The sequence below is a fragment of the Achroia grisella genome, unplaced genomic scaffold, assembly GCF_030625045.1.
Source record: "Achroia grisella isolate CSIRO2021 unplaced genomic scaffold, CSIRO_AGI_Agris_v1 utg402, whole genome shotgun sequence".
In the NCBI taxonomy this organism is placed as follows: Eukaryota; Metazoa; Arthropoda; class Insecta; order Lepidoptera; family Pyralidae; genus Achroia; species Achroia grisella.
The window spans coordinates 4,278,549-4,827,946 of NW_026712841.1; the positions used below are offsets into that span (position 1 = coordinate 4,278,549).

General features: G+C 33.4%; 24 protein-coding genes, 1 non-coding gene and 1 pseudogene across 36 annotated transcripts; 14 read left to right on the forward strand and 12 right to left on the reverse strand.

Moving 5' to 3' along the window:
• Positions 1 to 761: 761 nt before the first annotated feature.
• On the reverse strand, positions 762 to 20,046 carry LOC131844349 (coiled-coil domain-containing protein 39). The gene is made up of 24 exons (XM_059193208.1): positions 19,722 to 20,046; positions 19,532 to 19,640; positions 19,024 to 19,171; positions 17,973 to 18,130; positions 17,355 to 17,474; positions 16,813 to 16,914; positions 16,133 to 16,324; positions 15,541 to 15,666; positions 14,892 to 14,981; positions 14,613 to 14,739; positions 13,994 to 14,082; positions 13,662 to 13,759; positions 13,044 to 13,173; positions 9,917 to 10,111; positions 8,851 to 8,990; positions 8,048 to 8,123; positions 7,390 to 7,549; positions 6,127 to 6,292; positions 5,493 to 5,640; positions 4,658 to 4,833; positions 4,202 to 4,260; positions 2,899 to 3,017; positions 1,757 to 1,781; positions 762 to 1,212 (listed from the first exon to the last, which is right to left on the reverse strand). Exons 1-24 carry the CDS (start codon positions 19,847 to 19,849, stop codon positions 1,109 to 1,111), a joined length of 2,985 nt encoding a protein of 994 aa, XP_059049191.1. The 5' UTR covers positions 19,850 to 20,046; the 3' UTR covers positions 762 to 1,108.
• Positions 20,047 to 20,189: 143 nt separating this feature from the next.
• On the forward strand, positions 20,190 to 23,658 carry LOC131844399 (zinc finger protein ZFP2). 2 transcript variants are annotated; one of them, XM_059193282.1, is made up of 5 exons: positions 20,190 to 20,351; positions 21,342 to 22,317; positions 22,534 to 22,731; positions 22,880 to 22,983; positions 23,070 to 23,658. In XM_059193282.1, the coding sequence occupies exons 2-5, from the start codon at positions 21,441 to 21,443 to the stop codon at positions 23,514 to 23,516; spliced, it is 1,626 nt and encodes a 541-aa protein (XP_059049265.1). In that variant the 5' UTR covers positions 20,190 to 20,351; positions 21,342 to 21,440; the 3' UTR covers positions 23,517 to 23,658. The 2 variants fall into 2 exon arrangements, with proteins under 2 accessions (XP_059049265.1, XP_059049264.1); XM_059193281.1 differs by lacking the exon at positions 20,190 to 20,351 and adding an exon at positions 20,507 to 20,527 and having other exon boundaries at positions 21,424 to 22,317.
• A 618-nt stretch (positions 23,659 to 24,276) lies between these two features.
• On the forward strand, positions 24,277 to 83,896 carry LOC131844487 (E3 ubiquitin-protein ligase TRIP12). Of its 3 annotated transcripts, none has more exons than XM_059193392.1 (38): positions 24,277 to 24,919; positions 50,774 to 51,061; positions 56,811 to 57,763; positions 58,057 to 58,167; positions 58,437 to 58,528; positions 58,877 to 58,975; positions 60,144 to 60,249; positions 61,288 to 61,361; positions 61,744 to 61,840; positions 62,219 to 62,440; positions 63,191 to 63,381; positions 64,007 to 64,195; positions 64,692 to 64,840; positions 65,288 to 65,423; positions 65,822 to 65,986; positions 66,513 to 66,687; positions 68,164 to 68,412; positions 68,859 to 69,037; positions 69,224 to 69,517; positions 69,897 to 70,029; positions 70,247 to 70,328; positions 70,780 to 70,985; positions 71,473 to 71,647; positions 71,948 to 72,140; positions 72,655 to 72,842; positions 73,195 to 73,378; positions 73,653 to 73,750; positions 74,114 to 74,251; positions 76,581 to 76,705; positions 77,249 to 77,401; positions 78,215 to 78,426; positions 78,841 to 78,932; positions 79,618 to 80,317; positions 80,683 to 80,871; positions 81,574 to 81,742; positions 81,830 to 81,946; positions 82,517 to 82,696; positions 82,893 to 83,896. In XM_059193392.1, exons 2-38 carry the CDS (start codon positions 51,003 to 51,005, stop codon positions 83,087 to 83,089), a joined length of 7,071 nt encoding a protein of 2,356 aa, XP_059049375.1. In that variant the 5' UTR covers positions 24,277 to 24,919; positions 50,774 to 51,002; the 3' UTR covers positions 83,090 to 83,896. The 3 variants fall into 3 exon arrangements, with proteins under 3 accessions (XP_059049375.1, XP_059049377.1, XP_059049376.1); XM_059193394.1 differs by lacking the exon at positions 24,277 to 24,919 and adding an exon at positions 39,845 to 39,934; XM_059193393.1 differs by lacking the exon at positions 24,277 to 24,919 and adding an exon at positions 50,500 to 50,691.
• On the reverse strand, positions 44,979 to 45,992 carry LOC131844537 (uncharacterized). The gene has a single exon (XM_059193451.1). The coding sequence runs from the start codon at positions 45,990 to 45,992 to the stop codon at positions 44,979 to 44,981; it is 1,014 nt and encodes a 337-aa protein (XP_059049434.1).
• Positions 83,897 to 84,838: 942 nt separating the features above from the next.
• LOC131844539 (uncharacterized protein K02A2.6-like) lies at positions 84,839 to 86,497 on the forward strand. The gene is made up of 2 exons (XM_059193452.1): positions 84,839 to 85,523; positions 85,608 to 86,497. Exons 1-2 carry the CDS (start codon positions 84,839 to 84,841, stop codon positions 86,495 to 86,497), a joined length of 1,575 nt encoding a protein of 524 aa, XP_059049435.1.
• Positions 86,498 to 86,621: 124 nt separating this feature from the next.
• LOC131844540 (uncharacterized protein K02A2.6-like) lies at positions 86,622 to 88,499 on the forward strand. Its single transcript, XM_059193453.1, has one exon. The coding sequence runs from the start codon at positions 86,622 to 86,624 to the stop codon at positions 88,497 to 88,499; it is 1,878 nt and encodes a 625-aa protein (XP_059049436.1).
• Positions 88,500 to 89,351: 852 nt separating this feature from the next.
• On the reverse strand, positions 89,352 to 90,990 carry LOC131844444 (transmembrane protein 256 homolog). The gene is made up of 3 exons (XM_059193337.1): positions 90,798 to 90,990; positions 90,394 to 90,669; positions 89,352 to 90,030 (listed from the first exon to the last, which is right to left on the reverse strand). Exons 1-3 carry the CDS (start codon positions 90,867 to 90,869, stop codon positions 89,887 to 89,889), a joined length of 492 nt encoding a protein of 163 aa, XP_059049320.1. The 5' UTR covers positions 90,870 to 90,990; the 3' UTR covers positions 89,352 to 89,886.
• A 2,364-nt stretch (positions 90,991 to 93,354) lies between these two features.
• Positions 93,355 to 122,765, reverse strand: LOC131844541 (inter-alpha-trypsin inhibitor heavy chain H4-like). Its single transcript, XM_059193454.1, has 25 exons — positions 122,613 to 122,765; positions 115,988 to 116,122; positions 114,587 to 114,798; positions 114,245 to 114,355; positions 113,454 to 113,707; positions 112,862 to 112,965; positions 111,990 to 112,130; positions 110,990 to 111,190; positions 110,361 to 110,523; positions 109,713 to 109,904; positions 109,222 to 109,365; positions 108,143 to 108,309; positions 107,121 to 107,267; positions 106,141 to 106,329; positions 103,842 to 103,929; positions 101,677 to 101,728; positions 101,110 to 101,114; positions 100,874 to 100,975; positions 100,444 to 100,506; positions 99,835 to 99,900; positions 98,014 to 98,070; positions 96,026 to 96,067; positions 95,341 to 95,546; positions 94,501 to 94,646; positions 93,355 to 93,647 (listed from the first exon to the last, which is right to left on the reverse strand). Exons 2-25 carry the CDS (start codon positions 116,111 to 116,113, stop codon positions 93,596 to 93,598), a joined length of 3,030 nt encoding a protein of 1,009 aa, XP_059049437.1. The 5' UTR covers positions 116,114 to 116,122; positions 122,613 to 122,765; the 3' UTR covers positions 93,355 to 93,595.
• A 3,989-nt stretch (positions 122,766 to 126,754) lies between these two features.
• On the forward strand, positions 126,755 to 144,052 carry LOC131844598 (piwi-like protein Siwi). 2 transcript variants are annotated; one of them, XM_059193527.1, is made up of 19 exons: positions 126,755 to 126,854; positions 127,599 to 127,897; positions 133,615 to 133,755; positions 135,042 to 135,201; positions 135,683 to 135,794; positions 136,294 to 136,419; positions 136,504 to 136,605; positions 137,211 to 137,304; positions 137,385 to 137,512; positions 138,222 to 138,482; positions 139,469 to 139,611; positions 139,828 to 139,973; positions 140,619 to 140,730; positions 140,812 to 140,941; positions 141,293 to 141,530; positions 141,720 to 141,796; positions 142,073 to 142,245; positions 142,667 to 142,766; positions 143,487 to 144,052. In XM_059193527.1, exons 2-19 carry the CDS (start codon positions 127,609 to 127,611, stop codon positions 143,649 to 143,651), a joined length of 2,697 nt encoding a protein of 898 aa, XP_059049510.1. In that variant the 5' UTR covers positions 126,755 to 126,854; positions 127,599 to 127,608; the 3' UTR covers positions 143,652 to 144,052. The 2 variants fall into 2 exon arrangements, with proteins under 2 accessions (XP_059049510.1, XP_059049511.1); XM_059193528.1 differs by lacking the exons at positions 141,720 to 141,796; positions 142,667 to 142,766; positions 143,487 to 144,052 and having other exon boundaries at positions 142,073 to 142,157.
• Positions 144,053 to 144,685: 633 nt separating this feature from the next.
• On the reverse strand, positions 144,686 to 146,444 carry LOC131844599 (histone-lysine N-methyltransferase SETMAR). Of its 2 annotated transcripts, none has more exons than XM_059193530.1 (2): positions 146,246 to 146,444; positions 144,686 to 145,699 (listed from the first exon to the last, which is right to left on the reverse strand). In XM_059193530.1, the coding sequence occupies exon 2, from the start codon at positions 145,656 to 145,658 to the stop codon at positions 144,840 to 144,842; it is 819 nt and encodes a 272-aa protein (XP_059049513.1). In that variant the 5' UTR covers positions 145,659 to 145,699; positions 146,246 to 146,444; the 3' UTR covers positions 144,686 to 144,839. The 2 variants fall into 2 exon arrangements, with proteins under 2 accessions (XP_059049513.1, XP_059049512.1); XM_059193529.1 differs by having other exon boundaries at positions 144,686 to 145,810.
• Positions 146,445 to 152,062: 5,618 nt separating this feature from the next.
• On the forward strand, positions 152,063 to 185,396 carry LOC131844198 (GTPase-activating protein). Its single transcript, XM_059193010.1, has 16 exons — positions 152,063 to 152,627; positions 165,734 to 165,860; positions 174,145 to 174,946; positions 175,029 to 175,144; positions 175,809 to 176,001; positions 176,477 to 176,625; positions 177,093 to 177,309; positions 177,820 to 178,023; positions 178,694 to 178,837; positions 179,223 to 179,317; positions 179,984 to 180,130; positions 180,945 to 181,081; positions 181,828 to 181,969; positions 182,147 to 182,349; positions 183,688 to 183,820; positions 183,935 to 185,396. Exons 1-16 carry the CDS (start codon positions 152,543 to 152,545, stop codon positions 185,394 to 185,396), a joined length of 4,356 nt encoding a protein of 1,451 aa, XP_059048993.1. The 5' UTR covers positions 152,063 to 152,542.
• Positions 185,397 to 187,774: 2,378 nt separating this feature from the next.
• LOC131844445 (hornerin-like) lies at positions 187,775 to 189,734 on the forward strand. The gene is made up of 3 exons (XM_059193338.1): positions 187,775 to 187,952; positions 188,190 to 188,606; positions 188,690 to 189,734. The coding sequence occupies exons 1-3, from the start codon at positions 187,925 to 187,927 to the stop codon at positions 189,421 to 189,423; spliced, it is 1,179 nt and encodes a 392-aa protein (XP_059049321.1). The 5' UTR covers positions 187,775 to 187,924; the 3' UTR covers positions 189,424 to 189,734.
• A 487-nt stretch (positions 189,735 to 190,221) lies between these two features.
• On the reverse strand, positions 190,222 to 191,698 carry LOC131844455 (protein cereblon-like). The gene is made up of 4 exons (XM_059193351.1): positions 191,379 to 191,698; positions 191,104 to 191,306; positions 190,565 to 190,748; positions 190,222 to 190,327 (listed from the first exon to the last, which is right to left on the reverse strand). Exons 1-4 carry the CDS (start codon positions 191,473 to 191,475, stop codon positions 190,284 to 190,286), a joined length of 528 nt encoding a protein of 175 aa, XP_059049334.1. The 5' UTR covers positions 191,476 to 191,698; the 3' UTR covers positions 190,222 to 190,283.
• Positions 191,699 to 192,012: 314 nt separating this feature from the next.
• On the forward strand, positions 192,013 to 194,659 carry LOC131844323 (uncharacterized). Its single transcript, XM_059193180.1, has one exon. The coding sequence runs from the start codon at positions 192,152 to 192,154 to the stop codon at positions 194,282 to 194,284; it is 2,133 nt and encodes a 710-aa protein (XP_059049163.1). The 5' UTR covers positions 192,013 to 192,151; the 3' UTR covers positions 194,285 to 194,659.
• A 1,147-nt stretch (positions 194,660 to 195,806) lies between these two features.
• On the reverse strand, positions 195,807 to 202,678 carry LOC131844335 (mitochondrial DNA helicase). The gene is made up of 10 exons (XM_059193194.1): positions 202,300 to 202,678; positions 201,620 to 201,846; positions 200,952 to 201,216; positions 200,195 to 200,342; positions 199,532 to 199,688; positions 198,826 to 198,975; positions 198,192 to 198,380; positions 197,215 to 197,403; positions 196,531 to 196,617; positions 195,807 to 196,202 (listed from the first exon to the last, which is right to left on the reverse strand). Exons 1-10 carry the CDS (start codon positions 202,568 to 202,570, stop codon positions 195,882 to 195,884), a joined length of 2,004 nt encoding a protein of 667 aa, XP_059049177.1. The 5' UTR covers positions 202,571 to 202,678; the 3' UTR covers positions 195,807 to 195,881.
• A 1,237-nt stretch (positions 202,679 to 203,915) lies between these two features.
• Positions 203,916 to 247,540, reverse strand: LOC131844606 (mediator of RNA polymerase II transcription subunit 12-like). Its single transcript, XM_059193537.1, has 49 exons — positions 247,415 to 247,540; positions 247,120 to 247,328; positions 246,554 to 246,713; positions 246,047 to 246,238; positions 245,671 to 245,784; positions 245,397 to 245,501; positions 244,625 to 244,799; positions 243,958 to 244,139; positions 243,220 to 243,590; positions 242,727 to 242,876; positions 242,419 to 242,506; positions 228,770 to 228,915; positions 228,142 to 228,301; positions 226,973 to 227,080; positions 225,848 to 225,973; positions 225,085 to 225,218; positions 224,271 to 224,407; positions 223,943 to 224,025; positions 222,837 to 223,121; positions 222,131 to 222,243; positions 221,382 to 221,564; positions 220,796 to 220,940; positions 220,038 to 220,227; positions 219,474 to 219,565; positions 219,288 to 219,396; positions 218,505 to 218,755; positions 217,975 to 218,163; positions 217,669 to 217,809; positions 217,160 to 217,280; positions 216,494 to 216,535; positions 214,927 to 215,112; positions 214,240 to 214,327; positions 213,998 to 214,161; positions 213,509 to 213,632; positions 212,959 to 213,071; positions 211,852 to 212,005; positions 211,244 to 211,488; positions 210,639 to 210,846; positions 210,002 to 210,055; positions 209,276 to 209,415; positions 208,791 to 208,893; positions 208,446 to 208,544; positions 207,933 to 208,068; positions 207,289 to 207,398; positions 206,819 to 206,922; positions 205,933 to 206,212; positions 205,373 to 205,666; positions 205,019 to 205,096; positions 203,916 to 204,821 (listed from the first exon to the last, which is right to left on the reverse strand). The coding sequence occupies exons 1-49, from the start codon at positions 247,419 to 247,421 to the stop codon at positions 204,615 to 204,617; spliced, it is 7,395 nt and encodes a 2,464-aa protein (XP_059049520.1). The 5' UTR covers positions 247,422 to 247,540; the 3' UTR covers positions 203,916 to 204,614.
• A 347-nt stretch (positions 247,541 to 247,887) lies between these two features.
• On the forward strand, positions 247,888 to 249,861 carry LOC131844381 (peptidyl-prolyl cis-trans isomerase NIMA-interacting 4). 2 transcript variants are annotated; one of them, XR_009357584.1, is made up of 3 exons: positions 247,888 to 248,455; positions 248,614 to 249,102; positions 249,654 to 249,861. XR_009357584.1 is itself a non-coding variant. In XM_059193253.1 (2 exons), the coding sequence occupies exons 1-2, from the start codon at positions 248,371 to 248,373 to the stop codon at positions 248,931 to 248,933; spliced, it is 405 nt and encodes a 134-aa protein (XP_059049236.1). In that variant the 5' UTR covers positions 247,888 to 248,370; the 3' UTR covers positions 248,934 to 249,861. The 2 variants fall into 2 exon arrangements, 1 of the variants encoding a protein (XP_059049236.1); XM_059193253.1 differs by having other exon boundaries at positions 248,614 to 249,861.
• Positions 249,862 to 250,273: 412 nt separating this feature from the next.
• Positions 250,274 to 452,770, reverse strand: LOC131844226 (heparan-sulfate 6-O-sulfotransferase 1-like). 2 transcript variants are annotated; one of them, XM_059193048.1, is made up of 11 exons: positions 452,364 to 452,761; positions 434,318 to 434,554; positions 420,809 to 420,906; positions 364,654 to 364,779; positions 364,056 to 364,138; positions 358,501 to 358,745; positions 260,672 to 260,806; positions 257,517 to 257,655; positions 255,042 to 255,202; positions 252,899 to 253,087; positions 250,274 to 251,367 (listed from the first exon to the last, which is right to left on the reverse strand). In XM_059193048.1, the coding sequence occupies exons 1-11, from the start codon at positions 452,550 to 452,552 to the stop codon at positions 251,194 to 251,196; spliced, it is 1,776 nt and encodes a 591-aa protein (XP_059049031.1). In that variant the 5' UTR covers positions 452,553 to 452,761; the 3' UTR covers positions 250,274 to 251,193. The 2 variants fall into 2 exon arrangements, with proteins under 2 accessions (XP_059049031.1, XP_059049032.1); XM_059193049.1 differs by lacking the exons at positions 250,274 to 251,367; positions 252,899 to 253,087; positions 255,042 to 255,202; positions 257,517 to 257,655; positions 260,672 to 260,806 and adding exons at positions 347,887 to 348,701; positions 351,862 to 352,046 and having other exon boundaries at positions 452,364 to 452,770.
• On the reverse strand, positions 255,747 to 255,819 carry Trnak-uuu (transfer RNA lysine (anticodon UUU)). Its single transcript has one exon. It is a non-coding gene; the product is annotated as a tRNA-Lys (tRNA).
• LOC131844231 (SPRY domain-containing protein 7) lies at positions 266,209 to 269,699 on the forward strand. Its single transcript, XM_059193054.1, has 4 exons — positions 266,209 to 266,452; positions 267,112 to 267,282; positions 268,692 to 269,003; positions 269,332 to 269,699. Exons 1-4 carry the CDS (start codon positions 266,350 to 266,352, stop codon positions 269,427 to 269,429), a joined length of 684 nt encoding a protein of 227 aa, XP_059049037.1. The 5' UTR covers positions 266,209 to 266,349; the 3' UTR covers positions 269,430 to 269,699.
• LOC131844228 (esterase E4-like) lies at positions 283,612 to 288,905 on the forward strand (annotated as a pseudogene).
• On the forward strand, positions 289,509 to 294,218 carry LOC131844227 (para-nitrobenzyl esterase-like). Of its 3 annotated transcripts, none has more exons than XM_059193051.1 (4): positions 289,509 to 289,746; positions 290,302 to 290,511; positions 291,667 to 292,949; positions 293,587 to 294,218. In XM_059193051.1, exons 2-4 carry the CDS (start codon positions 290,317 to 290,319, stop codon positions 293,789 to 293,791), a joined length of 1,683 nt encoding a protein of 560 aa, XP_059049034.1. In that variant the 5' UTR covers positions 289,509 to 289,746; positions 290,302 to 290,316; the 3' UTR covers positions 293,792 to 294,218. The 3 variants fall into 3 exon arrangements, with proteins under 3 accessions (XP_059049034.1, XP_059049035.1, XP_059049033.1); XM_059193052.1 differs by having other exon boundaries at positions 290,316 to 290,511; XM_059193050.1 differs by having other exon boundaries at positions 289,509 to 289,688; positions 290,316 to 290,511.
• LOC131844229 (putative inactive carboxylesterase 4) lies at positions 305,477 to 308,586 on the forward strand. The gene is made up of 4 exons (XM_059193053.1): positions 305,477 to 305,554; positions 306,532 to 307,144; positions 307,571 to 307,820; positions 308,261 to 308,586. The coding sequence occupies exons 1-4, from the start codon at positions 305,489 to 305,491 to the stop codon at positions 308,460 to 308,462; spliced, it is 1,131 nt and encodes a 376-aa protein (XP_059049036.1). The 5' UTR covers positions 305,477 to 305,488; the 3' UTR covers positions 308,463 to 308,586.
• A 1,820-nt stretch (positions 452,771 to 454,590) lies between the features above and the next one.
• LOC131844204 (YTH domain-containing family protein 3) lies at positions 454,591 to 461,665 on the reverse strand. 3 transcript variants are annotated; one of them, XM_059193021.1, is made up of 6 exons: positions 461,455 to 461,665; positions 461,322 to 461,346; positions 458,825 to 458,956; positions 458,193 to 458,321; positions 456,273 to 457,924; positions 454,591 to 455,974 (listed from the first exon to the last, which is right to left on the reverse strand). In XM_059193021.1, the coding sequence occupies exons 1-6, from the start codon at positions 461,476 to 461,478 to the stop codon at positions 455,933 to 455,935; spliced, it is 2,004 nt and encodes a 667-aa protein (XP_059049004.1). In that variant the 5' UTR covers positions 461,479 to 461,665; the 3' UTR covers positions 454,591 to 455,932. The 3 variants fall into 3 exon arrangements, with proteins under 3 accessions (XP_059049004.1, XP_059049003.1, XP_059049005.1); XM_059193020.1 differs by having other exon boundaries at positions 458,190 to 458,321; XM_059193022.1 differs by lacking the exon at positions 458,193 to 458,321.
• A 1,079-nt stretch (positions 461,666 to 462,744) lies between these two features.
• LOC131844384 (ribonuclease H2 subunit B) lies at positions 462,745 to 466,751 on the reverse strand. Its single transcript, XM_059193260.1, has 5 exons — positions 466,459 to 466,751; positions 465,642 to 465,851; positions 465,037 to 465,161; positions 464,412 to 464,586; positions 462,745 to 464,105 (listed from the first exon to the last, which is right to left on the reverse strand). Exons 1-5 carry the CDS (start codon positions 466,550 to 466,552, stop codon positions 463,786 to 463,788), a joined length of 924 nt encoding a protein of 307 aa, XP_059049243.1. The 5' UTR covers positions 466,553 to 466,751; the 3' UTR covers positions 462,745 to 463,785.
• Positions 466,752 to 466,975: 224 nt separating this feature from the next.
• On the forward strand, positions 466,976 to 473,990 carry LOC131844336 (replication factor C subunit 4). Its single transcript, XM_059193195.1, has 6 exons — positions 466,976 to 467,119; positions 467,203 to 467,478; positions 468,449 to 468,667; positions 470,000 to 470,159; positions 470,645 to 470,727; positions 473,146 to 473,990. Exons 1-6 carry the CDS (start codon positions 467,010 to 467,012, stop codon positions 473,351 to 473,353), a joined length of 1,056 nt encoding a protein of 351 aa, XP_059049178.1. The 5' UTR covers positions 466,976 to 467,009; the 3' UTR covers positions 473,354 to 473,990.
• The last annotated feature ends 75,408 nt before the right edge of the window (positions 473,991 to 549,398 follow it).

The window sequence follows — 549,398 nt, forward strand, 5'->3', positions numbered from 1 at the left end:
ACAAGCATTTGTATTTATGAAAATATCTGCATATTGGTCTTGATATTTTTTTTGTATACGTAGAAAAACAGCAGAACCAAGTAAACTAATATCACGATTAAAATAGCTACTTTTTACTAAAGTAATACACAAATTTTCACAAAGATCGAATAAAGCTGGATCATTAAAAAATACACAGGAAATTATAGTTAATATAACTATTTTATTTTATAATTTGTCTAGATTTTTTTTAGTCTAGTACAATATAAATAAGTAATTTGTTGGCATCACACTGAATTACAATTAAATTGCATTCATACAAAAGATAAGAAAGAAGTTATTTAATTACAACAAGGGTAATGTTAAGGTTTCTTAAGTGTCGGTAACGTGCTTGGTGTTTTCGGCGTCCATAGGCTACTATACTATAACCATTTAACCTCAGGTGGGCCGTATGTTTGAGTATCACCAATGAGGTACAAAAAAACTGTATATACCCTTTTCATAAGTTGTACATAATTTTGCTGAAAAAAATCTAGCGCGGCACTTGGTAAATGAAGTAGTAATATTCAAGAAATGTATTACACCGACTTCAAAATAAAATTTCTATTGAACTTGAAGAAATGACGAATCTCCGCCGACCTGATGTAAAGTGGAAATTGTTGACTATAGATATATACCACGCCACAGACTACAAAGTACATCCTCTTACCTTATCATTCCTGAAGACTTTCAATTTCTATTTCATAACACACTTCAAATGAACTCGAATAATTCGAAAAGATGTTGCTAGCAGTCAAAGTAGATAAGACAGAACGCAGACGACATTGCACTGACTCCTACGATGACCTTTGCACTTTTTATTTTGTTCAGTTTGTTCCATAAATAATTTTGTTTAAATCAGATTCAATTAAATTCTTTAGATAGGTAGAAAATTTAATGTATATGTTATACAAATCCTTTAAAAAGTTTATAGTACATTTTTAAATACCATGTTGTCTATTCAAACATTAATTATGTTTACAAAAACATGCGTTCTCAATCTCTTGTACACTATCCTATACATAGATGAACAAAATAATTTTATTACGTCATTGTTCAAAATGTCGAAGCGAGAGGTTTCCTCGAGTTATCATCGCGTAGACTTGCGCGATTTGTTACTAGTACCAGATCCCATCGAAAATGAGTCTTCCATCCCGAGGGTTACTACACGAAGCGATACCGTCGATCTGCGAGCTGAAAACATGTAGAATCCTTGTTAGTAGATGATGAATGCCATGGGATCATTCATAAATTACATGTACATTAAGTAAGACGAATTTAATTATTTTAACCATTCCCCCGATTCTTGCCACGGCTGGTCACGTCTGTCCTTCCCTTCCATTCTCCCTCAAATGTTTTATAAACATAATTATTAAATATGGAAATATTTTTATTTAACAGTTCAATTTTCGTGTTTAATAGAGTATTCGATTTTGATATGTGATGTCATGAACTTTAAAATTACTTGCACCGCTTGTCACAATTTGTCGTGACATTAAGAATGATCTCCAACAATTTGTCGGGGTAAGCAGCGCACATCTATGAAGATTCCGTTCGTAAAAAGAAATCGGTCTACAATATCTCTAATAGTTGAATGACAATATAATTTTTAAACACTGGCTAATTATTTTCTATATATATAGGATATGATCTATAATATATGTACACCAAATTTCTTCACTTTTAACGTGACTTAATAACAAACGTCTTAACAAACTATTACTTATGGAAATATTACCTTGTTCATGGATGTCATCAATCAGCTGAAAAGAAAATGTCATATAAGTAATATTGTATTTTAGTTGGTTTTTGAGAAGGTATAACAATATAAGTACAACAAGAAATATGTAGATAAATCAGATAATATAAATCGAATAAACAAATAATGCACCGTATTCACGACAGTTATCATTTAAATATCTATAAGCGAAAATATTTGTAATGTCGGTTTTTGTTTTATTTTGTGTACAATACGAGTACATCAAGAAAAAAGTTTAAAACTGCGGGTTTACATATTAATTATGATTATCCTAATAATACCGAATTTTTTCTTTTATGGATGATGATAAAATGGTATATCAGTCCGCGGTAACAGTGCCCAGGCACCAGTAAAAGATAAGTTTAGTATGAGGTTGAAGTCAAGTCAATTAGAGTACATCGTGACGAATTCAGCATGTTTCTAAGGAGAGCGTGGAGTTTGATCTTATAGGACATTGCTTGTATTGAGCCCACTAGTACCTACTAATAACAATTATCTCCTCCCTAATAATATATATATAAATAGATAAAAATCTTGATGTAAATAAATTAATAGTTCACTAATTTTTATTAGTTTAGAGATATGAGTCTCTAAACTAATAAAAACTGGTATGATAATAGTGGTTGGGCTATATAGCCCAACCACTATTACCATGCCAGTCGGTTACATGGTTTCTTCAGTGTATTCATTCTCTTACATCTTTCCATTGTTTACTATCTCCATCCATACTGTTACTACTTCATCTCTTGACAACATATGCCTAGTTCCTCCAACGCATGTAGATGATGAAGGCCAGCTGACGCCGTAATACAGTGGTTGTTTGTGACGATAGGCTTCCGGTAGTACCCCATAGATTATCCCCAAGTTATAAAAAATACTATATATTATATACATATTTAACAGTTTTGTTTTAGTATTATATAAATATTATACTAAAACTTTAACTGTTTAACGTTTCACTAACTACTTTCAAACATTATCTGCTATAGATAACATTACAGTCTTGTTAATTTTTATCACACCACATACCTACTATCTCTAAGTGACCGCAATGTTAATGAGCACGTTATCTACTAGGTAACTTCTTTATTGCAATAAATGAATAATATAATAAAACTTACAGCGCTTTCTTGTACTTTAGGAGCGAGGCTTCTCCGGAATGCTGATATTCTCTTCGTATACCCACTAGCAATACTTATGCCGCTCTTCGTCGACTCACTTGATGAGGAAAAAACAGAATCTATAAAATAAAATAATGAATCTGAAATATTAAGTCATCGCTTTTTCCATTTTGGTAACAGAAATAATATTATTCATTATTTATTGCATAGCCTGGAAAATTACATAAAGTAATGGTAAATACATAAATGAAATGTAATCGCATTATGGTAACTATACATAATACGTGTTTTCTTTCATAATTGTTTAAGTCTTCTTTATTGTATGTTATCTATCTACCTAAATGTACAAAGACTGTAGGCATGTACATTGCTTATGTTATAAGACCACCCTTTATATCTTATTACATTAATTTATGCTCTATAATTTACCATTGGTGCAATAAACAGTTAATAAGTAAATAAAGAAAGCTGATCAGCTGATAGAGCTGATCTATATAAGGAGAGTTTTGCAATTCCCTTGGTGTTACGGGTGCTCATGGCCGGCTGTAATCACTTACCATCAGGTGAGCCGCATGCTCGTTTGTCCTCTGTGTTATAAAAAAAAAAGTTTCTCCAGTTAACCACAAAACTATATAACAGCCTATACAGTAGTGTATAAAAATAAGGATAATATTGAGACATCGATATACTTATATATTAAATAAATCATATACAAAACTATAACAATGAATATAATTAAATAACATATGTATATATAAGACTTAAATATATAATTGTAATACATCTATAAATAACTATAAAGAAATACGTCAACATTATGAATGATAATAATTCTTTAAACGGTTTTTTAATATTCCAATGTCTGTCACGAAGTTCTTAAGGTCATGAATTCAAAAATACGTCGCCGTCACAACAAAAGAATTTAAATACGCCTGACTAAAGTGCACTGTAGTAATTATTAAATAATATTATTTGACGACCTCGGTGCTCCCAGTGATTTAACATACCGCCTTACTTCCAATGGTCGCGGTTCAATTCCTAGCATGATATAAACAATTGTATGTAATTACAAAAATATTATAATGTATTTAAGTATACATTTCTATCAGCAGGTCAGTACCCGTAGCTGCAGCACTGCTTAGCTTTGATCTCGATGGCGCTGTGTAAAATGGGTTATTCTTATTAACTCTTTAATAACAATATTATCAACTACTACTTTACTTGTATGTACGGCAGACAGAAACAATACAACTGGTAGTTTATATAACCAGTTTTTTTTATTATTGACATAATAATTGAATACCATCCAATTCAACTCCTCCGGCCTCTTTGTGCTGGCTCGATGCAGTGTCTGTTAAAACTCTGTGAACAATAATGTATCATCTTAAGTTGTTACTAGCTGACCCCGCAAACCCCTATTTTTCAATAGCGATTTTAATTTATATGACCAAAATCATATAAAATAAAATCGCTATTAAAAAAATAGGGGTTGGTGATAGAAGGGTGAAAATTTAAGGTTATATGTGTATTTTAATGACACGTTATAAATAAAATAAAAAGTTTCCACAATTTTTTTTTTTGCGATAGACAGCTCCAGCCCTTATCACTTAGGGATATGAAATTATCTCAGATCTACTGAATATGCATAAAAAATGTCATAAAAATTTATCAAGCCGTTTCGGAGGTGTATGGTAACTAACATTGTGACACGAGAATTTTATATATAAGATGGACACATAATATTCAATAATATAGTTACCGTTGTATAAATATGTTCAGACGTCGCTGGTGTGGCGATAGGTGTCGCTGCAAGTCAGTGGAGGCGAGTAGCGCTGCAAAGCGCGAGTACTGCTGGTCAGTTGCCGAGCACAGCTCGCCCAGCGATTGCATCGCTGTCTGCGCAGCTTCTGCATAGTCGCGCACCCGTAGTGCCATCTATATTATTTGATTTATTTTAGTAAATAATGCTGGTCTAAGATATCTAGTAGCTTAAGTTAATATGTAAGTGTCATACTTCGAGGAATAAAATAGCCTAATAAACACCATTCCCCGTAAGTATTCTAACTTAGGAGAAGTTAGAATAAGATAATTTAAATATATGTGTGTCTAGGATATGTTAAAAGGAATATACTCATTAGTTATTTAATTATGATGTTTATATATTAGATAATATGTAGGTTCATAAATCACACAGATTTATAAATAACAAAGAGCTGGGAGGGCTAAATCGTACTGTTAAAAAATAAGTAAAAACACAGAACAGAGATATACATATAGTAAAAAAAATATTTTATATTATATAAGAATTTACTTAGTACACCATGGTCCTTAGTAATATTTTATGATGCTAAAAGTTAGTTTAGTATTCTATATGCGGGAAAAACAAAGAAACGTCATGTTGTCTCTAGCGCACACTGTTGACATCATGTGTTTCTGAGAGCCGATTATTAGGAAGACATAGATACAGTACAACTACTATCGTCAATATGCCCACATAAATAAAACAAAGTATGTAAAGTGAATGACTATTAAATTACGTAAGCGTTACGCATATCGAAAGAGAGTAGGCAGTTAATAAATAAATAAATAAATACTTGGAAAATCCGCCAGTCGTCGACTCCCTCAACGAGTTTCTGCGCCCTCCTAGCGTTGTGCCTGACAACCTCTCGTGCATTCTGCAGCCGAATTTCCTGTCTCGTCATGCGCTCCCTTGCGCTCTCCAATTCATTTTCAGTCTCGGCTCTGCATCATAATTTGGAAAATAAATAGATTACTAATAATAATATATATAATAAGTAATGTGTACAATGTATGAGACATATATCAGGAGACAGAGGACTATCTGATCTATATGTAAATTATCTATCCATAAGAAAGAATATCTATATATTAATACATGAAGAAGAAACTTTCTACCCCTTTTTATTAAAATTGCGGGGATGGAGGAGTTTGAAATTTTGGACACATAGTTTATACAGAGAAAAAGTGCAAATAGTTAATATTTTTTTAAAACAAGCACAAAAAAGTGCTTAAAAGTATTATAAAAAACAACCCACGTCCCACGTATTTGACACACACAGTACCATGTATCGACTTTTGTTTATTGTGTTATGAGGGTTCAAAGAACTTTGTATATATTTAATTATAGTCGAATTTCGACCAATAGTTCTATATAAACTATAACACCCGATAACAATATCTCATACGATGTAGCAATAACTGTCTTACTCTCTTGCGGTGAGTTGCTTGCACTTGTCTGAAAGCATCGTAAGGCGGGAGTTTGAATCGCTGATCGCCTGCTCCAGCGCAGCGATCTCCGTATTTAATTCTTTAAGCTCGTCCCGCATTTCGTAGTATTGTTTCGTCAGGCCGTTCAATTCTTCTATTTCAGGCGCTGCGTAAAAAATAAGGACAACTATACTTTCTTTTCATTTCGCCTTTTTTAGCTCGACATGTGACCACTGTTGGACAAAAGGATTCGGTTGATACTTTGTATACAATGTTAAAGAAAAATGACATATATAATAAATAGTCATTTTGTGTACAGCAGTGCTTGTTTTTAAGTATTTTTACGTGTACGACCAGGTCGCCGGTACTAGTGTAGGAGGCGAGAGGTAGTACTGTGGGCGGGCAGGGGCGCGACGGCCTGCACGAAGCGTCCGTGCGCGGCGTGTACCACTCGCAGCGTGGCCTCCAGCGCGGCCAGGTCGCCGGTACTAGTGTAGGAGGCGAGAGGTAGTACTGTGGGCGGGCAGGGGCGCGACGGCCTGCACGAAGCGTCCGTGCGCGGCGTGTACCACTCGCAGCGTGGCCTCCAGCGCGGCCAGGTCGCCGGTACTAGTGTAGGAGGCGAGAGGTAGTACTGTGGGCGGGCAGGGGCGCGACGGCCTGCACGAAGCGTCCGTGCGCGGCGTGTACCACTCGCAGCGTGGCCTCCAGCGCGGTCCCAGCGTGGCCTCCAGCGCGGCCAGGTCGCCGGTACTAGTGTAGGAGGCGAGAGGTAGTACTGTGGGCGGGCAGGGGCGCGACGGCCTGCACGAAGCGTCCGTGCGCGGCGTGTACCACTCGCAGCGTGGCCTCCAGCGCGGCCAGGTCGCCGGTACTAGTGTAGGAGGCGAGAGGTAGTACTGTGGGCGGGCAGGGGCGCGACGGCCTGCACGAAGCGTCCGTGCGCGGCGTGTACCACTCGCAGCGTGGCCTCCAGCGCGGCCAGGTCGCCGGTACTAGTGTAGGAGGCGAGAGGTAGTACTGTGGGCGGGCAGGGGCGCGACGGCCTGCACGAAGCGTCCGTGCGCGGCGTGTACCACTCGCAGCGTGGCCTCCAGCGCGGCCAGGTCGCCGGTACTAGTGTAGGAGGCGAGAGGTAGTACTGTGGGCGGGCAGGGGCGCGACGGCCTGCACGAAGCGTCCGTGCGCGGCGTGTACCACTCGCAGCGTGGCCTCCAGCGCGGCCAGGTCGCCGGTACTAGTGTAGGAGGCGAGAGGTAGTACTGTGGGCGGGCAGGGGCGCGACGGCCTGCACGAAGCGTCCGTGCGCGGCGTGTACCACTCGCAGCGTGGCCTCCAGCGCGGCCAGGTCGCGTGCTCGCCGCTCCAGCTCCACGTCCAATGCGGCACCTCGCGCGCGCAGCTCTGCTCGCTCAGCTGCGAACTTGCGTAAAAATAAATATAAGCATTATATTACGTTTCTTTAACAGGGATTGCTTATTAGCGGTCACTTGTTCACCTTACAAAAATATTACATAAGAATGTATTTTCTACCTTTCTAAATTCAGAATAATGCACTTGTGCTGTAGAACAGCAAACTACAAAATATTTTTATTGTTGTAATAATACAACTCTGCAAATCCACGTAAAGCCATCTAGTCTCAAGATAAGTAGTTTGTGTTATGGGATTTGATAGCCGTTATAAATAACACACATAGTAGACACATTTTTTTGGTAAAAATAGCATAATATACATAGGAAACACCCAGACCAATGCAAACAAATATAAACATGAATACAAATCTTTGTACCGCGTGAGGAATCAATTCGAGACTATTGAAAGTAAAGGGGTGTGCTAAACCTCTAGACCAGCGAGGCAGTCAAATTATCATGTTAGCAATTCCAAATTAAAACTTATTACTACATATTTGAAAATATGTACCTTGACTTTAAAGAAGGTCACAGATAGCTGCTGTCCACAGTCGTCTTTTCCGAGAGACCCAATATATATGTCATATCTGCAATATTAATTCTAATAAGAATCATAATGCCATTGTTTTTAACAGTACCAAGCTGGTAACTTAAAAACTAACAATACCGAGCTTCGCATGACGATAAAATGATCACTAATGTCATTGGATGGTGTTGCTTTCCAGAATAGACTGGCAGTTCTATGAATCCTGATAGCGTAGATAAGTGACAAAAATGTTTACCAATAGATACGCGTCACTATGCATTATTTATATTGTTAACCATGAAGAATTTACCTCTCTCGACGTTTTCACCAGGTTGCACCAGTCCTGGTCACAAGGTGATTAGAGTTACAGCGATGTCAATTATGACTATATTGATAAACTAGCTGTTCCCGGGACTTCGTCCGCGTGGAATTTATATTATTTTTCTAAAATAAAAGTAGCCTAAGTTATTCCTTATTACATCAGCTACGTGTCAAAAAAAGTCCCGTCAAAATCGGTCCAGCCCTTTCAGAGATTAGCCGGAACAAACAGATCGACAGACAGACAGACAAAAATTGTAAAGTGTTTTTTTAGTATATCTACCGTATTTATATTCATATGCATGTAGTAAAAAACGATTATTTCAATATTACAAACAGACACTCCAATTTTATTTATATGTATAGATGTATAGATAAGATTATATTGTTAATCAGGTCTTAAATGACATATGTGTTTCACTACACCATACATGAGAAAACAGTATTACTAATTACAGATAAACTATCACCTCTTTTTAAGTTGTTCTATCCGTTGTTCTCGTTCCTTAATTTCGCTTCGCAACTTGCCGCAGTCCTCAACTAAGGTGCGCTTCTGTATATTGAACATGTCTCGGCGCGCTGATATTTCTACTAGCCGCTCGTTCATTGCCTGTAAAAAACCTAATATCATAAACTGATTTCTATAACTCAAATGTATGAAACAAATTTTAATTATAGTAGACAGACTCGGAAGCTAATATTAATTAAAAGAGAATTACAATATTTTAAATTATAAGAGGGTGATCATAAGCTCTATAGATACATCAAAATAGTTTCATTTATTGCAATTCTTTTTTCCGTGTAAACTTGCTCATCTCCTATCTTGATCATCTATCATCTCCATTGACATCCAGGATATTTTAGCCCAGAATTAAATTTGGTATCTCATTTATATAATCAAACAAGATTTTATAGTTGCAGTATTGCCTGCTTGCTTGTTGTAACAAACCGCCTGGCTCTGTAGACATAATAGACACTATGTCTATTCTATATTTGTTAACATTCATCTTCATCATCATCATCATCATCATAATCGCAGCCCGGAAGACGTCCACTACTGGACATAGTTCTCCCCCAAAGATCTCCACGACGATCGGTCCTGCGCTGCTCGCATCCAATGCCTTCCACCGATCTTGACCAGATCGTCGGTCCACCTTGCTGAAGGCTTTCCAAAGCTGCGTCTTCCGGTCCGTGGTCGCCACTCGAGGACTTTACTGCCTCAACGGCCATCTGTCAATTTCATCTTCACACTCGACAAATAGCTGCTACAGATTCAGGTCTTTTTTGTAGAATCACTGCAGCGCTGCGTTCGCTTGAGTGCTTCTAAAATCTTACGGCATCTACTTACAGTCACTATTTGTATATTCACTGCAGCGCATGGCGCGCTGAGGCGATGATAAAATCTCAGAACATAAGTTGCCATCTGATTTTATAGATTCACTGCAGCGCTGCATTCGCTTAATTCCTTTTAAAGTCTAACAGATACACGTGGCAATCATTGTTCCTAAATTCATTGCAGCGCTGTTAAAATCTCACCGCATCAAGTTGCAATCGCTGTTTGTCAATAGTATAGGCGGCATCGTCGAGACCAGCGAGTGCGCGTTCCGCCTGTGCGACCCGTAGTCTCATAAGCGCTTCCTCGACACGAGACCGCCGCCATGCGTCGCGAGATGCACGCAAATCTTTATCACCACCTTCCACATTCAGCATCGACGACTTCAGACGACTTCGCTGAAAACAATAATAGAATTTATTAAGATTCCAGATGACCTTTTATCTTACAATGATGGCCTCGATGGTCTAGTGATTTACCACACCGCTTTACTTTCGATGGTCGCGGGTTCGATTCCTCGTACGGTGCAATCATGTGTATTCATGAGTATGATTGTTTGTTTGTATTTATAAAAAAACTATAGAAGTATTTATATCAGTTGTTTATTGTTTATCCATAACCACAGATAACATAATATTACATACAGATACCCCATCCCATACAAGAAAATGGTTCCTTCCTAACTCGGGCTATTCTTCGGGCTATTTTATTTCGCCGCCGTAGCCGCTAGATGTCTCTAGATCTGAAGCAGTTCGGATTACTAGTGGGTGCTTAGTAACAAAGCACGAAAATAGATGGCAGTCAATTCAGTCTACATGACATCTGTTTTGCAAAGATAGGTATATACAAGATATGTAGGTAACTGTATCGTGTACCTCATTAGGGACGATTCAAGATTCAATGTAAATGTGTAGGTATAATATCGTTAGCCGATACCCTGCAGATATGGCTTATGTGCCAATGTATATATTATGTTATAGTTTATTCTACATTCCATGCCTATTTTTTTCTCTCGACGAAGATATGTTGTAACGCGTCTGCGCTATACGTATAGCCCGATTTTGATACGTTTATACTCGTACGTATCAACATCGGGCTATATGATTTTTTATTTCAATCGTTATGTGTAAGAGACTGGTTTTAGCTACAATGTATTTACTGGTATATACCTCATGTATTCTACGATGTACCCCTCTTTTCCCTAATGAGAATTCCGCTATACCTTATATATAAACTTCGTATCACAGTGTTAGTTGCCATATTTCTCCCACATTTTGATGAAATTTGATATGTATACTTGCTAGGTCTGAGGTAGGGTTGTTATCTATTTTTTATACCCCTAAGTCATAGGGGTGGCCTACCCTGAATTTTTTTTTTGTATTATGGACAATTTTTTATTTATTTATAATGTTACATACACGCCTAAATTTTGGCCCGTCTTTCACCAACCCCTATTTTTAATAGCGATATTCTTACAAATATTATAAATGCTAAAGTAACTCTGTCTGTTTGTCTCGCTTTCACGCCCGTTACACGTTACTTAGTACGAAATTATGTATATTACAATAAAACTTAACGAGAAAATATTATAATGATGTCACTGGAACACTCATTGCTTTACTACTATACCGTCCATTAGTCGCGAACTTTCTGGATGCGCGAGAGGCGCGCTCCTATTGGTCCGTCGGTGCGGTTACCGCACGACGCGCATGCGCTGTACGCTTAGATGAGTCTCACGGCACGGGTGTAAGTACTTACTATGTAATATGTATACATATGGGTGTCACAAATGTTTTTATTACAAGTAATATTACTCTATTATCTAAGCCAGTAATGTGTGCTTATTTTGAACTTGATAATATTCAGAATTACTTGTATACATCGATATCTACAATAATAATATCTACATGTACCTAATAAAAGATATCTTTGATGTATGAAAGAAATGTATGTACCTACATTAAAAGATAATTTTTGACATGTATGAAATGTATGAAAGAAATGTATGAACCTACATTAAAAGATAATTTTTGACATGTATGAAATGTATGTACCTACATTAAAATATAATTTTTGAAATGTATGAGATGTATGAAAGAAATGTATGTACCTACATAAAAAGTTCATTTTTTAAATGTATGAAATGTATGAAAGAAATGTATGTACCTACATTAAAAGATAATTTTTGACATGTATGAAATGTATGTACCTACATTAAAATATAATTTTTGAAATGTATGAAAGAAATGTATGTACCTACATAAAAAGTTCATTTTTGAAATGTATGAAATGTATGAAAGAAATGTATGTACCTACATTACAATATAATTTTTGAAATGTATGCACCGTACAATAACAATACACGTTAAACATCATACCACAGAGTCATACGCAAGTTAAAAACAAACTGCTATGATATTAATGAGAAAGGAAAATCAACTTTATGGTATTCGAGTTAGGGTCGATTTCTCTCTTTTTTTTAAATACTATTTTAATCTTACCAGTTGCCAGTATTCGAAGACAGCTACGATTCGTACTCGATATTTTAAATTATTATGTAATCGATTTTTCAGTACAAATGTAAATAACCAACGACACTAATAATGTACTACTATATCCCGTTCTTTGAAACGGAACACTGCTATAATACGAAATAATGAAAATTTACTGTTCACAACGGTCTCATTAAAAGCATTATCGAATAATGCGCTGTAATAAAATCCTGTTATCGATTATTTAAAAAGATCGATAATACATGTATTTATTTTTAATATGACAACACTTCATACATAAGTATTATTGGAAATAGTATTACTTGCTTGTTCGGCTATTTTTAATTTACTTAAAAATTTTTTATATGTTTAATTTACAATAATAATATATTAAGTGCTTATTATTGGAAAATATAAAAAAGACATTTAATCAGGCCGATACAAATGACGACAATGCCATCTATGAAAGCATTTTGAAAACATTGAGCCCCGTATTAGCACTGATTAAATTAATTAAGTACTGGAAAATAACAAAATGAGTAAATATATGAAAATTACTTTTCTAAACGCATTATTTCATTTTAACATGTATATATAACTTTTTAAAAATTGATTAAACATTTTTGTAAACACAGTTTTGTTTTTTAAAACGTTTGCAAAACTATGAAGAATTCCATCGATACCAATCACGCCATCTATATGCAACTTTTAGCAATAATAATGGCTAGTTCCTCACGGATTGCCACTGCCATAACACAAGCTCTGCTTGAGACTACAGTGGGTCTTGATGGCGTTGTGTTAGATGTTCAAGGTTATTATTATTATGTTAGTTACATACCAACTTGTCGTGGTAGGCACTCTTGGTCTCCAGGTCACGTGCGAGCCGCCGCATGTCATCCAACAGCCGCGCCGAATGTCGCTCGAGCAATGCCACGCGTGCCGCATGCCGGGCGCACACGCCCTTCAACCTATACAATCACCATAACATACAGAAAACAAAAAATTTAATATAACAGAACGAGTAATCATTGCGCAGATAGTTTGATCAAGGCATGTAGAAGTTCGTCTACGTTGGCATCTCTGTCTCACCAAAATCCGCTACCAAGCAACTTGTAAACAGTGTTTTGGTTGAAGGGTGAGATTAGGCAGTAAAATTACAGCGTGCGGAGGCATAACACTTCAATTCATCGAAATGGTGACATGATATACATGTACTGCTAAAGTAAGTACAATGTACCATATATACATGGTGCTGCCATATACATATATATGGCATTGTTGTCATACCTATTACATAAAAAAAATATAGATCTGTAAAATTTTACATCTAAGAGATCGTTGATTTAAACCTGGCTGGTGAAAAATGTTGCAGAACAAGTATATTATAAAAAGATTTGACGCTACGACACGAATATATATATGAATAAAACTGTCGGTATGACTTTACAAAATGTACCTGTTCTCCCTGTCTACCAACTCCGCGGAGCATTCACGTTCCGCTTGTGCACCTTCCATATGAGATACGCGAGATCCAATAGTCTCCACTTGATAACACTGTGAGAAAAATAAAACTGACACTACTCAAAAATAGAAGATTTCAGCTTTTTTAAACTCAGAGCATTATTTATTAGGTTTATATAATCAAATGGTAGAGGTCAAAGATAGGTAGAATTACCGTGTAAATCAGTTTATTTATACAAGGTTCTTGAATTTTATATACATATGTTCCAAAATTTATTTATACGTAACATGTGTACTATGTGTAAATCTGACTAAATAAGTACTAACAACGGCATATAAAGACTCCTTTTGACTCTGCAAATTTCTTTGCACGTCGCGCTGCTTCGTGTCCAATTTGCTCATTGTAGCCTTCGAAGCTGCAAAAAATGCATACTATATTAACCAGTCTTTACTAATAATATATAGAGATGGCAACTTTATCTCTATATCTATGACTTTGCATGTTAAAAGTAATTTCCGATATTAATGATCTGATTTTAAAAATTCTTTTAATGTTTCATAGCCCATTTATCGAGGAAGGCTATAGTTGATATAATATGACGCTACAGCCAATAGGAGCGGCAACAGTTTGCAAAAACGGGGATAATATGATGTAGATAAAGTTGCGTCAAAAATTTTGTTACAACTCAATATTGCAACAGTATCAACTAACGGTAACGGTAACTGGCTGGGAACCAGTGAAAAGTAATTAGTATGAGAATAAAATTATCCATTCACTCGATGTTTTCCAGAGAAGGAACGTATGGAAATCGACCTGTCAAAGTTCATTATTAACAATAACGCCACTAGTTCCTGTTACTAACAATCTCTCCAAATGATAGTTATTACCTTCAATCATGTTGGGCAGTTAGTTTTTCATTACTAATGATAAATAACTCCCTGTTACCTTTAAGTTGCATATGGAATAGTTTCTCTTCATTCTTAAGAGACAGTAATTTCTGTTGTTCAACAAACGAGCAATGCATTGCGCGCTGTTGGTTCACTGTCATTTGACTGGCATAACGCTCCTCTTCCTATTTAACCAAAATAGAGAATTTAAAAAAGATTCTATATGTATTCTCTCGAAAAAATATTCTACACTGTGTACTTAAAATATTCCAGATTTTTCTAAGCTTCAAGTTACCACGGATTTATGCTTGCCTAATCTTATAGACAATCTACTTACATTCAACATATCCTCTAGTTCCTTGGCTCTTTTTTCGGACGACTTAGACCTGTCCAGTGAATCTGTTAATTTCTCTTTTAGATCTCGTATCTGGAATACAAACGAAAATATGTCAAAACATTGATTTCATAATAGTGGACTAGCTGTTTCCAATGGGTTTATCTACGCAACACTGTTAGCATTCTTTTTCCACACAGAAAAGTCTTCAACTTATGTTAAAAATAAACCTATATTCCAAATTTCGGGTACTAGACTTACCCAGTGATGGCTATGTGTTGATAGTAATGAAGGAGAGACAATTCTTAAGTATAGATTTCTATTATACCACTCATGTGTTGATATTCTATAGGATTACACAGTGCTATACATATTACATATAGTGGATTCATGCCTCTTATCCTGTAGTTATACTGTCTAATATGACAATACAACTGAAACATAGCAAGCTAATTATGTACTGTATGCCTCTAATTAACAGCCCTTCAACATTTTCCATATCGCTCTATTCGTAGTGACTCTGTCCATGTACCACCTATGTCACAAGAACGAGACTCCATTTTTGTGGGTTACAAAGAGTCTATATATAATTATAATTTATTGAAATACCTATATAAAATAGACGTCAAAATTGTATAAATAATTTGGGAACCTTGTTAACAATTGCTTGCAGTAAGATATCTTTACGATGTTGATCATCCATTATTTGCCGGTTTTCCATGTGAAGCTTCTCTGATGTGCCGCGCATGTTACTTAGCTCTCGTTGTAAACAATGCACCTGTACAGAATAAAAAGAAATTAATATCATTAGGTTAAATACCTTAATATTGTATACGACAATAAGCAATTGCTCAATCTAGATACGTTACTGTAGCAATAATAAAACCGTTTTATAAAATCGGTTAATAGCAGAAAACATGACTTATGTTTAAAACTTTCTTTTAAGCCACTTTTCTTACTACAAATAGACAAATAAATGATGGGTATATTAATAATAATATACTGGCTACTATGCCCAGCAGTGGGACGTAACAGGTTGCGTTGATAATAATAAAATTTAAATAGTATTAAATGAAACTCAGTTAATCTCAGAAATTACCAAACAGATTTTAAGAATTATTTCGTTTATCCAAAAATATGTTAAGTATATTGGTACATAAGCTAAAAATAATCAATTCAAAAATATTATGAAATCCCGCCACTGCAAATGCACTGGAAATTAACAAACATCATCATTCACTTACATCACTGTCCAAAGTCATATTGTAATCAGTGATCCGTTGGAAGGCCATCCTGACATTGCTGAGTTGTTGTGCGAGCGACATGTTGTCGCGATCAGCGTCCGCATTGTTACCACGCTGCTGGTCGCAAAATGTTTGTTGTTCCCGACATTGCTCCGCAATGTTGTTAGCTTCTGCCTCCAAGACATCATAGTCCTGAAAAGATTTTATTTCTATGTAACACGTAATACAGTGGTAAAAGTACATATAGGACTTAACAGCTAGTGGCATTTTCAACCAGTCAACCATAGTTGGTGGCGAGATAAGTTGTTGGTTGTGCAAATAATATTAATAATATATTTTTTATAATACATACACAAATAAATATATATATATCCCTATAAATATACATACAAAAGCATACCATGCGTTAATACATAACTAAGATATTACTATACCTATGAAAATATTAGACATCTATAATGTATGTAACATTGGTTCACTGAGTATCCTCTCAGACGGATCAGCAATACGCCGACCGTGAGACGAGAATCAAATAACAATATCTTTATCCATGTAGGTCTATAAGAGTTATAATAAATCAAAACTATAGTCTGTTTGGAATATAGTTTTGACCCAAAAAGAACAGACAAGGAACTATGCTAAGTTTCTTGTCTGTTCTTTCACTTTACATAACATTTTACCTCTCTAATATGTCTGATGTCTGTGTCACGCTGCCTCAAATTCTCAACGGCATTTGCCCACATCGTCATCATCTGCTTCCTTTGTTCCATTCCCTCCATCACCTATAAAATTAATTATTTTAGAATGTAACTATTTGTCCATATGAGGCGAGATTCTCTGTAAGAGGACTTCAAAATTAAGTGAAAACAATTGTTGCGAAAAAAAATCTAGTTTATTAAATTCCTGTACATACTTATATAATAATAATAATAATAGAACTGACTTCAATCAAGATGACACAGGAGTTATTTGTTTTTGATGACACAGGAGTTATTTGTTTTTGATAAATTTCCTACGATTTGCAAATAGCAAATCGTAGGAAATTAACAATAAAGAATATCAAAGCTGAAGAATATATATAAATCAAATCCAAGAGTTGTTCAGATAAACTAAAAAATATATTTCACATCAATCCAGAACATACCAAGAAATTAAATTTACAAGGCATGGAATTATGCATTAATTGTAATGCAACTTATACAGAAATCAATGACAAACATACCTGCAAAGATATTCTCTCACACGCTCTTTCTTCTGCATTGAGGTTGGAAACCAGTTGACTGAGTCTATCGTGTACGCGATCATGTTCCACTTTTAGTTTTTGTCTCTTTGTTTCCAACGCCTGATGATAAATTTAAAAGAGTAATGAACTATGAATTTTTGACGTTATTTGTTGTAGACATAATAGACATAAAGAGCTAGGGGTTGAAAGTTTGTACAGGGAACCAATTACATACTTTTCTAACATGCTTATGTTGTTAAGCATGGCTATTGTAATGCATTTAGGAGTATGTTGTAATACTCTACATGCCATGTCAGTGCTCAGCCCTTTAGGGTCTTTGAGTTGAGATCTGGTGGTCTGGTTACTGAGAGAGTTAGCTTTTGGTATATTAAACAACTAAATGTTGCAATACTGTGTACGCTGTAGCATGGTGCAGGTGACAGTTATTAATTTTACATTTAACAATTGATATATATATTACAAATGTGGTACAGCTGAAATACTAAGTCATAATTTGTAAATTGTGGTAACTTTTAAGAGTGAAGAACACCCGCTACTATGCTACAGCGCACATGGTATAGTTATACATAATAAATTCAATACCTGAAACTATATTACCTTAGCTTTAGAAAGGTCTTGCTTAGTAAACTGCTCTATAGCTGTAATGTCTCCAGCATTTCTTTCAAGAGCTGCACGCCACTCTTGTAGGGCTCCACGCTCCCCACATACCTCACTTTTGAGAGAGTCTGCTTTCTTCAAAAGTCTTGCAATATTGACTACAAAATATTTAATATACAATAGTAAATATTGTCTGGCAATTAATTCACTTGTGGACTCTGCATGAGTGATACAGGTTTGCTTTGTAGAGGGTACAATATATAACAATGTGTAGTTTATTGATAAATAAAATATATATTAATGGTTAATGTTATATACAAGTAATTAGGTAATAGAATGTACTTGAACTTGTAAGCACAATCTCAGCGCTAATATCAGAAAGCAAATAGAGGAATATTTAGGACTAAGCTTAATTTTTTATGTTATGCCATCCCATGCCCAATACTATTATACTCAGAGGGGAAGGGGATTGTCAGTAATGTGGATTAACAACCATGACTAGCAATGTACTATGTCAGGTTGACCTCCGTATGGTTAACCCTGGAAACCATTGTCATAAATTCCTGTTGATTATGTCATGATGGGTTAAACGACCTGACCTCATATTCACTTTATCATCCTACACTTGTGCCCTGCTAGCATAGACTATTAGCCCAGGCAGGTGCACTATTCCATTATGGATGATAATGGAATAGTGTACTCAACTATAAAGTTGTAGCTGAGTACATATAGTAATACCTAGCACAAAAATAAGCACACAGGGTACAGAGAATGCTGCTTGTTAGCTGAAATTGGGGTGAGACTGAGGCACCTCAATCTCATAGCCAAATGTTTAGTAAGTCCACCTCTATAAAAGTAGTTATATTTTCATAAGAACATTATCATAATTATATGGCATGTCACAAAGGTACAAATTACTGATTTATCCCATTATAAGTGGCATAATATTGGGATACCTCTAAATATTTTTGGAATTGAGGTAATGTGTGTGCGACAGACAGATATATAATAAAGTTATTTTTTCTTTTAGTCCTTAAATATTATAACATACTTTGCAGTCGATCAATACGCCCATTTATATCCTTGCTCTGTTTATTGTTGTCTACAACATCCCTGTCGAGACGATCAGCTTCATTACAAGACAGCTGTTTTAACTTGACTTCTTGTTCCAGCTGCTGCTTATGTGCAAACAGGAGTCTCTAAAATTAAAAAAAATATATATTATATAAATGTTATTAAGCCAACACCAAATAAATGTACGGAAGAAGCAGAAAATGATGTTATTATACCAATCCATCCAGATTTTTGGGATTGAACAAAAAAACAACTAAAAGGTCTACATAAGATATATGAGATTGTAGTAATTCTTCAAAAATTATATTTTTTTTTATCTAAGGAATATAAAGTATACATATGCCAAGGACTTGAGAGGATATATAAATTTCTTTTGTAATATAAAGAAATTACTTGTTAATTTAAAGTAAAACATATTTAACTTTGGATCATGTTGAAAATAAATATAATGGGTTAAACATAATAATTAAAATTTGTATACTCACACTATTTTCTTGATATTCAGAATGAATATAATCTTTATATTTAGATAAATCTTCACGTTTTTGGTTCTGTAGAATAAGAGACTCTTTCAGCTTTTGTATTTCATTTTGCCTGCAAATTATTTTTGATTGCTTAGTAATGAAATTCTAAACATAATGCAAAAATTTCATTAATATTTATGGCATAATATACTTGGTAATTAACAAAGTCTCTAAATTTTGATTATTTGGATTTGCTAGAGGAATTTTTGTTCCTTGATTCCAGCCTAGTTCCTCCAACAGCTGAGCCATATAACCAGGAACTTTTATTTGTTCTCCCATAATGTAGAACACTTGTACCAGCAAGTAATAAAAAATAATATTCTATAATAAACGATTCGTAAAATGTTACGAGTTTGTTTGATCGATACAGCGATTGATTAATGTAATAATACAGAAGTTACAAACAAATTAGCCGCCATTATTCGAATTCAAATATCGAAATTCGAACTTTGAGAACTTTGTATTGCCTGAATGACAGTTACTGACTGTTGTAGACAATCAATTGACAGTTCAGAAATACAGATAAACTATGTTTATTAAGAGAAACCATAGGGATGTTTGTTAAGTACTTTACATTTTACAAAATCGAAAAATTTACTAACCGGTAATTTAGATTTTAACAAGACTAAATAACTTTTAAGTTATATCCATTAATATGAACGATACACTGAAAACGCCGAAAGTTTTTATGCCTTTTGTACCAATTGGTTTTTCATACCAATGAGGACTCGAAACTAATAATGCAAAGATATTTTTTTCTTTGTAAATAGTTTATCCAAATGTAAGTTAATTTGTTTAGATATAACAATAGTACACATAATAGAAATAAATGTCAGAATCGAATGTAATTAAAATTTCCTTCATATCAATAAAATCGTTTAACACATTTATATAAATTCCGAATATTTTTAATTTTACTTAAATGATTTAGTATCTTTTGTTTACCTTCAGTCTCCAGTAAGTCTCTTTTCTTTTATATTTCAACTTTGTATATTTTATACTTATACAATATACAAAAATTTTCGTGACCAATAATTTCAATTTAAGATTCGTTTCGTAAACAACATAATCAAGGTAATAATTAGTCAAAACACTAAATTTGTTTGTTAAATTATCACCATGTACCTATGTCAAAATATATCAAAATAAACACGGGCGTCAATAAATTAGCAGTGATCTCGTGCCTGTGAACATCCTCCTGTAAAGAGGACAAATGAAACTGTCTCTAGAAATTTTAATCAAGGATACAATTTCTTTCAACCATGACAAGTGATTAAAATATATGGACAAATTAACCATTTAAATTATTAAAACAATATTTTTTTCATATGCTTTTACAAAATAATTGATGTATTTACGGTCTCGGGGTTTCTGATAATCCTAATTTGATTCGGGACAAATATTTCAGTATGACTGTATGCTCAGGGTATTTTTTATATATATTTCCTCAGAAAACAACCACGGCTAAACTTACACTACCGAATTCTATATTATATCTATTATACACCCTGGTTCTCGCAACAATATTACAATTATTGATATTCCTTTATTTTGTCATGATTAAATAATGAAAAATATTAATTTAATAATAAAGTAACCGTCCATCTTTCAATGTTTCATTTTCAATTACGTAATTGTTATTAATTAAGTTTTATTCATAAAACGCATGATATAAATATAATGCTATGAATGAAACTTTGGTGAAAACTGTCTTGAAATGGCGCCAAAAGAATAAATGCGCAGTCGTCTAAAAATAACCCATTAGATTTAGTTTCGCGCTTCAGTTTGCTACTGCGGCATACCGACCACGCGTTATTAGTGAAATAATATTATTAATTTGTTTCTTCTAAAAGTGTTTGTAGTAATTACAATGAGTGGTACAGCAGCATCCTTATCGTGCCCAATATGTACACATACTGGAGTATTCGATTCTGTGAAATCACTTAGAGATAGACTAATACATGTCTCTACAAATAAAATACTGTGTCAAGTATGTCAGGAAGAAGTAAGTGGATTAGACAAACTGACCATACACTTATTTACCCACGTAAAATTATTAACAACGAAAGGATATTCAGAAAAACTAGATAATATTACTAATACGTCAAATTCCACTACGTTACTCAACGAAACTAGCAATGCACTTCAAAAAAAGACAAAGCCAGCTGGATCTAAAAATAAAACAACGTTATCGATAACAAACATGCCGATAAAATATGTGAAGATATATCCCAAGTTACCAGTTATTTCTCTTAACCCTGTACCTGTTATAGATATAACCAGAACATCTGAAGAGAAATGTGTACAAGCCAGCAATCCCATGTTTGTACCGGTAATAAAGGCAGATACGACTCTTATACAAACAAATACAACATGTAGTGTTTGTGGCTTACAATTTGTAGACGGTGATGTTTTAAAAATCCATAAATGCTTGATGCATAGTACTGATGGAAATATAAACCAAAACATTTCACGATACAATTGTCATATATGTCCTAAAAGTTTTAAAATGAGAGGTTCTCTAATGGTTCATTTAAGAGTAGCACATTGTGGACTTCTGTCTAGAAATCATAGTTCCATCACTAATACAGATATACAGGACTCAGAACGAAAAATACAAGAACCAATACAGGAAGATAAATTATCTACTTTAGAAAGAACCGATAATAAACAATGGCAATGTGATGTATGTCAAAAATTCTTTACAACTAAGTATTTCCTGAAGAAACATAAACGTCTTCACACAGGTTAACAAATTGGTGTATTTATGGAGGTAATTTCTACTAACAGAGAATTAATATTCTATTAGCTCGCTGAAATTGCAATTTAACGAGAATTACTCACCTTTAACAAAAAAGTACTATTATTTAGCTTTTTAGCCTATACATTAAAGTCATCTTGTATTTCTCACAAGTATCCATACTTCATACTATATTTTTCTTATTAACTTTTTATAATTTTAGGTGAGACGCCCTATGCATGCACGCAGTGCAATAAAACTTTTACTTTTCAACAGTCTTATCACAAACATTTACTATATCATAATGATGAAAAGCCTCATACATGTAATTATTGTGGCCGCTCATTTAAAGAGCTCTCAACTCTTCACAATCATCAAAGAATTCACACAGGGGAAAAACCATTCTCTTGTGAAACATGTGGTAAGTTTGAAATAATTTTATGGAATATTTTTTAAATGCAGTTATTTTGTAAATAATAAGACTATTACAGAATAAAAAATAAGTAACATAAATTAGTCTTCATTTTTATTCCCTAAGTAATATTTATCTGTTTAAATTGTAATTACAGGAAAATCTTTCCGTCAAAGGGTATCATATTTAGTTCATCGACGTATACACACTGGTGTTATGCCTTACAAATGTACAGCATGCGAAAAAAGTTTTCGATACAAGGTAATGCATACTCAGAACTATCCTTATACGCATATATCAGAATTAAATATAGCAATTGTAATAATAATATAATGTTTAATTTACAGGTGTCACAGCGAACTCATAAATGTCCATCTAAACCACCAGGTGTAGTCGTACGTCAAGTAGGCAATCTCGTGGAAAAACTTAGAAAAAAACATGCCGATTCTGAAATAACAGATCTAAAAGAACGAGCCCACAATATAATGTATTCTGAAATATCTGAAGCTAATGCAGAATTGGTTCGTAAGGGAGCTAAACTTTCTTTAGAAGACATGGAATCTGATAATTTTACGTTAATTGCGGATACACTTGGAGAGGAAAATAATGAACATAAAAAAATGACACTGCCAGCCTCTGGAGAAGTTAATATGCAGACCACTGAAATATTTGACTCAAATTTAGAACTTATTGAATCTATTTCAACAGTTGATAAAAATATACCTTCCCCATCGGAAATTTTAAAAAATTTGTGTCTATCAAAAGAAGATGACTATGTGAATTTACTTTTATAGACTTTCTTAATTGTATTATAACAACAACACACGATGTATATAATTAAAACTGTGAAAGATTTTATTTTATTCAGCAATAGTACAGCAATGTTTCCTTTATTATAGTCTGTATCACAGTCAATAAAGCTATTGTTAATTAAATTTGGAGGAGTTAGATTACATATATATATATATATATATATATAGGGCGCTAGCCAGCTTCTGGCTTCACATTTTTATGTGTAGATGTGAAAGACATCTGTACTTTTATTCACTTTGCTCCTCATGGGTACCTGCCACTCCCGAAAAATTACGTAGATTATAACTATATATATTTGATAAAATCGTACCGTGTAAATGTAAATAGCTTCCGTAGTCCTTTTCTGTATTTAGCCTCGCCACACTGCTATTAATAAATTATTTAAATATTTGGAGTAACATATTTATAGTCTGTATTAATGTATAGACGCAGGAAGGCAACACTGACGCCTAATACTGTGGTACAAGGAACAAAATATAATATATAATTTATACTATGTTCCTTGCTATGATACTCGTCTAATCAAAATAATACTATAGGTCAGAATATAATATATTCGGTATGACGATAACATTACCTTAGTTATTAAAACTAAGGAAAATAACAATTGCAATGTTTATGTGAGCCATTTATATATTGTAATATACTACAAAACATTGTTTTGAAATGAGAATACAGCCATTTCCTATACAGAACTTTTTAAAATTATAAAAAGCTAAAAAAATTTTTTTTGCAGTAACATACCTATCAAACATACTTGAATCTTTGGACATTACAATACCAGATTAATTCTTTGAAGTATGTGACTTTTCATATCATTTATACAAAACGATGCTCATATTGAGATAATTTTTTAATATCCTAAGGGGCTTGTACCTTAACTTTCTTCAATTTTTCTAAATTTGTCACAAGAAACATCAAAAACTGTACGGCAAAAGAAATACGGAATTAATCGGTATTATAACAAAAAATACGATCATTATCGGTTTTTGCTCATCTCTAAGCCGAGTTTTGTTTGTGCTTCGTTATGTTAAGTCGTGACGTGACGTGATGATGAGAAAACTGAAAAATACCTACACAAAGAGTTTTGTTGAATGCCACCAGCTGTTTTTGTTCTCATTCTAGATGTGAAAATCAGTATGGATCTAAATTGAATAGTGTCATTTCATATTGATACTGTGACATTTTCTGAACTAAATGTGCTTAAAATATTCTGTGAAATTGTACTTAGTGAGAAAATAATCGATTTAAACCTATTGAAATTTCATTGGTCATAAATGAACTGTTTTTTAACATTAAATTACGTCTTAATTGTTACATACGATTTGTATAAATTCAGGTCACGAAGCGAAGATTTCCTGTTTCGCGAACAAATCCCTATAATGTAAGTACATATACGTCATATTAGACAAAGTAATTATAGAGAAAATTAATAGAACTTTGCAGACCTTCTGGGATTGACTAAACAACTTACACCAGTCGTAAATTTGTGATAACTATTTAAATGCGTAGGTAAAAACTTTGAAGTGTGAGGTTTTAAATTTAACAATGGAACATTAACAATGTCTTCAGAATAGAAAATTTATCATTATCTCAAGGTAGGTTGTGATTTATTCCGTACAAGAGTTTTTTCATATTTACTATCACTTAATTTCGTGCTGGAAACACTAAGGACATAATATTTTTGTATAGGTGATCTCTAGTAAGGGAGTAAGATGAGAATATATAAATAGTTATTTCGTTAGCTACTCTATAATAATCTAGCATACAGGTTTAAATACTTAGTCAGTGTTAATCTATATATTATTATATCTGGTATACCCAGGACACCGGTCATCATTAAATAGGCATCATTAGCATAGTGTACAAAAAATGCATATATATGTGTATTTATATTTTAATATTTTATTACATTGTTTTTAACCATTTCTGTAATAAACAAATGCAAAAAAATTTGGTATATTTATTTTTTATTTATTAAAAAAAAAAATATATATATATATATATATAAATTGAAACAATTTAATACCTTATTATGACATTGTTTATTTAAATATTCATTTGCATAATGCTCTTGAAATATTAGATTAGAACTGAGAATTGCATAACATATGGTTTTGCATAACAGTATTTCTAATCAATTCATTATCATGTTGTTATGTGCCAATAGTAGGGTAATAAAATAATATCCATAATCTTTATATATATTTATTACATATTAATAATGGTATGAGAATTCAAATACCAGAAACATTAAGTTTCCTTTTGAATATTATAGAAGTTAAAATAAAGTAAATAAATTGATAAAGTAAATAATCTCTTCAGCTGGGATATTAAGCTGATGTTTTGTTTATTTAGCATCATTATATAAACCCTCCTGTAACAGTTCAATCATTATTATAATTACTTAAAATTTTGTTGTGGTGTTATGCCAATTGCTTTATATTATTAATTTATCAAAGGTTGACTAGGATGCATTTCAATTTTCTTATGTTAATATGAATTAATTCTCATTATGTATGATCTTCAAGTACTTCTTTCTTATATTTATATCCAGATTTGAAACCTTGAATTAAGTTGATAAATGTTAAAGACAATGTTGTTCTTGTAGTATTTTTTAATTTATATTAACTACCTTATAACTTCATTGTCATTATGTATCTTAAAATACTGAGGAAATAACAATAAACAAAAAATACAAGGAGAAATATGTCTGTTTGTGTCTTAATGTTTCGCAAAAAAAGGGTTGTTCTGTTTCTATTACATTTAATTTCAGATTGAATGATGATTTCAATATATTTGCAACAAATACAGCCAGAAATATTTCAGATAATTCATGCTACTTTTATTCAGGTAGTAAGAATCACAGGATCATACTATGTTTTATTAATTTAATTGAGTTCCATGCCATACCTATAAATAATAGTCATGTCAAATTTAATACAGTATTTTGTTTGCACCATCCTTAAACTAATTGTGCATTATTCACCAACTTGTCTATCAGCATTTGGTTTCTAGACCTGTCTTACTTTATTTCATTCTATCCTTGGCTACCTTTGTTCATATGCCATCTACATTTTTTTGTATTTGTTATATTGTTTTAAATTTGATTTCTCATAAAATCTCTGAACATAGTCTATTTTTCCATTCTTGACTGATGATAATATTATATTTCTATCCATATTTTCAGTGTACAAAGTTAAATATGACTTTGCATATTTATTTGTAAACTAAATCAACAAACTAATTGTAGTTTTATCTTAGTTTTATTGTTAGCATTTACATCAATATGCAAGCAATTAACAAAACTAGATCATGAAACTAATCAGCTTTCTGACTGTAAGCAGCATAACTACAGTATTGTTTTACACATAAACATCAAACAAAAATATGAATACATCTTTGGTACTACTTAGTTAAATGGCATTGCCTAGCAATAGAACTTACATAAAATTAAGCTGTCAAAATATTATTATTTGTCCAACATTATAACAATTGTAATTCTCTCAGTTTATGTATGCATGATGACAATGTATCTTCAAGTTCTGTCAAGTGTTGTAGCATATAACTATATTAAACAGCAAACAATTTAACTTTTTTTTATAATAAGCTATTGTTTTGTAGAAATGAGATTAGTGCGCCAGCGTGTGCTGATGGGAGCCCATAATAAAATTGATAAGACAGCTTTATAGTATATTTTTCTAGACATTACTCTTTATTGTTTCTTATGTGACTTGAGCAGTAGTCTGGCTTATGCTTGAACTACCTGCTACTACTAATTACCTATTATGTATTTTAGAGATGATAATCGTCTCCTAAGACTCATTCTTTATTGCATAAATTAGCTAATCTTATGGCCATACTGGTGGACATACACTAAAATCACATGTGCTTAAGTCTTCAATGGGGATGATTTATTGCAGAATATATTGTTATTTTATACACTATAAGTGCATACATTTATTTATGTCTGTAGAAGTCTGTAAGTAATTTTTATGTAGATGGAATGGCAAAAAATTTGATGGTACATCTAATAGATAGTGACAACCTTGGTCCATGTACATAAGGAGCTCGCGGATATGTTGTGATTCGTCATGTAACGCCCGTACCTCGTAAACGATGCCTTTTCTGAAGAAGTGTCATGCTTCCCTCTAATTTTACTGCCATATCACCCTTTTAACACTGTAAATTGATAAGCAAGCTTGGTACCAGATATTTGTAAAGCTAAAGAACCTCGGTACCATTCTTTTGCACATATAATAGGAGATTACTTGTATATATATGGTATTAGATGCATTAGATACGGAAAGATAATATTATCGTTATGGGACTGGCTGTTAGTGATAATCTAAAATTCACCAGCCGATCGATGTCACAACTATGTTGTCCTAGATAAAATAGGTAATCTTCATATTAAAAGTTTCTAAAGATAGTTGTAAATCACTGAGCCATAGGGTTTTATTGAAAGGCATATATGAACTTCGTGATAACCGTAATAATATCCCAGTCTGTCCGTCCCATCCCGACTTCATTCAACAATTGCATAACATATCGTAACTAATTCAAACATTGAACATAATAGTAAATAAGTAAGTGCTGCTTTTTCAGAGATCAACCGCGACATAAATAAATTCTCAAAATTGGCACTCTAAAATAGTATAAATTTGCACACACTTAGTCTTAGGACCGAACTTTTTATCTTATTTCGAACTGTATAGCCGTGTGTGACATATAGTATATGTAAGTACAAAAATATCAGAATTATAGAACCTTAAAGAGAGGATCAACTAAGCATCTAATTTATAAAAATGCAATTAATTTTCTTGTTGGCTCACTGTTTCGCGGAGATATGTAATCAAAGTCAATTTCATGTTAGGAAAGTGCCAAGTAATAGTATTTCAGGAATAATATTAAGGAAAGCTGACTTCTTCCTTATACGGAACTACTGTACAACACTTATTCTGTATGTCATCATTGTCGCCGCATAAATATTTTATCGAGTAGAACAGACTATTGTTCAACGCTGTAATCGAAACGCTGACAGGAAAAATGCAAACTGAAGATGTACATAGCTGCAAATTTATTTTCATCTGTATTAATATGGTTTGAACGTCTGATTTCTTTCAAGTTTTTGTCTGTACGGTTTAGATGTCCATACTTCTTAAGATACTTGGAACTATTAAATCTCTCCGTCCTCTACTTTGTTGTGATAGTAAGTGCTAAAAGGTCGCTAATAAGTTCCTCAATTGCATCTACAAATAATTTAGCAACGTACTTTGTTTTGCCCACATATCCTTCCGAAAGAACTACAGAACTTGATAGTTCTTGTAGTTGAGTTAACCGAAGCATGCTCACTGATTTAATTGTTTTTTCAGCCAACATATAAAACATATATTGAGTTGCATATTATTATTGTACAAAAAAGTCGTCGAAATGTGAAATTTTCGCTGTTTAGGCGAACAAGAAAACAGATTTAATATTTAGAGAACTGTTTTTGTATTTCTTATTTAAGTTTAATACCCTGTTGGTCCTGTATTTGGTTCAGATATTTAGTCGTGTTCTTTTGTGGTACCAATAACATATTACCATTAATATACTATATTTCAAGTAATTTTATTATCAAGCTACATATAGAAAATATCGGAGTTTATTCTGCGGGATTTTTGATAACGTAGGATGTAGAGAGTAATGAGGTCACGTTTGATTGTAGTAGTCATTACTTATTATGTATCCTGTGTTACGTCAATGAGGCGTAAAATTATTCTGAACGTTTCACAGTAAAAATGAGACTTATTCAGTAGAAATTCAATTCACCTAATCTAATGTGATTATAAAGTATGATATTATAATTCCAGTTTTTTTATTTATACGCCGTCAATATAATGTGTATGTTGGATTTAATGAACTCCGTTTGCTCTCCCTAAATAGATTGTCGTGCGAACTGGTTTAAAGTGAGATCTTGGATCGTTAGCGACTGTTTGTGGCCATTTTATATAGAGCCGTGGTATTTCGTCAACCATCCCCATTTATGTATATTGTATAAAGAGGCTTTAGCGTTGCGCGGATCTGTGTAGAATTGGCAGGGATACAAGGTGGCAGGGCAGCGGCAGGCCGCGTCTGTATCGATCCGTCGCGGCGGCCCGGCTGCCAGCCCGATACCTTTCATTACCTTATGCTTTGTGAAACCATTGTTAGGTATTACCTAATAGGAATGAGGGTCAGAATACATCTGTTGACGCAAATAATATGATCATAGGAAACGACGCGCCTGTAGCTGCGTTTCACTTGCAACGCATTTTATTAATTTAACGAGGCCAATCGATCCGTTGTTTTAGTATTCAGTATGGAAACGTTTTGAGAATATTCAGATGAACATAAACCATTTAAGTTATACGATCGTTATTATTAGTTTTTCAAGAGTCTTCCGCATTGTCACAAAAGGAATTTGCATTTTCATATTATTGTGACGCGTTTGTTTCCGAGAGTGAATAATATAGGCAGGTACTAGCTGAGCCGCGACTTTGTATGTCGAGTACTTATAATTTCATTAATTAGATACTGTGTACTAAAATCGGTTTCGCCGTTTTTGAGCGCAAACCCACAAACAAGAGGTTTTTTTCCCCTTTGAGTTCTATTTCGTTAATGAAGCTCTCCAATTTCATAAAGATTTCTCATATATATTATTTATATTCGATGTACACACATTAGCCAGCTACATTTTTATTATAGGTATTGATTGTAACTACATATATCGTTCTCGTGTTAACTGGCTTAGCGAACATTATTATGTAGAGTTAGACAAAAATATTGAAAACGTTAATATAATTCATCGTTAAACTTCGGTAGAGTAGAATGGTAATGAGGACAGGGCCAATCATCATTGTCGCCGCATAAATATTTTATCGAGTAGAACAGACTATTGTTCAACGCTGTAATCGAAACGCTGACAGGAAAAATGCAAACTGAAGATGTACATAGCTGCAAATTTATTTTCATCTGTATTAATATGGTTTGAACGTCTGATTTCTTTCAAGTTTTTGTCTGTACGGTTTAGATGTCCATACTTCTTAAGATACTTGGAACTATTAAATCTCTCCGTCCTCTACTTTGTTGTGATAGTAAGTGCTAAAAGGTCGCTAATAAGTTCCTCAATTGCATCTACAAATAATTTAGCAACGTACTTTGTTTTGCCCACATATCCTTCCGAAAGAACTACAGAACTTGATAGTTCTTGTAGTTGAGTTAACCGAAGCATGCTCACTGATTTAATTGTTTTTTCAGCCAACATATAAAACATATATTGAGTTGCATATTATTATTGTACAAAAAAGTCGTCGAAATGTGAAATTTTCGCTGTTTAGGCGAACAAGAAAACAGATTTAATATTTAGAGAACTGTTTTTGTATTTCTTATTTAAGTTTAATACCCTGTTGGTCCTGTATTTGGTTCAGATATTTAGTCGTGTTCTTTTGTGGTACCAATAACATATTACCATTAATATACTATATTTCAATTAATTTTATTATCAAGCTACATATAGAAAATATCGGAGTTTATTCTGCGGGATTTTTGATAACGTAGGATGTAGAGAGTAATGAGGTCACGTTTGATTGTAGTAGTCATTACTTATTATGTATCCTGTGTTACGTCAATGAGGCGTAAAATTATTCTGAACGTTTCACAGTAAAAATGAGACTTATTCAGTAGAAATTCAATTCACCTAATCTAATGTGATTATAAAGTATGATATTATAATTCCAGTTTTTTTATTTATACGCCGTCAATATAATGTGTATGTTGGATTTAATGAACTCCGTTTGCTCTCCCTAAATAGATTGTCGTGCGAACTGGTTTAAAGTGAGATCTTGGATCGTTAGCGACTGTTTGTGGCCATTTTATATAGAGCCGTGGTATTTCGTCAACCATCCCCATTTATGTATATTGTATAAAGAGGCTTTAGCGTTGCGCGGATCTGTGTAGAATTGGCAGGGATACAAGGTGGCAGGGCAGCGGCAGGCCGCGTCTGTATCGATCCGTCGCGGCGGCCCGGCTGCCAGCCCGATACCTTTCATTACCTTATGCTTTGTGAAACCATTGTTAGGTATTACCTAATAGGAATGAGGGTCAGAATACATCTGTTGACGCAAATAATATGATCATAGGAAACGACGCGCCTGTAGCTGCGTTTCACTTGCAACGCATTTTATTAATTTAACGAGGCCAATCGATCCGTTGTTTTAGTATTCAGTATGGAAACGTTTTGAGAATATTCAGATGAACATAAACCATTTAAGTTATACGATCGTTATTATTAGTTTTTCAAGAGTCTTCCGCATTGTCACAAAAGGAATTTGCATTTTCATATTATTGTGACGCGTTTGTTTCCGAGAGTGAATAATATAGGCAGGTACTAGCTGAGCCGCGACTTTGTATGTCGAGTACTTATAATTTCATTAATTAGATACTGTGTACTAAAATCGGTTTCGCCGTTTTTGAGCGCAAACCCACAAACAAGAGGTTTTTTTCCCCTTTGAGTTCTATTTCGTTAATGAAGCTCTCCAATTTCATAAAGATTTCTCATATATATTATTTATATTCGATGTACACACATTAGCCAGCTACATTTTTATTATAGGTATTGATTGTAACTACATATATCGTTCTCGTGTTAACTGGCTTAGCGAACATTATTATGTAGAGTTAGACAAAAATATTGAAAACGTTAATATAATTCATCGTTAAACTTCGGTAGAGTAGAATGGTAATGAGGACAGGGCCAATCATCAGTTCGTGTTATTACCATTCGGCGCGTGTAGCGTATGTAGAACGTGTCTATAATATGACCTCTTTAAACTTTATTTATATAAGGCTTAATAATTGAATACAAATTAACAATACTTCATTTCAATGTACAATTAATTGAAAATCAATCCTTTCTCATAATATACTTAAAATATAATTTACACGATAGATCGATATATTTTAGTTATAAAAAATGTAACGCTTGACCGACTCTATTGTTTTTTTTTTTTTTGTGAAATGACTATAACATATCCAATTTATTATTACAATTTTAGTAAGTTAATAATTTTAATTGACTGCAATGTACCATAAATTATTTAATAGAAAAATATCGAATTTAAAGACCTAATAAAGAATTTACAGAATTTTAACGACTACGTTAAACTTAATACTATGATATAAGTTATCGTTCTACGAAATTTTAATTAATGAAATAAACAATTTTGATGTAAATATTAGTATATATATTCTGAACGTAAATCTTAAATGTGAAATGAACTTTAAAAACAGTTGGTAGCTACTGCTCAGTTCTAGCTTAATATAGGCTAGAACTGAGCAGTAGCTAACTCTATAGAGTTACGTTATATAATATTATAATATACTCTGACTTAGATATTCTATCGCGGTCACTGTTTCACTCTGCTGTTTTACTCGAGGGAATTGAGGTTACAACCCAACCATGTATTGCGATGATGTGTTATAATTATATCAGCGGCGGATTAAAATAAATGTCCTCAATACTTATAGGATTATCATGTACAGAGGTACAACAGGATAGATATCATAGTCAATTCTATTACTACAATTTGGGAACGAAAGTAGACTACGCAAGTTCGTGAATGTGACATAGAAGTATTCAGTAAAAAACACAAAATATAGCATATTACTAGTTGGTTTATTGTAAGACAAAAGAAATAGTCTTCTGGAATTAAATGAAGCAATTAAAACGTTCTTATTCTGCTCTAGGTAATTTTAACTCCACCTCCTTTGTTAACATTAGTTGTAATTAATATACTTACAAATGTATTCAAGTGCAATAAAGAATATTTATTTTAATTTTTAACGTTTTTATTTATTCATCAAATTGTGTTGGAGTGGAGAAGAACAGAGATTCACACACGTCGCTATATTATCATCATGTAAACAGGGTAGTTAGTTTTTAAATTCTACGTTTTTTAATATAGTCAACAACATCGTCGACATCCACGTGATGATCAATAATCGTGCACGATATTTATAATCAATGGAAAATGAAGAGCATCTTCACAAAATTGCATTGCATATTCGCTCAGTCTTATATCATTCGTGACAGTAAAAAGATACCGTTTTATATAATACGACATCCGGTCCGTCATGCGGTAAATTTTAAAATATACATTTCATATACATATAACAGGTGATGTCGTATGCGTGGTCAACGTATTATCTATGTATGTATTGTTACCACAATGTGAATAAGGAGCTCAAAAATAAAAGTTTCTTGCATTTTTTTAATGTTACATTTTGAACCAGAGCAGATTGCAGCACGTGGTGCATGCTTGCCGTCCGCCAGCGCGTTACGAATATTTACGACGTGACGAGTGCCGTACAGAAATAGTCGTAGCACCTGTCTTCCACCAACATGGGCAATACGTCCGCATTCTAACGATATCGTCATTGAAACTGCATCCTCAAAAAAATATTAACAGACTGTAGTTGTGGGCAAAACTCAATCTACGTTTGTTTCATATACATATGTGCGTTTTCTCTGCATACTCACTAAGAAATCAGGCCCGAAGCAGGCATGAAGATAAATAATCACCTATAAAGATAAACATCTACCTACGTTCTTTACTAACCATGTACAAAAACTCACACATCACACAAATAATTTAATAACAAATACTTATATCATTCGCTTACGGATTGAAAAATCGGACGTTGAAATGCAATTTAATTTATATCTTTATTGTTGTTTTGTATATCTATTGACTAATTGGAACAGACGTAAATTTGGTTACACTGGGAGCTTAGTTATGGTCCCTTAGGATAAATAAGTTTAAAATGTATTTCTATGGAAGTAAATTTAAATATATTTATATTTTTGATGCGACAATTAAATAAGCCAAATAAGATATCACAATAATCTCAGAAGATTCTGAAATTGAGAAGACTTGTAATCATAATATTCTATTCTCATATAATATGATAATATTACAACCAAAATGAGGACACAAGAAGCACCATCGTCTATTTCATGAAGCTGTTTTTGGTAAACTGGAAGAATTTCTTTGTTGCAGATTTTATACCTACTCCGTTTGCAAATGCAGCATGCATTTGCGACAATTATGCAATTCTTAGTTTTTTTCATTTAATCGTAACTGGTTTTAAGTTTTATATAGCCTTAGAAAAAAATTATGTTTAATTAAATTGGTTTTGCAAAATTGTTTGCTTTCCTTCCTCTTTTCATCCTTCATATTAGTCTTCGACGGAGCAACGGCTTTTGTATATATGCTACTGAATGTTGAATTTCACGATCTGTCTGGACTTATAGCTCTATCTCTATCGTTCATAGCATAAAAGCGTCTACCATGCTCCATATAGGTATTAGCTGACACGGCAGGGCGGTCAATAATGTGTTGGAAGTAGATTCAATTTTATCTTAGCATAATTTTTTGGTAATTTACTTAGTTTATTGCATAAAAAAACATTAAGTGATTCTAATGACTCATTAAAACGAACCTTAACTAAGTTGGAGTGAATAAGATGATACTTTGACATCTAACTAATATAAATTTTGTCATTATTGTTGCCTGATCTATATAGTAGAAAATATCTTCCGGGACAGCCACATAAAATTCTACCATTAATATCTGATCGTAGTTTACAGTAGTGCAGCGAATGCCAAAGGTTTATTTGTAGAATAATTACCGTTTGTTACCTTGCATGAACTCCCAAGGTTCATTGTTGACTGCAATTATTGTGTATTGCAAAAATTAAAAAATCGAAACTTTCGTTTGTACAAAGTGTTTCCTGAGTATTGTAATTAATAGGTTTTACCAATATTGATAATTTAATGATATTAATAAGTGTTATGTAGTAATAATAGTATAAAAACAAAATCTATTCTGTATTAAAATATGACGGACTAATTTTATTTTCAATGTGTTCATTCACGTTAAGTATTACGCCTAAGCATATTGGGGTTGCCAATGATATAGCTGCCTATTATTCAGTAATTCAATTAAGTACTGTAATGTCCTTCTTTTAGTCGTTTGCATTGGGCGGCATTCTGCCGTGTAGCGGTTTGTGGTCGTGTCGAGCGTAATGTGTTATGCAAGAAGTACGGGTAAGCGTCACGAAACCTTTTGGCTCCACGTCCGTGGCAGTTGCGACACCATAGCTTTCACCACTCGATACCAATCGAAAGTGGCGCCTATAGCTTTTGAATTCTCCGAAACCTTAAATTTACGTAAATTATTACTTAAGTCATTCCTTGTAATTTCTTATTAAAAAGTTATTATGGCCTGAGTTAAATTGTTGGTTTTGCATAGGCTCTAATTTATTTTCTTGAAGAGATGTATTGTCATATTTCTTCGTGCAGTAGTACTTTTTTATGTTCTCGTGAAGACTGTCTCCTATATACGTGCACAGTCCTACGATATTGCGTTACCCCTGATACCACTCATATTTGTAATTTGGAATGCCTAATCATAATGCATAAAGCAAGCAGCTTGGGGGCTGAAATAGTTGACACTGAGGTACTCAGCCGACAGCTTTTTACAGTCCTTTCCTCCAGTATTTTCCTGACTCTTCGCCATTTCTGGCTTTCTCGACTTTATTGTTTGTGTTTTTTGTATTGTGTGTGTTTATGGGTAGCTAACATACTGTTTTCTCCTGGTATATTGCATATTTTTTTTAATAATATAAATATATATGTCTCATTATATTAATAAACCAATTGCTATTTAATCGTATCTGTATTATATTTTTAGGATCGCATGTATTGTTGTGGTCAATGGAGTTTCATTCCAAGAATAGTATATCTAGTTATGAAAAAATACCACTAATATGAGAATACCCACTTTATGTGTTCTTTTATATACAGTTTTCCTTTACATAGGTGTTTATTATAAGTTATATAGCCTAATATTTTTAATAAGTATATAGTATTAATAAATAGTGCATAAAAACTATTTTAGCGTGAGGCGACACAACGTTTTATTTTATTTTCAGGTCTAGTGTCCCTGAAGCTCTCGTACAGAAATAGTGGAGAATTGCATTATATATATCTGCAATCGATTCGCCGATATGTTGTCCGTTAACATGGATATTCCATTTACACATTAGCACTGCACCTTCGTAAATGGGATTAATTATTAAACTTATATTTTAGACCAATATGGATAGGACTAAAATCAGAAATGACTTCAAAATTATTAAAGATATTTCATACAATAGGATTATTAATGCAATGTTGTACTTTTGTTAATGTATAGTCTAGACCAACGCCTACATCGATACAAAACATAGGACTGTGCATGTGTATCGTGTTTTAAAACTGACGTGATTTTTCTACGGCGCAGCCACATCTCTCACTAATGGAGAGCTGATTTGTCTGGCTTGTGCATATTTTGCAGGGGCTGCATAGAAGGGACAACTAAGAGGTCATTGAACCGTTAGGGCTCCGGAGAAGTCGCGTATGTTTCGGCAGCGGGGGCGCGGGCGTTGCACTGGCCCGGTCGTTGACTCGCTATGGGGTGCACTCCGACTTCCCCAACTGAACAAAAGAGAGATATCGATGCACTCTCGCTGACATATAAATGCAATGTTTTGTTGTCTAGATAAACTTTCGATGGATGTAACCGATTTTAAACAATTTAAAAACAAACGTTCTAATTCTTACGGAATATGGTAATTCTTTAAACATTGGATAGAGATTACATTCGTGTAGATCTCATACTTCGATGCGATTCGATGTATTCGTTTTCCTTTTGTGTAACGCAATGTTTAAACCTAGTAGATATTAATGTTTCGTTGCATATACAGAGATAAAAACTATACGAGCTAAAAATACACATTGATCTATTATTACTTGTTACTACGCTGGCGTGGCGGGGTTGCCTGCTGTAACATACTTTATTTCGAGTACCGCTGTTTACTTCATTACCAGCATTACTCCGTTATCCTCCTTTATTAGAAGGAGACGAAACTGGAACTGGTAATATGCAAACAGAAGTGGAACATTTTGACGGTGATTAAAATATAGTATAGTTAAGCTATGGTGTCATACTGATGCTAAGAAATTATAAATGACGGTTTTAACGTTTATTATTTCCTGTAATTAGTATGACATTATCATTTACAAAATGTCATATTATAAAATGGTTTACTAGTAATGCAAGGTCGTATAAAGATAAGAAATAGGGGCTTAAACTATCGCTATCTTGTCGCGAATTACCATTATGAATATGACGATAGGTGCCGCCTACATGTGGTTGAGCTTGAATCTGTAAATACTGGCGGGCCCTGGCTTCACATGGGCATTTAACAAGAAATATAAATTTTAACACAAACATAGGTACATCCTTCGATATTAATGTCCTTTATAAAATTAGTGCATAACTTTGCCCTATTATTGCCTAAATAATTTCCACAGCGTACGTGATATAAGGATTTTTTTATATTTTTTCACACAGTGACGAGTTTTCATATTAATTTCATACCCTAACATTTTTGAAAATATTCTATCGCCTATGTTCATCAGCGATAATGTAGGATGCTAATGGTGAAAGAATTTTTAAAATAGGTCCCGTCGTTTCGCTAGCCATTCAATGCAAACAAATAAACTAATAAAGTCTTCCCACTTCTTAATATTAGTATAGATAATGATTGTATTAATATAGTTTCAAATCGACAAATTACTGCTTGACCCAAGATATATCGTTATAAAATAAAAAAATAAATAAAGGGTTCTAACCCAAGTGACATACTAACTACTAAGCTAAGTTCAAAATAGGCATATTGTCATTTTGTGCACTGCAGATGAAATAAATAGAGCTTTACCGAGAACGGTGTTTTGTGAGAATTTTAATATGTCGACGAACCAGTTCGTGTTATGAAGTATTTTAGTCTACCTTTTAGTGTTTTCTTATGCGATAAGTTGTGTAAATGTAAAACTGATATGAATATTTATGTTTGTGCGATAATTATTCATGTCATCATCTTATATAGAACATTAAGTTGATTATAATTCAACCGCAAGATTGACTATTGCATTTAGTTGTATAGGACTGAAATGAGAAACAAGGTGGCAACACTTGATGCGAAAGTATTGACATGAACAGCATTGCGGATGTTACAAATGCATAGTGATGCCTGTTCTCCGTACCTAGTATTATCACTGCCATATAATTATCTCGACTTTCAAACTAGTATACAACTTGTTGGCAGAAAAGCTGCGACAGTACACACATAAAACTACATACTGCAAAGTCTTCCTTTGGTAAATAAAATTATATATGAAACAGCCTAAATAAATAAACACTACTATTAATCAGTTACACTGATCTCATTGTTGGGTCGATAGGGATGAATTTCTTCTCAATGCACTTCAAAAAAGCAGAAAGTTCTCAGTTCAAACATTCCTCTTTATACATATATTTGTAACCAAAATACAGAAAGGTTAGTGGTGAATCTTTTTTGCAACTTGTTAATCAGTAATATTTAGACCACTGAACAAGATGATGGACTTTTTGAAGAAAGTTTATTTATGTATCATTGAGGACCTTAGGTATTTTCTCTTGAAGGATATCAACCTACTGTTACCATACAGATAAGGGAACTTAGTATATACGCTTACTTCAAAAATTTTCTCTAGGTTCTTGATATCATTCGGTAACAATATCTTCTTTTAATATATTAGGAGCAATGAAGTCAATAGTCCCCATTAATATAATTTCGTGGTTAATTCACCACTATATGCTAAGTGACCTGATGTCATTCGCATGATTTTAGCCTCCAGTAGTATATTATAAATTGTTGCAAACAAGGATCACCATCAATTGTCATACATATAGGTAAATTGCTTATTATATCTTCTTATAGAAGTGATGAGTATAAGTAAATACTTATTATAAAAAATATTCAACAACTCTTAATGTTACAACTATACCCAATACACTTCACTACGAACAAAAGCCAGGCAAGTAAACTTTAAATGGTGGATATAAAATTTGGACGGTGTATTTACCTATATGGTAGTCTGCAGTGAGCCGTGGAGCTCGTACGGTAGATCGTTCGTCTGTTGTTGTCGATCGAGGTAAGCTGGTTTCGCACGTGGTCACTGCAGCACCGACGGGTTGTCGACCCGCGGCCTTGGGGCGCAATCTCTCCTCACAACCAAACCGAAAATATACTTTAACATTGCCACTCTAAAGTTCGAAGTATCGTTACTCCTTTATATTCCCCGACAAAAACTGCGTTCAAATAAAACTTGGCAAAGTTAATCTCGTCTGTATCGAAAGCTGGTGTCCCGTGAGGTTCAAAATAAGGCGGTTCTCACTTCTTGTTCCCTGGTTAAGCTCGCTCGCCGCGCCATTCGCCTTACCTATTTATGGTATGTTATAACTATATATTTATAATTAACACAGATTAATAATAACAATAACAGATTATAAAATCGTTTTTAAAACTCTTGTTCAAAAGGTAACTAATTTTTAAAGCCGTTTATCAACATAGTACTAGTAATTGTTTAATTTGTGTTCTACTTACTTAAATTTACATAATTTTTTTATGAATCTATTGTTGTTTTTAATATAAAATTACAATATATGTAGATGCAGTCAATTCCATCATTTATTGTGGCGTCAAAAAAGGTCAACAGTACGTTAAGGGCTATAAAATCGTTATAATGTATGCTACCAGAATAACTATCAAAATAGATAATTATATCAGCAGATTACCTCAGTATATTAGTTTTTAAAAGGGCTCTATAATTAGTATTTTTATATGAATTCTTGTTAATATATTTTTTAATTAATTTTTAATATTTGAAACGTTCATATCATTGTCCAATCGATCATCCAATGTGTATATGAACCTGTCTGTACTAGGTAATTATCACATATCGCTAAAGGACGCGTAGGTACATTTTTTATACGCACCTAATATAAAAAATAAAACAACTGTGACTTCACAACACACGAGGATGATAATTTGAACTCCGGAGTCAAAGAAGGTCGTGTTGGAATAACAAATCGCGAACAGCACCGGTGCGGTGGCGATTTGTATTGTTTTTTTTACAGCTCCGGTTCACTCACGCGCAGTAATAATACTGGGTCACGTGACCATGAAACGTCCCACGATAATAATATCAACCCATCGACGGCCAAAAGGTGCACATCCCAATAACAGAAGATACCTACTATATTGCATCTTAATCTCAATTAATAGATTTCATTTTTATTTTTCTTCACATGTACTCAGGTAGTGTGCAATGTGATGACACCTGGCTCTGTTTTGTTTTCTGAACAAATGTTAGGTTGGGATCGGATTGAATTACGCGAACAGGTTTCTTTTGGACTGGTTGTCTGACAGGTCTGGCTGTACCGTTTAGTTAGTAATGTTTCATTATAGGTACATTTCTGATAAATATAGCTCTGGACTAATATTATGAAGTGAAAATATATACTGTATAAATACTAAATAGGCAACATAGTTCATCTTCGTGGGATAAACGAATTTCATGAAATTTTGACCTCATATTCCCGCCTTGTCACAGGAAATATTTTTAAGATTTTGTTAATACTTCAAATTTCATATTTAATGTATATTTACATGTATTATATTTTGAAATGTAACTGCTTGCGCATCTAGTCATAGAATGTAATACTTTATCTTCCCTCTCAACTTTGAACGGTTTTTAAGGATGGTTAATAATAATAATAATAATAATAATCATTTATTCAGCATAAAAAAGCGTACAGATAAAAAAGAAAATTTAAAAACTAATAATTCGCTATGCTGAAAAGGCTTCCACTCAGCTGGTGCCGCAGCGTATTACTACAGCGCTGATTTTCAGTGGAGCCACTTGAAAAAAAGAAAAAAAGAAATAGCATTCGTGATAAATTCAAATCAAATATCTAAAATGAAGAATCAGTTAAATGGATGAATTATATGTGTGATAAATAGAAGAAAAATATATAAGGATAAAAAAGTGTTGATAGAAAGACTTGTGTAATATAGTATAGCTTGAATATATTTATTTATTTAATCAATATATATGTATATAAAAATACTGTATTTATCTGGTACGTTTAAAATTTTTGTACTTTGAGTAAATATTTTTTAAAATTATGTTTAAAAGACGAAACTGACTGAATAGTATTTTGAAGCGGGGGTGGTAAATTGTTCCAGCATTTCGTGGCAGTATATTTAAAACTTCCACGAAATGCTGCAGTTTTATATTGAGGATAGATCATGTAGGGATGTGACAATCGATGATTTCGCATAGAAAATGAAAGTTTTTCAAATAAATATATTGGTTTCTTATACTTCACCACTCCAAAAAGCAATACTGCAAAATGTAGAGATCGTCTGTGTTCCATTTTTAGCCAGTTGCATTGATTTATATAGGGAGTAACATGAGCACGGGGGGTATAGAAAAGCAGAAGCGTGCGCATGCATTCTGCACGCGCTGTATTATTTTTTTTGTACGATTTAATAGACAGCCTCCGTAGACTGTGTCCGCATAGTTGAGTTTAGACAGAACTAATAAATCACATAGAGTGATACGCATTTTCTCACTTAGAAAATCACGTACTTTATACAGTACTCCTAGTCTATAGTAACAGTTTCTTATGGTTTCATGGATATGACTCTCGAAGTGTAAAGAGCTATCCATAATGACACCAAGATTTCGAACTTGATCAACAAATATTAGAGGATTTTCTGAAATTGACAGAGTAGGATTTTGTGCCATGATCTGATTTATTTTATTTTTAGTACCAAGTACTAGTAATTTTGATTTTGTTGGATTTAAAGTAAGACCATTTGATATCGACCATTTCGCTATATTGTTCAAATCATTATTTAACACTGCTATATCTGGATTAGGATTATAGGGATTTATAGATTTATACATTTGAAGATCATCTGCGAATAAATGATATTTACAAATTTTCATAGACTTAATGATGTCAGCTGTGAAGAGTATGAACAATATCGGCCCTAGAATAGATCCTTGCGGAATACCTTTTACAACTTGAGCAGATGATGATGTTAAAGTGGGAGAATTTGTTGTGGTCAATTGTACTTTTTGATAGCGATTACTTAGATAGCTAGAGAACCACTTTACTGTAACGTTATCGAACCCATAAAAAGTCAGTTTGGCTAATAGCAGTGATATATTAATGGTATCGAATGCACGAGAAAAATCTAATAGTACAAGAATAGTAACCTTGCCTAAATCTTGATTTGTTAAAATATCATTTACTACATGTGTAAGTGCACTACATGTGCTGCGGCCCTTTCTAAAACCAGACTGTAGCTCAGGCAGTATGTGATTAGACTCTAAGTATTCCGTAATTTGAATACAGATTGTTTTTTCAACTATTTTGGACAAAAATGGTAATATATTAATGGGTCGTAAGTCTTTTAACTCTGTGGGATTTGTATTTTTGGGTATAGGTTTAACTATGGCCATTTTCCAGGCATTAGGGAAAGTACTAGTTTTAAAAGATAAGTTAACTATGTCAGTTATTACTTGTAAAGTTCTAGGTAAAGTTAACAATATCATGTTTAGGGAAATACCATCTGATCCTATCGCGTTTGATTTCATAGATTTAATCATTTTTAATATGATATTTGGTTCCACTAATTTGAATTTAAACACAGAGGAATTGAAACGATTTAAAGCAAAGTGTAATAAATCAGAAATATCAGGAACATTATTATTAGGTAGGTCAAGAAAAAAGGCATTTATGGCATCTGGATCACGTAAATGAGGTGGCAGTTCTTTAACTTTAGTTTTAAAATTACCAACATTATTTTTAACATTTTTCCATAAAGTTTTAGGATCGTTTATGTTTTTATTTATATATTGATTAAAGTACGCAGATTTTTCACGATGTAAGGCAATATTAACTGTACGTTTTAACTGTTTATAGTATTCTTTATGTGAACTCAATTTAGTTTTACAACTTCTAACATAAGCCCTATCACGTAACTTCATCATTAGTTTAATTGTATCAGTTATCCAGGGGTATGTATAGTCCTTAACAAAAATTGTCTTAATAGGAGCATATCTATCAAATAATTTAATTATTTCATGATTAAAATTATTTACACATTCGTTAACGTCTTCAGTTAAGAGTGATTCCCATGCAATAGAATTAATAGCTGTATTAAATTCAATCATATCGATATCCTGTAATGGTCTATAATGTATCCAATTTGGTTTCGGTTTATCTTTTCTTACATCAAAAGTACAGGTTAAGAAAGCATGATTGCTGAGTTCACGTATATAATCAATACATACATGCGTTGTTCTTACATTAGAACATATAAGATCTATTAACGTAGTACTGTGTTCAGTATAATGTGTTGGCTCAGTAACATGTTGTGATAAGTTTATGTAGTCTAAAAATTCTCTAAGTTTTTTTGTTTGAGAATTTTGAACATTTAGAAGGTTGGTATTGAAATCTCCGAGTAAAATGGTATGATCGAATCCTGAAAATGTAGTTAGAGAATTAGTAAGAGCATCAATGAATATGTCAAGATCTAGCCATGGAGGACGGTATGCAGTACCAATTACTAGTTTTTTAGCGTTGATGTTAATACTTATCCACATTTGTTCTACCGATGGTGTGTGTGGGTGTTTAAGAACACGAGTATTTAGTCCAGATCTTATGTAAAAGCCTACGCCTCCGCCGCGCGTACGAATATCAACAGGACGAGGTATGTGACGGAGATGGTATCCGGGAACAATGGGAGCCCGTGCCTCTTCTCCAGTTCTAAGCCATGTCTCGTTAATGGCCATCACGTCAACTTGATGTCGCGCCATAGCCACAAGGAACTCGTCATGTCGTGTACCGAGAGAACCAGGATTTAGTAACCCTACAGTAAATTTTTTATTTCTTATAAATGTAATTACAAACGCATGGAGAATTTGTATGTACTTATTATTGGTTAAAAAACGGCTTAAGTATGTTATGTGTCGCCAGTTAGTTGTTTCATGTATTGTGTTTGAATTATATAGTGTTGAATATGAAAATGTGATTTGTCGATGATTTATATAGAATATAGTATTTTGTTTATATATATAATACATATAACATTTAAAAATTATGTATATTATATTTTTTTGATGTAGTATTTGTTTAAAAAGAAATATAGAAATGCTGTGTCTTTTTTTCATGTTTACATTATTATTCATCGAATATATATGAGAGACTGGTATACTGCTCATCACATGTAAGGCATATACAAACATTAAACAATCATAGTATAGATTAAACCACTGTAGATGTCGACACAAACAACTGCAATATATATGACAACCACAATTTAAAATACAATTTGAAAAAATATATTTCTTTCTTTTGTGTATAGTATATATAGTATTGAAATTTATTATAGAACAATGTATAAAAAAGTAATTATTATTTTGGTCCAACGGGATATTCACCAAAAACCTTGTTAATCTCTGCAATAGATCGGATTCTGTGTACTGATTCACCAGGCTCTCGACGGGTAAAAATTTTTCCATGCCTTGTCCAAGAAAACCGCCATTTAAAAATACGACAAGCCTCTCTGACTTTGTAAAATAGTTGTTTATTATCCCGTGTAAGTCTTTCGTTTATATACAAACGGTTTGAGTCAGTCTGTAGATTGAGTCCACTGCAATCGAGTCCACGGCGCACGCGTGCTGCACGTAATAGTTCATCACGAAGAGAACGGCGAAGTAATCTCACGACGAGTGTGCGCGGTCGTTTCAGTTTTTCATCTCCATATGGATCCACTTCATTCTTATTTTCTTGTCGTGTACCAACTCTCTCCGCATTTACAATATCGTTTTCATTAACCTCCAATCCAAGTTTTTTAGATACCAAAGCTACCAAATGTATAGGTCTTTCATTTTTTTCTTCAGGCAGTCCATTTATTTCCACATCATTATGTAAAAGCTCTTGATCTCTATCGTTTAACTCCGCCTGCAAGCGTGCAACAGTATCTGTGAGGTCTTTTTGTGTATCAAGACGTTTCTCAATAACGTGTACTCTGTCTTCGACGCTGGTAATACGAGTCTGAATGCCTTCTAAGACCATTACAAATTTATTCATATCGTGACTGAGCTGGTCACTTATTTTTTTGAATTGTTCTGAAATATTTTGTTGAATTATGATCTGTAGAGAACCAGTCATCTCCTCTTTTATAATTTCTCTTATTTTACTCTCAGTCACATAATTATTTTTATCACTAGACTGCTGGGAATTTTTTGTACGCATTGTAATATTTGAGTTTTCTTGATCAGATAAATCTGACGCAGATGCATCTTCATTGTTCCTCGTAAAAGACTGTTCTGTCTGTGCGGACGTAGGTATACTTTTTGAGATAGATTTTGTTGTTTTACGATAGCATGCAGTGCACTTCCAGTTTACTCTATGCTCTTTTTCCATTAAAAAGAAACGCTTTTCAGTTACATTAGCACATGCAAGGTCGTAATTTAGTTTACATACCACACAGGTTAAGAATTGTCTATTTCTAATATTATTTTTACAAGTAGTGCAAAGTCGCGAGTTGCTTGTACTCGGTGTCATTTTGTAAATTAAGCGGTTCAGCGAAAAGAAGTGGTAGTAGAGCCGTAAACTTCAAAACGCTGCTTTCTAGCGATGTAGCTACTATATTGGGCAATTGTAACGATTGCGTATGGGTGCGCGGAATCGTCGATCGTGCGAGTTGTCCTAGGTCAGGATAATTTGTTAAATATTGTCAATTTAATAAAGTTTTTTGCTAATTACTCACTTAATACAAAGAGTCCAGAAATGAAGTAAAGTTCAACACTTTATACTATTTATCTAGATTTTGTACATATAACTCACCATTAGTATAATTCACTTTTTACCACTAAAATACATTTATTTTATGGAGCTATCATAAAACAGTGTTGTCACGAATGCTATTTTTTTCAATTTCTGGTTATGGTATGGTTACTAGGTAATAAAAAGCCTTTTCGTTTATTTAACATAGATATATTTACCCATATCTATTAATAAGGACTAATATGATGTGTACAAACAATCACACCTAATAAATACAGAATACAACTATTGAATATATTTCATATAGGTGCCTATTATACTTGTTCTAAAAGGTCATATTTTTTAAATGCAATTAATAAATAATGATGGAGATGCACTCGTTACTTTTAGAAATAATTTTGAATGCAATAATGATTAAAAAAATTGCATGACGTATGATTATACGTGTGCAATGTGTACGAGTATGTGCAACTGTATAGGATTGCAAAATCAGTACAGTTCAGGTGAAGTTATCGCGCCTATACAACGGACATAGCGGCGAATTGTTAATCTTTTACAAGCAGTCGACTGAAAATAGTCTTTAGTTTTTTGAGCTGAGTTAAAAAAAATGGTATAACAAGTAGGTATAAGCAAATTGCTGTACTACTTTTTGATATCGTCGCTTCTTTATTCAGGCTACTACACCTCTACACGTGCACCTTGTTACTATAATAAATTTTAATAAATTATACCGTACCCATGGTATTCCAATAGAATACTTTTTTGTATATTCCATGATAAGTTGAAAGTTACATAGCATAAATAAAATAAAAACTGATTTACATTATACAAATGAACCCCTTTCATAAGTTACCCCACTTGAAGTAATGATCGGTGGCTCAGAGAAGACGTTTTAATATGGGTCTGACTGCCAGACGGCATTGTCCCACACGGGCCGACTGAATCATATACATATTTATATCTGGACGTTGAACGTCGTTGAAACCATGTTGATACCATTTTGAAATTGAGAATATATACTAAGAAGGCAGAGAATATATACTAATAAATAAGTATGTGTGCACATATATCATGCTGTTTTGCTGTTCTGGCTTGGAATCATTATGTAGTTCGGAGTCCTATGTATGGATCATTGATAATTTCTACCCTCCATATTTTATGCAGCCCTACAACACTAAAGTGCAGTTATAGTGATTTTTCTAATATTGAATATCATCAATATATAATGTCTGTAGCTGTAGGTCTGCAATTTTTTAAAACCCCATCTATCTGTATAAAGTAAAAAAAATGTTCCTATGCAGTACCTAATTAGGTATAGTTACTGTAAAGCATGTATATGTGAAATCATCGTCCGAGAAAATATAAATGATTTATAAATTTTCTACCCCTTTACAAAGTGGTTTTAAGTATTATTACGAAACATCCTCGCACTTCAAGGAATATTCTAAAAAAAAAGAATTATCGAAATCGGTTCAGCTGTTTTCAAGATTTGCGCTTAGCAACACATTCAGAGTTCATTTTTATATTTTATAGATAAATGGTATGTATGAAACGAACTTGATTATTCGACCCTTACGATTTTATTGCAAGTAGATTAGTGATGGCTAGTGGGGCGAGTCAGTCAGCCAGTGCAGACTGGACACCGCGGCAAAAGGCGCGGTTGTTCACCACAGTCCCTGGGCCTTTACTCTGCCTATAGCACAGGGCTGAGATGCATCCAGTACCTATGTCAATGTAAAAATTTTAATATTTAAAAATTATAAATAAAAAAAATTTCAGATATTTATGTGTATTTTTAATTTTGAAAGTTATTATTTTTTTCTATTTCGACAATAAGTACTTATTAGTATATATACAAGTGAATGGACTTTGGCGTCTATCTATTGCTGTTACGCGACATAAAGTGCTATTAGTATTGAGAGTCACCTGTTACCAGTTTTATGGGTCGATTGTAATAAAAGTGAAATAGGGTTTGAATATAAAATATTTCATAGGATTAAATGTATATTAAATATATTTTTTTCGGGATTTCTTAGCCGGGATGAGTCAATATTTAAATACATATATAATAAAAAAGAAATAAGATTTATATATTTTTTTTTCATTTACCGTTAGCAAAGGCGGGTCCGTCATTCATTATGACACAAAAAGCTATTTAAAATAAATAACATAGTATTTCCTTTTTTGGATAGTCTTCTACTCCTAGTTCTCCAGAAACCGTGTACAAATATCTCAAAAGTCATGACAATGCAATGACAAAACAAAATTGTAATTTGACCTTGTTGCACGATGTCGTTACTAAGTTATTGTTTACAATTTATTGAGTGTTACACCAATGAGTCATTTCAACGAAGTAAAACACACATCTTAGCCAGCTCGTTCCACTAGCTTTTAGTACAGAATAGGGTACTGAGCATTTCAGCACACTGGCTGTGGTTGCTGTACAATTGTGCACTAAATTAAAAATATCACTGTAGATAGGTACCTACTCTCTTTAAATTTTATATCGTCACGCTGACATGACGTGTTGTTTAGTTGAAATTACGTAAGTTTAGATCTCAATCCACAAAAATCTCTGTTACAATTAGTAAAATTATATTTTTTTAAAACAGTTATTAAAATGGATTCAAAGGTAGCGAAGGTATCGCACTCTTACATACAAAAACATTGTCATATTTAGAACCTTGATTTTCGACGTTTTCTGAAAATAAACATTAAAGATGACAATATTACGTAACAATATTATATTATAAGACTATATCAAACTACGGAAGGAAAATTACTAAGATTGTAGTATTGAAGCCTTTGTCCGAGTGTCGTATCGCTGCATCGTGACTCTCATAATAGATAATATTCGCATTTAATTATGTAAAATCCATTTGTCTTATTCCATCCATCGCTAATTATGGAGTTAGTTACATATTAAGCTTTAAATCTTGAAACCTTCAAAAATTGTATCAACTTTTGTCGTTCTTCAATTTATTTTCTTTGTTTGACAAAAAGGGATAAAATTCCTAACAGTTAAAATAGCTTCCCAGAAGGTATAATTTTACTATTACGAATTATGTACGAGAATTATAAGAGATGTACGAGTTATTATAGTAATATACCAATTATAAAGAGGCAAACACAACACTGAAAAGTGCCAAAATATATCAAATCCTATATGTAATGCGAACCGTACTCACTATTACAGATGTAAGTTCCGACCTAGGTAATATAATAAAAACTAATAACATACAAACAAGTTTTTTAGGTTATAGAGGATAATCTTACAACTACAATAATTTCTTAAAAATAATTCAGCTTTTATGTAGCATGCGATTATAGAATTATGTTGCTGTTATTGTATTTGAGCAATTCAGGGTGTAAAAAAAAGAATGCACTCGAACTATCTATGCCATATACATATATAATATTGTAGTTTATGTATGTATTAAGTTAAACAATTTGGCAGCCCTGAAAATAATGCTATGAAACAATCGTTGTTTTCCTAGCAAGTTGGTAGAGATAATGTTGCCGTTATTTTTATTTTTCGACGTTGGTAGAATACGTGATTTTATGATATATAGTATAAATAATATAACGATATCAAATTTGTCTGATTTGTATTAATATTTCTCTAGTATTACACTTCATCTAGTATTACATTACGATTTTAAGTACTTATTAGTTACGTCACGATTTATTGACTGTAATAGTTACTCGAATAGGTATATTACATTTTTTGTACAAATATGTAGTAATCTTTTTATATCGCGTATCGTCATTAGTCTTAAAACTGCTTGCATTGTTTACGTCATAACATAGTGGCGCCACCTTTGCTAAAGGTGGGTCGCTAATATTAGATGTCTTTTACGTATATTTATTTATATATCCGTATTTGTACTTTCTTATTTTATGATGCCTCCTGTTTAGGACATATTTTTTTAACCGTACCTACATTATATTAATTGTTACTGCATTATTAGATTATAATTTAATGAAATAGTTTAAATTTATAAATATAATGTTTATAATGTAAAGTATTAAGACAATACCGAGCTAAAAAAATACTAATGCAGATTAAAATATACAGACAAAATCTGTGTATTGGTATCATTTGAAGTTTTCAACTGGCAACATTTTTAGTGACAGCCAGCGACTAAACCAGCTGTGTGGAATGGATTGAAAATATTTCGACAAAAAGCGTAGTTCCCGTCCTTGATGTGTCATCCATTACGATAATTTCTTTAAAACGTGGTATTACTTACCTAAAAATTCTTGTTGTATTTCAAACTGTCGGAATTGCATTTGTTTTACAAGTATTTTTGCAATATCCACAAATCAGTACCAGGTAGTTGCTGCTAAATTGTTAAAATGTTTATGTAACGTCGCATTGTCAGATCGCTGACTGCGTATTTCATCTTTTGTTCCAGATAGCTAAGCAGTGAGTGTCAGTGTCGCGTATCGACCGTGAGTGCATCAAGTGTGACGGTGATATCGGTGCGAGCGTTTGAGATGTGTTTGTGAGGTGTCGGGTGCGGTGCAGTGGATGCGAAGGCAGCGTTGTAGCGCTCGCCCTGGCATGGTGCCGGGAAGGTAGCGCGCGCGGGCGGCCTGCGCAGGCCCCACACAAGCACCCGCGTGTGTCCCCCAGCGTCGTCTATGGCCGAGCAACACATTACACCGTCGTCGCACTCTGCACTCACGAGAGAGTCCAGTGGGTAAGAATAATATGCTGCTGTCATTCTAACCACTAACAATAATTTTCCATAAGAGCAACTAACAGTACTAGCACTCGCTCTAATGTAAACCCTGGCCTGCTTTCTTCTGCATTTTTTTTCCTTATGTTTCATCTTGCACTTTGCTTTACTTTGGTATGAAGTTATTAAGCTTATTGTTGCAAGTAACTGTAATGATACAAATGCTGACTGTCCACCTGATGAAAAGTTGTAACCATCCTTTATAGACAGGATACAATACTTTATGGTTACCAGATTCAACATTTTTGTGTCACATAATACTCCTCATGTATTGTCATTCCGCAGGCATTGTTCTCCCATGCTTCATCAAAGCGCTCTGTTTATAGGCATAAATAGATGAGGCAGTGAGACACACAGATAACTTTGTACTAAGTCCCGGAATGAAAATAATTGGCTTAGGTATTTTATGAATCAGTAGTTGTAATCTTAACACAAGATTAAAATAAAGGACCTTGTATTGAAGGCTACAAGCTTGATATATATAGACTTTAATATGTATAGGGATAATGATTTCTATTGGTAGATGGATATTGAAAGGAAAACCCACCTGCATAAATTCACTGGACATCAGAGTAGGATGATCATGTAATACAATATGGTAATATTACCTCAAATTAACTATTACTTTTTAGAGGGTATACCTACTTAGGTATTTTGTTAATAATATTCCACATTACTGTATTGCCCCTCCCTCATTACACTAGTCTACAATATATATTGGCATAATATATATACTGAATGTATATTGTAATAGGATCCTGGAACTATTTTATTTTAAATACACTAAAATGGACATTTACTAGAACAATAGAATCTGGAAAGAGTGTAACAAAGTTGTTCTGTGTGTTAAAAATGTTGTTATTGTTATATTGTGTACATTTTACTGGAAATTAACTTAAAAAACTGATTTACATAACATATTGTTTATGAATCTAAATTTGACAAAACAAATATATAGGGAAATGGAAGTATATATTGTTTTACTGTAAATAAGCAAATTCCAACTGGAAATTAATTTACATAGAAACAACTTGTATGCCAGTAAAATTTATTTATTATAGAAAATACTATTCAAAGTTGTTGTAAAATAAGCAAAAAATCACACATAAAACACAATTGTATATCACAAACAAAAATACCATAGTATAGTGACCTTCCCCATTTGGGAGAACAAAAGACAAATCATTATGGTCAAGGGAACCTATTATGAAAAACTATCTACATATGAAGACTGACATGTTCAAAATAGTTTACAAACTGTATTTAAATAGATAATGCATTTAAATAGATATTACATTTTGCATTTCAAATGTTAAATACTCAATAGTTTTTCATTTTGTTTTTAAATTATAAATGCAAAACCTGTATCTTCAATATACTGTATATTAAAATACAGGATTCTTATAATTCTAAACTTCATTTACGTTATTACAAAATTTTTATTAAAGTTGATAATGCTTAATTTAATGATATATAACAATATTAAAGCCCATTTACTATAAAGTTTTAAAGTACTATTTAGAGTATTATGTGAAATGATTTTTTATATGACAGAATCATTAAAAATTCTGTTCTGCTTTTTTCTTAATTCATTTATTGTGGGATTTCAACAATTTTATATTAAATTTAGAAGTTGATAACATTTTTGGTGAACTGTTTGAAAATATTTAATTATGCATAAAATTTTTGTGTACTCATCATAGTTAATTGAGCAACTGTATATTATTAAACAGATATATATCAAAATCTTAAAATAAAAGTAATGAATGAAGAGGAAAATTCAATACTCACCAATTAATATGAAGCAAACCTTTAAGCTTTCAGATTTCCTAAAATTACCATGCCCTGATAATCATTAGTCATAGTCATGCAAGTAGTCATATATTTTTACTGGTAGTAAATGTTGTTTCTAATTATAACAATACCATTTAAGAACATAGTAATATACTAAGATTTTGTATCAAAAGTTTGGTTTAAAATAACAATCAATTCCAAATTAGTATAAAAACTACAAAAATTAAATTGTATTGGTTGCAAAAAGATAATAGTAGTTCGTCTACTACCTATTAGCAAAAGCAGCACTGTCAAATTAAGAAACCCCATCTTGCCAATCAGATAACAATGTGGTGTCATTTCTAATGGTTACATAAACTCTGTATGATTGGGTCAGTTTTTTTGCAGAATTTCTTTAATTTTAATTCATCATTGTTTTAAGTTTGTAACAAACTTCAATATATATTTTGTATAAATAAATTCAAACACATTTATTTTTAAAATGGCCTGTTTATGTCTAAATCTCAATGCACAATAAAGTCTTACAGTACATTATACAAATGTTTAATAATGAAATAACTATTTAGAATTATTAATACACATTTAATTTCCTTATTCCAACAACTTTAAGGCGACTCTATTTTTTAATGCAATAAAATGTAACATTTTATTGCATTCTTATTTTATTGCATCTTAGTAACTATTGGAAGAATGGGGCCATATTTGTTTTTTTTTACTACAGGGAAGAGGGGATTATGTATAAATTTGTCTGTGTAACTTAACATCTGCAGAACCATGTTCTACCAGGTATCTGAGCTTGTTTTCTATGCTAGTAAATGAAAAAAAAAATACTGAAGGTAGATGAGACTATTCAATTATTATTAGGGTTCATTCCCAAATCGTTGGGTTTTGTTCCCGGAAAATCAAGCTCGAGAAAAGTCGAGAACTCGAGAAATCAAGTACCTATATAGAAATTAAATTGCCGTTTGTTGTATTGCGTGGCGGCGCAATAATTTAAGATATTAAGGTTTTCTTCCATGTATTTTTTTTTTTGTTTTACAGAAACTATTTTTGTTTACAAGTTTAAGGTAGATTTTTTCTAAATAACCAGCCAAAAATGGTGCTGTCATTATAAATATAAGTTTGAATAATATTAGGTCCTAACATATGAAAGTGGTGTTTTGTAAAGGAGTAACCTGAAGTTTTTTTTTTCAAAATATAACATGTGTATTTAATCAAACTATGTACCATTGCTATTTATGCACTTTTGCCATCTCATAGGTACTTCATTGATCCCTTTACTGAAAAAACATTTGAACGGGAACATTTGGACATATCAATAAAATCTTTGAACTTTGGACTGCCCCATCGAATTTGAGTTTTTTCTCAATCAGTTATCCAAATTTCGAAAAAAATGGTAATCTGTTGGAGCAAGATCCGGGGAGCAATTGTAAAGTCTTAGACATTACAATTGAATCTCTTCTTATTTGGTAAATGTCAGTTGTACAGTGTGTGGTCTAGCGTTGTCCTGAAGCAGCAGTAGCCTACGGCGATTGACCAGCCTCGGTTGTTTAGTAGCTAGCTTTACCATTATGGTTTCTCAATTGCTGACAACACACATCTGCCGTAATCATCTAGCCAGATTTAAGAAAGCTGAAGTGAACAACACCGGAACTAGTCCACTAAACGCTCGCAAGTAACTTTTTTTGGGTCAAATTTCGCTTGGGGCAGGTTTTGGTTGGTTTACCAGGGTTCAGCCATTGCGATGAGCGTTTCCAATTATCATACAAGACCCACATCATCACAGGTAATGATTCAGTTTAAAATCCCTTTATTATTATGCCGGTTGACTAATGTAACGCAGCAGTCTATGCGCGTTTGTCGATCGAAACGCGAATTGTCTACTCACTTCATGAGGGACCCACCTTTTAAGCTTTTTCACCCTCCCAATTTGCTACAAGTGGATTAATACAGTTTTGTCACTAACACCGCAACCTGCAACTAACTCGGACGTGGTTTGCGATGGATCTGCTATAACAATTGCCTTCAATCCTTCATTACCAACCTTGGACTCCAGCCGCCCACGGGGATTATTTAGCAGGTCGAAATTTCCAGAACGAAAAAGTTGCAACCAACAATGCATTGTGTTTTCTTTTGCGACACCACCACTATACACATCATTAATCCTTCGAGCCGTTTCTGCAGCACTAGTGCTATGGCGGAACTCGTACTCGTACTTGTAAATGACGCGATATTTTAAGTTTTCCATTTTGTAAGCTGAGTGACCCAAAGAAAATTGAAATTTCTAACCAAAGAGGAGACATTTAAGATCAAAGTGGCCAGTACGACAAAACGCTAATTTCATACGTAACCTTATATATTTGAGTATTTTTAAAAAAAATTGCTTATTCATAATATGTATAATGTTTTTAAATATACCAATCCAATAAGGGTTTTATAATTAATTTTATAGTTAAATTTATATTTAATATTTAACAAAAAATGCAGTGGTTTTCGTAACAAATGAAACCACTGAGTTTTTTGACGTTATTGGAACCAAATAATATGAGAAAACGTACGTAAATGTAAATTTCTCGACAACCCGAGAAGACCCGAGAAATTAACCTCGAGAATTCTCGAGACCCGAGAAATTGAAAAGCTCGAGAAATCATGAACCCTAATTATTATGCACATATATTTCTAAATCACAATCATGTATCTGTGCACTTCCCAAACATTGACTGGAGAGAATGTTATAGTATTAAGTCCAGTTTTGTACCATATTTTAGTGGTCAATAAAGCAAATTAATTAATTGATATTTTATTCTATTGTATTTTTCCTGGTATACAAGCTGTTTACATACAAAATTAGTCTCAAATTAGACTATTTCTTGTATGAGGAATTGACATATGTTTTATTTAAAATATTTTATTGTTGTTTATTTGATATACAACAATCAGGCATATGTTATTTTACATGTAGAATATAATATCAATTACAGTCAACCCTCCTATAACGCGGTACTCTCAGAACGCGGTTTCCGTATAACGCGGAGCTAAAATTGCGACAGCCCTCCTATAACGCGGTACTCTTACAGCGCGGTTTCCGTTCAACAACGTCCCATCAGTTCTTTCCGTGCACCCAATGAATGGTTTTAACTGGATATGTTTATATCAGCGTGGTTCACGGGTGGGTGGTTCTCCTCATGCGCTATCTTCCACTTCTATTAACTAAATAGTTTCGCATCGACAGCGTGCCATGCGTGTGTGTGTCTAACGAAACTGTAACATGAAAGATATATATGTGATCTTTTGACTACATTGTTGCGTGAACTATAGAAAAACTACGTTCTGCTTATGTCTTAGCCGCTTAAAACCAATGTGAAGATCAGCCAAGTGAGGAAGACATTTTGCCCATTAAAAGAAGGCGAGTTAGGCGACTCATATCTGACAGTGAGGATGAGTGTTGAAAGATTACATCATTTTACAAAAGTCTTTCTTTTGTTTTTGTTATAAAACAGTTTTTTAGTTTAGTTTTTGTTTCATTTTTTTCATCATTTCCTTATTTTTATTGAATTGAAGAGTTCATACTCTTCAATTCAATAAAAATAATTTATAATTTATCTTGTCTTTTGTATTTATTGGTCTCCATATAACGCGGTACGAATGATGTGATTTGTACTTATTCCGAGTCTCTTATAGCGCGGTTTCCATACAACGCGGTAGACGGTTTCCATAGAACGCGCTACGAATTATTAATTGTATGGTTAAATCCGAGTTTCTTATAGCGCGGTTTCCATACAACGCGGTACGCACTCACCGCGTTATAGGAGGGTTGACTGTAAATATATATTAAGTAAAATATTGTTAGTTTAAAATAATACTGCTCATAACAATAAACTTGGTACTTTTATTAATAATAATATTATTTGTGCAGGTCTTCTCCTAGCAGGGTGGTGGGCGGTCGGTGGTTGCGTCAGGTTCGTCAAGCGAATCACAGTCGCAGAAATAGACGTAACGTGACGTCGCCCCTGCCGCGCTCCACCAGCCGTAATTCTTCCAGCCGCCGCAGCGACGCTGAGCGGCAGGCGCCCCTCGAGCTGCGAAGAAGCTCACGTCTCATTAGTACTTTACCTAGATCTGATTACTCCATCACTGAACGCTGGTCTTACGGCGCTGACGTATACGAAACACGCTGTGACACTATCAACTTCAAAGGTGGAGACATCCATAAGTCTTCCACGAACATATATCCGAAACGCGGGCGAACTTCTTCGCATGAAAGAAAGAAACGCAAGAGCTATTCCACATCGAATAATAGCACTGACGATTGCGTCGCCTACTGCACACGCTCACGGACTGCTCTTAAATCTACTGAGAGTGCTTGTGAGCTATTACCGGACAGTTTAAAAACACAAACATTGTCACACCTAATTAACCAGAACGCCACAGTTACTTCAACTCAACATTTGCAGTTGAATCAGTCGGAAGGAGGCTTACTGCCGTTGGAGGATAGAGACTTTGCTTACTCGCCATTTAGTTCGTCGACTGTAACAGAACTTCTGGATTCTGACTATTCTGTATACAGTCCTACAACCAGCCGAAGGAAAGGGAAGAAAAGAAAACGCTCAGCGCATCGTTCTTTATCTAATAGGCGAAGCAATTTCTTAATAAATTTCGAGGAGTGTACCAAGAAATTTAAAATTGATTCTCATAATAAGGAGATAGCAGATACAAACAAGGAATTTCCAGAAGACAAAGTATTTGACTTTGAAACTGAGAAATCAGATCAGCCGTCAGCGTCCTTCACGTCGTGCACGTACCTGCTACGGAATCGACACCACCGTGACCTCGGCCCTCCTACCTCGACTATTATTAGTGACCATACAGGTACATTATATACACCGATTACATATTAATAATTAACAGTAATAAATCACCATAAACTGCATCATAATTATTTATACCCAATTAGTTGATCGACGAAATTATTATTAATATTAATAGTTGATTGACGCATTACTGCAATCACATGTACGTATTTCAACTACACTAAAGAGTTTATTGTGGCATTCTGCTCGCATCTTATCAGGCCTGTTATCATTTTGTATCAGCCGCAATCTTTCAAAGTGATAATATAGAATTTCGCATTGTATAATAATATTCATGTGTCAATATTACAGAACACCCGTCAACGAGTGACGCGGTACAAATCAGCACAACACCAGAGCACAAAAGCGGAGCAGATAGCCGCGGAAGGACTGTTACTCCTCCGCTTTACAAGGATATTGAAGGTATTAATAGTTTTAATGATAAGCGGCGAATATGAATATAGTCATACATCATAGATCGTACTGTGAGAGGAGAGATATGAATTTTCAAAATCAGCTTGTACTGACCATGGCATTAGATAAAGCCAGAGTTGTGTTAGGATAAAGACGTTTGATATTTCAATCTGTCTACATTTTTAGAAAACAAGAGTGATACATTTTCATATAAATATGAAATCATGATTTGCACATTTTAATAATATTTCAGTGAAACAATTGTTTTTATTTTACAGAAGCCAGCTCATCAAAAGCGCATAGTTCGGGCAGCAAACTTCTTATAGTGCCGCGCGACCTTCCATATTTACGTCAAACTAACGCGCGGAGGGTAAAATGACATATTAATTTAATAATATTAATATCATACCATTTTAGCTTGTAACAGAATACATGGATTACTAATAGTGTCCTAGTACCCAAAATTATTCATTGTTTCCTTATTTAGCTATTGATGTTTACATTTGTGAAGTGATAATTATAATTTAATGTTAGCAATAATATTGATGATGTAATGTAATTTAATAATATCAATATATTATTAAATTAAATTTGTTCTTTGCACTTCTTTTCAATAAAAGAAGTGCAAAGAACAAAAACATAATTATTTTATATAAATTACTTGCAAAATCCTGCTTTTAAAAATTTCCACATGCTACATTTATTATCATTTGCTCAGAGTATCGCTGCTGCAACGGGGGCGACCCTGGGAGCTTGCCTGACGAGAGGAGCCAGCACTTCTCAACGTCAGAGACAGGATACTTCTTCAAAAAGACATGTGAGTTCTAAAAATTACCTTTAGTATAATAATAATAACCCAGAATAATACACGCTACGTTATTTGGCTTTTATTATGGATACTACACAACTGATAGGAACAATCATATATATCATATCATATAGGAATAGAACCAGCAACCTTCGGAAGTAATGTGGTGGTAAAGAAAATGCTGTTGAGAATGTGACTTCTAATAGACATAAAACTATCAAATTTTTAAATGATACTGTGCCCTACATATGGAATCTTATTTTATTTAACATAATTTATTATCTATCGTTATTTACACATGTCCACAAGTCGACTACGCGTTCTAATTGAAATATCAATATGGAATAGATATTTTTATCAATAATCAATTAATGCTAAAATTTTAATATTACAAGATCTTATCATATAAAAACAATGTAGGTATCGCAGACAGTATGACGCGTGGGTACTACAATATGAAGCAAAACTAGATTGTATCACTAGAACGGATATAGACCATCTTTTACATATAAATACAGATTATGTGGCGGGTAACAGCCAGACGGCCGCCTTTGACAGGCTCGGTGGTTTAGTAGTTGAGCACATCACTTTACTTCCGATGGTTGTGGGTTCTATTCCTCGCACGGTACAAACATTGGTATTTGTAAATACGATTGTTTGTATCTTATATGTTTTCTAAGTATATTATGTATGTATTTACAATATAATATATAAGTATTTATATCAGTTGTCTAGTACCCATAAGAAAAGCTCTGCTTTAGTCGGGACTAAGAGACGTTTTGTGAATTATCTAGGCTTATTATTATTATCTATACATATAAATAAAATTGGAGTGTCTCTTTGTAATATTAAAATAACAGTTTTTTACTACATGCATATGAATATAAAACTGGTAAATACGCCAAAAAACCACTTTTTAAAATTTTTGTCTGTCTGTCTGTCGGTCTGTTTGTTCCCGCTAATCTCTGAAATGGCTGGACCAATTTTAACGGGACTTTTTTTGGCAGGTAGCTGATGTAATAAGGAATAACTTAGGCTACTTTTATTTTAGAAAAATACAAGTTAAATTCCATTCGCGGGAACCGCTAGTTGTAACTATAATCGTACGGATATGATGTCATAAATTATATAAGATGGAGACAATTAGGTGGTCACCATTTAGTGTTGTTTGTGTCAGACGGGAGGCAGCGAGGGCGCGGGCAGTAGCGCGGCGGGCGGCCGGCGAGCGCGGACTCGCGACATGCCGCAGCCGCAGCCGGCGTCCACGCGTCGAGATAAACGAGGTACCACAACCCCACACCGTTGGTAGTACCGACCGATCACCGTTGGCCATACTGTGCCTCTACTGAGCAACAGTATAATACCACTATTTTATTTTGTAGGCTCGATAATAATAATGATAATCTTTATTAGTTTCAAATATCAAACTAGTACAATTGCTGCTTATAATAAAATTAAGTGGTATTAATCAAGACAAGACTGTCTACAAATCAGAGGGGGCAGTGAGTCCACCCTCTAATATTTTATTATAGAAAGAAGAAAACAGGAAAATATTGTATTATAGCCTTTACGTTAAATTATTACAATAAAATAATTAACACTATAGCATTAAGTTCATAACTCTCCTCTACTAACAAAGTTAACATAAAAATAATAATAACCAAATATATCTCTTCCGAATGGTCTAAGAAATGGCAACTATGGGGCCGTTCAAGTATTACGTAAGCACTATAGGGGGGTGGGGGTTCTTTTCTTTGCTTATTTTGGATGACATGGGGGTGGGGAAGTCTGTATGATGATTACGTCATCGGTCGTAATTTACTTTTTTACACGAATGGCAACCCTCACATTGTCTTTGCTAAAAAAACAATACATTCATTGAGAAATGTTTACGTAAGCATGGGGGGAGGGGTAAGAGCTTTGCTTACTTTTGCTGACAAGGGGGATGGGGGGTAAATAATTGTGATAAATCTGCTTACGTAATACTTGAACAGCCCCTATATTGTATAAACAACAAAGTTTGATGTGTTTTGTTTTGTACCTGTAGAATATATTTACTGCAACTTATAATTTCACTTTACCACCTTGTTCTCTAGTTCGAACTACCTACATATAATTTGTTTCTTATTATTTTTATTTTTGAGGTGTTAGATAAATATCGAAGATTGTCGTCGGATATGTCATGAAAAGTAAATAATATACGATAGTTTTCCATACAAACTAATATATAAAAAAAATTTTTTGACTTTCAATAATCTCGCCTTTAACTTTTAAAAGGTCACATAATTATTTCTATTATAATAATTATTTTATTATTGCAGGCAAAAGCAGTCTGGGTTCGTGTGCCAGTACTGGTGGTGCGTCCAGCCGGTCTCACCCCCAGCCTCTAACCACGGTAACATTTAATATATTATAATTTTAAATCTATTTTTATTAATTGGTTTTTGATAGTACGTGATCAAAAATTTATTGGTAAGGTGGATGTTTATTCGTGTAGCTCTAAATTTATAAATTTTGTCAGTGAAAGTTGTCATATCTAATAAGGAGTCTTTTCTACATATATTCAAACCACCTTAAAGCGGTCTAGATCCTTGACCTCTTAAAGGGGTCGGCAAAGTATGACAAAGTATAACAAGAGGTAAGGGGTAAGGAAAGTTGCGAAAAATTCCTGAATTTGAAGGACTTTATGGATGGCCCCTAATAAGCAATAAAGAATATTATTTCGTGATTTATGTTATAGACAGTTCATTTTACATGTATGTATTGTTTTTATGTAGGGTGCTGTAGCATCCACTTCTTCCACACCGCCGGCTTCCGCTTCGGCCGCTTTAATGCCTGACAACGCGTCAACTGACGCCAAACCAAAGGGCAAAGGTAAGTACTTTACAGGACTTCATTTTTGTCTTAAGGTTTGAATCACAGCATCATACTACATTAGAACCACAATTCAAGATTTATAAATTATTAATAACTCCATAGTCACATGTCCGCAATTTTGCATTGATTATTAATAATTTAAACGGGGCTAAAGCACGTACGAATATAGAACGCGAGATAGCGCGAGCTGGCAGCGCCCACGGTGTTTCTCGTTCTCTTTGTCTACATTTACATTCTTTCATGCGTGATAACCTATCCGTGTGAAAGGGTACGTGTATCAAATGTGACGCTGTCGTTATTTATACGTATAAAGATGTCATGTTTTTTACTAATTAAATAATGTAAACATAGCTAACGAATAGTAATTGCGTTCAGCGGAGGAGTGCGCCGGCGGCGGGAGCGGCGTGGGCGTGGGCGGGGCGGCGGGCGCGGGCGGGGGCGGCGCGGGCGCGGCGGGCGAGGAGTCGTCGTCGGAGGAGGGCGAGGTGGGGCGGCTGCAGGCGCTGCTGGAGGCGCGCGGCCTGCCGCCCCACCTGCTGGGCGCGCTCGGCCCGCGCATGCAGCACCTCCTGCACAGGACCGTCACCGCCAACTCCGGTACGCACACACTCTACTCCTGGTCACCTCCGATATAACTCTCATGTGACTGGACTGTAATATAACATGTGTAATTCGTTGGCTTAGAAATGACTATTGGTGTTGATTCTATTTAAGGGTTAGGTAACTGTTTTCCAAACTTTTTAGTGCCACGCTTTGCTATTCGGCAGTTTGTATTCACACAAAATTCTTGAAAATGTAAATCTGAACAATATTTATTTAAAAGAGTAATAAATAAATTTCTTGTTCAATCTTAATGTGATGAGTTTGCATTCCGAATGTGAGGAAGCATAAAAATGTGACTATTAAATAATCTTTAAATTAAGTTATTTATTGGTTATTTAATAGTTTATAATTAAATAATTTATTTGCAGGAATATTATTTCTATGTATGCTCACAACTCCATTTGGTATTTCTATTTTTCCTTCTATTCATATAATATTGTATGTTAGTGTTGTAATTAGTTTGATATGAGTAAATACGACAGATTAATAAAATATCTATACTAACTGAAATACCTAAAATGTTATGAAAACTTTAGACTCTAATAAAACTATGTATAATAAATCTTATAGCGCTGGTCTAGCAGTTTAGAACGCCACCTTCCATTCGATAGCCGAGCTTTCGATTCCTCGCACAATGTAATTATTGAATATACCTGTTTACACTATTAATCCAGTAGAACTAAATACTATAATTAATTGTATAAACGAAAATAGCAGTATTATGAATAATATTTTTATCCATAGCTGCTTCTAAAGCTGCCCAGTTGTTAGCCGGGCTGCAAGCTACAGGTGATGAAGGCCAGCAGCTTCAAGCGGTAATAGAGATGTGCCAACTGCTCGTAATGGGAAATGAAGACACCCTCGCCGGCTTTCCGGTCAGGCAGGTGGTTCCGGCACTTGTGAACTTGCTTGCAGCTGAACACAACTTTGATATGGTAAGTGTAAATATAATTAAGAAAGAAATGATCGCGTCAAACTTATCGCGTATACTTATTTTACCGGGGTATTCTTTTTGATCTCTTCGTGGATACCTCAGTTTCACATATTATAGGCGCCAAGCAGCGGGCGTTGTAAACTGTGTTTGGGTTTTGTATTTGAGATAAGGCAGTGAATTTATGCATAAACAATTAAATATCTATGAAAGACAGAGATTATACCCATATATGCCTTCAAACGCTTTCTGTTTTACCTAATGATTAGCTGGTAAAGAATGCTATATGGCATTAAACTTGCCAGTTGTACTTTATAAATAGTGCATTAAAGAATAAATAATAAACAGCAATAAATATTTGACAGCTTTTTAATTGTTGCTGTAAATTTGCTACGTACTATATGAACACACATGCAAATAAAACACGTTATAAATTGCTAAACACAACATTATAATACTCTCCAGAATTGGCTAGTACAGCCTCGTCGAAACGTTGTGAGAGACAAATACCTTTATTTGCCATAAAATTATTCGTGATAAGACCCAGTTAATATTGTAGATAATGTATTATAATACTCTATTCTCAATAACTCAAGGTTGCTGTAAATCATGAGTGGGGTTGTTTGCAGATGAATCACGCGTGCCGTGCTCTGACGTACATGCTGGAGGCGCTGCCCCGCAGTAGCGGCGCGGTGGTGCTGGCGGTGCCGGCCTTCCTCGACAAGCTGCAGGCCATCACCTGCATGGACGTCGCCGAGCAGAGTCTAACAGCTCTTGACATGCTCTCGCGGCGACACTCCAAGGCTATACTGCAGGCGGTATGTATAGCGTTTGTGTTAATGTAGAATACCCCTTATGTCTTTATTACACTCGTAAGTTAAAATAGTACATGAATCATCAGTTGAGTCGTCGGTTTGTTTACCATTCCAATTAAATTAAAAAAAAAAACATGTAAACAAGAACTACTTAGTCTTCTAGGTGTGATTTTCAGTCCTTTGGTACCCACTGTCCTATGCATTTTGTTCCACGTAACTACAAGTTATCCTGACTATGTTTTGTGATTCATATTAGCTTTATAAAATGAATCACAATCAGATCAGATGATCAGATCATCAATCGCATCAGATGTGTTATAGCAGCCCGAGCATAAATACAATGAGATCGCTGCCACTTTATTTAAATATCGTTGAATGGAAGTTGCTATTCGAAATATATTAATAAATAATAATATATATCTTTTCTGTTATCATATAAGAAATAACCAGCTACTATGTGGTTATATCAGTAGTAATATGATGTTATCTTTGTTTATAGCGCGGTGTATCGGCCTGTTTGACTTACTTGGACTTCTTTTCGATCAACGCTCAACGCGCGGCGCTTTCTATCACTGCAAATTGCTGCCAAAACCTTACACCAGATGAGTTCCATCTTGTCCGAGACTCACTTCAGTTGCTTGCTAACAGGTAAAATATAGTGATAAGTAACTAAATCAAAACTACTTCTAATACGAAAACAAAATATTCCAAATAGTTTCTAAATAGAATGTTTTGAATGTAAAATAAATAAATAAGTGATATTATAGTTATCTTTTCAATTATAAAATATTTTCTTACATTTATTTATGTGTAGAAATAATTAAAAATAAATTCCGAAAGTATGTACGACAACATCACTTCAGAAGGGATTTTTAACTATTTTATAAGAAAAATCGTATAAAATAGTTCAAAATTAGAATTAAGAAATCTCCATATACATATAAAAAGTATATTGACTGAATTTACTGATTAGATATTCTACAAAGGAAAGATTTGTGACATTTTTGTCATTCATCATGTACAGTATTAAGACTGGTGGTCTTAGGTAAGTTCTGCAATGTTGAGTATGGATTTTAGTTATAATTTTATTTGCAGACTCACACAACAAGACAAAAAGTCGGTGGAGTGCGTATGCCTCGCGTTCTCTCGTCTAGTAGACAGCTTCCAGCATGATCCCGCACGACTGCAAGAAATCGCCACACCGGAACTCCTTACCAATTTACAACAACTTGTTAGTATTGAATATATATAAATATTTATATGCCATCTATATATAATTGTTTTAAGCAAATTAATTTAAATACATCACTGTCAGGAATCAATAATTCAGAATTGAGTAAATATTTAGACTTCACATGTAGATTATTAAATTTTCGAAAGCAATTTCTGTTTCGATTAAAATAATTTTCTTCTCGCTATAATGCTATATATAACTACAGCCATATATGAATATAATAGTGTTCTAATATTTTTAGTAATGAATTGTGGTAATCTTCACTTAAAATTGTTGTTAATAGAAAAATGTGTTATTCGATTCTGTTATTCGTGTTCAAATTCGCGGGCTCATCTCGTAATACATAAGTACAATACATGTAAATAGTTGAAATACAACAAAGTATTGTTGTATAGCTGGTGGTGCAGCCGCCTCTGATCTCCGGGGCGACATTCATCACAGTGCTGCGGCTCCTGTGGGTGATGTGCGCGGCGTGCCCGCAGCTGGCGCTCGCACTTCACCAGAGGTCTATTGCTGATACGCTGCTTTGTCTGCTCACCGGCTCCACGCTGCAACAGGAGGTATATCGTCCATCTATTGTATTCTAATATATGTAAAGTATATTCCGCAATCGTAGACTGAGCTAATTACGGTCGCATCCAGCAGGCATAAAAACCATGTAAATATGAATTTACATTTAATCTTCACATAGTATAAAACAAAGTCGCCGCCTGGAGCTGTGCCCTAAGACTGCTTAAGATTATGAAGTTTTCTTTGTACAAGAAGAAAAACAAACTAATATTAAAATATTTAAATAATTATTGATTTTTCGAAATTCAAAGGTTAAGAAAAATGCTCTATATTTAAGATTATCCAAAATAAGTATTACCTTTGTATTTAAATTGTGTAGATACACTGGTGTAGATACAACAAGGCGTTCATATTACCAATAACCTTAAATATTAATTAATAAATATGTGACAATCTAATATATAATAGTGCTGCCTTTCCCTATCATAGTGTAATTGCTAATTCATTCGGTCACTATCTTCTGTTTAAGAAACAACATATTAAAGTGCAATTGTAAATCAATGACTTCCTCCACAGCAAGTGGAACTGATACCACGATTGCCTCAAGAACTGTACGAGATCACATGCCTGATCGGTGAGCTGATGCCGCGTTTACCGACGGACGGCATCTTCGCTGTAGACGCTCATCTCGACCGGCCCTGGTCCGCCACAACGGACCGCGCTGCGCACTGGCAGTGGCGCGATGATAGAGGTATACATTATATGCTTTCCTGAATTTGTACTATTAATCATCCTAATTATTTATTTATTAAGTAGGACATATTACTTTTACACGATACATTCTTTCAAGCTCGATTATGAAGCGCTTACAATTACTGCGGAAAGCCATCACGTACGATCGTGAGGAATTGGCTATTTGACAGTTGTAGAAATAAAATATGAAAACTATTTTATGTTTTTTTTTATGTTAGCTTCTTAGTACACGGTAATCATACAATATGTTTATTGCATTAAAAAGCATTATTATTGTATTTTTTTAAAATAAATCTGATTCTTTTTTATCTGTGGTTGACATGGAGCGGCCATGATTGATCATCGTATGACATCATAATTCAATAAATAAAACGTTGTTAAGTAAGCACATGTCATTTGTTCTATAGTTTGCTAAGAAAAATCGCTCAAATATTTCAATTTGTGTTGTATAAAGTGTCACGAAAAGGAGTTAGGCTATATTAAAACGGATAATACATATCTGCCCAGAATAGAGTCGTTTATGATCGCAAATCTATTTGCCTGTAATCCTGTTAATTTTTGTTCTGCCGAGTTTATTATTTAATGTTTATTTTACCAATAGAACCAATTATAATGTATTGGATGTAATTTTCTATATTATTAGGTAGTTATAAAGAAAAAAAGTGTCATTATTTAGAAATTAGGTTTGTTTATTCTATAGTTTAAGAAGAAGAAGTTACATAGGTTAGGTTAATTTATTTTGGACAATCAAACATATTGATTTCTTCTAAATAATTACATCAAAGTACTTTCACAATTCCAATAAAAACTGTATACTTATCACACAAAACAGTTAGAGCGCCGTATTAGCCTTGTTTCGTTTATTGAAATATGACGTCATAGCTCAGAAATGTCACGTGACATAGTGTTTTAGTGCGAATTTCAAACCAAGAGAAATAAAATTCATGTTTTCTCTATCAAATAAAGCTTATTTTGAAAATTAGATAATTGTAAGGGTTTTAAATAAGTCTACAAAAATATAAAATATATATCAGAAAAATAGCCAATTGCAATGTATCTTTTTTTTGTTCACTTTATCGCATACATTTGCTCATATGAATATTGTCATTTTTAGCAAGCATAAACATAATTATATAATTATGTTTATGCTTCATAGTCAGATGTTCACTATTGTACATTGTAATTAATTATTATAAAAAAGACACTAAAGCATGTACGATTGAAATCCGCCGGAATGCATGAGCTGCCGGCACGAGCTGTCTTTCTCATTCTGTTTGTCTACATTTACATACTCATTCTTTCCTGCGTGAAATCGTATTGACGCGTTAAAAAAGCGTACATGTAAAGACAGCTGTATACACACTTATTCTTTCCTATATGTTAGCCGTACGTTTCGTTTGCATGATCATTTTTCCTGCGTAATGGCCTATCGGCGTGTGAAAGAGCGTAAGTCTAAAAGGCAGGTATTGTGCAGGCGCGTGGCGATCGTACTCGTGGGCGGAGAGCCGGGCGCTGGAGGCGGGCGTGGCGGCGGGCGAGGAGGAGGTGTGCCTGTCGACGCTGGGTCGCTCGTACACGGTGGACCTCACGGCCATGCAGCAGCTCAACGACCACACCGGCACCGCGCGGCCCGTGCAGCGCCTCGCGCCCGCCCCCGCCGCCGCCCCCGCCGCCGCCGCGCACGACCACGCCGCCGCACCGCCCGCGCCCGCGCCCGCACCCGGTACGCACTAGTAACATAAATGTTATCTATTATATATTCATGTAGCTCTATTACAGACTCTTATGTCATTTCAAACAATGAGTCTACTGTCAGTTAGACTTATCCTTCGACTTCACATAAGCGTCTGCGATAGAAATAATTAGTAGTTGTGGAGAAATTTTGATGTTAGAATATAATATATAATATCAGAAAATAAACAATGAGGCGTTCGATAAATAATTGTTTAATTTGCCTTATTTAGTAAATTGTATTAATAATAAAAATAGGCAACAAACAAATCTTAACTTTATTTATACCTTTAAGAAGACATTCTATATCGCCATGTCCGCTGCAACCTGTTGCTGGCGCCCGAGCCGGTTTGTTTGGGTTAAGATATCATACTGTCCGTGTGTTTAAAATCAATATTGTGTCATTGTGATAAGTAATAATATGGTTATGTAATACAGACCCACGCATCGCCATGGTCCGCTGCAATCCACTGCTGGCGCGCGCCTTGCTGGCCGTTCTCCACGAGGTGTACTGGAGCTCGGCCGGGCCGGCCGTGCGCTCGCAGGCGCTCAAGGCTATCTTACGCTGCGTCTACTACGCTGACGCACCGCTCCTGCGGCAAGTGCTCAAGATGCAGGTAAGCACTGCACTATACTATTACTAACAATCCCCTTCCCCCAGGTTAAGTAATTAAGTATTTATATAATTATATATGAATCGTTAGTCATTGAATTTCACTTTTTGGTGTTCAAAATATATATAGAATATAATTGAGTTGTTTTCCATTAGACATTATGAGTACAAGCATTGAATGTTGCGTTAGGTTATATCGTCCCACATCGCGGGCATGATGGCGTCGAGCGACTTGCGCATCGTAGTGGGCTCGCTGCAGCTGGCAGAGATCCTGATGCAGCGGCTGCCCGAGGAGATGAGCGCGCAGTTCCGGCGCGAAGGCGTGCTGCACCAGGTGGCGCTGCTGGCCGAGCGCGCGCCTGCTACGCCCGCCGCCGCCGCCGCCGCCGCCACCGCTTCCGCTTCCGCGGCCGCTTCCGCCGCCGCCGCGACCACAGCCGCAGTCCCTGCGCCCGCGCCCGCCCCGCGACATGCTAAACTCAAGGTATAATAATAATAACTAGTCGCCCGATGCTCGAGATACGACCATAATTAATTTAAATTTATTGTATTTAATGAATTTATTATAATTGACATTCAGTAAGACAAGAAAGGTAATATTAATCTCTGTCTCAATTTGACCAGTCTTTAACAATAAACAAGTAGTCAGAGTCAAGTAACAAGAGTGTCTGCAGTAAAATAATATGTTTAATCTAGCTATTCCTAGACTCGATGATACTCAATTAACTCAATCATATACAGTACTAGGTGTAAAGAGTGTAGAACAACTTACGAAGAAATCTGATAGATTTAAAATTAAATTTCTCTTATGAATACATCCCCACATTTACGTATATTTGCATATGTATACACTGTTTTCTCAGTCACCAAGCGCCACCAGCGTACGTTCCAGTGGCGGCTCTTCTCCGCCGGCATCCACTTCAGCTACGTCTCTAGATCACGCCAATTTATCTCTGGCTTTCTCTGCTTCTGGTTCATTCGTCGCTAGCTCACTACGTAAGTAATTTGACTAATTCATGCACTAGTATTATAAAGAGATATTGATATTATTAAATGAGTCTATGAATTGTATGTAATATCTGACAAGGATGTTAAAAAAAAATTCACCATTTCAAAGCTACTTATTTCAAGTGTACATAGAACTATGTAGATTGAGCAAATCAGAGGGTTGAGTAATTTGCATTGTATTTTATGCATCTCTATTTGTTCACAGCTACAGGTAGTGACTGCAGTGGCTCTGAACCTGGCCAACCTTCATCATCTACTCACCCACAAAACACTAGTGCTGCACATAGGTATGTTTGTTACGTCTACATTGGAACTGTTAAAAGAAAGTGCTACTTTTGTGAATTTGTATGAGGAGGATAATCTCCAAAACCTTCAAAACCTCCAAAAACTTCTAAACAAAAATGTATGTGAACAATGTACGATAAATTTTGTGCATGTGAACAATAATATTATAGGACTTTATTGAGAGTTATATACAGTGCACAGTTTTTTTACATTGTAAAATATTTATGTAGGTATACAAAGTAATTATACATCGACATCTGTACATTAATCTAGGATTATTTCACAAATGCCTTCCCCAATATTTTTCATGTCTCTATGGGTCAAGGGTAGAGCCCTAGACCGTTGTCCTCGTACCGCCTCCTACGGCTTTTACATCAATCTACATTGGTTAGGTTTATCAATTTATGTTCAGATATAAAGAGACGCAGTTTAGTGAATAACATTTACGAACAGGTCAAGCAGTCCACTGCAGCTGACAGAGATGTTAAAGCGCAAGCGTGCCGTGAAGCGGTCGGGCGGCGCGGGCAGCAGACACGCGCGGCGCCGTGACGACGCGCCCGCGCACGCCGCGCACGCCGCGCACGCCGCGCCGCCGCACGCGCACCTCGCGCACGCCGCGCCGCACGCGCCGCACGCGCACGCGCAGCCAGCCTCGCACGGTACCGGTCTCCCTGTCCCACCGTCGCTACTATAACACACTCCGCCCATGGCCCGAGCTCATCGCTCTAGCGCCTGATGCCGTCGGGCACGGTGCGACTCTGTATGTGTATCTCGCGCACGCTGCGCCGCACTCACACTTGCAGTGCTCATTCCGCGGTATGTCTCTCGCTCGTCGCTGTCAGCGGGTATGGTACGATGCTACACGCGCATCTCTCCTCGCAGAGTACGTGTCTCCCCCTTCGCTCCTTTGCTTGCAGCACACGCTGCCGGTGGCTCAGAGCAAACGTGCACGCTGTGTTGTATGTGTACATCGCACGCGCAACCCACGGCGCTATAGCGACGCCCCGGCACACGTATCAATTCAGTTTAAAGAAAATAAATGATGATCGAGTGATGGTGTCGTTCTCAATAATATAAGCATTCAAAATTAAGGATCCTTAATATGTATGTGTTTAATCATTTATAATATTCTGTTAATATTTGTAGCATCCGGTGTCACGTCGGCGGGAAGATCGACGTCACGGGTCGGCGGTGCATCGAAAACGTCGTCGTTTTTGTCGTCGCTAAACCCGTCGCGGTGGGGACGCACGCCGCACGCGCACAAAGACACCGGCCTGCTCGCGTCGCCGCATACGTCCGCCAATCTCACAGTACAGAACAAGTTAGTCATTACAAAGATACTGTTTTATATTGATAAAAATAAAATAAATGTAAAACTTACTGTATAGATAACAATGTTCTAAATGAAAATTAGTCGAGTTTGCATTTTTTGAGCGATAACTTCTTTGTTTAACAACGTTAGTATTCTTATTACTTTTCTTATGATTGCATTCGCGCAAATCGTATGTATTTTTGAGTCTTAGCCGAAAAAATTAAAACATTGACTTTGCCATTCTTATTTCCTATTTTGATTAATTGCTCGAATCATGTTTTAACTCTATACATTGCTACCGGTGTACAGAGAGAAGGTCCGCGAATGGATTCAGTGGACGGCGTCGCGGCTACAGCGCAAGTGGGGAGCTTTGAGTTCCGAGGGTGGTGTACTGCAGCAGTTGGCTGCGCTGGCCGCCGCGCTGCCGCATGCTCAGCTGCAGCGTGCCGCACTAGAACAGCTCCGTGACACGTTGCTGCAACATGACATCTCGCCCTTCGAGGTCCCTAATCTTCAACATTTCTAGTTTATTATGGTAGACTACCAGTACAAAGTCGACTGGTCGACCTGGGTACTTATCTCTCATCTATTTGAGCCGCCAAGCAGCTTACTATGTAAGCTCTGCTTTTACTGGTTTATCGCGGTATACTCAGATACTAACTCGTCTGAATGGCTACTTATATCTTACCTATTTCAGCCTTGATGGCTTGCTTTGATTGACAGGTGAAGTATGGCAGTAACGTTACTAGGTATGGAGACATGAAATCATAGACCTCCGAAATGACAACGCATAAAAGGTACAATAGACAGACATCACATGATTACAACGTGAGGTTGTTCATGTTTATAAAGATAGTTGCCACTTAACATCAAGTGGACAGTAAATTTATTAGGTATTCCAGTTGCTTAAATAAAATTGCAATGTAAGGGTAACATATCGTAATTATTTTATACTTCATAGTAAATGAATAAGAACATTAAAAAAAGCGTATTACTATAATTATTTTTATGTACAGGTAAATCATTCCGGGGTACTGGGCGCCCTGCTGCAGTTCCTGACGGGCGGCGAATCGGATCCAGAAACTACCAGCCAAGATCAAGATGGAGAGACTGAAAGTCAAGATTCCGCAGAACTAGTTGCTGCCTGCGAGCAGCGCCTTAGACTCTTCCTACACGTCTTCGCCGATATGCCACTTGCTGCAGAGTAAGTTTGCCGGTTGTTAATACCTAGAAAAATTGACTGTGGTTAATAATTTCTTTGATTAATAATATTTTTATGTAACTCCACTATATCTGTAGAGACCTAAGAGAGGACTGTAACTTTGTATAATTTAAATCTATAATACACAGAACGAAATAAACACAATCGATAGACGCGTGAGTTGTTCTCGGTGGTGAGACATGAAGTGCCGTCGACCGCATAAAAAAAAATGCGGTGCTATTCGCATCTCCTCAGTTCGACTCTAGTGACGCGTACCGACGATATCCAAACAGTGCCAATATTTCGTAAATAAATGATTTCATTCCATTTAATTTCACTCGCGTATGGTCTACAGCGCGGAGTGGAGCGAGGAAGGCATGGTGGTTGTGGGCGCGATTAGTGGCAGTCCGCTGTCGGCGCTGGTGGCCAAGGTGAACGCGTGCGTCTCGCACCTCGAACAGTTCCCCGTTCGAGTGCACGACCTGCCCGCACGCCCGGCCACCTCCGCACTTAAGTTCTTCAACACGCACCAGCTCATGGTCAGTATATGTTTCACATAGTTACACGGAGACGACTTTAATCCTATCTAACTTAGAAAAGTTTTGCCATTACACGCAATATTGGTCATAACATTCGCATTACATGTTATTATACTTTAAATAAAGTCAAGACGGTTCTTAACTTTCTTTGTCCATATTTATTAATGTTGACATTAAACTTGGCTCGAACTGTTGATGCAAATTAAATTTTCTTTTTTATTAAATTAATAATGTTCTATTTTATTCTATTTTTGTTTTATTTTTCTAATTGCAGTGTGATCTCAAACGTCATCCAACTTGTAGCAACTTGAAGCAATGGAAAGGTGGTGTAGTACGGATAGACCCTCTAGCATTAGTGCAAGCCATTGAGAGGTAATATATATTACTAATTATATTAATACATAAAATGTTAAATACTTTTTGTTTCAAAACCTAAGCTACTTTGAGCAATATTTTATACGAAGTGAATACATATATGTATTTTACAGCTCATAATCCTGGTCGAAAAGTAATCTTACAAACATTTAAAAACCAATTTCTTTAAATTGACAACTATAAAAATATTTTGCAACTGGCTATGTTATCGCAGCGCTACTTGCGTGGATTCGATTATGTTTTGATAATAAAGAAAAACATCTAGTAAAAATAGGTGTCGTGACGCCGGTCTGTCATTTATGAGGAAAATAACCTAGTGAAAAGTGGTATTTGTGACATGAGCGTGTATGTGTGTGGCAGATACTTGTCGCAGCGTGGGTACGCGACGGCCCGGGCGCGCGACTCTGCGGGCGCGGGCGCGCACTCCGACGACGACGGAGCCTCCGAAGACGACGTCGAGGACTCGCTCGCCACGCCGCCGCATCACCACCCCGCAGAGTCAGTACCTAAGTACATAAATACATCACTATGTTACTTTTTTTTGGGCGGTTGATAATGAATGTTTCGTCCGGTTAAGCTGAAGAGGCCAGCTGCGGTCGACAGCATTAGGATAGTCCGAAAAAAAGGATGATATTGAAATCGGGCACCCGCCTGTGCTAACGGTTTACGCTGGGGGGCATCAGTGGAGGATGATAAGATGAATATGAGGTCAGGTCAGTTAGCCCATCGTGACAAATTTACAAAAAAAATGTCACTATGGTTTCTAGGAAGAACCGAGTGGAGGTCGACCTAACATGGTACATTGCTAGTATGACTAAGAAGTAGAAACACTATAATTAGTGAATACCGATTGGGTCACTTATGTCGCTGTTAAACTTTGTTTGCATATGCTGTATGACTGTGTCAAGTAGAAAAATTATATAAGTACTGTTATAATCAAAGTGATTTTGATTTTCTCACATAGGTTACTTTCTTTTAAGTTAAAAATATACTTAAAATTAAAATAATAATTTAGTAAATTTATTACATAATTAATACAAACAATTACAAAAAACAATCATTGTAATCCAAATTAAATAAATTTCATGGTATTTATTTACTAAATATACCACTGAATGTAAAATATATGTTATTTTTATGCATCAAGTATTACAAGCATACAGCCTTGGCCAAAAGTATTAGGCACCCTACATTTTACTAAAAATAATAATTAAAAACAGCTTATATTTTTTGAATTGATTTATTACCATTAAATTACACAAAAAAGAATAAAAAAAACTTAAAATCTAGTCGGTCCTGCTTTGGATTTAATTACTGCACTAATTCTAGTTAACATGCTACGTACAAGCATAGTGCAACCCTCCCTTATAATGGCATGCCATTCTTGTACTAACGCATTTTTAATGCCGTTTTCGATGTGGTACTATGCTCTTCAGTCTTGTCCTTCAAAATGCTCCAAAGATGCTCAATTGGGTTCAAATCTGGGGACTGCGCTGGCCAATGCAACAAGACAATATTGTTTTCAGTAAACCAATATATCAAAGTCGCTGACTTATGACAAGGCGCATTGTTTTGCTAGAATATGACTCCGTCTAAGTTGGTATCGCCGAAAATACTCGTTAGCGAAGGTGTAAGCGCAGTTTCAAGCACTTTTATGTACTTTTCGCTGTTCTTATAACCTTCACAAACGAACATTTCGTCAACCCCTTGAGCATCCATGCAGCCCCAGATCATTATGCTGCCTCCTCTGTGCTGTACTATCGGTACAACGTAATCTGAATAGTATTCTTCGCCCACACGTCGCCTAACGAAGGTCACACCTGGTGTTGCAAATATCGGTTGAAAAAAGAAAATAAAAAGTTTTTTTAAACTACCCTAACTTTTATTATTTCAGTAAAATAAATAGCTGACAATGATTATTAATAACAAAAACAGTAAAATTTACTTACTTCAAAGTTAGATTCGTCAGACCACACCACATTGGCCCAATCTTCCTCACTAAAATGTCAATGCCGTAGAGCCAATTCAAGCCGTTTTCTTTTGTTAGCTTCTGAAAGCCAGAGCTTCTTCCTGGCTTTGTATCCTTTTAAGCCCGTTTCTTGAAGTCGTCTTCTGGTGGTCCGAGCACTTACTGGCTTTCCAGCCTCTTCGGACAAAGCAGCTGCAAGGTTTGATGACGTTTTCTTCCGATCTTTCATAGATTCGCGTATTAATTTTCCATCGACGCGCTTCGAACTGCCAGCCTGAGCAAACCGTTTGATGGCAAATTGCACGGCGCAACGCGAACATTTTACTAACTTAGTAATTTCTTTTTGCGACTCCCCTGTTCATGGAGAAGTTATATTTTTACTCGATTTTCCAAACTAATTTCACTTATTTTCGATATTTTTAAGTAAATTAGGCGTCAATTTAATCACTGAGTTAGAAATAAAAACTTGTTAACTCGTTAGAGTCTTGAATACAAGTGACCAAACATTGACTAATAATAACGCAAAAAACCGAATCCTTTCTTTTCAGTCACCAGGTGTTTTATGACCATAAAAAATAGATGTTTGCTTTTCTAGGAAGGTATTTATGATCCCGGTATGCCATCTAAGATAAGCATTTCTTCATTGTTCAATTGGTAAACATGAATTGTGCATTTTACTGGGGTGCCTAATACTTTTGGCCAAGGCTGTATAGTTATAATTAACAATGCGCATTTTTTATTTACTTTAGAGCTGTCAACTATGTATGTATTTCTAAATAAACCTCATAATAATGTTTATAGAAACATAAATATCACTATATGAAACAAGGTTAACATATCTATCTTTTATTGTTGCAGTTCTGAACACAAATTAGAATTCCTAATTGGTGATACGGTATTACCATATAATATGACTGTGTACCAAGCTGTAAGACAGTTTGGCGAACAAACAGACGCCGATACCGACACAGAGACGCCATTGGGTATGTATATTTTGGATCATCCTTCGTCAGTAGTATCCGAAATTTTGTATATATATTCTCATATTCAAAATTTCAATGTTCTTCTCTACAGCAATTTCATTATATATGAAAAAGTGATATAATGTATTCTAGACAAATCTAATAAATATATATATATATATATATAAACTCACTTATTTCTCAACTTATTCATACCACAGCTTCAAATACATACCACATCAGTATTTTATATATATATAAGTAGTAGAAGGCAAACATGGTTTTGCCATATAAAATAAAATCGCTATTAAAAAATAGAGGTTGGTGGTAGAAGGGTGAAAATTTAGAGTTGTATGTATTTTTTAATGTCACATTAAAAACAAAATTCAGGGGTGGAAGACACAGGGGTATGCAAAAAAGATAGTAGCCGATTCTTAGATCGACTGAATATTCATATAAAATGTAATAAAACCCGTCAAGCCGTTTCGCAGAAGTATTGTAAACTAACAAGAGATGTTTTTATATATAGGATTTAGATAATTAAAATGTTGTGTTTGGTTGCAGCGAATGCTGGAATTTGGGTGCAAACTCACACAATCTATTACCGCGCTGTCGAGACACCCGAACAGCCCCGGACGGACGCGGCCGCTTCCAAGAAAGGCAAAGGGCAACCCACCAAGCTTACGTCCAGACGCAAACCGGATCTATTGTGGAATGGTAATTACAAGCTTTGTAAATCGCCCATTGTAGGTAATTTCTGCGGGTTATATATGTTATGGGATTATATTACATCTTTTTATAGGTTTAAGTTATTTAACTTCACTTACTTTGTTCTTTGTTTTATTTTATAATTTTCCACTGGGCATCCTTCAATACTTATTATTAAACAATTTTTAATTCTTATTCTTAAAAAAGTATACATGGTCCCTCTTACATGTCTTAGTGTATGGCAGTTTTAATATTTATTATTATAGTACTGTCGGTTGCGCTTGGCCTTTACGCCTTCACTAAATAACAAGGCAAGCTAGTATATAGTAGGAGTTAATCTATCACTTTATGTTTTCATACATTATGTCCTGAGTACGGGACGTAAATATATCAGCTTATACAAATAATATTATTGAAATGAAGCTGCAGAAGTCAGTATAGAACACACAATTATGGTATATCCGCGGTTCTGAAAGACTAAAATCTGGGGTGACAATAATATACATATTTTTGAACAATTCACACTGCGTCATCTAGTCCTAAGTTAAGCAGATCTTGTGCAATAGGTACTAGACAACTGATATATTTTTTGTAAATATATACCTATAATAGAAAATACTCAGACCGAAATGAACCACCATAGTCTCGAATACAAATGTTCGTACCTCGGTGATCTAGCGGTTTAGATACACACCGCTTCAGTCGGTCTTCGACGGTCGCAGGTTCGATTCCTCGCACGGCACGTGTCCGACTAGATCCTCGATGTCGATACTTGTGGACATAGAATAGATGAGTGATGGTCCTGGATGCGTATGCGTACAGAGGGGAGCCCGCCGACGCGCGCGCCGCCGCTGGTGGGCATGGTGCGCGCGGCGGCGGCGGCGGGCGGCGAGCTGCGGGACGCGGCGCTGCCGGCGCTGGGCGTGCTGCGCGCGCTGCACGCGCTCGCGCGCCACTGGCCCGACCTCTACCGCGCCGCCTGCCTGCCCGACCACCGCCCGCTCGTGCCCAACGCGGACTTCATCAACTCCAAGGTGACCGACACGCACTCGCACTCCCGTTTTAGTGTTGGATATCCCAATTTTGTAAGATCACGCTACGACTGGTAGTCCGAAACTGCAATGAAAAATGTTCCTAAAACGTGGACTAAAACGTTTACGTGTGATAAAGTCGAAACTGCGAGGCTCAGGTAGTACTGCATACTTTTATCTTCAAGTCGAGACAACAATATATGTGTTTCAGCTTCAAAATTGATTGTTTTTCATTTGTTAAAAATCGGCAACAGAGTAACACCTTGTGTGTATGGAAGTTAATTCTATTTTAATTTCATTTTAAAGTAAAAAGTAAGTCAATACAAAACTATCAAAAGATGTCATCAATTCATATTATTTTTATATCTATTCGTACTCATAATCTAAAATCGTATTAACATCCATTCATGTTTTCAGCTCGCAGCCAAAGCCAATAGACAACTACAAGACCCACTTGTGATCATGACCGGAAATCTCCCCCCGTGGCTGAAGAAAATCGCATATGCTTGGTGAGAACTAATAATTTAATACTTTAGAAATAAATTATTATTATTAATAGTTAAATTAAATTAGACGACCTCCGTGGTATATCGGTTTAGCACACCGCTCCGATGATCGCGGGTTCGATTCTTCGCACGGCACTAACATTTGTATTTATGACTATGATTGTTTGTATTGGTTTGGGTGTTTTCTATGTATAATATGTTTGTATTTACAAAAAAATATATTTATTTGTATCAGTTGTCTAGTGCCCATAATACATAGCTTTAGCTAGTTTAACTTGGCTCTAAATGATGCTGTATGATTTGTCCTGAGATTTATTTATTATTATTAGTTTATTATTATTAGTTATAAATGAACCGAGATACCGGTTCTAAATAATTATTTATTACGCCTAATAGATAATTAAGATTAATAAAATATAAAGAGTTTAATAGAAAACAGTGCCAATAAAATTAAAATCTCCTTTAATATTTATTTCTATTTTTTTTAAGTAGTTGCATACAATATTTCATCATATTATAAAAAAATATTGTTAGATTACCTTTAGTTTTATCTTTGGCATAAATTATGACGACAGAGTGATGAGATGATGTGAGATTTGGTGTAAAATTTTCATTTGAATGGATTCCATACAGTCCATCGAAGGCCATCGAACCGTAGAGTAATAGTTGTGTGCATGCGTGTGTGCAGTCCGTTCGTGTTCCCGTTCGAATGCCGGCACCTGCTGTTCTACGTGGTGTCGTTCGACCGGGACCGCGCGCTGCAGCGGCTGCTGGAGGCGGGCGGCGAGCGGGGCGCGGGCGGCGCGGGCGCGGGGGGCGCGGACGCGGAGCGCGTGGCGCCGCGCCTCGACCGCCGCAAGCGCACCGTACAGCGCCACAACGTGCTGCGCCAGGCCGAGCACGTCATGCACGAGTTCGCGCACTCCAAGGCGCTGCTCGAGATCCAGTACGAGAACGAGGTCGGCACCGGCCTCGGGCCCACGCTCGAGTTCTACGCGCTCGTCTCGCAGGAGCTGCAGCGCGCCGACCTCGACCTCTGGCACGGCAGCGAGAACTTCAAGCAGAAGCCCACCTCGTTCGCCGGGGAGATAGTCAAGAGCCAGCCGCCGGTGGTCACGGACCGGTCGGCGGACGCGGCCGCGCGGCTCGCCTCGTCGGTGCGCGACGCGCTCAACCTGGACGAGGAGCGCACGCCCGAGCCGTCCGACTTCGAGAAGGAGACGTCGATCCCGTCGCCCGCGCCGGACGCCACCTACGTCACGTGGCCGTGCGGCCTGTTCCCGCAGGCGGTCGGCCGGAATGCGCGCGCGTCGCATCTCTCACGGGTCAAGGCTAAGTTCCGGTTTCTCGGGAAATTTATGGCCAAAGCTGTTATGGATTCCAGAATGGTTAGTGTTTAAGATATGTCATTTTAATAGGTATAATTGTACTTAAATTAAAATTGTATATATGTGTATATCATTTCTATGTATTACATACATATATGGCATATAGTCATACTTGCCATATATGTAAAAAAGTTATTTTACATTGGTAAATATAAATATTTATCATCTCGAGAAATAGATTCAAATATTTGGATTAATAAGAGTAGTATAGTAATAGAGCATTAACATTATTTTTATATATAATAATATTATAATTTAAGAAGAAAAGATTAATGCAAATACTGAAAAATATGGTTGCTACTTAGTTTATATTATGGCAAAATATAACTGGTAGGTTTATTCACACGGGTGGTGTTGTATTGCAGGTGGACATACCGCTGTCGGTGGCGATGTACCGGTGGGCGGTGAGCGAGCAGCACTGGCTGTCCCTGAGCGACGTGCGCAGCGTGGCGCCGGAGCTGTGGCGCTCGCTGTGTCGGCTGCAGCGCGTCGCCGAGCGAGCCAGGCACATCGCCGCCGACCCGCGCTACACGCCTGACCAGAAGAACCATATGGTACGTCCATTTACATTGCCGTATTATATTAAGTCAGCGAGACGTTTACTAAATAAGCCCTTTGAATTATAAAATAATAATAAATGGAATAATATATTTATCCCATATCTATATTTATACAAACTCGTTAATTATTACTGTAATCTTGTTATTTTCTTTCTTTAATTAAAACTATTTTAATTGTTAATTTAAGACTTGTTTTTTGTGAAAGCCTGTCGGTGGCTTAGCATGTCTTATAAATTATGTTAAATAAATAGTAAATTCTAATAACGACATACTGAATTTTTAGTAAGTGAAGGAAGGTCCTCTGACTCAAACCTGTCCAGCTAAACCAATTTGATAGCTGATTGTATTTATTTTTTGGTGGATGAATAGAGAAGGGGATCATCATGACGTGTCGTTCGCGATGGACCTCATCGCTAGTTCTAACAATACCTTTCTCTCCCACAGAAACCCAGTAGAATATACACAGTTTAGCTCAATATTGAGTTGATTGCTCATAGGATCTTTGGTATTATTAGATATTAGCACCCTTTGATCATTGGAATTATTAGATTTCTTTTAGTTCTGGGGTCAATAAGTTATTGTTCTGTTCACACATTTGAAAGTTTAACGTTTTATTTTAGCTCCAAAACCTTTACGAGACTATAAAGTGTAAAAGTTGTTTTCGTAAATGTCATTACAATGTTTGTTTTATTTTAGATAAGTGCATTGGAATTGGACGGATGTCCGATCGAGGAGCTCGGCTTGGACTTCATCCTGCCGGGCGACGGTTGTACGGAACTGAGGCGCGGCGGCCGCGACATACCCGTCACCGCACACAATCTACAAAATTATATCTCTCTCGTTACACATTGGCTTCTTTACGAAGGTAAATAGATACACATAAAATGTAATAAATGTAGTGTTGGATACTGTCTTTTGTATACTGTAGCAATCGTTTTTATGTTTCAAACAGGTGTCAGTAAGCAAATGGCTGCTTTCAAGGAAGGATTTGAATCAGTATTTCCTTTAGCCAATCTCAAAATATTCTATCCTGAAGAATTAGAGCAGGTCTTCTGTGGAAGTCCATCTGGTAAGTTGACTATTTTTATATATATTTATGACTAGCTGTCCGCGGCCTCGTACCCTTGGTATTCGGAATAATTATAACTTTTTTTTTCATACACTGATTGGGATAAAAAACATGAAATTTTAAGTGAAGCTTATTAAAATTCATTAACTAAAACAAACATTAACGAACATACACTGGCAAATAGATAAACAGAGAAGTAGGCAACTATGGTAACTATCATTTTTTTGGATTCTGTCAGATTAATTAGGAGACTCTTAATAATATTCTTTCTCATATATCTTCCATTTATGTTCTATCTATTGATGGTGACCAGTTACAATTTCATTGTATGTACTATTATCTAACTAAAGAAAATAACATAAAAAATGTACCAATTGAGTAGTCAGTACTTCTCAACTTATTAGCTAGCAGAACTGGACGGTAGGGATAGTGATAAAAGGTATGACGTCTACAAGAGGTCATATGTGAATAAATAAGTTGTGTTTAGATATGGCCTATCTTTAATGTAATAAAGTTAATGTAGTCTGTGGTATCACCTTCATACAATATTGATTATTGTATTATTTACAGGTGGTCGAGATCAGCGATGGGAGCCACGTATGCTGGCGGAATGCATCCGACCCGACCACGGGTACAACGCAGAGTCGCGGGCCATTCGTATGCTCATCGACATACTAGCTTCTTACACTCGCGAGGAACAGCGACTCTTCCTTCAGTTCGTCACGGGCAGTCCACGGCTGCCCACTGGAGGTATATATACTGATAAATTAGTTGTAAAATATTGTCATTTGAAACCACCAAGTAGGCCAATTTGTAACAATAATACACAAGAGACACTTTATTTAATTCGCTAAAGTTGGAATAAAAATCGGGTCTTTTTTTCCATATAAAAGATCAATTAATGATATAGTGAATTTTTGTATAATATATGATTTGAATTTGCCAGGTTTTAAGGCTCTGAATCCGCCCCTCACTGTGGTGCGCAAGTCACTGGAGTCTTCGCTGGACCCGGATGAGTACCTGCCGTCGGTGATGACGTGCGTGAACTACCTCAAGTTGCCCGACTATAGCAGCGGCGAGGTGATGCGCGCCAAGCTGCGCCTCGCCGCCTCTGAGGGGCAACACTCGTTCCACCTCTCGTGAACACATCGCTATGTACCCTGCCACTGTGATTATCAGCCCCTCACTTCTTGTATACATGTGTGAATGCGGTTAGTGATAAATATAATATTTGTGTTATATTAGCCGGCCCGCTCCGGACTAATGTTATTAATGTGCAATCAGAGTGATTTATTTACATTATATGACGGACACTCCCAAGTGCTGTGCGTTCAATTTTTTGTTTCTTTGGATTCTTTTTAGATAATCAATATGTTCATAACTATATTTTGTGTTAATTTAATGTGATAGCACTGTATATTACTTTGTTAGTTTAGACTCTCAGTGGGATAACAATAAAAGTGTGACGGAATAATTTCTGCAAGACATTTGAAGACGCTACACATATATACATTGTGTCAAATTGCCCCTATATAATACATTATATTCATCATCTCGTCGTCGTCGTCATCGCAATAATACTATATAGTTTTGAAGGATGATTACTGTAAATCTTATATGAGAGTCCTATAAAAAATATATAATAGCATTTATTACCAAATGGTGTATGTTTTGAGTAACATTTAAGTATCATTAATGATTAAAGAAAAAGTGCAAAATTTAATATGTAACAATTTCAATAAAACCATGTAAACAATATTGATCAATTTTGCGTTTCATTTCATGGAGCCGATCCTCATAATGGTACTAATGTTGCTCCTGCCACTATGATTGTGTCCAACCAACATTCACTTTTAACCTGCAGAACCAAATTTCTAATTAAAATTAGGACTCCTTGTAAGTTTTTTAGAGTGTAGTTGTCATATTATATAATTAAAAGTGCATATTTACGGGGTAATCCTTTCATTGATCTCGAAAGACCTTATTTATTATTATTTTGTTCCTTACACATTAACTTTCTCAAATGAAACAATATCTTTAAAATACAACATCTTGCAATATAACAATAATAGATAATATATATTGTAATGTAAAATACCTATATACTATTTGCTGTTTAATTTTTTTATAAAAGATATTTTATGTACGTGCCTGTGATAAAATCTATAAAGATAACAAGATGAAAGACATACTTTCAAATTTATATTTGTATATGGATTAATTAACGTCAAATAAATTGGCTAAAATCTGCCTTGAGAATCACTGATTGATTATATAATGTAAATGTAGTTTTCAATCCATATCTAGTCTGATCGACATAATTAATCTTACAGCATAAAAATATAATAAGGTCACTATTGATATTGGCAGCAATCCAAAGATATTTCAATACTATGATTATATTATTATACTTATGTTATGTACTAAAGTGGGTACTTTGTAAAAAAGAGTCAATAGATGTCATTCTGGCCAGTGTGATGTGTGCTTCGAAAAATACGTGTTTTAGTGAGTATATAATAGTGGCGACGAGAGAAAATAGTGGAAAAGTGCAATAAAGTGATTATTATCTTACTAATTACATAAATAACAATAATGGGCATAAAATTTAACGAGTTTGATATAGCACATGGGTGTTGGCAAAATTATATAGAAAGGTTATGTTTTTGCTTCCAAGCTAGTGAAATTGAAGAAGATACAAAGAAAAAAGCGAATTTATTGGCGGTCTGTGGCCCTGAATTATATGATTTAATCATTTCTTTGATATCTCCAAGTAAAATAAGTGATGTGACTTTCTCTTTTATTGTGGGCATTTTGAATAATCATTTCCATCCGAAACCTAATGAAATTGTAGAATCATATAAATTTCACACAAGAAATCAAGAGGAAGGTGAAATGATAAAAAATTATATTGCTCAATTACGTAAATTAAGTATAGGTTGTAATTTCACTGATTTAGATCGTACTCTGAGAGATAGATTGGTGTGTGGAATATTAGATAAAGATATTCGGAGGAAACTGCTTCAACAAAGGCAATTAACATTTGAACAAGCTTGTGACATAGTATTATCACAGGAAACTGCAAATTTTGATGCAAATATTATCACACCATGTAGTACAAATACTCCAGTTCTTGATACAATAGTGCCAATGGATATTAACAAAGTACGGGTGAGTCAGAGAATGTCTTCTCAAAGCACAAATAAGAATAATGAGAATATGTCAACCTGTTTTCGTTGTGGGAAACCACATAGGGGTGAATGTAGGTTCCGCTGGACTAAATGCCATCATTGTGGGAAAATTGGTCATATAGAGGCAGCCTGTTTATTGAAGTCCAGCCAAGGTAAGAAGTATAATTCAGAATGTAATGGGCTATATGAAGTGGGAATCAACAGCATTAGACAAGACAAAGTGGATCCTTTTGTGATTAGAGTATTCCTTAATAGAATGGAATTACTGATGGAAGTAGATTCAGGTTGCCCATATACAATTATAAATGAGATAACAGCCAAACAAATATGGAAGGGTAAATTACCTAAACTAGAATTAACAGATATTGCATTAAAATCTTACACAGAAGGTAAATTAATATTATTAGGTCAGACGAAAGTCCATGTAAAATATAATCAAATAAGTAAAATTATGAATATATTAATTACAAAAGGTAGTGGTTCAAGCCTAATTGGCAGGAATTGGTTTGCACAATTGGGTATAAGTATAGAAGGATTAAATAATGTTAAATCAATGGATTTTAATAAGGGACAGATAACACAATTGTTATATAGATACAAACAGATTTTTGAGCCTGGTTTAGGCAAATACACTGGACCAGTAGTGAATATTACACCAAAAGAGGGTTCTGTACCAAAGTTCCTTAAAAGTAGACCCATTCCATTTGCAATTAGAGAAAGAGTATTTAAAGAAATAGACAGACTGGTTCAAGAGGAGGTACTAGAACCTACTACACATTCTGAATGGGCTACTCCGATAGTCCCAGTATTAAAAGCAAATGGTCAGGTACGTTTGTGTGGAGATTATCGGTCCACTGTGAATGCAGCTACTAATACAGATACATACCCTTTACCTACACTTAATGAAGCTTTTGTACAGCTTCAGGGGGGAGTAATATTCTCAAAAATTGATTTGGAGCAAGCATACACACAGGTGGCTGTCGATAATAACACAGCCAGCTTGCTTACAGTAAATACACCTAGAGGATTATACAAAGTAAAGCGGTTGGCCTTCGGTGTTAAAGCTTGTCCTGGTATTTTTCAAAGGCTGATGACTTCATTACTGGCAGGAATAACAGGAATAGCTGTTCTGTTAGACGATATCGTTATTTCTGGTAAGGATATCAATATACACAATGCAAGACTGGAGATGGTGTTACAGAGGTTACAAAAAGCTGGTCTAAGAGTGAATAAAGAAAAATGTTTATTTGCAGTACCTAAGGTCAAGTTTTTAGGTTATTTAATAGATGAGTCAGGAATACATCCATCTAAAGAGAAAACCAAAAAATATAAAGGAATTACAGGCATTTCTAGGACTTCTTAATTTTTATGATAGGTTTTTACCTCATAAGGCAACCATTGCTGAACCATTATATAGATTATTAGAGAAAGGGTCCAAATGGAAATGGAACAAAGAACAACACACTGCTTTTACAAAATTGAAAACAATGTTATCCAATGAAGATACGCTGGTTCACTATGATGGCACTAAGAAATTGATTATGTCGTGTGATGCTTCTCAGTATGGACTTGGTGCTGTTCTAGAACAGGAAATGGACAATGGTATGGTGAAACCAGTTATGTTTGCATCACGTACTATGAATAGCCATGAGCGAAACTATGCTCAGATTGATAAAGAAGCAGCTGCTATTGTTTTTGGTTTGAAGAAATTCCATCAATACATAAGTGGACGGAAAGTGATAATTAAAACAGATCATAGACCACTGTTAGGCATTTTTGGACCAGGAAAACCAATTCCTACAATTATATCACCCAGAATGCTGAGGTGGGCACTTTTATTGAACTCATATGATTACGAGATTCAATATGTAGAAGGCAGGAAGTTAGGAAATGCTGATGCATTAAGCCGGTGGCCAGCAGAAGAATCAACTATAGAAAAGGAATATTCAGGAGTTTTATTAATTGAGGAGACACTAATGGAACTAGAATTTACAGCTAAAGATGTAGCAAAACTTACGAGAAAAGATAAAGTTTTAAGTAAAATATTGTATTGGATAAGAAATGGATGGCCTTCTAAGGTACATACAGACTATAAAATGTTTATGAAAATTAGAGAGGAATTATCTGTACATAGTGACTGTATACTGTGGGGAAATAGAGTGGTGGTGCCAGAGAAAATGCGCTCTTATATTTTGGAAGAATTACACCGGAACCATGATGGTATAGTTATTAGTAAAGCTTTAGCTAGAAGTTATTTTTGGTGGCCATGTATGGATAAACAAATTGAAGAGATGATAAAAAACTGTAATATTTGCTCAGAAAATAGGAACATGCCTGCTCCAGTTACTCATCAGTGGTTGAAACCAGATAAGGCCTGGTCAAGAGTACACGTTGATTACGCTGGACCTTTTCAGGGCAAATCTTTTTTAATACTCATAGATGCATACTCTAAGTGGCCAGAAGTTAAAATAGTAAATGATCTTAGCAGTGCTACATTGATTCGAGAATTAAGATATATTTTTGCTGAACAAGGTTTACCTGATTCTATTGTAAGTGACAATGGTCGAAGTTTCATTTCAGAAGAATTTCAGAAATATCTTAAGAGCTGTGGAATTAGACAGATATTAGTACCTCCTTATCATCCATCATCGAATGGGCAAGCTGAACGTACAGTACAGACAGTAAAAAATAAACTTAGGAAAAGAACATCAGAACCCTGGCATGTCCGATTGCCGAACTTATTATATGGATTGCGAGCCACACCTAACAGTGTTAATGAAAAAACACCTGCGGAACTTCTGAACAACCGTCGGTTCAGAACACAGTTCGACTATTTAAATCCATTATCGTATAAAACAGATAGAAAATTAAGTGCAAATGAAAACAATGAAAAACTTAAAGTACGGTCATTTGAAATTGGTGAGTCTGTGTATGTTCGCAATTATAGCAAAGGACCTCGATGGTTACGAGGAATGGTGGAGAAGAGAGTAGGGGTATGTAGATACTTGGTACGATGGAATAGAAGGTTGTTGTTGAGACACATTAACCAAATGCATAAAGGAGGAATAACAATTAATGGAGACAGTTTAAAAAATACTTCAAGGCCTGATGCAACCCAATATAATAGTGATGATGAAAGTCATGTGGTTATACCATCTCCAGAGAAATGGGCTGACATCATTGGAGTATCAGGGCCACAAGACATTGTAATGCCAGGAAGTTCAGGTGAAATATTAAGGACAAAGAGAGCTTTATCATTATCCCCACCTACACTATCTTCCAAGAGAGTAAGATCGCGGGTAGAGTGTAACTTGGAGGACAAAGAGTCTGAGGTTGAAACAGACGAATCATTTGAAGTAGAATAACTCGCCAACCATTCTAACAAAAAATTAGCCTAGTAATTAGTTATTTAAGTGTTAACAAAATGTGCATGGACAATAAAATTTAAAAGTGAATGTAAATTGTGTTGTGAAAATGTTTACCAATCTCGGGGGAAAGATATGTTATGTACTAAAGTGGGTACTTTGTAAAAAAGAGTCAATAGATGTCATTCTGGCCAGTGTGATGTGTGCTTCGAAAAATACGTGTTTTAGTGAGTATATAATAACTTATAATGACAATAATTCATTACAAAAACAAAAATATGTCAATATGAAATCCCGCCTCCATGGTTTAAGGTAGTGTGGAACCATTGGAGGTTGATAGTATGAAGATAATCTCAGGTCAGTTAGCCCATTGTGGCGAATTTACCAGGACTCACAAGGTTTTTCCAGAGCAAATTGGATGGAGGTCGAACTGACATGGAACATTGCTAGAAAACTAGTACTCTATATAAACTGTGTAACCTTTAGTAATAAGTTTTGGTTTGCTAGCAAAATACTATGTCAGTATGAATTTGTACAGTCTCCTATGGAAACCATAGTTCAGAGACAAACCTCTAGAGTGGCATAAGAGATGTCAGGCATAGACACATTTTTGCATATCATTTTCTTACATTGTATGATTAAGGAAATAGCCTGGGCAAGGCATCTTTTTAAAATAAATCCTGTATTTAATGTCACCATAATCAGTCATAAAAAAATACTATGAAATAAAAAAAAAGGATATTATCCTCATCAAAAAAATTTGAGTTGTTAATCTTCTTATATATTTGTGATACTGATGACAGAGAAATGATATGCTTTGATAACTTTTTATCCAGTAAATGGCAGTGTTACAACCCAATAATATAATTAACCAAGAGGTCTGAGGACAATAAAGGATAAAACACTTTAACACATCAATAATACATATATTAAATGAATCCACTTCACAATCTACAATAATAAAATATGTACAATGAACTGTATTGTTATATAATGTCATTAATTAATAATAGTAACTACACATATCACAAAAGGAAACTTTCGTAAAACAAAAATAAAGCAATCCCATTTTTTTATGTACTGGTAAAAATTACAGTATAAACCTGTTTACAGGATATATTATTGGCCTGGTTTAAGGGCAAATTTTATATCAGAAAAATATAGTTATCAACTGAACAGTTTTTCATCACCAATATTTAGCAGAAAGTATTTTCAAATATATTTAAGTCTAAGGGAACAATACAATAGCTAACTTAATTCAAAATATAACCTATAGTTATGATACACTACACAAAGCTGGAATAAATGAATTGTACTATTCACAATGACCCTACCTCATACATTTGAAATATTGGAAAATAAATAGATAACTACGTTTGTATAAAACTTATAGTACCATTGCAATCCAGCCTAGAATGAGGCAGGAGCCACCAATGGGTGTAAGACGGCGGAGGCTACGGTTACCAGTGAAAGCATGGTAGTAACATGTGCCACTAAAGAGTCCCATACCCGCTATAAAAAATGCACCTGCCTGAAAAGGTAAATAAAATAAACTTAAAACAGAGTCACAACAATTAAAAAGTCATCTAAATAATATTATCAATATTATAAATTATTTCATATCCCATCTTTCAAATAGGTACTTTAAAGTAGATATAGAAGTGATATATTTTGGAGTCAGTTTTTAGGATTTATCTTCATTCAGACAAAGAAATAATACTATATTCCATTCCAATGGAACATACAGAAAAGATAAAGAAGTAGTGATGCCGATAACAATATAAATAAAATATATTCTTTAGTTCTACTGAAACAGTATATTATTTTTGTATTAGGGGTTAAAACAATTAAGAATAGAGAATACTAGGATGTAATATAAAAACTAGAAACTTACGATATATGGTCTCCTGCATAAAGGCACTGTCATCAATGCAAGAGTGTGCAAGAAGTGAAATCGATTAGCAGTGTCAAATATTTTCCGTAGGTCTTCTTTAGTATCTGTCTCAGGGAAGGTGCGATGTGCGCCCATGGCACCGAGCACTACGGCTGCAGCGCCACTGATGCCTGCGAGCCTTACAAAAGGCCCAGCTCCTTGTGCGAGCTCCCAGAGAGGCATTCTGACAATGATCGGAGCCGGAGGTGGATTTACTGACTTAGACTTAAATATACCCTGTAAATTACATTATTGAAAAAATAAATAACCCAAACGATAAAGTCATGATGAATCGCACAAATTGTCAGATAAGTCAGTAAAAGAATAATAATTTTAATTATATTATTATTCCACATTACACTTACAATATGGCGTAATAAATTCATAGCTCCATCCGCCACCGTATTAATCATTAAAGTATCGGCCAAATTTACCATACCTTTGCGTTTTTTATACAATTTCACACAAAACAATCGTAAATCTTTAAAATGAAAAATATATTCAATACATTGATGGATGTTGAGAAATTGACAATAAAATCATAGAGTATATCAATATCAGATATGTCAAATGTGTCAAGAAAAGGAGATTAGTCTGTGCGTTAGAGATTTGACACATCAAAAGCCTTGCAACCGTAGACAGAGAAAACACGTAACGTAGTGTATTTAGTCTATAAGCTTATATTTATAAGCTTGCAGCTGCGGATAATAAGCGCATACTTTACTCTTTGATTAGCACGAATAATTTTTCCTAACTGTACGTGCGACTTCGTCCGCGTGGAATTTTATTATATTTTTCTAAAATAAAAGTAACTTAAGTTACTCCTTAGTACATCAGCTGCTTGCCAAAAAAAGTCCCGTCAAAATGGGGCCAGCCATTTCAGAGATTAGCCGGAATAAACAGACAGACAGACAAAAATTGTAAAAAATGTTATTTTGGCGTATTTATATTCATATGCATGTAGTAAACAATGGTTATTTCAATATTACAAACAGACACTCCTATTTTATTTATATATATAGGTAGATTAAAATAAATGTAATTGATTGGATTTTACGGTTACTTTTTTGTACCGACGCGACGCGGCGACGCCGCGATTGTACTACTAATATTCAGGGCCGTCTTTCACCTATTAGAGGCCCTGGGCACATTAGAATAATGGACCTCTATGACCATATAACAGTAATAAACCACTATCTTGTGAGAATAGACAAAGTCATTTTTGAACATGAGTCTTTAGAGATGTATAGTATTCTGGGCATTTCTGGGACCTTTAAAACAAACTAGGCAAAAATCATTTATAAAATGAACAAAAACGTACAAATTGACTATAATCGGTAAGCATTTGTTAAGATTGATCTTCAGGCAAGAGGACAGTAGCTATCGGTTATCGTTTGGTAATGGAGTAGGGACTAGACTAGACTAGGGGGCCCCAATCCACCACCGGGCCGTGGGCACGTGCCCAGTGGGGAAGAGGGGGAGGGGGGCTGCTAATATTGGTGGTATTTTAGACTTTATTTTTTGTTTAAGGCCGATAGAAATGTGCATTTTATTAGAAGCGTAGTGATTGCTTGCTCAGTGGGATTACGCTTATGCGAATTTATACGATTTCATCCATCCGGCCTACATATACCAGTGAAACCACATCACTGGTGTGGTTAAATATGTAGGCTGTCAAACTGTTCCTCTTCCTGATGAAATACAATAACCGATGTTAATAAACATTAATCATGGTCATCACAAAATTAATTCCTAATGCCTGACGGTATTCCTCATGCGTTAACTTTATAATCTATACATATACCTAAATAAAATTGGAGTGTATGTTTGTAATATTGAAATAATCATTTTATTACTACATGAATATGAAGATAAATACGCCAAAATAACATTTTTTACATCTTTTGTCTATCTGTTTGTTCCGGCTAATCTCTGAAATTGGTGAAATCTTTCATTTTAGAAAAATAAAGTTAAATTCCACGCGTTAAATTCGCAGGTATAGCCAGTTACTAAATAGTTTCGAACAGAATTACCTAAAGGAGGTAACTCTATATCAATGTTTGAAATTTTTACCAAACATCAAAAGTATTCTTTATTTTTGCAAATACATTTACTTACAAATTAGGTATACCTAAACTTATTAATAAACTAGCTTACAGCTGCGGATAATAAGCGCATACTTTACTCTTTGATAAGCACGAATAATTTTTACTAACTGTACCCGCGACTACATCCGCGTGGAATTTGTTTTGAATTTTTTTTCTAAAATAAAAGTAGCCTAAATTACTCCGTATTACATCAGCTACCTGCCAATAAGAGATCAGTAGTGCTCATTTTTATAATAATGTTTATGAAACTCTATAGTTAACAAATGATGTAACCTTAACAGATGTTTAGGTGCGTGGCGCAGGAATAGTCGAGCCTATCTGCACTGCGTCACCGATTTCTGCGTCTCTGCACAGACCTCTCATTACCAGAAGTAGAAAAACGAATGATATTGTCGTAAAGCCACGTGAAACCAATTACTGATAATTAATTTCTGTCGACTATTATCTCCTAATTTATAAAAACTTAAGCACTGCTGTAACTTTCGTAACTTAGCGCGAAGTGATAATTCTCAAACCTAAACACCGATTATGAAAATAGTAATATTTATTAGCTCAGTGCTCAATGACAATTACGCCTCGCAGCAACGCGTCATACCAATCATATTATTTTTCGGACTACTCTAATGCTGTTGGCCGCAGCTAGCCTTTACAGCTTCACCGGTCGATTATCATAAAATGAAATTACGATACCAATAATAAAGCTTTGAAAACCGAGAAAATGCTGTCAGTCACTTCCCGTTTCACTTTTTACATCTGTTAATAACTAGTTACAATACACTTCTTTGAAAAGCTGTTTGAAATTAAAATGCAATAAGTAAGATTATTTTTTATTTGTTATTTAAGAAACGTTCGATAATAACCTAATAATAATAAAACCTTCCGCAGATCATCAACGGATGTATAACATAATGTTAACATGGCACCATACAGTTTATTAGCACCTATGAATTCACAACGTATTGTGTAAACCTATAAATAATAACTTATAAATAATCACATTTCGGAGAATTTCTTTGTAACCACTATCTAATTTCATGTAATTTTCTTGGTCTGTATCACGCGGATATGTTTGCATTTCGATCTTCGGGACAGCAAACTCCTGCGTATCTGTAGATAAAGTAATAAAAAATACAGGTAAATAAGTTGGATAGTAAAATAAACAGCTACCATACTTTTCCCGTTTTGCCAGGAATCGTATAACTCTCTGTTATTGAAAAACAAAAAACTCTACTTATGATACTTTTCACCTATGAATTCTGCTTATGATACTTTTTAGGTATATAAGTGATCTGTAATTTTTCCATCATCAGGTGTGCTGGTAAGACAGTGAAATTACGGGACGAGAGACATGATATTTTCGTTCACCGGAATGGCAACGCATGAGTTGTATTTTACGACGGTTCCCACTTACCATCAGATGGCCCGTCAGCTTGTAGATATATCTATATATGCTTGTAGATATACGGTACGTATATAAAAAAAGTATAGATTGTCCACTCTAACTTATTTTGAAATGTTAAGTACGAAGTAAAGTGAGAATTTTGAAGTAGTACCTAATAGCAAAACACACTCGCTAAATAAGGAGAGTTCTCTACCATTTTTTTATCCTAAATCTATACTAAAGAAATATTTCTACACGTAAATTTTGCATATCACAAATCTTTCCTCGACGACTTCGCTGATGGTTTAGTACACTGGTTTACTTCATACGGTCGCGGGTTCGATTTCTTGCACAATGCAAATATTTGTATTTATGAGCTTGATTGTTCGTTTTGGTTTGCGTCTGTCCATATTAATACTTAATAAACAAATCAAAATTTTATTTAAAAAATACAATTTCTATTTAGTTGTGCAGTACAAGTACTCATACACTAGGTTGAAACTATATAGCGCTCTGTCAATTGTCTAGCGTTATTATTATTAGTGGCTGAAGAAAACCAAGGTGGCCACCAAAACATACCCAGAATCAAAGATGCAAGCAGATTTCGAATAATTCTCTACGGTGATGTTTTGTGCTGCCACACAACTTGTGATGTAGATGCAGTTACCGGTGGCTCCGTCTATTGCATTGTTGCATACAGGGTCACCTCCAGGGATCAACGGTATCTGAACAGTATAAATAATGTTTATTTAAATTCCAATAATCGAGGAATAGTCCTCAAATTTGGAAGATTTCCCGTTGAATGTGGGGGCGTGTTGACGACAACTGTTTAGTGTAAATTCGTCAGCTTTTTTTAGGATGAAATAAAGTCTATGTCCGTGTATATCAATCTTCATAATTAATTTAATTAAGACCCGTCCAGTCGTTTAGTCGTGTAAAAAAACAGACAAATTTAAACAAACAGGCCGACACACCTTCACACTATAATAATAAGTACGTAAGTATGAAATCAATTGACTGCATTCGAATGCCGATTCAAGAGCGGTACCGTAGACGGGCATGACAGCTTGGGAGAGCATACCGTGCCGTGTACCGTGAAAAAATATTTGAAAAAAAAATATCACAACGTAAATTGTTATTTCGGACGTCTTCCGGGCTGAAATGATAAAATTATTATATAGTTTTAAATTTGACGCGGTTGTTATTTATACGTATAATTAGTAAAAATCACGGGATCTTACCACGTTTTATATTTATTTGCTGAATTCCCGATATTTCGGCAGTGTCTCGACCACCATGATCACGGGTTTACCCGTAAGATAAAATATAACACGTGGTAGGATCCCGTGATTTTTATTAATTATACCTACGTATAGATAAAATTATTATTACTGATGACAATCATTTTGTTATACATACCCTGTTGTCCTTGATAAGTTTCAAGTTAAGCGCGATTCCATTGACTTCGACCACAAGTGAATCAGTAGTGGTATTGAGCAGATGTATTGCCCAAGAGTATCTCTCTAATCCGTACTTATTTAGGGGACTGATGGAACTGGTTACCACTCGAGGGGTTGTAATGTAATAGTCCGGTTGCATATGGTCTGACGAGTGATTGATGGGTCCTGTACGTAATATTGTATAAAACTTACTATTTTTGATTTTCACTACATAATTACTCTGAAATCGCGTCACAGTCACAGATTTTGTTATTACGATGATAATTTTATACAATTAGAGCAGTATGGTTAGGTACGTGTATGATATGTCTAATAGCCCATTATATAAAAAATATTTAGATATGTTAATATATATTATTACCTACACTGATATTTTAGAGTAAAGTAACCTCTGGCAAAACCTAACAATTCTCTTTTATAATGCTACCTACTAACCGAGGCCACAATAATTCATTCATTGTTTTTCGTTAAAACATCATCGAGTGGATGCATCTGTTGTAAAACAGGTTGTTTGTGATTTTATGCATACTTGTAACATATATAGATACAAATGTGCCGTGTTGAGAACAGAAACATATTTTAGCGATGAAGTCTCATTTGAGTGATATAAAAACGTTGCATAAAATGTTTTGTTAATTACATACCCGTTGAACCTCTCGGAGATATGAGAGACGTAGTGTGGTAGTCTGAAGAACAAAAAAAATTCGGTAAGTGCGCCATTTATGAAGCAGGTCCATAATAATAATAATAATAATCTTTATTTGTCTCAAACAAAAACTTTTTACACAATACAACTATAGCCCATAGAATAATATAATTTAAAACTAATGAATGAGACAAAACGGTCTATAACTCAGTGAGGGCAGTGAGTCCACCCTCTCTGCTATTCTGTTATAACCTTTATCAGTAAAATACAATGTGAGATCGACGACGACGATAGCATATTAAGTTAACTTTTAAACTACAACTAACAAAGTAAACATAAAAATTGACAATAACAAACTTAAATATATATAATCTAAACATTATTCAGGATTAGTTACAACATTAAATAAAATCTAAGAATTGCCACCGGACTACCGATTGTCAAAGAACCTTCATTGTATCGAGTGGTATGAAAGGAGGTTTTAAATTCTACTGTATTTTTTGTGTGTTACGAATAACTCAATAAAAGTAAATAAAATTTATGTTTATTAAAATTATAGTGAAAGTTATAAACATGTGATTGTGATCGCTTCTGACAAATCCATAAAAAGTACATGTTTAAAATAATTAAGAGTGAGTACATTTCAGAGTTTTATTTTAGATATATATGTGGTGATGCATACAACCGAACCGAACCGAAGAATACAACCTGCCACTTTGCTTGGCGTTTGTGGACTATGAAAAAGCCTTTGATTCGATCGAGACGTGGGCTGTGCTACAGTCTCTCCAGCGGTGCCAAATTGACTATCGATATATCGAAGCGTTGAAATGTTTGTATGAAAACGCCACTATGTCAGTTCGCCTCCACGACCAGAATTCGAAGCCTATCCAACTGCAGCGAGGTGTCAGACAAGGCGATGTCATATCGCCAAAGCTGTTTACCGCTGCGTTGGAAGATGTCTTCAAGCTTCTGGACTGGAGCGGGCTGGGCATCAACATTAACGGCGAGTACATCAATCACCTTCAATTTGCCGACGATATCGTGGTCATGGCTGAGCCCCTGGAAGACCTTAGCAAAATGCTCGAAGACCTCAGTAGAGTCTCACAAGGAGTAGGTCTTAAAATGAACATGGACAAGACGAAAATTATGTCAAACGTCCATGTCGTACCTGCTCCCGTAAAAATCGGAGATTCTACACTCGAAATTGTCGATCACTACGTATACTTAGGGCAAACTATCCAGCTAGGTAGATCCAATTTCTAGAAAGAGGTCGTCGGTCAATCGTCGAATCCAACTCGGATGGGCAGCGTTCGGGAAGCTCCGATATATCTTTTCGTCCAAATTTCCGCAGTGTCTCAAGACGAAGGTTTACGACCAATGTGTGTTGCCAGTGATGACTTACGGAACAGAGACGTGGTCGCTAACTATGGGCCCCATCAACAAGCTCAGAGTCACTCAGAGGGCAATGGAGAGGGCTATGCTCGGAGTTTCTCTGCGTGATCGAATCAGAAATGAGGAGATCCGCAGAAGAACCAGAGTGACCGACATAGCCCGAAGAATTGCGACTTTGAAGTGGCAATGGGCAGGGCACATAGCTCGTAGGACAGATGGCCGTTGGGGCAGTAAAGTCCTCGAGTGGCGACCACGGACCGGAAGACGCAGCGTGGGAAGGCCTCCAGCAAGGTGGACCGACGATCTGGTCAAGATCGCGGGAAGGCATTGGATGCGAGCAGCGCAGGACCGATCGTCGTGGAGATCTTTGGGGGAGGCCTATGTCCAGCAGTGGACGGGCTGCGATGATGATGATGATGATGATGCATATATTGCACTTACCCCATTTATAAAGACTATTAGAACTTATTACTATGTCCATTCCAATGACAATAATTAAAGCTACTGCAAAGGTCAATGAGTTCCCATTAAAATGATTAAATTTGAAGGAAATGAAATAAAAACGTTGCAAACTATATTTAATTAATAACATACCCGGAACTCTCTTGCTCATCTGCCATGACGGTAATGTGGGAATCGTAGATCTGTAGCCTGAAGAACAAACATTGATACGACTAGTGAAACTAATAAGTTAACGTAATAACTTATTAGAAGATATAAGTTTCAGTTCAGTATTCTAAGCAGAATAATTAGAGTATCATCAAAGGTAAAATTTATATAAAAATTCACCAAATTTGGTCAATCAACTCAGTTACTTAATGAGAATAGTTTATAGTATCTGGTAAATTTTCCTACTTATAAATATAGAAAGTGATTAGTATAAACTACAGAAAACATCAAGTGACAATGTAGCGCACATAATTTGACATCATAGAGACACTTCCCCACTTCAAAATCATGGCATTTTTAGCAAGGCATGTGAATATTTTAGTCTATATGGGAATAGATGTTACGCATGCAGTATCTAAATCAAATGTTTTTTTTTTTCAATAAATGTATGTTATGTTTTCCCAAGCAATTAAAAGACAATTTATTTTATTGTGTAGTAAAATAAACATTTGATGCAACGTACCATATGCTGAAGTGAAACAATGAATGAATTATTTCCAATGCATGTAAACAATGACAATGATAAAACGTGACAAATTAACTGGCATATTTATTAACAACTAAATTATTATTAGCCTTAGGCAGCTACAAGACAACTTTTATGTACCGGTGTCAAATAAGTTAATAACATTATCGTAATTATATTGTAGGTAAGATTGGTTATTAAAGGCTATTATTATTAGTTACAGACGTCGTACGTCCTACATGACGTACAAAGGTTGTTGTTGATTGAAATAACTTTTGTTTTCCCTTGGATCGATCGATCCCTGACCCCATACCAACGAGAATCGACATTACAACGCCCTAACTGGAGGTTCTAACTGCTAACAATGCTCTTAGACTAAAGTTTTATTTATTAGGCATTCAGCCGCTCCTTAAGTCCCATCGCGGGTTTAGAATGTACTCTGCACTCGTCATGTGAAGAAATGTAAACCAGCTGCGGCCAACAAAATTAGGATGCATATTTCGAAGAAAAAAATGTTTTACATTATTATTCTAACCGGTTGGGGGTACTTGAACGTTGTAAATGCATTAATCATTGAAATTTTGGGCAGGTATTTATTAGTCAGATTTTTTTTAAAACACATCATAGCTAAATGATTAGCAACTGACGTGACTATGCTGTCTGGGATAATTGACATAGTAAGTAGTTTTGATTAATAACGAAAGCAATGTGCTTTAGGTATTATACCTACATAGGATGAACTTTAATATAGTATACTTACAGCTAGTGGAAATTCATATGTATTATATAGTGAGTGCTGAACTGAATATTAGTTATAGAGCCACTTTAATCATTCTGTTATATTAGAAATATTGAACTGGTTTTTTGTTCGGTTTTATTAAGAAAAACCGAAAAATAACTGAAGTGGTGGCTGGCACTACCGATTCCGTCAATAAAATAAAATATTTTAGACATTTGTATTAATTTAGACTATATTATTATTACTGCTTATTTTGCACTTTTTATATTAACTATAAGCTTAAACATACTAAATTAACGACATTCATTTACTATGTCTGTCACACTTATCAGTTGCCACACCAAAAATTGGTAAAACAAACAAAAAATGAAAATTATACTGAACGGCTATATGGGCTTAGACTCTTTGCCTTTCCTATAAGGATAAATAAAACTAAAAAAATAACTACTAACGGAAAAGATAGCAATGAAAAAAATATATAAAAATATGGCGAACCTAGATACTCCCTCTATTGAATATTGGAAATCGTTTATTGCCTTACCAGGTGACGCCTGCTCCACTTCGTAGTCGAGACTTTCCACATCGTCGTATTGTAACGGGCCAGCAGCTAATATAAAAAAAAACTGTCAAGACCGAGTAGGACTTACACACGGAAAGTTCAGAACAAGTTTTATTTTCTTCATTTGTCTATTATTAATACATATACTTATACTCATATATGAACATATAAGGATAATATTATAGAATAGTAAACTCATTACGCTAACGGTTCGTATATCAGGGTAAATGCGGGTTCTCAGATCCGATTTTGAAAATTCTTTTAGTGTTGGATAGCCTATTTATCCAGGAAGGTTATGGGCTATATAACATCACGATACGAACAACAGAAACGGAGCTGCAATGTAAAATGTTGCAATAATGTGTAATTTAACGCAGACAAAGTGATATATTCACTTCATATGTAGAAATGTATTCCAGATATTAATGTGATAGGATTGCAGTCAGCTGTTTGGTAGACTAAACATTGCTATAGTATTTATTTCCGCTACCGATGCGGTATTAAACGAAATAATACAAATCCATTAAATAATGGAATTGACTTTCGCAAAATAACACGTAATTCAATAAAATTTATTTTCCATACTCTCACCGTGAGCCAGGGTCGGATCTACTTGCATTTCCACAACTCCGTTATCCCGCGTAAGTGATGAACCTAAGCGCAAACTTGGGTCATATTAAAGGCATAATAGCAATTTTTGATGATTACTGAAGTTTATTAAATTAGTTACATATTTTTAAAAGCAGATGTACCACATTGTGATTTTCCCTCTACATGTATTTGTTAGTTAATGAAATGGAAAATGAACAAAATCAGAAGATTACATTTTATGTAAAATATCATAATAGACCTGAGGTACCTGTAAAACATGTTTCAATTACAGGTATAAGTTAAAATATCAATAAGAAGTGATGCGCCCAATTATTGCCCACTGCAATTCTCGGATTGTATCGTACAATGAATGGGTAACATATTAGGCAATATGCAATAATATATAACGTAGCTAAAATATTCATTTTACCTGGAAGAATGGCACTTGCGTAAGATGCTTGAGGAACAGGATAGGATCCTACATACATGTGATGATGTGCTCCGCCTATATTCGTGGATAACGGGGCCAATGCTACAAATAAATAATAAAAATATATAAATCGTGATTTTTTTAGTTTCGGCTAAATCTCGATAGTCTTTACCTCCTTTTAATTAATTTTTATTAAATTTTAAAAAGAGGTAAAGTACATATGGGTGGGTAATCACCGGTACTAGTGACACGATTTTGAAAATTCTTTCAAGTGTTGGATAGCCCATTTATCGAAGAAGGCTAATTATACATCTTCACACTGCGAGCAACATGAACGGAGCAGCAATGAAATAAGTTGCAAAAACGGAGAAAATGAGGCAGATACGTTGGCCTATTGATATAGGTAGTTAGAACTGCTCCAGCGAGGAAAATTGTACAAAATACAGATTATTTTACACATTGTTCTTTAGAATCTAATAATCGAAAGCGATAGCCTATGACGTAGCATGTTTATGTCAAAGCATTCTGCAACGCATAAATGATACTTCTGTTCTGCAATAGATTGCACATTGACGGCCTAACTGATAGTAAATGGTAATCGTCGCTTATATACATGGACAGCACCGAGAACAACAAGTATCCTGTGACGCCCGTGACTCATGCGTGCATGCATGCGTGCCATTCTGGAGAGCTATGTCATGCCACTCTTATCCTGTACCTAATTTCACTGCGTTATTTATACATGTCAATTATAAAAATAACAATGAGCTTTTATTATAGAGAAATGTTAAAAAATCATTTACTCACGTATAAAGCCTGCTAAACCGTGTGCAAAGCCGTGATTGTCATTGGCAACTGCAAATGTGTAATAATATACAATTATGTAATATCAAAACAAATACCTAAATCTCTAAACTTACTACCAAATATCATTATGTACTAAAGTATTATTGTAAGAACTATTGAATGCGACAAATAATGTTCTCTTTATTGTGTATTTTTCTACCATTTTTAATACTGTATGTATTATATTTTTAGTTGTATATCAAAAATACAACTAATAGGGGAGCGAGGGGCAATAGCGCTCATCGGGTAATGGCGCTCACCTCTGTAACTCAAATTGGAATGTAGCAACTCGCCACGTTACTTAAAGCACGAGGATAAGCCTCTAAAAGACAGCAATGCAAACAGACAGTCAGCTCGCGTCATGTGATTGTGAAGTGCGGATTTTCGTTTGCGGTCATACTGATCTAATTTTTGCATAAGTATTTTAATATTTTAATGCTTATTTAATTATTAAGTATACTTTTCTGATAATAAAACTATTTGTTGTATTTTATGGTAATGCAATCAATTTTTAACAATTATGTATGATTTTTTTAAATTTCTAATTATTTCCAAAACGACCGGTTGGGGGTTATACCGCTAACCTGACCGCTATTACCCCTTTGTGACTTATTTTTTTTATTGTTGTAGATATAAGAAAACGTCAACGGATCGCCGCTAAAGTTGTTAGACCGAAAATACCGAAAAAGACCTTCAATCTGCTAAAACTATTATTAAAATAAGGTTGTCCAAAAGAAAACAAAAAAACATTCTTCAGATAGTGAAGACAAAGAGGACCTTTGCGATGATGACAGTGACAACAAACTGAATGTGGATGATAGAAATTATGAATTTGGAAAAAATATGAAATCTAGTATCACTGCACCATCTGCGTAGTGTGGGCTCATGCTACATGTTCAGGGTGGGATTCGCAGACAGATACATATGTTATTTATGTACCCAAGAATAAAATATTTTTATTTCTATTTTGTCTTACCTCTAATAAGTATTATTACTTTATATTATATTACAATAATTAAGTTGATTTAACATCTAAGCAGTTGATTAAACTATATTTATTCAATTGAAAAAGGCTAATTTTACGTAGAAATGGGGATAATTGGGGATTATAGATTTTACTTTTATTATATAAGATTGATCTTATGAATATTTCTTTAATTAATATATTTTACTGGTTATTAGACATTACCCCGTACCCTTAGCGGCATTACGTATAGTCAGGGGCAATGCCGCTCAAACATGTTTTTTTAAATAATGTCTTCCTATTACTAGTAAAATAAAGTTATATGCTTTTGTTGTTCAATTGTTGGTTACTCGATAATTAAAGACTTTTCTAAATTTTGATTTGCAATAAATAATTTGTAAAATACACCATGTTTTCCTTAAGTGAATGCCATTCACCCTTCTTACCCTAAATGGCACATATTGTCTATTCTATGTCAAAAATGACTACTGTGTAGATCTAATATACAGACATACGTTCATTATATCAAAACATCACTGTAAAATCATAAATTTCATTTAATTTCATTAGCATAGCAATATAATAAAATAAAATAAAATATTTATCTAACTTATGAATAATATTAAAAATGATCACATTATTATTATTATAGCCTTTATTCAGATCCAACTTATACATTATTTTAAAACAAACAAACAAAGCTTTAAAACTTAAAACGAAAATAGTTATTCTATTATTTGGATCTTTTTTAATGTCTGTAGATTTGTTTGCCAATCGGCAAAGGCCTCCTCCAAAAAATGATCACATACTAAATAAAATAAAAAATAAATTGCAGTAAATCTTTTTGATACTATATATAAAAAATTCGTGTCACGTTGTTTGTCTGCGATGGAATCCTAAACTACTGAACAGATTTTGATGGAATTCTATACATATAGAATGTAACATAAATAATAGTAGGTCTGAGAAGAAATCTATTTGTTATCTATTTTTTACAACACTAAGGATAATTCTAAAGGGTATCCCTTCTTTTACATATTTTTTAAAATATTGGTTTGGTATCTATAAATGTTGGTTGGTATCTATAAATATATTGTGTTAATTTTGTTCACCTTGTATAAATTTTGTACGTTTTATAAAGTTAGACTTGATCCCTACCTTTGTCAACAGATTCGGCATTCACAGCATTTTTCGTGTCATTGGGCTTGACCACTACCAGTGACGTCAGCGGAGTCACCAACTGGTACTGTTGAACAGCAGAACAGCAAATATAAAGACAGGTTTCAGTCAAGTATCAATGGATATGGCAACACTTTCTATGTACCTAATTTATACACTATTTCAATACTGTTGTATTACCAAATACTATGCCATATATTAAGATAGGAACTGAACATTCACTGCTATGCGGATGACAGTACCGGAGATGCCTTGTACAGCGGCCATGCTAATATGTCGCAGGCAAAAATTATAGAGTACCGGAACAAACCTGTGTCCGAAATCGAAACTTCACTCCATCAAGTTTCGGTTTGGGGTCAGGAAAATTGTATTCAATTCAACCCCAAGAAGACACAAGTTTGCGCGTTTACAGCTAAAAAGAATCCATTTATCGTATCTCCTCAGTTTCAAGACACTCTCCTTGATGTGAAGCCAAATCTCGAGGTCCTTGGCGTTGATATATCCAGTGACGTTCAATTTTGCGGTCATTTGGAGGACAAGGCTAAAATAGCCTCAAAAAAGCTTGGTGTGCTCAGTAGAGTGAGACGGTATTTCACGGCGGCCCATCGCTTGCATGAGACAAGGCGCAGATCCGGCCGCACATGGAATACTGTTGTCACCTCTGGGCGGGAGCACCACAATACCAGCTACTTCCATTTGACCGCATTCAGAACCGAGCAGTCAGAATCATTGGTAATCAACGTCTATGTGACAGACTCGACCCATTGGCTTTGCGGCGTGATATTCTCTGTGCATATATCACGGGGAGTGTTCTGAGGAATTGTTCGGATTAATACCAGCTGCTGAGTTTCACCACCGTACCACCCGCCAGAAACTGAAATACCATCCTGATCATCTGGATGAATGGCAGTTTTCCACAGTGCGGTTTTCTAGAAACTTTTTGCCTCGCACAACCACATTATGGAATCACCTTCCAGCAATGGTATTTCCGAACCGATACGATATTGAAACCTTCAAGAAAAGAGCTTATTCCTTTTAAAAAGGCCGACAACGTACTTGCAATTCCCCTGTTGTTGCGGGTGCTCATGGGCGTCGGTAATCACTTACCATCAGGTGAGCCGCATGCTCGTTTGTCCCCTGTGTTATAAAAAAAAACAGGCGACTATCAGGAACTTTTATATGGATGATAATGGTATGGTGTACCCGCCTTTTTTTATTTGGAGAAAATCCCTCATTGGGTTGGTTGGTCCATTATTGGTTTGGTTGTTTCCTATATTTATTATATATTATATTTATATTTATTATATATAAGTATTTCTATTAGTTGTCTGGTAGCCATAACACAGGTTCTACTTAGCTTGGAACTAGATGGCGCTCTGTGAATTGTACGAGGTGTTATTATTAGATTATTAATAAGTGAATGTAGGCAGAATTTCTCGAAACTTACAAGACAAAGCTGTTTGTAAAACACAAATGCAATTTTTATAGATAACACTACATGCCAATACTATTTGCGATCAGCCACTATCTACTAGGTTAATATTATATATAAAATTCTCGTGTCACAATGTTAATTACCATACTCCTCCGAAACGGCTTGACCGATTTTTATGAAATTTTATATGCATATTCTACAGGTCTGAGAATCTGCTCCTATCCATTTTAATACCTCTAAGCGATAAGGGTAGTCCACCCCTAACCAGTGCCGGATATAGCACTACCAGCGCCCTGGGCGAGAGTTTATACGGCGCCCCCCTCTCCCTTATTTTACTCGCGCCTTCTAACTGCAAACCCATTCGATAAAACTGGTTAAGCACGAATTGGATTCGCACTCGAAGGGTTCCGACCAGCAAACAAAGAAAAACATTTTATAGTAGATACTTACGTTATATATATAGGCAGGCGAATATGATTATATCATCAAGGTAAGCAAATATTCATATAAAGACACCTATTTTTTTTTAAGATTTTATAACAAATGTTCAGTTTTCAGATTTATTCCTGTACTTGTGATCTATAACGATGTTACTTACCATACCATTTCATAGTTCCAGATCACAAAGGGGCGCGTCCCTTTTGCCTTTACTTTTTCCCTTTACCTTTGTGTCCGGCGCCCTGGGCGGTCGCCCAACCGCGCCCTACCTTAACGCCCCTAACATCTATTTTTATTTTTTACTCAATCACCCTTCTAGCACCAATTCCCCTATTATTTAATAGCGATATGAGTGTATATTAGTACTTTAATTTAGTACTATATATTTTATTTAGACAAAATTACCTTCAATGCTATATTCAGAGCTTCTTTTTCGGGAGTCTTTTCTTTGGCTTCAGACTTTTCTGAGTCCAATTGTGCGTCCTTTTTATCCAGAAGTTGTTTAACAGTGAGATAGGCCCAAAGTCGTTCCAGAGGTAAGTAGTAGTTCTTCGAACGAGGTATCGGTGCTGTCAATGTTACATCGTACGGAACCTGTTTTATTCAACAGAAAGAAATATTTTACCAGAGGTAGACTGTAAAACGTCTTTAGTGTCATCTATTTCAGCCCGCAAGCAGTTTGCTTTGTAAGCTGTATTTTTTTGATACAACATAGGTGGCAAACAAGCATACGGCACATCTGTTGGTAAACGGTTACCGTAGCGTATAGACGCCTGAAACACCAGGGGTGTCACGTGCGCGTTGCCGAGCCTTAAGGAACCTTAATAACCTTTTGATTGTCGAGTGCAAATTGGCAGTAAAGGTCAATTACAGGACTTGGATTAATTTCTACAATATAATTATATATAATTTACAGGATAAGTTTCTGCAATTTCAGAAACTTATCCTGTAAATTCCAGATGAATAAGATGTCATGCATCTTAATCTTAATACCTGACATCTTAGACATCTGGAATTGCACCGCATGAGCGGTAAATCGGATATCAGGTGAGAACGTGATGTCCGTAGTGCTGTTGATGGTTATAGACGACGGTTACCGCTTACCAGCAGGTGGACCCTCAGCTTGTAAGGCATTCTAATTACATAAAAAATAAAGTACTTCGATCGTGTCTCAACATAGGGGTCACTACCTCTAGCAAAATCAGATTCTGTATATAATTATATATGACTAATAGACAAACACATGTATATATATATATACGTGTGTTAGTCTATTAGTATTTATATTGGTAACCTTAATTAAGTACCACATAGTCTATAAATTTCAATTGGGGGGTACCATGGGCACAGCTCGTTTTATATAAAATATTGTGTTAATAACTTACACTGCCCGTTTGGTTGTCGACGGCGCAGTAGGCATTTAAAGACGACACGATCTCAGTGGCGGTCTCATCCACCTGACCGGCCACCACCACCTCCGAGCCATCGTAGTATGAACGGAACGAGTGCTTAGTTAGCGAATCACTTTTCACCTGTAAACATTATAGTCGTAATAAATACTAAACATCTTTATTTGTCTCAAATTATAAACTTTTACAGTTGGTGCTTATAATAAAACTAGCTACTCGCCCTGGCTTCACACGGGTATGAATTATATTCCTCTAAAATCACTCTATCTATTAGAGAAAACCACTTCAAAATTGCGTAGTTTTAAAGATTTAAGCATACATAGGGATTGACAGCGAGAGCGACTTTGTTTTATATTATATAATTATGATGTTTAAAAGTTATTAATCGACTCAACACGCTCAAAGGGGTAGTGAGTCCACCCTCTTTGATATTATTTTATTTCCTTTCTTTGTCAACAGATTCGGTAAACACAGCAGCGTGGCATTGGGCCTATGCATAACCAGCTTTAGTCACAACCAGATATGCCACCTCATACTGTTGAACACCACATATAAGGACTGGGTTTCAGTCAAGTACCAATTAGATATAGCAACACTTTTAATGTACTTAATTAGAACATTATTTCAATACTTTTGTATTACCAAATATATGCAGTATATTAAATTGGGGACCGAACAGACGACGCGTATTTCTATGTAGGTATATTTTTGTCTGACATTCTGTTATAGCATTTATCGATAAATTATTACAAAATAAAATCAACGATGACGATAGCATTTAAGTTCAAAAGTATCGTCTACTAACAAACTAAGCAGACACTAAAATTTAACAAAAACAAAATTACAAACTAAAAATTACACTTTAAACATAAGAATGTCTTAGTCCTCCGGAATGACAATGAGTGTTGCCGACGTATGTACGATCAGGTGGTCCGTCAGCTTGTTACAGTTTAATTATATAAGAAAAAGTAGGATTGCTTATATTTTGTACAGTTTACCTGATTAGGAGGGTAGATGAATTTAAGATGTGCTAACAGTGGGGACGACACCTGCCGATAAAAGTCACGAAGCTGCTGCGCTGCGTCCGCAGCCTCGTAGATATGCCGCATGAATCCGTCGTTTCGCAGCGATATCTTGCGCAGGAACTTGCGATCCGCGTCTTGTCCTATAATTTTCAAAGGTGTGTAATTTCCTAAGAGAACTTAAGGATAGTAGTAGACCTTTATTATGTAGTTCTAATATAAAAAAACAAAAATGTTATTATTCTTTATACTCATATTGAAAAAGTAGGTAAAAGGAAGAAAAGAGTGTTTACAAATTTTTTGTCAGTCTTCACTAAAACTGCCTTCAGTAGATTTGACTTATCATATGTATCTGTAATTAGACCTACATATTTTAATATATTTTTGATTTAATTTGAAGGTTGCTTGGAAGTTTTACTGAGGCAGACTTGTGTGGATATCTCTGTTTTAAGCTGATGTGCTAAAATAGGTGACATTTCAGCCACCAAGCATGAATTGCTTACATGACGGTAAGGTGTGCTTTGATTCAAATGTGATATAATAGTGAAATTTAAAGATATATACTACAAATAAAAATAAACTATTAAGGTGTGAGAACTTCTCTCCGAAATGATAAAGCTGAAGGGGACACCACGTCATAATGCGATGCCCGTGGCATCGCATTAAGTATGACGTGGTGTCACTTACCACGCGGACCGTCAGTTTGTTGCCCATTACAATAATATAACAACATCTTTCGTAGTTTCTATTCCTACTTTTGCCAAGCCTTCCATCGCGTGGCATCGCATTAAGTATGACGTGGTGTCACTTACCACGCGGGCCGTCAGTTTGTTGCCCATTACAATAATATAACAACATATATACAAAAGCCTTCCAACTGGCGGTCCATTTTGATGCAAAATGGAAAGTGACGTGTATGATGTCATCGATATTAATGCAGAACAATCTTAAGAAGTTTTTTATGTATTCATTGTGTATAGTAGATCAATGTAAAGTTAAATAGTGTAGGAAGTTCCTAGTTGGTCTAACATTGAAAATTCACAAATTTATCTTACCAAAAGCTAGAGAAAATATTGCTGCTTTGTTAACTCCGTAATTCTTTTCGGTTAGATGGTTGATAATTTTCGTTGGATTGGTTTCACCAACAGTAGGATCGCCGTCCGTCAAAAAGATAATGATTGGCTCAAGTTTGACAGCTTCTGCAATTATAAAGAACATTATTATTTTTGCAGAAGTATTATTGCAAAATTACGAATTTATCATTATCACAATCTATTCACGCCATAGTACCCAATTGTCCTTCTATTGCGAGCAGGTCTCAAGTAGATTTCTTCACTTAACATTATCTCTGTATTAGTTTCATTAGTGAAAAATATTATTTTAAATAAATCCCTAAAAGACACCACAGATATTTACTTAGTGCATTGCATTTGCTCCAAACATTACACCACACATAACTTACTATAGAGTGGAGGATATCTCCAAAAAAATCACACCGTAATTAAGAAACATTTGTAAACAAATAAAGCATAAAATGATCTCATACCGTTTTCAGGCTTAGATAATTCGGACGCAACAGTCGTAGGTAAGGTCGTGGACTCAGTGTGGGGCGCAGAGACCGAGTCTGTTTCTATATCGGGGTTATTCTCTACGAAATCATCGTGCGCTTCGTTGTTTGTACTGAGACCCTTCTTGACGATCTGCACTGCGATGTCCAAAGCTTGACCAATATTTGTACCTATAAATAAAACGTATATTACTATTATAACTATCACTTCTTGCGTATTCCTGCTAACTCTTAGTGGGAGGTTGTCAATCAAAATGGCGATCTCAATTTTATCCCTCGCCACTCTTAAAACAAACATAGTGTCAATTCTGAACTACCGTCATAGGTACCCAATACGGGTGCCGCCGTCCTGCTCTTTAGCAATTCTAGATTCTTATTACCATTATATGAAATAGTTACTTGTTACAGGAAATTACCTACGTAGGTACGTATCTAACATATTAGATTTTTTATTCCTAGCAATAGTGTTCATAATTGCTTGGACAACCACATATCGTATGTGATCCCGATGCTACTAAGAGCACAGTACCTATATTAATTAGTCATATATGACCTGTGCCTTATACCATAAAAAAAATAATGTTATTTTCAAAATAAATTTTTAAGATTTTCATAATTATTGCTTACCTCCAGAAGCTTCTAGTCTGTTTACGATGACTGTAGCTTTCGCTTTATTTTCTTCTGTGGCCGGCGATGGTGCTACTAGTTTCACCTTCGGAACATATGACGTTCTGTAATAGTGATATAATGGCCGTGCCGGTTCCTCATCCGCTTCTTTCAATTCATGGACCTGTGAACACAGTTATGCCTTTTTATACCAAACATGCACCTTATAAATTTTATTATGTTCATATGTCATAATTTTTATACAAGAGTGGTGGCAATCAAGCATAGGGGCCCATCTGGTGGCAAACAATTACCGTAACCTATGACGCCTGAAACACCTGGGGTGAATCGTGCGCATTTCCGATTTTTAGGAAACCTTAATCATACGACTTCCCAATAGATATCAATTTTAAACCAACGCTTTCTTTAAGTAGCTCCATATAACTAATAACAACCATCACAAATATTGTTTGCCACCCGCAGATTTTCTATAGTACTCGTTTAACTGAGACAAACATTATAAGTTTCTAATAGAGCCCGAGACATTTTACGCGTGAACATTAGTAGATCGCCATCTATTTATGATAATCAAACAATATATGTAATACACACAATATAAAATATAAAGTTTAAAAAAATAATTCGCTCACCGTGACACTGGAATCGAACTCGACAATATTAAAATAATCTCCTCTGTTTAGATCACTCAGGATAGTTTCCATCGCTTCCCGTAGTTGCACGATTTTTCTGTCTGACATAGAGCCGGATGTGTCCAACACGAACACCACGTGCTTGTTCAACGGCGGCAAGTTAGACGGTGCGAAGAAGTGAACGAAGTAGCCATTGTTAACCTGAAAAAAGGAAGTAATTTAAAACTTTCGTGTTTAATATTAATACAGTTTCGGTCTGTTTTGGTTCGTTATTAATACAGTTAATTTGGTCTAAATACGTTTATTTACCAACAGCTGTCCCCGCGGTTTCACCTGCGTGAAATTTATAGCCTATGTGTTATTCTGATATAAGGTAGTTATATTATTGTAAAATTTCATTAAAATCCATTCAATATTTTTTGTATAAAACAGTAACAATCATCCATCTATCCATCCATTCAAACTCACAAACTTCCGCGTTTATAATATTAGTCGATAAGAAAAGTTATTGGTATTAAAATCCTATAAACTAAATATTAATAAGCATTGTCTATAACAATAATTTGTAGACTTTGTAAAATGTCATCAGCGTGGGTCTGTCCTAATTTAGGCGTCACATTTCAATAATTTAAAAAAGAAATAATGAATTCAAGAAGAGAAATCAAAAGTATTCGTTTCATTTATACTAATATTAAAAAGAGGTAAAGTTTCTGAGTTTGAATCCAAACACATTCACGTACAAACTATATCGGGATACTGCAGATTTAGTGTTGGATAGAACTCTTATCTAAGAATGCTTATAGGTCATATAACATCACGTTATGACTGACTAAAGAGGAGGTGCAATGAAAAATATTACAGAATCGGGGAAAATGTCAGGCAAACCTAGTTGCGTCGGTCCGTTAGTTTTAAATACGTTTAAGTATTGTAAGTGCAGAATAGTCAGTCTTAATGTGGAAAGGTGTATTAAAATGAGAATTTTTAAATTAAGTTGACTTACTATAATTTCCCCATTTTTAGGGCGATCCACGTCGTATTGTACAACAAATTGTCCCAAGACGCCTTCATTTTTTTCCTCAACATCGGGTTCCACAGGGTTATAAAAACTTCGCATATTTGATTGCGACTCTTTGGACTTTTCCTATAAATAAATTACAATATTGTTTATTAACGTGGAGAATATCCACTACATATTTAATTCTTTGGGACTGATATTTTCAGTGATATCCATTCCATTTCCTGTTAATAAAAGAATATATATTATATGCAAATTTAATATTTATAATAAACAAAATGGTGGTCGCTAAGATGTAGGTGTTAAATGTTTAAAAGATATTTGTTACATGGAGCTTTGCTATTTCCATGGAAAATCTTTTTAAGTCTACTATGATACTTTAAAGAGTGGTCTCTAATCCAATATTTTATGATTATTTATTATACAATATATACCTAATCATAAAATTGGATGTTATCCAATATTTTATGATTCCATATATTTTGACCATTGAACAAAAATCTCCATATTCCATACAAATTGCCATATAAGGGGTAGATACAGTTAAAGTTATCTCATAATTCTCACGACACTAGTTACAGTTATTAGTTACACGATACAGTTAGTATTCCGGCTGAAGAGTACTACTAGTGTTCAAGTTCATACTATTGTAATTTGAAATATTTCAAATTACAATAGTATGAACTTGCATGAAAACTCAGTCCTAAGGGATGACAATATGGTATTCTGTGAAGGTAATTCAATAGTACTCTTAGATGCCCTATGCCTATGCGACGATTTCCACTTTTCATCGAGTGAACTGTCAGCTTATTTGCCATTGTTGGAACAATAAGAAATATTGTTTAAATGTTACAAACCATATAAATTCCGATGAGTCTTCTTTGCTCTTCAAGATCGGGTTTGAATGTAACTGTCGCTAGACGATCATCGTGAGGGTGATGGATTACTGCTTTGGAATTTTCTGAAAATTAAAATATATGTAGGTACTTACTAAAAACTAGGGTTTGCACGGGTATTTAACAAAAAATTCAAAAATTATACATTATGACACATCTATAGACATCCTTTTTGCGTTTATTATTGTAACGAATTTTGTAGGATCTAACGGTTTACTCAGAAAAAATATAATTCAAAAGACGACGTCCTCCTTTTTGGAGTTTTGTTTAAAAGTTTGACATTTTTTTTTGTTGACAAGTTAAGTTTGACAATTTTGATCGCTTATTCCCTTTTTATTATATGCGTATATCATAATCTGATCAACATTCTTAATACAAGTTACCAAGGAGTTTCAGTATTTCCAGGAAACAACCTGAAACTTTTAAATCGATAGCTAATACTGATTTTCTTAGATTTTACTATCGTATTGGAATAACGACTTTACATTTTTATACCTCATTCGCTGTGTAACATTCATTTCAAATTGTCTGAAACCTAGTTGCTGTAACTTACGTGTATCCTCTGCAGTGGCATCAATCTCGTTGCCTGTCCTGACCTCAGGCACTCTTAGCTTCGTGATCTTCTCTGACTCGTGGATGTTCACGGTGACTGATAGATTCGGTACAAGCGACCCAGGATGCAGATTGATGGCGTGGTTATACACTCCATTACGCCGAACCAAAAGCTCTTCGTAGGTCAAGTTGAAAACAGCCTCAGTATTAGGCTCCACGTTAACCGTCACTGTGAAGTGATTTGAGTCACGAGCCCTATGGAATTAGTCAATTTATTGTCTCATAATAGAATTAATGTAATGTAATGACCGAAATGTTGTAATTTCTTTGCAGCAGCGTTTGTTGAGTTTCTGGTTTTAATACCTCCTGAGTGGGCAAAGTGGTAAAGTTACGGTGGAATGTTAACGCAACCCTGCGACTACGGCAATGGCGGCTCAGAGGTATACCATGTAGTTTTAGCGAGTAAAAATCCTATTCACACCACCCGTTATCCCTTTGTGTGCGGGAAAATTTTCCCACACGTAAAAATAGGTCGTTGGTATGAAAAATCATCTGAAATGGTTGTTAAAACATCTAAAAACTTTGTAATATATGTTAATTTATACATCAACTTTCCGTTGACAGAAAAACAGATAATTAAACCAAACTAATCCGAGAAATGGTGATATACTCGCCCAATACCAAGTTAGATTCACATATACTGAGCGAAATATGAGTCTGTCAGATATTTCTTTTACCACAACGTCAACATGTTGACTACTCTTCTGGGATAATAGTAATAATAGTATTTACTTTGCAGCAATATGCGCAGCCGCAGTTCCGCTAGCCACCGCTTGGTTGTAAATGTTCTTAGCCTCTTCTTTTTCTTTCACATATGCCTTGTAAGATTTTCCATCCAGTGTCCTAAAACCATATTAGCAAAATGTTACGAATTGTTTTTGCCACATCGGCATGGTTTAAATTATGTTGTTTACGCTTATTATAAAGACCCATGCCTATACCACTTATACTAACAATGCTATAAAAACAAATCTTTGTATCGTGCGAGAATAGTATCCGCGACCATCGAAAATAAAACTATGTTAAACCGCTAGATCACCAAATTTATCGATCCAAAATATCTAACATACGAACATGATAAATCCACTGATGAAAGCTGTATCAGGTAATAATATCTTGAACGTGGCCTCCTGAGAGCGCTTGGCCGGATTCCGTACGCGTGTGACCACAGCCGTGTGCGCGTATCGCAAGGCTATGTCCGACGTTACCTCCATCTCAGTTAGTTTCACAGGTGGTACTGGTTCAGCCGTAGCAGTTTCGTGACTGGACACATTTGTACTTGGGTCCTACAAACATATAATTTGTTATATTTCTATTGATTTCTAAAAGCTTCACATCAATTGGTTTTTTGACCATATAGTTTTTCGGAAATTCTTTACATATTTTTTTTCTAATTATTTTTGTATATTATATCCTAAGTATTTACCATTGCTTTCTTTGTAATTATCATTTCATCCTTCATCTCTCATACACTGTTCCCAATTTACCGCACACAATTGTTGTTAATCTTTTTTTAGAGATGTATATACATATATATATATTAAAATTTTCTGTATAATAAAACATCTAAAATTTTGAAAACAATCTTGCGTGACTAGAAGTAGGAATAAAGAAAGTAGGTTAAATTAAAAGAAAGTTAAACAATAGTCAATATGAATAACGAAAATTCATTTGCAATGTGAGCAGCTGTTGTGACAGGGCTTCTTGAATAACAAAGTACTTAAGTGTCCATACATTTTCGTGGATAGCTAACTCCGCACAGTTACTGACAGTTATGATTTTGTTGTTTTAGGAAACTGTTACATGAATTTTATTGTAAATGTGTTATAAAAATATGAAATGGTTTTATATAGTTCTGTATGAAATTATTTATGCATACAAAGACAACGATAAGATCGTGCAAGAAAAAATTAACCCAGAAATCACTTTTCTACCCGCTGAACACATACCACATAACGTGATAAATAAATTCTGCGACCTTTGGACTTAACGCATCAAATATCTAATAGTCTTCTTTTTAAATAAGTTAGGTCTACATTTTTACCCTGTATATAGTAATAAATGAATAGAAAGAGCAACCTTTTTAAGAATAAACAATCTCATGCAATCTCCGACAGCTTTGTACTTCATATTTGCATTGAAAATGTAAAAAACTCTTACAGAGCATGAAACTGCGATAACTATACACGGAGACGATACTTTAGTCATCCGGAATGGTAACGCATGAGAACTAGGTACGGGCATCCCATGACGATATGAAGTCTGTGATGTTGTATATAAATATAGGCGCTAGTTTCACTTTCCTGTGCCTTCTAGCAGATGCATGCATCTGCTAGAAGGCACACGAAAGTCACTCATCTGCACCTCTAGTCAGGTTGTTTAGTATCTACTTATTACATAATTAAGATATGGCTTTGCAAAACTGTATAAAAAAATATTAGAAAACTAATTTCAGATCAAAACATAAATACTCACCGTGGGGCCATTGTCCGATTTAGCTATCACCATAGTGTCCTGGGTCTGAGTAGGAACTGCATTTGCTTCGATTACGGCAATCCACGTGCAAAAACAAGCCAGTGCGGGTAACCACCGCCTCTTCATGTTGCTAACCTGGTAAAACATACATTCAGTAGGTATATATCTAGGCATAACATACTAGACGCATTTTCCGAGAAACCACGCGGGGTTTGTTCAAACATTGAGCATAAGATAAAAAGGAATTCAAGTTTATACTTATAGACTACTAGCTGTGCCCGCGGTTTCGGCCGGGTTATATTTCAATATAAAAGCAAGCCTAGTTATTCTGATGCACAAGCTATATTACTGTAAAGTTTAATCAAAATCCGTTCAGTAGTTTTTGCGTGAAAGAATAACAAACATCCATACTCACAAACTTTCGCGTTTCACGCGATTATAGTCGAAATAAAAACAAAATAAAATGTTATTAATAATAGAAACCACAAAGAATATGTTTTTTTCTGTTTTCAAAACAGGCCTTGCAAGTGACATGTACCTCTGGTATCTATAGTATATACCTAATCGTAACTGTATTCCTGGACTTTATTTTTACTTATTTGATTGGTACGCTATAATATTCTATTTTTATTTCGCTTTGATAATGACCCCCTCACAATGAGTCCCTCACAGGAATTCACAGGATAAACAGAGTGAAATCTTAAAATCATGGAGTCTAATATACCTATATAACAAATCTAATATAAGATATATATTTATCAACAAACACATTCAATATTTATGTGAACACTAAAAATAAAATAAATATTGCAATGATACTGTGGAATTAGTTTTTATTACTTTTTTATGGAATTAGTTTTTATAATTGTTTATTCTTTTAGGAATAGCCCGCAACAAGGAAAACTTCAGGAATGACGTACTCATCTTTGCTGCACGATACCGTGATGATCGTCAGAATACCTACCCATTTAAATTTATAATACATATATATTTTATCTGTAAATATAAACTTTTATAGGATTATACGTGTCGAATAATGCCCCAGGCTATACATATGTTTTCTTATATTTGTAGGTTTCTTGAATGACAAAATAGAACAACTTTATATATGACTTTATATATTCTGTCCTCCATAGAGAGCGCTAACAATGAGACCAACATCTCCTCCAGCGTACATTTTGGTAACTTCTTGTCAGGTAAACAATGAACTCGCTTTTTGTTATCCAATAAAAGTTTAATTAATTTGCCGACACTTGTATCGGTTTGTGTTGTGTTGTAATCAGAAAGTCAATCCGGTTTATATCTATACTAATAATCAAAGATGTTACTAGTAATAAACAGTTTTTTACATACATAATTAGTTACATTTCTTGGAAAAACCTACGTGTTTATTATTTCAGTTTAAAACGATATTCTCAGAATATGATTAACAACAATAATACAAAAAATGATAATATTTAGACCTTCAGTGTTACAAAAGATAAACTATGAAGTTAAAAACATTGACTTGATAAATACGATCAAGAGTGAAGCGGCCGTATCAGTTTAAAAAAAAATTAAAAAATATATTTAGTATTCTATCCTTCATTGAGTATAGTTTTATATAAGAAAAAAGGTATTCCTTTTTTTAAAAATAACGTGAACGGAGGAGTTTTATTTTGGCAGAGTTTATGTGGAATATATGTGTAAACTATAATTTTTATATAAAAATGCTAATAAAATACACTAAATTGATTTTCAATAACGAATGATTATTTCGTATGTCTGTCGGCTCTTGAATTGATATCGGATTGGATTCTCACCGAATATAATAAATTATAGGTATTTTGCTAAAAATTACACTAAATAAAATTAAAAGTACATAAGGTTGTTTGAGTGCAACTGTGTTATGTATAAATAGAACTATGTTTACATTTACATATCATACTTCTGAAGTTATATAACAGATAAGACGAGTTTGCACTGATAGTAATAACATAATTAATTAGGAATTCATCACGTGACTACTATAATATCCTACCTTTGAGCTTCGTAATATAAATATGTAATCTAAATGTAATTTAATATGAGAATGATAGAAACTGGCGAATCTTATCTTATTATGAACGCGAAAGTTTGCAAAAACTACTGAACGGATTTCGATGAAAGTTTACAGTAATATAGCATATACATCAGAATAACGTATAGTCTATAAATTTCACATGGGTGAAACCGCGGGCACAGCTATTAATACATAATAATGTCTACTTGTGCTAGGTCGGTACACACAATATTCAGAGTTTCGTACTTATAATAGGTAATTAAAACAAAACTAATATGTGTCACATTGTCTCACTTGTGTGTAATATAACAGGCATTTACAATTTGAGAAAAACAGATTATTTCTTGTATTCAACTTAAACAATATTTGAGTAGTACGTATAATTGTCGATATTATCTTATAATACAAGTATATAAAATTGTAGTATCTATTAATTGATTCGAAATTTTTATAATTCTAACATACATATTAGGGATGCAATGGGCACATACATGCATCGTTTATAATCTACTCGTATCTACACTGCACTAAACCATACAGTATAAAATTCGATACGACCCCTGTTCAGAAAACAATAGGTTTACTAGTTATTGTTTTGTGTTTCAATCCGTAAAAACACCATAATAGAATGATAGAAACTGGCGAATCTTATCTTATTATGAACGCGAAAGTTTGCAAAAACTTTCGCGTTCATATATATCTTATATATGTATCTCTCTCTATCTATCTATAATATCTATCTATCTATAATATATCTCATATATATCTTATATATATATCATATATATCATCGCGATAAATAACTACTTAAATAGAACCTAAGTAAACTTGATGTTATGTAACTATTTAGAGGGTTCCTTTGAATTCATATTGTTAACCATCAAGAATATATACGTATTTCCAATAAGCAATAACAGGGAAGGGAATTCTTAGTAATGTGCTCTTGTGGTATTATTTCTAGCAATGTGAACACCATGGCAGATCAACATTCACATGGTCGGCCCTAAAAACCATCCAATTAGAAAATTTTAATATATAGGTCCTGGTGCCCCATCAGAGTAGGTATAATGTTAGCCCAATGTAGGTGCAACATACCATAATCCTCCATTAAAAAAATATGTACTGAATGACACACGCGGAAGGTCGAATTTATCCTATATACTTATAACACATTATAATGCATGTTCAGATTGATATATAATATCTACCTATGTTGACACAGTTTAAAATAAGTCGTAAAGTTATCAAATTATTGTAAACAAGTACCTACCAAATGATATATTTTATCATCTTCAAAATTAACCGACACATGTAGGTATAATATATTGTATAACTGTGCCAATTAGATAGAAATAATTTCAGTATCTTATTTGGAAAATTAGAATATAATTTGCTAAGCTAACAACAATTACACTAGACGACTATTTACAGTGTCGATGTAGACTGTAAAAATTTGTCTGGGTCCCTCAGTCTCACCTATTTCAAACAGCAAACATCTTGTCTTTCAGAGTGGAGGATATTCTTAGGAGAATAGGTACTTGATATATAGAGGAATACATATTAATTGTGTTCCTTAATATATTCATTATGTATTACTTATAAGAAAGACTTAAATTATCGTAAAACTTAACCTAAGTTAAAATTTACCTACTAGAAACCACCAGCAGGTAGTTGCGGAAGTCTAAACAAGATATATTTTTGTTATAAAGAGCTCTCGATAAGTTGACGCTGTTACAAACATCCTGGTCACGTCTACCGGAGATGGCGGTGGATGTAAACAATTATTAGCATAAAATTTATCTACCCGCTTTTTTAGTCTTTTTCTACGCACACCGTGATTATTACTTCTGAAAAGCCTTTGAGAATCATAACAAAAAATACACGCTGTATAGATGCCGTTATTATCTTGAAAACGGGCAAGAGTAACGCTACCGGTATAAAGAATGTGATGAAAAGATGGGTTCTCTGTTCAATAGAACAGGTTGACAATTTTTTTATGAAATAATGCGAAATATCTTTCCACTCATTTTCTATATAATATGGTCAATAAATTCGTGCGTCGAATGATCTTAAATCCACCTAGAATATATTGACAGACTGAATCAGATGGGGTGATCTATCTTATGATTTAATTAAACATGTTAGGGAAATTTTGCAGGCACCAGTACGCCATAAGTCGAGATATCTCAAGTTTACTTCGCTCATAACAGAATCCGCTCTCCGCCTTTATAACATCCGATGGTCGCGGGTTTGATTCCTCGCACGTTACAAATATTTGTATTCATAAGTATGATTGTTTGTATTGGTCTGGGTGTTTTCGTATGTATTTTATGTATGTATTTAAATCACAATCAATACCCGTATCAGAAGTTGGAACTACATGGAACTCCTTTAGAGACTAGATCGAGCTGTATGTATTATCCAGGGCTAATAAATAAGAAACATTGACCAATATTAATGCATATTGATAATTTCTATGAAGTATATGGTAACACATTGAATGATCTATACGAAATCAACTGTGCCTATCGCTCGTACGCGACTAACATACACACAAAAGTATATTTTTTTAATAGAATTATTATGATGACCTTCATAGTGCAATAGTAAAGCCTCGACGCGCTATGTAGTGAATGATTCGATAAACTTGTGGTTTTTTTATACGACTAAAATGATAAACAAGCTAACAACCAATTTGATGCAAAATGGTCGTCGCCTATCTACATATAATGATAGCTCTGCACACGTACAGCGCCATGGGTCGATAAATCTATAAATTAAATAATTTACATTCACAAGCAATAAATGAATTATTATGGATTACTTACAAGGTTTGCATAAGGGAAAATATTAGTACAAACTTTTTCCAAATGTCTCGTTTATATATAATGTGTATAATGTGAAGTGGGAACTACAAAGATCAGTGTCGGAAAACAGAAAATAATTTTGTAGGCGAAATATGACGAGACCCACTCGCTGGAACGCGAGTTCAACGCACATTGCTGAGTATACATGTAATAAAAAAAAGCATAGGTTCTACATGTGTATAGTGTAGGTAAGTCATCATCAACATCATCACTGCTGGACATCCTCCCAATGCATGCCACAGGACACGATATTCAGCCATTCTTTTCCAGTTGGTATCTTAGATAGGTAAAATACAGTAATTGTTAGTTCGCAAAACAAGGTCACCATTTTTATTACCTACGTATTATTGTTTCGTTTTTTATTAAAAAATAATATTTACCTTGTATCATTGCTAATCTTTACGAATGCTAAATGAAATATATTTAAAATACCTAAAATCCTTGGATACAGCGCTCTCTACAGCATAAACAAAACTTGTATTATGAGTACCAGTTTATAGTGCTGATATAAATTATAAAATAATTTTTTTTATAAATACCTGCATACATAGAAAACACCCAAGTCATTTAAATAGTAAATGTTTGTATTGGACGGGTTTTGTACCGAAACCGCTATGTCATATACATAGGTTGTTGTTGGAAGTGACGACATGAAGTCCGGTTATCTACACTAATATTATTAAGAGAGATTTTTGTTAGATGCATGTATACATGTCAACTAACAAAAATCTCTCTTGACATATTTTAGGAACCAGGAAACGACGTGAAAGGTGGAAAAGAAAAAATTACATTGACATAGGTGAACTGGATCCACATGCAGCATGCATGCATCCACAGCATGTTCACAAAATCCGATTTCTATGAAACGGTTATCCAAATATCGACATCGGATTGAACGATTAATGCGCTTAAAATCATAATTTATTTATTGAATTCTCATGGAACAATGGAAATAAAAAAAAACAATGACTTCCATAAGGGCATAGCGTGAAGTAATAATACCTTGGAATAAATAATATTAAAGGATAACGAGATCTCGCTACGTTTTATTCGTGTTTATTTCCCTATACCTATTTCAGCGTGTTGCTACCCCAATGATGAATAAGCAGTAGATGCAGCAGATAAATGGTAGATAATTATTGTTAGACAATTTGTCTGACGCCACACATTCATATCTTTTCATCACCAAAATACAATTTATACTTTCTCATTAAGCTACTACACTGACTGCATCAGCACTGGACATTTTCCAATTGCGATTTTTTAACACTTTATTCTTGTAACCATATTTACGATTGAATTCACTTCACATTCTGTCATGTTAAGAATTAGTTAAACTAATTAACAAGTATTAAATAGATAAACGTTCTGAAGTGATGCGCTTACGTATGTACATTTATACGTATAGACATATAGACAGACATAAATAAACACTACATTAAAATATGTAAACAATTTACTAATAGTATCTATTTGTCGTTAATGTTACAGTTTGATAGTGAATAAAACTTAAATTGGTAGTTACCTACTAATAAAGAAAAATCAAGGTCTACTCTCAAAATAAGGCTTATAGTTTTACGAATGCAGTGTACCATAACATTGAATCTTTTATAATGCATACACCGCCATCTCAAGTTCTAACGACAGGAAAAAGGATTGAACGTCGGTGTCTGATAGGGACGCGACGCTTGCGTTATATAAGCAGGGAGAAACTCACTGGTTTGTTTACTCGTAACGAGATGATTGCACCAATTGACTCCTCAAGATCTGGCACGTTCCACGTCCACTCCTCACTATAATATTGTTGACGTAATCAGAAACGTGTGGCTTGGTCGTCGGCCGGCGCGGAACTCATTGGGACGCCGATCGGGGCCGGTTTTATATCAATGTACATCATATCGACTATTGGGATTCCCACTAGCCACTACGAGTTTATCATACGTACAGTTTTTGTTGATTTACGTATATAATGGTTTAATAATTATAACCACGTTCGTAAGGAATAGCGTATTCCCTTAAATTCGATAATCACGTCTCAAGAGATCTAATATAAGAATATAAAAAAAGGTTCAATATACCTATGTATTTGTGCTCAATATAATAATAACTAATTCATAAATTTAAATAAAAATGAAAGCAGGGATTTGGTCTTCGCGAATTCTCCGCGGGGTTTTATTAGGTTCTTTCCAGAGCTATTTTCATTAGTTGATAATCTCCAAAAACTGCTTACTATAAGAACGTAAGAAAGTAAACTTGAACATAATTAATGATATTTGTGTATGTACGCAATTCAATTGAATCGGGTACTTCTATATCTAAAACTACTTTTCATTTATATGATTACGTGAACATTGATTTGGAATTCCCTTACAAAATAAGATAGTGATATCGTAAACAGTGTAATAGTTTCAGAGTATCGCTTTCAACGCTATTATAAACAAACCAGTGCCGATCACTCGGTTTGTTGATTATTTCTGTATCTATTTATCAAATGGTCCTGGCAAATAAAATGTAGATATTACTTTCAAAAGAAAATTTATTGCAACATCATAAAGTAAGGACCTACATAGGTAACTGTTTATCTGTCTGTAGCATCGTTAGACTAGGTATCTTCCAAATAGATATACCGGTTTTTATTTCGATTAATTATGTTTGAAAACTGACGTGCGCGTACATGTTGTTAGCTACGACTTGAGAAAATTGTTCAACCGTTTGATGGTTCTATACGATTTGATTAAGCATCTGAACCAAATGTGTAATTAATTGAAAACATATGTATCGTTAGACTTTTAATATCACGAGGACATGGTAATCTTGGCTTGATGTTGTAACATCCTACTATATAGGTAGGTATACTATGTGGGTACTGTAGGTCCACTCCACACCAAACCTATGCGGAAGTGTTTCAAGGATACTACGTTTATCTTTTCTATATATTTTTTGCATAGATGCGTTTCTATTATATCCGGGACTGCGAGAGGGGGACTTAGTAACTTTGTTAATAATATACTGTGTTGACCTCCACACAGCCTGGAAAGCATTATGATTATGTCTTGATGAATTCATCATATAGGCTTAACTTGTTGTTAAGTAGCAACCGACATCATATCGTCATATGATGCCGTTTATTTTGGGTTTTGTTTTCAAACATGTCAACCCCATTATATTAAACTAATCGTAACAATTCTTAAAAATAATAAGCAATATTACATAATTACTAACTGAGAGGGATTTATTAATTAAATTACTTTTATCAGACACGCACACAAACACACGCAATCTCAGAAGTAGAGGCTGTACTCGTAGTATGCTCTGAATAGTACCCACATCAAATTTGTTGATTTCAAAAGTTATAGTAATAGTTCCCTCTCTGCTCGATTCGTATAACATTCCATCAATAGATGCTGAACATCTTCGACTTTTTGACACAACACAATCGGGTGGATTTTCTTTTTTCATTCCATATCCATATTCTTGATGAAGGTTAGTTAGTATACCATTTCTGCGGTAATAAGGACTAGTAGCCATGTTAAATTGCTAATAATGGTATAAGCAATATAACATGTCAATTCGGTCTCCTCTGAAACCGTCGTGATTATGTAATTATAACGCCATCTACTCCCTTCCCAAGCTAAGATGAACTTGTATTATGGGTAGGTAATAGGTAATAGATAACTGATATATAATGTAATGTGGACTCTATTTTCCGCAATTAGCATCTCATTTGGGCCGTTGTGCGTGTAGAGCCAAGACTACTTACGTAACCAGCCAAGCTCCTCCCAGAAGCGCAGAAGACTCCTGGTGTCTTCATAGGCTTTGCGGAGCGACCTCACCGTTCCGAGGATTTGTGTTTGTTGTGTGGCCACTGCTGCGCACTCCAGGATTACGTGAGCGACTGTTTCTTCGGCTTCAAAGCAGCCCCGGCAAAGGGGACTGTCTGTAGCACCGATTGTGTACAAATGTTTGTTTAATGGCCCGTTATTGTCCCTATTTTAAGGTTTTGCCTATTTAGGTTTAATAGACGTTTTGTATTGGAATCGCAACCTTCGATTGTTTACAGTCAGTGGTTTGGGTCCATCTTTGGTTTTGTATTTTTGTGGATCTCTGGCGTATCCATGTTCGAATCTGCGAGAAGGGAAGTGGTAGAAGTGGCAGAGGACCTGTTACCGCCATACCTCAGCATCGTTATCATGTGATCCACTGTGCCCTTTTATCCATTGAATAGTGACTCGATTGTGCAAATATCCTATCCATGGCATCGTGGCACTCGATTATCATTTTGCTGTTTGTTTCTCTGTTTTATAGTGCTTTTAACACGGCTGCGCTGTCAGATACAAATCTAATGTTGAAATTGTTAACACTCAGCTTGTGAACGGCTGTTGCCGCCTTAGTTAAGGCCCTCATTCACACTGAAATATCGTACTGTGTTTGCCGAATGTGTAAGTTTATGTTTAGGTCTAGGGACTATGCTTCAGCTCCTGAACCATTCTGTGTTTTGGAGCCATCTGTGTATATGCGGTTTCATTTGTATTTGGTATTTTCTGTTGTATGAATGATATGTTTGAGTTCTACCACACGGAGCAGCAATCAGTGGTTCGTAGTCGAAAGCTTGGTTCTGGATAGTTGTGTGAGAACTATTATGGTTTTTACCCCATAAGCCAAGATGTCATAGGTGCTGCAAGAGTCTGGCGACACCTATGGCTGCCTCCTGCAAACGTTGTATTGCCATATAAATTAATAACGCTATAAAAAAATTGGGGTTGGTGTTAGAAGGGTGAAAATTTTGGGTTGTATGTATTTTTTAATGACAATAAAAAACTATAAATAAAATATTATGCCAAAAAATAATGTTAGTATAACTTATGGGTATGAAAAGTAGATAGTAGCCGATTCTCAGACCTACTGAATATGCATATAAAATTTTATAAAAATCGATCAAGCCGTTTGGGAGGAGTATGGTAACTAACATTGTTACACGAGAATATATATAGTATGTGATTACATTACATACTTAACATGCAAAGAAAACTAATATACAAAAAATGAGTGCACCATGCGAGGAAACGAACCTGCGAGGAAATGAGCGTGCTATCTGACCTGGCTTCATTCTCTTCTTATCCACCACTGATGCCCCGCCAACGGATACCGTTAGTACAGACTTGTAAATAAAACATTTATTGATTTAAAAACCCCTTATAGAAGATGTATGTAGAATTGTTATCTCGTTTAGTCATCCATTAGCTTGTCCATGTTATTATTGTCTTCACTTGGTCCATGTGCAGAATATCTCCAAAAAAAAAAACCGAAGTCGCTAGTAAGTTCTACTTTTATAATTGCGAATAAGTTTATGCCGGTATATGTTATTATTTAACGACTAAATGGCGAAACAAATCTTGGTAGGAAGATAAACCTATTGCAACACAACAGGACAGATATAAACTCTGTGTGGATGTATTTCTGCATTATGAAAAGATTAAAGTCTCTATTATTATACCTAATATTCTAGGTTTATAAATTTACGATAAATTATCGTAAGTTTAGATACGATGACGATTTAATAATATGTTTAGTTCTAAGATAAGTGTAAATTTAAAATTGGATAGACAATTAATTCGAAACGCTAATTTTGTTATTTTATTTGTATGACATTTAAGCAATGATGCGGTATGTAATATTTAAGGTGCGGTATGTATTGTAAAACTTAAGTTAGAGTTATTGTTAAGTTGGGCTAATAAGAACTTGTATCCATAGCCGTAAAACATTAATAAGAAAAAAAACAACCAACCTATAGACAAATGGTTTATCATTTATCTTGTTTGTGGTTTATTTCCTGTCTTGTCTATTGCAGACTATATTTTATTTTAAAAAATGAATACTACAGTCTTTGCTCTTTAAGTTATTGACGCTTTTTGTGAGAACTGCACGCATTTGCAAAGAAAGCACATTTTTATTGGTAAAAGTAAGTAACTTTTATTTCATTATAATTGATTATTATAAATATTTTGTTTCACAATTATATCCATTCATTGGTATACTATTCATTCAAATTAAATATATTTACAAAAAATACCACGACTTTCTATATAAACATTGTCTGATGCAACTATATTAGAATTAAAAATATGTTTATTTCATTCCTAAAAGTTCGTTTTTTATATCCAAATATTATCTTTTATTCATACTATTCTAACAAATCTGATTAATTTTTTGCAACAGTCTGCATATAATGCTGTCCGCCATTAGCATTTAGGTACCGATTTCAAATTTTGCTGAGTACTAAAATTACAGACCTACTATATATGCCTTTTTAAACGCAGTTTTCTCTTTTTGTCTTATAATATATTTGTATAAAATATATTATATATATATTTTACAATCTAAACTTTCAGGTATGTAACCATTTCTAACAAAAAATGATCCCTCAGTACGTAATGCATAATACCTCCATGCATATTGAAAAATTGATTATCGCTTTTTGTTGCAAAAATGTGAATATAGGTTTTTTCATTTCTTATATTATAGATTTATAGGATACGTTCATTTTTCAACTTTTTTTATTTCATTGAATTGAATAAATCCATATACAATATACCGCTTTACTAATGTAGGTATTAAATGGAATCATTAAAAATGAATATTAGTATATTGCGATTTTTCTTAATATCTTCAGACAACAATATTAATATCACCATTGTTAATATAGCATCTGAAAAATGTCCGAGCGCGGGAGGGGTAGAGCTCGCGGTCGAGCAGGACGCGGAGGTGACTCAACCGGTCCTGCTCCTCGTCGCCCTGGAGAACAACCAGGCGCTCCACAGCAGACAGGCCCGCGTCCCCAGCCCCCAGTAGCCTGGGGGGCGCCGACTGTCGCGCCACCTGTTAGAGCTGGTGTGCCAACCCCAACAATACAAGCTGGCCGAGCTTCACACCGCACTACGCCTACTACACATGACCACCCAGGCGATGTGGACATACAGCAGCGTATGCAAAAAATCGACATTGGTAAGTGTATATACATAACTGTTCTTCCATACAAAAGAGTATTAATGTCAATTATCCTGATAATGTGAATTGTAGTATTTTGAAATAAATCATTGCATTATTAAATGTTCTTTAATGCTCTTTAAAAGAAGATTTAGAAGAAGAAGAAACAAGATTAGAAATTTTCATTAGGGAAGGAGGCCTTATCTCTAAAAGAGATATCTACCAGTCAACCTAAAACAGTGTAACACAGGAAGTGGTATGTGGGTTATCTGTACAGAAGTGCTAATAAAAGTGAAAAAAGACAAAAGTAAAATAACTAATATTGTCATAATTGTTGGGATCATACTCCTCATTATTTAAATCTTAATGTGTTACAATCAGAGGGGAATGGTAGACACAAGCTCATGCGATGTTGCATTGGTAAGTTAAGTTGGAGCAGGGTACAATTTCCCCGCTGTGCCTAGTCAACCAAGATGACATTGCCCTCCTGGTGTTCATGCAAACATGATAATAATAGACTTTATTGCTGTAGATAAATTCATTATTAGGATAATTTAAATTATTGTAATATATAGGTTGCTATATTTCAACCTTTATAATACAACAAATGTTTGGTAACTCATTAGGGAATTAAATGGGAAGGTAAAAAATATATACATTTACTGCACAGTATAGTGCCTACATGTATTGTAAACTTAAAATTTTAACTGTAATAAACTATCATTAAACAGGTATTATTTGAGCTGTGCGACTGCAGACCCTTGGTCATTAGTGTCGCCATAGCTGGTGAATATGCATATGAGGTTTTCTTTATTTTTAACATGTACATTAAAAATATATACATAATAATTCTTTCACTTTTTATCATAATAATTATGTAAGGGTGGTCAATCGCTGTGTGTTAATCCAAAATGGAGATTAAAAAGTAAAAGGTTGAAAAAAAACTGTTCATTTATTTTTATACACTCACTTCACATATTTACATTCCAACAAACATCTGTTATATTAACTACAAGAACCTTTTAGAATGCAACTATTCAGTTATTGATATGAAATTTAGAAATAATAAAGAGTTGTTATTTCTTTTGTTGTGAAGTTTATTTCAAAATGTGTCTGAGATGGTTGTCTGAAGTCCTAAGATACAGATCTCTGATCTAGTGTAGGCTCCATATATCGCTGCTGTCATATATTTTGTCTAATTTCTGGTGAAATAAATAAATATTTCAATTGTCTATTTATCTTACATAATTCATTTGTTGATAAAAAAATATTTAAATACTGTTTTATAATCTAGTGCTCTTTTCTTCATTTTAAACACTTGCTACTCATTCTCAAATGTTATCTACTACTACGTCATATGTGTGGCTCTTTGTTTGACCTAAGTAACAAATAATTTATATGATGCAGACATGAATGCTATATATATTTGCGAAATTTACATAAAACATTACTCGCTTTATTCATGAAAACATCAGATGGCATACATACTTACTGCTATTGAACTGATGTGTCATATTCTATGAACTGTTTTCTAGATTTAAGTGATTATGCCTAGTTAGAACATTCAAAAGTTCGATTTATATATATATATATTGCATGTTCCGAATGTACATACGCTTGGTGTATTCTCTGAAAATTTAAAGTTAATACAAGTAATAGTTTAAGAGAAAAGAGCGCATTTAAATAAAGACGTCATGAGCCGCTTAAATGTTAGGTAAGTTTTAAAACAAAAACGGAAAATGTACGTGGGAACACGTGCGAGGCAAGAATGTCTTTTAAATAACACTAATTAACAATATCGAAGCAAATAATATTGCAGAGGATTTATCTTGTAGTCCTCGAAAAGATTACTCTGTAAGTAGAAAAAAAAATACTGAGTGTAAATGTCTCTTGAAACTTTTAACGATTTTTTCTCGAAACGGTGTTTTTACAGGCGGTGAGGAAAATTTGAGATATTTTCCTCAGGTAATGGACAAAGCCATTAAAGTATCTTGTAAAGTAGTAATAACGTCTTTGACAATAACTTATTTTTATTCAATTAGTGTTAATTTTGACGAAAATATCGATTTTATGGGGAGGCGCCATTTTGCAAATAACTTAACTGTACTTTCATTAATTGCAAAAATAAATCATATGGGTTTTTTTTACTTCAGTTATTTGGACCTCTCTACCTATAATAGGCAAATCACTTCACTCCTTTGAAATAAAAATACATATAAAAAATTATACTAACAAATTAATTTTCATATAAAACAACACAGTTAAATGAAAAATTTTACTACATGTGCATAATAGAGTTATTCTTAATAACAGTATTTTATTCACTATACAACCCTTATAATAAAGTAATAAGTAACTTGTTTACACATAAATTAGTATACAATTAAATGTGTTGAAAAAGGAATATAAATTCCTTTTTTTATAAGTAGGCATAAATAGTTAATGTGCTTAAGTCGACCACTTATGGTGATTTTGTTTTTGTTAACATTCTCTTCTAAGCTAGAAGTTTTTTTTACTCTGATTTTTATGTTATCCATACTTCAAGGCGAGACAGTATATCGCTGTATTTTTTAATTTTGGCAATCCTGATGATTGTCCATTCAGTAATGAATGACTTTGTTCATAAATTTCCTAAAATATTTTCTGCTAGTATTTTTTCTAGTAACAGGCCCAACCGGTCTAGTAGCCATGATTTATTCCGTGGATTGTTTTGAAGACGAATTCCTTTATCCATATCCCACTAAAGTAGTTGCTTACAATGAGGATAAAAAAATGTTAAATAAATGAAATATTTTATGGGATTTAATTTTTTTTTTAATTCCCATAAAGTATCTAACTTGCCATAGTTATGCTTTGCCTTGGATATTTCGTTATAATCCAATGGAGAAGGTAAATTTATCTCTTCAATTCTAGAAGTGCATCTGTGAATATGTTTCGCAATCCTTTTGTGTATTCTTTATTTGTGTGCAAAACTAACTAATAACATGTATGTTGAGCTTCGACCTTTTTGTATTGCTACAGATCACACATAATGACACAATTTTATAAATCTTATGTCGTATTATGTATTGTCTATTCTTATGAACATGTTGTATGTGATTAGTAACAAACAAATAAACGATGTATCCATCTATCTGTGTAGTAAGTAGGTAGTGTGAATATACGTGTAATAATTGTACTATTTATTGTACATTAATAAGTTTTTTTTTATAGTAAGACATGTAGCGGCTTATTAGGAACACGTACATTCGACGCACAGTTGGAACATAGTTTACACTAAACATAAATAAGGTAAAGGGCCATATTATGAAACACCTTTTGAGTAGGAGTTGAATATTTTACATTGTTTAAAAAAAAATAGAGTTGAAACATTGAATTTTTCTAAGTTAATAGTTTGCCTGATATCTACTGAAGTGATAATAATTATTATCAAGTGAGTTTTAGTTGAAAATGCTAATAAATTGAATAAAGTAACAGACAAGTACATACGGCCGTATTTATGAAACAGTCTAAAGCAACACGTACGGGTGTTCCATCGGGAATGTCCCAAATTATGGAACTCAAAATGAACTGAAGTACTCGCATTAAAAACATTTTTCAGTTACTAATTTATTTATTCATAGTATCAAAAGTTTTATTACTAATTATTAATACAGTTAGATTTAAGTATTATACGAATAAACAAGCAATAAATAAATATTCACTTACAAAGTAAGTATGACAAAAACAGTTTCAAATCTTAGCATTAATAAACAAGATATAAAAACCAAATATACATTAAATTTAACCAAAAATTCAACTATTTCATTTCTTCTTTGATCCTTTGTAGTAATGCGTTCTCTAGTAGCTTTTTCCGTTCATCAGCTATCACTTTTTTCTCATTTAGTAATTGTTTTCTTTTATGTAGCTTTTCTTCTTTAGTTTTACGATCAGTTTCTTTTTTTGAGTCATATTGCATCCATTGATCAGATGTGCCAGCAGAAGGTAGTTTGAGTTTACCTGATGACTCAACTTTAATCTATTTTTTCTTGACTTCAAATTCAACTCAAATATTAATTCATCACCAACATTACGCTTCAAAATATTAGTTAAATTTAGTCAATTTAAATTACTACTTTCATAAATACCAGAATGAGCTTCAGTAACCATATTTAAGGTTCATTTTATACTATAATTTCATACAGTAATTACCTCAGGAATGGCTGCTTTGTTGAGACTGGGTACTGGTATTTATCAGAGGAGAATATTTATTAGAAGAATGACAATCATTGTTAAGTGTCATGTAATCATTAGTTTTATCATTCGATTTGATTATTAATAAAATTATTTTCTTACTGTTCTGTTCTTTCTCTAAAAATTCAAATTTACCAACGTCACTTCTTTGACAGTTAGTTTATTTATTTCAAGAAAACCAACCAATATCAAATTATAAAAATTATACCAAACAATCAAAAAAAAAATAACAATATAAAATAAATCTATAGAATAAAGATATCAAATTCTATAAAAAAATGTATCTACCTACAAAAATTATTAATTTAAAAACATCTATAAAAATGTGATATGTAGGTGCTTCGTAAAAATTTTGAATTAAATAAAGTGTTATTAATTTTTTCAGGCAGGTTTTCCACTTAAGTATATGTTTTAATTAATATAAAACAATATTTATCATCCAGCTTATTCATTTTTGAGGTTATTTTCATTTTCATAGAATTTTACAATCTATGTACATATCTAAATGCAAATTTTTAGAAATATAAACTGTTCTAACGTAAATTGCTTTGTTGTAATTAATTAACAATGATTAACACGAAATTAACTAAATATTGTCCACTTTTTGCTGTTTCATAATTACGGACAACTAAGAAAATCGAATGTGAGGGGGATGTGGAACACTGAATATACTGTTCCATAAATACGGTCTGTTTAGAAATTTTTGCGGCAATTATGAAACACCTAAATAAAAAATAAATACCTTATTAAAGTACTTTAAATTCATTATCAATCAATAGATAATAAGTCAAACTTTTGATTGACATGTTTCAAGTATTTTTGTATCATTGACAAATATTTCAAATTGTTAAAACAATTGTGATGACACGTGTCATTCTCTAACTCTAAAAGAGTCTTTTTTCATGCAACCTGACACGGGCATTTCATCTATTTTTTTTTTGTATACATTTTAAGGTGTTTACAAAAATAAATTAATTTAATCAATAAATAGGTTATTAAAGAACATAAAGATAATATTATAAATACTGAATACGTTAGAAATTATTTGTAATTCGGATTTTTATCACTTGTTTCATAAACTAGTACAATGTTCCATAATATGGCCCTTTACCTTATCTGTTTTCTGGAGAGGTAATTTAATTGGAGGGTGCCGAGTGTTTACAGAAATATTTCAAGTGTAGGCACAGTAGTATAAAATAATTTCACATAAACTGTATGTTACTACAGTGCCATTTTAAACTTATGACAGCCATGGTGGTACAGCGGTTTGCATACAGCCTTACTTCCGATGGTCGCGGGTTCGATTCCTTGCACGGTACAAATATTTGTATTCATGATTATGACTGTAGTATCTGGATGTTTTGTATGCAAATTTTATATGTTTTTATATTAGTTGTCCCATAACACAAGCTTACTTAGTTTGGGTCGAGTTACACGGTCTGCTAAAATGGTGTCTAATAATATTTAGGTTACCATTGATACTATAATTTTGTTTGTATCAGGCCAGCCATCTCAAGTACCTGGGGGTGGTGACGCATCTAGTTCCGTAGTGGGACGCGGCTCTCGACGTGGCGGCGGCAGGGTGCTGCCTGAACAGATGACGATACTGCGCACACGTCCCACCACGGTCCAGTCAAAGAAAGGTATGAACCATGACAACAAAATAAATATACCACTAACTAACACACTAGGAATCTAGTGGTCAACATTTTATTTAATTTAATTTAAATTAAATTTTATTTTATTTAATTTAAAGAGCTATTATTTTTATGTTCTATTACATTAGATTAAATAACAGTTCGATACTTTTTCAACGAATATCAAATATTCCTTCTGTGGAACTGGTTTGAGTCCAGTCTTGAAATGTATTTTGTGTAGTTAAAAATACATATATATGTATATAGTTTGTTTATCTTTCATGTATCTGGTTTAAATCCAGGGCTTTTTATTAACGGTTTCGTAATTGGCCTATGAATTTTTATCTTATAACTTTTATTGACTAGCATACTTTATGCTATTAATTCTGCAATTTTAAGATAAAAATGGAAAAATGGTTAATAAAGCAAGCCTCTGAAAACCGATGATTAGGTGAGCAGACCCTAATTAAGATGAGATGAGGCTGGAAGTGAGAGAATGAATAATGAACTTGCTTTTATGTTTATCAGTAATTATGTGTATCTCATTTATGTTATCATGTAAATAGTGTTAACATTGTCCATTAGATTTGCTTCTGTACTGTGTCTATTTTGTGAGATCGATCTTTTTAAAGACGTCACTATCATATCTGATCTGTTATTACTATATGTATATATTACTAAGATTTTAGTTTGTTCTAAAAGTTGTAGCACAAGTATTAAGATGATGGGGGGAGCCTGCTTAGAGGCTTCAAAATGTTGTTTTTTGTTGCTTAAATGTCTTCCTAAACTATCCAATATTGTGTCCCTAAACCAAATTCGAAATATTTTCAGAGTTACAGAAGAAATAGTGACCAAGTATCGCCCTTCGATCTATTTTACGTAGTATAATCCAAAGGGACTATCAGTCCTTCGAGACTCTTAACTCTGTTCGCAACAAGAGAAAAGAAGAAAAGAAGTGGCTCTCCGAGACTTAAATAAATTAACAATTTATTACGGTTACCCTTAAGCGCATTCTAAATTTTTACAGCATACATTTTATCTCCGATGTAAGTTTGTAACAATGCTATGTAATATGTAATGACATAACGTCGGACGGGTCCCGCTCTATTGGCGCATAGGTTGCTACGTCCCACTGTCTGAAAATACGCCAATCTAATAATATGTGATTCTCTTCAGAATTATTCATATAACTTATGAACTTTTCACATTAACGAAATCTCAGAAAGAAACTCGCAATGTTATACCAACAAATAAAACACTATTAAGTAGCCAATCCCTCCATTCTATAACAGGCAGCACAGGAACACCCCTGGATCTACTTGCAAACTACTTTACGGTACAAACTACCCCACAATGGAGCCTATACCAGTATCATGTCGATGTATCGCCCGAAGAAGACAGCACAGTAGTTCGTAAAGGTCTGCTAAGGGTACATCAGAAAACTCTTGGAGGGTGAGTGCCAATAATAATTTTGAATTTTGCACAAACAAATATAAAGCAAATCGACGGCCCGGTGGTCTAACGGTTTAGCACGCCGTTTACTTTGGACGGTCGCGGAGTCGCACGGTACAAACATTTGTATTAATGGGTATGATTCTTTGTGTCGGTCTGGGTGTTTTCAATGTATGTATTTACAAAAGAAACCTATTTATGTAGTAGACCACAAATAGAATGTTCCGAAACCAGATTACTACTAGTAGAACCGTTACTACCTTTCATATCAGTGATCAAATTTTGACCGTACACCGATATATTCTCGTTTCTATACGAAAAATCACATGAGACTTCTAGTTAGTCAGGCCGCCGAACAATAAACACTAGGCACCCAAATTATATACAAAAAATTCATGGCTTGATGATGCCTCAATGAGAAGAAATGGAGTTAAAAAAATAACATAAATAGTATAATCCTAAGTTAATTATTTCTCATCAGATATCTATTTGATGGCATGGTCCTATACACGGTTAAAAAGCTGCATCCAGACCCTCTGGAATTGTACTCTGATAGAAAAACCGACGGTGAACGTATGCGAATACTCATAAAGGTATTTTTACGTATATTTATTTATAATTTTCATTATCCTTAAATAAATCATGAAGCTTGACCTACTACATAAATTTAATGGCTGAATGTATGCACTGGATTGTAAGTCACAACAGTTATCTACATATACAAACAGCATCATGGACATAAGGTCATTATGTGATACCCATGGTCCCCTCAAGCATGGCTATTCCTATAATTCCTCTACTATATCTAATCCTTGAATATTATAATGCCTTTATACATGCCTGCTAAAGTAAGCTATTTGGCGACTAAAATAGGTGAGACAAGCAGTCATGCATTCTTTCAACAATGATACATGTTAAATTATACTATTATTATTAACATACATATACCAAGCCGCCTGACTACCTTGGTTTTTCAGGCTAATTTATCCTTTTATGCCGTAAAATTCATTGCTATAATTGAAATGTTTTTTGTTTATAATTATTATGTATTATGTTATTTATGTTATATGTTATTTAGAATGATTGTTCCAGCTAACTTGTGCAGTGAGTCCAGGAGATTACCATTACATTCAAATTTTTAATATTATCATTCGCAAATGTTACAATTTGCTACAGCTGCAGCTTGTCGGTAGAGACTTTTTTGATCCAATAGCAAAGGTATGATGTTTGTAATTTTCCATAATCATATCATCTGAAGTCTACACATCAAGTTCTGTTATTTAAAATAGATTATTTTTCCAGATTGATATCCCAGAGCACAAACTACAAATTTGGCCAGGATATAAAACCACAATTAATCAGTACGAAGACCGTTTGCTCATGGTGACTGAAATTACCCACAAGGTACAATTGATATTAAAATGCGCATATATGTATTTTGTTAAAATTATTATAATAATTTTGATACTCAAGTTATTTAATGTAAAATTGGTGTTATTTTCTATTTAAACAAAAATTTAAAAACAAGAAGATAGATTTGTTTATAAGGCCTAAGATCAACAATTGTATATTCTTGTACTCAAGAATCTAATTTCCGAATAAGCGATGAAATTTAAAAAACTATTCTAAAGTGCTTTTTTTATACCACGAAGGCAATCAATTTATTATATTTGTTTCTATACATATTATTAGTAGTAGTTTTTCGTAACTAACTAGACAGGCTAAAAGTTTTAGTTTGGTGTGACTTCCACTAAAACCATCCTCACAAAAATTGGCCTGTAATTAGATACTCCATATACTATCTTTCAGTTAATTGAATTTCCAGTAGTTGTATTGATGATGATTGATTTACATGTTGTTTATTGTGTTGAGCTGAAATACTCTTGATCCTCAGAAATTTATGCAAAATATTATAATTTTCCCATACATAATGAATGTTTGTTTACATACACAATATGTTTTTATTATTCATCGCGCTAAGAAATATATTAATTAATATATCTTTACAGGTATTGCGCATGGACACTGTCCTTCAAATGTTAAATGAGTATGCGGCCACCAAAGGGAATTACTTCAAGAAAAATTTCTTAGAAGACATAGTTGGTTAGTAATGAATTAATTATATTCCTGTAAATTTTAAGATGTCATTATTAAATTACTTATTTGTACGCGTTTTTTTACAGGAAAGATAGTCATGACTGACTACAACAAACGGACATATAGGGTTGATGATGTGACATGGGAAGCAAGTCCTCGCTCTACTTTCAAAATGAAAGATCAAACCGTTTCTTACATTGATTATTACTATAAGGTCTGTTATTTTCTATAACATTTGTCTTTATTTTTATATTAGCTTTAAGTTTCATTAGCTGATAATAATCGTCTATCATGTTATTATAATACTAGTGGAACACGCCACTTCGTTCGCACGAAAAGAGATATTTTTATACGATCACAACTGTTATGCCGGATGGGATAGTTGGAGGCGCTGTCAACATACTTGACATGTCCACATTTTTCTAACTATATTTTAAATCCCACATGGCAGGGAGCAACCAATCGCTGTCTCACTGATTCATTTCAGATTTGAAATTAGTGTTTTATTCACGGAGAATCAGTTAGACATTAAATTGACTTTTTTTTTGCGTCAACCAAATTTGAACTCACGTCCTCTTGGGCGTAATTGGTAGTAAACAAAAATACCATGATGCACTAAAGATTATTTTCTTGTGATAAAATAGAACTTTAATTATTACTTCAATTTAACAAGATAGATTATGTACATTCACTTGCTGTCGTCCATCTGTCCTGACTATTTTAGCGGTCAAGCAGCTTGTTTGCCAGATGTATTTCGGTAGAATAGTGGAATAGGGTTGTGACATTACAGGATAAGAGGAATGGATGTGGTTGCTATTGCAATTACCTGGTATACCTCTAGCAATACAAATGTATTCTAAAAATATTGTTATAGTTTTATTATATGTGTAGGTCGTTTTTTTATGTATCTTTGTACTCTTCAGAAATACAATATAAGGATCCAAGATCCGGGCCAGCCAATGCTGATATCTCGCTCAAAGCCCCGTGAAATACGCGCCGGCATGCCGGAATTGGTGTACTTAGTACCAGAACTATGCCGCCAAACTGGACTCTCTGATGCTATGAGAGCCAATTTCCAATTGATGAGTGCCCTAAGTAACCACACCAAGATCGGGCCAGCAATCCGTATACAAAAGTTGCTCAATTTCAATCGTCGTCTCACACAAAAGAAGGAGGTTGTTGAGGTAGGTTGAACTGAAATTTTGTGTATTTATAGAGAACTTTGTTAACATTAAGATTATTTTATTTAATAGGGAATATTCATGTATTTTTTTTTATTTTTAACTAGCTACTCGTCCCGGCTTCGCACGGGTGTACATGTAATATATAAATCTATATCTTGAATCACTCTATCTTTTAAAAAAAAACCCTTCAAAATCCGTTGCGTAGTTTTAAGGATTTAAGCATACATAGGGACAGACAGCGAGAGCGACCTTGTTTTATACTATGTAATGATAATGATTCAATAGTTTACATTACTATATATAATATAAAATAATATTATTTTTTTAAATTTGGTTAGTTTTGTATGACGTCACAGTCTATATCAAAAAAAATATTAAAGTTAAAACTTAGATGAAGAAATATTGCAATTTTAATTGCAACTATGCTGCAATTGTACAGTGTTTTCTATTTTCAACTAATATTATCATGGAACAAACTATTTTTTATAAAGGAATAAAAAAAGAATGAAAATCGTAGCTGTTCTTTGATTTGTTTTAGTTTGTTATTTTTATATATCAAAATTCAATTCAGAAAGTGTGTGCAAGATAAATATTATAAATAATAATATAAAACATACACAACATATGCCTAATTTAATAATGTATTTAAGTAAAATTTTCACATTGCTAACCTATTCAATACCAATTTTCATGATATAAATATCATATTATATTATAAGCATCTGTGACTGTAAACTTTATGGAATATAATAAATTTTGAGTATTGATATCAATCATGACTGTTGCATTTAATTCACGATAAAATCTATGTATATAAGTTTTAAGAAATGTACAAAATATTTTTCATGAGGTCAATTTGCCAAACTTAAAAGTAGGGGAAATTTAAACTGATATCATAGAGATTACACAAATTAAACGATACACAAAAACCACTATAATTATTAATTTATTTTTTCCATTATTAAAGTCAAGTTTTTTTTTTATAGGAATTAGGAACATGGTCGTTGAAATTGTCTGAGAATCTTATCAGAATCAAGGGACGTCAGCTGCCCGCCGAAAATATTATTCAAGGACGGGAAGCTAAATACCCTGCTGGAGATACCACTGATGGCTGGACGCGCGATATGCGGTTAGTAATACACATACTGAAAATAATAGGCCCTATAGAGACTGCCGAAAAATGCTTTTCAGGTTATAATATATAATACATACATTTTAATTATTTAATATTTTAAGAAAGATATTAATTACATAAATGTTCTCGGCTCCATCATGAAAGTATAGAAGTAGATTGATTTTTAAGTTTATTTTTAGTGTCACTTCTTAAATTAGCTGTATAATACAGATCGAAACATCTGCTGTCACTTGCACAAGTACCATATTGGGTCGTGCTTTCGCCGGATAGACTACGACGTGAAGCCGAATCCTTTGCAGAGCTCATCATGAAAACCGGCGGCGGCGTAGGATTCCGCTTGCCCCAACCAGAATATGGTAATTATAAAATATACAAACTAACTATATTTATTTAACATAATTTCAAAAATAAAAAAAAATGAAACTAAGTTATTTGGACATGAGTTAAATTCGGCGTCGCTGAATAGTGTATGTTAGTGATGGTACCCCAGTCTCGCATGTTTCAATCGTTAATCAGTATGCTTTTCAAACTGTATTTCGGATTAAGGCATGTCTTCTTAGTCTTCCGGAATGACAATGTATGAGCACTATAACGCCATGTCTTATTGCTATTTATGTGTATTTGAGACGGTTACCACTTCCCATCAGGTACCTAGATAGCCATTCAAATGTTTGCCATTCAAATTAGTTAAAAAAGAAAGTCATACAGTTGAAGCAATTTCGAAGTGGGTCCTTTTCAACTTCCATATACATCACAGACAATGGGCCTAATAATTTTATTTGGCTTGTAGTAATTACATACAAATATATGCAACAACTTGGTAAAATTTTGCATCTCTTCAAGGGGATTCTGACTGCGGAACGCCATCCCAGGCTAGGGCTAACCTATCTTCCTGTCCTTTGTGCCCATCATCCCGAACAAAGGAATATCTAAAAATTCATTGAAAGGAAAGAAGAAGTCATTTAGTGGCAGAATTCATCAAAATCTTATTTTTATTTCAGTTGGCATCGCACGTGACGGGCACATGGATTACGCCAATATGTTGGAGAATGTAATTGCAAGAAAAAATCCAGCACTTATCTTATGTGTTCTTGGACGTAATTTTGCTGACAGGTTATTATAAAAAAAAAATACTTAATACTTAGTGGAAACGAAGTTAAATTATGTAATATTTCTTAATTTCTGCCTATTTAGATATGAAGCCATCAAGAAGAAGTGCACAGTAGACCGCGCCGTGCCTACACAGGTTGTGTGCGCACGCAACATGACCAGCAAGTCTGCCATGTCTATAGCTACGAAAATTGCCATTCAAATTAATTGCAAAGTAAGTAATGGCTTTTTATTTCAAGAGCCAGTAGTTGCAGTTTAAAGCAGTAATGACAGTACATAGTCTTTTACTGATATTTGCTCCATTTTTTATGTGCGAAATTAAAATATAGTTAGTATTATTATTTCAAATTCGTCTACCATTCTATTGAGTGTACTTATATGATCTTACTATTTTACGATCATACTAAATCTTGAGATACTATTTTTTCTATTAACACTTGAGAATTTTTTTTATTAACAGTTGAGAATTCGCGTGGCAAATCGAAGTTATAATTATGAACTTTGATGAATTTACTTTGTTGCAACATAATATACAAAATTTTTCCATTTGTATATTTATGTGCAGCTTGGCGGGGCACCATGGACAGTATCAATTCCATTGAAAACATTAATGGTGATCGGCTATGATGTATGCCATGACACTCGTAGCAAGGAGAAGAGTTTCGGAGCCTTTGTAGCAACACTGAACCAACCAATGTCGCAGTATTATTCAATGGTGAATGCACACACCTCCGGTGAAGAACTTAGTGCCCATATGGGATTCAATATCGCCTCAGCAATACGAAAATACCGAGAGAGAAATGGTAAGTTTCCAATTTTAATAATATTGTAATCACTTTTGAATAGTCACAGCTTCTATCCAGCATTGTATACTTATGTTTTTGTCGATTTCATCTGCAATAATACAATAATACCAAGCTCCATTCAGTTTTGATGGCGCTCAATAAAATGTAAAATATACCGGTGTGTAATATTTAATTTCAAAAATACAGGTGTCCTGCCAAACCCCATATTTGTATACCGTGATGGTGTTGGCGATGGTCAAATACCATATGTCCTCAGCCATGAGGTAAACCTTTTTAATAAGTTTTAATATTTTATTACATGTTAATTTCAACCGTTTTGCATCCCCAAATGAATGTTGAATATGTATGATTTTTTCATTATTATTGCATTTTTAAAGTCTATTCAGATTAATGTTTTTTTAAGTGTGATCATTATATTTTTATTTTTCATCAAACATTGTAGCTATCTAAAGTCTAAATTAAAAAATAAGGATTCTTCATTTGATTTAGCCGATATTAATGTTTTATTTAACTTCATAATGAAATCTTTATCGTAACAGGTAGCTGAAATCAAGAAAAAGTTGAATGAGATTTATGCCGGCGCCGAATATAAACTGGCATTCATTATTGTGTCGAAACGCATTAATACAAGGATATTTGTAGACCGCGGCCGAGGCGGCGAAAATCCGCGCCCCGGCACAGTCATTGATGATGTCGTTACATTGCCAGAAAGGTAAGCTTCCAGCTTAATCCTAATAAATGGTATTATGGTATTATCCTAATATATAGTATATAATTGGTACTCGTTATATGATATAACGAGTACCAATTATATACTATTTAGTTTAGGGAAAGTTGGAGTCGTGTTGTTATCAACAACTAAAGAGATTGATGGAAGATCTTGGAAATTGACAAGAGCTCCATCGACAAGAGTGCAGCTCTTAAAATAAAAATTAATGAATGAGACATTTTTACATAATCTTTTTAAACAACTAAACAGGGAATGAGAAAATTAAACATACAAATTATGTGTCGAAATAACATGTGTCTAAATACATTCACTATTTTAACATGTTTTCTACAATGACACCCTCTAGTGGTGTTGGATACTACCGGAAAAGCATAGCATAGATAATTTCTCATTCCTATTTCAGATATGATTTTTATCTCGTGTCACAAAATGTACGTGAAGGCACTATAGCACCAACATCATACAATGTGATTGAGGACACAACAGGTCTTTCCCCTGATCGTGTAAGTAATTTATTAACATAACACCTTCAATGTCGGCCACAGTGGTCTAGCTATTTAGCACACCCTCTTAAATGCAATGGTTGCAGGTTCAATTCCTTGCACAGTGCAATTTGTATTAATGAGTATTATTGTCTGTGTCTGTCTGAATATTTACAATATACATTATGTATGTATTTACAATAAATGTTTTAGTACTTATATCAGTTGTGAACTACCCACAACACAAGCTTTGCTTAGCTTGGGAGTATATGGCACTGTGTGGATTGTCCTTATAATAATAATTATTATTTATTATTTTATTTTTGTATTGTGTGATCATAATAATAAAACTACTGAGTAATATACAATGGCTTCAGGGGTTTTGTTCGTTTTGTCATAGTTTGGTTTATTTCGCACAAAGTATACTATCAATTAAATTTCTAATATACTGTATGATTTTTTCCATTCGGTGAAAGTTAGGCCATAAATGTAGAAATACTATATATAGTTAAATTAGAATTTCCTCTCATATATGCCATGAGAGCCTATGCATTTTTTTCAGCCTGTGAACAAAGTCATTGGGTATATCTAATCCAATAATTATAATGCTCATAAAATCTTATAAATTGATTATTTTTGTTCACAAGGTAGTCGGACAATGCCAAATTTGAGATTTGTTTTAGATCTTCCATGAAGCATTATTACATTGTAATTAATGTTAATTTTAATTAATTATCACAGATGCAGCTGCTCACGTACAAGTTGACGCACTTGTACTTCAATTGCTCCACACAGGTCCGTGTGCCATCCGTGTGTCAATATGCACACAAGCTCGCATTCCTCGCTGCAAATAGTTTGCACAACCAGCCTCATCACTCACTCAGCGAGACCTTATATTTTCTCTAAATTGTTGTTTTTTTTTAAATTATATTTCTTTTGTTATAAAATTACAGCTACACTCAATTAGGTAACGTAATTATTAGTTGCCTTTGATAAATATTGAGTAGTACTGACATTGTTGATTAGCTATAGGTCGTCCATTTGACTTTACTTTATGCTTAGTATACCAGATTGTACCTCATTTAAATGTATTTTTAGTTGCGCTGGTCCTTATAGTTCTACTATAAGGGACGAATTATTGTTTTCGGACTTTATGAAGTCAATCGGACCGATTTCGGAATGCCGTTCCCATAATCTCTTATTTAGGTACTTAAAGAAATTCAAGAATAACATTTCAAAATTGGTCCCAGCATACGACTAAGTGAAAATGTGTGATAACTGCTGTGTATTCCTTTTGTTAATTAATTTCAATTTATGTTCCGTGATATTGTATAAAATAAGAATGTTTGTGTAGGAAGACTGGTTAATTATTATAGGCATTTATAAGTACTGAGTTTAAATATAAAGATCTGAGACCAAAACATTTAGTATGTTACCAGTAATCCTACTTTATTTACCATTTATGTTTTATTACAGATGTACTCAATATTTTGTGTTGATTGCCAAACAAGCATTCCATATTTCTTAGATTTTATTCATGTAGACATTCTCAAGTCTTAATTACAAAGACAGTTATGTCACTTTTGATCTGACTGTGAGTTAAAATACAAAATATTTGTATTTTATTATGAATACTATAAGTGTTTAGATTAAAAATTGCCAAATGAAACTTGGCTATTCTAGTGTAAGTTTTTTACTGTGGTGCTTCATATCACCGTGGGTATAAAAAATTGTGATGTTCAAGAAAACGAAGACGGCATCTTAGCCATAGACATTTCTTTCTATATGAGAGGGTGGTTGAATTTATAATGAAAAAGAATTTATTGTATGGGTATACAAATGGGCCTACTATTTCGATTTTTTAAAACAACCTCCCTCTTAAGTTCCGCCATACTATACTTATTATAACTACATATTAAAGTAATTAAAAACAAACTTGCATAAGTTTTTTTTTATTCCATGCCTGCAAAAAAATCTATAAATGTTAATGTACTTCACAATGGTTGCTTTCATAATTTTCAATTAAACTGCATATCATTTATGTTTATAATAAGAAACCAAAACGTACCAAACCAAGCATTTGTTATTATTACATTAATAAACATGGTAGGGCATCCATTCCATGCAATTCTTACTATTACATAAACATTTGCTTCGGTTTATATTTTCTGAAATATTATCATTATTGAAAGATCCATAATCAAAAGTTATTTCTGTATTGGGTAATATATCTGAGCAGGTGAATATAGCAAGTTTTGGTATAGGTGTGTTTACTCTTACTGGTATTATACAGCAATTGGGTTCACAACTATGATTAATGTATCTACCAATGTTTCCAAATTTACTAGGATCTACAAACCACTGAAGTAAATTGCCCGCACTGTGTTCTTGTAGACACAGTATATAATTCATTTTATTTTGTGCTGCATTCATTTGATGTCTCATAATGGCTTCCGATTTTGTTATTACTTCACCTGCATATTCACAGACAAACATTCCTTTAGGTAAGTGACATTCTGAGAAAAGTCCCAACCCTTTGGCCTCGTCTTGACATTTTTTAATATTTAAACCTTCAATGGGCCCTTTTTGGACAACACGGTTACCACATTCATTTGAACATGAACAGAGATCATTACATTCTATAATAATATTGGAGGAAAGCTCTCCATTATCTAAATTCAATACCGACATATGCTTATTTTTAATGTATGGTACATAATTAGTAGTCTTTAACTTTTCAAGGCATCTGCATTCATTTTTTAAACAAGACTGCTGACACAGACAATGGTCAGTTAATTGAGAGTTGAAGTTATTGATTATCTCGTCATACTCTTGACTTGATTCCTTGGGACCTGGAATGCTTTCGATGACGTAAATTATGTTATTATTTTCGTGTGTATAATTATCAATCATCGAAGTTTATTTTCCTGATTATCTGGACTGTTGTGTAGTTTCTACAAAAGAGAATAGATATCAGAATATGTAAATATAATTTCACGACTGCGTCTGTGTTATGGTGAATTCAACGCATGACCTCCCAATTTCGTGAGTTTCGATGTTTCCGTCTGCGGAGAGTAAATCAGAAATAAAAATTAACATTGCTCCTACACAATAATGACATGGCTAATGGTCTTAGAGTTCAAATCTCGACCTGTCGATCTTATCTTGTCATATCTATTTGGTAACTAAATATGCATATAACAAGTCTTTCATAATATACGAAGTCAGTTGATTTCTGCTTAATATGTCGAAGGAGTATAAGAACTAAAAAGGTATCTTTATTCATATTTTATATTAATATAAATACGAGTCTATCTTTTACTTATCATGACTAAATTGCTGATCAAATATTAATTAAATGTAATGTTAAGATGAATAAAATAATCTGGAAAGGGCTGAAATAGTGGTTGTAAGTTCGTATGGACGATTAGTTATTTTGCAAGTATAAATAAGTATATGAAGGCCTAAAAACTAATCATATAAAATGGGTTACTTCGTACCTATTCTAAGCAAACAGAACCGCGGGCATATAATTAAAAAAATCACAATAATATTAGCAATTTTTGTGTAACACCTAGAACAATAATATAAGCGGTATAATGTGCAAATGTAACCATCAAGCGACATAATGGTAAATGTCAATTATATACAATTACAAAGCATACATTAGACAGTTTGTGTTTTCAGTCTTCAAATACTTCTCTGGTTAGTGTGTGCAAGTTTTAAATTTTTTTTTTCTTTATGGCTTGGCACTTCTGTGCATTTGCCAATATACAAAATTTGGGAAACAATTGTTCAGGTAAAGAAAATTTTGGACGATAGGTTTAAAACTTACCTGATAAGTTGACAATAGGATTAATTATAAGGATTAAACTAAGGTAATACATATTAATTATATACAATATGTCATTATACTTATATAAGACCTTAATATATTAACAGACAATTAATTTATTTATATACAGGCAGGTATTTTTATATTATTACTACTTAGAAAAATCAAAATACTTTTATACACATCAATATCATTAAGATATAATAAGATTGGAATTGATGTAGGTAAAGGAATTCGGTGAGATAGATCATTAAAAAGGTAAGAATGATCATACAGAGGACAATTTAAAATAATATGGTTCAAGTCATCCACTTCTGTACCACAGCTACATAAATCATTATCCACAATTTTTAGCTTAGCTAGATGTGCAGGAGAGCATACATGCCCCAATCTTATTCTAATTATTGAGGTAGTCACGCTTTTGTTCAAATTAATTTTAAAGAACCAAGGTTTAAACTGGATAGTTGGTTGAATGTTAAAATAATGTCGTGCCTTATTCTGACAGCTATTAGGCCAAAATTCACTTCAAGCATTATGTAGATATAATCCTGGGAGAGCAGCCAGATCTTGACAATCATTTTTATATGGAACAATATCATCGCACCCAATTGCCTCGTTCGCTAAGCGATCTGCTATCTCTTTCCCATGTATACCAGTATGTCCTGGAATCCACGTAAACGAGACAGAGAACCCCTCGAGTTACATAACTGCAGCAATTTTCTGATTTCTATAATAATAGGATAATTAATATTTGATTTAAATGGAAATTTTTGAAGAGCTAACTGTATACTTCTGGAATCAGTACACACTATTGTTTGCTGAAGTTTCGTAATTAATATATATTCGAGAGCTTTGTAAATACCAAAACATTCACCAGCAAATACAGATGTTTCAGGAGGAAGTTTTAATTTTTGGACTAGCTTATATTTTGAATGGTAAACTCCGAACCCAACACATCCAGTTGGATGATGTTTAGATGCATCCCAAAAAATTCGGTGCCAATTCCGCCATTTCTTGTCTACAGTTGAGTTAAATTCTATATTTGAGTCGTGATTTTTATGAATATTAAGGTCAAAAATTATACTTGGTTCAAGAATTAATGATTCATAATTCGTACAGAATATAGATGCATTCAAATAATTTCTTATCTCTTAATAATTTCCGGGTGGTTCTGGATATATTACAGAAGACATCAAAGTTTTCCAATGTAGAGTGTAAATTGTATTGTTTTTCAGCATTTTTTCTTTTCCTAATAGCTTCAGTACATTCACTGTCTCACCATGGTGGTGAAGGTATTATATTCTTAGAAGAAGATTTTTTAGGAAAAACTTCATTAGCAGCCTCTATTAATACTTCAGTGAAAGCATTAGAGCAAATGGTTTCACTGCCTTGAGTAATAATAGGCAGTGATGAGATTATAGATGTAATGACGTTATTGAAAGTATCCCAATCAGCATTATTTAGCTTATATTTCATCCTTGGTTCATATTTTGGTAGTGGTTTATCAATAAAAGGTAAAGAAATAATAAGAGGGAAATGATCACTTCCAAATGACAGTGACAAGGGGCACCAAGTAAGGGATGAGGCAAGAGTAGATGAACAGATGGAAAGATGAGGAACACTATTTCCTTCATTAGGTGGAGTACGACATGTAAGTTGGCCAGTATTTAATACACACAGGTTAAGGGTATCTAATATTTCTAAAACCTGGTGGCCATATGAATTGTTTGTTGTACTACCCCAGGACTGATATTGTGAATTTAAATTCACAATATCAGTCCTGGGGTCTCCTAGTATTGATAAAGGTTTGGGAAGGGCAGTAAGAATATTATTAAGTTCATTAAAAATAGAATTTGCAGGATGAGGTATAAAGATACATAACAAATGTTGTTAACTTGGACAGCTAATATGGAAAAATTACTGCTATGATTAATAGGTGTATGTGAATAAGGAACTAAATGTCGGACAAATATAGCGACACCACCATACCCATCTGTCCTATCTTCTCAGAGACAAGCATAACCTGGTACCTTAAAAGTAGATATGGGTTTCAGCCATGTCTCCTGAAGGGCACAAATAAAAGGTTTATTTTTATTTAAAATATGAAATAATTCACTTTTTTTACTACGACAGTTTCACTGGAGAACTTTGGCTAATGGGGCCATTGTTGTTGAGGATTTGAAGAAGAGCACTAAATAAAGAAGCAGCTTTGGACGGTACAATAGAATTAGACTCGGTCAGCAATTTAATTAAAGCCATGATTAATTCTGAAAATTGATTTGGTGAATTCTGATCAGCTACAGATTTATAACCGCATCCATCTGCAGGAGTAGGAGGATTATAATCTTTTATTAATTGCTTATGCATGTTTACATCATAACCATGTGATAATTTTGGAGGTTGATGGGATTTTTGTACAATGATTTTTTTATATGACCAACTGATTATATTAGAAGAAAGAGTATTTGTGGTTTAGTATTATTTAAATGTTCCGCAGTTATTATAGAAGAATTAGTTTTAACTGTGTCAGCATACGATTTTATTACAGGACCATGCAATTTACTGGCTTCTGCATAAGATATACAGCTTTTAGCCATAGTTTCTTTTATTGCTTTTTGTCTCCATAGTTCCGGGCAGTTTTTACTTTTACATCAAGCTAATGATGATCTCCAGGACATAGACAGCAGCAGAAGTCTTCTTGCTGCGTACAGTTTTCACCTGAATGTCCTTTACCACATTTCTAGCATTGTGTTGTAGAATGGCATTGATCCTTAACATGACCATATCAACAACAGTTATAACATTGTATTGTTGGATATATGTAAATGTCTACAGGTAATGAGTTGTAACACATAAATACATGTTTAGGAAGTATTTGACCATCAAAAGTTATAATAACAGTTTCTGTGTCAACAAATATGGATTCACCATTAATAATATTCTTACGTCTAATCCTATATTTCTCCACAGCCAAGTGGGACAGAAATATTACTTATTACCTCTTCAGGGGACCAGTTTGAGGGAACACCCTTAATTATTCCTATTCTAGTAAGATTAAAAGAGGGGACAAATGCTTTATAGTTCTGTTGTTTTAAACATTCACAGTCAATGAAGGAATTGGCATCAATAAAATTAGAGAATGACAAAGCTAGTCTATTCCTACCAATTTTTTCAAACTACCATTAATAACATTTTTATAAGTACAATTTTTTAAGAGGCGACCAAAGGCAATTGGATGTATAATAATTCTGTCATCCGGCGAAGACTGCTCCTTTTGGATATGGACTACATAAGGGGTAGCATCACCTGATTGATAATATAGCCTAGCTACTGATGTTCGTAACTGACTTGAACCAGCATTATCCATTTTATCCTCATTATTTGCACATGTCACAGGAGGTTGCTCAACCTTATTCTGATTATCCTCTTTATTTGTACATGTATTAGAAGAAGGTTGATCACCTTCATTAACAACAGCTCATTGACAAGTGTTCTCTTAGTTTTTAGAGTTTCCTTTAGAACCGCGATTTCTTCTTCGCTTTTTATTACAGTGTTTACACACATTAGTAGCAGATATACCTACGTTTTCGTTTAACTTTCAAATTCTCCACTAGGGTAAAAGAGCAATCAGTGTCCATGGAGTCATTTTCATTATTGCTAATAGTTAAGTGGGGCCTCCACCTGAGGGCCTGTGCCCCCAGGATCCTCAGAAGGGTCTATATATAAATTAAATAAATAATTATGACTTACCTATGTTACAGCTACTATAATTACACTAATAAACAAATAAAATATACATAAAAGAGTGAAAATATCTACAATATCTAACTTAACTGATCACTGTTAAATTTTTATTTAATTCTTATCAAAAACCACCACCACCAAATTCTATGTTTCCCGCCTTTTTTCTTTAAAATTTTTAAATAGACTTTAATTAAACACAGTATAATAAAGTACTCTGTGCTAAATTTCATCAGCAGAGTTTAATTATTTGACTATTTCTGACATACCGAAATAAATGTCATTTATAGAAAACTGCAAATCTACTCATAATACGAAGGCAAGGTATTAGTATTTTCTTTTTATAATAATTTTATTTACTTTGTGGCTCTGGGTGTCAGTCCTTTTGAGAGAGTCCATTCGAAGTTCTTTCATTGACGCATGAGTGTTACCACTTTCACTTGCGTTACCCCAATAACGTAAGCCACGTTCTTAGATAATTTTACTTACATTGTCATACGCAAGAATATTAGAATATTTAATATTATAGAATACATCATTCAAAGGACTTAAGCATACAGAACTGTTGAATTGTTCAGTGATACTTCAAAATTCGCATCATATTGGTTAAAAGTTTATTAACTATCACAGAATATGTGTTATTGTAAATAAAAAATATTTGGTATCATTCTAAATAAAAAAATAAATAGATCAAATCCTTAATGTTCTGGAATAGCTGTTCATAAGGTGTATCACAGGTGTCACATGTTAATGTAATATCCAGCTGTTTATGTACATAGACGATACGATGGTCACTACTTACCATCAGGTGGGTCATCAGCTTGTTTGGCCAATCTAATTACATATAATACATCATATTTATCTGTTACATGTGTTATAAGACTATCGTTATAGTTAACTATAAAAGCCTTTTAACTGTAATTGTTACTGTATTTAATATGTAAAGATAAACATGGTATGAAATAAAGCAACGCAACACATTTTATTAGTTTTCAGTTATGAAAATAGAGATATTCAAAAGGAAGGTATTATAGTACTGAAAAACGAAGAAATTCAAATGTTGCATTATCTATAAACTATTCAGAAATGATGATAAAAATTAAGCTGTTAGTGTGTACCTATGCTTTTTGTTGTTCTGAAGTAAGTGATAGGCTTACATCACTAAGACCAAAATGTTTTTAGGTAAAAAACTAATGCTTTTTTTATAACACCTTTTTCCATCAATAGGCTGCTTTTCTGTAAAACTGCAAGCTCTTCTTTTTTTAAATATTAAAGTTTGTACAAAGTATCAATTTTGTTGATTTCTCAGAAGTATTGTTATTTGATGAGGGTATACATAAAAAAAACTTTTTATTAATGTCGATTCCAGGATTTGACTTTAATAATAAAAAATTAACATGTTTTTATTACAAGTCCTATTTTATGCCCTCTGCCTCTTTCATGTTTCTGCTGAAGGCACTGGTAGGGAGAGCAGAATTACATAGAACAAATACATTTTTAGAATTATTCTGATGTACATTTTACACTGTCTATTAATAAGTTTTCGATTACTTGTTTTGTATTTATTAAATCAGTTAATACTATTCCTTTATCCTCCTTACCATATTTTTCGAAATGTTTATCGACATGGTTTGAAATAAGCTGGTAACACTGGTAGTGAGCGATTGATCATCTTATTCACTCTATAGTTCTGTAAAGACAGAGATACCTACAGACACAGTCCCACAGTTCCTTCCTATACATACATACCTACATCCGCGCCGCCGACAGGCGCAGTCGTGACGTGACGTAATTGTCCATTCATACTTTTTGTTCATTAATGAAAAGAACCTTTCAAATATTTTATTGATGGTACATTATTTACACATGATATCCGAATTATTGTGTTTTATTTATAATAATGAATAGTGTAGACTATTGTTTTGTTTTATTGTGAATCAAGATTGTGTGTTTGGAATAAAAGTGCATTCATTCATTTATAGTAAAGTGCATGTATTGAGCACATGCGCATTGCATTCGTGAATTTGGTCGATTAAGCGAGTGTTCTATGTATTGAGAACATTACAAAAATGTGGACACCAATGGATTTTGTGTATATTCTTACTGGATCTCAACTTCTAAGTCAACTGGTTCAAAACAGGCTCAAGTAGAACATTACGACACTCCGGAAGTGGCGGGACAAGCCAGCCGGCCGAGCTCGATCCGAAAGAGATAACAACGGATGAAAGAGATAAATAGTAATGGATTTAACATGGCGGACGATACGCGTAAAGTGCGAGTCGAAGAAAGATTAAAAATAAAGATCGGTAAGTAATATTTAATAATTCTTCCCCCATAAAACACCTGTCAATTTTGTTTTTAGAATGATCTTTTTATTATTTCAATTTAATTTACATTCATATATCGTTGCACACGATCTGTTGTCACTGTGGTGAACAGGTGGTAAAAGAACTAGGTTTTTAATCGTAATGTGAATGACCACCACTGTAAAATTCATCTTTGTCTAAGGTTTACATCCTGATTATAAACCAAATGTGATTAATGGCAAGATATTGAAATGTCTGATCTTCCTTGGAATAGTAGCTCTTTGTATTCTTCGTTGCCTGTTTTGACAACTCGCGCAGTTTATGAATGAAAATGAATTGCCATGAATACAATGAATCTTGTGTTTATATCGTAGATTAGATATCTACGTTTTTTATGTGGTAATTACACTTCTAGACATTTGTTTACTGCATCAATGGCAATCCAATAAATATTCTGTTAGAAAAAAAATCTCGTACATTGCTAATATAACCTCACATATTTCTCACAATAATATATTTAGTTCGAAAAATTTTGCTCGTATTGTATTTTAATACAAGATGAAACAATTGTTTTCTAAATAATGTGTGTCTGTATTAAGTTGTAGGTCTGACAGTCTGCATTCACTCATAATATGTAATAAATTGTTTTTCTTCTTTGAATTTCATACACCATCCTAGTTTTCACATAATGTATACATTTATATTATATTTTAGATAATAAGTTTAATAATTAAGTAGATTGTATTGTATTGCTATTGCTTTACTTTATTTTGTGCGTCTTCTAAGTACTCAATATATGGCAATTCATGGATTAACCATTATGGTGCATGATTAAAGAAAATTTATATTTGAGAGTTAATCTAGTTTTTTTCTTTAGACTTATTAATATTATTTCTAGACATTTTTTACTTTCCTGGTTCTTTGTAATCCCTTCTAATATTGTTTGGGCAAATCAGGTTCTAACTAACATTTCTTATTTGTCTATTGTCGCCAATTTTCTCATTTTATTTTAACTTTTAAAGTAATAATTTTGTTACTACTTATTACTATTCCATTTAAATTGAGTTTCTATTTAAATATTAGTGACTTAGATAAATTTTGAATATCTTTAAATAGGAATGATTCTCTTATAAAATTATTAACATGAAATGTTTGCTCTGGTTTTCTATAATAGAATAACTACCATGCACAGTTTGTCTAAATTACCTTTTGATTGTGTTTAGTACTAATATATATTGGAGCATCAGTATTATGTTAGGAGTAAATGCTTTATATAACAGTAGACACTGCACCTGTTTCTTTACACAGTTCCCTTGTGTCTCAAATATTCATGTCCATCATAAATTCATCATTGTTTGCATAATAGGATTTAAATGATATTCTAATGTACTGAAAATGTATACTTTACACATTTTGTCAGCAATAGCATTTACATGAAACAAAATTGTTTCCTTATTGAATAATAAAATATTTAATGTTAACACAATTATGCATTCTGTGAGCTGAATAGATATATATATTACATTTACACCTAAAATTAGCTGGAATTTTACATTAACTTTATTAATCCAATATTAATATATTACTCACCTTGGACAATACTGGCTTAACTAAAAAATTAAAAACTTTGGAAACTCTACTCTGATGTTTCGTAGAGTCTAAATTAAAAAAAAACAATTTTTTTATTGAATCTGGTATCCTGGGTATGTGATATGTAAAAAATTGTATACTGGTATAAAAGGGTGTTCTTAGACATTTCAGCTATTTTATTATATTTAACTATTCCCCCTAGTGGTACTCAAGTGTGACTATACAAACTACAATACTGGTACTTTATAATAAATATTACTTTTAGCATCTATTTTACTTTTCTATACACAAAATTTTAATCTGGAATCTATAAACGATAATTAAATAACCAGAGTAGTATTTTGATCACTCTCGCACCTAATTCAGTTGCCTGTATTTTGATTGGTATGATGATGTATGTAGTGAAATTACAGAATATGGAAGCATGCAATCTTAACATTTTGAGAATAGTAATGTATGAGTTATATCTCACTGTTACTATACATTTTGTGATATTTGTAATGTACATATGTATATAGATGGACATTTGTTACTACCAATGGTTGTCAGCTCGTGAAATAGACACAAAAAACAGAAACTTTGTTACCATGTAGTTACAGTTAAATCCTTCACAAACATAGTATTTAAAATCTGCACAAGTTTTTCTTCACCATAGAGTTTTATGGTCAATATAGTTGCCAGTTACTTGTACCGTCTATTTTATCGGCTGTACATATAGATGATTGATTAAACTGTATGACAACTTGGATACATAAATCTATATCGATAAAACGAAGTATGTCTGTCGCGATAACAGTGTACCACGTCTTCCGGAGCGCGACCCGCGACCCTTCGCCTCTGCCGACTGCTCTCATCGGCGCTATCGTCAAATAATATTACATATTATGCTCTACTAAAATAACTGCAAACTTTCTGCTGATATTGTATTCGATTTTCTATTTATTGTGTTTTAACACTAAATAATCATTAAGTATCTGTCTGGGAATCTCCAAAACCGCGGGCCAACAGGCTGGTAAAAAAGAGTGATTTTTGGATTTTTGTTGCTTCCGCCTTTTCCTTTGTCGTAATGATAATTAAATAAAATGAAGAATATGTAGGAATAGTATTTTAAAACCCTTTCTGATATAATTTTGAAATTGCGATTTAGAACTAATATAAAGGCTTGAAAAAACTAACCACCTCTCTGTCTTTAATTTTAATAATAGACTTAGCAGTTTATAGAAAAATTCACTTTTTCTTTGAAAATAATTTTAGTGATTTATGCTCTATTTGAATGGAATTGTAATTAATAATATTATATTATAATTAATATAATAGCAAACGGCATACCTTATGGGATGTGGTAACCGTGAATTGTAGATATAAACAACAATATATATATCATAAAATTTATTGTAACTACTGTATAATGAACATATTTTCCTGATTGGAATATAATTTATTTTAGTAATAATTATCAATTAAAATTCCATTCTGTATTCATGTATAAATTTATATTATATTATTTGACGTATAATTTTATTTAAATAACATTTATTAAGTCTAATATATAGTGTAATCATAGTATAGCCAGATTTCGTCTCAATATAGTAACCATATTTTCTACTAATAAAATTCATCATATGCTATGTGAAACTATGTATATATTTTAGAAATCTTTTGTAAATCTATTCAATAATTAGTAGAATTGTGTTAAGCACTGGTAGGTTCGTAGTATTATAGTAGGTAATAAATTTACTTTACCAAATGAAATTTGCACAGTATTTGTATCCTATCTGTGTAGTAATGACGGATAAGAATAGGAAATTCTTCCTATTTTGAATGTAGACCTTTGACTGTAGAATAAATGCAGTTTCTAATGTAAATTACGTTCTCATTTATACTACTACTATTATAAAGAGAAAGATAAGAAATGAGTAATAAGAATATGAGAAAAGTAAACTCTTGTTTTTAGGGTATACTCTTATGGAGTAGCTTAGGCTATATTGTATATATTAGCATAATGTAACACTAACAAAGTGACACTAACGGTTATTGGTAAAGTTAAACAAAATCCGGTAATATATTACTATATCTGCTAGGCCTCGCAAAGGGTTCGTTCATTATTTCGAGGAACTTATATTATTTTCTGAAAATTTGGCAATCGAAAATAGGTGTAACGCAGGAACACTCCTTGTTATTCAGCGTCAGACTGGACTATTTTGGACTCCAAATAAAAGGAAAGTAGCAAATAATAAAGCGTGTATATTTGTAAGGATGATAATTATTTGCGTTGCATAGGTACTAGTAATTGCATCGACGGCGGCGCCGGTCGCGGCGTCGTGTCGATTGCGCCGCCTTTAAATGATTGCTCGCTTATGGTAACTTCCGTCGGCTAGGCCTTATCTAACTATAGCACACCTTTGTTCTTACCATCACTTAGTCAACATACCCAATCGGGTGCCCGCTAATTGATTATTACTCATTAGGCACTGTGACTAAAACAATACCTGTACCCGCTGATGTCCTGTGTCATTAATTTCATGAGGTTTACAGAAAACAAACACATTAGACTTGAGTGGCCTTTATCATAGCATAATGTCGTTATTCTGAAACCTATTCAAATTATTGTTTAATATTAACGTTACAGTAATATAGCTGCATCAGAATAACACACAGGTCATATTTTATATTGAAATTTAACGCGGGTGAAACCGCGGGCACCACTAGTTACTAGTAAAAGTACATTCAGATGTGTTTACATCATTTGCATATAATAAAGCTGCATCCTGCGGCGCTAACTACGTACTCTCTGATACCGTAGCTTTATAAAGGTGTAATTTTTTTTAATATTACTGGTATTAGAATATTCAAACAATAGTACACACAACATACAGGCAATTCGTGTTTATTTGTATTGTTCATTGTGTAAAGTTCTATAAATCTACGTTCCCAAGTATAAACTTATTCCAATTATTGTGAGAGTATTTTACTTACCGCCTTACTTCTGATTGCCGCGGGTGTGGTTCATCGCAGAGTAGAAATATTCGTATTCTTAAGTATAATTGTACTTATGTGAGTGTTTGCTATGTCTTGGGTTATTATTTTTTCAAATATCATATGAAGATACTGTAAATTTTTCACACAACCAGTCCTACCGTTTTCACGTGAAGAGTTAAAAAATAATATAATAATAAAAATATTTTACGGTACTTGGGTTCGGTACGCATAAACATTTCTATTTCTTAACAAGTATTTCATGTACAAGTTTGGATCGCGAATCGTGACCTTCAAAAATCAGCGAAAGTAACAATTTAGGTACCTATTATGTTTTCTTTGATACAGTGGCAGTATATAGACTGATAGGTATTCCATACGAGCTGTAAACGTTACGCAGAAATGGTACACGGTGTCTCATTATGAGTATGTAGGTATTGTTCTCGTAACGTCAATGGGCCGTGGTTGCCGCGTGTGGCATTGACACTTTCCGGTACCACCAACTAATGCCGCATTCATTGATTTGTATCTATTAGAAATCCGGTGCGTACCTACCTGTCTTTGTTTTTTAACCAACTTACAAAGAAGTGGGTTATCATTAAGATATTTTTATATAAATCCAACGTATCTTTGTTCATTAGACCAATTTACAAAAAGATATGTTCTCTGTGAACGTATGTTATGTTCTTTTTGAATAAAAAAATATTGATCTTCATATTCAGTAGGTACTATATTTTATAATGCTAATTATAATTCCCACTAATTTATGACACACTTACTGGCAGTAATATACATATCTTATATTAATTCATATCTCCCTGTAATAGTATTGAAATGTTGTGGAGATAGGTAACAAATAACAATAAGCATTTTTACGAGGATAATAATAATAATAATTTTGTCCTATTAAACTATATCATAAAAGTAGATTAGTAGTAGTACCTTCACAAAAAAAAAATATATATATTTTAGTAGTTGCTCTAGTTCGTTAGAGAGAGAGAGTAGTAGAGTTAAAATGTTATAATTTGTATGCGTATCATTAGATTATAGTATTGTATCATATTATTACGTTATCATACTAGATTTTCTATGATAGATATTAGCTATTATAAGTTTAAATTATGCAATTTAGTTGTTACGGCACGTTTTATATGCATGTAAACGTATTAAATTTATATTATTGTGATATTTCTCTATGTACATGCTTACTGAAGTTATTACTATAATATAATGTATACATACAAAGATATATGTGTATATATTAACGTATTGCAATCACGTTATAAATGGTCTAATAGTACATGTAACAATGATGACATGCCCATGTAATCAATCATGTGCTAGTACTCTTAATAGCATACCTACTACCGTGGAACGCTAGGAAAATGTAGTAACCATACTTTGAATGTTTCGCTATCAAAGTCAATACAGGTCACCTGTTAATTTGCTTCGAACTATGGAGTGTCTAGAGCATAATATGAATGAATCAGAGTCTATATCAGTATTGCAAGGACAGGTGATGAACGGAGAATGTAGAGGCAGGCGGCCGCCGCGGCGGGCGTCGGTGTATGTTTTATCAAGCATTGGTTAGGCGTCGCGTCGCGCTGCGTTGTGAATGAGGCAAAGTCGAGCGTTTTCCATTCAGCGCACCCATTCATGGAAACTCCGTGTTCTGTTAATGAAAAAACGCGTTTGTTTATCGTCACCGTTATCGCTCCGATGGTAACGCCACACGTGCATTTGAACTATAATAATATTTCCATTCAAAACTCATCTTCCGCTATCAGTATTGTTATAACTAATGATAAGATTAGCAACTATATTGTTTGTTATTGCGTCGCGACGAGCGTCCCGATTTCGTGGAGAAAGAGCTCGAGTTTTTTATAATATTAATAGCAAATTACAAAGTGGTTGTTTTAAATTTTTATTTTCACGATGGGTCATATGTGGGATGGCCATCTTAGTCTTATGTTACTAACCTTTCTTGATGTAGCAAGTAAAGAACGTTGTACATATATTGTTTACCAGAACAAAATGTATATTGACATATACATTTTGTTCTGGTAAATCTTTATTCTCTACGGTTATTACGAATTCAGTTTAGAACCAAAAGAGAGCTAAGTAATTCTGTTTAGTATTAATACTGCAAAATAATACAGTTACATTTTATTTTATTAACAATAAAAGGTAGCTTTTTGTTTAATGAAGATATGACGACTCTAAGTGGAATATGGAGTAAGTGTTACTTCAGTTTTACCAAAATTCTCATAAATACACTTATCTATTTTTTATCAGTCCTGTCACAGATAAAAAAGTTTATATTTACACTTTTCTGTATATGTTCCTAATCTTGTCATTTATATTTTTAACTTGATATTTAAGGGAATGAGTTTAATTTCTATACGTGTAGTTTATGAACCAAATAGGTAAAATAGATCTTTCGTTCGTACGTCTGACATAGCGTAGGCTATGTCGCTTGATTAAATCAATTTAATTAGTATCTGTTTAGATAAAAGAGTTTTAAATGCTTTTCACTCAATCGTAATGGAAATAAACTAAATTAATATCACTTTCGATGAGCAAACCTTTCTTTTTTTATATAGCATTTGGCGCATTTTGCTGGTTTTATTTTTTTGTGTCACACGCACTTTTTGGCTTCTGTGCAATGTATTCAAATGCTCGTCGTTTATTTAATAGATAATCTAGTTTACTATATAACAATATACCAAGAAATATTACCTACTTTTTCATTCTTTCTTTACTGTTAAAAGCATGGAATATTTTTTGGCTATGTTACCTTATATTATCATGATGGTTATAAGTAGAGTCGATGGGCGGACGAACGTCGACGCAGCGCAGGCGTTTACCATTGTGCGATCAACATCTCGAGAAAGCTGCGTAACGTAACCTTTACTGTGTGGCATCAATCCTTAGGTACTTTCTACGTACGCTCAACACGGAGCGTCACTACAACGAGAACGGAACATCGAGGCGAACAAATAAAAATACATCTTAATATTGAATGGAAAATAATATAAGAGTTTGCTAAACTAGAACTTTACCACAAGAAATTACATGAAGCATGTTTATACGACCTGCAGAAGGTGTACTAAATTATTGAATCGATTAATCGTTGTTTATACGTCATATAAAAAAGAATATAAGAAAATGAACAACTGAATGCTATATTTTTGTCACACATATATTTCACAAATTTATCAAACAATTTCTTTCATCCCATCTTGATTATTAGGTACAGAGAGTAAAACTAAAAAAAGAATTAGTCCAATAAGTGCTGGCGGTCCAAAGTAATGTGTTTACATACATTAGGTAATTGGTTTTCATTGATATGGTTATCATTTATCTCAAAATACATGAGTTACAGTCTAATTAAGTATCTACACATTTTCGAAGTTGGTTGAATTACAATAAGATTGAAAGTCAATAAACCCATTCTCATTATTGCTGTTGCAAAATACTGTCTGCGGACATTTGACAAAAACGAACCAAGTCGACTCGTTTACGCAATGTAGCCACGGAACAGGCCTACATTGTCCAATGTGGGTGAGAATCAGAACCTACGTAGACGTTGCCAAGCCACTACGTAGGTTGTATGTACCTACTTAGGAGAATTCATCATTTTTATGTTCAATTTTAATCGTACATTCAACATTAAAGATGTTATTGCGCTTAAAACGTTCAATGATTCTCTAAACCCTCTAAACCTTATCCAATATAAACATCATCAGATATTCTTCAGTCTTAGTGAAAACATTGCGTGACAAAACAAAAAAATACTCTCAAATTGAAAACATAATGACGTTAACCACTACCTAATATGACTTCCGCAAACTGAGTTCTGTGATTGCTTCTTTTCGCTATCTGTGTCACTGTTTACATTGAACAAACTTATATTTATAGGAAATTGATGTTTCATAATTATGTTAAATAAGTAGGTTGACTAAAACAATGCCTATAGGATAAGCAATTAATACTTTATTATGTCGGTTTATTTGTTTTCAGTTTTTATTGTCTGATCCGTCCGCGTAACCGAGTCATATTGATTGACTGGAATAACACTTCTTTATGTGATCTATGTTCATCCTATTCTGACGAAATCAAAATTATGATAGCCTGATCGGAGGCTCGAACTGCTGTCGGTGCGCTAAGAATGGATTCATATTCGTCAGGCCTTCAGCTACTCAAGAAGTCCTTCTGCGAGCTTAGACTGACTTCTGCATCTGCCCCCATTTTAATCCGTAAATTAATTCCCATAAAAAACTTCTTATATTTTTCAATATGAGACACGATGTGTAGTTACCCGTGACGATTGGTTGAACTGATAAGGCCCCAGAAGGTGAACAAATAATGCGTTTACTTTATAATATTAGCATAGTTGGATAAGAATGTAATTGATGGTTTCATTTTATAGATTAAATAATATTTTATAACCTTTAAATAACAGATTTAACTTACGAGTATTAAAGTCTATTCCGTCAGTAAACGTATATGAAATACGCAGAATTAAATAATTGCATGAGCTGTTTAGTTCCCGGGAATTGTGAGAAATAAAGTTCACATTGCGTAAGTCCGGGAATTTAATGCTTCCTGTGCTGTCGGTTGTCCTGCACAATTGCTTAATGATATGGTTTTAATTTAATGATCGTAGCAAAATCCTGTAATAATCCTTAGTTCTCTAATATATTATAATTTAAAATATTTACAACTTAAGATTTTGAGGAAGTACTAATTTAGCTCTATTGAGGATTACGTTTGTCTTCTCACTTATTACTAAATGTGTATACTGGACAACCTCTTTATGCTAAATGTGCCCTAAAACGGCAACAGTCTGCAAACTACCACTTATAAGCTTATATATTTTTATCTTAAGATAAAACTGTTGAACAATAATACGGCCAGCGCGACCACGTAGGTACTCTCGATTTCGAAACAATCGCACTACGCATAGTGTGGAAACATCGTAATGACAGCTATTGTGACTAAATAGTGAGTACGTAGGTACTAGTTTCCTCAGTAGCTGATTCAAAGGTTCCCGTTTCACTCCCACGATCCACTTTGATGGCGTGTGTTACTGTCGTGTTGATGATGATGACGGTTGTTTTTGCATCAGCAATTATGTACAGTTTGTTGCAAGTTTCTCTCAGTCCAATTACAACGAATTTGTGGGAGTGCGCGGTCGACGGAAGGTCTCTCCTTTGTTTGGCGGCCGTAACAATCGCCACCAGAATCTCGACATAGCTAATCATAATTTAAATTCCTCATAATTATTCGTGTACGTAATAACAAGTAATTTATTTTTTACATTTATTTTTATGAAAAACAAAGTGAAAGTTAATGCCAATGTACTTATACATGAGCGATGTCACTTATAGTATTTGCTCATTATTTTATCAGAAAAACATTATTTCTAAGTTATTATATTATAACTTTTGCCCCTTCAACCTTTTATTATAACGTGTCTTTCCTACATCGTTCTACTAAACCTAAATTTAAAATTCGACATTCGGAAGTACAGAATATACTTAAACTATATTTGCGCTCTTTGTTCAGAGGAAACTCAAACTCTGCATTTAATTTTAGGGTTCCGAACCAAAGTGTAAAACTAAATAAGCGTCCCCTTATATGCATAATATCACGTATTATCCATAATGACATTAAATCTATTGTATCACTCGGTTAAGAGTGAACGATTTTTTTTTTCAATATTGTCCTGAGAAAATGAATAATAACAGAAATAATTGCGTTAATCAGTAACGGTTGCCTGTCTGTATATAACGCAGGCACTGTATACGTCCTCATTACGCGCCAAGATAATTAAGGCCAGGGGCTTGGCGAATGTTATAGGCCAGGCTGGAACGCTGAGCAGTAGCGGCAAAGGGAGGAGTCAGTTATAGGCCGCCGAGCCGCCGATGGCCAACTCACCTTGCTTTACCATATATAGTGTTATCCAACGAGGTCGCTATGTTGCGCAACCACCAATGACTCCTTCCTTTTATGTGTGTCATTATTTTCACCTGTAATAGGTATGGTAACGCGTTACGGGCAATAATTGGATGGACACGTTATCCTTACTTCTGTTATAATGTATCCCGCTGTGCTGCCCCCTTCGTGATATACAACCACATAATATATAGATTTTCAACGTGTATTATGTGGCTGTACCGATTTTAAAAATTATTTCAGCTGTAAAAACCTGTTTTTACAGTTGAAATAATTTTTAAAATCGGTCAAGTATTTTTTGTGTTTATCTATTACAAACAAAGAATTAAATTTTTCGCCATTATTACGTTAGTTAGGTAAAGTAAAAATAACTTTGCGTCCTATAGGTATCTACAATATTTGCTTTAAAGGCTTATCATAAAATTTACTCAGTACACACGATGTTATAAGTTACTGGCCACTATTTGGCATACAGAAAGACATGCGTTGCTTTTCGTTAAGTTGAAACAATTCGCTTCATTCACGCTGTCTAAGACTGGTATATACAATACTGAATACTACTGGTCTCTCTCTCGATTAAAGCAATGTCTGTCTCATTGCGGAATATTTTAATGTCTAGAAAGCCTCACTAATGTTAATTAAAATTAAATTACATGCTCAAGGCCATATTTCGTAAACAGCTAAAGTACACTCTTGCGGAGCAGACATAATATTGGATATCAAATATAATCTATCTTATTTTGATATGATGAAATGGAAATTAATTGAGTTAATATCATTGAGAATGAAAGATTAAGATATTACCGATGTAGACTTTGTACAAAGTCGTCTGCGAGTAACCTATGTGTCTCGCTTATTTCTGAAATCAAACAGCTTGCTTTGTAAGCTGTGTTCTATAATGAAGAGTCAGATAATTCAGTGTTGGATGTGGATGCCTAGTAATCGAGACCTCAGTAATAGGTACCTACACATGCAGGGTTAATGACGTTGTGATATCCCTGGTGGTTCGTATATATGTGCAGTCGGTTGCAACCTTCGATAAAGTGGGCTTCATAAGCTTGATTACAATACCAGATATATACGTATTAGATTGAGCATGCAAGACTTATGGGAATAAATAATAGATAGCTATATTAAGAGTATCTTGTCAAGTAGAAATGTAATATTTTAATCGTGTAGTACAAAATACCTACTATACTTTTTCTTTATGAGAGCACTCAGAACCAGTATAAACACATACATGCTATACATAGATGATATTAGCAGTTCCTTCATGACGAAGCATACGTCCGTTGGATGACGTATCAACACTGTAGTACCAGACTGCCAGTATCTCTTTGTGGTTGTCATTAATCATCATTCTACATCGTCTCGCGATATGTTATGAAAATCGAAAAAGTAATGATTAGTGTAACTTACAAAACGGTATTGTACCGATCAGCATTATAGAGACAAAATTCATTATAGAGAGACAAAATGAATAATTCATAAACAAAATAACATGAAACCTTATTATTGTAGCTGTTTTAGACACCGTTATTTTGAGAAAAACCCAATACCTACATACATTATGTTGTTTGGTTGAACGCGCTAATCTTAGGAATCGCAATAAAAGTAATTTAAAGGTATATTAGAGACTACTTGTTCTAATTGAAATATGTCTTTAGTATTACAGCCCGATTAACGAGGAAGGGTATATAATATCACGACGAAAACCAAGTTGTGTGGTTTAGCTAGTTAGCTATATATGAAAACCTATAATATAAATTATTGTATTTATTAAAAACATGTATAAATATCATAATAAGACAAGTGTGTACCTGTAATCCTTGTATCTTTTGTTATACGCTTAATTGTAATGACTGTTATCTATGCACTTGTATCTAGAGATTGTGATGAATTTGCTAAACTTAGCGATCGTGCTTATAATATATCATTACCAGTATTACAACATAATAGGCAAGCCTGACGCATAGTATACTAAAATGTAATTGAATACACATTGTTAGGTGACGCAAAACAACGGACAGTCTTTATTGCGTAGGTACGTAAGTAGAATACAGAGGCAAGTCAACCAGCTAACGAGAAGTGAGGTTGCGCATCATTAGCTTTTTATTACCTCATGTTCTTCATCTACGCTAGATTATTGTTACGGTGCTATCGTATTCTATATGTGTTCTTATATTTGGTACTAATAAAGTCCTAATTTCGCCCGTATAAAGTTCATAATTGTATGGAGTAATACACATTTATCAGTGCAATTGACCGTGCACTGTAGTTTGTCATAGTTATCAACGAGTTTCTCTCTCGTGCTTATTATAACGTTAAGATAGCTATCATTCGTCTGTAACACTTTCTTAATGTAGCCACAATATGATAAATTGCATGTGACATGAAATTTAAAAGAGGATTTAAACAACTACAAACACAATTATACGAAGGCCACATACTTTTAAAAAAGTTTATGGAATACATCTTTTAAAAATAAGCAATAACAGAAAATCTGGTCAGCATAAGAAGCAACATTTTCATACCTCATATATCCAAAGTCATAAAAATATTCGCCTTCGTTGTTTCAGGAGAAGCAAAAAATCTACCAGGTCGCAGCCATGGCACGGCATGCCCTCGTCATCCCGACATCTACTGCGTGCTCTCGCTCGACCAGGAGGAAATATTCCGCACGTCCACCATGGAGAGAACGCTTAAGTAAGTCACACAATTTCTTATACATTAGAACTTGCTATCTTCGTCTGTTTTTCCGGCTCAAAATTGTAAACTTTCCATTTTTCAATGTTGCTAATATTCGATTATAGCATCTCTGCTAATGTAATCTTCCACTGATAACTCCAGCATACATAATCAGCGCACGCGAACACCAGTGGGTAATAGGATAAGAATGCAGTCAAGTTAGTTAGCCCATCGTGGCGAATTCAACAGAAAGTTGACTGATATTACTATAAGATATACATATGTTGATATGTTGACTGATATACATATCACATTGAAATATGTTCAAAACATGTTATATTCTGACACTGGCTTGGAATTACTTAGATATCTATAATTAGAAAGTCTTAGATGTAATTTGCATTCTCTGATACAAGTAGATATTATCTCAAACGCTTACTCATATATTCCTCATGTCAAACATTACAAAAATAAACATTCTTAATCAGCACTTCTACACGGATTTTACTGAAAATTCTACGTACAAAAAGAAAATATTGTTTTCGATAAATGCCAAAAAATATAAGTAGCTATTCGTAGTTTTCACTTAAACCTACTTTTCTTAGCCTAATTTCTATTATGACTTGAAATGTTGTAATTTCATGAAATATCTAAACCATAATATAATAACAATGGCGATATCTGTATATCAACAATGGACATTAATGAGTTGGTTTACGCTCATGTGAATGTAGGTAATCCAATTTTTTTATATATTTTATCGAATTAGGTCCATTACTTAATGGATTTATTTTATTTTGTCATCAAATTGCAGAGATATCGTATGTTTGTTACATTTTTACGATTAAACTCCTGAAGGGATTTTAATAAAATAGATGATAATTCAATATTATGTTAAATATGTTATATTTCATCTTAAAATGCAGGCGAAGTCGAGAGTAACCGCTAGATTATAATTCGATTTCATTTAACTCTTCTAATTTCCAAAAAATAAATTGTTTTCCCTAAGTGTCACCGATCCAGTTTTACACATTTTTCGTGTTTTTTTAATAATGAATTATGGAGTCTCACGTCGTCTGTATAGTTTATTTATTTTCAATAACAATAATAAAACTTTCAACATTTTTGAAGATTTAAATTATAAATTGCTCATATATCAATTTAAAATATTAATTATAGTTCCTATAAAGTAATCGTATTGTGAATAAACTATAATCGTTAAACATACCTAAGTCCTTTCTTATCTTAGGTTTTTTTTTTATAAAATAAATCTACATATATTATATACAGCTTTCTGAACTCAGTAGTTTTGGTTGTGTGCGTTTAGTCAAGAAACAATTGTATTTATTATATGTATGAAAACCGTATGAAAATCAGTTCAGTAGTTTTCGTAATATCAGGAAGAAACATACAGACAGTGGGGGACTTTGTTTTATAATTAAGGCTGTAGGTCGCTACATAATCAGTTTTTAAGTAATTATTTATCCTCATTTAGTATATATATTTATAATATAATATATAAATATATATACTAGTTGTGCCCGCGGTTTCACCCGCGTAAAATTTATAGCCTTATATGTTATTCTGATGTACAAGCTATATTACTGTAAAGTTTCATCATAATCTATTCAGTAGTTTTTGCGTGAAAGAATAACAAACATCTATCCATACTCACAATCTTTCGCGTTTATAATATTAATAATAATAATAAATTATATTGAAATCGTTTTAAAAATAACAAATGTAAGACGTTGCGAGACTTTGTTAATGAACGCCCTATGGTTGACTCAAGTTTATACTAACGTCCTTGAGTTAGTTTATTGGTAGTAGTCTCGGACCCTTTTCGTTTACTGAACAAACATATTTTTTACCGTTTATTTCATGATTGACATAATAACGAACCGTTTGTTGTCCATGTCCGGGGGCACTTCCGGCGCTGGCGGGGCGAGTGGGAACGGCTCGCCACTCATCGACACATTTACGCGGGCCAAATAAATTTACTGGGTCAAGGTTTACCTACTTTATGAATGGCCGACCGGTCGAACTATTGGCGTGTTGAATTAAAAATAATTAGATCTACTTTTTTTCATTCATGATGATGGAATGTTGTGGGTTGCGTTAACCGTGTATGCTAACAAAGCATCAGTGAAAGAATAGGATGAGAATGAAGAATGAGAGATCAGATATTGCACCATAGCGAATTCGTCAAAAGTTTCCACAGAGAAGCGAGAACATGGAAGTCGTCTTGACATGGTAGTTATGGTACATTGCTAACAATGGGGCCGCCAGTCCCCGTTACCAACTATCCCCTCCCTCCTAATTAGGGTAATTGTATGGTGCCAGCATTACCGCTATTCCGTCCACCATTATTTCGGCAATTGTTCTTCTTTATACTTCCCATGATTTCCATAGCTTGACCCTTTTGTTCATAGAAACGTCAAACATCTAGTAAACTTCAAATTGAAGTATTTTGTACTTATCTCTTGACCTATTGTCAAAATGTGAAAGAGTCACCAAAAAAGATTATAGGAGAGATTTTGTTTTAACTAATAATAACCAATTTATACCAGCTATATAATATTACTTTATGTAACGTGTGTTTTAAGTAAAAATTTACTGTCTCAACAGTTATTGTAAGCGAAGTAGTCTGAGGCATTGTCATCTATCGACGTCATGATGAACGTAACACTTGACATCTGTGTCTCGTTTTAGTTAGTTATCGGTATTACTATCATCGCAGAGTCCGTCAGAAATATCACTTAACACACTAAATGTTTTGGTGTCCGCCAGATTTCAATCCACGATCTTTCGACCTAAGTAGTGAACCATTAAACTATAACGTTACTGTTGTAAAAGACATTTATGTACATATATATATATATATATATATAGTTTTATAGTAGTTGTATATAATATTATGCCAATCATAAGTGCTTAACCGAATAGCGCTTATCAATAATTTCCGTATGGGGTACGCTGTGATATCGCACGTTATCACATTATGTATTCATTAATTTTACGCACAAATCACCTTTTATTGACATCCTTCTTTATTGATAAATATTTTTATCACTCGGCCCGAATTGGTCAGTAAACACTATTATTATTTAGAAATTTTACCGTTTTTAAGGAAATTTAATCCATATTTTTACATGTATTCGCTATGATTCGCCGTATATTATATTGCAACCAATTGCATAAAGTTCTAAATTGTGCATACTCTCACAAAGTCTGAAAGATTTTAAAACTGAAATATGTTTCTGATACTTTTACATATAAGTTGTTCAATTGAATCAACATATTTTAATTAATTAAAGTATCATAGTACTATTTATAAATATTACTTACAAATAACCTTTGAAAAATAGGGTGTGTATGAATTAATAACACGAGAACAATTAATTCTTCTGTTTGCTTTTGGCCAAATGTACATTATATAAAATGTGCTTTATTTGGTTTACATATGTTTTCAAGTTGTCATTTGAAAATTGTAAATTTTGGGGAGGCGTCATTGTGGTAAGGGAGGGCGGTACGGTGCGGCGCGCCGCGTCCCGGATGCGTATCCGGCACGCGTTCGCCCGCGCGGAACGTCCCTTCCGCTACACCCCCTCACCATTCACTTTTTCCAATGAATGAGACACCGCTGCACTCACTTAATGAATTAATTCTGTTCCTCTTTAGTAACGTGTGGGAAAATAACTTCTTGTTGAAATTAGTAATTATCGCATCTATTGCAGTATTTTGGGAATACTACAATATATGCGATAAACAGTGTTTAAAAAAGTAACTTATAAAATTAATAGTCTGAATTTCTTTCGATTGCAATGATTAAGTTTAGTTTTATAATAACAATAATTCTTATTATAATTAATCTACTACTTATGGATTAAAATGTACTTTGGCATTCAAAGGTGTCGTCAAAAAGATTCTGTAGGTATAGTAACATGAATCGCAAATAATTTCATTTCACCTAGTTGCTATAGTAGAGTAGTTATCTATTTCTGGTTCAAGATCTATATTTGTAAACGTATGTAACATAACAATCATAAAATGGGAATGTAATCTATTTCGAAAGTTACTACGATGATCAGAGGGTCTGTATGATAGTGCGTTATGTTCAGCGGAAACAATAATGATTTGTGACCCAAAAGGTGAGAACGCAGCACTGCGGTGGATATCGAAGGAAATGTCACGTCACTTGTCAAACGAGTTAACATAATGGGTTCTTTGTCTTGCGATACCTTATCAGCAGCGCTTCATTCGAACGAGTACCGTCCAAACGTTCTGCTGTTTAAATATAGCGACTGACACTGTAAAAGCTTTACAAACTATATTATTTATTTAATTACATATGTAATATAGGTAGGCACGTTTCACGCAGCGTCGTCTAGTCCCAAGCTAAGCCGTGTTTGTAAAGATACAGTTTTTTAAAATACATACATAATACATAGAAAATACCTAAATTGATACAAACAGTCATAATATACATGAATAAATGTTTGTACCGTGCGAGGTATCGAGCCTGCGATCATCGCAAGTAAGGGTGTTTCCAAACCGCTAGGTCACTGAGGCAATCAACATATATGTAACATATGTAGAATTGTAGATACTTTAAGCTCTTATAATTAAGCACAATCATATTACACGGGACCTGGGTGGGTGTAGCAATTTGTTACAGTAAACATTAATTTGTATACAACTTTGTCATAATTATTAGCTTATTAATATTGTAAACGCGAAAGCTTGTGAGTATGGTTGGATGTTTGTTACTCTTTCACGCAAAAACCACTGAACGGATTTTGATGAAACTTTACAGTAACATAGCTTATACATCAGAAAAACATATAGGCTACAAATTTCACCCGGGTGAAACCGCGGCCACAGGTAATATGTATATAATCACACAAAAATTCATTAGTAATAATAAATCGAGTAGACAGGCATAGGCATGCCGCATTTCCGTTAATTTATTATGATTTGTAAGTTTTCTTTGTTTGTCTTTAGTTCGTCTGGCGATTTATTATAAATTTATATCGCACGATATTACGGTTACATTTGTACTTTTTTTATTTAGGTCTGTGTGAATTTACGTCTGTCAGTTACCTTTCATGATTAAACGACTGAACGGATTTTAATGAAATATGGCGTGATATCTTCATTTGGCATGATTGTAACACTCTCGTGTCGAACATAGGTACTTTTATCTCAAAAAGCAGACGAAGCAGTGTTACAGCTATTTTAATCGATTTGACTGTCTCCTTGTATCTAAATAAGAATAACTTGTGGCTTTATTTCTTGTGTAAATTATTTATAGTTAAGCCGTGTACAGTAGTGTATCTGTATTAAAATTAGGATTTAATTTGGTTGAAGACGTCATAAAAAACAGCTCATAATTTTGTAGTGGCGCTGCAACGGAAGCTTTTAAGTGATAAATTGGTCCCGGAACCTCATGGCGCGTAAAATGATGATCGGCTGCATGCTCGCGCCTGCGCGGCTGCGCCAGAATGGGCCACGACCGGCCCCCGTCAATTCTCTTAAGTGCAACGCTCTGATTTCTTGCATTACGTACGCGCTATTTTATGCTCCTTGTGCGTTTATTGCGGCCACGGGTAGACGTACGGCATGTATGGCTTACGTCCTACTTATTTTGAAACATCCGCCAAGTGCGAATTGATAGATGGACCAATTTTATTTAGATCGAAATTTGTATGGTATAGATTAGTCATGTGGGATTTCATACATAGTACATTTCATACATATTGTAAATGCGAAAGTGTGCCTGCCTGCTTGTTGTTTTTCAAAATAAATGCATGAATGGATCCTAAAGAAAGACACGATGATGAAAGATTGTCTATGTTTTATCTAAAAAAAATGGTGCCGTTCATCATAATTAATGAAAGTCAGGTTTAGTGTCTCAATGGTATATGTCATCTAAAGATGAAAATAAATACGATACTTTACTATCTATTCATCAATCTAATGGTGTCATAAATATTTAATCTATGAATGATTCACAGATCTATGGATGTACATTAATATGACTGTTTGTGAGTATTCCTGGTACTTGGTTTAGGTACAAATAATAGTTATAGTAGTTGCGTTGTTTAGGAACAATTAAGAATCAGTGATTCTTAATTGTTCGTAATGTACGTGGGCGAAATACGAGGACGCGCACAATTTTGAATAAGTAGTTTAAAATTGTGCCATTTATTCAGAATAGGATGATTTCTCTCTATAAAAGAAAGAAATTCATTGTTTTTGGGAGGTATTTTTCTATAGGTTATACATATGTTAACAGATGTTTAACGACATATTCTGTGAAAAAATCAACAACTTAAACAAACGAACAGACAGTTTTCGCCTCGTCACCATTTTACAATTGTAGTAGATTTATAGATAAAGAAAAATATTATATTATACAAAAAAAAAAAGAGTGCAGTGCAGTAAGAAAATTTTCGTGAAAGATATCTTCCAGACATGGTGATATAGCAACAACACGTACGCTTGTAATTTGCATTGAATTGCAGTAATTTGTGAAATGCATCGATCGAGGCGTGAACTGTGATGCATGCGGCGCGCCTCTGCTATGGCACAGTCAATGGCGGGCCGCGGGTGGCGGTTCCGCCTCCGTTTATAAATACCGGCCGGTGCCGGATGCGGCGCTAGCCTGCCACGCCAACACACGACACAAATCCCACACAAAACAATAATAAGCACATATTTTTATACGTTTATCTATATATATTATTCGTGATAACTACAACTTATAACGATTACGTGTTATGTAATACGTACACCTATTTTTATGTGATAATAGTTAGTAAGCTTAGAAGTATAATAATATTTCGATTTATTCATATAATAGAGTGGCTAAGACATATGTGTACTATAGAATATAAATAAAAATATCGAATAGCATATCTGCCTTTCCCAAACAAAATTCGGCACTATACAATCATAGTTGCAAGCATAGAAATAAGAGACATTTAGTTACAGGAAGTTTATCCAAATATTTTAATCTGCAACTAAATACTGTTTTGTTTATTAGTTATTTCCAGTTACAATAATCTATAATGAACATTAAACAGGAAAGATTAACTATATATACCTAAATGAAACCGTAATATAATTCAGAACAGAATTTTATATAATTTATTTCTCAAATTAATAACAGCATTCACATAACAGAATACAGTGAACCATTTGCACGTCTCTTATATACTACCTTATATCTGGACTAACTTGTTATGCGAAGGACTGATTTATCATCCGGGCTATAGACGTATACGACGCAAGTATATACCTTAAGTTATATGAAAAGTAAGCATACCGCTATATTAACAGCAAACCTACTTCAACAATACTGCACTGCTGTACTAACCATTTAAAAGCAATTTTAAACATTTTCATATACCTGCTCTGTCAGATGGATTTTATAGTGATTCGCTAGAGTGAAATCGTTTCTCTTGATTTTAGGGGCAAATAATATTTGAAACTTAAAGAATGTCTTTAGTATTCATTTTAAAAATAAAAATTAATGTTTATTTTACATGTCCAATAATTTAATTTAATTTAATTCTACTCTAATGTAAAATCACCTAAGTCGTTAATACAATGGACTGATTATAGGAAATTTATGATTATTGAATTGATTTGTACATTTCTCGTCAGTCTCCCTTGAACGGAGTTCCCTATCTTAACATTACAGAGGCGAAGGATGATGGAAATGTTCCTTTCATCTGGTCTATGACTTATATGAATTAGTGTGTTTTCATGCGCGCTCAGTGAAATCCGAACAATATCCTTAATTAATAACAGAACTATATGGCATCTATAAAATTCTCTGTCTTAATAATGTACATACATTATGATAATTGCTACAGCAAATATGCAATAATTGCCGTGCCTATTCACAAGTTACCAACTCCATCCTACGTTATGTACACTTACACCCACCTCTACATAGACAAAATCGCAATTACTGTTTGCGAATAACTTGTTTGGTATGAATGAACTATAAAACCATATTTGATATAAAAGCATTTAATTAATTGTATTGTCAACCATTGTAATCCAGCTTTAATGGATTTAGTTATATCAGTCAACCACAGATAGCCAACAATCTCTTTTTATATGTTTTTATGGAACTAAGTGGAACTTTAATTTTATAAAAAAGCAGTATACTGACAGTATATACCTCGTAATTTTATGCTATATTGAGTGGAGGTAGACATAAATGACCAGAGCAAGTGGACATGTCATATTTTATCTAATACTAAAAATATGTTATCTTTTGTTGCAGTCCATTTTTCGGCGAAGAGTTCCAGTTTGAGGTGCCCCGAAGATTTCGATACCTGTCAATATACGTGTTTGACCGTGACAAACATCTCAAACAGAACAAAGTGCTGGGAAAGGTTGCTATCAAAAGAGAAGATCTACACAGATATAACAATAAAGATCACTGGTTTGCACTACGGCCTGTCGATGCAGACTCCGAAGTGCAGGGGAAAGCATACATTGAACTCTCCCTCGAAGATTCGAGAAAACGGTTACGGGTGGAACCGAAACCCCCTGATCCCGACCCAGCTGCCGACAACAGCTCGTCGAAGACCAAAGCAAAGAATTTCGGCAGAATATCGGAATATTGTAAAGAGAGCATGAGGTTCGGCTCTTGTTCGAGCTCGACAAGTAAAAAACTACTGAGTGCGGTAGAGACGGAACCTACTCTAACACTATCTCGGTCGGAAAGTTTGAAAGATCGAGCTCAATGGGGCACGCGGACGAAGCCCCATGTGCATACGATGTCGGAATCTGACACTCCTACACCCACCGCCGTCGACTACTGGTCGGACCCAGAAAGACATTGCGCAGCGCGCATTGGACCTGACACATTACGCCTCAGAGTACTGGAATGCTCAGAGCTCACCACAAAGAATGGACAGTGCGACCCATTTGCTCTCGTCACGTTGTTATACTCGAACGGACGAAGAGTAGAGAGGCGCACGAAACCTAGAAAAAAGACTGTTAACCCACAATTTGATGAATTCTTCTGTTTTGATCTCGTAATAGATTCCGACCCGAAAGACAAGGACGCCTCACAGTCGGTGCGTATTGAACATATGTTTCTACTTGTTATTTTCATTAAACCTATTATTTGGTACTATTATTGTATTTTTATAATTGCAGCCGGGTGTTGCATGCGAAGCGAGAGTTTCCGTCTGGCATGACTCAGCGACACCTGTCTTCCTCGGGGAAGTGCGATTACAGTTGCGGCAACCTGCACCATCGCCTTTGCGCGCTTGGTAATTTTTTATTCCTTAGTATTGAACTTGTGCCTTACTTATTGTCTTACAAATGTTCGACTGCTTACCAAGATTCACGATACAAAGTTAGGTCGAGTCTCGGTGCTGAGCTGTCGTCTGTATAGGATATATGTCTTTCTAATTTATAATAATTTATTGCATTCTTGTTATATGCACGTTTCGACTAGTTATTTATAAAAAAAATACATCTGTATAACTAACCACTATAGCAAATATGTCGGATTATTCACTCCAGAGGTACATGATATCATTGTACTGCTGCGGATCCAATGCATCTGGACCTGGACTTTGATATATGAATATATATTGGACAAGGATATATATTGTAATTTACTATCATAGTTTATAAGTTGTTTACTAATAATAACCGGAATAAATTAATAAATATACATTTATACCTATAATTAGTAAATCACGGGGTCTTACCACGTTTGATTTTTATTGAGTTCCCTAAACTGTGTTTACCCGCGATCATGGCGTTGAAACACTGCCGAAATATCGGGAACTCAATAAATCATGGTAAGATCCCGTGACTTACTAATTATACGTATAAATAATGACCGCGTCAAATTTATATCTGCATATAAATATATATTGCTACTAATAAAAAAAATGTAAAGTGGTATGTTGGTGTATTGTGCAGGTTCTTCCTGACGTCTCGCGCGGGCGGCGCCCTATCGCGAGGCGCTACTCCACCGGGTACACGGCTGTCGGCGGCGGGCAGCGCCACGCTCGGCTCGCTGCGGCTACTGCTGCAGTATACCGTCGACCACGTTTTCCCCCTAGACCACTATAAGCAGCTCGAGGAGTTGTTCCTACGTAGCGTACATCAAAAGGTGTGTTATCGTATTAATTTTATTAACACACTATTTCATGCTTGTATTCTTAACTATACCAGCGTATACCGTTAGCACACACGGGTGCACAATTCCATAAATAAAATATACACTGGCTGTAGTCTGCAACTTAGCCCGCGTGGTATATAGTCTATGTTTAACATTCATAAAATGTTGCTTTCTTTACTAATTATAAATATTATTTAAATTGGTCTTATATTTTGAAACTTATGCTTTTAATAAAAATAATATTTTTTCTTTATTAACAAATATTCTGGTGTTTCTGTATGGTAGTTGTGGTTGCGTAATCTGATGAAAAAGTTATGGTCTCCAGTATATGGGTTTCCCTCCTATACATATCTATGTAACCATGTATGCATGACAAGGCTTATAATAAAAAAATCGCAAAATTTTTCTTGTGTAATTAAAAAAAATTGTTGTGCAGATATATAACATTCTTTTATTTCTTTTATAGCCCATAGCAGCGTCCGCTGTTTACATCCTAGGGGAGATTGTGTCGAGTAAGACTGACGCGGCTCAGCCCCTAGTAAGGCTGTTCACACACCATGATCTCATCGTGCCTATAGTTAAGGAGCTCGCGGACGCGGAGATATCTGTTCTCACGTAAGTTTATGACTACAATGTTAGTTTAACTGTATTCGTTGACTAGTAACCCGCCCCAGCTTTGCATGGGCCCATATTCTGAAGTCCTTGATTGTATGCCCAAGCAAAAGCCTTAAGTATCTTTTAAGGTAATTATTACCAATGAAAATTCAACTGTTGTTCCTTTATAATATTTTTTCAGATATTTACAAGGTGTATAGATTTATATAATATTTTATATATATATATATATATATATTTTCTTAATAATTTCATAGCATTTTCTGAAGAAAATATTTTAAAGACGAAAAACGACGTTTTATTTTATTGCTGTATCAATTACATTGTTAGTAAAAACTATTATTATGATTTTTTTTTTTCAAATCATTCCGACTATTAAAAGTCATATAGCAGCGCGACCTGCTGATATTGCTGTGCATAATTGTTTGTTTGTATATATCTATAATTCAAATAAATGTATTTTGTAGTGACGCGACGACGATATTCCGCGGCAACACGCTGGTGTCGAAGATGATGGACGAGGCGATGCGGCTGAGCGGCGCGGCATACCTGCGGTCGGTGCTGCGGCCCACGCTGGCGGCCGTGCTGGCCGAGCGCCGGCCCTGCGAGATCGACCCCGCCCGGGTCAAGCCCTCCGCCGCCGTCACCGCCAACCTCGCCAATCTCAAGGAGTATGTTGAGAGGGTAAGTTACTCCTAGGTTTTAAAAAAAAATTAACTTCAAATCTGTAGCTGCTGTTACATAGCACTTTTTTCAAGCTCGATCAGGAGCGCGAAACTAATTAATTCGCCTATAGAATATATGTTTAGAAATCAAGTATAATTATAAACATTCTCTTATTGGATGTAAGTATTGTAGTAGCAATTAGTTTATACATATAACCTTATATTAAGTACTTGAAGAAAATTCTGTACGCAAATTTCGCACACTTATAGTTTATATATTTATATTTATAATGCACAATAAATACATTAAATCGATAAAGACCTTTATACACAATAATGTATTGGATACCTACACGCAAATGTACTCTTTTGTTTTATGTAGAAGTGTGTGGTCAAATTGAGAACAGATTAACATTGTTTGTCTTTAATTTTATTTGTCTATGATCGTATTGAATGCTAAATCAATTATGGTCGAGTTTCGACCACCAAGCGATCAGTTACATATAGCGAAATACTGGTAAAAATACAGGTGTTCGGCGCAATAACGTCGTCGTACGCGATGTGTCCGACGGCCATGTGCCGGCTGTTCGACGCGCTGCGGCAGTGCGCGGCGCGGCACTTCCCGCGGAACGCTGAGGTGCGCTACTCGGTCGTCTCGGGCTTCATCTTCCTGAGGTTCTTCGCGCCCGCCATCCTCGGGCCCAGGCTCTTCGATCTCACCACCGAGCAAATCGTGAGTATAATCTTTATAAATTATCTCTTACAATTATGTATGTAGTTTGTTTTATTTTATAATTAGTACACGTCGTCAGCGGCTTTGAACATCTTCCATACATTTTTTTTCTTTGTCACACTCTCATTCGTTCATACCCACGGCTGATATCTCGCTATTATACATATTTTTCATTCGTTAGTTATTTAACTACCACATATAATTACTAGAATATTCCTTTGTTCCTATTATCCACAAAGTATAAGATATTGTGCTAAAGATATCGCAAAATTCTAGAAAACGTATTTTATATTTAGTTTGCCATTGATTCAATATAAGAAGATTAGAACATATAAAAATTAGTATTGTAAATTTTAGTATTACTTTTCATGAGCACCAAGAATAAATTTAGTTATAAAAAGTAATCTTTAATTATAAAAAACATCTACCATTATAATATGGGCCTTTGAGCTGAGTGAAGCTATTATGTATTCATGTACTGATTACCTTATGTTACTAACCTACTGATTATTTTTCGCACGGTGAATCCATAGAATGTTAAGAAGTTCGTCTCGCTAATTTATTTATTAACTATAATACAAAGATATGTCTATTGATATTTTTCTATTGGATTGAATTAACTACGGTGAATTAAATACAGTAATATATGCATCTTTACTCTATTCTACAGGACCCCCAAACAAATAGGACTCTAACGCTAATTTCGAAGACGATCCAGTCCCTGGGTAACTTGGTGAGCAGTCGCTCGGCGCAGCAGGTCTGCAAGGAGGAGTACATGGCCGAACTGTACCGTAGCTTCTGCACGCCAAGACATGTATGTACACACATTTACTATTAAGGTAGCGATTTAAGACAAGATTAATGTGATGCTAAAGGTTTTAATAATCAAACAGTGTTGGTATTGTGAAATGGGCAGATCCACTGTTGATGGAAATCTATTTGAAAAAATAATTGTGTATTTTGTTCTGTAATTATACTCATTTAGGATGAAAAGCAAATGTTGTCATCAACATTTTTGTCTACACAAAATAAAAAAGTAGAATAAAACAATGGAGCTTATTGTTCATTTAGGTATGCATAATGTGTAAACTTAATACAGAGGGACACCGAATAAAACTGCAGAGGCCTACTGATTGCGTTGTCATTGTTTTATTACAGTGAAAATAAAAATATGTCTATTGATTTACAATTTATTACAGGTGCAAGCAATCAGGCAGTTCCTCGAAATAATCTCCACCAGCACGGATACACAAAACAACAACATACAGGAAACGCCTGTCTTACTGAAAGAAGGGTGAGCATTATTCTTTTTTAGCTTATTACTCGCCCCGGTTTGCATGCAATTATTTTTGGGCTCTAATTATTTGCAGATAAAACACTTAGCTGCGTTGGTCTAATGTAGTATTTTATATATGTATTTTTTAAATTTGTCAGTTACAAACAAAATATCAATCTCTTTTATGACCGATGCTTTGAGTTTATTACTAATATATATTACTTATCCAATTATAACTGAAGTTGATTCGTAACATAAAAATAATATGAATAAATTTAATTAAATAAATTTAAATTAAAGTAACTTGATATTGTAAGATTGAAATGTACAGTTTTGACATTGAGTATCACTTTCTTTTGTGTATAAAATTTGGCGTTATTAATATTGTCCTTTTAATCTATGCTACATTTGGAACAGATATGGGTATGTACTGTTTTAAAACTCGACTCAATTTGTTAACTATGTATATTAATAAATTGCATGGAACATGCAATGTTTGAATATACATATAGGTAGTATTGGCAATACTGACAATATTGGCAATTTATAGTGGCATGGTATTATTGAACTCAAGTGTATCTTGATTTTATAATGATTATTTTCGATACCTCGTTATCGATGCGGTAGTCGGATATTCGATGTTCAAATCGAGCCGGAAGTGAAGGTTGCGCGCGGTGGTTGCAGGACGATGATAAAGCGGTCGGAGGGAGTGCGCGGGGCGGGCGCGGGCGGCGCGGCGGGCGCGGGCGGCGCGGGGGGCGGCTCGCCGCGCCGCCGCTGGACGCGCGCCGCGCACGCGCACGCCAAGCGCAGACACTTCCGCCTCACCAGGTCAGTGAGACGCTGTTTGCTCACTTTAGATACTTTTTGTCTTCTTTTCGAACTATCAATCGAATTAAACACGTTAGGGATGTTCTTCATTGAACCAAAATTTTATATTTTTCGTCTAACTAAAATTGCTATAGAGCTGACACGCTACGATGGACCGACAACTCGTTTATTAGTTGTAGCCATCGTATATATGTTCTTACATGTCGATTATATTACATAAGCGATTAAAAATAAGCTTTATTAGTTATCTTAAAGTTCTCACAAGATAATGTATGCTAATAGTTTGGTTGAACACACTAATTTTGGGAATTAATTATTCTCATTGAAAAATATAAAGTTGGATAGCCCGATCATCCCGATCGACGAGGCTATAAACCTGCTACGTACGTTATATCATGATTGATAGCATCGTTGAAAAATGTTGTGTGGACGAAGTTACAGGTGCAGGCAGTTTGCATATTGCATAAAGTAAAATATTTATATATATTTACTAGCTGACCCTGAAAACGTTGTTAGGCTATATAAATTAAAATTGCTATTAAAAAAATATGGGTCTGTGATAGAACAGTGAAATTCAGGGTTGCATGTATTTTTAATGCCACATTATAAAAAAATAAAATGTCAAAAAAATAAAACGTTAGAGGTGGTTAACCCTTATCACTTAGAGGTATGAAAAATAGACAGTAGCCGATTCTCGGATCTACTGACTATGCATATAAAATTTCATAAAAATCGGTCAAACGATTTCGGAGGAATACGGTAACTGACATCGTGACACTAGAATGTTGTGTATAAGATTAATGTATATATACAGTGGGGAGTTGACGTGGTCGCGGTGCGGCGCGAAGACGCCCGGCCACCGTCTGCCGCTGTCGGGCGTGCTGGCCGTCGCCGCCGTCGACTGCCCGCCCGCCGGCGCGCCGCTCGGAGCCAACAACATCTTCCAGATAGGTACGCTGACGCTGAGGCGGCCAAACAGACTACGAGACGAGACAAGGATGTGATATCTACCAGGGATGTTAGGGAACTCCGTAATCGTAACCGAAACTATCGGATATCCGATATAAAAAAATATTCGTAACCGTAACCGAATCCGAAATAAAAGTTTCATATAGGGGCGGAGCCTAATATAGACACGTTATGTGGACATTTTTTTTAGCTATTTATTATTTTTGAAATTCCTTAAAAAATTAATATCCGTAACCGAAATTATCCGAAACTAACGGATAATCCGAAATAATTTCATATCCATAACATCCCTGATATCTACCTAGCGTGGTCCGTGATTTTGTCATACCATTTGCGTAAAAAAAGTATATGTATCATATTTACTCTGTACTTCTATACTATTTTTTTTTTTTTATTGATTCTTTGCATTGAGTTTACTCCGAAACTACTGGAACTATTTGAAGAAAATAAATTCATTTTAATAAATTTATTGAATTTCTACATCAAAGTTAAAATCTCTTGCCACGCTTTGTAATTTAGGTACTTATGTATGTACCTAAATTATTAGTCAGATATAGCTTTTAATATGTATTAAAAGCTATATCTGACTGATGCTGAACTATGGGATATATAATATTACTGATATGATCTATACTAGAGGTAGACTAAAAAGTTATAAAATGTATATATCATGCATATAATTATATGTTTGCTGTTTAATAATAATTAAACTGTAATTTCGTTTACAGTGCATCGCGAGCGCGTGCTGTTCGTGCAGGCGAGCAACTGTGTGGAGCGAGCGGAGTGGGTGCGGCTGCTGGCCGCGCTGTGTCGCCACTCACCCGCCGCTCCCGCGCACTCCGGCTACTACGCGGACGCGCGCTGGACCTGGTGCGTCAAACTGTATTATACATACCATTCACACATACAACCCATGTATAGTCTTATATTTTAAACTAGTATTAAGATAATTGTAGCCTAACGTAACACTTCCTATAGATTTTTTCTTTGTTATCGCCGTTTGCGTTTGTGTTACGTGTATTAAAGACATCGAAATTACTATAATAGTTGCGGTCGTGAGGAGGCGGACGCGGAGGGTTGTGGCGGGTGCACGCAGTCGACGGAGGCCGGCGAGCGGGAGACGCGGCGCGGACCAGCAGCACTAGCGCTGCGGCTCGACCCCGCGCGCGACCTGCAGCGGCTGCACGCGCTGCTGGTCGCGCACGCGCCGCGCCTCGACGAGCGGCTGCACCGGCCGCGCCACCACCACGGTACGTACGTCGCACGCCACCTGCAGCGGCTGCACGCGCTGCTGGTCGCGCACGCGCCGCGCCTCGACGAGCGGCTGCACCGGCCGCGCCACCACCACGGTACGTACGTCGCACGCCACCTGCAGCGGCTGCACGCGCTGCTGGTCGCGCACGCGCCGCGCCTCGACGAGCGGCTGCACCGGCCGCGCCACCACCACGGTACGTACGTCGCACGCCACCTGCAGCGGCTGCACGCGCTGCTGGTCGCGCACGCGCCGCGCCTCGACGAGCGGCTGCACCGGCCGCGCCACCACCACGGTACGTACGTCGCACGCCACCTGCAGCGGCTGCACGCGCTGCTGGTCGCGCACGCGCCGCGCCTCGACGAGCGGCTGCACCGGCCGCGCCACCACCACGGTACGTACGTCGCACGCCACCTGCAGCGGCTGCACGCGCTGCTGGTCGCGCACGCGCCGCGCCTCGACGAGCGGCTGCACCGGCCGCGCCACCACCACGGTACGTACGTCGCACGCCACCTGCAGCGGCTGCACGCGCTGCTGGTCGCGCACGCGCCGCGCCTCGACGAGCGGCTGCACCGGCCGCGCCACCACCACGGTACGTACGTCGCACGCTGCAGCGGCTGCACGCGGCTGGTCGCGCACGCGCCGCTCCTCGACGAGCGCTGCACCGGCCGCGCTGTACGTCGCACGCGCACGCGCCGCGCCTCGACGAGCGGCTGCACCGGCCGCGCCACCACCACGGTACGTACGTCGCACGCCACCTGCACGTACTGGTCGCGCACGCGCCCACCTCGACGAGCGGCTGCACGCGCCTGTACGTACGTCGCACGCCACCTGCAGCGGCTGCACGCGCTGCTGGTCGCGCACGCGCCGCGCCTCGACGAGCGGCTGCACCGGCCGCGCCACCACCACGGTACGTACGTCGCACGCCACCTGCAGCGGCTGCACGCGCTGCTGGTCGCGCACGCGCCGCGCCTCGACGAGCGGCTGCACCGGCCTCGCCACCACCACGGTACGTACGTCGCACGCCACCTGCAGCGGCTGCACGCGCTGTTGGTCGAGTTCATAATTTATGCTTTCTATTGGTAAATTAATTTTCTAAATATGTTCTGTAGAGCCCGAGATAACATCACAACCTCACAAAGTCACAAACGTTACCTCTTTATAATCTGCTCTAAATATAACCGCTCTTTATACTAAAGACTATCCTAATCGTGTAAAAGGGCATTTTTAGAAAAGTTGGTAATGCTAAGTAGCCAACTATTATATAAGTGGCAAAATGATGATCAACTAAATATGAATAAATGTTTTTAACTTTGTCTTTATTTGCCCCGTACAGAAGGCACGAGTATGGAGGAGCGTGAAGCAGAAGCGGCTACGCTGCGTGAATTGCAGGAGGCCATGTTTCACTTAGAGCACGGACACCGAACCTACCGAAGATCACTAGCCAGGGAGACCAAGTATGGCAGCAAGTAAGTACAAATTTAGTCCATAACACATTTCCCACCAATTATTATAATAGAATTAAGCGATTATTTTTAATTAAGAAAATACAAATTTGTTTACTTAAAGTTTATTTTATACAGGCAAGCGCCAATAGGCGACGACAATTACCTGCATTTAGCCGGAGCCTCGGACAGCGTCGATAGCCAGTTCCTTTGGCGGCCGTGGCGGAGCGATATTTCACCTACCGTAGATTTGGACGGTACGACGATACCTATGCAGTCGTCCCTCGACATCGGCTCCAGCACGGAATCACTGAGACTAGCTCGGCACGGTGACGAGCGGTCGTCCGGGAAGTCCACCAAGTCCACCGGCAGCGGCTACCTCACCATGTCCTGCCTGAAGCACGAGCCCTCCGAGGACAGCGACGGTTCCGCGGAGAAGCCCGCGCGGCCGCCGAAGCCGGCGCGCCTGTCGCCCGCGCGCGCGCCGCGCTGCGAGTACGTGCACGTGCAGCCGCGCGCGCGCCGCCCCGACCACTTCCGCTGCCAGGAGTACGAGCTCATGACCGACTTCAGCACGCACGCCCGCCCCCACGACGACGCGCCGCCCGCCGTGCCGCCGCGCGGACACACGCCCGCCCGCGCCAGGCTGCACCCCAAGCCCGAGCTCGACCTCTCCAAGTCGGTAGACGACCGCTCCACCTCTTTGTACGGCGCGCTGTGCGGATCTACGGGCAGCCTACCGAGCGACGAGATGCACGACGATGAAAACGAATGTCTGCTCGATAAGCGAGACGAACATCGGTTGAGCAAAATAGATACGGTCTCGAACGACGACAGTCTACTCGACGAGCTTCAAAGAGATACGTATTGCGTTCTGAAAGTCTGCGAGGACGACCCTCCCGAGGAGGAACAGAAAAAAGATGTCGTCATGGAGTCGGCCGACAAAAAGGAGAAAGAAGACTTCGGCGTGTTTTCCAGAATAAGCATCCAGAGAAAGTCGAACCCGAATAAAACTCAACCGAATTCAATAAAACCACTGAAGACGTCGAATTCGACGTCGAACGTCCACGACGCCGGATCGACGTCGTCGCGCCCTCTGTCGGAGCGTCTCACTCCGTTCTTTCTCAAAAAGAAACCGAAACCCCCGGACGAGTCTACGGCGGCCAGCAAGAGCGGGCGCAAGGAGGACAATCTCATCGGACGACTGACGCCACGCTTCGGGCAGTCTCGACTGTACGGACGCGGACAGTCGCTCGAGCTCGCGCCGCCCGAGAGCCGCACCAAGCGCATCGAGCGGTCGGCCACCACCGTCAACATCCCGCGAGAGTCGAGGCACATGAACTCGTCCATAGTGGCCAACCTCAAGTTTCTCAGCCTGCATCGGTACGGTGCACAGGAAGACGTCCAGTGCCGGGCGTTCGTGCGCACGGACGCGGAGGGCGCGGGCGCGGCGGGCGCTGCGCCGGCGGCGGCGGCGAGGCCCGACGGCGCGGAGGGCGCGGCGACCTCGTCGGCCGGCGCCGAGCTGGAGGCTGCCTCGTGGCGGCGCGCGCACGCGCCCTCGCTGCTGGCCGCCGCCACCACCGACATCCGCCTGTAGGGCCGCAGGGCCGGCGCCGAGCTGGAGGCTGCCTCGTGGCGGCGCGCGCACGCGCCCTCGCTGCTGGCCGCCGCCACCACCGACATCCGCCTGTAGGGCCGGCCGCGATTGGCCGGCGCCGAGCTGTTAAATAATGGCTAAATATTGGCGGCGCGCGCACGCGTCCTCGCTGCTGGCCGCCGCCACCACCGACATCCGCCTGTAGGGCCGCAGGATTAAAATATCAATGACGCCGAGTAATATGGAGGCTGCCTTATGGCGGCGCGCGCACGCGCAACTCAATTTTTCACGAGTAAGATGCTAAGTTTGCCGCCGCCATACCACCGAAACAGTCTCTGATGTAGGGCCGCAGGGCCGACGGCCTCCCGTCACGCGCCCGCGGCCGTCGACGAACTAACTAAACTGTGATTATTTATTTCTATTGTATAGATTAAAACAATTTGAAATATTTCGTCGAATTGAACCGTGTGAATATTCCTTTAGATTCGTAGTGATTTCTAGTGAAAATTATTTTTGTGTTAGTTTAGATATATAATATTATTTGATAGCGTAAATACTCAAATTTGTATTTTATTGTGTGACCTCGTCGTCGATTGGCGACCTCTCATTCCTGTAGCGTGTTAAATAATGAAATTCTAAATATTGTTCTAGAAACATTGTTTTCTATATCGGTGTCTCTCTTAATGTCCGATCTAGTGAGCGATATAAAATTGCATATTTTGTATAACGTATGTGTATTTGATAATGCAATAAAGAGATTAAAATATCAATGACATGATATTTTCAAAAATTTTGTAATATGTATAATTATTAAGAAATATTTTGGGTTGCTTATGTCGTGACAATATTAAAGTATTGCACTTTGATCGCAACTCAATTTTTGCACGAGTAAGATGTACTTAAGTTTGATATTACTGACTCATAGCCTTCATACTAGTTCATACGTGAAACAAAAGTCTCTGATGTATATTGTATGTGGTAATAAAAAACGGCCTTAATTATGCTATGGCGCCTATGATTACGGCCTTCGAGTTGTAAACACCACTAACTAAACTGTGATTCACTTTACAAACTTGGCTCATATTGTAAAAGTAGATTAAAACAATTTGTACATAATATTAGTCAGTCAATTGAAAATTGTCGAATATTAAAACCCATATGGGAGATACATTATAGGTTTCTTAGTGTTAATAATTATTTTTGTGTTAGTTTCGGATATATAATATTATTTAGATGTATAAACACTCAGTTTGTATTTTATTTACGTTGTTATCCTCCGAGTATGGAGGGATATTTTAATTTAACTATAATGAAAATAAAATAATGTACAAATTAATATTTCGTAAAAATATACATATTATGTTATTTATTTCACCTATTTTCATTTTGTTAATAAAATTTCACATAAGTATAAACTTGAATAGAGACTATTTTTTATTGTCCTTTCCTTTCAAAGTTTTATCATAATCGAATATGTCCAACCTACTAACATCGCCGTAACAGATATCGTCCAACTTAGCACTGGCGGTTTTTTGTATAAGAGTAGCTTTTAATCTTCCTTTGAACGGTCGATCTTTTATTTCAAATTTTCCAAAATTTAAATGTATTGGATGTTCGTAGAGAGTAGATGTTGCGGTCTAGGATTATATTTACGAAGATAATCCTAGACAGGATAGACGAATTCATAGAAGACAACATATCAAGTAAATAATATATTTATTTACAACGATTTATTTTTGAGATAAAATATAGACTATGTCCTTTCTCGCTTTTCAATTTCATTTCGGGCAACTTATTATTATTATATAACAATATTGGGCCCTATTATATATGCCTTAAAGAATAATATATTAGACTTTGTGTGTATCATTACGGCAATCTTATAAGATAGCAGCGGCAAACTCCCTTCGGCCGATAGTCTTCCTTCATAAAGAATATGAATATGTCTTCATACTGAAGCCGTGAAAAGGGATCAAAACAGATATCACAATTTCATATTTTAAATATTAATATAGTATGTATATAGATTAATATAAACTACTCGCGCTATGTTTAAAGATTTATAAAATTTAATACATATTATTATAATCAAAATCCTTTGATGTTTTTATTAACTAAACAGCTGTAGTCACGTAAATGCTTGGTATTCGATATTACGGGAGTTTAATCCAAATAATTTGTTTACTTCTTGTACATACATTTTATAAATATTACAACATATTTTTTATTAGAAATCCTTGGAATGCGGAGTTCAACATTCAACTATTTGGCGGTATAGCTTTTCTTGTTATGTTTACTTACTGTTTCTAATTTAAAATTGGATCTGGCAACACTGATGCTTGTAATTACTTAGCAGTACGTGCATTTAAAGCCGTAAAAAGCAAGTCTATCTGATCTGTGGTAAAAACAAAAAAAAATAAAGCTAACCTATATTCATCTAAATATCCGCTATTACATTATAAATATATTATTATTTAGACATAAAAGACCATTTCAACTTAAACGTAAACAGATTTCAGTGATTAACAATGGCAGATTCAGTGAATATGTCTTTGGGTAAGACCTTTTATTAATGTTAACTATATCAAACATTTTTAGCCATTTTACCTCTATTTTAAAATACCCTATTTATTCGTCATATATAGCTATATTATCATTGTAATATTTATGTACAAATTGCTATTTATATCATTCTTTTATTTAATACATGAACAGATGTCACGAAAGTGACGTGTGTTATAAAAATAGCACAATATGTTTTCATTCAATAAATATGTTGACATATATTTACAGATGAGATAATCCAACAGAATAAACAGCTACGAACTAGTAGATCTCGTGGAAGAGGTGGAGGTACGAATAGAGGCCGTGGAGTGGATCGTGGTGGAGGTCGAGGTAGACCAGGTAGAGGTGGAGGACGCGGACGCGGTCGTGGTGGCCGGGGGCGTTCACAGTCACGTGCCAATACCCCATCGGGTAGACAGGGTCGATCTCGATCCCGTGGCCCAGGAGGACGCTCTCAATCACGGTCTCGTTCACAATCGCAGGCACGCTCCCGCTCTCGACAACGCCGTAATTCTGTTTCACGAGGAAGATCAAACTCGAGATCACGTTTCACTAGAGGTCTCACTCCCAAAGGTAGAGCAGGCCTAGAGGAGCAACAATCTGAAATACCTCCATTAGTCAGAACTGGTAGATTTAACAACAGAGGTAAACAGATTATAATTTTTATTTGCATGGTTATGTATAAGTATTACTTTATTTGCTCACTATAATCATTTTTTAACTTTTAGGTGGACAGCAGAACAGATTGAGACGGTCCAATTCTAATCCAAATCTTTATGGCAGTGTGCATAGTAGACTTGGCATAACTACACGTCGAGGTGCAGCAAATCTGCGTAGACCATTGGCAGTTGCTAAGCGAGGCATTTCTAAACGTGGTCGTGGTTTGAGCACTGGTAACAGGTATAGTGCAGTGGGACTACGATCAGACCAAATTTTGAAAGAACAAAGACAGAATCTCCTTATGCATAATAATGTGATACGGTCACAGACATTCACACGATCTCGAAACAATTCTTTCAATTCTGCTTCACAACTAACAGTTAGTGTGGCAAATGATTTTGTCAATAGACGACGTAACAGTTTTGGTAGTTCAGGTTATTTAAATAGGCAGAGTTTAGCCCAACTTAATAATCAATTTGGTGGTTATAACACTCGAAGAGGCCCAGGAAGTGTTAAGTCATTAGGATCAAATAGATCGAACAGATCTAACCGATCAAATCAATCCAATAACAGCAAAAGATCAACAAGATCGCGTGGACGTGGCAGAGGAGGAAATCGAGGTATAGGTGGAAAATTTGTTAATAAACAAATACTAAATGCTAAACTGCAAAAGGAAATAGCTGCAATACAGGGAAAAACATATGGCAATAAAACAGTTACTGAGTCTCCTACAGGTGTGAACTTTACTCCCACTCCAGCCGCAACAGGACAATCTTTACATCAAAGATTTGCTAGTACATAGATTGAATAAGTAGATTAATATTAGAATAAGGTTGATTATAATTTTTGTTTAGTAAAAATGTGATTAAGGAGTAAGTAAACTGTTTTCTATAATTAATGTACCTGTAAGAAGTATTAGAGATAAACTGTTAAAATACAATCCTAACACCATAGCCATTGCTTAGGCAAGGAACAAAAACTTTTTACATAATACATATTTCATGGAACATGTTTGTTTGATTTTTTTTTTGTTGTTATGAAATGGCCTACAATTAATATATGTAAAAGTGTTACTGTGTATCTCTAAAGTGGAATTGCTTCATAACCAATTTTTTTTTACTAAATGATGTCTCTTATTTTACTAGTTTTTTTAATCCTGACATTATCAGAAAATCACTGATTTCAATTGTGAGAAGACACCAAATTTGATTTATAATTCTAAAAATATTTTGTTTGTCTAAAGATTAGGTTAAGTGTGCAAATTTTGATAAAACTTCGCATATTGTAAATGCAGGAGTATAAGGATATTTATTACCGGTAAATACAAAAATTTCCATGGTAAAGAAGTTGTATGATGATGTATTATCATTTTAATTCATATCATGGTAACATTGCACATGCAAATGTTTACATTGTTGTAATAGATGTTATTTTCAGAACATTGTGATCATTATGTATTTAATTCTCTATGTTATGGCTGCTAACTTTTTTATACTTACAAAAGTATTATTGTTATGGAGACATGGAGATAAAATAAATTCTAACAACAATTTGTGTATAAATTCTCTATGAGTATATAATAAAATAAAAATATAAAAATTATAACATTGTTTTTATTTAAATAGAAATATTATTTTATAAAATTATATAGTCTGCAATATTTTACATTTTGTATATTTTCGGCATCATTATCAATGAATCTGTAACTGAAAAAATACTATAATTAATTTATTGTTTCATATTTTAGAAATATATTGACTTTTATTAAGAAAAATATTTTTTGAGGAGTTTTTTACCATCAATTTAGACATAAATTATGTCCAAATTGATGAAATTGACATTAACCAATATAGAAGTAAAATCTTATATTAAAGAATTATTATTCTGTAACATAATATGAAAAATACTTAAATGTAATGATAATGTTATTATGTATTGCTTACAATTTTCTCCAAGAATGTTACTCAGTATTAGTCCATGAAATGACTGTTCTTGAGTGTGAGATTTGTCATTGCCAACCTCAGAGTTTTTAGAACTGTCAAATGTCCAACCAAGATGTTGTCCACAATGAGGACATGTACATATGCGCCATGTGTAGCCCGGGTACCAAGAGTCAGCACCTTGACGCTAAAAATAAAATGGTCCAGTTCTATATTACATTTTTTAACTATTCTAATGGCCATCACCATAACTGGGCTTTACAACTTACAGCCAGATGAAACCCCTATCAGTCAGTCATAGAGGGTTTGATTGGAGAGGTGCCAGAGGGCCAGAGTTCTTTCAATAATACTATAATAGCTTATAATGCAGTATTGAGGGTTTGAGAAACTTACTGTTATTTGTGCTTTATTATAAACTCATTTTAATAGGTTATTCATATTAAGTGTACTAAAAAAAGAGATTAATATACTGATGGGCTGATCAGGAAAAGGAGAAACATACTATGCTGGACGCCAAAATTACTATGATTTCAATGACTTACAGGTCCTATGTTATCACATCTTGCTTTCTCTGTTGTAACTATTTCAAATTTTACTCCAAAAGGATTCACTAATGTTTGTACTGTAACATTTTGTTTCCCAAACAAGTTTTGTTTTTCAGTCTTACGTGATCCTGGGCTTAATTTACTAAACAGGTAATAAGAATCTGCAACGTCAGCTCCACACTTTCTACATAACAGCACCTCTGAAATATTACACGAATTATTATCAACTTATCTGATAATTTGGTCTGGAATAAACATGGTATTCATTTTACCTTGTTTATTATTTTCTGCTTTTGAATATTCTTCAGCAAACGTGTAATTAACGGAAGCGTATAAATATAATAGCAATATATGAAAAATATAAAACATGCCTTCTAAAATTGCAAGCAATACACTATATAAATAAGTATAAACAGTTATACTTTTGTTTACTATTGTGGGTTAAAATTATACTGTACAGTAAAAATATATTGAAAGCTGAAAATAAATTAAGTTGTAAAACTTGAACAACTAATAACGTTTCATTTTTTGGTTGTGTTATGTTTGTGTGATAGATAAATCAACAAAACCAATCTATATACAGACATTTGTACAGATTTAAGAGCTTTGACAATGACAAGCGAACAAAACCTAACTTTTTAATTTTTACGGCTTAAAATGTAAGATATTTTGAACTTGTTTATGACGGTTAAAATATCAAATTTATTATTATACTATACAATAGTTCTAGTTTAAACAAATCGTCGTAGCCTAGAGATTTACTTCCCTAATTTACATCGAAAATATCGTGAACTTCACTTTGAAGCTAACGCTATAACTTTCTATCCAAAAGAAGAAAAAAAATCTTTCTATCAATGTCAAAGTCATAGATTAATACAATTATATCTACATTCATACATTGTTTGTTATGAAATGTGAAACACTAAGAAATATCTTGTTTATTGACAGCAATAAATAATTAAATCAGTGTTATTGATAGCGAAACTGCTATTTTTTTTTATTTTTCGGTCGCTGATAATTTAGGCAGGCAGTAAGTAAAGCGAAAATGTCATTTTTTAAGAATGTAGCCTCTGGCTTCAGCATTCGTAGCCGTGATTCTATTATCAAAGAATCTTTAATAAATAATCTATCTGAATGCGTAAAAGACATACAATACAATAATCAGTTTGAAGAAAACTTCCACAGCGTCCTAGGTTCCAATGATTCCACTAATACGCTGTGCTCGGCATTGGAGGCTGTTTTTCTGCACGGTTTAAAAGATACTTTCTTTAGAAAAGCAAAAAACGCATTATCTGGGGATTCAGATCAACGTCCTGAACCTAATTTTTGGCCTTTAGTTCTGGTGCTGTCACATCGACAGAATATTGATCAGATCTCTTCATTGCCCCAGATCAACACAGAAATAGGTCAATGTCGGGCTTGGCTTCGAATCGCTCTCAATGAATGTCTTCTATCATCTTACCTGTCTACATTATTAAAAAACATATCTGCTGTAAAGCCATTTTACACAAGGGCAGCATTTGTATCAGATACTGAAATATTAGAAGTAGCACAAAAGCTTATTGAAGGTTTGGAGTCATGTGTGCAGTTTAATTTGCCGATAAATTCTAGTCTGCTTAATCAGTGGCCCGAACAGGTATTGATGCTGGCTGGAATATGGGTACCTAAAATCAGAGTTGCACCAATAAGTACAGCCTTGGATGTGGCTAGTACAATGATAGATGAAGAGACAAAGCCCAAATTGGTGTCAACTCCAACTCACTCCTCCAACATTACTGGCTTAGGTCGCATGCTCTCACTTAATGAAGATGAGGCATTAGATTTCATATTATCTAAAGATATAAAAGACATCACAAGTAGTCCCACATCCTTACAAGACATTAAAATACCTGAGGAAAAAAAAGATCACCCAAAAGAAGAAACATTACCACAGACTGTTGATAAGAAATCAATTCCTGTGGAGATTGAGAAACCATCTACAAGTGACGCTCAAAAACCAGATGTCTCTTTGTCATCATCATTAAATTCAGAAGATTTTGTGGCTCCCACTGATGTTAATGTAACTGGCAACTCTCTCTCTGGCAAGGGATGGTCAGACAATCATGATGACCTAAACACATCTGTGCATTCCAACTCATCACATGGCAGCAGCATGATTAAAACACCTGAATTAAAGAGCTTGTCTTCATTAGTTGATAACACGAATCCATTCAGTGAAACTAATGCCACCACTCCTAATTTACGAGATATCATAAAAGATATACAAAAAGAACTGAAATTGACAGATGACACAGAAATATGTGAAATACCAGAAGAGACTGCAACACCTGAAGACCCTCTATTACAAGGATTAGATTTTGAAGTTGTCCCTAATTCTATGTCGGGGTCATTTACTGTACCAGAATTACAAAAAATGATACAACAATTAGGTTTTCTGTCTAGAGAACAAGGTCTCGACCACCAGAATTATCAATGCAAGGGGTGTCAGGATTTATTAGGAAGTACAATATCAAAAGCCAAAGTGTGTGCCTTCACTGGAGATTATTACTGTACAAATTGCATGGACCCCAATGTGTTTATAATTCCCGCCCGTGTTGTACATAATTGGGACTTCAAAAGATATGCAGTGTCAAAAAAGTCAGCATTATTTTTGCTTGAGTTTCAACATCATGCTTGGATTGATATGAAAAAATTGAATCCAAAGATTTACTGTGGTGTCTCTGATATGGCCCAGTTGCAAGAATTGAGAATACAGTTGAATTTTTTGAGAGCATACATATTTACTTGCAGGGAGCCTGTTATAGAGGATTTGCAAAAGAGAGTCTGGCCCAGGGAGTACCTGTATGACCATGTCCATCTTTACACAATTTCTGATCTAGCACAAATACCCAATGGTTCCTTAGCACTGCAGTTAGAAAAAGTTGTTAATTTTGCGAGAAGTCATGTGTTAGATTGTTGGCTGTGCAGTCAAAAGGGTTTCATTTGTGAAGTATGTCAGGATCCAAAGATATTATATCCTTTTGAAACAAGTAGCACATATCGTTGTGATGATTGCTCTAGTGTATTTCATAGTAAATGTTTAAATGAAAAAATACCCTGCCCTAAATGCAAGAGGAGACTAAATCGCACAAATGAGCTGTCATTAGTTGATGCAGTGCATGCTCATTTTAATAAGTAAAATACAACTGCATTTTTTACAGAAATATGCATTTTATTTCTTAAAAAGAATTGCTTATGTTTATACAAATAATTTAAAAAATGGCCAGAAAAATACAAACATTTAATACTACTCCTTATACCAAATCCATATTTTTATAGGCAAAGTAAATTTAGTGTAAATATTCAATTATATTATTTATGACTGTGAAGCATTATAATTATATCATAATATAGATATTTTAGTTACTTAAATATTAATTTTTATTTATTACATTTAATAAGTATGAATTTGACTTTATAAAAAACAAATGTTAAAAATTTATGTGATATATATTTTGTAAAACTAATATGTGCAAAATGTAAAAAGCATTGTAGGAAGTTGTATTATGAACTAGGTACTGTCTCTCACTAAATTTACTTTAAATATATTATCTACATTGTACTGTTTTCATTATATGAATTATATCTATTCATTTAGTTTTTACTTATTGTAAAAATAGCTATTATTTTTAATTGTTATTATTTTATTTTTTTAATTATTATTTTTATAAAATTGTACAAAATGTATCATAGACAGAATTTATATTTTCAATTTGAAAAAGTGAAATTGTTCTGTATAAAACTATGTAGTGATATTATGAATCTTCTGATACATAGAATATTTTGCTATGTGGGAGGATATATTATCAATTCTGATGGTAGTAATAAAATGGCGGATACCACATCACACAAATAGATAAAATAATAATGTAACTCCGACAATACACAATTATTTCATGATCTTAAATTATTATAAAACCTTTATTAGCATGTAAATGTGGTGGGCCATCATGGTCATCAATGATTTTACCAGCGCAGTTATGATCTGGTCCATGAGGAAATGGAAATATGTATGCGCTAACAATCATGTTGCTTTGTGTGTTTCTAGTGCTGTAGGACTAAGAATCGAACTTTGCATATTATATAGAACGTCCAAAACATACTAGGTATCTGATGATAATGTGATATATACTAATAGGTAACCAAGATATTTTAGATTAAGTAAATTTTTTTTGATATGAGTCCTGATTTTACTCAATTCTATTCTTTCTTTACTGTTAAGTACGAATTAATTTTATTGTGGCTATAATATATATTATATACAAATGAATAATATTAATAAATTCAGGTCAATTGTAGTAATATTCTATGTCTTTTAGCGCCAATGTCCTACTAAATTCCAGAGCAACTAAAAGAGCATTATAAATAAATATAAAATAGTTTTTAAATGTGTTAAGTAGCTAGATAAATATGTACATTATTCTACATGCATAACATGCAGCATAGATATAAGTTTCGATATCAAATCTTTATTTTTTTACCTACATAATAAGCTTTTATTTTCCTTATTTTGTTTCTTTTTATTGTCTTTTTAAATATATATTTTGTTTTAATGACTATTGAATATTTTACTAAATGTATATGCATAATTCCTATGTAAAAGTTAATTAAAATAATAAAGAAAGTAAAACAATATTCTTTTTTATAATTTAATTCTTGTTTTGACATTTGGAAATTGCAATAAAAGTAGCTATACATATATAGTACTTAGTATTAATTATCTTATATAACATGAATCATCTGGTTCTGTTCAAATGGAGTATATCACTTAAATAACTACCTTCTCTTGTCGGCCGCTCTCTATATTTTTGTTCTTTCCGTTTATTTGGCTTGCCATCTATGTTTGATACATAACTTGATTCCTTTATTGAGAATTCTTCAAAACACTGATTTAAAAGATTATCAGGTTCATCTTGCTTGGTTTTATTCTTTTTCTTTGGCTGATAACTGAGACCGTCCTTATCGAAATCTAGTGGCACTATGCCGAGGTCGCCGCTGTACCGATTTTTAGCTACTTGTAAATATTTCTTTCCTCGAACTGCTGTTAGACGTTTATCCTATAACAAAAAGGAGTTTGATATTGATGATTGTCAGCGCCGTGGCCCAGTAGTTTACAGCCTCTATATACACCCAGGAGTACGAGAGTTGTGGCAAAAAAAGTTTATGTCAATTATATATTTTTGACTGATTCTCCGGCAATGGAAACAACAACATCAAAATTAAATTAATCCGAAAGTTAGTAGTAGGCTCGTCACATGCCACGATGTATTTATATTATAATGTTTCGTGTGGTTTTAATCACGATTTCGACAGTTGACTTACAAAACTATATATTGTAAATTAAGTAAGTAGGTACTATCTCAAAATAATATTGACGGTACACACCTGAACTATGAGTACATTGTCTGCCTCTTGTGATGCTTTAGCGCTGCCGAATATTGAACTGGTCGACAGATCTTCTGATTCACGTTCCTATATATAAACAATTAATTAGAATTCAAAAACGGGTTTTAATTAGAAGCCTGCACTGGGGTGGAGTAACCTGACCTTATTGGTCACAGAGCTACTCCCGGCTGATGGCAGAAAAATGTACCATGGATTAAGTACATAATATGTGAAACTGGTGTGCAATGAGTGCAAATAATCCTACTTAAATGTTTGTTTCAATGTAACCCAAACATGATTTATCTGAACGGATTGACGTAGGAACGATTTTATAGAAATATAGAAATAGCTTTTTAGTTGAATTAAAATAGGCGGCGCTGCGGGACGTGGTAAATATATGTAAAATAACTTGAAAACAAACCGAATATTTTTTTTCGGAATTCTATAATGCTGTTGGCCGTAGCTGGCCTTTACAGCTTTACAGGATGACGGGAGGAGATAAATGACACTCCAAACCAGCGGAAGGACTCATGGAGCGGCTGAAGGCCAACGCCTGTCTAACGTCGCTAGAGGTTTAAACATCGGCTCAGGCCGTTGTAATTTCGATCCCCGTTTGAACTGGACGGTGGATCGATCATAGAAACGACAGGGGGCAGCGGTATTACGAATAAAAGCGAATAATACCTTTCTGGGATGCATGACTAGCGTGACGTGGCAATGTCTGGCGGTGGCGAATGTTCGAAACGCTGCAATAACGGCGTCTTGTCTATGGTAACGATCGCCGTCTTTCTCCTCACTTAAGCCGAGCATGAACTGTACGTTGTCTATCACTACGTGAGCTATGTCGTGCATATACCGCGCGTGCTCCACTGCCTGTAAACATATTATACATAATTATACTATTAGATTGATGGTTGCGGTTTAGCATATCGTGTTGGTATGGTAAACCGCTAGACAACCGAATGGTTTCCGATAGTCGCAGGGTCTATTTCATTGCATAGTACAAACATTGTATTCCTGATTATGAGGCTTTGTCGGTCTGCGTATTTTCTATTCATAATATGTATATAGTAAAAAAGGAGTATGTATGTATTTATATCATTTCTCAAATACCCATAAAATAAGTTCTGATCAGCTGTGTGAATTATCCTAAAAATAAGATCTTGCCATATTTGCTCTGGTAGTTGCTGATGTAATTAATTAACTGAACACTTCTGTGGTAATGCTCTGCAGAAAACTTTAAACTTAATCTCTTAAACAATGACATATGCTGTAATCTGTATCTATTATTTTTATAACATCTAATTCACGTAGATCATTTTATAATAAGTAACCTAATTACAAAATGTCAAGACTCAAAATTAAGTAATTATATACGTAATTTATATTGACGACCTCGGCGATGTTTAGTACTGTGTAGCGGTATCACTTACAATGATCGTGGGTTCTATCCCCATACAATATTAATATTTGTAAATAAATAATATTAATATTGTAAATAAAATACAATATTAATATTAATATAGACATTGCTGTCTATATAGACCTGTATGAAGTAACATATAGTCAAACTTCCTTGGTTGGAAGTTACCATATTCGATCATATAATTTTAACCGCTAAATTATGTTAGAATTCAGAGTGAAATCCTATATATAAATACCTCCATAACAACTTTGATGGGTTGCTGTCCATGAAATGCTAAATAATAAATATTCAATTTCTGAAATTCATCTGCATATTTCTGGAAGTCTTGTAAGTTCTGTTCTAAAGGTATGCCTGCAAACTGCTGCAGCATAGTGCGAGCCAGACGCGAGTTACGGATTTCGAAGCTTCCCCATAATGTGTTTACCTAAAAATGGGAAATAGTTGGGAAGTTATTTTGGGAGTTATTTTGAAGATTTTGGGAGTTAATTTGGTTACTACCGTATTGTCTAGTGTCTAGTCTATATATTACATACGAATACTAATAAATGCATTGCAATACATTATTAAGAATTTGTATGTACACAAACTTCCAATAGCATAATGTGACTGTAATAGTCTGTATCTGTTAGTAGTTGTATCAGACTTCAAAAAAGGTATAATTAAAATATAACTGACGACCACAGGTTGATACCGTAGAATACAAGGAGACGAGACAATAGGTGTAATAATAATTTTATTGTATTCTGAATAAATGACTATGAATATAAAATAAATAAGTCATAATGATCAGAGCAGACCAGTCCCTACAATCAACGCCTATTATTATTACGATTATTATTGAGCTAAGGTGGTATTTAATGTTTGCCTACGCCTTGCTGAGCTAGATCCAGTGACATTTCAGCACATAGTGTAGTTTTACCACAACCAGTGGGTCCTGTTAGTACTGTTAGTTCGCCCCGTCTATGTCCGCCCAGGAGACGTGCGAGGGCTGGGAAACGCCGCCATTTTACCCCTCTCGTCTGAAACGAAGCAACAACTTTTCATACAATTTCCTAAATTAATAGTTAGTAGATAAATCATAATTTTTAATTAATTTACAGGCTTTCCTACAAGTAGCAGCACAACATATGGGGAAGTTTAAAAAATGAAACTAACGCTGCACCAACAAATTTAGATAAAAAAAGATGTTATAAAAAATAAGGATGACTGTAACATTTAGAATGTTGTGACACTTCTTATTACCATATTTGGTATTAATAACAAATAAGCTAAAGTAATTTTGTAATTTCACTGGCTTTTCTCATTCTATAAGCGAAATACAGCTTAGGACACAAGCTGGTTGAAAGCTGAAATAGGTAAGACTGAGGTACCATCTTTTTTAAACTTTGAGAAAATGGCTAACCTAATCTCCGGATTTTCTCAGCAGACTCAACAAACGCTGACACACTTTTACGGAGTCAACCTCAGTAGTACCTACTTTCTATCACATATAATATCTTCTCTATTTAATGGATACTGTATAAGTATAATTACATTTTTATATTCTTTATTTTTAAGGGAATTGAAAATGAATACCTTTTCGATATTGCTAAGTTCAGCATATACATCATCGCGGATTGCTGCGAATGTAGTAATAGATCGATGGGCAGCAGGCTTTGCCTCGGATACTAGTGTTTTAAGCGATAAATTCGCAGTAGCCGCTTCCGTAGCTGTCACTAATCCATCTGTAGGCCTGGGAATATTATTGCTTTTTTAAACAAATAAATATATCTTCACCACTAGTATTCTAGTAGAAGAAGTAGAGAAATTAAAAACTGTTGATATTGTGATAAACTCAACACTAACTGCGCTTACATTTAGCATGGTATCTTTCCATCATCATAACCTGGATTAGTTCAGTGATTTGTTATCGAAAGTTCCATCACCATACATATTTAAAAAGATACAAAGACTTTTTTGGAATCAGCCAGATATGTTCTTATGATGTTTTAGTGTAAGTTGAGTCAATTAGGACCGCAAGGTTATGAACCTCTATTTTTTATTATAAAATGTATGTTTGCTGTGACCCATACAATCTGGACGCTATGATATTGTATAAATGACAAGTTCCGGACTGCTTTAAATTTGATTTCTTGAGTACACAATGCTTATATAAGTGTGTTCTGAATGTTTGGTTGTGTACACAAGTGCTAGCTTGTGTGTACTGAATAAAACACCAAATTCTAAAATACAATTTACCTAACAAATCGACATCTATCTTCACCAAGTTTCTCGGCCACGACACGCATGTTATCCCAATCACCCCAAAGACATAACTTCTGATATCCCTCCAGTACAGGTAAAACAATCGGTGGAAGGGTACAATTGGTTAGCCATATCAATGTTCCTAAAAAAATTTTAAATTTTGTAAGTATTTTCGACATGCAGTCTCTCTGGTCCAGTAGTTTAACATGCCGCCTAATAATGATTGAGGGTTTGATTCCTCGTACAATACAAACATTTGTATTCATGAGTTTGATTGTTTATATTGGTCTGGGTGTTTTCTGTGTATTATGTAGTTGCATGTCTTTAGGTATTTCTTAGAGTTGTTTAATACACTTAATACAAGCTATGCTTAGTTTAGGACTAGTTGGTGCTGTGAGAATACTTCTAGGTTGTTAATAGTATAATTATAAAAACATGATCATAATTAATTTAGTAAAATAAATTTTGTTCCATATCCCTCTTTTTATGACAAATAAATTTACCTGCATCATCATCAACTATAATCCATGGGCTATAGTGATCAAGTTTTCACTTATATAAACAACAATCTAATCACTGATCTCATTTAGGAGAAAAAGAAAGAACAGTACAAACTTTAAAATGAATCGAAACAACAGATTTCAAAATACAAATTTGTGAATTTGAGTTTAGAGTCCAATTAGAAGTATAAGCTGATATAAATGAGTTTATACATTATAAATTTAATATATAGTACAAGTTTTATCATTACCAGGAACTTTCTGTGCTGCTAAATTTAGTACATCTTGTATAGTTGGTACAAGAATGGCCTGATCACTACGTCCCACTTTTGGTACTTTGCATGAGTATAAACCAGCAGTGTGGAGACCAAAGTGTTCTGGATCATCCTCCTTGCCAGCTTGAACTTTACGATAACCGACTATGTTGTCTATTGTATTTTTTAAAGGAAAATATAATGTTGTGTGGTCAGGTGATATTCGGACATCTGCCAATATTTTATTTGTGTCTTCATGATACTATAAAAAAGTAAATAATTTCATTGGTAAGATTGATTTAATTTTTCTTAACTTTACAAAGTTAGTACTTTGTACAAGTTATGTTATTTTTGTCTCATCTATATCATTAAACAACTTTTTCTATTGAAAGAAAGAAAGAAGAAAAGAAAATTATCAATGCTTTACAATATAAACAAAACCAAACAAGAAAACCAGATGGAATAAAATTAAATGTATATATAATAAAACTTAATTAAACTTATTGTGAGCTGCCTTTTGATTTAAAGCCTGATATCTGGCTGTACAACATTGAAACAATACTTTTGTCCTCACGAATGGCAATGCAAAATATCATTCTATGATATTATAATATGATACAATCAGTACCTAATATACTAATATAAGTAAGTAAAGAAATACTAACAGGATATTCAAATAGTCTACATAAGTCCAACAATTCAGTTTCGTTTAATTTTGACACAGACTGAGTTTCATTGACAATAACTTGCCAATCATTTTGGACTTTCTCATAATCTTTATGATAAGTTTCTCGAAACTCTTTCAAGAATAATTCTCCTTTTGTCTTTTTGAGCAGTCGTTCCAGAACATTCCAATTACCATGGATGTTGCACTTAGGACACAAAAAATAACCTGTAAAAATAATAGATGGTATAAGATATTAATATTTAGACATTATTATCATAACTGTCATACTCTATAGTGATATTTAGATTATACAGATTAATCTATCAAATAGTTAAGATTTAATGTTATTTTTACCAGAGCCAATTTTATAAAAATTTTGAGATTTTGCCATTTATAACATGTCAAAATCTGTAAATTAACAAATATTGCTTGGATGAATTGTACATTAATTTAATAATTATACAATTAAAATGTATTAACATAGATTTTTTTTAGTAAAACACTAAAATTATTTATTCATTTATATTTATTACAAAAATTAATGACCAGCATGGAAAAAAATTATATTAATATAATACAGCTCGATAAGTCAGAGCAATAATTTTACAAACATCTGTTCATATTTTTTATAAAGCATGATCTAGCAGTTACAAATCTATAAAACATGTGTTTAATTACCAGTAGCTTTATTTATGTATATTTTGTTTGCTGTTGCTTTCTCTTCTCCTGAACATAATGTACATTTGGATATAAATGAAGTAAAACCATCTTGAACGGCAAAGCCTTTTTGTCGTAGTATTTTTCGAATATCGGTCACTGTTATCTTAGGTATATCTTCTAATCCTACATTGTGTATGTTTCTGATGTTTCTGTAGATGCATTTACATTTACAAACATTTAAAAGTGTTTTTAATGATGAGTATCTTTTTGTACTTAAACATTGTAACATTTTAATATAAATCCGCTTAAATATATTCAAAAAACGAATATGTAAATATGATAAATAACCTAAAATGATAATGAGATTACAATACAATTATCAAAATAAACACAACAGTTTATTTTTTTCTGGTTCTGTTTATCCTTCATCGGAAAGGCAAAGGGAACTGTGCCCATACAGCCATCACAACAGTATACTGTTTGACAATGGAATGTGACATCTACTTTTTTTTGTTGGCTACCTTTTAACGTTATTGCAAAGTGAATGGTGCTCATACAGCCATGTCTGCATTTTTACGATGTACTTCGTTTATATATATGTCTAGAATTGTTGAGATAATGCCGTACAGTGCAAAAAAATATTGAGTTTCTTAATAGTTCCTGAAGAGAGCGAGGCTCGCCTCCCACTATGGCAGACCACAAGCGGTCTCCCGGACAGAAGAACTCGCCATATAGAATAACCCCGACCTGCGATCCCAAGTGCCAAAACATCGCCGCACAACGACCTTTCTTCCGGAAGAGCCGAAATCCGCTTTTTAACTATAATATATACTTTTGAATATATGACATACGGGAAAAAAAACCCATACAGGCATATTGGATTTTTTCCAGAATGACAGTAATATGCGTGTTTCGTCAAGCCTTTTAAAGTGATATGATCCCTTCGATTTGCGGATGTCACAGATAGATTCATTGCGTATCGGACCCCGGCTATTTTATATTCGACAGATTTATACGAAAAATTAGAATGTCTAAATTACTAAAACAAAATATAATTTAAAATCTGGGTATTTCAACGAACAATCTATCTAATAAATATACTTATATATATTTCAAACAGTACCATTGTCTTAACAGCTTTCCTACTTATCATGTACTGAAATCATAGTAAATTAAGTAAATTTATTCTAAGAGAGCTGTGTCCTAAATTTCTTGTATTTTTATGAATTTTACGACTCCTCCTATACCAAAAACAATTCTGTAATGTTACACTTTGTCCTCCTTAATATAGTGCGTAATTTGTGGATGTCCCCTTTATATGTTATTTGTAATTACCACTCATAATAAGTGTATAAAGCTTCGTTTAAGATTTATTTTATCATTCTTTAACTATGGCTTAGCATGGATATATGGCTTGCAGCATAAGTATCAAGCTCTATAATTAAGTCGGTCTATTTTAACTCTATATAATATATTACAATGCAGATGTTACAGAGTATTTAAATACTTTTATTATAAGATTGTAAGAATTCTGTAATAAACAACTGGTAATTATTAATTTAATAATGTTAACAGTCAGGGTAATCATAATAAAAACAATGAGTATATAAATGAATTTTCATTATTTTTCTACAGTCATATATTTACAAAAACCAATATTTACAATGTATGCATTACTATCAAATAAATGACAATAAAATTATACTTACCCTACATTTATATAAATAATAAACAGTATTCGAAAACACGTTATTTGATAAGACAATTTGATTTCTTATTACAAAGACACCTTTATGCATACAAAAATGTAAACAATATTTCGTCAATAGATCTAGTATGATCTAAAATAAATCTTATTGTTTAGTGTATAGATAAAATTAAAGATCTGTTTGATTTAGTGTTGCATCTGCAAACTTACATAATATCAATAAGATACTTTATCCTTTAAAATCATGATAACTTTTATTTAATCAAATAAGTTTATAAACACTAGTCAATGTATAAAAAAAAGTTACTTTATAATACAATATGTAAATATAAAAGCAAAAAAATATTTATAAAAACAGAATAATATAATAGTCACGATTTCCAAAATTTTATTACATAAACATTTCAGCTATCGTTATGTAATTTTCCTAAAGGTCTGGTAACACCGCCTGTTATATAGGTCCCTATTAATTAGACGCTTAGCTAGACGAAAAAAAATACCCACCGTTCCCATAACGTCGTGTCGGTTTTTCTAATGAGATACATTCTTAACTTAAAAGTACAAGACAATATACATAAATGATTAAAATAGGTTTGTAAGGAGATTAAAACATTTTATGAGATGATTAGTATTGCGGGGGGTATTGTTGCCGTTGTAGGTGCTGAACGAGCGGCGCTTGCTGTTGTTGTTGTTGCTGCATGGCTAACATCTGTTGTCGCATGCGTTGTTCTGTCATCTGCTGTTGATATTGAGCGCTCTGTTGGGGCTGCATGCCACGAGGGTACGGCGGTGCTGGACCACCCATCCCGCCCATCGTTACGTTTGGTGCCTGCTGTGGTTCAAAGACAATTTAATGTCAGTCATTTATTGAGCAATGTGCGTCTAAGTTAAGAGACCTTCGACAGAGAGCATAAGAACTTGATTCAAACCTTCTTTGAAAAGAAGTGAATGAAATGAAAGTGTTTAAATAAAATTTTATTTTATTCAACTACCAATTTCTTTTAGTTATCATTAATAAAAATTACTAACCTGCATGTATTGTGGTCGAGTGTTTTGTCTCTGTTGCGCTAAGTAGGCTTCTTGTGTCGCACGACCACCCATCATGTTCTAAAAGTAAATTGTTAATCAATTTATACAAAAATCAACAGAGTATTGTTTTCTTTGGTTCTCGGTAATCAAGAAATGGTCTTTTCTTACTTACAAAGAATTCATAATATTATTGTTTAATAAATTTTTTTTATTACTTTATGTTTATATAATGAATGATACTAGAACAAAAAAATACAAATCCATGAAATGGCTGAACCAAAAAATACATTGCCTGACGAATTAACTAACACCATCAATAACTCTTCTCTATTATTATAAAAATGTATCAGTTACCTGTTGGAATGTTTGTTGTCCTGGGAAGCCACCCATAGCATTGCCGCCTTGTGGGCCCATAGCATCCCGATTGTTCATAGCCCCCATACCACCACTTTGTCCCATTCTCCCCATTTGTCCCATAGGTTGTCCCATTTGGTTAATACTTTGTCCCATTTGCCCCATACCCTGAGGCATTTGAGTAGGCTGTCCCACGCCTTGGTTCATTTGACCTACATTCTGTCCAATAGAATTAACTCCTTGACCCATAGAATTCACTTGTTGTCCCATTTGATTTACACCCTGTCCCATACCCTGAAATTAAATGTTTTTTATTTATGCCTTGAAAAAATAATTCTATGAAATTGTTACTGAAAAGTGACAACGCAGGGTTTAAAATATTTTACACAAGGTATATCTAATAATATCAAAACATACCAATATTCGAGTTCTATGACCAATCCATACCAAGATTTTGATGAAATTTGATTTTGGTATAACATAGGTAAAAAAACAAATATAACAATAGGCGTTTATAGAGAAATTTATCACATACCTGATATCTATATATATATACATACCTGATTCATCATTTGCTGTTGACCACCCTGCATCATCTGTTGACCGTATCCACCATATCCCTGTTGCATACCACCATATTGTCCACCAAACATCTGTCCTCCCATACCGCCCATCTGAGCCCCACCCATCTGAGCGTTACCCATCTGCGCGCCGCCCATTTGCGCACTGTTCATTTGTCCGGCACCCATTTGGCCAGCGCCCATTTGACCCGGCATTTGGACTCCACCCATTTGCGACATAGGTCCCATACCACCCATTGCACCCATTGGCGCAATTGGACTGTAATTGTAAAACAATAACATTTTTTTAAAAAGCTAAAATCAAAAATGGTATATTAGGGTTTCTTAAAGGTCGACGACATGCATGTGACACTCCTGGTGTTTCAGGCTTCCATGGGTAATCATAGATAAACGTTTACCATCAGATGGGGCGTATGCTTGTTTGCCACCTATATATAGCATATAAAAAACAGTTCAAAGTGTACTATGTAACTGAATATATCGCTAGTATTTCTCCATGCCAAGAGACAACAGTTGGTATAATAAGACATTTCCAATAAAACCATTCTCAAGACAATTGATACACATATTCCCAGTTCTTGGAAACATATCTCATTTTGAGAAGAATGGTCAACATATTCAAAAAAGTAAAATATATTTTTGAAGACAATGTGTTGACAGATAAGTGTTGAAATTACTTTTACAATCTAACTTAACATAAAATATCTATCCACTGTGTCGTAATGAGCATTTCTTTACATAAAAAAATATACAACAAAAAATAGTCATTTAAAAGTGTTACTAGTAAATAGTTTGATTTTTTTCATCTCTGTAATTTTGGTAATTATAACTTAATTAAATATATACTTTATAAGCATATACTGACTTGGGCTGCATTTGACTGACTCCCATTTGATTAGGCTGCATCTGGCGCATACCCTGACGCGGATACGGAGCTCTTGCGTGTGGTGCCCCTGGATAGCCGCTTCCCTATGAAACAAGTAATGGGTTTATTATTTATAACAGGTTTATACGGGAATCTCATTACATTAAGGGGTTTCACAAGTCATAAATGTTAATTATATAATTTTTGTACATATAAAAGTGAGTTCAGTGGTGTTAGAGAGTTAGCTTAGAAGCTTTTGCAAACAAATAGCTGTCCATCTAAAATATTAATATCTCATCAAAAGGATAAGATATAAAAAAATTCAATGAAGTTGCAGATATGAACATTTCTTTCAACTCTAAATAAAATGTGCCATTCATTTTACAAATAACCATTTTGAATAGTAATATCCAGAAAATCATGTATAGATACAATAATTATTATTGATCTAATTAGTAAAGCGACGGTACCTGCATCTGCGCTATTTGATTGAATGGTAGTCGTTGTCGCAGCATGTTGCTGAGAGCCTGCTTCGATTGAGTGTTGGATGGCGGCGCAACTCCACGAGGACTCACACCAGCTGTGTAAGGCAATGTCGGTTTTATTTAAATAACATAATCAAAAGATAATCCACTTCAGTTTTAATTGGAAGCAAAATTGGAGCAACGTTCGAGTAAGTAAAGAATTTGATATCAGATTGAGTATTAAAGTAGTTATTGCGTATATTAAATACAAATATTTTATATCAGTAATTCAATTGAATACAATAGGGTTTATAGTCGTATGTATAATATTAGTCAATTTTCATACAAACATAATACAGTACAGTGTGTCAGTAATAGTTCTGGTAGCTTCATGTTGAGCGTGGCAGCGAGTGCGAGTGCCATTAGTGCACAAAAGTAGGAGTAGTCTTGAATATGGCACAGAAAAATGATCCTTAAGAGGGTTAGGCATCGCAGTTGTCGATAGTATCTTTATTCAATGAGTGACTGCAAACTACTGTTTTACAAAAGGCGTATGGTACAATATGTTTTATTGTTTAAGAATATTATATAGTTGTGTCTTAGATCAACGGTTTGATTTGATAGGGCATAAGGGTAAAAATATAATTGACCTGGCGGGTTGTAATAGTTTTGTCCGGGCGCTGGGAACCACTGCTGCGGTTGCTGCATGAACTGCGGCTGCTGGGCGGGTGTCGCCGCCATGCCGGTGGGGCCCGCGTTCGGATTCACCGGACCGTTTCCGTTCGTCTGAGTTCCCAATCAGCACATTATTTTTTTATACCTAAACTAGTATTTTACACCAAGTAGCAATAATCCAAAATAGTAATGCATTATTGACAATAAAACGATTACTAAGTATAATAGTTTTTTAAGAAATTATAATTGCAAATATATACTGTCACTAATCAGTAGTCACTAGTAATATTAGCAGTTCACACATGTGTGTTAATATTAAAACATTAATAAAGTTTTGAATGTTAATAGTTAATTAGAATATTATAAATCAAGAGATTCTTGTCGTATCACCGAATTGAACCAGATTTGACCATCGGAAGTAAGATGGTTTCACATTCTCATGTGATAAATGTGTGAATACTTTTAATGTTAAAATAATAATGAGTTACCGGTGTTGTGGCTTTCGGCTTCTTGATTTTTTTGCATGGCGCTGACCGAGATCGTCCTTTGCCTGCACCAGTGGGGCTAGAGTCCAAACTGCCATTATCCTGTTCAATTTAAACATTTATTTTTTATAGGAATTATATTATATACTATTTCCTTCCATTCATCAGATTGTTTATGGCATAAATGGTTGCAAAAACCAATTTTTACGGATGTGTTGCAGATCAACATATCCTACCTGTTAAGATTTCTTTCTAATTATTAATTAAAAATATTATTTCAGGAATAATTAACAATGGCTGGATCTTTTATTACTTTTCTGACATATTAATATAAATATGTGTACTAACCTGTTTACTATCATTTGTTTCAAGATCTTCAGGCGGCAGAGGCAGCGGCTCTAAATAATAACTCAGTGGTTTCACTAGACTGTGTGTGTGATATTTCAATAACCTGAGGATTTGAATACAAATCAAATGTATTAAAAGAATTCAATGGGTCTAACAAAATATTGAATGGGACAGAAATGTAAATGACATTAAGAAATGTAATCAGAATGGTGCCTATTAATGAAATATCTATTAAGATAATGTAAGCCTTGACAATCATCATTGTGCAGCAACGCTCAGAATATTTTTTTATTTCTAGAACTAATTACGTCGTAGGTATAAACGATATAAAAGAGTAACAAACATTTATCCATACTCACAAACTTTCGCATTTATAATATTAGTAAGATATAATGACTGTCTGTTGTCAAAACAAAGAGAAAAAAAAAATGTAGTTATTAATTCGTCTCATAAAAAGCCACAGATGCCCAGATATTTTCACTTACCTGTGTGCTGTTTCGTAAGTGAGAGGTTTCCTTTCAACTTTAGTGGCGGCGAACCACGCCCACGATAACGGCGCCGGGTTGCGACCACCCTCTACTAACTCCCAGCTGGATACGCGCTGTTTGTCCGTTAAACGAAGGCCCTAAACACGCATGGACATATATTTGTATAATAATTATAGCCTATATAGGTTGAGAATAGAGGAATTTACTTTATTTTATTGAAGGTTTTGGGCTATTGTCAGGTGCTAAGATCTGTAGCACTTCGACCGGCTGATATCTATTGTGCTCGCCTTTTTTCAAAGTTAGCTAGAAGCGATGGTTTTTATCTCCTCAGGATAGGGTGTATGCTTTCCAAAAGAGATATTTTGTTTTTGCTTGGAGAAGAAGGGGGGTGAGGAATCAATATTTTAACTATTTATTCTTTCTCTTGTTTGACTCTTTTTATTTATATTAAAAGAACACTTTGTATAAATGTCCTTAAGAACAGGTGGCCTTATCGCTACAAGCAATCTTTTACAGACAACTTGGAATTTGGAATTATAATAATATAATCAGATTGAATTAAAGTTAAATCTATTATATTCTTAAAGGTACGAATTAATAGGCTCACGTTACACATGGAAAGCACCTGTGCACTATTTATAATTTGTTTCAGTCACTTTTAATTTAACTTTTAAATAAATTCACCTTTAATTTTTTATTATGTAATATAAAATGTACACCAACCTGTTTTTTATCAGTGTCGAAGCTAATCTTGCTACTTGGTTCACATGCGATTACCTGAAATTAGAGATTTATGTATTGTTGTTTAAAAACTGTTACGGGAAAAATGCTAATTTAAATTATTATATAAAACACATAACTAATGTAGTGTCATACTACTTAGACGAAAAGGTCGTGATTTCGACTGTGTATCTAATTCCACATCTGTCTTACTCTCCAATGACGAAAAAGTAACTAGCCAACCTAATACATGCAGTGACTCACCCACTACTACGTTGTAAATATACACGACGCGTGTACTCAAGTGTAGCTTGCATCACGACATCGTCAGTTGATAATGCCTCTAAGTACTCTATATAGGATAGCAGGCGTGAAAATATATTAAATACTAGCTGACTTGCGCTACTTCCCCTGTGTCATATATTTCAATAAGGCCAATAGGAGCGGAACATCAATGTCAAATGTTACAAATTGCTATTACATAACCTTCATAAAATTATATTATTCTTCCTCAATAAATAGACTATCAAACATTAGATTAATATTCCAATTTAAACTTTAACAGTAGTTCTTGAAATTAGAGTGTCCTATAAAATCTACAAACTCTTCAGATTCATGATATTAGTGTAGAAAAACATACTTCAATTATAGCGTTCTTGGACAGAGGCAACAGCTGTCGCACCGCCTGCACGGAAGGCCCGTACCGGTCGCCGATCTCCTTCTTAAGTTTCTTCATCAGGTTTTGGTAGTGCTTCCTGTTATTGTCGTCACTGCCATCCGCTAACGTAGAGTGTATCAACGTCGCCAGCATGTCGATCAACGTTGTGAAGAGGTTGCTGCGACACAGGCTGTAACAAGGCATATTGATCTTGTTAGTATTCTACTCAGAAGCTCAGCCAGATGAGTCAGAACAAGCAGTGTCGTAAAACTGGCCCTAATAAAAAAAATATCAGATGTCGTTGAGAAAAAAATGTTTTTAAGTTTAATAAAATGTTCCATAGAAAAAAAATGTTGAGAAAATTATAGAATATAATAGAAATTATCTTTATTCAAATTTAATTTGCTTCTTAATATAAGCATTTTACGAATAGTCACGTTTTTTTTATTCTACCGCTCATTCGGAACGCAGACTCATCACAAGAAGAACGGTAATAAGAAAAAAGGTAGCTCCGATACACCACTGTATTGAACACCATTTCACTTCATAATATAACAGTCGAAACGACACACATTCAAAGCACTAACCTGTTGTTATAAGCGTCGATGACCTGGTGAGCGACCAGTTGCGTGAGCAGTACCGCCCAGTCCGAGGTGAGCTGGTAGGAGCGGCGTATGGCGTCGAACATGCCGCCGGCCAACGAGAACCGCAGCTGTAGGGCTTCGGGGGCCGCGTCGTCCTGCCACGTGTCGTTGCACGCCGACCTCTCGTGGTCGCGAGCGTGAGTCAGATAGTGCTGCAGCTGAGCGTGGATCGAGCTTAGCAGGCTTTCCTGTAGACAGCAAGCTTGTTTTTAAACCGTGACTCACTATATATGAAAGAAATAGCTGGGCCTGCGGTTTTACCCGCGTGAAATTTATAGCCTATATGTTATTCTGATGTACGTAGTAGGCTATATTACTAGTAAAGTTTCATCGAAATCCGTTCAGTAGTTTTTGCGTGATAAGATATATCGTATATATACTGCGAAGTGTATGTGGATGATATATATTTGGACAATATACGAATTCTATGATCGGTGCAAGCTACCTGTTATTATTATAATTAAATGAATAAATATATATGTAGTTTAATACTTGTCTTTCAGTTTCTATTCTGTACTTATTATGTTAGGTAGTAGAAATAGGACGGTCACCTTCTGGTCGTCCTGGTGCCGCAGACAGGTGAGTACGAGTGAGAGCAGTGGTTCGTTGGCGAGTCGCACTGCATTTCCTCCACCACAGCCACACGCCCCGCCGCAGCCGCCGCCACTCACGCCTCGCTTGCCGCCTCCTCCGCCCCCTGATGACCTGGTACCAATTAAATCAAAATAATGTGTTTATTTATTGCCAGAACAAAAGACACAGACATACATTTGAATTCGTAGACTGTTCAATTAAAAGAAAACTATAAAGGAATGAGAAACAGTAGTATCTCACACTGCATATTCTGGGCAAAAGGAGCTAACACAGCTGCTGCTGTGAGTGTAACGTTTACTCGTATGCTGCACAGCGCTGATCTTCAGTCAATCCCTCTTACATCGAATAAACTACAAATTATGCGAGCTGCTTAACAGTCCAAGGGTTTGTTCATCTTGGTGATATTATAAACATGTATGATTTTTAGAGCTACTAATGTTGTTGGTCGTTGTTGTTTACAATTTCACCGGACGATAGGGGCGAGCGCAGATTATAAACGCGAACGATTTATGGAGCGGCTGAAGGCCTACTCCTGATGGATACGACTTTAGTCTGAGGTGACCGCTAGGGGTTCCAACCTCGGCTCGGATGGATATGAGAAATAAGTCTAATCTACCGTCCGTTCGAAATGTAGTTTTGAGCGAAGAACTGACAGGAAACTAGATTATAAAATATTACAAAATAGAGTAATATTGGTTGAAAAATAAAACGAAAAGTAATTCAATTAACTATGGACATATTACATAGTGTGATAATAATCTTGTACAATCTCGTTTGTAAAGAGGAACAGCTAAGTTCCTCTTTTTAAAAGAGTTTGTATGATTGATTGTTGGTTTTGAAGTAAACAGACACAATGGCTACTAGACAAATAATAATCAGAATGAAATAAATTTGTTTGTATTTTAGAAAATGTATTCACAGAAAAATAACCAGATCAACAAACAAACAAACATATGAATATAAAAATTAGTGAGTACAAACATTGTTCGGAGGTCTAACCCACAATAAATAGACTGAGATCAATAAGATCGTTGATTTATATATATTTTGATGATTATAATTACCCTTTGTAACTGGGACTCTGGTGACTTTTGCAGTCTCTGTGCGATCCTCCCCCGCCACCGCTGCCACTCGAGCAACTGCCGCTGCATCCCGCACCCCAACCACTTTCTAAGATCTAAAATCAAAAAAGGGAAACAATATTGCTGAAATAAATATATCCTAAAGGTACAACACACCTTAATAGTTTCAGTATACAATTTACAACAATAATTTTTATCCCATGATGTACGTATTATGTAATTAAGTTGAAAACAAGATGTAAGTACCAATCATCTTACATAGGAAGGAAAGCGATTGTTAGTAATGAGGAATGGTGTTGTAATATAAAAAGTATAAGTAATTGGCACATATTATGTATACTTTATGGTCTATCGTACATATAATGATTATATTTACTACCTAATCTAAAGAAAATGTAATATACGTCATAATATATGTAGTAACGTCTACAGTACCGCCGACACCCCACTCCCATTAATCAGTAGTCCACCTTCATGAAGGTGGTGGCATGTTAGTGTATACTAATTATAAGTAACAAATAGTGTTGTATACCTGTCCAGCTTGCTTGAGCACGCGGCCCTGCACGGCGGCGGGCAGCTTGGCAACGAGCGGCGCCACCAACCACACAGACTCCGACCATTTGCTGGTGCTCACCACGCTGCGGTCCGTGCCCGTTCTATTTAGTGTGTTTAAAATAATAAATATATCTGTACATATAATAATCAGTGTACATGGAACATAAACTTAAACAACTGCAGTACAATTGTAATGTAAGTGCACAGCAACAATGTTATGATATTAAAACATTAACTGCGAAGAACAGTGTCTATGGTATTTTTGTTTGCAAAGTAACATTTAAATCCGGTATACGTGAGCTCTCATTTCTTATCTATAGCTACATCGTGCGGCGCCCATGGCCATAATACGAACTAGCAAAAAATGCGTAAAAGTCAGGATCCAATATATCCAATTTCACAAACACTTCAAGTTCACAATATTATAATAAATATTATATAGATTTCCAAGAGGGGTAGTATTCACCTGTCCTTGTCCGGCGGCGGAGGCGCTGGTTGTTGAAACACATTGATAACCGCCCGCGCGACCGTGTCCAACCACGCGCTCAGCTCCGACGATCCGCTGGGGAACTGCTTGAACATCAGCTGCAGGTCTAACCACGACATCCGCAGCGACCATTGCTCGAGATTCTGTTTCAAATTTGTAACAATTCAGAACCTAACTATATTTCTTTATACAAAATAGGATTTTGATTGAGTGCATTTTACCTCCAACAAACGGGTGATCATGGTTTTCTGATCGAGATCGGGATGAGTGTGGCTCGCTGAATCAGGATAACATATCATGTGAAGTAACCTATTATGGAAGATGTACAATTAATTTAACTGTTTATTAATTTTAGAAAAACATAGCATACATACACAGTTATTTTGTAATAAATAAATAAATAAATATTAGTGGATCACCCAATTATACATATGAGTACTCGTACTTCTCAAAATGTCATATGCTTTCAGATACTAAATAATAAATAATTAAAGGTTCTTTTGATTTGTGATAAAACAAGTTGCCAATTTGAAAAACCGTCACAAAAATTAACTTACTTGTTGACGCCGTAAATACCTTTTTCTACATACTATTTCCACAGTACGTACATTAGGATTCTATCATTGATTCTCCATGCGCACAAAGATGTTGCACTCAAGTTCAAAACTTATATTACATAGGAATATACATTATTACAGAGTGATAAACTATGTATATATTATATATCACTAAACAGTGGAGGATTTATAAAATCGATATAGGATTTTACCATCCCCTTAAAAAGTTGGAGTGATATGCTCGAAAAATAGAAGTATAATCGGACCGCAAATACATAGAGAGTACAATAGCAAATATGTTTATTTTGGACGCTAAGGTTAAGAATAAAATTTCCCGACCGACTTTGCTACCTTTGTGCTTGTCTCGGAGTGAGCATCGAATCTAGAAGCATATCAGGCTGATAGAGCTCATCGGGATTCTGCAGGCATTTCTGTAGCACCCACTCCTCAGAGCATATCTCAGCGAGCACGCGACGAGCGAGAGACGACAGGGATTGCGACGAGTCCAGCAAAGTAGAGCCTACGCCGCCACTGCCTCTGCAACACAATACCTTCATGTGAAGTCATAAAGTCGAATTTTCGTTAGCAAAACATTTAATAATTTTAGATGATTGGTAAAAATGATTTAAATTTTAAAACTTTTCGGTAATGAAATATTTATCAATAATATTCTTTTTATTAATTTTATAAAAGTATATATTGTGAACTAACATATTTTTTAAAATAATAACCAATATAATATTTTTTGACACTATTAATTTATTATACACATAAACACCGAACATCAGATGATTGGAAATGGGTTTTGGGGCACATATGATATGGAAATATGATTATATAATACATGAAGGATTAAGGAGATGACGTCAGTTTATTTGAGATAGTATATTGTGTTATATACAAAGAAATCTCGTGATTAAGCTCAAAATATAGGATATATTACAACATAAACCCACCCATTATAATTATATTAAATACAGTTTTATGCTACGTGCAACACAATAGATTGTATGACCATATAATTTTTACATTTGAACAATCACAATGTGAACATGGATATAGCAATAGAGTTTTATTATTAGGAAAGAAGAGGACTGACAAATGAATTGTGAATAGAATTTTATTAACATAGATTTACATTCATAAACAGTTATTACGAAAATGTATTATAGCAGAATTTGCAGGGAAGAATTTGACATGTGACTTTAGAGTTTAATCTTCATCGAATCGAAATCAAATCGAAAATATATTAAATGGTATTTTTGAACTTGGATATATGGTACATGATGGAAACATATCCATACTACACTCTACACGACGTAATAAAATAAATTTGATGTGAAGATAGAAAGTAGACATGGGCTGTTTTTATTTAAAAATAGTGACTGAAGTTGCAGGTATGGCCACCATTATTTACTAAACAGAGCTAGCACAACAGATAATTGACAAGTAGTTCTTAAATAGTTTTATTTCTAAATACACAGAAAATACCACAACAATAAATAGACATAAATATAAAAGCAATATTGTTTTTATTCTCCTTTGATTTTGGAAAGTGCCTCATTTTGTACACAATTTTAGTTTTACAGTTAATAAATTGATATTCACTTAAGATACATAAAATCACAGTAATTAAATTATTTGAAACCCACTACTAAACAATCAGCCATAAAGAGCATTAAATACGATTCTGATTTGATCTCGATTAGATTGTCTTGTTTAAATTTTATTAAAAGTCAGCCTGTCGTTTCGTAACAATTATTGGGTAATTCAATATTCAGTTGTGAAGGGATAATGAAATGAGCGATACAACATGAAGGGAAGCGAAGCGTGTGATCGCCGTGATATGCACATCCCACATACAGCATTGGACCCTGGTGAGGTGCAACTGTGTAACTCAATATAAAAGAAAACAAACCTAGGAGTTCTATGGCCCCCACTCATCTCTGAGTCTACCATCCTAAGGATAAAAAATATGCATCAATGGTAGGCCAAAATTATTATACAGCAGTTCTGTTCAGCATGATTGGCAGTGCTAGCCGTGATTTGCTGAAATATGCCTTATGCTTTAGAAACTTAAGTACTAATTTTTTGTGATAACAGGTAAAGTTTTCACAGCATAAATAACATTTCAACAAATAACGAATAGAATTGTATTACCAAAATATCAATAAATGCTTAATAAAGAAAAATACAGCCAATAAATTTGATCAAAAAACAACTGTACATGATTTCCGAAAGTCTATGTTTTAAGTATGGTTTGTGACAATAGAATTTCATAATGTTATTATTAAAAATTATGTCACAATAAATTACTTTATTTATAATTATATTATGTATCTCTAATGCATCTCGCAGAAATAATGAATACAGTATATGAATAATTCTTAACAAATTTATATGATATGAACAGGACTCGAACCTGTGTAAATGAATCTAAATTCACTTAACTTAGAACAACAGTATGTAACACTGTCATATTTAACAGTATTAAAACTCAATGTAACATAATAAGAAATAATTCATAATTACTAATGTATCTCAATAAACATAGTATATGCATCTAGTATGAAATGTAACTCACGACATCAGATCTAGCTGGGCATCGGTGGGCCCGGAGTCGCTGGTGCCAAGTATGTGGGACAATTCGCAAGATTTTTTTCCACCTGACTTGCCGGCGTCTCGCGCTGTTGAATCTCCGACCACTGGTTATAATTATTTGATTAATAATTTAAAAACCCCATTGAAGCGACAACTGTTGTACTTCCACTTGGTATATATAGCACCACAAAGACTAACATGTTATAGTAAATTATGAACACAACTCGTCCTTACACACCTTATCAACTATTCTAAAAAGGATTTCTGAAAGCCCTCCAATAATTGAGGTAGACTGATTTTTGTTTTTATTTACTTCTCGTACTTAGACACACAGTTTAGATATATAATAGTTTGCCGTCGTCCATTCATGGTGTTCATGTATGTAGTCATTGGTTACCACTTTTCATCAGGTTGCAGGTTTCAGCAGATTGCTTTCCATTAGACTTACATAAAAAAATTACGTTCAGGCCTTTTAAAAAACATTATACTGACTGAGGATAGCCTTCAGCGTAGCTAGCACGGGTCCGACACCGATGTTTTTATGCGCAGCGGCAAGTAAGTGACGGTCGCACGAGAGACGAACTCCTGCGCCACCACCGCCCGGCCCGGGCGACGTCGACACAGAGTATAAACCTGACGACAATATAATTTATTGCATCTATCATTAATCTCATAAATAATAGGTTTTAAATAGAAAAGTGCAAATGAGTATTTTTTCGAATTGGCTCTACGTTGGAAAACACTGAATCTTATTTCGGGTTATATTATTATTATTATTATAATTAAGATTAAACTAACCTGGTTGGGGTGTGTCCACAGTTTTGAACAGTCTCAACAGCAGATGACACGTGAGGCGGGCTCCCGCGTCAGGCGAAGGTCCATTTGCCGAACTACCAGAGAGTATGGAGCCTCCGCCCCCGAACGCCTTCACAAGTGACGGCAACGCAGCATGCCGAACGAAATCCTCAAGAGAGAAGCAGTGACGCGCTGTAACAATATTAAAGATATTTTAAGTGGAATGCTATTTTTGAAATTATTTTTTTTAATTGATGATAATGGTATGATTCACCCGCCTGCGCTAACACTGGCGGGGCACCAGTGAAGGATGACACCGTGACGTAATTTCTAGGTGGAACCGTTTGGAGGTCAACCTGACATGGAACGTTGCTAGCAACGGGGTCATCTATCTACTTTATTAATAATCCCATTCCCCCCGATTTGGAAATTAGTTTGGTCTGATCAGATGTAAAACTTTATAGTAATCGTTTAAAAAAGCCAATGAAATAAGTCAAATCGATAAAAAAGACATGTATTGTGTGTATACGCACCGACTAGGATACAGGTGAAGACTGCGAGCGCGTCGTGTGCGGCGGCGTCGTGTAGGTCGCGGTGGTGCAGTAGGTCGGGGTAGAAGGGCGGCGCGGGGTGTGCGGGGTGCGCGGGGTGCGGCGGGTGCGGGGGGTGCGGGGCGGGCCAGTGCTGGGCGCCGCACAGCGCCACCAGCGCGCCCAGCCACTCGGCCGCCAGCGCTCCGCACCACGCCGTCATCTCCGCGCACGCCACGCCCAACTCGTTCACGCTAACGGACAACCATTTTTAACCTCGCCCTACAATATTATGCCCTTCGAAAGCTAGAGCCTAATTTCTAAGATGGTTAAGATAGTTGTGTCGTCGTAATTATGTTGAGGAGCAACGCCATCGTAAACATGTAAAAATGTTTAATAATTTCATAGTCATTTGACGATTATAAGTTGTCAGCTGGCAGTAACGTGTTGAACTCTCTGTCAACTGAGGTTATTAAATAAGTTTAAAATACATTTCAGTTCTTGTGTGGGTAATTCTAATAGATAACATAGTTTGTTTAGGGCGTCGTACAAAATGTAGAACGCGCTATTTATTTGTATGTATTTGTTTTTAATGTCCATAAAGGCATAAAAATATTTTTTTGTCAATGTTTGCAAGCATATGTGCGTTTTATATGGTAAAATCTAAAAGCTATAAACTAAATTTCATTAAGATCTATTCAGTCATTTGTGGTAAAAAGGGAACAAGTAGACACAATTCCGTTATTTTAATACTGCTAAAAAAATGTAGTTTAATTTATTTCTTACCGATCATTGTCTACTTCGCGGCAAACCGCTAACATTGCCGAACAGACAAAACTGTATCTGTTGGCCGGAGATTCTGCTACCTGTCTAGCCCACGATATTTCTATTTTACCTGAAAAACATTCTCATTTTATAACTGTTCCGTGAAAAAGACGACGAAAAGAACTTAAGTTAGTATAATTCAATTACCTTTACGTGGATTTGTGAAGAATTCGCTTAAAAATTGTGGATTGTACACATAATTTGAAGGGGTGGGTTGAAGCGATGAATATAGTGCTTGCCTGCAATAAAGATATCACGTCAATATATTTAAAAATAATATTTTTTCTAACGCATATATAATTTTCTCTCTAAAGTCTCTGTGAAATAAACAAATATCGAGAAATCCCGGAAAAGTCATGCTGCAAATGTCACTTATTTTATGATGGGACGAAAAGCTTAAAATTGACGATTCTATGATTACTGGCTGGTATAAACGGACGCCAATTATCATGTATCAGGTAAGTACGATACGTCACAACGTAGCTAACTTTACTAATTTTCTAATGACAGCTTTATATGTATATACACAATGTTGAAATCAGTTAATATTACTCCCAAACACATCTAGTGAGCAGTAATTGGGTAACTACGTAGTATTTAACGAAAATGACCATTTATAACAAAAAAGTGCGTTAACTTCACTTCATAATAAAATAAGTGGCCTCTGGCATACCGGGCATGTTAGATTATAAGATTGTATGGAAAACTAACTTGATTTTCGGATAGGCATTAGCGAAGGTGTCCGCGTGGGGAGCGTGGCAGAGATGCGCGGCAGCTTTGTAAAGATCGTGCAGTTGCGCGAGCACGCAGCGCTCCGCCGACCCGCAGTCTCCAGGGTTCACCACGCACTTCACCAGCCGGCATAGCTGTTCGAACACCGCCGACGTCTGCTCCACGCATACTGCCGGAATACGCCGACTTATTTTTATCAAGCAATACACGCAAGCAAGGCTTGCATATCTATGTGTGTGTTCTCCATCTGGAGAACTCGAATCTTTGGCACTAACAAACTACTTCTCTTCATTTTGTTGCCACAATTGAGTAGGCAGAGTAAGTTAGAGAAATTATCTCAATATAATTGAGAACCACAGTGATATTGAATACTTTAATTGCAAAAACATCGGTACAAATAACGACGTCAAAGTATGCATGAAAACAGATATTTACTAACTACTACAAGTATTTAAAATAGTTCATGCAAATAGAAAATCTGAAATAAAAACAAGATATCACATATGTGATGAAACAGCTTTCCGAATGTGCAGTAGATTAAAGTTAAGATTAAGTAACGGCTACACAAAAGTTTATATTCTATTTATACATTGAAATTTTAACTGGTCAGATAGTAAATTACGTGCAGATGTAACAAAATAATAAACTAAATCCGGTCCATATAATATATCCTTTAGTTCTTCGTTATTATGACAAAATATGATGATATGTTAAAAGATGTAATAGTCAAAACTTACGCAATAAACAGGAATGATATCGCCTGAGTGCGCCGACCGTGTACAGCGCTAACGCCGACGTGTAAGCGCGGGGTGCAGCCAACCCACTGCTAGGAGCACCGCGCGATATCAAAGCGCTTTCCACTTCTGACAACTCTTTCAGTATCTGAAACAATATGTTTATTATTACATTCCTAGATGAATTAGTCCGATTAACTAGATGACTAGCTATTACAGTTTAATTTCCTACATTGTTTTAACAGTTTGTAATCAGAATTTGATGAAATATTATTTTTTAAGCAGAAAACTTAACGTGACAAAATTTGCATACACAAATTTATTTAAATTCTTCGGAGTATACACTACAGATTATTACAGACTATTCTAAATAAAGTACGTCATTATATGTATACTCGTGTAGGTCAATTACAGACACCTGTGAAAAATTAAATTTAGTATCAGAAATATTAGTCAAATTTCTTTAGACATTAATTAATTGTCAGATATCTTATATCCTATTGAGTTTAGTTACTCCTTTAATTCGGCTATGACCTTCGAACCTACACCTAATAACATTAGAGTAAACGAATGCTTGGATTTAACATACCTGTATACACGTCTCGATTAGCCCGTGCACGTTGAGCGCTATCTCCATGAGGTCTAGTGCGAAGGCTACGTGCTCGGGCTGCGGCAGGTAGGTGGTGGCGCTGGCGGCGTACGCGGCGAGTGCTTCACACACCGCGCCGCCCACCGCCCACGACACTGCGCCTTGCTCGTACATCGACATCGCCTGGAAATAAGGCACATTAGCTGCCTTTACACGAGACATTCTTCCACGCTGGACAAGGAGCGCGCACGAAAGAAAGCCAGTGCTGATGATGATGACTGCCCTTACAATTTTTTTGTTATATTTTTTTTTCGCGCGTTTTTATATTGCGCGTATTTATATATTATCAATAACTTTTCTTGTATATTTTTAATTATTATTTAATTATTAGATTTTATTTGTCATTTACCCATTAATATATGGACACTTTTCTATCTAAAATAGATAGATGTCGTAAATACTTATATAGACTTATGTTAAGTATATCAATTCCAAATTTAAGTTGAGCCGAGTAACAAAGACACTCACAAGAAACTCTTTTCTTTATTTTTTTTTTTCAATAATTATTATACATTTAAAAAATTATATTGTACATTTAAAAATAATATAAATTCAAATTTTAATTTCAAATTTGAATCACAAGCAAATAATTTAGTAAAAATATGTATATTTTATTTATGTTCATATTGAAAACATGTTCGGAAATATTAGGAAAATAGTACTACGTAAAATGTAACCATTTAACGTACCTGAAACTTTTGTGTAACAGCCTCAAAATTGAATTCACTTCTAGAATGTTTCTTTATCTTTCCACCTTCAGCGACGTCGATTGAGAACTTTTTTGAGAATAGTTTGCATATTTCTAGAACAAAATGATATTATAAATTTGTGACAGTATAAAAATCATAGTTGTAATATATTTTTAGGTAATCAACGTGTCGCAGAATCATACCTCTTGTAACTATTATTCTGGTCAACTTAAACAATAATAATGCAATGTTCTACCCGTGTGAATATGAAATTGTAAAACTGTGTTTATAATAGTCATTTTTATACATTATTTATATTGTTAATCGGGTGTTAACACAAATAAGTTTAATAAAAAGAAAGAAAAGTACACACCTCTTAATATAATATAATTCTATTATATTAAGAGGTATATACCTTTATTTACCATAAACTTATTCGTGTTAAGACCCAATTTAAATACTGTGTTTTAATGTTCGAGTACGTTTACATATAAAAACACTCAACAAATATAATAAATCATACTCTTGAATACAAATGCATCGTGAAATAGTAAAATCCAGTCCGCGACCGTCAATAGCACGGCGCTCGAAATCGCTAAAATTTAAGACTGCCATACATATTTTTTTACTAGCGAGAACAGCGCGACTGCGCTTCTCGGCACTAAAAGGGTTATGGAGTACCGATAATATCGTAGAGTAGGTATACCTTTGGTCATCTTCTTGACTGCGTGCTTGGCCTCGTCCCGCTGGCGGCCGACGCCGTAGAGCAGGATGTGTCGCTGGTTGGCGTCGTGCGGCGTGTGGTCGGGCTCCGCGGGCGGCAGCGGGAAGTGCATCGTGTAGTGGTAGTGTCGCGACGCGCCGCACCCCCCGCACGCCGCGCCCGCGCCCGCGCCCGCCGCGCCGCCGCCGCCCGCGCCGCCCGCGCTCGCCGCGCCCCCCGCGCCCCCCGCGCCCCCGCTCGACGGGCCCGCGCTCGTCGACCGCATCCCTAGTACACACATCGCCATTCGTTATAACCACTACCCCCGGTAGGGGAGTGCTAGTAATGTGGACTGATAAACACATTTTTTTCTTTATTAGGAAAACAATAAAGTCATATTTTTACATAAGTAAAGTGTACATATGTATTGTACACTTTTACATTGTTTTCGCTTGTATAAAACTAGAAAGCTTGTTTAAGTTGCTATGGCTAATCATGTCAGTTTGAGACCCACGTGACCCTCCCGAAAATCACCCCGAAATTTGTGATAATTTACTACGATGGACTAACTGACCTGACCTTATGTTCATCTTATCACCCTCCACTGGTGGCCCGCCAACATAAACCGTTAGCGCATGTGGGTGCACCATTCGATTGTAATTACCAAAATAGTCACGATCGACTTCAATGTTGTCTAACATAGAAACGGTAATGTTTAATTCTAGAAATTGGAATTTGCCACGATAGTTTACCATTATTATCTTTAAACATAGACACTAGTACTAAATCAAATTAGATACCTATATATATTGAACATACATAGTGTATACTGACGATATATTTAACATGACATAAAAAACTGACATTTAAAAACCATCTCATAAATAACTACATCAATGTTAAAATACGGTTGGGGTTTAAATCGCGCGTTGTAGCACAGTGTAATAACTATTATTATTAGTATATTATAATTCCTTATTTCACGTTAGAAAACGTATAGTACATGTATCTTAATATTGAATCTACAGACACGAAATGAATTCTATAATGTTCAACATAAAGCACAATATTCAAACCTCTTGATCAAGGACATTAAAGACAATGATTACCTGGTACAGACATTGGTCCCATTCCCATTGATTGCATGCCCTGTATACTCATTCCGCTTGCTCCCATCATTGGCGAATTGACACTACACAAAACAATAAATTTAATAAGCAAATATAAATATAAATAAATAAAGCGTTTATTCGTTATAAAAATAAAAATCTTGCCTCTATATACACTAGTGTAACTATAGATAAAGAAAGTGTATTTAAGAATTCCTATTATTTCACTTTAGTTTTGTTTGGGACTAGATGGAGCTATGTGAATTGTACTGTCTACTATTATTATTGCCATACATAAATATTAGTAGATTCAGTCTAAGGCTTTTACCTGTGTGACGATTCGCCGGGATCTTTAGGACTATCTGGCGCGTCCATCGAATTCTCTTGATCTTCTTTTATGTGCTGCAGTAGTTTACCCAGATCGTCATCAATCTTGGAATCATCCAGATCCATTCGGACATTCTCCTTAAACAAAATCAGCACTTTTTAACTGTTAACAACTAGTTCTTATCCTAAATTATGACCAGAATTTGTAGAGTTTAAAAGAAGAGTACAATAATACTAATAAATTATATAATAATACTATGTAATGTGCATGTAATGATGATAAGGATATCTTAAAGTCTGACATCAGACTATTGTAAGTAAATAAGTCTATTATTATGGAGTATTGTGGCCATTGGCTATGGGTAAAAGGAACATTACATCAATATATTGCTATTTTTCATGTTTAAATATAAATTATTGGCCTATTAAGACTGAAAAACAAACTTCAGTCTGTTGCGTTAGTTAGCACGCACGGCTTCTTCTTCACAAATTCTGAAGCGGTACCTAACACTGACTATTTATCAATTAATAATACTATTACAAGAATTAAAACAACAAACAAACATTTAATACAAATGTTTAAATCGTATTCATACCAAGTTAACCATACAATAAAGCATGTTTTTGTGACAAATATTACAATAGTTCTAAACGATATACCCACTTGTCACAAACAAAAGTCATCGATAGTTATTTTAGTAAAACCGCAGTAAAAGAGTAAAAAGTGTAATCCTAGCGGATTAAGCAGACGAATTTTAGTAGGAATATAATAATTAAAACAATAAAGCCAGACATGCTGTTGTTTATATAACTACCTCCATTTTGGGCTTGAGGTCAATGCCGGCAAAAATGTCGTCGTCCATGTTGTGATTAGCTCCAGCGCTGGCGGAAGGCGGCGGTACCGAGTGCGGGACTGATGAAGTCGGCTCGGTCGGTGATACGAGATCACCTGCAATAGAATCGTATAGTTGGGAAACAATATTTTAACAACAACATCGTTTAGGAATTTCTGAATATGTAGTTCGGGGACTCCCGGCGCTTCGTTAATATGTATGGAAGTCCACAGTAAATCTTTACAACATCTCACGATTTTAAACAAATTCAACCAAGTTATTATAAATGTGTTTTTATTGAGGAGTTTGTTAAGAATTGTGTTTAATTTCTTAGTAAAAAAACGTTCTGATACTATGGCCTATAATACAACTGACAAGACAATGTCAGAGAGATAATCATCATTCTGTAAGGCTACATTCTTGTTTGGTTGTTAAACGTAAAGAAGATACAGTAAAGAATAAATAGTGACAAGAAATGGCCTAACAAGTGAATAATTTAGACCTATTCAGTTAAGCAGAACTAGTAAGTGTTTATAGATGTTCATATAAAATGCGATTGGTAGAGATTGGGGTTACTTTAGCAACAAAGTTCTCATTTCTATCTAAATACAGAAGCGAGTAATAATTGGTCGCGTATCTTGGAATCTTTGGCGCAACATGTCTACACATTCCAATAATCTTTTATTTTTAAAAATTAGGTGACACTTTGTTTTCGTACAATAAAGGATAAATAAATAAAACATACCTCTAGAGATCAACGTACACATGTACGCATCGTGAGAAAATACGTCGCGGCGTATAAGTTCCCCAAATAGGTGTACCAAGTTGGCAAACTGTTGTCTGTTTCCAGGTGGTGCGTTAGAGCTTTCATCTGCAATATACAAACATAATAGTGGGCCTCATGAACAAGCTCAGAGTCAGTCAGAGGGCAATGGAGAGGGCTATGCTCGGAATTTCTCTGCGTCAGCGAAACAGAAATGAGGAGATCCGCAGAAAAACCAGAGTGACCGACAGAATCCAGAGAGACAGCCCGAAGAATTGCGACACTGAAGTAGTGATAGGCAGGGACATAGCTCGTAAGACAGATGGCCGTTGGGGTAATAAAGTCCTCGAGCGGCGACCACGGACCGGAAGACGCAGCGTGGGAAGGCCTCTAGCAAGGTGGATCGACGAACTGGTCAAGATCGCTGGAAGGCATTGGATGCGAGCAGCGCAGGACCGATCGTCGTGGAGATCTTTGGGGGAGGCCTATGTCCAGCAGTGGACGTCTTCCGGGCAGAGATGATGATACAAACATAATAGTAGCATAATATTATGTCACTTGTGTAATAATAACAGTGTGTGAATATTATATTAGCTATGAATGCTTTCAAAAATATATTTTTTGAACTAATTATAAAAATCAAAACTAAAATCAAATCAAATCAACCCCTATGCCCATTGTAAGCATAGATTATTATCACGTTAGTTTCTGTCCCCTCCCTTTTTTCCGTTACCTATGACAGTAGCGATCGCATCGTGTCGGCGCTCACTTTGCCTAATTGAAATAATAATTAATTGCAAAAGTGAGTGATTAGCAGAATGAAAGCAAGTGAAAAATCACCTGGATGCTGCTACGTGTTAAGGAGCCCAGGAAATCTTATCAGGAGCAATCAGATATCTGACTGACCTTTTACTTCACACTTCCACATATAGTATTTTCCCTAACAGTCGAATTGAGATTTCTTTCAGAGAAACCTTTGCTCATATTTTTTTATATCCATCCAGTAATTTTAAATTACCGGTGAGGGTAAGGTAAGAAACAAAATATAATGTGATTTATTTTGTGCATTCAAAATAAAAGAAATTAGTGATATATATAAATACTTACCTAATACTGGTGCGTCATTGTCGAGGAATCGCAATAAAAGATTTTGGAATATGGGCGGTCCATTGTAAAGACCTGTACCGGAACTGATGGACTCCTTGTCATCTGAACCTAAAATAGATTATTTGATTATTGAAGAGCAGAATGTAGTTTCCATGTTACTTTTATAAATATTTTTTTCTATGTATGTATATAACATCGTTTCCATTGCTGTCATATAATATTGGGTGTTGCATTTTAGTGTTCTTTTACCTAACAACTTTTATTATTAGTAACCATAAGATACATTAAGGTCCCATTTCTAACTTTCTGATTACAAATGGTACTTTACATTTCATGGGGACCTTATAAGTTGGTAGTTAATGTAGAATAGAAAGAGTAATGAACATGGCAAATAGGTTTTTTAAAAAAATATCGTGGTTGGCCTAATCAAACAATTTTGCACTTAAGCGAACAGTAAGCGGCGGGGACTTTGTAGTATGTACGATGTTACCTTGTTGCAATGACAACGCAATAAGCCCATGAAAGATGACACGGTTCATCAAGATGTAGGATCATGCGCGATGCTCGCACCCCGGCGTGCCAAGCACACCGCCCACTCGCACAGCAGTGCTCAGTGCACAGTGCACTACCGCGTGTGTACGTACCCGTGGCGTGGTGGTCGTGCTGCATGTGGTGGTGCAGCAGCTGGTGCTGGCGGCGGTCGAGCAGCGCGCCGAGCACACCGCCCACTCGCACAGCAGTGCTCAGTGCACTACCGCGTGTGTACGTACCCGTGGCGTGGTGGTCGTGCTGCATGTGGTGGTGCAGCAGCTGGTGCTGGCGGCGGTCGAGCAGCGCGCCGAGCACACCGCCCACTCGCACAGCAGTGCTCAGTGCACAGTGCACTACCGCGTGTGTACGTACCCGGGGCGTGGTGGTCGTGCTGCATGTGGTGGTGCAGCAGCTGGTGCTGGCGGCGGTCGAGCAGCGCGCCGAGCACACCGCCCACTCGCACAGCAGTGCTCAGTGCACAGTGCACTACCGCGTGTGTACGTACCCGTGGCGTGGTGGTCGTGCTGCATGTGGTGGTGCAGCAGCTGGTGCTGGCGGCGGTCGAGCAGCGCGCCGAGCACACCGCCCACTCGCACAGCAGTGCTCAGTGCACAGTGCACTACCGCGTGTGTACGTACCCGTGGCGTGGTGGTCGTGCTGCATGTGGTGGTGCAGCAGCTGGTGCTGGCGGCGGTCGAGCAGCGCGGCGGCGGCCTGGGCGCGGTGCTCGCCCCAGCGCGCCGAGCACACCGCCCACTCGCACAGTACGCGCACTACTGCGTACGGCGCCGCCCACTCCTACGCACACACATTTTTTTTTGTAACATCAATAGTCAACATGCCAATGACTCCTTGAACCTAATTGGTAACTCACCTTTATACATAAACAGACATCAAGTTATCATGTGATCGTGATATTGTTACATGCAGTTAAACATCTCTAAACTGTTACAAGTGAACGAATTTTTAAATTACCACCTTTAAAGATTAAATTTTAAAGCAAAAGTTAGTCTATTTTATCTGTCTAGTAGTATTAAAAAAATCGTGGAGTACTAAGATATAAAAAGAGACCTGTAGTCTCTTTTTATATCTTATCTATCGCAAGTATTTTACGTCCACAATAGAGTAAAACGGCCACAAAAGAAAAAATATTTTTAGCTGACTAAAAAAGTAGGTTATTTTCCTATTAGATATGTAACATTTAATTTAATATTAAAAATTTGCATTTTCATTAGAATATTACGAATAGCAATAAAATTAATTTACCGGATCTTTGCTATCCATATTAGCGTCTTTGGAAGGCGGATTACAGTTGGCAAACACTTCTTTGTACAAAGTGTCTAAATTGTTATTGGGATCCACACGATCAAAGCAGTGCCGGTCCAACGCTTCCAGCACGGCGAGCACACGAGCTGACAATAAATTAAAAAGTAAATAAATATATTGCTAACGCTAATTTAGAAAGTGTAATGGCCTTACTTGTTATGAATATTTTGAAAGAAAAATAATCAAATTTTGATTTCAATAAAAAACATTTCTTCAAAAATTTCTTAAAAAAACAATTCTTAATTCGTTTCAGCGATGTAGGTTATAAAATTCCCTTGCGCAATGTTTGTTACTGTACTCCTCCGAAACGGATTGTTCGGGTTGTACCGAAACTATAAAGATTCTGATAGGTAAAACTGATAAATGATACTGATAGAAACTTGATTAAAACTGTATATTGAAACTTAAAATATAACTGATTAATGAATGTAATGAGTACGCGCGGCGTCCTTGATGACCGAATGCGAACTGATTTTAATGAAATGTGAAATGTAAAATAAAATGTTAATGTTGCGAAATAATGTACGATGCTAGCTCGTACATATTCCCGGGCGCGAAAGAAGATGTGAATGGGGATGCTGTGGTTGTGACCTTAATTACTACTTACAAGATGATGTACAATTGTTTCTTACAGATAGCATGCTAATGATTTTGTTAGTAAGTCGAATGATTTAACAAGATGATATAATACAATACACGAAGGCTTATTCTACACACACACGCGTTAGGGATGGCGTACACTGATCTTAGCACAGACGATGTGCTTCTGTTTTGCTCTAAGACACGCGCACTTTCTCTCGTATTCACTGATATCACGGGCACTACACTTATTTTCTACACAGACACACACACTAACACTAACACTAACACTGATCGATGGCGGGGGAGCGCCCGGCTCCACCGCCGCTGGCACCATAGGCGCCCGCTTGCAGCGCCACCATCCAAGAACTGGAAATCCGGTCACTATCATAGCAACTGAAGCCATCCTAATTTAATTACTAAATTGAGGACGAAAATGTGGTGAAGTTGCTTTATTTTCCACGCACAATTTAGGACGTCCAAATGTCTTTTTGACAGTTTGATAGACTACACTGTCACATTCACTAACACTATCACTGTTTGCTGTTTCCATCGCACGGGGTTGGGGCGCGGGAGAGCTGGCCATGCCAACCGCCACAGTCGGCGATGCTGTGCTCGTCGAAGGGACCTTCCAATTGCGTAATCGACGCAATGTATAGATTACGCCGACTAACACCATCACGGCGATAATTATATAAATTAAAGTATAGTGATGTACGTCATGATAAGTTATGTGATCTGATAGTACGGGTTCGTTCTCTTTCATGAACTTAATTCTTTCTCCAATTTCTGTGAGTTGCTGACTTTCCGAATTCGATATGTCATTCCACTCGTGATGAGGAATAGATATGTTAATGATGTGGTTTATCGGTGCGACTGTGGGTGAGTATATATCTGGTGATATCTTTAATTTATTTGAATGCTGATAATGTGATGTAACAGTGAAATTATCGGTTTTGATGATGCATCCACTGTCTATAGTGCTCAATCCGGCATAAGTGAGCATATGTACGGTAACCTGATCTCCACACATTGCTCGTACTTGACACTGATTGCAACAAAAATAAATATAATTATTAAGTTCATTGCTTTCTTCCCACATATTTTCGCATTTGCTAGTGATCGTTTTGCAAGTGGAATTTTCTGATTCACAAAATTCTTGATTTGTATTAATTTGATATATAGGTTTTTTAATATAACATAAATGTGCATCTACAATAAGGCATGATTTTATATCGAATTCCGACATTGTGATATATGTATCTTTCTTCAAATTTATAGCTATGTATTTTGAGATGGGTATAATTCTGTGATCATTTTGTTTCCTGTAACTTTCGGTATTGAGAATAAACTGAAAATCTCGAATGAATCTCTGCTAATTAGCGGTAGTCTTATTTCAAATATGAGGTATGATTGTAACATTCTTGCTTTAACTTTAAGTAATTTATATATTTGAGTGAGGTCAGTATGTATGCTTTCTGTTGGTAATATGACGTCATTAGACAAATGACTCGCTATAATGCTTAGTTCTTTCTGTAATTGTTCTGGTTGTAGAATATGAGGGTTAAATCGGCCATGATAGAGATCTGTCACTGTATCTAAGATAGTACCTTGTAAGGTTTTCATATTGCTGAGTAAGTTGCTTGCAATGACTGATGCTAAGGTAAACTGATTTACTATGAAATTATCTTGTGTCTCACTTTTTATGGTACTAATTTCGCGTTCTAAACTTATAATATGTTGATTTATCATTTTATGTTGCTGAGTCATAGTATTTTCTGTTCGCTTTAAGATGTTATACTCAGCCTCCATGATCGATGTTTGATTTTTCCAGAATGATGTTAATTTTTTCTGATTGTCTCGTAGTAAAGTAATGTCCATCTCATACTTTTCGGCGAATCTTTGATCCAATACTCCGAATAGGGAACTGGCGATGTAACCGACACCGTCGATAAGACCGCGGCGACGCCGCCTTGCGGATTGCACCTGCTCGTTATAATGCTGACTGAGCAACATATGATTGTAGTAATCGAGTTCATTGGACCCGTGACGTAACTGTAGTAGTAATGTGTCGCAGTGAATTTGATATCGTATTGTTTTGCATGTTTCTTCCAGCGACTTTGTATATTTTTCAAGAGCACTTATTCCTTCCCAATAAGGTTCCATGTTGTAGTAGATAATGAGTTTCCATTCATCTCGTATGATTTTCATGCTATTTAATTTATCGAAGAATAAAGCTTGATTTTTAGAAAATGTGGTAATGTTGAATGTTGCATGTGTATTGGATATGATAGATAAGAATAATAGTAGTGATGTCGCTAATGTTAATAAGCTGAATACCCCTTTTCGTCTTTCTCGCTTAGGTTGGTTTTTTAAAGTTGATTCCTGAATTTCTGTTATATTTTTCTGGTTTTCAATCTGCTCTGTGTTTACAGGTAGTAGTGATACTTTAACAATGGGACGTTTTATAATTCCATTTTTAGTTTTAAGTGTGACTACTCTCACGTGTCCGTCACTACCTGGGTGCACTTCAACTACGCGACCTATAGCCCATTTCCCCGGGGGTAGATTTTCATCTCTGATTACTACAATATCATTATTTTTTATATTCTGTTGAGGCTTTCTCCACTTACTTCTGGCTGCTAGTTGAGTAAGATATTCATTACTCCATCGATCCCAGATATCTTTAAATATTTTTTGTGTTAGATGCCATCTTGTTCTTAAGTCATTTTCTGTTTCACAGATGTTTAAGGTGGGACCACTTCCTAAAAAGTGAGAAGGTGTAATAATATCTAGATCATTGGGATCTTCTGTCATAGGACAAAGAGGTCTTGAATTTAAACATGCCTCCAACTGGGAGAGCACCGTGCTATATTCCTCAAACGTAAGTTTCTGTTCGCCTACTACTCTCTTAAGATGATATTTTAGGGTTTGTACTGACCGCTCCCATAATCCTCCTGCCGAGGGCCACGCAGGAGCGTTAAAATGCCATTCTATACCCATGTTTGTTACTTCTGACATGAACTCCTTGCTAAATATTTCTGTTAAATGATTATACTCCTCCTGTAATATTCTGTTTGCCCCAATAAAATTTGTTCCTTGATCACTGTAAATGTGACGGGGTACGCCTCTCCTTGCCGCCATCCGTCGCAACGCAGCTAAAAATGCAGACGTTGTCAAATCTGATACAAGTTCTAGATGTACTGCTTTCGTAGACATACAAACAAATACTGCCACATATCCCTTTGTGGTCTTGATACCACGGCCCTTGTTGGCTTTAATTAATATGTGACCTGTATAGTCGACGCCTGTATGTAGAAATGGTCGAGAACGATTGGTGCGTGCAGGTGGTAAATCTCCCATAATTTGGTACTGTTGTTCTGGACTTTGTCTCCTACATTTTACACAGAGACGTAGTCGTTTTTTGGTAGCTCGAATTCCACCTACAAGCCAGTATTTACGCCTCATAATTGCAGTTGTTAAACGAGCTCCGCCATGATATGTCAGCTCATGTGCTTCGTCAATCATGAGGTCCGCCAATCTTGTGTTACTCGGAATGATCGCAGGATGTTTTGTTTCAAGATCTATATTGGCATGTCTCAGTCTACCACCAATCCGAAGTATACCGTTTCCATCTAATATTGGATTGAATTCGATGAGTTTACTGTTATTTTTTAAGCACTTGTTTGCTTTTAAAGCTTTCACTTCCTCAAAAAATTCTTCTCTCTGCACTTCTTTAATAATTATTTCTCTAGCATCCTTCAATTCCTGTATAGTTAAATAATGTTGCTTATTTTTATTTTTCCTATTAATAAATCTTAAAATCCATCCTAAAATATTTACTGCTTTACTTAGTTTACTACATCTAGTTAATATAATGCTTATAATATCGTTTTTCGGGTATGGTTTTATTACAGTCATTACATTTTTATTTTTTAATTCCTGATTTGTTGTATAACTTGTTACATTTTTCTCCTTAGTAGGCTGATATGTAGGTAACCACTTTGGTCCATTCCACCAAAGCGTATGTTCTCGAAGCTGAGATGCAGTGAGACCACGGCTAGCACAGTCAGCCGGGTTTTCTTTCGATTGAACGTAACTCCAACACGACGATGGCATAATTGACGTGACTTGTTTCACACGGTTGGCTACGAATGGTTTCCATCTATCTGTATCTCCTTGCAACCAACCTAAAACTGCCATCGAATCTGTCCAACCATATAATTTAATGTTACAATTATTAAGACCTGATTTGATTTTTGTAATTAATTTGGAAAGTAAGACGGTGGCGCATAACTCTAATCGAGGTAGAGATGTGTTTTTATTTAAAAGTACTACTTTCGCCTTTCCGGCCACCAAAATAATTGTTTTAGTTACTCGGCAATAAACAACGCAGGCGTATGCTTTTGTGCTCGCATCACAAAATCCATGTAACTCTATGCACTCATTTTCCTCTGTATGTAGCCACCTAGGCACCTTACAATGCTCTATCGAGTTTATATCTTCTTTGATTTTACACCATCTCTCCCAAATTTCATTAGGTACCTGTTCATCCCACTTTATGTTTGATTGCCATACATCTTGAAATAATATTTTTAGTGTTGTAGTGACAGGTGACAACCATCCTAATGGGTCGTACAGTTTAGATATATTTGATAAAAGAGTGCGCTTCGTGCGTTTTAAAGATGTCGCTTGTAATAAACTTGCTGAATTAAAAGTAAAAGTATCTTCTCCCGGGTTCCATTGAAGCCCAAGGGTCTTTGTTGACTCCGCTTGTTTGAAGTTAAAACTCTCCTGATTTTTGCTGTTGTTTTCTTGATCTAATAACTCAGACAAGTTTGACTTCCACTTCCTTAAATTAAATCCACCTGCTTTTAAGAGATTAATCATATCTTGTTTCAATTGTACTGCTTTCTGTTTAGAATGAGAGCCATGAAGAAGATCATCCATATAGAAAGATTCTTCTAGAATTTGTGGAGCGGAACTGTTGGGGTAGTGTATTTTTTCATCTTGCGCTAGACGTTTAAGTGTCATCATGGCGAGAAATGGCGCGGCCTTAGTCCCGTATGTGACAGTTGCTAAATTATATTCCTTTAGTTAATAGTAGACTTAGAAAATAAAAGCAAACAATATAAAATATTATTAACAGATTCTACAAGTTCCATAAAAAAGAAAAATGAAAGCAAAACTAAAAAAACCGTAAGGAGTATAGATTTTTTATCCGATAACATGCAAACGAAACAAAACAATTTAGACAACACACTGAAAGACCAAATTGAAATAGTAACTAATCAAGATAAACAGAACGATAAAATTAATAATCAGAGTAATTCTGCCAACATATCGAATAATACCAACAAGAATAAAAATATATATATACTAGATATTCAGCAAACCAAGGGATTGGCATTAAGATGCCCCGATGAGGAACAGATAAAGACCCCCCATGACCAACCAAAGGCAAAACAAATCAAAATTTTTAGTACACAGCAAGGAATAGGACTTGCAAGTGCTTTAATCTATTCAAGACAAAACAGTAAATACGAAAAATATACAATATCTGGAATTACAAAACCCAATGCTTCAGCGGCAGAAATTTTGAAAGATTGTCAGAACTTAAAACTAAATTCTTCCGATAAAATTGTGCTTTGTTTAGGCGAAAATGACTTTAATCCATACAGCTTACTTATCGAATTGACAATTGCACTAAAAACTCTCCAAAATTGTACTGTAATTCTGTTAAATATTTTAGAAAATCGACACCTTAATGTAAAACTACTGAATGAAAAGATATACCTACTAGGTAAAAATTTTGATAACTGTCATTATTTAGAAGTTAAACCAAAATCTAGTAATTATAAAACTGAACTATGTCATAAATTAAATTTTATTATTGATTCTCTAGATTACGATGAAAGATTTCTTCCATTTAAAAATAATAAAAAACGCTTATTAAAATCGCCATTAGTGAATCATAGTGAGCAGAGAAATAATAATGTGAGCTCGCTTGGTAACATAAAACGTCTTAAAACAGTAATTCAGACAACCTTATTCGAATATTTTCCAAGGATATTACAAAAAAATAAATTAAATAAAAAACATCAATTTACCAAAGATAAGTTTCAGATAGACCAAACCGTTAATAAAAATGCCTCTAACTTTGATTCATCATCACAACTACATAACGATAAGATTTTTTTTCGAATCTAATCCTGATACTGAAACTGAACATAACGTTGTAATAATGCATCAGAATATTGCTGGTATTTTGAATAAACAAGATATTTTCCAAATAACCCTGGATGAGTTAGTAAAAATCGGTACCAATGTTGACATTATATGTCTCAGTGAAACTTTCTTAAAGCCTGGTGATGAAAAAAATTTATGCATGCGTGGTTACTGTGTAGCAGACTTTTATTCCAGGGAAAATCAGCGACGAGGTGGGGTATGCATACTTTGTAGAGATTATTATAGTTTTAACAAAATACCAATGCTTTCTGAATATACAACCGACCATACATTTGAGTGTTGTGGCATTAGTATACCACAAATGAAATGCATAGTTATAAATATATACAGAGTTCCGAAAACGAATCCCAATATTTTTTTAAATAGATTTGAAATTTTATTAGACAAACTACGGTACAAAAAAATATATAAAATTATAATAACCGGGGACTTTAACATAAATATTTTAAAGGAAAGCCATATCAAGACAGAATATATTAGAATATTAAAAAACTACGGATTTACAATACACATTAATGAACCAACAAGAGCACTTTCATGTCTAGACCAAATTGTTAGTAATGTTCCTGATGTTATTGGAAAAATACACAAACTGGGATTATCAGATCATGATACGTGTCAAATAATCCAAATACCTTTATCAAGGGAACAAAAGCCGAATAGAACGTGGTACATATTTAGACGTGACTTTGGTGAAGATAACATCAATAAATTTATTCGACACTTAAATTGTCTCTCTTGGAAGGATGTATTTGAAGAAACAACATTAAATGAAGCGTTTAACTTATTTTATAACAATTTTATACTATTTTTTAAATTATGCTGCCCAATTCGAAAATTAAAAATAACTTGTAAACCTAAAGATTCCTCTTGGATTACTAAAGGTTTAAAAAAATCATGCATTACAAAAAGAAGACTACGTTTCAAATATTATAACAAAAAAACACACGAAAATAAGACCCAGTATCGTAAATATTCTAAATCTTTAAAACAATGTATTACTATAGCTCAAAAGTTATATAATAAAAAGTACCTGACTGGAGCAAAAAATATAAATAAGGCAACATGGAACTTAATAAACAAATATGACCAAACGAGGAACCAAGAAAAACACATTAATCAAATAAATCATGATAATAAAATTTTAACAAATCCTACTGACATATGCAACATATTTAATGACTTTTATATTAATCAATCAAAGAACTATAAAAATAATAAATCAGACCAAAATAAAATTAAGAATCTTGACTTTAATACAAATAGTATGTTTCTGTCGCCAACAACATGTGACGAAATATACAATATAATAATATCCTTAAATAATACACATGCAGTGGGTTATGATGAATTCCCAACAAAATTATTGAAACTCTGCGCAAATATAATATCTCCCATTTTGAACCATCTCATAAATCTTTCTTTTATGCAAGGAACATTTCCCGAATTACTTAAAATCTCAGTAATAAGACCCCTTTATAAAAAGAATGATAGATCTATGATGAATAATTACAGACCTATTGCGTTAATACCCACATTAGCAAAAATTTTTGAAAAAGCCATGTACGTGAGAATGGTTACTTTTTTGGAAAGGTTCAAAGTATTGAAGGATGAACAACATGGTTTCCGTAAAGGTAAATCTACATCCTTAGCAGCTTTTAAACTCATGAAGACATTAACGGTAAATATTGATAGAAACATTGATACAGTTGCTATTTTTTTTGATATGACTAAAGCATTTGATCATGTCACTCATGATATTCTTCTAAAAAAATGTGATAATTATGGTTTACGTGGTACTGTATTACAATGGATAACGAGTTATCTTAGAAACCGACGTCAATATGTAGAAATTACAAGAATGAATAATAATTTTGAAGAAATATCTTATAAATCTGAAATATATATTAATAATATAGGAGTTCCACAGGGGACAATATTGGGTCCATTATTATTTATACTATATATCAATGACTTATCAAGTGTAACTGAACACCAATCTACTTTGTTTGCAGACGATTTCTCAATAGTAATATCAGAGACTATAGGGATCGATTTCAATATTGACATCAATAATACTATTGCTAATATTATAAACTGGTTAAATATAAATAATTTAAACATTAATGTTGAAAAAACTAAGTATATAAGATTTTATAACAGAAAACCGAAAACTCGCCCATTAATACTAAAAATTAACAAGGAAACTATAGATGAAGTAAAAGAAATTCGTTTTCTCGGTATTACAGTTGATAGCCAATGTTCATGGAAACAGCATGTGAAAAAAGTAAGTAACAAACTAGATAGGTTTGTTTATGCTCTCTGGAGACTGTCAAAATTAGTAGACCAAAGAACCGCGGTTACCGCATATCATGGATATGTAGCTTCTAACCTTAAATACGGCATATTGCTATGGGGTAACTCGGTAGATATTAACAGAGCATTCGTATCGCAAAAACAGTGTATCCGAGCAATTTGTGGTAAGCGTCCGATGACACCATGTTCGCCACTGTTTCGCCAATTAAAGATACTCACGGTCCCTTCAATGTACATACTTGAATGCTGCCTTTTTGTTAAAATGCATTCATATCTATTTATAAAAAAGGGTGACTTCTATAAATTTTCTGTGAGAGATCCTGGAAAACTTGTGTTACCAAAAATGAGAACACGTTTGTATCACAGTAATAGTTATACCTGTTGCATAAATATATATAATAAATTACCAACTACAATTACAAATCTTTGTTTAAAATGGTTCAAAGACAAATTAATGAAATGGCTGATAAATAAGTGTTTTTACTCAGTGAAAGATTATTTTACATGCAAAATAGATGACATTATATAATTTTTATTAATAACTATAAATATTGACAGTAATTAATTAATATAGATATTTAAATATATTTGTGGGTATTCGTAATGTAATGACATAATTTTATATTAAATTGAATATGATTTAATTTGAATATTTGCATACCTCTAAGGGGTGCTGCATGTCATGTACTTTTATTAGTTAATAAGATCCGAAACTACCATGTAGCAAGCAAATAAATAAATTATTATTATTATTATTATTATTATTATTATTTAACTCTTCTGTTTTGTTCTCCCTCCAAATTATTTTTTGTAAATTCTGATCTTTTAAATTTAACCAGATTTGCCTGAACATCTTTTCTATATCTGCTGTAAATGCGTATTTATATTGACGCCACTTAATTATAAGGCTTTGTAAGTCTTGTTGTAAATTTGGACCTCTATACATCACATCATTTAAACTGTAGTTACTTGTAGTTTTAGCGGAGGCATTAAAAACTACTCTTAATTGAGTTGTAATTGAATCCCGTAATATGCAAAAGTGAGGTAAATAATTAGCGATACTCATATTACCGACTGTGGTGGTCGCCGGTGTCATGTGACCGAGCGATAAATACTCGTTAATAAATAATTTATAATTGGATGCAATTTGAGTGTTATTATTGAATTTTCTTTCCAGTTGATAAAATTGTGCAATAGATTTATTTTTAGAATTTCCTAACTTTTCTTGATAATCTGATTTTAATGGTAATCGCACTTCATATTTTCCATCCTCCCGCCTCTTAGTTGTCGACTGATAATATTTTATACAGTTTTGATCCTCAATCGTTATATCTGACCGGTCTGAGATATCTTCTATCTCCCAAAAACGACTGATGTCCTCACTGTTGTGTAATATAACATTACATTGTTTATGATATGTTGTAGTATGGCCACTTAAAATCCACCCTAGTTGTGTTTGTTGTGCTACTGGCAATGTCGACTCAGACCGACATAAACCATCCATAATTATATTTGAATAAACGTCTGCTCCCAGCAATAAGTCCACTGGTTTACTGATAAAAAACTCGGGGTCTGCTAACTTGATATGATCTAAATACTGCCAACTTGGTTTGGTGAAAGTATAACTTGGTAAATTCTTGATTAGATTTTTCATAATATATACTTCTGTTTGAAATGTATAATCGCTGTTTAGTGAGGAACAATTTACTGTGATTGCTCCTCTACAACTGTTTTCCTTATCACCTATTCCTGAAATTACCCCCTTGCATCTTTGACGTGGTATTTTTAATATCTGTGCCGCGTTTTCAGTTATTAATGATGTTTGAGAGCCCTGATCGAGAAGAGCACGCATTCTGTGGTATGTACCATCTGCAGCCTGTACCTTGATTGCTACAGTGGCAAGCAAAATTTCGGAAGTATCACGTTCTAGTGTCGCGTGTGACCTGCTTTGCACATAATTCGGTGCAGTCGTTGAACTCGATGGAGTAATGTTCGCGTCGGGTGTCTTGTTGCTATAGGTAAACGCGTGATGCAATAATGTATTGTGATCTTTTTTGCAATCACGGCATCTATTATTTGAAAAACATAATTTTCCATTATGATTATAAAGGCAATTATTACATAGATTTAATTTGGCAGCTGTTTTCCGTCTCATGTAACCAGGCATTTCTAAAAATTTCCGACAATAATAAATTCCATGGTCACTGGAATTACAGACTGGACAGTTGTATTTAGTATTTAAACTAACATGTAGGTTTTTATTTGATGAGGAATTTTGTACACTTGATGAAAAGGTATTTTTGTTAAAATTATGTTTCTGATTAAATGGATTTTTATAATATGCACCTCCTTGATTTGTGAATTGACTATTAGTTTTTGATGTATAGTTGTCTTGTTTTTTACGTGCGGTCTCCAATGTTGTGAATTTAGTTTCCAAAAATTTCAAAAATTCTTTTAATATAGGTAATTCTCTAGGGTTTTTTAATGACTCCATATAGTCATTGTATGTGTCACTATCCAACTTTTGTGCTAATATATGTACCAACAATGGGTCCCATGTTCCAGTATCTATTCCTAAATTTTTAATGGCATTCAAGCATTCCATCGATGTGTCATGAATGCGTTTAATATGGTTTAATGATTGCTGCTGCATCAATGGAATGTTCATCAATGTATTAATATGCGATGTAAATATTAATTTTGTATTGTTATATCTATGGTTGAGTATATCCCAACACACAGAATAATTATCAGAACTGATCTGAAGATGTTGAATAAGCCTTTCCGCTTCCCCTTTTACTTTTCCCTTCAGGTACTGCATTTTTTGTGCGTTGGACATGGAGGGATTATTATGGATACTCTCCGTAAAGAGATCTTTAAAGGAAACCCAACTATTATAATTTCCTTGGAACGTAGGTATGTCCAACTGAGGGGTTGAATTTGCTGTGTGTACCATCGCCCACATTTTCTTGTTTAGTGCCTTCTTTATTTTATTAAACTCCCCTTCATAATTGTAAAAAGTCTGTTCATATTCCTGGTTAGACCCCTCTAACTCGCTTTCCAGTTCCCAGTGTAACGAGTCTATAGTAGCCCAACGACTCTGCAAGGTGCGTAATAAGTCGTCGAACTCCCATTTCTCTGTTATTGAACTTAAGTCTATGTTTGATATTGTACGTTGGAACGCTTTAAAATTAGCACATTGTTTTTTCAGCATATCTTCTGTTCTGCTGTTCGTTCCACGTGAAGATGTCGATGGTTGGTGCGACTGACCAGTAAAAATTGGTGCCTTTAATACCGGAGTTCTTGGTCTATCTGCTGTCGTTGGCTGATAATCTTGAATATACGTTTTGATTAGCTCATACCTGCCCCTCACCCTTTCATATTCTTTTTTAATAACATATACATGATTCTCTATACCCAACTCTAATAGCTTCTGATGGTTATTGTCAAATTCTGCCCAATAACTACTTAAAATATCTAGCCGACGTTGCAAATAATCTGGAGATTTTCTTTCAGTACTGTCTTTTTTAAAATTACTGTAAAGCTGTTCAATTGCGTTGGCGATCTGCTGTTGGTTGGTAAGGATGTCTTCCATTACGCCCATGATTAAAATAAAATAAAATGATAAATCTTACTTGAGAGATGCTGCTTACTAATTGGTATTTGCGTGAGCTTGTTCTCACGATACCTGATGACCACGATGCTTGCTGTCTCTGTGATACTTAACTGATGACTCAAAACCTTGTTGTTGTTCTGAGTTGAAGCTGTTCTTGATAGTTCTGCGTGGTGAAGTTATCTGGAACCTTGCTATTCCAGAACTTAGTACACAACACGTGTAGCAATGTACTTTGTCCAATAGGTTGCTGCGCGGAACCACTGACACGAATAAAGTTCACCGAACTAATCACGTGTAAAGGTCCCGCTTTTTCTAAAAGCTCGAAGGACCAATGTTCGGGTTGTACCGAAACTATAAAGATTCTGATAGGTAAAACTGATAAATGATACTGATAGAAACTTGATTAAAACTGTATATTGAAACTTAAAATATAACTAATTAATGATTGTAATGAGTACGCGCGGCGTCCTTGATGACCGAATGCGAACTGATTTTAATGAAATGTGAAATGTAAAATAAAATGTTAATGTTGCGAAATAATGTACGATGCTAGCTCGTACACGGATTAACCCATTTTTATGCAATTTTATATGCATATTCAGTAAGTCTGACGGCTATTATCTATTTTTCATACCCCTAAGTGATAAGGACTGTTTTTTTTTATTTTTTTTGGACAATAATGTATTTTTTGACAATTCGGCATTAATAATACGCACAAGCTTAAATTTTTACCCTTCTATCACCAACCTCTATTTTTTAATATTGATTTATATGACAAAACAACTTTTGTGGGTCTGCTAATCATTATATAGAAGCGGTCATATTGTACCTTGTGAACTAGTTTGCCATTTGTCCGTGCACCATTTACTCTCAGCTTTCTTACTTCTAGCTGCTATTTCTTGTTCAGCTTCATATACCTGAAAAGTTATATATTGTGTTTAAAACAAAATCAGTGAGAAATAAAGAAAACTTATTATATACATATTTCAAATAAAATACAGGTTGTACAGGAAAAATTTAAGGATTTTTACTTTTTGCACTCAGCATTCATTCAAGTAGTTTCAGAAATATATTCAAGTTCACAAGAGTTATTTTTATCATTACATTTGGAATCTTAAAAATAAGATTGTTACGTACCATTCTCCTATGTTCTTCCGTGACGTGAGAATCCATGTAAGGCATCGGCAAAGCAGAAGGAGGTACAGGCAGTAGGTCCAGTGGCGAGCCTTGCATTGATGAACCGCAGCCCGACCACACCATAGCGGTAGGGCACTCCACACAGATTATCTAAAATAAATTATTTTTATAATTTGTTTGTTTGCTTTTATTGTTGATTTTTAATGAAATTTGACGATAGATCTAAAATAATAAGTTAAGGACAACTGGTCCGAAGTGTATGGTGTGTCGGCGCTACGTGCCAGATTGTCGTCGTCAGTGCCGTGATCACACAGACACATGCTATACGACAAATTATGATATCTATCTTTGTATGTGGATGTAAATAATAACAAACAATTTAAATAATTTTACAATAAACACAAAAGTACACAACTATAGGGTTTATTTTCCTGTAAACGTGCATGTATTTTATTATTACATTGATAACTAAATGTTCATCATAATAACTAACCTGAAGTATTGTAGACAACTGTATGATTACATCTCTATGATAAGAACAGTTCAATATCTCCCCGAACCCAACTTGGACTGGGTTCAAAGCTGCTGCTATGACCGTAGTCATTGTCGGTTTTGTGTCTAATGGTGGAGACCCATTCTCTTCTTTTACTTGCACGTCCATTGGTTGCGATGGGTTTGGAGTGCCTAAAGGGTTAGGAGTACCTAATGAATGATTAGGGTTAGGAGTACCGAGGGAGTGGTTGGGGTTTGGTGTGCCTTGATTTTGGTCAGCCGGTGTTGAGGAACGTTTTATCTGCGATATGTTTGGTTTCACGTCGCCATTGGTCGTTTCTGGAGCCGGTGACATTGGCGCGCCACTGGTCTCTGCATGTTGAAAGTTGTTACATAAGTAATTAATATGATAACAATAAATAAATTGTATAATAACTACTACACATTTATTAAGTTTACTACTGAACTCAATTAGTTCTAATAAAAATAAAGGATTACTTGTATGAATCTAGATATAGTAAACTTTATTTAAGATGATGAATATATATAAAATAAATCTATACCGTCTCAATAAAAGCATTTACTTTAATAAAGACCATTATTAAAGATATTTTTTTATACATAACATAATATTTGCCCGTAACGATAAAACTAATTAAAAGAAAACTTATGTTTTAATATACTTATTGCATATTTATGATATTAATAAAATAGTACGAAAATTGCAAATTCAAAATACCTGCATTACTTTCTATAGTTTTTATAAAGGCAGCGGGCTGATTAAGCGTTCGTATTGTGCTCTCTGACAGGACGGAGCAAATGGAGGCTGCCTTCTTGGCGCAAGTGGTCGCCAGTCGTCGTGACAGACCTTCGCAGCATACAAACTCACTCATGTGTTGCAATGCCAGTGGAAGGAATAGTCTGGAAATAAAGATTTTTCAATATATTGCAACAGGAAATTTCTCTAAATTTGTCTGACTGGAATTTCATAAATGATGTATAGTCCCAATGGAGAAGAAATGAAGACAACTTTGCGCTTTAAGCTCTAATAACAACAGCCGAAAAAAGCTCCCCTATTACAATATACACAGTCAAGCACCTCACTCCACTCACTATGACTTTTATCTGAATGAAGGATGTCTGTAAAAGATCTACATGTATAAAAATATTCTGATTTGATTTTAATTATTTTAAATTTACAGATTATACCATACTATACCTACATATAATACTTATAATATACCTGAAACATTAAACGTACATGAATTATATATCTAATTGCAGTTTCAATTCTGATGATACCTCAAAATTCAAAAGTTATAAAACCTTGATTGACCCATGAAGTTAAAAGAGTTGAGAACTTTTTAACTATGAAGATCAATAGTAATACGAAATACATAATTTACCTTAAAAGACCATCATCAGGAGCTAACAGTTCAATAATCCAAGTCAAAAAATCCTGTCTGTCTAGCAAGCCTTCATCCAACAAGTATTTTGCTAAACGACAGCAATAATTCCATAGTTTTAGAGCATGCCGCCAATCAGTACTCTCTGAAGGGCCAGGGGTTGAAGAACCTGCATCTGAAAGACATTATACAGATTTAATAATTATTACATAGTATACCATATGCAAAAAAGTTGTTGTCGCTATCTGTCCCTATGTATGCTTAAATCTTTAAAACTACGCAACTACACAGTTTTTTTTAATAGATAGAGTGATTCAAGTGGAAGCTTTATATATATAATACATGTAAACACGTGCGAAGCCGAGGCGAGTAGTTAGTAAAGTATATAATTTAGATTCACATATTCTAAGACAAATAATAAAAATAATACATCATCAAACTTAAACATAACATTTTGAGAGATTTGTGCAAAAAGGATGAGCCACTATAAAATATCAAACAACTTAAAAAAGTAAACTTTAAAACTATTTTTGTGTTTCCTTAGAATCTTTTTTATGGGACGAAATTTAGATAATCCTACCTTTATTTGAACACTGGTGCATCTCATGTTGTACTATATAAATTTTATCAAGATCTTATGAGGAGTTTGAGAGTTATCTTTGATTGATAGATTTTTATTTTTCATGGACTGAACAGTCTCAACAAGTTGGCTAACAAATATTGATTAGGGTCTAAATATGGAAACTGAATATAGATAGAAATATATACATACTGCTAGTATTGCCAGGTGAATGCAGTGAATTAGGTACGGTAGAGCTATTTGGAGTGGAACTTCCTGGTGGATTACCAGATGAGTTATGATTTGGAGTGCCTTGACCTGTAATATACATAGCATGTTAAGGACATCAAAAACACATGTAATTGTTGTTTACGTCATTTAAATAATTAAATTTTTGTTCACAATTAAACAATTGTTGTAAAATGCTACTACATTTCATGATAATTTAATTTTTAAATATATATATATATATTTTAAAATAATATACCTGATTGTGAAGGTGGTGTTTTGTCAGATACATTTCCTGGTATTGCGTTTTGATAATACTCTGCCAGTTTGGGAATTTGATCTTTTAAGAACTTGATTAATGTGATTGTCCATTCTGCAATAAAATGTTTGATATAAAAACTTATTATTCAAAATAATAAGCTATTAGCATACTACTTTATGGTAGAGAAAGCAGTTTACTATATTTAATGCTATGTGCTGTGGAAAAATATTAATATGATTTAACAAACTCAAATAATAGAATAGTCAACATTATATTGATAGTAATTACCTATTGTAATTTAGTTTATGATAGCTAGGCAGCAGTGTGCATCCAGCAAGACACACCTCTATTACTAATTAGATAATAATCTTACCTGTAGTTGGATCAGGTAACTGTCTCTTCTTGATTTTAGCCTCAGAGACAGCCACAGTGTATGCAGAACTCAGCTTTATAAACCAGGCAGCTCTAGGCATAGACACTTGATATTCAGTCAATGTTATGAAGATTTCTTCTTTTTTATTAAAATTTGGGGCTTTTTTAGCTAGTTGAGAAAGTGGTTTGCTACCTAAATAGAAAAATTAATAATATTAAGTATAGATTTGAGATATAATAACATTATATCAATTTCTTGTTATCTTTTTTTATTTATTACCATCACTTTTGGCAAATATTCATAAATTAAAGAGTTAATTTAGATTTCTTATGATTCTTTTTCTTTATTAAAATAGAATATAATCTATATTCATATCAATATTGATATAGAACAATAACAATATTGATGATAGGTACATCCAGTTACAAAAATGTGTGATTAAGTACAAAACCAACAAAAACAAACAAAATACTCTAAATGTAAGAAGAGAAGGCACAAAGATTCTACCAGCTAAATCCTTAAACCAAGCCTCAATCTGTGGTTTAGTGCGAGCTGTAGCTGGCCAGAAATTGTCTTTAGGATTGACCTGCTGCCTTTTTCGCCCACAGTCAGGAAGTGTATTAAGCTCTTCCTTTTTTGATAATATCCCTGAGAAATATTGACCAATCTGAAAATAAATCAATATACAAAAAAGAGGTCAATAGGTTATTTTATAACTTGTTCTCTAAAAAAGTTGTATAGTTATGAAATTGCAGCTGAAAGTGGACAGTTAACTTCACACAGAAAATAATTTTCAATTAAAAACTTATAGAAATATGAAGTACAAATACTAGTATAACATTATTTATTGGTAAAATAACAAAAAGAAATATTATACAATGTCTTATAGATGTCATTACTAGTAAACAATTTTTAATAATGTGAGAAAGATTATATTTAAAACTGTCTTCCTTTAAAAATTTTTATTCTTTTATAGTATAAGATATTTATATAATGTTATTTAAAAAAAAAACAAAACCTATCATTTTTCATTACATTATTAAAAGAAGCAAATGCATAAAGTATAAGCGTACCTTTGATGCCGAATAATTTGAATTTCTAGCAGTTCCGAATTCGTCACTTTGTGATGTTATAGCAAAGCCCAGTTTAACGTTGGTAGACGTAAGCTCATCTTCCTTTTGTCGAGGTTCTTGAGGATACACGTCAGGTGGCCCGAGGCGAGGCCTCTTAAGTGGCCTTTTTTCGTACATAATTCCCATGTTCTCGGGATATAGAGATTTATCTGTGAAATACATATTAGAATAATAGAAAACAAAAACATTACAATTACTCAAATCTACCAATCCAGATTTCGTGTAACTTTGATACCTTTCATTTAAAATTTATATAGACCACATATCATTTTTTAACTATAACTATGTAAATGTATAAATAAGTTGATAAAATATGATAAAGTTAAAATATTATTATATTGGTTTTAATATAGAAATACAAAAAGGTAAGCTATTTTGATTTGACAGAACTGAATACTAAGCACTGGGCAAGTAATCACTACGCTTAATAAGAATTAAGAAATAGACCACAGATTACACAGGACGAAGATCACAGAGTACAGTTTTAAATTACTACAAAGTTGTCAATATTCATTGAATATGAAAATTTTCCGATATTTTCTAATTCGTTTACACAATGATAGAATTGGAGATGAAAACAGTAAAAACAAAATAGATGGAGATCATATTAGACGCGAATAAAGTCATAGGAATATTATTATTAGTTGTTTTTATAATAAGAGGAAAGAATCAATTAAAAAAAATAGTTCGCGCTAACTAAGCCTTTCGCTTAGTTTAGTTCGAAGGTCCTTTGCGAAGTCGTTTAAACTCGTTTGATTGCTTTCAACTCAGTAAAAAAAATATTTAGGCTTAAAATTTGTCAACATTGTCGCAAAAATAGCATGATATTTATGTTTGTATTATTTTATCGAACAAATTAATGAGCGAAGACTAGGATCTAGTTTGCGTATTAGCTTTCTTTCGAACTAGTTCGTTCGAACTACAGATTACTACAGAACGTATAATATTCATTCATTTTGTGGTTATCTGATAGTTGATTAATAATTATTTTCTTAATTCTTTTACTGGTTTTCTATTTATTTGTAATTTAAACATTACATGATTCATAATATAATATAACCATGTAATAAACTATCTTTAACATTTCATAATGTTAATAAAAATTGAATAAATATATACTTTTTCGTCACCCTATTTAATGTTTGTTTAAAAGAGAAAAAATAATAAACAGTAATAAACCCTTCAGTTCAAATGCCTCCTAAAAAGCAACCTGATAAGGGCGCAAAAGCCGGTAGCAAAGGCAGTGGCGGTGGAAAGTCGGGAGGAGATTCGAAAGGTTAGATCAGTACACTCAGCAAAAAAGTGAATTAATTTCAGGATATCATTTAACTATTTCATTATAATAATATTTTAAATATTAAAAAATGTTCGTATTTACCTATGTTGAAACTGTCAAATGGTATAATAACAAACCTTGTTTTGTTTCAAATTAAGAATCTGCTGCTAAAGAGAAAAAAGGTGGGACAGCTGTCAAGGTCCGTCACATTTTATGTGAGAAGCAATCGAAATGTTTAGAGGCTCTGGAAAAACTAAAAGCTGGTCAAAAATTTCCCGATGTAGCAGCCGCATATAGTGAAGACAAAGCGAGGCAGGGTGGAGACCTCGGGTGGATGACTCGAGGGTCCATGGTTGGTCCCTTCCAAGATGCGGCATTTGCCTTGCCTATATCGTCAGTTACGAACCCTGTGTATACCGATCCTCCAATAAAAACTAAATTTGGTTATCACATAATAATGGTTGAAGGCAAAAAATGACTGGACTGGTGTTTGAATTTGAATATTTCTGGGCAATACTCTTGCTGTTCATTATGGAAAGGATTTGTTGCCTACAGGAACAGTTTGATAAGGACTTTACAAAGTTACCAGATCCACAACAGTCAAATGAGTTTCTCAACTCAGAACTTGAAGAATTTTCTAACAGAGAGTAAGCGAATAAGTAATTTAATAATTTCATATTAATTAATGATAAATTGTTATTACATAAATATACTACAAAAATATTCAAAATACCACATTTTCAACTAAATGAAATAGTACAGTATAATAACTACACTTTTCAATGTTTGATAATTAAAGTTCACCTGTATAGTCTAAAATGTAAATTTAATTCTAAAAGTTAAAAGAAAAAAAGGTAATGTTGATTATGATAATTTAAGTTAATTTAAGCAACTCATTTGCTGGACATTATAGTAATTATATATTTTGGAATGATAAAAATGACATTATATCAGGAGCATTATGGCTGTTAACAGTTACTATATTCTATGTTTATTGTACCGCTTTTGTTGTAAAGATATTACATTATTCTGTAATCTATTGTTTATATGTTAAACAGTACCACTTAATACCAAGTGGGCAGTAAGTTCGTAACACTTTTACCACACCATTTGTAAAAAAATATGTATGTGGTCAATTTTGAATCTTAGTTAGAATAATAAAATTATAAATTGTCTGAATCAAGTAATAATGTTGCAGCTCTGGTTTGAAACTGAACTTCCTTCGATTGTGTCATCTCATGCATGTGACAATGCTCCTGAGCCTTGTTTACTTCTGTAACATCTGCCTTTGGTTTATGATGACCAAAAAGGGTTCTCCTAGAAAGTTACATTACAGATTCAGAATGACCATTCCACCATAGATTGTCAGGAAACATTTTATGAATATAATGTTTTTACTGTTTTTACATTTTCTTTTTAATTCTACCTGCTATTATCTACAAATGTCATGTATATTAAGGAACTTTGGGTTTACTAATTTTTTTAATAGAATAATTCACCCTCTGGTTTTACTATTAATTATTCTCATAGTATTTAGTGCCTAATTTGAAACCAAGCCACAAATTGGCTTACAGTTAAGTGTCGGACTAAAAGAGAAGGGAAGGGAGGAAGGGAGACCAAATGTAGACTTAAATTTCAGGTGCTATTTGTGCTAAAACTAACCAACTTCATTTTGATGACAACAACTAAGATGAATATTTGATTGAATTGTGTGGCCATTCTTGATCTTCATGTCGGTAAATTCTGACTTGAATCTTACTTAATCTCAAAGGATATGGATAGCTATAAAAAATGAGGATTTTGAAATTAAAAACAATATAAAGACTAATAGGTATAGCAGTCTTTATTGACAGATCATAGAAAAATCTTGAATCTCTCATATGACTACCGTAGATACAATACTCGAATAAATATGTGTTGAGGTAAACTTAAAGCTAGCACCATAGTCATAAGTTATAATTTAGAAATCGTAGGCAATTAAGTTTTATTGCTCCTTAATGCTCTATTAGGCATTAAACATGTGTCACAAAAGTGCTAAAGTAATTGCACATTAAAGAAATTTACAATGAAAAAGCTTCCGCATAGTATAATTGCCCAACTGCCGAATAAAGAGGGTAATGTTTTTAAGTATTTCTCGTCAAAATACAGTGTAGTTTTGATGTCACAAGGTTTGGTCAAAGTAAGACCATACCTAAGGAGGACTAGGTCTCTACAAGGCTTTAATTTAAAATGAATGGTTACCTAGTTGGAAAGGACGACTTGAGTTATTCCTCCTTTATTTCATTCCTTTTTCGCTTTCCAAGCTTAGTATATTTCCAATGGCATGTTTCTTGAAAGGTAATACTTTATTTTAAAGTTTTTTTATGTTTAAAAAAAATGCCCAGGATCAGACGGCCCAGATGTTCGGCAAATTGATATTTTTTGCGTTGATGGGTTTTAGCATACTAAATTTACCTTTTTATCATATATGATATCTAATAGCACTACACAAACTATCAAGTATTCGCCGAGACTTTTATGAGTGGTATTTAAACCACTGAACAGCTAAAAATCTATTTCTATTTATTACTTTATGCTTTGTAGTTGTAAAAAGTTACTACGCCAAAGCTGATCGGAGCGTAAACTCATTAAAATATCTAATTTGCCACTTATCTACAGGTACTATGGCCAGTGGAGATCTTATTTAGAATGATTGTAATCTACAAAATACACAACATTTCTTTACATCATTACTAAATTCAAACTCTGAGGTTTGGATTAGTGTATCGAACGTATTTGAGTAGGGCATCATTCTCTTCGCAAACGAATGGTTTTCGATGGTGGCAGGCCACATCGTGCCAGTGCACTCCGTCGTTGTAGAAGTTATTCAGGATCGCTACACAGTGCTCTGCTGCTCCGCCTTGGATCAACTCCTGTAGGACATAATATAAAGAATTTAAACAAAAGGAAAAACTACTAAAATCCACAGCTTATGCGGTTATAGAAGCCAAACACTAGCCTCCAATAATAATAATTACTTTTGTAATTAGTGCACCTATTTCTATCAATGTACTAGAGTACCGTTACTTGCTTGTCGTTACGCCACGATGGACTAACTGACCTGACGTCATGGGCATTCTGTCATCTTCTAAGGGTGTCCCATTATGGTATACCGTTAGAACAGGCTGATGCACTATTATTAGTAGAAAAATAATAGGCAAGCGTTAAAGGCTTCGCTTATGACGACCTCGGTGGTCTAGCGGTCTAGCACACCGCTTTACGACCGGCATAAACATTTGTATTCATGAGTATGATTGTATCGGTCTGGGTGTTTTCTATGTATAATATGTATGTAGTTACAAAAAGAAATATATATCTATGTATTTGTATCTATCAGTTATCTAGTACCCATAACACAAGCTTTAGCTAGCTTAACTTGGGTCTAGATGGCGCTGTGTGAATTGGCCTGAGATTATTATTAGATTATTATTATTATGAGTCTGTAATTTTTGTCTAGTTTCAATTAATTAATTTATATCTTTGACCAGCTTCATTATTGAACTACTTAGATATTAAATATGAGTTAAACTATAAACTGATTCAATGTAATATACGAACTACATATTATATCAGGTTATGTTACCTAGCCCATCTGGTTCAAATATACGTGTAGAATAATTTTAGTTGCCGGTATAGACAAAACGACTAAGTGAAGTCTAATAATCTAAGTGAAGTAGTATCTATTTATATAATCTAACATAAGTAGGAGGAGTAAATTTTTTTGAATTAACGAAATTATTCAGTTTTGAAAAAATATCTCAAAAACAACATGTCGCACAAAAAGGTATGTCAAATGAAGCTCATCCATTTTTATGTTAGTAAAAAAGTTTGTCACTGGAATGCATAATTTTTATATAATGGTCGAATGAACATGCAGGTGTTGGTTACCTAATTGTAGATTGCCTTGAACGTAAAACAAGCGGATGCGGATGATCCGACCGCGACCGCAAAGGGTTACGTATTGTTTGCTTGTGCGGCCGCGGCCTGGCATGCGCCCGCGCATCGCGCCCGTGTCCGCCCCAAGGGGAAAGTGACGCGCAAACATATTTTATGTCGCCAACGCATTCTGAATAACGATGAGCTTTTGTTCAGCATGACGTTGCCTGTTTGTAGAAAGTGGTATGCCGTACGCATGCGGGTACGCCCTTCGGCGAATATTTCGCAGGCCTGCCTATAAATATTCCGTGTCGCTTTCGTTTTCATTGCGCGATATCCATGCGGATACATACATCAATCGTTGGGTTGACGAGTATTTTATGACATTACCTAACTGCTCGCGGAATCGGCTCCGTTGCATCACAACGTATGACTGATTTCGTAATGTCATCCAAGTACTCTATTGTTCTGTAAGTGGGTACGCTACCTACACATCGGTGTGAGGAAGTGAAGATCCAAGGTCCTTACCCTGTTGTCCGGTTGCGGTTTTCCGATACCGCCGCCCTCCGACCAATCGTTCTGTTGGCGGTTTGTGGTGGGCGCCAATTTCTGAAGTTCAGCGGTCCAGAACCATCCGTTGATTTCATTAGGCAGCAAGTCGGGACGATTGCAGCCCTTGAAGTCACAGAGACGACCCGATGTCCAGATGTATTTCACCTAGAAAAAGCAAATGGGTGACATATTCCTTTAAAACTAATAATTTTATTAAAATCCACATAAGTTCTATTGATCAAGTTTCATAAACATCGGTTGCAAAGTCATTAAGACATTCAAATTTATATCTATTTATAATACTTAAGTAACAAAGTATAGAGCTTGTTTCATAATTAAAATATATATGTAGGACAAATCATTAGATTTGTAGAGATACGATACGATAGAACAAATCTAGTGATTTGTTTCTATTTTCGTGTCGGTTAACTGTAACGGTAACTATCCATTTTAGTTAAGGTATAAAAGATCTAGAAAAAGACAAGTTCAAAATGTATAACTTTTTAAGTAGATTTAACCCTAATTAAAAAATCAGTCAAGGGAACAACATGATAGATTCCACTGATTACATACAATGAACAGGAGATACGACAATTTGTCACAATTACTGAACGTCTTTAGCGTTATATGAATTTCAAGCTAAGAGCAAACCGTTCGTAAATTTAAAAGTATATTAACTGACACACGCTCTCTTTATTGTCATGATAATACGATACGAATGGTCCAATATTAAAATTAAATCACTGTAAAATATTTTTACTATGGTGCAATTACATTATAGTTGAATTCTAAAGCTTAGTATTGAAGATGCATCTAAATAGAGGAATGCACGTAATGTAAGCATTATGGTTACGTATGTATATACCGTATACGTAACCATAATGCTTTATAGAAAGAATGCTTAAATTTTTATGATTTTCCTATTTGATTGGGAAATAGTGAAGTAGGTAAATGATTTTAAAAAGATTAGGTGCGCGTATAAGATTATAATCAACGGTAGGTAGTTTGGTGGCTAATGGTAGGATTTTAATTAATCGTAAATTAACATACTTATAGTATAATAACAATTACAATGTACGTGAGTAATGTCGTGAGATATAACCATAGTAAATAATATGTTTGTTGGCTAATCATTTCAATGACTACGTCTAAGTTTGTTGTCTGTCTCTACAATTATTATAACATTTTCGATAAAAACGCAACTTCTACTCAGTTATACTAGCGTATCGACTATAAAACCATAATTTTCCCAGGAAATACAAGTAGCAATAGTGAAACTTGAGAGAAATTGATTAGGCATTCTATTGTTACTGTGGGATGACAAAGACAAATTCTAATCAGATGCTTTAGCGGACTGTTAAACAAAGGCCAACTCGTTTGGGTATGTATGTGCCAAAGAGCGTGTTACGAAAAAGTTCACGTTATGAATTTGTCAAAGATATCGTCCAAAGAATGCGCTGCTTTCTCTTTCTATTTGGTGTGTTTTGAAAAAGGCTCCGTTTTCACGCTATAATGGTCACGGTGTACAGATCTGAATCAAGCGTGAATATTTTGCTAAATTTACGAAAATGCGATGCACATTATTATACAGGTCAAGGATAGTGAATCGACGTCTCTTCACAAAGACTGAATGACGACTAAAAGCGATTCGTCATAGGCCAGCATTGCTCATTATTATTGTCAGGTGGGAAAATATGCAACATCTAGTCTACCTAAATAAAAATAATAGTCGGTTTCTAAATATAGGTTAAGTTAGTAGTTAAACTATTGACCGGCCCCGACTTTACCTGGGTGCAAAAACTCGTAATCATAACTTTGTATGATGTCACCGTACCTACATGAATATATAGACGGTGTCTATTTCATTGAGAATTTAAATATAACCGACAGAAAAAACTTTGTGTCTGTAACTTTCTGGTGATTAAAATACTGATAAAGAAACCAAATTAATGCAAAGGAAGCCACATTGTTCTCATATATATATAATCCGCGAAAAGTGAATATGTTAACTGCCCAAAAGTTGACAGTTGACCTCTGATTTTCCCATCTGGGATAAAGGTACTACATATACCTATGTATATTGTATGATGAACCTAATAACAAATAATTATCCTCTCACCTTATCCTGAACAATTCTAGTTTTGACCCATTCATTTTCGTCACTGGTTTCTAGAGACACCAGGTCCATGCAGCGTTGCCGGCAATAATTCCTAGCACTCAACCAGTCTTCTTCCACACCGCGAAGCGCCGGATCACGCCAAGAGAAGAAATAGCCTTTATCTAGAAAAGAAAGTGTTCGTAAAGGACTCCATAATGGTCTTACTTATAATAAATTTAAAATATGGGTACAAATATATTTTATTAGTACGAATAGGTACACAAATACAGTGTGACGTGAGGCTCATGTTCATGATGTTCAAAATAAAGAAAAATACCAATTTAAGCAGAACACAAGAAAGTAAATTGTACAAGATTAGCAGTTGTTAGTTCTTTATCTAAAAGATTACATGTTACGGTGAAATTGTACATATTGTGATGATGGGAACCAAGATATTAGTCGCCAGTAAAAGCTGACTTTCTTGTTGATAAAAACAATCTTATTTAGCTATTGTTGCTAAGTACCTAAGTATTTAATGTGAACATAGGTTCATTTTAAAGGGGTTTATTTAATTTTTAACACAAATGTATGTAAAATACACAAAAAAAAACAGTCAAATCCACATATCGGTTGGGTACATCCTGTTGTGAATTTAAACGAATTACGTTAATAACGAAAGAATTATTGCTAGTCTACTACTATATTTAGTGAGTTCAAAATAATAACCGCCCGGACAGGGACTTGAACCCTGGACCCTTGGATTAAAAGTCCAATGCTCTACCGACTGAGCTATCCGGGCTACATAAAACTTGCTCAAAACGGTGTACACAAAATATTTGCCGAATCAATAGATGTGATTCATTTAAGTCAAAATTGGTCACAAATACAAAAAGACCCGATAAGAAGTTCTTGGTTATTTACAAATGATAATAATATAAACAAATGATAAACTCCTATGTGAACTATAAGTGTAGTGCAGTGATTAAATAATACTGACAACTAAATAGTTAAATATTAAGTATTTCAACAGATAGAACTTGAATACTTAGTGCGTACCACATGATTTGTACACGTGATTTTTTTTATTTCACTGGGAAGGTGGTAACTATGGTTTTAAAATAGGTATATATGTATAGTAGATGCTACTCAAGAATTCGTCAACTTTATTAAGATTATGATATGTCCGTCCTCGTGATGCCTATAATCTACACACTTAATTGAATTAAAATCCGTTCAGCCGTTAAGACGAAAAAAGTAACATTCTTACAAAAACCTTTTGTCTAGTAGCAATTTCATAAAAATAAAACTTGTATCTATGTCCACTACAAGCTCATCTTAATTTTATTTTATAGATCAACTTTTATAGGTCATCTTTATTTAGGTACATCCTGTATGCATCTATATCTTATATATTTAAGATATGCCAGCAAACGGAAATTTAAATGAATGAAATAACGAAAACCTCTATTAATATTGTATTCTAAATATTATATTTATTTCTTATTCTTACTATTTTTATATGAATGATGACATAATAACGATGTAATTTAATACGTTTTTATCAAAGTGTGTCAACATTTCTTCTAAAGAGGTTCAGGGATAATCGGGGACTAGGTAGTCTTATCACAGAACAAAACAGAGATAAGTTTTATAGTTTGTATAATGACATTCCACTTCAAGCTAAGGTTGTGGTTTCTTACGTTAAAAATATTTTTTTTCTTGAGAAACACTACAGATAAAGAACGGTGTCTTAGACGTAACCCAATATTTTATTTATTTACACAGCTATGAAATTAGTTCTTGATAAGATGAAACATTTAGTTCCAAAAAGTGAGTTTAAATGACATTCCATTATTACTTTCCATTTCCAATAACAATAATTTAAATGGTTATAGTCACACCTGATTAATACCTACAAAATCCTTATAATACGCCGCGTTTGACATAGTACTTGTGATTCTAAGTTGGTATTATTTACCATATATAATCAATTACAGTTTTTAGTTCGGTAATTTCAGAATAACAAATGTATATTATTAAATCTATACTTACTAATATTACAAATGAAAAAGACTCTCTGTCTGTCTATTACTCTTTCACAAAGATAGATTACATCACTAGAACGGATAACATAGGCTACTTTTATTTCAGAAAAAGCAGACTAAGTCAAGGGAATCAGTTAGTACTTATATTAATATAAATATCTTAATAATAATTTTTTTTTCTCACGTAAACGTATTTACATACTTTTCGTAGCTTTGATGTCAAGATACAAACATATATGTAGGTAGAACGTAAGTTCATTCACCGGCCATACCTACATATAGCCTTGACACACACCTAATGATTTATTTTCGTTGACCGATTAATATATATAAAGTTACTAATTGTTCTCGTTGTTTGACATCTGCGATACCTCTGCGATAATTCTATATTGCGATAAATATGGTCTGTATTTTTTTATTAGAAATCTCTACAATAGATATAAATACTTACTGTCTGCATATCTCTCGTGGATTACTCTCTGCACGCACTGTGATGGAATAGGAGGTTCCAAAATGCGTCCGTTGTTGAACTGTGCCCTAGCCACCGCAACTACCGCCAATAAAATCACTGACAACATTTGTTTCACCATCTGAAACAAGAATAAATAGTCTGTTAACTGTGTAAGTATTTCTCTCTATGGTAGAGCTCTGCATTTAATGTTTATGTTTATTTCATATATTATATATTTTTTATTTAATTAACGAAACCGCTTTAGAGTTCTCTGCACTACCTAAGGTTGGTTGATAGAGATGTTAATAGCATGAATCTCGCCTACGATTAAATAAAGTTTGAATAAATATTTTCGTTATAAATCACATTTATGTAAGTATATAAGAAATGATATTTATCTAAAAGTATTACTGAACCTAATATTAGCGAAATCTGAACAATTCAACTATTGCGTTCACCATAATGACGATATTTATTTATATAAGTGTATATAAAATCATATCCATTTAATTTTTTATTATCATAAAAATTTTCACACGGTTTGTATTCTAGAAAATGATTGCGTTATAAAAAATACGCCATACGCAGTGACAGATAGACCGACTAATAAGAATTGTATAAACATGCTATTGTTATAGTTGTATGGCTTACGATATTTATGTATGCAACAAAAATAATATTTCAAACAATAAATTTATTATCCCACTTGTATTACAGTACAGCACAATACAATTTTAGTTCTTTAACAAATTCATTGTAATAAACAATACACAATTACAAATTATTAAATATTGTTACACATAATTGCAACTAAAATATTAATACAAAAAACTGGACTGTCCTATATGAATAATTTAATAATATCGAATTTTAACTTCAATTGCCTAAATACCTTAAACGAAATATACCATCCCTAGCTATTACGTTACACAACAAAGATGTTAAGATCATAAAGAGAAAACAACGGCCGGCCTTATGGCTAAAAGGATTTCTACTACCAGGCAACTTTTGTACGGAGAAAAATAATACCTACTAAACAAGACACTTACAAACATACAGAAACTTTCCTTCCTGTAGTAACTTAAAATAGTTGTGTCACTTCGGACCTGACGTATGAAACATACTTATTAGTTCAATTTTTAAATGTAGGAATATAGTTTAAAATTAAATTTGATATTATCAGGTAACATTATAATAATGATTAATTATGCAATCTGATTTTAACACATTTTTCGTTTAAACTGAGGATATTCTAATTATATTAATATATAACATTATTTCTTATACATGTAACACTTTTTTATGTAAATATATTAGCTAATATTTAAACATTAAAATTATTATATAAATATTAAAAACTAATTTATATTATTTCATTGGGAGCTGTTGCTGAGTGTGCGACAGATATGAGTTTTACTGACATTTTTAGATGGATGGAATACATTTTATTTACATATATAACTATTTAAAGAAATAACCACATATCATAACGACATATAAACACCATAAGGCAGTCTTATCGCTAAAGCAATGTTTTAATAATACTTACATCTCATAAGTACAAACATAGGTATCAGATATAGAAATGTGAATAAATGTAAATAACAATGAAGAAACTAAAATATAAAATAAAAGATTCGTCAGAAAGAGCTGTTTGGACAATTCTAGACATAGCTTATTGTATTAGAAATAAAAAAATACATAAAAATACGATTGTCGTTCCAAGTTAATATCTATCTTACAGCATAAACGGTATCTTTATTTAATTTAGTCGATTGATATAGTTTGGACAAGTTCAACGTACCTACAAATAAAAATCGCGATCCAGTTTGACATTGACCGTTGTTAGATTATATTTTTTTAACGATTATGGAATTTTTGGTCTATAATAACCTGTTACTATTAACAAAGCAGATAAAGGCCTACGAGTATAGATGCCTCCAGGGATATCAAGATTCATACATTCCACACATCCCAATTTGTATATTTATTCATGATATATGTACACATATACGTACGTTAAAACATTTTCCAACGTTTTTATTTTATTAAATGAAATTTAAAAAAGTATTTCATGATTTAAATTAGATTTTCTTGGACTATACAGATATATCAGTACTTATGTATTGTCACAGGAAATACACGCTTTTTAATATTTTCGATAACGTATTTTTTTTCAGTTTCATAATTTATCGTAGATCTCGTATATGTGATTTAACAAAATACGAGAGAGGTTATATTTCATACCTACTTACAACTTCATTTTGATATACTATAATATTTTTCTTCTACGGTAAAACTACATCTTGTTTTACTGTATTGAGAATCAAACCTGGGAACTGTGCGGAAAGCAATGACTATATTTGCCCATCGCACTACGGAAGTCGTCAAAAGTCCATTACAGTTTAGAGTTCCCAGTGTTAATGGTAGTAACTTAAGTTGTTGTATTGTTATAATATCTCTCTACCGCGTTAAAAGGTTTAGAATCCCGTAATACTGTTTACAAACAAACTTTCCCTGGAATTATGGTTATCGCCCGCGCTGTGATCGGACCGGTCCTGGGCGTTAGAAAGTGACCTTGCCCCGGGTCCTACCAGCCAGTTCATTCCTCCCGCGACCTTTGTTGATGAACCCCAAACACTATTTTAACGCTTTGGGCGTTAAAATAAGGTAGTTAGCATTTTAATATGTCATTAGTACATAATTTAAAAGATTTCCTTATATCCGCTAATTCAATTAGGTAAATGTAAAATTTGTCAAACCCATCATATTATAGCTAAGTAAATACTTCCAAAAATAATTACGTACCTTGTTTTACATAACAATTTTTTTATACACTTATACTAAAATATTTTTTCTTAAAAGTAATATTGTTGGTCAAATCTGAATAAGAATTGCATGGTTCGTTTGATAATTGTTATATTTATTTTTTGACAATTCTGAATATGAAACAAATTGTTTATTAAATTTTTGTCATAATTTGATATGTAATATTATTTATAATATTTAGTTATTTAATAAAACAACATTTTTTTAATATAAACACAGTCTACACGGTTTATTATATGAACTATATGTCGAAAATTTCAACTTATATTTATTATATATAGTAATAAATATATAGGTCGGTAATATAAAAAAAATATGGTACTCACCGTGCCGTGTGTCTGTGCTGTAGATCCGTCACAAACTGAACTGATGCGTGTGCGCAGCGCGACCGTTTTATATGGAGGTGTCTTGCGTCTCCGTGTGACAAGACATCTGGCCGCTCCTGGAGGGTGGCTTTTGCCCTTTAGGAGGAAAAATGTTAAATTGATAAATTTATACTTAACGATTCAGTCATATTATTCCTCTTTCTATAACTAAGTAATTGTTTTTTATTCAACCGACTGCTCAAAGGAGGGCGTTTAATTCGACGGTATTTTTTATTCGTATGATCATCGGAATGGATTTCAGTTATTTAATTTGCTATTGGGATAGTTTATTGCCGAGTTCGACGTATATAACTTTGTTTACGAAGGGATGTCAGTTTGTTTCTTATTCGATATGTCGATGATTTCTATATTTATCTAAAATATCAAACATCAAGCTTTTAGAGCATTATAGAAATTGTGATATGAAAGAAATAATAACACACAGAGTATAATTTTTTTCGGATCTCTTACTTTTTTAATTAATCTATTTTTAAACCCTAACTAGGATAGGTCTTGCATGCTATTCACTTCCATGTAAATGCAATGATATGGCAATAAGGGCTAGACCAAAGTTACTGTAGGAATTTCTTATTAGTGAAAATTACAAATAGAAGAAATAATATATTAAATAAATAAAATAATATTTATATTAACCTAAAAATATGAATAAACTAATAGTAGATATAATCCATATTAATGTTATGAATCAGAAAGTGTGTTGTCTGTTTGGTATCTTTAGAAGACTAAAAGTCCGGACGTAATCAACGAAATTTAATATAAAGATAGATTATTATATACCAAGGAGGGACGTAGGCTAGCGTTTGTATATTAAAAGTAGACGAAGTCGTATGTAACAGCTATTATTCATACTTATTTATCACTGTGTATTAAACACAAGTTAGGTTCCATTTTCTTAAGAGATACAAATCTGAATTTGATTTATCTCAGCTTAGTAGGCATGGATAAATGATTGTGTAGAAAAATATTAGCGTTTTGTGAGCGTCATGGCATAGTGATTTGTTACTCCGACTTAGAACGATAGGACGTAAATGGATTCTGGTCAACATAAAAAAAATTGTGTGTCAATTTATTGTTATATTTTTGATCAAATACAAATTAGAATCTGCCAATTAGAACTGTATCATCTATATACTCATGTAATGTTAGTCGGTAACTATATTTGTGGAAGTTGTTGGTTGTACATAGAAACGGGTGGTAGAGTGTAAGTCTGACAGTGTAACTGTTTTATTTATCAAATGCAATTCATGATATAGAAAGTATTTGGTTACTTTAGGGTGTTATTAGCATTCCATACTCGACTCCTGACGAGTATTTACCCACTTTCGGTCAATTGATAAGCACGCGTGCACATACACAGTAAGTACCTATGTAGAGTTTACGCATTGTTGAGTTGGCAATCACCGGTAATGAAGTCATCCTCTAAGATTTAACAGATGTTATATAATAGCATGTACTTATCTATTAATTTGAATAGGTATTTAGTAATTTATACTTAAATATATATTTTTTTAGAATAAATGTTTTAGACGAATAAAATTAATAGCATGAAAAAAGCAGTTAAAGAAAATTGAAGTAATTTTTTGGAATGTTTAATGGATTCTTTTATTTGCTACAAACAGGACAATTTTTAGCAATGGAAACTGTTAAGAAATGGAAAATGAAAAACAAAAAAAAAACGGGGCCCCCGTCGCTAAATGTACTAGTTAAGTAGATTTTCACGCGACCTCTCTTGAGGCAATTGTAGTTAATTTCAGGTAAATCCGCAGCGATGTATATATAAGTAATATTATTTTAACTTTGACAATACTAACTGCTAATTCTATTATCCTCCATTGCTGACTCACCAGCGAATTGCGAAATGGGTCCATCATTCTATATTCATCCCATATAAAAGGGCTATATATGAAATGTATGTATGTCATAATTTCTAGCTGTGCATTGATATGAATGTAGGATTATAACTAAAGATGTGTACAAACAATGTTGTACCTCGTTAAAATAACAATTTAATGGTAATGTGTAAAAATGTTTGGAGTTGCCAATAATGTCACTGTGACAAAGTACTAAATTGTTTACATATTAGTGCTCGTGCGTGACTACACCTAAATACCAATATTACAGCAACATTTCACTAGGAACATATTCAAATTTAATGAAACAAAGTAAACTTGTATTTACCTATTATATGTTGGAAATATTATAATCAGGGCGTCGACAGGATTAGTCTGGCAATATATAAAGTCGGGGGAGGGGGAAGGGATTTCAGTAATGTGAAACTTAGTCAGGTCTCTACGCGCTTTCTCCTGGAAATCACGATGATAAATTCCTGGTGAATTTGTCACGATGGGCTAATGGACCTGATGCTCTTTCAATCATCTACTGGTGTCCCGCCAATGTAAACCGTTAGCGGATGCGGGTACACCATTCCATTATTATATTTTGACATTTCCATTATTTGACTTTAATAGTAACTTTATATATATGTAAATTGTACATATTATATCTATAAAGTCAATGTTGAGTTCCTATCGCCTCATATCTCATTCAGAACTGCAGTGTCCCGTTATCCTTCCTAAATCTTTCCACATACAACTTTTCTTCACTTCCAACTTTCTTTTCATTACATCTTTAGGTCCCTGTTCCCCACTCTTACCTACATACCATAGGTGACGATTTTATAAATGCCTGACTATACCTATTACTGTTAATCCCCACCCCGCGTATTATGTGATGTTACATGGTGTTGTCTCGTAGACTTCAATGGTTACAAGTTACAACTTTCCATCAGAAGGGGCGTTGGTTAAAACCGAGCACATACGGCCCTAAAATCGGAGATAGTAAATCGGTAGGTAACTAATTATTCCTGACGATTTGCCTACATACAAAACGATTTAGGAATCTCTTTATTACTGCTCCATTTGCCACTGACTTTAGGATCGTGTGTAGACGCTTTGAATTGTTTGCCACTCCCAGTCGCATAAAAAATGTAAATTGGGTGTCAATGACATTGACGTCAAATTATAATTGCATAATCCAATTAATTATAACGATAAATATTGGTGTTAAATCAACTGTCTAATACCTACAAAGTTTGAACAAATCAGTTGAGTCAATAATGCTTACTTATACCTATATGATTATTTACAGAGAAAACTTTGGTTACTGCGTGTTCACGAAATAAGAGTGCGCTGTTTTAGAATAATTTATTTTAGTTTATAAATATCTTTAGCGTAGCAAGATTATTACCCCGAGTGGTCATGAATTTAGAAGTTGTACCCATCTAATTCAATTTTTAGGTTTAGAACACTTTTCAGTTGTAGTAATTACCGTTAACAATACCAAATTAATACTGTAAATGGCGGCAGACTTTTTACCAGTCACATAAAAACATTTGTTTAATAATTGCATTCTTGAATGATCATTATGACGTTGCATAAAATTTATGTTTTGTACGAATTTATATATAATGATTATTTCTATCTAATGCCTTTACCAGTATGTTTTCACGCCAGTGCCTAATTATTAAAAAAAAGTTTATTATTTAATAAGCTAAACAAACAAACTATTAATTAATATTTTATAATTAATTCTTTATATTATTAAAATCTAGACCGATATCGAAAAGAGAAAACATTTAATTATCTGTTTATTTGCATTGAACAGGCTCAGAAACTAATGGACTAATTTAAAAAAATGCGAAGAAATAGTGTGTAACCAGTAGCGTCTGTAGTAGTAAATATAATAATAGATTTCCATACTTTAGAAAGCTGTACTTCAGAGTGCAATTATAAATAAATGCACTTGAGTTTAGATGTGTAGACATCAAGACTTACCTATTTAAACTAAGTTACGGCTATGACATAAAACATACAGGTAAACGTTCTCAAGAGAAATTTTACCGCAATGATGAGGTCATGGCATGACTTAATATCGCCAGTTATGGTACTTTTATTTTGTCCTACTATGTAAGATCTTCCGTGATACTTTTCATTCATTTTAAGTATAATTAAGGGGGAAGGGATTGTTATAGTAAATAGGACTGTTGACCACATTTTGGAGATGGCTAGATAGCAATAGGATCTAGTGACCACACTGATGATAATGTACTCTACCAGAGACCTCCACGCGGCCACGCCATTGAAACCATCGTGGCTATACCTGGTAAATTTGTCATGATAAACTAACTGAATTGATCTCCAGTTTATATTATCATTCTCCACATAATATAATAGAGTAGGTACATAATTCGTTAAAAAAATATTGAGTTATACTTGTATATTCGTACAGAATCGTATCAGTACTCTGCCTTTTATATAATATTTAGTGAGTATATATTTTTACAGCTCTCGAGTAAAATGAAATAAGTAGGTAGGTACAGCATAGAACTTGATAGAATAAGCCTTTATGTGCACGAGCAAATATAGCGATTACTTGTCCTAGTCATTGGTACAAGAGAGCTCCTTTATTTGTCAAACAGATCATGTCTCGAGGTCTCAGATTGGAACGATTATGTACGATTTACTATAGTATTTGTTTTGGCATAATCTCAAATAGGTTTATTATTTGTATTTATAGTCGTATAATAATTAATAATAATTACTTAAGGGGTTATTATATTATCAAATACACATAATAAATTAATATTATAAAATGTACCATCATTTTGACTAAAATTTGTCTTCCTAGATTGTTCTCAACGTTATATATCCTCCTGTATAAGATGAGGGATATTTTTTTCAATAAATAGAATATAATGGTAACGATTTATGCTGGCGCGGGGCGGTTCGATGTAGGATGAGCATGAAGTCATGTCGGTCAGCCCATCGTGAGGATTTCATTTGGAAATACCCACATAAAGTCTGTGTGGAGGTCGCGCTGCTCTAGTGCATTATTAGCTACAGGGTCATTAGTCTCTATTACCACAAATAAGATATTATTACCAATTACTCCCTACCCGCGATATATATGTATTTTCCCCCGTAAAACCGATATCCGGCTACAATATGCAGGTGTAATATACCTAAATAATTAAAATAGATCATCGAAATGTATTTATGATTGGCGACATGTCATAATAACTATATATATAAACTGGAGTTTAGTTACTAACTTCCTACTTACTTAGTTCCTTTCTTACGAGCTGATTTTAAATCGTGATCGTGAAAAACACTGAAATATTTTGGTTATTGATAATAAGATGTTTACCATTTATAGGTAGTAGATGGATAATTATTAAGTAATATTAATACATTTTATTAGCAACTTACATTTTTAGATCAATAATATGTTCAATATTTTGGAAGCAACTTTATAAAATCGAAGTGATTATTTGCTTAATTGAAAGCAGCCGTTTTTTCTAAATGCCCATGTTTTAGCACAGATGAATGAATTATATTTTAAACTATTAATCTACGCTGCTCTGTCATTAGTTACAGTCTGACAGTCGCTAGTCAATCGTCATTCATTCATGTGTCAGAATCCGTCACTTAAATTATGAATGAAAATGACGTAAATTTATTTATACAATAACACCGATTGGTAGCTATAATTCAATAATTGGGAAATGTAAATTGTTATTGATTGATTTTACATTCGTTTCTTGTAGTTTTTATGCCAAGATGTTTTGTTGTCTGAAAGGATGTCTCAACGGGTTCACTTTGACGCCCAGCGTGCCCATTCGTGTCAAAGAGAACCCAGTACAACTGGACACATTACACATGGGTTTGTATAGTTTATTATTTTATGTCTTATGTGCAATTTTGTACACAATAAACAATAAACAGTGAACACACAATAAAACGTGAACGTACTCTGTTTGGTCTCAATGATTTAGACAAATATCTTATTAGGTTCCATAAGTCAGCAATATTGCTTTTTCACTATATAAATAAAACCCTTCAGTGCTTGGAGTGCATGAGACTGCAAAATAGTGGATTTGTTAAATCTACAATAAACAAAAAGTCAATGTGAGGCAGTATCCACCCCCTTGCATGTACTATACAGTATACTACACTTTATTTTGTACATTATAAAAAACATTCAAAATGTATTTATTTTAAGTATAAATTTGATCATTCCAAGGATAATTTAATTTGAGACCTTTAGTTTTCAGTTTCATTTATAATTCTTTATTTTAATTGCACTGAAATAGTAAACCATTAAAAAATGTTAATTATTTAATAGGAGTACTTAAAAAACTGATTGATTTAGAAAGAGACAAAGTATTTATGATATTTTCACATTGTTGGTATAATAACTATGCATTAAATGTACCTTAAAAGTCCATCTGAAACTAAATCAATATATTAACTGTTCAAACTTTTATGTTCGAGTTCTTTGGCTATATGCTAAAAAGAGTGTCATTAATTTATATTTTACAGGACATGAAGTGGTGGTTGTTAAAGGAGGCCAGCGCGTGTGTGGGTCTGGTTGTGCACTTGGGAATGCTCCGCTTGTGCAGAACAAGTCATATTTTGAGGTGAAACTGCAGCAGGGAGGAGTTTGGGCTGTTGGCCTTGCCACCAGAGACACAGATGTCAGTAAAGTTCATGGTAATGTTGTTTTATAAGTACATAACTACTATAGTCACTATAATGATAGTTTTCTTTATAAATATAGTGTACTTTATGATATTACAGACACACTAGTACTGTAACACACTGTGTACTTTTAGCAATATAATATTCTGATATTGTTTGTTAACTAAATTATAAAAAAAATTCCATATTCATATATAATATAGAATATTTTAAAGTTACCTTTAATAAATTGACTACTTCTGTTAAAACATAATTGCTGAGGAAATACTATAATTTACTTTACATCCTGGATTTTAAATTCAATGTACCTTAATTACTAAATAGTCTTAACAAATTTACTTTAAATATAACTACAGTTGTCAGTTTTTCTCAATTGAATTTGTAATTTTAATTTGAACAGAATGGTGGGTAATGGAGAAAGGAGGTAATAAAGATTAAGATTAGTAAAATTGTATTAAGAATGCCTTCACAGTCTACAGTTTATTAAGACAAATTGACAGTTTTCGTCATTTAAACAAAAAAGATCTTAATATAGCAGTAGTACAGTACACTGTAAATAAAAGGACTGTCCTCTCATTTACAGTTAGAATGCAAGTCATATTATTTATGGTCGCATTTTAAGTAAACTAATTAAGATTTCTATGTAGTGATAAATAAAAGTTAGTATGCAAAATGTGTACAGTAATTCATGAAGATTTTAAAAGCCTGCAAAGGCCACATGACTCATGAGGCATAAGCACCTGCACTCTCATAACACCACTTGGCATAACAATACTTTTTTTAACCTTCAGTAAAAACCAGAGATGGCATGTATGATTTCAATGAGTCAAAGACAGAGGTCATTCTTTCATTTGTGACTGCCTAATTTATATTCATTTTGACTTAGTGGCAACTGGTTGTGTTTTATAATTATTGGTGCACTTACCTTAAATATTTAATGTTGCTCATATATATTAAATTCCTCTGCTGTTACTACCTTTGTGCTTGTGACTTAAAGACCTCTATTTTGTTTGGGCATGCATACAATAGAGGTATCAAATTGTATTGTTTTAATTTTTAATTCTGATAATATTTACATATTTTTATGTGAGGTTTCTTTTATCATGTCAATGATAACATAATTTTTTTTACACCAGAACTTAGCATCATTTATGGCACAATTATTGCTTCATTCAGGTCTCCTTTTTAGTAATGATGGACTCAAAGAGCCAAAAGCCAGTTATTCCAAAACATATGGAATTATAAACATTCCCTGAAATCTGTTCATTTATTATTTCATGGTGAGGTAACAATCGGGCAGTATAAAATTACCTAAACGTCAAAAAAAAGTCCAATTTACTTTTACTCAGAAAAACGAAATATGCTATTATATCTTTAGTATATTATTATATGATATAACTTTATTGTACTTGTGATTTCAGGTGGACTGGACAAAGAATCATGGTGTTTGAACAGTGACGGAACAGTTAGGCATGCCAACATTGAGTTGTACCAGATAGCGCCAGCTCCAAGGGAGTCACCAACAGCGGATCTGCTTGTATCTACAGGATCTCCAAGTCATGAGTATGAAAAAGCTGAAAGCGAGAATACAAGTACAGTTGCAGTAATGCCAGTAGAGGGAGACACGATTGGGGTGGCATATGACCATGTAGATCTCAATTTCTTCTTGAATGGAAAGAATATGGAGGTGCCTATAAGAAATATTAAAGGAACTGTCTATCCCGCGCTCTATGGTTAGTACATTGATGGTCTGTTGTTAGTAAATAATATCATACAACTTTTCTTTAATTTGCATATTATTTATATGATACTACCTGACATACATTTTCCATAAGATTAAATTTCAAATAAAGATCTAAAAATTTTATGATTTCGATAATTAAAAAAATATATTATGAGTGTAAACCCTCAAAAAGAATCATCAAAAACAATACTAAAATAAAATATAGATAATAAATTTAACATATATACATAATAAACATATAGTCACATAAAAACTTTAGAAGTCTGTTTAAAATGAAAGTCAGTAGTGAAAACTTACCATATTTAATTAAATTTCAGTTGATGATGGCGCTATCTTAGACATAAATCTAGAAAATTTCCTGTACCCACCGCCAGCGGGCTATGAGAAGATAATGGTGGAGCAATCTCTGCTCTAACAGATGCAGACATGACTGTACTTGTTTGTGTTGTGATTGTGGATTGGACAATGTCACAGCAGTGCTACAACTTTTTTTCATATGTGAGCTAGCCTGCATTGTTGTATGAGACTGCTTAAGTGTATTACTTAAATATATACAAGATATATGTAATTACTATCGGTGCCGGATTAAGTTATGCTTTTAGACTAGATGTACCATTCAGCGTCGTTCCAATTATCGAAAGACAGCCTAAAACCAGACATTTCTTAATTGTTCAAGTTTCTTCTTTTGCGCTATAATATATTTTGTCTTATATTTTTACATGCCCTGAGAGTTCCAGGCGACGCTAGGCCTATTGCCTATACTGCCTATATAAATAATCCGGGATTGATAGTCGTAAGTCATATCACAGTGCTATTGTATAATAATAATATTAGGACATTTCCACACATTGCTTAGGATTTTCCTATTTAATAGATAGCAATTACTAAATGTATTTGTATTATTTTGTTTAATTCCATGCTACTATTAGCGAGTGTGAGACCATAAACATTTAGTTACCGTCATTAGGCGACGTATATAATTCTATAAAAGAAAGACGAAAGAAAGAAAGAAAAATATTATAAACAAAATAGACAGTAATTGTTAAATTTGAGTTCCGTAGTCGAGGAAATGGCATCTGTATTATTGTACTACTGTTAAAATCCACTTACTCAATTAATATTTCTACATTGGTCTTGAATTGGTTGTTAAATTAGTTTTAACCATAATAAAACAAGTTTACCTTGTAACTACTTTTTCTGGCAGGTTTATTGAAATACCAGATCAAGTAGCGATTACTTGTATTGAGAATAGTAGTAACTACTGTTACTCGTGGACCAATGATTGGTCAAGGAGACTAAAATATATCCAATATCACAGATTGGTTATGGCCAATAATAACAATAAGTTTAATAGATACCAATTTTACATAGTTATAGTTATTCTCATAACATTACATTCCCATTATATACGTAGCATACATTTGAGAGAATTTACTACTTGTATCAAAACTAATAAATTAATTAGCCTTCTTAATGCATAATATCAATTATAATGGTACTCAATTTTACGTTTATCAATAAAAATGTAAAATGTCTAATAATTCTAATTATTCATAGTCCGTATATTACAGTTATTAAAATATATTTATTATTATGGTTTTTATCCGTTTGAAGGAAAGTGACAAAATACCGTTGTAGTTGAAATGGCCTGCAGGTTTTAGTTTTTATGAGTAATGGTAAAGTATTTTGATGAGATTCATTTTAATTATATGCTCCGAAACAATCCTATTTTACATAGGCTCCGAAATAATTGATTTTGAAGACTTTGGTGGTGTAACGGTTTAATGGCTCACCTCTCAATGGTCATAGGCTCGATCTCAGCTCAATCCGAACATTTGTATTAGTGTGCTTGCTTTCTATGTTTATTGTGTATGTATTAAAAAAATGTATGCCTATCACTTATTTAGTTCTAGTTCGAATTAGATGGCGCTGTGTATGATATTTATTTATTTATATTGTGGCCAAATATCAACTATGACTGAAACTATGATGAAAATTTTTACTTGATACCTTTCTGTTATAGTGAAAATTGCAGTTTATATATTTTTTTTTAAGAATATACTTAAATGTATTTTTTTTACATGGACCTTTTTTTATCATTGCTGTAGCTGATTTATATCTTATTTTAATAATCGGTGAATATTATTGTAAAACAAAAAACTACGAGTATTGCTTTTTATTTTGTAATAATAATGTAAAAATAATTATTGATTTCCATTTAATTTGATTTTTATTGAATTTACGTAATAATTTTGATGCAATTGCTTCTGAAAAGTAAATATAGCCATATAAAAATTAAATTATGTATTGTAATAAAATTTTGTAATAATTTTTTCACTGTAAAGTAGATAAAAATAAGACAATTGCACCTATGTAAGTAATTATAAATATGTACACGAATATGAGCCTAACCGCACTCCATATATGCATAGTGTGGTTTTTACAGCATAATAACCATGATAATACAATTGTAACAATGGAAAGTACTTTTCACATTGCAGAAAAAACTTTTAGAAGTTACTAGTTAATATTTTTATAACTAAGTCTTCTACAGGATATTTGGGGCCCATTTAATGGAGTCGAAACCATTATTGCGGAAGACTAAAACACAGTAAGTTCCCTACCCTACCATAGTTATAAAAATATTTGTGCAAGAATTAATATATATTTTTTAAAGTAATACGTTTATATTGTGAATATTATGGTATAGCACAGCACATATATACAGACCTGAGGTTTTCTTTCATTTAGATTAAATACATTTTTATTTAAACATTTGTTTATAAAGCCGGACCATTTGGGACTATTTAGTTGTAACTCACGTCTGCATCATTCAGGTCTGTAAATAAGTAACGAATTAAAAATCAGCCTATTTCTCAATTGGCAGTGCGGATATAACCAGGTATTAGTTACAAATAAGGACCCATTTTATTAATTAACGTACCAACATCTAATTATATCAGCACTAACTTTTTATTACGCGTTTACATACAACAGTGTCCTTAGCGCAGTGTATCGTGCATGTGCATTGTCGCATGTATTAACTAGTCTCTAATTAAGCTTCTATATAAGTTTTAAGTTAAAATAACCTATACAGTAGAATATAATCTGAGCTAATTTTATAAATATGTCATTTTATCTATCTGCCTATCACCTTTTTACAACTAAACAGCTAAACGGAACTTAATGAATTTTGACCTGAAGATGAATTGTATTACCAGGGTAGTCATAGGCTATCTTTTATCCCAAAAAATAATCTGGGAGGGCGTGAAATAGCGATTGAAAGCATGTGCAGACGTAGCCGCGGGTAACAGCTAGTCATTATTAAATGTGAGTTTGTCCTCGACTGATATTAGGAACTGATTTGGATAAAAAGATGAATGAAAAAATGTTGGAATGTAGGAACAAAAAGTACAAGACGAACACTGTATACAAATTGAAACCATAATTCTTTGAAAAGGCGACTGTTTTTTTTTTTATATATTGTTATATAATTTGTCATGGATGATGGATGGATGGATGGATGATCTATGTATATATATTGAATAATTCCTAACGAAATGTAATGATTGAATGGACTTACAATGCTTTCAATAAAATAGTTATGATTTCTGTGATTTAATTACTTTTATTTAATTATAATTGACGTTTTATATTTACGGAAGACACTTATGTATAATTTTATTTATTTACTTTAGGCTACTAGGTCCATATATTAGGTCCATTATAGATTAACATACATATGAATTAATATTTTAAATTTACTAATATATTGAAACTGAGTCTGCGGTCACGACATTGATGACAGCAATCTGCCAAGTTAGCGGCAGTAATCTCTTCATGAATGATATAGATGTCCTAAGTTAATGTGTTAAAATAGATTTGTTAGATTGTAATAAACTAGCTACCAACCCCGGCTTCGCACGGATGTACATGTATTATACATATAAACCTTTCTCTTGGATTACTTTATCTATTTAAAAAACCGCTTCAAAATCCGTTAAGTAGTTTTAAAGGTTTAAGCATACATAGGGACATATAGCAACAGCGACTTTATTTTATGCTGTGTAATGATAATAATGATAAAGATGAACTTTATTTTTAGTACAATTGTATGTGTTGCCGAGTTCTTTTGTTTCGATCATGGATATGCAGTTTACATTTTGTCACACATATCGTATATTCTCGTTCTATTTTTGTTGAGGACATTAGATAGGTTAGCGAATGCACTAAAGAATTATGTATTTCGTAATATGTCAATGAGGATATGTATTTCTTTTTTATTGAAGGTTTTGGGCTATTGTCAGGTGCTAAGACCTGTACCACTGCGACCTGCATAGATCTATTGTGCTTGTTCTTTTTCAAAGTTTGCTATCTAGAACCGTCAGGGACAAGAATTGAAGGACATTCTTAGAAGCGATGCTTTTATATCCTCAGGATAGAGTGTATATTTTCTAAAGGAGATATTTCCTCAAAGATATGTAACAATATTATAAAAGTACAGAAGAAATTATGCTGGTCGGTTAATAATTGGTATTATAAATTAGACAGTAAAAAATCACATTTCTTAATAACATATTTACGCTATTAATAGCCTATTTCCATAGGCTATCAGTCCCTTTTTCTCAACAAAATTAAATGTAACAACATGAAACGCTCCCAAAAAAGAAAAGTTAGTAATTTCACACAAAAAATGTTGTTTAATTGACACAAGCTTGAATAGATGGACAATTATATTTTAAACCACACAGCATTTTGTTAACGAAATAAATAAGGTACTAAAATCCATCATGATATTGTTATTTTGTTTATATACAAAATAGAATCAATTCGCGCAAACCTTTATGACAGTATATATGTCCTAAAAAGGAATATGTATATGAGTAGAACCCTTATCAACATAAAATGGAATTTTTCTTAACCTCGACTACTTTTTAAACTTAATTTGTTTAATTTGTGACAGATTTGAATGTAACTTTTACTAAAAGAATGTCGGTAGGTATACCTATGATTGAATATCTTATAAAAACTTCAAATATCAGTTTTGAAACTGGCTGTTGAAGGTTAAAAAACTAGTAACTATTTGTCTATTGTTGTGTGCTCTCGTGTATAGATACGACGTCCTTTTAGAGTTGACTATTTTTGTATTCTTAGGTATCTACTATTAAAATAAATATGGCTCCAATTGTGCTGTTTATGAATGTTTCAATAGAGTATTATAATAAATGGTGCATTAAAATTATTAAAAAAAAACAAACATTTTACTTAATTTCATTATATGCATAAATTTTCTAAATAATGCCATTCGAAATAAAGCCATTGAAATTTCTATATAGTAGATATTCGTAATTTTAGCAGAATTGGAGCTCCTTTGTTAATTTATTTAGGTGATCATAATATTTTACCAATTAGTGAGGCATTGCATTTTTTGTAATGATGTATAACGGCTTCAAGTAACTGTTTGATGTATGTTTCAGCTTTTTGTAAAAGTTAATATGCGATAGCTTCAGAGGCAGCTCGAATAGACAATAGGTATAACACAATCGCGAATGTAATTTGAAATGTATAAAATGAAGATATTGTGATATGGTTATAAAATAATCATATATAATTACTTAAATGAGCTTCAAGTTTTTCTTATCTTTGACATGTAATAAAAATATTTGTTAACATATAAATATAAAGGACCATACTTGTAGATTGACGCGAGAAGGCGCGATGTAAAGTACATAAATAAGATTATTTCTCAAGTGTTGTTATGAACCAAACTTTGAAAATATTTGAATGTACTGTGCATTTACAGTTCTGAATCATATCTAATGCGCTGCATTTTCGAGTATCATGTAAATTTATATAATTGATAAATGCCTATAATAACAAGATTAAAATGGAAAGTATTACAAAAACATTTTACTTTATTTAATAATCCCACAGAGCAATTAACACTACGTTTTAAGAGCTGAAGGTCGGTCCTTATGAGATTTCAACGAACATTGAACATATGTAACAACATGAAACGCTCCTAAAAAAGAAAAGTTAGTAATTTCACACGAAAATTGTTGTTTAATTGACACAAGCTTGAATAGATGGACAAATCTTTCAAAATGAATTAATGCAAACAATTATTTGCGAATATACCGCGTTGAAAACAAATGTTACACAGTTCCAAAATATATTTAGTTCTTAGTGACACAAATATCATACCTATACCTATAGTCTAGGGAAAGTTGAGTCATTACCATTTTTTTTTATTTCTTCACAGGTATAATTTACTGTATTAGAAAATAATGGGATTCGATAGATTAATTAACAAAATGCAATGGTAGATTGACTTTAGTCGTAGTAGAGTCCATCTAGTCCAGTCTTTTTAAAGGTATTGATTAATAAGGGACAAATAAAAGCTACCAATAGGAATCATAAAAATATATATATATCTATATTTATGTAATGAAATATGCGTAACAAGAAAAAAAAGTTAAGATTAGGAGTGGACTATTATTGAGCGTATCCGAAGGCTGAGAGAACGACTTAGACTGCCTGGGCTGCATTTTAGAATAAAAAAAGTAGACTGGAATTTTAAGAAAAAATACAGGTAGTATAAAACCTTTTCAGATTTATAAGAAGATATATATATATATACATATATACCTTCTTATAAATCTGAAAAGGTTGAAGGAATACAACGAAGTTATTACAATAATACATTACAATGCGAAAATCTAAACTTAGTATCTACCTATATGTTTAGTCTTTCTTACCAACCGCTAAGAAAGGATATTTAAAACTTTAAATTAACGTCGTTTCGCGCGACACCTCGCGGAGTCCTTTATAATTAGGTATCTATCATAGTACAGTGCGAAAATGAGAAATGGGAGGTGTATTCTCGTGTAAGTATCTAAACCTTTATCAATAAGGATATTCTTTAATGAACCGCCGCTCCGCCCTGTCGTCAACATCAGTGATTAATTACTTTAACTTAGTTCACTGTTCAGCACGATGTATTTTTGCCACAAAATCGTGGAGCTATACTGTATTTTATGGACTTATACATTTGATAATAGATTATTATTTTTCTGGCTCTACTATTAAACGTGTTAGATGTGTATACATCTTACGTATTTTATTCGTATTTATTTGTTTCCGATATTTCGACTGTTATATAACCGCCGTGATCATGGCGGGTAATCTCAAAAGAAGTGGTCATTATGATCAGATATAGATATTAGTCTTTCTTCACACGTCATTTCGTTTATTAGCATTAAATAATAAGCAAATTAAACAAAGTATTGGTATTACCTACGTGCTAGTCTGAATGAAAGGTCATCTAGTATGGTCCAATACATATTTGATTGACCTACATACAGATACTGATATGTCAAGACTTAAATCATATACTATATGAGATCTCATATACATAGAGCTGCTAACGCATAATAATTTTTCGTCTTTCGTAATAATTGTTTTGACTTCATTCGGATCAGAGTGAGTGAACTATCTACAATTTATTAGTCCTAATCCTTTATTTTATGTCCGACTTGGAGGTTTCTCCTAAATGTTTTAGATTCAATTTACATTTAGCTATAACTTCTGTGTTTATGATTTCGTGTACCGGTACGGATTTAGATCGCTAATAATTTTTTTTTACTCAGTACATTGGTGCTAACCAAAAATCTAATCTTACGTAAGGGGCTACCACACAATAATCCTTTCTAGAAATTTCCTGATGGATTTAGGTATCATGGAATACCTAAATCTTACATCTTCCGGCTATGAAATTGTTTAGTAGTAAGTAGTTTATAAACATTCACCATTATTTATTCATTGTGCATGATTATTAGCCACCTGTTTTTAAAATAAAATGGTAATAAAATATTTGTGTTATGTAAACATTTGTGTTATATTTACGACGTACAAAGATCTCCCTTAGGATATACCCTCATCAAAGCGAAGTCGTTCTGGTCTGACAACTAAGTCGGTCGACATGAACTTTCAGGTCTTGGGATCCATAGTATTAGTCCGTAGGGATATTATAGCTAGACTATAATGTTCTTGCAGGAACAAAAATTTATAGCCGCTTTGATCAACATTTACTTCGCTAGTTTAGCTAATGTAAAAGATGTAATATAATAGCCAATATATACCAGTATAATAAAAACCACCCACAGGATAAAATTAATTCCAGTACCCTCAATATTGACGATAAAAAATCTCCTGTATAAGTAGCCGAAAACCTATCACCGGTCAACAAAATGTTAAATGCAACTGCTCACTTACGTGCTAAAGAACTTAAATATAAATTCGTATGGGTTCAAGCTGGACGAATATACATTCGAAAATCTGAAACCTCTGAATTAGTTTATGTCCATAACTTAGAAGTTTTAAAAAAACTGAAAACTTAAATTTAGTCATCTCAGCGTTTTATTAAAGGTATATATAATAAGAAAGTGATAAATAAAAAAATTAAAAAAAATCTCAGATAAATTGAATATTTACTTTCAGAATGTAAGAGGTCTAAGGACTAAAACTACGGATTTATTCATTAATACTGCCACATGTTCCTACGATGTAATTGTTTTATGTGGGACATGGTTAAATGATAGTATTTTCAACTCAGAACTGTTTTGTGACCACAGACGTTGTGTTGTGTACAGACGAGATCGAGTATCCTCGGGCTTCCATAACAACAAATCTGACGGAGGAGTTCTAATTGCGGTCTCTAAGCGATTATCTCAAGAAGAAGAAGAGAGTAAGTGTGAGGATATTTGGGTATCTATAGATATCTGTATTAACAACAAACCTTCTAAACTTTACCTATGTATACCTGTGTATACCTGCCTCCGCCTCTACAAAAACATATCTTAGAACACTTTCTGGACAATACTACTATGTACAGTTCTTAGTAATTACACCAACACACTAATATTAGGTGACTTTAATTTAAGTAATATTGAATGGTCTGGAAAGCCCAATAGTCCTCTCTCTCAATAGTCCATGGCTCCTCCAAAAGCTACAGTCTGTTTTCGTATATGCTGTTGGACTTTATTTCATACAATAATTTAAATCGATATAATATTATTTTAAATCACAAAAATGAATACTCGATCTTGTCCTAACTAATGTACCGGTGGAGAACGTATTAAAGTGTACCTCACCATTAAGTATTATAGATCAATATCATCCGCCTCTGGAACTTGCATTGTCATGTACATCAGGACCGGATTATTTAAACGCTAACAATAGTTTTAAATTTCATAAAGCTAACTATGTGCAAATAATTGATCATTTACACAAAATATGTTGGACAGAGCAGCTGTCAGATTGTGACAATGTAGATCAGATGGTTGGGAGATTCTATGCGATTTTGAATTATACTATCCGGCAACATAAAAACTATTTGTCTGGAATAGAATCGTCCCTTAAAAATAATCCTAAATTATTTTGGTCTTTTTTAAAACAAAAACGTAATTCTAAAACCCATCCAAAATGTACTTTCATAATATTATTGCAAATAATGGTATTGATATTTGTAATTCGTTTGCCTCTAATTTTTCTTCTGTCTATAAACCTCAAAATGACAAAACAAATATTTACGACCCACCCCAGTACATAGATCACAATAACAATTGCCTAAACTCCATTTCTTTTTCTGAATTAGACCTGAACCGCGCACTAAAAAGACTTGATCACCGCAAAGGAGCCGGCAGTGATGGCATACCTTCATTGTTTGTTACAAAATGTGCTACAGTTTTAGCTTATCCCCTCTCTGTAATTTTCAATAAGTCTCTTGCAACCGGTATTTTCCCTACAATATGGAAAGAGGCTCTAATCATTCTTATTTTCAAGTCTGGTGATAAATCTGATATAAAAAATTATAGACCCATATCCATTTTACCTATATTTGGAAAGGTGTTTGAGTCCCTGATCGGCTTTATAATCTCCTGGCATGTAAAAAACGTCATCCTGCGATAACAACATGGGTTTATTAAGGCCCGTTCTACAAACAATTTTGCATGCTTTGTGTAGGATGTAGTGAACGCTATCGACTTTCGTGCATCTGCTGACGTCATCTATACTGATTTCAGCACGGCTTTCGACACCGTAAAACACGACATTCTGGTAAAAAAATTATCCGCTTATGGTTTTTCCGGAAAATTTCTCGATTGGTGTTCATCTTACCTCACCAATCGTAAATCTCGAGTACCTAGTGGTAAATGGATTTACTTCAGAAGAGTATATAGCATCCTCAGGAGTCCCCCAGGGATCCCACATCTCCCATATCTTATTTAATCTCTTCATTAATGATATCGCAGATTGTTTCACAAATTCACACACTTATTTATATGTTGATGACTTGAAAATGATGAAAATTATTAATAATTCACCTGACTGTGACGAACTACAAAATGACTTAGACAGATTCTCCACATGGCATATTAAGAACAAACTATCTTTGAATTAAAAAAAATGCAACTTTATTCATTTCGCGCGTCCAAAAAAAAACTATTTTAATTTATACAAGTTATGTAACAATACATTAACAGAGGCAGAAGTTGTTCGAGATTTGGGAATTTACATTGATAATAAGCTACATTTCAATACTCATATTAATCATTTGGTAACAAAAAGCTTTAAATTGTTGGGTTTTATGTTGCGGAATTGTAAACAGTTCAAATTGGCGTCCACAAAAATCTCCATATTTAAAGCGCTTATCAGATCTGGTCTAGAATACTGTTGTCAGGTATGGACCCCGTATTATATGGTACATAGAAATCACGTTTTGTCTGGCACCTTTCTTATCATAGCGGAATAGCAAAGGAACTAAAATCATTTAATAAACGTTTGAAATATTTCAAACTAGCGAGTCTCGAAGACAATTTTTGACACGATGGGTTTCTTACCTAAAATACGTTTTTTAATATCAACAATGTAATCTGCATTTATAATAATCACTTTTTTCAACAGTATCTGTCTATATATAATACGAGAAGGTTAGGTTCCGTTTATATTAGGTGCAGTTCATTCATTTAGTATAACAGTAACGTATTGATTGAGGCCATTGTTTGAAGTCGATTTACGTTAACAAAGAGAAGGGATATCGAGAATTTGGGATAGCAACTGGAGAAACCCACTAACACATTCTGAAGGGTCACCATTGTCTTTCGGGAAATTAAAGTGGCTATAAAATAAGGCTCAGGAAATGAAAACAAAAGATTTTATTCATTAAATTCTGTAGAAATTATTGGGAGCCTCCATTTCATTAGACAGCTGAGATTTATTCTGCGAACCGGACTTCCTACGGGTTGAAATATTATGTTAATATCCATGACCTGTCCAGGAGAAAGATATAAATTCGACAAAATGAATTTTCTGTCGTATCGATAGAAGTGTCCGCAGTCCACGCATGATATGATTCTCTTTAAGTATTATGGTAATAACTGATGCAGATACATATGTTTCCAACCGACTTCGAAAAGGTTATCAAACTCTGATGTTTTTCCACGTATAAAATTTTTAAAGGTTTATGCATAGGTACCTATTATGGATTTTATTGGGGTTTTATCGCTTATTATACAATTGATGTAAATTCATAATATAGTAAATAAGTGAATTATGTCTACTTCCAAATGCTACATTTTTAAAATTTAAATTTGAAGTTATTAGTAAGATATATTAGGATATATTAAGAGTTAGTAAGATATATTAAAGAACTTTTTTTAAAATAAAATTTATGTTGCTATTCTTTGTCATATTGTGTTATTATGCAGTAAATACCTACGTATTTGTGGTAACGGGATAAAAACGGCCTATTGGAAAACGAAATTGCAATATCGGCCCGATGTTGTTGGAAATAGTTGAAGCTTTTTCTCGACTATCTGCGGCGATATTTTGCTGACCATAAATGCTAAACCTTTGTTCAGAATTCACTGACGCAAATAAATGGGAAACTGAAAATGGAAATAGTGTAGGTACGAATTAAGCTTTCATTGTTATGAAATTGTAATGTGTACCTATTTGTTTGTTATTTGTAAGTATATTTTATATGTATCTATAATTGCACAACTGTAGATACGATAATATTACTATGAATAATTCTTTAACAAATCTGGCCATAATAAAAATAATGTAGATGTCCAACATTAGTTTTAATTAAATGGCCATTTGTGTTTCATATAGGATTTATCATATAGGACTTCATTTTATTTCGTTTAATTGACAGTTATACGTACTAGATAGCTGGACTATACACAGTGAGAGAATTTACACAACAATTTTATTTTGAAAGTGTACTTAATATAACTAGGAACTGCTAAATAAACATTTGACGTCTCTTAGTGCGGCGGTTAGACTGTTCGGAGGTTTTTTGATTTTACAAAACACAGGTAACATCATACCTACATACAGATAATATTACACACTTATAAGATACTTTCAATTCCATACTACCTATTTCTTTTGTTTATTTATTTTACGTTTTTATATATACGTACGATATTTCGTCACGGTTTTGTGAGAATTAAAATCCGTTTTTCGGTTTTGAGATATTATTAGGTATATACAAAGGTATTTTATTTAAATTGCTTTATATTACTACAATATATTAAAAATGTAGGTACCTAAGATTAATGTGTTCCGCAAATTCAAAATGTGAAATGATCGCATTGTTTGTTGAAAGCCGTAGCCCTGTAAAAAATGGACGTAGCTTAAATCACAAATACCATATATTTTTAAAAATTGGGTAGATCCTTTATACTGAGCGGTTGGCAATGAGCGTCCAATTAATATTCATTAATACAAAGGCTAATTTAATTTCTCCCCAGCAATATTAATTAACGAAGCATAATATGCTAAGAACATATTATTAGGTAGGTATACCTAGCGTTTATTAAAACACGGTATTAACTGTAATATTAGAAAGAAAATAAAATTATCTCTCTAGCGATATCTTAATCAAACTATGGGCGTCGTAACATTATGTATCTATTGTCATGGTTCATTTCAATGGATTGAACATGAACCAACACGACAAGAGGTGAAATTCCATAAAATTTGTGTACCTATTATTGTCATTTGAAGCTCCTAATTTTAATAACACAACTTGCAAATTCTAAACAGATTAATCTGTAAGTGCATTGAGAGTTTTGGGTTTTTTTTTAAAGGATGATAATGGAATGGAGCACCCGCCTGCGCTAACGGTTTACGCTAGCGGGGCACCAGTGGAGGATGATAGGATGAGCATGAAGTCAGATCAGTTAGCCCAACGTGACAAATGCACCGGGAATGTATCACGATGGTTTCCAGGGGGACCGCGTGGAGGTCGATCTGGAGTTCTTGAGGTAAACATTCCCAGCACAGATCAGTTCCACCATCAATGAAATAACGATTATTGGAAAGTTTCAGAAATGATATGACGATGCAGCAGTACTTTTATTTTATTCCTTTTTCAAATTACACTCCATATAAATTGCGTCGCTGTACATTCACGTCTGGTTGTCTCAGTGGCCTCGAACAAAGACAGAGCAACTCGCTCCCTCCTTGTTCCCGGCCTCTTTATTTCTATTCCTATTGGTGGCGGCATAATCGTGACGACACCAACATCACGTGACTCGCTATGATTTTAAATTTGAAATGTAAGTAACAAATTAGTCAACTGAGTGTTCTTTATGTATTGAAGCTAACCCGATGTTTAGTTCAACTACACCCCGGCGCTGGCTAACTTGTATTTTTTTTTTTTTTTGAGTGTTGATAATGGAATGTTGCACCCGCCTGCGCTAATTAAGACAGGTCAGGTCAGCCCATTGTGCAAATCGCTAAAGCCGCTATTATATGGAATAAGCATGCTATTTGCTATTTGGATAACGGTTTCTTCTATGTTATTGTTAGGGTTATGTATAATTGACGTTTCTGTGTCTAATAAATCTGAAGCAAAGTGCAAGTAGTAAGAAGATTCCATATTTTGGTAATTGTAATGTGTAGAAATGCTAATGAAATTAATTAATCTGACGATCTCGGTGGTCTAGCGGTATAGTACACCGCTTTAATTCAGATGGATGTGGGTTCGATTTTTCGCACTATGCAAACATTTGTATTCATGATTGTTTGTAGTCGTCTGGGTATATCAATGTATTAAGTATTTTCATAATTTTTTAGTACCCATAACACAAATGCTGCTTACCTTGAGGCTATATGGAGCTGTGTTAATTGTCGTTGGTTATTATTATTTGACTCACAGACCTGAACACTGACTATCACCTTCGTTTTAATTTAGCTCAGCTTCGACTTTTTCCTGTTATTTTTCAAGAGTTTATTATGTACGTGTACCGCATAGTCGGCATCCTCGTAAATATTCTGGTTGAAGCTATTGTTTTGTTGTTTTACTTCACATTTGTGCCTCATATTGCAACTAGCATTGTGCAGAATATTTAAAGTGGATTTTCATGCAAATTTAATTGTGTTACACTTATTCAATTTTTATTTTATTAATGAAAAATATTATACCGAATTGTTAAGTAAATAATATGTATGTATTGTACCTAATACATTTTATTTTTTTCATGTAATATATACCTATCTTTATCTTAATACCTACATATTTTCAGCTAACTCGTCAAGTACTGAAAGAGGGAAACTATGGGGTGACTAATGGACCAATGTTGGTTTAGAGCAAAGTTCCTCGAAATGGGGTCCGCATATCCTGTTGGTCACAGGTGGTTTCCGATAATGTGAAGGTAATGTGTGTATAGTAGGTATATAATATAAACGAAAATCATCTTTGTCATCCTTGATGGTCTAGCGGTTTAGTACACGGTCTTACATCCGATGGTCGCGGGTGCGATTCCTTGCATGGTACAAATATTTGTATTTATGAGTATGATTATTTGTATTAGCCTGGGTACTTCTATGTATATATGTATGTATTTAAAAAAAAAGTATTTCTATTGCCTAGTATCCATAACACAAGCTGTGTGGTACTTTACAACAAGTTACAGAAATAATTAAATTAATGGCATGTTCAGTATAATTTGATAATTTAAAATGTATATTTAATTGTAATAATTTAAACAGAATTCTAATTGTTTATAAATAAATACATAAAAAAGATTTATGACCAGGCGACTTTTCGAATAGGCTGCTCAAATGAGACCTTATGTTGAAATTGATGATTGAAAACTATGAATATAATGAACATATGTTTATAACTTTAATTCCCAACTTCTACCATATAATATTATGACTATTAGTGCAAAGACCAAATAAATTAGGGAAGATAATATCGGCATCGCTAGAATAATTCCTTCATTTATTTCTAACTAGTTGACTCATATATCACGAAATCTGATCTAAGTTTGTTGTTAAAATAAGCCCCCGAACGCTCTCCATCCTCCAAGTTCCCTCTAAATCTTCTATTATAGCTCAATATATCATTAGTATGTACTTACGTTGTTTTATAGTACTCTGTGTCGTTGTTATAGGAATAGTTTGTTAATTGTTAGCAAAGAAAAGTTTTTAAGTTACTTAAAAAAGTATAAGAGGGTTTCTGGGGAAGAGAGTTTCTGTGGTATATGTTATAGTTTTTTATATGATATTAGTATAAGTGGTGAAACGGTGGCAAAAAAGTGGTAAGTATAAACCGTTGCTTGTACACGGGAGTCGCATCACAGAATAAATTGTGATAATGTGTTGCGTGTTATCTTCGAAAAATACAATTTTATTGCCATATCTTATATCGTTCAAACAGCAGTAAAGATTGACAAGAAAACAGATTATCGGTAGAGTTAACTGATCTCTTAAGATATATTTGTGGATTTAAATAATGCTTTCTTTGTAATTGAAAATTTGCAATATCTACTTGTTTTGACATGACACATGACCCCATTCAATTTTTACCTATTGAAATTCCCCCTCCGATCAATCCCCCGTACAATTCAAACGGGGATCGAAGTTACGATGGCCCGAGACCAGGTTCAAACCCCTAGCGGTGCCCTCAGACTAAAGTCGTATTCGTCAGGCGGGAGTTGGCAAATGCCAACCGCGGAAGATCTTATGGGGCAGCTATTTAGCTTAGGCCTTCCGCGGATTTAGAGTGGCAAATGGCTCGCTCTCTATCGTCCGGTGAACCTGTAAAGCCCAGATGCGGCCAACAGCATTAGAGTAGTCCGAAAAAATGTTGATAAGCCTCCTAAATAAATAGCAACATTGTAATAAAGACTTTTCCATCCCAGAGAGACACAAAGGATAGGACAATAATATACTAAACTAGTATAAGTTACAGTATCAATAAATAAGAACCAAAACCCACTAGTTCCAACCCTTTAAGTTACTCAAGTCAATGAGTATTTCAATCATTCTATCATATACACAATTTGCTGGCAGCTAATATTGTGCTGTGATAATATGCGTATAATGCGTAAAAATCTTTTAAAAATCTTCGTAAATAAGTACATTGTAGAAAAGATAGTTAAGCGACTCAAGTCAAACGTTCCGATTTAACGCCGGGCTGTTCTGCCCTACGAGTATACACAATTAACTTTAAGCTCCAAAGCTGAGGGGAGAATGGGTATTCAAACAAATGAACGAAAGTATCGTTTCGATGGGATTTGCTTTGTACAAGCGAAGCACTCCAACGGATATTGCAGTTAGCTTGCACCGTTCTATTGATTTACTTTTTATGAAACTTGGAAAAAGTCAATATAAGTGAAGCAGAAATTAAATTTTATTCAAACAGAACTTCTGTTTTTAAAGTTTGTGTCCATTATTATAAATTACTAGCTGTCCCGGCCAACGTTGTTTTGCCTTAAAATAAATAATAAAATTTAGGGGTGGACTACCCCTAACATTTAGGGGGATGAAAAATAGATGTTGATCGATTCTCAGACCTACTCAATACGCTACAAATTTCATAAGAATCGGTCAAGCCGTTTCGAAGGAGTATGGGAACGAAAACTGTGACACGAGAATTTTATAGTATATATAAGATATTAATGTATTCATTCATAGAAAAAATAGTACGCTATTGCGTACTATTTTTTCTAGTTATACAAAATCTTACTAACATTATAAACGTGGAGGTGTGGACGGACGCTCGGCGGTGCAGATATTTTACGCAAAAACTACTAAATTTATTTTAATCAAACTATGTTAGTTTGATTAAAATCATAACACATAGACTATAAATTTCACGCGGGTGAAACGCTGGCACAACTAATGTAATAATAAACATGAGCATATTGAACTGTAATTTGATACTTAATTAAGTAAGGTGCAGGGATATTAACATGACTCGCATTTTTTACAAGATATATAAATATACCTATAATTTAATTATGAAAAGGTGTAATCACAGGGCCCTGTGATAACGCACTAGCTACATTGGCAGAATTTATATTCGTATACTCCCTACTCACTACTGTCTGTGTTGCAGTGATTGTTCGTCAGCGCGATGTGGAGGTTGTCTCTGTGTGTGTGTTTTGTAGCAGTCGTAATTTGTGATCAGAATGATGCTGAGGCGGAGTCTTTACTTGTTACTATACGTTATATATACGCAAGGATCGGTTCGTGGGTATAAAGATCCTGAAGCAGACATCTTCGTCTTCTATGGAATCCCATACGCTAAAGCCCCCACAGGGCCGAACAAGTTTAAAGTAAGAAAAAATTGATCTTATAAAGCTATATAGGAGGCCAAGAAAACGGCAATTCATTTAAGTAAGCTGATTCCATAGCGCAGAAAATATAAATTTTATTGTTTGTAGTTAATGTATGGAATCTACAGGTAGAAAGAGTTAAACTTATTTCGTGGCAGAGAATATTTCTAGAGACACTTTGTCGCTCTTAATGAACTTATGAATAGCCCATTATCAGAGCCGTTTTTGAAAATCATTATTGCTTTAATTTTCAGGCACCTCTACCAGGACCAATATGGTCTGAAACATTTGAGGCTGTAGACAAAGGTATAATATGTCACCAATCCAAAGATTTTATTCAAATGTACAAACTGGAAAAAAATATGCAAGAAGACTGTCTAATTGCAAATATATATGTACCCAATACAAACAATAAGAATCTTCCAGTTTTGGTTTATGTACACGGAGGTGGTTTCCAAGTAGGTTTTGGTGATTTAGTAACGCCAAAAAATTTGGTAAAGAGTAAAAATGTAATAGTAATAACTTTTAATTACCGACTTGGATTACAAGGTTTCTTATGTTTGGGTACTGAATACGCTCCCGGTAATGCCGGTATGAAAGATCAGGTTGCTTTATTGCGATGGGTAAAGAAAAATATTGCCAGCTTTGGTGGTAATCCGAATGACGTTACTATAGATGGTTGCAGCGCAGGTTCTGCATCTGTTGATTTTTTGCTTCTTTCGCCTTTGACCAAAGGACTTTTTAATAAGGCAATACCTGAGAGTGGATCTAATACAGCAGTATGGACGATACAGCAAGACCCACTTCAAAATGCGAAGGATTATGCAAAGGATTTAAACTTTACGAATGTTGATAATTTCTATGAGTTAGAAGAATTTTATAAAACAGCATCTTATGAAATATTAACATCGAAAGCATTCTTAGACCGCACAGATTCTACTTTTGGCTTTTCTTTATGTGTCGAACGTGATACTGTGGACGATACATTTCTCAATGATTCTCCTGTTAATATTTTGAAGCAAGGAAAATATGACAAACTGCCTTTGTTATATGGATTTGATAATATGGAAGGATTGATACGTATTCCGTTGTTTGAACAATGGAAAGAAAAAATGAATAGGAAATTTTCTGATTTTTTACCAGCCGATTTACAATTTAAGAATGAGAAACAGAGAGATGAAGTAGCTGAACAGGTTAAGAAGTTTTACTTTAAAGATAATTCAATAAATGTAGATACGGTAATACATTATGTTGATTATTTTAGTGACATAATGTTTTTATATCCAGCATTCAGGTCCGTAAAGTTACAAGTTGAAGCTGGTAATGACAGAATATATTTGTACGAATACTCATTTGTTGAAGATGCCAATATTCCTGAACAATATCCAAGTCTTCGAGGAGCAAATCATTGTGCTCAAACAATGGCCATACTTGATGGAACGTTCTTTGCAGACAGAGATGAAAAAAATATTAGTGAAGATTTGCAAAAAAATAAAGCTGTAATGAGAGAACTATGGTCTAATTTCATTAACACTGGGTAATAGATTTTTTATCTTTTGTATTTTAATCGATTCAATTAGAGTTTTTTTAATTTGTATTATTTTACTTTTAACATACGTAACAAAGTATGTATACTTTCTAATATTAATTAAATAATAATATTTTTATCACATCATTACATTACAAAAATATATGATAATATACAGGAAAAACACGATATGAATCATGGTGATTTTTTTACAATTAGACACATTAGGTAAGGGGTTATTAACTATGTTTCCTGTGAGTTCCAGATATTTCGATAAGTTACAAGTATCTTACTCACGTCGAGATATATATATAATGTGTACAATGTATATGAGGTACTTAACAGAAAAAAATGTCAAACAGGAATCCGGTACCTGAGGGATCATCATTGCCCGCATGGCCTCCAGTGAAAACAGGTGTCTCACCATTTATGGAAATAGATAATGAGCTAAAACTGAAGGGGACACTGTTGGAAGAACGAATGGGTTTCTGGGACGCTATCTACGAGCAATACTATCGTCCTCCCATCCCACCACCGGTACCACCTACCGAGCACAACGAGCTTTAAGGTTTTTTAAACTACAGTTTGATTCTGTTTCTTCTTACCATTATTATTTATAATACAGTTTCAACCATAACATAAACATTTCTTAAATGATCGTCTCTTGTAGAATGTTAAATATTACAATAGTAAATATTCGCTATATTTTTATATAACTTAATAAGACTTGTGTATGTACTAATAAAACTTTCATAATTTAATGTTCTTTGTTTTTTGTTCTTTTCATCAAAATTCAGGAAGAGAGGGGGAGGGGGGGGGGGGGTTAACTGGTTTATAAGGAGTATAGGTAATAGCTTAGAAAAAGGCGCCTCTTAAAACAATGTCTTTCAACAAACATATGAATGTTAGTGTGTAACTTAGAATAAAAAGAATAAAATAAACATACAACACAATCTTGGCCCGAACAAAGCAGAACATGCGTTACGGGTACTGGCCACTGATAGAAATACTGCAATAAATACATATATACCATATATATTGTAATCGTATTGCTCTGCTTGTTATCTGTTTCTACGTACTCATATGAAACGTCACAGTTTACGAAAAATTGCCTGTCATTCTTTGTTTTGCTATTTATATCTAATTATTTGTTATGCTACATAATTATGTTATTTGAATATGTCCATCTGTGTTCAACTTGTTTCGTTATAAAGAACTCGTTTCATTTTAGCGAAGCATCAAGCAAAATAGGGCATAATTCACGAGGGTCACAAAAAACTTGTTAGTAACAGACGTAATAGGTAAATGAACACGCGCATATTATTCATAATTCAGTTGAGTTCTTGAACCGCACGGAGACTGCAGGTTCTGCGCGCGCATATTATATATATTGACTGTTTTTTATCGTGTTTTCCGACAGGATATGATATCCATTCGGGTGGACCGCTAGATAATAACAAATTACGACGTGAGACCTAGCGAGGATGCTAATTGAGTCAATTGAATCGTGAGTTTTGGTGTCCGAAGGTCGACCGAAACAAATAAGAGTCAATATCGCTACTAGTGTTAGTATTACTAAGAGATGAATTGAAGTTTGGTGGGCACTTGTGTGCCAAGTTTTTGTTGTACCTACACTTTATATTTATGTATAAATCGAAATCTTTACCATGATAATATTATTTAAGAGCTTCCGGTATTTTTACGTTGATACTAATTCCACATTGTTACAAAGGTCCCCCGGTCAAGGGTCGACTGAATAAAATATTACATTGGTTTATATAATGTTTACCATTATACAATAGTGAAAAATGTTTAAGTATTTAAGTACGTTTATTAAGAGAACGTATTATTTCAACTTGACTGATTGCTCTGACCATTTTGATGTCAAATCCAATCCGAGAGAGAATTTAATTAATAAAAGTAGAGAATTTAACTTACTTATCTCAAAATATTATATGTTTATATTAGTGTCTTAAAACATATAATGTTGTTACCTACCGCAAAAATAAAAGTTATACAGAATTTTATGTAGGTACTTAGTAACTATCATTAATTAGGTGTAATCTTATAACCGTATGATAACGTATAAGAGATGCCTGATTATACTTATTGGTGTTTAGTGATTATTCAACAGCATGATGTGGAGGTTGTCTCTCTTCGTGTGCCTCATAGCAGGCGCTGTTTGTGAAGAGAATGGCGTGGAGAAGGAGTCCAAGGTTGTTCGTATTTCACAAGGATCTGTTCGTGGGTATAAGAACCCTGAAAGCGGCATCTTCGAATTTTATGGAATCCCATACGCTAAGGCACCTACAGGACAGAATAGATTTCAAGTAAGTTTTAAAAATGTAACTATATATTTTTACTATATTGTCAAAATACAATACAAACAATGATATCGTGAATATATCTTCCAGCTTGAGCGATATTTTATTACTAAAATTAATAAAATACTAAAATTGTTCAGTGTAAAATCTCTGCACACGTTGAGACGTGTTAATTTAAAATAGTAATTATCTACATATCGTATTGATCTTAATAATGATAAAAGTAATACTTTAGATTTTTAGCAGAGATTTATCTGTGGAACAAAGGGAATCGATTTTAATGCCATAATTATCATTACATAGTATAAAACAACGTCGTTGTCGCTGTTTGTCCTTATGTATACTTAAATCTTTAAAACTTGCAACGGATTTTAAAGCGGTTTTTTAATAGGTAGAGTGATTGAAGAGGAAGGTTTATATATATAATGCATGTATACCCGTACGAAGCCGAGGCGAATAGCAAGTACAAATACAATACAATTTAACATTCAGTAAGATCATAGACAAATTATAAAGATAAACAACAATAAACTGCAATCTATCCTCAACTTGACCATAAACTTTAAGAATAAACAAGGAGTATATGTGTGAGTCAAATACATAGTGGTGTTTGTAACGTTTTCTTTATTGATTTAATGCATGCTTTCTAAATAATTTAAAAACATATAGGCATTCTGCGCTCCTTCTCTCTATAAATACAAATATCTAAATGTGTGAAAATTCAGAGTCTTCCGTCCTCACAATTTTCCTAATGGGTGTAAAAGTGTTAGGCCATTTCGATTCCTTGGTCTATTCGTATACATAGACCAAGGAATCGAAATGGCCTAACACTTTTACACCCATTGACTAAACTAGCATCAGAAACGAGGAAGAATGTGATATTAGAATTGTACCGTTTTCTGTATCAGATCTGATGGAAGTATGTCAATAATGACTACGGATGGGAAGGCTGAGATATATTGTATAAAATAATGTATGACACATTTTTATGATAGCAATTTACATTATAATTTCGCTATAATAGCAAAATTATAAAAATAGTGACATGCATTATTATGCTCTATTAAATGTAGTTGATATTTTGTCAAATTACTTAGTTTTTGAGTTTATAAAGAGAATCTCTAAATAGTACTAAATGTAGTTTAATGCTTTAATTTTCAGGCACCGCTACCAGCGCCGTTATGGTTGGAGACCCTAGACGCAGTAGATAGAGGTATAATATGTTATCAACCTGCTGAATTTCTGCAAATGTTCGGTCAGGAAAAAGTAGCGCAAGAAGACTGCCTCATTGCAAATGTATACGTTCCGGATGTAGACAATAAGAATATTCCTGTTGTAGTATATGTACACGGCGGTGCTTTCCACGTGGGCTTCGGTGATTTAGCAACTCCAAAAAATTTGGTAAGAAGTCAAAATGTGATAGCCGTCACATTCAATTACCGACTTGGAGTACATGGATTTTTATGTTTGGGTACAAAATATGCTCCCGGTAATGCCGGTATGAAAGATCAGGTCGCGTTATTACGTTGGGTACAGAAGAATATTGCCAAATTTGGAGGCAATCCAGATGACGTCACAGTAGCTGGTTATAGTGCAGGTTCAGCATCGGTTGATCATTTATTACTATCACCTTTGACTAAAGGACTTTTTACTAAAGCGATACCAGAGAGTGGCGCCAATACAGCCGTTTGGTCGGTACAACAAGATCCGCTTAGGAACGCCAAAGATTATGCAAAAGCTTTGAATTTTACAAATGTTGATGACTTCAATGCTTTGGAAGAATTCTATAACACAGTGCCTTATGAAACATTAACATCTAAATCATTTTTGGACGTTCCTGATTCAACCTTTGGATTTAGTTTATGCGTAGAGCGGGAAACTGGTGAAGACAGGTTTCTTGACGATACTCCAGTGAATATATTGAAAAATGGAAAATATAATAAAGTACCTTTACTGTATGGATTTGCTAACATGGAAGGATTATTTCGTTTGCCACTTTTCGAACTATGGAAGGATAGAATGAATGTGAAGTTTTCAGACTTTTTACCAGCTGATTTACAATTTGAAAATGAAAATCAAAAAGAAATAGTTGCAGAACAGATTAAGAAATTTTATTTTAAAGAGAATTCTGTTGGTGCAGAGACTGTATCAGACTATGTAGACTATTTTACTGATGTTATTTTTGCATATCCAGCTCTACGATCTGTGAAGTTACAAGTTGAAGCTGGTAATAACAATATATATTTGTATGAGTACTCATTTGTTGAAGATATTCATATTCCGAAACAATATCCAAGCCTTCGTGGAGCAAATCATTGCGCGCAAACAATGGCTGTACTTGATGGAACCTTTGTAGAAAATAAAGCGGAAATCAATGTTAGTGAGGATTTAAAAAACGTTAAAGCAACACTACGAGAGTTGTGGGCTAATTTTATTAAAACTGGGTAAGTGCAATTCTTTTATTCTTTATAACCCTAGGTTAAAAAGATTTTGCAGCCATAGTTGAAGTAGAATAAAAGCATTAAACAAGAAGCATACGCCATATATGTGTCTGAATTATTATAACCGATAAATGTACTCTGTGGACAGCCTGGTTTCCACTTGAACTAGCTATTGATAAAGTATATTGTTCTGTATTTCTTAAAGATGTTAAATAATTACAATCACTCTGAACTTAAAAATATATAAAATATTTGGTCCCTTTTGTATTCTACGACGCCTTATTAGGTAATGACTTTTACTAAGCGAAGTACTGTTCTAGTACGAAAAGACTAGCTCTTTTAAGTACTTAAAATGAGCAAAGAATAATTATTACTACTTACATATAGTAATAGCACAGATAACATAATATTACATAGTAATAGCAATTCTATGGTATTAGGAAACATTCTATTGGATTTAATATTTCTTTAGCAATAAAGCTACATTGAAATATACTCACATATCGCATGTTTTTGTTCACATATACCTACTTATCATGTCATTCTGATTACAAATAAGTAATCCTATATTATCAATCAGTTATTATGTAACAAAAATAAAAGTAAGTATCTTAATATGTGAATAATACTTGTCAAACAGAAATCCAGTGCCAGAGGGATCATCATTCCCAGCGTGGCCTCCTGCGAGCGCTAATGGTTCTCCATTTATGGAATTAGGGAGAGAGCTAGAATTGAAGGGGACACTGTTGGAGGAACGTATGCGTTTCTGGGACGCTATCTACGAGCAGTACTATCGCCCTCCTGTCCCACCACCGGCACCACCTACCAAGCACAATGAGCTTTAATCTTCTAACTACAATATTAATATTTTTATACTTTTTGTTATTTTGTTAATTGTGGAAGCGATTTTTTATAATAATTAAACCTTTCTTTTCTTATTCTAAACAAATATTACACTTCACTAGCATGAATTAAAGTTATTAGTGCTCGATCTAAACTACGAGTGTAATTTACAACCTAAACCGTTTCTTTGAGCATATATAACTTTAACAGATAGAAAAAATAAATGAAAGACTTTATTCAATCATGTAAACAGTTATTTAATCAAGTATTATCTTTATGGGCCACACCAATTTCTTACTGTAAATAAAATAAATAATCTAAGAATAAATTGATTATCATACGATAAAAAAAGAACAAACAAGCACCTGATGGTAAATAATAATAAAGACATTTATTCAGCGTTACAGTATTTTTATTTACTATACAACTTAAAAGCAATAACATACGAGTAACGCTGAATGTGACTCCCACTCAGCAAATGGTAACTCTCACCTATATACCTGAACAGGACCATGTACTTCACGTTGTAATGTGCACCTTACCTACCTTATATGTATTGCCATTCGTAAGATCTAAGATGTCAGTCTCCGCACCCCATAAATCAGCCAAAACAATAATTCAACTGAACTTTCTGATATAGTTATGGTTTAGATATCAATACTCGCAAATATAAACTGACCTAAAGGAAATTTAAAATTTCTTTAGGTATTTCTTGACCAATTTTTAAGCCAATGTATGATATAGGGAAAGGCATTGGCTATTTTGTTAGTAAATAGTATCAGTTATGTCAACCGCAGATAAGATATTATTACATATGTCAACAAAGACTGGCGCCTGGTCTATATAGGTATATATGTATGTATAATTATATATATATGTATTAAAATTTTCTGTGGTAGTTTCCTAAATGTTATAGGAGAAAGATTTGATTTTTTATAATGCATAACATAAAAAATATACATAATTTGCAGCTTACAAACAGCTGTTTGGCGGTTGAAATAGATGAGTTTGAGATCGCAGCACAGACGATCGTTTACAGTCTATTATTATCAAATTCAATGTCACCATGAGTTGCTATTTTTTAGTTTATACCTACCCAATCCTGTAGTAATCAACAACACTAAAAAAATAGCCCATTATAAAGTTATAAAGATTGAACAAACAACAACAACTTGGATCTATTTATGTAATTAACTTGTTTTCTTGTTCGAATTTTGCGACAGTGTATGGATTATAATGTCTGATAAAGAAATATTTTCGCTAAATAAGATTGTTTCATATATTTGTGTTATAAATTTAGCACTGCACGTATAAGGAAAAACTTATTAACTTCGCATTGTGTATTGTTTACTAGTACAAAACATAATTGTTATTTATTAATTAATATAAACATAGCATCTCATTCGGTTTTGCACGGGTGGCACTATTTTTACTTGAGAACAACTCTACATCCTATATACCCTTTACATCGGTTGATCTATTGATACAAAATAACAAGTAGAAATATTTAAATACATTTTTTTATAAATATATGAGTGATATATCACATTACAATCACTAACGAATACAAATGCTTGTATCGTGCGAAACCACTGCCATCGCAAGTAAGGTAAAGGAAATCCTAATATGGTACAATATTTTTTATTTTATTTATTACAAATAAAAATCAAATCTTTCCATTTTATAATCTTAATTGAATATTGTCATCTCTATAAATAACTTTCTAGTTTCTTTCTTACGGAACATATAACAGAACAAGTTATGTACTTTGTACATAATATATGTGTATGTACTTTGTACAATATCATGGTAAATCTGGCGGTAACTGTGTGGTATTAGCATACGAATAAATAAACACTATAATGTCTCATTACGTATTTGCATAACTATTGTGATTTTTTACGTGTATTGTATCTACTGATGAAAAGGTAGATACTAAGTTAAATAACATATTCACCTTGATACGTCACATGTTTTTTTATAATTATTACATCTAATAATACATCAATAAATTTATTTTGTACTACGTTTACTACAATATGTTTTTATCTACGATGATATTAAGAATTATTCATATACTAATAATGGATGTATAAGATTTAAAGATCATACGATGATGATTCACCATGATTGAGACAGGCGCTGTTTGTAATGAGAATGGCATTATATGTATATAGGATCTATTCGTGGTTACAAGACTGGAAATACCTTAAATAAATTTAAAACATACAAATAACTGCAAAAACGTTGTACATAAATAAATATTTTTTTATTTGATGGGACTAATATGGAGTTTATGGATTTTTAATATACACATATAAATATCGGGTATTTAATAAATTCTTGCTTTTAGTAGTAGTTTAAAGTACATCGTTGAGTTTGGTGATAAAGTAGGTAACTAGTAGTAGTAACTAAGCTGCTGATTTTTTTTATAATTCATTATTATACAAAACTGTCAATATCTGTATAAGTATTTAAATATAACATTTAATAGAAAAGACCAAGCTATGCCGCAACTTAATCTAAATTATTATTATTATTACAAAACTTGTTAATTCAACAATGCTAGTGTTTACTTTCTTTTAATTTTTAATCATTTTAACATCTTGCTGATTTATGACATTCCGTCATGCTTAATTTAATATTAGTTAAAATAAGGATATAAGATATTGCACACTTAAATGTATTTCCATACATATATTTCTTTGCGTTTACTTTTAGGCACCTCTTCCAGCACCAGTATGGTCAGAAACACTAGATGCAGTGAATAAAGATATAATATGTTATCAACCCGCTGAATTTTCACAAAAGTACGTACTGAATAAAATAATGCACGAAGATTGTCTTATTGCAAATATACACGTGCCGGATGTAGACAATAATAATATCCCTGTTCTAGTATATATACACGGTGTTCATTTCTACACAGGCTATGGTGATATAGAAACTCCAAAAAATTTGGTAACAAGTCAAAATGTGATAGGCGTCACATTCAATTACCGACTTGGATTACACGGCTTTTTTATGTTTGGGTACAAAGTATGCTCCTGGTAATGCTGGTATGAAAGATCAGGTCGCGTTGTTACGATGGGTACAGAAAAATATTGTCAAATTTGGAGGCAATCCGTATGATGTCACTTTAGTTGATTATAGTGGCTCGGTTGACTTATTATTGCTATCTCCTTTGACTAAAGGACTTTTTAATAAAGCAATATCGGAAACTACCTTTAATAAAGCCGTATGGTTTGTACAACAAGATCCGCTTAAGAACGCCAAAAGTTATGCAAGAGTTTTAAATTTTGCTAGCGTTGATGACTTCAATGCATTGGAAGAATTCTATAAGACAATGCCTTATGAAACATTAACATCTCAACAAATAAGAGATGCTCCAGAATCAGCCTTTGGATTTACTTTATGCATAGAGCGGTATACTGGTGAAGAGAAGTTTCTAGATGATACTCCAGTGAATATATTAAAAAATGGAAAATATAATAAAGTATAGTATATGGATTTGCTAACATGGAAGGAGTGTTTCCTTTGCCAAATATCGAACAATTTGTGAATATATTGAATATGAAGTTTATACCTTTTTTACAATCTGATTTACAATTTGAGAATGAAAATCAGAAAGATATAATTGCAGAACAGATTAAGAAATTTTATTTTATAGATAATTCTGTAAATGCATACACTTTAACAGACTATATCACTGATGTTTTTTCTTTATATCCAGCTCTAAAGTCTGTGAAGTTACAAGTTGAAGCTGGTAATAATAATCCCATCAAAAACATAAATGTGAAATGATAGCCGAGTTTAATATTATGATATATACCTTGATTGTTGACTTCTACGACAAAAGAGATGAGATCTAAATGGGTGCCAAGTTCAATGATCTGTCCTGAAATGTATTTATAACAATATAAAATATCATTTCTTCTTATAACTTAGGATAATATACTGTAGCCTAAGGTCTAACTTGGCCAGTTCTCATATACCAATTATTACTTTCGATTGCTAGTTACTATTAATATTAAAATAGGAACCGACAAGTAACATGTTTAGAACTTGCCAAGGCTACAGTATATTTCGTATATGAAAACTAGCCAAGTTAGACCTTAGGCTACAGTATATTATCCTAAGTTATAAGAAGAAATGATATTTTATATTGTTATAAATACATTTCAGGACAGATCATTGAACTTGGCACCCATTTAGATCTCATCTCTTTTGTCGTAGAAGTCAACAATCAAGGTATATATCATAATATTAAACTCGGCTATCATTTCACATTTATGTTTTTGATGGGATATCATTACTTTTTGTACATAAATTATACGAGGTACTTATTTATAACTAAATTAATACCAAATTATTTTTGATAAATTACTGTATTTTCGTATATTTACGGGGTATAATTGTCTTTTTTTGTGTTATTTTCTATATTTTCTTGTAACTTTTAAATGTTCAAGTGCATTGCCAATTCAGTATCAGGAATTTTTGGGCAAATCGGGGCGGTATAACGTCCACAAATGGTTGTACTCTACAATAGAGCTCTCGTGACTTGGATCAAAATTGTTAAGACGTACTCCATCTAAGGTTTTAACTCTGAAGAGTCCAACGTAAACCTGCCCTTTATTAAATATAGAGGAGGCTATGTTGAGAAGAGGACTGCCAAAACTAAGGCCTTGTGATTTGTGGATAGTAATAGCATATGTTAAGCAAATACGGAATTGTTCTCTATCAACATATACATTATTTAATATCTGAAACTTGGTATTGACACGTTATAGTTCGTAAAGACGATTATGTAACAAATTGACTGTTATCTATTGAATTCTCAAGAAAACAATTTGTTACCAATAAGTTCTCATTCTCGAGTTAACTATACATTCCTACTTATAACTATACTAAAATTGTTATTAATTTTTGGTTTAAACTATTGTCTATACCATACGTATTTACTAAAATAATGTAATAATAATATAATCACAAATATATAAGTATAATTTAAGAAAGCTATAAATTTCGTAGCATAAATCGCAACCTTATAGGTTAGATGTCCAGAAACAAAACATTGAGTTTTATCGCACCGCTCCCACACGGCGCCGCCGCGGCGGCCTATACCGAAAAGCCTATTATTTAATAATTATTTATAAAAATAATGATTTTACACTATCGATGTGCGCTAAATATTGAAACAATAATTAATACCAAATCTCAGTTAATAACATAATAAATACGAAATTCGACTATACTCCTAGTTATAAGTACGAGTATATTTTAGACAGAATCTAAATTATAGCAACTAGTGTTTACCGCTCAATGCAATATTTGAAGTTTGCTAGTTATCGACACTGATGTGAAGGGGTCAACGTAAATTGGTAATGATCGACGTTTTCATACAATATTACTTTCGGTCCAGTACAAGATGAGATTTTTCGCCAGGGATCAATGTCAATTGGTGGCTATCGACGTTTTCATAGAATTTTAGTATTCGTCCAGTATAAGTTGAAATAGAATCAATTAAAGTGAAAAATTGTAGTAAAATGATAACAATTTACCAGTTTCAGATTTTTTCCTTTATATTCACCTAATTACCTATCTGCATACCAAATTTGAACTTCCTAGGTCATCTGGAAGTGGGTTATAATTTTGATCTATAGTTGATCAGTGATAAAAATGACGATTTTTGGACATTAATATCTAAATAACCGTTTGAGATATGTTTATGAAATTTGGAACACATATTTATCTCGCAAGTCTCAATATATGAACCAAATTTGACAGGTTTGTGTGAAAGAGTTTTTGAGTTATGAGGGGGTCAAAAGTGGCTCCAAATGGTTCGTGTAAATATACACACGGTGCTGCAAGCCAGTTTACTTGAAACTCGGCTTGACACGCTGCCGCGTGTCTAGATATATACTTGTATGGACATACATTTGGAGAAGGTAGACAGGAAAGCAGTATAAGTGAGGATTTATAAAACATTGAAGCTACACATCAAGAGTTATGGGCTAATTTTATTAAGACTGGGTAAGTAATTCTCAGTATATCTCTATGTACTAACCGACAATGTTTAGAGTATATATATATATACGTAAACAATATATTTCAGTTGATTAGTACTTACGTACGACGTCTGCATGAGTAAGTACTGCTGTCTCACCTATTTCAGCTTGCGTTTTGTAAACAGTTTTTTAGTTGTTTTACCTAGATGATTGTAGGTCCTAATGGTAAATGACAATATGTGAATAATATTTGTTGAACAGAAATCCAGTACCAGAGGGATCACCATTCCCAGCATGGTCTCCTGTGAGCGCTGACGGCGCTCCATTCATGGAATTAGGAAAAGAGCTAGAACTAAAGGAGTCACTGGTGGAAGAACGATTGCGTTTCTGGGATGCTATTTACGAGCAGTACTATCGTTCCCCTATCCCACCACTACCGGCACCACCTTCGCACAATGAGCTGTAATGTTCTAAACTGCATTATTTCAAAATGGCCATTATATTTGTTTTTTTTAATCATTGTCAAAACGAAGTTTGTATATAAAAAAAAATACGTGAAATTCAATTATTTGGGTTTACAAATTTTGCAATAAAAAACTGACTACACTGACTGAAGGAAAGTTTAATTTAATGTTCTGACAGAATGCAAAAAATACTATTACTCAACTGTATAAGTGCCTGTACTTTCGAACCTGCGATTATTGGACTGTGAGGCAATGTGTTAAACCTTTATTGTATCTAGTATAAATTACAAATTTGAATACTATTGATGTTTCATATAATACGTGGGACACTCAGAAAGTTTTGCGACACTAAAAAATAGTTCTATAGGTAAATATATTTTTATTACATATTTTCAATGTACTCTCCACCAGCCTCTATACAAAGTTTCATGCGTCTGAACCACTTTTTGAAACACTTTTTTCAGTCTGCCGCAGACACCTCGTTTACAGCCTGCTCGAACGCTGAGAGCGGATCATCCACCGTCAAAGGGCGATATATACTTCTTTCTTCATCTCCCAAAGTTAGTCCGGTCGGCTAACTTTGAATTCATTATACCAACGATACACGGTTGTCTTAGAAGGATCTTCATCCATAAATGCCATTTGAAGTCTATCGTACGATTCACTTAAAATCGTAAAAAATCATAGCGCGAAAATGTTCTCGACGCAAATCCATTTTTCAATGAGACTATTTAGGGTCATTTTAATTAGCTCGCAAAAAATGTGGAGGGAAGTTTTGAATTTAGAACGTACCTATTTCTACTTATAAGTAATAATTGTTCTAACTGGTCACTCTCACATACATAAAAACTTTTCCTCGAAACACTTTCTGAGTGACCTGTTGCATACAACATCTCAAAAGATAATTACCGTACTGATTTGTATTAGTTTTTAGTTTGTTGTTCTATTTTCCGATATATTTTTTAAGGGATGATAATGACATGCTTTCGCCTGTACTAACGGTATACGCTAGCATCGGTGATGGATGATAAAACTAGTATGAGGTCAGGTCACTTCATCATGACAAATTCACTAGGAATTTAATATGATGGTTTTCAGGGCAATGAAGTTATTAACCGACATTACTAACAGACTAAGTATTATTGTATTGAGAATAAGTAGGACTAGTATAGGATAGAAAAAAATCTTTATTTAAATAAGCGCTTTGGAATACTTATATACTTTAGTTATTTTTTAGTTTCAAAGCATGATTATATGGGTATATATATAATATGTCTCTATGGTTATATGAAAACCGACCAATATATCACAAATAATGTGATATATAGATTGCGCTATATCACAAAGTTATCTAGTATGAAACTTTTACATTTCGTTGCTAACAATAACAATCAAAAACTTGAACTTTTATCAGTTATCAAAGTAGTACTTATAAGACAAGTTATGATGATAAAAACTGTTACTACCTCTATAAATTATATTTATTATTTATTTGTTTGCTCTAATTGCACTTACTAATAATTTTATTATCATCACCCGAATCTATATCCGACATCTGGTATGAAATATTTCTAGCCATGTCACGATGATTAATAATACAAACTATCCTTTTTATTTATTAGCTATTTTCAAATGATTTGTAATTGAAGACTATCTATAATAATTGAAGACTAATTATTATAGAAATAGATAAATACTAATTATTATATTATTATTTATTTCTTTCTTTCTCTTATTGCCTGCTTAAAGTTGCCTTATGTCATATCGCTTTCAAACGTCCACAGAATATCTAATTTATTAAGTTTAGTAATTTAAAAAATAATTCTCCTGATTTCAGTGGAGTAACTGCTTTTTTGAAACTATGAAAATAATATCAATGAAATCTACATAGTGGATACACGTGGATTCACTATTAAACTCTTTTTATTGTGTATGTCATCTAATTTACTCTAATTTTAAATTGTTGCGTTATGTATTTTGCTGCTTTAATTCTTCTAGTATTTCTCTTTCTACATGAGGTAGCCCACCGATAGGTATAATTCGTCTCGAATATGTTCCACGTGAGATGTTTAGTGCTCTGTCAGTAACATTAACAACAGTAGCAGTAGTTGTTTTCACTCGAGGTTTCCACTCTTGAACGTTCCATCGTATCGGCGACGGCCCAGTACCATTTCAAATTGGCTGCATTTTTTTATTTATTTCATACTTAATCAAAGAAAGATATGGTATATTTTATCGATTTAGGTATTATATTGCGGAAGTCCGTTATGTATTTAAATTTTAATATAAAATATACTTATTGGTACATTTTTAAATATGCACACTTTTACAGTCTCTAGATATTTGTAAAGACATAAATATAACTTTACTTCCAACAGAGCAGTAAAACAAATTTTTTCATGGATATACATAGTTTGCGAAGACGTGCTGTCACAACGGGTCGGGAGGTGGGTCAACTCTACGGTTGAGTAATGAAAGAACTTCTCACAAGTTGCTAGACGAGCTGCTTAACTTTTACATCCGCCAATTTCTTTCAATAAAACTCTTGGAACGACCGTGGCACGAATTAATCCGGACATGCATTGTTACCGTAGCGTGGTAAACTTTGATACTGTTGTAAGTTGACCATAAAAGTTAAGAAAATGCTTGAATATTTTACATATTTGTGTGAAGATAAATAAATAACTAAATATATATTTCTATGATTGTAACGGGCACAATTTCAATTGTACTAACCATCTTTTAGTTAGGGCAATTGCACTTGACTGTGCTAATGGTAGAGCATTAGTGTAGGGCGACGTCAAAGTGCAATGGCGTGGCGATCAGTTGGACGTTTATTGTTATATGTTCATCGCAAATGTTGTTTTGCCATATAAATTAGCGGTATTAAAAAAGTTGATGCAGAAAAGTGAAAATTTTGTGTTGTGTGTGGTGTGTGTCTGCTGTGTGTATGACAAATTTTAATAAAAATCGGCAGTCTTTTCGAAGGAGTGTCATTTATTTCAAAAAGTGAGTACCTCAGTGTCATTTATTTCAACCGCCAATAACCTTCCTTTGAACGCTGTTTGTGGGCTGAAGTGTGCAGATTAATCAATGAAATTGCAGAATACGGAGGCAAGATTCGTTAGTCCTCCGAAATAGCAACGCATAAGTGATATCGCGGGCATCACATCATAACGTCAAGTTTTTTTTTTTCGGACTTCTCTAATGCTGTTGGCTGCAGCTGGCCTTTACAGCTTCAGCGGACGATAGGGGACGAGTGCAGATGACATTCCAAACCCGCGGAAGGACTTATGGAGCGGCTGAAGGCTAACTCCTACCTGGCGGATACGACTTTATTCTAAGGGCACCGCTAGGGGTTCAAACACCGGCTTCAGGCCGTCGTAATTTCGATCCCCGTTGGAATTGGACGGGAGATCGATCGGAGGAGAACTGAGTTGTGTGAAGAAATTACCGATTTTGCTGTATAAAAATATTTTGCTCTATACTGAGGCTCACAGTGAATTTAGAAAAAAAAATGTTATACTTGTTATATTTCATGATATTATATACCATATGCCTTAGTAGAGAAGGAATGTCATAGCTAATATAACTCATCAATTAGATTATTATGTTATTACTCACATATTTATATACTTAATTAAGTACATCAACATTTTGCATACTCATGTTTGGCAATAGTTGTCAGTAATTTAAAATAATACATATATTTATTTCAATCTGATCATAAATCGCGACTTCCCCTGTGTGATGTATGATAAATAAATAAAAATAAAAAAAGCCTTTTTATTTCTTGCTTGTATATAAAGTTTATTGTTAATGTTTTTTTATTACTGTATTTGTTTGTTATTATACCTTTCTGTTACTAGATATACATATAAACATATATATGAGTGATATGTGATATAAAATCTAAGAATCTGTGATGTAAAACATATTAAAATTTTAAACGCGAATGTGTCTCGGTGTGACTGTTTGTTACATTTCCAAAACTAAACTACTATTAGTGAAATTAAAACCTAAGGGATGCTTTTACTAATAAGAATATACATATATATACTCGAAAGTTTGTTATGTAAATAGGAAAAAATCTGTCATCTATTGTGGCGTGCGTGTGTTATTTAAACTGTAGTTCCAATTTTGATGAATTTTAGTATAAAGAGAGATAGGGCCTTGGAGAAGAAAATAAGGCATACACGAAGCACATTCAACTCAAACAATAGTCTACTGTTGCAGTCTGTACGAAAAAGGGATTGAAATATTTTTTTTATCTTTATTTTGGCATGAAACAGTCTTTATACAATACATATATACAAATAAACGTATTTTTACAATAGTCATTGAATACCGAAAATTAAATTATTTAAACATTATGCAGATGAAGCGACTAACAGTTTGTTTCCAAATGGTTTAGCAAAATGCTACTGTATGCTAAATATGCATTCGTCCGTATAATTAATAGTGACGATACCTGTCAAATAGGTATCCAATCTATGTATTTATTTATAGCCGACATTTATAGTGTTTAACTATTGACGGTCTAGAGTTTAGTGGTTTAACGCGCCGCTTTACTTTTGATTATTGCGGGCTCGATTTATAGCATGATACATTTAGATAAATATTGTTTGTATTAGTCTCTGAGTTATATTTGTTTGTTTTTATGCTTATATTTATTACCTAAATAATTAAATAACAAAATTGTATAAAATTATCTATTTCCCTTTAAACATAGGTTTCTTTAAAGACTTCAAAGATACTGATGTTTCATTTTATATTTTATTAACAATTTTCTTTGTTAGGAATAAATAAACTACATTTATATTTTCGTTCAATTTATATTGAAAAATATAATTAAATATTTAGTTTTCATAAAGAACTTTAGAAGAACTAACGATATTACCATCTGCCATGATAATAAGAATGATACATTACTTTATATAATTATAGATATTACAATTTTATAGGAGTAACGTCATGGTACTCGTAGTTTGTTAACATATTATTATTAGCTATGAAATACTACACTATATATGACAACGAATACTTATTGCTATGAAAAGCCTGTACTTCCGTTGATTGGACCATACTTACTAGCACCCGCACGATGAGGTGGTCGTTCGTATTCATGAGCCTCGCAACAGGCGTGTTTTGTGGCAAGACTCCTAAGATGGCGTCCAAAGTTGTTCAGTTATCGCAAGGACCTGTTCGTGGTTATAAGGATCCTGAAATGAACATTTTTGTTTTCTACGGAATTCCATATGCTAAAGCACCTACAGGTCCGAACAGGTTTCAAGTAAGTTAAAAAAAAATTAAAAGGTTTACCCTTTAAAGTGTACCAACAAACGTATACCATAATGTACGATGGCTAATATTAGAAGCTAAGCCCGCATAGTACTTGATTTTTATATTTATATTATACATAGGTATATATTTGTATGCCTATATTGCTTTTAGAAGTAATTTTGGGTGTTTGAAGTAATCTCCGTTATTACTGACCGGATTTTGAAAATACCGTTACTATTGGACAGCTTATTTATTGAGGGTGGCCATAGGCTATATAACAACATGGTAGAACCTATAGGAGAGAATATTCTTTAAAAAAATGTTGCAAGAATGTGTAATATGTGAGCTAGTACTATTATAAATGGGGATGGGGAAAATTTGATCATTGGGATGAATTTTCGCATCCTATTTATAATAGTACTGTGAAAATAGATTGTTTAACAAGCCTTTTTATCAAAATTGTAGACGAGACCTCTGGCTTCTTTTAGTTGTAGAAAATAAAAATAGTTATGATATTTTTAAATACAGACAGATCGACCTAATTTTACCGTCAGCGGGCGGCGCGTTGGATAAAGGCTTCGCCGCATTATCAGCGGGGCGGACACGTCTTTTTCTCATATACTATATTTTATTCGAATGGCAAACAAGCCGAAGACACAACCGATGGTAAGCGGTAACCGTCGCCTATATACATGAACAGCACTACGGATACTGTGTTGTCTTGTGACACCCATGCGTTGTTATTCCAAAGGACAATGTCATGTCTTTTCTGTTACGCACATCTCTATTATATTTTTTTAAAACGATTGCAAAGTGTACAAAATAATATTAGCAGATAAAGTCAGATTGTTAACAGTATTCTGCTCACAATCTGACTTTATCTGCTAATATTACATTATTAAAATAAGTACATAGGAGTTAACGGTTTTAATTCTTGTAAGTGCTTAGGTAAAATACAATAATTTAAAGTTTTATTTTCATTTTTAGGCACCTCTACCCGCTCCAGTATGGACAGAAACTCTGGATGCCGTAAACAAATATGTAGCTTGCCCCCAACCTAACCAATTTCTTGAAATGTATAGGCTGAAATATAATATGCAAGAAGATTGTCTCATTGCAAACGTATATGTACCAAATACGAGTACAACAAATCAGAAGCTTCCTGTCGTAGTTTACGTACATGGAGGTGCTTTCCACGTAGGCCTCGGCGATTTATCAACTCCAAAGAATTTGGTACAAAGTAAAAATGTGATAGTTGTCACATTCAATTACAGGCTTGGTGTACATGGGTTTTTATGTTTGGGTACCAAGTATGTTCCAGGTAATGCTGGTATGAAAGATCAGATAGCGTTATTGCAATGGGTAAAGAAAAATGTTGCCAATTTTGGAGGCAATTCGAAAGACATTACTTTGGTCGGTTACAGTGCAGGTGCTACGTCCGTTGATCTTCTATTACTATCACCTTTAGCTAAAGGACTTTTTAATAAAGTAATAGTAGAGAGTGGCTCCAATACAGTTGTATGGTCGGTACAACAAGATCCGCTAAAGAATGCGAAAGATTATGCAAAGTTGCTAAATTTCACAAATATCGATGACTTTTACGCTTTGGAAGAATTCTATAAGACGGTACCTAATGAAGTTTTAAATTTTAAACACTTCTTAGTAGAACCTGATTCTACTTTTGTTTTTAGTGTATGTGTGGAACGTAATACTGGAGAAAACAATTTTCTTAATGATACTCCTATAAATATTTTGAAAAAAGGAAAATATATTAAAGTGCCTATGCTATACGGATTTGCTAGTATGGAAGGTATATTTCGTTTACCGGTTTTTGAATACTGGAAAGATAGTATGAATGTAAAATTTTCAAACTTTTTACCAGCTGATTTACAATTTGATAATGAAAACCAGAGAGAGGCTGTTGCAAAAGAGGTTAAAAAGTTTTATTTTAAAAAGAAGACAGTCAGTTCAGCGACAATAAAAAACTATATTGATTATTTCTCTGATGTTCAGTTTTCTTATGGAGTATTGAGATCTATACAGCTACATGTGGAAGCTGGTAATGACAAAGTATACTTGTATGAATATTCATTTGTAGAAGACATTGATATCCCTGTACAATATCCAAGTCTTCGAGGAGCAAGACATTGTGCTCATTCAATGGCTGTACTTGATGGGCCGGAAATTGGTAATACTGGAGAAAAAAATATTAGTGATGAATTCCGAAAAGTTAAAGCTACAATGAGGGAGCTGGTGTATAATTTTGTCAAAACTGGGTAAGTAATATTTTTAGTATGCTAATAGTATAGGGATTGCCCCAAAGGCTTGCCCGCATGAAATACAGTCTATTTTTTCTGGCTCAATTGAGACTAGTATTATACGTGTTAATCCATTATAAAAAAGATACAACAAATCAAAAATATTTACTTGTGTTTAGATTTGTACAGATGTAATTGAAGTAGTTTGTGGCTAGCTTTGTATGAAAAAATTAAATTATGGATATGGATATGTACGGAAAATATTTATAATAAACGTTGTTATGTACATGTTTTATTTCCAACTGGGGGTAATTCCTATATGCATTGTATAAATAGATTTTCCAGTAGAATCCCTACTGGAATGATTATTTGATATTTGTGAAGTGACTACTCTCAATAAAATATTGTTAAGCTCATCAAAAGCAGTAGTGGATGGTTAAATATTATTTGGTTAACAGAAATCCGGCACCGGAGGGATCATCATTTCCAGCATGGCCTCCTGCGAACACTAACGTTTCCCCCTTCATGGAAGTAGGAAGAGAATTAGAACTGAAAGCTATGATACCGTTGGAGAAACGAAAGCGTTTTTGGGATGCTATCTACGAGAAATACTATCGTTCTCCCATACCACCACCAGCACCGCCTGCCAAACACAAATAGTATTATTAATACTTACGATTATAATTTCAGTTTTATTTTTATTGTCTGTTGTAATTATAATAAATTGTACTATTTAATATATTATTATATATACACCTTCTAGGCCTACTAACTTCACCTTCTAGCCCAGATGTATTAGTCAAAAGAATAAATGTCACTAAAGTTTACCTACTAGAATAAAGATGTTTTTATTTGTGAAGTATCGATGAGAGTTGTGAATAAATTTTGCTAAGTATATTTAAATTAAACATTTCGCATTAGTTCTGTTTGTAACCCATGTTTCGATAATCGGAGAGTCCTAAAATAACATTTTGTTAAACAATATTTTTTTTACTAAAGCCAGCACTATCCCTCTTATTTTAGAATCCTAATTGATTTATGTTTTTGGAGTCGAATAATCAAATTTACCTAATTACCTAGGCACTACTGAGACTTAGTTACATAAAGGCAAGAAATGAGGATTATTAAGAATTTACTAATAATTCCATTGTATATATTAGCAGTTGCAATTACTTTGCAACTTAGCTCACTTCTGCAACTCTCCAATGGCTCCTTGAAAATCCGTCATAAATTTTAATTATTTACAATTGAGAATTGTTACTTACATCGTCACATAATTAATACTCAATATTCAACTTAGGTTTCTATATTTGAAATCGACTTATAAACTTATTTTTCTTCTTGTCTAAAAAATACAAAATCACTCTTTATTGTTACATAAAAATTCTTTCTTTTAAAATTCTATTATTTTCACACTATTGCAACAAATGATATTTCTGGTGATAGATGATTCATAATTATATACTACTGAACATATTTTGAAAGGTTGTTGTTTACTAGTATAAAGTACTAAATTAATAGATAACATTACTCATGTTTCTTCAATAGTGGATTAGAAGCTATAAATCGTTACACTTTTACTGAGTTTTTCTAAGAACATAATGTAATTTTATTTATTTTTCCATTCTGTTGAAGGAAATTCACAATGTTAATAAGATTTGCTGTAGCAAAACAGCTGACAATCAGGGGCAGTCCGAACAAGCAGCAGTCAAGATAAGTCGGTAACTTAATTAACTCTCGAAGGCTGGGATAATTAACTTCGAAGCTTTCGGATTCCACAAACAGTTTTCATGTTTTTAGATACGTCACCTATCAACCGGTTGATTTATTGACTGGCTAACATAATAATAAGTAAGTTAACCTAACAACATAATTATTTCTATCGCCTAAATTTCAAGCAACGGGAAAAGTAAGAGTTAACAATTCAATTGTATTGAATAGAATAGAATATAATAAAATAGAAAATATTTATTCCAATAAATTTAATTTAAGCACTTTTGAATAGTCATAACATTTTTTTTAATCTATCGCTCATTCGGAAAACTGTCTCATCACAAGAGGAATGAGTAAGAAACTTGTGTGTTGCTCTTTTAAATTATCCTTGTAAGTTTACATTTACAAGTTCAAACGTGTGAATACAAACCACCAACTAGCACTAATTTATTAGGATCAAATATAAATACACAATAAGATTGCTTTCGTACATTCAAAAAGTCGTGTCGTAAGTCTGCCTATTCTAAAAACAATTTTATTTATTTATTCTTTTGCACACAAAATGGTATACATGCAGGACTTAATGCCTGATGGCATTCTCCACCAGTCAACCGTCGTGTTGATCAGAGATAATAAGCCGGTGCTATTTAATAATTAATTTTCGATGAAATACAATATTATTATATCTATAGGATGTACGTTTTTAGTACTCGGTTGTCCTTAATTTACTAAGTGATTACTCTATAGTAGGTACCAACTTATCTACATAATAATTTTATAGAAAAGGAAAGTTGCTTCCTCTTATATTTTGCTTAAAATAAACTTTGGTACACCTTGTCGCATTAATTATTTATTTCTTGAACTGGAAATTCTTGAAATTGTCAAACTTGTCACACTTTTGAACTGTTGTCTGCTAAAATGACTTGTGACTAAGTTTGTCTTATTCTGATTGCAGTTTGTTTTATATTCCTCTTGTAACGGCAAACCAACGGCCCACCCGATGGAAAGTAGCATCTGTTGGAAATCTTAGAATAACTTAGAATGATAAATAGTTATGTAACTACCACATTCGACTGAAAGGAGGTATTGAAGAAGAAGGTTATGTTAGGGTTTATTAAGGTTCGGCAACGCGCACGCAACACCGTGTTTCAAGCGTCCATAGGTTAAGGTAACCGTTTACCATCAGATGGGCTGTATGTTTGCCACCATAGTAGTATAAAAAAACACTCGACTAAAAACGGAATAGAGACTTAAACAAGTATATCGAAAGATCTATTTTGATGTATTTAACTTTTAGATATAGTATAATTTATTTTTATTTTAGGTTATATGTTAATAAGAATATTTCTCGTCAGATATAAATAAATAACGTAGGTATTCACTCAAAAAATATTATTTATTCGATATTTGTTCGGTTATCTTCGGTCAAACACTATTTGCAGTGTTTATAAGTATTTTCAAGCAGACCACGTATTTACCGTCTGATTTATTACTCGTGTAATAAAAGCAATCAATGAAATAAGCGGGCGATTTTTCTCTGAGTTATCGTATTGCGTATATAAGATCTATTACTGTATCGCATTTGTAGAGTAGAAGTTTATTAGTAATTATATTGGATTAGTTTCGGAGTTCAAACCAATAAAGAGATGTTTTTGTTTTCTTAACCTGTTTATACTTATTTTTTAATTTATTTTAGTAAAGCGTAGGTAGAAAACAATTGCGATTAACATGAATTCGCCACGATGGGCTAACTGGTCAGTTCCACCATAGTAGTGCCCAGTATGCGTATATCCTAACACTGATGTACCATCCCTTTGTCTTTCTGAAAACCTATAGATAAGAATAGTTAATTATTATTATATACAATGAATTAGTGGTATTTAGTAGTGTGCACATAGCACGCAGATTTTAAATTAAAAATGTAAAGTTCTTGACAAGAGCAACAGACAAGTTTCTAGTTCATTCCTCTTGGCTGATTCTGTATTCTGGTAGAATTAAAAAAGGAAAATTGAAGGTGCTTAAAATTAAGTTTGTTTGATTTAACATTAGATATTTTTATTTCTATATTGAAACTTTGTAAGGGAACTGTATCTGAAAAAAATATAAGTGTAGGTATATACGTACACAAAGTAAACAGACGCTAGTTACTTGAAAAAGAATACTTTTAAGTCGAAGTTTATTTATTTTGTGGGCATTCTAATTTTATATTTTAGCTTACATGTGTAAGTAACAATATCTATAGTTTAACAAACAATATCTATGTATTCCTCCCTCTTTTTGTTTACTCCTGTGATCTTACTACAATATAATTAGTCATGGTTGAAGTCTGTTTTTATACAACAGAATAATCGAATATCTTAGTACAGGAACGTCGAAGCAAACTAAGAACACCATAAAGCAGTATTCAAATTTCTTTAGCAATATTCAGACTACAAATAACATTGCTATATGAATATACAAGGAGTATTCACATTAATCCCGATTATAACTTTACACAGGCATCGCATATAATCCCATGAAGGGTAGAGCAAATATATATTAAAATTAGTATAAGTCTACATAACAATACCAACACAATAATAACAATTTGAATATGGAAGAGAGATTTGCAGAGATTCTTAGATGTTTAGACGTTTGTTATTCACGATTAAACAATTGAATTCATTTTTATTTACATTTTGTAACTAGCTGTGCTGGTGTACTTGTGACGTATATATGACAGACAATGCTACAATAATAATATGTTGAACTTTATTGATAGGACGGTGCTGCATTACATAGCTAAAATCCGTATTCAAATAGATTAGGCCGTTTCTGAGAATTGTGTACATAAAACATAGAGAAATACCTACGTAGACAGAAATTCTAGAAGTACATGGGCTATTTTACGACTTTATTTTATGTATAATCATATTAATTTTCCTTTTGGCGTAGTACTTGTTAGATTGGGTTTTTTTACATTTCTTTGAATTTTGCTCCTTTATGATGATGATTTCTCGAATTTAATAATTATAGATACAAGAAAAATCTGCCCAAAATGTGAATCTTGTCTTTTCATTAGTCTATAGAGAAGTAACAATATTTTTTTTCTACGAACAGGGTCCAAAGTATATTATAATAGCTCTCTTTGATGTACGGCGGATAAATATCCCAATTTTATTATTGACCAACTTCAAAAAAGCAAGTTTCTATTGTGCATATGTAATGATTTTTATAGTTCCTGTACTTTCATTGGAAAGTGTTTACTCTGTTGTTTGTCTTATATTAATATGTAACAACTGAAGTAATTTTTTTATAGTTTTTTTCTATATCTCATAACATTAATCATACATAAATAGACCATATTAAAAAATGACTCGTATTCATGTTTAGAAAAACTTATAAAAAACTTGTTAGTAGTAGATTTAGTTTGTTACTCTTTCACGCAAAAACTACTAAACGGATTTTTATGAAACTTTACAGTAATATAACTCATGCATCAGAATAACATATAGGCTATATTTTTATTGAACGCGGGTGAAATCGAGGTCGCCACTAGTAAGTATTAAATTGGTTCTTGTAAGTTCCCACGGGAGAGTTCCAGTCCATAGATCATTTGTTTAATATTTAATAAAGAGATGTCTCCCGTAATACTTGATATCCGGACGGATGCTGCACGCACGCGATCTTTTTCTCAAGAGCTATTTTAGCGAATATTTGTTCATTTATCTTCCACTTCATATAATGTGATATTCCTTTTCCTGTTATTACGATGACGGTTGGCTCGTTGGTCACACTCGTGAACGGGTGCTGCTTCTGTGCTAGCTGTTGTTGCATTATTTGTTTTGCGAGACTAATTTAATATCATACATCTGTCATTGTATTCAGTCTAAGTTTAAGAATCCAAATATTAATTCTATAGGCATATAATCAATATGTTCAATATAATTTATCTGCTTCACTTCATCACAAGCACGATCGGAGAAATATAGAAGATATAAATTTTGTGCTATAGCGGTTAAGCTCACCGCTTTTTGTCCGATGGTCGCGGGTACGATTCCACGCACGGTACAAACATTTCTATTTGTATCGGTCTGGTAAATATATAATGTACAAATAATATATAATATACATAGAAAACACGTATATGATATATGTATTTACAAAAAAATCTAAGTATTCATATCAGTGGTCTAGTACCCTTAACACAAGCTCTGCTTACCGTGGGACTAGATGGCGCTATGTTAATTGTTCAGGGTTTATTTATTTATGTTATTATATATTATTCTTTTTGGTTGCAACTACACTTTGAACTTGTCAAAGTGTTTGTTATCAGATCATAAATAAATAAATAATAAAATCTAAACGTATACATATATTTTGATTTGTCCTGTTATTCTTAAAAATCACTGTGAGAAAAAATGAGAACATCTTACCTTTAGGCAATTGAACAGAAAATGCTGAGATGCCTGTACCACTCATTGGCAAGTAAGAATTCTTTTCCGGTACATCGTATAGATAATATGACATGCCCTCGAGCAATTGCTAGCCACGTGTAGGGCCACTGAAATGTATTAAATACATACACTGAATACTAATGGCTCAAACGAGCTGACCGTCCTCACGGGAATGAACCCAATTAATCTATCCAGTACCTGGGTCACCGAACTATGCTCGTAACTAGTAAGGAAAAATTATAGTACTTTTGGCTAACATTTGAAGGTATTAGTGTACATAAAAATGATTCTTATAACTCAATTGACTAAATGGATGAGTTCAGGTTTAGATCATTGCCTAATTTGCTCAGTTAAAAGGAACGCGAGTTTTTCGGGAAAAATTATATCATTAAAATTTATTCCAGAAATGGCGATGCTTAACTTACCCACACGAATTCGTATTAACAACATGCTTTTATTAGATGGTTTATAAAAGTCTGTTGCTTATAAATAAAAATCGGAAGGAAGTCGATATTCCGAAGACAAGAAATGAGAACAGTGTAGAGATGCGTTTAATAAAATGTGAAACACAAGATATATCTGTAGTACTTTATATATATAAGATTACCCATTACTGAAGTTAGTTCTAACTTTACTTTATATTCAGTTGACGAACATGCACATATCGTGTGTTTCTAATAAAACTATTTCTGTATTATAAAATATGTTTATCTGAACTTTCCCACACTTCATATGGCTGTGACTGTAAATTCACAGAGCTAACCAATTAAACTAATTATGTGAAACTGAATTTATTTATGTGTATGCGACGGTTTAATGACTTTACTCGACCGATAGTCATGAAATTTGACACGTAGTATGGATGGAGAGCATTCATTATACCAAGCACCAGAGGAACGACGTTCTTAATTCAACGATTTTTATATGTTTATTATTGAAGCTGTGTTTGTTGTATTTTGTTTAAGTGACAAGAATGGCAAACGACCAGATACTCGTACTTAATCAGACTCCGTGATAGCAAGTGATACTACGACATCATGTAATTATGAAACACCTGTGTTACCCCATATTCGAAGGAAGATTCAAAGCTGCCATGCATCCGTACTATTTATATATTATCCGTACATAATTTAAACTAACCGTAAACTTATTTTTTTCGGACTACTCTAATCTGTACTCTGTTAGGCGCAGATGGCCTTTACAGCTTCTCCGGACGATAGGGGGCGAGTGCAGATGACATTCCAAACCCGCGTAAAGACTTTTGGAGCAGCTGAATACCAACCCGGCTGATGGATATGACTTTAGCCTAAGGGCACCGCTTGGGGGTTCGAACCTCAGCTCAGGCCGTAGTAATTTCCATCCCCTTTTGAATTGGGGAGATCGATAGGAGGGGGTAAACTTAAGAAAATATCGTATAGAGTTTGTTACCAGATAGAACTAACTCATATTTTAACTGGATATATAGTCTACTAGTATGTAATATTGATCTACTGAGTAATTGCTCATTTAATATGATAGAAATACCAACTACTTCAGAAGATATATTAGTAACCTAAATTCTCCAACAATTTGGTGACATTTGGACCCATACCCATAGTAAGTTCATTAATAAAGGTCCTCAGAGTTTGAAAGATACAAATATACTTAACATTAAAAGGTTACAGCTATAATCTGTTTATCTGAACGAGTTCGTGTGTTGTGGTCTTCTATTTGAGCTTAGACAAGTAGGTTTTTCATATATAACTGGATGTTTATTTCTCTATAGGTTTGTGTTAATTTGATCAATTATATACCCTTTATGTATACTCGTAGTTACTAGCTTTGTAGAAATATTTTTGGCAGGAAACTATTTATGATAAGTAGGTACATCTTATATAAAAAAGTCTACGAACACGCAATGTATAACGTAAACAAAGCAAAGTGTGCACGACGCACCTCTGCATATTATTTCTGTTTTTTAACTATAATTTAATATAGAAAAATATACAAGTCATTGTCATTCTTGTTCTGTTATCTATTTTACTTTTGTAAATAAAAATATATTATTTCTTCCTATAAACCGTGTTTACATAATTATATTTACCAGCCCAATATATATACATTATACAGTCCTATAAGTCCATACAGAGATTTCTGTAAATTACGATAACACATCAAAAATGTTTTGTAAAGAATTTTAAAAAAGGTGGTGTAATTTTTTTGTTATGGGAAACGTCAAAACAAAAGTCACAGTAAGGAGGTATGAAACAATAAACAGAGTAACTACTGGGTATATTCGGTGTATAGTGAACAATACGGCATGCGGAACAAATGCAATGGAGTTTACGAGGCGCGAGCAGAACAGCATGCGTGGCACTCGTAAGCAAACATTAATTAGGTGCGTCCACGCAGCGCCGGATTTGGGAAATATTTTTTTGTATCTTAATAATAAATGAATTACTTTAATTATAATGATATTATAAACGTGAAAGATTGTAAGTATGGATGTTTGTTACTCTTTCACGTAAAAACTACAGAACGGATTTTTATGAAACTTTACAGTAATATAGCTTATGCATCAGAATAACACATAGGCTATATTTTTGATTGAAATCTAACGCTGATGAAATCACGGGCACAGCTAGTATTCTTATATATAAAATTCTGGTGTTACAATGTTAATCACCATATCCGAACGCCTTGATCGATTTTTATGGAATTTTATAAGCATATTCAGTAGGTCCGGGAATCGGCTACTATCTATTTTTCATACCCCTAAATGTCTACCTCTAACACTCTTTTTATTATTTTATATTTTATCTAGTCAAAATCTAGTGTAGTCTAATGACTGATTTTGACTAGGTAAAATATGGCAAAATAACTTTTGCAGGGTCAGGTACCTATAAATACCAAAGATACTGAACTAATATTATTTTTTAATCTAGTTAATTAAGTAACATACTATAATTAATAAACAGACAAAGACACTTGGTTATGCTAGCCAAGTGGGTTGATTTTTTGTATGTTTTTAATTTCAGTTCAGTAAGTGATCGTGTCTAACGTCATCCTGGAGACAAAATATAGGAATGATATAATCTATTCTTTCTTAATACAACCACATTTAGTAACAGTTACAAAATATTGGTAATAAATAAAGTTCCCAATGAGTCGGTTAATTAAGCATAGCCAATGTACGCAGTTTAACATTTATAAACAGAAATTATTATGATGCCTCGCTTAAAAAATATTGCGACGGAATGTCTTTCAGATTAATTTATTATCGCTCAGTCATCAGAGCATTAACATTAAGTTAATTAAAATTTTACACGTAACTGTATATGTATCAACCTTAACTTTGGTGTCGGAGAAATACGAACTTACTACTTTGAATCTGTAAGTCAAAGTAGTAAGTAATAATGCTAAACAGAGTAACTCTTCAATGATTAAAGTACAGACTCTCTCTATGTTCGTAATAGCCAACTACTTGGGCCGGTCTACTTGGAAAACTAATGCCGATCTAATGCAATTGGATTGCGCCTGGACTTATTGTTATGATATTGAATTATGGACTAGCTTTATATTATTTCCAAATATAGTCGTTATAGAAAAAACTAAGACACAATAATTGAATATGTTATTCGGTTTAATTTTGATTACATTGCAAAAGAACAGTACAATAGTGGATTACATTAATATAATGTCTCTAGACAAATTACACAACGCCATCTAGTTCCAAAACTTGATACAAAAAAATCATACTCATGAATACAAATGTTGTGTGGAATCGAACCCGCAACCATCGAAATTAAAACGGCGTGTTAAACCGCTAGACCACTGAGGCCGGCATCAAGATTGAAATCGATATTGAGTAATCTCAATCTTAACAGACTAATGACTCCATAGTGTACGTGTTATTTAGGTCGTTTTCTCTGTTTTCTGTACTGAAATGAGTCATAGCAAAAGTTTTTAATTATTAATTAATTAGGAAAGACTTTCCAGAGTTAATGAGAATTGACACGACTTGAAGAATATATACAGATTAAGGTATAGAAACAAAAAAGCAGCAAGAGCGCTTGTACTCTTCAAACCAGACAGAAAGGCGCCCAAATCCGGAACTGCGCAGTTGGGTTAAACGTTGTTAAAGTCGGCGATCCAGGGTTTACCATACAACGATATTATTCCCATAATTCGTCAGCCATGTCTCTTCCGCGTGCTAGTGAAGAATGATGATTGGTCTAATTAGCCGCATTGTACAAATCTTGGAGTTTGATGTCATCGCAGCATCATGTCATCGACATTTGAAGCAATATACTCATTGTTTTTTTCCTAAATTAATTAAGAATGTGGAAAAGGAGATAATATCAGTTATATATATTGGCATAAAAGTAGATTGAATTCTCAAAAAAGAAAACATTTTACAATTTATAATTTTATAATCGAGGAAGCTGTTGGCACTTCTTTATTAAAAGTACACCGGTCTTGATATTGGTCTGATACGTACTAATTTTGTACCAAAAGATTTTTTTATTTCTAAAATCAAATCAAATCAGGGGCAGTACAGCAAACCCAATATATATATATATATATATAATAATAGATATTTAATTATAACTATTTGCGAAGATGCACTATCTTCGCAGATAATCAATCAATAAAAGAGGAAAGTAAAACATGTTAATTGAATATATTAACATATTTTGAAGCCTAAATTTACAGTCCTTTATTTCCTAATGTTTTTAAAGATGACAAGGAACATACAATTTTTAAATTTATACTTTCCTTATATGACCTAAAGAGTTATTAACACACAGTGAAGAATCATGTAATAACTTCGCCAAATATATATTGATTTTGATGAGCAAGTTTAAATAAGACCTTTATGAATTACATAGAATTTGTTAAAACATTAATTATTCACATTAAGATATTAAAAAAATATCATTCATAAATTCTACTTTTGTAGACGGTTGAAAATACTATTTATTATTACGTCATCGCGAATTATATACATATTTATTGTAATGGGTCAAATAGATTTCACAAGACATCGTGAAATATAAATACCCTGAAAAAATCATCAACTAAATGAATCGAGTAACTTATTTTGAAAATAATCAAACTTTTATTTTAATATAATGTAATCAACAATATTTTTCTGATCACACAAGTCACAAAATTTTGGATATATTAAGAAAATAGAGCAAAATGTGTAGGCAAGTTAACTTTGTTACTAGTACAACTAATACCTAAACATTTCTATGGATCTATGAATAAACTTTGGTTTTGGTAGTCACTTTTTCAATCTTTTTTCAGTGTATAAGTATAATACAATTTGGGATGTAGCTTAATGTAATCTGTTCCTTAATGTTGCGCAGACAATATCGCGAACATAAGCTAGTATTTGTATATTTTTACATTCATTGCTTGTTTATTTACGAGCAGGGGTTAGTAAATCGCGGTGCGAACAGGCGGCAAGACTGTGACGGGTGGAAGGGGTACCCACGGGCACGCAATGGGTAGCTAATTAAATCTAAGAACGCCGGAGCACCCCATCGCGATAAGCGTTTCAACTTGCGTGAAAAATGTCTGAACTATACAAAATCAATGAAATACAAGGTTGTAAAAAAATTACCCTTTATAAATTATACAGTAGTCGTTATAAATTAAAGCATGCTATAATTATTGCTTATGAATGTTGTAAAATTCGTTAGACATTTTACTGGTCGCCATTATGTTGTCTGAGACCTAAGAAGTATTAACATTTAATTATTATTTAAAAATAACAATTGTTATTCTACTTTGTAATATTAATATATAATTTTCTATTATATAATAATTGTCGTTAAAATGCCCAGATGGGGGGTGGCGTGGTGGGCCGGGTAAATAGGCTTCCTAAAATATGTATGTTTAAACACAATGTAAGCTGACCTCAAGTATAACAGACAATGTTATACTTGAGTGCAGTTCTCAGAAATTACTCCACTATGATCACTGTGACTGACTTGTTCTGTTACTTATGTGACTAAATATTTTATACAGTTTACTCTTATGAATTAGTGCTATTTGGTAGATTAATTTATTCGCCAGTGTCCGAGAATTAAAAAAGTAATCGTTCGTCATGTTATGGATATTTGATAGTCATTTTTCTTGAATGAATCTAAATTAGCAAGAATAAATTACAAAAATTGTTACATTTAATTTATTTGTATAAAATATATTTCTTACTACTCGTTATTTGAATGAATACCTCGTCCTAACTAATATTTATACATTCGAAACTGAGTTTGTTTGATACGTTTTTAATACTCAACTGTTTTTTCAGTCTAATGAGAACACGAATAAAACTAATAATATTATGTTGAAGAAGACTATAGGATACTATCATAATCTTTCTCTATCAAAAAACTGTATAATCCATATAAATATGATTTGATTAGAAGTCAGTAGGTTTGTGTAGGGTAGGTAGGTAAATATGTAGGTATATAAGGATGGCAATAACTTTGCATTTATAAAGCCACAATAAAGGGATGAATGAACGCTACGCTATACCTACCTACTTATAAATCTCGTAATTATTACCAGTATAGGTATATGTGACTTCTGTGATACTGTGGCGTAAGCATCGTATTAGAGCATGAATAGAGCAGTGTGTACATTGTTCACTCACTAATAAAATAAATTATTATTATTTCGTTTTAATTTGATACACTAGTTGAAAACTAGTTGCCATGGAAATATTTATTTAAATTTTATGATAGCGTCGTATAATATATTACTACACTATTTCTGCAATTTAATTATACGCTGTGACCTGTACAAACATTTATCAAGGTATGATGTTTTTTCTTAATTATTAAGTACATATATTTAAAATTTCCAAATATATAGTTCCAAATTCCGAACGCTTTCTAAGTATAAGTATATTGCATAATCAGATCACTTACTAAAAGAAAGGAAAACACAAAGAGTGTTCAGAAACACTGGCCACCAAGAATAATATATGATCACTTAAATTTAGAAAAAAAAAAATTCATGTTCCGAACTGTTGCAAGAAGGACGTTACGAATTTATTATAATAATTAAGAAATTATTGAATTAATATATTTTTTATAATTATTCTACAGTCTACACTACGTAGCCCTTAAACTACAGTCTACACATCGATTTACACTCATTATTGAGTGAGAGAGTTTGATGTACCTTTGCAGATGATTGTACTTTGGTTTGTTGGCAGTTTAGAAGTCGTGTCTACTTCCTAGGAGAATTTATATTTCTATTTCTTTCTACAAAATTCCCTTTCTTTTTATAATTTATAGTCCATTCGCTTATTTTTTCCATCCTATTATCCTATTTGGTCCATTCTATTAGTTTATTTCTTATTAATCTAATACTATACATCTAATAATATAATTTGTCTAGACTAACAACTATTACTACTAAAGTATACGATGCTATAATTTGGGACATAGTTTTATTTTATAAAGTAGGATTTTTGATAATTTCAACTTATCGATACCAACATCTATTTAACGGACAATAGTTAGAAAATAAATAAATTCAGTATAACGATTATACGTGACCTCTCAGATACCTATATAATACAATCCAAAAACAACTAAACTAAGAAGCGTCTTCCTATAAATATAATTGGCGTTAAATAAAGAACACTCAAGTTCTTGATTTTCAATGGACTGCATACTCTCACTGATATCTACCAAGCAATCCCATAATGTTATTATTGATTACGTATAAACAGAAAACAAAAAAAAACATAGTTTAATGTATTAGGACTTTTATACGGCAAGCCTTCCTGACTTCCTGCGCTACGGTTGTTACGGAATGAAGGCGACAACAAGCTTACCGGTATTATACGACTTCGCTTATTTCACCGCCGCCGGCCGCCGAATGGATTATGTGACTTTCTGTTGCTAACTATTCTCTTTGAATGCACTTACATACATAATAACAGAGCTGTCTGGCTCTGTGATTATGTATGTAAGTATAATTTCAGTGTTTAGATAATAGAGCCATATAGTGCTTATAGCTCTATTATCTAATCTAATGTAATACACACGATAAATATTAGTGCAAAATTAACATAAGTTGGAAAAAAGAAACTAAATATAAAACCATATTAGGTTTTATATTTTGTTTTTAACAGATACCTAAAATAAACATTGTTTTAAACTGTTGTCAAGATTATTAAAAATCACTTAAAAAGTATCGGGTGGTACAGATTATTTAAGTGTATTTTTTTGTATTACAGGAAACTAATAAGAGAAAAATGTAGTAAAATAACTAACTGTAAAAAAAATCTATATATTTTCTAAATTCATTTTTACTGGTAATTTTAAAGGCATAAAAAAGGCATTTTCAATAATATATTTGATTCACTGTATATTTAAAAAATTATGAACAACAACATAAAAACAATCAAATAATAGAACACCACAACGACACAATAATTTTTATTGAAGTATCATAAATAAATGAAGTTCTGACATAATGACAGCATCCCATGACACGAGAACGAATGGCATGGAGTGTTTATCATTAATTCTCTTAATAAATAATGGTGAATTCTTTACGAACCGTGTAGCTACATAAATTGTACTGGTCATTTAGTGGTCAATTACTAAAGTTAGTTCGGCTTAATGTGTTGATGAGCATTATGACAGTCATAGACGAAGTCTATATAGCTATTATAACAGTATAATGTTTATTGCTTATCTAACACAACTAGCGTTCATATGACAGTTTATGATGCCATTAAAAACCTTGACCGTTAATTATACTTAAAAAATAAAACTAGTATTGTTATGTACATTTAATTTTACTATTTGTATGTGTGATAGACTTGTGAACGTTATTTTATTTATGTGGTATAATTTGAACTCATAAAATCTACAAAGCGTAACAAAAGTATTAATTATGTGCTGGCAATAAATTATACCACTATATATTACTAACATAAAAAAAACCTATAGGTATATACTTACTAGGATATACTTGCGCAGTTCTTTTTGTATCGCGCTCGCATCCGAACTTTGGGAAAACCTATTTGGTGAATGCCTTTTTTTTAACTTGGAGAAAATCCCTTATAGAGACACACCACTTAGCTATACTACTCCACTCCGGATGATGCAAACGGGTACTGTGAGTCTCCTGGTTTGGTGATTCCCTACAGGATATATTAAATCTATGTTCAAAATTTTAATATTCTTGCACCAGCTTTCTAAGTTATACGTTGATAGATTACTGTGACAGTCAGAATAAGTGTTTCTATTAGTCTAATGCTGACATATGGATTAAAAATATTATCACGACTGCAGAACTAGATGGTATTTTCTGAGAAATATGTTGGTCGTGGTCAGTGGTTGTTTACTTGCTCACAATTGTCTACGGTTTTACCTGTGGCAAAATGGTAATACTTAATTTGTATTGATCATGTAGCCATGACTACCTATGTGAAATGAACTTGTATATGTGTTTCTAATAGTTTGAGGCACAGTACCTGTATCTTTGTTTAGAACAGATTTTGGTATTCACTGTCATTTGGACAACTTCCTCCGCATGGTTTATACGCATATAGTTATTCTATCTCATATACTGTATACCTGTGTTAAGCAAGGCCGGGTCACAGTTTACAAATGTATAAACCCTAAGGGAACAGGGACAGCGCATATTGCAAATAAACTTTTTTACAATATAAATTTATTAGTCTCATAACATAATTAGATACTCTATAAGCATCAAAGCACAAGATCTGTAAAGTCTGACCCTCATAAATGAGCAAAGATCTACTGTAATGCTCTCCAAATGAGACAACAATGGAAGTTGACAACCTCTCATAAAGTATCTGGTCGACAATGGGACGGACAAACTGATGTGTCCGGGATACTGGGGGTCGTTTGCAGGCGACTCACGGGACGGTCATTTGCAGTGTTGCCATGTTACTTTTACTATTAAAATTGATGTGCAAAAAATATTTTTATTGGCTAAAATATTTTTAGTTGGTTTGAAGAAAAACAAAATAGTCTCGTCAAAGTCTAAGTCAAAATAACTCGAATAAAATAAAAAAACCATCGAGTGAAACTCATTGGAAATGTTTAATTATACTTAACATTCCTGTTAAATTATTTATTTATTTATTATTTAAATAATAGTTAAATATAAATAATAATAGTTAACGTTTGTATTAACTTCGTATTATTTGTAAATATTTTAACTAACAATAAGGATGTCTTTCATCCAATTTGTAATTTAGCAGTTATTCTGGACTCAATATTTTAGATTCAAATATTTGGAGGTATTTTCGTGGGTATATTCAAAATTAATTGGCAACACTGTTCATTTGCACAAGAACCTATTTGCATTTTTGCGTCGTGCTCGTGGGAACGTTGCTATGCGCATTGCACATTTGGCGGAGCATACAAATGATTCAGTATTACTACGCTATCCAGATAGATATGTCGATGTTCTATCTATGTGTAAAAAGGGAGAAATATATATTTGCGAATTATCCGCAAAATTGTGGGTTTCAGATTTCATAGCAAACGCACGAAAATTTGCATTACAGGTAAATCAAAAGAAACTACTCCGAAAAGATGGTGGATTGAGAACAATTAAAAAACTACAATATAATTTAAAACAGACTCTACCACCGACGCTGTTTAGTTTTTGTTTTTATTGATAGTATTTCCTTCACCAGAGACTTAGAAATATAAATTCACATATAAATATTTTTTTTTGTGTCGGCCATATTTCGCGTTCATCATGGCGTATAGTTAATAATTTGGGGTATAGTTAACCACTAGGCTACTGCGAAATCTTAATTTAGACAAATGGGTATACTATATGTTAGTAATTACTACAAAGATGATGAACAAATGTGATCTTAAAGTCCTGTTACTAAAACCGTTATGAAATATAAACTGAGCATTCTAATAAGAAAACTATCCAGTTCTTTATTGGCAGATATTGGCGTATCTCAACATGCAAACTGTATTTGAACATAACAATATCCCTGAAATCGATTTTCTGTAGCGAATATCGCAGAGAGAATCTTTATAAAGAGACTTGTTTATTGAAACATGGATCTCAAAGAATAAAGTGGATTTATTTGTAAATCTTGTGTCATGACAAAATTAAAGGTTTGTTATCACTTTTACATAAATACTACATATTTAATTCTATTGTATACTATATTTTTACTTCTACTGTAATTTGCAAACCTTCTATAATAGATAAGAAGTATATGGTAAGGTATAAACAAATTAAATACCATTTTCAATATTTAGAAGTTTGCTTGAATAAGCACGCTTATTAAGCTGAATGAATTTGTCATTCTTCTTGGTCGTAAACCACTCAGACAAAGACGTGGGATGCGGTTAATATAGATAAAAGACGGAAGAACTATTTAGAAATTAAAATACTTGTAACAAATACTTTATCTTGCAGTTCTAGGTGAAAGAAAGGATTAAATGTTAACGATTCTGAAGTGATAAATACTAGATTTTTTTGAGATTGGAGTCTGCTTTTTGTGGTACTAAATTTTAAGTTAACGAAGTTTAACAGACGGTGGAATGCAGGCAGTAATCATGTGGAATGCTTTAATAATGTTGTTGCAAAATATGTTGAAGGAAACATTAATCAACGCCGGCGAACCCGTTCTCTAAATAAAAACCATGTCTAGTTTTTTCATGCATAGCGACAGCTTCTGATTACTTAGGTGTCCATTAAGAGTAGTTGCGTGTTAGCTATCTGGATAAATATATGACTATCACGCAATATATCCTTATTTATATAAAAATCTCGCGTGACAATGTTGTCTGTGATAAAATAAGAAATTGCTTGTGTACTACTTCTGTATGTTTTTATGGATGAATATGGAATGAGGCACCCACTTGCTCTAATGGTATACACTAGCAGGGCGCCAGTGTAGGAATATAATATTAGTATGATTTTAGATAAGTCAGCCCATCGTGATGAATTCACCTGAAGTTAACCACAATAGTTTCTAAGTAGAAGTCTGGAAGTCAATCTGATAATTAGTACGCTAGTAATGGGTTGCGATAACTAAGAATACGTTCTGCCTCCACTGCAAATTTAATCTATTTTAAAAAATAATAGATTTGATTACATCAAACGAAGAATCAAACCTGCGGCCGTCGAAAGTAAAGCGAAGTGCTAAATCGATAGATATTGTTATTTATCTGAATTATTTGTAGTAATATTTTTGGCAACAGGATTATACGGATTGACAGGCAAAGCCGTGGGAAGCAGTTATACATATGAACGTAGACAGGTAGAATCCTGTTATTTAAATTTATTAGCGGCGTAAATTCCTCTTTGTAACTTGGGCAGTTGAAATTGACAATACGTGCCATCATATCGGAAGACTGTAAACAATATGACAGTGTCAAAGTAAAATATTGTTATATACTAGTTATATCAGTTGTCTAGTACCCATAACACAAACTCTGCTTACGGTGGGATTAGATTTCGCTATGTCGATTGTCCAGGGTTTTAGGGTTATAATACTCCTTGGCTCATGTAGTTTAATGACCAACATATTAGTAGAGGGAAATTTTGTAGACAATATAGTTGTTTTCTTCAACAGACAGTAAGTCAGAATTGTAAATACATACACCAAGTTCTTTTTTTTTTTTTGGTATCTTCCAGATTTGAACTCAAAACATCTTATTAGCGTTATTAATAGTGTTTACTACTATCTACTAAATATCGACAAAACAATCATCAACGATGAAAATTTATATTTAAATATATGTAATATATAATATTTATAACATAACCATCTATGCAAGTGTTACAGTAAGTGCAGATTAAATATTAGTGGGGAATTTCACACCATCCATCAAATTCATACGTTACGAAACTCCAAGATACGGAGTAAAAAAATACTCATTTCACTTGTAAAATATTATGGCAATATACCTTTACGATTGTTATCTCAGACGGGGTAGTCAGAGGCATTATCAACTGTCGACGTCGTTGTGAACACAACATTTGGCATTACCCTCAATATAAAATATCTGAATCAAACGTGTCAGATCGCAAAATTATTGCCGTTTCTTGAAATACTTTAGTTTTTTCCATTACTGGAGAGTTATTGAGAGTCTCGGCCAGATGAAATAACAATCTTTCGGTCTAAGCGGAGGAAGTAAAATATGTTTACAGTCTTTATACGTTTTTTCACTAATACGATGAATGATAGCAATAATGGTTTCGTCACACAAACATTTAGCTCTAATTATATGTTTTAAATGTTAATTACGCCGGTCCCTTACCACCGTCAACGTGCCAAATCTCCTTGAGCCGACTGGTATTGCAAGAGACGATGGCAAGAAACCGGACGGTATGAGTTTGATTCCATGGAAGATGGGCCGGGTGCTGGTATGGGACGCAACCTTCAGACACGCTGTCCCCATCCCATCTACATGGAACCAACGACGGAGCTGATGCGGCTGAAAAAGCTAAAGCATGTAAATACAGGGGTCCAGGCTCCGAATATGATTTTGTCCCATTCGGTGTCGGGACCCTTGGTCCGTGGGGTCCTAGCGGTATAAGACTTTTCAAGGAAATAACGAAAAGGTTAGTTGACATCACAGAAGAACGAAGAGCTGGCAGCTACCTCAGACAAAGTATTAGTCTAGCTATTCAAAGAGGGAACGCTGCCAGTATCTTCGGAACTTTGCCTAAAGCGACGCCTTTTAATAATACATATATTTTAGTTATTATATTATATTTTTTAAGGTTTTTAATTTTAGGTTCTTAGTTGTACAATTAAGTTATGTAAATAACATATTTTGTTTTTATATATACATACATAAGTGGATAAACCATCTCACTGTTACACTTAATGTATACTACACTTAATTGCTTCAAGTAGATACTTACAATAAATTAACCTATACAAATTTACAAGGGCGAGTACTTCAGATATAATTAAACTAATATACTTCATTGCGACTATATATGTCTTGTGTAAATCTATTGTGTAATTAAGCACTTCTTTAAAAAACAATTTTATGACATGTTATTGTAGTTAACTGATAGATTCGGTTTCAATAAAAAAAATCGGAATTGGTAGATGGACAGACTGTCAGTCATTTGAATAGGCAGTTAAATAGATACAGATCATAGGACTACAGTTTGCATTGATTTAAATATTATATATTACACTTATAAAATCATATAAAAAGGTTGGATCCAGATTGTTTAAGCTATGAGAAAATCTTTATAGCAACATTTTATTTTTACATTGTTAATCAAATATATAAAGTTTTCGTATTTCACAGTGTTAGTTGCCATACTCCTCTAAAACGGCTTGACCGATTTTGGTGAAATATTATGTATTTTTGGTAGGTCTAAGAATAGGCTGTTACCTATTTTTAATATCACTAAGTGATATGGATGGCCCAACCCAAATTTTAATGTCTATTTTTTTATGACGTGCCTATAAAAATAAATACACTCCTATTTTCACCCTTATACCACCAACCCCTATTTTTTTATAGCGATATTAGTGTTTCAATTTATATAGCAAAACTGAGTTTGCCGGGTCAGCTAGTAATGTATAGGTATGTAATATTAATAAACTTTGGAAAATGAGAGGACACAACGCAACCCTTGTTTTAGGGTTGTGGTTTTAAATAAACATGGCGCGTTCCAATGATAGCTGGCTATGAAATATGAAAGCCGTCCCGAATTCACTATTTGTAACATTCACTATGTGTAATACATAATATGTATACATAGGTACTGTGACTGGAGCGAGAACACAACGACTATTTTATTAAAAATCAGAATAACTTTAATAAAAGTGTATATTTTCAAAAAGGGCTTACGGCGAAGTAATCAAAAGTGACATAAAAAGCAGATATTAAAAATACAAAGTATATACAAAGAATGGTGGACAAGATGCGAACAACAGGTACATATGGGTACCATGGAGGTTTTCTCAATCTGTAGTACTTTTATGCATAAGTACTCTATCTATATAATATATAATATAATATTATAAAGCTAAAGAACTTGTTTGTTTGTTAGTTTGAACGCGATAATCTCAGAAACTACTGGTTCGAATTGAAAAATTATTTTTGTGATGAATAGTCAATTTCTTGAGGAAGGCTTTAAGCTATATAATATTACGCTACGACCAATAGGAGCGGAGCTGCAATGAAAAATATTGCAATAGGTGGAAATGAAGCGCAGACTAAGTTGCGTGGATCAGCTAGTGTCATATATATACCTACTTTATTTCTTCCTATCTACACAACCATACTCATGCAATGCATGAGTTTGACCACAGACGTATATGTATATATGTATGCCGACAGGAGTACCAATGCAGAATATTCATACTAATATTATAAATGCAAAAGTTTATCTGTCTGTTTGTTACCTTTTCGGGACAAGGCTGAACGGATCTTTATAAAATTTAGACGATTAAGGTATAGCTTAATCGTCTAAATCGTCGTTTTTGTAGATAAAATATATTTTATCTACAAAAAACAAACGAAGTCGCAGCAATTAGCTAGTACGGATAAAAATAAAATATACAACACACATTTGCCAGCAACATGATAGAAATGTCCAAAATCTACTCGTAACTATAATACTGTGTAGGTATTTCGAGGGTTTACTTATTTCTATCTGTTTTACACAAATATAAAAGAGATAAAAAGAGATCACCAAGTGAAATTGTAAGCTCAAACAGAAAACTAAATAAAAGTTTCGTAATATATTGGTACTACGCGATGCAATGATGTGGGGTGAAATTTTACAGCGTCAGTAAAAAGTTACCAAATGAAACTTGCGTGTCACTCAACACCGAGCAATATCGCGGTGATCGTAAAATACGTAATATGTACCACTTTATTATAAAATACTAGACACCCGCACCGGCTTTGCGTAATTCTAATTATTGTAGTCCCTGTCTAATGTTTCGAAAATAATATACCTTACAGAAAAAATGATAGAGAAATTTTCAGAACTTATGCTAGTTTACAACCTCACATGGGCTTCTAGGCGAAATTAGCATCTACACACGAAATAATTTTTACTATAGGCTAACTATTTTTTTAAGATTATTCATTAATAGATCAGATTGTTTATGTAGATAGGTACATTAGTTATGAGTATGTAGTTTTAGAGATAATAAATTAAATAGCAAAATTGTGGAATTCTGTAAATATTTTCTTTTTCAACTAACTACAGAAAAGCTAAGATAATATTCTAGCAGTATTGAAAGGTATCCCAAAGTTGGTATAAGTCGACAAAAAGTAATAACTGTCACGGAATCATATAATGGAAATTACAACTTATAAATACTAAGATATTTTCTTCTATGCGTTTTAAAGTGATTTTCGTTTCAAATGTTATAAAGATAATTAGGTAGTATTACGGACATACCGTACCGCTTCCAGGAGCATGGTTATGTCTCCTTAATAATTATTTTCACCGTTATATCATACAAACTTAAACATAGCCATTGAGGCATGGTAGCATAAATATTGTATAGGTAAACTCTCCCTCTGTTTTTTAAATGTAAAACATTTTATGCGGCCGAACATTAAACTTTCCGTTTTGTTGTTTCTATTGAGGAGCTAAAAAGCTCTTACGCATATCGAATTTCCAATATAAACACCTGCTTAAAATTTATTGTCTATTGCGTAAAAGCGCTTTTGTACCTACCTACTATCATAAATATTTAAATTAATATAGACATAAGCGTGCGATGCGTGCTCTTTTGCATTTTTATTTATCTGTTCATTACTAGGGAAGATAACTAATCTGAGCACAGTTTCATTAGTTATTTTAGATTATTAGTTACTTTTACGGATAGACGTTGAATGAATAATTTCATTACACAGCATGGCCACAGATTATATAAACAGCATGACGCACAATGTGTCCATTATCATGATAAAATATGTTAATAATACATTTTGTGATACAATCATGACATTCGACTTTATAAAATAAGTTATAATATCACAGATTTTAAATTATGAATATTGATAGATAATACTCTCATGTTCGCTGGATGATAACGCTCTCATGTTTCCCATGTTCGGATAATATCTTTATTATATTGTGTAAACATACGTTTAAATTGAATAATATTTAAATATATCAAAATAATAGTGTTTAAGTAGATTTTTAAATAATGTTGAGAAAACTGATACAATAATGAGATTTTAACATTATTAAATATTATAATCGCGAAGTTTTGTGAGGATAGATGGATAGATGATTGTTCCCCTTTCACATAAAAACTATTAAACGCTACGAACAATATAACTTTACCGTAATATAGTTTATACATCAGAATAACACATAGGTGATAATCTAAAAAGATGTTATTTGAATATAATAGGGTGAAATATACTGATAAATGTCAAATAAGTGTGATGCAGACGAAGTTACTCGGGCTAGCTAGTACCTGCGAGTAGGGGGAAATGATCGTTAGTTAGTAATGTGAACTAGTGGTCCTATTCTTAACTATGTACCATGTCAGGTCAACCTCCACACGGTCCCTCTTGTAAATTTTGTGTGGGTAATTCCTGTAAAGTCGGTCATGCTAACTGACCTTATATTTACTTATCTTACCATCTTCCACTGATGCCCTGCCCGGAGTACTGTATATCATTATCTCCTATTAAATAACTACCGATAAATCGCCGGTTCAATTTAGTATTCTATCGAATATTTATTTTTTTATTTCAAGCAACCAATGGCCCATATTATATATTGTGAATGCACGGGAATATATACGGCATGGTGGGCTAATTGCTTAAATTCTTGGTGAGTTCGTCATGCTGGGCTGAATGACCTGACTTGTTTATTATATTATCTTCCACTAGTAAGCTTACCGCTTGAGCAGGAGGGTACAACATTTCATCGCTAAAAATAATGTGTAACTATGTTTTTGCTGTATAAAGTTTTAATTTTTTATACAATTACTAGAACTAGTAAAAATATGTGTTTGTTTGAAAAATGCTACAGTTGAGTTTCTTGCGTAACTAATCTTCTTAGTTGAATTTGCATTAGTAATAAAGCGGTATAATCATAAAAAATCGTTATTCAAAAGTGCTTATTTATATTATGCTCATTTGAATAATGATTGTTTCTATTCAATTCTATCTATACATTCTTCGTTTTTAATCCAACATATCCACTTCGATAAATATTTGATTAATGCACAGCGATTCTTCAATTTCATTTACATTATTCCCGCGGCAATAGACACAGCTGGAATCTTACGGATGGCCACTCTCAATGGTCGCTTAAATATTGGAGCAACACCTGTTCAAACTTCAAACAACTTCATGGGAGGTCGAATGCACGTAATTATGTGCTTTCCCGTTCGAGGAGTCACCTAATTACCGATCACTGATTTTATCACATTTTATTGCCTATTAACTTTGTCCTCAGACCTCCAATCAATATTGTATTTCATTCAGATTGCTGTTATTGTTATTTATCATTAGAATCTTTTATTTAAGTTGCTCGGTCGATGCTTAACGTTCGTGTTTCGTTAAATCACCTAGTTTTATAATTTGTGATTTATTTTTTTAAACAAATGTTGACATCTGATTTAGCCGGCATTTTGGATATTTGATATAAGAAACTGTGAATAATGTTATGGGGACAATGAGTTGACTAGATGATAAAGTTGAAAGCTTGTTTGGAAAATATGTAAAAATCAATACAACCTCACTTAATTCGCATCATTACTTGAATAACAAATACTAATTAGGTTTAACATAAAAGTAAATATGTAAAAATAAAAGTTTTAAAATAATAATTACATTTTCGAACGCCTTGTTTGAATTTGACTGATATATTTTTGAGAGAGTTGATCACTCTAAAATATTTCGTAATTTTCAATTTAAATTGTCACTGAAATGTGTGTATATTAAAAATCTACCATACCATACAATATACAAGAATCGACAATACGTCTGACTACCTCATTTGGAATTACATTAGTGAAGATATGTGTTTATGTGTATAGTGCCATTCTTTATGTATTCATAGTTTTTGAATAGATCAACCTCGCGGACATATAAAAATAAGTAATAATAATAAGATAATAATCAACCAGCAAAAGCTGAGCTAAAGAGACAACAACAATAATAATATTAAATTTTTATTTGTAAAAGTGTTTTGCTCCTCGATTCTTCACACAGCTATGAGTCATTTCATATTGCTGTGGCACACACATGCAGTTTTACCCAAATCCTATTAGATTGATTTAAGTATTCTGTATTGTGTATTAATTGTAATTAAATACTATATGTGTGTACATACTAATAAAAAATATTATCTATCTATCTATAATTTGACAGAGATGCACTTAAATAGGTTAGGTAGATCGTATCAACGAAGTACCATCTAATATTCTAAGCACTCTCCATTATTGAACTTAGAAGGACTTTGTTACGAAGTACGACATACACTGCATCGTCTTGAGAGAGTTCTGCGCTATATTTTAAATCATATTACTAAATGTAATAGGAAAAGTTTCTATGTAATTATCTTTCGCTGTTTAAACTGTTCTGTTATTTCGTGAGATAAATGGTTGGACGTAACATAGTCAGATTTTTATTTCGTACTAATTTTGAAATTTTCTCATAAAACATTAAGTTATTTATTTATTCATCCAAAACAAAATTCCTTTGTCTAGGATAACACAAAAATGATTATGTTAGACCATTATGTTAGGCCTGCAACCAGATTAACAAATGTTTTTAAGGTCATCATTGTAATAAATATATGCAGAATAGTACATAAATGATATAAATTTTTATTTATAGTTTTATTCATTGTTTTTAATTATATAAAACTATAAATAATAATAATATACATATAACTACATTCCTGGACAATTCACACAGCGTCATCTAGTCCTACTAGAATCTAGTTAATACAAATAAATACGATTATAAATAAAATACCTACTTTTTAAACGACATTTAAAATTTAAATACATAGATATTTTCAATTTGAACTGTTTTAAGAAGAGTATTTAATACTATAAACAATTAATATTGTTTAAAGAAATGTTAAAGAACTAGCTTGTCACAAGACAGATTTTAAAGTACATATTAGTGTATGTAGTAGTTGTTAGTCCTTTGTGGTGTAATATTAGTTTTAGTAAATATGTGGCAGTAGGTGGTATAAACTGCTCTAGATGATCTCTTCTTGACACAAGTCCATATCATTGTAGGTGGGTATTAGAGCAAATTCATGGTAAGTTCTAACCACCCTTTGAAAGTGCACGTGCCAACGAGCTGTACTTGAACACAACGCAGCTCGCTAATGACTCAACTTAGCTCCGTTTGCTCTAATAGGAATATAGGGGTAACTACTGTGAGAATTTTCACTGCGTTTGACCGGTTACGGCATTCAAAACGGATAAATAGAAAAGAGTTTATGACGTCACTATTTTGTTAGAGTAAAACAGAACAATTGGGTGGGTGGGTTTTTTCTACACTGGGATACCCATCCCAGTGTAGAAAAAAGGAAAAGAGGCAGACCCCACACAAAAAAATATAATCATTATTAAGATAGTGGCAGAAGTAAAGTGGAACAGAGTGGTTCAAGAAAGAGGAGAGTGGAAACGATTGGAGAAGGCCTTTGCCGATTGGCAAACAAATCTGCAAAAATTAAAAAAGATCGGGGTTAATATTTTCACTTTTAAGTTAAGGTTTTATGTTTGTTTTTAAGTAATGTATAAGTTGACCTGAATGAAGGCTTAATAATAATAATAAAACAGAACAATTAATTTTAAATTGGTAAAAAAGCGCTGTAAGTAATATTAATGTAATTGGAGGTACTTACGACAGTAGACTGTGGAAGCCTTTGTCCAAAATCATCTGCCATGGGTAGACACCCACCTACCCATGGCAGATGATTTTGGATATACATAGACATGTATATCCTATTTGTACCGGCGGTACTACCGTCGTGTTTTAGCCTGAATCCTGATGATGACGTTTGCCACCCACTATCGGGCGGGATGGTAGCTTGTTTGAGTCATTACAATAGAATAGAATAGACAATCATTTATTCTAATAAACTTAATTTAAGCATTTTTGAATACTCAACATCTACCGCTTATTCGGAGAGCTGTCTCATCACAAGAAGAATAACCAAGAAACTTGTGTGTTGCTCTTTTAAACAATCCATGTACGTTCACATTTTACAAGTCGAAAAGAATTTGGTGTAAATAACAAGAAAAATAAAGCTAGTGATATATAAAAGATTTTGTAACAAACTTTTTCAATTTTATAATACTGAGGGCTTGTAGTCTCACGAAGTTCGTGCCTAATCAAGAAACTCGTGGAGCATTTTTCATTGCAATCAAACATTCATGAGAGGATTTTATTGTTTTGCACCTAATTAATATAGTTTACCATTAGTGAAGTATAACCATTGTTGGTAATTACATGGTTGGTAACTAGTCACATAGAAAAGTCTTTTATTTTCTATAAAAAAAGTATATTTTTTTATAATCATATTTTGTACCATGAAATCCACAACACCCACATAAATATTCATATTCTCATGTGAAATCGAACAATGATTGTATTTAACGTATACCCTAATTAAAGCTTTGTAAAAAATAACATCCTAATCTCGGACAGGAGGCGTAATGTGATATTTCATATCATGTCCTTTCTGTAATATTTCTCCTAGACTCAGTTCTGGGGTGAACGGTTGGACGATATGGACAAATAACTTCTCACTTGAAAACAAACATATTAGCCTCAAGTTAAAGTAACGTTAATATGTCTACCTTACATTATAAAGTCTGCTTGAAACATAAAATACTAAAAATAAAATAAGAATAGCCTACAAAATCGATTGCAACTTTTCACTTAAAATGTAAAATTTTAACAAACAGCTAAGCCATAAAAAAAGAAGAAAAAAAATAGTTGAAGGACATGTAGTATATTTTACTGTTTTCGTCTTCCGCTCTACAAACTTCCAATCTCAATTTCTCCCCATCCTTGATTACATATAGACAAATATTATCCTTCTACTATAGACTATCTTCGTGTCAAATTTTATTAAGATTATGTAACAAACATAACTCTAGCATTCATAATATTAGTATAGATCAAGTATGAATTACGTTTTAAACAAAGAAGTTGCAGTGTCCAGAGCAGTACAGCCGTACAAGTAGAATCTGTCTTCAAAAATTACGTATGAGCAGAGTATGATGGATGTTCATTTTTAATTTTCAATACGCGGTAAAAATTCAAATACACAGATGGTTGTTTTACTGATCGGAGAGGGTCAATGGCAGCTGTCAGTTACGACATTTGTATTTCATGGGCTACTGCAGCACACAGAGCCGATAGCCCTTCTGTTCCACTTCTAAACAATCAGCCTTTGTGTGCAGTTCAGCGGCTACTGAATACACAATTAATGGCTCTTCACAATGTCTGTTGGTTTGTAAATATAATTGTGATACTAATAGCATTATTTCATTAATCATGCTATGTTACAATACCTTTTTCCACATTCATCAGAATGAAACTATAAAATTACTTATTTTTCTTAATGGATTTTAAGAATAATTAACAAACATATAAACATGTAATGCATTATCAAACTGAATAATATTATTAACATTTATTTTTTACATCTCAGGTCCAGATGAGATATGATTAAGGTAAGGCTTACCTAATACATTGATGCAATACAATACACAATAGTATATAATTTTGTCACGATGGTTTAACTGACCTGACCTCATGTTTATCTTATTATCCTCCACTGGTGCCCGCCAACGTAGTAGCGAAGCCGAGTGCACCATGCCATTATCACCCATATGTGATGTTCTAATCTTAATGAGTATTTATTTTGATTTGTTGTTAGTCGGAAATGTGAGAAAGTTCAGGAATAACCATTATATTCATAGCAAGTTCGGAACACAATGCCCAGGGTAAAAGCATTACGTAACTTCCGATTTCGATTTCGACCTACTGAAATAGCTCCGAAACCAACCAAACAAAGACGAGTTAATATTGTTGCGGCCTAAGACCCGCATAATAACTATAAATTGGTAAACTCCGGAAGATAACTGGTGCGAACGATAAGCAACACAATGGCGATTACAAGAAATAGACCAGCAAGACAAAGAACATGCCCGACTCTTAAACGTAAGTTGTTCTGAAAGCTTTTTAGGCGTCCCCCGCTCCGGTCTCTTTTGTAAAACTTCAAACAGTGAAGTGTCTCTCTCTCTCCCTGGAAACAACATCGCTCATTCGCACAGATATAAAACCCCTTTATCTTTAATGCCATTCCTACAATTTACTCTAAACAATGGATCGTTATGATAAATCCGTATTATGTACAGTGCTTATTACAACTTTTGGGACTCAGCCTAATTTACTTGTGACGGAGTGCTATTGTTAATGAAATCGGTTGACAGTAGCACATTAGTTGTATCTCTTATCAACTTAACATTTTCCAAGTAGTTCTCATGGAGCCTCGTAGTGGGTGATCTTGTATGAAAGTCAATGTTGTTGACGAAATATTAATCTTATTTTGTATTGTGAAAACGTTAAAATTAAATACAAGTGTTTTAATTTCTTATAATTATTTAATAATAAATATTTTATTTTACTTCTACAGAAAAAGATCACGTTCTTCGTTAAATATTATGTAAAAAGGACAAGTATAATAGCTAAATTGTGTAGACATTTAAATATTTTATGTATGTATTTTGTACGATATTGCTACGATAGGAATGGTGAAATAAAATATGACTTGCATAAGGGAAAGTATTACATGAATATATAATATTTTTGACTTTATCTTACCTTAGGCGCTATGCACTATAATAGTTACATCTCCGTCTATTTACTAGTCTTTGCCTGCATGAACTTGTTTTGGATCTTCCATTTTTGTAAGGTTCGTCTGGAAAGTATTGTCGAACACGTGATTAAATGCATAGTATATAAAACGGCGGTTTACTAATACTATAATGTGAGCACATAACATAAAAAGAGATTAAACACGACACAGTTGAATAAAATTCTACATTTCCAACACGTTCTTTTCTTAAGAAATCTTTGAACTTCTTCGAATTTCAGTCTCAAATATCTATCTACTGTGTTTTCACAGAAATGCCTATTTCCGAAGTTCGAGTAATTCGAGACCGGCGCGATCCCGGGTGCATCTTAATGTGATACGAGACTCACAAAGCAGCACTTAAAGAAATTCGAACTTTTTGTTATGCGACCTTTGATTTTATCTAACGGATGAGGACGATAAGTAAATAGAATTACAAATGAGTACCTATCCAACAACTTATTTATAATTTCGTTCTAAAACTATTCCCTTGAACTTTCGTCTATGTATATCGTTTTAGGAATGCTAAAATGGAACAGTTAATTCCGTTCCACCTGCCTGCCTGCTGGCTGACTCTGCATATATCACAAACTTTGCTGGTTTTTCGCAATTTCACTGTGACTATTCATCCTATATAGCTTAATAAGAAGTTTTAAAAGTTTAAACATAGAATAATACTTGCCAACTTCTAAAGTTGTTTAGATTTTAACTAGTATATTTAAATTTTTTTTTTATTATTCAAAAGGCATTGCTTAATACATTTATATCAGAATATAGAAATAATATTTATTCAAATAGACTTAATAAGCACTTTTGAATAATCACATTTTTTCTATTTTATCACTCATTCGGAACGCAGACTTATCACAAGAAGAATGAACAAGAAATTAGAGTTGTTCCTCTTTTAAAAAAAAATTGCTTTAAGTAGATATACATTAACAAACATTAGGCAAACATACTCGTAGAAACCGCTACGCACTCAATCTTTGTTCAATCAGATAACATTGCTAGCGCTATGAATTTTAAGTTCTATTTTTTCTACAAACACATTATTATCATTTATAAATTCTTCAACTTTGTAATAAGCTTTTTTCACAAAGAAGATATTTTATAATATATTTGAATCTTTTTTCTGGCAAATTGATGTCAGACTCAAGCAGTTTGTTGTAAAACATTACGAAATTTCCATAAAACGAATTACTAACTTACCATTACAATAGATATTGTTCATATACCTGTCCGAATATTCAATATCACAGCTTATCGCCGTCCATGAATCAATTGCGTCCGTATGCAGATGCACTGACCCATATTCGGTAATGGCTCTTTATTCTCACTAGTACAATATACTTGGCGAGTTAAATAGAGCATATGAGGCAAGACTTCGGAATTGATATACAAACAGTATTTATTTTACTACGTAATCTGAATGACAAACGAGCTATCGCCGTAGTGGCATTAATAACATAGATATTGCTCAGGGCCTTCGTGCATTGCCATTGGATTATAGCAGTATTACTACGCGTCATGACATTTCCATATAGACTAACACAATAATGTATTCTGTGCTACGTAAGACAGGCACATATATGCTTATGTAGCTACTAAATATATATGTAGGTCTCTATAAATAATAAGTATATCAAGTATTAATTAAAATACATATAGTGCTAGCTGCGTTGAAACTAAATTGATAGCTTATATATTATTCTGATGTATATGTTATATTATTGTAAAGTTTTATTAAAGTCCCTTCAGTAGTTTTTGCGTGACAGAGTAACAATCATTCAGCTATCCATACTCATAAACATCCGCGTTTATAATATTAGATTATCTGTGATGTTAATAAGGTTAAGTATTAAAAAAATCAAACAGATTTCTTTTGTTTTACCCGCAATCATCAGTCTATTCATACGACTTACTGGTTAGGAGTATTTTTAACTTGCCCCTTATGTAGTCAACTTTTTGGTCGACATACGTTCGTCTAGGGACCGCCTCCGACAGAAGCATTTGAACTCAAACGATGACTATCTACAGGCTTTAGTGTAACTATACTAGTCAGTATTGTTAAGATCGGGACCACTCTACCGTAACGATATTATTTAGCGAAAATATTACACGACCAATGAAATTGTACAATTTAAGATCCTCAATAAATTACGATTCATGAAACCTCTTGACATTTCCATATTCATATGAATTCAGTTTATATATTGAATATATTGTTGGGTGCTACCAATACTGCTTATGTCTATCAGATTAGTAAAATTTACTTGTACTTGTTTACAATTAGAAAAAAAATGTATAAATGTTCTAGAAAAAAAATCTTAAAAGGACTTTTTAGATCGACACTTAGATATTTAGATCCAAAAATATTTAATACAAGTATATTAAAAACAAAGGATACACTTACCCAAACTGAAGCGGCTAAAGCAGCGACATATATCTGGTAACGGCTATTTGGAAGCTGGTTGTTAACACGTCAGTCAGTATTACGTGATTATATCACGGCCGGGTGCAACGTACGTCAGCGAGACTCAATTCCAACGGCTCTCCCTCTTGACGGGTGGCATGTGGTACGGTGACCGCGCCGCGCCGGTTTAGCGGATGCCCCCTAATGACATAAATGCAAATTCGACCATTTGAGCTTCCTGCACGCCCGCACTGCTGTAACCAACGCTTTGCTGTACCAACTGTACGAAGGCCATATTAGGTAAAATTAAACGCCTTATGACCCATATTGGTTTCTGTGCGTGAACAGCTTTAATTGGCCGTTAGTTATTTCCGTTGTATTTTCCAAATATTTCCTCTGAGCACTTAACATTCTGTTCGCGTACGGGTAGACGGAATTGGAGGTATAAATGAAAGAAAGGATTTAGTTTCGCTTGTTTTATTACTCAGTGATCGTAACACAATATAACGTACTATGTTTTGGTTCAGTCGGGAACTTAAAGAACTAAACACTAAATTTGGTACTAGAGAACGCGAACCGCACCGACTTGGTGTCCCGTAGGTACAAATACATACAATACATGATACAACTCAATACATACAGCTAACTGATCTAATTTATTATCATGCCACCACACAACTTGACGCGGCTATGGCTAACTTATTTTATGGCTTATGCACCCGTCATTACATCTAGATCACAGATATGGAATATAAATAGATTTCGCAAGCACATGTACCTTGCATGTAAATTTTTTACTTTAACATTGAACAAAGCCTGCAGGTAAAGCCTAATTGACTGTAATTAAGTGTCGATCCCTTAGACACATTTATATTGATAAAAATAGAATTACAGATGATATTTTCGTACAAAAGGAAGTTCAGTAACAATAAATAGTTTCAGATACATCAAGGTAAATAGTGACATGCTTCGATTTAATATAAATCAAGGCCTATATCTGTGATGTAGATTCATTTTTACTATCATATATTTACAGCTTACACGAGAAATGTTTAGCGATATTATTTTAATTATAATCGGAAACGAACCTTGGGTGCAAAATTGATTTTATCACAGGACTTAGTATTACTTTACGCACAGAAAAATATACATACACTCATCAATATAATCACTTATCGCTAATTAAAATTATTATGATAGCCAGGTAAAAATATGCATCAATAAAAATAATTTAAGCCTACAGTCAACCTCAAAAATAAAAGACAACCTCAAAGACAGAACTCACTAACATGTAATGGTCCTTTAAAGACTTTCTACAATTAATTTGATGCAAGACTGAGATTTCTAACTCAGAGACAATATTGAGAAACAAAAGCTGCTTGTAAACTTATAATATACATTTTATTGAAGCTGACTGTGCATGTGTACATAAAATAAAATAACTTGATAATTATAACCAATGTAAACAAAATTAACATAAGATATGTGATTATGTACAACTTTGAGATTTTATACTTAAAGCAAATTACGTTACAGTTGCTATAAACTCTTATAGATAAAAGAAACGCAATACCAATAATGGTAACTAAGATGAAATGAGTGCACTAGACTGATACCAAGATAACAGAAACACTTTCCTTGGTATAAGTCTAGTAGCAGATATGTTATGTACGCATCAAAGAATATTTACATAATGTCAGATGTTGATGCAATACATTGATGAAGAATGTAGTTACATACATTATTTGGCGTAATTATAATTTGCCTGCATTTCATATAGACTACTGATTCTACTAACAGACAGGTAGAAACATTAGGTTCTGCAAAAAACACAAAATACTAAACTGTAATAATTGCACACTGACAAAAATGACGTTGATTTCAGATACTCACTGACAAAAATGACCTTGAATTCAGTATCTTCTTAGTCATAGGATACATAGCAGTACACACTCGTATAGAGTGCTGAGCATTTTGTATAAAATAAATGGATTACCTTACCCTATTACTTGTAGAAGGAAATATAAAGTAATCCTTATTTCATATATGCTTAGAAACAAGAATTGTTAGACAATTTATGTTTCTAGGCATTGTTCCTACCGTCCAGACACACCGGGCGCCATATTATATATTTGATGTCGCGGACAATAGACATCAGTAAGGTACTGATTCTATTATCTACTTTTTACAAACATAAAGATTATTTTATTGTTGTGACGTTAATAGCGTTAACTTTTGTAGAAATATAAATGTTTTCTACTTGTCTACAGGCATCGATTTATTGTCTATGCCGATCTCATTCGAACACAGATAATCAGAACTCATTGGACTTCATTGGATTAGTTTAATGTGTCTAATGAACATTAAGTCTAGATTATTTATAGTTATTGTGTTATCATTTTATAATGTAATTTATCATTAAACTGGACTGATTTATTAATGGTGTATCTGATAAAATATACGTTTCCATAATAAAGCATACATAAATTATGGATCATATTTAGTTATATAGTCACTAATTTCACCTATTAGCGATTATAAAAAAATCTTTGCAATATTGTTGAGATACCGCAAAAGATTACACAAAATTTGTAGTGTCATCAATTATTACTTATAGATTTTAAATTTATTCGATTGATAAAATTGATTATTTTTTAGTAAAAGTGACTGATTGAGGAAGCTGTCTTAGAAATATGTAGAGAGAAGTCTGTATGCATTGAACACGAATCTGTTCAAAATACTACATTCTTAATACTAGCTATATGGAACACATGCATGCCGTTATAACTAACTGGGTGATTTTTTTTCTAAGGGTGAGATCAATTGCGGTGTATCAAAAATATCATTCCGATATAGAGTTACAAGTATAATATAAAACTATATCTATGTACATAGCAACAAATAACAATAAATTGACCAATATCTGATACAAACAGTACCAATTTCATTAAAATAGCATATATATATATATATAAATATAATATAAATGCGAAAATGAGCACAATATTATGCTTTAAACACAAATAAAAATATATATCAATTGTTATATATTATATTCTATGTATATACCGAGACAGGCAGTTTTTTGTTCAATACAGCTTTCATAAAATTTTATTGATACAATACATTTAAGTTAATCCACATTCACTTTATTGTTTATACTATAATATGATGTAGAATGGATACTGCATTAAATAATAAATACTTGTTTACATACAATAAAATCGTAAAATTACGATAAGCCAACAACTGTTTGTTTATACAGTTTTAAACGTTTTAAATTTTATGTTGTAATTCTTAACACAAACGTTTTAAGTTAAAAAGTTTTTTAATTTGTGAAATAATTGTTTTAACAATATTTTTAGGGCTCCTTCTACTGTTTTATAATTAAAATGTTATATGTTTCGTTCAATGTTATTGTTTGGTTATCAACATACGGCGTTTAATAATGTACAAACAGACGAAATTGCGGCCTCAACTAGTATGTTATCCAATGACTTACTACGTATTGCATTCATTAAATAATGTATGACATATTGGAATAATATCCGTAGAAATGAAGTGTAACCACAGGTCAGAACTTAGATAGTCAATAGGCAATTTAATACGATTCCGGAAATAGCGCGGTATCTGTAGACAATTCGTTTCCAGTTATAAATATAATGGGATATGAAGTATACTGAATGATGACATGAAACTACTAAATACAGACTTTTATACTTACCTGTTTAGTAAACATTATAAATATAATTTGTCGATTTTATAAAATCATCCGACATTTCTTCGACCAGATCATCACGAATAGGGAACAGATATTCCCTGTTCGTGATGATCTGGTCGAAGAAATCTGTCTGTTGTCTTGACAATTACAAAGACAACAAAAAAGAAAGAGATAAATAGATGCTGCCATTCTGAAGTGATGCCCTTACTTACATTCGGTAATTGATTTTTATTTATATACATTTTCATTTTAAGGCCCGACAAACAACATTAATAATGTGTACAGAGTGTCTATTGAAATATACAACATTATTCATCTGCAACAATTCTGAAATGCAGTAACCGCCTAGAGACTATTTTGAGTTACACTGTTTTAGAAATAAGCGTTAACGTAGACTAAACTACGTCTAAAAATAAATATTTGTTGTGTAGACAAGTGTCGCTGAAGCTGCTTTACACGATAAAGAAAGCAAACAAAACTACTTATTAATACACGTAGGGCAACGGTCTTTTCTGTTTTAAGAAGAGGTAAATGCATTCATTGTAAATATACGAGAGCACTAACCATATACTTACATCGTTCACGAGAACGTGTATACAAACTAATATAAATATAAAAACATGCAAGCATACACGTATACGACGTACGTCTTATAACTTGTACAAGAATTGTAGCGTGTCGTATTGATCATTTATAAAAAATGCTTAGAATTATTTGTAATGTCACTAAGACTATGCGGGACGTGTTATTGAATTAATCATATAAGTGAATAAGTTATGAAGATTTTCTTGACATGACTGGTCGCTTCACCTAATACTAATGGAAAAATGAAAATATGAACGAAAAGGTTAATGTCACTAGAAGACACACTCTCCAACAACAAATTATAAACAACACTAATACACAACCCAGTACAGTTATAGATAAATATTAAAAATACACATTCACATATTCATCTTTTACATATCAACGAAGAAACTATAAAAAATATAATTCTAACGTATGCTACTAGCTGCAACATTTTTTATTCTATAGGGACATGATTCGAAATTTGAAATTTCGATTCGAATTTTATATATAAAAACTGATTTTAAAACTGTAGTTTTTTTTTCTTTTTCTGGCTCCGGCAAAGTGCAGTTAAATAAAAAAATAAAATTTAAAAAGAGGTGGTATCGCCTCATGCTGTTGTAAATAAGACATGACACTGGCACGCAATAATAAACATGTCACTAATGTAGCTATTTTAGAGACAAAAAGAACTTTGAAATTTGACGACCTCCTCGAAACAGGAGTTTTCCGACATCATCTTAATCAAAATAAAATCATATTTACATGTACCCACTCAATACTGCAAAACGAGGTTTCTGTTCAAATAAAAAGTATGAACTGAATTAAATAAGATAACCTTCGTAGAATATTTATAGGTATAAATATAGCGGTTCTTGGCTAAGAATTATATGTGTATGTTGAATATTAGAATTAGATTATTATTGACAGAGAATTACCATTCTTTTTCTGCAGATGTTGGATAAAAGGATACATTCACAAGTTTCGGCACATTACACTACATTAAACGCAATGTCCAAATTAATATAACAAATTAATTTTAAAGCTATACCTAGCAAGTCTCAAAATTCAAACAATTATTATTAAAATGAAATTTCGGCTTACAACTAGGTACATTACATTATTATAAAAAAATGTGCATTTACAATAAGAGGCGGTATTAGTATGTTCTCTTTCTACAATCTTGTTAATAATAATAATAATCTCGGGACAATTCACACAGTGCCATCTAGACCCAAGTAAGCTAGTTAAAGCTTGTGTTATGGGTACTGGATGACTGACACAAATACACAAATTTTTTTCGTAAATCCATATATATAGAAAAACCCTGAATCGATACAAACCACCATACTTATAAAAATACAAACGTTTGTACCGTGCGAGGAATTGAACCTGCAACCATCGGAAGTAAAGCTGAGTGTTAAATCGCAGGACCACCGAGGCCGCCAATCTTGATAATGCGTTTTATTACAGGCAAATATACCACTGAGTAACATACAAATAAATTAGTAGATATATTTATCATAATGTTAAACTGCTATTTAACACCATGTGACAGAGAAATATCTCACACATTAACTCAGTTTGATTTATATTGTGCTAATGATAAATACAGCTCACAGTATTTATGTACATCTAAAGTAATTTGCAGTAATTAGTACTTTCAAGCATAAGTAAGTGAAGTGTTTAATATTGTGAACAAAACTTTTTTCTAAACTTTTCTCACGGATATTTACAATTACATTTACATAAACAGCATATGTTACATAATTTATGAGCTCTGATATTTTCCGAATTTTCTAATACATTTTTTTATACAACTATGGTGGCAATTAAGCATACGGCTCATTTAATTATAAACGGTTACCGTAGCCTAACGACGCCTGAAACACTGTAGTGTCACGTGTACATCGCCGAGATATTATCATTGTACATATTCTGTTTATATAATTTGTACAATTGTAACAGAGAAATAAAAAACTAAAACATTGCAACAGTTTTGTAATATTGCAATGTTTTAAGTGTTTTTAAGTGTGTAATTTATTGATATTAAGTTAATTGTAATAATGAATGTCGTGTGTTTAAACATCTACCGAATAAATCCCATTCCATTTCAGATATACTGATTCGACTTCAACCAATACCGCCTTCCATTGCATATGATTTAAAATTCTATCTGATATAATTCCATGATAATACATATATACATATATATATATATATATAATTTATTCTTTGGTTAACTTCAATTGTGTTATAATCGAACACAATAATGTAAAATATAATAACACATTGCAATTCCATCCGTATTATTAGATTACCAAGATCGGTATGTACATATCTCAAGTTTTTGTAATTCTACATATCCTACTCACGTATAATACATCTATGTACATAGTAATAACATTATTATAAGTATAGAGTATTGTTCGACCAGTGAACCACGCTGTTATGCTGTACAGATTAACAATACATACATAAATAGTCTGTGCTTATTTTATCGATCTAGTCATAAATACATACATGTTTGAGCAAGTGTTTATTATTATTCTTCCCTCTAATATAAAAGAACTCAAGTAAAATTTGTCAAATTCGTGAACCTTCTTTAATAATTTCTCTAAAATATATTTAATCACTATTTTTTTATTTATACCAAACTGTTTACATTTTATGAGTGTAGTTAATACAATCTAAGTATCTATTACTGTATTATTTATATAATTAATTGATTTGAATCCTTTTTGTTACAACTTTTCAAAAATAATATTGTATTATATGTTAAAATCTATATTTTGTAAAAGATGTCCTTTCAAATAAAGATGAAGCTAATAATTAGGTAATAATTCCCTAACCGGAGTCCAATACGCCTAATAATTTCGTTATTTCTAATTAAAAAAAACAATCAGTTATACCCTTTTTAGTGACGACGGTTTTAAGATTTAGTACAGCGCGATTCATTGGGAAGTATTAAAATTAAGTATTACTAGAGCCTTACGCTTCGTTGGGCCATTCCTAACAGTGTTACCTACCCTGTTTCTATCAAACATCAACATTCACTCAACAATTGTTTATAATTAAAAATATATATAAACTATATATGTACCATTTATAAGGGATGGATTTATAGCACAATTTGTAGATAATATATCCACAGATCCGCCTGTCTACCCTGGAAAATAATTCCGATCAGATTTTTATAATCTTGAATTATTAGCTAGCAATATATTAATTTTATATTTCGTAGTCAATGAAATGAATAAACTGACATTCTTATATATTTATTAAGTTTATTCTTGACTACGATCAAAAGTCATTCTTGACTACGATCAAGAATGTCAAAAAAATGTATAGGTTGAAATCTATATTGAGATTAGACTACAGAGTAGACTTGCAGTTATTATAATTATCGAAATAACGAACACAGTGCCAAATCACTGGTTATTCCCTGGGAACATGAAAAAATAGGACACGTTTTCTTTAGAATGAACTAATACTAAAAGCTATTTGTACAGTCCTATAATCTAGTTAATCGGATAACGAACATTGCAATCTATACAAGGAAACATTGAATTCATTGGCTGCATATAAAATTAACAACGCCCCGTAATGTAGAGTAACATTAGAACTAAAATTGAATAGCAAGCGATCCTGCCGCCGCCATTACGGGTATATTTTCAATTTTACATGCCGCTAATGACTACAATGTAAAATGGTCTATACACGACACTAAGATCAGAGGCAATATCGACGAAGTGGCGACTAGGGAAATCAGAGCCGATTTTCCGTATGCCCGTCGAATTTTTACATACTCTCAGCAAAGCTCCTGACTTTAGTGTCGTGTGTGGACCGTTTTAATCTTATTATTGTATTAATCACTGGAATAGATACAACCACAAATCCTAAAGCAAACCAACATGGTTCAGCTATAGTTATATCCAGGAATGGACAGATGCGGTTTGTGATGTAATGAATTGATGACTAGTCTATTATATTCACGTTCATAACTTTACTCTTGTGTTATGTGGGCAAGTTACTTGCCTCTGTACTTTTCCGTGGTCGCGTCTTCCAGGTTGCTGTCCCAATCGAACTCGGTGACACCGGTGCGCGACACCTCGCCCAGGTGTCGCCACCGGAAGTCGAAATCCGTGTCTCGTTTCTTCAATGCTTCGAATCTAAAACAATAATACAATTATTTAGGAACGTCAATGGCATTGAAAGAATAGAATAAAGAATAATAAAATGCTTAAAATTAAATTACTTAAATTTAATCACTTTCGAATGGTCACATTTATTTTTTTTAATTCACAGAACGCCACCTAGTCTCCAGATAACTGATATAAATACGTATCTATGATTTTTTTTGTAAATACATATATTGATAAAACTTTATTAACAATTACTTTGCAAACACTAAATAATAATAAAATAAAGTACCGGAGAGGTGATTAATATTATAAATCACCTATATTCAGCGACTCTGACCGCGTGAATTATGACAAATTGCATATGTTTAATCATGGTCATTTTCTATTTTTATACCAAACTGGTGGATACGACAGACATTGTCCTGTCTTATTGCGGACTGTAAAAACTATAACTAAATTATATATAACTATGAAACAAATCTGTATATATAAATAGACTTGATTCAAATTTATCTAGCTATGGGTTATATCTTATCTATAGGATTTCCGAAACTAGATTAGAGCAACAATTCAAAATTTCATCAAGGCAATAAAGATAGTTCCCTATTAAACGTGACCGAAATAATGCTTTATGTATTCATCTTGTGTATACTTGTATATTTAGTTATAAGGGATATTCTGAAGTTACTTTTTAATCAATTTAAAATTTCTGTTAACACTTTAGTTACTCAATAAACCATTACCTACATTACAAATGTGCATGGCATATGGCGTATATGTTGAAGTACGGGATCATCAATTTAGTATCATTGACACCTAAATATAAAATAACTTTAACAAATAAGTGGATTTGTTCAGTTAAAAAGAATTAGTTCAGTTGAGTTTCTTGTCAGTACTTCTCAATCTATAACAAGTATATCTGCTACGGTATATCTCAAGAGATATACCGTAGCAGAAAAACAATAACACAAAAATTACTTCATAAGGGATAAAATGTCCTACAAAAATGATTTTTAATTTGAATTTGTATTTATGATTACTAGTGGTCGATCTAATAAACTTAACATTCAGCAAGACTATAGATAAATTATATTAAATACAAATAATATCAATTTGATCTCAAACTTTAACAATAAACAAAAGAGAATATATGCGTGTGTTTCAAACACATGGTAGTGTATGTATGTTTTTCTTTATTGACTTAATATATTTCTCTATTTAAATCACAAGAGTGCGAAATTTCATACTCTACCTACTCATACTCTAATCATACTACTTCCGTCCGTGCAATTTTCGTAAAAACGGGTACAAAGTTTTTCTTTCACATATTTATATATACGTAAATATAAATTTGGTACTCAAACATGTGTTTAGCTGATCTTGATCAGTCAGTAAACCGAAAACAGCCTAATTACAACACCGCTGCAACTACTACATTGTTATTACAGAAAACATGATTATTTAATACCAAATTTTTATTTTTTTATAATATATTTGGTTTCTGTCCTTAGTTGGCTAATAATAGACGTGCATTAAGGCCGCCTTGATAGCTATCAATAACTAGACTTACTCATCCGTCATTTAACGTTGATTACGGATGGGAATTGGGATTAATCGACGCGTCATAATGAATCAAGTTCAAAATTGTTTTTCGAGCTACTTATTACAGCTTTAAACCAATTTTAAAACTCAATCAGATTTTTTTTTTTATAGTTATCTTTACATAAAATGAAATCGCATCAGTTGTCTAACTACGCAATGAATTTTAGTGCAATTTTAGCAACAAAGTTATTCAAGAATCAGGTTTATATGTATAATATACATACATCCGTGCGAAGCCTAGGGATAGCTAGTAAAAATATATATTTGCTAAATTTGATATAATATATGTAATAATATGTCTGGATAATTCACACAGCGTTTATTATAAAGGGTTTACTTTCTCAAAGAGGTTGCTTTCTTAGTTTAATTAAACATCTTATTTGTTTTTTTTATAGCGCCACAAATTGGGCTCTAGCCTTACTCCGTGATAAAATGTATCCTAATAAGACCAAAATTAATTTACTAAACGCTAAAACTGCTGGGTTCATTTAAATTATAGATCTATCTATATAATTCAACAATTATAATATGTCTTATAATAGATCAATACAAAACAAGAAATAGCTTGATATTTTATCATTATTATTATTACATAGTATAAAACAAAACCGCTGTCGCTGTCTGTCCGGTTTTTTTTAATAGAGTGATTCAAGAGGAAGGTTTATATGTATAATAATACATGTTCACCCGTGCGAAGCAGGGTGAGTAGCTAGTTTTATATAAAATTTTATTGACAATATTCAAATGCAATTGACGTGTCCGTTTTTTTTCTTGTTGCTTGTCAAATTACTTTTGTTACATGTCAAATTAACAGGTTTTCACTAAATGCAAAAGAAACTATATACGGTACTTACATCAGAAAAATAATTAAAAAATGCCTGTCTGTTTATTCTTGTTAATCTCTGAAATGGCTCGATCGATTTGCTGGGGCTCACACTAGTAAATGTCATAAGGAAGAACTGAGGCTTTTTATTTTTACTTTAATTTAAAAAAAATCCACGTCTAATCCTCTATAAAGAGAGACATTTGATTAGCGACTCAACAATATTTCAAAGTAAGAAAGTCGATTGAACGACAAATTCGACTAAAGCACATTTTACTACCGAGGACTTTTACGCGGCACTTCTGCCTCACCTATTGCAGTCGGCAAGTAGTTTACTTTGCAAAAGGTATAACGGTAGATATGGCAGTCAAATTATAGAGTACGGAGGCACCACATTTTAGTCATCTGGAATAGCAACCACGACCGTCCCATCATGATGTGATGTCCGTGGTAGGCACTGTTCATGCATATACATTATACATATACGTTAAAAGTATAATGCTGGCCATCAGATAATCAATTTTTGTACATTTTTATATAGAACATGTCATTTTTGTATCTCAGTATTTTTCTAATCTAAACGTATTAACTACAATCATTTTAATATTTAAATTACTGCTTAATTCTCTAAAATATATATATAATGTAACATATATATAACTAACTATCAGGTATGACATCAGCTTCTTCATCAAGCAATGACATAAAATAAAAAATACTAATAATATTCTAATGTAAAGATTCAGATTATAGAGACTATACCTTTTGAACATAAGATTCTTGGCGAACTCGTACAACTCGAGGTCCAGCGAGTTGAGTTTCTTGATGTGTGCAACTTGCGTGGCCGACAGCGAGGCGAGAGTGGCGCCCGACACGGTCGCGTTGTGTTGCGTGAACGGCACCGCGAAACGCAAATTGAACGTCTCTTCAAAAACGTACTGGGATATCTGTGCAAATAAAATTTTGATCAATAAACACAGTTACACATACATTTAAACATCCCCAGTGAGCTAGCGGTTTAGAACACTGCCTTACTTCCGATGGTGGCGGGTTCGATTCCTCACGGCACAAACATTTGTATTCATGACTAAGATTGTTTGTATCGGTCTGTTTCCTATGTATCTCGGTTTGTTTTCTATGCATAATATGTATGTATTTACGAAAAAAAATATCTATGTATTTGTATCAGTTATCTAGTACCTACCCATAACACAAGCTTTAGCTAGCTTAACTTGGGTCTAGTTGGCGCTGTATAAATTGTCCTGAGATTATTATTATTATTTAAACATCTGTTATATCTACAACTAGCAACCCACAACGGCTTCGCACTGATGTGTTATAAATTCCTATCAGTAATTCAAAGGTTGACTGGGTTCTCTCAACTCATTTTGGGTTTAGCCCGCCATTGTACAATTTATTTAGTTAATCATTGTATCCTGTCATTTAAATGTTAAAAAAAAACAAAACAAACAAATATTTGTATTTATCGGTTTTCTGTACTATAACATGTATAATATAAATTTAAACCTTCCTTTTGAATAAATCTAACTATTGCTGAAAACTGCATTAAAGTCCGTTAGCTTTAAAATATCTAAGCGTACAGACAGCGGCGGCGTCTTGTTTTATAACCACATTTAAAAGAGAATGATTCTATGTAATATTTGGCCTCTATACCATTTCTATCAGTGCACTCTACCGAAATTTTGCATCATCAATAATTGATCAAATATTTTTTATTACAAAAAACAGTCTCGCACTTCAGAACGTATTCATAAAAGGGATTACACAAATTATTCTCATGTAATATATTTCACACGTATCAAAACATGATGAATAATATATCAATTTGTATTGCCTGTTATAGGCACAGAATATAAAGATTAAATATTTTAAATAATAACAATAAACGCCATCTAGTCCCACGGTAAGCAGAGCTTGTGTTTTGGATATTAGACAACTGATATATATACCTACTTAGATATTTTTTTTATAAATACATACATAATATACATAGTATACACCCCGACCGACACAATTAATCCTGCTCATGAATACAAATGTTTGCACTGTGCGAGGAATCGTACCCGCGACCATCAGAAGAAAAACGGTGTGCTTAACAGCTATACAACTGAGGCCTAAATAAGTTAATATAAGAGTTGTGAGTGCAAGTGGAAATTAGGCGGCGATATCAATTACCTACGTATCAGGAGATGTTAAAAGTTGCATCGCGTATCTACTTAAATATCAGAGTATTATTAGAATAGAATAGAAATCATTTATTCAAATAAACTTACATTAAAGCACTTTTGAATAGTCATTACATTTTTTAATCTACCGCTCGTTCGGAAAGCTGTCTCATCACAAGAAGAACGAGCAAGAAACTTGCGTGTTGCTCTTTTAAATAATTTATTATTACTTTACATTTTTAAGTTTAAGTGTGTGAATACAAACCACCAATTAGCACTAATTCTATTAAATACTCATTCATCAATATTGTACCAAGAGTTGAAATGTGCAATTATTGAATGAGCAATTGATAACATTCAAGTACCTATATCGTTGTTAGCTTTTGAATACATTACTCCGTATTGCGGTCTGCTAATTGAAATTTGTTCGCGGAATATATTTTGATTATCTATCTGCAAATTTAAATTTCCCTTTGGAATGTGTTCCCTTAAAACCGACCGTAATAAAAACTCAAACGAAAACTCCGTTCCCAGAAACATTGGAGCGTAAATCTAGTTTATGTGCGCAGCGCAGTTTACGGCAACTGTATAAAAGCGTAATAAATTCGAGATTAACAAGATCATACAAATAAACCATTAAATGGGAGACGGTGTGGTTATAGGAAATGGGCGATGAATATTCATAAAATAAGAAAAGTGGTGGATTTTGGGAGGCAGACGCCTGGGCGGTGAACGTGTTGGCAAATAGTGTGACCGTAGAGATACGCGGACAACGATTCAAGTGCAAATAATGTGTTCGCTTATCGCTGAGGGTCACCGGGGTAAAATGGATAGTCTTGTGTAGCTAGTACAAAGTGGATATTCGGGCAGCGTTGCTAATTGCATAATAATGCGAGTAGCTACAAGTTTGTTTTTAGGGTTTCGACCTAAAAAGGCAAAACGGACAAATTCATAACGCAAGGGGAACCTTATGATGCGAATTTGTCAGTTAATGTGTCGCCTATATTTCAGAAGTTACTGATTCTATCTGGAAATTGAAGTAGCTACTGTTGGCTGACTCGTAATGGAAATAAAAATAATTAATTTTAGTTTGTGGTTTTTTGTTTAGATTCATACGAATGAAACTAAACTAAACGAAACGGCTCGTTTAGTTATTAAAAGTACTTAAAGTAAAAAAAATACTAGACTTATATCCCTCAGCTTCGTCCGTACAGATTCCTATTCCCATTGGAATTTCTTAATAGGTACGTACTTCCGTCACATAAGAGAAGCTCTTTAACTGTACTGACCATTTACGATCTTGGCGGTTTAGTACACTGCTTTACTTCCGATGGTCGCAGGTTTGATCTTTGCGCAATACAACCATTTGTATTTATGAGTACGATTTTCTGTATTCATTCATTCAAGAAAAAAATTACTGTTTTTTTTTTTACTTAATTAGTTCCAAAATTATCCTGAAGACATTACCTTTAAAATAGACTGTCTCCTTATCTGAGACATTAGGTGAGACAGGTTATAAGGGGTTGTGCCACATTTTTTTTACTAAAATAGGTTAATATATTAAGTAATTGTTACTATAAACACGGACTATGTTGTCTGACAGTAAATAAATTATGCGTAAATTATCCTGGGTTTTATTTAATTTTATTATTAATTGGGTATATCCATTATCATTAAGATATTAAGTTTAGTATATCGCATCCATGGAAACCGTCAATAAAAATAATTATATATTAAAATAGGCACGGGAACTAACAATACCAAGTTCTGCGTGAACGAAGACACGATATTTCCTAGTAATATAAAATAAAAGGATTAATTTCCGTAAACGAACTCGTTTGCATAAGCAGTAAGAAACAGTACATTGAGAATATACAAATGGAAGCGTAATGCTTCCTTTGCTGTATTTTCGACGTATTTTTTTTAAGGTACCCCACGTAAAACAGCGCTAACGAGCATGAGCCCTCTTTCCTTTGTGGTATATTCACAATGTTTTCAGCGCTGTCACTGTCATACGGAAACGACGCCTGGAGGCTTGCGGTATCGACCGTCAAAGTACCGTATATTAATTTTAATATAAAAAATAATAAGATAAATATACCGTTACGACTGCTGTAGACAATTGACAATGCAGCGGATTGTCAATTGTCTACGACAAGGGACGGAACTCTTGAAGTGGCCACATTTACAACAGTCTCCGCCGGAGGGTCAGTCAAAAATATAAATTGAAGCTTAGTTTTTTTTTTGTGTCGGCCAGTAGTAATTTCTTATTAAGTAATAAGTTAAGTCAGTGGGTTACAGATTAAGATGTTACATTGGTAACTGTTATCAAATACATGAGTATAACTATACGTATTTTTATGAATGATAACGAAATGGTGCACCCGCCTGCATTAACAGCACATACTGGTGAAGCACTAGTGAAAGGCAATGAAAATAAAGTATAGTTAGCACATCGTGATGAATTCACTAGGAATTATCCACGATGGTTACCAGGTAAAACTTATATTAAGAGAATAGGAAAGAATGTAAAGATAGTAACGATGGAGTTCAGACTGTCAGATAAGATACGGATTATCGGTATAAAAAGGGCTTATAGTTTGGGTGGTCAACATTCAGCGGCGACAGAAAATACCTTCGCTAATGCCACCTTTCATGTCGGATTTCAGGGACGATGCTCCTACGACAACGTTGGAATGGGCCGGTGGAATGACCTGACTCCTACACCTGTCGCCTACAGTCTAAAGTATTTAGGTCCTTTCCAACGCGTTTAACTCTTGTGTAATATATATTTAATTGGGTAAATATGAATTTATATACGGATACGAATAATATTGATTTATCCTTATTATAAATTCGTTAATAGTTAATAATTTCCATATTAATTGTCTTGATGTGATAAATTGTCCTTATAACTGCAATTCTAAATAGATTTGCTTTCGGTTGATTCGCTTTGTTGATACATATGTGATAACGTCTAGCGTGACCAAGGTCTGTTTACGCAATTTTAAGGTCATCACAGAATCTACGTATAGATACTTCTTTTTAACCGCCTACAAAATATGCTGTTTTGATGGAACCTAACCACTGATTGCAAACAATCTAAAGTGGCAATTCCAAAAACGAACCATCGGTTAACAACACGTCTACTTAATCTAGATAGACAAAACCTTAAAATAATGATAGGGACAATAACGGGCCATTGTTCCTTAAACAAACACTTATACAAAATTGATGCTACAGACAGCCCCCTTTGTCGGGGCTCCTTTGAAGCTGAAGAAACGGCGGCTCATGTAATCCTGGAGTGCACGGCAGTGGCCCAACAACGAAAACAAATCCTCGGAACGGTGAGGTCGCTCCGTGAAGCCTGCGAAGACACCAGGAGTCTTCTGCGCTTTTGGAAGGAGCTTGGCTGGCTACGTTAGTAGTCTGGCTCTACACGCACAACGGCCCGAATGTGAGGCTAATTGCGGAGAATGGAGTCTAACATACCATACCAATATGCTGTTTTTTATGATATGATTGTTTCTATAGCGCTATGTCTTCGCTAATTTAGTACTTAGCTATATAGGAGAACCAATTTAATAGATTACCCCTGTTAGTCCCGATTCTAGATCAATCGGTTGTTCATTGTTTGGACATTGGACAATTGTTTATTTTAATATATTTTTATATGTATATAATCACGAGACAATTACATTAAATCTGACTATTCTATCTAAGATTACAAGTGTAAAATATTAAGATAATTTGTATTTTTTACTTATCAAAATTTCACATACGTGCGTAGGTTTAAATTACGAATCTATATATCTTTCTGTCAGAAATACAAATGGAAAAACATGTTTTTGAAACGCTAGCAACGGAAATATTGTAATTTCTTTCCACCGTACCTACCTGTACCAGGATGGTTATATTTTAAAAACATTCTTTTTGCTAATCACATTCATCAGAGTCCGTTATCTTATCTTTCTTACAAATAGTAAGTAGGTTTACCATAAATATTATAACTAATGGCTTGGAAAATAAATGTTCCGTGGACTTGGGAAAGTTTACGTTTTCGAGAAAATAAACGTTCAAGCAATTACTTTCACGCGTTTAAAATCCGACAAGTGCTGTTTCAAGCCGTATACTCGTAGGTATCTATTACCCGTGAGAAATTACTTTAGGTACTTATTAATTTTTCTTCTAATTTTAACTTTATGGTTCTTAGATGAAATATTGCTTTTCTGTTGTAAAATTATGAATTATAAAACAAAGATTAGAAATACCGTGTTCCAGCCGTGTGACCAACTTTAATAATAGTAAAAGTAATAACTAGAATATTTGATATATTCTAATTTACTACTTATCATCTTTATTAAGATTATATAGATGCACCAGCATTTAAATAAAATTGATTATGAGTAGTCCACTGAAAATCGGTTAGCTTAGAAAAATGTTCTGCGATGACACACATAGAAATAAAGTAAAATGAGATATATAAATATTTTAGTAGAAGTAGTGAAATTATTTCGTAGTTGTCCGAGATAAATACCTATAATGTAGGTGGTAAAACAATAATTCTATATTTTTAATTTAAGGGAAGTACGAAACAGAAAGCAATAAAAACTTCCGCGGAATCCAAGCAATTAATAAAAAAGCGTTTGTTAAACTACTTCGCGTTGTAAATTTGGTAATAAACGTAAAAGCTTCTCCAATCGACTCTGGTCCATCCCGTAGTTACGTAGTTTAGATCGCAACAAACGAGTTAAAACCCGATGACGCCATGCGAAGCGGAGCTATCTTGAATAACGACTACCAATACCGTTTATCTTCGAATCTGATCAGGGTAGGTAGGTACGTAATTCACGATCGTATCTGTTATTGACCCAAATTACTTCTTTTTCAGCCAGGAATTAAACATTTGAAAGAACAAGAATGTTTATGTTATACGTCGCCATAATACGAAAAAAAAGTATAACAAATATTGCATCCTCTATAACGTAAACAGTTGACAATGCGTCATGGACTGCTGAATGGCAATTCCTGCCTGATGGATACTACTTTAGACTAAAGACAGACTAAAGTCGGATACGAGTCTAGGTTCAGGCCGTCGTAATTTCGATTGCTATTGAAATGGGATGGGGTATCAATTCAATGAAATAACAGTGAAAACTAATGTGAAAAGTGTAAGGAAGGCGTTAGAGTTCTAAAATTCAAAGCAACTACTCACCTTCTGATACTCCGTGAGTCCAAAATAAGCCATCGCAGCCAGGTTTCTCTTGGCGGAAGCTAGCAACACTCTATCGATGTCTGGTGTTCTATGTCTGAGGGTGCCATTGTAGCATCCCACTAATGCCAGGTCAGCCAGCATACGAGTCTGCCTGTTATTTGCCAGGTTCCATGGGCATGACGTGAACTCCTCCAATGTGACTCCGCGCCACGATTCGCCAGAGTAGCATGGTGGAACTTCAGCCCCTGTGTGAATAGTAATTTCACAATTACCGATAATAATATTATGAAGAGAAGTTATTACATTTTTTGTGTTTGTTGTTGATCGTAATGGCGAATGATAAAGACAATAAATCATTGAGTTCAGTTTCAAAAATGTTTCACCTATATAATGCTATACATCATCTTCTAGTAATATACGCTGTCGCAGTTTCATCGCGTTGTTAATAAAGAAAAGTATAAATGACAAGAATATTGGCACAGTTTGAAAAATCACAATGTTTGATGATATCTTATTAACTATATGTTGTTTCTTTTTTACACAACAAACTTAGTTTTTGCGGTCAGAACTACATATAGACTAATCTAAGAGAATCCTAATCATATGTCAAGATCATAAGCATGCTACTAATTTATATTATTTTAAGGAAGATAATATGATAACTGTAAGTTGCATAGTTACACAGAGTCTGCTTGGCTATATATGAAAGTAAGGTTTAGTGTGATCTAATCGAAAAAACATTCTTACAATTTTTATCTATTAATGAGAATTATAATTATACACAAATATAATACACTTCTACAAACTAGGTTTTAATAATAATTGTTTAGTGTCGTGTAACTCATTTACTTGTTCATATTGTGTACATCTGTCACAGACACGAGTACTAGCCTTGAGTTTACGATGTTATTATTACTCTACCACTTTGGACTTGATGGTGTTTATGTGCTTTTATAAATAAAATATCTGCCATTCGTGGTGTCTCGTCGTACTTTATTAATATTATATAAAAACATTTTAAAAGTGTTACGTAATAAAATATATAATAACTAATAACTTCGGAGAGCCTACTATTATACATCAGCAGGTAAAAGATTGTTATCGCGTTTATAAAATAAATAAAAAAAATTAAAATTAATTTATTTTAGAGGATTTGCAATATTATTTTAAATTAATATTATATAATTAATTAATATTTAAATTAAGATCATCCCCATAACCAGTAAAAACAGGGGTAGAAATTGTATATATAATATGTATACTATTTAACAATACGGCGGTAATACCTATAGAACCGAAGTATACAAACGAATAGAATTCCGTCCTTTTTCAAAAACAAGAGTTATTGTTATAACCAGTCTAACTATACGAGTGTAATAAATCACTCAAACAGTGTCAAACAAATAAAATGACCGAAAATGGAATTTTACTATGAACTAGATGGCAATAAATAAATTTTCATGTATCAGGAAGATCAAAGAGCCACGTCCATATATCGTATCTTTCGTACTGCTTACAATAGATACTTCGAGTTATTTATCTATTTCCTGGCAATAACGCTGATATTATTTATGTTTGAACTTTATTATTTAGAACTTTAGGGATGCTTTAAATTGGGAACTGTTTTATAGTGAGTTTACGAAAATTATAATTGTATATCAAATTTTACTACTTTTCAATGGATGAAATCTTAGGGGCTATCTATAAATTAGGTCATACTTTAGGAAGGGGCGGGGGGGGGGGGGGGGGGGAGTTCAATGTAACATTGTGTGACAAATAGGTGGGAAGCCTCATTCAAAATCTAATACTAGATGGATGGATTTATATTAAGGAATTAAAGGACGACATTTTGAACTATAAACGAGAATAGTTCAAAAGTACAATGTGACACTAGAGTAGGGAGACTCCTAAATGTAACATACTGAAATAGGGTCGGGAGGAGGGTCAAAAATCACGAAATTCGTTTGGTTTCGTAATTTATGGAGGGACTTAAGGTTCTAGATTCGCAGGCCGAGGCCCATTCGAGCTTGAGTTATCTGAGTAATGACGTACACGTAGTATCTACGTAAGGTATCGTACTAATTACTTCATAGATTTTTTTTATAATTTCGCTACCATTACTATGTGTGAGACCACAAATATTCAGTGCGGACAAATGACCACCGCTACTGGAATTGTTGTGAACTTCTCTATTAACGATCAACGTCCGAACGTTATTGGATCTACACGTGGTGGTCAAGTTTCCGTACTGAATATTTATGATCTAACACATGCAAATGGTGGTGGATTTAAACAAAACCATATAATTATATTGAGTAATGAAATATATTAAAATACAAATTGAAATATCTTTATTCATGTAGGTCTATTACAGACTCTTATGATATCTCAAATCTACCATCAGTTCAGAATAATTTCGAATTGGGAAGAATTGACAAGAAACTCAGCTCGTACTTTTTTCAAATAAATATTGTAGATGTTAAATAAAATAATACAGATTCATTTTTAAAATCAAATTTGGGAGGAAGATTGACCACCAGCAAAATACTTTCGCAAAATAACATCTAATTTAATAAAAGATAAAGATAACTTTTTAAAGATACCAATTGTTGTATTTTCAATCAATATCAAAAAGTAGTTCTTTGTAAGTTATAAGATATGTTCGCTAATTAATTCTGAATCTATATTCGTGATTATTTATTATAATATATAAATTATTTGATTCGATATCTGTATTGATAGTATTAAAGTAAAAGCCGTTCCAATGGAGCTTACAGAATTTAATAAAATTTTATAAAAATTATCACATGAATAGTATCTTTATAAATTGTATTTGAAAAATATGAAGTGAAAATTGAGAGCAAAATGAACGAATGAAATTATAAAAAAGCTCAATATGTCGACAGTCGCAAAGAGATGTACGTTTTATCAATCGAATAAATAATCGGAATATATTCAATATGAATGACAGCAATATTTTACGACATCAAACAATACAGATATTATAGAATATATATTATGTAGTATTTATTATTAAAAATATCATTATTATTTACTAAATAAGTTATTTAAAGATTTCACTTTTATATTCAATTTAGTTTTTACATCATTTGTCAAACTTGGATTGTTTTTCATCTATCATACTAACATCTATGTAACGATGAAAATAAATCTTAGTTAAACAAATCGAAATATTCAATATATTTAGATTTGTTTGTGTATGTAATTATTAATCTTATATTAGTACTATTTGTAATGACCTCTTGTTACTAAACATAGTTACCTATTTGTTTACCTTTTTAGTAATTTCTAATGGAACAAAGTTTAGTTATTGATTAAAATAAAAACTTTAAAATAATTGTAATGAATGAGATTATAAATAATTAAATGCTACTGATAAAATTAAATAACTGACAACCTTGGTAGCAAGGAAGAATTTTTAATTAAAACTGATATCAGCCGTTCTCCTCTTTAAATTTATTGCGACCGAATAATAAGCCTGAGCTGTTTTGCACATTTTTATACTCTTCAATTATATATGGAATTAGAGCATTCCTAACTCTTTAGTTTCATAATTCGTGTTTTATGAGAGAAATAATTAACATTGTTATCGATTTATCCCGTACATATAGTCTCGATTACATTTCAAAAGAACGGCACAAAAATAGATTGGACATCATCGAACGATTAGACTACATCCACCAGCTGGACTTGATTTGGCTTTCACAAAAAAGGAACTACTTTTATCAAAGGTTACTGATGATATAATGATACGGTACAGTATGCTACATGTACATGAAAATACAGACAATTGATTAAGTTTCTTTCGTTAATATAAAATATCGGATATTAGCAAACCGCTCAAACAGGAACTAGCAAGTACGTGGAACAGCATGTGCACATAATTGAGCCGGGACCCGCGGTCGATTAGCGTTGTACAGTAGATAAAAACTTAGCTAAATTGGCAAAGGTCGATGATCCCGTTAGTGTTATGTACTCTGCTTATATTTTACTACATCTTAGTATTATCACTAACAATATTATGTAAACACTTAATACATTGTTATAGCAGCATTGTTGGGAAAACCAAATATTTTTAGACAATGTTAGTAACCGGGTTATCGTGAAACAGTACTCTAAATATTTCCATATTATTTCTCAGTATACAATATAAAATAGAAAGACCTGTATTTATATATACTTACACAGTATTTATATAGATTAAAAAAATAGTTAGTCAAATTTAAGTAGAACTTTGACCTAGAGTTAGGTTCACAGCGTTGGGTGAGAATGTCGGCTTGTGGAATTGCATGTTTAAATATAGTATAACTGTGGCAATAGCAGTTTTAAAAAAATATATAGTAAAAAAATAAATTGTATATAAAAAAAGGGAATATTATAGAATGGAGACGAGACAAAAACCTATAAGTGGTGCGCTACATTAGGAACCTATATCATAGACAAATCTGTATTAAGTTAAACATAATACGCATTCGTTTTATAAACGTGCGTGTAATACATATACTGGGAATGCATAAAATTCAAATGAATTCGCGTGACGTGCTTCTTATTTCTTAGTTTTCTTACACTCGATATATGCCATAAGAAAAATCTCGTATTATAATAGATTCTATTTCTCAGAATAGGAAACGAAACGAATTGCTGAATAAATATAGATATTATACAGTCAATACTAACATATTACTGAGGTAAAATTTATTTATTTGCATGTATGGAGGAATATATGAAATGAACCGGGTCGTTTCTGAAAATTCGTTCACTGTGAAACAATAAATAATCTCTTAGAGATTATATATTGATTGATCATGACTATTCATAATTACAAAATAATATGATATTAGGTTTATAAACTTTCTAAGCCAGTATATATAGATGTTATAGACGGGTTGTGGTAGATAACAAGTTTCTTGGCGCTTTACGGGTAAAAGCCACGAATTTATAATTTGAGCTCTGTTTAAAAGTAGAGTTTTTATCTAACATTCTTTTATATAAGCAAAATTTTCACAAAGATTTTAAGAGGAATGTTTAGGTAAGATCTAGCTGAGTTTCATTATTACTTTAAACTTCAGCATTCCACGCTAATAACGCAACTTTATACATGAACAACACTGATTATCACGCCATCATGTTACACTCACATAATCATTCCGGAGAACTAAGTTGTTATGTCCCCGCACCCAGTATTTCACTGCCATTTCTCACCCTCTAGTTTATAAAGTTATTTGGTAGCTGAAATCGGTGAGTTTGTGGTATCTTAGTGGTAGTAATCTTACTAATATTATAAACGCAATAGTTTGTGAGTATGCATTAATGGATGCACGTTTGATACTCTTTTACCGAACGGATTTTGGTATTTTTTTACAATAATACAACTTAGCTTATACATCAGAATAAAACATACACAAGCTATGTTATGATTTAAAAAAATATTACATAAATTGAGCTAAATATATAATGATAAATGTGAAGTAAGTGTGATGTAGACGAACAACACAGGCCGGCTAGTGTAATAATAATTGCTATAAGTTTGTTACCTGTAGCGGTCCGTCCCTGACACCAGTGCCGGGAGCCTTTCCACGTAGCGCCTCGCTTCACATGCCGGTACTCCGACAAGTACCTGGTGTTATTAAATTGGATTAGACTTTAGAATTAAGGTTATATTAAAATATGGCAAATAAGTTAAAATATAAATGCTATTTGATTACAATGAAAACTATATTCAGTATTTAAAATACCCTTTGATACACTATAGTAGTAAGAGAGGTCTATCTATATTTTTATATACACCAAAAAATATACACGTATATTAGTGGCACGTATTTTAAGATCTGATTCAACCATCATTATAAATACGAGATAGATCAAGGGGTCTGTCTAACTGCAGTTATAGAGTAGGCAGACATAATTAATAATTTGGTTCTCTGGATTTCTTCTGGCAACCCTTCAAAAGTATCTGTCCATCTGTTGTTCTCTGTTGATGTATACAGACGACAGTTGCCCCATCTGGTGGGTCGTCAGATTTATTGCCATTCCAAAGACATAAAAAAATATCGCGCATTAAGCGTAATTATTTAGTTTATTAGTCTGGTATTTTATTTATACTGATTAATTACAAATAGTATATGTATATACCTTGATACTGGTTCCCTGAGTAGGGTGATGTAGAAGTATCTTCTGTGTACAGCTGAACCTTCGTTCCGGTCCAGCTCGCCGCCCACGCAGGCTGTCAGCTCCGTGAAATCCGCGTGGAGGCCACACCTGTACAACAAGTTTTAATTTATTACTAAAATTTAAATATTACAATATCTAGATATCTTGTGATATCCTCAGACATTTAGTTATGACTCACTGATTTAAAAAATATATAAAGCTAATGTAGTGAATAAAGTTAATGTAGTGATTGCTTGTCGCGCTAATATCGGGAACTACAGGTTCGAATCTAAGATATAGGTCATTTATTAAGACAGACTATAGAGTATATAACATCACGCTAAAAATAACAGGAGCGGAGCATCAATAGAAAAGGTATACGAAATTGCGCGTGTCAGCTAATTACACATACAAATACTGCACTCATTCCAGTTCTTGTTACATTAATTGGTTTCTTAGAACACAACTACTTAACAAGAAATCCAGTAAAGATAACAAATTTCATTGAAATAGTTTAGATCTGACATGTGTGTACGTATAAAATATGTACTCTCGCAACAGGTACAATTTAAGTTAATTTAACGTTTAATGTATCTATGTTCCACTGCACATTAAATTCCACGTAATACATCTTTACATAATTTAGTTGTTTAGTTTTGTTTTATAGTACTCGTACTTTAGATAACGATAATTTCTGGGTACAGTTATTTATTATATCAATAAATAGATGTGACTTTAATTTGTCCCTGGTTTACATTAACCTTTTTATGTTTATGTTAGTCTATCAAATCGATTGTGTACGAGAAAGCAAAACAAATTATATTGTTTACTAAGTCAAACTACATACAAGTACTACGCCCTAAGTTACTACGCGCTACACGAAAACCAGCGTTATAATCAAATTTGTATAAGGCATCATTTCGTTTCGTTCATTCATTTCTGCTTATCAATATTTAATATTCCAACCCTTGAGATAGCAACTGGAGTTTCGAACAAGAAATACAAAAAGACGGTTCCGTAAACGGAATAATTCAGTGAACAGCAGTGGAGAAGCAAAGTTGATGGTCGATGTTTTATTATTGCGGAGGAATAAATCCCCTAAGAGACTAGACTGAGAACAATGTTACTTGAGGACAACAGTAGCGGCAACCAACCGTAAACTCGCAGATAGCTCGACCATAGCCCCTACTATACACTAATCCGTCTATTTCTAATAAATCCCATCTATTTAATCTTATATACTGAATAGAATGAAGACTATAAACCTACAATATTTCTATCGGATTAACCAGTACAGCGATTAATCAAGGAATGATTAATGTTTGAAATAGCCGCACTGTTTGTACACCCAACTTACTGTTACGCTATTTAGTTGAACTATATTAGCCTTTAATAGCATGACCATACATAACAAACTCAGTTACATTGTATTAAAATAATAGAGAACACTGGCACAGATTGAGATTGACAATGCAAGTGCTTCAATTTATCAACTAACCGTATCAATTCTGAACTGCGCATTGGATCTACTATACCTACTTGCTTGTGATTTTACAATTCACGATATCCTTCTGTAGCCAACATCTTATAGGTAACGTTGTTTTTTTTTTTCATTTATATAGAACCTCACACAAAATCAGAACTTAGCTTTAATTTTTTTTATATAACTGGAATGGAAAACAAGGTTATGGACTATCTGATGGTAAGTGGCAAACATCGGCCATATACATGAAGAGCACTACGGACATCACGATATCATGTAAGCCTCGTTATCTCCGTTATGCGTTGCCATAACTAAAGACTAAAGTACATACATCCATACTAAGTAATTTAATTACCATATCTTACTTACTCTTTAAACCAAAACAGCTTACAAAGCAAGCTGCCTGGTGGCTAACATAAATGAGACACCAATACCAACACAAACGACTTTGTACAAATGTACCTAGAGATAGTCTACCTAGATAAATAGACTCTAATTAGAGCCAAAATTTACTTAAGAGCACCTCTATATACCACAATATATGCAAACGCGACCTTATTTAAATGCAGTGTTATAGCATAGCATAAAATGACCATCTGTGTTATAGACAGAGAAACCAGTTTAATAAAACTGGATTGCTAAACGAATGTCGCAGTTTTGCATATTGTATTCATGGAAGGATACACTTTATTCGATTGAGTTGATGCGCCTTCAGACGGCTTGGCGACGAGGAACTGGTATGTGTATGTGTATACTTAATCAGTCCGCGAAACTCCCGCGGTTGGCACCCGGCCACTGACTACATTGATCCGTCAAGAATGACGGTCATTACATTTAACCTTCAGATTTCACGGTTATAATAGCTTCAGTGTTGTATTACTTGCATACTTGCATATAATAATGATTTATATCGAAAACTTCCCATTTACTAAATCAATATATAAATATCGTTTCCAAAAGAAACTTGCAAGACAAAACTAAGATATTATCTACCAGGAAATGTGCCTAAATCAAAAGATATATTAGATTCAATTGAATTATTATCTATCGTGCTAATTAGCTAACTTTGCAGTGATATAGACTTCATTGTATCCTCACAAATAGGTGTAATAATGATATAAAGTTACTCGGGTTCATTAATTCCTTATAAATGTTATGGGATCCTCATTAGATAGGTGGACCCAAGGCTATACCAAATACTTTTGGGTCGCAATTCAATTTGACAAAGCAACTTCCATATTTATTATCAAAATTTACCGAATAAAGCAAATACTGTGAAATAATGATTTTCAAAATTGGTAACCAATATAAAAACCAATATAAAGTGCATTAAAATATTCTGACAACTTTCATTGTATGCAGTTTTTTTACATCATACACTGCCACAGCTTGTGTTAACGCTTTCTACCCTGAATTTATTAGAAAACACCTTGCAGAGTTAAGTTGGCATGTTATAAGTACATCTTTTTTCGGGTTTAATATAAATTATATTATTATATTGATCAGTATATACGTTTGAATCCTTTTAATTCTAATACACTCATAGAATAGCGAGATACATATCTGGCAAAAAGCCACAAAACTTAATTGAGCGTGTACATTGTACAATTAGTTTTTTTAAAGTGGATATTCCGAATAATGTGTAAGTAGAACGATATAGTGTTAGAAAAAATATCTATATTATTTATATATAAATATATATATAAATAAGATACAAAAAAAATGCTCGTATATGTTGATTACATATGTACAACGACTGGAGAGAAAAAGCTGAACGCTGAAGCTCAAGTTAATGAATAGGTAAATAGGGTTATGAATGATCAGCTGCTATCATTTTTTTTTAAATAATAAATAATCCTGGGCAGTTAATTAATACAACACCATCCAATCCCACGGCAAGCAGAGCTTGTTTTATGGGTACTAGACAACTGACATAAATAGATTTTTTGTAAATACATACAGAACATATGAACACAGAAAACACCCAGCCTAATACAAACAATCATATTCATGAAGAAAAATGTTTGCACCGTGCGAGGAATCGAATCCGCGACCATCGGAAGTAAAGCGGTGTGCTAAATGGCTAGATCACAGAGGCCGTCAAATATTAATTGTACCTATGGATAAATTGGCTTCATCATTTGTTCTTTGTAGTTTTCGTTTAATAAGATTCTATCTAATAGTACCTACAATAAGTAAAATAAAGCATGAAATATATATTACTCAAAAATTACTAAACTTTCTGTTAGAAAGAAAGAATTTGTTCAGCATTTTCAGAAATTTTATCCCTTTTCATTCACTTAATAGGAGTAGATTAGAAATACTGAAATATGTCTTTTAGTTTCTTGCCAGGTACAGAGGTCTGGATAGTGCAGACGTCTGAACACGAATTTAATGTTGGATAAGTTAAAAATTTATAGACTAAATTTCCAACCTTCTTTTAATTCTGCAGCGTAGGTTTATCAAAAATTTATATATTCTCCGACTTATATCTATACATATAATAAAAGTGTAATTGATCACTGTTTGTACAATACTATTATTATTGGAAGACTTTACTTCCCATGCTAATCTCGGAATGGACTTAATAGATTTGCATGCATTTTTTACTAATGTATTGTGGTAATCTTCACATAATATTCTGTGTACGTTTTATTTAAATAGGTTTACAAATAGAAAAACTTACTAATTTGCGGACTTAGCTAGTACGATAGTGTAGTAGTATTAGTATAAATCAGTAGTCGGACACTCCGGGCCTTTCTGTTTACATAATCGAGTGACCAATTTACACAAAACCTTAACACAATTATACACGTAGGTAAACCTTCCTTTGAAATAACTTTGTTGATGGAAGAAAACCGCATGAAAATCCATTTACTATTGTTATTGAGATTATCCCGTACAGACGCGGCGGGGACTTTATAATATAATATGTATAGAAGCTTCGAAGAGAATAAACTTTTTCTGTGCTGGCAGTACCTATAAAACATAGTTTAATGATACAATAGAATATATAAATATTCTCAAAACAATATTATGTTGCGGTTTCAAAACATTAAATATGTCTTGCAGAGCAGCTAACAATAAATCTGTCTTCGTTTATTTAAAATAACAAGTCAACCTAGACTAACCTTTGAGTTCAGTTAATTGGTGTTTTCTCTGATTTATTACTATATTTTTTTGTTTTAGCTCATGATTGTAGCTCATGTCATTATTTCGTGGCCCATCAAGGAGATATAATATATTACAGAAAGCATTAAAATGTCAACCACGAAGGTCAACATTTGACATTCCTAATACATATTTATATAAATTTACCACATATAACACTTCCGTATCAAGTTTAATTCGATCTGTGTCTTTTTATCTGGCGGAAAATGTATATTGTAAATATGAAATTCGCCTGGACCTACCAAAATAAGACTGTACTCAGTTACCTGTATGAACGAATGCTTATTTTATTAAAGTAGGTATACGTACATAAACTTAATATTTATTAAAGTAACTCAACCAAACAAACAAAATACCTTACTTGCATGCTATGCTACGATTGGATTATCTATTGAGTTATCTACTGGATATGGAGTTAACGCGCCTAAGTTTTCATTCCTGACAAAATACATGGTTTTTACCATCAATAAGAGGGGATTTTTTTTATTTTCTTCTACTTTATAATGTTCTATTTAGCGAAATCCTGGATAGGACAAATTAGAGCAGACAAGAAGATGTAGATATTTAAGTAAATAGTCTATGTAACTTAACATTCATCAGCCACGGTGGCAATTTCAAATTGAAATGAAGCAGTAAATTTATATCAAAAAGATAAATTTGCTCAGACGAATATAGATAAGTAATATGTTTGTTTCTCCTAAATGATTGTGGAACACATTATGTACATACGTTATTACTCAAATTTACAGATGCGAAACAAACCCGTACGGCGGGTAGCGGCCTGATGACAAACTTTATAGTCCATTAGCCGCTAACACAAGCGAAGTGCTAGATAACTGCCGTAGCGGCGCGGATTGGCAAGTCGCCACTTTGTTGTGAACACGGGAACAGCCTGGAACGCGGCACTGCACAGTGTATACACACAAAGCATCACCGTTACATAAAACTTTAAATCCATATGCACTAGATAAAGATAACACTACTTATGCTGTCACATTTTTGATAACTATTCCAAAAGTATCACATACTGTTATGCCTTTACAAGCGATTGTAATCAAGTTAGAATAACATTAGAAAAACTCATCTTTACCATTCGTTTTAATATTTTTAATTAAATTACATTTATGCTTTTACCATATTTTTTTATTGTAGTAAAACAATTAGACGACTAGTATTATTATAGAATATTAATACTTTTCCGGCTAATCGTTGTGGTAAAAAATCGACAACTTCAAAAGATCTTTCCCTCTTAAATAATGTTATTATGGTAAATATCCCGAATATGTAATGTCTAGAAATATTCAATCTTAATTTATAATGTTAATAGGTATTTGAGGGCCTCGATGGCGCAGCGGTTTAGCACACCGCTTTACTTCCGATGGTCGCGAATTTCATTCCTCACACGGTGCAAACATTTGTATTCATGAATATGATTGTTTGTATCGGTGTTTTCTATGTATATTATGTATATATTTTAAAAAATCTAAGTATTTATATCAGTTGTCTATACAGTACCCATAACACAAGCTCTGCTTACCGTGGACTAGATGGCGGATTGGTGATTGATTGATGATTAATGGTGGATTGTCTAGGGTCATTTATTTAATAAACAAATAAATAATTATTGCAAAAGCGTAGATAGACAACTTTTTGAAAGAACTCTTTTCCTATGTAAACAAATTTATATATCTAGTATGCATACATAGAAGTTTTATCCTTATTTCCGACATGCAACAACCAATTCATACAAGATAAGGCCATAGTATCTATAATAATAAACTTGAAATGCATTCCATTAGTAGTTTCTGAAATAGTGTGCAGTTTTGTACACACGTACAGATAAAGTTGCAGCACACGAATTTCATTTTCTCATGTTGGTACGAAGCCCTAAAAAACTACAATTTATTTTCCATTGAAATTTAAACGCCAAAGATACTTTTACTGGGAGGAAGTTGTAAGGCTCTCATTTTTATTGGAAGTCTTGCTTTACTGCACGCCTCAACTCTACATAACATTGAAAGGGTACGTTGCCACTTTACCGCCCGTCGACCCTTAAACGGGTGGAACGCTTCGTTAATGTAATAAAGTTTTCCCGTACTCACTGGAATAGTGATGGAATTTGACACCCCCAGTGAAACCCGCTTAGCCACGATCCGTTAAATACATCGATTTTATAAAAAAGAAAAAGAAAATGGAATACCACTATTCCGTTCACGCTGTTTGACTGATATATTTCAATGTGCGCTAAAACTGCTAGCTTTTCACCGAGTTCGTTTATCTAACGTCTCGATAACACTATAAAAAACAATTTATTGTCGTTCGTCAAGAATATATCACAATCGTTAATAGTTATTGGGTGTCCCAAAATATTCGCCCACATTTCGTGTCAATCGCATCACATTTATTGTAGGCGGGTGTTCGAGAATTTTATAAGGGTGCAGGGTATAAAAATACTTAGCGACCCATTTGTTAATAGTCCTGTTATGGTTATGGGACAGCTGCTTGTAACGGCTGGTTGGTCTACCAATGGTTTGAATATCTATCTGTTCGGTGGTTCGGTTCTGGTGTGTGACTTCTCAGAGACTGTTTAGAATTTTTAGACTAATCTTTAAATATAAGCATTTGAGCGAAATCCATTAACTAAATAATTAGAATGCTTCACGAATTTTGCCCAAGCAAGATTCGTTAAAATTTTACTGACCACTCCATCTACGATTACAACCGTTACAGTCTGGAAATTAGTTAAATATTTACATGCCGATAATGACATTTATGTAAACCAATGTTCACTGTACAATTAGTAAGTATATACTAAATTTGCAAAATGTTTTTTATATATAAAAACTATTTTTTTGCAAATTTAGTAGGTCGTACTTTGTACTGAAGGGTAGGTACGGCCAACGTATATAAAAGCCATTTTTTAAAGATGGGTACATAATACCGAATTCATTGTCTTGGTGACCCGAATAAATACACAAACTTAATATCAATTGAGTAATTAAAACTTAAATTAATAATAATTCACCTTAATATATAATAATGATTATCTATGAGAGTATTAATTAAAAAGTCTATGTTTGGATGTTCCTTAATGTGAAACACCTGCACAGATTTCAAGTAAATCTGAAACAAACATTGATAGTATCCTAAATAAACACAGAGTTTGTTATCGTAATACACCTGAGCAAAATCGTCTGTTATAACTAGTTATAACATTTGTTATTAATGAAATCATGGTGATAGATGCTTTAGATGTTCTCCTATACTATGGCCTTTATTTGAAATAGATTTATTTTTGATATGTAAGTGTATCTGCACCAGAACAAGGTTATTTTTAACAATTGAGAGATACTTTGCATTCTATTGACAAGAAATGTTCACTTACAGTTTTGGTACCAAATTTCAATAAATATAAGAAGCCAGCAAACAACCGTGATCATTATCTAATGAACAAAAAACTATAATGGTGACAGTCGAATAGGCCAATATAAAAAAAAATGTGTGCCGCACACGACTTAGAAATATATTTATATTTCATATATATTTGTATAAGTCTATCAAGATGTGTTAAAGACGAATGCGAATAACAAGTTTATTTTAAAATTTAGCAACAGCTAAATTAAAAATTATATTTGCATTATTACTCATATAAAAATAAATAGCCATTAATTTTTAATGTTTAGGGTATAGAAATGAATTGAATTGGAAAATATTAGGAAAACAATACATACTTAGATTTTTAAAATGCTAAATAAAGATATTATAAGTTGATAAATGAATCCAACTTCTTTTCGTTATCCAATTTTAAGTAGGGTAGGCTCCCCTTTGCGGCGGCAAATAATCTAACCCATGTCGTTGCACTAAGAACTTTATCTATTATGATAAGGTTCTCAGCCTGGACAGCCCGTCCAGCTACCTGGTAGACCTAATCTTTTTTTGTCAGACATTAAATTTTATATTATATTATTCAAATACTTAACCGGTTAAAAAGTAACCTCTATATGACTATGTGATAAATTATAACAATTACAGCCGTTAAAATAAAATCAGACATTAAATTTTATATTATATTATTCAAATACTTAACCGGTTAAAAAGTAACCTCTATATGACTATGTGATAAATTATAACAATTACAGCCGTTAAAATAAAATGTAACAATAGTATTCATAAATGAAAGTATGCGTTAAATTTATGAAAATCTAGTAGATAAAGTGAAACGTATTCAGAATTCTATTTCCTAAATTACGTACTTCACTATTATAATCGCAATAAACTACTTAGAAGCTTTATGTATTTCATATGTTATACAAAGTTATTATTATGTAATATCTCTTAAAATATCAAGTCATTATTCATAATGTATTGTAGCCATCTATTATTCTGAAGGCATTGCTAATTTCAAATTATTTTGCAAGTCTGACCCACATCGTACATCAAAATCAAGCTCACTTTATAATTATTGTGGAAAAGGGCGCACCTCGAGTTTCCAGGGAGGCGACAAAGACTAATGACATTTATTTCCGGCTGAATAAAAGATACAACAGCTGGAATGAGTGTCTGGTAATGGGGAGAAATGTCCGCCAGCATAAACTGTATGTTCTTCCTTTGAAAACTGCTAGCTTTTAAGAGCATTTTGTTAACTTTACTTTATTGAATTTGTAGTTGTAACAACTGGACTACTCTAGAAACGAATACTGATATAATGAGACTGGATTACGCTGATCGGTGCCTTTTGAATTTTGCACTAGCAACGCTTTCCTTATTAATTATTTTATGAATGAACATCATTGGCATTGTTATCGATTTTTCGTTTGAGTATTGATTATGTTTCAAACGAGCAGTATGTACAAAAATAATTTGCATTAAAATCGACACTATGATTAAACCTGCTAGTGCATTTGTTAGCGTCAATTAGATGAAAAGTTTAAGCATGATTCAATCATTTTTTATACAAAATGTATGGTAATTGTATATAATCGTGTATATTTTATAGATGTGAGCGTAAATTATCAATATTAAGATTATCTTATGTTTCTTTTTTTCTTAGGCCTATCGGCCTAGTCCCTTTTACTTTCCAAAACAGCCGTTGTCTTTTGTATCTTTATATTTTCATTTCTTTTTTTATTTCGTATATTTATCAGTATTTGCTAAATGGACTGGCCGCTTTTTAAAACGTTTTGTCATAATAATAAACAAACGTCGTCTAGTTCACGAAAAATATGTGGTAGGTACTAAATAAGTCATATAAGTACTTAACCTTCTGTGACATATTATTTATGGGCCTCGAACTGTATTATTATGAATTCAGTTAGAGTAATATTTAACTTATTTTGTATTTTCTGTTACAAGTTTAATATTGTTAATATATGGCGTTCACAGGATTCGTGAACGCTTTTGGAACTAGTATAAAGCCGTATAAGCGTGGACGGATGGCAGACCCATTTACTCGCGTGTTGGAGTGTACAACAAACTTTATTTTCAATTTTCTTCCTAGCATTGACGCGTTGCCAACGATATAGTGTTCTACATGCCCATATACAACTGTTCATTCTGTTTGTTTTTATTTCAACACGTTCCATAAGAGATATATTGCCACTAGTAGTTAGGCACAATTCTACAATATATTTAAACAATACGAGCAATTACCCTAATAAACCCTCTATATAGAAAAAGTAAAATCTCACACACTTATAAAGTTTGTCACTATATGTCAAACAAAACATTTTTTTTAATGTCAATAGAATGGCAATAACACTCAAGTCTGGCCTCATAGTAAGATGTCATGTATTTTATCCTGTAATTTTACTGCCTAATCTGCAATATCCAAACACAGCTTACAAAGCAAGTTGCTGCCGACTGAAATAGGTGAGACTAAGGTACCCACGGAGACGACTTTGTACAGTCTACCTCTAAGTTAACAATCTATTTAGAAAGAAAAAGCCTAAATAACTCAATAGTTAAAATAAATTAATAAGCCATTTGATGCTTTTGCAAGGGGTTACACTTTGCTATAATTAATGTTATAAATAATTGAATATCGATATCGACATGAATTTAATATTTGACTGTATACAATAATGACAACCCCTATGGCTGTGTGGTTTGGCATAAATAGCATACTATATTCGATTCTCAGGCGGTTTATTTGAAGAAACATATAAACATACATATACATTCTCAAGCTTCGCTACTTGGTTCTTCAATGCTGTGCTTTCAGGTGATAATTTTATATTACTTTACGCTAAACTATAAACTATGCGGATACATATTTAGACAAATTTTCAACCGCTATTGTAAAAATATAGAGTACAAACTCAGAAACGGTTTTATACCGTACAGATCGATAAAGACGTACGGATATGTAATGGATTAAAGTGAAGCGCGGATTGTATAGCACTCGTATATACAATCCAATATATTTTACTTCGAACAATCCAAACAAACGCGCCGGCGTTGAAAACACCCGAATGCATCTGGCGCGGACTACAATGCTCCCTACTGGCTGTTTACAACTGTAACTGTCTACAAACTTTGATACGCCACTAAAACTTTTTCGGGTCAGTTTGTTACAAGTGTAAACAAACTTGGCTAATGAAATCTCTCGGCTTAGACATGTACTATAAGTGGACGTCACGAAGTCACAAAGTGTAATAATTTTCAGATATTTGTAACAAGTTTGTAATCTGCTCTTTTATTCTTTTGCATGTTTGTTACATGTATTGTAGTTCAAATTCAACAAATAGTTTAGCGCGACAAAGATTAGCGTGTTTAAACAAATAAATCCTTTAATTTTTTTCGGCTTTCTAATAGATTGTAAGTGCCAACCAACATTTTATTTAACAATTTACATGACATCATGGTATCAATTACGCCCATGATACTCTCCATGTGTTGTCATTCCAGAGGACTAGGTCTCATATCTCCGTACCTTATTATTCCCTCTGCCGGTGAAGTTATAATTTCGCTGCCTTTTCTTATACTTCAACCGAAAAACAACCAAATTGCTTTACGGCTGTAATAGCTGAGACAGAGGTACTCACTTTGACGACTTTGTACAAGGTGTACATCGGTAAACATATAGCGTAATGCGATACTCATATCTTTGATATCTCATGAATGTAGTTAGCATTTGGTTTCTTACACAACACATTTCATTGAGTCTGCCTGGTCTAATCTGCTAATCCCTCCCGGCGCACACAGCTTCACGTCTCCCAGCAACTAGTCCAACTCCTACTCGACATTCTATTATGTTATGTGTTTACTGTATCTTTATCCTATATTTTATCTTTCTACAATATAAAAGTGGATATTAATATTCGATCCTTCGTGAATCGGATTATGTCCCTAAATGTCGGCTTTTATCAGTCATTCAAAAAGTAGGTCGTCCAGACGGATCACGTTTATTATTTAAAAAACTAATCAGCTTTTGATGATTTTTAATTTTAATGGATTATAATGGAATTGTAATCAGTCTTTGCATTGTAGACGTTGGAAGTCAGTCAGTTATTCAGATCATAAAGCATCTATCAGGCCCTAGAATAACGTTTTAATTTCTTTGCTTTGGTTTAAACGGGCTAAAGAAGCTTTTCAATATAGTCCTAATATCTTAATCGTTCTTAAACTAAATTGTGATACAATTAATTAAGTTTATGTTAGAAGTATATATAAAATATATAAAAGAACAAAAATATATATGTCCAGTGTTAGGAATTGGGCTCATTTACCCTGCTAGCAATGGTAACGGGCAAACTGCAGACGTTGCAATTCACTGGGAATCTGAGAGCTTACTCTCCATCCTGCAATGGCTTAGCGATGTGTCCACATGAATAATGACAAATAGAGAATACTTTCTTAGAAAAATGTACAAGATATAAAATCTTTTTGTATTGATATATTGTCCTCACTGGGCAATACCATAATGATATTCTTAAGTAATGTATTCTTTTTATTCGACGTAACAGCAATTCCGTTAAAAACTATAATTCTTTGATTCTGTTTCACTGTAGTCATATTGAGAGAGGTATCTCTGTACAAATCACTTTATTGTATGTTGTAGCAATAATATTTCATATTTATCCTGTTGTCTATAATCGTAGCTGTCTATGTTGGTCTGATTTGGGTCAAACATGGGTCTCCAAATATAAAACAATCAATGAGATAGATCCGTCAAAATATATGTTTTCTACAGATGGTAAACAAACAAAGGTTTCAAAGTTAATTTCATTTTTGGGGTCTGAAATTTAACTTCAAAATGGAACAAAATAGATAACACACACGATATTATGGGATGTAATATTTGCCCATAGTTCGCCGATTTCGAAAATCCGTAGTGACGGTGAGAGCTAATTTGATAGCTTGGATTTTCCGACCCTTCATCGTATTAGCGCTGCTCCGACATGAGAACGAAATTACATTTCTTTTTATTTCACCCCTCTCTCCCCGTAATGAATAGCTTCATTATGTAATTCAAATACTTGTCGTATTTCTATGTTACATTCCAATTTGCTTTGATAAGCAATCGTGTTGTTGATGCGGTATAACACCTCCGTGTACACAAAAGATAAACTGAATGTTTTTAGAGGTTAGTTATTTATTTATTTTGCTTTCAATAATACTACGATAACAATGTAATAATTAATAAATCATTGTTGGATGAAACTGATATATTACGAAAGAAGACTGACCTGCTATGATTACATAAATCACTTGAAAGGCAAGTCGAAGTCTTCGGAAATGGTGCGTAGATGAAAAACTTGGCTTAGCGTTGGCAAATAAACTTAAGTTAAAGCAAAGTTTGTGTGTAAGAAAATTGGTCTACGGTGCCCGAGTCATCTAATTTCAAAATTATAAATTTTTACTTTCATTTGAGGGATATGTATATGTGCTGATTTCACTATTTACATGATAACTGGGTAAGCCATACAATCTGTTCCTCAAGATATTAATATCGTAAGACATGAATAGATAAGAAACACAAATATAATGGAGTAAGAGAAGACAAACTACAATACGATTAAATCACAGGGTGTCACAAGTCTTCTCCTAATAAATAGTAATAAGTAAGAAAATAAATCTATTAACACCATATTGTAAGTAGTTACTGTTGGTAAAGTAGTTGGAAAGTTTGCTATGAACTATAGACGAACGTGTGAACATAAATGTAAACAAAATAAACGCTAACGTTAATTTTAAAGCGATTAAATGGAGCACTACTCAGCGTCGCAGCGAGAAGCGTCCGTAGGTAGTTAAAACGGTACATAGACGATCCTTAAAGTAGGGGCAATATCGTAGCAGTAGTACATGTACCTAACGTTGGTTGGCAAACATTTTTTCATTCTTTTTCCAAACTGATCTGAAATCACTCCCAATTTCCCTCCACACAAGGTGACAATGGTTGCTAGTCGATAATTACCCGTAACATTTTGCCTACACACGAGGCGGTCTTGGCAGTGATCCAGCGCGCATGCCACCCTACTCCAATATGATCCCTGATTTTAGGGTTGTGTGTTGAACGTTTAATTCAGTTAATCTCGTCTGAGGTCTACATACCTCACCTAGCTTTAATTCCACAGCAAACAACAACGGCATATTTTGCAATTCCCACGTTTCTCATGCTCACATGGCAAAGCATTTCGGGATTCTTTTTCTGCGAGCATGTGTGATGAAACCTACTACACAAGACAATTATTATTATGGTACTACATATATAGTCAAAGACTATATTTGTAAAAATCTTCTAAGTAACTAACTTATTTCTAGAATACTCTTTTATAGGTATACTAGCAGTTACCCGTGATCATTCCTTTAGAAACTTTCATGCTTTATTTCCTTTATTTCCAAATAGTTACTTGAGATAAAGGATACTTAAGTTCATATGATATAATTTATAATATTTACATCGAATTTCTTTAAGATCCGTTCAGCTGACTTAGACTTGTTTAGCCTTTTTATAAAAGTTGACAAATAGAGTGACAGGCACACTTTAGCATTTGTTATACTAGTATCGATGTCATGACCAATTTGTAGCTTATTCCAAGTCTTTCTCTATATCTATAGATGTTCTTTCTCTATGTATATATCTATACAGTAGTAGAGCTGTATTCCTCGTATTGAGTTCTGATTACTGGATGCCACGGAAGCATTGCATAGGAGCAAGTACCCATGTGCGCTATGTCCATGCCCACTCGGATCGTGTCAGCGCGGCTTAAGGAAGTTGAACGCTGTAGCATTATCTGCATAATCCGAACAAGTCGTCTGGGTGTTAACGGCTACTGTAAATTTAAAGCCTTAGAAATTCCTTAATTCCTTAAAGACTTTTTTAGTTAAAAATATTTCTGTACTACCGAAAGAATTTCTTCGTTCAGTCAGTAGTGCCTAATATTGGTATATCATATTCCTAAACGTCATGTTAAGGTGAAATGATGGTAATATGTCACTAAGAAAGTTCAAGAGATTTTTAATATTAATTTATCAAAATCAGAAAAATTGCAAAACTAGAAAAGGAATTAGGTGTACCTAATACAATTAACTATAACTCATCCATTCCATTTTTTTTTTAAATATATTAGATTTTCTGAAACATCTGTGTAACATATCATCGATGTGATAAAAATAAAAACAAAACAGATTTTAGAATTTGCCTTAATAAAATATACTATATTTACCACAAGAAGAGCGCCGTAGGATAAAGGCAGTATCATTGTAAAATTCTACAATATTATGTCTAATGAGATTAATAATCGTTTCTACAATAACATTATATTTTGGAACATATTACGGTGGAATTTACATATTATCATATATGTATATTTATTCTAAAGTATAATAATCCTCAACCCACTATGGAAAAACATGTGGCGTAGTCAAATTAAATTTGATTAGTTTCTATTATTTTCTCTTAGATTTAATACTAATTTATTTTCCTTACAAATTTAAATAGGGTCTGATTATCATTTAGTATAATGACACCCACAGATTGTTTTTACAACACCAAAAAAAGCAGATGCTTAGGTAAAATTATTTTTCTTTCTTTCTCATGTAAGTAAATGTTTTTAATACTGAAACCGGAGTCATTCGTGACACCATGCAAGTTGTGTGCACAGAATACGAGCATCGTGAGAGTAATCACGGCCTGTCATACGTAGCATGTGCTGACGCCACGTTGGCAACTAAATATATATAGTTATAAAATGTCTTTCATTTAGTCAATTTATTCAATGTAATTACGAGTACCTCGTTGACCTAGAGATCTAACACACACTCTTGCTTCCGATGGTCGTGAGTTCAATTACAAACATGTGTATTCCTGACTACAATTTTTTGTATTGGTATTAAACATTTCTATTTTTTGTTTAAAAAAAGATCTAATCATGGGTAAAATATAAGTATGCATTTTTCAAATTCAAATGAAGAGTTCTTTTCAAAAAGATGTCAACAGGAGTGATTCCGCCAGTGATATAAAACATCACGCGCAGTACAAAAATAAAACGCCGCTTATATGAAATGCGAAAATTTCATACCATTCATTGTTTGGAAAGTTACGTCCGTTACGCATACCTGTCGATGTATGAGACAAAAATATCGGCGAGTGGCGAGTATTTCTGGCCACGTTACGTCGTTACCACTCAGCTAATGCATTCAGCGGCTAACTAAAACGAAATATATAATTTATACGGACTAAAAACAGATTTCTTCTTTGTGATGTTGTTCTCAATTACACGATCATTAGCCGTGGTAATTAACAGGTCTTCTGCCACTGCCTTATTTTATTATGTTTATTTGTCACTTCGTTTGAGACAGCATTGACAGCAGTATTTTATGTATAACCGTTAGAAATCTACAAGAAGTTTAAAACATATTAATTATAGGTAGAAAAATGTAACATCATCTGGATCAATATCTGGAATAAACGCCGAAAGTACTTAATCTAGTTTTACTAAATTTCACTGAGTGTCATTTAGTCGAAATTAAAGTATAGAATAGTAAGGAATGGACAAAGTGTGGTTACTGAGTAAGTTACTGTACATAGTATTTTGACGATTCATACGACTTTCACGAATAAATTTGAATGACAAAACAAATTAATTATTAACAAAAAAGGATAAATACATTATAAAACAAATATAAACCATAAACATGTTAATGACACACTACAGGGGTAGTGTAAAACCCTAATGGTTTCCATCCCCATACGAGCAGAATACTTTTTTGTACGTGGCAATAAAATAGAGACCCCACTTGCACTTGCTCTACGAGACACTAGCGACAGATGAAAGGATAAATCAGGTCACTTAGCCTCATCGTAGCTAATTAACCCGGTATGAACCACGTTTATTTCCAGAAATAAAAAGCTAACGCTCTTTTTTAACAGTGTAATGAAAGATTTAACACAGGTAATAGAGCTCAAAACCTATTATTTTTACACTAAGAATTAATAAGGTGCTCAACAGATTTCGGTGAGTACTTTATTTTTAATATTCCAAAACTGACAGACAGTAGCTTAGCCGAAAAAAAAGAAACAAGATACCTACATCACAAAACATTCACGGTTATATAACTGAATGAAGTGTAGCCAATACACATTCTTATTAATTTTGTATATGAGAACACCAAATTATTTGTTATGGCAACTCTATTAAGAATTCCCGCCCTTCAACAAATCTCACAATGTACTGTTTTGTGTTCTGTCTTTTTATAATGTTAAATTGAAATAATCCAAACAAAATCAGCTCATTTTAATCACTGAAAGAGCAAATCAGAAACACACACATTATTTAATAATACATGATCTCCCCGTCCAATTCAAACGGGGATCGATATTGAGCCTGAGCCGAGGTTCGATAGCGGTGCCCTCAGACTAAATTCGCATTCGTCAGGCGGGAGTTAGCCTTCAACCGCTCCACAAGTACTACCGCAGGTTTGGAGTGCCATCCGCACTCGCCCCCTATCGTCAGGTAAAGCTGTAAAGGCCGGCTGCGACCAACAGCATTAGAATAGTCCGAAAAAAAAAACTAATACATGAAATATTAAAAGTTTATTATATAAAAGGAATTCAAACGAGAATTACTAAGAAGAGGTTTATACCCAATTGATGAACTAAACAAAGGAAATAAATATATAAAGGACATCGAGAGAGTGAATTGTAATAATAAGTTATATGATTCATATATTGTATTAATTGCGATACAACGTATATTGACAATGGAATGAACTTCAATTGTGTAAAGACCAATAATAGAGACATCCACTAACAAATGCCTGTTTTGGTCATATGGAAATAGAAGATATCAGTTTCCGCGCGGCCGGAGCCACGGAATTTGCTTCTAATCTATTATAATATAACCAACGCTCTAAGTATAGAGTTGCGTGACTTCAGCTGTCCTCACACAAAAGAATAGATTTCAGTAATACGACACACGACCACTTTTTTCTTTTTATAACAATTCCATTCCATCTACACGGTAATTGAAGGTACAAATGTGAACAATAATAATTCTAAATGTGAGACACGCACGCTACTACAGTTAAATGGTGATTTTCAAAAGTTTTTATTAAATTATTGGAATAAACATTTAGTCGAACCTATTAGAAGCTAAATAAATTAGGGCCTTCGTGTTACAAGGACACCTTATAACAATTATTTACCAGATTTCTGTAAATTGACATCGTCGACCGCCAAAAAAAAGAAAACTCGCACAATGTAAGAAAAATTAAATACATCTGCAGCTTAGATAATAATTGCCGAGGCATAGAAATGAGGTAATACAGAAACTAGTGGCGACGCAAAATTGGAATCTACATATTAATACAATTGTCCCTGAAAATGGTAATATTCCAGGGAGAGGCTTACCCAATCATGGGATATTATACCTTTAATTAGGAAAATAGATAATCATTAATTGCATGCTTAGATTGTGAAACATTTAAAATCACTGTACATAGACGAACAGACGACAAGATCGAATCAGTTTTTTCAACATCCTCTTTTCGACGTGTTAACTCGAGATGGGAAAAAATTAGGCGCTACATGTGCGAGTTGAATTTTGATAGATGATACGCTTACTGGTTGCCAAATAATATTTTTAATATACATATCTGAAATCATATCCCACCAATTTTGTGCATTGCGTTTTTTTATGTGCTGAAATTAGCTTTCCCAATAAATTGTGTATTTATTTTTACAGCTCAGACCAAAGACGGCCAATCCTTAGGCTTGTATGTATTATTATTATATTGAAAATCCTAGTATGACCGTTTTGCAAACTAACATGGAAGATCTCATTAATTGTAAATATAAATAAGTAGGATCAATTATACAGTAACATTCGTACTTATATACTTTTTTTTTGGGATTTTTGTATACAAAATATGACGATGAGAATTCCATCGTACTTATACTGAATAACAAAAATAAAATGAAAATCAACTTAAACTAATGTGATACCATCCATAATAGTATCTTGGCTGCATCAGAAGCTTGCTCTGTCAATATTTCATAGAATACTCCTAAAATATATTATTAACATTTTTTAAAATTACAACGAAATCGCATTTTATTGAAAGACGTTTATACAATTATCGTGAATGATTCGCATTTGACGCGAAAGCTCACGGAGTTTCACTCAATTGTCATAATGGTTTAGGGTAGGAAAGTTTATATTATCCCTCAGCGATCCACCCCTTGTAGCGGTCAAGGTTACACAGTATGCTACTTCTTTAAGTGTTATCGCTTATAGTGACTGTATACAATAAAAGGGATAGAAGAATTGGATCTGAAATAGAATTACCGGGTCGAAAATATCATACCAGAAATATCATTCTGTATAGGTAGCATTATTCTATATATAGTAATATATACGGTCTCAGTGGTCTAGTGGTATAGTATACCGCTTTACTTCCGATGGTGGCGGGTTCGATTCCTCGCGCAACACAAACATGTATTTATGAGTATGATTGTTTGTATCGGTCTGGGTATTTCTAAGTATAATATGTATGTATTTACGAAAAAAACAAATATCTATATATTTGTATCAGCTTAACTTGGGTCTAGATGGCGCTGTGTGAATTATCCTGAGATAATTTATTATTATTATTACATATTTAAATAGTGAGTATCTTATAAGAGTATTCTTACAAAGTTAATCTCGCCTGTTGTAAATCTAAACGTTAAATGCAATGCAAAGTTACGCGCTCAAAGGAACCAGTTAACTTATACCAACAAATTAATGATTCTAATTGAATTTGAAAAATTGGTATTTCATTGTTTCTGGTCACCCCAATGTGATGTGATGAATGAATCTTAAGAATATAATAGAATAGAATTAATGTCAAACAAACATACGAAATACTATTTATTTCGTGATTCTAACGTTACGTTCTATGTATATTATGTACATATGTTAAATACATAAAAAACACAAATATACCAAAAAAAGTATTTATATCAGTTGTCTAAATACTTTTTTTTGAATTTGTACATATATGCTAAGAAAACCCCTTTTGCTGTGGCTCCGCAATTCCAGAACACGTACATTACCATCTCTAAGAGTATTGGGATTCTTGGTATCGACATCTCTAGCACAGTTGAGTTCCGTAGTCACCTCGAAGAAAAGGTTTAGCTAGCGTCCAAAAAACTCGGTGTGCTCAATAAAGCGAAGCGGTACTTCACTGCGGACCAGAGACTCCTCTTATATAAGTCTCAAGTTCGGCCGCACATGGAGTACTGCTCTCATCTTTGGGCAGGAGCACCTGGATACCAGCTCGGTCCTTTTGACTCGGTTCAGAGACGTGCTATGAGAATTGTCGATGATCCCAATCTCTCTGACGGTGTCGAGCCACTTAGTTTTAGGCGAGACTTCGCTTCGCTTTGTGTGTTCTACCGATTATACAACGGACTGTGTTCTGAGGAATTGTTCGACATGATGCCTACGGCCACCTTTCACCATCGCACCGCTCGCCATCGACAGGGAATTCATTCCCACACGCTGGAACCTAAGTGGTCTCGGACAGTGCGGTTTCAGAGGAGCTTCCTCCCTCGTACACTTTGATTGTGGAATGAACTTCCTGCCGAGGTTTTCTCACGAGACTACAGCAAGGGGTTTTTCAAGAAGGGTATATTAAGGTTTCTTAAGGGTCGGCAACGCGCACGTGGCACCCCTGGTGCTTCAGGTGTCCATAGGCTACGGTAACCATTTACCATCAGATGGGCCGTATGCTCGTTTGCCACCATAGTAGTATAAAAAAAAATCCTGAACAACCCGCCTTCAATAAAAAGACAAATTGATTCTCTGTTCTAGGAACTATTACACCAAAGGCAAAATAAACATACTACATGTACAGAAAAGGCTTGTAGCCGCTCTTTTGGTTCGGTGATTAACGTTTTTTTATAGTTACCAAGCTAGTTTACATTAACACACAGATAGGTCAACAGAAACAGAGATGAATAGAGGTAGGTATAGTTGGTATAAAAAAATAAAATTCCTCAAGATTCTTTCTAATTTTATAATTTTCCGCTTGTTGAGCAAGCATCACGAACAGTGTTTATACTGTTGAGAAGAATATAAAAACATCTGATTAAAAACGAAATGGGGTTGTCACGATCAACAGCCCTTCTTTAATACCGGCATCAAAATTTTAAAGATGGGATTTTCAATCACTTTTTTTGCAGGTTCAGGTATGAATAGATCTGATTGAGATGTAGACGCGCAGCATCCGAAAGGAGCGCTTGTACCGTGCGCGTGCTGACAATAGAGGTAGGCCCGAGGGCGTGGTCGATTATTGCGACTTCAAATCTCACTGGAATCCCTTTGTCTGTCGGTCACGCACGTCGCTAAAACCTATTGCATTCCTGGTAGTACGAACTACAACTCATCACTTGTCTCATAGTTTTCAGAATTCGCTACCGTGCATGCAAATATTTTACGATTAAATTGCATTGTGTCATACATTTATATTCTACTATACTTTAGTTTATTAAATTTATTCTCTTTATAGGTACTTAAACTTTTATATTGACCAATATTATTATGATCAGAAAATTTTTAGGAACGTAACTATATATTATGTACTATATATGCTATAAACTTTTGATTCATGAATAATATGGTACGATTATAAGTATATAGATACGGCAACTTTGAAATGTAGTCATTTTCTGTAGCTCTTCTATAACTGGTGGCAGCCTATTGAAGTATATGTACAAACGCACTCATAGCCATGTAATCATGCATGCCTCAAATGTTTCATCAAGTTCAAAGCCTTAGGTTTATTTCTGCCACGGTAAACATTATATCCAACCAAAGGCATCCTACATATTCAAAATTGAGGTGAATGAACATTTGCACAATAGCGTGTTTACAACATAAAATATTATAGCTGTACAAAATGTATCTGTTTCAGTTATCTAATCCTATATTCATACTTCATACACAGTAATTGATGAAAGTACAACGAATGTGGTCAAAACGATTCCCTCATAATAAAAACATTTGTATTCATAAGTTGTTAGGTGCGTTAAATAAATAAAAAATACATTTTTTTCTATCTATCTATAAATGTTACCCGATGCTAGATAGAATATATAGTACAGTATAATAAATAAATAGAAATAATAGTGAAAAAAAAAATACAATAGACAAATAAAAAATGCCTGGCGACATTCAAATATACCTACAAATGGACGCCATTTCTTGTACCATGGGTAGCAACAACCGACACATGTCATTATGCGATGTTCACTCCGGAAGCGAGACGCGTGACGTCTCCCGCCTGAATATATCCAAAACGTGATCTGGACTACTAATGTACCAACGTACTAACTAATGATACGTTAGGAAGTCCCTTACAGCATTCAACATTTATTTTAATGCCATTCCGAGAGAAGTAAACCGTCATTCGATTATCACAACAATAAAATATGATGGCCACAACCTTAAAACATAGTGCCCAAAAGTTCAAATGTCCACGGAAGGTACATAAAAATAATTTCATTCATTTTACACAACGCAATAAACAACTTAACGGTCTTCGTCGTAAAGCGTAAAACACCGATACTGAAGCTGTGAGAACTTTTTGTGAAGATCATAATAATGTATTCAATAATAGAATAACAGTTGGTTTAGTCGAAGCGGATAACATAAATCTTTGAGCGCCGTCGCATTCTGGGTGCAGATTCAAGCATGTATGATCATCAGCGGTCACTCTTTTATCACAACGTACTCCATAATATGACTGATTACTTTCCTGCACGTGCTTCCTGCTATTAAATGTTGTTTCAATTATTATTGATTCCATTCACTATAGAACATCCATTGATTTTGATTAACCTCTAATATTAAGATCAGATTGTATCCAATTAGCTCGCCTGCAACGGAAACCCGACCATATCAGCTTATAAATCTTGTTTTAAATGTCCTATCGCGCAAGCATGCGTATCGACAGCGCAAGATAATTCCATCTATAGATTAGCGGTGTTTATAGACAACGCGGTGCTTTATTAAATCTTTATGCAGAGTGGGCGTTAAATAAATTGATATTTCCTCGCTCTTTGATTAATATGATAGTATATACAATAATGCAGGTGAAATAGCTGCTTTTTTCAATGAGCCGTGGGAACGCAATGCGGCTGCGTCTCTGTCGACTCAGCTTGCGTGCCGATCACATATGGAACACAGAAGAACTTAATTTTTAACTAGAGACCGGTCCGACCTCTCATTATTTCCTTTTACCGATGCTAATGGGAAACGAAACGGTGAGCGCCTTCTTAATTACGTTTATTGCATTTTTACACGACATGTTTATGATAAACATTGGCGGATCCGATTGAACTATGATCAGTGCTCGTGTTCAGTCAAGTCGTTCGAATTGTATATTTTAATTAAGATTCTATCTTGTTAATTATTATTATAAACGCGAAAGTTCGTGAGTATGGATGGATATTTGTTGCTCTTTCACGCAAAAACTACTGAACGGATTTTGATGAAACTTTACAATAATATAGTTTATACATTATGATAATATATAGCTAGTTAATAATAAAGTTTGGAGTGAAACTCATTTTAAATTTACAGTTAATACTTGAGAATTGAGTCAATTTTAATAAGTTTTGTATGCCTTATATTGATGAATATTTTTACTCCTTATTTATTTCTGTAAAGAAGTATCAAAGCATTGATACGTGTTTATTGGTCTGAAAGGTAAGACATAAGATTCTAAACGGTAGAACCATCACACCTTAAACCTCAGGAGTAGTAAGCAACACGTGTGGGATTCAGAACAGGAAGCAGGATATCCATGTTTCATCCTTAGTGATTATTATTATACATTAGATAAGGCTTCATCTTGTATGTCATTATTAGTAGTACAATAAGTGTACTTGGTTTGCCGTTTTCTACGGCATTGTCGGCCACCACTTAACTTTCTTAGATATTAAAGACCCCATATAAAATATATTAAATAACTAGCCCCAGTGATTCGAATTGCACATTGTTAGATCAGTAATTCAAGACAAGTGTTTTTCTAAGTTTAGTTAAGTTGTTACATAATATACTTAAGAGCATGTACAAGTATGTATGTACATTATATAGTAATTCACATATGTATTATATTTCACAGATGACTGATATTGTAAAGATATAGCCGTAACAGTAAAAAGTAATGCAAAAGTTTTTTGTCCAGAACAATAAAGCAAATTGCGTCATAGAGAAAACAGGCGGAGTGCGTGCAGGAGACGAAGAGCAGGAGCGCTCCTGTTAAATTTATATGTCACGGTTGATTGATCACCATATTATCACCGTCGGCGACCGCCGAACGAACTCAGAATATTCATGAACGCTTCAATCATCGGTATACATTTAGTTTTAACATGTAATAATGCATAGTCTTTAACGTTTTTCGTAATAAGTTTCACTAGCGATCCGTCCCGGCTTCACACGAGTACAATTATTGTAGAGATCTCAAATGTGGAAAATAGGAGTGGAGGTGAAAGACATTTTGAAAACGGTTAATTTTTTTTTATAGTAGCTATTACAAGCGGAAAAAATAAAAGTTCGCTTTTTAATCTTATAATAATATGCAGTAATAAAGAAGTTATCCGTGGACAAGGAGGTGACATTTTTTATTAGACTAACATGAGAGTAAAGCTTATCATACGTGAAAAGAATTATTAATCCAATAAGCCCTATGAAACTGTTATTTCATATCCTCTTTTGACTTTCGGTTGATACATAAAAAGTACTTATGTATAGATGGAGCAAAATACGCGACTTTGAACCTTGTCAACGTTCATATACGCATATAGATATAACCCATAATATCGTACCTCTGAAATAAGGCAATATTGAATCTAGCGGCCATAGTTCCCACAATAGACTCAAGCGACTATGACTATATTAAAGTGAACCATGAATAATATTGTGAACAGTTCTCTAACACTAGCCCGTGACTTGATAGGATTAAATTAATCAAGCGGAACGTTTCGATCCATCGGGTATCTTTGCTGAAGTGAGGTCGGCCCCAAAGGCCCCGTTCTGTCTGACCGCCTCCTCTATATTTGTTGACATAAATCCAATATATCGCCTCAAAAGCTTTCAGTTCAGTTATTGCCAGAATACAAATTTTAATTTATAGCATATTAAATGTCGGAATTCGACATTTGAGGTCCTAAAGAGAATTTTCCTTTATAAAAGAGACTTAATTAATTGGCTCCATTTATCGTTTCACATTATTTTAAACTGTTATAATGTGAAATTATCATGAATGTTAAAACAGAGCTATGCAGAATTTAAACAAGATTGATTTTATTGAATACTAACTTCTGTCCGCGTCTTCTTTTTAGTGACCGCATTAGGTAAAAAGTACCCTATGGTTTTTTTTTCATCACAAATAATATGTGTATTCTAAATAACATGACTACTTGTTGACCCGTTATATTATTTGTATTGTTGGACATATTGAAGCATAGCCTCAGAAGTAAAAATATCTTTAGAAGAAGAACGACAGTGCCATCGCCGACTACAACCTCCATGTATAGCTCGAAGAATCGACAATTATATAGACAAAGTAGGTTCTAGTATAACGACATCATGCCAACAAACTACTACTCAAGCAGTAACAGTGAATCAATAAACAACCACCAATATATAATAGAATAAAAACATTTTATGCTATTTTCGTACTAACTTATTACTTTAGAACCATTTAGTACTGTCTACTTATATAAAATTTAATGAATTCTTTCCTGTGTCTTTTCTTCCCGTGTTATTAAGATTCTATACTTTTACTGAAGTAACGCCAAAATTTTATATTAAAATAAAAAGGAAGCACATACAAAGAGGCTTTGAAAAAGTACTTTTTATTGAGACGAATTTCGGGAATACATTTATTATCGCTTTCAGAACAAACTCAAGAAAGAATAACATAAGAATATTATTTGTTTTACGATAATGTAAAGATATTTCCCGTATGCGTAGCAACTCGCAATATTGGCCTGCAAAAGTCACTGAATAAACAAAAGGAGCAATCAATAATAGTAGCGTCGACATATTTAATAACAGAGCTACCAGACGCATGAGGAATTGGTATAATCTATATTGATACGACAGCTGTACGCAAAGTTAGTTGAATATATACATAATGAATAAGTGACGCGATAAAGGCGATTTTGGAGGGAAAATCCAGATTAGGACGTCCCATTAAATAAACGCGTGTTGGCGAAGTTGATACATGGCTGTAATAAAACAAAAAGTGGTTTACATTGTAGTGGCGGTGCGCTAGCGACCTGCACAATGGTCGACTCCCACTTAAGTACGGTCCGGCGCTTACATGCCGGAACGAATTTTCCGGACCTGTCGTAATAAGCATCCGCGCCCAAACAAAGATATTTTCCGTTCAGGGCAGCCGGAAACATTACACCCAAATTACGTGTTTTAAGTCGACGAAATTTTTAAAATTGGGACCCTTAAAAGGATATTCTCGAGGGGCAAAACAGAAGAGCATTTGTCCGACAATTTATACATCCATTTTCTTGAATTTTAGTAAATAAGTACACAACATTAAAATCTCTATATAGAGAAGATTGTCCCGACTGACCTACCAAGCACAACCCTAACAGCATTAGATAAAAGCTTGAAAGTTTAGTTTGTTTAAGTATAATATAATTATTTTAAGAACGGATTTTACGAAATTCCCGTGGTAACAACCATTACTTTAAGACTATGTTAATAAAAAACAAGAAGTTGAATTTTAAAGTTAGCTGTAATTAGGACAGGATCAACTATGTCGAATAATCAATATTGTTTCAGAATTAGCAAAGACATTGCGTAACTTACGCATAAAAATCAGTTTAAAATAGTACTTCTTCTGTTTAAAGTTAATTGCAAACTAAGACCACGACAATTTTTCGTAGTGACTATGAAGATACAATTGACTCACAGCAGCTAATTTCTCAGAGGAGTAGTTTTTATCTCGAATCCCATTACAAAGCTTCCAGCTGACATGGCGCGTCGACGATAGAGCATTCGAAGCTCTATTTGTACCTATATAGGGTCAAGACAATAGCGACACTGATGACGCGTGCAAAGTGGAGGACATTAGTTCGGGCGCCGGAGTACTGCTCGTTACCGGGACCAAGTCTCCGGGGACCTCGCGCCTTCTTTCCATTTGTTACAAAAAATGTAGTATTTTACTGGATTTATCAGCTCTGTCCATTTTTTTTGGTGTCAAAAAGTTGACGCTTTATTCATAACTTGATATATAACAAAAGCAAACAAATACCAGGTAATTTATGTGCTCTCAGGGCAACGTCGTTTTTTATTAGGTACGTAATAAGTATGTGGAATAAATCGGGCCAAGCGTACACAATCCTTCCTGCGTAAGAACTTAACCAGAATCTTGCAAGTGTTATAGAAAAATAAACATTAATAAATCTGTTATAGGGTTGTGCACAAAAAGAACTAAAGAAATTTACAACGATTAATAAATATTATTCGGCGTTGTAGACAAGCTTTTCTGTCAATATTATTCATAAATATATTTTATTACAAAAATGCTAATATATTTAGATAGCCTAATATAAATCAAACCATGCCAATTAAGCAAACCTAATTTGTATCCGTTACTAGTTAACGAAACTCAAAAGATTCAATTTCATTGTCGCGACCGAACAAATAATTACTGAAAAGTTAATAGAAGAATAGAATAGAATGATTTATTACTTTAGAAAATTCAATAATATCAGTAACATCATTAATGACAAACAAAATACTAAAATTATAATATTCCACATAATAATTTTCCATGTATACCTAGGTATATACATATAATTATGTACAAAGGTCTTTGTTGCCTAGAGGTTTAGTACAAGTACATCGCCTTACTTGGTCGATTTGTACGGTGCAAATATTTGTTTTCATGAACATGATTGTTTGTATTGGTTTGGATGGTGTTTATGTATATTATATATGTATTTACAAAATATAAGTATTTCTATCCGTGCAGTACCCTGCACAAGCCCTGTTAGCTTGGAACTAAATGGCGTTGTGTGAATTATCTAGGGTTATTATCTTATATATAAAATTCTCGTATCTCAATGTTAGTTACCATACTCCTCCGAAATTTTATATGCATATTCAGTAGGTCTGGGAAACGGCTACTATCTATTTTTCATATCCCTAACTTATAAGGGTATTCACCCATAACATTTATTTTTTAGATAATTGATATTATCTTATCTTTTTTATAATGTGGCATTAAAAATGCATACAAACCTAAATTTACAGCCTTCTATCACCAACCCCTATCCTTTTATTTATATGGCAAAACAACGTTTGCCGGGACATCTAGTTATTATAGATATTTCTCCAAACCCAAACTATAAACAACGTAAGCAGCACAAGTTTTGCACACAGACGGGCCGTGGCTTTGCAAATTTGGGGCGTCATTTCAGTTAGCATTAAATTAACGAGGCTATATCAACTATCCGCCGACAGCCCTATTTGTTAGACAGTGAGTGTCGGCAACATGTGCCGTCCTAGAGACAGTCGAACCAAAACAATTAAATCGTTGTCGCGCCTGTCTGTCACCGTCTCTACTATGTAACAGAATTAGGGAAATGTCTGTTTAGTAAACATATTGGTTACTTGAACAGATGGCTTCATATTACAAAGTATCAACTTAAGTTACATCAGAAGGTAAAAATTACAGATAATCATATTTTGACGTTTTAAGTTAATATTAAGATAAATGTATAGTAAAATTTATAAAGTTCTTTAATTATTAAAAAATTCTTTCATATACAGAAAGCAACATATTTACCTCAATTACAGTCGCGCAATACCGGGTTACCAAGCTCTTAAAGTTAAAAAAATCCAATAGATTATAAAATTTCTAAAAGTACATAGTATAGGTTGTTTCATAAAAAAAATACTGAAACCGTGCAAAGTCGGGCCACTTTGCTAGTTAATACATACAGCCCATGTTTCATGGGCTCTTTGTAATGAATTCGAACAACAGATTAAAAAACCTTTGCAAAAAATTTTATCCTTTTTTGTGTAACCCAGAAAAGGTTTCGATTACACCTTAATCACGATCGAATCATTGTGAAAATCAGTAGCGTAACCAATTGATTCACTTGATTCGGCCGAGCGTTATATTGAATCAGACAGATGGCGGATCCGGGAGCAATGTCGGAGTAGGGAAATTAATTAACCACATACATCAGTAGCGTGCACATGGACTCCAGCAACCAGCGCCGGATTAGTCTTGTAGCAAGAGTATCAAATACCACGGCAATAAGGGGGCGCTACACACGCACTCAACAAAAAATAGTATTTCATTTATTTGTCAAAGTCTATGGCAAAAGAAATGTCATCTGTGAGATTTTTGTTTTTAAGATAAACTAAAAACCTTAAACTTAATCCGGTCCTGCCAGCGACGTATCTGCGTGTTACATATTATACACACATGTTGTGTATATGGGATATACGAAATTTTTAGATAGTTATACATATCTGTATTAAGAAACTAAAGTAAGCTGGAAAGAGAATCACTGTATAGGATACCTTAAAAATGTTATAAACGCGAAAGTTTGGAAGTATGGAAGTTTGTTACTCTTTGACGCAAAAACTACTGCACGGATTTTGATAAAACTTCACAGTAATATAGTTTATGCGCAGATATAGCATCAGATAACACTTATTTTGCACACACTATATTTTTTTTTTGAAATTTAATTCGAGTAACCACGGTTTTACTCGCGTTAAAATTACAGCACAGCCAATGATAAATATAGAGGTAGAGAAAGTAAAAGACTATAAATATAAGTAAATAACAATATTTTGCAAGATTGTGTTATATGAGATACTGTTTTCACTCAGTTTCATTTCAGTCTGCATGACCGTGACATGTTGATTGACCAGGATAAAACGTAAACTAGGAATAACCTTCTTCATTTCGTACACTACATGTATGCCGAATTCATGAAATTCGGTCACAAAGCAACAAACAACTATATAAGAAAACTTACTTTTATAGTTTAACTGGTACCCGTCCGCTTTTCCTTTCAGATCTACATATATGCTACTTAGGATATATATATATATATATATATAGCCTAAGTATATCATAGATAAATTATCTATCTTCACATCAAAATGAGCTGTTTTTGTTTTCCGTTTAATTGTAAAAAACAGACTGGCAGACAGAGGTTCGTATTTGTAATATTGGTATGGATATTCGAATATTGCAACAACGAGAGATGTAATTGAATGAACCCCAAGTTCATGACCGACGAGGCAATTCATCAGCAATGAATCACACGATGTGTTGCAGACAGCATAATGCGACGATAGTTACATTCGTCTGCGAAGAGAGTGATGGAATAAAATGAACTAATAGAATAATAAGATAATTGTAATTGTAAATCTGGAGACTGTGAAAAAAGTTTTTAGTCACGTCAATGATTACAATTTATATTTATATTGATTTTTATATTTATCAAACAACAAAAAAACTATATTCAAAATATTACTAATACATAGATCACAGAGTACAGAGGCATGACATTTTAGTCCTCTGGAATGATGAATAGCAACGCGAGATCGTTTCACATAGCATCACATGATATCAGTAGTGCTTTTCATGTCATATGGAGCACTAAAACGGAATTCCGCTTTACTGATATATGGTCTTTCTAAGTTTTTGAAATAACTGTATCCAGGATTAATAGAAGTACTAGTTTATTTATTCAGTACCACGTGGCTTCACTCTGGATATCTAAGAAATACTACATACAGAAAAATATGTCTAACTATATATATGTATATATATATATGTATATATATATATAAATATCCCCTTGGGCACTTTGTGGCTCAGACGTGCCGTATAGGTAGTTTTTTGTTGATCCATTTTCACTTGTTGATCCGGAGGCCTTTTGTTGATCTAATGCCAGCTGACCATATATAAATGTTGATCCGTTTTGAGCCACAACTGTCACGACGAGTAATAATAATAATTAAGCGATTTATACACGATTTTATACAAATCCACCTTTTTGGCATACGAGCAGTTCTTGATCCAATTCAAACGGGCCAATCAGGGTGCAGCATTTACCAAGGGCTTCCTCATTGGCACGTTTGGGCTACTACATTATGGCTACAGTAACTTAATAATGTCTAGCTAGTATTTCAAGAATAATAGTCTATCTAATCTAAATATTTATAGAAATCAGTCTGGAGTAACGTGATTCCAGATCAAACCTCAATACTTGTTATTTTTTGGATGGGAATCTTTTCTTTTGTAACAACGTTACTGAGCGAATAAAGAGAAGACGTAACGGCGGATCCAGGGGGGAGCGTCATGGAGGTCATGGGAGTCATGGGGGCGTCATGACTCTCCCCCACCCCCTTAGCCCAGGACTTAGGTAGACCACTAATTGAACTAAAAAATAATGAAAAAGCAAATTTTTTTGCACGATCGGGGTGTTGGTGCAGTAGTATTAATTATAATTAAACATTGTTACTTAAAATATAACAGTTAAAGTACTATAACACTAAAAGCAAAATAGGTATTTTCAAAATACTTTTTCAAAATAAATTACCCTTTGAGTTTTTGTCCAAACCTCAGATATTTTATTTATTTTAGGTATATCAATCATTACATAGTATAGTATAGTATAAAACAAAGTCGCTGTCGCATATAACAAGTACATAAATAAAGAAAGAAGACTTTTTGGCTCTGAATATATTTCAAAAATCAATTACTTGTGTTAATCAATTTATATACTCGTTCTTATTTCATAGTACTTGTTTTGATCCGAATATATACAGATACCGTAACGGTCTATTAATTATGAATTTATTATACCTAACCTATATATTTTATTTTGACGAAACTCCGTGTAGTAGTAGTATCCGATAAGGGTATGTGAACCCTAAGTATTATTTCAAAATGGCCAGTAATTTCGAAGAAATAAGCCTTTGAATTTTAAATCAACTTACCAAACGGACGCTCAAGGTTCGATTCCCGCCATAGATTTTTTTTACTATTTTTTTTTGTTTTGACTTTATTTTATATTTTAAATTAACTATTTTAATAATTAAATGAATTTAATCGATAAAAACGTTGTTAAATATTAAATAAATTTTAAGTGACATTAACTATTATACTTTCTAAATTGTAAAGCAGCTAACAATTATAGTAAGATCTTATAAATAATTAACACAACAACATTTTAAATGTATTTCCTTTATTATTACAAAATGTTGTTTGTGCATGCTATAATAGTTAATGTCACTTAAAATTTATTTAATATTTAACAACTTATTTTAATCGATTAAATTCATTTAATTATTAAAATAGTTATTTTTAAATATTACTTTAAAAAAAAAAAAAAAAAAGTCAATGGTGGGAATCGAACCCGGGGTGTCTGTGTGGTAAGTTGGTACACAGGTACACTCCTAACTAGTAAAATTAATTTAATACTTAACTACGTTTTTCTCGTATAAATTAATTTAATTATTAAAATATTAAATTAAAAATAAACAAAAAGAAGTAAATAACAATAGTCAATGGTGGGAATCGAACCCGGGATGTCTGTGTAGTAAGTTGGTACACAGGTACACTCCTAACTAGTAAAATTAATTTAATACTTAACTACGTTTTTCTCGTATAAATTAATTTAATTATTAAAATATTAAATTAAAAAAAAAAACAAAAAGAAGTAAATAACAATAGTCAGTGGTGGGAATCGAACCCGGGGTGTCTGTGTGGTAAGTTGGTACACAGGTACACTCCTAACTAGTAAAATTAATTTAATACTTAACTACGTTTTTATTATAAATTAATAATCGTATAAATTAAATTAATTATTAAAATATTAAATAAAAAAAAAAAACAAAAAAATAAATAATAAAAAAAAAGTGTAGGATTCGAACTCGGAGTATCTGTGTGGTAAATTGGTACACAGGTACACTACTAACTAGGCCATATTGGTGTTGTTTGCTATGGTGAAAAAACTAGTATATATATAAGTTACACGTACAATTTCAAAGACTTATTTCTTGAAAACTGCTGGCTATTCTGAAATAAAACTTTAGGGTTTGTATATGTAATGTTTGCATATAAAATATGATTAAAAGTTACCAGTGTATTTACACTTTTACTGAACAAACAGAGTTGTTTAGTACTGAAAATATTGTGTGGAAGCCATCAATTACTTTCAGTGCACTTATAGCTTTGATCTTTTCCTAATTATTATTATTAAGTTTTAAAGTGGTTGAATTTTGCGTAGAGTGTTTTTATACGTTATTTCTAATTTACCATTTATTTTAAGTTTTTTAAACTCTATTCATCGAGACCAATCTAATGAGTCCAAACACGATATTTCTGCTGTAAGTATTCGAAGAGTATGTTCATCATCTGATAATACTGGTGCCAGTATGAAGTCAAGGTTAACAGATAACTAATTACTCTTATTTCGTCAAAATCTTTAGATTACGTATAATAAATTCATAATATCGCTACCTATTCGAATCAAAACAAGTATTTTAGGTACTTCATGTACTAGTATATAAATTCATCAACACACAAGTAAATGATTTTTTAAATATATTCAGAGCCAAAAAGTTTTTGTGCATTTAAAAAATTTTGCTGATACGGAGTCACTAATGCAGGAAATTGTTGAAAACATATATATCGAGTACAGGTACTATCGACGAATACTTTATCTAGGGAACACGCGGGAACGCGGAACGGCAACATGTTGCCGTTCCGCCACGATACCGTTATAGTGGTAGAAAGAGAGAGACAGTGGAATCAGCAAATGTATCTACGGGTCGTGGCTGGATCAACATAAATGTGCAAAAAAGTGCGCGTATATATATATATATATACACTTGTCTTTAATTCAAAGGAAATATAAATAATGAACGCATCACATTTAAAACAGTAATAAGTACGTAATATTATCACATGGTAACAGCACGTATTATGGCAAAAATAAACATCGGCTGATTTGAAAAGATTTATTATAGTAATAATAGTAATCTCAGCACAATTCACACAGCTTCATCTAGACCCAAGTTAAGCTAGCTGAACAATGTGTTATGGGTACCAGACAACTGATACAAATACAAAGATTTTTTTCGTAAATTAATATATATTATCTATACATAGACAACACCCAGACCGTTACAAACAATCATACTCATGAATACAAATGTTTGCAGCGTGCGAGGAATCGAACCCTCGACCACCAAGCAGGAATCAAAGCGGTGTGCTAGCTAAATCACTAGACTACCGACAACTAGCTGTACACGCGACTTCGTTCGCGTGGAATGTAACTTCTTAAATAATAGTTTTTGACTACGAGCATATGAATATAAATACGGTACATATACTAAAATTTATTTTTATACAATTTTTGTCTGTCTGTTTGTTCCGGCTAATCTCTGAAATGGCTGGACCGATTTTGATGGGACCTTTTTTGACAGGTAGCTGATGTAATAAGGAGTAACTTAGGCTACTTTTATTTTAGAAAAATAAATTTAAATTCCACACGAACTAAATCCCGTGTACAGCTACTCATCAATAAAAAAAACACGTAGGTATCTCTAATATATTATACACTAGCTATTCCCGCGACTTCGTTCGCGTGGTTTTTAACTTGATTTTTCTAAAATAAAAGTAGCCTAAGTTACTCCTTATTACATCAGCTACCTGTCAAAAAAGGTCCCATCAAAATCGGTCCAGCTATTTCAGAGATTAGCCGGAACAAACAGACAGACAGACAGACAAAAATTGTATAAAAATAAATTTTAGTATATGTACCGTATTTATATTCATATGCTCGTAGACAAAAACTATTATTTCAATATTAAGAACAACAGGCTTCAACATTCTCAAGTACCACAAAAAAGATGTTTTTTCTATCGAATAAACCGTTTTTATTAAAAACAAGCTGTTCCCGCGACTTCGTCCGCGTGGAATTTAACTTTATTTTTCTAAAATAAAAGTAGGCTAAGTTACTCCTTATAAATCAGCTACCTGCCAAAAAAAGTACCGTCAAAATCGGTCCAGCCATTTCAGATATTAGCCGGAACAAACAGACCGACAGACAGACAGACAAAAATTATAAAAATTGTTAATTTGGTATATGTACCTTATATATATTCATATGCATGTAGTAAAAAACGGTTATTTCAATATTACAAACAGACACTCCAATTTAATTTATATGTATAGATTTAAAAAAAGTAACAGTTATAAGGCTAGTCGTATGCCTAATATGATTTATTTATTTATTTATTCATCCAAAATAATACAAATTGTGTAGGATAATGTAATAGTAACATTACAGTAAAATTTTGTCAACAACATAATAGTAACTTAATCATCTCGGTATATCTATAGATTAGCTGGCCCCAGCAACTTTGTCCGCGTGAAATTTTATTTTATTTTTCTAAAATAACAGTAGCGTAAGTTACTCCTTATTACATTAGCTACTTGCCAAAAAAAGTCCCGTCAAAATCGGGCCAGCTATTTCAGAGATTAGCCGGAACAAACAGACAGACAGACAGACAAAACTTGTAAAATATGTTATTTTGGTGTATGTACCGTATTTATATTCATATGCAAGTAGTAAAAAACGGTTATTTCAATATTACAAACAGACACTCCAATTTTATTTACATGTATAGATGTATAGATTAAAAAAAAGTAACAGTCATAAGGCTAGTCGTATGCCTAATATATATAATAATGTAATAAATTCATTTAAACAGAAATTGCGGGAACATTATTTAAATTTGTAACTTTTTTACTGTCCTCCTTTTTTCACATCTTTCTATTATATCCCTATAGTTCTCTCTATATTTTCTGTTTTTATTACTTTCAATTTGAGACTGTACTTATAATTTGATTATCGGATCATTATGTATTTATTTATACATTTATTTTTTTTATAGAAATTTATATTTTGCTTATCTTTATTATCTTTATAAATCTTTTTTTGACATTTCTTATTTATATTAGTGCACCGCCAATAATCTTTCGCTGCACCACTCATGGTTGCCTGGTAAATAACGCGGCAAAATATTAAGTCCGCCACATGTACAAATTTTTTTGTGCATTAAAGTTAAAGAAATAAAAAAAATACAATACTGTTTAATGAAAATGCGTATTGTCTAGTGCTTTGAGATGTATCAAAATAAGGTCAACAAAAAAGTGCGTGATGGTATATGTCTATCTCTTAAGGATAACCAAAAATAACCATTTTTTATCTTTTACATTTTACGGGATTTTTTTATCGTAATTTAAAATCATGTAAACTATGTTATTATGTCATAATCTAAAGAAATAATAATATTTTATAGTGATATATCCACTATAAAATACCAAAAAGTAGCAATGTAATTCGTTACGCGCGAATCAGCTGTTATAAGGTCAAAGGTCGGTGCACCCCGCGTATTTGATAAATAGTGCTTCTCTGGATGTCTTTAAGAGAAAATGGCAGTATGTACGTGTATATGTACAAGTCCTTAAGTGTTAAGTTTTTCAAATGTACAATAAAGAATAATTATTTTTAAGTACAGTACTTTCGTACATTAATATAATACCTACTTTTTACTTGTATCTATTGTTATCAAAATTAAATTATAAGTTCTTAACTTGACCACGACTATGTGACCCTCTCTTGGCGCCAAAACGAGTGAAAAAATGAACAGCATACGACGACGACGCAGTACCTATAGAGTGGAGCAACTGCTTATTCAGATTTTATTCAACTATTTAGTCCCTCCACCGTTACAATGAATGGAGACGGATATTACAATGTATGTAGCATTGCGAATATAAAATATCTAGATTAGGTATAATAAATTCATAATTGATAGGCCGTTACGGTATCAGAGCCAAAAAGTCTTCTTTCTTTATTTATCTACTGTTAGATGCGAAAGCGACTTTGTTTTATACTACACTATGTAATGATTGATATATCTAAAACAAATAAAATGTCTGAGGTTTGGACAAAAATTCAAAAGGTACTTAATTTTTAAAAAGTATTTTGAAAATACCTATTTTGCATTTAGTATTTGAAATACAAAACACAAAACTATTTTTGTTTTTAGAGTGACATTTCTATGAATTCACTGTCGATAGCGAGCGGTGCGATGGAAAAAGATAACCGTTTATAAAAATATAATAAATAGCCCTGGACAATTAACACAGACTGATACTGAACTGATATAAATAGATATTTTTATTTTGTAAATACATATAAAACACCCAGACCGATGAAAACAATCGATGACCGATGAGTACAAATGTTTGCACCGTGCGAGAAATCGAACCCGCGATCATCGGATGTAAAGCGGTGTGACCACCGAGGCAGTCGAAATATATAAATAATCTTATGAATTTAATTTATTCTAATTTGTTTGTGTGCGCGGGGTGCGGTGTACGGTGCTCCCCCTGCCTCCACCGTTGCTGGAGCTTGCATGTATGGAGCATTGCGAATATAAAATATCTAGATTAGTAAATTAATAAATTCATAATTGATAGACCGTTACGGTATCTATATATATTCGGATGAAAATAAGTATCGCAGTAAGGACCAGTATATAAAGTGATCAACACAATTAATTGATTTTTGAAATATATATACAGAGCCAAAAAGTCTTTGTGTATTCAAAAAATATCTAATTTGTTTGTGTGCGCGGGGTGCGGTGTACGGTGCTCCCCCCTTCAAAGGTGGAGTTACTATGTATGGAGCATTGCGAATATAAAATATCTACATTAGTAAATTAATAAATTCATAATTGATAGACCGTTACGGTATCTATATATATTCGGATGAAAATAAGTATCGCAGTAAGGACGAGTATATAAAGTGATCAACATAATTAATTGATTTTTGGAATATATTCAGAGCCAAAAAGTCTTTGTGTATACCAAAAATTTAGCCGTTCGGAGCCATTCAGTCACGAATTATTAGTAAAAAAAGTGTCGAGTATATCGTACTATCGACGAATATATATGGCCGCATCGCAAAATAGAATGCGACGTTGCCATACCGCCTGAGATATACGCGATAGGTGTGAAGTTATTCAGTGCAAAATAAGTGTGTAGGTTGTGGCGTGATCAACAAAGTGCCCAAAGAGGTGTTTATATATATATATATATATACATGTATAATTCAGGATAATACACACAACGCCGTGCTTTGTGTGTATAAACTAACATACATACTATAAGTATATATGAACATTCGTCGTAAAATGGATTGAATATAATCTAATACTGTATAATCAATAATCCTTGATTATACAGTATTAGAGATCGTGATGTCGACAATAAGGAATCACTCTACAGAGGAAATGTATACAACATACGACCCGATTTGTGGTTGCATTTGATTCTAACTATCCTCTGCCATACATTTACTTGTACACTAGACCGTAGTGTGCACTAAAGCTGTAAATTTTAATGGAGCTATGAAACCTATACATATCTCTAGTTTTCTCTACTTTTAAAGTACAAATTGCTTTGCATTTTCCTGTCATCATGTTTTTAACAATACGTTCAGCATTAACTTGTAGACTGGACTGCTATTATTATTATAACACTCTTACAGTATCGGCAAAGAACTGTTTTAAAGTGAAATTCAGTTTCAAGTTTTCTACGCTTGTATTATAAAAGCAAAGATAATACTCATTATATAAACGTGTGTTCATGTGTCCAGTGGCACAGTTGATCCAATGACCAGAACGTTTGTAACAGCCTAGAAGTATCGGAAGCTATTTATAATATTATCATAGTAAATATTCCGTATTATACTATAACTAGTTACCCATCCTGGCTTCGCACAGGTGTACGTGTATTATACATATAAATCTTCCTCTCTAATGACTATCTATTGCTAAAATTCCATTAAAAACCGTTGCATAGTTGAAAAGATCTAAGCGAACAGACAACGGAAGCGACTTTAATTTATACTATGTAAAGGTGTAATGTGATGTATAGTAAAGAAACATAATAAAGTTTAAAACAAGAGATACATGGACTTACGAGATAATTTTTAATTAACATACAGTAATCGTTCCAAAATTGTTCGCCAACCTATATATGTCTATATGTACCAATCTATATATGCCTATACGTATTTAACATTTGTTATCCATACATTTAGTATACTTATCTACAACTAGGATGAGCTAAACAATAGGGTCTATTGTTGAAGCTAATAATTGACGGTGCTTGTAATTACAGCATCGGAGCGTATCCATTTTCCGCATTGTTCAATCTCATGCTAAGTTCGGATTACTTGTCAGCGTACGGCATGCACTGACATTAGTAGGATTCTGCGGCTTCGCTTCGCATGTGCATTAGGCAGTTCCAGGCCAAAAAGATATCTAATTCAATGGTATTATTAGGGATTATTTAAAATCTACCAGTCAGGTCTTGATAAAATTTATATTAAACCACATGAATAGGAATAATGTAGAAATAAACAAAATACAATATCAGTTTATTGAGAAAAAATTTCTGACTGTACAGAGTTAACAAACATAAAATAATAAAATGGGTTAAATTGAAAATCCTCTTTATATAATTGCTTATAACATCATTCAAATATATTGAACATTAAGTTACCATAGGTTTTGTTTTAACATTTAATACAATTTTGAATATTTAATGTCAGATCAACTATCAAGAATCAGTACAAAATTTAATTGAAACTTAGTTATATTTATAACGTTAACGTTTGCTGACCCCACGAACTTCGTTCTGCCTCAGACTTAAATAATACGAGTATGTCCAAGGTTATTTGAAGTTTACTCACGCAATTAATATCTGAAAGCACCCTGTTTGACAAGTACGAACAGTTTGTAAGAATTGGAAAAAGAAAATTGTTGCTTATACTATTTTCCATGCAATTTCTTTATATTTTCTCACTACTTAAGCTTTCCTTGGATTTCTACAAATATTTCAAAACCAAAATTATACAAATCGGTCGACCCGTTCCATAGTTTTAGCGAGACTAACAAGAGTAATTTAATTTTTATATATAAGGGAAGATACACCTATTCAGAAAAGAAAAACTATCAAAACCGCATGGCCAGCTTGTCGATAGACGGCCGACAGAGTTCTATGCGAGCAAATTGCACGGCTCCATATAGTTTGCGATTTATTTGAAACTCGGCAGCTTTGTAGATTTATATCGGCAATAGATTGGTGGCGCGCCGCACGCGAACTACAAACGTTGAAAGCAATTTCAGTGTCGGTCACGGCGCGCGGTGCCTCGATCTCCTCTCCAGCTCCACCCGACTACTCATAAACCTCGGTTCCTTACACCCACGCTAGCCAATATCAGTACAATATAATTGATTCATTTCCTGTATTCGCAAGAGAAACGACGCTGATACATGCGATGTACTATATCAATTTATGTATGTATAACTAAATGTGTTACTAAACTATTTACGGTAATATTATGAGCTTTCACTAATCTCATGACTGGTGAATTAATAAATTAAAAGGAATAATTAAAATAATATTCAATGTAATGTAATGCTAATAAAACGACTCCTATTGCATTAATCTTTCTATCACAAAAGTAAAAATGCACTTTAAACTTTGCTTTTAAAAAGTAAATAATAATAAAATATAGTTTATTTAATTTAGCTTTTCAAAATAACTTTTTAAGAGTGTTAAAAAGTAATTTTGTTGTGCATAATAATTTTAGTTCGCTAAGAAATACTTTATAAGTAAACGTTCGCTCCTGTAAATTTGTGAAGTCTCGTAGGAATTTGAATTTGTACTAAAAATTGAGACGCATTAAAAGAATTTGTTTAACTTCACTTCATACATGTTTCATGTAGTATTAATCTCGCCAAATACTGTGGTGACATTAAAACTACATGAAACATACATCAAAACACCGTTACAACTGTTATTCCAGATAAGGTAATCAACATTGTCAACTGTCCTTGTTGTGATGAACGCAACATTTGACATACATTTTGTTGGGTATATTTGAGTCCAACATAGCTGGGGTAAGGCTACTACCATCTCCCGTCTTAATATTATTATCACGTAATTTAATTAAGAAATACCGACGACAAAATATTAACAGCCGAAAGAATCGCAATAATAGTTAGGCCATAAATACCTTTCGCACGCATGGACTATTTTCGGTTGTCAGCAACACAACTGTCCGGATAGCTACGTTGACAATACGGCAAAGAACGGACCATTAGCTGCACAATTAGTGCAATTGTCAATAATTTATTGTTGTAGCTGTCGACAACAACAGAATTACTGGGGCGCAGAGTTCAGCCACCAGTGCTTAATACGAAAATTCATTTTACAAGCTTTCATTTAATTTTAACTTTGCCGTAGTTTGTCTATTCATGTTTTTGCTTCAAATGTTGCTAATAAGTTTCGAACCAGTTTCAGTATATATATGTATATGTATATTGTTTAAATATCTTCTAGAAGTAAAAAAGTATTATTAATTTATTTTAGTGTTATGTTATACAACACAAGTGTTCTGAGATCAAATCAATACAATCGAAATTAAACATTTATTTAAACGTAAATATGTCGATCATTCAGAAAGTTACCAAACTATTTCAATCTAGTTTACGTTACGAAAACAAAATAGAATTGGGTCATAGTAACATTAGGTTGCGATAATAGATTAGATTCTAAATGAAGTTTGAGGTTGTCCCACCCTCGTTACGAAGCCCTGTCACTGTGCAGCAGATGTAACCACTTTTTGTATATAACAAGTTACAAGTGGTAAACTAAACACTGCATTCAAAATCTTATAATCCAGGATTTTGCTCAATAAGATGAACAGACTTAAATATTGTCAAAATAGTTATGGACACACGGATATTTATACGTATTATAAAACAAAGTCCTCTGTCGCGTCAACAGAAAAAATACAGTTCAATAAAGGCCTATTAAATGTTAGATGTATCTAGATGAATATGAAAGTAAATGTGTCTCTTAAATTTTCAGGACTGATCTGTACTGATCAGCATTTGAACCGATTTTGATGATTATTAGCGAATAAATATTTATTTATTTATAATGTTTTATCGTACTAACATTAAAATAAGATACAATGAAAACTAAAAGAAAAGATTGTAGAATGAGTAGGTATAAAAGACGGTCTTATCGTTAACGCAATCTGTTCCAGACAACCTTAGAAAGAGAGTTTTACTAAAAAGTAGACATGTGCTGCCTACTTTTTAGTAATACTCTTATATATAAATATATGTATACTTTCTAGTAATTAATGAGTGGACTATATCATTATCACTAAAAGTAATGACATTATAAACAACTACAAGCAAATTCACGTGAAAGGAGTAGGTACCATCTATAATGATAAAAAAATAGTGTGCTGTCTATCTTTAATGTTATTACTAATTTAATAAATATATTATTCAATCGTGACATTCTCTCTCTTTAACAATGAGAGAAAACCAACACTAAACATATTCTCTCCCTTTCGTTGGTTTTCATTAACGTATTTGAATTTGGAATCATTTGCCACTCTTTCGGGCTCTCAGTTCCACGGGTGTCATAATTTATTACAACCGGCAGGCAGAGTCACACCACGTGGACTTGTAAAAATAACACAGATAATTCCTTAGGTGATTTACGTTAGACGTGAGTTATTAATTGTTCAAATTATATTCACTTGGTTGAATTCTTAAAATACTGTAAACAACCCGACAAATATGTGAATTAATGAGACAAGTTTATTATAGGACGTAATTTGTAGGCTACAAATATCGTTTAACAAAAGCACCGCAAATCTTTTTCTACTAAACACAAAAATTTTGTTACTGAAATGACTTTTATATTATAGTTTAAAGAAACTATGTGTAATGTGTATTTAATATGAAATAATTGGGACAAAGATTAGGTTCTCAGATAAGTTATATCTAGTGTGTGTAACATTAATTAAGAAACTAATGGGATAAGTTACTTTGCGTGCCCTATTCCAAATACAGATTACGCTATTATATACATTAAATACATAGATAAGCATTATCTTTGACTATGTTAGGGTTTATTTTACTGGAGGTAAACTTGTGTGATTTATAGGCTGGACAATGACAACCATCGCAACTATTTCTGCCGAGAGCAAATCGTGTTTCGTCCCGTTTCCAAGACAGATAGTACGTAAGTGTAATCTGTGATAAACGGTAAGAAGTATATTACCTTAGCCTTATTCCATTCATTCAAATAAAACAATATCTAATCTAGTGATACTATGTTCTCCTAAATATATCTAGGCCTATCCTATAACATATTATCCTATAATTGTTTTTCTAAAATATAACCGCCCTTATACACCGTCCTTTGTATTACCTTTTTGTATTTAATTTTTTTACAAATGCTATGAATAAAAATGTAAACTAATTAAGGCAATTTATTTATGCTCAATCAAAAACAAATGTTGCATTTTCCTTGTATTAAACAATGATTTTATATAATCTTGTATTAAGGATTTCATTATAATAAATATTATTTGAGGAAATGTTGTACTGTACCAAGTTTAAAGAGGAAATAGCATAATTAATTTTATAATGGCCATAATTATAAATTAAGTAATTACACAATAAAAATGATTTTCCTACATGTATATTTCTGGTTTTGTACTAGTTAATAAACTCTTAATTACAAGCTAATGACCGATTAAAGTATTTAGTTCTAGTTTGTTTTATTAATATTCGTAAAATGTCGTCTATATTATTAACTAGCGAACCGCCCGGCTTGCAACGTGTGTGCTTATTGTATTTTTTAATAGATTATAATTGAATAGTACACCACCTCGCTAACGGTGGCGGAGCACCAGCACCAGGAGTATGATAGGACGAGTATGAGGTCAGGGCAGTTAGCCTGGCAAATTGATCAGAAATTTAACGTGATAGCTTCCAGGGAGAACCACGTGAATCTGAACCTGACATAGTACATTGCTAGAAATGCTTATTGTAATGTATCTCTAATACGTTATTATACAATGTACCAATTAATTTATACCAATAATACAAGTATACAAAATAATACAAAAATATATACAATGTAATCTAAAAAATACTTAATCGATTTTATAAATCACTTTAGATAACATTTTAATATGATCAGTGACTTTTTCAAACTATTCTAATGATGTACGTAGGCCAATGACTAGTCTTTCGAACCTCTATGTATGAAAACGGGAGTTTAGAAGGCATTGTAATCCCGCGGAAGTACTTAAGGACCGCAAGTCTGTCTACTTTGATTTGAGCGCTCCTCTGGGAGTTCGAACTTCGGCTCAGGCAGTCATTATTTTAATCCTTATTAGAAAGAGACAAGATACCGATCCAAGGGATAATCCACGCGGGAAGTGCCAGGCGTACAACTAGTCATCATCATCTGCTTCTTCCTTATCCGATTTATTTGGGGTCGGCGTAATATGTTGCCAGGCATACAACTAGTATAAAATATAAACGAATGATGAGAGCATAAGATATAAATACTGTGTGATTCAAACTTAACATTAAAGTTGCTTTAAATAAAACACAAGAACAAATGCATAAGTTCTCATGCATAACAGGACGGAATTTCAATAACACGCATCACAATGAATAATAAATATTAAGGACGTGATTTGTTTTCAAATGTACTTATTATATGATTCGAGTAACCTACCGCGGATTCGTCCACTACAAATCAGATATTACCTATTCCCGTGAATTGTACCTATACAATCTTTATTGTCTATGGTTTTAGTAACTAGTGTGTATATATATGTATACACTTATAAAATCGTTGTCCTAACTATTAACACCCAGCCGAAACAAAGTTTAAAACATAGGCTTATTTTATAATGTGTATGTACTTTATATTATTCTATACGTTATGAAAGAATTTACGGAAATTTCAAATTGGCGGCACCACGCGAGCTAAGCGGCAGCTAGTTACAGTCATAAATGTATCTATACATATATTTTGGTAAAAAAAATACTATATATATATATAGTTATGTATAAAGTATAAAGAGACTTATCCGGACTGATATATCTATTATACATAACTTGAAATGCTAAGAACAAAACTTAAATATTTCAAATATAATTTTACATCCACTTAAAAAATGTATAACGGATTCGGGCTTGAAATGGCTTTTTGTTCATAAGTTATGTGCTCAAAATCACAGTAATTAATGGCTATCGTATAAAACAATTATAAATAAAGCGACTTTAATGTTATTACCATTTAACCTTCTTGGTTACCACAATACCAATGTTGTTGTCATGAGACATAATCGGATTTCGTTCAATCGGAACATTGTTCCCATTATCTTTTGACAAACACGACGTTCATTAATATTCAACAATGTTGTGTTGTCATGTACTCGTATGTACATCTAGATATATGTATTCATTTAATAAAAAAAATCACTTATCAGAATCAATGTAATCAACATATACGACGAACATTAGAACTTCATCCGTACGTCGTGGAAACTCCACATATTCGCTACAGATCAGTTTGCGTCGTCTATTTGTCGCCGTTTTTAATACGTACTGTCAAAAAGCGGAAAAATTTTTTTTTCTTTCGTTTTCCGGAGAATACAACCCCAGATTCTTCAAGTCTATGTTGAATAAATTTCTTCTGGGTAAGCGCGCTACATCCTAGGTCTTGCCATCCTTTTCAAGCATGAGGTAAGACCAAGCGCAAACACGTTCATAATAAAAAAATGTACAGAGGGCAATTTACGTATATAATATACAATAATAATTTGCCATTACGATAGTTATCACAGTTGGGATACACAGAGGCATTGTCATTAGTCTTCGTCATAGTGAACTCAGCACTTTAGCAAGTTGAGTTAATAAATATATATGACATCTCTCGGATCCATGACTGAACGTAAGACATTCAAAGAAATATTTTTTTGTCTGGTAGATTCAAACTGACGACCATTGGGATCTAAGGGGTGTTAGTAAATCATTAGACCATGCCGTTCTTAATGAATTACTAAACTGTTATTGAACACAAACACAACCTTTTATTGTACACATACAATGAGTTTATATGTAGATATATTCAGTGGACTGTCACACCCACTCATAACTAGGACCACCCTGTAATTAAATATAGTCACTCATTGCTTATCCATACCTATTTATAAATATTTTTTAATACAATAACATTAGTTTGTTGGAGTAATTAAATAAATAACAAAATTAAAATATAATCTAAATCAACGTTTGGCCAAAACACTGAGTTATTAATTTATTTACTTTTGTGCTTATTGCTGTTGTTTAATTTAATCTCATAACATCAAAAACAGTAAATAAATTTGCGAAAACTTAGGTAATAGCGAATACACAACCTTTTGTAAAATACAAAACCTTTATAGGAATGCAGAACTATTCAGATATCTAAACATATAATAAAATGGTGAAAGGCAATGTTTGTATGATATATTGAAAAATAAGCTATGATTCCCCATTTTCTTTTTAATATCCATAATGCACATTTACAGGGTTTTTTGCAAATGTAAAACAACAGTTTGTAGGACAAGAACCACTACATGTAATCGATTGTAATTTTCACCTATATATCGATATTTGACGTCCTCGGCCTCACCTCCCATGGTAGCGGGTTTGGCACTGTACAAACATTTGTATTCATGAAGATATTTATTTGTATCAATCTGGGTGTTGTCTTTGTATAATGTGTATATTTACAAAAAGAAAGATGTATCTATGTATTTTTACCAGCTGTTTAGTGTCTAGTACCCATAACACAGGCTCTGCTTATCTTGGGACTAGATGGCGCTGTGTGAATGGTTCTGTGATATTATTATCATTGTGTTGAAACCTCATTTTAATATAACAAAATATACGGTGTCAATAAAACTTGGACTGCTGCTCAATAAATACAAATATTATAAGGAAGTATGCGGACTAATTTATATGGGCAATTATAAGTATAATAGAAACATTTATTTAAAATTGAGCAGTTTTAATAGTACTCTACATTAAAACTAAAGTTAGCACACACCATTTTCTTCGCCTACAACGCGCTTACTTATCTGGTTAAGGCAAAGAAGATTTACTTTAGCAAACGTAGCTTGAACGGCATAATAGGACCTGCAGTGGGTGCGACGCGTCTCGACAGATTCTGATAGTTGGGGTTAATTTACGATCCTACGATAACCGCGCTGCGCCAGCTATCGGGCGTGATAGATTGGCCCCCTGATACGGAAACAGGGCTGCCGTGGAAAAAAATTCAACGGACATTTTTTTCTTCACCCTCATATTTTCGATTATATTGTAAAATAGTTTACACATTGACAATAAAGTTTCGACTAGTTGGACCCGCGCTTCCGTACCCGTATATATATTTTTTGTTTTTAAACACGTTGGAACAGAACGAATACTAAATTTTAAACGAAACTTACTACAATGCATTCGTGAAAACTACAAACAAATCTGTTAAGCCGTTTTAGAGATTAACGTGCACAAATGCACGTATATAACATATAAATAGATATAAAAATTAACAACTAATGTTTTGGGTCCTATTGCGTTGTATATAGTATTTCAACAATAGTTAATCTTGAATTTTTTCTTCCAGATACAGACAACGAATTGTTATATTTTTATTATGTGTATAGAGTTATATAATATAGTTTTTAACTTAGTGTAGTCATTATTTACAAGTAATATTAAAAATAACGTTATTTTTCTTGATTTTTCGTTCAGTATTACTACCGTCATGAACCCGGATAATCAACAATAATAAACAAAGAAATAAAGTGACATATCGTTGTTCATTAAGATTACGTGTCAGTATTTTATTACATAGTTGATACACAATAAAATTATAATAATATGTCCCAACTGACTTAATTATAGATATTTTCAGAAAAAACAACCGCTCTTATTTTGACAGAATGAAGGATAGCAACGGAAATATCCTTTCGATCAAAAACCGGCTAAAACAGGTCCGTTATCAGCCAGCTCGCTTGTAAAAACTGGACCCAACATTACTAAAGTTTAAAATCTGTTTACAATGGCGTCTTAGCTTAAAACATACTTTAGACATATGGCGTATTAAGTGATACAACCAAACAATACAACACAAACCATTCTTTGACACTAAACTAAACTACACAAAAGAAGCTTTACAACAGTTTTACAAGCTTTCTATTACATATAATAAAATAAAATGTAGTATATTTTGAATATGGAATGAAAATAGACCCAGTTTATTTTTATTACACTGTGCAAATGCTAAAAAAGTTCAGTATGCAGAATTTAATAGTTATTTATAAAAAAATATTACAGCAACAGTTTTAAAAAATAAAATTTTATTTACATAAACGTAAAAGAAGTATATTTAAAAAAGTTTCTATCGTATATCTAGTTTGTATTTCTCTGATTTTCTGATCTGATGTAATTTAAGGGGTAAAAATGACCATAATCCTATGTGATTATGGTCATTAAATTTTATTAACTATAGAATTTCACACAAATCATTATTTAATTAACTAAGTTTTTTAGACAAGATTTTGGGTACCAACAGCGTACTTTGAATGGTTGGTTTTTTGCTTTTGAAAATAGTAGTTGTCTTTACAAGTCTTTACAAGGTTAAGAACTAAAGATAAATCACAATATGAGATGGGACCAACAGAACGGAAGACGACATGGGTTTTTCACCCATGTCGTCTCTGTCCCATAAAATTATTCATAACTTTAATTTTATCCATTATTGTATAAGGATATAATTATTTCAAACCTGTGTATTATATTTATGGAGAATCAGAGTTAAAAGTTAGAATACTTTTACTAAATATAGTTTATGAATAAATGTGATGCCTGTATACGAAATTTCATGAAGATTATTATAGGAATGAGAAGTTAGTCTATAATCATCATTAAATTTTGATTTACTTTGTATACACATGTTTTGCTCAAATAAGTAATAAGCAATCTCACTTTTATATTTATAATATTAGGAAGAAGAAATATATGTAAGTACATACAATATTTGGAAAGTGTACAATATTAGTAGGCATAAGTGCATGTAAATTATTTGAAATTGTCAACGCCGTCACTGTGACAAAGTATTAAAGTGTTTACATATTATTGTTCGTGACTGTACCGGATGTGACACAGCCACAACTTCTCGAAAGTTGGCGAGACAGGTGGCAGCCCTGGAGAAGTGGGACTCAAGTCGTTAAAACTAGCACTTTATGGCGATTGCAATTGAGTTGACACACTATTTCGTTGCAAATAATATAGATACTAGTGGAGTAAATTCAGGCAAAGGGTAAAGATTATGTTCTCTACATTTTTTTATCAAAAGTACTTAAACTCTATTTCGTTGAAAATATTCCTTGTATATTATGTACATAGAGAAGGGACAAAATAATGATACTGTTTTCAGAACCGGTGAATATAAATATTTTTAAAACAGTTTGCCTAAAAAGTATGGTTCACTGCCTTATTAGCAATGATAGATACGTCTTGGTTAACTTCGTAGATAGACTGTAAGATCATATCTTTATAAATATTAACCAGACTTGGAAACTCATAATATAAACAAATTCATTTCGTTTGTATAAGTACCTATAATTAAAGCAACTTGATTTTATCATAGAACTCTTGTGTACAGTGCATCGAACGGAATAAGTTAATAAATTAAACATTGCCTCACTTATCTTAACATAAATCTACTACACAAAATGTCGCCATTCAAACCAAACAGCCATGGATTAAAATATATCTGTACATTACATAAATAACGTATAATTCAATGAGCTAATAGTATAAAGTACAACAGATAACGCAGGGATAATAATATACTCTAACAATTACGCGGTCTGTAATGGAATATACCTCAATCTTGTTCAACAAGATCATAATCTGACATTTATCCTTTATTATGAAAGAGTAACGCCTACTTGTGGCACCGGTTAATGGGTCTTCGCCATTTAAGGGTGCGTTTACTTGAACGGTAAGGTATTAGTGAGTAAACAACGCACAATGAAGCTAATCTCACTTTAAAAATACACATCAACCAACGGAAAAGAGCGACCTCCCGGCGTTCGCCTTCTACTTGGGAGGTCCACGCCGGTGTAGAACGAATTAATAGCTTACAAGCTAGCTGATGATAACAACTGTTAGTCTATCTTTACATCAACATGCCAGACAGCAATGGAAAATAATCACATGAAACAACCAAACATACCGTTCCGTATTCTCATAGGGTATCCCAAAGGTATGGTCAATGATCGATGTTGTGAATGCAACTCTTGACATGGCCACATTTCGCTCGGTAAATTTGAATTCAACGTGGCAGAGGACGAGCTTACCGCCGTCGTTGTCGGGATAAATTTTTGGTTTATTACCGGAGCTTCCTTCACCGCAGAAATAGTTTTTTTTGTGTCGACCACATTTGAAATCACAACCTTTTAAGCGGAATTTAGGGTAGTCAACCACTAGGCCACGACGGTTTCAAGGAAAATAATGACTCCTATTAATATAATCGCCTTATCGCAACCCTTTATGCGTTTAGATTCCGCTGTTAGTGCGTAATCAAAGATACCAGTGATGGTAAATAATCTTTTTTGTAAACGACTTAATCCAAAAGGGGGGCCGTCATGTTTTCCTACTGTCAACCCTGAACACTTAGTAAACGGAACACCCATTTCCATCGCATACAATTTCAGTCCAAAACAAACACTCATTTCACAAATATTTGTTCCCCTGCCGCGACACGGGGTCCGACCCGCGCCGACGGCACTAATTCACTATTATGTCAGGGATTGTCAACTTTCATCGTGCTTATATGGAGCACTTTTATTTTTGTATTGAAAGTATGGAATGTATAATAAAATATTCATGGGTGTGGGGTTTGAATGGACCTTGGCGGGGCGGTAACAATGCTGTTGACAGCCGCTTGACGCACCTCAATACCGCTTTGTAACCCTGTTACAGGCGCTTAGTTGTGACATCATCTGGTTAAATCGATATTATATTATAATATCGTTGCTACTTTACTTTTTATGACACTACTTCTATAAATGACCACCATAGCATTAAAAAAAATATTTGAGCATCATGACCTAGAGGCTAGATCCCCGACTGCTATCAAAAAGATGAAATCTGTCTCTTTATACATCTGATTAATTAAATAATCTAACAAAAACAGGACTAACTAATCTAGACGGCGCTATAAGTAATTACTCCCCTGCCAAATTAAATTAGAATATACTCAGCGAGCAATGTGGTCGGTCATGTTAAATGTTCTGTTTACACATAATCAACTGACAGTACCTCCCATCTGAATGAAACTACGGAACATAGTGTCTTAGGACAAAACTACCCCTTCTCTCTGGTTAGAATACAAATAAATAATAATAATATGCCTGGACTACTATCTAGTTCCAAGCTAAACAGAATTTGTGTTATGGGTAATAGACAACTGATTTTTATATACATACATAATATAAATAGAAAACACACAGACAAATACAAACCATCAAACTCATGAATATAAATAGTAAAAAGTACCCACATGTACCCTGCGAGGATTCGAACCCGCAATCGAGGGAAGAAAATCGCTGTACCAAAACCGCTAGACCACCGAGGCCGTCAAAAATAGTTTAGAATAGATGGGAAAAAACATTAAAATAAATTCAGTCCAGAATTAGACGCTTATTTTTTTACACCGAGGGCGACGGCAATAATCAATCCTTCTTATAGCAACCCCATGAGTGCTTGCTACACTCAACTCCCTGGAGACATGAAGATATTTAGTTATATTAACCAGTAAATACCCAACCATATTGTCGCACCGTTCAAACACAACTTTAAGGATAGGGCTAGATGACAGAATTAGACATTTGTAAGTGAAGTGCTATAATTTAATTTTATGACACCCGTCAGAAGTAATTACCCATAGTAACGTACGTAGCCTAATGCTGGCCAATGAAAAAGCATCAAGAAAACTGGTAGGGTAACAATACATCCACATTCGAGACAGTTTTATGTTGGCACTTATCACGTCATGCTGCTACCATCAGACCACATGACGAGAACTGTACTTGACATGTGACCCATTCCAGAAGACCCGGCAGACCCCACCAGACATGCATTTTCTACCGCACATATCACGGGGAGTGTTCTGAGGAATTGTTCGGATTAATACCAGCTGCTGAATTTCACCACCGTACCACCCGCCAGAAACTGAAATACCATCCTGATCATCTGGATGAATGGCGGTCTTCCACAGTACGATTTTCTAGAAACTTTTTGCCTCGCACAACCACATTGTGGAATCACCTTCCAGCAATGGTATTTCCGAACCGATACGATATTGAAACCTTCAAGAAAAGAGCTTATTCCTTTTTAAAAGGCTGACAACGTACTTGCAATTCCCCTGGTGTTGCGGGTGCTCATGGGCGGCGGTAATCACTTACCATCAGGTAAGCCGCATGCTCGTTTGTCCCTTGTGTTATAAAAAAAAAATGGATATCTGTTATTAATAGTGTTGTAACTAGCTAATAAGAAATGCATTTTATATACTAAATTTATAGCTCCTTTATCACATTCTTGTTTTGTTACTTAAAAATCTATTGTCAATACTATACGAATATATATATTTTCTCCGCATACCAAATCTTTTTCCTTTTACCTGTACCAATATAAAATAAAACTACAACAAATAGAAACTCACGAAATGCCGAATTAACATCTCAGAAGACTCAGAACAGACTGTAGTGGCAAAGATAGACCAGACGGGCTGACCCCGTATAAATGACACTAAGGATAGGTAAAAAATAGAAGACACCTATAGGAAGTAAGTACACAAAAATCGTTAAATCAGTGCGACAGACTTTCCAAATCATTAAAATTGCTAATCTAACTTTTAAACTAAAATTATACGAACGGTAACATGCCATATTGATCTTTATTAGCCGGTTATAAGCACTGTATATTAACCAGTGATACTAAACGAAATCATATGAGGCCAAACTCATTGAGTTTTGATGATTGCTGATTGACAATATAATGTTAATCAAAGTCCAATGTATAGGTTATAGATATAAGACCATGAATATAAAATTTTATTGTTTATAAACAAAAGTAGCATTGCTTTTGCATTAACAACTTAAATATATACTACATAAAGTTGATATTTACACGGAGTAAACCTTCAATTCACCAATGGTGATTTTCAAACCGCAGCAAGCATATGAAAGTACTTATTACATTGAGAGGGTTCAGTGACGTAAAATCTTAGTGAACGTTATCTTATCTCAATAATCGCATTAAGGGCAGATTAATTCCATCACATCGCAATATGGGGATGGTCTGTGCTACCCTTTGCCTTTATCATTTTCGAAATCTCAATCAATAACTCTTATATGTTCACACATATGAATATAGGGGATGTGTTAAGATATATTTATATATACTAATATTATAAAGATGTAAAATTTGAGAGTTTGGATGTTCGCAACAATCAAAGGGACTAATACGATTTTTTAAATTCTTTCAGATTTTTTAGTCCTTTCATCGAGGAAGGCTATATGCTATATAACATCACGCTATCACCAATACGCTGTGGAGCTGCAATGAAAAATATTGCAAGAACAGGTATAATGTGACTCAACGTCAAATATTTTGTATTAATATTTTTTCGCAACTGTACAGTTCAATTGGGAAGAACTGGCAAGAATATTAACAGAATTTCTTTGTTTTTCAAATCCAGCTTGTTTACATTAATATACATAGCGCAAAGACGAAATTACATATTATATATTTTTTGACATCGTATCTCAGTATATACCATAGCAAGGTCGCTATATTCGTTTGTCTATCTGTCTGATTCTGCGCTTACTATTTTTAAAGCACGCAACGAATTACTAGTTTTAAATATTTCCATAATATTTAGTATTTGTTGCATACTAATTGGTTCAGATGTAAATGCCACCAGATATATACCACTAGAAATCAATACCACAAACAAATACCATATATCATAGAAAATAAATAGCACTACAAATCAGTATATACCACAGGATAATGGTGTGGTAATTTGCCGATTACACACCAAGCATGACAATGAGACGCTCCATTACAAAGTACTGATTTAATCAACAGCTCGCTATATAATAATTGTTTAACAGTGGTTGCTAATACCGCCGGGAGTCATCAACCGATGGTATTAAGGTGGTACGACATATATACTAACAAATAATGCTCCATGAGATTGTTTGTTTGATGCGCTAAATTTTGGAATAGCGTGGGTACTTCAGTTTCACCTATTTCAGCTACAAAGCACCTTGCATTGCAAACTGTTTCGGTTGTAGTGTTTAGATTAGGCAGTGAAATTACAGGATCAGAGGCAAGTCCTTTGGAAAGTGATGTACGTAGACTCTTTTGATGTACGTAGCTTAAGCATTACTAATTACATAAAAAAGAAGAGACGAATGAAAAAAAAATCAATATGGACGATAATCAAAAATAGTCAATTTAAAAAAAAATAAACGGCGGGTGGAATCGCGTGTGACGGCTAAAAGTGAATAATTATTAAAATCGTCATTGCGTACCGAAGCAGCCGCCGACATTGTTCGACGCTGTCGGGGGCGGTATTAATTAAAGCAACTAATTTCTGAAACAAACTCGCTCTGTATGTGGAGTTGAAAATTTTATACGCGCCATTATTGCGGGACGAAGTCAAGGTTAATTATAATTGTCAGTTCCCTTATGTATTGTGATGTAAAATTTAAAATAACAACAAAAAAAACTGCCGAACTGCCAATCTCCTCCGTTTTTGAAGTCGGATAAAAGAATATTTTAATAATATTATTTAATATCCCCCAACGCAAAAATTGAAGTGTTCTAAGTTTTGACTATTTGTGGCATCATAGCTCCTAAATGAAAAAACCGAACTCGACGAAAATAATATTTAACTTATTAGTTTTACTTACACGACTTCAAAATAATATTATACAAAGCATTATTTGTTCCACTTCGTCCCAAACGCTACGGAAATACTTAAGTTCATGACTATTCATTGACGCAAAATGTAAGAAATATACGTACAAAAAATTTTTTCACTTTATATTATGTTGTTTAAAAAAATAAGGACAATATATATATATAATTTATTTCAAGCTCAATAAATACTTAATAAAGTCATTTGTAATGCATACTTCAATAAATTTATAAACAATGGGAAGCGACCAATCAAATTGAAATTCGTTTCCAATTAACAAAATCAGTCACGTTTGGTCCGCCAGCCGAATAATCCCAATGGGCAGCAGACAATGGTCAGAAGAGGTGTTTTGTATTTCGAATACATCAAATGGAGTACTTCAAGCTCGGCACATTTGCATGCCCAAAACGAATGGGTAATGACAGGCACAAGGCCGTCATGGATGGCGCCATACGCTGATGTAATCATGTGTCCCTCTATTTCGGGAACAATAATAAATTAATATTCAAATTTATCCTTTAGTTTTGCTACCATGTAAATTATCGCGCCACTGTTAGCATTAATGTGACGATAATGTAATCACGATAACTCTACAGCAAGCCACCCGTGCCTTTATTAAAGCGGCAAATTAAAAAAAAAACTATTTTAGTGACGTAAAATGAACCAGAACGTATTATACGAAACATTCTGCGTCGGTCTCCTCGTGAGTGCAATACCGTAGCGTAAAAGAATTTAGAATTGGAATTGTTTACCACACATCACAATACGACATGTGGTGTATTTAAACAGCTTGCCCTACTCGACAAAAATTCCAAATTCAAATATTTGAAAGCGCACAAAAGCACGCTTATGAATAGGAAATAAATGAAATACCTAAATATACCGCAGACGTTGAAGAATTTTTTTGTGACCGTGTGGGGTTTTAATTTATTTAGCTGAACAAAGGGTACTCACTTCCAGCCGGTGGAGTATCTCGAAAAGAGCCATATTTCGTTGCTATGTGGTCGAAAACAATGGCAACGCTTTCGCGCTCGCTGACAGTTGCACGGCCTCTGTAACAAAATAATACCAATTTAAAAATCAGAACTTCAAATTTAAAATTAAAATTCTTATAAAATGGTCATATTTTAAATAAATATTGTAAATACTGGTGGAAATGTAATATCAATAATTCAAAAGATATTCAATAAGCAATTTTTGTAAATCATATTGGTACCTACTCATATTTTCCTTTTTGAAAGACTGTTCACGGAAATTACTAGTGAAATCAGTATCGTTTCCCAGAGAGCGGATGTCCGTTTGTGCAGAACTGAGATGGGAAACTGTACCTTACAAAGAAATAATATGATTCTATTTATAAATTTATGCTCTGATGTTATTTATTGTATTGTGTTAGATTATTTATAATAATATTAGGTAATAGTCCTCTGATCAGTAATACCAATATTTATTTTTGTGTACTTAATTCTAATTAAATAAATAACAATACTTGATTCATTAGATGTTAATAAAATTTCTCGTTATAAATATCATTTAAACTTACTTTAGTATGTATTGAATAAATTTAAATACTTTATTATTGATGCTATTATTTCAAAAACATACCCAAAATGGTCGCCATACAGAACACAGTTTACGTAGAGACGGGTAAAAAAATTAAAGGATAAGAAAAGAAAAAGCTATTATCTTGCCCATATAAAACCTAATAAGAGTGTTAAATTGTAGTTAATGTAGGCACATGAATATCAAAAAAGACTCGCATGGAGAAAATTACAAAGAAGCCGAATATTCATTGAGGAATAACAATGGATAGGTATAAAACCTTTTAACTTTGAATGTTTTCTTTTACAGGGGAGTTAGTCACAAATGTAAATTGACACAAAGTCTTTTTTTCTTGGTGTCAACTCACGACCACTTGGATGAAATTTCTAGCTATTAAACCACTAGGCCTCCAATCGACTATAGACAGCTACATTATCAGCGAATAAAATAGTCTAATAATAATAATTTCAGGACAATTCTCACAGCTCTATCTAGACGCAAGTTATGACAGCTAAAATTTGTTTATAGATACTAGATACCTGACACAGTTACATAGATATATTTGTTTTTCGTAAATATATACATATTATACATAGAAAACATCAAAACCGATATACACAATCATACTCATAAATAACAATATTTGTGCCGTGCGAGTAATCGAACCCGCGACCATCGGAAGTAAGGCAGTATGCTAAACAGTTAGACCACCGAGACCGACTGTACTTTTAAATATATATAATATAAATTTTAAAATATTTGTGCCTACAGAAAATGCACTCTGCGTATCCTTCCATCCATGATTAAGATTATAAATGCGAAAGCCTGTCTGTCTTTTTCAGAACTACATGCCTAAACGGATATTAATAAAATTTGGCATGAACAATCAGTGGAACAGATAGCCAAGGCTTTGTCTTAAAAAAACTGATGACGACTTTGAAAACAGATTAGAATAAAGGGGTTAGTTTTTCGAGTCATTCGATGTTTTGATGTATATGTATGTATATATATACATACATATATATATATATTTTATTAGACACTACGAACCCTATTGTGATACATCAAGAGAGTGAATCCATGTTTTCCTCCTATCCTTTATTATTTCTTCAGTGTAAACGTGTTAAGAGATGGCTAAGAGCATTCTTAAAGCATTATTTATTTCCTCAAACGCATTAGCGAACATTTTTATAAGTAATTCTTGTAGAGTTTATTTAGTTTAAAACAGTTTTGGATTTAGTAATGTCTAGTTTTTATTCAATTTGTATTTATTTATTTCTTTACTAGCTACCCACCCCGGCTTTGCACGGGTGTACATGTATTATGTATATATAAACCTTTCTCTATTACTCTATCTATTAAAAATTTCGGATTTTGAATCCGTTTAAAGATTTAAGCTTAAATTGACTTTATTTTATAGTAATGTAATGATACTTATCGTCCAATGGAATAAGTAAATCAGCAAAATTCACTATTAATTTGCAATAATACTAGCGGGACCAACATATATCAACCAAGGAAAAGTAAAAGCATTGCTATCAATTCAAATTGTGTTTTTAAACCATCTAAGAATCCATTGAAATATGCACACATATACTTCACTTAAATATATACAGTCGTAGGGAAGTTACGTGACAAACACACGTATAGATGTAAAACTATGTGACTGCGTCTCTATGTGTGTGTGTGTGTGTTTATGTGTGTCTATTTGTTACGTTTTCACAAATAAACAGCTGAAAGGATCTCAATGAAATTTTATATATAAATAGAGACGTAGAGTCTATGTAGGATACATTTTATCTTGAAAATAAATCAGAAGTCGCTAGTAATACCTAATTACCTATACAAATAATAAGAATGTACGTCATAACAATATTACAACTTTGAATATCGCCCACAAAAACAACGTTAATTTTACCAAGATACGATTGGATTATATTATATCGATCTGTACAGGTGAACAAACAGCTAATGGAAGCTAGACGGCCATCTAATTAATCAATTTAAATAATAAGCAGTTTTAAACGTCATGACGCTACATTCATTATATTTTTACGGTTAATGATTAAACCGCAACCGATGGAGAGACAATGTGTGATTATTAAATAAGTTATGTGTTAATTGCGGCTAGTCTAATTTATTCATATTCAAGAAATCCATAAGAAGACATTCTAAATTAATAAATTACTTTGACTTTAACATTATTTTTGTCAGAGCTGACTGTAAAAAGTCATTGAGGTAACTCAGTCTCACCTATTTCAGTATTACTCTATAAGGTGTGTTTATAAGTATATATTGTAAGGTGCAGATCAAGCTAGGCAATCAAACAGGGCATCTTTAGTCTTTTGAAATGGCAACACATGAGTGGTATGGTGAGCGCCATATGATATTCTTGGTACTGTTCCTGTATATAGCCGACAGTTACCGCTTAGGTAGGCCGTCAGCTTTTTGCTATTCCAATTTATAAAAGAACCGACACACCGGTACAATGTTGTCTGCGTGGGTCCATTCATTTTCAACCGCCAAGCTATGCAAATTGTGTTTGATTGAAGGGTGAGATATAGCAGAGAAATTATAGGGTATAGAGGCATGACACTAGTCCACTGGAATGGTAATGCATGATATGTCACATAATGACGTGATATCCCCAGTAATGTTCATATGATTGTTACACTTAATACCACTTTAATAAAAATTCATTGCGAACAGAAAACATAGATTGTATCATTAAAATTTAGGATATCAGTAATAAGGTGTAATGTTATAAACACATTGTACACAGAAACAAAGGAATCATGAATTAACTAGGAAACAGGGGCAATACACACAGAATTAGTCGGGTCCAACCGGAATACATTTATCCTTTTGTTGGGACTTAGATATTACAGGAACAAGAAACATCTCTACTTTGGATGTGACAACAAAATTTTAATAAACACTTTACATATGTGAATTAAGACGTCAGCCAGTTCCTACCGAGACATTTCTTTTTTTTTTTGAGATCTGTAAATAGAAATAATCTTTATTCAAATAAACTTAATATAAGCACTTCTGATTAGTCACATTTTGTTATTCTCCACTCATTTGGAATGCAGACTTATCACGAAGAACGAGCAAGAAACTTGCATGTTGCTCCACGATAGAATAGAAGACAGTATATGCCCGTTCTAATGATACAATCTATGTTCACGTCAAATTGTATTATATTTCGTTCAGCCCATTTTAAATGTAACAAACAAACAAGAATAGATTATAGTCAAGTATATGTTTAATACATTCTATAATTTCGTAACATATCATATCCATTAATGCACTTAATTTTCATAGCTCTGTGGTGGGAACGACAATCGGGTCGGCTTCTGTTTGGGTACTGTATAAATACATAAATCAGTGAGAAAATGCATGAACAAATCCCAGGATGCCATGTCCAGTGAGATTTGAGCATTTCGAGGCACATCCAGTGTTGTCGGCACATGACGACCGCTGGAACTAGCCGAATGTTAAAATATTTACACTGCGGTTGAAAATACGGGCTCGCTTCAAGATACACTCATTCTGAATTAATGGCCATAACAGTTTGAAATATACTAATAAGCTATATATAAAACCTTGCTAAATATTTGAGGCAATCTTCGTACCTTTACAGACGACGCAAATTTATTAAAGCGTAATATACAAACAGAAGATACGATGAGAGCAAATGTTACATGATTTCCTGTTTCCATATTTACCAGATTTTTATATTATGTTTGCACTCAGATGTTTTTGAAATAATTTAATAACGGAGCTATTTCATTACGTAACGCCGTCGCTAACAATTTTCATAAGATAAAAATCTACTGCTAAACTAAGCTCTATGTTAATTTGAAGTATTTAATAGTACCCGTGGCAGGCTAAATTGTGCATATATACAGGTAGTAGGTACAAAATGGTCCATATATATTTTAAAAATACTACTAATAATATAAAAATATTGTATACTTTAATTAATTTCAACTGTGAATGGCGTTATATAAATCATTCCACTGATTTTTAAAAATTAAGCCCCAGGACTCTCAGTACCATAGTATATTTTGTATGGGTTTGTTTTACGTTGTAACGTTACTTTGTTGTTGTACGTATATTGTGCGATATCTTCACAGAATAATGTTGTTAATTAATTGCGCTAATTCTTTTCTAAACATTTTCTATCGCACGTAAAATCACTTTCTTTTTAAAATAATTTGCTTCTTATATTATGCTATTACTCAAAATATAATATAAATCAATGTATTCATTTACTGTTAGTTTTGTATAATTTTACCAGTACCGATTCATGAGTATACAAATTTAATCACAAGCAATATTGAAGCTCCTCTTTTGTAAATGATTATTATATAGATTATTATATTAAATATAAATTCTCTTAAATACCCTTCAATATGAAATGAAAAGAGAAGAGGCCACGGCAATAAACACAAGATAAAGATAATAGACAAACGTAACCATAAAATTTCATAGTTGACATTGGAACCCTAATAAAAATACAGTTCCTCTCGTATTCACTTCTACGATATTAATCTTCCATGAATAGCTTTAACATACGTAGCTAGTGTCTAGTATGTCTATGACGCGAACAGCTTTTATATCACGGGAACCGATATAAGCTCCTTATATTATATTTCAAAATAAGAAATCAGACGAAATCGCCGATAATAAACATTGTATAATAAAATCGTAGACCTTGCATCTTGCATCTTAATTTATTTTTTTCGAAATAATTTTCTTTTTATTTGGTTATCTTTCTTCGACGGCCTCGTTGGTCCAGCGGTTTAGCATACCTCCTTACTTTCGATGGTCACGGATATCCTCGCACGGTACAAATATTTGTAGTCAAGAGTATGATTGTTTATATCGGTCTGGGTGTCTTCTATGTATAATAGGTATGTATTTACGAAAAAAATCCATGTATTTGTATCATTTAGTAACCATAACACAAGCATAACTGGAGTCTAGATGGCGCTGCGTAAATTGTCCTAAGATTTTTTTTGTCTGTGCGTTTATGCAGAATAATTTTAAAAATGGCTAACCGATATCAAGGTGTTTTCCGCTAATAAACGGCAATATATATATAAATATATAAAATATATAGTTTCATTCCAATTTGATAGCAAAGACGAAAAATTACTGTCATTATGAATACCATGGGTACAAAGTCGCGGGTTTAGACAGTACTAATATCGCGGCGTGTATACGTGACAAGGCAGTGATCTATGAATGAGATGTATCATTCATATTCTCTCTGACATATGACCTCGCGCGATTCTTCAAAAGATAACATCACTCCATTTGGTGGACGACTTTACCAAGATGACTTTATTATCACTTTTATTATTAACAGTAGGCAAAGTCAACGCACCAGAAGGCCATTTGTTTGTCTCCTGACTGAATTTAATTTTTTTTACTTCTAACTGAAGTGGTAATTGCGCCTACCATTTAGTTTCTTTGAGTCTTTGAGGTAAACTGTAAAAAGTCTGTATCTCAGTCATAATCTATTTATTAACGTACCGTAACGTAACGTGTCGGTTGTAGGGCGTGTTTAAGCACCGTCTACCTCCCTTGGGGCCATCGGGTCTATATATGGAATTTCTCAAAATTAAAAAAAGGGTGCGATTAAGCTGTAAAATCACAGTATAAGGGACATAATATCCTCTGGAAAGTCAACGCATGACTCGGTATCACAGGTTGCACATGATAATTTGATGTCCGACTTTTTACTCCTGATCTCTAATTCGTTACCTTACTTCGTGACTAGTGTTATGCATCCATACCCTACGGTCAAATCCTAAATCGGAAGTCGGATAACAATTTTGAGGCAGAAATAAGCCAAACAATAGTCCATATAGTATTTATCTTCTAATACAGACATCCAGTACATGTCTACGTTCGTATAATACGCTAACAAATATAGAGTACTAAATCTAAATACATGCTTTTAATAAAGTAGCGTGTCCCGCCTCCGCTTGATTGTGAGGTTTGTACATACTTAATAACATAACATGTAGCCAGGAAGTCAGGAATAATATATTTTCACACAGCGAAAGAATTTCTTCTAACTAAGTTTACGTTCCTCAGAATAAAATCAGCTGTATCTCTTTATAACATTTGTAAAGATACCATTAATATTATTTCGATGCGATGACCGACCTTTGACCGACTTGCTGAGTTACTTCTCTCTTATAGTTCCATTTACGTAAACAGAACAATTACGTATTCGTATATCCAACATACCCATAAGTCCGTATCGTTGGCAATATTCTTTAAAATTCATGAGCAGAAATCCTGTTACCATTTCAGGCATGTGATACGAACCCTAAACCTAACATACAATATAAAAATATGAGGCTTCCACGTCTCTTCGCATGTTAGACGATATAAAAAAACCATTCACATAAAGAAACGAATATGATATATTTTATATCCGGAAGCGGTCATAAAAGAACCTATTACGCATATTTGCATTTAAATCGGTTGTAACAGGGTAACGCCATTGAGAGGCATTCATGTATAGGTACATGTCATAACAATATTTTTACCATACAAACAAAACCAATTGTGTTCGCTTTCACATATTACAAGGCGAGATAATAATGACGAATATAATATATATTCAGGCATGCAGAAAAAAACCAGAGATGGACTTCATACAAAGTCGTCTACATGGATACCTGTAGAGAACCTAACTCAAATATTATCAAACTAAAATAAATCAGAAGACAAAATGATGTTACACTTTACGAGAATTCACCTAACATTTAATCATTTAATCTTGTTTCTTCATTAAGTTTCTTTATTAAAATTGTAATTTGCATGCCTCTTCAATATGAGGCGAACAATTGTATCTAAACACTTGTAAGATCTATGCTGTAAATATTATAATAAAATAAAATAAAACGCCTACCCCAAATATATGAGATAAGGAAGTAGCAGATGATGATTATATAAAATAAAATAAAAATCTATAAAAAGATAAAAAGTAACAAATTTCGTCCACACATTTATTACACGATTTAGTCGACTCAATAAAACTTAGTTCCCGCTGGAACAATAAATTAACAGCAATTTATCTAAAATCTTTCACCGTAATGAGCACAAGGAAATACTTCACAGGTCTGCAAAGACGCATCACTCTGATGGATGGGAGTGATAATGATAAATGAAGTTCAACAAAATGTTAATTGTGAATAAATAAATACATATTAAAATACCCTTATGGGTATTATTGTTTGGGTACTATTTATACTAAAATGTTGAATTGATACTAATATTCTTAATTAGAAAGTGTGTCTGTGTGTACCTTTTCTTAACTGAAGGGCTAAATCACAGATCAGCTGAACGGTTCATATTTAAATATTACAGGAAGATAGTGTGTATCTCGATAATGGGTATAAGCGATAGTGCAAATTACGTTTGTTTTTTCTTTTATAAAAGAAATTCTGATAGCTGGTATATTATTGAAATAAAATTAATATTTTTTATCCTTCGCATGTCATTTCATTTCAGCCAAGAAGAATGGGTTAATAAAGTTGCCTGTTGCTACTTTAAACAAATATTGTATTATACAGCTTACATTCTTCAAATTTTGTGTGAACACAAACAGTAGGTATGTAAATGTATACATCTCGAAATAAAATATATCATTAGCAAAAATACCGCCTTTTGTTTTCAGTCTTCAGTTTTTTCTTGTGTCTATTTAATATTGGTGCAATAAAGTATCATAAAAAATTCAAACAGAATAGAATAAATAAGTTTTTTTTATACCATGAAGGTGGCGAACAAGCCTACGGGTCATCTTATATTCTGGTTACCGTAGTCTATGTATGTCTGAAACACCCATGTAAATAAAATGTTATAAATTTATCTCACATTGTTCTATTCAATAATAAGAACATATTGATCCCTCTAAAAGAAAATGTATTGGATTACATGTACAATCGACTGTCAATATACTTTACAGAACACTACCCTTCGACTTCGTTTTTTTTTCTTTCGTATACGTTACGTGATCTTTGCTACAATTGAACGGATTTCGATGAGTCTTTTCGCAACCGATAAAGTTTACTCTTGTATTGACTCCGTATAAATATTGTCACAATTGAGAGAATCCAATCTCTTATTTAAATAGAGATGAATTTAAAATAACGAAAATTCTTTTCTCTGTGTCATTTTTTTTATAATGAATTTTATATTAAATAAGGTGACGGCTTACCTGATAGTGTAATATAACAGATAGTAAAAATCACTGGCCATAATCATGAAATGTATCACGCGTATCACATCATGTTTTGTCTCTGTACCATGTAATGTTATTGTCGTATCTCTTACTTAAACCGAAATATAGTTTGAAAAGCTGCAGAGCTAACCCGCAAATTAATTTTTACAAAGTCTAGCCTAATTTTCTTTGACTATTTATTACATTTTCATTATCGTTCTTTATGTTAATGGAGTGTTTTTTAAACTACGATAGTGACAATCAAGCTTATGACCCATCAGATGATAAACAGTTACCTAGCCTATGGAATTTTAAAACACCAGGGGGTGTTACGTGCTTGCATGTCCGTGCTATCTTATTTAAAAATGTTAAAGTCTCTAGAACTCCATGCTGTAGTCTCTGGAAAAGTGGCTGGTACTTCAGTCCACAATCTTCAATACATTGAAATATAAAAAAAAAAATCTTATCCCATAAATAAATCATTTCTGGACAGTATTGTCCACATAACTTTTAGGTATGTTGTAAAAGTAGAATGATAAAAATTTCATAATAGGCTCTTATCAGTCTTGAAGATAACATACAAGTGTACAACAATCAATCGGATATCTAATAACATACTGAATGAACTCATATATTTAAAATTTTTAAAATTAGACTTATAATAAAATTTTAGAGTGCAAATTCCAATTTACAATTTTTTTAAATAAAAAATTGTACCTTGTACCCTACATGTACCTTGTACCTTGTACCGTATTGTACTAAACGTCCGACATTATTTCAGTAGTTAGCGATCGGTTTTATTTGTCTGCACATTAAATGACTTATGGGTGGGTAAGTAGTGACAAAAAAATATTGGCCACTACGATTACCCTATGTAAGCATTAATATTACAATAATATTTTCGTCAAACGCAAAAAAAATATTTGCATATCATCTATTAATATGTGAATAGTCTGTAATATTAAATAAAACAACAATGTATATACAGATATATAAAGATAACAATAATACTCGAGCAAACATTTTGAAATCGCGCATTAAAATAGCAAGTCATCTATTTTTTTACGTATGCATATATATTATACACATTTTGGAGTACGAGTACAAAGTATATAGCACGATTAATAATAAACTACATTCAATAAAAAAAGAGCGGAATTGACGGTCAGGTGAACGTCAATTCCGCTCTTTTTTTATTATAGACCGGAATAAAAATAACATCCCAAATATTACAAACAAGAAAATTTCATGACAATTAAGTCATTAAGGCCATAGAGAAAACAAATAAAAATAACTAAAGATCCAATTCATTTCTAATGTCGGTTGCAAAAATCATTGTATAAGTGTTAAATCCTCATAAGAGATCTTAGCTAACAGGGATTTTTAAAGTTTAAGCATACAGTCACGATCGGAAACGTGACGCAACATTTTCTTTGAACGTATCCACCATTTTCCATCAATTCTGCGCAGTCACCGCACGCGCGCTCTCTTTAATAGCCCTCTCTCTAGGCTCCTGCTTCATATGTCTACCACGTCCCCTGAGATTTTTCATGGAGATTTTCGCGTTTAAAATTGATAGAGGCTGATTCGTCTTTTGCTTCCTTTGATGTCAGACTGTATAGAGGCGAAAACAAAAGACACTTCGCTCCGTGGATAACACGCGAGGTGCCAATGAAATGAGCCGGTACAATGAATTACATTATAGTACATGTGAGGAAAAAATTTTGAAAAAATAACCTGTTGAAATTTTTGGCAGTTCTTCTCAAGTGAAATAACTAGCCGAAATATTAGTACGGATAGCAATAAAAAAAATCGATTTCAATAAGCGGTTCAAAATTTCCTACATGAATATTTGATGAAAGTCAAATATTCATATAGGAGATTTTGAACCGCTTATGGACGTCGATTACTTGAATATTCCTTTGTGAATATTTGCCTTTTAGGGTTCCCCGCACAATATAACATAGTATAAATATGTATACGTTAATACTAGACATACACACCTATAATCTGATACTACATCGAATATGTCTGACATTTAATATAAGAATTTGTACTATGTGTATACACAGTTTACTTTAAGAAATAAAAAACAGATTATAGTATGCTGTACGACGTATTCAAACTGAAGTCAAATTAAAAACACAAAATATATTATATAGTATTTTAAAAATATTTTATAGTTTCATCAAGGAACCCAATCACATTTCTACATTGAAAAAAAGCTGATATCTTTGATAGCTTAAAAATCTGTTTATGTTATTTACATGATATCTTTATGATTTACCAGTAGAATAGTGCTGGTAAAATAGAGAAGCAGCTAGAATGACAAATACGATAAAATTATATAGAATCTGTAAAGCTACTCAGTAGTGTTAATAAAAGAAATTAAATATACCAATTTATACACATATGTGTATAAATTGGTATATTTATTAAAGAATACTAGATGAAAACCCGGCTTCGCTCGGGTGAAATGTGGGTAGATATTTCTGTAGTCATCGGTTCTCATGGAATATTAAAAGTAAGCAAGGCATAGATTTGTAAAGCTTCGTTCATTGTGTTTAAGAAATATAGTAAATAAAATGTGCAAAAGTTTTTATGCAAATAATTTTTATTTTTTGTACAACTTTAAGTTGGGCTAAAAAGAACTTGTATCCAGAGACGTAAACAAATTAATAAAAAAAAATTACCAAATTTGTCTCGCAATCGGCCAATTTCAGGTTTAAAGAAAAAACACATACTCTTTTATCATAAAATAGTGTTAAAAACAATATTTTTGCGAAACGTTAACGACCGAAGAAAATGTTAGTGGAATGAAAAGATGGCGACTGCGGTTTGTTTGTCAGTGTCATTAGAATTTAACGAAATACTCCATAATCCGAATTTTGCGGATATATGTTGTCGACTCGAAATCAATATTTTTTTATGTTTTGTTATTCACATAAGGTTTCGCTCGAGTCTACCGTAGCCCTTGACGAAATTATTAATATAGAGACAGAAGAGATAGATATGTCTAGCTTTCACAATATCCTCAAAGGCTGTGTTATGAAAGATTATTTAATGCTTATTATGAAAAGAGATAAAAATGTAAATATATACAATTTTTTGCTTTATCATTTTTATCACAGCGACAATATTCAGAATAATAAAAGTTTATTTTTAACTTTAATTATATTCTATTAATCTGATAAGAAATATATAAAAATGATAAGATAATACTATGATATACAATGAGAAGCGTTTATATATTTATTGTTTACATTTTAGCGAGCTGAAAGCCGGTTTAAGTATTACAAATATTTTTTTTACCATTTATCAACAAGAGACCTAGTCAAAATCTCCTGTATTTTATGTGCATGTTAGTTCTAAGACTGTTCAGAATGGAACGATTTTCATCCAATCTATAAACAAACTCCCATTATCAGTTCAATCAAAATTGTTTATAATAGAGTAGAGTAGTGAGACATTAAACGTTAAATATAGTTCGTTTGGAATGAATACAATGTAAGTATCTACTGAATAGACACAACCTCGTAGTAGAAACTTCTGATATCATTTCGTAGGATGAGGAGTCTCGAAGATATATGTATGTCGAATATGCAGTAAATAGGTGTAGCCTGGTTTTATTATGATGAAGACAAATAGGTAAGAGGATATATTTGTACTCTGTAAAAAATATGTAGTAAAGTGAAGATTTGTAGCTCAGAACTGAGACCGACATAATAAAATTCCGTTATATATAAATTATATCTAGAGCTGATTTATTTTGTTTTACAAAATACTAGTAGTAGTACAGTATCATAGGTATTATAAAACGTAGACAAATCAAAATTACAAAGCATGTAAATTCAGTAACAAGTCCTTTTCAAAGACAGTTAAAAAATGTATTAAATAGTTCATATTTAACCTTTTTGGTATAGGACCCCATAATTATATTGCCACTTTTTTTATTTCAAATAAATTTTTACGGATTTTCCTCCTTGTACTGAAATCAATCAATCTAGTGGGTACGTGTATCAGCTTCAAAGGTGTCTAAAGTGTTTGAAACGGTGCATGTATAATGAATTACATCGATTGCAAACTCAGATGGGCATTTAACTACTTGAAAATCACTCACCTCACCACTTAGAGTATTAAGATATTATATATAAAGACACGTTAAACCTTTTAGAATATATTCTATATAGTTGTTTCCATTCCAACCAAATGGACTATTCATTGTCGTCTGATTTTGGCTCGCATTTTTACAGTCTTTAAAATTTATACCTATTTCTGTATCTTACTAATTTTATTTTCGAATTTTTTCGTTATGTTTTTGAATTAAAAATAACGAAAAAATTCGAAATACATTAGCACTAACTTATATTTCATAGATCGTCCACAAAATTTCCAATAATAGTGTCATAAATAGGCAGGAACCTAAAATACCGGTTTCAACATAAACAGGGAAAAACGTATTAACGTATATATAATTGTGACCGCGGTTTCACCCGCGTAAAACAGTAACAAACATACATACATCCATCCATCCACACGCTCAAACTTTTATAATATTAGTAAAATGTGCAAACAATGGGAAAAATAGAATTACTATTATTATTAACTTTGTCATGACTGAATCTGTTTTTATAGAAAAAAATATTATACTTTTCACAATTAAAACTAACCTTCAAATCCAGATCCATGACCAGGTGTTTCCCAAATGAGGTGCCGCCTGTTTTCTGTATGTGCAAGAAGACCATAACGTCGTGAGCGGTGAGGTCGAACCTGAAGTCGTCGTGCAACACCTCGTCATACGAGAGACCTGGCTGCACTATCACATCAGGCAGGGGGCGGCCTGGCGCCTCTGCGTAAGTCAGAGCCAACGATTCTGATACCCGCTCTCGTGCAGATAGTGCGCACACCTAGAAAAAAAACAACTGTTATTTTCCTTAATACTTTTCACAGGTAATCCTAAAAAATTTTAATATTAAAATTTAAGAAGTAAAATTAAATTTGTAATAAATGTAGATCTTTTAACGGTTAATAAAAAAAGCTGCTTTCAAGTCTAAATATAAAATGAAAAATTTATTTGCAAAATAATTTTTAAACAAACGATATATTTGTCCTATTTTAGTTGCGAAAATGTTTCGTCCTCTTTTTTTTATGGGATTGGCATTAGCTATTTTATATTGATTTATATTTCTCAACCTATCTATACTCTATACTAATATAATAACGTGACTACACTAAAAGGAGGACGGTTAAAGACTATATAACATCACGCTACAACCAAAAGTAGCGGAGAAGCAATGAAAAACATTGCAATAACGGGAAAAATGTGACATAGACGAAATTGAGCGGATCAGTTTGTAAGAAATATAGTGACATAATACTGTAATAGTTAAAAAAGTTTTCTAGGAGCCTTAGGTGTTTGTATCATTAGTAATGACGCAAATTGTATATATTTGTTCACATTATTTTATTCCGACACGTGAAACAAATTGTTATCATTTATATATTATTATTATTATTTAATAAATAATAAACTGGAGGATACAAAAAAAATATTAAACCAAAAAACTTGACATTCATAAGCGGCTAAAATATGCTACACGAATAAACGATTTTTGATTTGACTTGATAAATGTACTTTTTAAAGTAGCTCTAAATATATAGAAAAAGCATACAATTTAAGCTATGATACAGTTATTACATACCATATATAAAAATTTTCAAAAATAATTTATTAACTTTAGAGCCAATTACGTAGTTTACAAATTCTCGTTAAAAACAAATCATAAGTTAGGTTGCAAATCAACGCGTCATCGCTAGTCCCAAATATTCCCAACGTCCTTTAGAAGTCACCCCTTCAAGCGAGACCGGAATATAATCGAAATGAACCCGCTGAAGGGTAAATGGAGATTTTCAGAGTCCCATTATTAAGTAATGTAGACTTCCAAATAAAAAGATACCAACTTGCAGCTTTATTGAGTAGGCAAAATTAATAATAGACTCCAAGGTAATCCGAACTCAGAGCTAGAATAAAATTAAAAGGTTACTTTGTACAGGCAAAGGAGCACAAAATAACCATCCACAATTTCTTTAAATTATAAATTATAAGCTCCAAGGTTTTCTTGAAAATTCTGCTTTCCACAATAAGGCCGCCTTGTTGTATTTATACACATATGTTAGTTTACTAATTAACATTACCTTTGTTCTATCATTGTATCAAGCAAATAAATATTCCTATAAATCTTATATTAATATTATAAATGCGAAAATTTGTCAGTATGGACGTTTATTACTCTTTCACGCAAAAACTACTGAACGGATTTTGAAAAAACTTAACAGTAATATAGCTTATGCTACAGAAATTTAATGCGGGTGAAACCGCGGGCACATCTAGTATACAATAAAATTGCATTGGTAATACATTTCAAGGTATAATTTCCACTTACTTCCATCTGTATGGGTACTTCCTTACCTTACCTACTCTTATTTCTACTATTAATCTAGGTTTGTAAGCTGTGTTTAATTTTAAAAGATGATAGTGAAATGATGCTATGGGGTATCAGTGGAGGACGACAAGATGAGCATGAGGTCAGTTAGTCCACTGTGGTAAATTCATCAGGAATTTATCACAATGGTTTCTAGGGGGTACGGCGCGGCTTGGAGGTCAACCTAACAAGCAAGCAGTCCACATTACACAATGCCCATCACCCCAGTGTGAGATATTGCAGCGCAATTTCAGGACACATATTCATGACACACATTAGAAATGGCGACGCACAATGACAACGTGATGTCCGTAGTAAATATATAGTCGACACTTTTCATCAGACGAGCCATCAACTTGTTTACCAGCAGCCAGTTACATAAAAAAACATTTTCGCACAGAAATTCGTTCTAACAAGTAATTGTAATGTTGAAATTTGTTTGCGTATTGTCCATGTTTATATAAGTGTAATTGTGTGTGATTTGTAAATATTCAAATATACGTATTATCTATCGATATATCTAAAACAAGATATATATATAAATGGATCGCTACTTTCCTTGGTCACTGCATCACGCGTGAGGCTTGACCGATTTCACTAATTTTTGTTGTTGTGGTTGTTATTGTCAGAAGATGTATGAAAGAAAAAAATAATAATGATTCGCGGAATATCAGCGTTACTATAGTCGTTACGGTTTCTTTAACGTTTGCAATGCAATACATAATACACAGAGTCAATATTAGTATTCATAGTTAAAGCAGGATAACGTCTGTCAGGTCAGTTAGTGTCAAATATTCTTTTAACGTACTCATATAACAGTAGTTTATTTACCACGTTGAGACAACTGTTTTTATTGAACTTGTAACTTAATTAATTAGCACCACGAGCTCAATGAAACACTTAAGTGCTGCTATCCACTTAGCAGATACTTATACCTTATTACGCATAAAATATAGATACAGATAAGCTATCATTCTAAGCATAAGGGTCGAGTCAGGAGAGTTAAAAAGCGTTTTACCGATGGCCACTACCATAGACATAAATTCAATTAGACGTCACAACTGTGTGAAATTACAGGATAAGAGGTCTTAGTCCTCCGGATGGACAACGGATGCGTGGTCACGAGATATAGGTGATGGTTACTGCTTACCATCACGTGGACCATTTGCCATTCCAATTATATAGTACAAAAAAAACTGCATATACTATGCGTGTCAGTTTAGTCCTAAGTAATTTTACGATTCGGAACTCCTTATGTTAAAAATAAAAGATCTCCTACATCACCTCGTGATATTACCTTCACGTTACAACTTCGTCACGACACGTTCAAATTTCTTTAAAAATTTTTGAAGCGGTTTAGCCGTGAAAAGATAACCAACCGAAATACAGACACTTTTGCATTAAAATATTACGAATTGTAATGAATGAAATAACTACATGTTAAATCAGTAAAGATATTTGTGATATTTAAAATAAAAGTTTATAATTACAAGGTTTATTTTTGTAACATACTGTACACAGGGTTATATTGTCACAAATTAAGCATATGAGGAGAATATGGGTACTACACAACTAATATACATAAACTCACTGCTTATTTTTAGATATAGCATACTTTGATTAAAATAAGTTACGTACGTAGAAAACAGGCTAAAATATTGGCAATACAGTTTAGTAAATCGCTATATTACCAATTTAGTGAAAATATGGCGCGTTTTTATAAACTACATCTATCGTATATATTTGTCTATGTCTATGGCCAGCACTGTAACTGTATGTTAATGTGCCAAGGGCGCTCTGCCCACTTCATTAAGCGTACAAACAAGAGGGGCTGAGGATGGCGCCCTTTGTCTCGTCACCCTCTTAACCTCCCGCTGCCATCTTTAGGATTATATTGAAATGCTATTTATATGAGTTCCGTCCGAAATTGGAAGTTGTTTGTTGCTACACATTACTATAAAGGACCTACCTACATCTACTATTTCCTATATTTTTTCTTATAATCTTAATTTTGACAAAAGTCATTTTATTTTTAACAAACCATTTAAATTACTCCCAGGAAGTAATTCATAATTGACGTCATTAACAGCCCACCGAATGGAAAGGGGCACTTGTCAACTCGATATGAATACCTCCATGGATCGACCATTAGCAGCACGAACATGACGTCATCACATGACCCTTAAGCGATGCCATTCTTGAGGACTAAGTTGTCATGCTTTCATACCCTGTAATATCCCTGCCATAGGATTCAAACACAGATTTAAAAGTTTAGGGGCAATAAAAGGTGAGAAATAGATACATATGCTGATTACTTTGTGCAAAGTAATCTAAAGGAGAACAAATACTACTAGAATAATTTTCTGAAGAATTTGTTTCCAATCACACATATTAAAAATAATAAAATGATTCATTCAGTATAAATGAATCAACAATAAATTCAATTGTCATTCACTGACCTGTTATGTATATAATATAAATAAATTCACAACAAATTATAAGAGGCTTAGATTACACATTGTGTTGACAGAAGTGGGACGCAATGACAAAACCGTCTAACCAAATTATTATTATAAGTTTATAATAACCATTCATTAAAACCGCAAAACCAGATATCCTTTACAGGAACTAAATACTACAACAACCATAAATTTACATATGTATATGTGTGTATATGTAATATATATACATACCATATATAAATATTACAAAAGGAAAGAGTTTCCTTATTAAGTTAAACTTACACTTATCACAGGAGCCACTGGTTCGAATTTACAAACGCTTTTAATGTTAGCCAAGTTATCGAGAAAGGCTTATAAGGTTATATAGCGTCACGCTACAGCACATAGGAGCGGAGCAGCAATGAAAAACGAAAAACAAAAATTTAAACCCCCTCTAGTCTCTTATGTCATGCAGACGAAGCTGCGTGAGTTAACTAGTGTATTATATAGGGGTAAACTTTGAACAAAGATGACTTTGTTCAAAGTGAACTACTTCTGTATCACCACGCTTTTTAAGCTATGTTTCAATTTGAATGGTGAGAAATGGCACGTTAATTACGAATTACATCTTAGTTCTAAGCAATGACAACGCATTAGGAATATCACGGGCGTTACTTGACGAGGTAATAACCGTGGTCCTATTCATGTATGTAGGCGACGGTTACCACTTACCATCTGGTGAATCGTTAACTTTTTTGACGTTCAAGTCTCATGAAAAAACTTTTTTAACGATGATTTTTCTTAATATATAAAGAAAAATCAAACTTTACGATTTATCACATAGGAGAATAAGATTTTATAGATAATCTTCCTTTATGGAGTTTGTAGAAAATAATGAATGATATATTGGAATTTGTTAAAATTAGCATAGCCAGATATTTCATCAACAATGCAGTTAAATCAATTTATACAAAAAAGAAACTAAAAACCCCATCAATCAATATGAAAACAAGTTTGTAGAACCAACCGTAATTTATATTTCTTGTCATTAAATCATTTTATAGCTTGACATTCTTGCCATGATTACCATAAAAGTTGAATAATTAGTTCTATAAGTAAATAAAAATAGCACTTATGTAGTTGTGGCTCTGACTTGGCCTGTAACTCTAAAATACACGCAAAGCAATATAGGTCATGAACGCGATTTTCATTGAGGTCTATTTATGTATATTTACCTATTATTACATAAATGAGATTATCGCGTGCTTTGTCCTTACACTATACTGCGGTTATTGGCTAGCCGTAAACATCAAATGTTACTAAACACTGCGAGAGTAGCGTGACCTCATGTCAGATTGTCTTAAAGCAGTTGACTTGTTCTTAATTCAAGTAAATTATAGATGACAATTTTTGAACCTACAAATGTTCCGATCAATACTTTGTGTCTACTTGTAACATGGGTAGTTTGTGCTCATATGCGTCAAATCTTGTAAGCAGTCGGGTATAAAATATTGATCGCTTTTTACAACAGAAAAACAGTCAACACTACTTGATTACAAAGTAAAATCGTTGTTGAATAAGTTGTTGCATAAAAATATTACGATTTTGTTTTGTATTTCCCTAAGCGGGTGAAAGAAACTGTAAAGACAAGATAATATTTAATAAATTTATATCAGGTTATTGAGTATCAAGACCGCAGAGTTCTTAATGAAATAGCTTTTCTTAGAGAGTATTAAAAAAACGGGTTTTCTTTCAGTAAATTGAAATAATTAGCTAATAATTATGACATTGTATATACCATTACTACCATTCCCTCCCCTCTATAACTACGTACGTACTTAATATTTGTAGTATTGTGTGCTGGATGGTATTGTCGTATATTTGTCATGCCGAGTATTAAAAAATATAAATTAAAACCTGTACGTTAAAATTAAATTCTTTCTTCACGTTACAAACAGAATGAATAATAGAATATCGATAATTCCATGAACATTATTAATCATAAATTCATAACCTTTTGTGAAAAATAATTGAATTACGTCCATTATTTGTTTTATCCCGTACGGACGAATTCTAAAGGTGTCACAATGGAATAAATAATAGATAATCGAAACCTGAAAGGCACAATTTATTGATTGCTTTTATTCATTTATGCTTTGATGTAAACGCAACAGTCGCGGGTTCGATTCCTCGCATGAGTAAGATTGATTGTACTTAATATAAAATTAAACAGGTAACACTCAGGTATCCTTTATGAAAATCTTCCTCTTTATACGATAAAAATCCATCTAGAATATATGGAAGAAAATATACGTTTTACCAGTCGCTCTGATTGTGCACTACTATATTATATATGTACATATTATTTATTATTATTTGTCGTCCAGTGGTCAAATTAATTCATAATTAATTTAAATTAATTATGGCCATTAAATATATCAGTGAATTTATTATTATTTTATGTTTGATAGTCATAAGCCTATAGACGAATAATATTAATCTAATCTCTGGCTACAGACTTTAACAATAAACAATAGAATATATACTCTTATGTTTACTATTAAAGTATATGTGTGTGTGTGTCAAATACATGGTAGTGTGTAATATTTATTACAATGTAATAATTGAATTTTTTATGCATATTTCAAAATATTGGCATTCTGCACAGATATAAACTATTATGTACGAAATTTCATACACCTCCGTCCGCGTAATTTTCTTAAATAAGGGTACAAAGTTTTTGCTTCATGTATTAATGTATTTATTTATTTATTTATTTATTCTTTTGCACACAAAAATGTATAAGTACCTGGCGGACTTAATGCCTGATGGAATTCTCTACCAGTCAACCGTCGCGTTGATCAGAGATAATAAGGCGGTGCACTTTAATAATTAATTAAAAGAAAAAAAACAAATAGATATAGAAAAATAATACATATATAGTTACTTCTATTTACTATCGATTCATACACAATAGACAGGTGCTAAATTAACGTAACATAAAGTACTTACATATACAGTAGATGTTTATCAATGTCAATGGATATCGAAAAGATAACGTTCACATTAGTTATATTAGTTTCCAAATAGACATTTGGATGGCTTCTTATCCAAATAACGATAATGGTAGCTGTACGTCTGTTACATTGATAATCTTGAATTATCGATATATAAGTACATGTTTTTTCTAAAAAATATACACGTCCAAACAGGTGGCAGTGTATACATGTAACTAATAAAAATTTTTAGTTATCTACAAACGTATAATAATAATAAAAACGTAACTGATCGTCAGTACATAAAAACATATATAATAAAAATGTAATTGTACAATGAAAGAAACATGTTAAAACAATTATTGTTAGAATCTGTATCTGTTTGTTGTGCGTTTCTACGCGCTAATTTTGGAAACGCCTTTGCCGATTTACGATTTTCAATAATGTATTGTGGCAAGTTTCACATAAATATTCATTTGAAAACTGAAAAAGATAATAATGCATGACATGACAATGACGGCCTCAGTGTTCTACCGGTTATGCACTGCGCTTTACTTCCGATAATCGCAGGTTCAATTCTTAAGATATTTGTATTCATGAGTACTATTGTTAATATTGGTCTGTGTGTTATTATTATGCATGTATGTATTTACAAAAAACCAAATCTAAGTCTAGTACCCATAACATAAGATCAGCTTAGCTTGGGATTAGATAGCGCTGTGTCAATTGTCCTGGGATATTATTATTATTATTGTTTTGTCTTCTAGTAAGTTTATAACGTCTCTCAATAATAGTTTTCACATATATCTTGTACAGACATCTATCAGTTTTTTTTTTATTATTAATATAGAAGGTACGAGAAGACAAGTGGAGCACCATAAAAAACCTCAATACATCGAACGGCGACAGGGGACTGCCTCCATAGAAGCGGAACAAAGTTAAGATCAATATTTCGATGGACAACAGGAGGCAAAGTAGAACTTTGTGCTTTATTTTTAGCGCAATCCTGGTTGTTTAGGTGACCATTTATTATTATAGGTAAGAAACAGTAGGGACAGACCAATAAGAAAATATATACTGAACTCTATGTGCACCAAAAGTGTTGATTCACTTCAATGTTTAGGTAAGTGTTGTCATTTCTATAAAATTTGAGTATGAATGGATGGTTGGATGTTTATTACTCTTCCACGCAAAAACTATTGAACGAATTTTGATAAAACTTTTCAGTAATAGATAGACAAATAAATGCTATATTCGTCAATTACAATCACGTAGTACACGAGTACACGAATACACAAGAAACAGAAATATCGTTTAATAAGTTAATATAGTTTATACATCAGAATAACACATAAGGTATATATTTCATGCGTATGAAACCGCGGGCACAGCTACTATTTAAATAAATTAACCATGACAAGTGGAAAATGGATCAAACTTAGTCGTGAAGGTAAATTAAACCATCATTACAGTAATCAAATTATTATAATTAAGTACATACTTTTAGATGATATATTATATTATAATGGTGATCATTAAATTTTAGATGAAGTTTAATGACCACCATTATATATTTTTTACATTATTGGAATGGCACACAAGATACGGCTCACTGATAGTAAACGGTAATATACATCGCCTATATACATGTATAATACATCACGTTATCATGTGATACCCGTAATATCACTCAAGCTTTACAATTACCGAAACTAAGATGTCATGTCTCTACACAAAATCCAGAATTTCCTTCAAAACTTAAGTGTTTCAGTTTCAGTAGAGTATACTAATACATTACCATGCCAGTGGAATAAGATGTTATACTTCTTATCCTTTCAGAGCCTAATATGCACCCTACAACCAAAACACAGTATACCTACATATGGTACTAGTTACTTGGCGACACAAATTGGTAAGACACAGTAAAGTTACACTCTAGTTCTAAAAGTAAAATTTAATTTCTAAATTACATGTATTTCCTTATGATATGTACGTCTTTTGAATCTGAGTAGGTTTATGTGTGACTACTTTTTAATCAGACTTATTTCTTTTTTAATATATAGAAGAAAATGTAATCAATAGATAAAAGGATACCGACTGAAGGCCTGTCTAAGTTAACATATATATTGCTGCTGAATATTAGAATGAGTTCTCTTTGAATCGTCGAAGCATAGAGACGGGTGACCTAGTTGGCGAATTTTTTATTTTAGTAACATACACATCTACTCAATATTTTCTAATACTCCGCTTATTCCTTCTTTTATTTATATTATGTAACACGAATGAACAATAAAGTACTGACGCAATAAAAACAAATTACATATTAAAAAGATATAAAGTAAAGATATATACATAAATAAATGTAGGACGTTAAAATTAAAAACTATAATATTATAACAACTGATACGAGAGAAATACGAAAATGGAACTTTCAACTCTATTCAGGTCATTATGAATGTGAATATAGCACAATTTCAAAGATCTCTATTTATGAACAGAGTAATACATATTTTTAATTTAATTCCTTAAAATTTGTTACATTTTCATGACGTTGAAACGTCGACAGTAAATTCATTTTACAAAATACTATTTCGCACATATTAATTATATATTTCAATTATAAAAATATAAGTGTAATCGACAGAATGGTTGTTCGATGTATAGTTAAGTCATAACTAATTATATACTGTTAAAAATACGTTTATAAGTGACGTAGGAAAGTTTGGAGTTTTGAACCGATTCTAGTGAAATATAAGTTTGTTTATTTACAAAACTGTGAGCGAACCTTATATCTGTGCAAACACTCATTCTATAATAAAACCCTAGGTTCTGGATTGGGTGTTGTTTACATAAGTATTATAAATTTATAACATAAACAAAACAGATTTCAATTAATCACAACCGAACAATATAAAACAAATAAATCAAAATGATACCTCTAATCAAAATCAGTAACAATATTCTAATTCAAAGACCAAAAATTTCAGTGTCTGATGATTTTATTTTAACATATTATTGATACAGTTTGTTTATGATTAATTTCAGGCTTTATTAATTTAGAAATATTCAAGAGGTAGACTGAAAAAAGTCCTGCCAGGGTACCTCAGTATCACCTATTTCAGCTGCCAAGCAGCTTGCTTTGTAAGCTGTGGATGTTCGGTTATATAGTAGAATGCAGATTAGGCAGTGAAATTACAGGATCAGAGACAAGACATCTTAGTCCTCTGGAATAGCATAAGTGGCGCGTCACGGGTGTCATAAGATAATGTGATATCTGTAGTACTGTCCGTGTATAAAGGCGACAATTACCGCTTACCATCAGGTAGGCCGTCAGCTTGTAAGGCATTCCAAGTATATAAAAAAGTATGACTTGTTTTACGAAAAATGGAGCCCAAGCCTAATTAGTACAAAAACTACTGAACAACTACGACGCCAATTAATTAGGAGTACAAAGTATGTAAGCTAGGGATGATCGGTAAACATCAATGTTTACGATAATCCGTAAAAAACGATGTTTAGTCCAAAAACAAGGATGTCACGCCATGTATCGTATAGACAAAAAAGCATGTACCGAAAATAAAAAAGGTCAGTAGGGTCTCAAAAATGGAATAACGCATATTGATACAAAAACAGATGGCACTTCATATTTGTGGATGTAATAAAATATTCAATATGCTAAATTATATGAAATCAGATTAGTCAAACGGAAATATAAATGAGAAGTAACATAGATTTCTTTCATTCGATAATTATCATACATCGATTATCATAGATTGGTGTCGACAATAATATTAACATGACGTTTTTCCAATATCGATCATATCTACTAGGTAGGTTGGGAATGGTCACTTAAGTTAGTTGGTTAATGCTGGGTAGGCGTTAATACCCAGGTGTTATATTGCACTTTAGCAATTCCACACCGTGTAGGGACAACGACACTGGCTGGACAAACCACTCAGGCCAGTGTTACCAAATGACCATCTAGTTGTCCTCCCAAATTGTGACCAAATTCTCACAAAACAGAGGTTTATAAATCATCCCTTCCTAGAAATACTCGTATGTATCATGACGACCTTTTTTTAACGAACCATACGTTTGTTGTGAAAAAGTGATGACATTTAAAAGAAAAGTCACAAGTAAGGGGGCGTTACTTGTTCAATTTAAAGTTTGTAATCCTGCTTTTTCAATGCCTACATATAATATATGACAAATATAATATAATATGACAACAACAACCGTCTAATTTAATTTTTTACTCCACATTCATTTCTTTTCCTCAACATTTCCTAATCACCATAAAATAATCCCAAATTTAAGGGGTAAACCGCCCATCTGGCATCACTGGCTCCGCCATATGTGGGCACGTCACCGAACGCATGAAAACTTGTGCATCTCTTCGCAAGATGCAATTTTATTCTTTGTTTGGCCTCCGCTAAATGAATGTATTGATGAACGAAAAAGAAGTTCGAGGCTACGTCATGGACCGTATTATATTTTATCTCGGACATAAGTACCTACTTGGTACACTGGTGGTTATTAAAAATATTTCTTGTTGATAACTGTTTAAAAAAATTTGACAATTGGTTATTAATTACTTATTCTTACTTTATGACATTTCCTAAAATTATTTTTTGTACACTCTACACTTCCTAGGTCATGCTATATTGTGTCGATTGGAAGAGACCTCTTCTAGACGTAAGTCCTTCTTTGTTAACGTTATTTAACATATACATACATAATACAGACTTAATATATTCGAATTGCAATAAAGTATATATATATATATATATATATTAATATATTTCTAAAACACCACTCTTCGTTGGACAAGAATTAAAAACAAATAAAGTAAGTACCAATAAGATTCAAATATTTCTCACATAAAAGAATTAGGACAATATTATATTTCATAACATTTATATTACTGTTTTAAAGTGACATTTGCTCTTTACTGACCGTCGATACAAAAGACCTCTATGCTATTCAAAGATAGTAATCTTGTTACTATATTAGGCAACTTGATTCAGACCTTTCAAGAATGTCGATGGATTCATAGGACATAGACGTCATAAGATTGCTTTTCTACAAAATGGTATATTATAGAAAACACCATTGAAAATAACTAGTTTTTACATTGAATACAGTTATTATAAAATTCCCTATTATAATTATTTTTAATTAATTTAGAATACATAAAATAATTATAAGACAAATATAGCATTTATTAGACCTAGAACTAACCCTAACGGTAATATAAGAAACGGTGATATAGATTTTCTAAACACAAATTCCACTCGTGCGGTCAACTTTCATAACACTCCACAAATCATGTGTATCATGTGTTAGGTACATATGATACTACGACAAAAGTGAACACGCGAACTGCATAACGTCAGCGTATCAATTACAACTAATGATTGAGATTACTTACGCCCCCTCCGATCGATCCCCTGTCTAATTTAAACGGGGATCAAAATTACAACGGCCTGGCCTGATTAAAGTTGTATCGGTCAGGTAGGCCTTCACTCGCTCTGTAAGTCCTTCCGCGGGTTCGGAGTGCCATCTGCAATCGCCCCCTATCGTAACAGCAAGGGCCAGCTGCGGCCAATAGCATTAGAATAGTGCGCAAAAAGAGACTATTTACGATGAGGAATCTATCATACCTAGGCAATGTACCTCGTAGACTCTGTTTAAAGTTGTCTGTATGAGCATCTCTGTCTCACCTATTCGAACTGAATTGAGAAAGCAATTCAGTTCGAATACGAGACAATTGAGAAACATTGCCAATTACTGAGGCATAATATTTTAGTAGAAAGCATTTCTAGTTACATAAAAACAATATTTGTTGGGCCAATTACCCTATTTTTTCCAATTCACACTACCTACTATAATAATAAAGAGTTAGTTGCAAACTACAGAAAACAATAGCGAAGAAACTCATAAAAATCCCGAGGGAAACTGCATGCTATCTCAAAAAGTTGATACATTACACAGAAAAACACTATCAAGCACCCAAAAGTTGACCTCTTTCTGTCCTCGTGACCACAATATAAGCACTGATTTTAGGTAGACAGCAATGAAAGGAATAAGGAATAAAAGATGCAATTATCTTGATACCAATAGATACAGATTTTATAAGGATCAAACCGAGAGAGCGGTATTGAACCAAGTAGAGTTACAACTATTTAGAAATCGCTTATATACCTAGTATAAAACAAGATACAATTTTTGGTTCTAGTTGCTACAAAGAAATTTGCTTACAAAAACAACAATTATTCTATGTTTTTGTCCTTTCAAATATGGAACTTTTTCAATATTATGAAGTAAGGTAATTAAGAAATGTTACTTGAAGCGTCGTCAGTTACCTACTTAATTATCCAGAAGCAAGTCTAATCGAATAATTCGCACAATTTCATTTGGTCGTGAAAAAGCGTAGTGCTTAATGAATAACCAAGAAAGTTGAAATTAATTCAAAGAATAATTTTATTTTTAATGCAGGCTTTGAGGCGAAACCACGGTCGAAGGTCTTATTTTCTCTTTTGCTTGAATTAAGTTTCCTTTTTATATTTTTCAGTCCAAGGAAAATGGAAGGTAGTTAAGAGTGCTTTCAATGTTAAGATGCTCGTAAAATTTATGTATTTCCTATTAAATACGCTGTAATTGAATGCAAATATATAATAAATACTTAATAGGATAACCGAAATAGGTATATGTATAATTTAAATAATATCTTACTAAGACAGAATCTAAATAAATGATTATACAGATACTTTTTATTCCGCAACAAAAACCGTAGCTGGAATAATCGTTGAAATAACATCGAAATTTATTTAATTTGGCAATAATATTGCATAACATAATATGTATTTATATAGTACCGATATAAAATAAATAAATTACAGTAAAATCAACATGTTATTATTTTTATAAGTATAATAAATCGACGTGTTACAAATAATTTTACAAACAAATAGGTCCCAATATTCTGCGAACGTAGAGGACATAGCACCTTTGCCGACAAAATGTACCAAATCCACTATTTTTCCGAGCAAAAATATAAAAGTGACACCCACGGGATTAGAGGCGCTGTCTTATTTTTCTGCTGATATTTACGCAGGTTGGTCATAAGGAAAATGTTTCATAAAGTCTGTCCTTGATATAGACATGTCGGGGCCAAAATTCCCTCGTCTCAGCAAAGCAAACTTTACCTGGACGTGGAGATAATAAAAGTCACAACAGATATTTACCTATACCGTATTTGTCGCCAGTGACCGCTGTTATTTTGGATCAATACCAATATAGAATTTTGCACGGTAAATAACTGTATTTAAAAACATGGTCAACGTACGACACGACTTGGCACACGGTAGCGCCATTCGGTAAGAGATTTTTTGTGGATGTCGATAAAAAAGAGAAACCGACTGCGATATCAAGTGCCTACAGGTATAAAGTGAGGTCAATTAGCCGTTTATAGCAGATACATCAGAAATTAAACACGATGATTTCCGGGAGAACGCATGAATGTTGACATATCGACATTGTTGGACTCAATGCTCGCTCGCTGAGCCATATTGTTAAATTCAATGGCGCTATTAGTCCACTTTATAATCAAACCCCTTCCCCCAATCAGTAGGGTTCCTGTTCTTACAAATTAGCATCTCAATCAGCAGTGCTTTCAAAAGCCGGGAAGCTAGCCTTGTGTTACTGAAGTAGTAAATATGTTACCTACATATCTACATACTCGTATACATTATGTAGCTGACTATATTACTTTTTTTCAATTCAACAATGTAATATTTCGACTATAATAAGACAATCGAAATGTTAGGCCTTTCATTATGTGCAAACTTTAGGATAGTGCGAAAAGAGTTGTTTGTCAAAAATTCTAAATATTATTTATGTAGGTCTATTACAGACTCTTAGGATATATCAAATCTACTGTCAGTTCCGAATAATTTCGAGATAAGAATTGACAAGCAATTCAGCTCGTAGTGTTTTCAAATAAATGTTGTATATATTTAAAATAATACATAATCATTTTTAAATTCAAATTTGGGACTATAGAGTGACCACCTGAATGTGCTATTGCAAAAGTAAAGTCTAATCAGTGTTCGTAACCCGATGAGACCAGTCCCCAGAAGCAGCACCTGGTCACGAGTATGACGGATGAAAAGATTGTACCTATATCATTTAAAAAAATATCCCGTGATGGTAAACAACGTTAATCCATCAACACAGACGACTTAGTATAAATCGGCTTCTGTAATGAAGTATAATATATATCATATATTATTATAGTTATACTCTGGAGATGTAATTATAGTCATCTATATTAAATAATTATATTTATTTTTTATTTAAGTATCTCAACATTGCCATTTGACTGTTTTCGTTCAAACAAAAGTTTTAAAAACGTAATTCTGAACAATGTTTATTTAAAAGAGCATCACGTAAACTTGCTCATTCTTCTTTAGAGTCTACGATCCGTATTAGTGGTAGAATAAAAAAATAAGACTATTAAAAGTGCTTATTATTAAGTTTATTCGAATAAAGATTACAGAAAAAAATAGTAATTTTTAATTTGTATATATTACATATTCAAAAATATTGGTTCTTATATTATATTATCAGTATGTATTATTCATAAATTGTATTATTAGTAAGTCTGTCCAAGTACCTACACATATTTCAGTAAAAGTTTTCCATAAACTGGCCTTGAAGGCATTTATTATTCATACTACTATTCAACCGCGGCTTTGTCCGTATGATAAGAATAATTATTTTACTAGGATATATAGTTTGATAATAGTTTTTCTCAACCCAAATTCTGTGCGCCAACTGCATGTGGACCAAATTTGATCTGACGAACTTTTTGGTTTCAGTTTTAATCTTGAATTATCGCAACTGAAACTATGTTGCGTATTATATGATTTGGTCATGATTAATAAATAAAATTTAATAGTACCTACTACTAGTACATGTCCCTTTCTTATTAAAACACGAATTATATATTATAGGTATAGTTACACCTCTCACGTGACATAAGTATATATGTATATGAATAAAACTAAATAATCAAAGTAACTGATTACTAAAAATAGACAGACAAACTAAAATAAATGTTTTATATATCTATATATATATATATATATATATATATATAAAACATTTATTTTAGTATTAAGTACATAATAATAAAATAAAATGAACATTTTATTACCATAGAATTTAACTAAAACTGACTTTTTGTTAAACTCTTACTTAGTTGAGTCTGTAAGTTACTAAACAAAAAAAAAATTGAGAACTATTTATAATAATGTGGATATTATATGTTTATATACATAGGTATTAACTTTAACCATATCATTAATATTATCTATGTACACATGGCCCTATCTTATAAAAATAAAGGTGTGTCCTATACATCAGAGTCATCAAATGGTTTATTTAAAAGGACTGATAATGACTACAAAGCATAGAACTTTCTTTCTTTTCAATTACAATAATAAATAACATGATTACATGTACAATAAATGAGAAATTTCATTAAAATTGTGTAGTCATTTTCAATAATAACTTATTATTCACTTATATTCTCTTAATTAAATTAAGTAGTTATTTAAAATTTTAAAAAGAGATTAATTAATTTTTTTCATTCTTATTTAATTGATTAAATATCACATTGGATTCTTTTTCTGTGTTGACAGCTGATCAAGATTGCTATTTGACTAAAGAACATAGCAAGATTGTTAATGAAACATAATAATATAATATGCATATTATAACTTGGAATATAGATAGTAAGGTGGCAGGTGACTATCAATAGGACATTGACAGTATGCTGGATACCTAAATTAAAATTGTTTAATCTGTGAATTTGCTCTTCTATTTACTATATATAATATTATAAAGAGGAAAGATTTGAATCAAGTATTTTTTCAAGTAGTAAAAAGTCAAAAAAGAAAAAAATACTTGACCAAATACAAAATATATTTAACTCTTTGGAAGGTACTCTTTTTAATCAATTATATCGGAATACTACACCCAACTGCACTATCAGTATAGGCTTGTTTGTGAGTAGATTGGCTGTGAACAATACTGATGGGCCACCAGTGGAGGTTGATAACATGAACATGAGGTCAGTTCAGTTAGCCCATCATTAGTCATGATAAATTCACCAGCAATAAATCATGATGATTCCCAGGGGGAACTGTGTGAAGGTCAACCAGACACTACTGTGTCATTGCTAGCTGTGGAGTTAATAGTCCACATTGCTAACAATTCCCATCTTCCTGGAAGGTACATTGTTCCAGAGGGACATACGCTATGTATTATGGTAATATGTACAAAACTCTTGACTATAAATACAAAGTGAAATGGAGTAGGGCATTACTAATTTATACGACAATTTCATGCAACCCATGAGTATTTATTTCTATGATAAATATAGTTTTATCTCTACAACATTATCCTAACATACACAAAATACCTTTACAGTGGGTGACCAGTTATCTTTTATGGAGTTTATTGAGTACATCATTATAAAAATATGTCTCTCTACTGAGTTTTGAGAGAATAAATAAAATATTTATTAGTTTTTATATGAAAAAATTCATGTATATATAATTAAACTTTAAAAATAAGTGAAAGTAGACACTGATAACATAACATTTTTGATAAATAAACAAATTTATTAATAAATACACACTAAATTAATTAAAAAAAAACTTAATCTCAAGACCATAAAAAATATAATATTTTATTAACTCATAGAAACCAATGTTACCAAGTACTAACCTGGTCAGGACAAAAATATCCAAATGCCACCATCCCAAACAGTGAAAGCAGTAAACAGAACAATATCACTCGCCGGAGCCTCGATCTCGGTTCCATTTTTTTTATTTCATAGGCACCGCTGGGCAACAACAAAGCGAAATCACTATCTACTTGCACTGATACACTTTTTTGCATTTCGGTCGAATGCATGTCTCATTTTTACAAAAATATCTTCAGTCTAAAACCCACTACTTAAATTGTCTTAGTTTACGTTGTATTGCTCGCAAGTAAACTGTCACATTATTGTTTGTTAGAAGTACCTATTGGACTATTTATTCCATAACATTTTATTTGTTGATATGAAATGTATCGTCGAAGAAACGAAATTAAATTAAAACTGAGTTCGCAACATCAGCACAAGCAAAACAAGCGACCGACAGACTCTGACTGATTATGACATTGACAGAACCAGAAATGACGGATCGACTGACGGTATGACCATCTAAAAATGATTCATTTAGCCTATTTTTGAAGAAAATGTGCTAATTTGTGCCATAAATCTATATTAAAGTGCATAAAATTTCGTAATTATCATATTACAATTTATAATGTATTAAAAAGTTATTTATGGGCTAACTAACAAAAATTAATAAAATGGTACATCAATTACTTCTCAAAAAAATGTGAGGAAATGGCAACGTTTGCCATTTCGCTTATCCTCGTGGATACGTTCGTGGGGAACAGCGGTTCGGGAATGATTGTTGCTATGAATACGATAAGTCTAAGCGACAGATATGACTTTATGTGAACTTTTGTTACGTATTGTCAAATAACCTTACGAGAGAGATGCAAATTAAGGACGTGAGTCACCTCTTTCCAGTTGGGTAGCCCGTTCCGGCTTTTTTATTCGTATTTGTAGCGCTTTTCTACCGGGACGTTCACCATTTACAGATACGTGCTCAATGAGCAGAAGTCTGTGGTTCTAGACTACCGTCTGGTAGAAGGCGGGGGTAATTGGGTAGAATTCCTACCACGGGTGAAAGCGTTTGTTCAAACGCTTATAGGCAAGCATGTGACCCCTGTTATATGGTGGCGAGAAATGCCTTGAATATTTAACCAGTAGGAATACCCAGAGGCGGCCGTCTCCATGATGGATTTTACATACCTTGTAAAAAGACAAAAGGCATCAGTTGATCAAACACCTTGGTTTCATAGACCTATACGGGAACCAATTTGGTTGCCCAACTGTCGCCTATTATCACGCCATTTCTAATAATTCCGCGTAACCATTCTGAAAGACAATGTTTTTATCTCCGTGTCCTGTATGATTCTACCATAAATAATGAAAGAATTTTCATGAGTCCCTCGAATTGCTGTTTGAACTCATAATACCAAGCAATATATAGGGCAGTCCTCGTAACAATATGTTATGGGGACTGCAATCATTGGGGTTTTATAATATCGTCATGGTGTTGTACGATATATTTATTTGCATGTCTGATTATTTGATAACAAAAAAATTAGTTTCCTTAGGCGTCAGATTTACATTTTATTACGTCAGCCATCTTGTAGAAATAATGTCATCTATATACCTAAAAAGTAATATTAAAAGGATTGGCGGGAAGACAATTGTTAGTAATTAATACCAGTCTCATTGCTAAAAATATATCCGGATTGAAACAATAGTGAATTTGCTACTAGGAGGGGCTGAGGAACTCGACTTCATGTTCTTCCTATCATCCTCTACTGATAGCTAGCCAGTGTGTAGCGTTAGGACAGGCGTATGCACCATTTTATTATCATTTATGATATTTTAATACAGGTTTTTTTAAATAAGTGTTAATGGAATTGTTGATAAAAAGGTTCATAAAGACATATACAACAATTACAATTTTTAGCAATAACAGATTTAAACTTCCACGGCTCACCTAACGAAATTGTTAGGGAGTAGGTAACCGTCGTCGATATACTTGAACAACAGCTCAGACATAAAATGTATTTAGACTCCAGTGTCACCTCTTATGTTACCACTCTTGAAGACTACACGAGAGTGTATATACCCTGTAATTTCTAGGAAAATTCTAATGATAGTCCATAGTCCTCACTTTTCAAACTAGAAACCAACTTATAAAGTAACTAGCTACAGAAATTGGAGAGACATAGATACAAATGATTATGACGTTGTAGTTCCATAGTGACATTATTTAAGACATAATAGGTTGCAGGATGTACAAAATGACACAAAAAATCTATGATAGGCTTTAATCCAGTATCAGTTTTAGGGAAATTTTATATTGGATCGACATAATTTTTATAAATCAACACTTCACATGTGATTATGGAAAATGATTTTCCTTTACATAATATCACGATAAACACTAAAATATTAAAACAAAAAATAGAATGCATCAGCAAATTCCTAACTACAAATGATTAAAATCGAGGATTATAAAAAAAAAAACATTGTAATGTGGCACTAGCTCTATAGATGTCTAATTGAGTTGAAATAAATTTAAGTTAAACAATTCAAAAGGCACTTTAAAAATAAGGTGGGGATATAATAATGTAGATAATAACAAGTACATATATTCAATGATAAAATGCATGATGCACTAGTTGTTTGTCAGATATCTCTCGTCACACTGCAGTTGCACTTATCAATATAATCTTATAAAGACAATATTAAATATAAAATCAATAGACAACAATGCATATTTACCTACAACTATAGAAAAATATAATAAAATAAAATTCTGAAACCATAGATACATTTCGAAGTGATTTTTATTACTGGCTATAAAAGTGGTCACTCTTTTCTACTACTGTGTTATCTCAAATTATACAATAAAATGTATGATACAATGCATGGAACTCAATGCCACGAGAGAATACATTAACTGGTCTTGTTTCTGATATTAAAAAAATGTATACAAAATGTCCTCACCTCTTGATTACAATTTTTACTGTAATATAAAAGTATTAGGTCACCACACCACTAATATTGGTAAAATGTGTTAACATTTCCATTAGGTTGATGATACACAGATGATTGTGGTATTGTTTTAACACTACACTCAAACAGAGCACATGTCGATGTTAATTTTATCATTTAACTCCACCGGTCCCTAAAAAGGATCAACTCCTCTCACCACAGAATTTCCTAGTTATAAAAATTACTATATTTTATTGATTCAGTCCACAAATTTGAAATAAAGTCCACAATTCACTCAATGTCATGTGACACAAATCTGGCACATGATGAATGTTGTTAATGTTCGGTTCACTATGCGTTTGTTTAATTAAACGTTCTTCCAGTACAAAATATTTAGCACATTTTAATTTGTTGAAAGTTTTCTCATTAGCGTTGCACTGTTTAAAACAAACAATACTCTATTTTATTTATAAATTGTTCAGATTGACGCAACAATTGGTCACATTACGATCAATGCATCTTTTCTGCTCACATATGCAGCTAAACATACATATATATTATCGGCTTTGTAATACGGTACCAATTATTAACTCGAGTACTAGTTGTCTATGGGGAGAAGCCAGTCCTCAAATTGTCCTCAAACAGTATAGGCATCCAATCAATTGCGAGGACGTCCACGCCCACGTGAGCCGTCACGGTCCTGAAACACAAAGGCAATGAAGTACCCAGAATATACCCATAATTACTTTTATTATATGTGAAACACATATAAAAAATAATATGAAAATTTATTAAACATTTAGTCATGTAAGGTCTATTATAACGCACGTATTTAAAGGTCTGAATTATTATCATTTGTATATATTAATCATATAGTATTCATGAAACTAGAAATTCTCCAAAGAACATAGGTTGATTTAGTTACTATAAAGGCGAGCGGGGAAAACTGTGTATATACTATTGAATAATTAATGTGATTTACGAATTGAAGCACTAACCTTATGATGAGGTCTATAATTTGAGTCCCGGTCGCGATATCCGTGATCACGGTTGTCCCGTCCATCACGATCATCACGGTGATCGCGGTGATCACGGTGGTCCCGAGGATCGCGTGGGTCGCGGGATTCACGGTGGTCACGTGAGTCACGGATATCACGGGGATCGCGATTGTCGCGGCCATCCCGCGAGTCGCGGTGATCTCTTGGCTCACGATTATCCCGATGATCCCGTCCATCACGACCGTCACGTCCATCGCGATTATCGCGGTAGTCTCTATAATTGCGATAGCCACGACCATTCTCCTGATCCTCACGATTGTTATCCTGGTTGTTATGATGTGGCACCTTCCTTGAATCCTCTTCTTCTTGACGCCGTTCGTAATGAATAAAATCATCGAATATAGAAGTCGAGTGACAATAACTATGCATTATACGCAACACTTGCAGGCCTTTTGCGTGGGGCACCTCCTGGGTATCACGAGAGTTTGTAACTGGCTTATTTTCGTTATTCTCTAATTTGATATGACGAAGTTGCACATTCGGAACGTCCTTAACATAAATCCACCTTACACGAAATTGTCCCTTCCACTTATCCTGCGACCACACGGAAGAGTTAGAATTGTAGTCGACTGCGCTTGTCATGCGCGCCATGCCGCAGAAATGACCGCTACCATTTACCGAGAAGAACAAGAAGACTGAACCGGCCTCTCGTTCCCGCTCGCGATATGCAGCATCTAGCCTTTTATTTCCGTGTTCTGTGCTGCACCAAATTTCATATTTAATACTACGGTGGATATCATCCTCCGAGTATGACTTAATGACAAAAAATCGAGCAGATGGGGCGCCTAAATCAAACTCCTTAGGATTGTAATCGTTTTTGACGCGTAATTCGTCAAGAACGGGATGTGGCGTCGCTGGATTTGATTGTACTGGGGGGGCAGCGGCAATAGGAGGTGCAGGCATCGGCGGGCGAGGCTGATGAGGCTGATGTTGTTGGTGCTGTTGATGTGGTTGATGGGGCTGGTGGGCCTGGTGCGGCTGGTGAGGCGGTGGCGCGCGCGGCGCGTGCGTCCAAGCGGGCTGAGCCTGATGCTGCGGTGGTGGGCCACGTTGTAACGACGCCGGGGCCGGAGCTGGTGGCGCAGCTTGCAGCGCCATCGCTGCGGGTACTGGTTGAGGTTGTAACTGCGGCGGCGGCGGGGCTGTGACGACAGGTGCACTCTTACCAGCATCCCATGCGTTAATCTCTAGATTATGTTTACCGGGTACTATTGGCGGAGGGGGCATTCCAGGCCCCTTTTTCTTAAGTCCAGTGCTTTGGGAAGACGGGGCAGGTTTAGCAGGTTGGCTCGCGATTGATGCCCATGTCATCTTTTTGGGTTGCGATCCACCTGATACATCCTTGAGCTCCGAAACCCGGTCTTTGTCCATTTTATGCTCGCCAAGAGAGAGTGCCTGCACTCCCGTCTCGACAGCCTTGATGCCATCAGGCACATACATTCCATCGGCCCTGTAATAATCATCATACTGCTTTGCGCGTCCTAACTGACCCCATGTAGAATAATCTCCATTTCCATGGAAATAATTAAAATTTGAAGCTGGCTGACCGAACGCAGCCGTTGAGAATGCAGTTGTTGAAGGTCCAAATACACCTGAAATAGTATTCAGAATTTTTATTCTGCTGAATATTACTATAATTGTAATAGATTTTGTTAACTATCAAAAGCTGTTTAGTTGTCTAATTACATTTTAAAGTGAGTAATTAATAAATTCTGTAAACAAATAATAGCTGGCTATATTATTACAAAAAATATATACCGATGGTTCAGGTCCAGTAATTTTTAAGATAACAAATTGGATAGAAACTTGTTAAGTGTAAATGTGTAACTTTTTTCTAGTCACTGAATAAATACTAGCTACCATCCATTCCATAAGAATCGTGAGGATTGTATCCTCCGAGGAAAGTCATCGGGTCTGTTCCATTGGTGGACCATGTCCCATCCCCGACTCCAAAAGCTTGATAAGGAAGTGCTGTTGTACCGTAATAACCTGGAAAATAGAATTAACAATATTGATACTCCATATATATACGTTAAAAATAATCGTAATGCAGACTATGCAGACTCCATACTCTGTATTTCACTGCCAATAGGTAGAAACAGAGTAAGGGAAGACCGCGACACAGCTTACATCAAGTAAGTTACAGAAAAAGTTGGAGTTGTGTCATATATACAGCTAAAAAGATTGATATAAGATAGTGGTAGGTGGCGGAAGCTCCACCTACAAGAACACAGCTCTTAAATTATGAATGAATGCTTTTTGTATATATATAGGTATAAAATCTCAGTTCTTAGAAATGACAATACATGAGCGATATCACGAGTGTCATATATTGATTTCATGATATCCGTGATCAAAAGCATAAAAGCAGTAGACAGTAGTAATTTTCCATCTGGTAGGCCGTCAGCCCCTTTGCTATTCTAATTATAGAAACATAAATGTCACTCATCTGTGCTGGCTATATTATATATATTTGTAATGTATGTACCTACCTGCCGCGCTGTAGGGGTCGGCCGCTGACGAGATGGGTGGTGCGTAGGAAGGTTGCTGTTGTTGACGCCATGACACCTCCGCCAACTCGTCGCCGCCACTCTCTAACTGTTGCTCTTTCGGTGCATTTGTCACTGTGGATTTTATATGGAAAATTCAATAAATATGTTATACAATTTTTTTTAAAACTTTAATTATGAAATTAAAAATAAACAAAACTATGCAAGTGATCAGAGAGTTGTTATAATAAGATCCGATTGCAAACAAAAACAATAAACCTGCAAAATCGTCATTTTTTTTAAGATAAGAATAAGACTATGTCCATTGAAGTGATACAGTATATACACATCAAATTTCATCTGTTCAAATGCCTTTTATATTAGTGGAAATATGGATGGTACAACAACCATAATGTAGAAGTAAATTTCTATCATTCTGCTACATTCTTAATGAATGTAGAAATAACTCAAAAGCTCAACCAATAAGTTATAAATGCTTATCATGACTTTATGAAAGTTGATATGAAGATAGAATGTATTTGAAAGAAGGCAGATGAAGTTAAAGCGACAAACATCTTAGAGAGAAACTCTGAGCAGTTCTTGGAACTTGTGACCAGAATGTAAGTTTAAGCACAGCCCCTAGCTGACTTGCCGAGTGTAAAGTCACCTCAACAGCTCATGTTTCTATCCCTGCCAAGTATAAGTACATAGGAGCCTGCTAGTGCAGTTTAATCCCAAAAAAGCTGCAAGTCATGGGTAATAAATAGTTAGTGATAAAATACTGTTGAGGATCTTACTTCACTTCGTCACTTGCGAAAATAAAATTGTATATTCATACTGTTTTCATTATTACTATTGTAGGTAGCTAAAAATAAACTACAGTGTAGATATTATGTCAAATCTTATCAAGACATTCTCATTAAAAATATAAGGTCAAAACATTGATCCAGACAGAAATTAATGAGTGACTGGTTTTTCCTATCACACATCCAGAAAACAAACAATTTTATTAATTTACATTTGTTCTATCTCCTTCATAGAATTCATTATGTAATTAATAACTGTTAGCTTATTTAAATAATATAATAAGAAATAATCATGTAAATATATTTTTTATCCTTAACATACTAATATGCAATATAACATAACATAATATGCAATTCTTAAAATCTGTGTTGTGATCAGAATTGCAAAAAAACAATCACCTTTAGACATCAGGAGAATAATAGAAACTTTAAAATATATAGTGCCTAATTTCAACCCTCATGCATTGCTATAATATAGTCAATTATATAGGCTAGGACTAATTAGCCACATCTACATAAAGTTAAATTTGGAATACAAATAAGAATATTTAAAATACAATTTATAATTTTATTACTACACTACCAACCCGCCCAAGCCTCGCAGATGTACATGTATACATATAAACATCTTGAATCACTCTACTGACTATTAAAAACTGCACTAAAATCCATCACATAGCCTAAAATCTAAGTGAACAGATAGCGGAAATGTCTTCATTTTATACTATGTTGGGTGACTTGATTTAGTATCATACATTTAAAAAAAAATATTGATTAGTATTAAATGTACTCAAAACTGGTTTCATTTTATACTATGTATATATGGTATATATATATATATGACTTGATTTATTATCATACATTTACACAGTAGTAAATTGTAGCTTCTACTCACACATACAAAAAAAATATATATTATTAAGTGTACAAGACTTGGTAATAGTAGGAATAATAAGTTCAAATTCACTATTTCCTGCAATTATTAGTTATAATTTCTCTAGGTGCAGGTATTTTATCATTATGTAATTTGACCTTCATAAGAGATGAATACAAATGTATATTGTAAAATTAATATATATACACTTATTTATATAATCTTCATTCTGTTCATATACATGAGTGTAGTGTTTTTATAAATTTGCTTCTAATGAATTTTTATCAGCAAAATTAGACATAAACAAAAGTTAATTCCTATTTCACTATATTCTTCCATATTATTCATACACATGCACTTTTCATAATTTAGCTCATTTTAGAGAACAATGAATGTAGAATATTAAATTAGAACCGAATAAAATAGCATTCATAATTATATCTTATATTTAACATAATAATATACTTAATTGTACAAATACAAATTTGAGAACAAGTTATAAATTACTTAAATTCATATTGTTTTCATGTTAAATTTACTAACCAGCTGATAGATAATACGTTTGATAACATATGCTAAGTAAGCCCTATAAATCAACTAATATTTACATAAAGAAAAAAAAACAACAGTAACGTTAATATCACATTACAATGTATCGCGAAAATGTAATAATATGTTTTAATAGGAAGTGAAAATAGGAGAAAGCAAAATACGACGTTAATGTCAGTTTCAACGCAAAAGCACCGGATACAAAGTCGGCCGGTAAGGTGTTCCTCCTACGGAGAAAACACCGTGCAACGTCATAATGGTTTCACTTTACCTTGGTTCCCTTGCCCTTTCATCCGCTATGAATCGCAGTTACATGAAACAAGGCATGAAAAATATTATTAGATCCTAGAAATTACGACATAAACATGTAAATAATGCAAAGAAACAGATAAAATGGGAAATACCTGATCTGACACGCCTGCTGACATTGGCTGCGATTTATAGAATATTTAGCACTCAGGTAAGTCTTTGCACACAAAAGTAACAAAATAAATCACATCGGTTTCACTACACAAAGTCTGTCGAGTCCAATAACTAACTAGTCACTTTAAAATGTCTGTAATTAAAAATTATCACTGAATGTCCGACACGATTGAAGGTTTTTAATGGCGGCCACTGGTGTTGCCATTTATGCATTTCTAAATTGGCTATATTTTTTTTTACCCAAAAACCGGAAAAAAAATCACAAGATTAAAATTATGGGGTGGGATATTCTTTTTGCCAAGATTTAAATATAAGTTTTGTAATGTTTAATTACAATGAATACTTAGAATAAGTACTACTTACAAGTTAGATAGCTATAATGAATGTTTAGGGTTTTGAGAACCTGAAATACCAGTGCAAACAGAAGCACAAGATCTATTGCTTGCTAAGAACAATAACTTGTTAGTTATACACACTGCTCTTTTTAGGAGTAAGAGAGTCATTTGCTTATGTGACCAGAATTATGGATATCACAGAAAAATATTGGGGCGGCCGTTGTGCGTTGTGCTTCTGTAACTTTCAATTTCTTTACCATATCATCCTAAAATTTAGCTTGAGAAATAAGGCATACAGTACCTCTGTATCCCTACTACTGCCATCACGCAAGTCTATATATACGACTGTACAGTGTGCCTATATAGGTGATCGTATTTAGCTTCCATTCTGCATACTCCGTAAAGTCATGTATAAAGATAATGGAGACATTAAACAGGTTCAATGCGTTCCCGCTACTGAAAATTCTGCTGGGACGCTGTGTGGCGCCAGTTATTTTATAGCTTAGGGGACAAACGAGCTTGCTTCTCACCTAATGGTAAGTGATTACCACAGACAATGACCGTTACTGGATTTTTAAGAAGATATATGCTCTTTTCTTGAAGGTTTTAATATCGTGTAGTCATATATACAACATACAGTTTTGGGGGGAAGGGGATTGTTAGCAATGGGAACTAGCAACTCCTATTGCTGGCAATGTACCATGTTAGGTCGACCTCCACGCGGTTCTCCCTGGAAACCATCGTGAAGAATTCTTGGTGAATTTGTCAGGTTGGACTAACTGACCTGACCTCATGCTCATCTTATCATCCTCCACTGGTACCCCGCCAGCGTAAACCGTTAGTGCAGGCGGGTGCACCATTCCATTATATCATACGCAAAAAAAATACAGTTTTATGTTCTTGTAATATGTATTAAGTATAGAAAATAGTAATCTGTTCAAATAAAAGTAAAAAATTAAAACATGACAATAAATGCGTATTTTAAGGATTCAAATAAAACAAAATATTTATAATTTAACAAAATTTTGTTTATGAATCAAGTCGATTATTAAAATTATACACACCCCCACCTGACATTCACATAATGTGACATAATAATTATATTAATCCAAGTTTCAGACATTGATCTTTGGACTTAATTCTTTTTTTACTTACCAAAAATTCGAGACAATCAATAAGATATATTAATATTATAAAAATGTAGTTTTTGAGTTTGGATAATCAATAAAATCCAGCACTAGTGATCCGACAATCTTTTAGTGTTGGGAACTCCGTGTCTCAAGGAAGGCTGTAGGATATACATAACATCACGCTACAACCAATAGGAGTGAAGCTGCAATAAAAAATGTTCCAAAACGGGAAAAATGTGACGCAGACGAAGTTGCGCAGGTTAGCTAGTAAGAATATATTTTCGATTTGACTTATACTTACATATAATGTACGGTCTATAAAATCTATGTATAGAATTTTTCTCAAAGATCAATTAACATAGAGGAAAATTATTTACATTAATTCACAAATTAAAATCTTATAGAAATAATAGCGTAAAGCCGAAACCACTTTTGGCAGTTGCTGCAAGCTGTAAATTTGAAATGTTTACACCACCAAAAACATGGGCGCTTGTCACATATAAATTACGTTACAACAATTTTAGACCCCCATCATATACAGGGTCAGGGTAACCATTAGGCGGAATAGGGAACTGCCTAGGGCCCCACATCAGATAGGCTATGCTGGGGGCAACAGAAAGTGAAAATTGAATTATAAAAATTGTACCCATAATGATAATAGGTATTATTATTTTTGATTGAAATACATAGCATACAGACACCTGTTTCCAATACTATTTACACAGGAATGAGCCCCAAGATACTATAGGAAATAGCTGGTATTAGCTAGGAGCGCTGACTTTTTTTAATCCAGTTCCAATTATATACACACTTAATCGCTTAAAGCAAGCCCTGAGCACAACATAGTCTACTTTCTTGTAAAGAAGGAAGATATTGTTTTAGTCCCATTAGCGGCTTTTTGACGTGCCTTTTCTTTAGCAGATAATGGCCGTTCTTTCTTTACCTCAGTATAACTTTGATTAATATTGTTATACATGTTTTCTGTATCTTCAGGAAATTCTTGTTTAACTTTTTTCATATCATTAACATCTGTTGCTTCGGACTTTCTTTTCTTTCCAACAGATTCAATTAGGTCCGGTTGAAAATCCAACTGCTTTTCTAAAAGTTGTACAAGTTCCTCTTGTAGATATTCAGAGACCATTCCATGTGCATATTTCAAATAAAATTCTGTAACATTAAATAGAGACATTCTTAAATTAAAAATGTAGCGACCCACACACTACACACACCTTTTTACATATTATACTTAAAAAAATCCTAAACCTGCATCCTATACACTCATAAAAATGTACAATGTTGAATACCAATGTTTGTACAGTACAAAAATCAAACCCACAATCATTGGGTGATGTGCTAATCGGCTAGACAACTAAGGCAAACAATATCACTAGAATTATATTGGATATTAATTAAAGTTTAGACACAAAATTATACTCCCAATAGTGATAAATCAAAGGAGGAAAAATCAGTTACCTTCATCAATTGTATCTTTTGTAATGTTACTTGCTATGAATGTGGCAGAAGTGGCTCCAGAAGTTACATGTATATTCTTCTCTCTCAATACTTTTGCCAATTTCCGAACTCGTCCTTCAAGCCATTTTAAAGTTTTATCTTCATTGTACTTGTAAGCTTTCATGTCTGCTGGACCCTTGAAATATACAATATTCATTTGATTTCCTAGAAATGTAAAAGGAATGCCATGTTTGACATCAAATAGAAAGTACAATTCTTTAAACAAAATAATAACTATAGAATATTATACTTACTTCTAAAAAATTAAGTAATAGTTTTTTTTTAACTGACAATTTATTTGTATCCCAAATACAATATTTGGTATTAAAAAATATTACCTTAATTATGTGGATTGGTTACATGTACCATTGTTGATTTAAAAACCAAACTGCTGTATTTATATAACTTTGGTAACATTCTATACCAATGGGATCAATCTATATGTATATTACTTCAAATAATAAAGAATTCCTTATTAGTTTAAATTAATTAATGAAGTCCATACATAAAATAATATAAAAAAATACAACTGAACCATATTCTTTATATTGTAAATTTGTACATACATATATGTATATATATATACCTTGAGGTCTCCAATCAAATCTATATTAGTAATGAATTGTACTATTTTGTTATAACTTTTTTCTGACAGCAAATCCTCTAAAGGCACAGCCCTGGTACTGCATTGTTTTCTTAGTTGTGGTAATACTGAAATAATTATTAGTCTTCTTAAACATAATGATTCTATAACTACTATTAACTATTATAAGAAAAAACATTTCTATTCTATATTACAATAATAAAATTAAAATACACATGCATATCTTATTTTTGTAATAATTAAAAATAAATATTATTAAATAACTATATATTATTGTAAGCTGTTTTGGTTGTGGGGTGTAATTAGACAGTAAAATTACAGGATGGGATGTATGACATCTTTTTCCCCAGATTGAAAATGTATGAGTGGAGTCACTGGTGTCTTGGATATAATAGTGATGTTCAATTATATATGCAATGCTTACCACTTACCATCAGGTGAACTGCAGCTTGTTGGCCATTTTATTTGCATAAAGATAGGAAATAGTAGACTTATCCAAAATCCCTAAGATTTACATATTAGGATAGAGATAGGCTAACCAGTCACTAACCCTTACTTCAATTGTTTTCAGTAGAGATGATACTTACTCAAAAATAAAGGATTTACTGCAGTCAACATAAGCAAGTCACCATCAGATTTAACAGTCTCTCCAATGAACCAAGATCGATAGGGTTCACTGAATGTTACCAGTTCATACATCTTGCTATGAACATAGTCCAAGCAATATTTAGCTGGATTACCATGTGCTGGATGTGGCAAGGTTATGATGCTGAAGTTATTATTTTCAAACAATTCTTCTGTAAATATAAAATCATGTAATTAACACTTTAACAGCTAATCAAATTCATAGAAAAGTTGCCTGTGATAACTTATAGTACCATATGTATGGACTAAATTATACATGTATATATTAAATAATTGACAAATGCTGTTACATTAGTTGTCTCGTTTTGCTTACATGAAAATAGTAAGGGGGAAAGGGATAGTTATTGTGAACTAGAGGCCACATTGCTGGCAAACCAGGGTCATTAATTTCAGGTATCTTTACCTTGTTGCGATACCTGATCTAACATTCCTTCAAATCCTATTATCCTCCACTGGTGGGTGACCCACCAGCATATGCAGTTGGATCCATAATATCATTATCATGTAAAAAAATACTAGCTGATAGACTAACCTTATAAGATAAATTATTACAATTATTATGAAAGATATTATTACTAAATGTGCCAAGTTTTTTTTAGTAAATGAGGATGGAATGGTTGTCCATTTTATCAACTTATGTATTCTTCTTCTGTAATCTTCATCTTATTATAATATAACACTATTACACAAGCTGATAAAGACTAGGCAATGTACGTTAGAAGTAAGCTTCTTATTGAATGTAACTGTAGGCAGAAGTACCTTTTAGAAGAAGAACCCAAGAACTTTCAATACGTTTAATAGTTTTTTTTGGACTCTCGATTGATGATTTCGGTTTCTGAGATCGACTTGTCATTTTTCTTCGATATCCTTAAGAAAATATGTCGATATTAAATAAAAGCAAATGTATTATTTATAACTCAGAACTGTAACATAACCAAAAACTAAAATAGCCGAATTGAACGTCGATTGTATTGATAAAATAGTAGGAATAGAATAATATAACTATTATATGTATATTTTATAACAATAATGTAAGAAAATATAATAAAAATATGAAATAATGTTAAACAAGTAAAAGTAACTAAGAATGGAAATATTTTGACCGGTAAATTATGACTTTGACAGTGACATATTTGACAATCAATTTTTGAAGTTGCACAGAGTATCATGTACTGACGTATTCCCACAGTCACTTGTCACACGGGTCACTCATCCCGCCATTTCCTGTTTAGTCTGTGTTTATCATTAATTTTTAATTACCGGCTTACCGGTTTTTATCAATATTTCTTTAAATATTATAGCAAAATAAGATGCAAGCTTTTCTAAAAACAGGTAAAATATCAGCAGCAGACAAGCCGTCGTCGTCTGGAATAAAGACCTCAACTAAAAAGAAACCACCGGCACCATGGGTCGAAAAATAGTACGTATCGATAATTTTGTTTATATGTCTAACGATTTCATTTAAAATATATTACTATATATATTTATAATTATCTATTTTAGTCGGCCGAAGACTATAGATGACATAGTGGATCAGGGGGAAGTAGTACAAGTTCTACGGGAATGTTTGTCAGGAGGCGACTTGCCTCACTTATTATTTTACGGACCTCCTGGAACAGGGAAGACAAGTGCTATTCTTGCTGCAGCTCGGCAACTGTTTGGGGACATTACACGTGATCGTGTGTTAGAGCTCAATGCATCCGACGAGCGTGGTATCCAGATAGTGCGGGACAAAGTGAAGGCATTTGCTCAACTTACTGTTAGCGCCACTAGACCTGAGTAAGTATTTAATGTACTTTATATTATTTTTTATAGGTCGAAAGTAATGCCAATAACAGCCCCAATTGATTGGAATGTAGAAGTTGAATTGATCCAGCATACATTTGTTTTTGATGTCATAAATTTAGTTACAATTTAGAAATGTTTGTAGTTACATGTAGCCTAACAAGTAAAATAATGAAATATTAAAATGTTTTTTGTATAGCAAATTGCTATATATAATATATTAAGTCCTAAGTAATATAATAATCTTTAATAACTTAGAAATATCTAAAAAACCAGATCTGTAAAGATTCCTAAGAAAGTTCATACAATATTTCAGATTCTGTAAAATATCATGATTTAAAAATGGTATTAATATATGGTAATGTGATAACTAGATCAGTGGTTAGAGTAAATACACACACAGTAGGGTTGGAACTTGTGTATTTGTTTCTTACAAATGGATACTTTAACTTACACTAGCTATTAAGACTATATAAACTACACACTATGTGACATTAGTTAAAAGACTTATAATATAATGTACACTTGTACAATCCATTATCATATGTTGCTCTACCATATCACAGTAATAATAATTACATACTATAAGAATGTTCTTCTGTATTGGTTTTGATTTAGTTAAGGTCTACAACACCTCTTGACCAAATTAATTTTTTTGGCATGTATTTCATTCTATCTCTATTAAATTCCACATTTATTATAAATGTCTAATTGTTGATAGGCATTGTGACTTAAATAGCTAAACTAATTTTAATTAAATTTAATATCTGTAGATAGACATCCTGTACTAAAGAAGACTTTTATCACAATTCATCTTGGTTTATTTTCTGATATTTTCTTTTTGTAAATTGTTTATGACCAAAAAACATCTGTTAAATATGAATAATGAGATCTACAAAAAGTATAGCACTAGTGGCAATTAGTTAAAACCATCATTACTGATTTCTAAACTTATTGATTACAGTGGTAGACCATGCCCTCCATACAAGTTGGTTATATTGGATGAGGCTGACTCTATGACAACAGCAGCGCAGGCAGCTTTACGACGCACAATGGAGCGCGAAACACGTACAACTAGGTTTTGCTTGATCTGCAACTATGTGTCAAGAATCATACCTCCAATCACAAGCAGATGCTCAAAGTTTAGATTCAAGCCACTTGCAAGGGAAAATGTTATTAAAAGGTGGGTAATTATATTTTTTTAAATAATAATATAGGAGCTATAATATACATCACAGGAAGTTACAAAGGAAAGGAGGAAGGAGGTTGGCAAGGATTGATATGGTATAATAAGAGGTAGTAGGAGTTACAAAGCATGTTTAAAAGTTCATGAATATAGGACCCATGTAGTACTAGCAATAATAATGATAGAAGGGATATGCTTTGTAGATGTGATAAGGAGAGTGCAGTGACAGAAGTGATTGTATCTATTGTAATATGCTTACACTGTCGGCTGTAATCACTATTTCATTGTCAGATTATTGGTCATATATTTATGTGTGTATGGTATATTTTTGTATATGTATATATAAGAACATGTGTATATATATATATTTATTCATGTATATTCTATAAAATAATATATTTAAACTCATGGTTGACTGGTAGAAAATGCCATTAGGTGTTAAGTCCGCCATATGTACTTTTTACCTGTGTATGACGTGCATTAAAGTTATTTAAATAAAAAAAAATAAAAATTATAAAACAAATTGTATATAAAGAACACTCATATTTTAAATATGGATAAAAGATTATATAAAACTGCCTTGAAAAGGCTTTCCGATTTTGTGACATCTGTGTTGAATTTTAGTATTGAAACAAGAAATTTTATCTTACAATGTGACCTCCTGTGATAGGATGAGGGATGAGGGGTGAGGGGACGGAAGTGATTTATTTTATCATGTCTATGGTTGTTATCTATGTGGACTAATGGTCCCATTGCTAGCAATGTACCATTTCAAGTTGATTTCAGAATGGTTCATCCTGGAAAATTATTGTTATACATTTTGGTGAATTTGCCAGAAGGGGATAACTAATCTAACCTCATGATCATCTCGACTAAACTCAACCTAAGCAAATCATCCCCCACAGGTGACCTGCTAGAGTATATGATTATCAGAAGCAAATGCACTATACCATTATAATCCATTTATAAAAACTAATTTCATTGGGGGAAGGGGATTGTTAGTAACAAGGACTAATGAACCCATTGCTAGCAATGTACTATGTTAGGTTCATCTCCACATGGTTCCACCTAGACACCATTATGATAAGTTCCTGGTGAATTGATCATGATCATATTTCTCCACTGGTGCCCCCTCAGAGTAAACCATTACCATTTATTTAAAAAATACCCATTTTTTTTAGTTTATTTGTATTTCACTTTATTTCAATAAATATTTTTGTGCATATTTATTGGATTAAGAGGCAAAAACTGCCTTTTCTATGTAATCTATAAATATAATAAGATTACATAATAAAGTCCCTTTTTCTATTATATATAATGTGTCTCTAGACTGCGAGAAATATGTGAGGCTGAAGGTGTTGATGTTGGCGAAGGTGATGTGCTCCATCAGGCTGTGGACACGTGTGAGGGGGACCTGCGTCGTGCTCTCACGGCACTGCAGTGTTGCCAGCGATTATTAGGGAAAATTACTGCAGATGGACTTATTGAGGTACATATTGAAAAGAATTTATTAAATTGTAATAATAAATTTATTTCATTAACCATATTAACATACAATTTGGTTAGATATGTCGTTATAAGTATGAACTTTCGTAGCTTATATAGAGAAGGAATGCAGAGTAGTAATATTTTTTAAAAATCATGCATAAAAAATACAACAAATAAAAAAAGACATTTTACACACTACTATGTATTTGACACACAAATGCATAGAAGTATATACTCTTTGACAATAGAACCTTAATAATTGTTTAAATTTATCAATAAAAATAATTACTAGACTTTGTTCTAAATTATCTGCAGCCCTTATAAAATTATGAAGACAAAATTAAAAATTAACTATTCGTGAAACCTATACACACGAAATACATTGTAATTGTTAACACCATATTTTATTAATTACATCAAAAGTAGGCTAGAGTGATTATTTGTCATTTTTGATAATATTTCTCCTGATATTTTTATATTACGCAGGTGACAGGGCTGGTACCTGAACAGAGTGTCAATGAATATTTGAGTGTCAAGAATTACGCTGAACTCGAAAAGTTTGTTGATAAGTAAGCATATTAGTATTTATTTAAATTTATATTAATATCACTGATGTTTTCTTTTACAGGCAGAAATACATTTTGTATTCGAACTATTCTAATGCTGCCTTTGAGAGTTATAGGGAGCGAGTGCAGAAGGCGTTTAAAACTTGTGGAAGGACTTATGGAGCGGCTGAAGGGCAACTCCTTTCTGACGGATACATCTTTAAACCGAGGGCACCGCTAGGACTTTAAACCTCGGGTCAGGCTGTCGTAATTTCAATCTATATTTGGACAGGATCGGGGATTGATTGAACGGGTTTGAAAAATATGTTTAATATAGCAGGGACCAAGACATTGTTGTACTTTTTTGTCATGATATATTTGATGACCGTCGCCTTTATGGACATCACGTTATCATATGGTGATACCACTCATGCGTTGCATTCAGAAGACTAAGATGCACTTTATCCTGTAATTTCAATGTCTAATCGTATAATGGACACACAGCTTACGAAGCAAGCTTCTTGGTACTGAAATAGGTGAGAGTGAGGTACCCAATCAGATGATTTTTAGTCAAATATTTTTAGTGGGGTAACTTAAATTAACTACTAAGAGTAGTTTAAGTGATAGTTCAATAGAATAGATAAGTGGTAAACGGTGACTAAACATGATACAAGACATCACAATATCACGTGATAACACTTTATGCTTTGCCATTCGGCGGACGAAGATGTCGTGATGTGAGCTTTTATCCTGTGATTTCGCTGAAATAGGTTAGGCTGATGTATCCTACGCATACGACTATACTTATAGCAAGAGAAAAATAGAGGCGACATAAATATGTAGTAAACTATTTAATAAAGCTTGTGTAGTAACATGGGAAATAAAATATACCATTTAAGTTTTCCAGTACTTCTCCACTGATGTAGCTTGCCGAACTGGCCTGTAGGCATAGTGATAATAAATATGATAACATACACCGAAAATTGTTAATAATGTAATAATAATAATACTCTTTATCTTATTAAAATTCTCGTGTCACAATGTTAGTTACCATACTCCTCTGAAACGACTTGACCGATTTTTATGAAATTTTATATGCATATTCAGTAGGTCTGAGAATCAGCTACTATCTATTTTTTTATTTTTTGGGTAAAACTATTTATTTATATTTTTTATTGTATATCATTAAAAAAAACATACAACCCTAAATTTTCCCCCTTCTCCCTTTTTGTTTCCTCACCAACCCCTATTTTTTTTATAGCGTTATTAATTTATATGGCAAAACAACGTTTACCGGGACAGCTATTTGTGATATAAAAATAAAATATTTAGACAAGCAAAACTTAATACAAAAATATTTTAATAAAAGGCGGCCTTATGGCTCAAAGCAATCTCTTACAGATAACCTGGTATGTTATAATTGTAATATAATATATATATGTTAAAATAATAATATTTTGCTTACTATAATAACACATGTTCAAAATTTAACGTTATCTAGGTTATATAATTTATTGCTGTGTGAATGTATTTTTAGTGCGTGTATGTATAAAATTCAGACTTATACTAATGTATACAAAAATTACATTCGGCTTATTATGATGGACGACATATTATGAGGGATCAAAGTGCAAGCTTGTGGATATAATTACATAATAATTGTCAATAATCTACACAATAACAAAATTGTACAATGCCGACGATTGTATATATTTCAAAATATATGTAATAGATATTAAAATAAAATCTTCTCAACTTCTGGTGCTCTAATAAAGATAATCCGTCTTTATTAGAGCCAAAACAATAGATTTTAGAATTCTTGTCTGTCTGTTTGTTTATGCATTATGCAAAAGCTACTACGTGGAATTGAAAACAACTTTCATACGTGTATATGGCTAAATGTCTAACATAAAATATTTTAATTCCATTTTACTGCAGACTAATCTTATTACATGCAAAACAAGTGCGTCTTGCTAGTGTTATTATTTCATATTATCATCACTTTAGAATTTTAATACGATTATAATGAGGGACGATGCTCTTAAGTTGAGTGTTCTTTATACGATTTGTTGAATGATGACCAAATTTCTGCCTACTTGATGGAAAGTGTAAGCTTATAGATAGTGTGATGTAGATGATCATTACAAAATACAGTATGACCCATGCATCCATAAAACGAATAAAATTAAGTACCAATATAACTGATAACAAAGAATTAAAAATATAGTTTCTCATATCTACTTGATGTTCATCGTGCTGTTTTTTTATACTACGATGATGGCGAACAGCCGGCCCATCTGCTGTTACATAGGTTGTTACTTAAAATCAGATGAACCCTCAGCTTGTATGCCAAAATTGTATTTCTTTTTTGTTGAAAAAATTTACAGTAAGTATTTTCTCAGGTAAAGAAAATATGTAATAATCTCAGCTATTCTCTTCCAGATTCCTAATGGACGCATACTCGGCATCTCAACTATTAGAACAATTGAGTGCCACTGTGGTGACTGCAGGCCATCTCACCAACAAACAGAAGTGTGTTATTAGCGAAAAGGCAGCGGTGTGTTCCCATAGGCTCCTCGACGGGGGCGCAGAGTTCATGCAGCTCACAGACCTCGGTTGCACCATAATAATGGCTAACAATGACCCATGATGCTTTAATTGTTATGTTGCTAAGGTTAGAATAAAATTTTGTGTATTTCAACAGACTTCTAGGTACGATTCGATTGTTTTTTTTATTTGTTATCCGATGTCTTCATCAATTCCAAACCGATTACTGTTAGTGTTTTTTAAAGTACGGAAAAAACCTGAAATTGATATTTGAGATTTTGTAATATATATACATAAGTAGTTAGTATATGTTTGTCCTCGATATGAAAACAGTTTTATCACAGATCCATCAAGTTCCAAAACTAACCAAAGCTTGTATTATGTTTTGTACTGTGCAAGAATGTAAGCCCCTAATTGTTTATTTTCTGAAGAACAGCTTTATTGTATCAAGTTATTTTTTATTATGTGCATAGTCAAACCAAATAAGCTAATAAATTTATTTCTATCGCTTATATTATATTTTTAAATATTGCACAGAAGTACATTTATTATATATAGTAGAAGACTAAGTATTTCATGGCAATAGTGATTCATTTCATGTCGAAATTCAAGTCAAGAATCACATTTGACATGAAAAACAAAAAATATAACCTGTAAGAAGTTAGTGCATTTTGAAAAATGACTGATCTATTTTTATATGGAAAAAAATTAATTACAGTTTTTCATACAAATAAACCATATTCATTTGAATACTGTAATTTTCTTTTGTTAATGCCTTTCATTGTTTGTGTGCACTGGAAACGTGTGCCGAGATACAAATCAGTATACCGGTCGTACCAAGCCAAGTACCAGCACCGTGTCTGCAGTTTACGCGCGCGTTCATTTCACTTCCGCCGTCGGTTGAACGGACGGACGGGCGAGTAGGAAAGAAAGAAAATAACGTTCTTGTAGAAAAGATAATATCGCGCGGCGATGCGGAGTGAGGGCGCGCGGGCCGGTCCCCACCACGTCACGGTTTGCGCGCGCAGCTCGCCCATTGGTCGCCGTCGCCCCTCTCGATCGTCGCACGCGCAGCGTCTAGCTTCCCAGATTTCAAATCTCGACCGTTTATTTCGTAGTGAGCCGGCGGAGAGCGCGCGTCGCTACGTCGTCCGGTCGCGTTTAATTCTGGCCGTTTAAATAACACGGCAACGTGCTCGTGAACAAGCTGTTCGGTGCTACGGCGTGACGTCGCGGACGATAAGTGCGTGCAGTGGTACGTGCGAAGCGGCTGCGGGACTCGGCGAGTGGTCAATTTCTTTCGATGAGTGGAGGTTTAGTGCATGTCTCTTTACATCATGACTAGATCCACACTCATCCATGGAAGTTGCGTGGTTCGTCGCCGAGGCGCCAAAGTGCGGAGGAGCGGCGGAGATAGACAGGACGCGGACGGCGAGCCGGTGATTACGGGCGAGTATCATTACCGGTGCGTCGTAATGATACGTTAGCGGCAGGTAGGCGCTCTGACGCGAACCGCCCGCCGGCCGCGTCTACCTGAGAGCCTCTGCCGCGCTGCCCAAAAATGTCGTTTAGTTACACTTCGCGCCGATTTGCTATTGCTTGTTCAGAGTGAGTTTTTGTTGTAGTTTTTCATGATTAAGCCGGCGAAGGATTGTTATTTTTTATGGATAAGTCACGGTTTTAACTCGGTTGGCTAGTTTAGGTACATTTTTGTTGTAAGGTTATCGACGCATTCCTGAATTCTCTTGAGCGGCGTAAGTGCACGCGGGCGAGGGGTAGGGAGCGGCAGATAGCGGGGCAAGCGCATCTGCTCCTTCTGAGAAAGGCCATTGTGGCGGTCCCAGAGTGGTCAGTGCGGTGACGTCACGGGCCGGGGCCGACAACCTTTCCCCCGTCATGTACCCCCGCTAATACCTACACATCCGCCGAGTTGCGCTCATGTTTTTGCATCATAGTGATAATTATGAACTTGTCGACGTCGAGTTGAGTTACCTCTCTAATAGCGCTCATTATGTTTTGTTGGCAAATGACTGTACTCATGACAAGCGAATAATGGTTGTCAACCTTCAGTCAAATAAATGAAATGTTACGAAATTATGAATCTATGTCTACTAGATATGTCTATATCTACTTACTTACCGACTGTCTATGCATATCTACTGTCAAATAATATACATATTAAGTATAGATTTTTTTACCTTAGTTCCCGTTCCGCTACTTGTAGCTAGCCATGCCCATCTACAAATTTCAGATTATAAAACCAAAGATATTAACATAAGCGCTTATTTAAGTATTACAACAGTTTGTAGTAGTTAAATATTAAAACATATTATATGCATAGAAAATTACCGCATTAAAGAAACTGTTAGCAATTGTAGCAAATAAGTGCATAAATATGCACGAAATAAGAGTTTATTTTATCTAACACCAGAAATAGTTGTTTTCTCATGTAATTGTTAAACGATTTCAGGTAACTATGAAAGCGAGTATAAACAGAAAAGTTTTTGAATCGTGTAAAAACCCTCCTTCATAGAAATATCTACTATTATATAAGGTAGCTAGCTAGTTGCTAACAACATTTGTATTGGAGCTTCTCTCCTATTAGTTGTTTGAGATGTTACATCCCTTGAAACGGAGAAATGGGCAATTCTAAAAGAATTTTCAATATCATATCAGTAATACCACAAACTACCCCAAACATCCAAACGCACAAGCCTCTTTACAAAATTTATCATCATCTGCTTCTTCCTTATCCCTGTTATTTAGGGTCGGCATAATATATTTCTCTCTTCCATTCATCCCTGTTCGCCTCATCGTCATCTTTATAAAATTATAATACTATATTTATTCATATTAGTCCTTAGAGACAATCTCGTTACATCCAAGTTTACCATCCAGACGGGTCGTGTTCCATGGTTTATTATATTTATTATAACCAGAGATAAGATGCCGCGAATAAATACCAACCAGTTCATGTATATGAAGACTGTGCGAGGATTGTATTATGTACATGGAGACAAATATAAAGAGCATATTTATTACTAAATGAAATGTTACGAAATTATGAATAGGTATATATCTACTATATTGTTTGTAAAAAAGCATAGACAATTAGTGAATATATATAAAATAGTTCGCAACGAACTAAATTATTCATTTAATGCCTCTCTAATGTTGCTGAATACGTCTCAATTTTCACGTGACAATAGATACCGTTTCTCTAATAGAAACCAGACGAAATCGCGTGTAACAGATAGTAATAAATAGGTATTTATTGGTTGAAAAGAGTCCTTTCTTCCCTATTAAACAAAAGTATCACTCTTGTGTTGGACTAGGCCTGTAATGATAATTATACAAATAAATGAAAAGAAAACAATGAAAAATATAGAATATGTACCCTGTTGCCATTACAAATCGGTACTACATTAATGCCAATTCTATCCTAGTAGTAATAGGTATTATAAATACAGAAAGAGATTACTATGAGGAAAGCAAATTAAAATAACTTGAAGTACTCCGGAACTACTGCACCCGTTTGAGAAATTCACTCTTTGGAAGGAAAATCATTCCAGAAATCCAGACTGATAATATAGTAGATATTGCATGAGAAACTCACAAAGAAGCGGGCGAACCCGGGCCGGGTCTTCTTATAAAATATTTGATGGTTCGTTGGTGCCAAAGATGTAAAAAAGTCACACTTATAATATTAATTAATAGTACAGATCTACCTAATGTACCTAATGTAATCAAGAACATATTAAATATTTAATAGAATACGTTTCAGATATGTATTATATTAAATAATATAATAACAATCAATGCATAGGTAAGTCAATGAATTGTCCAATAGAAGAATTTAAAGTTATTTAAAAATGTTATAGCTACTTGAATCGAATACCATTCATAGATATTATTATTTCAGATGGGTAATTCAATAATTTTCGATTCACCCAGATTTTCCTGTTCATTTGCATACGAAATTTTACACAATTTGGCCTTAACAATGTTTTCCTGTGTATCGGTTTTCCTGTATGTTTAATTCATAGTTCTATTGATATTTATTGTACATAATATACCTAGTATTACATATTTTAAGTTATAACTTTACTATGAGTAGAATGAACATTATTGAAAATGGGTTTCATGAAGATAAAGATATTCTACATTATTAGAATTTTTCTATTAGATAGCCATCTTTAGTAGGTACGTTACGGACGTCTACGGACAATAACCAGAGTTGTAGATGCCATTTAATTTTTTTAATATGTTTATTTTTGTATTTGATTCTGTAACCATCACTAAGCAAGCAATCACTACGTTTAGTGACCACCACGAATTTTTTTTTACGATACGGATATTGTACTTAATATATTTCCGAAGAATTAAAATGGCGTGCATAGTAAAGTTGCTGGCGGCCATTTTGAAATTGTATCTTTTCTAACATAATTTGGATTTACACTCCAAAACAGTCTCAAACTATCTAGACAGCTTCCTTACTTGCTATATAAGTAAGGTATTTTAACTAGATAAAAGCATGTATTTGGACTTGTACACCATGTAAAAAAGGGTTAACATAATTTAGCAAATGCAAGCTGCTATGCAAATTCTATATATTTTTATTTACGTATTCAACAAAAAGTAATCATCAATATTGACCGCTCAAGTAATGCATGACCGTTACGAACAACGTTCGTTTCAAACACCATCATTACTCGGCTTTGACTAATTTCATGATCATTCCGGAATTGGAATAGCATTTAACTTTTAATATCTTTTTCTTCTAAAATTCTACCGGCACTGTCTAATATTTTTACAACTTATGTACGGCAAATTTAATTAACTTACTATCTTTATAACTTTCGCGGCAATCTTCAGAGTGAATGTGGCATTAAATACATCGTCTTGTATGGCACTAAAATATTTACTATGTTGTTCATTAAATTCCTACAATTCCTTTAAAAAAATCATCATGTGTAAAAAATTAACATTGGTTTTTAAGTAGTATCTCACTGTCTTTTTACTATTTTTGTGTTTTGTACCTTATTCGCGTGTCAGGACAAACCTACACATAGTTTACTGCGAGTGTGATGTGATTGTGCTATATAACTACGATTCACCTTGAAAGAACACACGGTGAGATCTCAAGAAAATAGTTATTCTCGAATGTGTAGTGACTTAAGAGTATAACGCATTTCTTATAGTCAAAGAACAATATAATCATTTATGATGGTAAATATTCATTAGAATAAATTATTGGTAAGCAGTAATACTAAAAATATATTATCTTCGCCCGAATAACATAAAGTATAAAATAAATATTCAACGTTTAATATGAGCTATTAAATTTTATCTGCAGGCTGACTTCTAAAGCTATCGAATTCTTCGAATTCTACAAAACAAAATCGCATCGAATAAATTACATAATATTCGTTAGAACTGCTCCTATGGTATTATAACATTTTATAATGCCATAGGAGCAGTTCTAACGAATTTATACGAGTATATATAATTAATATTTATTGTTTCAATTTTTGTAGTAATTCACATCTTTCAGATTTTATTTTTATACGACAAACGGGTAAGTTGTGACTCTAGGCAATAAAATATCTCAAAAATTAAATATTGTATAATTAAGATATTTATATATTGCAATGGGCTAGAAAGAGAATAGTAAAAATAGTTTACAAGCAAAATAAATGCTCAAAACATCGAAACTAATTATAAAAAATATTTTTAATAATTTTTATTTAATAAAAATAATTTTTATAATTTAGTAGGTATGATTAATTATTACATCATTTATATTATTACACATTTTTTTATTCTCTTGCCTATATAGAACGCAGATGCGATCAAGAAGACTGCTCAAGAAACTTGCCAGTTGCCCTTTTAAGTAAGTTCTTTTCAACTTTACATTTTTATGATTTCGTATGTGTGCAAACTACAATACCAAATAGCACTAACACTACTTTAGCTATTCATTCAAAAATGAATTATTTATTTAAATGCAATTCTCGTCTACAACGCCATGGATACTTGGTAGGTAGGTAGGTAGGCACCTTGTCTACCGTCACATTGGTTTTTAAGTACCTACGCCTTTATTCTCTATAGGTACCTGCGTACCTGCCCCACTAAACCCACTACCCGGAACACTATTAAGCAGCTCCACGAGGCATAAAAAACTATGTAGAAATAACGCTGAGCTCTGTTGATGGACAGATCGTAATTTACTAAAGGCTTTTATGAAATTGCTTTTGAATTTTGTATTTGAAAGCAGTGTTAACTATTTGTATAGATTTTAAAATACTGTGCATGGTATATTTTGCTGTTGTAATTTTAGTATATTTTCTTAAGTTAAATAATTATTTAGTATATCTTACACTTATAAAATAAAATGCAAGTAGGTGTAATTATATGGTTCTCCTTAAATATATCGAGTACCTATACAAAAAAAAAGTTTAATGCAGAATCAATCTTTTACTATGAAAATAAGAAATAACTATTTTTCCATTATTAATATATAATAGTTAAACGGGTTTTAACACGAATAAAATTTTATGTTAAATTAAGGCATCAGTCAACTCGTGACCACGGTTAGTGCAATCCAATCGAAACTTCGAGAGGTAAATGCCTTTATTTACCATTTACCATAAAATTATTCGTATTAAAACCGGTTTAACTACTTTAATAATGTGTACTAAACGCGAAAGTTTAAAAATAACTATTTCTCCATATTAAATGTTTTCGGTACATTGCTCAAGCGGGTAAGTAATGTATGTTTCCATTTGTTATTAAGTGTTTTTAAAATTAAAAGAATGTTTCCTGTATTAGCTATAATTTCATTATATTTTAACCTTTACTCTATAGCCTTTCAACTAGCAACCCTATTGATGCGTGTCAAATGCATTCGTCCGTCAGTTTTTCTAATTGCATTATTTCTCACCCTATTCCTCAATAATTATTCCATTTACAATAATGAAAGAACTCGTTACAACAACGTTTATTTAACTTTCATGTTTCTTTCGCCATTACAGACCTATTTATCCCCATTATCCCTCATTAATTCGACATAATTATTATGCCATTAAATTAACTCGCAACTTGTCTGATACATTATGTCTAAATTTTCTGCTAGGTCCGTTTGGCTACTAGTTTTTATATCTCGTGATTAATTGGCGTTTAATTTAAAAATTTAATTTGTGTGTAATAAAACAATTTTATATTGTGATAGAGTCAAGCGCCGTGAAGTTACATGAATTATTGTCGTGTTAAACAAGTAAATGTACGAAACAAATTGTATTCGATAGTGAGAGTAAATTCTTTTGAGAATTTTTACGATTTTACACAAAAATGTAATAATGGAATGTATGTTCAACTGTATTGCGAGGTTTATAATAAAATCCGTATCTATTTAGAATATTAACATATATAAGCTATTTATTTATTATAGAAGAGTTGCAGGTGTAATATTGTAAAATAAGTTTTAATTGGTAATTTTAAAACTGTTCACAATTTTGCATGGGACGTTACTTTTTATATAAAAATATACAGTAATATCGGATATGTAAATTGAATGCCAGAGGGGAACTCCCAAGTAAAATTAAAACAATAAATACAAAAACAATAAATAAAACAATCAAGGTAAATACTCGCACATAATATTTGATGTTACCACTTTACCACTGGAAGACACGAACTCAGAATAAACGGTCAACTTTTTTCTGTTACGTTTTTTTTTGTTCTGTATATCTATTAGAAAAGGCAAAAGGAACTGAGCCCATACATCCATTTGATGATATTATTTGCTGACATAAGTAGATTTTTTTTTATTTATCATTGAGATCCAGGAATTTAAACTACGAGTACATAGGAGCTTATGTGATCCTTAAATGAAGTTCCACATAATATAAATATCGAATATGATATCAATAATATAATGATGCAGTGAAATATGTAAGTAGTCTATTTCTATGTTTATTGTAAGGTTGCAAACCATGAACATAGTTCTTGCTAACTTATTTTGAAATTAGTAATAGTTATATAATAAACATTTTCAACTGTGCTTAGTAGGTATGTGTAAGTTTGTGTATAACGTTGTTCTCAATGCACAGTGTTTTAGATATAAAATTCTAAATAAATACGATATCACCTAATTTATTCGATAGCATATTACAACATTGCGAAATTTCTATGATATTTATCTTGTACCTACTTGTTGACTATCTAGTGCTGTTGGTATAGTTCAAAATGCGTATGTTACGATTGTGTATAGGAAAATGTTCAAACTTAACCTTGTTTCTATAGTATTCCCGTATACATGACATCATATTGGTAAACGTAACATGACCTCTGCATAGGTTTTCATTCGTTATACATTTTCCTTATAATAATGTATTTACGAATCTAGATCAAGATTTACATTTATATAAATGTCAGACAAAGAATAACAAACGGATGATACTAGATTAATGTTGGGTCGACTTTGATGTATAACTACGAATAGTTGGAGACATTAAATGTCTTCTTTTGTATACAGCATCATATGACACGAAGCTGGCCATGATAATCAAACCGGCTATAAAATTTATAAATAACTAACGTAACTATTTATTTACTATCATTATTTTCATTATTTTGGAGGTGCACCCACCTGCGCTAACTTTACCTACTAATTATGACATGAGATTTTGGACAAATTCACTCATCACGATGGTTTCGATCTGCATATTGTTAACAATCCCCTTCCCCCCTATTTTGGAGGTTGGACTATACCTACTAATTAGACCTTTGGCACTGCGATCTGCATAGATCTATTGTGATGGCCCTTTTTTAGTGGCCTGTCAGGGACAAGAATTGAAAGATGTTCATTTTTGGGTTATGTTTATCGTTGGGTTTTTATCTCCTTAGGATACTTTTCTTTTAAGTTTTTTTCGTTTAGGCCTTTGACATAATCTGTAAATCTTTGTTAAGCACAGGATACCGCCTGGCACCACAACGTATCTAAGCTGATAATGGTAAGCAGGTAAACCTCATATGCAATTATTTGTGAATCAGATTGAATTTTTGGTAAGGCAATGTAATAGGCAATTATGAAGACATGGAAACTTCTATTTGGCATAACATTTTCCAATAAAATACAGTTCAAGATTTTTTTAAACAGGGCTTTTTGGTTAAGTTTTTAGTGTTCAGTGGTCATAGCCATTTATAAAATAACTTCTAACATCGTTTACTATTAATTACAACGTTTCCAACTGTAGACTAGTCTGTCAGTCTACAGTTCTAAGAGATTATATTTACTAATATTTATTATAGTATATACATATTTGATTAAATTCATACAAAGTCTTTATTAACCACACCAGAAATAGGCCATAAAAAGACGTCTGCGTGGGTACTTAGTCTCACATAAGCCAGCCATAAAACAGCTTGCTTTGTAAGCCGTGCTTCGGTTGTAGGGTGCATTGTTAGTGAAACTATAGGAAGCATGACATCTTAGTCTTCTGGAATAGCAACGTAACAGTGAAATCACGGGTGTGACATAATAATATGATGTTGTTAGTGTTCTATATGTACTTATATAGGCGATGTATATAAGTATTATACGTATATTAATGCATTCAAAATCCAAAGAATTATGGAATACATATAGGAAACAGCCACATCAAATGCGATGCATTTTGCAAGTGCAATAACTATAGCAATGAATGAACCAGTCCACCACAGTGTGGCAATTCTGTTATTCTCATGAGCGAGACGGGCATTGTATGCGTTGTCGCATACATATGTAGTTATTTTTCTCATGTAAACATTCTATAGGGTTGTCAACCTAAAAACATTTAGATTGGTAACAAAAAATCTGATAAAATCTTGTATGTTAGCTCAATTTACCTCTATAACGTCTTACATCCTCGTAGTTTGATCGATTTCTGTAGGTTAAAGTCTGGTACAGATGGGCAAAAATCTCGTACTTAGACGAGGATTCTCGTACAGCTGGCATCCTTGTCACTATGCTTCCGTGTGTGGAGGGCGTGCGAATACTAGGGTCGAGGGAACCTTCACGTCGACGACCTAACGCGAGTTTCTTTTGTTTAATCATTAGCGTGGTTGTACCGGTTTACATACAATTCATACGGGTATTAAACTATTCAGTGAAGTGAACTCATTATGTGCATTTGACTCTGAGCTATGCGTTAACGGCAACTAAGAACCCCTACATACAAAGATGAGCTACGTTGAACAGTCGGGCTTTGTTGAAATCTCTTTATGCTCTGAGCTAGATACCACACACTGTAATGATGAATCTCCATATTGTGCGGGGTATATCTAGTATATTTTTCATTTATAACTGGTTTCTTTTTAATTAAATTTTGAACATTTGGATAATTCACAAACAACTAAGGGATCTGTAGAGTACACTAAAATTAGCAATATCAGTGTGCAATAGAATAACAATAGAGTAGGGGTAAACACGAATATTTTTTTAAATAATAATAATTTTATTTATTTCTCCTCACAAACATTCATGGCAATAATTACATGTAGTATTTGGAATAGGAAAAAAATAAATACAATTTTGGTATGAACTCTTTGAGCACCAAACCACCCCTTAACCGTTGATTTCTGAAGACTATTATATAGAGTTATTGCCTTTTGTGTCAGTAATTGCATTGATTCTTATTCTTAAACGGAAATACAATAACTCCGATTAAAATACTGTTATAGTCAACTATACAAGTCATATATAATTCTACCTTGTAATATTTGTCACCATTTATTTCTAATATTACTTATCTATACTAATATTAACGAGATAAAGTGTGTCAGATGTTGTGTATGGTAGTAATAATAAATCTCTCCAATATTACTCTTCCGATTTAGAAAATTCTTTTATGTTCGGTAACTAATTTATCGAAGGCTATAGGATATATAACATCATACTACGACTTGCTTTTTTTTTCGGACTACTCTAATGCTGTTGACCGAGTGGCGAATGCAGATGTCATTCCAAAATCTCGGAAGGATCTATGGAGCGGCTGAAGGCCAACTCCCACCTGACGGGAACCGAACCTTGGCTCAGGCCGTCTTAATTTCGATTTCCGTCTGAATTGGATGGGGAAACGATCGGAGGATCTATGTTGGGATCCTCCGATCGTTTCCCATATCGTATCGTATATATAGCCAAAAAAGGCGTGTGTTCAAATCGGGTTAACATCAATAAAATATTTTATGTCTAATATTCCTGACTGACACTACGGCAAAGGGAACACTGATAATAAAGCAATAATTAATCAGACAGTCAGCGCTAGATTCGCCCCCTTACCACGTTGGATATGTACGCAGCGAAATGTGGGCGTGTCCGGTATTGCGTTCATCATGACGTCAACACATGATAATGTCTCTGACTACCCCATCGGGAATAATAGTCGTGATGGAATTTATGTACCTATGTTTATATTTTAAGTTTAAGTTATATCAATGAATACATCCGCAGTAGTTTCAAAGTGGCCCCAATAACGGACAAATTTACCGAAATCCGTCTGTGATGGTGTGACCATGTAATGCGAAGTGACGAAGATTACGTGGTCAAAAAAGCCTTAAGACTACCCGAACGTAAAAGAAGTAGAGGACGTCCTCCAGCCATCTGGTGGACCAGCATGAGTAAGCGCTACAGAAAAAATGCCCGACCTGACAACCCAGGACAGATTGTCCTGGCGCCGCAAAATTAGGAGAGCCGACCCCACATAAAGTTGGACGGTGCTAAGAGGAAGAAGGTTTGAAATAACTATGGATTTTTTTCGTTTTTGGCCTGTATTTATTGTGCATATCCTCTAGTCTAGATATATTTAATAGTGGAAACATTTACCATATAAAAGAATACTAATCTTGTGTGAATTCAGTTTTATCAATTTTGTTACTGATGATGTTGTTACTGTAGACTTGTATCTTGTATTAATATTTAATTAAATTTATGTCTGTTATTAGGTACCTAATAACAAGTATTGTAAGTTTATTTATATGGCTTGACACAAGCTATAAAAAGAACAAAAATATGATTGTGAATATGTGTACTATTATAAAATATATTTTTAAGACTGTATTTCCCATATTTTCATTATCCTAAACAAATCGAGGACTATTAGGAAAACGAATGAAAATAGATGTTTAGATCGGCCCAACGCGTGGCGGTCAGATTCGAGAATATTCCACGACACAAAGCGGTAGCCGGACTGATTGTCGCCAATTAGTTGTAATAACGGCCCTCGGCCACTCGGATAACGCTGTAATTTGTTACCGAACACGGCACACCGGGAATAATGTAGGTACAAGATTTATGTGTGAAATGTTGGAGGTCGATGCCTCGCTACCGGGCTACGCTGGACAATTACGTCACAGAAGCAAAAAAAATAATGTTGGGTTTTACCTATTTCAAAATGTATTATGCATATGCTTATTATATGTTTAAATTTTATTGACTCATAAAATGTAATACACCTTCTGTAACACTAACAAACTTCGGGAGGAGGCACCTTTAGAAGGTTCCTAGCAAACATTTTAAAACAGGTTTATTCTCCTTGTATAATATTTTTAAGTAGGTATTTTCAATGTATGTAATAAATTGACGTGATGTGCCTTCGTAATCTATAATTTATTTGCCATGTTTAAACCTTACATGAGTACATATTCGTGTAAATTTAAAATGTGGTATGGTAAATGTGAGTACTTACATACTTCCAACCAAAACATAACACATTAGATACATACAGGAATTGCAAAGCATTTATATTTTACTTAACTAGCTGTTACCTGTGATTTTTTTATGTAAATATCTACCGCATTCTATTCCATGCAGTGAAAAGCTGCTAATTTGAAATAACAGACAGATACTTCAAATTTTATTTATTTGTTTCCATAGTATCTATTTATAACATTAAAATAAAATACGTACACTTTAATACTGTATAATCGAACTATTTCAATGAAAGTTTCATGTTTTCATATGTTCCTTTGAGAATATCGTCCAGCATCATGAATATATTAATGCAATGATTGTCTCTGTTTACTTGTTAATTGTTTCTCTTATGAATTTGTCGACTGTAAATTTTGCCAGTCTCTGATAATTTTAAGACAAGCACAAAATAACAGTCTATGATCAAATCGAATTTTATGTAACCAGGCAGATGTGATGCCACTCTCGTTAGGCTTATTAAAAGCCTGCGTCGACTTCATACAGTTATCAGACAAAATACTTGTATGTCAAAATAATGGTTATTGAAAACGAAATTATGGTGAATGCAGTAATTTGGATGACCACAAAGAAGGTAAGTAATGAAGATAGAAGAATAATTTCACAGTTCTTCCCCTACAATATTTTGAAAAACGATATAACACAAATCCCCGACCCTTATATGAGATCAAAATGAGAATATATCACAAAATTTGCAAAAAAGATCATCTGTTCACAGTAGGAGAAGATATCCTGAGATATTCATATAAAAATACAATAGAAATTAAATAGTCTATAAAAAACAAAAATAACATGTAATTCGTAATTAGCGTTATTATTTTGTCTACGCAATAGTAAAATAAAATTAGCAATAGTAAATTTTCTGACAAATAAGCAACAAAATGTAAGTCTATTATGTACAATTCGTTTCTTTTACGCAATCAAACTATGATTCATATCGTTACAAAACTACGAGTAATACCTACCTATGTTTTGTGTTTCCCATCAGATTAAATCGGCTATTCCATTATTATGTACTTATGTAGTTAAATACCCAAATTTACTGATGAATATGTTCTTTTTAAAAGCAGAAAATTTTAACTTTGCTAAGTACCATCATGGTCTTGCTATTTTTTAATAAGACGCATTTAAAAAGGTACCAGTGAACTTGTTAATTAATACGTACTCGTGTTCTGTATCAACAGCAGAATGTTCATTAAATTGCAAACAAGGCAAACTACTATTTTTGTAGTTGTCAAAATTGTTTAATATATCATAAGTTACATTAATCATACAAGTAATAAAATTGCTAGCGAGGTCAAAATATTTTTTAGTATTTCTTGTGCGTTTGTAAATGCTACCAGTGTTAATTAGGGTCTTCACAGATGTATTGTGTCGAACCTCGTAACATTTAGTATTTGATTCATTCTAATCAGTTCGCAAACAACTTAACCTATTGTTATTCCGAATACTTACTACTCGTACGACGTCGTAGGTAGGTACATCTAGTACTATGCTTAATGAACATGCCAAATTAGTCATATCAAATTATGCCATATTTAGTAGAATTTAACACACTACATATAAATTCGCAATAATCTCAAAAACGAATCTATGCGGTTTTTACATATCAATAGAGTAATTTCTGTCTTATTAATTATAATGTCTGTCTTGTATAAATTTAAGGTATCTGAAATATTATATAAGTAAAAATATTGAAAATTAATTAAATAAATGAAACTTAGTAAGTCAGTTCTAAACAAGTAGTTGTAATCAATCTAAATGGTTAAATGAAGTTAACGACTTTGACTTTATATTTTTAGCAACGAAATTTGCTAACTCTATGATAATAGCTTTGTTATTTTTTACTATAGGTAATTTGGTTATTTTTATAATTGCTATTTATAATATTATTTAATATTCGCAGTTTAAATATGGAGGGTCATTAATACATATTAATTTGCATTTTTGCATAAATAAGCAAGTAAGATCTCTTTTATTATTTGTGTGGAATGGCAAATAAACTGACAGCCAATTGATGGTATATAAGCATATCATGTGAATCCTGTAATGTAACTCATGACTTGCCTTAATATACTGTAATTTTACTGTCTTATATCAACCTTCAACCGAAACATACTCTACAAAGCAAGTTGTTTGGCGGCTGAAATGCATAGGCACAGATAACCTAATATTTGACATAGGTGAGACTGAGTAAACCACGCTGAAGCCTTTTTACTAACTCTAAATCGGTACCTCGGTATTAGTTATAATGCAATAAATTCTATTAAATGGATGTCTATATTATAATAACTTCGTTACTATACATTTAGACAGCAAGCTCATGTGCACTATTAATTTATAATAATTCTATTAACTCTAAACTAGTGGTCTTATAAATTGTAAAGTTCTATAAAGTTCTTTTCAGGGATATTAATGGAATGGTGCATCTGCCTGAATAACGGCATGTGCTGGCAGGGCACCAATGGAGGAGGACACGATGAGCAGAAAGTCAAGTCAGTGTCCATTGTGACGAATTGACCAAGAATTTACTACGAAGGTTTCCAGGTGGAACAGTGTGGAAGATGTTCTGCCATGGTACACTGCTAGCAATGGGATTCTGTCCTCATTACTAGCAACTCCTCCCCCACTTCTAAAGTTTTTGTGGCTTCATGCATTCGCCTACCGAGAGGATTTTGGCTCCGCCCAACTCAAACAATATACATGTACTCGTGTGTATATAACAATATCCAAATTAGGTGTGTTATATCTCTAATATTAATAAAAACAATTTAGTATTTCAAAACTGAAATACTTTTCAAAACTTATAATAACAGAAAGTACAAAGACAGCCCACAGATTTTGGAGTGGTCTGTTGAAGAAAGAATATTAACAAGACGTGCCGTACGTACAAATTAAAACATACACATAAAATGTACATGTATTATTACTATTTTAGTAGGTACTTACAAATACCTACCTAAATATACTTAGGTACTTGAAACAGCTCTAATGTCCGATAATATACTATGTGTCAGGGTTACCAATCTTAAAATATAGTTTTGTATGATGACATTAATAATGTAATATAATCTGAATACATTAGCTTAACTGGCTCTCCAACCTCGTAAATTATAATAATTTGACCGATTTTTGTCCGTCAAAATTTTGTACATACTTGTATAAGGGTGAAAACGACCTTGTATCAAAAACATTTTATGTATACGAGGATATTCGCACGGTTGGCATCCCTGAAGATAGTACTCACGCCATAAGCGGATATAACTCAAACACTTCCACTCCATATATGGGCAGATAGTACAACACCAAACTAAACGACTTTTGTTTTACGACTATGTTTAATATATTCACTTGACCATAGCAAGTCACGAGGTCAGTTATAGTTTTAACTTTGTGAGGAATGTAAAAGAGTTTATGCGATAGTAATGACTCGCACTGATATCGCACGAGAGCAATAATTTTCTATAAACATAATAAAATTAAAAATTGGTACGTATAATACCATCCTGATCATCTGGATAAATGGCGGCCCTTTTTTGCGTGCATTTTTCAAGACACTTTGCCACGCACAAGCACAATGTAAAATCAACTTCCGGTAATGCTATTACCGAACCGATACGATATTAAATCCTTCAAGACAAGAGTTTATTCCTTCTTAAAAGGCTGGCAACGCACTTGAATTTCTCCTGGTGTGTTGAGTAGTCATGGGCGGCGGTAATCATTCACCATTTCAGGTGATATGCAAGTTCGTAAGGAAGAAGAAGAAGTAGAACGAAGCTCATTGTTATTCAAAAAACATATATATTTGGTATAATCTCAAAACTACTGGAGTGCCATATCTCTGTTAATTCCTCGATGGTTTATGTATATAACTATACAAGGTTAATTAAGGTTTTAGTTTTTTAATTAATACGTGTGATATCGTTTAAAATAAATATCGTCGCATGTTACTCGTTAGTACATTAACTTTCTTAGATGAAAGAATTTTTAAAATTCGTTTCGTGTTTGTTGAGTTTATGAATGTAATAAACAATAAATGAAATTTTTCCTCTATATGAATTTAGATATCTACATTTACAAAGTTATTTTACAAAAAAATGCCGCAGTATTAAAATGCCATACCCATTATTTCAGTAGATCTGTAAATATAAAAACAATAATGATCTTGGTTGACATTAATAAACGACAATCTATCTTAAATTGAGAATAAATATTGTGTTGTTGACAGAGCTGTTTTAATAAATTTACTTATTGTTATACATATACAATTTGTGACTTTTATATTTTTTGTTTTTTTTTTCTATTCGAAAATGTTATGGCAAAATATACGTGGTATATACATAAAATAAAGGTACAATGAAATAAATTAGAAATGTAAATTTCGTTAGGTAGTTACTAAAATTAATTATACAAAATCACCCGAATATCTACAAAATAATCTAGGCGTTTCCCATTTAAACCTATAATAGTCCGTTCCTTTGAGACTTCCCGATGAGACTTTCATAATGGCGTTCACACTACGTGTCTCAGTTACGCATATGTCCGTGTAGATATGTAAGTTTATCTGGCAAGGCATCAATGCCTTCCAAACAACTTCGTAAGTTGTGTATAGATTTCGAGAGGCTGCAGTAACATCTAATTGTGATGAGTGCAATGCGCTGTAAGCTTGATACATCAAGGCCAACCATACAAACCTACCCTGTCTTGATTTCTGTTTACGCGCACTCGAATCCAATTTTCTTTGAAGGCGGTCTGCAATCTACAATCATTATTTTCGCAAAGACAAATCCATTTCTGCCTGCGGTACGTGACTGTGGGGTAATGAGAGCTAATGGCGGCGAGGCTGTCATTACGCGACGGCTCCACTGCGCGCGCGCCGATTGCTGCCTCAGCTCCTTCGTGCGCAGTCGCAACTCACGACAAGGGCTGCCAGCTCTTGCTTATGAAACCCATGAAGAGTTTATGGAAGTCAAAAGTACATATAGTACATATAGATGACTGTGTAGTAGTTTGTCATACTAGGAACATTATATTTTTTGTTTAAATTTGTGATGCCAATTTATTTCGTATATTTAATTGTTCTTATCAGTACAGTTTCATTTTAAAGATTTCCTCTTCATATGTAATAGAGAGTGTCGTGAATAAAATTTTGGCCGCCACATAAAAAAATGTCTGTGAATTTATATTTCTGACAGACTCTCCAGTGAAGGAAGACTGACAATGTCTCTAACTATCCCATCGTTATCCCAGATATCGATAGCCGTGACGATATGTCATGTAATCCTATCAAAATAAAACGTATACAATTTTTGTCAAACTATGCAGGATTATCTTACAGAATAAATTTACTAATTCCAGTTCTTATAAAACATAGTGTTAATACTCTGTGTATTAATTTTGATTTGTGATGACGGCAGCCCTAATACCAATACATCCTTCACGCAATTCCCCGAGCCGTGGTGCTGCGGTCACGATTGCTTGCTGCCAGCTTGTGACACCGCCGTGTTATTGCACTTACAATGTTTTATTCGCGTTACAAACCTTTTAGTTTAGTTTATTACTCTCGCTGTTCGAAAAGTAATATCATTGGTTGGTTCCCACGATAGCAACATGAAATGCATCGTACACAGATACTTTTTTAAATTGATGTCAAAATAAATGCACAATATCAACGAAATTCTTCTTTCTTTTTATCGATTACCGTAATCGACAGTTAGTTATTTTAATACACTAGAAATGGTTTGTTTGTCAAATAAATATGAACTAATTTGTACCATGTACATAAAATGAAAACACTTTGTTATTACAACTACCTACTAATGCTAAATAGCGGCTATGTTCTGATGCATTACAATTTTTTTAATTTCTCGGATTATGCTATACTATAATATAACACGCATGTACTATACATATAAACCTTCCTCCAGAATCACTCTTTTTATTACTGAAAACTGCTTTAAAAGCCATCGCGTAATTTAATAGATAGAAGCGACAGTCAGAGGCGACAACTTTATTTTATACTCTGTGAAGTGAATATAAAGAAATTTATTTTACTCACTTTATTCTTTAAAAGCTACATTTTTATTTTCTGCGTCTATTTTTATCTGTATAAAATTTTATACATTTGATGTGGAGCTTTAGAGTCATTCCTTAAGACTTCTCCTATACCTACCCTACTGTATTTATATACGACGTAAACATTATTGCCTATATAACTATTATTTTATCCAAACAACTAATGTTGCCATGATTTTATGAGTTATTGTGCTGTTTAATCCACATAAAACCTAGTGCAAAATCCTACAGACTTATGCAAATTGACTGCAGTGAACTCAACGTAACTATTAAGAAGGTAATCTGTGTCTAAATATACATCCATCAAGTTCCTCATAGATACGCATTAAAACTCCATACAATGTAAGAGTAATGAAAATAAATTCCACATTTACAAGAAATAGTCCTTTTAACAGTTACAGTATCACTAAAATATACTTTTACAGGTGAAGAGAATCTATTTTGCTTTATAAATAAAAATTAATTGTGTGTAAATGCATCACTTCCGAATTGGTGCACCTATTTCATTATTTAGCTGATATTTTTGTAATTGTAAGAAGCAGGTTTGAAAGGAGAACGCATGAAAGAAAACATTTGAATAATTATTTGGAAAATTAAGGAAAAAACTAAAAAAAATATGTTTTCTTCTTTAACCTTTTAAAAGAAATGCAAAGGGAGCTGCGCACATACAACGCTATGTCTTATCTCAACAATTCAAGGCATAAAATAAACTAATAGGATTAAGAATGTCAAAAATATATATTGAAAAATAATGCCAGGTCAGACAAGACAAACTGACGTTCAAAAGAAGATTTGGTCTAATTTTCTTCATGAACACATCCATACTAAGCAAGAGCGGGAACCTTGTTTGATCATAAAATAGCGTTGGACACAAAGTTGCCGTTGCCAGTTGCGACCTATGAAACACTTATCTCTCATTTATATTGCTCTTAATTTGCACAGTGGTTTATTAAGTGGCTAACAGCCCAACGAACAATTTATAGACGAAACATTAAATTTAAAGGGGTACTTATCCAGCTATTATAAGCTGTATACAATGTACATAGTGCCAATTTAAATCAAAGGCGGTTTTCGCAACTAATTTATCACCGAACAAGTAACCACTATGTTTTATTTCATCTAGTAAATTGTTTTAAATGCAATTTATAAAATAAAGTTAAACATGCTGCCAGTGCGTCAGCCGTCAGGAACATAGCGCCCTGCGGTGTGTACACTAATTTAATCTAAATCTGTGCTGCATGCACAGTATCAGGTTCAGCTCCGATGGCCGACAATATGTACCAATGGTTACTCCATAACACGTTTTATAAGAGTTGGTACTCTCCTATTAAGAATGAAAACAAAATTTTATCGACGTAACAACGTGTTCGAAAAAGAAGATATTGCGCAGTTTCATAAAAAAATTGTGTAAATGAAGTAGACTTACACATGCGAATAAAATATTTAAAATGAATATATGCAAACAATTCATTTTACAACACACAATTCCAATGCAAATATGCCGTGCTTTGAAAATATTTGTATCACAGTTTCATACAGAAAATATTTCATTCCTAGTAATATTATTTCGTCTGTTCTAAATACAAAATATTATAATGAATCACATAAAATTTAATTTTAAACGATACTGCCAACACGTCATTTAAATGTTCTAAATTCAAAATAAGAATTACAAATCCATAATACAATACATGCCATAAAATATAATTTAATACTATTCTGCCAGAACGTCATCAACATAGGTCATTATAACGAACGAGAATAAATAAAATTTGCGTATTGTAATGTTGAATGTTTACAATTGTTCGGTACTTCTACAAGTTTTCCGCGCCGCGTAGGTAGGTAGGTACTCAGTTTGTAGGTTAGTTTTTCCTATGACATCATTGTATCTATAAAATTAATAATTATTTTTGTATGTTATCTGTAACCTCATATTTTTTTTATTACATAAAAAGGATCTTTGAACTAATTCACAGATTTTTTAATGTGTATATATTTTTGTTAATTTAATAATTCAATGTACCTGTAATATATAGGTGCAGAGGGAAAGGGAATTGTTAGTAATGTGGATTGATGATCTTATTGCTAGCAATGTACTATGTCAGGTTGGGTTCACCTTGTTGTAACTGGCTAATGAAGAAATGTTTTATATTCTAAATGTGTATTTCAAATTTATAGTTGTAGATTCTTGTTTGTTACTTTCATTTATTAATATATATTTTTTTCCGTTTACCTAGTCGTTTTTTCTTATTACTACATGAATAAACTACTACAGACCTCCACGTGGTTCCCCCTGGAAACCATCGTGATAATTGCTTGGTGAATTTGTCATGATGGGCTAACTGACCTGACCTCATGTTCATCTTATCATCCGCCACTGGTGCACCGCCAGTGTAGACTGCTAGCGCAGGCGAGTGCACCATTTCATTGTCATCCATCATATATATATATATATATCACGTACAACATAAATAACATATATATAATAAAAAACATACAGAGAGATATACAGAGGTAACAATGGGTGGTCTTATCCCTAAATAGCGTTTTCTCGATAGAGAGGAGTGATTAGACATTGAGTCTGGTCAAGATGTCATAATTACCAATGAACGTTATGTTTTATGTATTATTAAATATATAGAAATTAAATACAGTACAGTAGAAGTTATTTACCTACCTGATTACCCTGTGATGTTTGGAAATAGGAGAGTAACTACTTGTCTAATTAATATAACCACAGATATAACAAAATAATGTTGTCTGTGACAATGATTTGATTTTGATGGTGGTCGGAATAAAAAGTCTTTGATCCGTCTGTTTTTGTGTGTGGTTCATTTCCGTAACACTGACCGTGACTCATGTCACACGCGCGAGCGTCGATGTACTTCAAAATGTTTCCATTTAAGTGTTATCAACCCCAAAATACCGGAATTTGAGTGGGTTAAGATATTTTTAGTACATTTATAATTTACCTGAAGTCACATAAAGATGTCATGAAAACCAGAACCTATTAAATAAGTCATTAAGACATACATAGTCACATTTATTTCACCCCTCATTTAAAAAAAGAACTTACATATTATAAATTTAAATTATGTACCGAATATTTGTTTGAATAAACCACCTGTCATATCACTTGCCCATTCACTTCGTTCCAAATGCGGCGGTAGAATTTTAAAATATCCATTCAAAGTAGCTTACATAAAATTTATTTCAATAAGGTTTATTTCTATTGTTATATTAAAGTACGAGTGTATTAAAAATTGTTTGAATTATCATGACGGTGCTATTGTAATGATAGAACTACCTTAAGCATATTTCTACAAGGTCTCTACCATGCTAGAATAATTTCCAACATATTTAAATTGAATACAGATAATATCTTCACGCTCGTTCTGCGAATGAGAGGGTCGTAAGTACGAGCATTAATGCCAACGCCAACTGACGTGGAATGATTCAATTTAAATATTATGTTGTGGACGTTGTAGTAAATATTTGCATAGCATATATCATTCCCACGGATAGAAAAAGATAAGGTAATAGAGATAATAAAATGACCAGCTGTAGTGCTGTGACTTTGGTCTAATCTACCAACAAATTCCGATCTGTTGTCATTGTCATACGTTTCACACCTTTTCGTACTCTTGGGTACTTACACTCTTGTGTTATCATATTATATTGTCATTGTAAAGTAACCGATATTAGGCACTAATGTAATGAATTATTACTGATTGACGATAATAAACTAGATGGCATAGAAATCGATATTGAGCTTATATTGAAAAGATATCAGAAGGAGCAAGTTCTTAATTAGACTTTATACATACGGACACGCAAATGTAACTCTAATTACATGTATTTGTATTTATATAATTTATTAAACTGATTGATGTCGACTGTAAAAATACATTACAACAAATCTAAATGTTACTTAATAAATAATAAATACCGCTTGCTAATTAGTTTTCAGTTTGTAAAATGGATTGTTTGAATTATCTAATTATTAATTATTTTATTTTTAATATTTTACATTACTTGGCAGAGACTTTTGTAAGATATTGCATTAGTTTTAGTTCAATTTTTTTAATTTTATTTATGTAGATACTTTTAATGGTAATGCCATAAAGTAAGTATTTTAAATATGATTGTATGATATATATTTTTAGAATATATTTTATGTATTATATATAACATGCCCGTATTTCCGTAGATCAGGAGTTCTAACTTCTAACCTTTGTTTACCAAATAAACTTATATTTTTTAGAATACTATGACAATTACTCAATAAAATAAATTGTATATCAAGTTTTCATTCCTCAGTTCCACACGAATTGTCCATTGTCACTCCCGATTAAGGACGCGGTTTACAATTTAATGTATCAGTAAGTGGAGCACATGTCCATTTATCGGTCGGTTGTTCATTATGAAGACAGCAACAATTCACAACAGAGCTGTCTGTGCGTTCCTTCACTCGATCGAGTGAACGAACATTCTTTTTTTTTCGGACTATTCTAATGCTGTTGGTTGCAGCTGGCCTTTACAGTTTCACCGGACGATAGAGGGCGAGTGCAGATGGCACTCCAAACCCGCGGGAGGACTTATGGAGCGGCTGAAGGATAACTCCCGCCTGACGGATACGACTTTAGTCTGAGAGCATCGCTAGAGGTTCGAACCTCAGCTTAGGCCGTCGTAATTTCGATCCCCGTTTGAATTGGGAAACGACTATTCACAACGACCGATTGTCTATGGAGTCTGTAAAGTCCGAATTGTACCTATGCTTCTATATTTGCTAACCACTTAAATTGTTAAGTTGTCTATATTTACAGAAATATATTACAATACAACGAAATAAAGACTTTATTTGACCAAAAATAACATCGCTTTTCTACTGTATCTGTATTAAGTAGTAACGTCAGAAACAGTCAGTAAATAAATTAGTTTTAAATTACTTTTGAGATAATTTTACGTCATAATTTCTTTGGCGATAAATATCACTGGTATGTTCTGATAAAAAATTCACAACACAAAAAAGTTTTAACGTTTTTTTGTGACTGAAATAGTAAACAAGTTTAGGTCTCACCTGATTGAAATCATTGTTTTTAAACATGAACAGGCACCATGGACATCACTTAATATGAAATAAGTACATTATGATGCCGATGCAGCCCATTATTCGTTGCCATTGAAAACCTAAGCTACTTGTTACCGACACACGTATCTTTCGAAGTATTGTGTTGAAGGATATTCCGCGAATATTATTTAGATAGCTGTTTTTCATACTCAGAATCATCCATAAATTTCGTCAAACGTTAAGGGGGGGTCGATATTGTGTGACGTAGTGAGAGAGACCGGATATGTAGAATTTCAAAATCTGTATAAACATAAGGATTATAATGTGTTATTGGCGAGTTTACACAAATTTACTAGTAGAAGAAACAAATTAGTATTAGTAGAACTTATAGAATTTACTAGTACATTGCAAAGTGCAAAATACGCGACGTCACGACGATAGGGGGATATCTGGCAAGGCTTCGGGGGGGGGGGGGGGGGGACTGGGTAAAATTAATGAAATTCTAATAATAATCTATGGTCCCTTAGAAACATTTCTGTACAATGCGCTCCAACGCCGACTGCCAATTTATTATTTTTATCACGTGTGTGCACCTCCATTTATAAAACATCATACATAGTTTTAAGAATATATTTATTTGGTAGAAGGCAGTACGAATGTCAATAGGTTTTTAATGCCGTTAAAAAAGGTTTTATTGTGCACTAGTACACGATGACATCCCGCCATTTTCATTTAAAATTGATTCGTGCCTTTGATGGTCATGGGCTCTCATGGCCAATTGTTAAAAAAAACGATATTTTATATGGTCGTTGCTAATGCTGAGAACTGTTTTCAAAGACGAGTTCTACTCAGATTGGCAAATATTATTGACATCATCTGATTGAAAGCATGAACTGTCGTCATTATACGAATTGCTGTCTCAAAGATAATGTAGCAATTTGACAGCCGCGGTGGTCTAGTGGTTTAGCACACCGCTTTATTTCCAATCGTCGCGATTTCAATTCCTCGTATCTAAATAGGTATATAATATAAGTACTTAGATAACATAGATAGTATGTATTTACAAAAAAAATGTATTTAAGTATTCTATGAGTTGTCTAATATCCATAACACAAGCTCAACTTAGCTTGGCACTAGATTGGCGTTGTGTGTATTGTCCAGTGATATTGTAATAAAATATATAGGTAAGGAAATTTTAAAATCAGTCGAGTGTTTTTTGTGTTATATGTTTTCTTTACACTTGGAGAAAATTCTTTTGGATCTCTGCGGAATTGAATGGCAGTCCATCTAGATCCCGATGGCTAGATTCCATACAAACAAATTAACAAAATCAAATATTTCCTTTACCCATGTAATTCAGTTAGTATGGAAACAAATGAAACTCAATGAATACTCAAATATTTAGTTTTTAAAAAAATTAATCTATTGTTTATATAAAATAGGTAGTATTTTATATACTAGAACTACGTATAAAGAATTGTATGTAGGCGAAGTTAAAGCCCCAATTCCCAGAAGATCAAACGATATGAGCGACAATTCTTAACTGGAATTCGTTAACTAGCCAGTGGGAGTGCAGCATGATAGGTTTCGTTCTAGATATTTAATTGAATGGATTAATTGGTGAAGGGAGGGGTAGTACTGAGGCCGTGTTCGCGTTATATCAGATTAATTAATGAACAAATTATACGGAGTATCTTGCATAATAAAAACGAATATGCATATATATATATATATATATATATATATATATATATATATATATATATATATATATATATATATATATATATATATATATATATATATAACCTAGATAGACTTTGTACAATATGGTCTGCATATCTCCCGCAACTTTACACAACGCCATCTAGTCCCAAGGCGCTTGTTATGGGTACTAGACACAAATACTTATTTTTTTTTGTAAATACATACATAATATATATAGAAAACATCCAGACCGATGCAAATAATCATACACATGAATACAAATGTTTGTACCGTACGAGGAATTGAATCCGCGACCATCGGAAGTAAAGCGGTGTGGTAGACCACTAAACCTAAACCGAAGCCATCGAATACAAAAATGACTGTATATTATTTATATACTAATTTACTAAGTGTATAACAGGATTTAAAGACAAACTATTATATATTGTACTGTCTTTAAATCCTCAGATTTTAAAGTCTGAGGATTTCGTAATCTCGAAACAATCTGGCTTGGTATGGGATGTCGATATGACAAAAGCCCATACAATTCTGTTTAAATGATGAGTCAACGATTGTCCATATTTCGTACAATGCAAGCGAATAATAAAAGTTGTTGTAAGCATTTGTTATACTCAGTGGATGCATGTATGATTTTCTTATGTATGTAAGTGACTAAAAACCTGACGTCCGACCGTCATGATATGTGGTAACCGTCCCCTAAATAATATGAATAACATGTAACGCATCATGTGAGCGAGACTCCTGTCTGCGAGACTACTCACACGTTGTCATCCCAGAGGACTACGATAATAAGGGATTTTCCTGTAATTTCGCTGTCTTAGCTGCATGAACCCTGCACCCAAAAATTCCTTGGTGACTGAAATATATACTATATTCAATAAATAAATAGTAATGCTGACTAACCCAAGCAGACGGGAGGGAAAGGGGGATTGTTAGTAATATCACAGATAACATAATATTACATAGTAATATGGACTGATGATGATGATATTGCTAGCAATGTACCATGTCAGGTTGAGCTCCACGCGGTTCCCCCTGGAAACCAGCGTGATAAATTCTAGGTGATCTGTCACGATGGGCTAACTGACCTGACCTCATGCTCATCTTATCATCCTCCACTGGTGCCCCACCAGCGTAAACCGTTAGCACAGACGGGTGCTCCATTCCATTCTTATACATAAAAAAACCCACGCACACGACCTTTTGGTCTACCTCTATAATTTTGACAAGATAATATTAATTTACAGATTTTCGCCCCTTATTAGATTATGATAATGCCTCGTATAAATACCTCAATGGTGGCAGGTAGGCAACAATTTGCGACGCATTGTGCGTGTCGCCGCTATGTCCACGGCTATCATTCTATTCCCCGCGGCCCCTGAACTGCCGTCGCTGTGAGGTATGACGTCGCGTCACGCGGGGTGCCCACTACGGAAGTCACAACCCTGACTCCTATAACGTAAGGCGTAGAGTTCAAAATGGAAAGGAATTTGACAAGTCATTCATTGTGACATGTCACGCTTGTGCTAATGACGGGGTCCGGGTAACTACTTGTGAAAGCGCGAGCGAATTCCTGTGTGAACGAGGTTCGAAATGCGAATAATCAATTTCATAGACAAAGGACGTATTTTTGAGCAACGATATTTAATGCAGTTTTAGCAATAAAATGTGATACAGGAGTTATAAGGTTTATATTATATATTATACACATACACCAGTGCGAAGCCGAGGCAGGTAACTAGTATATTATAAATGTAAAAATATTATAAAGCAAATATAGTGGACTTTGTATAGACCCATCTTTATATCACAGATCAATTGGCGAATGAATTCATGTGACGTCTATTTTAGATCATTGAAGGCCTTCCTACTAAAACGAAGTGATCACACGTTCATTGCATCAGTGTCTGATCACAAGATGTTGCTGTACCTATTGTAGATGTTCTATCTATATAATTCTTAGAGTGACAGACAGACGGGGCCATTATCAGTAATTGACAGAGTTTTAAGGTTTGCAACTGTGGTGCTACGTACAAGCCACGCTAATAATTGTCCTACTATGCGAGCATTAAACTCATTTTTGGGTAAGGTCTAAGATACTGAAATAAATCTTGACTTCTATAATAAATAAAATATGAATGATTTTGTCAATTTATAGTTAAGTATTATAGTTTTAAAATATAAACGTGTTGGCAATTAGCTGTAAGTTTATATAGTCTTATTTGAAAAAATAAATAAATTACATACCATTCATAAAAATTAACGAGACTAACATAGTTGGACCAAGCAGAAGAGAAATTACCACTACACATCCTATGTGGTCGTGGCCCATCATCGTAAACGAAATATCTCCTTTGGAAAATATACACTCTATCCTGAGGAGATAAAAACCATAGCTCCTAAAAATATCCTTCAATTAGTGTCTCTCACGGATCTAGGTAGCGAAATTTGAAAAAGGGTGAGCACAATAGACCTGTACAGGTGGTAGTGTCACAGGTCTTATAGCACCCAAACCCCCAATAAAAAAAAATAAAAAGATATGTTCCTACTTGTAAAAAATAATTATTCTAAAAAAGTACCGTTTGGTTAATGACTACATGAAACAAAGATCTTAGCGCCGATATATCAATATGCTTTGTTTAGGTGTCCGTTATAGAATCACTGTTATATTTAGTTTACGAATTAGTACAAACTAGTTAAACACTAAGGTACCTGGCTGGTTGCTATGTATTCATAGCCGTTCACATTTACACATCTCTAATAATTATTACTTATGTAAGCAAATGTTTCAATAATGTAACAATTGTAGGTGTGCAATTTATAACTATACTATTAATTTTAAATGACAGACAGCTAATATAATATTTAATAAAACAGTTAAATTTTTACTCAAGTCCGTAACATTTCCATCAAAATACAAGGAGGCCGCAATCCGGACACTTCTTGGAAGCAACTTTACTAAGAATGCTGAATTCTCCTTGACTTATAAATTTCGTAAAATGACATGTTTGCATCTTTTTCGAAATCGTATTTTATTGCGGTTGCTATACTGAATAACTATTGTATAAAAGCCATTTCATTAATTTTAAAACTTTTTGAATTCAATAAAACGATTTCTAATATTAGAAAAATATGTAAAAAAAATTGATATTGTTATCTGTGATATAGGAAAGAAATTTTAATTTAGTTTAGACAAAAATATTGTGAATTGCTATTTGGTATGATTTTTTTTAACAGATAGAGCGATTCAAGGGGAAAGTTTATATATATATATATATACACAAATTTTATTTTTATACTATGTAATGATGATGTACACCCGTGCGAAGCCGGGGCGAGTAGCTAGTTATTAATATTATGTAGAAAGTTTGTGAGTATGAATGGATTTTGTTGAAATTTTACAGTGATATAGCTTGTACATCAGAATAACACATAGGCTTTAAATTTCATGCGCGTGAAACCGCGGGCACAGTTAGTAGTTAGTTAATTGTTTGATCTGAGTGTTGGTTGATGTATTATATTATGTACTTACAAAAAAATATTTTAGTATTTCCATCAGTTGTCCAGTACCCGTAATACCAGTTCGGCTTAGCTTAGGATTAGATGGCGTTGTGTTTTGATTATTATTATTTTATATTATCATAAGAGAACTTCAAATATAATAAATTCCTAAATCTATACATAAGTAGCTACTACCTACTACTATTGTTATACACAGACCCTTAGATGTTATTACAATTTGGAATAAATAACATAGTGAAATTAGGTTTTGATGGGTTCATGAGAAACGTGGTATTACTCATCAAATTTAGTTCGTGGGATCCAGATCTTGAAAACGTTAGAAAGGCCGCCCATATTCAAACTTGCGTGACGTTAATTGCGGCTGGACGCTTTGCTGTCTTGTGGCCACTTAATAACAATTGTAATAATGTAGCCACTAGTTCCTTTGTTGATCGCAACAGCAATTACTATTATACATAGATTATTTTAAAGTTTGGTTATATTATAAATATTAAAAAAAACGTTATTAACTTATAATAATGGCCAATAGGAGACCATCCATATCCGTAGTGTTTTTATTACGGGAGTTTCAGTTATGTGTAATTCTAGAAATAAATATTTAAACAAAAGCTGACTTGCGTGAAACGTCGATATATGTTGCCTTATTCTATGGACAAAATTACATCAAGTTTAAACACTTATTATATAAAATTTTCATAGTAATACGATTTCTATGTAGAGGAGCCGGTGATATACCTACAGCTTGTCGTGAAAGAAATTAAAAAATAGAGCCATTAAAAGTTTTAATAGATACAATTCATACTAGTCCATACAAACATTAGAAATATGACAGTATGTACGTAACATACTGTCATATTTCTTTATTGTCTAGCTATTATTATTGACTGAAAGGACCTTAATATAATTTGACTTGAAGATAAATAATATTACAATAAGATAGACATACGCTAAGTTTTAAATTAAACAAGATATGAAATCGTAGGCATATACAAATGGTGAGTAATTATAGAGTTTCTCTAAACTATATTATACACGCTTCACACAAATTATAAAGAAAATATGACTTTGGGAACTTAAAATAAAAATATGTTACTAAGACAAAAATACTTAGAAACTAAACCATGGCGAGGAGGCGCAAATTTCATCATCGTAATACAGACATTTGTATAATAAATTCTTTACAGTAAATATAGGAAAGCAACCAGAGTGGGGCCGGTTGCTGGACTGGATGGTAAACACAGGGCTGCGGTTAGCAGGAATGCGCCCGCGCCGCTGCCGCCGCCGGCCGCCCGGCGCCGAAGTCGCCACCCTTCCAGGGGTGCCAACTATAGGAGGATCCTCGTTCTAATACAAGATTTTGCCCGAAGACATTTTCAATCTCGTAAAGGATTGCACGATATTTTGACGTATCAAATCCGATAAAAAACTACGATATACGAGGCCAGAGAGCCGATTGAGCTAATGTACAAGGTTTTCTCATATTTTTGTATTACTAAGTGTTTTAAGGTTGGCAACCCTGCACCCTCCTCTCATTTCACGCTTCTTGGAAGGGAATTTTCAATCATTTCTCCAGCTAGCGAACTGTCATTGAATGTTGCATCTAGGAAACATTACGTTGAGTTTGCCGTAGCTATGTAATCTAGCGGCAAGAAGTGGTTAAACAGGCCAACTAGTATTTTGATGAATGTTTTTATTCTATACTAGTTATTCGCCCCAGCTCCACATGGGTATTTACATAAAAACTGAACCGAAACCTTCCTCAGAAATCAGTCTGCAGATGATGGAAAAGAGAATGAAAAACCATTTAGTAATTTTTGAAATTATCCCGAATAAATAGATAAGAGTCTCGGAGAACTTTGTTTTATTATACGTACATATATTGATATATACTTACGTATATACTATGTATTACATCTATAGAGTTACAAAATACTTCTAGGTATATAGGGTATATGCTTTCTTTTATCTATATATTTTTATAATTCATATTTATATCTTTAATTATATTGCGATTCAAATCAGGCAAAACGGAGAGCTCTTTCTGATTTTCCTTCAGTTCAAATCAAACATAGTTCCGGACACCAAAGCTCTGAGTTTACACACATATTTATTTATAAAGATTTATATGCATAAGACGAGTTACGAAAGAAGATATATCATATGAGCATACCGTACCTATATATGATGGCAAATGACCGCTGTAACCCATTGCATTGCAACATCAGGTTAACGTAGGTCTTCTGTAGTATCGCCGCTTGAGACATGATGTTCTGTACTTAAAAAACTTATAGCATAAATTGACTGCCTCGGTGGTCCAGTGGTTTAGCACACCGCCTTACTTCTAATGGTCGCAGGTTCGATTCCTCGCACGGTACAAACATTTGTATTCATGAGTATGATTGTTTGTCGTATCGTATCTGGTATCTGGGTGTTTCCTATATATATTATGTATGTATTTATGTAAAAAAAATATCTATGTATTTTTATCAGCTACCACAAGACTTACACAAGCTTTATCTAGCTTAATTTGGGTCTAGATGGCGCTGTGTGAATTGTTCTAAGATTATTTATTTATATTTATACATTTCTTGAAATTAATAGTTATTTCACTGCTAGACATTAACCATTTCAAAGTAGTACCATTACATAAATGTAATGGATATCATTTACTTGATTACACCGGAACATATTATGTAGCAAGCAGCTTGGTTACGGAAATAGGTGGCTTCGAAGTAAATAGGTATATATAACATTAATTTTGTGGAAAGCTACTATACCTGTTCAATATTTATATCCGTTTCCCTAAGGTCGCCTTGAAAAGATTGCAATAAGGCCGCCTTATTGTAATATAATTCTTTATTACATTGTGTATGTCTTTTCTTTTCTGTATGCTACAAATAAAGTATATTGTATACTATCTATCTGCTTTTCGTTTTCTACAAAACCTTTTAAATCTTGTTCCATATCTAGTTTTTTTTGATGTTATTGGAACGGCAGACAAGCTGATGACCCACCTACCTACGATGGTAAGCAGTAACCATCGCCTCTTTATAAACAGCACTACGGATATCATTTTATCATATAACACTCGCGATACCTCTCATGCGTTGCCATTCAGTAATTTCATTACCTAATCTGCACCCTACAACCAAAACACAGCTTACAAGAAAAGCCAATTGGCGATTAAAATAGATGAGACATATATGTAATACAGTTTGTAGCACGTATTCCTTTACAGGTGTCCCCGGTAACCCCTCCGATCGATTACCCGTCCAATTCAAACGGGGATCGAAATTACGACTTAGCGATTCACTCCAAAGTCGTATTCGTCTGGAGGAGTTGGCCTACAGCCGCTCTATAAGTCCTTGGCGGGTGTGGAGTGCCATCTACACTCACCAGGGGGTGAGTGTTATTGTTCGGTGAAGCTGTAAAGACCAGCGCCAGCCAGTATTAGAGTATAGTTTGGAAAAAAAAATTATTACTTCAAGCCTTTATTACATACTTACATAGTCGGCGACTGTGACTCACGTAACACATAAAACTCAAGTGCGCGCTACATCTTGAAGTGATAATATTTCTAAGAAGATGGTACAACATAGGTACATGATGTAAAGTATATGGTGGAAATATATTTGTTTGTAGTTACACTTTGATTTGTTAATATTTCTACTAATCTTGCGACTTTATGATATTTAAAAAAAGTATTAGGTAGTTTTTTTTTTCCTAAAATGCATACGTTATAAAATGCATTGTACAGCTTAATCATCATATTATATATGCTTACATCTTCTAATCGGCATCTAGTTCCGAGCTAAGTAAAGCTTTAAGGCGGTGGAATAAACTGCCGTGGAGGCCGTCGATAATTTATGAATATCAGATACGTAAGAAAATAACTCGCTTGGTAATTATTTACTTAAAATAATAAATATGGAATGATTCAGTCGCCGCCACTAAATGAATGAAGCACACAATATTTACATTTTTTAAAATTTATATATATTCTATAAATACATAGTAATTTTAACATAAAATGACTTCAGTGAAAGTTTAAGTGCAAGAAAAAAAATAAGGGTGAAACTGAAGTAGGCGACGTTTATAATAATAAAACGTTTATAAATATAAAATTAATCACGATGTATTTATAGTACCTTTACATTTGTAGTACCTTTTTAAAGCTTTTTGAAGTATAAGAGAAAAAGAGAATAGACAAGTTTCTTGGACATTTCAGGATCATTGGATAACACATCTGGAAAATTCAGTATATAACTGTTATTTCAATTTTTAATTTCTTATGAAAAACAGTCAATGTTATGTTATTATTTATTGTATTTATTATGTATATGGAAACATCAATGTGGACGGGACCTTAGCAGAAATAAATATTCTGTGGCTAGCTTCTCAAGCCTCATCTGTCCGCGGTACGCGCGCACAGTAGAGTTGCCAACTATCCCGGAAATCTGGGATTTTCCCGAAAAGGGCTAAAGCTTATGCTTTAGCACTGACTGCACACCAATTTCAGTCATTTGTACATTTCACATTTCATTACTTAAAAATATGTGTTTTAGTACGAATATTATCAAAAAGCGATGCTTATCAAAAATACCCACAATGTGGCATATTTTTCTTATTTCTAATCAAAAGATTTTACAAGTTGCATGTAGTGTAATAAATACACCTTTTTAAATTAATGTGTTGCCGATACTACACCTTATATATAGATTTTATTACTTCTTATAATTTGACATATTTAAACAAAATATGTGTAATATTTAAATATATTTTCTTAATATATATAACATTATAAATGCCAAAGTTTGTAAGTATGGATGTTTGTTAGTCTTTCACGCAAAAACTACTGAACGGATTTTGATGAAACTTTACAGTAATATAGCTTATGCATTTGAATAACACAAAGGATGTATTTTATACTGAAATTTAACGCGGGTGAAACGCCAGGCAGAGCTAGTAACAAATAAATGATATGAAAGACTCAACGTAAGTTTCAATCCCAAAATAAAGTATTGACTTTTATTCATCTCCTGGATTTCTGATGTATATAGTTGGGAAGCCTAGCGGTGCGCGGCCCGGCTATGACTTGACTTGATTCCGCGGCCATGAAGGGCAAGGCCACCGGGTCGACGAACCGCTGTTTAGGGACGAGATCAACCGACGCACATTCAAACGATTTTAGTTTATTGTTGTTGTTAAGTACTTACGTAAATATTCTTTGAAGAATAGGCATGTGTATCTACATATAAAGGAAAGAATTTCATTTCTTAAAAAAAAATTAACGTTGTCTCAGAAACCGTATAATAATAACTAAAGCTTATTTCTTATTAGCAAAAAAATTGAAATATTTTTTTTATTTTTAATGACCGCTAGCATTAAGATAACGCCTATCCTCTGTTTTAATGTATAATATTATAAAATATACGTCAATTCATTTAAACTTCCAACCAAAACATTAATTAAAAAATATCAAAATATAAAAAGTCTAATGAATACCTACATAGGTAATTGTTATTAATTTAAAAGACTCCCAAAGATGAATAAAAAATGTCGACATATAAACGTTCAACTTGCTTTTCTTATTAGTATTAAAGAAATTTCTTTGATTGTTAATTCTTTATTACGGCCTAACCAATTGTCAATTATTTGTTGTACCCTAGAAACATGGTCAATGTGTGTGTTGTGAATTTATTGTATATTCATGTGCAATTAAAAAAATATATTGCCTGATTAGATAAGCGAAGTCTCAACTAAAAGCTAGTAGTAATGTGAATAAAGAAAAACTCGAAAATTCATATAGGTATGCCATATTAATGTATACTTAATAAGGAAACTTTAAGGTCTTTTGAAGGAATATTTCACTGTATTTCTGCTTACTTTATGACTAATAAAGAAGTTTCGCTTAAGTGGTTTTTGAAATAGGTTCTAAGTAAACTTATTACTTTTTCAGTTCTAATATTTTTATAGGACAAGAATATAAATAATATAAAAATAATAAAAATGCAACTGCCTCCCTAATGGAAAATAATAAATGTCGTCCTTTAGGTTATAATAATATACATGAAGAACAGAGGCATGAGGAGTTCTACCTTCATGCCTTGCCATTCTTTAAGACTATACCACAGATTACACTTACGCTTTGAAGTACCCATGTAAAACACATGGCGAAATTAGGCCTTAGCTTAACAATCTGCAGATTTTGCCAAGCAGAAGAGGAAACGCCGCTGCACCTTTTTTGTGGTTGTAGCCCACTCATGCATAAAAAGGTAGTATACACTCTATCCTGAGGAGATAAAAACCATCGCTCCTAAGAATATCTTCACTTCTTGTCCTTGACGGGTCTAGGTAGAAAACTTTGAAAAAAAGGGCGAACATACTAGATCTAGGCAGGTCGCAGTGCTACAGGTGGCACCTGATATTAGCCCAGAACCCCTAATAAAAAAAGTACCCATGTAGAGGGACTTTGTAGAAAGGCTTAAATTAAATCAAATATGTACACACACACAACTTAGGTTTAAGTACTTACATATCTGCCAATATATACCTATTGTGTAACGTATCTGTATGTTTTGCAATCCTCCACTGTCGCCCTTGAGATTGTTTTTTTCCTTTAGTTTTTCATATTGAAAAGATTGTTTGTCCTGGTGACTTATTGCATGAATAAATGTTATTTCATTTTTTTCAAATTACGATGAATTTGACGCTGTTGTGGATAGTGTTTATTTGCTCAGTGGTTGTGGAAAAACGTGCACTATACAAAATTACTTGGAAAGTATATTTATATTTTCAGTTCATATTTTATGTACTATAAATAAGTAGGCCATAGCCAATTTTTGCCTATATATTTAATATTTATATATTTAACATCCTAAAAAAATAATGTAGAACTACTTGCTTGTTCTAATTCCTTCCTCTACCCACTCATTAAAAGACTGGCAATGCACCTGAAATTCCCCTAGTGTTGGAGGCTCATGGGTAGTGATAATCATGTATCTTCAGATGTTCCGGAAGCCAGTTTGTCCCTTATACTATAAAAAATACAGTTCAAGATTCTAAGAAATAAACACAAAATAATCTTATATATAAATTCTCGTGTCACAATGTTAGTTACCATACTCCTCCGAAACGGTTTATCCGATTTTTATGAAATTGTGGATTTAATATGAATTTTTATAATGTGGCATTAAAAATACATACCCTAATTTTCACCCTTCTATCACTAACCCCTAAGTTTTAATAGCGATTTCAATTTATATGGCAAAACAACGTTTGCGGGTGAGGTCAGTATATACAAATATAAATTAAAATTATTTTTTCTTTTAGGCAGTGTAACGAGAATTAGGTAGATTATCTACTCGTGTTTGTAACAAAAGAAATTTTTCGCAAGCTCTGCCATTGAGCAACATCGAAACTCGTAATAAATTCTAATCGAATGAGTCAGATATTGGAACTTCATGCACCTGCCTGTTCTTTTGCTGTCTAATCAATACAATATTGCATCATAATTGGACATCTCACCAAAATGGTGTATTCGATACCCTGAAAAGGGAATTATTCTTTTATTTTTAACCAGCTGTGTTACCCGCGCGGAAATATAACTTTTTCTTATTAAAATATTGAAGAATTTATTTAAACCAAAAACAAATAAATAAAAGTAACCTAAGTTGCTCCTTAAAACGCTGCTTAACTGTGAGTGAAGTCCTGTCAAAATGCATCCTTCCTTTTCAGAGATTATCAAGAACAAACAGACAGAAAGATAAAATATTGTTAAAATTAATTATATTATTATCGTTTATATATACTTTCATTTGTATTTAGTGAAAAGCTTGTTAATACGAAATTACAATTAGACATCCCCTTTTTTTGTTTATATAAGTATAAGTAATGTAGAAATAGATTTATTACATTATAGTGTATGTTACGCGAAGAGTAATAATTAGGATATTTTAATAAAATTCAAAAATGCTTCTTAATATTATATTTATGTGTTTATGTATGTATGTGTAATAGCACAGATAACATAATATGTAATAGTATATTTTTCTATGATGATGTCTGTAATAATTATGGACTTGGCTTATACACATAGATATCTACTGTACTGGAATTATAAATACACTGGACAATATATTGCTGGGAATAATAAATTTTTGATTTCAATAGTGTTACACTTTTAAATAAAAGATACTGAGAGATACCTAGATAATAAAAAACAGTATCCATAAGTTCTTATATATAGTCGAGCATATTTTTCTTATACCTAGACTATATCATGTAATATTATCTGTAGGTAACTATTCATTTTATTCATCATGCTAAATCACATGGGTTACCGCAAAGCAATGATAGCTAAGGTAGTGTGTGACAGCTGCAAGGTTGTAGTGTACTGCAGTTGTTTTAAGATCTAATAATACAGACATTTTATGTATAGTATTTTGATATTATACTAGCTGCGCTCGCGACTACGTCCGCGTGGAATTTAACTTAATATTCTAAAATAAAAGTAGCCTATGTTACTCCTTATTACATCATCTACCTGCCAATAAAAGTCCAGCCATTTCAGAGATTAGCAACTTTACACTATCAGGTGTCCGCTACTTCGTTTGCGTTGAATTAGTAAGAACTTTGAGCTTATTTATTTCTACAAGGTCCTAATCTATCTTTATGCCAAAATTCTTCAAAATTGGTTCTGTAGTTTAGTCGTCAAGGCGGACCAGACGCACACCAGAATATCATGCAGATGGCAGTTTTTTTCCTACTTACTTGATATATCGTTGTATATTCAACAATTCACACAATATTTTTATAAGTTATATAACCTGTCTTATATCTGATATATAAACTATATTATCATAAAAATCCTAATAAAAAAATAAAAGTTTTTTTTTTTAATTAAGAGAACATTGGTAATTCCTTCTTTACATAAAATATCATATGTTCTTGTAAATTGAAATTTTATTTCATAAAAATAACGGTCAATATATCAGTAATTTTCTAGGATCATTTTAACATAACATAAGAATATTTTCTTCTTTTATTACAGATATTTTCCTAGCTGAAGATCTAAATATATCAATCTTAAGATTGAATTTCCATACTAACGTCTTATTCTAATTACACCCCCGTCTCATTTGCAGGTATACAACCCTGAACCAAACGAGGCGTGAAGCAACCATGTTTTGCACTAGCCGATATATTCCTTGTACGAAGGTATTATACGCAGAAGTATGTATGTAGTAGCAATGCGGAAACACAGAGGTTCCCACGAATCATCATTAGCTGTTCCCTGGAAACGACGGCTGGGAACAGCGACAATACTGACATTATCTTTGTTTACTACTTTCATAAAGTTGGTAAATCCAAAGATTCTAGATGCGGAAACAAATATATTTATATTAGTTAGGATGATAATGAAATGGTGCGCCCGTCTGCGTATTTTTTTCTATTGAGGTTTTGGGCTATTGTTGGCTGCTAAAACCTGTGACACTGGGACCTGTATATATCTATCGTACTCGCCCTTTTTCTAAGTTCGCTGCCTAGACCCGTGAGGAAAAAGAATTAGAAAATACTCTTAGGAGTGCTGGAATTCATCTCCTCAGGATAGAGTGTATACTTTCCAAAGGAGACATTTCGTTGCATGAGTGGGCTGCAACCACTTAGGATGTGTTTTAGCGTTTCCTCTTCTGCTTGGCAAAATCAGCAGATTGTTGTAAAAATGTAAACGTACTGTCTGCAGTAACGGTTTAGCCAGCAGGGCATCAGTGCAGGATGATAAGATGAACACGATGTCAGGTCAGTTAGCACATCGCGAACAAATTTTCTGGTAAATTTGTCATTTGTCATGATGGTTAAAGGTTAAAGGTCAATCTGACAATGGAGTCAACAATCTAAATTATTAATAATCCTCTTCGCCCCAGTTATTTGTTGGTTCATTATTATTCATCAGTCTAAATTTTATTACTATTTATTTATTCAATTCTTAATGTTTGATGGCTTCGGTCGCATGCTTCTAGCGGTAGTACACCTTTTTACGTATGATGGTCGAGGGTTCAATCCCTTGCTTGTAACAAACATTTCATGAATATGATTGTTGGTATCGGTTATAGCCCATAACAAAAGCTCAGCTTAACTTAAGACTAGAAGATAGCGTTGTGAATTGTCCAATGTTACTATTATACCTACTATACTATCTTTGTTTACTACTTTCATAAAGTCGGCAAATCTAAAAATTCTACTAGATATGCGAAAACGGTTCTATATCAGATATTTATTGTTATAATTCTTCCATCATTTATCTGTCTGAAATTTATTACGATTGATTAAGTCCTTTCTATGGAAAGAGGTATCATTAAACAAATACACACACACGTCTGTTTATTTATAATATTAGTAAAGATGTATTCGTTCATTCATACTGACTTTTTGTTATGCTTCTAAGTGTCGTAGTGTGATGTTAAATAGCCTATAAGTAGTATTTCTCGAATATTGGGCTATCCATCAAATGCTAAAGATTTTTTAGATTCAGGTATTAGCGCTTTTAAACAATTCCCTTGATTCTAGAACAAACAAACCCTATATAAACTGTATATATCCTCTATACCTATATCACTATAAATATATAAAATTAAATTTACTATATAAAGTATGAAACAAAGTTGAAGTGTAGTTTAAGATATGAAATCACAGTGACAAGACAATTCTGAGCGGCCCTAATTACTCAATTCGTAGAAACGTCACACAATGCCGTGTGGAGCGACGACTGTGACAGACATTCTGACATTCATATGGCGTAGCGGTGATCATTAGGGGTCTATTTACCTGCTCCACGAGCCTACAAACATTATCCCGAGATTTAATATCATAGAACCAATTTACCCTGATCATTTGTGACGAATACAAATTTATTTTGTGAGTAGAATATTTTGGTTATGAATCTCATAAAATATCGTGTGATCTTTCAAGATTTTATATTATGTATATGAGATAAAATTTTTGTAATTTCAAAATTAAATAATCCAAAGTAAGGGATTATGTAATTTTGTAACAGGGGACTTCGTTTGTATTATCATGATATATTGATTAACTTTCATGGCCCATCTCAATTATTATCTCATATACTACATGTATCAACGTTTGGAGAATATAATAGAAGATCATGGAAAGTGGTAAGAGTTTCACAGATAAGAGTATCACTCTTAAATCATGAATGAAGGAATGACATGTATGCCATATTTTATAACGGTTTTGACCTGATAAGGAACTAAAAGACAAAATGCATAATGAATTTTTTAAATATTTGTAATTCATATTCCCTTCATAAGACATTAATATTCGTTTCCCTCAAGTTCAAAACTTTACCTTACTTATTATATTTTGATCACTAACGTATGAACGTTATAGTTTTTTTTTAATTCTAAGTATATTCAAATTTATTTATGACGATAGGCCGGGTAACCTTCAAACTTATTTGCCGCCCTTTATTATTCTACATTTTATCTAAATTACCTTTTCTTTCATCGAATAAATTAAATGCATACATTATTTCTCAGGACGGGCTCTTGGCTCGCTGGAATTGATGGTAATTTATAAAACATAATGTGGAATACGCTTACGCAATGGCTTCCTTTGCATAGAATAGTCGATATGACTGAATAATATAGGTATTATAGAAAATATGAAAACAGTTGATAGCCAGCCAAGCTTTAGTAATCTCCATAGCATGTGATAGTTTCATTTACCTCATATTAAAAACTATATCAAAAGATCAGAATTAATAAATTCTATATACGAGTATCATTATATTTTTTTAGTTCTACTTTTTTTATAACAGTATATTTAAAAATAAATACAAGAAAAAAAGAAAATTATACTACATCCCATCACTTTTCAATTAGTAAATGTAGCATACTCTATGAGGTCACAGATCATTATTTTTCGTTAATTTTTTTCTTAAAATAAATGTATTGTACATATATTTCATACTTGTATTATATTAGTTACAATACATAGTATGTATAGTTACAATGTTACGGTAGTCTTTCTGTTTAACGGAAGTTAAACACATTGATAAATGCAGAACGTTGCGTAAAGTAGCCTCTCTTTAATAATTCAATAGACTTAATTAGTTGAGGAATTGTGGAAGTTGAAATTTATATTTATGTAGAATTGACATTGACAGTGTTGGTTTTGAGTGAGATGTTTCAATTTGGTCCTTACCATCCGATTCCTTTTTATTGCTTCGGATGCTCTTCTATTTTTCTCATAGTATTTTATTGTTTTTATTTATATCATAACTAGTTATTGCAAGCCATGCAAGTACTAACTTTTATTAAAGTAATTTTGGAAATTTCTACTTCTTGCAAAATCAACAGGATTCTTCTACAAGGGTTTGTGGAAATGTGATTAGATTGATTCCATATTCATTACTTGTATTATCAGGATCCTTCACCATGCGTTACACCTAGCACATGTGATGACAAGTTATGACATCGAAAACGTTCAAAAAGAGAATACCGGCGACGCGCCTGGTGTTTAGTGTTAATACTGCAGTTAAACATGTAAGGTGTATGTATTTATATGTATATACCTATATACATATAAATAGTATTGATATGTATATAGGTACATATAACCCTATGCTATTAAAAAGCCAATAAAATTTTTCGGTACTGTTATTTTGCTAAAGTACTCAGGTATTCAGTGTTCGTGAGCCTATACCTACATTCACACACGGCAATAGGTAGTTAAATTCCAACGAAATTGTAGCGTAAGATATTGTAATACGACAGAATGCATCAAATCCAATAATTGGCGTTACAAAACTGTTTAAACGCACGCGTGTCGTATTAATGAAAATTTATAGACTTTGATTGACTTCGTGCTTATCTGGAGCTTCTCGTGTAATAGATTACTGCCTGATGCATGGCAGGCAGATGCAAATATATTATCGACAGCTTTAGTAGGGATATAAAAAATAAACAAACAATATTTATTACGAAATTTATTTTTTTCTATTTGATGTTCATATTAAAAAAAATTTTTTTATTATTTGGTTTTTTCATTCCTTATTTCATCCATTATTTTAAAACAACACATGCCAAAGGTTACAAAAATATCGGGTTTTTGGATAAAAATCAATTACTGGAAACACCGAATATGATTTAGTAAGAAACGGATATTTATTACATCGATTATTATACTATCATCGATTAGCTAATAATCGGTTTTGTACATAGTTTGTCACATCCCTAAGCTTTAATCTCTGTATAGCTAGCGGCAGCTTCGTTTTGCTGTGCAGCGGGATCCATTTATTGCGTGTGTGTTAAGACATGCATGTTTTGTTGTCAATGTTGGTTTTCAATAAATATCTTAAATAATACTTAGTAGGATATTTTATCGAAATGATTTTTATATTATTGGCGCTGACAGAAAAATGCCCACTGATATAACAAGCGCCTTTTTAAGTTGAAAATATAATTGCCATATAATAACGTAACTAGAGATCTGGTTTATCTTTACAGGGTATAAAATGCAGTATCTATTTGCTTAGATCTCTTAAACTAAGCAACAATTTTAATGCAGCTTTTAGTAATAGATAGAGTAATTCAAGGGTTTTTCTGTACAATACATGAACACCCATTCGAAGCCGGGGAGAATAGCTAGTATACGATATATAAGAGTACTTGCGCAATTATTCAACTTACATTCCATCAACTATAAAATACCTCGAGTATCCGTAGTGTTAAAATTTAGTCCCTCCCTATCATTTGGATACGACCTTCGTTAGTCACCTCAGGTTAGACTAAGTGGCCACTCGGTGTGGCGGATTTAGGGGCATTCAAAGCGCCTGGAGGAGGGTGTTCCGTGGAGTTTGGGTGCGGAGTGGTCAACGCGTCCACAATTGGGCGACTCCGTCACTGGGGAATCGCGCCCAATATCCGAAACTACGTCAATCGCGGATTGTGAAGAACACCAAGGGGTTTTAGTGAGAATCCCACAGTATCCACTCGCACCCCTTCATTAAGGCGGGCGGTTCTTTTTGAACATTTACAAACAATAATTAAAAAATAATGGTGAGACTAATTGACCTGATTTCATTCTCCTACATCCTTTTATGTACACAGGTGCACCACTAGCTATGCATATTGTTATAACCTCATTGTATCAGTATAACAACGTGACAAATTAATTATGAAGTCGGCTAATAAGCACGTATTTTATGTGAGGTATATATTTAGCGTTCTAATCGTTGCACCGTTTGATTGTTCAAGGATAATAACCGGTACCCGTAGTATGCATTGGCTAAGCAATGTACTTGCAGTCAACATTTTAAATGGGAACTATTTGTTTACTTAATCAAAATTCTAAAAATTCAGTACCGTATTATTATAACTAAAATATTGTCTGTGCCTATCTTGCTAACCTCTGAAACAGCAGCACCGATTACGACAGGGTTTCGTTAATATTATAATGAGTAACTTAGGCTACTTTTATATTAGAAATTTTGTTTATTTCAATAAAAAGAAATTCTCCACACGGACGAAGTCGTGGGTAAGAGCTAACCAAAATATAAATACCAACTTGCCACTTCTAGGCATTAGAGGGTTAGTTTATTCCTCACTTAAAAACTAAACATAAGAAATTACAGGCTACGGAGACATGGCACTACAGTTCTCCGGAATGGCAATGCATAAGTGATACCACGGCTGTTGATGAGGACGTGATGTACTTACGTTGTTCATGTAGTACCCACTTATATATGGAAATGTGAAGAGTTATAGCTCAGATATGTGAATGAGAATATTCATTCACATCTGAATTTGGTTTATTTATTTATTTATTTATTTCAGGCCCATATTATAAATATCTTAGAGTAGATTAACATACATATGAATTATTAATATAACATAAAATACAATATTAATATAGATATTATTATTTAATTTTACTTATTTATCGACTCTACTAATTAATCGTAACTATGTGTTGTGTTGTTTAAAAAAATATATAACAGTAATTCACTTTACTTGAGTGTAGTATACCCTCTAATATTTACCATCTATTATATCAATTAAAAGTTAATAAGTATACTTAAAAATATATGTGATATAAGGTTAAATATAAAATAAAAATTTGTAATGTTACTGAAATTAAATGAAATCACTGGGTATATATCGTTATATTATTATGTAAGTATGTCCACTACAAACAACCATTGTGAAACGAAACAATTCAATAAATACGACCTTCTATGTCACTACAGACCTTCGTAAAGGAGTTATTAGAGAATTAAACCATAATTTTATTTAAATATACATATAAGGTTCAAGAACGTATATTAATATATGGTTACAATGTGATTATTTCCTATTTTAAACTCGAAAAATGGTTACTAATTAAAGACTTAACTACAAAAATAAATAATGTAATATCCTCCTAATATTGACAGAAAATTGAAGTATATTTTTGCATCTGTAAGCAACATTCAATCCTCATAGACAGGGATGAAACAGGGTAATATCTAATAGGGCTGCGCTCACGCAAGCGGCAAGATGGCGGTACGGACGTGGAGGTTCAACGATCTCGTGACTCACCGCGAAGCCTCGCTACGTCGAATTTGTTATGCTTCATGTAACGCTTTTATCATTTTCTTGGATATTGAGTATCATTGAGAATTCAAGATCAAATTTCTCTACAATCTTATTAAACAATATGTAATTATTCATAAAAATAGTGTCTTCTTTCAATTATGCTTGAACTACAATCTTAGTAAACAGTAAGTCAAATATGCTTGAAAATGTTTTTAAACAAGGCTTCTAATAGATTTCATTCATCAATTATAGGTATCCCATATTGTTAGTGCTATATCGAGTGAAGACGTATAATAACACAAAATGAAGACAAATCGTATGTTATCGAAGAGGATAGATATTATAATCTAAGGTTAGACTTGTTATTAATAGGCCATTGTAGGTAGAGCAGGTGGTAGTTACATTCTCGCAACAAGGTGAACGAATAGAAATGCTAATAAGAATACCTTTGATAAATTTAGTCAATAACTTACTACACGAAATTGAGCGTTTTAAAACTTATTTCGTTGTATTAAGGCGGCGCGCGGACACAGGTTACGGCCGATTTACTATGACGATACTCTCGATATTACGTTCAGCTCAGGGTTGCCAAACATATAACACTTCTCCCCTACTATAAAATCTCGTACATTAACACAATTTGTCTCTCTAACCCCATTCATTCATATAATTTAAGAGCCATGCTCTTGTCGGTAGAGCTCTTGCTACTTTCCACGATCTTCCATTTTGCTCTTTAAAATACGACACGACTCTTATCTTTAATTTACTTGAAGCAGCTATGCCTTGATATCTCCCCCCCCCCCTTCTCAAACCTCGTGCCACTCGTCGTAATATTTTGACCAACTGTTGTAAGTCAAAATTTCGTACAAACGTGTATGAGGATGAATTGTCCTCGTACCAAAAGCCAAAAATCTCATATTTGTACGAGAATCCTCGTACGGTTGGCATCCCTGATTCAGCGGCACGTAATAGAGCCGCGTTCACTCACCCTTCCCCGCTCCCCGGCCCACCACACTCCCTCCCTCTTGTTTTTAGAGCCGGCCAACATGGCTTGACGAATTGCCCCGGCTCCGTGACGGACAGCACCGAAGCCCCGGACAGAAAACTTTGGGCAGGTATTACGCTCAATTAGGAGTAGTAATATTTTTTTTAAACAAGTTTATAAGTTGTACAATAGTTGTTTACTACCTTTAACAAAATCTCTGTCTGTATATTTATAACAAAAATGTTTATTGGGAGCCTTATCAACTAAACAAAACCCAAAACAACGATTGTTAGATTTTGTGTCCGATTGTCCGATGTCCGACTTTGCAAAAAGTTGTCTGTATTGATGTACGTATGTACCTCAGTCTGACCTATTTCAGCAACTAGGAAGTTTAGTTTGTAGGCTGTATTAGTTGAAATAAATAAAGGAAATGTTCAAGAAAAACTGTAGCTAGTGCATCCTACGATTTACTTGTTTAAAACAACTCGTGGGAGTTCTCACCAGGATGCATCCAGCATAGTGTGGGAACACTCCAATGAGCACGATCATGTTTTTGTTGCATTGATAAATTGTACGATTACATACATATATTTATATATTTGCAAATTATTAAATATATATGCAAGTGTTTGGTTTGGTTTTCAATTTATTTATGTTCACATTATCAACTTATACTCGTATCTATATAAGGTTTGCCTAACTAGTTTTAGGCCCTACTAGGATTCATTACTTTAAAATATTTAACCTCGTACATCACATCATTGTACTTCGCCTGAATTTCATAGGTCAGAATCTAGTAGATATGCACTGGTAAGAACATGACAGCCTCGTACCGAGGCTAAAATCTCGTACCTGATGGATTAAAAGGATTCTATTCTATTCTATTTATTATCCCCAAACTAACAATATAATTTATAAACATACATGGTTACTTTAAATATAAATCAATACCCTTGATTAATAAAATTCCGTTTCTATACAATCTTTCATTCATTATGTTAACCTGACAAGTATGAGATAATCAGTTAGTTCATCCTATTACAATAGATTCACATATATACTCTGTTATAATAAGTATAGACACAGATATGTGATTACTTTAATATGTTTATATAGTATAGATACCTGTAGTGCAATGTAATGTTGTTCTATCTGTGCCTATGCGAACCCGTTCTGAGTTGTAGTTACGTACGTAACTTTATACCTGTGTATTGGCTAACGGAACAAACTCAAACAATGGGCATTAATTTGAAATGGTTTTACATTTTGTAGGTTGCATTGTTTTGGTGCATTTTATATTCATTCAGATGCAAACATGGTGAAATAAATTTGCTAACTTATTGTCAACATTTGACTCACTTCCTTTCATTGTGCAGGGAGTAGGGACGGGTGATAGACGCGTTGATGTCAAATGCAAGAAACGAAATACGACGCATAAATGTGATTAGCATATCTGTTGTAACTGGCTAATGAGATATTTTCTAAATTTTTATATTAATGCTTTTTTTTATTGTTTGTATTATTATTGTGTCAATTTGGTTTTCATTTGCTCTCTAGACAACCATTTTCAGCGAATGAAATTTATTGTGAAGATACATAGAGTGTATATGAGGATAAAAATATGCTATTTTTTATCTCCAAGAAAGAAGAGCGAAATGGTGTATAACAGATGGTTTAAACTAATTTAAGCAAGCTGAAGAGATTTTAATTATTAGAACGATTTTTAACTATTTGAATTTTAGATTTAAAACTATCAATTGCAAGCCTTTGAAACGTTATTGCATTAAATAGCCCAATTTTTCGGAAAAGTCATTTCACATCACACTATGGCTCTATTCAATAGAGTAAAAGTCAAAATAAAATTTAACATAAAGAAATAACAAGGACATTCCTTTAAATTAAACTTTGAGTTATTAATATTATAATAGTTTTATGAAAAAATACTTCACAGTATGGATTGAAAGACTTGCCACATTGTTTGCAACTAGGCGTTTCAGAAGTAATTTCAGTAATAATACCTTATTTTAAATTTACGGCTATTTTAAACAACTTCAACACTGATGCATACCTATTATCTCACGTCATGCGAAGCTGGGGGAATTCCAATATGAGGAACCCCATCAGATTATGAGTATGGCCGATTTGTATAACTGTCATGACAGTCACACATCATATTTTCTAAAAGAGTAGGCATAATATAACCTTATTGAATTTTATAAAGCGTACTAATTATAGATATTAATTAAAACCACAACTAGTAATTATTGTTAGACAGAAACTGTGACTTTGTTAACAATAAAATTATTATGGGACGAACATACAACCCACACAATGCAAATACTTCTTAGTTTTTACAAAATGTATAACAAACAAATTCTTAAGTCGAAAGGAGTTTCTTTTAAAAAAATATTTACTACGTCTTTTATATTTTGAATGTTCACAAATAGTGTAAATACAAAAGACTATGTCTACTAACCCTGCTAAAGTAGATATTTAAAAAAGTAAGGTACATTATGTATCTTTAGTACCCACCACTTTAGCATAATTTCACAACATTGTGTAAGTTTTGACCTGAGAACAGTCATATCTCGTGTGCAGTGTTGCCATCTTAACGGTTTTACCACTAGAACTGGAAGATTTTAACATGGCTCTGGTAAGCAAAATGTGTTTCTGGTAGCTAGTGAATTTTTAGTGGGATTGTAAAACAAAAAAACAATATCACAATCTCTAATTCAAACATTATCTATTAACAAAGTACAGTAAATCAGAATTACTTATTGACATAACATTTCTAATTATTAAGTATTAAATTAATTTTGACACAATTTTGTATCGTCTTTCAATTAACTAGAAGTATGTTTTTCATTCAAAATGTGTTCAGAAATTTGTTGACAATTTAGTGGTTTTTGGTGCCAAGGTATTGACTGCGATTGTGCCTTGCTTTTGCCGGCAACACTGTTCATGTGAGCAGATGTATATCACACGCCAATCCGTTGTAGCACTCATCCGTTGATCGTCCAATTTAGATTATTTTGGGATGTAATTTGGAGCTGTTTATTGACTTGCGTTTGCTTACACGGAGGTAACTACGGTACAAGATTAACCTCTGATAAATTTGTTTACGCAGCGCTTTTAACTTAAGATTGACTATCTATAAAATTATTTTTTGAATCGTTATTTAACTTTTAACATTTTAGAAGTTGCTGTTTCTAATACCGCCCACTTCGCATTAATTTTGACCTCACGAATTATTCGAACACTAGTTAATAAGCTCGACTTCTTACGCACACACTTTTTATTGATACAATTTTTTATTGACTTGAGAAATTAAAAGGACTCTATATCATATATTATTAATGTGTTTTAGACCCTAGTTTTACTCAAATTCAAAAATGTGACCAAGAATGTTCTGCAGTTTTTAAAGAAGAGAAAGTCGATATTTGTTGATGAATCTTATTATTTTTATTATATAATATTGTTCTTATATTACAAAGGTAATAATTTTATCTGCAACTATTGTACACGAATATTATAATAAAGAAGGAGTTCCATGTTTTTAGTATCAACATGGAGATAAGTACATTTATATGTGGCCACCTTATGTATATTGATGACAGGAAATTGTCGAGGCAACGAGCAGAGCAAAAACAGGCCTCTTGCTACGTAAGTTTTGTATCCGCCAACTAGACGGATCCAAGGTAAGTAAATTCTGTCTGGTACGCTGAGATATGAACTAATTTTATATAAATATGCGGTTCTTTAGTACACTGAAAATATTAGACATTTGAGCCATTCTATTGAAAGTACCAATCACTTTAGTGTAAAGTGACTTTTTTTATTTGATTTGCTTTTTTACAGAAACAATCTTTATGATATTTTTCAATATAGATAATTCATCATTCAATTCATTCATCATTAAAAACGCTCAAATTCGCTATATGCTTAGTTAAAAGATTTTTCTAATATCTATGTGAATCAGATCGACGATGCCAAAAGAGTTTGTGTATTATTCATTAATACATATAAGAAATTAAATTACAATAAAAAACAAAAGAATTTTTATGAGAATAATGTTTTTACGTAAATTGTATAATTGCGTGGGTTTTTTATATACAAAGACTTTGTTATTGTTATTTAAATTGTTTTATTTTATTATTAGACAATAGGTACTACGGACATATATGAATCGAAACTCATACTTTCCCATAGAGAGAGCGTAACCCAAAGACCAGATTTTTTTTTTATTGGATTGTTTGGGCTTTTGTCAGATGTGTAGCACCTGTAGCACTGCGACCTACATAGATCTATTGTGCTCGCCCTTTTCAGAGTTCGCTACCTAGACCCGTCAGGGACAAGAATATATAATTTGCAGTGTCCTGTGAGGGCCCTAGTCATCATGCATATGTTGTTTTTACTCAATAGCAGTAGTCTATTGGAGTATTTGTTCGAGAAGCCCGATATTAGGTCTTTTGAATGTGTTAATCCTGGCATTTCTTGCCAGTGATTCAGTGCTTCTCGTTTGGTTATTAATTTGAGATATCCCAGTTTTAGGCAACGAGGCACACCACAGAAGGGTTCGGGGCCCAGTTGGACAGTTTTTGCCCCTAACTTTACCAGATGGTCGGCATTCTCATTGCCTTCAATATTTGAATGCCGGGCATTCAAATATTACCATACCCACCTCAGTATAATATTATTTCTGCTTCCTACTTCATTTAGTAGCAGGATACAGTTTCTAATAAGTTTAGAACGGATTTCGTACGAGTTAAGTGCTAGTAGAGCAGCTTGACTGTCCGAATAAATGTATATGTTCTGATTGATGTAGTAAAGTAAAGACCAGATACATTATGTATTTATTTATTTTAACAGCTCTGAATACACCATTGATCTTAATATTAACAAATAATTATAAGAGCAATGAAAACTACATTTATAGTTAATGTTGTAATTCATGTTTTAATAACAATAACAAGGACGCTATGAATTTTCATTTGGTGAGATAACATAATAATTATCCTGAATATTTCACATTTTGATGTAGTGGTATTAATGTCTTTTATTCGCAGAAAGGCTAAGTAAATTGATGCTTATACTACTGTTATAACATTATCAACGCGCCATCCAGCTTTATGTTGACTTCCAAGATATAATGACTGTAATGCATGTTTAACATTACGATTACTACTACGGGTAATTTAACGTAAAAACGACGTATAATAAACCTTGAAGCTCGTTAATAACACTCGCTCCTTCATCGAATGTGTGCGAGCTAAGAACTTTTTAGTTTTGACTACCTCAGTGGTCTAGCTGTTTAGCAACCGCCTTACATTCGATGGTCACGGGTTCAACTTACTTCCACATTACCAACATTTGTATTCATGAGTTAATGCTCATTAAAAACACCTAAACCTTTGAGTGAGTTTTATGTAACAATTAAAAAAAAAATGTTATGTACCCAAAGACAGAAATCTTTTGCTCCACCCATTTGGATTTCGGTTGAAGGGTAGATAGTATAGTGAAATTACAGGGTACGATGACATGACTTGGGCCTCCGGAATGGCAACGGATGAGTGATAACACGGGCGTGAAGTAATGACGTGATATAGTGTTGTTCATAATGTATACATATAAACGACGGTTGCAAATAACGATGTGTAGTAATATGCCCGTTTCCAATGAGAAAAAATGTGTAAAGAGAACTATAAATATTGGTAAAGGATTGCAGGTATTCAGCATCTTAGCGTCAACAAATTATTTTTATAATTCCCATTTTGTACTGTTTCAAAGTTATTTCCAACAAGAAGAAAGAGGAAATAGTAATGTTTAATAGGGTATTTTCTTTTAAAACTATGCAATAACAGCATTGTTAGAGTTTAAATAGATTAAAATAGGGAGAAATATTATTGTTTGTTTACATTATTCTTTACAGCGCTTTTATAATTACAACACACTAATGTCACGTTTTATTGAAATATTATTATGATATATTTTCTTGTAATATATTTCTTTTTTATCTGAATTGAAACCGATCAAATAAGCTTTATATAATAATCTTACGAGTGTGGTATTTTGGTTTATAGTACCCTTAAGACCTTATGGTTTTAATATGTAATGATGACCTATGTAGAAAAGCGCACTGTTATAAATTATTTAAAAAAAGGCTACAGAACCCTATTTATGTATGAGGAATATATTTCTTAAGAATGTGCAAAACATATCATATCTATATTCGGAGCCTCTCGTTCTTTCTTGACCGGCTTCATTGTAATTTTAGTATACATATAAGCTTTGTTAGCAAACTTAGGGATGACTCACCACAATGCAATGGTGGATACGTTTTATAACATTTATTTTAATCTTTATATGGTTTAATGACTTTTATGGTTAGTCAAATATTACAAGTATTTCTCATCGTAACTATTCATAAGCATACCGTAAAATATAAATATATATTCGTATATTCAGAGTATTAATAGTGATAATTATGGTATGATTTATGTTGAAATTGTTAATCAAAATCACATCAGGAATCACTTTAACAATTTTTGGTTATGTTTAAAACGACGCCGACGATATAACAAGAATAATATCGCACAAATATTTTATGTGATTTCAATTTAATTTTGATCCTAAACCTAAAAATATTTGTAATTTAATTAAAGAAAACATGGAAAATTAAATAATTTATAAAAATAAACTAAATTCTATTTTTGATATGCGAGTATGTATCTATTATAATTTGTCCAATAGATAAATACTCTTGGAATGCTTTGGAGAAGACATTTACAGTCAAAAACGATCTTTGTTTTTAAAATATATCTATTATACTATTACATGAATAATGGAAAAAAAATTAATAACTTAGACAAAGTTTGTACAATTTGTTTGTCTCTTAACAAGGAATAAAAGCTATAATAATAGTAATAATAATTTCATGTTTACACCACTCACTTCATCAACTTTTAATATTGGTTTTGTAATATTAATAATAAAATGTAGGCAAGCAATAAAGAGCAATCAGAATTTATTCACAGGGGTGAGAGTCGTGCTGAGTGCTGCGGGCGCGGTCGATACCTGCATTCACACGTTTCATAATACCATACATAAATAATGTGTGAGTGGATTCAATTCCAATTGACTTGTACACACTATGCCGCACAGAGTATCTAAGCTCTGTGCTCACAGAGCAATTAACAATATTCTTCATACCGCATTTATGACAATGAAACCAAAAATTGAAACTATGTAACTACTTCATTTGTTCTTGACCTACAAAACATTGATAAATTGTTGTTAAAGGAGTGACATGCGGATCAAGCGTTCAAAACTACACTATGCAACAAATGCTTGCAAGTACATATAACAGTTGCGTCATTTAATATTATTTTGTTTTAAACGATGATATTATTTACATTATTTTAAAAATATATTATTTGAAATTGAATTGTTATTTTTTTTTTAAATATTGTTTTCAATTCTTTTTTAGATATTTAATTGCGGTTATTGCGTTAATATTATGAGAATTTGGTATTATTCAGTAGCCACTACAGTTGATAGCTTGCAATGTAAGTAAGTTTACCATTTTATTTTTATCTAAACCTAATTTAGTTTTAATTGTGTTAAATTTTGGTCAGTGCTCCAAATTGGAAACGGAATAATTCCACTACGAAACAACAATAATTACGTGTTTTGTCAGTTTGGACTGGTATATGAGCGCGCGTAAAAAAGCCCGCGAAAGATCCGGGTCGCGTCGCGTGGCACTGGCTTTGGACCTCGCGTGCGAACTTGTAACGGATTTTGAAGTAACATTTGAAAATATTTAATACCAATATCACACGCTTCTTACCTCTACTTTTGCATCGTGCACATCTATATTAGTATATATAGATGTGCACGATATACCTATATATATACGACAAATAGTTTATTTATGTGAAACTCTCAGTCGAATGAAAAAATGTTTTTGCCTTTAGTAGCCCAATTGTTGAGGAAGATTATATGCTATTTATAAGTATCACAATACTATCCTCAGATTCCGAGAAAGAAGAATAAAATTTAGAATTCATTATATAGGATTTTAGTTTACCTAAAATCCTATATCCACAAGACACAGCTAGTTTAGTATAGTTACAATAACTGACAATTTTCGATTTACCTCATTCGAAACACGCGCCGAATCGAAGAATTCAATGGTGTCCGCATTTTTTTATAATTAGAAAAAGATTAGTTCCGGGTGTTTTCGATTAGTTTTCGGTTGTTGCTCGTAGTGGCTTAGAGTTGCGGTGGTGTGCTCACAGACAGCGTGACTTGACAGATTCCTGCCTGGCTCCTTTGTCAGAGGACGCGTGATGACTCCGTAGTGATGAACTCTATTTGTTGTCGATTTAAGTACTATCTTTAGACTACTTAGCGAATAACTATTTACGATGTTCTATTTATAGGTGTTGTAATAAGTAATTCGGTTTATAGTGTTATATAAATGTAGGTACTTATATGTCCACAATATATATTTATTAAGTTACCACGTAGGAATGTTTCTAAACTAAAATGCGCCGCTTACATATTTCTTAGCTTGCCTTACGATTGACTGGTAGAGAACGCCCTTAGGTGTTAAGTTCACCGTATATATACATTTATATACTGTATGTGTGCATTAAAGTTTAAATAAATATTTATAACAGTGCATTGTACATATTTTATAAATTATAGAATGCGGACTTGTAATAACTTAGTCCACAAAAAAGTTAAAATTCTTAACGGGTTAGAGTAACTACAATGTACTTTGTTATTAATTATGACATTTGTGATGATGCAGATGGGCCAACATAATACTAATTAAAGATGTGTGTTAATTTGCCCCTATGCTATAAAAGAACAAAATTTTATGATGTTATTCTAATATTTAGATGACGTTATTAAGTTTTTTCCATTTCCTCAAAACATATAGCAGTGACTTATGTAAATTAAGTTTGTTATAAACAAACATTAAATCAAACGGTAAATATAGTCGATTGTACGAGTTGTTAAACCGCATTTATCAACGGCCATACTAATTATATTCAATGGAAATTAATATATTGATCGATAATGTCGTTGTCAGAACTATAGCGCGTATTCTTGACTGTGCCCTACGTCGGTTACGATCAGGGATGCCAACCGTACGAATCCTCGTACTACTGGTAGGTCTTTGGTCTTCCATAGGCAAGCAGATATTTTCATATTCGTACAGTTTTATGAGAATTCTTGCTTGATACACGAAAATTAAATATATATACAGGTTACACTTTTCTGTTCTTTATAAGTAACAACATAAGTTGTACTATTTTCTATTGGATTAATGTCACAAATCTCCTTTCCACCACTTTCCTCTTCAGTTAACATATTATGCTGAAGGTCAAGAGCTGAGGTTTAAAAAGTCAAATCTAGCCAATGAGATATAACCTGCATTGTAAAATTACTATAGGCAACCCTGGTTACCTTATAACCGGTTCTTCGGCTCTCGGGTACATACACGCACCCTTATTCCACGTGCGGATAGCTCGGTTCATCTTCTTCTATTTGTTCGCATGTAGTACCTATGTTACAAATTGACTAATGTAAAAGGACATTAGTCCTTCGAGTAAATTTATTAACAAGTACTAAGATAATAAAAAATATATTATTTTATTAGGATTTGTTTATTGCAAATAATTCGTCTTAAATAGATTATTAGATGTATTTATTATTTCAATGGTATGTATTGTAAGGAACTTGGTTTTACCTTTCAAAATATTTTGATATAACTTTCTCTAAAACTATAGGAATCTGGATAATCCATTTTGCAATCAACATTATTTATTGATATGAAAATTTGCAGATTCAGCAATGGGTTGAATAATCAGTTAAGCTCTAATAAATATGTGATAATTCTATTAGTTTCAACACCTCTGTAATTTATGCAAAATTTTTCATGTAACTCATATGATATGCTTTTTTATGTATATAAAAATAACCGATTATCAAATTTATACATTACCAACATGAGAAAAGTCCTGTCCATTTCAGAAACAAAGAACAAAATGAATTGGCAAAGGTACTATACAAAAGATACATTCAGAACTACTGATTCAATTCGAACCTTCTCATTCTGGTAGTCTATGGATAATCTATTAAGATAATTTATTAAGTGTTAATAGAATCGTTCTAATAATTGATACATTCATCTTATCTAGGCTTCGTGTCTATTCGATATGTAATCTATAAGTGAACAGCTCTACGTGTAGTCTATTCGCAACCTTACGAGAAACATACTCTATTTACCTTTGTTTAGAACTGAAATGTGTTAAAGAGTACGTTTACCTAAACGATTTACTTTAATCTATCGACTCGCAACTAAACTGGTTAAGTATATTTGTACATATTACCTATAGTATACAAATATAACAACTATGCCTAGTTTATATTTTATAGAGATTTGAATCCTTCTTGGGATTGATTTTTCATCTTATTTCATATTTAACTTTAATATGTATTTGTACTTTGTCTTAAATAAAGTTACTACTCGTCTAATACCGTCACGATTCTTCTGTATATAACAAAGCATTCATTTAAATCTAGTTCATCGTACATGAAGCTAGCTCTACTATATTTTTATAGATGAAGTGGTACTCCTGCTTGTGTAGCGCTGTGGGATACAGTGAAGAATGATAGGATGACGATGAAGTCATGTCAGTTTGCATAGTGTGACAAATTTAAACGAAGTTAAACATTAGAGACCACTTAGAGACTGATCTGATAATTTACTAGCAGTATTGTCATTAGTCTCCATAATTAACAATTTCCTCCCTCAAGTCCCATAGTAGTGGAACTTTAAAGTTTCCTTAAAATACATTCAGTATAGTTTTTGCCTGAAAGAGTAACAAATATCCATCTTTCCATACATTCATTCACACTGACAATCTTCCGCATTTATAATATTAGTAAGAAGTAATATAGTTACTTTATAGAATCTACTTATGACTCGATTTCGTACTGGACAATGTGTATACGGTTTAACGTGTTTGTTAGTCTATGCCAAAGATGAGTGCGTGCCAAAGAGCATATTTAATTGTCGACGCCCGCATTTCGGCACGTGATCATGCTGCGGGCGCCACAAGACACTGCGTTTGTTATCACCCCTAATGTCCTATTAACCCGAGTACCCTCATCGTTCTAGATTTTCACATGGAATGAAACGCCCTGATTGTTTCAATACCGTTAATTATGTTAACGGTAATAATACGAGACACAATTTATTACTATTATTGGAAATGTGTTTTAGCGTTCTAGTTTTAAAGACTTTCAATCTTTTTGCAACTGATGTTTTTATTCGTGTATTGGAATTCTATAGCCTTTAGTAGTCGATTTTTTGTGGGAAAAACTATATAGGTAATGCCGAATGGTGTTAAATTCGCTAAATAAATATATGACTAATTTGCAAGATTTGATGCTACAATATTCATACTTCCTTATATATAGATAATGTTTCTTTTCATTTGATTTTAAATGAATTTTTTTACCATATGAAATTCTTTACGGTGTTGTAGTTATAAGAATCTTCATCATACGTATCAGCGTGAGAGGTAATTTATATATGAAGGAAACTTCCTTACACATAAAATGTACATACCGCCACTACAAATAAATATTAACATAAATAATAACATACCTAAATATAACGTATATATATAAAATTCATAAAAATTAAAAGTGGTGACATTTTTTGTAATTTAATTTTGAATAAATAAATTTTAACTTGAATGAATAAATAAGCTCAATTATTTATTAATAAATTAAATTAAGGCAATGGTTGTATATTTATTTACTTATTAAATAAATATAATAAAATGGGTCTATATTTGTGTAACTTTTCTTAAACCGTACTGTAACAACATTTCGTACTTTCATCTTTCTGTTTCTACACTGATATATTTTACATATTTTATTATATGCTATTATTTATATAATAGTAGATATAATGAATCCGAAAATAGACTTACAGGCTGTGGTTTTCATTTAACGTTACTTCCATACAAATTTATATATTTATATGACAAATGAAAAATGAGATGCCTGGTGCGTCATTGCGTCAACAACCATCTCAGTAGATGAGGAACATTGAACTGTTACGTGTAGTTTGAGTGGAGGTTATTTTTTAGTCATTTGTTATTTTTTCACTCAAAGTCAATATAATAAGCTGTTTCTAGACAAACCAGTATTGGACGACCACCGTAGAGAACTGACCGAGCACGTCGCTGCACGTGATTGATTTCTCGAGATCGGTTCGCTATTGGGCATTTCGAAACAAACACACAAATTGACTTGATATGTTATGTTACACAAAAAATGTATTATTGTATAACCTAAAAGATTTCGAGCTTCACATAAACCAAAACCTATAGGAAAAGAAGGGAGGAGAATATTAATAATGGGAATTAGAGCCACATTGCTAGCAATGTCTGTCAGGATCTCAACAAAAACCAACTCTGGAAACCAATGGTTAATTCCTGACTCCTGATGCATTCGCAACAATGTGTTGACTGAACTAATTTCGTTCTCATCGTATCATCCGCCATTGCAGCTCTGCAATGAGTGAGTGAATGAATGGTGCTTCCCTCTGCGCTTTTTATATACGCTAATAAGCAATGCAAGATGATAGAGTGGATATGAAGTTTACCAGGAATTAACAACGACAGTTTCCAGAGAAGGCAGATTTGATTTGTACACATAAAATAATGAGAAAATACAGTAAATAGTAAAATAATAACAAGTCATGCACACTAGAAGTGGATAAATATATAAACCTACATATATACATACATTATTATAAAATTGTGTTTAGTTTAATTGTGTTTAGTTTAAATTAAATGAAATTGTTAATACTATTAGACACCATATATATCCATCGAATTGTTTGGATTGATTTATTCTACTTGCATTAGCCTTTTTATATTCTGTTGCTATTTATAGCATAAAAATATCAACGAAACGGTTGCGAAATGGCACAACCAATTGATCGGCAAGTACGCAATGATTACTTCTTTGTCGCGGTCACCGAACCCACGGTTTCCTATTCACATGAACCCGAATAGATACACAGGAAAAATATTTTTGAAGCAAGCCGCTAATAAATGTAAGTACTTAAAACTCAAAACTAAACAATATCTAAATATTATTATGAATATTTAGATATTGTTTAGTTTTGAGATGTTTTAAATTAGTTAATAATTTTGTTGTTCAATTAAATTTAAATTTGACACAACAATTATTGTTAATAATTAATAAATAAAAATAAAATAAATAAATGTTATTACTATTTACCCCTCAGATCGATCCAATTCAAATGTGGCTCGAAAGTACGGCGGCGGCTTGAGCCGAGGCTCGAAATCTTTGCGGTGACTTCAGACTAATATAAAGTCGCATCTGTTAGGAAGTGCACAATATTTACAGACTTTATAACAAAATTGACTTATTAAAAAATTCCATCAACCAACATTCTTTCTGATTTGGTTTGCTTGACCATGATTGAAACGTAACCTAGACCCGCCTCTATCCTACTATCCTAACACTACGTAGGTATACCCCACAACTCGTGATAGTTGGTTAAGCTGCCGAAATAATTAAACAAAATACTTTCGTATTTGTAATTGCAACTATATATATTTTTTCGTAATGGCCGTAATAGAAAGAGGGTCACATCATCACATCGATGTCAGTAAACTACTGTATACTTACATGTATAGTCTACAATAGGAGAAATAAGCTATTTAAAATTGAGGTTTGTTTGTTACGTCATCACTAGAAAATGGCCGACCGTATTTGAACGATATTTTTTAATTGCTCCTCAATTATAAACGTATTAGCCCACCCAACTTTAAAAGTGGTATTCAACACAATCAGTGAAGCGATACAGGAGTCAGGACGCGTAAAATATGAAGGTTTTTATTAATTAGATGGATATGTTTTAGATAAGAAGACATTTTTTGAAGATAAGATTTTGCAACATGTTCAGAAGATATAGCAGTAAAGGAGCTTTTAGAATTCCCATTGAAACGGGGAGAAAACGGGTTTTGCGCGAGCATCTATTGTTAACCATACCGTATGTATGTAATACCGATCAAATATTTTTTCATTCTTAAATTATTTTTTCATTATCAACCAACAGTCGTTCAAAAATATATAAATTTTAATTTATTTGCTACTTCAGCTGCTAAGACATACATACATATTTTTTAATATCAAGTAGCTATTTTGCGTATTGGACGTCTTTATTTATTTATTTATTTATTCTTTTGCACATAAAATTGTATACATGACGGAATTAATGCCTGATGGCATGTCTTTACTGACAAATGAAGTTTATTATGTTTTATTTCATTTATGACAATGTTATTTTGAACGCAACTTGGATAAAGTTATCGAGATGATATTAAATGCATACACATCTAAAAAACCTATTTCAGTCGCAAACAGGGGATGATAAAATCTGTGCTCATCTTATCATCCCCCACTGGCCACCATCCACCGCTAGCATAAACCGTTTTACAGGCGTGTGCATCATTCCATTTTCATGCTCAGTTCGTCCATATCATGACATATAGATCATGTTTTTATTACAATTTTTTCCAGGCCGATTCGCGTGGAGGTCAACCCGACATGGTACTTTGTTAGCAATAGGGTCAACAGTCCACACTATTAATCTCCTTCATCGGTCCCCCTCATCTGTTCGTTGAAGGCTGAGATATGGCAGTAAAATTATAAGGTTGGTATGGTGTCATGATACTATAGCCCGATGGAATGGTAACGCATAGGGGTAACGTGGCAGTGACGTCATAATGTGATTATACTATCAGACATTCAGTTACAATTAAATTAAAGAAAATATTGTATTTTTTCGAAATAGAACTTGTAATTTTTTACTGTCTTGTATCGTTCCATACAGAACATTAATTTTTTTTATGATTTAATGGATTCGTCGTCCATTACAAAATGCTATTTTTGAATTGTATTGTATTTGACACACGCTATTGAAATATGGTCCATATTTCAATAGCGTGTGTCAAATTTGTGTAATATAAGAGAATCACATTTTTTCTGTTGTCCTTGCATTAACTAAATATGATACCTAATATTATTTACCTATTTACGTTCGGAAATGTTATATACACGTGTGAACTTTGATTCATATATAATATAAAAATAATGTAATATAATAATGCATAGATACCTAAACGATCGCGAATTGTACGAATGGAATTAAGTCGCGTAAACAATATTTCGTATTGTGAAGGTTAGTGTTCTGGTTTACTATTATTATTAATATTAGATAAGTAGATACGTATTTATGTTTCTTTGCATAAACTTTTAATATGCCTACTTACCATAAATGTCAATGTAGGTAGGTATATGACTAATAAGTTGGTTTTATATGTTTTATCTTTTGAATATTCATTAGTCTTTATTTTTAGAAATTATGTTGATTATATTTGTACTTAAGTACTTATTACATTAAATAGATCAGTGTAGGTAAATACACTTATTTATATTCTTAGTTATCGACTTATAAATGAGCCTAGTAATTTTTTAATATGTATATAAATTCAAGATATAACTAGAATGAAGACTTTGTACAAATTAATCTACATGGGTTTTCAGGGATGGCAACGCATGACTGTAAAATATGCCAATATTGTATATATTTTAATTTATATAATATTTAGCGAAGGTTAGGACGTATCAGGGGCGATGTTCAGCTTGATTTCTATTTTAATACATAGACAACTACTAAATAGGAGGGTATTGTTTATTTTAATTGGTATCAAAAATTACTTAATGTGTTGGATAATTCCAATTTGTATACTTTTAAAGCAGATAATTCCCAAAAGAATCTCTATTTTGTCCAAATTCTACAAAAGCGTGACACTTTCCCGCGCTCTGTCGTGACCGCTGGCGGGAAACGTCAAATTATGGATGCGTTCAGAAACGAAGCGGCCGACCAGAACATGACGAATTATGAGCGCTCTCGAAAGCCGGTCCCGTAATTATTGTGGACAAGGCACTTTTTGCCTCTGACAAATAGTAAGAGCGTGGAATGACTCCGGAGCTTTGTACCGCTACTAATGACACTCGTAGAGGAGCGAGCTCCAATATTAACTATTTCTTTTGTGCGAGGATCAGGCGTGGTTGTGCTGCGTTCGCGTCTTGATGGGGCATCGACCTCCCTTTATTTGTTACATTACTTGAGCGTTAATACGAATCGAATGAACGCCAGTGATGGGCTCGAATTTCCTTGGCTTGTCCGACGACTTTCTGCTGTCACGCGAGCCTTTTGACGAATACAGAATTATTAATGGGTTCTTTAAAAATCTTCTCCGTAAGCTGAGTTTGGAGCTAACCACATGAATAGTTCAGTAATATTCAAAGTAGCGAGTCCTTTTTATTATAATATATTTTTATAAGTAGCATTTGTTTATAATTTATTTTTAATTAGTCTTTAATTTTTAATCATTTGTTTTGAACAAATAACAGAAACGGCAAGTACCTAATACCTACCTAGGTACCTAAATTTACTAATAAAATATCTGACAAGGATAGAATAGAATAGAATAACATTTATTTCATAAAACTTAACTTAAGTAACACTTCTTGTAACTATGACTCTACACTAAGCTATGCCTGTACCGTGGAAAAGCAAGTTTGACAGTTAACGTTACATAGGTACGGCATTCAGTGTATATATTATTATTATAATAAATCAGCGTTTATAAAATATTAATACTAATAATATATAACAAAAAATAAATAGGTACAATAATAAAAATTACAGATGTATGTATATGTATATGTTAGTACTTATAGGATTTAATAGTTTTATGTATGGAAATTATATAGGCCTACGAAGTATTGAGAAGTAATCCCACTACCCTATTTTAAATTAAATACATAAAGCGAATACAGAATAACGAACACTGTAAACTGTATACGCAATATGGTTTCAGAACCACAATCTTATTCTACGCTCTTTCGGTTAGTTATTACCCACTACCATTGTCCCACCACTAAAATGATTTATTTGAAAATCTATATTTCATCTAAATCCTTCATACATTGTAGTCATCGTAACAAACAAACAGACTTACCATATTCACATCTGTAGACGATATGAGGTCATACTTAATTCAAAATATAAAGCACTTGTCATTGCCTAAGTAGAAATAAATTATACTCTAATTTTTCAAATTAATCTATTACGAATGGAGATTGAACTTTAGGCTTAGGATCATTAAATGGATTTGTCTTTTAAAGTAAATCGATAATATTTATTTGTGAGAAAATTATCATCTCATATATTTTTTTATCATATAAAATCATCAATAAATGGGATAAGGAAGAAGCAAAATATATTTTTTATCAGAGCAAATGGCATTAGAGCGCTACATTGTTATCCCTAAAAAAATTCTAAGATAACTGAATACTTACAAGGGCTTGAAGTTAGTCCTTATTGATAGAAAATGTTTTATGTAATTTGATTTGTCTATTGATTGAGTCTATAGATTGCACTTCAGACGTCATATTTCAGAGTAAACAAATCCGGTGATTTTTCGAATGCACGAAGAAAGTTTCTAATATCTCTTACGCTCTATTTTGGTAAAAAAATGACTGGTCGATGACATCCGCTTCGCTTGATTACCAACAACGATGCGTGACGTCAATGACAAATAAAAAAAACTCATGCTATTTTTCCTACATTGATGAACTACTCAGAATCTTTTTTCCGGCTGTTACCGTTGTGGTGAATTTAATTTAACATAACATTTGTTTAATTTAACATTCCTCCTAACCGCACATATTTGAACAGCTCTTGACAAATCAAAGACAGATCTAGGCGAATCAAATTAATCAATCAGTCACTTTTCATTATAATTATAAAACTGGATTTGTATTTCATATTTTAGTTGTATATAAAATATATATCTACTACCAAAGCACAAAGAGGAATTATTACTAATTTAGGGCAAAAATGATACTATTATGCATTTTTTTCTGAGTTTCTTTCCTCGAGAAGAAGAAAAGAATCAGGAAGAAAAAAAATCTTAGTAAATTCTCTACTTGAAAGATTCTTGGGTATATATCACGTTAATACAAACGAGTGTACTGGCTGTCTGTAATTTAAATCCGTTGAAAATTCAATAACATTTTCCAGAAAAATAATGGATCATTTAATTTATGTCTATTTTAATTTATGTATATGTATATTTATAATGTAGTAAAGTATATGTACTACTATAGTAATGTATAATGTGTAAAGTTGTACAGACTTTTTTACATACATGACATGTTTAAAAATAAATTCTAAACTATATATCTATATATATTTATAAAAGTATACGTAGAAATATTTAATGTCGCATTTAGAATCTTGTAGGTACACAACAATATATTGTTGCGTGTACCTACAAGATTATTATTTTTTATTTATTGCTTTATTATAAGAACATGTAAGTAAAATTAATATTTGATGGTAACGGCAGAATAGCTTCTATGGTTAACTAATTTAGCAATCTTTTTTACAGGAGCATATATTTGTCACAAACTTAAAAATAAACCTAAACGTAAATGTATTAAATAAATATGTGTCAAAATAAGACAAAATAATATTTTCTAAAAAGAAGTCTGTCGCTAACTGTTTTTAAGCCACTTCTTGACCTACATATACCGAAATTACATCTTGCGTTGTCTCAAAAATTTATTTGTAACTCGACAATTTATTGTACAATGCAAATAAAATATTCTATCTATCTATATAGTCAAAGCGAGAAACCAACAACTTTCAAAATATCTCTAAGCGCATTTTAATAGATAATCAAGAATATCATTCTGATACCGTTTACAAAGTTGTTTGTGTGACACCAACCGTAAAATGAGAGACGACCATTGTGGTTTTTGTTTTGTTTTTTATACAAGTACGACCTATAATATATTTATAACAAAATCAGGCCCTCCTTTCCGTGTCGCCAGTATTTTATGCGATTTTTATTAGAAAGAAACGAGTGAATCGTCATAATTTTACTTGCGTATATTTTTATTTAATACATCCTAACTAGTCATCCATGCCCCTTCGCGTGATAGTTATTGTAGGGACTCGCTAATTTAGAAAATAAAATATAGCCCTTGTTCCTTGATGATAAAGTAGCTTCCTATTTTATGTATTACGTATTTGTTTAAATCGGTTTACATTTTTTTTTATCTATAACAAAAGAACTCAAATCTTTCCTATTTTGTTTGTACTAATATTATTGTTAGTTGAAATAAGCATAAATAGTTTATATATTTTTTGTTATAATATCGGGGACAAACGAGCTTGCAGCTCACCTGATGGTAAGTGATTACCGCCGCCCACGAACACCTCACGCCCATGAACACCAGGGAAATAGCAAGTGCTTTGCTGTCCTATTAAAAAGGAATAAGCTATTTTCTTGAACGTTTCAATATCGTATTGGTTCGAAACCATCCCTAGAGGTTATTTCACAAAGTGGTTGTGCGTGGCAAATAGTTTCTGGAAGAGCGCACTGGAGGCATCCTGTTTCCACTAATAAGGATAGTATTTTAGTGTTTAGCGGGTAAAAATTAGCAGCTGGTATTTATTTATTACCGATACCAAATAATTCCTTACACGCAATATCAATGCTACAAAACTAATGGGTCGAATCTGTCACAAAGACGTTGAATATCAATGATTATGCTAGGTTCTGCACTTATTTTGTTTGCACGAATATTAGCCTCGGTATATAGGTACCATACGAATTAAAGTAACGCTCGACAAAAAAAATAAAAAAGTACAATAAAGCGGCTGGCCTTGAAATACCTGAACAAATCATCATAAATTGTGAAAAATCAACTCGATAACGTTAACTTTAAAAAAAGGCATCATAATCGGTTTAATTTTAGAGGTACCTACAATGATACGGATAAATTCATAGTATTGTTACATCAAAATCACATTTTCTCTCTTTATAATATTGGAGTATATTTTAACTTTCAGCAACCAAATCGCCACCTGACTATAATCAAGTTATGTGTTCCACGAAATTAGTGCAACAAGCGAGATGCAATACGAGACGCATAAGAGGTGGTCGTGCATCCGCTTGCGACGAGTTCTTAATAATGTTATAAGTTATTTTAATAAAATTATAGGTAAGTATATACATAACTGGACGTGACACACGAATACCTGGCTTGTTATTAAGAACAATCTAATACAGTCAGATAAAGAAAATCATAAGTAGACTGATCGGTTTTTTTCTATGTAAATTTTTATTTATATTAATTATATTATTTAATTACTAGCTAATTATAACATTTACATAACTTAATCGTACAACTTGAACCTAAAATTAAAAAGCTTAAACAATATAATACAATAACTAAAATATATTATTAAAACAAAAGGCAAACTTCCGAAGATACTGGCAGCGTTCCCTCTTTGAATAGCTATTTTTATTTATTACATGATATTGGAATGGTGCACCCGCCTGTGCTAATGATTTACGCTGGCGGAGTATCAGTGGAGGATGATAAGTTGAAAATGAGGTCAGGTCAGTAAGCTCATTGTGGCAAATTACCACGAATTTATAACAAATGTTTCCAGCGTAAACCGCGTAGAGGTCAACCTGACATGATACATTCCTAGGAATGGATTAATCAGTCCACATTACTAACAATTCCTTACCCCCGGTAAGTGGTAACCGTCACCATGACCAGCACTCCGAACATCACGTTATTATGTGGCACCCGTTACCACAAGACTTCATCCCAGAGGACTAAGTTGTCATGCCTCTAGTCCTGCAATTTCACCCTACAACCGAAATAGCAAATCGTGGGTTACGGTGGTCTAGCGATTTAGCACATCGCGTTTATTGTATTATATATATTTTTTACTTCTGATGGTCGCGTTTCATTCATTCATTCATTCACATCGCTTTACTTCTGATGGTCGCGGGTTCAATTCCTCGCACAATGCACATTTGTATGTATATAGTATGATTGTTTGTATCAGTGTGGGTATTTTATATGTATATTGTGTCTTTATTTACAAAAAAAAATCGAAGTATTTATAGCAATTATCTAGTACCCATAACAAAGCTCTGCCTACCGTGGGACTAAATATTAATTCTCCATGGTTATTTATTTATTTTAAAAGAAAGCTTACATAGCAAGTTGCTTAGCGACTGGAATAGATGACACTGATGACACCCATGCAGACGACGGCTTCTAACAGTCTACTTTTGGTAGTAAACTAGCTGTGTCCGCGACTTCATCCGCGTGTTATAATTTATCTTGACGAAATAATGAAAAAATATTCAATAATCTATCCAACGAAATGCAAAGAAAAAGTTTCATCGTCTTAGCTTCATAAATGATGATTTTCCGTACAAACTTTCATCCACTATTTTATTTTACCCCATAAGGGTAAAATTTTCACAAACTTTAAATGTCTTTTTTTTTTTAATCAACAGCGCAAAAAAAATTAAATTTCTAGCTTTACTAGAACATACTTTCATTTACCTTTTCAACCCCTTACAATCCTTTTATCACGTTAAAAAGTAGCCTATGACCTTTCTCAGGGTCTACACTATCCGTGTACAAAATTTCATTTAAATCGGTCTAATATTTTTGGCGAGAAAGTGAGACAGACAAACGGAGTCATTTTCGCATTTATAATATTAGGATTAAAATGATGAATTGTTTATTTTGCATTTCAATATTGTTAAATTACCTACTTATTTATTATTGAGTACAAAAATATTTTAATTCTTGCTTCCTAGATGACGCATTACATTTCCTAGAAGATTTTTTGCTACATAAATAGCAGTTTTAGTTACAATTATACTCGTGTTTAGCTAAATATTATACGTATACTAATTTTAACTGTTATTACTGTGTGATTTATTGTTTTAGAATTTTTTACAGGTACTTAGAGTGCCTAATAATAAATGATGAAAAGAGAGATGCTTTTGTAGACGTTTGTAAAACAGCAAAGCGCAATGACAGAAGTGTATAACAAAATAATACATAAAAAATACTTATCTATACATATAAATAAAATTGGAGTGTCTGTTTGTAATATTGTAATAACAATTTTTTACTACATGCATATGAATATAAATACGGTACATACACCAAAATAACATTTTTTACAATTTTTGTCTGTCTATCTGTTTGTTCCAGCTAATCTCTGATATGGCTGGAGCGATTTTGACGGGACTTTTATTGGCAGGTAGCTGATATAATAAGAAGTAACTTAGGGTACTTTTATTTTAGAAAAATAAAGTTAAATTCCACGCGGACAAAGTCGCGGGTGCAGCTAGTTTTAAATATAGATATACGAATATACAAAACTGCCAGTGATTCTCACTGTAGGTCTAACAACTGAGGCTACTGAAATTATTTAAATAATATTCACACGGAACGTGAATTGTTCTTGCATTTATACTTATATAATGTATAAGTAGGACAAACTTAATAATGAAATTGGTTAAGAAACAAATAAAAATTTTTTTGATTTCTAAACCAATTTCAATTAAATTATATTATATTCATTGAAGTTTAAGTACTTGTGAAAATTTCACCTTACTAAATTAATGTCGTTTCTGATATTATAGAAACCTACCTATATGGAAAATACTTTAGAAGCATAATAAAACTCGAAACATTGATTGTTAGAATTCTTGTCTATTCGTCAGTTCGCAGAAATGACTTAACCGATTTGGGTGCGAGTTTCAATAATGTATTGTTGTAGCTTACTTTGATGTTTGTTTTATTCTAATCGGTTTACAAACAAAAAAGTGGCAGTGTACACCTATAGTAACAGTTATACATCTTTACTAGAGACATCTATACTATGTAATATTATGTTATCTGTGTCTATACTTAGAGATACAGTTTGTGAGTTTATATTTGGTAATCTTTGGATCTACTTAACCCATTCAAAATTTTTTTAGCATGGTTTAGCCCATTTTTTAAGGAAGGTAAACTAACTAATATTACGCTACGACTAATGATGTACAGAGGCAATGCAAAATGTTGCAAAAACGGGGAAAATGTAGCGGTGACGACGACGTCGCGCGGGTCAGTTAGTTGAATATAAGCGAATTATACTTGTGGTAGGTGCATGCACAGTGTATACTACACATATAAGTTACAAGTTCACGATTTGGATCATTATCATCGCCGAGAACTCGACTCGAAGCAATATCCAATCGATCTTACGCTATAACCTCGAGACGTTAAGTTACAAAGTACCTAAGTTGCCTACGGACGCCTGGGTCGGCTCAATAAATCTGGTTTGTTGCTAGTTCTTGTTTATTTTTAGACCTCATTCTTTTAACAGACCGCTACCACGACATCGAGTTACAACTCATAACAATCACTTGTCGGGATCTCTGTTCAAAAGTCCAAAAGAATACCGCGAAAATAATAAAGATTTCATGATATTATAGTACGGTGTGTTGCTTATTAATAATTAGGTTCGTGTACAATATATTGACATATAAAATATTAAAGAAAATAAATATTTGTTTGTTAGAATATAAAATTATAAAAAAGATCGAGCTATTATCGGAGTGTCTGTTTGTAATATTGAAATAACCGTTTTTTACTACATGCATATGATTATAAATACGGTACATACACCAAAATAACATTTTTATCTCTCTGTCTGTTTGTTCCGACTAATCTCTGAAATGGCTAGACCTATTTTGACAGGACTTTTATTGGTAGGTAGCTGATATAATAACGTGTAACTTAGGCTATTTTTATTATAGAAAAATTAATTTAAATTAAATTCTACGCGGACGAAGTCGCGGGTACAGCTAGTTATGAAATATATTCTTATTAGTAATTATATATAAATAAAGCACTTGACGATCCGTAAAATAATCGATCATTCTTAACTCTAGACTGAGTCGACTGATGTTGGCAATATTATGTTTCTATAAGGCGTGGAAGAATGACAGATTTCATTCCAGCAGCAATCGACAACAATTCATTTGTCACCACAACTGATTAAATGTAACAAAGCTATATGCTTTAATGTTATTACGATAACCCTGAAAATTGGAGATAAATAGAAGAATATATATTTTTTTAATTCATACTTTGATTTGAATTTGACAAGAATCTAATCTCAATTGCGGTTGTACTTATTGTTTATGACGTGAATAACATATTCTAGACGTTCTGTAACTCGATATTCCGATGACATAAGTTTACGATGTGAACTAACTCGGTGAACGTATTCATCTACTTTGTACTTATGCGCTATCGTAAACAACTTTTTGCCCTCCCACTGCTTCGTAACCAACTTCGAACTCCTTCCTCTTTCGAACAACTTTGAACTTTATTGACCTCGTGATTACAAACCTTACGGACCTTACAAAGGTTTTTGTGAGTAACGTCAATAAAGTTCAAAATGCAATGTTTCGATAAGACCGACACGAGTGGAAACTATGTTTACTTATTGTACACTTGATAGAAAATAAACATACATATACGCAAAGAAAATACGGAAAATCTATAAATACAAGGCGGAAATTATTGTTTTTCAAACAGGTGATGAAGGTGTGGCTTAGGTACCTAATTACCTAATTTTGTACCCATAACTTATCGATTTAGTTGGTAACAATACAATTCTAACTAAAATTATAATGCGAAAGTGAGTTTGTTTGTTACTCATTCTCGCTAAAACAGCTGAATCAGTTATGTATTTAGATATAGTGATATCGAATAAAACTTATTTTGTGAGAATACTTTTGAATGTGCATACTTATTTTGTGAGAATGGGGGAAAGGGCTTTTTGTGTGAGATTTATAATTGGATGCGATTTACTTCAAACTTTGCAAACTATTGTATATTGTATAAACTTAACGCAGACGAAATCACGTGTAGAAACTGATAGAATTATTGTGAAACTGTCATGTTGGTAACTATTTTTGTTATTATTTATATTTTCTATACTTACTTTGATTAAATCTAACATTAGTCATAGTAAAATTTTGACTTAATTTGTTGTTTTTATTTGTTGATAATGGAATGGTGCACTTGTCTGTGCAGTGGAATATGATAAGATGAGTATGAGGTCAGATCAGTTAGGCCATCGTCGCATTCACCAGGAATTTAACATAATGGTTTCCAGGGGGAACCGCGTGGAGGTCAACCTGACTAGTTATGTACCATATTGCTAGCAATGGGGTTATTAATTCATATTGCTAATAATCCCCTTCAAATAATAGTGGAGCTATTATGGTATTATTACACTGACCCGACTTACCTTTGAAAGAATGGTTTCTTGTAGGTTATGAATGCAGCACAAGGACACTACTTACTTACTAAAAGAGTAAGTAAGTAGTCTCCTTATGGTTATGTATTAAACAATAAAAGTAAAATATTTAGTAATGTAAAGAGAAAACTCTATTAATGTGAAATTCAAGCAATGTTTTAAATACTCTAAAACAAAAGCCGGAAGGCAAGGGGCGGCGCCCCAAACGCCATAGACAAGAGTAGCGCCATCCGCACAAGTTACATAAAGCATCCTTATTTAACTTAAGCACATAGTAATTGTTCTATAAAGTGTACAGTGTAATTTTATTGATTTATATAGATACCTCTATATACATTTTCATTTCTATAGCTAACGGTCTAGTCGTGCGAAAATGCGAACATAAACATTGGCGTATTGTTGTTATGGAACCGTAGGCAGAGGTATTGTATAAAATAGTAATTAAATGACTGTTTGTATGAAGTATGAACACATGAAAGGAAAAATATAATTGTGAGTTGAATATTTATTGGACGATGCAGCATGCTTAAGCCGTGCTTTGATTTTAGGGCTTGATTAGATATTAAAATTACATGAGAAGAGATGTATATGTCCTCCGTAATGGCAACGCATGAGTAGTATAACAGGCGTCACCTGATAACGTGATGTTCACGTATAGCCATAGGTGACCGCTTAATATTCTAGGCCATCAGTTATTTGCAATTTTTATATATATAACTAAAATAAAAAAAGGTATCCCAAATATTTTGATGGACTTCTTGTTCGTAATAATTGAAACCTATTTAAATTATGTATTTTTATCAGAAAAGGCAATCTCCGAGGATTTATGGTAAAATACCCTAAAAATCATTTTAAAAAATACACTCATTTCCTTTCTATGTACTTACAACATAGTCACTATTTTAGCAATTTGTACAAACAAACAATTTAATATATTATAATATATAACACTGTTAAAACATTAGTATAATTGAACAATAAAATTAATTGTACTGACAATTATTTCTAGTTTTCTAACCATTGAAACAATCGTAAATAACCATTTAAATAATGTATATGGCAACATAAAATTAGAAAAGTCAAGAAGTAATTGTAACTTTGTACACTTAACAGTTCATTATAAAGCCGTTTACAGTCTGTTTAACAAAACAGCCTATTCTGTTTGCATACGGTTCAGTAATTACCCACTGTATTGTTATAGAGTATTAACTATTTCTATTTCGAAATATATTGTTAAGGAAAACAATTCACGTACCGAATAGTTTATTACAAAATTGGACTATTGGAGTATGACCCGCGTCAGTTCTAGTAAAATATACTTTATGATATTGAAACAGATGTTTGAAAGTAGGTACATAATTATCCTTCTAAAACTTACTAAGTCATATAATTAAAGCGAAAGTTTTTGTGTATGGATGGATGTTTGTTACTCTTTTAGGCAAAAACTACTGAACGTATTTTAATGAAACTTTACACTAATATTTATTTATTTATATATAAAGTTATCAGAATAACACATAGGCTATAAATTTCATACGGGTAAAACCGCGGGCATAGCTAGGTTATAATATGAGTAGGACGAGTACACTAATTTAAAATTGGTGAATAGTATAAACTGATAGTCTATACGATTTTTTTTATTATTCTAAACACATCGTTCCATTGTTATGCATAAATCCTTACGGTGTGAGTTTTTTTTTTATTATCGTAATACATCTGTGTAACCGAGAAAATGGTGCCGAAGTTGCGTCGCGAATGGGATTCAAGTATATAACACAGCGCAGTGGTGAATAAATGATTAGGTTTCTTAATTAACATATTATTGTACATAAATGATATATTTATTTAATAACATATATATCTATTGTACATATTTTATATAAGCGATAGGTATAACCGCTTTTTGTAAAAAAATATATTTCATTGTACTGTACTTAGTGTTCTTTATGTGTTTGCAATAAAGAGTTACTATTATTCATTATATATACACAGAAAAAAAACACTATACATATAGTGTTTTTTTTCTGTGTATCTATCCTGTTTATGAAGAAAATATTATTAGTGCCTAGGTAGGCACACTAAGTAGGTACTTAGTGTACCTAGTATACTATTTAAGAACTTGTATGTTACGCCAGTACCATATATTTAAACTATATAGGTATAGTTACGCAACAATAAAATGAATGAGCGAGAAAATATAAGTAAAACTTAACTTAGAGATTTGACTAATCTACTTAATTTAATCTAATATTATGCAGAGAGACAATGAATTGAGGAAGCTAAGCCCTAAGCTCAGGGAACAATAATAATAAGAAATTCATCCGATGTTTAAAAGGTAGGTACATTATTCCTGAGTAATATCAGATATATACCTATATATCTGATATTACTACCTATAATATACCTATATTGTATTAATATATACAAAATGAACTATGAACTACTAGTTTCTAAATAAGGAGAACAGAATAAGAATAAGTAAGTAGTGTTTCATTCCTGCAATACAAGGGAATACCTTTCCATAGATACCGCGTCAGGTATCTATAGAATCATCTAAGACATCGCCTAAGAACTTTGACCCCTCAATGCCTATATCTTGCCTGCATAACTTGTATAGTAATCAAAGCCAGTGAAGGATATCTTGATAAAGTATCAAGTCAAAAACTAGAACCTATGTTTGAGCCATTTATATGTAGAATATCTTTGTCGGATTATACAATAGAATCGATATTAATATAATTCTTTAAAAAAAAACAATTGTATGGTGCTTTTTTCTGAAAGAAACTAAAACTTACTTATCTCTAATCAAAGCACTTGTTATAGGATTAGCTACTTACTCGAAATAGTTTTTTGGAAACTAGCGCTTTGTGGCAGATGTAAGTATCTACAAAGGTGTGGAAGTAGTCATTTTGAATCACAAGGAATTTGTACTGTTTTAGTACAGAATACTAAGAAATCCCTTTCTTAAAGATTATAATAACATACAATACATATCTACCATAAGGACTTTCTGTTTATTATGAAATCCTCTGTAATAAATCCTGCAATGGTATTTAATGTTAACTGAAAGTGTTAGCAGATTGTGAAGCGGGGTGAACGACTTTATGCTATTACGCCAACCACATCATTACAACGTAACGCTGCGGGCAGCACCATACAGCCGCACACGCAACCATCTACCACTTTATCGGGAAGAGAAAAGTGGTAACATTGTACAACTGTAATGAGGGCCATTCAGAAGTTACGTCATTCGCATTTCATGAATTTTGATGACTCCCACCCCCTGTCCTGTTCTGTCCTTTCATTGTCAGAGCTAGTCACATCTACATCTGGAGACTCTTCCCTCCTTGTCACAAATTTCTGATGTCACAAATAATCGTGTTTTCTTAATATTGGGTTTGGAAATCACGTAATTTAGGACTCTCATTTCCTTCTCCTCCTCCTTCCACACTTTAACCTGTGACGTAATTTATTTGATTTATATTTATTTTAGTCTACTATTGGCCCATATTATAAATATCTTATAGACTAACATATACATAATATAATTTAATGCCATGACCCCTAATATACAAGTGGCCTATTTGTTTACATCCCGACTTAGACCAAAAACAACTTAAGGTTTTAAGCCGAGGCAATCGTGCGCTATTGTCTTCTATAAATTGTCCCTCATGTCATAAAGAAAATGATCTGATATTATATAATAGCCATAGACACATACATGAAACAAACAAAGAAGTTTCGTATAAAAAAAGTGGCGGTACGAAATGTAACAACCGTCAATTGTCGCATCTATTTTGGTCTTTGTTATTTATATGTAAAATATTATCCCGTATGCATGATGGGTGCTTTGATACTTGGTGGATGTGGTCCGCGTGCCAACAATGGGAAGATGGAACGATAAAATGGGCATACGTGCGCTGTGTGACGCTATGCACAGCGCTCGTTTGAATATGCTTGGCTATACTGAAGTACAATAACTTTATTGAAAGGCCATAGCTTTATTGTGTACACTAGCAGTTCCCATATCTTCGCATGTGTGTACAGTTGATACACCTAATTCATATAATTTGAGTGTTTAAGGGGGATGGGAAACAATTCCAATGTAAAGTAATAATAAAATTATTTAAAAGAGCAACACGGAAGTTTCTTGGTCGTTCTTCTTGTGATGAGACAGCTTTCCGAACGAGCGGTAGATTAAAAAATGTAATGACTATTCAAAAGTGCTTCAATGTAAGTTTATTTGAATAAATGATTTTCTATTCTATTCTATTCCCTTCCCCTTTAAGCACTTAGATAGTAGGTAGTAATGTTGACTGATGACCCCATTGTTAGCAATGTACCATTTCAGGTGGACCTCGTGGTGATAAATTCCTGGTGATTTTATCACGATGGGCTAACAGACCTGACCTCATACACATCCTATCATCCTTCACTGGTGATCCGCTAGCGCAGGCAGCCAGACTATACCATTAACATCCACTAAAAAAATTGCACCAAATGTCATTAAAAGCAGACCAGTAGTCTGCGTGAAAGGGTAATAAACATCTACCTATGACATTAATAGAATATTGCTAAGTTTGAATCTGTATATCATATACAGAATAAATAATTCTTTGGCTAATAAATGCATCTGGTCGTTTCCAACCAAACGCTGCTTGATTTAGTTGGTCTTTAATATTTTGGAGACAAACTGAAATTGTAAGCTTGTGTAAATGTGTAATGATTGCTCAACATTGTAGAAAATTCTTTGTGGCACCAGAATCGTCACCCTTCTCTGTTCTCGCCTTGGAATTTACTTTGACTCAAAACAGTGTATAAAATAAATACATAAATGAAACAAAGTATGCTGTGCAATATTTAATTGACCAATAAATAAATTCATTCATCTCAAAATTGACATTAAATCATTTCAAATAATCAAATATAAAAATTGTTTATGCATTCTTATTAATACTTAAAGGCATCCCCACATCGCGTAGTGTCTCATGATTATATTTTGTTGGTTATTACAACTATCATCTTGCTGGCTTTCTGTAGCCTCGTCCACTCACAATGTGGCAAAGCGC

Coding starts and splice junctions, on each gene's coding strand:
- LOC131844349 (XM_059193208.1), bottom strand. CDS start 19,849: ATGGGAGAACAAATAAAAGTTCCTGGTTATATGGCTCAGCTGTTGGAG. Junction 8,991..9,916: donor AGCGATTGCAACTTGATGCG/GTGAGATTTTAA, acceptor GGTTTTTTACAG/GCAATGAACGAGCGGCTAGT. Junction 4,834..5,492: donor ACGACTGGCGGATTTTCCAA/GTATTTATTTAT, acceptor CAAATAATATAG/ATGGCACTACGGGTGCGCGA.
- LOC131844399 (XM_059193281.1), top strand. Junction 22,318..22,533: donor ACATAAACGTCTTCACACAG/GTTAACAAATTG, acceptor TTATAATTTTAG/GTGAGACGCCCTATGCATGC. Junction 22,984..23,069: donor AAAAAAGTTTTCGATACAAG/GTAATGCATACT, acceptor TTTAATTTACAG/GTGTCACAGCGAACTCATAA.
- LOC131844537 (XM_059193451.1), bottom strand. CDS start 45,992: ATGGAAAAAGAGCATAGAGTAAACTGGAAGTGCACTGCATGCTATCGT.
- LOC131844487 (XM_059193392.1), top strand. CDS start 51,003: ATGGCCGAGCAACACATTACACCGTCGTCGCACTCTGCACTCACGAGA. Junction 65,987..66,512: donor GCTCCACGCTGCAACAGGAG/GTATATCGTCCA, acceptor CTTCCTCCACAG/CAAGTGGAACTGATACCACG. Junction 78,427..78,840: donor CGGACTTCATCAACTCCAAG/GTGACCGACACG, acceptor TCATGTTTTCAG/CTCGCAGCCAAAGCCAATAG.
- LOC131844539 (XM_059193452.1), top strand. CDS start 84,839: ATGATAAAAAATTATATTGCTCAATTACGTAAATTAAGTATAGGTTGT. Junction 85,524..85,607: donor ATTAAAATCTTACACAGAAG/GTAAATTAATAT, acceptor TAATTACAAAAG/GTAGTGGTTCAAGCCTAATT.
- LOC131844540 (XM_059193453.1), top strand. CDS start 86,622: ATGTTATCCAATGAAGATACGCTGGTTCACTATGATGGCACTAAGAAA.
- LOC131844444 (XM_059193337.1), bottom strand. CDS start 90,869: ATGGTAAATTTGGCCGATACTTTAATGATTAATACGGTGGCGGATGGA. Junction 90,670..90,797: donor TGAATTTATTACGCCATATT/GTAAGTGTAATG, acceptor TGTAATTTACAG/GGTATATTTAAGTCTAAGTC. Junction 90,031..90,393: donor TATGCAGGAGACCATATATC/GTAAGTTTCTAG, acceptor TTACCTTTTCAG/GCAGGTGCATTTTTTATAGC.
- LOC131844541 (XM_059193454.1), bottom strand. CDS start 116,113: ATGAAGAGGCGGTGGTTACCCGCACTGGCTTGTTTTTGCACGTGGATT. Junction 108,310..109,221: donor AATATTTTCTCTAGCTTTTG/GTAAGATAAATT, acceptor TGAAAATTATAG/GACAAGACGCGGATCGCAAG. Junction 95,547..96,025: donor ATCTCCGAGAGGTTCAACGG/GTATGTAATTAA, acceptor TATTACGTACAG/GACCCATCAATCACTCGTCA.
- LOC131844598 (XM_059193527.1), top strand. CDS start 127,609: ATGTCCGAGCGCGGGAGGGGTAGAGCTCGCGGTCGAGCAGGACGCGGA. Junction 140,731..140,811: donor GGACGTAATTTTGCTGACAG/GTTATTATAAAA, acceptor CTGCCTATTTAG/ATATGAAGCCATCAAGAAGA. Junction 142,767..143,486: donor CAGGTCTTTCCCCTGATCGT/GTAAGTAATTTA, acceptor TAATTATCACAG/ATGCAGCTGCTCACGTACAA.
- LOC131844599 (XM_059193530.1), bottom strand. CDS start 145,658: ATGATTGATAATTATACACACGAAAATAATAACATAATTTACGTCATC.
- LOC131844198 (XM_059193010.1), top strand. CDS start 152,543: ATGAAAGAGATAAATAGTAATGGATTTAACATGGCGGACGATACGCGT. Junction 174,947..175,028: donor ACAAGGACGCCTCACAGTCG/GTGCGTATTGAA, acceptor TTATAATTGCAG/CCGGGTGTTGCATGCGAAGC. Junction 179,318..179,983: donor CCTGTCTTACTGAAAGAAGG/GTGAGCATTATT, acceptor CGGTGGTTGCAG/GACGATGATAAAGCGGTCGG.
- LOC131844445 (XM_059193338.1), top strand. CDS start 187,925: ATGGCAGATTCAGTGAATATGTCTTTGG. Junction 187,953..188,189: donor TTCAGTGAATATGTCTTTGG/GTAAGACCTTTT, acceptor ATATATTTACAG/ATGAGATAATCCAACAGAAT. Junction 188,607..188,689: donor TGGTAGATTTAACAACAGAG/GTAAACAGATTA, acceptor TTTAACTTTTAG/GTGGACAGCAGAACAGATTG.
- LOC131844455 (XM_059193351.1), bottom strand. CDS start 191,475: ATGTTTTATATTTTTCATATATTGCTATTATATTTATACGCTTCCGTT. Junction 191,307..191,378: donor AGCAGAAAATAATAAACAAG/GTAAAATGAATA, acceptor GTAATATTTCAG/AGGTGCTGTTATGTAGAAAG. Junction 190,328..190,564: donor TAACATTCTTGGAGAAAATT/GTAAGCAATACA, acceptor GTATTTTTTCAG/TTACAGATTCATTGATAATG.
- LOC131844323 (XM_059193180.1), top strand. CDS start 192,152: ATGTCATTTTTTAAGAATGTAGCCTCTGGCTTCAGCATTCGTAGCCGT.
- LOC131844335 (XM_059193194.1), bottom strand. CDS start 202,570: ATGTTACAATGTTTAAGTACAAAAAGATACTCATCATTAAAAACACTT. Junction 198,381..198,825: donor TGGATCTAGCTCAGCAAGGC/GTAGGCAAACAT, acceptor TCCCATTTTTAG/GTAAACACATTATGGGGAAG. Junction 196,203..196,530: donor ACAATGTACTCATAGTTCAG/GTGTGTACCGTC, acceptor TTTTTGTTATAG/GATAAACGTCTAACAGCAGT.
- LOC131844606 (XM_059193537.1), bottom strand. Junction 222,244..222,836: donor AGTCAAGAAGATGACCAAAG/GTATACCTACTC, acceptor ATTTTGTTCTAG/AAATATGCAAACTATTCTCA. Junction 214,162..214,239: donor TGATCACCCGTTTGTTGGAG/GTAAAATGCACT, acceptor AATTTGAAACAG/AATCTCGAGCAATGGTCGCT.
- LOC131844381 (XM_059193253.1), top strand. CDS start 248,371: ATGCCTCCTAAAAAGCAACCTGATAAGGGCGCAAAAGCCGGTAGCAAA. Junction 248,456..248,613: donor GTCGGGAGGAGATTCGAAAG/GTTAGATCAGTA, acceptor TTTCAAATTAAG/AATCTGCTGCTAAAGAGAAA.
- LOC131844231 (XM_059193054.1), top strand. CDS start 266,350: ATGTTTTGTTGTCTGAAAGGATGTCTCAACGGGTTCACTTTGACGCCC. Junction 266,453..267,111: donor ACTGGACACATTACACATGG/GTTTGTATAGTT, acceptor TATATTTTACAG/GACATGAAGTGGTGGTTGTT. Junction 267,283..268,691: donor AGATGTCAGTAAAGTTCATG/GTAATGTTGTTT, acceptor TTGTGATTTCAG/GTGGACTGGACAAAGAATCA.
- LOC131844227 (XM_059193050.1), top strand. CDS start 289,666: ATGCTAATTGAGTCAATTGAATC. Junction 289,689..290,315: donor CTAATTGAGTCAATTGAATC/GTGAGTTTTGGT, acceptor ATTATTCAACAG/CATGATGTGGAGGTTGTCTC. Junction 292,950..293,586: donor GCTAATTTTATTAAAACTGG/GTAAGTGCAATT, acceptor CTTGTCAAACAG/AAATCCAGTGCCAGAGGGAT.
- LOC131844229 (XM_059193053.1), top strand. CDS start 305,489: ATGAACATTTTTGTTTTCTACGGAATTCCATATGCTAAAGCACCTACA. Junction 305,555..306,531: donor CAGGTCCGAACAGGTTTCAA/GTAAGTTAAAAA, acceptor TTTCATTTTTAG/GCACCTCTACCCGCTCCAGT. Junction 307,821..308,260: donor TATAATTTTGTCAAAACTGG/GTAAGTAATATT, acceptor TTTGGTTAACAG/AAATCCGGCACCGGAGGGAT.
- LOC131844226 (XM_059193048.1), bottom strand. CDS start 452,552: ATGCATTCGACCGAAATGCAAAAAAGTGTATCAGTGCAAGTAGATAGT. Junction 257,656..260,671: donor CAGCACAGACACACGGCACG/GTGAGTACCATA, acceptor TTCTTGTTTCAG/ATGGTGAAACAAATGTTGTC. Junction 255,203..257,516: donor CCACGAGAGATATGCAGACA/GTAAGTATTTAT, acceptor TTTCTTTTCTAG/ATAAAGGCTATTTCTTCTCT.
- LOC131844204 (XM_059193020.1), bottom strand. CDS start 461,478: ATGTCAGCAGGCGTGTCAGATCAG. Junction 458,322..458,824: donor CGACCCCTACAGCGCGGCAG/GTAGGTACATAC, acceptor TCTATTTTCCAG/GTTATTACGGTACAACAGCA. Junction 455,975..456,272: donor ATTATAGACCTCATCATAAG/GTTAGTGCTTCA, acceptor TTTGTGTTTCAG/GACCGTGACGGCTCACGTGG.
- LOC131844384 (XM_059193260.1), bottom strand. CDS start 466,552: ATGACAAGTCGATCTCAGAAACCGAAATCATCAATCGAGAGTCCAAAA. Junction 465,852..466,458: donor TTGGGTTCTTCTTCTAAAAG/GTACTTCTGCCT, acceptor TTATATTTACAG/AAGAATTGTTTGAAAATAAT. Junction 465,162..465,641: donor AGTAAATCCTTTATTTTTGA/GTAAGTATCATC, acceptor TAATTATTTCAG/TATTACCACAACTAAGAAAA.
- LOC131844336 (XM_059193195.1), top strand. CDS start 467,010: ATGCAAGCTTTTCTAAAAACAGGTAAAATATCAGCAGCAGACAAGCCG. Junction 467,120..467,202: donor GCACCATGGGTCGAAAAATA/GTACGTATCGAT, acceptor TATCTATTTTAG/TCGGCCGAAGACTATAGATG. Junction 470,728..473,145: donor CTCGAAAAGTTTGTTGATAA/GTAAGCATATTA, acceptor ATTCTCTTCCAG/ATTCCTAATGGACGCATACT.